The 550,808-nt window shown below is 37.5% G+C and overlaps 31 protein-coding genes and 6 pseudogenes across 58 annotated transcripts; 16 read left to right on the top strand and 21 right to left on the bottom strand.

The window, feature by feature from the left end:
• The first annotated feature begins 3,937 nt into the window (after positions 1-3,937).
• On the top strand, positions 3,938-17,189 carry gnb4b (guanine nucleotide binding protein (G protein), beta polypeptide 4b). The gene is made up of 10 exons (XM_079857832.1): positions 3,938-4,124; positions 9,478-9,576; positions 9,727-9,765; positions 10,823-10,929; positions 11,205-11,268; positions 12,438-12,600; positions 13,999-14,065; positions 14,396-14,597; positions 16,707-16,923; positions 17,065-17,189. Exons 2-10 carry the CDS (start codon positions 9,520-9,522, stop codon positions 17,169-17,171), a joined length of 1,023 nt encoding a protein of 340 aa, XP_079713958.1. The 5' UTR covers positions 3,938-4,124; positions 9,478-9,519; the 3' UTR covers positions 17,172-17,189.
• Positions 17,190-20,835: 3,646 nt separating this feature from the next.
• On the bottom strand, positions 20,836-40,860 carry mfn1b (mitofusin 1b). Of its 2 annotated transcripts, none has more exons than XM_079857808.1 (19): positions 40,784-40,860; positions 40,086-40,122; positions 39,873-40,009; positions 39,542-39,677; positions 39,295-39,457; positions 36,998-37,122; positions 36,799-36,907; positions 35,043-35,150; positions 34,790-34,943; positions 30,769-30,836; positions 28,308-28,429; positions 27,108-27,234; positions 26,714-26,818; positions 26,497-26,599; positions 24,846-25,072; positions 24,031-24,213; positions 22,685-22,881; positions 22,194-22,328; positions 20,836-21,318 (listed from the first exon to the last, which is right to left on the bottom strand). In XM_079857808.1, exons 3-19 carry the CDS (start codon positions 39,985-39,987, stop codon positions 21,249-21,251), a joined length of 2,247 nt encoding a protein of 748 aa, XP_079713934.1. In that variant the 5' UTR covers positions 39,988-40,009; positions 40,086-40,122; positions 40,784-40,860; the 3' UTR covers positions 20,836-21,248. The 2 variants fall into 2 exon arrangements, with proteins under 2 accessions (XP_079713934.1, XP_079713935.1); XM_079857809.1 differs by having other exon boundaries at positions 34,805-34,943.
• Positions 40,861-41,166: 306 nt separating this feature from the next.
• Positions 41,167-64,426, bottom strand: LOC307150596 (uncharacterized protein; the record flags this gene model as incomplete). The annotated part of the gene is made up of 13 exons (XM_079857944.1): positions 64,279-64,426; positions 63,094-63,762; positions 59,031-59,825; positions 58,801-58,908; positions 58,520-58,658; positions 53,935-53,939; positions 46,409-47,077; positions 42,658-43,452; positions 42,419-42,535; positions 42,195-42,302; positions 41,940-42,078; positions 41,701-41,807; positions 41,167-41,180 (listed from the first exon to the last, which is right to left on the bottom strand). The coding sequence occupies exons 1-13, from the start codon at positions 64,286-64,288 to the stop codon at positions 41,167-41,169; spliced, it is 3,675 nt and encodes a 1,224-aa protein (XP_079714070.1). The 5' UTR covers positions 64,289-64,426.
• Positions 64,427-92,233: 27,807 nt separating this feature from the next.
• LOC307150517 (GTPase IMAP family member 8-like) lies at positions 92,234-98,963 on the bottom strand. Of its 3 annotated transcripts, none has more exons than XM_079857817.1 (6): positions 98,629-98,963; positions 97,513-98,181; positions 93,733-94,521; positions 93,482-93,610; positions 93,252-93,359; positions 92,524-93,133 (listed from the first exon to the last, which is right to left on the bottom strand). In XM_079857817.1, exons 1-6 carry the CDS (start codon positions 98,636-98,638, stop codon positions 93,054-93,056), a joined length of 1,785 nt encoding a protein of 594 aa, XP_079713943.1. In that variant the 5' UTR covers positions 98,639-98,963; the 3' UTR covers positions 92,524-93,053. The 3 variants fall into 3 exon arrangements, with proteins under 3 accessions (XP_079713944.1, XP_079713943.1, XP_079713942.1); XM_079857816.1 differs by having other exon boundaries at positions 93,733-94,524; positions 98,629-98,952; XM_079857818.1 differs by lacking the exon at positions 93,482-93,610 and having other exon boundaries at positions 92,234-93,133; positions 98,629-98,804.
• A 10,460-nt stretch (positions 98,964-109,423) lies between these two features.
• On the top strand, positions 109,424-114,905 carry LOC307150563 (serine/threonine-protein kinase pim-2-like). Of its 4 annotated transcripts, none has more exons than XM_079857913.1 (9): positions 109,424-109,674; positions 110,958-111,113; positions 111,619-111,726; positions 112,752-112,817; positions 113,321-113,415; positions 113,563-113,613; positions 113,856-114,237; positions 114,336-114,515; positions 114,653-114,905. In XM_079857913.1, the coding sequence occupies exons 1-9, from the start codon at positions 109,620-109,622 to the stop codon at positions 114,790-114,792; spliced, it is 1,233 nt and encodes a 410-aa protein (XP_079714039.1). In that variant the 5' UTR covers positions 109,424-109,619; the 3' UTR covers positions 114,793-114,905. The 4 variants fall into 4 exon arrangements, with proteins under 4 accessions (XP_079714039.1, XP_079714038.1, XP_079714037.1 ...); XM_079857912.1 differs by having other exon boundaries at positions 111,535-111,726; positions 112,755-112,817; XM_079857911.1 differs by having other exon boundaries at positions 111,535-111,726.
• A 16,531-nt stretch (positions 114,906-131,436) lies between these two features.
• On the bottom strand, positions 131,437-132,591 carry LOC307150783 (cystatin-2; the record flags this gene model as incomplete). Of its 2 annotated transcripts, none has more annotated exons than XM_079858311.1 (3): positions 131,437-131,835; positions 132,214-132,327; positions 132,406-132,591. In XM_079858311.1, the coding sequence occupies 3 exons, from the start codon at positions 132,589-132,591 to the stop codon at positions 131,752-131,754; spliced, it is 384 nt and encodes a 127-aa protein (XP_079714437.1). In that variant the 3' UTR covers positions 131,437-131,751. The 2 variants fall into 2 exon arrangements, with proteins under 2 accessions (XP_079714437.1, XP_079714438.1); XM_079858312.1 differs by having other exon boundaries at positions 131,585-131,804.
• LOC307150782 (glycine N-acyltransferase-like protein 3) lies at positions 132,564-135,621 on the top strand (the record flags this gene model as incomplete). Its single annotated transcript, XM_079858310.1, has 6 exons — positions 132,564-132,640; positions 133,244-133,358; positions 133,472-133,579; positions 133,967-134,090; positions 134,176-134,302; positions 135,110-135,621. The coding sequence occupies 6 exons, from the start codon at positions 132,564-132,566 to the stop codon at positions 135,534-135,536; spliced, it is 978 nt and encodes a 325-aa protein (XP_079714436.1). The 3' UTR covers positions 135,537-135,621.
• Positions 135,622-136,398: 777 nt separating this feature from the next.
• On the bottom strand, positions 136,399-179,770 carry il17rd (interleukin 17 receptor D). Its single transcript, XM_079857812.1, has 13 exons — positions 179,569-179,770; positions 154,030-154,093; positions 152,061-152,186; positions 147,240-147,358; positions 146,991-147,111; positions 146,705-146,749; positions 146,396-146,547; positions 142,934-142,999; positions 142,471-142,525; positions 142,283-142,393; positions 140,828-141,012; positions 138,264-139,182; positions 136,399-137,264 (listed from the first exon to the last, which is right to left on the bottom strand). Exons 1-13 carry the CDS (start codon positions 179,680-179,682, stop codon positions 137,143-137,145), a joined length of 2,199 nt encoding a protein of 732 aa, XP_079713938.1. The 5' UTR covers positions 179,683-179,770; the 3' UTR covers positions 136,399-137,142.
• Positions 179,771-183,917: 4,147 nt separating this feature from the next.
• Positions 183,918-186,254, bottom strand: hesx1 (HESX homeobox 1). Its single transcript, XM_079857875.1, has 4 exons — positions 185,837-186,254; positions 184,938-185,110; positions 184,248-184,349; positions 183,918-184,037 (listed from the first exon to the last, which is right to left on the bottom strand). Exons 1-4 carry the CDS (start codon positions 185,970-185,972, stop codon positions 183,927-183,929), a joined length of 522 nt encoding a protein of 173 aa, XP_079714001.1. The 5' UTR covers positions 185,973-186,254; the 3' UTR covers positions 183,918-183,926.
• Positions 186,255-187,590: 1,336 nt separating this feature from the next.
• On the bottom strand, positions 187,591-205,171 carry appl1 (adaptor protein, phosphotyrosine interaction, PH domain and leucine zipper containing 1). Of its 2 annotated transcripts, none has more exons than XM_079857813.1 (22): positions 204,970-205,171; positions 204,321-204,419; positions 203,363-203,422; positions 203,170-203,241; positions 202,999-203,086; positions 202,679-202,720; positions 202,524-202,582; positions 200,503-200,649; positions 200,313-200,395; positions 199,234-199,392; positions 198,972-199,160; positions 196,909-196,951; positions 196,071-196,127; positions 195,862-195,953; positions 194,822-195,001; positions 194,640-194,692; positions 193,444-193,618; positions 190,803-190,839; positions 190,566-190,712; positions 190,422-190,472; positions 190,213-190,302; positions 187,591-188,869 (listed from the first exon to the last, which is right to left on the bottom strand). In XM_079857813.1, the coding sequence occupies exons 1-22, from the start codon at positions 205,021-205,023 to the stop codon at positions 188,720-188,722; spliced, it is 2,127 nt and encodes a 708-aa protein (XP_079713939.1). In that variant the 5' UTR covers positions 205,024-205,171; the 3' UTR covers positions 187,591-188,719. The 2 variants fall into 2 exon arrangements, with proteins under 2 accessions (XP_079713939.1, XP_079713940.1); XM_079857814.1 differs by having other exon boundaries at positions 194,640-194,689.
• Positions 205,172-205,525: 354 nt separating this feature from the next.
• On the bottom strand, positions 205,526-214,507 carry asb14a (ankyrin repeat and SOCS box containing 14a). Of its 3 annotated transcripts, none has more exons than XM_079856863.1 (10): positions 214,286-214,507; positions 213,882-214,090; positions 213,733-213,785; positions 211,259-211,390; positions 211,007-211,165; positions 209,512-209,757; positions 208,306-208,477; positions 207,178-207,721; positions 206,948-207,101; positions 205,526-206,045 (listed from the first exon to the last, which is right to left on the bottom strand). In XM_079856863.1, exons 1-10 carry the CDS (start codon positions 214,346-214,348, stop codon positions 205,867-205,869), a joined length of 1,911 nt encoding a protein of 636 aa, XP_079712989.1. In that variant the 5' UTR covers positions 214,349-214,507; the 3' UTR covers positions 205,526-205,866. The 3 variants fall into 3 exon arrangements, with proteins under 3 accessions (XP_079712989.1, XP_079712990.1, XP_079712991.1); XM_079856864.1 differs by having other exon boundaries at positions 213,900-214,090; XM_079856865.1 differs by having other exon boundaries at positions 213,882-214,076; positions 214,286-214,505.
• Positions 214,508-219,483: 4,976 nt separating this feature from the next.
• Positions 219,484-220,898, bottom strand: LOC307150595 (uncharacterized protein; the record flags this gene model as incomplete). Its single annotated transcript, XM_079857943.1, has 4 exons — positions 220,451-220,898; positions 219,946-220,099; positions 219,792-219,856; positions 219,484-219,588 (listed from the first exon to the last, which is right to left on the bottom strand). The coding sequence occupies exons 1-4, from the start codon at positions 220,481-220,483 to the stop codon at positions 219,484-219,486; spliced, it is 357 nt and encodes a 118-aa protein (XP_079714069.1). The 5' UTR covers positions 220,484-220,898.
• Positions 220,899-223,253: 2,355 nt separating this feature from the next.
• Positions 223,254-236,075, bottom strand: LOC307150594 (serine/threonine-protein kinase pim-2-like; the record flags this gene model as incomplete). Its single annotated transcript, XM_079857942.1, has 12 exons — positions 235,900-236,075; positions 230,493-230,600; positions 229,070-229,177; positions 228,065-228,220; positions 225,953-226,144; positions 225,096-225,290; positions 224,810-224,904; positions 224,612-224,662; positions 223,991-224,369; positions 223,718-223,897; positions 223,364-223,510; positions 223,254-223,267 (listed from the first exon to the last, which is right to left on the bottom strand). The coding sequence occupies exons 1-12, from the start codon at positions 235,952-235,954 to the stop codon at positions 223,254-223,256; spliced, it is 1,680 nt and encodes a 559-aa protein (XP_079714068.1). The 5' UTR covers positions 235,955-236,075.
• Positions 236,076-248,883: 12,808 nt separating this feature from the next.
• rps23 (ribosomal protein S23) lies at positions 248,884-251,586 on the bottom strand. The gene is made up of 5 exons (XM_079856862.1): positions 251,569-251,586; positions 250,767-250,866; positions 249,945-250,104; positions 249,737-249,857; positions 248,884-249,080 (listed from the first exon to the last, which is right to left on the bottom strand). The coding sequence occupies exons 1-5, from the start codon at positions 251,569-251,571 to the stop codon at positions 248,934-248,936; spliced, it is 531 nt and encodes a 176-aa protein (XP_079712988.1). The 5' UTR covers positions 251,572-251,586; the 3' UTR covers positions 248,884-248,933.
• Positions 251,587-251,675: 89 nt separating this feature from the next.
• atp6ap1la (ATPase H+ transporting accessory protein 1 like a) lies at positions 251,676-265,319 on the top strand. Its single transcript, XM_079856861.1, has 7 exons — positions 251,676-251,934; positions 256,451-256,491; positions 257,301-257,353; positions 259,015-259,250; positions 259,790-259,840; positions 262,138-262,381; positions 263,634-265,319. Exons 1-7 carry the CDS (start codon positions 251,834-251,836, stop codon positions 263,868-263,870), a joined length of 963 nt encoding a protein of 320 aa, XP_079712987.1. The 5' UTR covers positions 251,676-251,833; the 3' UTR covers positions 263,871-265,319.
• A 983-nt stretch (positions 265,320-266,302) lies between these two features.
• On the top strand, positions 266,303-271,428 carry pde12 (phosphodiesterase 12). Its single transcript, XM_079857819.1, has 3 exons — positions 266,303-267,656; positions 269,761-269,839; positions 270,067-271,428. Exons 1-3 carry the CDS (start codon positions 266,418-266,420, stop codon positions 270,516-270,518), a joined length of 1,770 nt encoding a protein of 589 aa, XP_079713945.1. The 5' UTR covers positions 266,303-266,417; the 3' UTR covers positions 270,519-271,428.
• On the bottom strand, positions 270,820-276,741 carry arf4a (ADP-ribosylation factor 4a). Its single transcript, XM_079857844.1, has 6 exons — positions 276,330-276,741; positions 275,979-276,059; positions 275,498-275,607; positions 272,687-272,758; positions 272,131-272,256; positions 270,820-271,929 (listed from the first exon to the last, which is right to left on the bottom strand). The coding sequence occupies exons 1-6, from the start codon at positions 276,394-276,396 to the stop codon at positions 271,843-271,845; spliced, it is 543 nt and encodes a 180-aa protein (XP_079713970.1). The 5' UTR covers positions 276,397-276,741; the 3' UTR covers positions 270,820-271,842.
• A 1,177-nt stretch (positions 276,742-277,918) lies between these two features.
• LOC307149980 (ADP-ribosylation factor 4-like) lies at positions 277,919-280,994 on the bottom strand. Its single transcript, XM_079856674.1, has 6 exons — positions 280,706-280,994; positions 280,435-280,515; positions 280,228-280,337; positions 280,075-280,146; positions 279,853-279,978; positions 277,919-278,431 (listed from the first exon to the last, which is right to left on the bottom strand). The coding sequence occupies exons 1-6, from the start codon at positions 280,770-280,772 to the stop codon at positions 278,345-278,347; spliced, it is 543 nt and encodes a 180-aa protein (XP_079712800.1). The 5' UTR covers positions 280,773-280,994; the 3' UTR covers positions 277,919-278,344.
• A 4,412-nt stretch (positions 280,995-285,406) lies between these two features.
• LOC307149979 (ADP-ribosylation factor 4-like) lies at positions 285,407-290,480 on the bottom strand. The gene is made up of 5 exons (XM_079856673.1): positions 290,231-290,480; positions 289,969-290,049; positions 289,756-289,865; positions 289,441-289,638; positions 285,407-286,119 (listed from the first exon to the last, which is right to left on the bottom strand). The coding sequence occupies exons 1-5, from the start codon at positions 290,295-290,297 to the stop codon at positions 286,030-286,032; spliced, it is 546 nt and encodes a 181-aa protein (XP_079712799.1). The 5' UTR covers positions 290,298-290,480; the 3' UTR covers positions 285,407-286,029.
• A 684-nt stretch (positions 290,481-291,164) lies between these two features.
• On the top strand, positions 291,165-294,601 carry LOC307150778 (ADP-ribosylation factor 4-like). Its single transcript, XM_079858304.1, has 6 exons — positions 291,165-291,313; positions 291,518-291,598; positions 291,690-291,799; positions 292,670-292,741; positions 292,837-292,962; positions 294,449-294,601. The coding sequence occupies exons 1-6, from the start codon at positions 291,247-291,249 to the stop codon at positions 294,533-294,535; spliced, it is 543 nt and encodes a 180-aa protein (XP_079714430.1). The 5' UTR covers positions 291,165-291,246; the 3' UTR covers positions 294,536-294,601.
• A 274-nt stretch (positions 294,602-294,875) lies between these two features.
• On the bottom strand, positions 294,876-331,867 carry dennd6a (DENN/MADD domain containing 6A). Its single transcript, XM_079858303.1, has 19 exons — positions 331,549-331,867; positions 330,327-330,365; positions 330,191-330,233; positions 312,530-312,642; positions 309,221-309,301; positions 306,076-306,181; positions 305,162-305,241; positions 305,022-305,081; positions 304,872-304,927; positions 303,628-303,750; positions 302,181-302,276; positions 300,914-301,008; positions 300,296-300,361; positions 300,065-300,129; positions 299,892-299,981; positions 299,485-299,538; positions 299,277-299,386; positions 298,112-298,289; positions 294,876-297,180 (listed from the first exon to the last, which is right to left on the bottom strand). The coding sequence occupies exons 1-19, from the start codon at positions 331,756-331,758 to the stop codon at positions 297,049-297,051; spliced, it is 1,797 nt and encodes a 598-aa protein (XP_079714429.1). The 5' UTR covers positions 331,759-331,867; the 3' UTR covers positions 294,876-297,048.
• Positions 331,868-334,119: 2,252 nt separating this feature from the next.
• On the top strand, positions 334,120-396,732 carry slmapa (sarcolemma associated protein a). 5 transcript variants are annotated; one of them, XM_079857797.1, is made up of 24 exons: positions 334,120-335,498; positions 355,416-355,563; positions 356,835-356,907; positions 366,923-366,959; positions 370,694-370,756; positions 371,883-371,978; positions 372,110-372,181; positions 372,256-372,396; positions 373,436-373,573; positions 373,655-373,823; positions 373,992-374,042; positions 375,585-375,647; positions 377,276-377,335; positions 377,538-377,612; positions 379,225-379,305; positions 379,675-379,734; positions 385,783-385,902; positions 386,011-386,085; positions 387,041-387,346; positions 389,852-389,969; positions 390,353-390,524; positions 392,185-392,319; positions 393,270-393,357; positions 394,773-396,732. In XM_079857797.1, exons 1-23 carry the CDS (start codon positions 335,301-335,303, stop codon positions 393,351-393,353), a joined length of 2,535 nt encoding a protein of 844 aa, XP_079713923.1. In that variant the 5' UTR covers positions 334,120-335,300; the 3' UTR covers positions 393,354-393,357; positions 394,773-396,732. The 5 variants fall into 5 exon arrangements, with proteins under 5 accessions (XP_079713923.1, XP_079713925.1, XP_079713922.1 ...); XM_079857799.1 differs by lacking the exon at positions 375,585-375,647; XM_079857796.1 differs by lacking the exon at positions 393,270-393,357.
• Positions 396,733-401,204: 4,472 nt separating this feature from the next.
• On the top strand, positions 401,205-484,964 carry flnba (filamin B a). Of its 2 annotated transcripts, XM_079857053.1 has the most exons (45): positions 401,205-401,625; positions 434,131-434,379; positions 435,208-435,305; positions 438,032-438,179; positions 439,641-439,834; positions 440,595-440,757; positions 440,832-441,032; positions 443,490-443,627; positions 444,663-444,789; positions 447,774-447,910; positions 448,019-448,212; positions 448,740-448,853; positions 448,942-449,085; positions 450,526-450,649; positions 450,824-450,984; positions 451,070-451,160; positions 451,240-451,409; positions 451,533-451,650; positions 452,097-452,353; positions 452,736-453,333; positions 453,789-453,962; positions 454,615-454,777; positions 455,567-455,727; positions 456,321-456,488; positions 457,075-457,198; positions 457,279-457,432; positions 458,497-458,686; positions 459,499-459,746; positions 460,961-461,041; positions 463,129-463,231; positions 464,143-464,283; positions 465,600-465,728; positions 467,699-467,872; positions 469,031-469,189; positions 469,275-469,478; positions 471,175-471,327; positions 471,788-471,910; positions 476,267-476,533; positions 477,480-477,617; positions 477,736-477,851; positions 479,993-480,125; positions 480,846-481,022; positions 481,964-482,182; positions 482,292-482,495; positions 484,152-484,964. In XM_079857053.1, exons 1-45 carry the CDS (start codon positions 401,334-401,336, stop codon positions 484,337-484,339), a joined length of 7,809 nt encoding a protein of 2,602 aa, XP_079713179.1. In that variant the 5' UTR covers positions 401,205-401,333; the 3' UTR covers positions 484,340-484,964. The 2 variants fall into 2 exon arrangements, with proteins under 2 accessions (XP_079713179.1, XP_079713180.1); XM_079857054.1 differs by lacking the exon at positions 460,961-461,041.
• Positions 484,965-485,311: 347 nt separating this feature from the next.
• LOC307150184 (protein SPMIP1) lies at positions 485,312-488,386 on the top strand (the record flags this gene model as incomplete). 3 transcript variants are annotated; one of them, XM_079857062.1, is made up of 3 exons in its annotated part: positions 485,312-485,499; positions 487,146-487,559; positions 488,268-488,386. In XM_079857062.1, the coding sequence occupies exons 2-3, from the start codon at positions 487,154-487,156 to the stop codon at positions 488,384-488,386; spliced, it is 525 nt and encodes a 174-aa protein (XP_079713188.1). In that variant the 5' UTR covers positions 485,312-485,499; positions 487,146-487,153. The 3 variants fall into 3 exon arrangements, with proteins under 3 accessions (XP_079713188.1, XP_079713186.1, XP_079713187.1); XM_079857060.1 differs by having other exon boundaries at positions 487,100-487,559; XM_079857061.1 differs by having other exon boundaries at positions 485,416-485,499; positions 487,052-487,559.
• LOC307150182 (deoxyribonuclease gamma-like) lies at positions 487,737-494,006 on the bottom strand. Of its 2 annotated transcripts, none has more exons than XM_079857055.1 (8): positions 493,773-494,006; positions 492,599-492,687; positions 492,396-492,488; positions 491,923-492,035; positions 491,730-491,842; positions 491,183-491,340; positions 489,824-489,920; positions 487,737-488,934 (listed from the first exon to the last, which is right to left on the bottom strand). In XM_079857055.1, the coding sequence occupies exons 1-8, from the start codon at positions 493,896-493,898 to the stop codon at positions 488,869-488,871; spliced, it is 855 nt and encodes a 284-aa protein (XP_079713181.1). In that variant the 5' UTR covers positions 493,899-494,006; the 3' UTR covers positions 487,737-488,868. The 2 variants fall into 2 exon arrangements, with proteins under 2 accessions (XP_079713181.1, XP_079713182.1); XM_079857056.1 differs by having other exon boundaries at positions 487,782-488,934; positions 491,923-492,031; positions 492,392-492,488; positions 493,773-493,908.
• A 1,226-nt stretch (positions 494,007-495,232) lies between these two features.
• Positions 495,233-506,517, top strand: abhd6a (abhydrolase domain containing 6, acylglycerol lipase a). Its single transcript, XM_079858168.1, has 9 exons — positions 495,233-495,751; positions 496,500-496,619; positions 499,627-499,783; positions 500,047-500,160; positions 502,955-503,087; positions 503,748-503,905; positions 503,986-504,040; positions 504,115-504,215; positions 504,978-506,517. Exons 2-9 carry the CDS (start codon positions 496,501-496,503, stop codon positions 505,158-505,160), a joined length of 1,020 nt encoding a protein of 339 aa, XP_079714294.1. The 5' UTR covers positions 495,233-495,751; position 496,500; the 3' UTR covers positions 505,161-506,517.
• A 121-nt stretch (positions 506,518-506,638) lies between these two features.
• Positions 506,639-507,439, bottom strand: LOC307150713 (annotated as a pseudogene). The gene is made up of 2 exons: positions 507,209-507,439; positions 506,639-507,095 (listed from the first exon to the last, which is right to left on the bottom strand). The product of its transcript is annotated as an uncharacterized misc_RNA (transcript).
• A 685-nt stretch (positions 507,440-508,124) lies between these two features.
• LOC307150804 (uncharacterized protein) lies at positions 508,125-509,752 on the top strand. Its single transcript, XM_079858335.1, has 2 exons — positions 508,125-508,979; positions 509,079-509,752. The coding sequence occupies exons 1-2, from the start codon at positions 508,858-508,860 to the stop codon at positions 509,317-509,319; spliced, it is 363 nt and encodes a 120-aa protein (XP_079714461.1). The 5' UTR covers positions 508,125-508,857; the 3' UTR covers positions 509,320-509,752.
• Positions 509,753-512,372: 2,620 nt separating this feature from the next.
• Positions 512,373-513,217, bottom strand: LOC307150593 (annotated as a pseudogene). Its single transcript has 2 exons — positions 512,880-513,217; positions 512,373-512,766 (listed from the first exon to the last, which is right to left on the bottom strand). The product of its transcript is annotated as an uncharacterized misc_RNA (transcript).
• A 2,435-nt stretch (positions 513,218-515,652) lies between these two features.
• On the top strand, positions 515,653-516,299 carry LOC307150129 (uncharacterized protein). The gene is made up of 2 exons (XM_079856975.1): positions 515,653-515,935; positions 516,035-516,299. Exons 1-2 carry the CDS (start codon positions 515,814-515,816, stop codon positions 516,273-516,275), a joined length of 363 nt encoding a protein of 120 aa, XP_079713101.1. The 5' UTR covers positions 515,653-515,813; the 3' UTR covers positions 516,276-516,299.
• A 5,524-nt stretch (positions 516,300-521,823) lies between these two features.
• Positions 521,824-522,717, top strand: LOC307150126 (annotated as a pseudogene). The gene is made up of 2 exons: positions 521,824-522,054; positions 522,168-522,717. The product of its transcript is annotated as an uncharacterized misc_RNA (transcript).
• A 3,347-nt stretch (positions 522,718-526,064) lies between these two features.
• On the top strand, positions 526,065-526,908 carry LOC307150592 (annotated as a pseudogene). Its single transcript has 2 exons — positions 526,065-526,402; positions 526,516-526,908. The product of its transcript is annotated as an uncharacterized misc_RNA (transcript).
• Positions 526,909-530,592: 3,684 nt separating this feature from the next.
• LOC307150125 lies at positions 530,593-531,509 on the bottom strand (annotated as a pseudogene). Its single transcript has 2 exons — positions 531,208-531,509; positions 530,593-531,094 (listed from the first exon to the last, which is right to left on the bottom strand). The product of its transcript is annotated as an uncharacterized misc_RNA (transcript).
• A 5,075-nt stretch (positions 531,510-536,584) lies between these two features.
• LOC307150130 (uncharacterized protein) lies at positions 536,585-537,498 on the bottom strand. The gene is made up of 2 exons (XM_079856976.1): positions 537,395-537,498; positions 536,585-537,293 (listed from the first exon to the last, which is right to left on the bottom strand). Exons 1-2 carry the CDS (start codon positions 537,442-537,444, stop codon positions 537,062-537,064), a joined length of 282 nt encoding a protein of 93 aa, XP_079713102.1. The 5' UTR covers positions 537,445-537,498; the 3' UTR covers positions 536,585-537,061.
• A 1,429-nt stretch (positions 537,499-538,927) lies between these two features.
• LOC307150591 lies at positions 538,928-539,665 on the top strand (annotated as a pseudogene). The gene is made up of 2 exons: positions 538,928-539,158; positions 539,272-539,665. The product of its transcript is annotated as an uncharacterized misc_RNA (transcript).
• Positions 539,666-540,676: 1,011 nt separating this feature from the next.
• On the top strand, positions 540,677-543,277 carry LOC307150127 (transcription factor HES-5-like). Of its 4 annotated transcripts, none has more exons than XM_079856973.1 (3): positions 540,677-540,945; positions 542,228-542,308; positions 542,415-543,277. In XM_079856973.1, exons 2-3 carry the CDS (start codon positions 542,252-542,254, stop codon positions 542,817-542,819), a joined length of 462 nt encoding a protein of 153 aa, XP_079713099.1. In that variant the 5' UTR covers positions 540,677-540,945; positions 542,228-542,251; the 3' UTR covers positions 542,820-543,277. The 4 variants fall into 4 exon arrangements, with proteins under 4 accessions (XP_079713099.1, XP_079713096.1, XP_079713097.1 ...); XM_079856970.1 differs by having other exon boundaries at positions 542,093-542,308; positions 542,415-543,275; XM_079856971.1 differs by lacking the exon at positions 540,677-540,945 and adding an exon at positions 541,242-541,260 and having other exon boundaries at positions 542,093-542,308; positions 542,415-543,275.
• A 2,805-nt stretch (positions 543,278-546,082) lies between these two features.
• Positions 546,083-547,232, bottom strand: LOC307150128 (transcription factor HES-5-like). Its single transcript, XM_079856974.1, has 2 exons — positions 547,017-547,232; positions 546,083-546,911 (listed from the first exon to the last, which is right to left on the bottom strand). The coding sequence occupies exons 1-2, from the start codon at positions 547,071-547,073 to the stop codon at positions 546,507-546,509; spliced, it is 462 nt and encodes a 153-aa protein (XP_079713100.1). The 5' UTR covers positions 547,074-547,232; the 3' UTR covers positions 546,083-546,506.
• Positions 547,233-550,808: the final 3,576 nt, after the last annotated feature.

The raw sequence follows: 550,808 nt of genomic DNA, 5'->3' as shown, positions 1-550,808 counted from the left end.
ACTGAAGGTCAAAGGTCACACTGACCGGTAAGACCAGCTCCTTCATCTGGTGGAAGAGCGAGAGGCGTTTGGGATCTACATCATTCCAGCGATGCGCTAAACAGAAGGAAAAAAACAACAATCCCTTAAAAGACTTGAAGGAAAAGAGAATGAATGACATGAATAAATAGTTAATCCATTTTTATCTAATAGAATGTGTTAAAAAGGCTTGCATTAAATCTTCAGAGTGTCACTGTGAATGCAAAGGACTCAACACTGGCTGTGACCTTTGACCTGGAGGAGAAAGGAAAGTCAGTTCATCAGGAGGAAGTTCAATACTCTCAAGTCCATGTCTAAGATTCTTCTTTTTTATTATTATTCTTATATTGTTGAACATTATCAGAAAGGCATTAATAACTGAAAGTTTTACAAACAAGACTGAGCTTACATTCAATCATCACATCACAATATACATACCATTCCCAACAGTAAGTTAAAGACAAGGTTAAAGAGAGAGAGAGAGAGAGAGAGAGAGAGGGAGGGAGAGAGAGAAAGGAAAGTAGTGGAGTGGGATGTTTTACAAATGCAATGCTTTGAGACTTTTCATCCCTCTCAATGTCTCCAAATATACTAGAAATTCATCCTTAAAAACCAATAATCGTGGAGGATTTTTTTTATTTTATTTTTTTACATTAGTATTTGTAAAATTTCAGCAAAAGCAACACATTATTTATTACATAATATACCTTTTTAACTTCACAGTTTCCCTGATGTTCAGTTCTGTGAGAGCGCAGTGCTGCCCCCTACTGAGCGACTGCAGGATAGACCAGCTTCAGTTTTTGTTGAGCATCATAATTGATTGGGCCATTTTTAATTATTGTAAGTAGGTAAGAGTTGTATATGATATGCATGTTTATATATCATGTTTATTTTTTTTTTTTTTTTTTTTTTTTTTTTTTGAGGTAGTGTAGTATGTAAATTTTACGGGTAAATTTCACAGGTAAATTGTATTGTGTATAGAGGCCCAACCAGGGAAAGGAGTTGTTTATATATCATGTTTATATTGTTTTAAATTGAAATAGTGAAGTATGTAAATTCTATTTGTGTCTAAAAGCCCAACCAGGGACAGGAGTTGAAAATTAGCATTTGCTATAAACTTTTTATGCAGCACTTCAGGGACAAGCTTGCTTTGACACTATGTTTGTTTGCATTGTCCCTGTCAAATAAAATAAACAAATAAATAAATACATCAGGCTTTTATGGCTCATATAATCTGATATAGTGAGAATATGGAGGAAAGAAATCACCTTAATTTCATTCAGAGGCTCAAACTGAGCAGAAATATTCTATTTTGGTGCAGATGCTGATATTTAGGGCCAAAAAGCTCGTAATGTAAATCAGTGATTTTTATAACAGTATAGCAGATACTGACATAAAATGCATATTATAATATCAGTATATATATATATTGGGGTTGCAAATTAGTCATGGCTATAAACCTGTATGCATGGCATCTACTTTGTATTTTTTATAAAGCAATGTTCTATGCATTTGTCCCTGTCAAATAAACATTAAATATATATATATATATATATATATATATATATGCATCTCATTCTATCTGCCAATAATTTGCTTTAGTAAGATGATTTAAAAGTTTATTTTTATGTGTTTTTAAAATATATAATGCAATGCAGTTCAATGATGGTTGAGATATGCACAAATAAACCTTCCTCAAAGCCTGGTAATGATATTTGAGACTCACATTTGAACATTATTTTTCTAAAAAAAAAAAAATATGCGCGGATAATCAAGCAAACCTGAGTTGATTCAGTCCAGATTTTTTACAATTACACTAAAATGCCTTTTATTTGCTAAAAAACAACAACTATCAATCTGACATAGAAGGGATGAAGCAGATTGTGTGCAAGCAAAGTTTTGATCATTCAGAGGCCTTAGAAATGTGTGGAATAACATATAATACATCTAGGCTTTGGGTTTGACTGATGCTATATTAAAACTGATTGGTTTGATTATACCGCTCATGATGCGTCATATCTTGTTTTGCATGCATTACTTTTTCACTCTCATGTCTAGCACTCGTATTTATCCTTAATATGAATGTACAGTTAGGCGTAATGTATTGCTCCTCTCTGTGGAGTCCCTCCTCGCCTGACGTCAGTCGCCATTTGTGACGGTTGCCATGGCAACCACTAGCCTCCCCTAGAGATATATGTAGTGATGAATTCAGCTTTTTTGCATTTGCACTGTACATCACATATATCCCTGCAGCTCTAACAATGCACCGCTGTCCAAAATGTATTTTGTAGATATTCTCTGGTATTAGTTTGTGTATACAGCTACGATTTTCCACTCAAATGTTTTTTTTTTTGTTTTTTTTTTGGTATTTCATGGTATAACCACAGTGATATAATTAAAAAAAATTATTCATTTACTTAGAATGTTCTTGACTATTTTAGAAGAAAGATTTTCAGTTCCACATTTGGATACGTGCCTGTGTTTGAGACAACAAAAGCAGGGTATCCTCTCCATATTAACACTTCTATTTATAGCCATGCTGCATCTTTTTTTAGAAGGCATGTTACTGATGCTCCTCTGCAGATCCTCAGCCGTCACGAGGGACTGCTTTCCCAACGGCTGCCCGAGACACTTATTTCACTTACTATATGTAGTATACATGCCATATATATGTCACTAATATGATTCTGATTTTAATGAGAACAATAACTGAGGAGCTGTGACCCCATCTGGAAGCCTTTTAAAGAGGTTAAAGCCCTGAAAGACCCCATACCATCTCTGACAGAGAACAGATCGCTTTCAACTCACGCCATTGATTCTTCTCCCACTGTTCGCTTTCATTGATGCCATTAAATATTCAACATTTCCAAATGCGAGTGCATTTATCATAAATTTTGAAATAGTGTAATTGAATTGCTCTTAGCATTTAACACAATATATACAATAGCCGACACCCCAAAATTATACAGTATATGTACAATAAGCTGATAATGTATACAAAATACATTTCTATCTGTGCTATACATCTTTGTTTTTGTTTATGAGTGCATGTGCAAAAATTGTGTATATAGTACTTTATTATGGTACATGCTATCTATCTATCTATCTATTTATCTATCTATCTATCTATCTGTCATTCTATATGTCTATCTTTTTTGTGTGCATGTGCAAAAATTGTGTTTATTGGACTTTATTATGGTACATGCTATCTATCTTTTTATCTATCCATCCGTCGTTCTATCTATCTATTCATCTATCTATCTATCTATCTATCTATCTATCTATCTATCTATCTATCTATCTATCTATCTATCTATCTGTCTGTCATTCTATACATCTATCTTTTTTTGTGTGCATGTGCAAAAATAGTTTATTGCACTTAATTATGGTACATGCTATCTATCCATTCATTCATCTATCCATCTATCTATCTATCTATCTATCTATCTATCTATCTATCTATCTTTCTATCTATCACAACATACTGTTACAGTGCATTGCACAAAAGTCGCAGAATAATAACAATGAAACTTTAAATCAGACCAACGTGTAAATGTTTCCGAACATTCATACATCAAAGTTTAAATTTAACTTTTACTACGACAGAAACAATGTTTCAAGTTTCCCTGCGAGACTCAAACACGTAGCGGATACGTTTCCTGTTTCTCCTACAGGCGCTTTGTTGAGGCAGCGGACGGACTGTACCATTCATCCGTGGGTGAACACAACGGCACCAACAACTACAATTCCGAGTGTGTTCACACGATAAACACAGAGTTTGGAGGTATATTGTAGTTGTATGTCTATCTAGGTCATATAAATCATATTTATGCTTTTAAACAGCGATTTTAGGCTTTTGTAGATAAGCGGTGTCTGTCGGGCCACCCCTCCGCCGAGTCTGTTGCCATGTTCCCGGTTCCCTTATGGGTGTGGTGACGAGATTGCTGGTGAAAATTGACTCTCAGCTCGCGTGAGGGCTGCGTGGCCCTTTAAATGTGTTTAAAATTGAGTTCCAGTTAATTGAGCTGCTTTGAAATTTATCTGTGCGCTTATCAACATGCCAGGGATCTGAAAGGAGCTGAATTTGCCCAAACCAGCCTGATCAGGTGAGGGGGAAAAAACAATCGTACGCTGTGTTTCTCTTCTCTCGTCTATTTCCTGCTTGTAAAATGCTCGTAAAAGGACCTGCTGGGTGATTTAAACGCATTGCTGAACTTGTTTCGACTCTTTTAGGGGTGAATGATGGGTTGAATCTTGACTTCGTATAGCTAATTAGTTAAATTATAATCTGCTGGTTGTTCTGTTTAAAGAAGAAGCAACAGGAGGCCTGATACACACACAAGAGTTGAGTCTGAACTCCAACCGTTATAATCTGTTAAGTGTTTCCTGGCAGGAGTTAATCATCTTAATGGACAGTGTGGTGTAGTGGTTAAATATCTGTGGTGATGAGTGAAAGATTGCAGGTTCAACCCTCAGCTGGGATGACAGTATTATTGTGTCCTTGATAAAGACACTTCAGGTTACTACAGTAAACATGAGCTGCCCGTTGTTTTGAATAAAAGTCTTCGTTATATGAACGAACTCCATAAGTCATTTTACTTAGTGGTTATATCTTCCAGCTTGGTTAAATTGAATAAAATGTCAATAAAATCCCCTTATTTAAAATTAAATTTAAAGTATTTTGTGAGGACGGCAATCACTGAGATTCTTCGAGCTGGTAGTTTTGCTTTCACTTTACCTTTGGTGAAATCCGTTTTGATCCACCTTTAATTTTTTTTTTTTTTTTTTTAATAGATCAGATCCAGATACTTTAAACTCTGCCAGCATGAATACTTTTGATATTTACTGGCTTGTGTGGTCTTTAATATTGTAGGTTATTGTGTAATTTTATTATTTTAAGGATTTAGAAATGGCCTAGCAGACATTATTTTCAAACTAAATCGTTTCAGATTTCAGTATTTATTAGGTACATGAAGATGTTCACCTGTAAAAAAAATTATAATATATATATTATATGAAGAGTTCAGATGCAAAAGCCTCTAAGTGCCATCTGAAATTTTCTTCTAGAATGATCATATTTATCAAGCTTGTATATTTAAGTTCAGTAATTTCACTTAAATGACAATTAATAGGTAATTTGCATTGCCATTTAAGTGAAATTACTGAACTTAAATATACAAGCTTGATAAAAAATGATCATTCTAGAAGAAAATTGCAGATGGCACTTAGAGGCTTTTGCATCTGAACTCTTCATATATATATATATATATATATATATATATATATATATATATATATATAAATGTTGTGAATTTGTGGAATATAGTTATTTTTCCCCCTTTTGCTTCCTGGAATTGATTTTCAGTTGCAGTTTTTCTCTTTATGGGGTTATTAAATAAAAGCAAACAGCTTGTCATATTTGTATTACTGTAAAAGGAGGGTGAAGATACTCATGTCCTCTGTCATAGTGTCAGGTATGGGGCTCAGCAGTGTATTTTGTCATCATTAATGGAGCAAAAAACCAGCATGTCATATCTGTGCCCACTGAGAGCGTGCCAAGCTGATCTGACACACATCCTGAAACCTTCCCGAATCCCGACGGGCATCACCTGGAGTCAGTGTTTTAGTGTTATGGTGCACACTTGAATTAAATTTCCATTTGAATTGAATCCATAACAGACAGCACCGTATAGTTTGGTTGGCTGAAATAGGGCTGCACGATTTAGGGCTGGGAAAAATTTATTGCAATTTTTCTGATAAAAATTCTGCTTTTTTTTGCACAATTTGACATTTTTCTTTGATTTTTATAAATTGTATCGATATTATTTGTTTAATTATTAACATTTAATTATATATGTTTAATTATTAAGATATTAAACAAAATAAGACATTTTACTGTTGTAATGTTTTATCGTATAATAAAAAGTGTGTATTTAGTAAAAAATATTAGGGCTGTCAAACGATTAATCGCGATTAATCGCATCCAAAATAAAAGTTTGTGTTTACATAATTTATGTCTGTGTACGGAGTATAATTATTTTCTATATATAAATACACACACATGAAAAGCCTATTTATTTAAAGGATAACTTCGCCGATTTTCAACCAGCTTTGTATTGATTACTTACAGTGTCGGTTGTATATCTAAATGAACAATATTTACTCTGTTTTCTGTGTTGCCTGGACCGAGAAATTCACGTTTATTTGTCAGCAAAAGTCTTTTGACGGCTCCAGGGCTTTGGTGAAAACTACAGATTATACTTCAGCATTTCTGTATCACATAGACCGTCGGATCGGTTAGAGGGTTATTAACAACATTGTAAGGGTTGGTTTATCACTGAAAACTTTAAACAGCATTAAGGTACAAATGTAAGACTATGGCAGCAGCTTTCTTACTTGTATGCGTCACGTCTTGCACGTTTTTCTTTCCGTTTTATCCCCTACGTTCGGCCTAAAAGACTGTACGTTGAAATGTTGACGACAAACTGAGGTTTGGCGCCATTCTTTCCATATTACAATTTTTTTGCAGCCTTTTAGCCGCTGGATCCTTCACTGGAAACTCTAAACTCTAAACATTTACTCTTTGAATTCTTGCACCCGGGAACAATACAAGTCGATAGATACCATTATGGCTAGAAGATTGCTAAGAAGTATTTCCTACTAAAGTAAGGTGGTATTTGACTCTGGTCAAGTGTTTTCATAGCAGACTGGCGGGAGTGGCTTTGGACATGTACAGTGCATTATGGGTGTTAAAGTTTTCCTACCTATTTGGCAAAAGGGAAGACAACAGCCTTTTTTCTCTGTGTTTTCTCTAGTCAGGTAGCACAGATTTATTTTTTAAAACCTTGTTTCTAATAGCCTACATACGCCAAGTTTAAGTGAAAGCCCATTTTCCCAGGGATGAAGTACCCCTTTAATCATATCATTAGGTGCGTTTCCATTAACCGATGTTATGCGACTAAAACGTAATTTCTTCCTCTCGCGATAAGTCATTCCAAAAATCATGGCGACGGATGTTGGTAGGTTTACGTATATCCCAGCCACCGCATTGACCATTATTATTAATCGAAGGAGACGCATGTGTGTTATCCAAGCATTAATGTTTGGTATAATAACGTATAAAGTATAATAACGACCCTTATTATACTTGAGAGCAGCACATATGAGGTGTTTCTCCCTCATTTCTGCTTCGAGGTCTTGATTGTGGCATTTCTTTGAGGTTTAGAATCCAGTATTCCTGTAATTCTGTTGTCTTTTATGAATTTAATAAAGAACTCCGTCTCATATTCTGTCCCGAACACACCGCGTCATCTACATCAGCTGACCTGTAAATGCGCAAAAACTATTTCCATTGCAGTTTTGCGAAATATTTCTTTTTTGAATTGCGTGTAAAACCCCCTCATGCGAGCGTAAAAACTTTTTTGCAATAAATGCGAGTTTTTGCGAAATTGACGTGTTTTCATTGGGCGTATTTTCAATTTACGCAATTTGAGGGGTAATGGAAACACGGCTACAGACTTTTCAACTTGATAATCTCACTAAGCCATATCGAGATTTAGTATTATTTCGATTAATTGCACTGCCCTAGTCTGAAGGAGAGCGACGTGGATTATGTGAAGGTTGAGGCTGTAGTTGCCGCATGACGTCATCTTTGCACTGATGCGAGTTTGAATCCATAGGGTCTTAAACCACTCCAACCAAAGGCCTACAGACGGTCCAAAGATAAACTAATGCCAGACTCAGGAAACATTATCTGTGTCTGATCACTTTTAAAATCATGCATGCAGCATTACATAAAGGTCAAAACCCAAATTATAAACATTGTTTGAAGACAGAACTATTTCATAAATGTCTCTATCGTTGTAGTCCTTGGTATTGTGAATAAGTTGGGTGTTGCTGTCTTGTAGTTGGGCAGTATGACCTAATGGTATGAGTAATATCAGTATATATATCATACTTTTTTTATTGGAAATTCAATGGAATACATTTTTTTTCCTAGTTTTTAATAACCATGTGGTAAATGCCTATCTTTGTATAATCGAATTAACTGGTAACACTTTATAATAAGGTTTCATTTGTTAACTATATGGTAACAATGAAATTACTTTTACAACATTTATTAATCGTAAAGTGGTGCAAATCAAGCTTTTAATGTTCTTTATGTGTCTAGTATGTGGTGTTATACTCCATTGCTGAGTATTTTCTCAAAAAAGTGAAAAATGATTAGGTTAAAATTAGGTGCTTTATCTCATTTGATTTTGTTTTGAACTTGATGGACGCAAAGTCACATTATTTGTTTATAATCATAAAAAAACGAACTAGCCTCCAGTTTAGGTTGTGCCAGATGACAGTTTGAGAGATGCTGGACTAGTAACCAAACCATGTGCTGTTAACGCACAGATGTGTTTGAGTTTGTAGTAGATCTTCTAACTCTTAACATGTTCGTATGCAATCAAAGGTGAGGGAGACATTGAGACGCGGTCGCTTGATTTGACGGAAAGGTCAGTGAACATATGGGTGGCATTTGGCAGCAGTTGGCGGGGTTTTGAAGACCCTCTGAGCTCACCGTCATTTCCCACTGCTCTCAGATCAGTTTGTGCGTTTAATTAAAGTTGCTGAAATGGATTTGCTCAAAGGAAGCTGGTCCTTTGACCATTTGTAATTGCATTTTAAAGGGGTGGTTGATTATGATTTCACTTTTCTAACTTTAGTTAGTGTGTAATGTTGCTGTTTGAGCATAAACAACATCTGCAAAGTTACAACGCTCAAAGTTCAAAGCAAAGGGAGATATTTGCTTTTACAGAAATCGCTTTTTAAGGACTACAACAAACGGCTGGTAGAGACTACACCACATTCCACCCGGGTTAGTGACATCACCAACCCTAGAATTTACATAAACCCCGCCCCCTGAACACGATTTACAGATTATCAAGACAGAATATGCTAATCAATGACTAGAAGATAACTACACATCAGCTTCATAAACTCATCAACTAACCGTTCAGAAATGCCCTGTTGCTTCTACATGTTGTCACTTCTTCTCCATCATTGTCTGACGGTTTGAACATTAAAAGTCTAAAAGTTTTTGAAATTTTCAGTGTGTGTCTGTGTGAGGTAAAAGCACACAAGCTGTTGAAGCTCCGCCCCCTGTGCCGGGAGCAGCAGCTCATTTGCATTTAAAGGGACAGACACAAAAACAGTGCGTTTTTGCTCACCCTCAAAAAGTGACAGTATTAACATGCTATATAAAATATCTGTGGGGTATTTTGTGCTAAAACTTCACACACACACTCTGGGGACATCAGAGGCTTATTTTACATCTTGTGAAAAGGGCATTATACCACTCCTTTAAGGGATTTCATAACCGCATGCATCACTAGTGCAATGTTTGATTGACAGATGAGCGCATGCAATGCAAGAATGATGTCATAATACTGTAAAATTGCACATTTCTTGCAGGTCCAGCACGTTGTCGTCTCGGGCGTAGGTCAAACAGGAACAATGAGTGAGTTGGAACAGTTGCGTCAGGAAGCGGAACAGCTTCGCAACCAGATCCGGGTAAGAGGAATTGTTCATCAGCGCTTGTGTTTGGACTGAGGCAACAAAAGGAAACGTTCATATGAGAGGACTCGCATGCAAACAATATATTTCCTTTGTTGAGTGTTTTGATTGGGAATTTTTGTGTCATGAATTATTGTTGTTTTTCAGGATGCTAGAAAAGCCTGCAGTGACTCCACACTTTCGCAGGTACGAAACAAATCATTGATTCGTTGATATCAACCAGGTCATCTACAGACTGCTGTGGCGATGTACACTATCTGTCAAAAGTTTAGAATAAATAATAATGCAATTGATTTTTTACACTATCTGTCAAAAGTAGATAAAAAAAAGAACTTCTTTAATGCTTTTGATAGAAGCCTCTTACACTCACCATTATTTTGATCAAATACAGTAAAAACTGTGAAATATTATTAGTTTAAATTTTGTGTTCTACGTGAATGTATTGAAGTGTAATTTATTCCTGTGATAAAAGCTGAATTTTCAGCATCATTTCGAGTCTTCAGTGTCACATGACCCTTCAGAAATCATTCTAATATGATGATTTGCATCAGTTATTATTGGTTTTCTATTATTAATAATGGTTCTGATTATTATCACTTATTATCATATTTTACTGCTTAATATTTTTGTGGAAACAATATTTTTTAGCATTCTTTGATGAATAGAGAGTTCAAAAGAACAGCATTTAATATAATTCTTTTGTAACATCATAAATGTCTTTACTGTCACTTTTGATCAATTTAATGCGTCCTTCCTTACTGAATAAAAGTATTAATTTCTTTTTCTTTTTCTTGCCCCAAACATTTGAATGGTAGTGTATCATAGTTTACAAAAATATGACGTAACACAACTGTTATCAACATTTATAATAATGAGAAATATTTCTTGATTAGCACATTAGAATGATTTCTGAAGGATCATGTGACACTGAAGACTGTGATGATAAATTCAGCTTTGATCACAGGAATAAATTATATTTTACAATATTATCAACAGTTATTTTAAATGTAATAATATTTCACAATATAATTTTTTTACTGTATTTTGATCAAATAAATGCATCATTGGTGAGCAGAATAAACTTCAAAAAAATGTTTTGCATTTTTAGTGTTAATACTCTGTAAATGAGCATAGAAATGCTATAGAAGATGATGCTGTAAGATCTCTGATGTGCCATTGCTTCATGGGAGCTGATGATGTTGTGTGATCTTTAATCTCTTGCTGTTTTGGGCTCATATGGCAGATGACAGCAAGCCTGGACTCAGTGGGGCGGATCCAGATGAGAACGAGACGCACACTCAGAGGTCATCTCGCCAAAATCTACGCCATGCACTGGGGCAGCGACTCCAGGTGTGTGTTTGATTGACAGACACGCTCTCAGAGGGTCACGATTGGTTTTATACACACAGAAAATGCTGCTTTAAACACTCTGGGCCTCCTTTCAACTGTGTGATTAATATTACATGAAGAAACGCTTGGGACCCTGGTGTTCGTTTTCCATGGAGCTGTAATAAGGCCTTTCCCACCATGTTACTCAAATCCCATCTGTGCCCCATATTAATTACATTTCATTATGGATATGCTGCAGTGTGGATGAATATAATTTCTTTGGCTTTTTTTTTTAGGTTACTTGTCAGTGCCTCCCAAGATGGCAAACTGATCATATGGGATGGTTATACGACAAACAAGGTAACGAGATACTAAAGCCATGTACACTGAAAAAAAAAATATATATATATATTATTCAAATCAAAAGATGTTATTAAGCATCACCAAATCAACCTAAATACATTGATTTATAGCAACAAAACAACTTTTTATAGGTTAAATCTGCTTTTTAAGTTAACAATAGCTATGTTAGTTAACATCCACCTATTTTTCTTTCACATTTTGGGATATCGCATAAAAACTGCTGGAGGAAACGCCAAGATGCACATAAATTTAAAAAATGTGCATAACTTTATCCAATAAGACTTTTTAACTTTTTTTATCCAATAAGAAAACATGTGCATAAACTACAATGGAAACACGTTTACCGAATATGCCTGAGCAAAGTCATGTTTCAGTATAATTGTCTTACACGACTAACACATGCATTTATAAAAACTTTATGCAATAAGACTTAACTTTTTTTTTTTTTTATCGGCTATTTTAAAAATGTTTGAATCTATTAGTAGCTCTAATATTTACTGAGATTTTAAGTTAATATTTCAATATTTTAACAACATATTTGCAGTTCTGTAATGATTGATGTTAACATGACATGACACAAATGAAATATTTCAAGTGTTTTATTTTGATTTGTTTTTATTTTAATATTTACATATTTTATATAATTAAGTTGTTTTTGTTTGTTTGTTTTGAAATAAGTCTCTTTTGCTCACCAAGACTGCATTTATTCGATCCGCTGAAAATTCAGCTTTTCCATCACAGGAATGAATTACATTTTAAAATATATTAAAATAGGAAACCTGTAGTGTATTATATGCAAATTTGACTTTTTTTTTTTTTTTAATAGTTTAATTTATTGTGTTTCATCTGCGCGCTCTGAGATGCAAGTAATTCATTATATAAGAAAATTTTTATATACAGTGGTTATATACTTTAAAAAAAAAAAAAAATTTGCACCAGTTTATCAGGAAGATTTTGTTCTCTTTGACTTTGACTTAACGCTGCTTTATTCCCAAAAGTTTTATGTAAAATTTTTATTTTGCGCACAAATTCGCAACTTTTGATGAAAGCATTGCTAATTGCACCACTATTTACAGTGTAGCCCAGTCCTGCTGTGGATTGTTTTCTGTTTATCTTCAGTTTTTGCTTATTGTATTACTGAAGGCTGTTGTATGTTTTTAACTCAGATGCACGCTATTCCCCTGCGCTCTTCCTGGGTCATGACCTGTGCGTACGCCCCGTCCGGGAACTACGTGGCCTGTGGAGGCCTGGACAACATCTGCTCCACCTACAGCCTTAAGACCCGCGAGGGCAACGTCAGGGTGAACCGAGAACTGGCCGGACACACAGGTACAGTCACCTTTATTCATCTCCTCTCTTCTAAAACGGGGATTAACAAGCTTTTTTTGTCAGCCGAACCCCTTTGACCTAAAATATGTACTAGGGCTGTCAACATTTACACATTAACGAGTGCGATTAAGTCAAAATTCTTAAATCTGCGAACTGCGTTTCTCGGCTGGATAAAGCAAACAGCGTCTCGCTAGTAAAGTTTTGATGGATGCGGATTGTAATCAAGGTAAAGACGATTGTGGTGACGTACAGGAGTCGTACAGTAAGAGTCTGTTATTATTGGTGCGCAACCAAACCGTGTTATATTTATGCAGACACACTTCAGCGTTGTTTCCACACACAATCAGGATCATGTTTTTATCTGTCCTGTGTATAGATTCGTGTACTGTATTTTTTATATATACACATATATACATTCATATACACACACACACACACACACACACACACACAGACACAGAGAGTCAGGTCAAAGCAATGGTCCTGCTCAGTATCGCAACTTGGCATGTCTAAAATGTAAATAAGCTCTGAAACACACTGTGGATTCTGAAAAGTTTGTTCTGTAATTATTATTTTTTCGTGTGTGCTTTGGTGTGCATAAGTTTATGAATTACATGGGCTCTTTATATCATTTGGTTATTTGGTGTCCTTTTTGAGTCTCCAAGTGTTTTTTGGAAAGATCTAAATTTACCTTGAAAAAAGCCAGCAGAAAATCATCCTTCAATCTGATGGTTTCCTTGGCTGGATATAGCAATTGATGACAAAATAAATGTGTTAAACAAGATAAATCATTTATGATTCATTTCAAGATAAATATGCAATTAATCACGATTAATCGCACAAAAAGGGTGCGATTTTAAAAATGTTTTAATCTATTAGTAGCTCTAATATTTACAGAGATTTTTTAAGTTAATATTTCAATATTTTAACAACATATTTGCATGTTTACGGTTCTGTGATGACCGTTAATGTTAACATGACATGCAGGTACACAAATAATTCAAGTGTTTTATTTTGATTTGTTTTTATTTTAATATTTGCATATTATTTTATATAATTAAGTTATGTTTGTTTGGTTGTTTTGAAATAAGTCTCTTTTGCTCACCAAGACTGCATTTATTCGATCCGCTGAAAATTCAGCTTTTCCATCACTGGAATGAATACATTTTAAAATATATTAAAATAGGAAACCTGTAGTGTATTATATGCAAATTTTACTTCTTTTTTTTTTTCATAGTTTAATTAATACATTAATAATTATTATCTTAGCTAACTCACAAACCTGTTTGGGAAACTCTGCTCTTCTTCAACTCTTTCTGTATGCCATTTTATACAATGCATAATTAATGAATGCAATACATAATTAATTTTTTTTTTTTTTTATGAACAACCCTGTAGGTTATCTGTCTTGCTGTCGTTTTCTTGATGACAATCAGATCATCACCAGCTCTGGCGACACCACATGGTGAGTTCATGTGCCATACAATAACTCAGTAAGTGCCATAATGGCAATTATTTTTCCTATTTCATTTTGGAATTTGGCAGACTTTTTTTTTTATTTTTTTTTAAAGCAACTTGCATTGCATTATAGGTGTACATTTTATTAGCTCATGCATTCCCTGAAAATCAAACCTATGACTTAGTCATTGCTAGCGCCATGCTGTTTTAGCTACATTGCGTATTGCAATGCTAAATGCAACAAAAAAGGGTTTTGTTCCATGTTGCTTTGAATTAAAGGTGTTTGGTTTTAATGAAAATGAAATTTTCAACTTTGCTTCTGTGTCTTTTGTTGCAGTGCATTGTGGGACATTGAGACGGGCCAACAAACCACCAGTTTCACAGGACACACAGGTGATGTCATGAGTCTGTCGGTCAGTCCCGACTCAAAGACGTTCGTGTCAGGGGCCTGCGACGCCTCTGCCAAACTATGGGACATCAGAGACGGGATGTGCAGGCAGTCTTTCACTGGCCACGTCTCGGATATAAACGCCGTCTGCGTGAGTGTTTAGACCTACCTTTGAAATCATGCTTGCTGTTTGGTTGAATTATTAAAATATAAACTACTAGTCAAAAGTTTGGAATAATTAAAGGGGTGATGAACTGAGAAATCAAATATTTTCCTTGAGCTTTTGACGTGTAAGACGTCATCATACTATAAGAATATCCTGTAAGTTTCAGAACTGAAAACATCCTTGTTAGTCCAATAAAAGCTTTTATTGACACCAGTCACAGCGGACGACAGGTTTTTCAAAGTGGGGATCTCTGACGTCAAAGGGTATCAAACCCCGCCTCCGCAGAAGAAGATCAACGCCTACTTCAACACTGCCTGTTTAGCCCCGCCCACCGATTCACGCATTACATGAAGCTCATTATAATATGCAAAACTGTTATCCAATCATAGCAGTGGGCGTTTACTTCCAAGTCTTCAATGAGACACGCCCATATAAACCGAGCGTTTCAGTCATCTCAGTAGTCAGCATTTGAAGTGGATAATAACCTTTCATCAAAGATATACATGAATTTTGAACAATACCCGTTCTTGTCTTAGGACAACTTTGATTAACTTTTTTGATCCACTTCAAATGTTGACTACTGTATATACAATGTAATTTATTCCTGTGATCAAAGCTGAATGTTCAGCATCATTACTCCAGTCTTCAGTGTCACATGATCTTTCAGAAATCACTCTAATATGATGATTTGCTTTTTCAACATTGATAATAATCAGAAATGTTTCTTGAGCAGCAAATCAGCATATTAGAGTGATTTCTGAAGGATCATTCAGGATCAGTAATATTTCACGATATTACTGTCTGTATTTTTTATCTAATATTTGCAGTCTTAGTGAGCATTAGAGACAAAAGCATTCATAAATCTTAATTATACCAAACTTTTATACTACTAACCAATACTACTGGTTATACTACAGGGCTGTTGAATGCTTGAATCTGATTGGTTGAAGAACGTTCTAAGGTGTGCATTATTTTCAGGGAAACGCACAGCTAAAGTAGTTCCAGGCAGGTCTTGACCGCATTACAGTTCCATATCACTCCGCGTAGTTAACTGCAATAACGGAAAATAGGATACAATTCATAACAAGAAAAAACATTTAGCCCCATGCGCTTGATCTGCAGTTTTCAATGTCTAGCTTCACAATCAATGGAAACATGCAGTTTAATTTAAATAAATAAAGTATATAGTCCTAGGCTATCTATAATCAATAGAAAATTAAACTGAATATAGGCTAAATAAATGGATAGTCCTGCAGCACGGATTTTTATTGCAGATAATATATAACAAATAAATAATTATTGATAGGCCCACTTGTTAAAATGGCTTTGTGTTTCATTTATTTGGCTAGTCTACTGTCATCTGTCAATAATATAAAAAAGAATGAACAAATTAATTATAACGAATTGAATTAATAAATAAATAATAATATTGACGCACATGCTTTTCTGTCTCATTATTGCAACATCTCTCTCTAATAACTGCATTAATAACTGCATAAAGCCGGGGACACACTTTAAGGCCGGTTATGAATGTAATTTGATACTTATGACTGATAATGCCCAAACGCGTGTTCAGCGCGTTCAGTCTGTGTTCAAAGTCGGTGTTTAAAATCTGCTGCTGCGATGAAAACAGTCAGAGAGTGTGTCAGCTAGTCGTGTGTCCCAGCATTAGTCTGCTATCAGTGGCTCAAACCTCCGTTACTAACTCTAAAATGACGTTTTGGAATTAGCAACGGAGGCATTGGATTAGATGCGTAAGAAATTAGTCCTACATACAAGAGCGTTTTAATGACAACAACTTTACAAACGTCTTGAAATACATAATCTGAACAATGTTTCGAGGTGTGGTAACTGTAGTATAAGCGGAATAATTGACTTCAGGCCGTTGAATTATTAGAAAAATAATGCACACCGAGGTGTAACTCCGCTTCGCGTCGTGACCGCATTACCACCTCGGGTGTGCATTATTTTTCTAATAATTCAACGGCCTGTCGTCAATTATTCCTTACGTGGTTTATATTATGTTCTGGAAGCTTCTCTTGTGTAACACGGCATGAGTTGATGAATTTGACGTTTTTTCGTTTACTCCTGCAGTTCTTTCCGAACGGAAATGCCTTCACAACAGGTTCAGACGACGCCACCTGCAGGCTGTTCGACCTGCGCGCGGATCAGGAGCTGATGATGTATTCTCACGACAACATCATCTGCGGCATCACCTCCGTGGCCTTTTCCAAGAGCGGACGCCTCCTGCTGGCCGGTTACGACGACTTCAACTGCAACGTCTGGGACACTTTAAAAGGCGAACGTGCAGGTGAGAGCAAATGCCCTTCAGAGTTTTTATATATATATGTATATGCATATTTATATATGTATACCGAACCGTGAGCAACTTGAACCGTTAACACCCCTAATGGATTTGCATTGTAATAATCTGCATCGCTCCCTCTGTCAGGTGTCCTGGCCGGTCACGACAACCGGGTGAGCTGTTTAGGAGTAAATGATGATGGAATGGCTGTGGCCACGGGATCATGGGACAGTTTCCTTCGGATCTGGAACTGAGAGCGGTATTAAACAAAATCTCCAGGTCCAGTTTCCTTCCGTCCCATTTCTACGTCTTTCCACAGCAAGTCCTCTGCATTCCAGTTATTACACATGATTTTCAGTATGTAGTTCAATCCCGTGGGAAAAGCCAATCGTCACCGCCGGCCACAGGAATCATAATAAGAGATTATTAAAGTGTCATTGTGTAATATGTAAATATACATGTATATGAATATAGATATGGTATATATGTACAGCATTATGTGTATGTATATACCATATAGTATATACATACATAGTGTTCATGTATATATTTTTCTAGTTGATCATTGGCCCATGACATTTTTATTAATCTTTCTCTCTTTTTGTTTTGTATTTTACTTTGTTTTGTGTACATAGAAAACAACGCTAAACTAGTCGGAACGTTGCGTACTGCAGTCTGTATTACAAAAAGTTCGTGAATTTATGGAGGTTTTCATGCATTGGACAACAAAAGCGTAAAACATGCAGATGACCTCTGAACTTATTTTTTTCTTTACACGCCACTAAATCAATCATTTATTGGTGTTTGGAACGAAGGCACTGAATTTTCTCAGCCTTGAGATTGAATGTTTAATTCGAAGCATTATGACACCTTGTTTTTAGGAGTCTTGCTTTTGATTGATAATGAAATTTATAATGTCTCTGCCCTTGAACTTTAGCCTTAAAATACTAGTGATCACAACAGAACTAATCCTAGTATATCAATTCTTATTTTTTTTGGTGCTTACAAAGGAAATCTGTGCTTTGAATTAATTCATAACACTTGCTTTTTTTTTTTTTTTTTTTTTGGATTAGAAATGGCCACAAACCCTTCTCTTAAATTTTTTTAACATTGCAGTGTTACAAAAATGGAGCATATTGAAAGAAGTATATATAATATTTTTGTGTGCGTCATAGTTGATTAGGAGTCATTTGAATGCTGAGACTGTTTTTCCTTCAAAGTTTTTTGCAATCTCTCAGTTTTTGCATGTAAATGTGTGCAAACAGGTGGAAATGAAGAACACTACCTGGTCAGGATGATTTAACTGCTCACTCAGTCACTATATTTGGCTTTTTTTTTTCTGTGGATAAAAAAAAAATTGTAGATCAGAGCAATGAAGCTGTTTACTCACTTTCGCCATATTTATAAGTGCCATCGGTTCTGACAGTACGTCTCTGTGTTTGTTGTGGTTGCCGGATCGAGGCTGTTTGAGATGTGTGTCAGTAACCAGCTTGATATTCTTTCACCTTAACAAGCCTGATTAAAAATGATATCTGTGCCATTGTTAATGCTCTTAACACCTCATATAACTGTGAATAGAATTTAAAATCTTTCTCTTCACCTTTTTTGTATAAAAGGGAATTGGAAAGTGGCTTGAAATTATGTTGAGGTATTAAAGTGTATTTACAGAATGAAAATGCTTTTTAGCATAAATAAAACCATTTCACCGTTCAACACGCCGTAAAATAATTCATTTAGGGTTTAAATGTTTGTTTTTTTTGCTGAGTTTTAAGATGATTAACTGTGAAAAGGGATGTCTTTAGTAGCAATGTCTCATTTAGAAGTCACTTTGAATTCTACAATTTAAACAGGAAATTTGTCTGCTGGTATTATTTGTATTGGTTAGAATTTAAGTCAGATTTCTATTGTTGATAATGTAGAGGTTGCAAGATTGCCAATCAGTGATTCTTTTTGTGGTTGTTTTATTATGATCATGTTGAAGATTTGAGTGGTTGGTTCCGGATCAGCTGAAATGAACAGTTTTAACATCTAACTGTCTTTATCCTTGGCTTATATAGTCATGTAGTCTTTTGGGCTTTAATGAAAAACATGGATGACTTTTTCAAACGAGTTTAGTTTTTATTTCGCATTATTTCCAAACATGCCAAACCACTCAAACTCTGCAACAAATGAGTATTTTACATGTTAGAACCCCAATGCTATAAGTATTCATAATATACTTTTGGCTCATTTGTATCCTACATTACCTTCTTCTTTGAGCCAATAAAGCCAGGACTGTGGTGCCTGGTATAGACTTTCACAGTGCCATATTTTCAAATAATCAATTTTAATAACATTTTGTTCCTCAATTTTTTTTTTTTTTTTTTTTTTTTTTTGGTATTTGTAAAGTAACATGGTGATAAAGCTGCCATACACTGATATTGTAACCAATAAAAAGACTTTTAACCATATGTTAAGATGTTTCTTTTTGTTTGTCTCAATTTGCAAATTTAAATGTGGATATTTGGGCTATAATATAGCCTATTTCTTGGTTAAGTCAAGATATGACCTCTTTCAACTGAAAACAAACAAAAAAAATGATCAAAACATTTTCAAAGTTTTCTCCTAAACGTAATTAAAGATATTGTGAGCGACGGAGAAAATTAGGGACAGATTCATTGCCTGATTCATATGATCCAACGATTTCCTTTGTCTTACTTGCAAGTATCCAACAAATTAAAATTGTGTTGACATTATTAAATGTTAATGTCATAAACCACGAATATTTGTCGTGAAAACTCACCTCAGAAATTCGCGCCACTTCCTCTCAGAATTCCGGCGCACGCGCTGATCTGAAAAAGCGCGCGATTTTCCAAGCGAAAGTCGACAAAAAGACTTTTGACTTGACACAAGGTTTATAATAAACGATACAATATTGCCATTTCACCTTTAATATAAACCGTAGTAAAACCATAGAGTAAAACACGCTTACAGCAAACCTACCATGTCTCCGCCACGAATAATGTCGAAAAAGCGTATCATGTCCAGTGTCAACATCATCGAAATTTATTCACAATAGGCCCAAGTATTATATCGTTGGGGATTACTATACTCGAACTATAAAATTTGAACAATAGGTGCAGAAAGAATCTCTCGCGTCAAGTCACTATAATGCCCTGACACAATCCTCCCACCCCATACAAAATAACACACACAAAAAGATATCTGCTTAACAAAACGACTTACCTGTTAGTTACAGAATGAGCCGAAGTTGCTGATGGACGGGAGTTATGAGTTTTTTTTTTAAAAAAAGTATTTTTTAATAGAATTTTGAATATCCATGGTGTTTTTCTAACATTTTCTGCAAATTAACTGAATGGGCGAACACACACGAACACACAGGTGCAAAATGGCTGATAACACGCTAATTGCCTAAAACAGATGTCAATCAAACATTCATCATTCATCAAGCATTATCCGAAAACACTTTTTTTATTTAAGGATTATAATGTTGTAATAATTTTTGTGATTATATTAAAATCAATGAAACAACAGTACTTTAATATATAAAATGTTGTATAATAAATGGGTGGTTCTATTCAACACAGTGGGCGGAGCTGACAGGCTTGGACCCGCCCATTATGCTTATGCATTGATTATACAGATATTTCATCTATTAATTAAACCTTACATCTCAATATGTAGATTTTTTTTTCTTTGGGATTGATAAACATCAAAATGTCCGAGTTTGGTTTCCCACAGTAATGAAATGCATAGAACAATTTAGTAATATTCTATTATATTTATTACATATGAGGAGCTTTTACATTGGATTACATTATTGTACATATTTAGAAACAACAGGAAATTCATGAAGAGAATTTTAATACCGACTTAGATTCATTGAAACTACTACCAAGGAACGTATAGAAAATAGGCTTTGTGATCAAAAGGCAAATCTACAAAATCGGATTTCCTTGTCTGATGGCATGAACTCTGTTTCGGAAGAAAAAGGCTCGGTGAAAAAGGCTTGGTATAAGTAAGTTTGTTCTAGGAAAAAAGTTTTACAGAACCTCTATTGCAAAATTCCATCACGTCCTCATGTTTTGCTTCACAGTTTACAAAATAGTGTTTTTTAGTTTCAAGTAAGACGATCTCTGTACAGAAAAACTTCAACCAAAATACCGCACTGAGCCAGCTTTAATCTTACAGTTAAACTAAAAGTAACATTTTTCCCCTCCACATTCCTTGCAACATCTGTTGAGCTGAGAATTCCCAAAACAGCAGGGCGTACAGTCTTCACGAGCTACGTCACTCTCTGAGAGGAGCTGAGCGTCCGTGTGAACTCGGATTCAGGGCTGAGGACGCAGATACTGGGAGCTGAAATCCTCCAACTGCTTTTCCAGAGCTGTGGCTTTATGTCTGTCAGAAAGTAAACATATCTATAATTACAAACAGCCCAAAATAACCAATATTACAGATGTGGAAAACTTTTCTAAGATGAAACTTAAAGCACAACAGAATACAGAAGTCTCAAGATGCATTTTTAAAGAGGGCCTATTTTGTTACATGTTTATCTTTCTTTAGTGTAATGTTGGTGTTTAAGCATGAAAAAGCTATTAGTTCTTCTCTATATCAGTGTCAGTGTTTCTGAACTCGCTGAAACGCCTCCATTGTAGTCTTGAGTTTCTTCCGGGAACGAACACGTCATAATATTCCTCATTTAAATAATCCATATGCAGAATAAAGGGGCGGGGCCTGGTTGAGTTAGTTAGTAGTGTGTTAAACTGGCGGTTATGGAAAGGGGCGGGACATTTCCCCAAACGCACTCGAAGCACTTGACCAATCACAACACACTGCTCCAGCCGACCAATCAGAGCACAGTGTGCTTTTCAGAAGGAGGGGCTTCATAGAGACAGGAACTAAACAGAGCGTTACTGACAGACTGGGAAGAGAGGAGCCGCAACAATGGAGAATATGAGGAGAATAATGTGTTTTTGAACATTTAAGCATGAAAAACAATTTTATTAGAGCCTGAAAACAAAATCAAGACTGATAATAGGTCCTCTTCAACATCACATCTCACATAAAACAAATGGACATCACTACCGAGGCCTGATTTTTTTAATTAAGTCTTGTAAACGCGCTTTACTTGCATTGTCAAGTTATTGTATTACATGTAAACTGGGACAACGGGTTAATTCAATAAGCATATTTTGGGAGTTATCAGTGTTCTGGCGTGTATGTAAACATGCTCAGTGATATCTCAAATACTGTTTCAAGATCTGTGGGCTGACCTGAGCACTTTAGATCGGTTCTGTACTGTTTCCAGCTTCTGGATCTTGTCAGTGAGGCGTTGGATTTCATTCTCCAGGTCCTTCTGGGTGATGTCAACTTGCTGGCAGAGTCGGGCGAATGTGCTGGCAATTTCCCTGTATCCGACAAACAAGAACACTTTAACATGCAGGAACTAAATTATTTTCTATTTGCATGCACAAAAAAGCACTTAAAGCACAATTAAAAAAACTTGCAATGAACTCAATTTCTGAGCAGCAATGAAAAATTGATTATACTGCTATACTATTACCAGCAAATGATATGTCATCAATAGTAGTTCACTTATGCACATGAAGCCATATTAATCTCAAACAACTTGTTAACTGCATTGTCTACATGAACACCATAACCCAGACATTAATTTCACCCGAAGTGAAATCAAACAGCTTCCTCACGGACTAAACTCTAATTTCAAATGGACTCGGGTGTGAATATCCAGATGAACTCCTACTGTTGCACTTGGTGGCTGCAGTTTGAGCTGGTGAAACTGATGATCATTTGAAGTTTCTCGGTGGCGTATTCCACAAACTGTCTCTTCAGGGCTCTTTCCTTGGCTTTGGTTGTCCAGGTGAGTTTCTCAAACAGGTACAGCAAGCCATAGAGACTCATGGAGAGAGCGATCAGACGCCAGCCGACTGTTCGCCACACCTAAACAAAAGGTATCGAGATGAACTTCAATGCATTCATTTCCACCCAGGAAAGTCAAGTTCACATTTAATTTTGCGGCCAAAATCCAGTCATTTCAATAGGAATTCACACAATTGGGAATTTCACGAGGCCAAAAAAATTCCCTACGCAGGTTTCGGGAACATATCAAATGCTTGATTTGTAAGATCTGCACACAATTTACCTTTTTTACCTGCAAAATTTTGCCGAAGTTTCACTAAGGTGACTAAACTTTTACACTACAGCTACTAATAATGACAAGTATCTCAATTTATGATTCAAACACATTACAATTCAGATATTGGGTGTCTTAAGGTGCGTCACATTTGCATTTTCATGGGTAAAATTCAGTCATTTCAATAGGAATCGAAGTGATTGGGAATTTCTCATGAGGATGAAATATTTATATATAACAAAAAAAATTATATTTAAATATGACAAAAGAAAGCTGCTTGGTTCGAAAGTGATATCTTTGAGAACTGTGCTTCATAGATCGCTTTTTTTTGTGATGAAATTTCACTAATATGATCACATCTTTTGACTTTTGAAAGCTGGGCCACGTTTCAGCTTAAAAACCAAAAAACTCTTTTGGCCAAAAAACTCTTCTGACAGTCACACAAACTGACCAACCACATATGTGACCCTGGGCTACAAAACCAGTCACATGGGTCAATTTGTTTAAACTGAGATTTATACATCATCTGAAAGCTGAATAAATAAACGTTCCATTGGTGTGTGGTGTGTTAGGATAGGACAATATTTGGTCGAGATACAACTATTGTAAATCTGGAATCTGAGGGTGCAAAAAAATCGAAACATTGAGAAAATCTCCTTTAAAGTTGTGCATTTATGTTCACGATTGTGCTCCATTCACTCACAGAAATACATGTTTTATATATTTACGGTAGGAAATTTACTAAATATCTTCATGGAACATGATCTTTACTTAATATCCTCATGATTTTTGCCATAAAAGAAAAATCGATAATTTTGACCCATACAATGTATTGTTGGCTATTGCCACAGATATAGCCGTGCGACTCATGACTGGTGACGTGATCCAGGGTCGCATATATAAAATATAGGGAATTCTGTAAAGCATTAACAAGGAAGCACTGGGATAATTCTCACCACTCCTCCGACGATGACCACGCTCATAGATGTGCGCGAGGTGAGAGAGGCCAGGTTGTTCACCATTGACATCATGAGTTCCTCCTGCGCCATTGAAGCCTGAATCTGACCTTGACCTCCAGGAGCTCTGGGGATCTGAGACTGAACCACCGCTGGTGCTGAAGGGGTGAGTGGTGCCGTCAGCTTAAAAAACAATATAATAGACCATTAAAAATTTAAATAGAGTCTGTTTCACTTGCATTTTAGACTAAAAACAAATCAAAAAGCATCTCATTGTACACCAATGGTAACGCAGATTTCACTTTAGCTGATGCATGTACAGTCAAACCAAAATTTATTTCAACATTTCTCACATTATCAGTTTATTCGCTACAGTTTAGAAAATGGTAATAAAATATGACATTTCACTGGTTTTGTCCGTCCTTCTGTTAGACTGTCTCACACATGAATTATGTTGAATATCTGTCAGCTGTTAAATTTAACTACACAATTAGATAATACCAATTTAGCTCAACCAACTACAAAGCAATGCTTAATTTTGATCAGTCTGTGTGTAAAAAGAGCATTAGCATTAAAGAAAAAACACTTCAGAAAAACATGATCAGCTCAAAGTGTCTGAATAATTTTTGGCCCCAAATTTTAATTTTTTTTACTGGTAGTCACTATATGAAGAATATTTTGGTATATGTTGCAGTTTACTTTATTTTGCTATCCTTACTTGCATAAAATAACTATAGTGTCCTGCACGCACTAGTAAAAAAAAAAAAAATCAAAACTGATATCTGGTGTCTGAATAATGTTTGGTTTAACTGTACCTGCAATTTCTGATCCACCAGCATCAAGGCACGTCTGCCGTTGACAGGACCGAGGAAACGGTGGACCAGGGCGGTCCAGCCCAAAGAGAACTGGAACTCAATGTTTTCCTGGAAGTCTGAGCAGAGAGTGGCGCAGTTCAGGTCGTAGCTGAGCTCAAACTTCCTGCAGGGAATGAGCATGTGGAGCTGGTTCTGCACAGCGGAGGGCAGCAGAGGCTTCAGACACTCTGGAGAGAGAATAGGCAGGTAGATTACTGAACTCGCTCATTTATCATACTCATACCATGAGCATCTTCAGGGAACCGCTACATACATGAGGGATAACGCAGGGCTCGACAGTGTGTGAGCATTTAATTTGCGACAAAATAGATGTAAACGAACTGTAAGATGCATTAAGAAGCATGTGTGCAAATAAAAAAGGCTATAATTTCATTAAAGGACAGGTTCGGTATTTTACACTTAAAGCCCTGTTTACAGATAATTTCTGATGAAATAGAACGGTTAAGATTAAAATTTGGACACATGCTGCTGTCCCGAGAATTTTAGGTTTCTTTCGCTTCTCACTACGATAAAACCTGTTGGAAAGCATCTTTTGCAGCGATTTTTGTGTGAGCATACCAGTGAACACCCCTGACCACTCGGTGAGTTTCACGTCTTTGTAAACGAAAGTTTAATGCGTTTTTAGGAAGGATTGTTCCAGTGCCCATAGGCAACCATTCTGTAGGTGGGGGGGAGAAGCGAAAGAAACCTAAAATTCTCGGGACAGCAGCATGTGTCCAAATTTTAATCTTAACCGTTCTATTTCATCAGAAATGATCTGTAAACAGGGCTTTAAGTGTAAAATACCGAACTTGTCCTTTAAATAAATATGGCCGGTGCACACTTCAAGGTAAAGTCGAGCAGTCGAGACAAGCTACAAGAGTTTACTTTGAATAAGATGCCAGATACAGTAACCAAAATACCAAAAATAACCAGGGGAAAAAAGTATGCATAATGCAGGACTTTTAATTGTGAACATGCCAAAATACACTGCTGCACGATCTACAGGCTCGCACTTTCAGAGTAGTTTGCAATCAATGAATACTATTCATTTATTCTAATAGATTGCTTATGATCAATTGTTGATGAATTATGACAATGTTTACTTTACGGGATTTATATTATATGCTGAGTGCATATTTTATCTAATCTTTTTTGAATGAGCAGCTGGGAATAGTAATGGATATAAATTTCAAAATAAGAGTCCTGGTGTATTTTGGCATATTCATAATTAAAAGTCCTGCATTATGCATGCTTTTTTTTCCTGGTTATTATTGGTATTTTGGTTACTGTATCTGGCATCTCATTCAAAGTAAACTCTTGTAGCTTGTCTCGACTGCCCCATCACAGGAAGAAAAGACTATTATTTAAAATGATTCAATATAGATTTTACTCACTACTGTTTAGCGTGGTTACAGTAGATTGGCACCACTGAGCAACCATAATGAAGTATTCCAGAGAGCCAGATAACACACTAATGTTTGTAAAGAACTAAATAAGCAACACTTCACCGGTTATCAGGCATTATCTATTAATAGGACTGTCACCTACTGCCGTTTAAATATCAAACACAGGTCACTGTGTCTGTCCGGGACCTGGTGTTCTCACATACCGATCATGTCTTTCTGAGAGGACTGCACAGAGTCGTTTACAGCATCGGAACAGCGGAAGGCCAGATTCTTGCCCATGCCCTGCTCAATATGGCTGAGAAGATCCTGAAAATACAGGTGAAAATCACAGGTCAACTCTGCTCATCCATTTACAAAACATGTAACCGTTGATAAATGTCTATTCTGATTTTGACTTTGAAGGGGCGAGGGCGAACTCACAGATTTGTAGATTTTAAGCACATTTTGTGATGGGTGAAAATCCGAATGAAACTCGTCTATGAGCACAGAAAGACGGCAGATCTCCTCTGCCATGGCATTCGACACCTGAGACACACAAACACAGGAAGACGTTCACACAACATTAAATCTGCTGTGGATTCTAAGTCGAAAGACTGGTCAGATTACACATAAACAGCAGTGGGTCACATGACAGCAAGACTTACTAACAACAACTTGAAATTTAAGATTGTTGATAGTTATTATGACACAATTGGAATTAATCAAATGAAAATCTGATGTTTAAAATCAGAATTCCTGCTTAGGAATGTAAATGCATGTTGTTAAAGGTAGTTATATCATCAAGGTGAACAGTTATTGGATTCCTCTGGTTTACCTTGTTTTCTACCTCCTTTGTGATGGCCTCGATTTTTTTCTTGATGTCCTGGATGAGCAGGTTTAGTTGATTGCGGACAAAATCCAGTCGGTCAATTAGATACTCTCTGTCCTCCAGAGAGACGACCCTGCGATCAGACACAACACGTGTGACTACATGAGCGATGACAATGAAGCTTTGAGATTAGACATGTGAGGGATAACCCACGGCTAGCTGTGCATTAAACAATTTTAATGCACAACTTGGAGGCAAAGAAATGCCAGATGCAATGCGAAGGGTGTTTGCCTCCACGAAGTGGTACGGCTTGTTAGATCCAGCATTCTGCCTGCTTTGAATCACACATGAGATAAAGTAGTGTGTTAGATTACATTTATTTAAATTTAATTTAATATATTAAACAGACTTGGAACTACCTGTGCATTAAACAGTTTATTCCAGCCAATCAGAATTGAGTATTCAGACGGACCATGGTATAATGGTACTTATACCATGGTGATTGCTAATTAGGTTAAATTTATTTTTTAGTTTTAGTTATTTATTTATTTCCAGTTAATAATCTTAGTGCCTTAACCTAAACTTATTTCAGTTTATTTAAACGTAAGCGTTGTCCTCGTAACAGGCCTAATAACTTTTTGTTCTTTGAACCAGGGTTATCATCGTTAAATAAAACTATTAAAACATTTTTGTTTGAAATAAAGCTGAAATAAAATAAAATATAAATATTAGTTGAAAAAATTAAACTAAATGAAATTCAGAAATTTTGCCTCAAATCTCAAACTCAATTCAAAATTTCTGAATTTCATTTAAAGTTTTTCAAATAATATTTATACTTTATTTTTTTTCAGCTTTATTTCAAACAAAAATGTTTTAATAGTTTTATTTAACGATGATAACCCTGGTTCAAAGTTTTTTTTTGTTATAAGAACAAAAAGTTATTAGGCCTGTTAGGAGGACAATGCTTAAGTTTTGCAACTTAATTCAATACCGTGATAAAAGCTTAATCAGTTATCGTGATATGAAAATTTTATACCAACACTTGAGATATTTTATCAACACTGGACTTTATCAATTTTTTTTAACTCATTTCAGAGACGAATCGCTCCAAAATAATCTGATCTCTTGCTGTAGATTACCGGGCCTTCTGGTACATTATTCCTGTGACAAAATAAAAAGAAAAGAAGACAGAAGAACAGGACGCACCTCTTGTCCGCGGCGGCGATGTTGATTTGATCCATGATGTCTTTGACCGTTTCAGTGATCTGCTTTGCTCTGATTGTGTGGTGCTCAAACTTTGTTTTCACTGCTGAATGCGAGATACACTCCTGCGAGGTCATGCACACACACACACACGCTACTGTGACAGGAGCCGACTTTATGACTTTAAAGGGTTAAAGGTTCAAACCTGCTGCAGCCTTAAACTAAATCGTCAGAAATTAAAATCAAAAACTGCAGCAAATCTAAACCCTATACGTCAACGACTCTCCAATTCATCTCACAGCAGCATGAACATAAAAGTAAACCATCAATAAAACAATGCAATGAACGCAAAAGACATGAAAACAACCGTTGTCCCAAAGGAATTACAGTAAGGTCAAAAAGTCTCAGAGCACCACATTTTTTATTTACCATTTGACTAGTCCCCTAAAAGGGGTGGTATAATGCCCTTTTCACAAGATGTAAAATAAGTCTCTGATGTCCACAGAGTGTGTATGTGAAGGTTTAGCTCAAAATACCCCACGGATATTTTTATATAGCATGTTAAAATTGTCAATTTTTGAGGGTGAGCAAAAAACGCACTGTTTTGTGTCTGTTCCTTTAAATGCAAATGAGCTGCTGCTCCCGGCACAGGGGGCGGAGCTTCAAGAGCTTGCACTCACACAGACATGCACTGAAAATTTTTTGTTGTTCAAACCGGATTCAGATAATAATGTAATTAAATAAAGTAAAGTCCTAGATTTAAATGTGGTGTCAGATTCTTTTTTTGATCACTGTATTTCTGGGATTCTTCAAAAAAATAATATCAACAAAAGTATATTTGTTTCAACACAAAAAAACTGAAATATACTGTAAAATAACTCCATCCACACCGAACGAACAGAAAGAAGAGGGTGAAACAGAAATTCAAACTGAACTAAAGAAACAAATGTCCTCGCCTCAGTAAATCTAGACTTCAGCAATGACGACACAGATTGAAGATTACATGTGCACAGAGACGCTCACAGTGGAGAGACAGACTAAACTTCACCAGGATAAACACTGACTGCACGCAATCATATCAAAAGAAGAAGTGAGCTTCTCTAGAAGTCGTCTTAAAATGTAATATCAATATGAAGAATTAATATGTAAATGTAGATTGTGACTATCAAGAACATCATCCCAAAATTGATGTAAAAAATAAGATTTTTTTTTTTTTTAATAGAAAATAAAGCACATTTTAGGACTGTTATGATGTTTTACATCTCAATGTTCCTAATAATAGGCTTCATTTCCATTATTAACAATATAACTTTAATTTTGAAGTGTGTTTGTGATATTCATTATCCTGTAGTCTCTGTGTGAAGAGCTGGACTCTCTTAAATAACTAGTGCTGGTTAACAAATCTCTAGTGATGCAATGGTTCTAGCTAAAATAAGGCATATAGGGATTGCACATTTAGCACTTACATTTTTTCTATCGCACATTTGATTGATGATGGTTCTTTATCTGACACACACCGAAGTCTTCAAACAGGTATCATCTGACCTGGACTGAGATTATCTGTAAACTGTTTCACCCACTGCTTACTGTAAACATGAGTTAATCATCCAAATCTGTTCACATGTTCTAATGCAACTAACGCTAAAGCAACTAAATAATCAGTAGAGATAGAATTTCCATCGTAGATTGCATTGCTAAGCTATCAAATACAAATTTAATTTCAACTACGAGACATGACAAAGTCAATAAAAAAAAAAAAAATCACAGCCAATCAGAAGAGTGTGTGGGCGGAGTCTCTCTGCAAACGCAGTGCACTCGCAACCAAATCAATCAAGAATCACAGCCAATCAGAAGAGTGTGTGGGCGGAGTCTTTCTGCAAACACACTGCTCTCACAACAGAATGGATAAATACATAAACAGGTAACACAAAATGATATTCAAACGCACATTTAATTATTTTAACATTAAATAATGCGCATAATCAGTACCTGAGATTATCGTTATTCTTTGCATTAGGGCTTGCGGGTAGTCGACTACTTCAACCACTAGTCGGCACTGTCGGAAGCCATCGAGTACTTGAACGCTCGTTAAACATCACAACACGCTTGTTTTTTCTTAACACAAACCAGCGACAGTGACAGGAGGATGATGACAGCGAATAGACAACATAAAAATTGTGTCTTATTCTACAATAAACTATTTTGAACAAGTTTTATGAGGATCTAAGCGATCTATGTATGCATATATTGTTTGCAGACGCAGATGTTACGTTTAAAATGTTGTGTGTCGAAAATATAATCTCATGTTGCTCGTCGTGAATCGCTAGTTAGAACAAAAACTCTATATCGCAGCATTGCGTCACATCTGGCTATAACAGGTGTTAGTCTTGTTTTTGTGTTATCATGTAACCTAAAACAGCCAGAGCTCTCCTATCTAGCAAACGCAATATCTGCTCCTACTTGCCTCGAACAATCTCTCAAACTTCTGGAACTCCTTCAGTCGTTCCTGAAACCCCTCAGCGAGAGCGCCACCTGTGAACACACACAAGCATCTTTATCAAGCTCTAAACACACTTCCAGGTTTAACAGAGTAACTCATAGGGAACACACTTGGACCTTGTAGCACTACAGTGCAACCCACCAATAGCGTCAGGGGAACCCACAGTAGGAACGGACACTATGACCAACAGTTCAACCACGTGTCACAGTCACAGTCAGTCTGAATGGCCAGTTTGCAAATGTGGCTTTTGTGATCTTCAGTGATTAGTAAATCACAAATATTTCAGAGCCAGTCATGTACTGTTTGAAAATGCTTGCAGTGCGAGTATGTTTTTCTTTTTATCTCATACAACAGAAAAATATATTTGCGGATATATTAAAGGTACCATGTAATAATTTATTTTTAAAATTATGGTTGACATGAAGCCGCTAAATCTCCAACCTCCGGAGAATCACCCGTTCAAAACAAACGCTGAACAGAGGAGAGTCTGCTGGAGAAAAGAGAGCGAGACAGAGCTCGTCATAAAACAAGAATCAACATCAGATCGAGTGTGTGTGTGTGTGTGTGTGTGTGTGTGTGAGAGAGAGAGAACAGGGGAAAGTCTGCTGGAGAAAAGAGAGCGAGACAGAGCTCGTCATAAAACAAGAATCAACATCAGATCGAGTGTGTGTGTGTGTGTGTGTGTGTGTGTGTGTGTGTGTGTGTGTGTGTGTGTGTGTGTGTGTGTGTGTGTGTGTGTGTGTGTGTGTGTGTGAACAGAGGAGAGTCTGCTGGAGAAAAGAGAGCGAGACAGAGCTCGTCATAAAACAAGAATCAACATCAGATCGAGTGTGTGTGTGTGTGTGTGTGTGTGTGTGTGTGTGTGTGTGAGAGAGAGAACAGGGGAAAGTCTGCTGGAGAAAAGAGAGCGAGACAGAGCTCGTCATAAAACAAGAATCAACATCGGCTTGGCTTTAGGAGATGGAGAAGTGAGGGATCTGAAATGTTGTAAAAGCGACGTGGAAATGATGGTGTTTTATTACTCAACAGGAGAGTAAGAGTTTTATTGAACAGAAAAGTTGCCATATGTATTGTGTTCATTGTAAAGCATCATCTATTTTGAAGGCTCATTCATCCACACAGACATTCAGAGCCAAAGCACAATCAAAACAATGTTCTTCCGCAAAATGCATGCAGTTTAGTTTTTTAGCCACTAGAGCAGTGGTTTTCAAACCCTGGGTCGCGACCCTCGGGTGGGTCGCGAGACTTAAAAAATGGGTCGCCAGGATGATTTAAGGAAAATATAATTAAATTAAAAAACAAAATTTGTTTTCATAAAACCATAGTCTATAGGCCTATATAAAAGAAACACACGCAATATGGCTATTTAAACAATTAATAGATTAATAAAACGAAAGAAAAAACTGACAGCATGCTGCTGAGTTTGGTTCGTTTGGCGCGGCGCCTCACAAACAAGTTGACGGAAAGGAAACCGAGACCGCAGTTTGTTTGTTTTCTTTATTTTACAAAAGCACAATGTTGTGTTTTATTGCGAGTGTACACAAATATAAATAAATACTTTGCAGTTTCGAATGATGTCCTGAACAAAATAACGGAGTATATTTAAATGATTCCATCGTGCCGGTGGCGCCTCACACGCATTCCAGCATTGCAATCTTGACATCGCAGCCGGTTCATTTATAAAAATAAAATAGTCAACCTCACATAAAAATTACACTGCTCTGTTTAAATAGTCGATAGCCTACAGTTCGTGCCATTCAGCGTAAGCACCGCTCCACTGTGATGTTTCCAAGCACATTTTTGCGCATGTGAAGAGGGTGATTTTCTGAAGAGGGATCGATATTGGAACGCGAGTGAAGTACAAAGAAGCCCACGAGCGTAATTTCCTATGGGGACAGGGGGGACATGTCCTCCCCACTTTTCAAAATCCAAAATCCCGTTTGCTATAATTTGTTTATATAGTGTGCACGCGATGTTCCCGGACGCGGACGCATCGACATAGGCTCGGTCCTGCTCCTCCGTGGTATCGCGTTTGCGGCACAGGCGATGAAACGCCAGAAACAACAACAGTAACTATCGTTATATGATCCCGCTCTTATTCATGCAAATGCTTTTTCATGCGCGACAAGACAAAAGAGAACGCGCTGTCAGTGAATGTCCTCCTGACACACACACACACACGACCCACAGATAGACGCGCGCCAGTATCAAGTTCTCTTTCGCGCTAGAACGAACAACACACATGTATGCCATGTCCGTTTTGTCGAGTATCCTCACAATAACAGTCTTAAATGAGTTAAATAAAATCTTACATTAAAGTAAAGAGTAGTGAGAGAATGGGATGCGTGAGATCGTCAGCTGTGGCTGGTCCTAAAGTGGCAGCAGCTAATTCTCGGAGAAAATTACTAACTGCTCTTGACTAAAGAATGCTTGTAGCTTTAATAAGGATTTATCTATATTTAGTTTATAATTTATGCAGTGCAGAATGTTTTGATAATCTTATTCATTTTTTTGTATATTTCACACCTGTTAGACAGGAAAGGCACAGGTAAATATGACATTTATAATGGGTTTATGTAAGGTTTGTTTTAAGTTCACTTAAATTAAAAGTTTTTATATTTTTTGAAGCCTAATAAATATTTAAAATTTGGGGGGATAATCATTTTCATTTTTTCTTATAAGCCTATAATAAATAATAGTTTAGCATCCAAATAAATCGCGAATATGGAAAAAAATGTATTCGAATGAGAGAGTTACGTGAGCCCAACGCCGCTTACTTTCACTTTCGCTTTAAATTATTTCGCTTTGGCTTGTTTATAGATATATATATTTTTTCATTCTTGTTCTGTTCTGAATATCATTAAATTTAAAGGATTTGTTGTGGAATATTTTTAGTGAATTTTTTAAGCATACAGCAAACGATAGTAGGCTATTAATTGGTTAAAATTCTTACAATGGTTAATGGTTTACCGGTTCATTAGCATCCCTGTAGCTTTAGCTAGATCAAAAGAGTGCAGAATCAACTTTGCGTTACGATCGCGTCACGGATAAGCCACTGCACGTGCATCATCAAAAGCGGTTGTTAACAAAAGGCTTAAGAATAGGCCTATATAGGCCTATGGGTCGCGTCAATTTAAAAAAAAAAAAAAAGGGTCGCTCTTGAAAAAGTTTGAAAACCACTGCACTAGAGGGACAAAAGTTACATAGAGTAGAAGACTGACCAAAAATATATACCTGGTATCAATCTTAAAATATATATGTTTTTTTTTTAACATGTTTTAGTCACTTGTATTTCCTCATACAATTTCTAAAAAATATTTTCTATATAAATATATTTATTGACCAAAAATAAATAAATAAATAAATATATATATAAATATTTAAATATAAATATATATATAAAAAACGTTTTAGGTAAAAAATAAATAAATAAATAAAAATAAAAATTATATATGTATATATATATATATATATATATATATATATATATATATATACATTTTTTTTACTTAAAACGTTTTTTTTAAGACTGGATATCTATTTTCTTGTCCCCTTATTTTACATTGTGTAACATATATTTGAGGTTTCAAATAAATACATTTTCAAATTGATCAACAATTTCCATATATTTGAAATAATTTTTGGTCAGAAAAAAAAACAAAACAAACAAAAAAATAGCTTCAGTTGATCAAAATCACGTATGTAATTCACTACAGATTGCAGCAGGTGAAAGTGTGAAGACTGAAATTTCCAGCACTGTGACTGTCATGAAAGGCTCTAAAGCTGGCGTTTTGGCACATAGACTATCATGTCAAAAGTGATGTGTGTCTCCCATGTCTGTTAATAATACAATACAATACAAAAAAATGCCATGACAGATCATTTTTTTAAATACCCAAATCTATGATTCCCATCCACTAGATGTCATGCGGGCAGTGAGTATCTGGCTCTGCCACGTGATCCCCCTTTAAGATCCCACTCTTACCAGTCTCTGGCATACCCTGCGCCCGCTGCATCCGCGAGTTCAGCACCTCCTTCGCCGACACGAAGAAAATACGGTTAGGCGCCTGTGCTCGATCCACGACCTTCAGCTCCTCCACCAGGAAGTTCACACACCTGTCCGTGTGCTGCTTACGCACCTGAGACCGTTAACACAACCCCACATCAGTGACATATCCGAGACAGAGACACATTTCATTTTGCTTCGGGAACATCCGTAGTGATCCACATAAACTCACGTCCTCCATGTACTCCGGTTCGTTAGCAGAAGCATCCCAGCGATTGTTCAGGATGAAGATGTTGGGCTTTGAGAGGCGTTCGTTGACCTTGTGGAAGAAATGCTTCTCCTTTAAAAAGAAATAACAAAGAGGTTGATGAGGTTGAGTTCACTAGTGGTCATTTGATGGAAACACTGTAAAGGACAAACACACACACACACACACACACACACACACCCACACCCACTGGCAGTGTAAAGACAACACATGTGTTCACTCTTATCAAATCAGCTGTTGAGCAGCAATAAAATACTGCATTAAATCAGTCGGAAACATGAAGAATGTGCACTTGAACACAGAACTACAGGAACACCTGAAAATAATGAGAAAAAATATATATCCAAAACATTGGCTATCTCAGATGGGAATAATTATATATATATATATATATATATATATATATATATATATATATATATATATATATATATATATATATATAGGGATGTAACAGACTAAATTATGAAAGAAGAAAAAAGGCGTTAAATACATTTTGTTAATGTAAAATGAAAAGGGATGTAAAATACAAAATTAAATGCTATTTTATTCATGTTATCCTCAACATTTTATTTCAAAGTGTATTTCATTTCATGTTTCACATTCTTTGATGTGAATTTTACTTATCTATGCTTACATTTCATTATACTTTTGATCTTATATAATTTAGTTAAACGCCTCCATATGTTTACAGTATGCCACCATAAATGTTTCAGGTCATACACGGTTACATTGTTTACATTTTAATCTTTAATTAAAAAGGCCTTTTTGCCATTTTTATAGTTTTTGTTTTTTAACAGGTTTACATAGTTTTTATTTCAGTTTGAAGTTTTTATTTCAGTTTGAATTATTTAGTACATCAAGATAAATTAAAAGAAATCTGAGAAATGCTGCCTAATTTAAATAAATAATATTAAATAATAACTAGGGCTGTCAAACGGTTAATCGCGATTAATCGCATCCAAAATAAAAGTTTGTTTACATAATACATGTGTGTGTATGGAGTATAATTATTTTCTATATATAAATACACACACATGCATGTATATATTTAAGAAATATTTGCATGTATATACTGTGTATATATATTTATATTATATATAATTTATATTATATATAAATATTTTACATATAAATAACACATTTTTCTTAAATATATATGCATGTGTGTGTATTTATATAGAGAAAATAATTATACTCCATACACACACATATATTATGTAAACAAACTTTTATTTTGGATGCGATTAATCGCGATTAATCGTTTGACAGCCCTAATAATAACTTTAGTTGTTTTTTATAGTTCATTTCAGTTCATGTTTATTTTATTTGAAGCATCTAAAATGTTTTAATGGTTTTAGTTTTATAAAAACCCTGGTACAAATAATATAAATTTAGTTTTCTTCATGTTTTTCCATGAGTAATGCCGCCTGAACATTAGGGGAGATGTCATTTATAATGTTTATCTGCCCTTTATGAAAATCCCCCGAGAGAGGCCCTGAAATCAACTGAAGCATCCTGGGATAGCAGGCATGCCTCCGTCTGTGCGTGATCTAAAGCCAGCACTGCATTCCTCTGAACCGAACGCAACCAAACACTGAGCAACGCCTCCTCCTCCTCTGCATACTTTCCCATATTAGCACACACTTCACACCATGTGACACCACATGCCAGTCAGATTAATGTTTGACAGTTTAATAATCCAGCGTTTTTAACCCACCGTGTTCATGAGTGTAGATTCAGAGTTGGCCACCAACACAAACACATCCGCATCCAGACAGAACTTGTCGATCCAGCTGTCCAGCTGTGTGGTGACGTCAGTTCCAGGGCTGAAAGAACAGTCAAACATACACACTTTACTCTTCATACGACGCTACAACGGGACATAACAACAGCATCTTGGGCTCATGGAAGCGTACCTGTCCACCAGAACCAGGTCGTCTCGGAGCAGGGCACACTTCGTCTTGGGCCAGAACACTTTCACGAGACAGCCAGCATCCAAACTCTCATCCATGTGTAGCGCGTGAGCCAACTGATTTACTGTCTGCAGAGAAAGAGTGTATCTGGCCTTCATCATATGCACTTTAAGAGGCTGTTTTATGACTATAAACACTATTATATGTGCAATTCTGTGGTTTTTTTTTTGGGGGGGGGGGGGGGGGGTTAAGTATTTGACGTAGTGTAAAGTCTAGTGTGAAGGCACACGATTCGCGGTCGCTTTGCTGAGAGCACTGTTTCTCACACACACACAGAGAGAGAGAGAGAAAGAAAGAGAGAGAGAGAGAGAGAGAGAGAGAGAGAGAGAGAGAGAGAGAGAGAGAGAGAGAGAGAGAGAGAGAGAGAGAGTCATGCTACGCAGAATCGATGCGTTAGATGTAAATGATATTCTTTATTGTATTTCCTGTCAAAATAACAGTTCATTTGGAATTATTCAGCTTTTAAGAACAAGCAGTGGATATGCCGGTTTCTCCAGTAGTGGGCGGGACTAATACACAAACAGCAATCTCATTGGCTGACGCTCATCGTTGTTTTGATTTCAGGAAATCAGTTCGAGCGAACGCTGACAGCATGATTAATATTCATAAACCCAGCAGCTCATCAATCCTTAGTGCATTGTATATTGTTAATAGTAGTAGATTTAGTAGTAGTATTATTATCTTTTAATAATAACTATTATTTTTTTACAGAAACACTGAATGACCAACAATATCTTAAGCACCAGTCCTAAGTTCAGTTAAAATGACACATATGCATTCATGCATGGTTACCAAGTTTTAGTTATAATTACTAAAGTTCTATCATTAAATAGTGCTTGATTATCATAATATCATAATATCATAATATAATGCTTGATTGACTGATGTAAGAGTGTACGTTCAGATATTTAAAAAGCTGTGCCATTTTTCAAAGATAAGCTGATTTGGTGGAATCATATATTATATATACACACACATTTACATTTATTCATTTAGCAGACGCTTTACAAATTAGAACAATAGAAGCATTATATAGGACAATAGGACAACAATAGTGCTATGACCCTTCCCAGTTTAATCTAACGCAGTACATGTACTTTTTTTATTTTTATTAATAGATATAGAATAGAAGAGAAAGTGTTAGTATTACTGGATCAAGTGTTGCAGAAAAAGATGCGTCTTCAGCCGGACTCTGGGAAGACCAGCAGGGAACAGTCCAGGTGAAGGTCCGAGAAAGAGATTTTGTGCCTCTTTGAGATTGAACCACAAGACGACGTTCACTTGCAGAGCACAAGTTTCTGGATAGGCACTTATCTAACACTAAAAGATGTTTCGTGCCTCTAATAATAATAAATAATAATAATAATAATAATAATTCGTTACATTTATATAGCGCTTTTTCTGAGACCTCAAAGCGCTTTACATAGATGGGGGAATCTCCTCAACCACCACCAATGTGCAGCATCCACTTGGATGATGCGACGGCAGCCATATTGCGCCAGAACGCCCACCACACACCAGCTTACTGGTGGAGAGGAGACAGTGATGAAGCCAATCAGTATATGGGGATGATAAGTGCTGTCGATCTTCTTTCTGATCTGAATGGTGTGTGTTAAACACTTGAGTTTTGCCACAGACTCGTCCCAGCGTCTAGAACACTACTGAATGCTTTTTCAAGCGTCTCCACACTTGAAAAAACTGCGCAAAACTACTTTTAAACATGAAATGACGAAATATTTACGTACATATTTACAGCGGGTCTATTCGCACGGGATTATTATCACCTGAGGTCATTTTTCCAGACCTTTTTACTGAAGGTAAAAGTCGGCGTAATCTTTACTGACATTGTCCGTGATGATCACTGAGATGCACATTCGGACGGGACTAAAATCACAGAGGAGCTCTGGTAATCATTACTTTACCCCACCTCTCCATGTTACACTAGTCCAGTCTGAATAGAGCTGATGGCACACATATATACACGCATATACAGTAGCTAGTCAACATTTGAAGTGGATCAAACCCTTTAATCAAAGTAATACATGAATTTTGAACAATACCCGTTCTTGTCTTAGGACAACTTTGATGAACTTCAAATGTTGACTACTGCATATAAAATAGTATATCAGTCTGGCGAGTAAACAAAAAATATGTACTAGCCAATGGCGATTCTATTTTGCATATATCTATATATCTATTATGTGTTTATTGAATAGGAGAAAACCTGCACTTGTCTTTACCTTGATGCTCTTCTCCTCCTCGGACCCCTCGGTCTTCAGAAAGGCCTTGTCCTCGTCCGTTCCCTCCACGCTGAGGAAGCAGTTGGTGGTGTGACCGATGCCGCTGGGAAGCACGCGGTCATGCAGCATGGCGTTCACGACCGTGCTCTTACCATTGCTCGTTCTGATGAAACAACGAACAGAAGATGTTTGTAACATTTACTGAAGCGAAACACATGTGGAACTTCTGCTCAAACACGAAACTCACCTGCCGAAAAAGGCCACCTTCATATGATTGCGAGATAACACCCCTTTAATGTCGGACAGTTTGCTTGTGTACGTCTCTATGTCATTCAACTGGCTCTTGTTTGCAATATTCTCCAGCGACTCATTATTAGAGGTTTCTGTTGACGAATACAAGAGAATAAACAAAACACATGCAAATACTACAATAGTTAACCCTTCGCAACGAACACACCAATCCTACTTTGGCAACTGTTGCTGTCTGCCCTATTAGACCAACATTTGCACATTTCTGATCTAATCAAGTCAGTGGAGAATCTGTGTGATTGGATATTTTCAGTCAAATCAAAGATTACCTTTCACAAACTCTGAGCCCTCCTGAACGTAATCTAAGAGCTGCTCGAAAACCTCGCCGATCTTCTTTTTGGCCAGCACAAAACGCTTCAGCGGAGAACGATCTGACTGCTCCATTTCCACACCTGTACTGGGAATACTTCAGAAACATCAGCAAATTCAGGAGAAGCTACTTTGGATTATCGCTTTATCATTTATAAATGATTTTTACTCACTCTTATCTTCAAGACTTTCACATCAGAGCTGTCGAAACTGGGAAATAAAACATATAAATTTGATTTTGAGGTTAATTAATATGGAAACTCTTCTCATCAACTAATATGTAATATAGCATTACCATGTTTTGTGTGCTATGATAATACCATGGTTTTCTTTTAAGTAACATGGAGCATGTAAAAAAACAATCATGGTACAGTTTACAATTACGTTATGTCAGGAATACAAAAGTGAAAGTAACTCATGATGTAATATTAGACACAGACAAAATTATTAACAGCCTGATGGCTAATAGAGTAAAATGCAAATATATGATTAAATGTTTATATTCAAACAATGAGCATAATAAAACGCAAGAGTAATGTATTTTAAAAGATAGTCATAAAAGTTACATTTTATAAACTCTATGCTGTTAACTTGAATATTTACTAATCTGAATCCTGTAAGACGATTAATTTGCTCTCTGGCTGTATAAATACTAAATAGCCTATTTAATCGCCTGTCAGTAACTTAACGTTAGTTGAATTGTTAAATGTTTGTAGAGGTGACATGAGCTTTTAGCGTTAGCGCACGAGACACATGATTTGCTAATCAGGAAATAATGCCTGATTAAAATACTTTACTTTCCTTCTTTATGTATCGATATCCTCGCATAATCAGTATAAATGTTATAAAACACACGAATCACACATCTCACCCAATCTCAGGAATGTTAAATCTGCTCCTGTCATGACAAACACACCGCCTGACAGACAGACACTGAACCTCTAAGACTTCAAAATAAAAGTCCCAGAAGAGAATACTACTTTCAAAATAAAAGTCCCAGAAGAGAATGCTACTTTCAAAATAAAAGTCCCAGAAGAGAATACTACTTTCAAAATAAAAGTCCCAGAAGAGAATCCGACTTTCAAAATAAATGTCACAGGAGAACAGATAACTCACTGTTTATTTACATTCAGTATCAGTCCTTTCAAAAGGAATCCTGTGCCTTTGGCCATTCAATAGCTTTGTTTGTCAAAAAATAGAAAAAAAAAAAAAAAAAAAAAAACTTATGTTTTAGGATGTCACTGACAACCAACCTTATGTGATGTACACTAAACATAGACAACAGTCATGGTGAAATCTCAACTATTTCTTTATTTTTAACTTGATAAAATGCAATTATGTAAAAAGTTAAATAAGCATGATACATTATACAGACATCAAAACCATACTTTGCTGATACATTACATAAGCAGTAATTACTTTATATTATGATTAAATTTATAACATAAAGTAATATATATATATATATATTTATAGCCAATATATTTTGATATTATACAACAATATCAGATATTAATTAAAAAAATAACCTAGGCAAGGCAAGACAAGTTTATTCATATAGCACATTTCATACACTATGGTATTTCAAAATGCTTTACACAGAAAGGAATTAAAATAATCCCAAAATAAAAGCAAGGAAAATTAAAACAGTTATAAAGGAGTTAAAAGAGATACAAAGATGATACTGTTATAAAAGGAATTAAAAGAGTAAAAAGATGACACCTAGATAAACTTCTTATCTGGCAAAACACCGTATCATATTTTTCACAGCTGCTTGTTTTACTGTACTGTTTTTCCCATGTGGATAGTACTGTGTGTGTGCTCTATTGGCGCGCCTAAGAAATATTTGACGTCTCCAATAGATCCGATTTTTCGGTAAAATCGGACAGGAAGAGCTCTAGGAACTCAAACATATTAATAACTAGAAAAACATATTTAACAAATAATTGCAAATTAAATTGGTTTTAAAACCAATGCAAACTGGTTTTTAGGCATGCATTGTTTGAAGTTTGGATGCATTATCTGACATCTCTGGATTCTGTGGATCTTCTACTAGATCACTGAGTTCTGAGTTTGTTTCATATCCTGATGTTTTAGATGTGCTGTATTCCTCACATTTCTGAAGCCATCTTGTCACCATTGCATTTCTACTTGGACTCATTTCACCTGTATGTCATGAATATGAAAAAATAAATGGCAGAGAATGAATTTTGGCATGTTGTTAAACTAAAAAGAAATGTTTTAAGCAATGTGATTCATCATGTAAATCTACAATAACTCACCATATGATGCTTCAGGATTCAGATTGTTCAACATCACATCCAATATAATTGCATCCCATCTTCTTACTTCTCTCCTTATCTTCTCCTTGAGTTTGTCATTATCCGACACTAGAAGATGACACAGAAAAATGATCAAATGCAACATTAAGACAACATTTATAGAAGTCCTTTGCTGTTTGCAGCCTTAATATATCTATGGAAATTAGACAGAATTGCCAATTTACAATTTGGAGGCTGTCCTATGCTCCCGTCGTCTGACATACATCCACTGACATCCATCCCTGATTCTTCTAGCTTAATTTCTCTCCTTCTCTCCTCATTGGGTTTATCATTTTCCGACACTAGAAGAGGAAGATGACACAGAAAATTGCTCAAATGCAACATTAAGACAACATTTATAGAAGTCCTTTGCTGTTTGCAGCTATAATATGTCTATGGAAATTAGACAGAATTGCCAATTTACCATTTGGAGGCTGTCCTATGCTCCCGTCATCTGCTTTACATCCACTGAAATCCATCCCTGATTCTTCTAGCTTCATTTTGATCTCTTTACGCCTGTTTTGCACCTCCAGGTATATCAGTTTCATTAACTGGTCACTGTCCAGACTTATTTCCTCGTCATCTGCTGTGTCAGACACATGAACGCTTTCTTCTTCAACGCTTTTGAGACTGAACAGACTGTTTTCTGCCACCATCTCATCGATCTTCTGGAGCAGCTCTGTGACTTGAGCTCGATTCTTGTCTGTGTTGTCAAATACATGATATCTGTTCCTGCATTTCTGAATCAGCCACTGAAGCGCTTCACCTTCACTCTCGATGTGCTGCTCGATCGATATGTCTGGAAACCTGTCGCGCCACGTGAACAGAACTATAGTGTGTCTCCAGACATCTTCTCCAAGAATGGCCATGCGCTCTGCAATGATTCTTCTCTGTTCATTCTTGAATGAAGTATCAATAGGAATCGCCAAGATCAAGGCGTGAGGGAATTGCATGTGTTGTGATTGGCCCATGCTCTCCAGGGTTGTAGCCTGAGAAAACTTCGGGTTGGATTTAGAGGGGAAATACTTCCACCAGCTTGGGGTGTCCAACACAGTTATTTTTCTGCCATTTACATCACCTGTATAAGTTGTGCCCGTTTGTGATTTTTCTATCTGAGATATTTCGTTATTGAAGATGGTTTTTGCGGTTGCACTCTTCCCAGACAGAATCCAACCCAGCAGAACGATTCTCAGTTTAGAGAGCGGAGCCACAGCTTCTTCTCCAAAAAACAAACAAACAAAAAATAGAATTAGAATTTTATTAGATGTTTAAAGGCCCTTTTCACAAGATGTAAAACAATTATTTGATGTCCTGAGAGTGTGTATGTGAAGTTTTAGCTCAAAATACCCCACAGATATTTTTATATAGCATGTTAAAGTTGTAAATTTTTGAGGGTGAGCAAAAATGCACAGTTTTGTGTCTGTCCCTTTAAATGCAAATGAGCTGCTGCTTCCGTCACAGAGGGCGGAGCTTCAACAGTGAGGTGTCCTTTTACCTCACACACACATGCACTGAAAATTTCAAAAACTTTTATCCTTTTATGTTGGAGTCAGACAAAGATGGAGAGACTTGAGAAGAAGTGACAACATGTAGAAGCAACAGAACATTTCTGAATGGTTAGTTGATGATTTTAGATAGTTTATGTGTAGTTATCTTCTAGTAACTGATTAGCATATTCTGTCATGATAATCTATAAATCATGTTTCCGGGGGCGGGGTTTATGTAAATTGTAGGGTTGGTGATGTCACTAACCCGGGAGGAATGTGGTGTAGTCTCGACCAGCCGTTTGTTGTAGTCCTTAAAAAGCGACTTCTTTAAAAGCAAATATCTCCCTTTGCTTTGAACTTTGAGCGTTGTAACTTTGCAGATGTTGTTTATGCTCAAACAGCAACATTACACACTAACTAAAGTTAGAAAAGTCAAATCATAATCAACCACCCCTTTAAACATATTTAGGGCTTTTCACGCTTGAAATAATTAACCCAGGGTCATTCGAAGACTCCAGTAAACGGAATCCTGGATTATCTTTCTTCATGTTTGCTCATAATTTACCCAGGGTTAACAATTAATTCTGTTTCACACTACATTCCTAAACCCTGGGTAAACATCTTTATTTGCATATTTACCGTGTCAATGTCATTGATTGGATGACGGCGCATGCAATTTGTTAACATAAGTCAGCTCTCAGATTTCATCAAAAATCTCTTAATTTGTGTTCCGAAGATGAACAAAAGTCTTACGGGGTTGGAACAACATGAGGGAGAATAATTGCTGACAGAATTTTCATTTTTGGGTGAACTAACCCTTTAACAGCACAGAAGCGGTGCTGAATTAGAAGTGTGTTTACCCAGGGTTAAAAGCGGGGTTTAGAATGACGATAACATGAAACTTGAAACTTAATGAAATGTTTAGTGAAATTAGAAAATATGTAAGAGATCGTTGATTTAGTTATGTTGTATACACATTCTCATATCCATATATTTTGTTTTATTGTCACGAGTAATAATCTCAGGGTTTACTGGGTTTTACATGATTCTTTTTGTAGTGTGGTATTGGTGGTGGTGTACTAAAATAAACATTGTCACGTGTGTATAGCTTTCTTCTTCTCACAGCTGATTCCTGATGGTTTAGAGCAGGGGCCCCGAACCCACCGGTCCGCGGGACATTTGGTACCGGGCCACACAGAAAGAATAAATAACTTACCGTATTTTCCGGACTATAAGTAGTTCTGGAGTATAAGTCGCATCAGTCAAAAAATGCGTCATGAAGAAGAAAAAACATATATAGCCTAAGTCGCACTGGACTAAGTCGCATTTATTTAGAAATTTATTTCACAAAAAAAAAAAAAAAAAAAAATGTTACAGACGGGACAGTTCTCAGTTACGGACGTGAGCGCTCTGAAAACGGCACTAAAATACTGCTTTAAAACTTTCACAGAGACCTCAAACAGAAAGCACAAAGCCTGCCTTTAAATTTAATTTCGTTTTGTATTAATTGATCTTAATTTTAATCCATGTTTCATCAACCAATTGCCTGGATTTAATAAATAAAGAAGTAAATATATTAGAAAATAGATAATCATGACACGGAGGCGCCGGCGCGTAAACTGGAGCTTGTCTCATAAATTAACCGAAACTCAGCGTATAAGGTAGCCTATTCGCCTCACAGACCTGAGACATAGAAAGCTTGAAATGTCTACTTTTAAATAGAACAATTCAAAACGAAAGAAAACTGACTGTTCTCTGCTTATGTAATTCGTATGAAATGTGCATTTCTCTCTAGCGCGTTCACTACTGCGAAGATCGCGAGTCAGCATCATCAACTTCATCTTTGCAGCCGACACTGACACAGAAAAGCAGCCGACACTGACACAGAAAACACTTGTTTATTAGTAAACAATTAAAATGTCTCCTGCTATATTTCACATAATCATAATCATTAATTTCACAGACCTGTTAGTTTTTCTTTAAGAAGCCCTCCTGTTCTCCACTCATTACCTGTATTAACTGCACCTGTTTGAACTTGTTACCTGTATAAAAGACACCTGTCCACACACTCAATCAAACAAACAGACTCCAACCTCTCCACAATGGCCAAGACCATTGTGTTCTTTGTGACAGCTTTTAGGTGCTTTATTGGCAGCGCCACCCTTACATGTTACATGAACGCATCAGCACCGAAAACATGGAGATTTTTTTCTTTTGGGGGGCATTTTGTTTGTGTTCAGGCTTTCTCAGTTGTCTTTAGGCGCGATGTTACGAGGACGCTGCAAATAAAGTTGCGAGTAGGCCTACACATTGGATTCACATTTATTATTATATTTAAAAAATACCCCGGTTTTTATGTCGGTCGTATCATTTTATTTTGTTGTATTTATCCACCACACCTTAAAGGCCGGTCCGATAAAACATTGTCTGATATTAAACCGGTCTGTGGCGCAAAAAAGGTTGGGGACTGCTGGTTTAGAGGACAATTACTCAAGTCGCCCCCTATCGTTTCAAAGAATAGTACAATGGCGAGCGCGTCAAGTCCATAAACGCCTCGTCCGTTTGGGGAGGTGCGCGCGCAGTCTGCGGAGACATGCGCTGCGGAGCCAGGCGAAAGTATAAACAAGGCTTCAAGCATTGCTTAAGATAGCCAAACTTTTGACTTGTATATATGTGGTTTATACTTACCCATTTCTTTCAGCCGATCTCTTTTATCCTGCAACATTTTTTGTCTGGCTTCTGCTCTTTCTTCATTTTCATTTCTCTTTCTCTTCATCTCTAGAAGCATGTCATCATGCGTTTCAAAATGCTTGCCATTGTTTTCTGCCACAAGATCATTAATCTTGAAAAGCAGTTCATGAACTCCAGCACTTCTGTTTTTGAAATCAAAGATTAGATATTTGTCTCCACATCTCTGTATGATCTTCTGCAGATCTGGATTCTTCATGCGCTGATCACTGTGTTTGTCCTTCAGTGAATCGGCTCGTGTGAAGAGCACTATAGTGTGTTTCCAGATTCTCTCACCAAACAGACTGAAGTGCTTCTCAATGCTCAGTCTGTTTTCTGCAGTGAAAGGCAAACTGAGATTAATGACCAGCAGAAACACATGAGGTCCCGGTGGACACTTGAAAACACTGCAAACCAGTTCCTGTTTGACGACATCTGGGGAATCTTGCAAACCAAAGTTCTCCCACCAGCATGGAGTGTTAATCAGAGTTATCTTCCTTCCATTCGCTTCTCCGTCTTTCCTCACAGACTTCACAAAGTGTTTGTCAGACGCAACTTCACCACCTAAAACGCTGTTTATCACTGAGGCTTTGTCAGATTTCTTCATCCCCAGAACAACGGCTCTTACTTCTGTCAGAAAAAAAACATGACATAATTTTTTTTCAATTTTATTGTGATTATTTTAATAAAGCAAAGTCTTAAAAAATAGTATCAAAATGATGATTCACAAATCGGATTTTTGGAAATGCATCTAAACAGTAAAATCAAATTTCCAGTTGTTTTTCTTTCTTATTTTTACTGCCAGTCGTGTCTAAACATGTCTGATTTCAGTTTAAGCTCATGTAGTTTTTATTAAAACATGCCAAGCAAAGTTTTCATGAAATAAAAACCTGTTAAACTAGAAAATAAATGTAGTTAATTCTATATGTGACACATTTAGGTAAGTTTACAGATAAAGAACTAAACAGTTTTGTTTAGAGTACAGAATGTATTTATATGGGTTAAAAATCAAAAGAAAATGACAATTTGACATCTTAAACTTCTTACCTTCTTCCATCTGCTCTGCCTCCTTTTTTTATTCAAACTAAAATCTGCATAAAACTAGCATAAACTATGGGTGGAAATCATTCAAGTAAAAAACTAGAGCAAAAATTCAAACTACGAACTAGAAAAATCAAATAAAATGTACAAGAGCATATACGCGCGTGACATTCAGGTGCTCAGAGGCAAACGAGTAAGTGCGTATTAAACCTGTATCTTTCAAACCAGAATATCAGGTCTGATCAGTCATGTGGTGGTAAAAGAGGGATGGTTATTTGAGTGGAAGAAAACAGAAACTCCCAGAACTATGTGTTCATATTCCCCAAAGAAATCTCAGAAATGAACGTCAAAGAAGATGCTGTATCTATATGACAGGCAGAATAATAATCATAATAGGGTGAAGTCAGGTAAAGTTGGACACTTTTTGGTAAATTGCATTTAAATCATGGTAAATAATACATGAATGTATTAAAATTGTATGTGTTTTGTTTAAATAGATTGTAATGAAGGCCACTATGGTGAAATTTTCCCAATTTATGTATTTATTAACAAACTGATCATCTTTAAACACCATCTGACACCCTCTTCAGCAAACTGGAAGCAATCAGTTTGAGTGGGACACGAAAGTGGGACACTATTTTATGGTTAAAATGAACATGAGATATACAACCCCAATTCCAATGCAGTCGGGACGTTGTGTAAAACGTAAATAAAACCAGAATACATGCATTGAAAATGTGTGTCGCATTATGAAGCGCAAAATACAACAACGGAGACCTTCAATTAATTAATACTTGGAAGGATTTTTTAAAAATGCATTTCTGGAACTAATGCAAAAATTGTAACATTGTAAACTTCACTCTAATTCACCCTACATTCATACATTCATCCTAGCAGCACTCTGAGAAAAAAAAGGTACAAAAGCTGTCACTGTGGCGGTACCTTTTCAAAAGGAACACCTTTGTACCTAAAGAGTGCATATTAGTCCCTCAAAGGTACATACTGGTACCAAAAGTGTACATATTAGTACCTAAATGGTACATATTAGAACCCTTTTGAAGGGTACTGTCCCAGTGACAGCTTTTGTACCTTTTTTTCTGAGAGTGAATAAATGAGAGCAGGTTCACAGAACATGTACAATACTGATAAAGACCTTATTTTCCTCATCAACAAGTTCTGACGGAAACTTTTCTTCGATTTAACTGACAGCTAAATCATTTTTAGTTCAATCTGTTGACATTAAAGCTTCCCTTTTATTTAAAGTTTAAAGTGAGTTAACCCTTTGATGTTTTACATGCTAACATGATACTGTGGGTCATTTACAGTCATGCAGCAGCCAATCACAACACAGAATCACATGACAGGTTATGAATGCTAATCTGCATTTCGGCGCTCGACACCATCAGTTCTGACATTCTTTTCTAATGTCTTCATAATTGTATTATCTTCTTCCTCTTCTTCCTCTTCTTTTTAAATCTTCTAAAAAGATCTTCAGCACATGTTCAGTATTTCTCTACAACCAAATACAAAACAAATAATGACAAGAAAAATAAATATAGAATAGAATTAAAATAAAGTGGCATGTAATTAATAAAATAAGATAATAATAGCCTAATAAATTCATTCAATATATAATCTTTATCCAGACATGAACAGAACTCTCTCTCTGTCTCCCCCTTCTGGTGGTGCTGTCAAATATAATTATTTCTGACTCATTTACAATAACAGCATTTCTTTTTTCATCCATCATCATCAAACTTTAGTTTATTTCTAGTTTCATGTATTACAGTTTTTCTCAATTGCTAAAACACAATTTCTGAAACCTTGCTCCATTTTCTGAACACATTAAACAAAACCTCATCTTCAAGCACTATTCACAAAACCTCAGACTCCTCTTGCAAAATGAAACTTTCGCCTCAAAACAGTTTTACCTGTGTTCAAAATCAAACACTGCTCTCAAAACAAAGTGATCAAAATGATATACACTATCAAGCAGTCAGTAAACAATACACCAAAAAACAGAAAACACATTGTTCAAAACATATTTCTTGAAAGATATCTATTGCTATTCTAAACTTACCCGTGACACCTTACTGTACCATCAAAAAGTTCAGGGAGAAGTACATTTAATCTCAAAACAAATTTCATATGTTTCCGTCATTGTCTTTTGATGAACGAAAACATGTTATATCATAGTAGCTTACAGTTTTTCTCGATTGTTTACACACATTTTCTGGTACTTGAGACACAATGACCACAACATGTAACTCATTCACCAACCCCCTGAGACAATTCTGCTAAACTACAAGCACAATTCCTGCTTTACACTCAAATTGCAGTTCTAAAACACACTTTTTTTCAAAACACTACACACAGTTCTCTGCTTTTGGCACAATTTTCGTGCAGAAAATCTCTTGTTTTCACAAGGAACACACTGCCATTCAAATATGCACACTGTCTCTTCACATGGGCAAACACCCGTCACACAGTTTTACAATTAGCAATCAGAGCTTTAGCATAAAAGGGCAAAAGGTGAGCTCTTCAATGGAGCAATGGATGCCAACATTGGATTTTTTTTTTATTACTGTAACTGTATACAGTAAATTCTTCTGTTGTTTTGTATGAAGACCACTGTATGTACAACTTTGTGTTGGTTGGGATGTACACTGTGTACATTGTTTTTGTGGGAAAAATAAAATATATTCGTTACCGTGTATTTGTGTGTTCTGAGTATAAAATCATTATGATGAATGGAGAAGAAGTGTTTTCCATTCATCATAGTGTTTTACATCGAGAACATCAGTGTTCAACTGGTTCTTATAAATGTCTATTCATATAATGGTTTGTGTGTGTCATTTGAAAACAAAATACCATTTTGAGAAGAAATAACATTGTTTTGAATGTAAAGTTTCATTTTGCAGGAGAATTGAGGGGTTTTGCCAATTGTGTGTGTGTTTTTGGATTTGTGTGTAGAGTTCTGAGAATATGAGGTGTTGAAAACTTTTTCTTCGTCGAAGCAAGAGACCAGGAGACGTTGGGGATCACGTTCAAACAAAGTTATTCTTTATTGAGGACTTCGCGTTGACGCGGCTGCAGTTCTTCCCAAATCCGTCTGGCTAACATACTTTACATGGTTTCTTTATAGGTCTTTCAGTGGGCTGTCCTTAAAGGTGCTAAACATACACACAGCCTTAGAGGTAACCACTAAATCTAATCATCTAAAGACAATAGAGGCAATTGCCCCCAACTGACTTCCCCAAAAGTTATAAACACAAATGGTCCCGAGAACTAAGACTATGTAACAGTCACACACAGTTCAGCTCTTAGTTGGAAGATCAAAGATGGTATAAACAACAAATGGTCACGAGACCTTAGACTAGGTAACATTCACACACAGTCCAACTCTTAGTTGGAAGATCAAAGACTAACAAAACCCCTGACTATTACAATGTTTAGACAGCTGACTTAAAGCTGACTTCTGATCAGTAAATTGATGCCATCATGTTCACCTTGAATGCCCAATACAGTGTAATTCACCTTAGTTTTTCATGTGATGTTATGTAAGGAAGTAAGATCAGCAGATCTTAAACATATTCTTAAATTTGGATCCTTCAGTCCCCCGTTTGAGAGTTCTTAAAAACTCTCACAAAATACAAATTTAAACACAAAGTTAATTCTTGTAACTGGTGTAAGTTACAGGCACATCGCATATGTTCATTCTTGTAACTTGTGTAAGTTACAGGCACATATAACTTGCTCTGTGTTGTTCATCTGTAATTGCATGTTGACACAGAAACAAACATGCACTTAGGGTCCGTGAAATCTTACGGGTGTGCTGGACGTGAGTCATTTGTTGGTTGACACACTTGATACTAACAGGTTTCTGAACCATGAAAAGTTATCTTCAGTCATATTAACCAGGTGCAGCACTCAGATAATGGTGCAGGCTTGTAGTCTTGATCATATCGATGGATGACTGAAGGTTTTGTATTTCTGCGTTGTGTATTTTTTCTTCTTTTTCTTTTGTGATTGGCTCGTTCAGCAGTGGGTGTAGTTGTCTTCTTGAGGTTGTGGCTTCATATGCAGGTGAGACATCGTTGCATATGGATTTTTGGAACAGCCATCAAGTGTTTATCTGCACAGAGGAAGAAAGAAAACAAAAGACGACAGAGCAGTATTTGTCCAAACACTAGGGTTGTAGCAGTATTTGTTTAAACTATAGGGTTGTAGCGTCTGCTGCGGTTGTTTCATTCTTTCCCTATTTCTTAATTGATTTGACACCTATGGACCAGTGAGGTGGGGATAAGAGGGGGGATGAGGAAATCTTCACCACATGGCTGACCCCCGAGGCCTGTTGCACATCGGTTCTTCCATTGGCTCCGCCCTGGTCTGTGTGTCCTATTCTGTCCCTGTTGTGTGCACACTGTACAGTGTGTGAGAAAAATTGGCACATTTCCATTCTCCAGTGAAACATCAGTCCTAATAAACATCATTAACAGAGGATGGTTGTCTAACTGCAATATTCTGTGGTATAACATTTTAAGGCTGTGAGTATACTGAATGTCCCCCAAACAAAAGCTGTGACAGTCAATAAGTCTTTCATCTTTGTTGTAAGTTACTGGGGAGATTAAGCAATCACAGCCCAAATGGTTAACACCGCATCAAGTTGCCCAACGAGTTTAACGAGGAGGGGAGGGGCTGCTTCAGAATATCAAGCAGGCTAAGCAGAAGCTGAGTAACCTTATTTACATCTTTAAAATTCTTTTTGCTTTTCCTACACTCATTTCCAAAATGTCCGTGCTTGCCACAGTAAGAACAACTGGCTTCTCTAGGGCTTTTGCGTTTCTTTTGCTTCTCTGAGTTAACCTTAAAGCAGGGGTGGGGAACGTTGATCCTGGAGGGCCATTGTCCTGCAGAGTTTAGCTCCAACCCTAATCAAACACACCTGAAGCTAATCAATGTCTTCAGGATTACTGAAGTTGCAGGCAGCCAAATGTTTTATTCAGGGTTGGAGCTAAACTCTGCAGGACAATGGCCCTCCAGGATCAACGTTCCCCACCCCTGCCTTAAAGGATGCTGCTGCAATTTTTACTCTTGCCTTGACATCAGAGTCTCTTTCCCACATAGCTAAACTGTCCAAGTTGTCTTGCAGGGTTCTATTTGACCATGTAAGATCTAAGAGAGGCAATGCATTTCTATGTTCTGACCGAAGACCATCAGACCATGCACGAACTAGAGGACCATTATGACCTAACACTTTCTCTGGAGTGTCGGCAATTCCGCTGTAAACGGCAGCGGTCTGACAGAATCGTTATGTGTACTCACAAACAGTTTCTTTTTTCTCTTGTACACAATTGGTAATTTTTGACCAGTCCACGTTCGGTCCAACAATGTTCTTTAAAATTTTCAAAACACCTTCTCTCAAATCGCCTTTACTGATATGTTGCAGTTCGGAAGTAACAGCAGACTCAAAATTATTGAATTCAGATTCAGTTAGAATTTGTGACATCAGCTGTGTAACTTCCGGCAACGACATGTCGTAAAGATGCATTTTACTGAACAATGCTCTCCTAAACTCAGAAAAATTTCTTTGCACTGATGGCAAACTTTCAGCAAGTCTCTCAATATCTTTAGGACCTAAAGGTGTTTTGACTGCTTGTGGCTGCAATATGGGGGTTGCAAATGGAACTGTATCAACACCTTTTCCCTGAAGCTTTTGTCTAGCTACGCACACTTCAACTGCATTTACATCTGCATTGACATTGTCCTCTATACTATCAAAAGACTGTAAATCAGGATAGCTTTCATCTGACTGTTGGTCTTCTAAATCACATTTGGTTGAGGCTTTGTTATGGCCCACCTTTGTCTTGAGACAGGACATGTGAGTCTGCAATTGTTTGTTCTGATCGTTTAAAGTAGCAATTCAACGAGCTTGTTCTTGTGCAATGGATAAGCTAAATTCTCGGTGACAACAGATGATGCCTTTCAGATTTTTCTTCCTGATACATGCACTCAACACTTTCTTGCAATCTTCAATTGACCACACTTTCTCTGGATCAATGCCAAATTTCTTTGTTAAATTCAATCTGACTGGCTCAGTCACAATGGAGTCCATGTGCTCTGATAACAAAGACTTGAATTCACTATCTGTCCAAAAAGGTGAAATCTGTCTAGTACTTTTCCTAAACATTTTGTGAATTTCTGTTACCACAAACAAACACTAAAAACTTCTCTCTAGTGTCTACACAGAGGGTACACTTGTTAACACATCAGCTATTGTTAACCTTCCTTGCCCAGAGCAAAGGATTTCACAAATTATCTTCCCTGCCTACACTAGCACTTTACGCTAAAAAGAACAGAGGATCAACAGAAATAACTAGCACGTAAAGCTAATTCTTCTCTGCCTGAAGCAAAGGATAAACCAAAATATTAGCACATATGCTAACCGTCCCTGATAAAGCAGAGGATAAATCTTCACTAACTTTACAGAGGATAAACCTTCTCTAGCAATGTAGAGGATAATGCAATTTCATCTCTTAAAAAAAAAAAAAACCTTTTTTTTTTTTTAAGAGGATAAACTTAACCAAACCCTGCAGCTGTCTGTTAACTACTTCTCTGAACGGCGCAGAGGATATCAAACTTGTACTGGTCTTTAAAGGTTCTTTGAATGGATTGAAACTCACCAAGTCTTTCGTTTGTAGAGAAAGATTCCTTCTGGAAAAATTCAGTCTTTGAGATCTTTTTGGAGCTTGAAGTTTTTCAATCTGGAGGAAGCTGGAAAGATTCAGTCTGGCAATCTTTGTCAGATCTTTTGTTGAGCTTGAAGTTTCAAGGTTCCGTCTGGAAAGTTCATTCTTTGTTGAGTTTCAGTTTCTCCATCCGGGTCGCAGGCACCAAATTGTTGAAAACTTTTTCTTCGTCGAAGCAAGAGACCAGGAGACGTTGGGGATCACGTTCAAACAAAGTTATTCTTTATTGAGGACTTCGCGTTGACGCGGCTGCAGTTCTTCCCAAATCCGTCTGGCTAACATACTTTACATGGTTTCTTTATAGGTCTTTCAGTGGGCTGTCCTTAAAGGTGCTAAACATACACACAGCCTTAGAGGTAACCACTAAATCTAATCATCTAAAGACAATAGAGGCAATTGCCCCCAACTGACTTCCCCAAATGTTATAAACACAAATGGTCCCGAGAACTAAGACTATGTAACAGTCACACACAGTTCAGCTCTTAGTTGGAAGATCAAAGATGGTATAAACAACAAATGGTCACGAGACCTTAGACTAGGTAACATTCACACACAGTCCAACTCTTAGTTGGAAGATCAAAGACTAACAAAACCCCTGACTATTACAATGTTTAGACAGCTGACTTAAAGCTGACTTCTGATCAGTAAATTGATGCCATCATGTTCACCTTGAATGCCCAATACAGTGTAATTCACCTTAGTTTTTCATGTGATGTTATGTAAGGAAGTAAGATCAGCAGATCTTAAACATATTCTTAAATTTGGATCTTTTAGAGGCATGCTTTCAGAAAATGTGTGTAAACAATCGAGAAAAACTGTAAAGTGAACTCGCACAATGGGTTCAAGGAAAGTAATTTACAAATGTGTTCGATGCAGCTCGGTATACACAACAACTGAGGATATTAGAAGACATGTTTGTCGTAAGTTTAATTGTAAAAATATAGGATATCAACATAATGATGTCGTTTATATTTTTAGCTTCACTGCAAGTGTATGACATTTGGTATAGAAATAAACAATGGTAATTAAGTGCTTTTCCTAAAAATGAGAAAGAAAATACAGGGTATTAAAACAGTATGAACTACAAATAAAGTCAGTATGTGAGGCTAAATAGATGTGTTTTAGTCTGAATTAGGTAAGATGTGTGCTTCCATTTCAGTTTCAGCAATCCCTTCACTCGATTGGGATGTTCTCTTGTGTTCTGGACGGCAAGTGCAGTAACTGTAACATCGGGCATATTTTGTAGTATTAAACACATAATTATACCGACTTCATCAGGCTTCGAAAATTCTTCACAAAGAACACAAAGAATGGCCTTCTCAGCTGCCATAGTTGCAACTCTTGCGTCATCAGAACAGTGTGTTCAACCAGAGCCCGTCTACGGAGAGCCTGCCCACTCCCTATTAAGTCCTATTGTACCGAATTTTGGTTGTAGTACCACCAGAGTTCCACTGGGGGCGATCGCCATGAGTGCAGAATGAATGGGAGTCAATGGAGCTAGACGGCTAAATTTGTCTCTTTCACCCGATTGCCGCTGAGAAATCTCAGATCTGATTGTAGATTTTGCAAGTTCAACATGGATTTTAGGTCGAAAGTTGAATGAACGAGTACTTATGTCCTTTCGATTTCTTACAGGTTGAGTTGTTGTTGCCCATAACACGCTAGCATTCTGCTAATGATGTCAGCATTCTGACGTCATTGACATTTTGAAAGACTTTTTAAAGCAAATAAGTGACTCTAAAAAATCTAACACCCAACAATGTGTAATTTCTTTGCATCTCCTTTCGAATACAACATCCAAATTACTAGACAAAAAATTATATCCTGAGAAAAGTGGATTTTGAGGGGTATAGCGCCATAGACCTCCATTCATTCTGCACTCGTCCTGTGAGCGCCCTCATATGGAATCAGAGTGGAACTGCAACCAGTTCAGAAGCCGGAAGTGTAGTGAGAGTGAAACTTCTCGCCATATTAGACATTCTCTGGTTCAACGCATCACCGTTTCTGTTTAAAAAACATTGTGCAACGTTTTGTCGGGGCTGAACGCAGCCCAGGTCACACACACACTCCTCTCATGTGCAAATACTAATTGCTTAACTAATCACTAACCAATCACTGTTTTACTGTAGTATAGGCCTAAATAGGTCAAAGGTCAGATGATCTGTTTTGAACAATGGATTCCTGGGAGTTTCATACAGGGGCTATAACGGAGAAAGACCTGTCTCGATCAGATCCGCTGCTCTCTCCGAATATAGACTCCAACTGAAAGTGAAAGTGTGATGAGTTTTGCCCTGGATCTCTTTGAACTCACTATAAGGAGTTATCTGTTATCTCCGTTTGTTGGAGTGTCCAAAAGTACAAGTCTAGTTTGACCATCCCTAAAAGAGATAGTTCACCCAAACATGAAAATGAAAAGCTTTCTGACCCCCCAAACAGACTGCAACATTATTACCACTTTCAAGGCCCAGAAAGGTAGTGGGCTAAAGACATCATTAAAATAGTGCATATACAGTGGTTCAAACTTAATGTTATTAAAGATTTTATTTTTAAGTTAATAAATCTACAATGCATAAAGGGATAAAAAAAAAAACCCCACCTATTTCACCAGTTAGTTGTTCTCACTGTATTTTGAAAGATACAGAAAAGTGGACTTTATACTGCAGAGTGCAGGGAGCAAGAGAGAAGACACAACAGCAGTGTCACGAATCTGGTCCATGCACTTCCGGTTGGTCACCACCAGAGGTCACACACTTACAGCACGGACTCTTGCACTACACTACAATCCCCATCATTATTTGCATTGACCAATAGATTAAATACATATAGAATAGATTGAATTTTCATAGATTCGTACACATTTAATGATGCATGTGATAAAGGAAAGAGGCGAATTTAACAGTCATACTAATAGTCTAGACTAATAGTCTCTTCTTGGTCTGACTGATGTTAAATCTGCTCCTGTCATGACAAACACACCGCCTGACAGACCAACACTGAACCAGAGCCCGTCTACGGAGAGCCTTGGCACTTCCTATTAGCCCCATAGTATCGATCTTGGTTGCAGTTCCATTTTAATTCCACTGGAGATGATCGCGGGTGACTGCAGACTGAATGGGAGTCTATGGAGCTAGAAGGCTAAATGTATCTCTTTCTCCTGCTTGTCGTTGACGTTGAATCAACGTAGATTTTATTGTTGATTCCGCAAGTTCAATTTAGATTATAGTCCAAAAGTTGAATGAACGAGTACTTATGTCCTTTCGATTTCTTACAGGTTGAGTTGTTGTTACATTCTCTGACTGAACCTCTAAGACTTCAAAATAAAAGTCCCAGAAGAGAATACTACTTCCAAAATAAAAGTCCCAAAAGAAAATACTACTTTCAAAATAAAAATCCCAGAAGAGAAACCAACTTTTAAAATAAATGTCACAGGAGAACAGATAACTTACTGTTTATTTACATTCAGTATCAGTCATTTCAAAAGGAATCCTGTACATTTGGCCATTCAATAGCTTTGTTTGACAAAAAAACAAAAAAAAAAACAAAGTTTTAGGATGTCACTGACAACCTTATGTGATGTACATTAAACATAGACAACAGTCATTGTGAAATCTCAACAATTTCTTTATTTTTAACTTCATAAAATGCAATTATGTAAAAAAGTTCAACAAGCATGATACATTATACAGACATCAAAACCATACTTTGCTGATACGTCACATAAGCAGTCATTACTTTATATTATGATGAAATTTATAACGTAAAGTAATATATATACATAGCCTATATATTTTGATATTTTACAACAATATCAGATATTAATAAAAAAAATAGCCTGCATGGCAAGGCAAGTTTATTCATATAGCACAATTCATACACTATGGTAATTCAAAGTGCTTTACACATAATAAAATGAATTAAAAGAGATGTAAAGATTATACAGTTATAAAAGGAATTAAAAGAGTAAAAAGATGAAACATAAACTTCTCATCTGGCAAAACACTGGTGTATCATATTTTTCACAGCTGCTTGTTTTACTGTGAGATTTTCCCATGTTGATTGTACTGTGTCTGTGCTCTTTTGGCGCGCCTAAGAAATCTATTTGACGTCTCCAATAGATCCGATTTTTCCCTAAAATCGGACAGGAAGAGCTCTAGGAACTCAAACATATTAATAACTAGAAAAACACATTTAAAAAATAATTTTGCTAAATAAATTGGTTTTAAAACCAATGCAAACTGTTTTTTAGGCATGCATTGTTTGAAGATTGGATGCATTATCTGACATCTCTGGATTATGTGGGTCTTCTTCTAGATCTCTGGGTTCTGAGTTTGTTTCATATCCTGATGTTTTAGATGTGCTGTATTCCTCACATTTCTGAAGCCAGCTCATTACCATTGCATTTGTACTTTGAATCATTTCATCTGTATGTGTCATGAATATGAAAAAAAAAATAAGTGGCAGAGAATGAATTTTGGCATGTTGTTAAACTAAAAAAAAAAAAAAATGAAGAAAATATTTTTCTTTAAGCAATGTGATTCATCATGTAAATCTATAATAACTCACAATATGATTCTTCAGGATTCAGAACGTTCAACATCCCATCCAATATAATTGCTTCCCATCTTATTACTTCTCTCCTTATCTTCTCCTTGAGTTTATCATTATCCGACACTAGAAGAGGAAGATGACACAGAAAAGTGCTTAAATGCAACATTAAGACAGCATCTATAGAAGTCCTTTGCTGTTTGCAGCTATAAAAAGTCTATGGAAATTAGACAGAATTGCCAATTTACCATTTGGAGGATGTTCTATGCTCCAGTCGTCTGCTAAACATCCACTGAAATCCATCCCTAATTCTTCTAGCTTCATTTTGATCTCTTTACGCCTGTTTTTCATCTCCAGGTACATCAGTTTCATTAACTGGTCACTGTTCAGACTTATTTCCTCGCCATGTTGTGTGTCAGACACATGAACGCTTTCTTCTGCAGCACATTGAGTTTTGAGACTGAACAGACTGTTTTCTGTCGCCATCTCATCGATCTTCTGGAGCAGCTCTGTGATTTGAGCTCGATTATTCTTGTCTGTGTTGTCAAACACATGATATCTGTTCCTGCATTTCTCAATCAGCCACTGAAGTGCTTCACCTTCACTCTCGATGTGCTGCTCGACTGATATGTCTGGAAACCTGTCGCCCCACGTGAACAGAACTATAGTGTGTCTCCAGACGTCTGCTCCGAGAATTGCCATATAGTTTACAATGATTCTTTTCTGTTCATTCTTGAATGAAGTATCAATAGGAATCGCCAAGATCATGGCATGAGGGAATTGCATGTGTTGTGATTGGCCCATGCTCTCCAGGGTTGTAGCCTGAGAAAACTTCGGGTTGAATTTAGAGGAGAAATACTTCCACCAGCTTGGGGTGTCCAACACAGTTATTTCTCTGCCATTTACATCACCTGTATAACTTGTGCCCGTTTGCACTGTTTCTATCTGAGATATTTTGTTATTGAAGATGGTGTTTGCGGTTGCACTCTTCCCAGACAGAACCCAACCCATCAGCACGATTCTCAGTTTAGAGAGCGGAGTCACTTTTTCCAAAAAAGCAAACAAACAAAAAAATAGAATTAGAATTTTAGAATTTTATTAGATGTTTAAAGGCCCTTTTCACAAGATGTAAAAAAGTCTCTGATGTCCTGAGAGTGTGTATGTGAAGTTTTAGCTCAAAATACCCCACAGATATTTTTATATAGCATGTTAAATTGTCACTTTTTGAGGGTGAAGAAAACGCACTGTTTTCTTGTCTGTCCCTTTAAATGCAAATGAGCTGCTGCTCCCGACACAGGGGGCGGAGCTTCAACAGCTTGTGTCCTTTTGCCTCACACAGACATGAACTGAAAATGTCAAAAACTTTTAGGCTTTTATGTTCAAACCGGAGTCAGACAAAGATGGAGAGACTCAAGAAGAAGTGACAACATGTAGAAGCAACAGAACATTTCTGAATGGTTAGTTGATGAATTAAAGGGATAGTTCGGACAAAAATGGTATTTAACCCATGATTTACTCACCCTCAAGCCGTTCGAGATGCATATGTCAATCTTTTTTCAGACGAACACATTTTCAGTTATTTTAGAAAATGTCTTAGATCTTTCAGTGGTTATAATGTGAAGTTATGGGGTCCACCTCCTTCAAGTCCCAAAAATGTGCATGCATCCTTCACAAAAGTAATCCATCCGGCTCCAGGGGGATAAACGAAGGCCTTCTGAGGGTAATCCGTGCGGTTTTGTCATAAAAATATACATATTTAAAACTTTATAAACGAAAATATCTTGCTTCCGGCAACGGTCGACGCACGTTCACGGCAGATGGATGTCAGCATATGACGTAGGACGTAGCGTAGGAAGCGTCGTGACGTAGAGCGAAGTATAGCTAAATCAAACGCTACGTCCTACGTCATATGCCGACATCCATCTGCCGTGAATGCGTGTCGAACGTTGCCGGAAGCCAGATATTTTCGTTTATGAAGTTTTAAATATGTATATAATATCATCCTGGCTCAGGAGAGCCAAAACCTTTTTACTTTTGCCCTGGGTTTTTGAGACTTGCCCTCATCAGCACCATCGATGACGTGAGTCTAAGCACCTTGTTCCGGATCGGGGCCACTTTCAACCATCTACTCGACTCCCAGACACTACTGGACTGAGCTGGAGGGAGACCATCATCAGGTGTCTGGAGAGTGTTGAGTCCCGATCTGGAACACAGGCCGCCCCGAGGCTTTCTCACGTCATGCCTGCCGATCCAGAGTCTTGTCCTGCCGAGACCATCTGCCCAGAGCTTCCTCACGACTGGCCTGACCAGCCTGATCTTCACGTCTTATCTACTGAGCCTGAGGAGTTTAACTTAATTGACTTTGATACTGAGCCTGAGCTTCCTATCATTATGTCTACCGAGCCTGAGAATCTTCACATTTGCCTGACCAGCCTGATCTTCACTTTCAGTCTGACAAACCTGTTTTTCACATCGCTTCGTCCCCCCGGCTCCATTGGACTCCTCACTCCCTTCAGTTCCTCCTTGGTCCTCATTCCTCTGTCTCTACCGCGCCCATCTGTATCCCTGCTGCACCTCAGTCGCCAGAGCCGGTGGCTCCGCCATGTCCCGCCGGATCCTCGGCGTCGCCTGGACGCCTGAAAGTCCTCGGAAAGTCCTCGGCTCTCCGGCTCCACCCTGGTCTCCTCTCCCAACTGCTCTGCCCCCGTCAGTCGGCCCCCTGGAGTTGTCAGCCCTGCCTCCTCCATGGCTCCTCCGTCTGTCAGCTCCGCCCTAGCCACCTGCATCGGCTGCTCCACCCTTATCCCTCCTGCCTTCTGTCTGCCCTCACCTGCTTTTCGTCCTCCTCCTGAATCCCCTCCCTCCAGTTAGTCCTTCTACGGCACGAGGACGTGCCTACCGGGAGGGGGGAGTTCTGTCACAGTTATGTTCTCTTTAGTTTGTTTTCATTGGACTTGTCTGCCTGTCTTGTCACGCTTCTTCATTATCAGTTAAGTTGTATCACCTGTCTAGTAATCATCATCATCCACCATCATCCACATCACCTGTGTTCAGTTAATCAGTGTTCATCTGTGTTTGTATTTAAGTTCCTTCAGTTCAGTCAGTCTTTGTCTGTTATAAGTCGTATTTAGTGTGTGTTTGTATCCTGCCTGTCTGTACCTGTTGTATTGGAGCCTTTTGCCTTTTCGCTTTCTGCCTGAACCACACCCTGACAATATTATTGCTGTCTGTAGGCCTACTATAAATTTATACTGAACAGACTTTGGACTATAAAGGAATGACACTGTCTTTGGCTTTGACCATTGTTTATATGCTACACACTCATATTACTATGGCTGCATCTGAAATCACATACTTCCCTACTACATAGTAAGCAAAATACAGTATGTGACAAAATTATGTTTGAATTCACAGTACTCATAAAAGAGTTGGTAAAAAGTCGTCGGATAACCCTCTGAAGTGAGCATATGGACACTTTACTATCCCATGAGGCCACGGGAGAGGATTTGTTGTGGAATTGCAATGAAGCGACGCAACTGGCACTGGTAGATCACAAGATAACGACAACATTGCGGATGCAGTACGTCCGAATTTCATTCATACTACACACACTCATACTAGATAGAACATACTTTTTTTTAGTGGTCGTGAAGTAATCACTTAAGTTAATTCATAATTATTACAATAGTAGGCTAATTTCTCATTAGAAATGACAGAAGTGAAACACATTGGTGAAAAACGTACATTTGCACACAAACTGATTACCAACCGCATCTTTCAGATGGCATTTTTATTAGCTCAACTGTCCCAGAATGGAAAGCACAGGATTCTGGGACATGAAAGGCAGCGATGGGAAATGTCTATTCTGCCTTCAAAAACTGTTCAGATGAAGGAATCTCAGGAGACGTGAAGTGAAGCTGGCACTGGATTGGGACGTGATGCTTTCCCACCTTGGATTGCATCCTCCGAAAGCAGCATTTTTAAGTTTTTTAGATGCAGCTTATGAATGGGAGAAAAAGTGTATTCACGCCATGTTTTTTATTATAAGACCGGCGAGCAGGACAAAATTCTCCGAATGTGGTCCAAAAAAGAAAGAAGGGAATACGGCATTAGAACAACACCAGGGTGAGTAAATGAGACGTATTTCACACTGTACACGTTTGGCACCACAATGCAGGATTAACAGCACAAAAGCGGTGCTAAATTAGAAGTGTTTACAGTGTTAAAAGCGGGGTTTAGAACGACGATAACATGGGGTTAAACAGTGTTAAAAGACTTTGACTTGTGTGCATATCTGTGCTTTATATTTACCCATTTCTTTCAGCAGATTTCTTTTATCCTGCAACTTTTTTTGTCTGGCTTCTGCTCTTTCTTCATTTTCATTTCTCTTTCTCTTCATCTCTAGAAGCATGTCATCATGTGTTTCAAAATGCTTGCCATTGTTTTCTGCCACGAGATCGTTAATCTTGATAAGCAGGTCATGAACTGAAGCCCTTTTGTTTTGGAAATCATAGATGTGATATTTGTCTCCACATCTCTGTATGATCTTCTGCAGATCTGGATTCTTCATGCGCTGATCAATGTATTTGTCCTTCAGTGAATCGGCTCGTGTGAAGAGCACTATAGTGTGTCTCCAGATTCTCTCACCAAACAGACTGAAGTGCTTCTCAATGCTCAGTCTGTTTTCTGCAGTGAAAGGCAAACTGAGATTAATGACCAGCAGAAACACATGAGGTCCCGGTGGACACTTGAAGACACTGCAAACCAGTTCCTGTTTGACGACATCTGGGGAATCTTGCAAACCAAAGTTCTCCCACCAGCATGGAGTGTTAATCAGAGTTATCTTCCTTCCATTCGCTTCTCCGTCATTCCTCACAGACTTCACAAAGTGTTTGTCAGACACAACTTCACCACCTAAAACGCTGTTTATCACCGAGGCTTTGTCAGATTTCTTCATCCCCAGAACGACGGCTCTTACTTCTGTCAGAAAAAAAACATGATATCATTTTTGATATCAAAATGATGATTCACACTCAAAATTCAAAAAGTAAATTTTAGTAGTAAAATAAACAACTTAACTTTTTGATTTTTAGTTTTGATTCTTGTTTTAAATTAATAGAACACACACAAAAATAAGTTACAAAACATCCAACTATCCAAATTAAATTGGATTTTTGGAAATTTTCAAATTATAAATTTGAGGTGTAAATTTCCAGTTGTTTTTCTTTCTTTTTTTTAAACTGGCAGTCGAGTCTAAACATGTTTGATTTCAGTTTAAGCTCATGTGGTTTTATTAAAACGTGCAAAAGCAAAGTTTTCATGAAATAAAAACCTGTTAAAGTAGAAAATAAATGCTCCGGAGCGAGGCATGTAGTTAAAACTATACGTGACATATTTAAGTAAGTTCACAGATAAAGAACTAAACAGAGTACAGAATGTATTCATATGGGTTAAAAATTGAAAGCAAATGACAATTTGACATCTTAAACTTCTTACCTTCTTCCATCTGCTCTGCCTACTTTTTTCATCCAAACAAAAATCTGCATAAAACTAGCATAAGCTATCGGTGGAAATCATACAAGTAAAAAACTAGAGCAACAATTCAAACTACCTTAGAACATATGCGCGTGACATTCAGGCGCTCAGAATAGAGGCAAATGAGTAAGTGCATCATAAACCTGTCTTTCAAACCAGAATATCAGGTCTAATCATGTGGTGATAAAAGAGGGATGGTTATGGTTGTAAGGACTGATTTTCCTGAACTCCCTTGCAATAAAGCCATAAAATGCACCCTGGACAGAAGATAGCAAAGACAGAGCACAGCAGGACAGACCTGTCCCTTATTTCTGCATCCCCCTCTCCCTCCTCCCTTCCTCTTCTCGTGACTAAAGTCACTAAAAGGTCACTAAGAATGTCTTTATATGTATCTTGTGAATCTATTGTTTTTCCTTTGTTTGGTATCATTTTAAGTGTCTCAGTGCGATTGGTAAAATGGTCTTAATTTCATTGCAGTCATTGGTTTAATGAGAAAGATTGAGAATCCTGTTTTCCTCTCTGGGTGATGTCTCTTCAAGATATCTCCCGAAACCAGGTGCTCTCCCCTGGGGTGCATGAATTGACCCAAAAATATTGATACAACCCTTTTGTTCTGGTCTGGGTATTGAATGCTAGGTGACATAGCAGTCTGTAGGACCCTTTAACCAGGATCATCCCCCATACAGTGCTGTTTCAGTGTCCGCCTGTTGGAAAACACTCACACGCCACTGTGTGTCTCCGTCAGGAATGCATTGCTTACTTTTAGAGTCACCTTTGAGTAATTGATGTCATGTATTTATTATTTAGGAATTGGCTTTTAATCACTTGTGTAACTGGCATGATACATTTTACCTGACAAATAAATGTTACATCTTGATTTATTCTGCAATTTTCAGAAGTCATCATTTACTAGATTAAAGTGCAGTCTGGTGTTTCGTCAGCGACAAAACTCCGCTCAGTGCCGCTGGCAACGCTGTAACGTCTCCGCTTTGGGGTGTGTCTGTTGCGAGTGTGTTTAATCGAATTTTTTTTCAACACATGGACAGTATAATCATCAGCGATGCACGCGATTACATTTAGAAATAGACAAGCTTTGTTTCCAAATGCCCCAAGCAAAGATATCCTTTCAGTTTTATAAACTTTTAGAAACCCAGCCAATATAATCACAATGAACACATCCAAAATAGAATTTAACATATATAACAACTGCAAAGCGTCTAATTTGTAAACAAAATGATTTGCGCACTAAATCCAGCATAAACTCCGGGACAATTTGCATATTTTTAAACTCTCAAAACAGACGTCACATCCCGAACCTCACAGCAATTGGCTGCCGACCGCGTTTTTCGCTTTATATTTGCATAAAGTCGAGAACTTCCCAACCCTTTGACGCTCTCGGTCGCTCTCAACGCTTTCTCCGGTCCGCTGTCAGTCCCAAAATGCAATGCGCGAGCGTGAAGCTCAACTTCCATAGGAATGAATTGAAAATGCTCGCTCCGCTCCGCTCGCACCGCGCCAGTGGACACGCACCGTAGTTCTAGCTGTGTGTAGCGCACATACCCTACGGCGTACCCTGACGTGCACCTCTCCAAAAATGTATATCAATTCTACGCGGACGCAATGTGATTGGTCTGCCAGAACCCCTCCCTCTGGGTTCCACATGCTCCCTAGCTAGGCATAGTTCATTCGGTAACTATTATGTCCATAATCTTAACTTTGTTTGAGTAAAAGTTAACGTAACTGCTAAAGTTAGCCACTAGCTCATTTGGGTGCAGGTAGGAATAACATCACATTGAACTTACCAGAGCAGGGCGCTTAACACAAACAGCAGCAACACACTCAAAAACAGAAGGACTATCGCTTGCTGAAAAGAGTTATTGACTAATGTTAAGATTATTGCCCTGCCACGACATTAAAGGGTAAGTTCGGTATTTTACACTTAAAGCCCTGTTTACAGATCCTTTCTGATTAAATAGAACGGTTAAGATTAAAATTTGGACACATGCTGCTGGCCCGAGAATTTCAGGTTTATTTCGCTCCCCCCCCCCCACCTCCACAATGGGTGTATAGGTGCACTCGAACATATCCTTCCTAAAACGCATGAAACTTTCGTTTACAAAGAGATGAAACTCACCGAGTGGTCAGGGGTGTTCACTGATATGGCTCAAACAAAAATCGCTGCAAAATATGCTTTCCATTATGTTTTATCGTAGTTTTTGTCCAACTCCATTGACTTGTATTGAAAGAGCTGTGTGAGGTACGGTATTACTCCGCCGCTTCTTCTTCTGCTTCTTCTGTGTATTCAATGAAATGCCAGCGGTTTGCTTGCAATTCGGCAAAGGTGCATTATCGCCACCAACTGGGCTGGAGTGTCTATTATTCAAGCTCTCAACGGAAGAATCTACGGGTGTGAGACGTTTGGAAAAATAGATCCACAGTTTTACAACGAATGGTAAAACACCTGTTGGAAAGCATCTTTTGCAGCGATTTTTGTGTGAGCATATCAGTGAACACCCCTGACCACTCGGTGAGTTTCACGTCTTTGTAAACGAAAGTTTAATGCGTTTTAGGAAGGATATGTTCGAGTGCACCTGTACACCCATTCTGGAGGTGGGGGGGGAAAGCGAAATAAACCTAAAATTCTCGGGACAGCAGCATGTGTCCAAATTTTAATCTTAAAGGTCCCATGACATGCTACTTTTTGTAGGCTTTAATATAGGCCTTAGTGGTCCCTAGAACTGTATCTGAAATCTCTTTCCAAAAATTCAGCCTCGGTGCAGAATTATAGCCACTAGAAGCCAGTCCCAGAATGAGCTTCCTTCAGACGGGCCGTTTCGGTGTCTGTAGCTTTAAATACTAATAAGGAGGAGAAAGGCGGCGCAAGGTGGAGGGTGGGTTTGGCCTTGACCATCTTGCGCTACGGTACCGTGGCGTGCATGTTTACGTTGGATATAGCAATGGCACGAAGACACGCAGTCTTTCAAGCTTTTCAGTTTGACCCAGAATCTGATCCGGATGGAGAAGCAACGGATGAAGAAGTTGCAACTCAGCGGCTCCAGCAGGACGTTTCAGAATGGTTAGTTTAAAATATTATGTCTGGATACGGTACTTTATTCGGATGGTTTACAGTTATTATCATGTAGCTAACGCTAACCTACGATTGCCTTTTCATGAGAGATCTGTATGTCTGTATTTATCTTATTACAATTACATCAAGCTCTGCGATCTTGAAATGCGGATATCGCGCGCGCCATATAACCAACAGGAAAACGGTTATCCAAATAACAAAGAAGTGTACAACACTCGCGTTACAGTGTGTGTATTCACACACAAACTGCATAGCTAATGTTACAGCCACATTCTACGTGTAACAATCTAGGTAACCATAAACAGTAAAGCAACACACTTGTATATCATTAGTTGACTTACTTGTCCGAGGTGTGTAGCTGAGCCAAAGAGAGTGATCCAGACTTTAGTTTCAGACTTTCAGCAAGCCCAGCTCTGTATTGACCCTTCGGTGTTCATTTGTACATCCAATTATTGAGCAATTGTTATGCTTTGCTCGCTCAAAACAAGCCATGTTATCTCTAGTAGACAAACTAAAATTGCGCGCGCGCGTTCCTACTTCCTAGCTTATTTTCTCATGGGCGGAAAATATTCTCTGGGCGCCTGGGCGGGCAAAGCAGAGAAAGGGGAGGTAACATTCCTCCTTATAACGTCACAAGGAGGAGATTCAAGATCAGCGCGATTGAGCTTCCATTTTCTCAAAGGCAGAGAAAAATAGCAAAAGCTCGATTTACACCGATTGAAATTTCTAGAAAATTGGGGACCATATACAGGCTAGGGGAACTCATATTAATATTAAAAAACCTCAGAAAGTGAAAATTTCATGTCACGGGACCTTTAACCGTTCTATTTCATCAGAAACGATCTGTAAACAGGGCTTTAAGTGTAAAATACCGAACTTACCCTTTAACAGTACACAGGATATTCTGTCACTAGCAGGCGGACTGAAGGCAATCGCGCCCGCGGCACCGCGCTTGCAACTTAAAAATAGCCTTGTCTAACAGTCAAATTTTACGTGTAATATGATATTCTTACAATATTACAACAAGCAAAGTAGTTTTGAAGTGTTTTAGTTTACTTACAAGTTGTTTCATGCTTGATACCACGTCGCTCGAGAGGGTAGCCATCTTGTATAGATTTTTCAGGTAACGTCAGTTAGGACTGCACGTCATGACGTCATATCACGTGATCGACAGTACACTTAAAAATAGTGAGTGAACCAGCGGTGTTCACTCAGAAATGCAGAGGCACACAAACATAAAAATACATATTTATTCATAGACATTAATAGTTTAAAGGTGTATTAACTCAGCAAGAGATTTTAACTGTAGTGACCTCAGTCTTTATAAGCTAGTAGCCTAGTGCTGTTCGGGCCCAGTGTGACGAGACGAGTGAGCCTGCTTGCGCACCTCAATTCAGTGGAGTAGAAAAGCTCAGGTTCCTTCTACCTTTTTAATAAATATCAAGTCCCCTTTATTTATACAGCGTTTCAAAACAGCTTTACAGAGATAACAGGAAGATAATGCAACAAAGTTGTTTCCAGAAGAAAATAGCGTCACAAGTCCAGCTTAAGTAGGCTCAGTGGTGATTAATGTTTTTAAATAAAAAATAAAAATATAATAAATATAATATAATATATATATATATATATATATATATATATATATATATATATATATATATATATATTAGCGCCACTTTAGAGAAAACCGTGATGTCTTTGTCCATCTCAGTTCAGATCTCATATAATGGTGTCAATGCATTTTGCAATGCGATTTGTAAAACTTGACTTCACAATAAAATTTGATATTCTGAAATGTTTGGCTCATTTTCCTTTATTTGTTCTATTCATTTCCTTTGTTTATTTAATTAAATTTATTTAATTAAATATTCAGATGTTTTTGTGACTGTATGTTCAGACAGGGTGTTTATTTTAGTCTTTAGTCTGTTTTAATATATATATATATATATATATATATATATATATATATATATATATATATATATATATATATTTAAAGGTATAGTGGCGGATCTTTCCAAATTTTAGATAAGTCCTGCCCTCTCCACTTTTTGAAAAGTTTGATTGATTCACCAGAATGATTGATAATTATGAGGACCAATAGTATAGGCTATCCACCCGGAAGTAAAACATCCTCCGCTATAGACCTTATGTAGCTCCGCCCCTTTTCAGCGCTGCGCTCATTGTCTTTTGACTTCCGGTCTGTATTTTCACAGCGTTTTGCGTGTTTATTAATGAACGGCTCGTTTTAAAATCTTCCCGGTCGATTTACATTTGTTTAGTCATCTGCTTTAAACATTACAGTCCTCATGATAACTTTCGTTAACTTTACATTAAGTAAATCCACTTAAAAAGCTAATTACTCCTGGACAGAAATGCCATATAAATATACAGAGCGACCGCAAAACGGAAGTTAAAAGACAATTTTCCAAAGATGGCGGCGCCCTTGTTTCTCTGGCGCATAAGGTCTATACCTTTAAGATATACTTTCTTCATGCAGTTGTTTTGAAGGGACACTAAGTGGGAATTCCTCCCATCTAGTGGTGAAACTGTATTTTGCATTCAAACGAATAATGCTCTCCAGCGCCTCACTTTTCCAAATGCGCGTTGCATCTACGGTAGCCGTTATGTACCAAAAAGCTATGACAGGATGTCTTCTAATAGCACTTCGAGTTTTCCTTCAGGTGAACAGGTTTGTTATTTAAAACAAACTGAAACTTGATTTTACAGTATAAATTACTGACTGTGAAAAACATTAACTATGGTAGTTAGTAGTAATGCCGCCTTTATTCGTTATATTTTTGAAGTACGTGCATTGTTAGATATCATCATCATCCGTGCCTTCTCTAACGTTCCTTTACTCAATAGCTGCTATTCATCAAAGAGCCTGTTTAACTTACTATGTATGAATAGAATAGATAAATAGATATAACTATAAATGTTCTACTGTCTATATAATAAAGTTCACAACAAAGCAATGAAAAATAACCTTGTAATTAAGACCGTAACATTGACTTACCTGTCGAGAAGAAAGCAGGCAACTTCAGCATCACTTTTGAAAGCTTTCTCCTGCATTAGCTATCCCGACATTAACCCTTGTTTTTGTAATCTCCGGTCACGTTTCCTTTTACGGTCTATTTGGACTTTTTCGACGACGAGGACTCCTTATCCTGTGACTCAGCATATGTATGAATGAACGGTGTATAAATAACCGTGCAGTGCAGCCTTTTAAACTTGCCGCGGCAGTGACGAGCGCCTTTCTCTGCTCTGCTCCTCCGCTTCTGTTGACTTCAGTCACGTGACGCTGGTTCTGAACGAAAGCGCGTTGTGGAAACGCATTGGTCTAGTACTTTTTGTCCCTCTCTGCTATTATAGTTTTTCAAGATGGCGGAACTACATGGAAGCCACTGTGGACCTACCCGTCCCATGTATATAAAGATAATAAATTCTTCGTTTACGAGGATTAGTCTGATCATTGGCATAGGTATTTGTACACCATTGAGGGCATATTTATGAATAAAAATATTGATTTTAGATAATAAAATACCTAAAAAGCTACATATTGTCCCTTTAAAAGATTGAAAACGCAATGAATGGATTCTAAAACTAAACATTTATTATTATACAAAACATTTTTTCAGGAACAGATATTTTAATTTCTAAGTAAGTTGATATAAATCTTTGACGTAAACTCTTGCCATGGTTTTAAGGGTGACTATATGGAAATATAGTTCACCCAAAAATGAAAATGAAACTTCTGTCATTAATTACTCGCCCTCATGTTGTTCCTTCGTTCATCTTCGGAACACAAATTAAAATATTTTTGATGAAATCCTAGAGCTTTCTGACCCCCCATAGAATGCATATATTTTAACAATGTCAATATAAAGTCAATCAGGATCTTAGTTATCAAAAGAGCTGTTATTTTCTAATAGGATATTAATTACTTTTTTATTATATTTCTATGTATTATAACCTATGTGATATGGAGGGATTATTATGGAGGAATTATTGGGTCAGATTGAAAACTAAAAGTCTAAAACTAAAAGTCTTAAACGAAAACTAATAATGTGAAATCATGAAGACAAAAACAGAAATCTGAAATGAAAACTTAACAACATAGTAACATGTTTTTTTTTTAAATTATAATAGGCTACAACAACAGCTGAGACTTTTTGTTTTCATTTCAAAATAAATATATTTGTATATAAACATATATAAACTTATGCAGGTACGTGTTTTTCTCTTCTCTTATTGTCATTCAGTGTATATGGTTGTTGAGTGTAAAAGTTCATTTCAAACCCTGAATATGTGTGTGTATTTGTGTAATACTGTGATCTTAAAAACCATGTATAATATATTTATTTATTTGTTTGTTTGTTTTATGAACATTTATTGCATTGGAGATTTATTAACTTAAAATAAAATCGAGGTTGAACCACTGTCGCATGGACTATTTTAACAATGTCTTTACTACCTTTCTGGGCCTTGAAAGTGGGAATAATGTTGCAGTCATGCAGTTGCAGAATAAAGGAGCACGTCATGTTCTGAGAAAAACAAGAAATATATATAGTGTATTTATATATTCACATTTCAATCAAAATGCATGCAAAAATGATTATACATTTGTTCATATATATAGGCTATATATATATATATATACATCAGACAATAGAGAGTTGAAACAAATATCATACAAGTAACAAATAATCTGTATGAAAATGATAAACAACAAAAGTACACAGCCAGAGTATCAGACAGTAAATATCAGTTAAATTATTACAAGTTAACTTAGATAAGTATTGCATACATTTTGATTCTGATTTACCATCTAATCCAGAGATACAGTCTATATAATTTTTAAGTCAAGTTTAATAACATTGTACAGAAGAGTTTGAGTCAGAAAAGTAAAAGAAGACGTCAAAATTAGATAATTGTATGTTTGAGCCAAAGTATCCATTAATGAAACATTGTATTGTCACGGACTGGGTTGGTGAAAGGAGTAAGGACTCAAGTGCTGAAAACAAATGGGTATTTATTAACAAAAGAAATAAAACACTACAAACAAAAACTCTTTGGCAACAAACTGGGAACATAGACAACGAACCAGCACAGGACTGCAACCACAGGGAGACTAAATAGTGAAGCAACAAAAGAGGGTAAGGAGGAAAGCAGGTGGGGCAAATTAATCAATAATCAGGTAACAAGATGGGAGGGGCTAGACAATTGTCAGAAGAGCACATGGCACAAGGAAATACATGACAAGCCATGAGCTCACAACAAACCAGACTATACACAAACGCATGACAAACCGAGAATGCTAGAGCTCTGTCACCAACCCAAGATGTAACCCAAACAGAAGTGACAGAACTCTGACATGTATATCATTCCACAGAGAAGAGCTAAGTGAACCACTATAGAATAAATGGTCTAACGTTTCTGTTTCCAGAGAGCAGAAGCCGTTTTTTTTTTTTTTTTTAGTCTATGGTCGAAATAATCTTGTTACAACAGATTTGGATCAAATTAATATCTTTCTCCAGTAGTGTTTCAATAAATGGTCTATCTTTTCTAGACAGAAAAGTCAACAAACCTTTTATGTGCAAAATCTATCCCTGCCTCCAGGTACAAATGGTCCCCCATATATTAATTGGAATAGAGCATGGAGTAACCCACATACATGTTTAATTACAAACAAAGTAAAAGAAATTTCATTTAAAATTATTCACCATTACCCAGCAAACACAGAACGTTGGCACAACGTACCCGACCTTCTAACAACGTTTTAACAACATGGCCAAAAGGTTGCTATAACTACGTTGTGTGGTGAAGATTGTTACAGCGTTGTCACAATGTTGACATTAAACCATCGTTCCGGGCCATTGCTTAAGGTTATACCAACGCTGTCGTGACAACCACTGGACTACATAGCCTAATGTCCTCGTCACTGCGCTGAAGCGGGAAAATCAGCCTTTAAATCCCAACCACCTGTTGTTGGGCTCATTGTGTTCTCACTCATCATCGAGCAAGGATACGTGAGTATTGTGTTTAGCCTACCTCAGCTATCAAACACAACCTACAACTTTAATTTCTAATGTGATTAATTTAGCATCGCTCGCACTGTTTAGTTTTTCGTTTGATTTTCCGCTATTTAGTCTCATTCGTTTCTTTGCTCTTCTGGATCGTGGATGTTTCCCCGGTGACACCTGCTTTCGGCTAATCTGCCATACAGCCCCGGTTTTGTTCATTAAATGTTCTGCCTTTGCTTTTTATGTTTTATTATTATACTTAAAATAAATTTGTATTCGTTTATTTCGTTTTTTTTTTTTTTTTTTTTCATTTTTCACAAATGTATGAATTTTGGAAGTGCAATTTGATTATGCAGTTTTAATAAAGTTCAATTAACGAAACCTTCTGTCATTTTTACTCTTCAAAGTGTAGGCTACACTTGCAGGTGTTGATAAACCCATTAAATAATAATATAGATAGCCTAAACAATAAACGCTAAATAGTAGCCTATATAATTATCTAACAAAATACACCATATAAAAATATTGCCAGAACGTCGTCTCTCAGTTGCTGAATGTCGCGCAGCAACGTTGCTACAGCCCTGTCACGTCTTACAATTCTACGTTGTTACAATGTTGCGTGCACGTAGACAGCGACGTTGCCATAGCAGTAATGCAACGTGCCAGAGACGTTGCCACAACGTAAATGTGTTTGCTGGGTATTACCCCTGTAATAAGATGGTCAAACTAGACTAGACATGTATTTTTGGACACTGCAACAAACGGAATATGATATCATGCTCTAGGAATTAATTTCATGCTTTAATAAATAACAGGACATAGCCCAGCCGCGGCGCTACCATTGGGCCCGGGGCCCACCCATTTTAGGTCCGGGCCCACCCATTTTCTACTATGGTTTTGTACGTTTCTTCATTCGGATCTATTTGCGATCCATTCCATTCTAAACAAACAACGCAGTTTACATGCTTCGTCCTTGTTACATTATTCATTAAGATAATAATTAATAAATGCACGCATAATTATCAGTGAACTTGATAAATGTTGCAGATATGTTTTACATTCATGCACAAACAAATACCTTTCAACTTATGTGTGCAAAATTCTGAATAAAATGAATGTGCAGCAATTTGTACAAATAGAGAGTCTAGGTCTACTATACGTGTTGTAGCCATTAAATAAGCTTATTTAGTTTATATTTGTTAAAATATTATAATGTTATTTTTAATTTATGTTGATTATGAAAAGTGAACCGCACACACGAGTACGCAATATCGAGAGGAGCGGGTCAGACATGATTTTGACCTTAATTAAGTTTTGTTTTGCAGAAAACGATTTAAGTGAATTTCGTTTTGTATAAATTGTTTCTTAATTTTTATTTTTATTTTTTATTTTATTTTTTAATCAACCAATTGCCAAATACCAAATATAGCAGAAAGCAGACAACACAATCATAGCTTGCACTGCTCGACTCGTAAACAGGAGCGCATCTCATCCTAACTTAACGAAACTCATATGCCTCACAGACATGAAATATATCTTAAGAAAGCTTGAAATGTCTTTTTAACAATTTAAAACGAAAAGAAATAGGCTACTCTCTGGTTATGTAATGATGTAGGCTACAGCCCAGCAAGCAATAGCCGTCTTTTCAACGTCTGGGTTAAATATAGACCCGATATAGTCCGGCTATGTGTAACCCACTTTTAGCCGAAATAACATTTAATCTGGATAAATGTATTTTTTTCCAAAATAACTTGTGAGATGTATGATATTCCATCATGTAAGCATAGTCTACCGTGATTACAAGTTGTTTGGTTTACTTTATTTTACATGTTATATGTGTAGGCTGTGCGTAGCCACGATTTAGCTCGTATTCAGACCCGGCTATGCATAACCCAATTTTAGCCCAAATAACATTTAATCTGGATAAATGTATTTTTTTCCAAAATAACTTGTGAGATGTATGATATTCCATCATGTAAGCAAAGTCTACCATGATTACAAGTTGTTTGGTTTACTTTATTTTACATGTTATATGTGTAGGCTGTGCGTAGCCACGATTTAGCTCGTATTCAGACCCGGCTATGCGTAACCCACTTTTAGCCCAAATAACATTTAATCTGGATAAATGTCTTTTTTTCCAAAATAACTTGTGAGATGTATGATATTCCATCATGTAAGCAAAGTCTACCATGATTACAAGTTGTTTGGTTTACTTTATTTTAGGCTACATGTTATAGGCTGTGCGTAGCCACGATTTAGCTCGTATTCAGACCCGGCTATTGTAGCCCATTTTTAGTCAAAACTGATTGTAGTTTTTTGCCAGGCAGTGCATGAAATGGTTGATATTCCATCATGTTCGCATTGGTATGATATCTACAAGGTTCAATATGTCATTTCATGACATGGTCGATCTGTAGTCACGATTTAGCTCCGAATTGGACGGCTATATGCGGTCTGCTTTAGCCCACCTGGCGAAATCAAAGCAATCTGGTCTACGTACGGCTTGGCTATAGCCCAGATTCAGACCAGCGATCTAGTATAAGAATATACTATTTTAAATGTTTTCGCTCACACAGCTTAATATGTTTTATGTCAAACATTCATACACAATCTACAATAAAAAATCAAATCAAATGCAGTTGCATTTCCCAACCGCTAGATGGCACAATCGAAACACTACTGAGACATGTCTACTGGGACTACTGGCATTTGGATCACTTTAGCCAAATTTCGCGAAAACATTTCCGCCATTTTATTTTACACGAGGCAGCTGTCGGAGAGCAACGGTCTGAGTGAAAATCTGAACATTTATACTTCGATCTTGTAAGTATGCGTGTTATTTTTGATATGTTCATTGTTTAAATTAGTTAGTTGTTATAATGTGTAGGAACCGTGACATTTCAACATTAACATTGCAGAGTACTATTTCCCTCCAAAAAGTTAACGTTACCTGCACGTGTTATTGCAAATGTAGCCTATCTAAATTCAATGAATGTGGTAAGCATGAAACTATGAAACTTATCATTAATATTTTTATTATTATTAATAAGATACCAGTATATTTTGGTTTTTAAATTACAGTTGATTTAAAGCAAATTTTTTAAGTACTTTATAAAATTTAATCAGCATAGTGCAACATGAAAAGAAAAAAAACATAAAGTCTTGTTTGTAAATAATTAAAATATGCAGCATACATTCAGTTTTCAGTGATTTTGTTTCAGATATAAATCTGAATGCTGCTTCTCCATGTTTTGTTTTGACTTTGGAGATATAAAAGTAGCTGGCTACTGTCCCAGATGTCCTGAGAGGTCTGCTCTGGATGGTTCAGTGCATCAGAAGATTAGAAATTTACTTTGGCCTTAAAATGTTACTTTAATAACCAACTGTAGTTTTTTTTTATATATAAATTTTTTGACAGACAGATAGCCAGTGTAAAAACCTCAGAACTGGAGTGATGTAATCCACTTTATTTGATTTAGACACTGTTTATTGCAAATTATCCTGCAATCAGTCAACAAAGTACTTGTCAATGACTACCATTAAATGTCTTGTTACCAACATTAATCAAAATATATATTTTTTGTGTGTGTTCAACAGAAGAAATATACATAGACATATACAGGTTTGGAACCAAGTGAAAGTGAGTAAATGCTTACATGATTTTTTTTTAAGTGAACTACGCCTATAAGTATCTTTTTATGTTTATTAGAGTTATATGAGTAAGTGATAAAGAATGATTTATAGTGATAGTTCACTTTGAAATTAAATTTTGATATGTTTTAGCTCACCTTATGGGCATCCAAGATGATATATTTATAATATTGATATAAATTATTGTCTATATAAATTATATAGTCTCAATCTATATTCTGTTAACTCTATATTGGCCAGCTCTAGTGTGCATCCTAGCAAAAGTGATTGACTGTAATTAGTTAAATGACTGTCAACAATGCTTTTCTTGAGCAATAATTCTTTCCTTTTTCTCATTTGGCAGACGCAGTGATGACCAGCTGTCCATCTGCTACGGAATGTGAAATAAAAAACATTATTTCAAATCATTTCAAACAAGCTCCAGGGAGGGCAGGGGGTGGGGGTTATGGATCTAAATAAACAGTTGTTAATTAAAAATTTTAATATCTTAATTTATTTTACATATTTTTCAAATGTTTTATTTGTTCATTTTTATGTTTGAATGTTGTCTATATAATTGTTCAAAATAAATCCCTTTATATTCAATTAGCTTGGATGGATTTTTATTTATGAGAACCTGTTATATTTGAGTGAAAAGAATCCTTATGCCTCATTTTGTTGTCTATTACATGTAAATGTAGTGTAATTGATGACCAGTCTATTCTTGGGCTATGGTTAGACGTCTATTAGATTTTCACTGACAGCCCAAAATAAGCCTTGTTTTAGCCTAGACCCATATTGCCTGTCTATTAGACGTATATATGTAGTCGTTTAATAGTGGTCTAATTGATGACTAGTCTATTCTTGGGCTATGGTTAGACGTCTATTGGACGTATAAATATAGTCGTTCAATAGCTGTCTGATTGTCTATTCTTGGGCTATGGTTAGACGTCTATTAGACGTATATATGTAGTCATTTAATAGCTGTCTATTCTTGGGCTATGTTTAGACGTCTATTAGATTTTCACTGACAGCCCAAAATTAGCCTCGATTTAGCCTAGACGTCTGGGCTGTGTTTAGACGGCTATTAGACGTCTATTAGACGCGAAATTGCTTGCTGGGAGGCGCGTTCACTACGGAGATGACGATCGTCAACTTCATCTTTACAGCTGTTGTTGCTGTTAATAAACTAAAAATAATAGGCTTATAATGAAATTATAAAGGCTTATAATGGCTTTAAATGAAATTAATTGTATTAAAAAAAAATTAAAAAATAATCCTGTTTATCAATGTCGAAAGAATTTGTCCGCAGCTGCTCAAAAAAAAACAGTCAAAAACCCCACTGTCAGTGTTTTGTAAGGAACAGGCAAATATGTTCAATATAGCATGTTCAATAACTAATAAAACAGTTATTTTTTATGTCAGTGTCGGCTAGACAGATGAAGTTGATGACTCGCGGTCTTCGCAGCGCCATCAGAGAGAAATGCACATTTCATTTCATTTCATACGAATTACATAAGCAGCGCAGTCTGTTTTCTTTCGTTTTGAATTGTTCTGCTTAAAAGTAGACATTTCAAGCTATCTACATGTCTCAGGTCTGTGAGGCAATAGGCTACCTTAAAGGCCTACGCTGAGTTTCGGTTCATTTATGAGACGAGCTCCGGGTTCGCCAGCGCCTCCGTGTCCTGATTATCTATTTTCTAATAGCCTATATTTAGCTACTTCTTATTAAATCCAGACAATTTGTTGATGAAACATCCATTAAAATTAGCATACAATTAATACAAAACGAAATTAAATTTGTGCTTTCAGTTTGAGGTCTCTGTGAAAGTTTTAAAACATTATTTTAGTGCCGCTTTAGAGCGCTCACGTCCGTAGCAGAGAGCTGTCTGTAACTTTTTTTTTTTTTTTTTTTTTGTGAAATACATTTCTAAAAAAAATGCAACTTAGTCAGGAGCGACTTAGGCATAGCCTATGTTTTTTTTCTTCCTCGTGACGCATTTTTTGACTGAAATGCGACTCCGGAGCGACTTATAAAATAGGCTACGGTAAGTTATTTATTCTTTTTGTGCAAATGTCCCATAAAGTCCCATCCTTTAAGGATTCATATATGTCCCGTTGACCGGTCCATTGCATTACGAATAAAGGCAGAATCAATAAAGTCACAAATGTGATGTGCAGTCAGGTGGTTTGAGTGTCTGCGCGTTTTTTGACGGGTTTTATAGTCTTGATATTGTTTCTTATTCAAAAGTGGTGACGTTTTTTTTTTTTTTGGCTTATTTTAACTGGCCCATCCAGTTTTCTGGGGGCCTACCTACAATCAAAATCCTGGCGCCGCTAGTGACATAGCCTAACAATTATTGATGTAGTTTGTTTATTGTACTGCTTCCGTCTATTCATTTTTTTTTTCATTTTTTAACTCCATAGTGATTTCAAAGATATCCAGGGAAAAACCCATCGCACTTTCACTTTCAGTTGGAGCCTATATTAGGACGGAGCAGCAGATCTGATCGAGACATGGCCGAAAACCGAAGTTTAACCTACCGTGGAGAAGAAGATGATGATGATGATGATGATGATGATGATGATGATGATGAAGATGATGATGATGATGATGAAGATGATGATGACGATGAAGATGATGATGAAGATGATGATGATGAAGATGAGGATGATGATGAAGAAGATGAGGATGATGATGAAGAAGATGATGATGATGATGAAGATGATGATGATGAAGAAGATGATGATGAAGAAGATGATGATGATGATGATGAAGAAGATGATGATGAAGAAGATGATGGTAAGTGCTTTTTAATAGTTGGTGTTAAGTGTTATTTGTTAATGTATGTATTTTATATTTGGGTGAGCGGGCACTAACACGGGGCAAGTTGTAACACACGTAGTGTAAAACTTTCCACACATGTCAGCATGACAAAACTAACTTCAGTGTATTTACTAGTTGTCATATCAACACTAGGCTATATATAGAAAAAATTGTGCCAAAATGAAAAAATCTTTGGAAGATATCACTGAACATTTATTTTTTAACCATATAGCAAAAGTAAATTTCTTACTTAAGATCATTTTTCTTAAAATTGCACAAATCTGCTATATTATTTTAATCTTATATCTGTAATTTAACAGCTGAGATAGTTCTTTAATGCTGATATTGTTGTGCAGGTGGGGCATGTTGTCAAACTGCGTTACAATGAGCCCCTATTAGAACTATGCTATTCTATTCTATACTTTTATGAATTCTATTGAGAAACCATGAGAAAAAGGTGAATAAAGACTGAGAGTTAATGTTCATGTTTTGAACTATGTATAGCTGTTTTGCGGTGTGTTTTGTCAAACTAAAAAATGACTTTATCTTTAATTATTAAAAAATGCCATTATTTTATATGAAAAGTTTAATAATTGTATTTAATTTACCAAATATTTGAGTTTATCTTGTATTTTTTTTATCATAAGATAACATTATAATCTGTCATATGATCCTGTTACAGTGTGCACCACCTATGGGGCATGTTGTCACACGTCACTTTCATTCTTTCGGGGAAATCAAGAAAGAATTAATGAAACAAAACAAACATAATTGTACTAGACATGTGTGAAATTAAAGTGGAAATTAATGTTAACCCCAAGTGAATTTACCCAAACTGAGAAAGTCAAAAAGTGTTAGGTTGTGCCCCACTCTCCCACTACTTCTAAAATGTTTCATTTTCTAACGATGGCATATGTGTACATATTATGTTTCTAAATATTCCCAAATATTATGACAATTATAGAAGTTCATTGTTGTCACATTTAAAATAAATAAATAAATCTAAAATAGATTATGTAAAATATAATATTACTAACATATTATGAAGATGCAGAAGATTAGGCTACTTCCTTTCTTTTGAACAATTAGTGCTGTTGTGTGAAGGTGTAACGCAGTTCAGATGTTACGGGAAGAAGGAGGCGGGAACCGGCGAACATTTAAACGTATTCAATAAATAAATAAATAAATAAATATACAAATTAGAGGTGGGCATAGATTATTTTTTAAATCTAGATTAATCTAGATTAATTTTGAAATTAAGATAGATTAATCTAGATTAAAATGGCTCATTTGAATTCTCCCGAAGGCATCCAGAATATGTGTGCTACCCAAATAATGACTATAAAAGTAAGTCTTTGAGAACGGGTTTCTCAAGCCAGGTGGCGCATTAGACCAGGGGCTCATCTCCTGTTTCCAAAATGCATCACAAACTGCTTGAGAAAGCTGTTCTACTCACTGTAAAAGGTTACTAAAGTACTATTACCGTCCTTAGGCAACATTAGGTAGACATTAGGCCTATGTTATTATCAACTACTATAGGCTATCAATTAGGGATGGGCGATATGGTCTAAAATCTATATTGTGATCAACATGACATCATGACTTTGCGTAAACAAACACGCCACTTTCAAGTCAAGTGGCGTGTTATTTATACGCATTTTTAAATGCTTTCCGCGTGTAGCCTATGTCCACGCGCGTGTATCGTATGTGTACGCCGTTAAACGTCAGAGTGATTCCGCGTGTACGCCGTTAAATGTCCGAGCGAAACGGAGGAAAATGTATATCTACATCTGGGGAGCAATATTTTTTTCCTAGGATGGTAGGGGAACACTCATAAATGGTATTAACCCGAGTGATGGGTAGGTTTAGGGACGCGGTTGGGGTAGGTCATATATAGCCTAAGCCTACAGTAATGTCGTAAATCAACGGCGTTGATAAACACGCTGAAAAGCGATTATGCGTGTTGATAACACGCCAAAAATGGAAATACGAATTGGCGTGTCATACATACGCCATTTCATGAGATCAGTCTGATTGTGATATACATTGCAGCCTCTTGTGATAACGATATACAGTATATTATAATAAAATTAAAACCATTTCAGAACAGATTACACAGACCCTGCTAAACAACTGGTAAATGTATTTTTTTTAAAGGGTGTAGCCTATGTAGTTTTGAGAACATACAGTATATTGTGCAAAACTGTAAGTATACAACATCATTTTGCAGATAAATACATTTTAAGTAGCCTACACTAACGTTAGCTGTGGAGACTTAAGTAAGTTAGGTCTAATGTTTATTATGGCTTGGAGCTTATGAAACCCCAAATTTAAAAATAGAATATTGTCTAACTGATGACTTTGCAGTTAAAAAGAAACACAACAATGATTCTTAAAATCGGGCGCAGACAGAGATTATGTGCTACACCACTAAATATATATTGGAACGGGAATAATAAGCGCGCTGGTATTCAGTGATATCATGTTTCGTTTTGAATTTGAGGTGGTAGAACGGATTAGTCGTGTACCGAACTGTTAGGCCTAGGCTACCCCACACACTCTGTCTATAGTTTCCTGCTGCTCGTCGGACGGCTTAAATCCGAACAAAGTCCAAATAATGGATGTTGCACTTTTACTTTCAGCTGTTACTTAAAATGACGACGAAATATGTGTTGCACCCGCGGTTTTACCTCGCGGCCGCGGGTAGATTGCGTCATCATAGCTTGTGTAGTAATATGAGATGGTCATGATTGCATGATCTTCATAAATTATGATAGCCTAAAAAAAACTGCTTTACAACATTGGGTCTTAAGTGGCTTGGAAATGCCACAAAAAAACCTAAAACTGTTTTTTAAACCTAAAAGCACCAGGTAAACTCCGAATGACATGACAGACAGCACTTTCCATCAAGTTCTCCGCATCTCCAATAGTGTAAAGGAAAGAGTCATTCACAAATAATCTTAGGGCAATGCAAACAGTTTGTGCTGTACTTAAAGCCCGACTCCAACAAGTCGAAAATAAATGTCCATTTCCAACAAATTAATAATGTAAACGACAATCTCACGAGTCACGAGAAAGAATATATATTTCAGAAAGTGCACTATCGCGCTGCGCTGGACTTCCCGTATCAGCTCCGCTTATAAAGCCGCAGTCTAATCCTGTTAACATGAAATAAACTGCTCACGAGCAGGTTTAAGCTTACGGACCTGTTGCTATAACAGCAAGTCCAGGATGAGCTTCGAAGAACCAAACAATCCAAGATCATGCCACATCACCAACAATCAAATCCAGCTAACTGAGTTAGCGACGTACGAAGAACGGGCCCCAGTTCCTCTCTCGCTCTTCACTGTCGTCGCTCCTCCTTTATGCTTCCGCTCCTCCGTGAGAGATACGAGACCGGTGCGTCTCGCAGGTGTCGCTCACCAGAGTAATCACGCCACTGGCCTCGTGCCGCTCTCTCACGGCCCTCGGCCTCCTCCTGCTCGCCACAGATGGATTGTAGGCAAACCGAATCTCAGACTAAATCACACCAAATACAGAACTTACAGCTTGCAGGTGTAAAACCAACTTGTCACATTTAAAATGTTCTAATATTCAGTATGAAATGGCATAAATTCATATAAACATGTTGTTGTTTTTCTAAATTTCTGTATCTATTTGCACTGCACTAACGCTCATGTTTTATTTGCAGATGAAGAATATGGTATTCTTTATAGAAATTTTTTTTTGACTATTTCAAGTGACATAAACAAGAAATTATTAAAAAAGGAAACCTGGGAAGTCGAAAAGGTTACTACAAAAAAGCCAAAGGTTAGAGCTGATTCCAACGGCTTCTGTGCAGCAGCAAGAGCTGGACAAGCTCGAGTTAGACGCAGTGGATACGAGGCCGAAGTCAGAGATCTCAGCGCCTCGGTTAGAGCTGATTCCAACGCCTTCTGTGCAGCAGCAAGAGTTGAACGAGCTCGAGTTAGACGCAGTGGATTCGAGGCCGAAGTCAGAGATCTCAGCGCCTCGGTTAGAGCTGATTCCAACGCCTTCTGTGCAGCAGCAAGAGTTGAACGAGCTCGAGTTAGACGCAGTGGATTCGAGGCCGAAGTCAGAGATCTCAGCGCCTCGGTTAGAGCTGATTCCAACGGCTTCTGTGCAGCAGCAAGAGTTAAACAAGCTCGAGTTAGACGCAGTGGATACGAGGCCGAAGTCAGAGATCTCAGCGCCTCGGTTAGAGCTGATTCCAACGCCTTCTGTGCAGCAGCAAGAGTTGAACGAGCTCGAGTTAGACGCAGTGGATTCGAGGCCGAAGTCAGAGATCTCAGCGCCTCGGTTAGAGCTGATTCCAACGCCTTCTGTGCAGCAGCAAGAGTTGAACGAGCTCGAGTTAGACGCAGTGGATTCGAGGCCGAAGTCAGAGATCTCAGCGCCTCGGTTAGAGCTGATTCCAACGCCTTCTGTGCAGCAGCAAGAGTTGAACGAGCTCGAGTTAGACGCAGTGGATACGAGGCCGAAGTCAGAGATCTCAGCGCCTCGGTTAGAGCTGATTCCAACGCCTTCTGTGCAGCAGCAAGAGTTGAACGAGCTCGAGTTAGACGCAGTGGATTCGAGGCCGAAGTCAGAGATCTCAGCGCCTCGGTTAGAGCTGATTCCAACGCCTTCTGTGCAGCAGCAAGAGTTGAACGAGCTCGAGTTAGACGCAGTGGATTCGAGGCCGAAGTCAGAGATCTCAGCGCCTTGGTTAGAGCTGATTCCAACGCCTTCTGTGCAGCAGCAAGAGTTGAACGAGCTCGAGTTAGACGCAGTGGATTCGAGGCCGAAGTCAGAGATCTCAGCGCCTTGGTTAGAGCTGATTCCAACGCCTTCTGTGCTGCAGCAGGAGTTGAACGAGCTCGAGTTAGACGCAATGGATACGAGGCCGAAGTCAGAGATCTCAGCGCCTCGGTTAGAGCTGATTCCAATGCCTTCTGTGCAGCAGCAAGAGTTGAACGAGCTCGAGTTAGACGCAGTGGATTCGAGGCCGAAGTCAGAGATCTCAGCGCCTCGGTTAGAGCTGATTCCAACGCCTTCTGTGCAGCAGCAAGAGTTGAACGAGCTCGAGTTAGACGCAGTGGATACGAGGCCGAAGTCAGAGATCTCAGCGCCTCGGTTAGAGCTGATTCCAACGGCTTCTGTGCAGCAGCAAGAGTTGAAGGAGCTCGAGTTAGACGCAGTGGATTCGAGGCCGAAGTCAGAGATCTCAGCGCCTCGGTTAGAGCTGATTCCAACGCCTTCTGTGCAGCAGCAAGAGTTGAACGAGCTCGAGTTAGACGCAATGGATACGAGGCCGAAGTCAGAGATCTCAGCGCCTCGGTTAGAGCTGATTCCAACGGCTTCTGTGCAGCAGCAAGAGCTGGACAAGCTCGAGTTAGACGCAGTGGATACGAGGCCGAAGTCAGAGATCTCAGCGCCTCGGTTAGAGCTGATTCCAACGCCTTCTGTGCAGCAGCAAGAGTTAAACAAGCTCGAGTTAGACGCAGTGGATTCGAGGCCGAAGTCAGAGATCTCAGCGCCTCGGTTAGAGCTGATTCCAACGCCTTCTGTGCAGCAGCAAGAGTTGAACGAGCTCGAGTTAGACGCAATGGATACGAGGCCGAAGTCAGAGATCTCAGCGCCTCGGTTAGAGCTGATTCCAACGGCTTCTGTGCAGCAGCAAGAGCTGGACAAGCTCGAGTTAGACGCAATGGATACGAGGCCGAAGTCAGAGATCTCAGCGCCTCGGTTAGAGCTGATTCCAACGGCTTCTGTGCAGCAGCAAGAGCTGGACAAGCTCGAGTTAGACGCAGTGGATACGAGGCCGAAGTCAGAGATCTCAGCGCCTCGGTTAGAGCTGATTCCAACGCCTTCTGTGCAGCAGCAAGAGTTAAACAAGCTCGAGTTAGACGCAGTGGATTCGAGGCCGAAGTCAGAGATCTCAGCGCCTCGGTTAGAGCTGATTCCAACGGCTTCTGTGCAGCAGCAAGAGTTAAACGAGCTCGAGTTAGACGCAGTGGATTCGAGGCCGAAGTCCGAGATCTCAGCGCCTCGGTTAGAGCTGATTCCAACGCCTTCTGTGCAGCAGCAAGAGTTAAACGAGCTCGAGTTAGACGCAGTGGATACGAGGCCGAAGTCAGAGGTCTCAGCGCCTCGGTTAGAGCTGATTCCAACGCCTTCTGTGCAGCAGCAAGAGTTGAACGAGCTCGAGTTAGACGCAGTGGATTCGAGGCCGAAGTCAGAGATCTCAGCGCCTCGGTTAGAGCTGATTCCAACGGCTTCTGTGCAGCAGCAAGAGTTAAACAAGCTTGAGTTAGACGCAGTGGATTCGAGGCCGAAGTCAGAGATCTCAGCGCCTTGGTTAGAGCTGATTCCAACGCCTTCTGTGCAGCAGCAAGAGTTGAACGAGCTCGAGTTAGACGCAGTGAATTCGAGGCCGAAGTCAGAGGTCCCAGCGCCTCGGTTAGAGCTGATTCCAACGGCTTCTGTGCAGCAGCAAGAGCTGGACAAGCTCGAGTTAGACGCAGTGAATTCGAGGCCGAAGTCAGAGGTCCCAGCGCCTCGGTTAGAGCTGATTCCAACGCCTTCTGTGCAGCAGCAAGAGTTAAACAAGCTCGAGTTAGATGCAGTGGATTCGAGGCCGAAGTCAGAGATCTCAGCGCCTCGGTTAGAGCTGATTCCAACGGCTTCTGTGCAGCAGCAAGAGTTAAACGAGCTCGAGTTAGACGCAGTGGATACGAGGCCGAAGTCAGAGGTCTCAGCGCCTCGGTTAGAGCTGATTCCAACGCCTTCTGTGCAGCAGCAAGAGTTGAACGAGCTCGAGTTAGACGCAGTGGATTCGAGGCCGAAGTCAGAGATCTCAGCGCCTTGGTTAGAGCTGATTCCAACGCCTTCTGTGCAGCAGCAAGAGTTGAACGAGCTCGAGTTAGACGCAGTGAATTCGAGGCCGAAGTCAGAGGTCCCAGCGCCTCGGTTAGAGCTGATTCCAACGGCTTCTGTGCAGCAGCAAGAGCTGGACAAGCTCGAGTTAGACGCAGTGAATTCGAGGCCGAAGTCAGAGGTCCCAGCGCCTCGGTTAGAGCTGATTCCAACGCCTTCTGTGCAGCAGCAAGAGCTGGACAAGCTCGAGTTGAATGCAGTGAATTCGAGGCCGAAGTCAGAGGTCCCAGCGCCTCGGTTAGAGCTGATTCCAACGCCTTCTGTGCAGCAGCAAGAGCTGGACAAGCTCGAGTTGAATGCAGTGAATTCGAGGCCGAAGTCAGAGGTCCCAGCGCCTCAGTTAGAGCTGATTCCAACGCCTTCTGTGCAGAAGCAGGATATGGACAAGCTCGAGCTCGATGCAGTGGATTGGAGGTCGAAGCCAGAGGTCCCAACGCCTTGGCTGGAGCTGAAATCAGTGAGGATGGAGTTAGAGTAATGGCTCGGGCAGAATTAGGCAGCGTATCGGCTAAAGCCGGTCCAGTTGTTGCGAAACTGGGATTTGGAGTCGATACGGGAGCATCTGTTGGTGAGAATGGGGTCGAGGTCAAATTCCTGGGAACCGGAATCTCAGTTGGTCGAAAAACCAGTGTATCTGTTGCGGGTTCAGAAGTGTCTTGTGCAGTCATGTAGATCTAAATTAACTTTTAATATTTTGAACATTTGCATGCACAATTTTATACAGAACCACAAAAACAGAAACCTGAAAAAATAATAAAGCATGCAGAATTAGTGTTGATGAGCTATAAATCCACAGTATTAAACTTTAACAATATGGAAACATAATTTTTTTTTTTTGCTTTTGTTTTCATTTGAGAATAAATGTGTGTATGTGGTTATGCAGGTATGATATTGCTTTTCTCTGTACTGTCATTTCCATGTGTAGAACTGTTATAATGTCCACAGAACTTTCTAGAGACATCAATGTTTCCATTTATGCAAAACTGAAAAATAAAAACTTTTGAAGCGTTCTTTTGAGTAAATATTCTAGCAAATGTTTTTGTCTTTCATGATATTGCATAAGATGGTGAACTGATTTTGTTTCAATCAATTCATTATTTCATCATTATGGCAAAAGATATAAAGAGGTAAAAAAGTTCAATTACTCTTGATAAGTGATTCTTCTGTGGTAAAATCCATGAAACATGAACTAATAGCTAAGGCTGGGTATTGACACAAATTTCACAATTCGATTCGATTTCGATTCACAAGCTTGCAATTCGATTCGATTTCGATTACGATTCGATTCGATTCAATATCGATTATTTTGGATATCAGGTACAATACATTTAAAATTTTCTCAAGGAAAACAAATCTCTTAACTATTATTGTAAACTATGGGAGTCAGTTGTAGCCTAGGCTTCATTAGCCTACTATAATATTGAAGGTAAAAATTAACTGATTTGTATACAAACACTTAAAATACACTTTTATTTATTTTTATACTAATAAAGTTATATGAAATTATATAAAAATTTAAATGGTGGCTGTCATAAAAAACTTTCCAGATTTATTCAAACATGCATTAAATATCGAAGAACATTTAATATGTAATATGGTGCATATATTTAACAAAATATTAATCTATTCCTATATCCTATATAAATATTCCATATATTCCTCTCTAGAGTTAATTTTTCTAGCTGACTAACGAGTTTATGGTCACATATGGTTTTTCTGAGGTAAATGTGATGTTACATTGTTTACTAACGTCTTTCCACGGTTAAAACACTGATTGAGCGGTTCCATGTGACATGATACGGACTTCGACAAGTTGTACTCTATCTTTTAACACACTTTCAGATGCTCATTCATGTTCATTTCGCGCTGTAAGTAACTGGTATTATTAGCGCGGAAGAGAAGGTTATGTGCGCTCCGTGCTGCTGCTTCTCTTGATTTGCGCCAGAGCGATCTCACGCCACAGCGCCAAAACGGTAATTATGTTTTTGAATTTCGTAAGAAAATGGACGTAATTTGAAATCTTAGACTTTGTTTCATATCAATAATAACAAAGCACAAAGATTTTTGCGATTTATTGGATGGGATGTGCGCAACAATGTTCCATTCATTCATCAACTGAAAACAGGATGACTAATCGATTCTTGGGATTTAAGCATCGATATCGTTTCGTAAAAATGAGAATCGATTAAAATTGAGAAATCGATATTTTTTACCCAGCCCTACTAATAGCCTAAATGTGTCACAGTGTCTGATTTATGTTCCTTGGGTCACCACTAGATGTCCTCCTTCCTCACGGTGTCCAGCACACTCTTGAACTACATTCCCCATGATCCTTGTCCTTTCATTGCACTCAGCTGTCCCCTATCACTGATCATTGCACTCAGCCTGTTTCCCATTATCATTGTCATTTCCCTGTGTATAAATACCCTGCCTGTTTAGTGTTTGTTACGGAGTCCTTGTTGTATGTCACTGCACTTTTGAAGTCTGTTTGCCTTGCATGTTCTTGTATTATTTCTTGTGTTTGGATTGGTATTTATGGATTTTGACCCCCTGCTTGGATGACTACGAGATTGGATTACATTTAATAAACTACTGCAATTGGATCCTCCTGTTCCCCGTATGTGTGTTCGTGACAGAAGGACTCTGTCACATCTAGATCCAGCAGTATGTTTACCAGTGCCTCTTTCCCAGCCACCGAGCGGGAGAGGGGGCAAGGTTTTGAGGGGACCCGATTGGTCATTTTTCGAGGGACCCGTTGAGGCCGCAGTAGAGGAGGTGGACGTGAGAGAGACCAACACCACTCTACACTCTGGCCCCTCTTCGACCCTGGGTTGGTGGTTTCCAGCCCAGTTCCGGTGGTCCCGAAATGGAGGAGGAAAAGAGGGACTCCCTCCGTGACTGTGCCGGTGGTCCCAGGGCCGGTGGTCCCAGGGCCGGTGGTCCCAGGGCCGGTGGTCCCAGTTCTGGTGGTCCCAGTTCCGGTGGTTGTCCCCGAACAGCCCGCTGTCGTCCCGGAGGCCGTGCCCAAACAGCCCGAGGCTGTTCACGTCACGACTACCGAACCTGTGTCCCCTGACAAGATGGTCGCAGTCGAGCCTGTGTCTGTTCCTGAGCCGGTGGTGTCTGTTCCTGAGCCGGAGCCAGTGGTGTCTGTTCCTGAGCCGGAGCCAGTGGTGTCTGTTCCTGAGCCGGTGTCTGTTCCTGAGCCGGAGCCAGTGTCTGTTCCTGAGCCGGAGCCAGTGTCTGTTCCTGAGCCGGAGCCAGTGTCTGTTCCTGAGCCGGAGCCAGTGTCTGTGTCTGTTCCTGAGCCGGAGCCGTCTGTGTCTGTTCCTGAGCCGGAGCCGTCTGTGTCTGTTCCTGAGCCGGAGCCGTCTGTGTCTGTTCCTGAGCCGGAGCCGTCTGTGTCTGTTCCTGAGCCGGAGCCGTCTGTGTCTGTTCCTGAGCCGGAGCCGTCTGTGTCTGTTCCTGAGCCGGAGCCGTCTGTGTCTGTTCCTGAGCCGGAGCCGTCTGTGTCTGTTCCTGAGCCGGAGCCGTCTGTGTCTGTTCCTGAGCCGGAGCCGTCTGTGTCTGTTCCTGAGCCGGAGCCGTCTGTGTCTGTGTCTGTGTCTGTGTCGGAGCCAGTGTCTGTTCCTCAACCTGAGCCGGTGGTGTCTGTGTCTGTGTCGGAGCCAGTGTCTGTTCCTCAACCTGAGCCGGTGGTGTCTGTGTCTGTGTCGGAGCCAGTGTCTGTTCCTCAACCTGAGCCGGTGGTGTCTGTGTCTGTGTCGGAGCCAGTGTCTGTTCCTCAACCTGAGCCGGTGGTGTCTGTGTCTGTGTCGGAGCCAGTGTCTGTTCCTCAACCTGAGCCGGTGGTGTCTGTGTCTGTGTCGGAGCCAGTGTCTGTTCCTCAACCTGAGCCGGTGGTGTCTGTGTCTGTGTCGGAGCCAGTGTCTGTTCCTCAACCTGAGCCGGTGGTGTCTGTGTCTGTGTCGGAGCCAGTGTCTGTTCCTCAACCTGAGCCGGTGGTGTCTGTGTCTGTGTCGGAGCCAGTGTCTGTTCCTCAACCTGAGCCGGTGGTGTCTGTGTCTGTGTCGGAGCCAGTGTCTGTTCCTCAACCTGAGCCGGTGGTGTCTGTGTCTGTGTCGGAGCCAGTGTCTGTTCCTCAACCTGAGCCGGTGGTGTCTGTGTCTGTGTCGGAGCCAGTGTCTGTTCCTCAACCTGAGCCGGTGGTGTCTGTGTCTGTGTCGGAGCCAGTGTCTGTTCCTGAACCTGAGCCGGTGGTGTCTGTGTCTGTGTCTGTGTCTGTTCCTGAACCTGAGCCGGTGGTGTCTGTGTCTGTTCTTGAACCTGAGTCGGTGGTGCCAGTTCCAGTGCCTGAGCCGTTGGTGTCTGGCCGCCCGAGGGAAAGTCTCCGCCCTGGCCGCCCGAGGGAAAGTCTCCGCCCTGGCCGCCCGAAGGATCGTCTTCTCCATGGCTGCCCGATGGGCCATCTGCTTTGCCCTGGCCCCCGGCTAAGTCATCACCCCCTGTTTCTGTTCCCCTCCATGGTCCTGGCCCTCCATCCCTCCCCCTGATCCTCCACCGTTGCACCTTCCTCCTGGACTTTTGTTGGGTTTTGTTTTTTATTATGTCTTGGAGCGTCTGGTAGCCGCTCCGTAGAGGGGGGGTTATGTCACAGTGTCTGGTTTATGTTCCTTGGGTCACCACTAGATGTCCTCCTTCCTCACGGTGTCCAGCACACTCTTGAACTACATTCCCCATGATCCTTGTCCTTTCATTGCACTCAGCTGTCCCCTATCACTGATCATTGCACTCAGCCTGTTTCCCATTATCATTGTCATTTCCCTGTGTATAAATACCCTGCCTGTTTAGTGTTTGTTACGGAGTCCTTGTTGTATGTCACTGCACTTTTGAAGTCTGTTTGCCTTGCCTGTTCTTGTATTATTTCTTGTGTTTGGATTGGTATTTATGGATTTTGACCCCCTGCTTGGATGACTACGAGATTGGATTACATTTAATAAACTACTGCAATTGGATCCTCCTGTTCCCCGTGTGTGTTCGTGACAAAATGGGGCAGACTAGCCTGGATGCCAGTCGAACTTAGCCCCACCCACAAAATGTTTAGGTCGGGAAGTTCGGTCTGGACTCGATCCGTTGAGGAGCTATTATGCCCGAATAAAAATTGTTCGGACCAATCAAATTGTCAGGGCGGGCTTTATACGATGATGGACAGATGAGCAACGTAATCATCTGTCACCAACGAGCGCTTGGGTTGAATTCGTTATGACTGCCGCTGGAGAATTGAGATTTCACGAGTTCACACTTACAAATAAGTCAGATAGAATAATTGGGCCAAAATCCCTGCTGTAGTGTGTGCAAACCTGGTCAAGAACTACAGGAAACGTATGATCTCTGTAATTGCAAACAAAGGTTTCTGTACCAAGTATTAAGTTCTGCTTTTCTGATGTATCAAATACTTATGTCATGCAATAAAATGCAAATTAATTACTTAAAAATCATACAATGTGATTTTCTGGATTTTTGTTTTAGATTCCGTCACTCACAGTTGAAGAGTACCTATGACAAACATTACAGACCTCTACATACTTTGTAAGTGGGAAAACCTGCAAAATCGGCAGTGTATCAAATACTTGTTCTCCTCACTGTATATATATAGCCTATATATTTTGATATTAACAACACTATCAGATATTAATAATTAAAAATAGCATAGGCAAGGCAAGTTTATTCATATAGCACATTTCATACACTATGGTAATTCAAAATGCTTTACACAGAAAGGAATTAAATTAATCACAAAACAAAAGCAAGGAAAATTAAAACCGTTATAAAAGGAGTTAAAAGAGATATAAAGATGATATACAGTAGTTATAAAAGGAATTAAAAGAGTAAAAAGATGAAACATAAACTTCTCATCTGGCAAAACACTATCATATTTTTCACAGCTGATTGGTTTACTGTGAGATTTTCCCATGTGGATTGTACTGTGTCTGTGCTCTTTTGGCGCGCATAAGAAATCTATTTGACGTCTCCAATAGATCCAATTTTTCCCTAAAATCGGACAGGAAGAGCTCTAGGAACTCAAACATTTAAAAACTAGAAAAATACATATTTAAAAAATAATTGCTAATTAAATTGGTTTTAAAACCAATGCAAACTGGTTTTTAGGCATGCATTGTTTGAAGTTTGGATGCATCATCTGACATCTCTGGATTCTGTGGATCTTCTACTCTGTTTCAAATCCTGATGTTTTAGATATGCTGTATTCCTCACATTTCTGAAGCCAGCTTGTCACCATCATTTCATCTGTATGTCATGAATATGAAAAAATAAGTGGCAGAGAATGAATTTTGGCATGTTGTTAAACTAAAAAAACAAACATTTTAAGCAATGTGATTCATCATGTAAATCTATAATAACTCACCATATGATGCTTCAGGATTCAGATCATTCAACATCACATCCAATATAATTACATCCCACCTTCTTATTTCTCTCCTTATCTTCTCCTTGAGTTTATAATTATCCGACACTAGAAGAGGAAGATGACACAGAAAAGTGCTCAATTGCAACATTAAGACAGCATTTATAGAAGTCCTTTGCTGTTTGCAGCCATAAAAAGTCTATGGAAATTAGACAGAATTGCCAATTTACCATTTGGAGGATGTTCTATGCTCAACCGTCTTTTCCTGTTGTCTGCTATACATCCACTGACATCCATCCCTAATTCTTCTAGCTTTGTTTCTCTCCTTCTCTCCTCTTTGGGTTTATCATTATCCAGCACTAGAAGAGGAAGATGACACAGAAAAGTTCTCAATGGCAAAATTAAGACAACATTTATAGAAGTCCTTTGCTGTTTGCTGCCTTAATATGTCTATGGAAATTAGACAGAATTGCCAATTCACCGTCTGGAGGATGTTCAATGCTCCCGTCGTCTGACATACATCCACTGAAATCCATCCCTAATTCTTCTAGCTTCATTTTCATCTCTTCACGCCAGTTTTTCATCTCCAGGTATATCAGTTTCAGTAACTGGTCAGCGTTCAGACTTATTTCCTCGTCGTCTGGTGTGTCACACACTTCTTCTGCAGTACATTGAGTTTTGAGACTGAACAGACTGTTTTCTGCCACCATCTCATCGATCTTCTGGAGCAGCTCTGTGACTTGAGCTCGATTCTTGTCTGTGTTGTCAAACACATGATATCTGTTCCTGCATTTCTGAATCAGCCACTGAAGCGCTTCACCTTCACTCTCGATGTGCTGCTCGATCGATATATCTGGAAACCTGTCGCCCCACGTGAACAGAACTATAGTGTGTCTCCAGACGTCTTCTCCGAGAATGGCCATGCGCTCTGCGATGATTCTTCTCTGTTCATTCTTGAATGAAGTATCAATAGGAATCACCAAGATCATGGCGTGAGGGAATTGCATGTGTTGTGATTGGCTCATGCTCTCCAGGGTTGTAGCCTGAGAAAACTTCGGGTTGAATTTAGAGGCGAAAAACTTCCACCAGCTTGGGGTGTCCAACACAGTTATTTTTCTGCCATTTACATCACCTGTATAAGTTGTGCCCTTTTGTGCTGTTTCTATCTGAGATATTTCGTTATTAAAGATGGTGTTTGCGGTTGCACTCTTCCCAGACATAATCCAACCCAGCAGAACGATTCTCAGTTTAGAGTGCGGAGTCACAGCTTCTTCTCCAAAAAAATAAACAAACAAAAAATAGAATTAGAATTTTAGAATTTTATTAGATGTTTAAAGGCCATTTTCACAAGATGTGTATGTGAAGTTTTAGCTCAAAATACCCCACAGATATTTTTATGTAGCATGTTAATATTGTAACTTTTTGAGGGTGAGCAGAAACAGTTTTTGTGTCTGTTCCTTTAAATGCAAATGAGCTGCTGCTCCCGGCACAGGGGGCGGAGCTTCAACAACTTGTGTCCTTTTACCTCACACACACATGCACTGAACATTTCAAAAACTTTTAGCCTTTTATGTTCAAACCGGAGTCAGAATGATGGAGAGACTCTAGAAGAAGTGACAACATGTAGAAGCAACAGGACATTTCTGAACGGTTAGTTGATGAATTTATGAAGCTGATGTGTAGTTATCTTCTAGTCATTGATTAGCATATTCTGTCTTGATAATCTATAATCTATTGAAGTATCAATAGGAATCACCAAGATCAAGGCGTGAGGGAACTGCATGTGTTGTGATTGGCCCATGCTCTCCAGGGTTGTAGCCTGAGAAAACTTCGGGTTGAATTTAGAGGCGGGGTTTATGTAAATTCTAGGGTTGGTGATGTCACTAACCCGGGAGGAATGTGGTGTAGTCTCTACCAGCCGTTTGTTGTAGTCCTTAAAAAGCGATTTCTTTAAAAGCAAGTATATCCCTTTGCTTTGAACTTTGAGCGTTGTAACTTTGCAGATGTTGTTTATGCTCAAACAGCAACATTACACACTAACTAAAGTTAGAAAAGTGAAATCATAATCAACCAGCCCTCTAAGTTTTATTTTAGAACTTTAAAGAAAGTTTTAATTTTATTAGATGTTTAAAGGAGTCATAATGTAGAAATTTCACTTTTCCACGAGAATCAATGTATGTTATGATTGCATAATGATTGTACACTGGCCGGTAAGCCGATATTTAAAAGTGAAGCGTTTGTTTACCTCAGGGTTTGTAAAATAGGCCACGTGCACGCGCACGAAAAAACGAGATTTTGATTTCTTCCCCCTCTTGACGTCAAGACGGGGGAGGATATACCAAATATGGACACCGCAAACCTATGCCGCGGGAAGCCCGCCCCTCTCCCCCTCTCCCCCTCAGATTCAGTTTAGTCGACTCGAGAAAGATAGAGAAACCGAGTGTAGCCTACACCTGAGATGCTCTGTGGGTGACTGCCACAAACAACATGCAAATGTGTTTTATCTACCAAAAACGGACGAAACTATCAGGGAACAGTGGAGGAAATTCATTTTTAATGACGCTGTCCCAACAACTCTTTCAAGTGGCGTATCGTTAGGTGTGTGTGCTAAACATTTTACACCGGAATCATTTACAAATTTTGGGCAAAATCAGGCGAACTTGGCCTCGAAGCTATACGTTTGGGAAAAGGTGCCATCCCAACCATCAGGGACTTGCCAGAAATTGAAAAGGTAAGACTGTGTTTTTATTGCTCTACTGTGGTTAACAAATAGCAGCTAACTGCTAATGCGGCTATTGTATGTAACGTTACCTTCGAGGTAAACACGGGGAATGGACTCTACGAATGCTAGCCACATCTTTCCCCTTTGTTTTACACTAGCCGCTACAGTAGTGACGGTACAGGAGTCCATGCTCAGTGGCTAAAACTGTTTAAATGCAAGTATGAAAACAATATACCACTAAACATTATTAGCCAAACTCATGCAAAACATGCAGTTTGAAAATAGCTTTCAGTTAGTGGGGCTTCTGTAAGAATGTATCTGGCAATGGTGTATTTTTTCTTTTTTCTTTGGTTGTGATTACAATTTCACTAACAATAAGTACCGTCACATTTATTGAGCTATTGCAGTATTTTGTCTATGTTTTTGTACCGCTTGGAAGTAGTAAAATACATTTTTTTTGCATATGAGTCATATATATATATTTTTTTTTTATTGTAATTGTTTTTTTTTTCACATGATAGTAAACGTCTATCTCAAAACCACTGTAAGCTGATAAAAAAAAAAAAACTACATCTCCGTTAATGTAATCTACATTAAATAAAAGGTAAATTTATGTGGGAGAAAATAGCAACACACGTTTTTGCTCGTTACTGATGTTAATGTATGTCTCAGTCAAAATGATTGTCTTTACCATTCAGAGACATCTTGATGTAGACGTCCTTCCATCGACTCTACATCTTCACTTTCCAGCTCTGGTTCAGAGTCCGGCTCAAACATGTACGGTTGAATCCCATAGGTCGCAGCCGGGTCGGGTTCATTGACAACTTGCGCCATGATGTCAGTTTGTAATGATGCTGAAGTTACCTGCGGTGTCAACCCCCCTCCTTCCTGCAACCAATCAACGCGCCCCTCATTTGCATTATTATAATGACCGTCCACGACAGCCAAAACATCGCATCAGATCTCGCGAGACAATAATGCCTTTAGAAATAAGGGTCTGAGGGGCTCTGTGTTGATTTTTTTTCCACTTTTCTTTTTTAGAAGTGCCTGAAAGACTATAATAGAGCATTGGGTATCCAAGGTAACACAACATTATGTCTCCTTTAAGAAAAATGCAAGTATTCATTTTGAATATATGATGAGCACTTTGTGATGCTTCAACTCATCCATTAAATATTTTTATTTATTAATTAAAAGTAAACGGTTTAAGATAAAAGTAATGCAAAGAAATATATTTAGTAAAAAATATATATATTCACAGTATATTTGTATACAAAACTAATTTGAATTTGTCGATTTGTTAACATGAGCCAGCTCTCAGATTTAATAAAAAAAAATTGTGTTCCGAAGATGAACAAAAGTCTTACGGGGTTGGAACAACATGAGGGAGATAAATTTGTTTAACAGCACAAAAGCGATGCTAAATTAGAAGTGTGTTTAAGCGAGGTTTAGAACGAAGATAACGGGGTTAAGCTGTGTTAAAAGCCCTTAATATAGCCAAACTTTTGACTTGTGTGCATATATGTGGTTTATACTTACCCATTTCTTTCAGCCGATCTCTTTTATCCTGCAACATTTTTTGTCTGGCTTCTGCTCTTTCTTCATTTTCATTTCTCTTTCTCTTCATCTCTAGAAGCATGTCATCATGTGTTTCAAAATGCTTGCCATTGTTTTCTGCCACGACATCGTTAATCTTTATAAGCAGTTCATGAACGGCAGCACTTTTGTTTTTGAAATCAAAGATGTGAAATTTGTCTCCACATCTCTGTATGATCTTCTGCAGATCTGGATTCTTCATGCGCTGATCACTGTGTTTGTCCTTCAGTGAATCGGCTCGTGTGAAGAGGACTATAGTGTGTCTCCAGATTCTCTCACCAAACAGACTGAAGTGCTTCTCAATGCTGAGTCTGTTTTCTTCAGTGAAAGGCAAACTGAGATTAATGACTAGCAGAAACACATGAGGTCCCGGTGGACACTTGAAAACACTGCAAACCAGTTCCTGTTTGACGACTTCTGGGGAATCTTGCAAACCAAAGTTCTCCCACCAGCATGGAGTGTTAATCAGAGTTATCTTCCTTCCATCCGCTTCTCCGTCTTTCCTCACAGACTTCACAAAGTGTTTGTCAGACGCGACTTCACCACATAAAAAGCTGTTTATCACCGAGGCTTTGTCAGATTTCTGCCACCCCAGAACAACGGCTCTTACTTCTGTCAGAAAAAAAACATGACATCATTTTTTTGACATTTTATTGTGATTATTTTAATAAAGCAAAGTCTCGAAAAATAGTATCAAAATGATGATTCACACTCAAAATTCAAAATTTTTAAAATAAACAAATCGTACACACAAAAATATGTTACAAAACATCAAACAATCCGAATTAAATCTGATTTTTGGAAATGCATCTAAACAGTAAAATCAAATTTCCAGTTGTTTTTCTTTCTTTTTTTAACTGCCAGTCGTGTCTAAACATGTCTGATTTCAGTTTAAGCTCATGTGTTTTTATTAAAACATGCCAAGCAAAGTTTTCATGAAATAAAAACCTGTTAAACTAGAAAATAAATGTAGTTAATTCTATACATGACACATTTAGGTAAGTTCACAGATAAAGAACTAGAAAAGCAAATGACAATTTGACATCTTAAACTTCTTACCTTCTTCCATCTGCTCTGCCTCCTTTTTTTATTCAAACAAAAATCTGCATAAAATTAGCATAAGCTATGGGTGGAAATCATACAAGTAAAAAACTAGAGCAAAAATTCAAACTACGAACTAGAAAAATCTAATAAAATGTACAAGAACATACGCGTGACATTCAGGTGCTCAGAATATAGGCAAATGAGTAAGTGCGTATTAAACCTGTATCTTTCAAACCAGAATATAAGGTCTGATCAGTCATGTGGTGATAAAGTTCTCAGGGTCTCGGGTGGAGCGGCTCCGTCCGAAAACAGGCACAGAGTAGGACACCAACTGAAAGTGAAAGTGCACTGGGATTTGCTTATGGAGGATAAATATGTGTGCATCTTTTCTGTCTATCTAATCATTTCTTGTACACCATGTTTAGTCACACACTCGTAAAGCATGTGCTAGTTATTGATAAGGAGCATCGTTACATGTGGTGTATATCCAGGGGCGTAGCCAGAATTAAATTTTTGGTGGGTCCCATCTTAAAATGAGGGGGCAACTAATATATATATATATATATATATATATATATATATATACAGTACCAGTCAAAAGTTTGGAAACATTACTATTTTTAATGTTTTCGAAAGAAGTCTCTTATGCTCATCAAGCCTGCATTTAAAAAAACAAAAAAACAAAACAGTAATATTATGAAATATTATTACAATTTAAAATAATGGTTCTCTTTTTTAATATACTTTAAAATGTAATTTATTTTTGTGATGCAAAGCTGAATTTTCATCAGCAAGTACTCCAGTCTTTGGTGTCTTATGATCCTTCAGAAATCATTCTAATATGCTGATTTATGATCAATGTTGGAAACAGTTGTGCTGCTTAATATTTTTTTTATAACCTGTGATACTTTTTTCAGGATTATTTGATGAATAAAAAGTTAAAAAGAACTGTATTTTGTAAATCTTTTGTAACAATATACACTACCGTTCAAAAGTTTGGGAACAATAACTATTTTTTTTTAAGAAATTAGTACTTTAATTCAACAAGGATGCGTTAAATTGATAAAAGGTGATGGTAACGATTTATATTGTTAGAAATGTTTTTATTTTGAATAAATGCTGTTTTTATGAATAAATGCTGTTAATGTTTTACTCATCAATGAATCCTGAAAAAAGTTTTCCAAAAAAATATATTAAACAGCACAACTGTTTCCATCATTGACAATAACTGAGTATCAAATCATCATATTAGAATGATTTCTGAAGACATTTCATACACAATGGCAATTCAAAGTGCTTTACATAAAAAATTTAAATAATAACAAGAAATAAGAATAATTAAAACAGTTAAGAAGAATAAAAAATAAAATACAGTACAGTACAAACAGACGAACATTGGTACAGTGCTCATTCAGTAAATGCACAGCTAAACAGAAGTGTTTTGAGTCTGGATTTGAAAGTGACTACTGTAGGAGCACATCTGATCTCCTCTGGAAGCTGGTTCCAGCTGCGGCTGGCATAATAGCTAAAAGCAGACTTGCCATGCTTAGAGTGAACCCTTGGTATTTCTAGCTGATATGATCCTAGTGATCTGAGTGATCTGTTGGGTTTATATTCAGTGAGCATATCTGCAATGTATTGAGGTCCTAGGCCATTGAATGATTTATATACCAGTAATAATACTTTAAAATCAATCCTAAATTTAACTGGGAGCCAGTGTAAAGACCTGAGGACTGGTGTGATATGTTAATATTTTCTGGTTCTGCTCAGAATCCTGGCGGCAGCGTTCTGTATGAGCTGCAACTGTCTTATGGTCTTTTTGGGAAGGCCAGTGAGGAGTCCATTACAATAATCCACCCTGCTGGTGATGAAAGCATGCACAAGTTTCTCTAAGTCTTGTCTGGAAACAAAGCATCTAATTCTTGCAATATTTTTCAGATGATAGTATGCTGATTTAGTTATTGCTTTGACATGACTACTGAAAGTAAGGTCTGCCTCTAGTGTCACACCAAGATTCCTGACTTGATGTTTCGTTGAAGGTATGCGTTCACCTTGAGAACTTCATCTTTGTTTCCAACAAGGATCTGAAGGATCATAAGACATCAAAGACTGGAGTACTGATGAAAATTCAGCTTTGCATCACAAAAATAAATTACATTTTAAAATATATTTAAAAAGAGAACCATTATTTTAAATTGTAATAATATTTCATAATATTACTGTTTTTTTTTTTTTTTTTTAACTGCAGGCTTGATGAGCATAAGAGACTTCTTTCAAAAACATTAAAAATAGTAACGTTTCCAAACTTTTGACTGGTACTGTATATATATATATATATATATATATATATAACACCTGGACACATTTAAAACAGTATATTTACTTCACCGTTTCAGCAGAACAAACATAACATAACCTACGACATAGCTTGGCGATTATTATCTTTTACATGAGTCTACAAGGGCGATTATAAAAAGTGTCAATGATGTCATCTTACTCAGCAAATATATGAAGAGTTTGGTTCCAAAACGCCATAAACATTTAAAAAAAAAAAAAAGTTCCCGCAAGCTTGTTCTCACACGACAGCATCAAACTTCTGTCACGCTGAAACATTGACCCCAGGGGATCTTTTGAAAAACTTTCAATTGTTTTACTCAAAGTCAACGAAAACCGAGCAGAACCAAGCCATTTTACAAAAAAGTATTTCTTAGCATCATAATTGTATTATCTTCTTCCTCCTCTTCTTCTTCTTTTTAAAACTTCTAAAAAGATCTTCAGCACATGTTCAGTATTTCTCTACAACCAAATACAAAACAAATAAGGACAAGAAAATTAAATATAGAATAGAATTAAAATAAAGTTCCATGTAATTAATAAAATAAGATAATAATAGCCTAATACATTCATACAAGACATGAACAGAACTCTCTCTGTCTCCCTCTTCTGGTGGTGTTGTCGAATATCATTTTTTCTTACTCATTTACAATAACAGCATTTCTTTTTTCATCCATCATCATCAAACTTTAGTTTATTTCTAGGTTTCAATTCAACTTTGAACTGCAACAATCTACTATTTGTTTTCATTAAAATGTGTTAAAGAGGATATATGAAAGAATTTTCAGCTTTTTTTATTGCCAATATGTGAACAGCTTTTAACAAAACTAAAAAATTAGACCTTCCCTGACTCCCCAGGTTGTCTAAAATCAGGTTGTTGAAAATGACAGCTTATGAAATGCTTCAAACATAATTTAAAATACAGATAGTGATGCGTATTATTTACATACCACAAAGTATATGAGGCACACATTACAGTTTTTCTCGATTGTTTACACACATTTTCTGAAAGCATGCCTCATATTCTCAGAACTCGACACAGACACACACAATGGGCAAAACCCCTCAATTCTCCTGCAAAATGAAACTTTACATTCAAAACAATGTTATTTCTTCTCAAAATGGTATTTTGTTTTCAAATGACACACACAAACCATCATATGAATAGACATTTATAAGAACAGTTGAACACTGATGATGAATGAAAACACTTCTTCTCCATTCATCATAATGACTTAGGCCTTTTTTTTGTTCAGTGTTACACTTTCTACAGACAGTACATATATAAGTGTGTTGTAAAACATTTGAGAATATTGTTTTTATACTCAGAACACACAAATACACGGTAACAAATATATTTAATTTTTCCCTCAAAAACAATGTACATCCCAACCAACACAAAGCTGTTCATACAGTGGTCTACGTACAAAACAACAGAAGAATTGACTGTACAGTTACAGTAAAAAAAAAAAAAAAATCAAGTGTTGGCATCCATTGCTCCATTGAAGAGCTCACCCGTGGCCCTTTCATGCTAAAGCTCTGATTGCTAATTGTAAAACTGTGAGACGGGTGTTTGCCCATGTGAAGAGTCAGTGTGCATATGTGAATGGCAGTGTGTTCCTTGTGAAAACAAGAGATTTTCTGCATGAAAATTGTGCCAAAAGCAGAGAATTGTGTGTAGTGTTTTGAAAAAAGTGTGTTTTAGAACTGCAATTTGAGTGTAAAGCAGGAATTGTGCTTGTAGTTTAGCAGAATTGGTTCAGGGGGTTGGTGAATGAGTTACATGTTGTGGTCATTGTGTCTCAAGTATCAGTATTTGAAACAATTGAGAAAAACTGTAATAAAGCATGCACTGACAACATTCCACCATAGGGAACATCTCCGTCATAATTCTCAGGCACAGTGATCTGACAGCATTCGTTTGGGGATGTAGTCTTTTCCTGGCACTGCAAGGACAGTGAAGGAGCACGTCATGTTCTGACAAAAACAAGAAATATATATATATATGTAGTATATTTATATATTCACATTTCAGTCAAAATGCATGCAAAAATGATTATATATTTGTTCACATTGTTCACAATTTCAATTACACATTCAATTAGCCTACATGAATTGGAATGAATTATTGCTTTGCATTACATTACATTATTGCATTGCCCAAAATGCAAATAGTACACATTACATTTACACTGGGGTTCAAACTGCATATGCCTCAAATATAAGTATTAAACTGAGGCTTCGTCAGATTTCTGCCACCCCAGAACAACGGCTCTTACTTCTGTCAGAAAAAAAAACATGACGTCATTATTATTTTTTATTGTTCTCGATTACTTAAACACATTCCTTGAAACTATGCCTCATATTCTCAAAACAGTAAACACGTTACGAATCCATAACGTCGCACCCAATTCCCCAAACATCCTATTTTCAGGTCAAAATGAAGCTCTACTCTCAAAACAATTCACCATTCAAACCATTCAAAATCACACACACTATAACATAGTCTAACACACTGGTGCAATAATTTTACTGGTGAAATTTTACTGTTTTATACCGTAAAAATAAGTCGCAGTAAGGGCATGATACTGTCAAATGAAATTGCGGTATGGGCATCATACTGTAAAATGAAATTGCAGTAAAGGCATCATACTGTAAAATTAACTTGCAGTAAGGGCATCATACTGTAAAATGAAATTGCGGTATGGGCATCATACTGTAAAATGAAATTGCAGTAAGGGCATCATACTGTAAAATTAAATTGCGGTATGGGCATCATACTGTAAAATTAAATTGCAGTAAAGGCATCATACTGTAAAATTAAACTGCGGTAAGGGCATCTTACTGTCAAATTTAATTTCAGTAAGGCCGTCATACTGTAAAATTAAATTGTGGTAAGGGCATCATACAGTAAAACACATTTTACAGGTAAGCTACTGTAAAGGTGAACTTACAGTAACTTACTGGCAATAGTGCTGCCAGTAAGTAACCTAAAAAATGCGAAAAAATGTGTAACAGTGCATTTATAGATCTCCTCTGCTGTCACAGTTAACATTACAAGAAATGGAGTTGGAGAAAGTGGTTTTGTTTTAAAGTAAATAAAAACCCACAGCTTCCTTTTACTGTTTCTAAAAATTAAGATGCTGTGTTAGTTTGGGCCACGAGCCTACGAGGGGGAGGGGGGCCTCCAAGATTTTGTGCACAGGGGCCACTGATTTCTAAATCTGTGCCTGAACTCTTCCCCTGGCTCTTACAACAACTACACTGCATTAATTTGAGTCTAAATTCAAATTCCATATTTTTCTTCGACATTTTCAAAAACTCTGTATTACAGTCATAAATAATGTATCCTTACGTACCATCTTTTGCATTTGCCTTTTCTTCAACTGCACACCTTCTATGCTGTCTGTAAATAGTGTTGTTGTTTTAATAAGTTGACAAAACTCTAAAATTTAATGCAATCAGTTGCCTCAAAATTGTTCAGTTAAGAAATTCAAAGTTTAAGTAAGCAGAGCTGGAAGCTTTTTATTTTGTACTCGTACATTTTAATTGTTATTCATGTGAAATATTTGAGTACACTAAATTATTCATTTAACTTAAAATTTTCATGTAACTTTAATGTGAACATTTTTATCAGTATTAGCTTAGCTAGCTATAACAAGATAAATCAATAAATGCTAACTTGCTAATTGTTTAACATGTTAACATTAGCATGGTATAGCATTTGCTGTATAATACAATATAGAGCTTTTAACAAATATAGAGCTTTTGCTCTCAAACCAAACCGCATGTAGCTACCACTTGTCACCATGATGGTGGTAACTTGATTAAAAAAATGCATAAATTAGCATAACAAAACATGAATCACTACTAAATCTCTCACTTAACATTAATCTTGCACAAAATAAATTATATTTTGAGTGTTAGGGTTTACAGTGTTCGATTGGAAAGCGATATGCAACTGCAGTCGCTCATGTCTTGGACTGGGCAAATGTCTACTGTCCTTTTTTGATGTATTTACTGACTGTTTGTTCTTTTCTGTTACTGTGAAGCGTCCTTTAGCTGGGCAAAGTTGCTGTATAAATGCCACTATTATTATTAAGATTAATATTATTAATATTATTTACAAGGTTTTGGATGTTTTTGAGGCACTTGTCAGCCATTAGTGGAACATTTAAATGTAAATATAAATCTAAACATTGTAAATGTAACATTTAAAACTATCTATTGTAAATATCTGGTGTGATATAAATTCTAAATATAAAATATATCTTCAAATAATAAACCTAAAAAAAGAAGTAAGCAATTGTGACCCTTACTTCGTCATAAGCAATACTCTTTTGAGCAACTAGACTAGAGTTACAGTCTCCGCATCATCAATTTTCTATATTCATCTATTTCTATTACATTTTTCTCTATAAGAACCCCAAAACATTTCCTTGAGTCAGACTTATTCTTATATAATTGATGTGTTAGTTTATTTGTGCATTTTTTTTACTACTAATGTCTGCCCCATTTAGGCTATTAGTTCATGGTTCATGGATTTTACCACAGAAGAATCACTTATCAAGGGTTATTGAACTTTTTTACCTCTTTATATCTTTTGCCATAATGATGAAATAATGAATTGATTGAAACAAAATCAGTTCACCATTGTATGCAAAATCATGGAGAGACAAAATCTTTTGCTAGAATATTTACACAAAAGAACGCTTTAAAAGTTTTTATTTTTCAGTTTTGCATAAATGGAAACATTGATGTCTCTAGAAAGTTCTGTGGACATTATAACAGTTCTACACATGGCAATGACAGTACAGAGAAAAGCAATATCATACCTGCATAATCACATACATTTATTCTGAAATGAAAACAAAAGTCTCATCAGTTGTAGGATTATAAAATGTAAAATTTTATTTTTTTATTTTCTGTTTTTGTGGTTCCGTATAAAATTGTTCATGAAAATGCTCACATTTAATTAAGATCTGTATGACTACAGGCCTTAAAAAGACACTTCTGAACCCAGAATAGATACACTGTTTTTTGAACCAATTGAGAATCCAGTTCCCAGGACTTTGACCTCCACCCCACCCAGACCAACAGATGCTCCCGTATCGAGTCCAAGTCCCAGTTTCGCACCAACTGGACCGGCGTTAGCCGATACGCTGCCTAATTCTACCCGAGCCATTGCTCCGACCTTAGCCAGACTGGCTTCAGCTCCAACCGAGGCGTTGGGACCTTTGGCTTGGGCCTTTAATATACTGCATTGAGCTCCAACTCGTCCATATCCTACTTTTGCATAGACTCCAGCCTTAGGAATCCTCTTTCCTCCATATGTTCCAGCTCCAGCGTAGGGACCTTCTGCATAGGCTTTTGCTGGTCTGTCAAATGTGTCGATCATGTCTATGGCGCTGCCTAATAGATACAGATATTTAGAAAAAAGAAACAGGTTTATATGAATTTTTGCTATTTCACACTGAGTATTAGAACATTTTGAATGTGACAAGTTGGTTTTACTCCTGCAAGCTGTAAGTTCTGTATTTGGTGTGATTTAGTCTGAGATTTGGTTTGCCTAATCCTTCACACAACAGCACTAATTGTTCAAAAGAACTCTTAAATGAAAGGAAGTGATCTTCTGCATCTTCATAATATGTTAATAATACTATATTTTACATAATATATTTTATTTTAACTCAATATATTTTTTGTTTAATTAAAAATAATAAATGACAACAATGAACTATTCCATACAGAGATTGCATTTTCAGAGTGTTTGGGAATTTCTCAGACACAGAAAGTATTTACACATACCACAGATATAAGTAAATATATACACAAATAAAATAAAATTAATTAACAAATAACACATAAATGTTTTTTTATCTTTTTATTTTAGTAGATATAGACCAACTATTAAAAAGCACTTACCCTCTTCTTCATCTAAATCTCCTTCGTAGATTAAACTTTTGTTTCCGGACATTTCTGAGTGTCAGAAGTTCTCAGGGTTTTGATGGTCGCCGGTGGAGAGGTGTCTCGATCAGATCCGCTGCTCCTTCCTTATATAGGCTCCAGCTGAAAGTGAAAGTGCGATGGGTTTTGCCCTGGATGTCTTTGAACCAGGCACAGATTTAGAAATCAGTGGCCCCTGGGCACAAAATCTTGGAGGCCCCCCTCCCCCTCGTAGGCTCGTGGCCCAAACTAACACAGCATCTTAATTTTTAGAAACAGTAAAAGGAAGCTGTGGGTTTTTATTTACTTTAAAACAAAACCACTTTCTCCAACTCCATTTCTTGTAATGTTAACTGTGACAGCAGAGGAGATCTATAAATGCACTGTTACACATTTTATCGCATTTTTGCGGTAACTAACTGGCAGCACTATTGCCAGTAAGTTACTGTAAGTTCCCCTTTACAGTAGCTTACCTGTAAAATGTGTTTTACGGTATGATGCCCTTACCGCAATTTAATTTTACAGTATGACGGCCTTACTGAAATTAAATTTTAAAGTAAGATGCCCTTGCCGCAGTTTAATTTTAAAGTATGATGCCCTTACTGCAAGTTAATTTTACAGTATTGACCCTGTTCATATTTCTGGGTTTCTCAGAAGATGGAAGGCATCATAGTTGGGTTAACTTCTATAGCAGTGAATGAAAGACTACATTAAATATTTTTTTTTTGTGTTCCAATTTGCTCAAATAGCAAAAGAAAAACGCCACAACAGCATTTTCACAACTTTCAAAAAGAGTAAAAAAATAGATGGCAGTCAGAAGAGAGAAAGTTGTCAACTTTGTCACAGCCGCGCTATTAGAAACACCCTCACAGCAGCGTTAACTAGTTTTTGTGTAATATAATACAAATATAATGTTATATGCGTAATTATCTTTTATTATGATGGTATGTGGCAACATGTACGTTAAAATCGCATCTTATGCACTAAACAATGATATTGCAGTATTCTAGACTCTTACATGTATCTAACGCCACACTTACACTACAGAAGACTGTAAAAAAATATATTTTTGTATTTTAAAATTACAAATTACTTGTATTTTAATTAAATACCTTTTTCACAGCAGTATTTTGTATTTTATTTAAATACATTTGATGAGTAAGTATTTGTTATTTGTAATTAAATACTTTTTGATGTATTTGTGCCCATCTCTGGTTAAAGGTTGTCAGAAGAACTGCTCCTGTGCAAAGAGGGCAATTCCATGCTACATAGGATGCCGTTGCTAGGGGTTGGCAACCAAATGTATAGGACACAGCATGCTGAACCACTAGAGCGCAGCGACAGTAGCAGTGACTCAGAAAACAGCTAAGCAAATTGTATAAACATTATTACAGAAATTAGTTATCACCTGAATTGTAATCTGTTTGTCTGTTTCATTAATCTTTTTTTTTTTTTTTTTTTGGTACAAATTGATACTTAATGTAACAGTTTTAATCAGTAAATACTTTTAAACCTACTCCACACATGACTCCTGTGTGTTTTAGTCTTTCAACATTTAGTTGTCAGTACCTTTGTCTCACACTCCAAACACCTGGAATGAACACTAACCAGCCTAACCCAAAATCCTCAAATCCTGTTTTTAATTTCGATAGAATAAATAAAGCTATCCCACTTCTGAAAGAATATTAGAAATGCTAGACATTGCAATACAAATAATAGATATTGCATTAATATGCAAACGATATACTGTACATACAGAAACAGAGCAGTATACAATTAACATCAGTTAATGGCAAACTTCTTTCTTGGATCTTGTTTGAATTGACAGGCTATTATAGGCTTGAAATTGAATTCCCTCTAAATGTGTTATGGGCCATGAGGACTGTCTGGTTAGTAAAAAAAAAAATCAAAATATGATTTCATCCAGTAAAAGTTAACTTTACATGGTAATTTGTTTATTGTAACAACAACAAAGGGAAAAGAATGCTACCGATTACAAATGGAATGTTCAATTTTAATTTTTTTTTTTTTTTGCCTACCTATGAATTAAGAGGCATTGTTAACTCTTACATTCTAATTACATGTACAATCAAGGCATCGGATGAAAGCTTATCTTCCACTCTTTTGAAAGGTGTGCTCAGTTTGTTTCTAGCATAAAGTATCAGGGAGATATGCCTCAGATCCATGAATATAATTAAACCTTTTTAGCATGTTTGGGTGATTCCGGGGAGTTAAAGCAGAATTTGAGGTAGCATTGTTTTGACTGTAATTACAAGTTTCCAGCAGCTTGTTGACCGGGTTGTCCACCCAGGTTGTGATCCTCAGACATCATATTTCATTTTTATATGACAACCTTTTACAGCAGCCCATGTCTGCTAAACCCCCTTTGCCCCCTGGGTAATATGAGGGCGAGTAAATTATTACATTTATTATTTTCCAAAAAAGCAGCAGCTGTGGCGTCACAGGCAGCGCGAGTTCCATATGACGTCACTGAGTTGTTCAGGTCAGCCGCGATAATCAGAATCAGGTCAATAGAGTCTACACACACAGCTCGTTGAGATTCAGAATACGGTGTCATTTAATATATATACAATATAAATTGAGTTACTTTGACGGAATCTTCAGTTCAGGTGATCAGAACAGTAACGTTAGTTCAGTAGAGTCACTAGCGGACGAAGAGTACAAACGCAGTCTACAACTGTAAACAACTGGGCAGATCTGACATCATGTCAGCAAACTGCCCACTGGACCGGAGAGTCCCTTTGGAGGACCACCCAACAGGTACTGAGTTAATACACATCATTCAGAACTGACACATACTTAAGTAAGGCCGGGGTAATGTATATCGAGGCGGTTGTTATAGCGAATAACAACCCCGACAGGCTGAACGGGACTCTGACGCCAAGCGGCCTGAAGGGGTTGTTATTCGCCTGAATCGACCTGAAGGGGTTGTTATTCGCCTGAAGGGGTTGTTATTTGCCTGAAGGGGTTGTTATTTGCCTGAAGGGGTTGTTATTCGCCTGAAGGGGTTGTTATTTGCCTGAAGGAGTTGTTATTCGCCTGAATCGGCCTGAAGGGGTTTTTATTCGCCTGAAGGGGTTGTTATTTGCCTGAAGGGGTTGTTATTCGCCTGAAGGGGTTGTTATTCGCCTGAAGGGGTTGTTATTTGCCTGAAGGAGTTGTTATTCGCCTGAATCGGCCTGAAGGGGTTTTTATTCGCCTGAAGGGGTTGTTATTTGCCTGAAGGGGTTGTTATTCGCCTGAATCGGCCTGAAGGGGTTGTTATTCGTTTCCATGTGAAAGAGGTTCTGTCTATATAATGGAATGTAGCAAAGGGTTCGGGGCCTTTCTGTACTTCAGATTAGCCTGAAGAGTAAAGCTTCATGTATAACGTTGGGTTCGCATCTCTTCTCTTTATTCCAGAGCATTTGATGTTTTGTATTGATTATCTTTGAATTGATTATGAAATTGGCATGATACATTTACCTGACATAATAAATTGTTACATTTGATTATTCTGACTGACTTTGACATTATTTTCATTAGAGAGTTAAAAGGAATAGTCAAACATTCGCTCACATTTAATAATGCACAGATATCATTGAAACCTTTTCATTTATGGAGTCAGATGAAATAACGATAAAATACAAATGAGAAATTTGCCTTGAGAAAAGACAGTAACACGAAGAGTCCTTCCGCGCTGGTCGGATGCCGGACTTTGGGCCGACCGAGCGCGAGCGTAAAGTTACAATCGCAAAATATCCTTTAATCTGCCAGGAAAAACTGTGACTCAAACTGTGACACAACAAAGAAATAGCTCTAAGATAATACAAGTCAGGACTTTAAAGTCATGTTCAGTTAATTAGACAAAATTATGCTGTCTTTCAAATTTTTTTAAAGATTTTTTGCATCTGCACAAACTCGCTAGATCGGAAATCCCAACATGGTGGCCATATGCAACTAGCTAATTTCTCTAGTGTTCTTGGAACATGAACTAGTGAATCATTGAGCTGTAATCTGTGCTAATAAAACAGACGTTTCTAATCAATATTTGTTGTTTGCAGATAAACAGGCAAAAGAGAAGAACATCTTCAAGAGAGTATGGAAGGCTATGAGAAAGTCCACCCAAGCCAAAACCGAAGTGCGTCCTTTTGTGGCTGAGCAGGAATCACAGGTTCATCCAGACACATCCAGCGTAGAGCCGCCAGCCAGCACAGATTGTGAGTCTCCAGTTTTAACCACCCTGATTCATGGCCATTTCAGCCTGATGTTTCTGGTGTTAGTCTTCATTTTTCCTTCTCTACTCCTGTTGGCTGCTCAAATATGCAGTAAAAAAAAAAGTAAACACACAAAAAAAACATATTTATGTAGTGAAGTCTGATATTTGAGAAACATCACTAACTTAGTTAATTTTTTTTAAAACATTTTTACTAAACTGTACTGTAAATGTGTCTTATGGTGTGACATAACCAAAAACTAAGAACACTTTCAATAAATACGAGACAAGCTTTGTTGTCATCCTTTCAAAACTGCTGAAAATCACACCATTTTAAGATGAGTGAAGATTATATGTCCCTTATTGCAATACTCAACTGTTCTTTAAGATATTTTGAGAAAAAAACACATCATCTTTTATGCCAGGTCCCTCCAAGATGGAGCAAACGCCGTACACAAATCCTGTGGATCATGAGACGATGATGTGCCTGCCAGGACAGGTCTGTGAAGATCTGTGTGTGCCTGGTCCATCCAAGATTAAGAAAACACAGCATGCAGATCCTGTCGATCCTGAAATGCCGCCTGTGCCAGAGCCCTCCAGTTGTGATCTGGGTGACAGTGAGTCATTATTACCTTTGTTTCATGATTTTTCTGCCGTCTGTTATTTTCTACTTTTCTACTAGGCTATAATTCTGATCCTCTGACATCACGTAAAGTAACTTCTTGTAGCTGATTTGCAGCAGATCAGAAATCAAAAGATTGAAGTCTTATAAGATTCTTTAAATGGATATTTTTATTTCTATTTTATACATTTCTGTGCTATATTTTATTTTTTTAAATTTGGTTATATTTACATATTTGTATATTTACAGTAGGTCCAGGAATCAGACATTGTGTATGTTCAATGAACCATGAGTCCGTGCTAATTTTCTCTTCATGTTCAGTAAAGTGTGTTTTAGTATTATTCTAAGCGATGTATCATTTTCTTTATACAACTATTAAAGATCATTCTCTGGTTTCATCAAATAATGATTTACCAGAAAATAATTCAATTTCACCATTTATTTCTCTTGAATTGTTAAAAACGTGCAAAATTGTCAAAATGGCTGTCGTGCCAAGTATTACAGAGTCAGTTATGTCATAAATAAGACATTGCTATGCATTTAATAAATGTCAGTGTTTAATAATATATATATATATTTAGATATGGCCCATATGATCTTTATGATTTTTATGATCACATGTGCCAGAGTTGGCCAAATGAAGCATGGAAATGTATGTTTTCTTTTTAATAAAAGATCAGATAAAATAAGAAAAATAACTTAATCGTTACCAGGCTCCACCCTCGTAATCGTGATAATAGTGAAATAAAATGACTATTAATATTGTGAAATAATATGTTGGGACATTTATGCAGGCATTAAGCAGAAGTCAGGTGGATAGCATGAACAATTCCCATTACTTTAGATTTGTAACATTACAGATAAGATTTGAATAGTAAAATGTAAGTTATGTCATTATATCATTGCTTAATTTGACGTCAGAAATGGGTCTAATAGTTGTTTTCAATTGTTTTTTCTTCATTTCAGAAAAATCTCCAGAACATGGGAAGAGACCTGTTGTGGAGCCTTTTGTTCCTCCAGCAGATCCTGTTCCTGAACCATCATCGTCATCTGCTCCATCTCACCCTGGCTTCACGCCAAATAAAGGTGAATCATTATTTCTCCAACATTATTTTAAACAGTATTATCTTGTTTTCCACTCAAAATAAGGCTTGTTTTTACAGAATATTAAAATTGTTTCCCCCATTATAATATTAATTTCTCGACCAGTGCTGACATTTTTTAAATAAAACAATGGAGCTAGCAACAGACTCTCTACTGACTATAAGTAAATTTTACTTATAAAAGTGTAAATGTTGCAATGTTATTTATAGACTTATGTCTTAAAGGGACCAAAATAAAGTGAAACCAAAGTAACAATTTGATGTGACCACTGACATTGATAATTAATATTATAAAAAATAAATAAAACAAAAATAGTTTTTGATTTCTGAAATATTCCATCCTCAGGCCGTTATATATTGAACGTTATAAGTTTTTAACATGTCTGGTCACATTTACTGCTGCTCGACCAGCACTGATACTTTTTGAATAAAACAATGAATCTAGCAAGCTAATAATTGTCTCATATTTTTCTGTTTGTTTTTCAGAGTTCTTTGAGTGTCTCTACAACGTGAAAAAGTTGATTGGATCCGGAGGATTTGGCAGAGTGTTCCTGGGAAGACGCAAATTTGATCGCAAAAAGGTAAATCTTACTGATTTGTACAAACATTTAGCTCTTGCATGCATCAAAACACATTTATAACAATATACAGATGGTTTAATACTTAGTACAAGGCCAGGTGCATGAATACTGTTACTGTTATTGAAACTGGGTCTTTTTTTTGTGCAGGTTGCCATCAAGCGGATAAGCAAGGTTGACAACAAACACTACCTTAAAATTGTAAGTTGGCCAAAACCTGAATGTGTATTGAGTTGTTTAAGTGCAGATTACTGTAGTTAATACACCCGTAGGAAGCATTAGGTATAAATGTGATCAAAAAATAAGCCGAGAGGCACCAAATAACTTTGAGCTGAAAAGGCTCTTTTGAACTCATCTAAAAAGATCAAAGAAAAGTACATTTCAAAATGATGTTTCCTTCAGATTTTTACCCAGCTAAACTTCTGTCTGCTTCTTCTCTCTAGCCTGGGCATCCCGAACCTCTCGTTACAGAAGTGGCTCTGCTGCTGCTGATGATGTGCCGAGAACCCATGAGCCCCTTCGTCATTCAACTGTACGAGTGGTTTGAACATCCTAGTGAATTCACTCTCATTATGGAGTATCCGGGATACTGCGAGACCTTGAGTGACACAATGGATCGTCGAGATTGGTGTGACTCGTTTTCACGGAACATCATGACGCAGGCTGTGTGTGCAGTGAAAGCCTGCATCGATCATGGTGTTTTCTACAGTGACATTCATATGAAGAATTTCCTGTATAACGAAGACAACGGAGAGCTCAAGCTGATAGACTTTGGCTGCGGACAGCTATTTAGTAGTGAAGGCTACGCCAGCAACACATTCATGGGTGAGCATTTTGGGAGTGTGGAAACCTGAAGACTTACTAATTATTTGATGATGCTTTAAAACAAAAAACTCAACAATGTGCAAATGTCTTTCTTACAGGAGTTCCGGCATACTGCCCTCCTGAAGTCTTGACAGAATCTCGATTCCACGCCGTCCCAGCAAACGTCTGGTCTCTAGGAGTGTTGCTGTACGAGTTGTCGAACAAATGGATTCCTTTTCTTAGTAGAGAGGACACGGAACAAGCCAAAGTTACATTTAAGAACCCAGACTTATCCGAAAGTGAGTGAATAATGATGATTAACATTGATAAACACACAAATAAAGCAAACGATTTGTACAGAGCCATCGCTGTTTTCACAAATGCTAGGTCACATGGTCATGACTAACCAGCTCTCTCCTTATTAAAATGTGTACAGACTGCAAGGATCTGATTAGACGGTGTCTAGCCCGGGATCCAACTGAACGCCCCAGCTTAGAGCAGATGTTAGAACATGAATGGTTTGATCGTCTACCAGACCTGAGCTTGTCTACGGAGAGCCTTGACACTTCCTATTAGCTCCATTGTATCGATCTTGGTTGTAGTTCCACCAGAGCTCCACTGGAGGTGATCGCGGGCGAGTGCAGAATGAATGGAAGTCTATGGGTCTAGACGGCTAAATTTGTCTCTTTCACCCGATTGCCGTTGAGAAATCTCAGATTTGATTGTAGGTTTTGCAAGTTCAACATGGGTTATAGGTCGAAAGTTGAATACTTATGTCCTTTTGATTTCTTACAGGCTGAGTTTTTGTTGCCTATAACACGCTAGCATTCTGCTAATGAACGCTGATTGGTCACTGGAATGGCTTTATGCAACCATGTGGTAGCACTTCTGTTTCAAACGGCTCATTACTGCACCATGGGACTGAAAACTGTGCCAACCCCACTGTCGTGCACCGGTGTGCTTCAATCATGGCACCGACCAAGGACACAGGTAAGTTTGTCAGATGCAAGTTGTGTGTTTAAAGTTTGTAAGTGCACACTGTTGGAACACTGATTCTTCACTATTCTGCACAGTGCATCCATCCCCCTCTACACCTCATCCATATTAATTGTTCACATGGTAATATAACATGTGTGTATGGAAGTAAAATAAATGTCAAATGTTTTTTAAACAAAAAAGCTTGTTGAATTGAACTACTTGAAAAAAATATGCATCGCATTAACCCTGCTTGCATTTTCATGGGCAGAAATTCAACATGGTTGTATATTTAAGCTGTGAATATTTCAATTTAAAACATTTCACAGACGTTTTCATTAATAAAAATTCAACAATCCATATTCACCTTTCAGATTTCACTTCCAAAATATTCATTCTGTTTAAAAATACAACCTATAATATTCGACATGCAATTTTCGGTCCATTTTATTTTGCTTTACAAAGGCATGACGCACACCTTTTATATTTTTGATATTTAATCAAATAAACTGTCAAATCATTAGTGATGGGAAGTTCGGATCATTTTACTGACTCTCTTGTTCGATCTCGTTCATCAAAATGAACGAATCTTTTTTCAAGTCATTTTGTTCATTTAAGGGGCTTTAAATGTTATACTTTTAACAGGCAAATTCCCCGAACACATCCACCTACGCTATCTTGATCATATTCTGAATTAAGAAATCATTATAATGCAGTCAAAAATAATTTACAGGGAACATAAATAATTACTTTACCTTCCGAGTCTTTCGTTCATTTTTCACGTGACAGACGCAATGAACGGATCGTTCATGAACGACTCATCACTACAAATCATGTGTAAATATTGCTATTTTTCAGTAGGTCTACCATATGTTCTCATATTTATTTTAATATCAACTAGGCCTATCTAAAAAGTTTGCATCATGCCTGACACCTACATGAACTATTTACAGTTGGTTTTATGACTGCAAGTCATTCTCTTCAAGCTAGAAGTTAGAAATGTGTTGAAGCAGGGTGTCAGGTTTAGAGATGAATCAGACAGGTGATTAGAATAAACAGTAGTTTATTTGGAACAGAAGCATGGAACCATCAGATGTATAACAGTTGATATTGGCAATGTGGAATTGAATAATGGACTTACTGTAGCTGGAGAAATAACAGAATGTCTTTTGCAGATGGAGGTAGCAGGCTTGGAGAACGGAAGATGAAGGAGATCAGCAGTGATGGCAGATGGTAAACAGGAACACAGACTGAAGATGAGTATCGCAGGTAAGCAGAACAGAGATGGTACCGTGTTGGTCGATGATATATCCCAGGAACTGAACAGAGGTGGTGTGGAACTCGCACTTCTCCAGTTTGAGGTAAAGTGAGCTCGAAGTTTCTCAAGGACCTGCGTGATGTGGTGTTGATGTTCAGGAGTAAATGAGGATGTCATCTATGTATACCGCCACAAATCCCGAAATACCTCATTCATGTAGCCCTGGAATACTGCTGGAGTGTTGGACAGGCCAAAGGGCATTACCTGGTGTTCGTAGTGCCCAGAGGGTGTGATGAAATAATATAGAAAGTTTTTGGGGCAGACCTGACCTGTTGAAAAGAGATGGTATTCATCCCTCCTGGGATGGTGCTGCTCTTCTCTCTAGTAATATGGCACATAGTCTTAGAGCTCAAACATGACAATCTGGGCCTCAGGTCAGGAAGCAACAGACTGGCTTAACCGACCGTCTGCTAGCTGTCTCACATCACCAATGTCAGATAAATCCCATCACACAGAGCCTCTTTCACCTAGATATCATCATATAGAGACTGTATCTGTTCCCCGAATTAGGACATACAAAAAACTCCTAAACCCATTCAAGGGTAAAAATTTAATTGATGTTCAACAAATAAAAAACAGATATAATACGGATGAACAAATGATAAAGCTCGGGTTGCTGAATATTCGATCCCTTACTTCACAAGCACTTATTGTTAATGATATGATTACAGACTATAATCTAGATGTGCTGTGTTTGACAGAAACCTGGTTAAAACCAAACGATTACATTACTTTAAATGAGTCCACCGTGCAAGATTACTGTTATAAACATGAACCTCGTCTGAAAGGCAAAGGGGGAGGAGTTGCTGTAATTTATAGTAATATCTTCAGAATTACTGAGAAGTCTTGTTTTAAATATTAATATTTTGTAGTGTTGTTGCTAAATGTAACACTATGTAGTGAAAATGATAAATCACGTTTAACATTTGTGCTGGCTACTGTATACAGGCCACCAGGGCACCATACAGACTTTATCAAAGAATTTGCTGATTTTCTGTCAGAGTTAGTATTGGCTGCAGATAAAATACTAATTGTTGGTGATTTTAATATACATGTAGATAACGAAAAAGATGCATTGGGATTGGCATTTAAAGACATTCTGAACTCAATTGGAGATGTTTCCAGAGGTCATAGATCCTCTTCTTAATATCATTAATTCATCTTTGTCACTAGGATATGTACCCAAAACATTTAAGCTGGCTATGATTAAACCGCTTGTTAAAAAAACGCAACTTGATCCTACAGAATTAGTCAATTACAGGCCGATCTCTAATCTACCTTTTCTGTCAAAGATACTAGAAAAGGCAGTGTCTTCACAACTGTGTTTCTTTTTAGAAAGAAATTATATCTGCGAGGATTTCAAGTCAGGATTTAAACCGTACCATAGTACCGAGACTGCTCTCATTAGAGTCACAAATTTGCTCCTGTCATCCGATCGTGGTTGTATCTCGCTATTAGTGTTACTCGATCTTAGTGCTGCATTTGATACTATTGACCACAACATTCTTTTAAATAGACTCGAAAATTATGTTGGCATTAGTGGAATTGCATTAGCATGGTTTAAATCATACTTAACTTATCTGACCGTTATCAGTTTGTAGCAGTAAATGAAGAGATGTCTTATCGATCACAAGTTCAGTATGGCGTACCACAAGGCTCAGTACTAGGACCGTTGCTGTTCACTCTGTACATGCTACCCTTGGGAGATATCATTAGGAAACATGGAATTAGTTTTCACTGTTATGCTGATGATACTCAGCTCTATATTTCTTCACGCCCAGATGAAACTTACCAACTCACAAAATTAACGGAATGCATAGCTGATAGAAAAAAATCGGATGACTAGTAATTTCCTACTACTTAACTCTGAAAAAACAGAGATTCTAATTATTGGACAAAAAAAATTCCTCACGTAACAACAACTCTTTGATACCAATCTTTCATTTGAAAGTCAGGTGTCTAGTATCTGTAAAACCGCATTTTTCCATCTTAAAAATATATCTAAATTATGCCATATGCTCTCATTGACAAATGCGGAACAATTAGTTCATGCGTTCATGACCTCAAGGCTAGATTATTGTAATGCTCTACTGGGTGGTTGCCCTGCACGCTTAATAAACAAACTACAGCTGGTTCAAAACGCAGCAGCTCGAGTTCTTACCAGAACCAGGAAATATGACCATATTAGCCCGGTTCTGTCAACACTGCACTGGCTGCCTATGTCAGGTTTGGCATAGACGAAGCAGACAGAATGGTAAGTTAAATGCTATAATTTGCAGAATGGATCGGTACAGCAAAACAGGCGAGTAAACAGTAAGTTGAATTTCAGATGATAGCTTAACTGAAGTGTAACCAAGTGTCTCTCTCTCTTTCTCTTGCAGATGATGATGGAGTTCCTTAGAGGACGGAATGATGACTGGCTGAGAAGATCAGGATCGAAGGTAGGAATACAGGTAAGTATGGCAGAGAGTCTGTGTCATGTGTAGACGAGATCAGACAATGACTGAATGTTTGTAGCAGGTATACATGGGTGAACTGATGATGAGGTCCAGGTGACGGTGATTAGTAATCAGGTGACAATGAGCGTGTGAATGACTGAGTGGGCGGAGTGAGGGAATGAGTGGAAGGAGATGGTGATGGAATCCTGACAGTACCCCCCCCCTCCCGAGGCGGCTCTTGACGGCTGGGATGAAGAGAGATGTTGCCGGCGGCGAGGTCGACCACGACCCCTGGGAGCTGGGCGGTCAGGATGGTCAGAATGGAACTGGGAGAGTAAGGCTGGATCTAGGATATCATCACGGAGCACCCAGGAACGCTCCTCTGGACCGTAGTCCTCCCAGTCCACTAGATACTCCAGACCTGGACCTCGCCGCCGGGAGTCCATGATGGATCGAACTCTGTAGATGGCCTCTTCTTCCACAGGAACGGGAGGAGGAGGCACGTCATCCGAGGTGGAATCTGAGGGAACAGAAGAGACTGGGTCAGTGAAGGGTTTGAGGAGAGACACATGGAAGGAAGGAGAGATCTTGTACTGAGGTGGAAGGTTGAGTCTGTAGGTTACTTCGTTCAACTGCCTCTGGATGGTGAAAGGTCCAATGAATCGAGGACTCAGCTTACGGCAAGGCAGGCGGAGGCGAATGTCCCTCGTCAATAACCACACCTTCTGACCAGGTTGGTATTGGGGTGTATCGGCTCGTAGACGATCCGCTTGATCCTTGTGCCTCCGCACTGCCTGTTGTAGATGCACATGAGCTGAGTCCCATACCCCCTCGCTCTGATGGAACCAAAAGTCAACAGCTGGAACCTCCGAGGGCTCACCCGACCAAGGGAAGAGAGGTGGCTGATATCCGAGGAAGCACTGAAAGGGGGTGAGCCCGGTGGTACGCTGAGTGAGGGAATTCTGGGCGTATTCCACCCAGGGGAGGTACCAGTTCCAGCTGTCTTGGTACTGGTGGCAATAAGTTCGCAGATAACGTCCTATATCCTGAATCTTCTGCTCAGTCTGGCCGTTGGTCTGCGGATGATATCCTGAAGAGAGGCTGACAGTGACCCCGAGGAGCTTGAAGAAGGCGTGCCACACCTGGGAGATGAATTGGGGTCCCCTGTCCGAAATGATGTCTTCTGGAATGCCGAAATTTCTGAATACATGATGAAACAATGCTTCAGCTGTTTCTAAAGCCGTGGGTATACCAGGTAAAGGTATCAGCTTGCAGCCTTTGGAAAATCTATCCACAACGACGAGCACACAGGTAAATCCACCGGATCTAGGAAGGTCAGTCATGAAGTCCACTCCGATGTGTGACCAAGGGCGTCTGGGTATAGGTAGTGGCACAAGTTTACCCTCAGGTAGTTTCCTGGGAGTGTTGGTGATGGCGCAGACTGAGCAGCCGCGGACGAACCTGGAGACATCTTTGGAGATGGACGGCCACCAGTACCGCTGACTGAGGAGCGAGAGGGTACGCTTGCTACCTGGATGTCCAGAGCCTGGAACCGTGTGAGCAGAGTCCAGAAGGGGAGTACGAAGATGTTGAGGTACGAAAGTACGCCCTTCTGGACCTCCCGGCGGAGCAGGATGGCAAGAATTTTCCTGAGAGATTTGCTGGTCGATGTCCCAGAGAATGGGACTGAGGATTAAGGCTGGAGGGAGGATGGTTTCAGTACTGAGGTCCTCTGAAGATGAATGATGGAGTCTGGAAAGAGCGTCTGCCTTGCAATTCTTACTTCCTGGACAGTAAGTCACAACGAAGTTGAATCGAGTGAAGAAGAGTGCCCAGCGGGCCTGGCGAGGATTCAATCTTCTTGCCTCACGAAGATATTCCAAGTTGCGATGATCTGTAATTACTTCAAACTGGTGATTTGCTCCCTCCAGCCAATGTCTCCATTCTTCTAAAGCCAGTTTTATGGCTAGCAGTTCCCGGTTGCCGATGTCGTAGTTTTGCTCCGCCGGGGACAGCTTTTTGGAAAAGGCGGCACATGGATGGAGTCTGGGAGGCTCACCCTGCCGCTGTGACAGCACCGCTCCAACCCCAGTGGAAGATGCATCGACCTCAACGATGAAAGGAAGTTCAGGATTGGGATGGATGAGGATTGGTGCTGTCGTGAAGACTTCTTTGAGGCGATGGAAAGCTTGGATAGCTGTGGGATTCAAGGACAGAGACTTGGGTCGATTCTTTAATGAAGATGTGAGAGGAGCACTGATGAGACTGTAGTTCTTGATGAATCTTCTGTAGAAATTTGCAAAACCGAGGAATCTTTGAAGTTCTTTGACAGATGTGGGTAATGGCCAGTCTTGGATTGTTTCCACCTTCCTCTGGTCCATATGGATACCATGCTGATCTATGATGTAACCCAGGAACTGAACAGAGGTGATATGGAACTCACACTTCTCCAATTTCAGGTAAAGCTTGTGTTCTCTCAGTTTCTCTAGTACTTGAATGACATGACGATGGTGTTCAGCAATTGAAGATGAAAAGATGAGGATATCGTCAATGTAGACCAGCCTTTCTCAAAGTGGGTGCCGCGGCACACTGGGGTGCCCCCGACTGTGTCAGGGGTGCCGCCAAAAAATTACGTAGGCTAAATTTTTTTTTAAAAATATGACATTTCATATATAAACATTTGAATTTACATAAATACATTCTTCTTTTTAACCCTTTCGCACGTACGAGTCTAGGCTGGTCCCTGGAGCGTACGATCACACCGATGTGATTAGAATGGTCAGTGCATGACGTGATCAACTGCTAAATTCAAATGTGCTTTCGCGCATTGGCTGGCGCTGAGCCAGAGACAGGCGCGCTCAGAGCTGTCATATATCACAACCTTTCAGTGTTTTCAACCACATAATGTTTATTTTAGGTTTCAGACATATAGCCTAAGTACTAAAAAAACAATACATTTAGAGTTTGTAAAATACACACTGATGTCAAAGGAAGAAGCAATAATAACCCTTTCCATTATAATTAGACACGTTTTATTCATATCAGATACACATTGTGTAAGTAACTTTAAAGTGTACTCTATTCTTCTCCCAGTTCACCAGCCACTTACTTTTATGTATTTCGGGAGGAGTGGATGAATTCACAGAGTTGTAAATCCAACAGAAACACTTCCACTTGCATATATTTGACAATCGGAATATCAGATATTTCATGCCATATCTCTCTATAAATTACAGAAACGTCTGTCTGTCTGTGTGTGTGTGTGTGTGTGTGTCTGTTTGTCTGTCTGTCTGTGTGTCTGTTAACCACATATCTCTCGAACCGTTAGTCCGATGGATTTCAAACTTGACAGGTGTCTCGCTACGGTCACGAGTAAGTGCAGTGCCAAGTTTGACGTTGTTTGGATGAGAAATGCTAAAGATATCGTTAAATATATCATTTTTATAAGGTTGTGGTTTAAAAATAAACATTCTGACATTAGAGAGTTGTATCGGTCAAAGAAGCCCCAAGAAGGTTGTGGTTTAAAAATAAACACTCAGTCAGCTACACTGTTTACTTCTGAATATTATAGTTTGGTTCCAAAACGTGATAAATCCATTTTGATTAATTGGAGTAAAAATGTGTTTTCTTTACCAAGAAACCAACAATTACTAAAAACACACACAAAAACTGATTTTGCACGGGCACTTTGCACTGCTCCCTGAATCAACACGTTTATTCATTTGAGGATGTTGGATGTTAACTGAATCTATATGTCAGCTATGCTGTTTCTGAATATTATATTTCATTCTGGTGCGCTTAACGTTATTGCTACTGTGTAATAGTAGCCTATGCTATTCACCAACTAAACATATCCTATTCAATGCGTTCACAGTCTCTTTCACGGGCATCATTTGTTGATTTCAAACTTGACAGGTGTCTCGCTACGGTCACGAGTAAGTGCAGTGCCAAGTTTGACGTTGTTTGGATGAGAAATGCTAAAGATATCGTTAAATATATCATTTTTAAAAGGTTGTGGTTTAAAAATAAACATTCTGACATTAGAGGGTTGTATCGGTCAAAGAAGCCCCAAGAAGGTTGTGGTTTAAAAATAAACACTCAGTCAGCTACACTGTTTACTTCTGAATATTATAGTTTGGTTCCAGAACGTGATAAATCCATCTATCAAATTACAGAAACGTCTGTCTGTGTGTTATTCGCATATCTCTCGAATGTGAGATAACCACTAAATGTGTGAAAACCACTATTTTCTGTTTCAAACTTTCACATAGCATCTTTAGGTTATAATAACATAAAAAATTCAAATCCAGATTTTGATTTTCAAAGATTTATTATAAAAACGGATTATTTTTCCCCAAAAATGCAATAAATTCATGACTTTTTTTTTTCAAAATGCAATTAATCCATTGAAACAATATAAAGTTATTTTTGATCATATTGCCATCGCAAGAAATATCTCCTGAACTTTTTTGATGGCGATCAGCTCACAAAAACTGATTTTGCACGGGCACTTTGCACTGCTCCCTGAATTGAGGCGCTTATTCATTTGTGGATGTAAACTGAATCTGTAAGTCAGCTATGCTGTTTACTTCTGAATATTATATTTCATTCTGGTGCGCTTAATGCTATCGCTACTGTGTAATAGTAGCCTATGCTATTCACCAACTAAACATCCTATTCAATGCGTTCACAGTCTCTTTCACGGGCATCATTTGTAGTAGCCTATTCACAAACTGTTTGCTCAAGCATAGCGTTTTCTCGGAGTTCACTGTGTGCTTTCTACCATGCACAAATAAAAATGTCACTGAACTTTTGCTGTGTAATTGTAACAATGAGCACTCAAACACACCAAACCAACAATTACTAAAAACACACACAAAAACTGATTTTGCACGGGCATTTTTTGCACTAGTCTAACAAATTTGTGAATATTTTGAATAAGAAAGGAAAAATTACATAAAAGCAGATCATCATTCATTCACCTCTGTTGTTGCTGCGGTGTGTCACGTGACAAGCAATGACGCGTCACCATGGAAACCATAAAGTGACACATTCTAAATAACGGTCGCCTTGAAAAACTCACGCTGGGGGGTCAGCCAGAATATTTTAAACTTACGTGTGAAAGGGTTAAACATATGAACGGATTAATAAAATTGTAAATTCATTTTAGATAAATATACACTGCTCAAAAAAATAAAGGGAACACTTTTTAATCAGAGAATAGCATCAAGTCAGTTAAACTCCTGGGATATTGATCTGGTAAGTTAAGTAACAGAGGGGGTTGGTAATCAGTTTCAGCTGCTTTAGTGTTAATGACATTAACAGCAGGTGCACTAGATGGGCAACAGTGAGACAACCCCCAAAACAGGAATGGTTTTACAGGTGGAGGCCACTGACATTTTTTCCCTACTCATCTTTTTGGACTGTTTTTCACTAGTTTTGCATTTGGCTAGGGTCAGTGTCACTACTGGTAGCATGAGGCGATACCTGGACCCTACAGAGGTTGCGCAGGCAGTCCAGCTCCTTCAGGATGGCTCATCAATACGTGCCATTGCCAGAAGGTTTGCTGTGTCTCCCAGCACAGTCTCAAGAGCATGGAGGAGATTCCAGGAAGACAGACAGCTACTCTAGGAGAGCTGGACAGGGCCGTAGAAGGTCCTTAACCCATCAGCAGGACCGGTATCTGCTCCTTTGTGCGAGGAGGAACATGATGAACACTGCCAGAGCCCTACAAAATGACCTCCAGCAGGCCACTGGTGTGAATGTCTCTGACCAAACAATCAGAAACAGACTTCATGAGGGTGGCCTGAGGGCCCGACGTCCTCTAGTGGGCCCTATGCTCACTGCCCAGCACCAGGGAGCTCGATTGGCATTTCCCGTTGAACACCAGAATTGGCAGGTCCGCCACTGGTGCCCTGTGGTTTTCACAAATGAGAGCAGGTTCACCCTGAGCACGTGACAGACAGGAAAGGGTCTGGAGAAGCCGTGGAGAATGTTATGCTGCCTGTAATATCGTTCAGCATGACCGGTTTGGTGGTGGGTCAGTGATGGTCTGGGGAGGCATATCCATGGAGGGACGCACAGACCTCTGCAGGCTAGACAATGGCACCCTGACTGCCATTAGGTATCGGGATGAAATCCTTGGATCCATTGTCAGACCCTATGCTGGTGCAGTGGGTCCTGGGTTCCTCCTGGTGCACAACAATGCCCGGCCTCATGTGGCGAGAGCATGCAGGCAGTTCCTGAAGGATGAAGGAATGATACCATTGAAGGGCCACCACGCTCACCTGACCTACATCCAACAGAACACCTCTGGGACATTGTGTTTCGGTCCATCTGACATCACCTGGTTGCACCTCAGACTGTCCAGGAGCTCAGTGATGCGCTGGTCCAGATCTGGGAGGAAATACCCCAGGACACCATCCGTCGTCTCATTAGGAGCATGCCCCGACGTTGTCAGGCATGCATACAAGCACGTGGGGGCCATACAAACTACTGAGTACCATTTTGAGTTGCTGCAATGAAATTTCAGCAAAATTGACAAGCCTCCTGCATAATTTTTTCCCTTAGATTTCCGGGGTGTCTTTGAATTCAATCCTCTGTAGGTTGATCATTTTCATTTCCATCAAACGATGTGGCATCCTTTCGTTTATAACACATTACCCAGTCCATATTAGTATAGATATCCAGCATGATATTTTTCCCCATTGAGATCTGATGTGTTTTCAAAGTGTTCCTTTAATTTTTTTGAGCAGTGTATATATAAAATTAACCATAAAAATCCGTCTCACATCAGTAACTGTCATGACGTCCCCACCGGGGTCGCGTGACTGTGCAGTTGGCTACATTGTTTTATAATTTAACCGCGAAAATACATTTGATTTCACAAAAAGCAAGAAACAAGCAACAGCATCATGGATCGTTTTTTAAAAAGAAAAGCCCCACAAGAACCGGACAGTTTTTACTGTGAAATGGAGCCTCAGCCTACTACTTCCTCCACCAGCTCTGAGTCGGCACCAAAGGTCGCAAAGGTAGACAAGACTAAAAAGAGAACATACAACGACAATTACCTAAAATTTGGCTTCATCAGTACTGGGGATGCAACATGCCCTCTTCCTTTGTGTCTAATATGTGGGATGAAACTGTCAAACCAAGGGATGGTTCCGAGCAAACTTAAAAGACACCTGACCACCAATCATCCATCACTTGCTGACAAGGATCCTGAATATTTTGTTAGAATGAAAAGTCAACAAAGCCGTCAAGAACAAATGATGATTAAATCCGCTAAAGTCTCGGAGAAGGCACTGGAAGCTAGCTACCTTGTAGCTGAAATAGTAGCTAAAACAAAGACGCCTCACACTATTGCAGATACTGTAATTATGCCAGCATGTACAGCAATAGTGAACAAAATGCTAGGGCCTCAAGCTAGAGGTCTTCACGGGTCCGTAATGTGCTAAACCAAACCGACCTGGACCCGTCTATTATTTCAAAAGCTGGACCCGGACCCGGACCCGTGCAGATCCGAGAAATGCCTAACCGGACCCGACCTGGACCCGTCTATTATTTGAAAGCTGGACCCGAAACCGCCGGGAAGACACAGACCTGACTGGACCCGATTGTCACATATTCCACCTTAAACTGCTATTACAAGTCAATAAACCTGTTGCGAAAAATACAACTTTTTGTCTTACCTAATTTAAGGAGCCGTGGTAGCGTAGTAGTCTCCTCTCCCTTCATTGTAAGTTAACGTTAACGTTACCTGACTGGCTGTGATCATGCATTACACAATCCTCCGACAAGAAAGTTATTCATGTTATTCTTCTCATTATTCCAAGTCCAAGCTTAATCCACTCATTATTTCAGCTTCAAAAGTCCACTTGATGTCACGGTGACGGATGACAAATGCAACTTTGCACAATGTAACTTACATTCTGACTCAAGTTAACTCGCATAATAACTTTGACTGTTTGCCCTTTTGAACTATAATAACGAATGCTCGTTCAGTGCCATGGCCGCTGACGTTATTTATTTGCTATCATCTCCGTGCTCTCTGCTCTGCATCGAGTCTGAATCTGACCACTAAAACTTTAAGATTAAACAAGACGGTTAATTTATATTGTAAAATCTAAAGCGCGGTTTGGCGGTCCCTCACTGAAGCGGTAACTGGTTGCCATAGAAACATGACACGCGCTTGAGACTGCACATGCACGCTAGCTGGATCAACCTAAAATATGCTTTTTAACGCAATTTATTTTGAGTGTCCTAATTTTACAAGTTGCAAGTTACAAAAAAACACAAGCAGTGTCTAATCACGGCCGGGTTTTCTCAGAGTCTGATCTAATGACTCAGATCGCACGGGTATTACACACAATGTTAAACAGACCCGGGACCCGAAGTAATAAATTCGGACCCGACCCGGACCCGGCTGATCATTTAAAATATCGACCCGAACCCGTACGGGTCCCGGGTCGACGGGTCTCGGGTTCACTGTGAAGACCTCTACCTCAAGCTGCAAAAGAAATTTCAAAGGTCCCGCTGTCGGATTGTACAATAGGAAGGCGAATCAGTGACATGTCTGTGGACATTGAAGATGTCGTTTTGGGGAAAATCAAGACAAGTGGACATTTTTCTTTACAACTTGATGAGTCAACGGACGTGAGTGGGCACGCTCAGCTCTTGGCAAATGTTCGGTTTGTGGATGGGGACCGTATTAGAGAGAATTTTTTATTTTGCAAACCGCTGCCAAACAAAACAACAGGAGAAGAAATTTATCGTGTGACAACTGAGTATCTTGAAAAGGGAGGATTGAGTTGGAAGAACTGTATTAGTATCTGTACTGATGGTGCAGCTGCAATGACGGGCTGTGCCAAAGGTTTCATTAGCAGGGCCAAACAGCAAAACCCTGACATCCGAACAACCCACTGCTTCCTTCACAGAGAGGCACTTGCTGCAAAGACGCTCCCAAAAGAACTTTCGGACGTGCTTGACAGAGCAGTGGACATTGTTAATTTCATAAAGGCGCGCCCGTTAAAGAGCCGTCTGTTTTCGATTCTGTGCGAGGAAATGGGGGCAGAGCATCAGAGCTTGTTGCTACACACGGCAGTCCGCTGGCTGTCACGGGGGAAGGTTTTGGGCCGATTGTGCGAGTTAAGAGTTCGAGTCTTCTTGACAGAAGAAAAATCTGCATATGCAGAGCTGCTCGCAGATGAGCAATGGTGCCTAAAACTTGCGTATTTGGCTGACATCTTTAAGCACCTCAATGAGCTGAACATTAAAATTCCAGTCAGGATTTAGACCGTACCATAGTACCGAGACAGCTCTCGTTAGAGTCACAAATGATTTGCTCTTATCATCCGATCGTGGTTGTATCTCGCTATTAGTGTTACTCGATCTTAGTGCTGCATTTGACACCATTGACCACAACGTTCTTTTAAATAGATTAGAACATTATGTTGGCATTACGGGAAATGCACTAGCATGGTTTAAATCATACTTATCTGACCGTTATCAGTTTGTAGCAGTAAATGATGAGATGTCTCATCAATCACAAGTTCAGTATGGCGTACCACAAGGCTCAGTACTAGGACCGTTGCTGTTCACTCTGTACATGCTACCCTTAGGAGATATCATTAGGAAACATGGAATTAGCTTTCACTGTTATGCCGATGATACTCAGCTGTATATTTCTTCAAAACCTAACGAAACTTATCAATTCACAAAATTAACGGAATGCATAGTGGATATAAAAAATTGGATGACTTGTAATTTCCTACTTCTAAATTCTGAAAAAACAGAGTTTCTAATTATTGGACAAAAAACATCCTCACGTAATAATCTAGAATACTGTCTAACACTCGATGGCTGCTCTGTTAAGTCTTCGTCGTCGGTTAGGAACCGGGGTGTGCTCTTTGATACCAATCTTTCATTTGAAAGTCACGTGTCTAGTATCTGTAAAACCGCATTTTTCCATCTTAAAAATATATCTAAATTACGCCATATGCTCTCATTGACAAATGCGGAACAATTAGTTCATGCGTTCATGACCTCAAGGCTAGATTATTGTAATGCTCTACTGGGTGGTTGCCCTGCACGCTTAATAAACAAACTACAGCTGGTTCAAAACGCAGCAGCTCGAGTTCTTACCAGAACCAGGAAGTATGACCATATTAGCCCGGTTCTGTCAACACTGCACTGGCTCCCTATTAAACATCGCATCAATTTTAAAATATTGCTGATCACTTACAAAGCACTAAATGGTTTAGCTCCGCAGTACTTGAGCGAGCTCTTAACGCATTATAGTCCGTCACGTCTATTGCGATCTCAAAATTCCGGCCAGTTGATAATACCTAGAATATCAAAATCGACTGCTGGCGGTAGATCCTTTTCCTATTGAGCACCAAAACTCTGGAACAGTCTTCCTACCATTGTCCGGGAAGCAGACACACTCTGTCAGTTCAAAGCCAGATTAAAGACACATCTCTTTGACCTAGCTTTCACATAATACATTATAGACTTCTATAATTTAATGTTAGGCTGCATATATTAGGTCAGCCGGAACCGGGAACACTTCCCAAAAATCCTGATGTACTCGTTACATCATGAGAAGAATGGCATCTACGCTAATTTTAATGTCTGTGTTTATCCCGAGGTTTTCCTGCAGCCTGCCGGATCCAGGCCGTATCCAGATCTGACGAAGGACCTTCGCCTGGACCGATGACAACGCAGTGCTGAAGTGCCTGCCAACTAGTCTCTCCCTATGGAGGATCCCACTACCACTCTACAGATAAGGTGTTGTCGGGAAAATTCGTTTCGCGTTCCTACCCCAAAGCAACAAAATAAAATAAAATTCTTTATCAAAATTTATAAGGAAAGACAAGTACTTTGTTTAGGCTTGGCTTGTAGGGAATTCCAAACCTGCGTATATTCAAACGCACATAACTATAGAACCCATTCTAAATGCGCATGTGAACGCCATCAGTGTTTCTCACAGGTTCGCGTTTAAAGTCTGTGTAGAGGGAATGGTGTCGTCTTAGCGGCCCCTGATTTGATGACAAGTGATCGTTGCGACGGAGGCAAATCAATCAAAACTAACTTTGGATGGAAATAACTTAAATCTGCTGTAAAGCCGAAACAATCTCTGTTACCTTAAATTATACGCTTATCTCTGTAAAGCTGCTTTGAAACAATCTACATTGTTAAAAGCGCTATATAAATGAAGATGACTTGACTTGACTTGAAAATGCAAGGCAAAGAAGAAAACCTCCTCTCCTCGTCTGACAAACTGCGTGGCTTCAGATCTAAGCTCACACTCTGGCGTTCCTTTGTGGGACAGGGCAGGCTGGATATGTTTCCCCTGTGCAATGTGCATGTAAACAGCAGTACAGTTTCTGATCTCATAACCCAGCATCTGAAATCTCTCGATGAGCGATTTAATCATTATTTTCCATCGGAGTCTTATGCACAGTTTGACTGGGTCCGTGATCCTTGGAGTTCAAGCGCTCTGGAGAGCGCAAAGGACTGGCCACTGCCAACACAGGAGCAACTGATGGAGATCAGGGATGACCGCACATTGAAAATGAGATTTGGTGACATGGAATTGGACAGGTTTAGGATTTCAGTGAAAAAAAAGAGTATCCAGTGGCTTCAAGTAGCGCTGTTGCTATTTTGCTACCCTTCTCCACAACTTATCTGTGCGAACTGAGCTTTTCAAGCCTGACGTACATCAAGAACAAGTACAGGGAGCGACTGAGGACTGTGGACCAGGAGCTCCGTGTCTGCCTCTCATCCATCCCTGCCAGGATAGGGCGGCTGTGTGCGTCGCACCAGGCTCACGTCTCTCATTGATTGTGGTCACCCCCACGCCCGGCTTGTGTGAGCACGTATGCGCGCATGTAGATCTTTCTCCCTCTCTCGTTGCGGATTATTGTTTGTGTGTGTGGGTGCAGGTGTATGTGTATGTGGGTGTGTGTGCATGCGCATATGGCACGGATGGAAACAAGCACTATATGGAAAAACATTCCTGCTTATCTCTGGTGCATTTTTTAAAATGCATCTTTTTATTATCGTATTGTATCTTATTTTATTGTGATTTATTTTTATTGTGTCTGCCCCTTTTTATTTTAACTGCATCCTGCACTTCATTTTAGTTCTCCTGGTCTGGATTTGTTGTTGGGTTCTTGTATTGGGCGGTCCACCTCTTACGGTTTTATAGCATTTGTGTCTCCGATTAATTATTTTGTGAATTACTTTGCAAACCTGTGTTTTTAAAGGTGCTATAAAGTTGCTATAAAGTTGTTATTATTATTGTTATTTACAGTTCGTATTATGCTCTGTTCATTACTGTCCTGACTCCTGTCTAAATAAAAAGGACATTTGCATTTACATTTGGGTTATGCAGTGTTTTTAAATTATATTTTACACTGGGGTGCCTTGAGATTTTATGCACTTTTGAAAGGTGCCCTGACTGAAAAAAGTTTGAGAAAGGCTGTGTTAAATCACTAAAGTACAGACAAAAAGATATATATATATATATATATATAGATACATAGATTCAAGGCTATGAGATAATTTATTTGCATTTTATTTAATTTTTTTGACAAGACTGAATCGCTGTTACTCGAAGAGAAATACAGGCTTTTAAGTAAAGTTGAAAATGACAGCTTATGAAATGCTTCAAACATATTTTAAAATACTGATAGTGATGCGTATTATTATTAACATACCACAAAGTATATGAGGCACAGATTAATAAAGCATGCTCTGCTGACAACATTCCAGCATTAGGAAATATCTCCGTCATAATCCTCAGGCACAGTGATCTGACAGCATTCGTTTAGGGATGTAGTCGTTTCCTGGCACTGCAAGGACAGTGAAGGAGCACGTCATGTTCTGGGAAAAACAAGAAATATATATATTATATTTATATATTCACATTTCAATCAAAATGCATGCAAAAATGATTATACATTTGTTCACATAATTTCAATTACACATTCAATTACATGCAAAATGATTGCATTGCATTGAATTATTGCTTTGCATTACCTTACATTATTGCATTGCCCAAAATGCAAATAGTACATTTTAACATTTACACTGGGGTTCAAACTGCATATGCCTCAAATATATGTACATAACCAGAAAATGTTAAATTTCTGTAGTAGTGCTCTTCACTTGTCTCAAAAAAAGATTCTATATTTATTAAAATGCATCACAAAACACCAGAAAAATACAAACTGTGAACTCTGATTAGATGTAATGTCTCACCTCAGCGTTAGCCTGTAAAGCACAGTGTGTCAGATTCACACTCGCCTGATTCTCACACACAGTCTGTTCAGCCTGGACCTGTAACATGTGTTTAACCCGTGCAGGAGGAAACAGCTGCAACAAACACACACACTATTAGCAAATCCACCAGAGTAAAGCAGATGTGCGTCACGTGATGAACATGACAGTTACCTGAGTCGTGTCTGATATGATGTCCACCACTTTAAACGCGTACGGGTAGCTACTCCTGCGATTGTGGAAGTTCATGGCAAAGTTTGCCACGCCGATGACATTACTGTTGTACTTTTCTAACATGCCTTCCCCTGAAACAATAAGAGCTGAGGAAATGGATGCAAAGAGGATCAGAATGCAAACCATCCTGGCAGGATCCGAATCTGTGGGAACAAAAGCAGTCGAAATCATCTAGGTGTGTGTCAGTATGCTGGTGCAACATTAACAGTCATAAAACACAGACGGTTTAACACACCTCTGTTTATTCGTCAGTGAAGAGCTTCTCGTGTTTCTGCATTCTGCTGATGAGAGACGCCCATGCTTGAGTTCATCTCACTGACTCAAACACTAGAAGAGATGCAAAGCTTTTCCATCGCAGAAATCCATTTCATATTCACTGCAGCTGATGGTGCGGGGGAGCGTTACGTCATCAGCAGGTCACATGACCAGCCCAGGACCCGATCAGAGCAGCAGGCTAGCAGATCTCCTGCTGAAAAACCCTCAAGGAACTTTTCTTGCTGGGGAAAAAACAGCTTTATGCTGGTTTTCATCGTGTAAAATGGTTTCAGAGTGCCCAAAACTATCAAACCAAACCAGCCTGACCAGTATAATCCGGCCAGCTGCTCACAAATAAACACATGCAAACCACTTTAGTTTAGACAGCATGAAAGTTAATATTTGATAGAAATGCAAATGATAACTTCTACAGTATAATCCACCATTTAACTGCTGTAATGTGTGAGTCTGAAACGCGCAGCTGCTGAGACTTTTAAAACACTTCCTTATTGTCATTTGGCAGATTCATCTTTGGATCTTGTGATTTCCGTGATCGTGACAGGATGATCGTTCTCGGGACAGAGGAACTCACACAGGCTGAGAGCGTTTTAAAGCAGCTTTTCCCCGAGTCCATCAAGGTGTGAAAGTTTTAATAAAGTATTTTGCTTTATACTGAAATCAGATTTCCCCACAATGCTTTTAGTTTCACTTCTTCAAGAGCAGTGGCGGTTAATAATGCCTTGTTTTCCAGGTTTATGGCTGTATATTCAACATAAACAGAGGGAAACCTCACAATCTGCAGGTTATTGCAGACCAGTGGCCAGATTTCACTGTCATTATTTGCAAACCGAAAGTTCAGGTAATGTCATTTTACAAATCCAGACATTTATATGATTTTCAACTTTAATGAAACCAAAGCAAATGTAAAAACATTCCTGTTCAAGTTCAAGTTCAAGTTACTTTATTTGTACCCGAAGGTAGAGTCCTCATACACACATATGGAAAACAAAGGAGCACATATCACACATCATTCAAAAAATAAAAAAAAGTAAAAAAAAAAAGTAAAGTTCTTACTGGTCAACACAACACACACATCATGGACGCGTTCACACACACACAGCTCAGTTAAACACTGAACACAACACACCCAGAGTAAATGAATACATAATAAAAGCAAAGTAAACACCTGTGCAAAATATAGCTATGACTTATTCCTCAATGTAATGGCTGCTGAAATCTGTTGCAGGGCACAAATGACCGGGAAGGAGATTTCAACATATACAGCATCTACTCAAAGAGCAAAGCCAGCCTGAGGAGCTTTCTGGACACACCTGGTGTGATCAGTAAGGACTCATTCACATTACTGGCAGGTACACACACACACTATTCACTGAGTACACTCCTGTTGTTGACTGTGGTCAAATGAAACATGCACTAACCTGTTGTTTGATAAAGGGCTAGACATCCGGCATTCAGAAGCGGCTCAGGAGTTTGCGGATCAACATGGACTTCCTTGGAAAGTTCAAGTAGTGACGAATGTGTTAATGTTGCAGGACGCAGAGCAGCTGCAGTTTAAAGACAGGTACATCACCATCAAATCATCCTCTTTATCAACACAGGCTGATGCTTAATCATACAAAACATGTTCATACACGCACTGAAGAAATCAGCTGTTATAATTTCCATTTATTTTATATTTTGTATGGAGGCTTGTTTCCTACGGAAGCCCATTTCTGCCACATAAGAAATGTGAACAGTTGAAATACTGAATCATAATTATGACATACAAAGTAAACATTATGAGAGAAAAGTGAGATTATGACTGTCATGATTACGATTTATTGTCATATTTTCACTTTTTATGTCAATTTCAACTTTTCGTCTCATAATTTCATGAGATGAAAATGTTAATTATTAAAATATTAATTAATATGACTTGATATGTTAATTTCGATTTTCTTCTCATAAACACAACTGAATGTCATAGTTTCTATGTCATAATTTCAACTTTTCATATAATCATGACTGTCATCATTAATGTCATTTTGACTTTTTATGTCATAATTATGACTTTTTAAATAATAAATGACTTTTTGTCTCACATATATCACTTAATTTCATAATTTTGCGATTTTTGCAGGGTTTCTCTAAATGAAGTTAGCACATTTTGTTGTTTCCAATAAAATGGGAACAATAAATGGAAATGGGAACATTTGGAAATTGGAAGTGGGAATGTTGGAAATGGGAAAGGGGGACGTTAGACATGGGAACTTTGGAAATTGGAGATGACAACATGGGAAATGGGAACATTTTCAAAACCTTGTTCTTGCACAGAGTTGTCTTAAATTTCCCTTGATTTAATATTTGGCATTTTGTCATTTCTCTTCAGTGATGTGAGTTCGGCTGGAGTCAGGTTTCCTCCGCTCAGCGCAGCTCACGCTCATCTGGTGAACAGCACATGGAAGTATGGCGGAGACTGTAACAGCTATAACTCAGTGCTGAACTACATCTCCCATAATCCTTCACTGTGTGTGATGGAGGAGGGCGGCACTGAGCCCGTGTCTTGGCTCCTCGTGTACCAACACGCTGCTCTTGGTTTACTTTATACGTTACCACAACACAGAGGTAAAGGCTACGGCAAGTTACTGGTGTGTAAGATGGCCAGAACGCTCCTGGAGCGAGGACACCCTGTGTATTGCTTCGTGGAAGAGGAGAACGACACTTCCTTCAAGCTTTTCACATCACTGGGGTTCCAGCGTTCACCGCATTACAGGGCTGTGTGGTTTGAGCTCAATAAACGACAGGTCAAGAAGTAGAAATCTAAATCACTTCAAATGTCATTCTGAAGTTTTTAATATCCACTTCATTATTTATTATATTTTATATATTTCTAGCATACACAAAAAAAAAATCTGTATGCAAATTTAAATCACTTAAAATGTCACTGGAGTTTTTAATCACTTCTCCATTTTATATATATATATATATATATATATATATATATATATATATATATATATATATATATATATATATACACAGACACACACACACACACACACATACACACACATTTAAAAAAGATAATACATTAAATGCATATTTATAGCATTCAACAAATCTGCCAATACAAATTCACTCGAAATGTCACTCGGAAGTTTTTAATCACTTCAATATTTGTAATATTTTATCATTTATATGCATATTTCTAGCATACAAAAAAAAAATATATATATGTAAATATAAATCACTTAATGTCACTTAGGATTTTTAATCACCTCTTCATTATTTGTATTATATTTAATTTTGAATGCATATTTGTAGCATAGAAAATAAATCTGCATTTAAGCAAATATATATACATTCTTTTTTTTAATATGCATATTTCTAGTATATAAAAATATGCACATATGCAAATGAGAATGCAAACTTCAAAATGTCACTATGGAGGTTTTAATTCTCTATTATTTATTTTTAACTTTTTTATATGCCTATTTTTAGCTTAAAATAAAATCAGCATATATGCAAATATAAATCACTTAAAATGTTACTGGAGGTTTCAAACGCCTCTTCATTATGTGTAATTTAATTTTTGATGCATATTTCTAGCATTCAAACATCTGCAAACTGTTTAAATTCAAGCATTTTTCCTAAAACACTTCAGTAATAACTCACAGTCACAATGCGTATAAATCTTAGTTTTATTAAGTCGTATCTCCTACATTAGAGTACTATAAAACAGTACAAAGTTTATATAATGTAGAAATCACTTCTAATATTCTAATAAAAACTGTACAAAACCTGGATAAAACAGAGTACACAAATAGAAATGGCACATCTCAATTTTTTTTAGCTTGTACTTCCCTTTGCCATAACCTACGCTAATCTGTTTATGCATTTCTGAAACTTTTTTAAAAGGTCCATTTTTTTAAAAAAAAGGCCTAAAATCATTAAAAAGCTCTTGATATGCTCGTTACCTCAAAACAGCTTCAGTGAAACGATACCAGGGCTAATGTGACGAACACAAAGTGCTGATCTACACACGTCTGCAGTGAACACCACAACTGGAGCCTGTTAATGCAATAAATTAAAGTGAAATGACATGTTAAACGACTCGCGCATTCAGAATAACGGGTCACAGGTTCACGGAAACCCAGTTAAGGCAAGAAGGTCTGAATGGCATGGGTTCTTTTGTAGTAACACACACGGCTGTAATGCAAACACAAACTCAGTTGCATACCTAGTACACAACCACTTTGGTTAAAAAGCGCCTCGACAAACAACCTGCAGATTTCAGACACTGCAATGTCCAATCCCTTAAGATCTAGTCCGTCAAGGGTATTCCCTGATGAAGGGGGTTTAATGTTGGCAGCTTGGCATGTTTAGAAATTAAAGTGGCGATGCAAGTTCAGTGAACGGCCACTAGGTGGAGGCTGTGGTCACGAGTCCTTCACTGTGATGATGGATGTTGTGATGGAGCTCTGCCTTACAGATGGTGTGTCCTGAGCAGTGCAGAGAGCTGACAGCAGGGGGCTCCTCGTCGCCTGTCACACACACACACACACACACACACACGATCGTCAACAGGCTGAAACTGCTGCAAACCTCGATCTGAAAGTGCATCTTTATCTACTTATCAAGATAAAAATATGCAGAATGGATTTAGAAGTGCTGTAAAATGTCACATAAAATGTCCCCATTCTCTCGATGCTGAAGCAAAACTGTCTGAATCTTATATATGTGGTAATATGTAGTAAACAGTGCATACTAGCCAGTTGCTGAAACTGCTACCAAATATTAATATTAAATATCCAGAATGCATACGTTTGAATTCAGGACGAATCTGTGAACAGGCATATTATCAGATTCACTACATACTATTTAATAATATCAATAAAAATACTCAAAATTATTAAATTATTATTATTATTTTATTATTAAAATTAAAAAAATGTAACTAATCAAATCATTGCAATAATACTACTGTAATATAAAAATAAAAATGATTAAATCATTATAATAAATATTATTATTAAAAATAGTATTTTAATTTGATCATTATTTATATGATTAAATTATTATTAAATAAAAATAATATTCAAAATAATATTTTATTTTAGCATTTCAATTACAACAAAAGAAATTATACTATGGCAATAATACTACTGTAAAGTAAAATAAAAAATGGATTAAATCATAATAATAAATATTAGTATTATTATTAAAAACTTTTTATTTGATCATTATTTAAATTAGAAAACTTTAAGTAATTAATAAAGAAATATATTACTATTGCAATGTAAAAATAATAGTCATTTTATTTTACAAAACAGCAGTAAAATGATGATAATAATATTTCTGGCTGAAATAATTTCTTTCTTTTTTTTGGTGGAAATCTCAGAGAAACCGTAAAGCTCCGCTTTTATAAACAAACTGGGAAGAAGTTTGGAATGATGTTGCATTTGAAAATACAGAAGTTAAATGTGTCATTTAAAAAAAAGGGGAATATTATTCTACAAATAAATGATAAGCTAAATTCCTACCAAGTCCCGAGGAGGAGGACACGCTGTCGGCCAGAGACGAGGTGTCGGCGTGATCCGGGGAGAGTCCCTCCATCAGCGGGATGGAGAGTTCGGACGAGGGCACAGATGAATCATAGATCCCAGAGTCTCTGGGCATCTCCGGTGGACTGGCGGATCCATCCATGTGAAGAACCGGAACCGGCCCGGACAAGCCCACGTCCTGACCCGATGATCCTTCCCCGAGATCATCCCGAGACAGACTCAGCGAGAGGATCCTCACCGGGACGTCGCTCTCCGAGGGATGTTTCAGTCTCACCTCGTTCAGGACCAGCCCGGATTCGGGAAGTGGAACGGCGCGTTTATTGGGCGCGGGCGCCGGCATGAGCTGCTTCTCGAACCAGTCGGGCTCCTGATCGATGTGCTGGTGCATGTTACAGATGGCCACGTACAGCGAGCGGCCCGACTTGCTCCGGAAGTAGTTGCGTTTGCTGATGTTCGGTGGCTGTGGCTCGCGGTCGGTCAGGCTAAGCTGGCGGGAGTGAAGTCGGGCGAAGAGTTGAGGAAGCTGATCCATTAGTTTTAACTTGGGCGCCAGGCTGAGGGAAGTCGGCACGTCGCTCTCGTGAGAGTAGTCGAAGTAAACCGCCATGAAGCGCGAGAGGTCGGAGGACTTCTGATGCACATCTTTGATCTTCTCTGAGATGATGGCTGTGGCTACGATGAACAGATCCCTGCTGTTCCCGGCGTCTCCGCTAGCGCTCGGCTCTCGGTTGTTCTCCTTCGATGTGGCCTTGCCCTTACGGTGTCTTTTCTCCACGAAATACTTCAGACCTTTGGAGCAGACGGTGATGATGAAGTGAGCCTCGTCGATACGCCGGCTCAGCCAGGCCATCTGACCCTCCTTACAGATCTCCAGATGCTCCCACAGATCCAGAGACACCTGCACATCACACACAACAACACACCTGAAGTACATCATGCACTCTTACACACTTTTATACCATGACTTGAGGGTAAGTGTCAAGTTTTAATTTCACTTAAAGGGATACTTCACTGATTAGGATTAAGCTTTGTATCAGTCAAAACCCGGTAGTATTTTCGAGTGACCGTCCTTCCCTCCCTCATGTCCCCCTGAGACGAGAGATTTCTGTATTGTGTGTCTGGAAAAAACCTCTGATGATGCAAAAATCATCATTTAGCTTCATCATCGGAGGCTTTTTTGTCCAGAGGCGAGAGACTCCAGCCAGTAGGAGGAGCTCGTTCTGCATGTCTTCAACCCGCCCATAGGGGGATCTCACGATAAAACGCCGTCTTTTCAGTTTCGAGTCACTATAGCCTAGTTGTATCATTTCTCCCGACACTGCCCTCTGTAACCGGTGGGCGTGGCTTGGGCGTGTCCTCGTAGGGCAGCGAAGCAAGTGCATTCTGGGAGTTGTTGTCTTTCATCCACATGAGCCAAAAATACATTTTCTGGCTTTTCTCAGTCTAGAAGGCACCAACTTCTAAAATAATTTCACATTTCTACTACATAAATGACCCAATTTAAATACACACTCATCTTTCCAGCGGTGAAGTATCCCTTTAAAAGCATTAAAGTTTCCCACAAATGCACACAGAGAGGCATGTGATCAGCTGGACAAAAAAAGAAAAGTTTTCCCCATTCAATATGACTATAAAATAATAACAGTAATAACATCAATACTACTACTGCTACTGTTACTGGTAAAATATATATTTTTTTATTATTATTTAAATGATTATTAATTTATAAAAATTAAAATCAATAAAAAAAAAATTACTATTTCACTGTAAAATAAAATAAATACTACTACTAGTTATTATCCAAAATAATATTTTAGCATCATTTTTGATTACTTGATTATAAGAACTATTCAATAAAGTAACATTGTAACAAGCATTTAATAATAATAATAATAAACTAATCAAAGAAATGTATAACTATTTTACTGTCAAATAAAAAGATTTACTATAATATTAATAATATATATATATATATTAAACTATTAAACTAATCAATAAAGAACTATTGTAATAACTTTTGAGCATTTAATGATAATAGTAATTATTATAATAAATAATAAACAGTAAAATTACAACACAGTTATGTCTGTCTTAATTTCTTTGCTGTCAAACATTAAACTATAGAGCTTTTATTTTGGCAGAAAATAACCTTAAAGCTCCTCTTTCGTTAATCGATAACAGATTTATAAATGATTCTCATTACAAATATGGGAAGATGCTTGTCAGTTTTATTTCACCTTCTGTAGAAGTATTTATCATTGTTCATGTTAAGTAAATGTAGACCTAACTGTAAAGTGTCACCAGCTAATATTGTAAAAAACAAACACTAATGAATCATGCACATAACCAGGAACATGCATTAATAAAGTTAAATAGGATACATTTATTATTATTTGTGGAATAATCAAACTAACTGCCACTAGGTGGCGTCATCCGCACACATACACATTACAAACCTGTTCTCCAACTCTATATGACGTGGTTTTACTGACCCCAATATTCCCTGTACATACATTTGAACACACATCAAGGCAGAGCCTCACCTCACAGCCGCAGAAGTCCTGCAGGAAGAAGGCAAAGCTCTGGATGACAGCGAGATGTTTGGGACAGTCTTTGCTGGAGTAGCAGATGAAGATCTTGGGTCTCGGCCAGGGCCTGTCGGCGCTCAGCGCTGTGGTCAGAGACGAAGACTCCGAACTCTCCTCGTCCAGGTGGGAGTAGATGTTTTCTGCAGAGGAATTCCAGATCAGAGACGTGAATCTAACCAGGATCAAATGAGATTTGAAGCGAGTGGGGGAAAAAAGTGCATTCATTGTTTCCATATGAGAACTCCTTTTAGAGCACTGAAAGTAAAGCCTAATTTGTCCATGTCAGAGAAACATGTGTTTTTGTCTTACATCCGTCCTCATCCACCTTTGCAGTAATGCACCATTGCAACTCAATTTTCAGCTTACCCTCATCCTACCCTCACGCTTTGTAACACATCTTTCCCTCGCGGGTCAAAATGACCCGAAGCCCTGAAATTATAATGCTTTTTTTTTTTCCAGAAAGCTTATTTTATTTCATTTTGATAATATTTTTTTAATGCAATTTTTTTGAAAGATTTTTTGTTACTTTTTATTTTATTTACCTTTAAATGACTAGATTTGATCAATAAATAATAAATAAATAGTAATTTAAGCACATTCTTTCAACTTGAATTCAAAATAACTCACAATTTTATGCATAACCCTTTTAATTCAGCTCAAAATATCTTACATTGGGAGTCTTTGTCGACTCGCTCTTGTGGAAAACAAATAATATAACATGATATTTCAGACTCTTGCCACTAGATGGAGCAAATGAACTGTTTCCGCTGGGTCCTAAAGTCATTTCTATTCAGTATGCATTCAGATAAAGTAGACATTACAAAATATTTTTTTTATACAAAGAAGTTTTAGCATTTTTAGTTTGAATTTTGAGCATTTGTAGGTTTTTCTATGTGTACTGAAGCATTCCTCGTATTGCATTCATTCCTATGGGGGTCAAATTGACCCGCGATTGAAGGATTTGTTACTTTTATTAAATTTCAACCACAAAACTCCCTTGAAACCATTACATTTTGTGTGTGTGTGTGTGTGTATTCGTGGTTCAAGTGCAACAAAAGCCCTAGGGTCTTAGATCGCTCTGATGAACACTCAATTTAAAAATAAATAAATAGGGAAGGATGAGGGTTAAAATGCCACAGTTATTAGAAAACATCCTATAACTAAAAGCATAAGAATCAGAAGAGTTATGTCAGCGATTCTGAAGGACACACACGTGTAATTACAAACAAACATGCATTACTAACAGGAGTTTCTTTTGTCTGGATCAACCTGAGCTGCGACAGAAAGCACTTAGATTCCATCATCCATTAATCCTCGCGAATGCCGTGAGATTACAGAGATCGCTTTACAGATACTGGACAAAAGCAAGTCTGCGAGGAACTGGAGAACTGGCTAATGACGGACACACACCTTGCTGTTTCTTGCGACACATGACGGTGAAGAGGGTGGCGAAGGCAGACATGATGACCAGCGGGACGGTGATGGCCATGGCTCGGATCGGGCCGGCCCACGGGGAATGCACTGCAACAAACACACACAACGTCAGATCGAGTCCAACAAGCCCAGGACCTTCCTTTCTCTTCACAAGAGTGCTTTACCTTGGCTCACATGGTACTGCGTCTGTCTTCTGGTCGTGTTGTTGTCATCTCGAAGCTGCAGGAATCAGGAAGTGGGGAATTAATTAAATATGCAATAAGGTTCATTAGTTAATGTATTAACTAATATGAACTAACCATGAGGAATACATTTGTTACTGTATTTGTTAATATTTGTTAACGTTAGTTAATACAAATTCAGATGTTTGTTGTTTGTTCATGTTAGTTCACAGTGCATTAACTAATGTTAACAAGATTTTAATAAAGCATTAGTAAATGTTGAAATTAACATTAACAAAGATTAATAAATGCTGTATAAGTGCAGTTCATTATTAGTTCATGCTAACTAATGTTAACTAATGAACCTTATTGTAAAGTGTTACCAGAAAGTGAATTTGTTCTACCGAGTTTTTTTTTAAAAGCGTTTAATTGAAACAATTTTTATATGATATATTAACGCTCTCACCTCTATTGCATACGTTCCTGGAGTGACGTCTTGTAAAACACATGTTGTTTTGAAGCCATTTTGCTCCTGCAAAAACACATTTTTAACATCAATATCTAATGCATTTTATGTAAAACTACATGCAATGTTCAGTGCAATGAAAATATGATGTACTGAATCACATTTATACAGTATCTGAGACTTTCGTGCACTTCATTAACAAATGTGTAAGTGAATAACTGGCACCAACTTTTTTAAATATATCTTAAATGCATTTCTAAACTCTTTTTTTTTCTATCACTTGATATTCAGCTTTGCAAAAAGATGCAATCTTTAAAAAAAAAAAAAAAAAATTCTATTATCATGATTTTATATACAGTATTTTTGAAAAACGAACACATCGGCACTGAATTCTCTTTCTAATAAACATGCATTACTTTGAGAACAGAGCCAGAAAACGCTAGATAAACTGTTGACCCGATCAGTTTTCACTTTTCTTAACATTAAACTTCATGATTACTTGCAAAAGCAAGAATGCAAACTTTTGCACGTTTACTGATGCTATACGTTAACGTAAGGTTTCTAATGCACTCAAATGCATATAACCTTACACCTCAATATACCTCTCTTAACCTCAGATGCATTCACACAGAGGAATTGTTCCTCAGACAGCAACGGTGGGAAGCGTGATCTGAGAGACCCTGGAATCCCCCGTCGGTGACGTCGCACACCTCAGATTTCACCTCCATCTATTATCGAACTAACAATGCCGGCCGGCCCGGCCACAGATACGAGCCCAGGACAATGCTTTTACACCCTTTAATATGTGAGAAATATGTTTCAAAAGAACCAGGTCATGTTCCAAAATGACACGGACATGAAACACCTCGTGCTAGAGCTGAAATAATAAAACCCCAGCACTGTGATTTCAGTCAATGGTGTACAGAGAGGCACAGCGTGTCCTCAGACTCGATCGCATCAGTTCTCTTTCGTTAATTAACTTGCATTTCTTGTTATTGTAATATTTGGTGTATAAGTGAACTTCATTGTGTATAATAATAATAATAATAATAATAATAATATAATAAATACCACTACTACCACTACAACTACTAATAATAAATATAATAATGAATAATAACAATTATTGTTATTATTAATAATAAAATACTAAATAATGAATAATAATAATAAATACTACTACTACTACTACTACTACTACTACTACTAATGAAACATATAATAATACTAATAATTGATAGTAATAACAATTGTTATTATTAATAATAATTTTAGTAGTCATATTTATTACTTATTATTTATTATTAAAAATAATAATAATCATTATTTTTAAATAATAAGTAATACATTTACTTTAAGTAATAATAAACACTACTACTACCACTATTACGACTACTACTAATAATAATATATATATAATAATTAATAATAACATTTATTGCTATTGTTATTATTATTAATAAAATACTAAATAATTAATACATAATAATAAATACTTATAACAATTCTAAAACTTCTAATAACAATCTAAAAACAATTATTATTAGTATTATTAATCATAATTTTAGTAGTAGTTATATTTATTACTTATTATTATTATTATTATTATTAAATAATCAGTAATAAATACTACTACTACCACAACCCCTATTACTACTAATAATAATATATATATATATATAATGATTAATAATAATAACAATTATTGTTGTTGTTGTTGTTGTTGTTATTAATAATAAAATACTAAATAATTAATAAATATTACTACTACCACTAATAATAATAGATATAATAATTATCATTATTATCATTAATTTTAGTAGTGACATTTATTGCTTATTATTTATATTTACATTATTATATTCTATTAGTAGTAGTAGTACTTATTACATATTTATTTATCATTTTATAATAATAATAATAATTATTATTATTATTATTATTATCACTGTTTTAAATTCCTGTCATAGATAAACAGATATTCTTAACGGTTTTGTTTTTTGGAGTCTAAAAGCATCATTCCCCATTCGATTAAATTCCTCCGTATGTAAAAGAGCAGCATGAACACACTCCTCCTGTTGTGTCTCACAGAGGAAAGTCAAATGCGTTTGAAATTACATGAGGGTGAGCCATTTCTGGCTGAACTCTCCCTTTAAGAGAGTTACTCCTGAACCCAAAAAAACACGCGTCTTCAGCCAGAAAGAAAGACAGATAGTGTCCTCTAACTCCCAGCACAGTTCCTATGTGACGAAGTGCGGCTGTGAAAGCATTTCCGTTTCAATCACAACCAAAGCGTGGAAAGCAGCAGAACACGTCCGTCTCCCGTGTGGCGTGAGCATTCAGAGCGGCTCTGTGAGGTTCAGGTCTGCAGGACCATTCAACAGACACGACTATATATTACTCCAGCAGTCTGGGAAGAACATTACACGCTGCTGGAGCGTTAACCCTGAACATCTCACTTCCAGCCAGAGGAACCCCATGTGTGTGTGTGTGCAAAGCTTCAGCGCTAACAGAGTATGCAGACAATTACAGTTATCCATTCTTAGCCACAATTACAGACATTTTCCATTCTTTCTGATCCGAATAAACAGGCTTTTTTTGTGCTACTGTACCTTTAAGACTCTCAGTTCACTGGTGCAATTTAAGTTTATATCACGTTTTGAAAAGCATTAAAAGGAACAAATTGCTGAATATTGTTTTATCTTGGATTTTATCTATAATGTTCGTCAAGGTTTACTGCCACAATAATGTAAAAAGTAGCTTTTTATGGTCATTTTTATGGTCATACTCTTTCAGATCTGAATAAACTGGCTGTTTTTGCTATACTGTACCTTTAAGATTGTCAGTTCACTGGTGCAATTCAAGTTAACAAAATAGATCACATCCTAAAAGGCATTAAAAGGGACAAATCTAGGATTTTATTTATAATTTTAGTCAATGTTTATTGCCCTAAAAATGTAAATGTAGTTTTATTGGCCATTTTCCACCTTTTCTGATCTGAATAAACAGGCTTTTTTTTTTTTTTTTTTTTGCTACTGTACCTTTAAGACACTCAGTTAACTGGTGCAATTCATGTTGTTCCTCATCAGGGTGAAGCGTTGAATATGTAAATGTGGGCGGTCATTTAATAATGACCTCATGGTTGTGAAAATAAAATTATGGCTATTTCAAAACATACTCCTTTGCATAATATTTTTAATAAGATTGATTACATTTTCCAATGAAAATGTGAGTTTTAAAAGTGCGATACAGCATCGTGAAACACCACAGACAGCGGTAAAGTCCCGTTTTAAAGCAAGCCTAACAGATGTAACTGCTTAACTAAGAGCGAGCATTTCAGGGTGAACTATTCCTTCAACAACATTTGCATCTCAAAAATCACCCGAAGGCAAATGCTTATGAATTTGTGCCAGAATTCTCCAATGCAACTATTAGACAAAAATGCAAAGTGAAAACGCTCACCGGTTTGCAGCGCTTCAGTCTGAAGGGCCCCTCCTGTCGCAGCTTGTAATACAGGTAGTAGATGGAGAAGCCGAATGTGGAAGGGGCGTGGTCAAACACAACATGCAAATTAGATCCCAGTTGAGAAACATTCAGCATCTTGGGCTTCCAAACTGTCAGGGAAAGAGAGAGAAGAGTTTCGGCTTTATTTAAGATCCCTGTTCAGGCCGTTTCACAGCTTGGGTTAACAAAAACAGATGAACTGGATTTGATATCTTTTTTCCTCTCTCTCTCTCTCTCTCTCTTTCTCTCTCTGTCTAAAGAACTCACATGGTTTGCAGACGAGGTTATCCGGGCCAAGAAGCACTTCACAAGCTGTGAGAACGCAAGGAACCAGGAAGAGAAATTACTTCATGTTTTGAACTTTTCCATACCAGTTACAGTAAGTCATATTAAACAACCATTAAGTAAGAATATGACACTAAAACTCATAGTAAAAATAAGTAAATGTCATTTTGTGTACCAGAATATTTTAAATTGATCAAATTAAATATCGTTTCAAGAGTAGGACAGAATAAGGTGAGTATGCATGGTGTGTTTCAGGGCTAACACTCACTGTTAGTGCGCAGAAACGACGGTGGAAAGAAGCTGTCGTTCAGGAACGTGGGAAACGGCACGATTCTGACCATGTAGTCGGCCTCGAAAGCCAGGCCGGCGAAGGGCTGTGAGCTCATCCTCTGTTGGGAAAAATGCAAAATGGTGCCAAACAGATGAATATGAGCATAAAATTTCATTTTCCAGTGAATAATTCATCTGATATAAACCATATTACTATGTATTCGGTTTCATTGAACACAACACTTACAATGGTTTTGTAGGAGAAGTTAAGCTGCCGTGGATCCTTTAGGATCATGTGCTGGCACTGTTTTCCCTCAGGATTCTTGTCCTCCAGATACACTCTGAATCCTTTCACATGTTCAATACCTAGCAGATCAAACAGGTTGTGTGAAATACAGGGGTTTAAACAATAGGAAAGCACAGTATAAATCCATTCATGTGCAACTGACAGGTAAAAACTAGTTTTGAAAATGCATAAATTATTAAGGAATTCATAGTTGCATTGTGCCAAGAAAGTTTATAATACAGATCACATCCTAAAAAGCATTAAACAGGACTTTTCTGTTGATTTATAATGTTAGTCAATGTTTATTGCCCAAAATGTAGCTTTTTATAGCCATTTTTCTACTGTATCTTTAAAATACTCAGGTAAATGGTGCAATTCAAGTTTATAAAAAGCTTTAAAAGGAACATATTTTTGCATTTAATTTTTTTTCTTAGAACTGATTTCTAATAGTCAAGGTTTATTGCCGAAAAAATGTAAATTTAACTTTTTTGGCCATTTTCCGTTTTTTTCTGATAGACATAAACTGACTGTTTTTTGCTATACCTTTAAGATTCTCAGTTAACTGGTGCAATTCATGTTGTTCATCATAAGGGTGAAACTTTGAATATGTAAATGTGGGTGGTCATATGATAATGAGCTCATGGTTGTGACATCACAAATTACTATTTCAAAACATATCCCTTTGCATCTTAGTTTTAACAAATTTTTTACAATTTCTAATGAAAATGTGAGGTGCAAATTCGAACTAGTCCCGCCATAAACTTCCAGGACTGGAAAAGGCATGCATCATTTTTCGTCCTTTTCTTCCCTGTTTTTATTTGTATTTTTATAAGCACCCCTGAAGAAAGAGAGGAGGCATTTAGCACAGCGAGAGGACGGGAGCATGCGTGCCAGCGGAGCGTTCCCGTGCCCTTCAAAGTGTGCCAGCCTGCCTCGCTTTTAATTAGATTTCTGTCTTATCAGTTGCAGAGGGAAGAGGGCAGAAGAAAAGGCTCCCGCACACATTCCGTGTGGTTTCGATTACCAGCCTGAGAGAAATCCGTCTTTGTGCCGGGGTGTAACTCCACACCTCCGCCAGCCTACAGATAGCATCAAGAGAGAGCCGTCCCATCACACAACCTTCAAAAACACGACTGAAGGTGAAAAAAAAGCTGCGGAACTGGTTGTGCGCTCTCATTTTCCTCGCTTTTTATCATTCCCTCAATGGGTTCCTTTAATATTAATAGTCGTAAGGTAACGGTTCAATTCGTTAACATTAGTTAATGCATTAGGCATTATGAACTAATAATGAAAAATACTTTTTTTCCAGCATTTATTAATCTAGGTTGATGTTAATTTCTACATATGCATTTTTAACATTTCATGAGCAAACATATTTAAACAATGACAAATATTATATTTATGAAAACACATTTGCATGTTCACGGTTCTCCAATGTTGATTAATGGTCGTGTGACATACCTGCATGATAAAATATGGAATAGGTCACCCAAAAATAATAATTCTGTCATCATTTATTCACCCTAAATGTCGTACTAAAACCCATATGGCTTAAAAAAAAATGAAAAGGAGAAATTCTGAAAAATGATCATGCTCAATGACAGTGAATGGGAACTCCAAAAATAACATAAAAACATCATAAATGTACTGTAAATGTGAAGCATTTGACTTGTGTGCTATATTCCCAATCTTCTGAAGCCAAATGACAATGACTGAAAATTAAGTCATTATTCCCCTCAGCTACAGCTCTCAAATCTCATTTCCATCATTCTAAGTCTGTCGTCAGTGAAAAAGCAAACGCCATTGTTTCTCGTAACTCGTGCATGTTTGAGATTTGAGGACTATGGCGAAGAGAAAGATTTGTATGATAACTCTGAATATGCTGTAGTGCAAATGAGATTTGAGAGGTGCAGCAAAGCAGAAGATAGGCAGTGAAAATGACTCGAATTTTGGCACTTTGTGTTTTTTGTGTACTGGACAAAATATGCTTTCATTGCACGAAAAAAAAAAACATCTTTGAGATTTTCTTTGGGAGAACACGAGGGCGAGTGAATATCCACTATCGGGCCAGTGTGAGCCAGTGTGAGCCAGTGTGAGCCAGGGCTAACAGCGTGTCGGGCGGGGCCAATAGCCTCGGACCTGGAGCCGCAAGGCCAAAATCAAGCTACGTTTCCACTGTCAGGTCATTAGCCCCGGAGCGCTATCCTAAAACATGCCTCTCTGGAATAAACGTCACACAACCTCACCATTTCACTAGCATTGGGAAGCTAGGTGACTGAAAACTAGCAAGATCGCAAAATGAACATGACAGACTTTAGGGCTGCACGATATTGAAAAAAAAAAAGGCGATATTCAATATGCGAAACGATAAGTGCGTAAATAAACTTAAATTATCTTTAAAATATATTTTTAATTATTTAACCTACATACGTGTTTCACATTCTTTTTGCGACGAGAAAACATCCCTACAACTTGTGAAAGTGAACAGCAGTGTTTTACTGTAGCGTAAGAAGTGTTATTTTAACATCAGTGGGGTTTAGGGGTTTAGGGGTTCAGGTTATCCTACATTAGGGTTATTTAACAACAGAAACTGAATAATCAAATGTAAAAAAAAAAAAAAAACTGCTTAGTTTTCACTGCATGATTTAGATATACACTGATTCTTATTAAAGCTACAAAAAGTTATTCAGCCAAGAGCTGTGAGTGATTTTCTCTATGTCTTTTGTTCATGACCCCAGTTATTGCAAGCCGTTGCGATATGCATACTGCAATATATACATTTGCGATATTTCGATAATTTCGATATATTGTGCAGCCCTACTCAACACCAATATTAGATGCTGGATTGCCCCGAAAGAACCCCCGAAAAGACCCGATCAAGCCCCGGAAGTGACAGTAGAAACGCATCTGGCACACACCCGCTTTTGCCCTGACAGTGGAAACGCATCTAATGATGAATTTTCATTTTTGGGGGGTTGAACTATCCCTTTAAGCTTAGTGCATTAGGAGAAGGCCCCACACCCAAGGCTTTCTTCTTTGAGTTTCTTTAATATACACCTGAGCTGTGTCAAGTCCTGCCCCAGTCAAAAGGATTAACCTGGAGCAAACAACAGGCCACATTGTCCCGCTTGTCAGGCGAAAGCTCGCATTACCAAGTTCAATAGCGCCCTGGCAGACGGAAGCAAGGGACATCCCCGTCTTTCTCTCAACCACACACACACACACACACACACACATTCCTCCGAGGACAAAAATCACAGCACTGCTGCTATGTGCCGATCTATTCCCGTCTCTTCGACGGATCCGTGGGACTGTCAGGGCCGAAGAATAATACGGCCCGGGAGGAGGGAACCTGCAGCTTTGATCAGGACGAGCAGGAACTCTCTTTGAAGAGCTTTCTTTCTTCCTTTCTTTCTTTCTCCTCTTCCATTCTCTCCAGGCTGGAGATATACTGAGATAAATCACCCTCATGTGCAACCACCCATGCAAAACACATGCACTTTAAAATGCACTTTGTTATGGGTTTGTGCACGCTAATGGAAAGTGCAGACGCGCAGTCTGAAGTCTCTGTTGTAGGACTGTCCAGGGACACATTTTTCCAAATACTGGTTATTGATTTTAGAGGAGGGAGTAAAAGCAGCAACATAACTAACTTTATTTTTCAGCACGTTGACAGTTTCTCATAATAGCATTTCTATTAACAAGCTATTTTTCGTGCTTGTTTTTTATATTGCAAACATAAATATAGAGGAGTATATAAAAATATATGTGTGATAATAAAGGCATATATATATATATCATTTTTGCAGTCAAATTGATTAATCTGGATTAATCACATCAAACAAAAGTTTGTTTATATATGTGCGTATATACATATATATATATATATATATATATATATATATATATATAGTAGTAGTAGTTTAATATGTCGATTAATCGATATGACAGCAACAATATATATATATATATACAGTATATATATTTAATCTGTATATATACTGTATACATCGCAATTTCTTTACATGTTTTGTTCTCTTCTCTGTATTAATAATTTACACACTTAAGATGTATGTTGTGTATATATATATATACTGTGTACACACAAACAAACATGTATCCATATTTATATATAAATATGTGTTTATGTATGTCAGCACTTATACTAAATGGTTAAACTAGACGGTTGCTTTGGTGGGGTAGGCCTCTATAATATTAGACTTCATAGCCTATAATAAAAGATAATGAATTTCAAACCTGAACCAAACATATTTTTATTCAGAGATCAACAGTCTGTCATTAGTCTTTAGTCTGCCACAAAAAAACAACATTAAAATCATGAACTCAAATGTCATTGTGAAAAAAACTAAAACAATGATTGTTGTAACAGTGCGTAAATCAGACCTTTCAGGCTATAGCCTAACGCTAATAAGCCTTATGCCAAAATTATTATTATTATAACTAAATTGTCAGTCATTAAATAAGAAAACTAAATAATTGTGTAGATGATTTGCTGTGTGTAACCCGACATCAGACATTAGGCCGAAGTATTTTTTTGCACACATTGAGTGCATGACGACTCGACCTCCACGGACAGTTTTTAATGTTTTATCAGATAATAGCTACTCAAGATTTTGCTTTAGTATAATTTTCGGGACAATTAGGGCCGGATTCGGGACAACAGCTTAGACTTCAGGACGTCTGGTCACCCTAATTGGGACAGAAGTTGACATGTCGGGCATTTCAAAGTAGTTTCTCCAACCCTACTGAGAAGAAACCTACCGAGAGGACTGGCCATCCAGTGGACCACCACAGCCGCCTGGCTGTCACATGACAAGTGACTGTAGGTGATGTTGTTCACTTCATGGATGGCGTGTTTCCCCAGCAGATTCCAGTTGAGAGAGCAATCTAATTGGGATAAAAAGAGCAGGAACACAAAGAGAGAGAGAGAGAGAGAGAGAGAGAGAGAGAGAGAGAGAGAGAGAGAGAGAGAGAGAGAGAGAGAGAGAGAGAGAGAGAGAGAGAGAGAGAGAGTTAAATAGAAAGACAGACAGTGTTTCCCAGTGAGAACATCGGTGAGATTCTTTGGCAAGCTCTGAGAGAAAATATGCAGCCATGCGAGGAGACACTATTTCCCCACCCCCTTCCTTCCTTCCTTCCTTCTTTCTTTCTTTCACTACTTTCTTTCTCCTCAGCGACTACAGATCAGCAGGTAAAGGAAGAGGAGCAGTCGCTTGTGTCCCTCACACCCCGTCGCTCTTCTTTACGCAAGCCTTGTTTGTGATGCTAATGAGAATGGCTTTGAGCCGAGGCCCGTTCCCGTTCGTAGTCACGCATAATGGGGATTGAATGCGGAGGAAAAATCAGGATTAGCTATGAGAAACTTGACTTTTCATCGCTTAAGGGGCGGACAAGAGCTCAGGACGCTTGACTGAAACAACGTTAGGCATTAACAAGAGAATAAATACTATATTAAGCCAAGCAAAGAGAATCAATTAAAGTTAATCTCACACGGACCATGTCATATTTCCCCACAGAAATCACATTATATTTTATATAATGTTATTATATTTTGCTTGAAAGACATTTTTATGGCACTAGCATCAAAAATGACTGTTTTCAAACAGGTTGCCTTCTTCTATTGGTTGGCAAACAGATCATCCCGTCCCAAACTCACGCCAGTCAATGAGTTTTGAGAGGAAGTATTGTAACATCGCAAAATATTACACAAGCTTATGCTTATATTTAGTGCTTAAGAAAAAAACTGTGGCATTATTTTAATGACAATTAAGCACATTTCCAACCCAATTATCATAATGCATCCTTTTTTGGTTTATTATATTTATTTTAATTTGCACTGATTTAAATAAAAATAATTGTAATATTCTTAAACTATTCTTATTATCATAATGCAAAATAAATCATGTTATATTATTTAAATGCATTCATATGTTTTTGTTTATTTAAGTGTACACTGATTTAAATAAAATTTTAATCAAAATAAAAAGAATTTGCATAATTTTTCCAAACAACTGTCATTCTCATAATGCAAAATAATAAATTATATAGTTTTTTAATTGCAAAATATTGATGCGATAATGTAGTATGCGCACTGCCTTTTTGGGTATTTATGCCGATTTAAATAAAAATCATTTTATGTTTCTTTTTATAATATATGCAAGAGTTTGATATGTAATTCAACATGTCCAGGTGCATTACAGTAATGAGAATTTAATATTAATGTCACAGTGTTTAAAGGAACACGCTGACTTTTTGGGACTTTATCTTATTCCCCGTATCCCCCAGAGTTAGATACGTCCACACATACCCTTCTCATCTCCGTGCGTGCCGTAACTCTGTCTGACGCACCCACCGCTAGCCTAGCTTAGCACAAAGACTGGAGGTAAATGGCTCCAGCTAGCATACTGCTCCCAATAAGTGACACAATAACACCAACATTTTCCTATTTACATGTTGTGATTTGTATAGTCACAGTGTGTACAAATAACAAGGTCACATGAGACACAGCCATCTTCTAACCGTACACACACTGGGAACTATGAGATGGAACCGGAGATGAGAAGGGTATGTGTGGACTTATCTAACTCTGGGGGATACGGTGAACAAGCTAAAGTCCCAAAAAGTCTGCGTGTTCCTTTAAAGTTTCTTAAATCTGTTGATTTTGGGTTAAAATGTGACATGTTTTCATTAGATCCACACATTTAACAGTACGGTTAAAGAGAGGTCTTACTGTCGTTTCGAAACGTGACTGCGAGTTTGCGACCGCTCTCATCGGCGCTGGACGACTGCGTTCCCTGCAGAGAAAGAGAGAACAGGAAAAAGAAGCAGAAAATGTTTATTACACAACCATCTGAAGTTCACAGTAATGGCAGCATTAGAGATGTCTGAGAGACAAACAGTAACTTGTGTAACAGGAATGTGCGCTCAAGCCTTCAAAACCAGCAGCACTTCATGTGGTGACAGCCGCAACACACAATCCCACAATTATCAGAGTCCTGGCATTCAACAACACAGCGCTCGCTGCCAGAAGACAAATATAACCTTTTAAACACAATACAGCACTGGCTGACCCAGAATCAGCCGTTTAAACTTACACACTGAACTCAGGTGAGATAATGAGGGGTTACGGCTGACTCCAGAGCAGCGATTTAAGGTGTGTAAAAAAAAAAAGGAGTCAAAACAAATACGCTTGCGTGACAGAACCAGACAGACTCGAGAGCTCTGTAATCAGCGCGCCAGATCAGGGCGGATGTGGAAAAACAGAAAGGAAGATACATAAAATATGGATTATCAAATAAAGACACGGGGTGAAGGGTGTTCGCAGCCGTGGAGCGACACTAAAGAGGCCTTGTTCTCGAGGCCACGGCTCTTCTGTGTATCTTCTCAGATCTTATCATATTCCTGCCGTTATCTGGGATTGAGGAAGTTGTTTGACATGGCGGGACGAGGGACAATTCACTCCCACCCAAGAGATGAGTGTTAACATACATACTTTAAAATACTTTAAAAGGTCTGTTGTTCTTTACTGTTTAACAAAGCACATCGATCATCACATGATAATTATTGCCTATAGGAGTTATAGGCAATAATTATCTATAATTATTAGTGCTTTCCAAATGTTTCTCATCCACACTGAAATGTGGGAAAACGCTTTTACGTTTTACGTTTTTTAAACGAAAATGCTGTTTTCAAATGTATCCGGATTAATGTAGACGTATATATACATCAATGTTGTAAAAAAAAGTTGGGTTATTTGTTTATAAATGTAAAAAAACGTTGGGTTATTTGTTTAACCCAAACCGTTGGGTTATTTGTTTAACCCAACCGTTGGGTTACACATATTGGGTCAATATGTTGGGTCATTTCCCCCAAAATATTGGGTCATTTTTAAAATCGTCGTGTAATTTCTAGAAATAACCCGACTGTTGGGTTAAATAGCCCACGGTTTCCCAATACATAATTTGTAATTTTAAAAATATATTTGTTGAAACATATGTATTGTTTTATACAAATAAACAATCTGTATTTGAAAACAATGTGTATTTTATTTATTAAAATAAGGTCATAAATAAAAATAAATATTTAACTCAACTGTTGGGTTAGTTTGGGTTATTACTGGACTTTAACCCAATCACTCTAAAAAATGCTGGGTTGTTTCAACCCAACGTTGGGTCAATTATGGACAAACCCAGCCATTGGGTTACATTTTTAACCCAACGTTTGGGTTTGTCCATATTTGACCCAAAGTTGGGTTAAAACAACCCAGCATTTTTTAGAGTGTAATGTTAAAATTGTAACATTAAGATCTTCAACAAGAATCTCCATATTTCATTTTGACTATAAAGATTAAATGGGGCACAAAATTTGTACTTTACATAGTTTATATTTGGATGCAATACAGGATCCCAAAATAAGACTTTTTCCATTTTACTATTGCAATTTTATGGGGCATTTTCCATGAACCGAAGTTATAAATAAAACAAAGATTGTTATACTATTTCAGTCCTTTTTACTTCAAAATTTCTTGTTTAATTCAATGTGTAACTTGCCGTTCCTTTATAATTAATTATGAAATTTACAAGCAAATTCTGAGTGCAACATTTTTTAGAGTACCTTTATGGAAAAATAATAATGCCGTCCAGTGATTTTAGTTATTTTTACCCTGTAAAAAGAAAGCACTGTCAAAACAACCTCAAAAGTTGGATCATAAATTGGACTGACACACCATGCACCTGTTTAGTTCACTCTGGAAATGTAATTTTCGATGCGGATCTGTTTTTATCCCGAGTTGGAGCATCTCTACTCCCCGTACAATTAATTTCTTCCTCCAAACACATAAATCATCCATAGATTTCCGAAACGCTCAACTGGAAACCTCAACAATCACATTACCAAAGATAAACATGACAGAAGACTTGCGTATGCATGTAAAAACTATTTCAAAACTACTTCTCTGCTGCCAATCCAGTAAATGTCAATGATGTTTTGCTTACATTAGAATAAACTATGCAGATATGCAGCATGTAGACTGTAGACTGGCTGCTTTCATTGAATTATACTGTATGTGGGAAACTGCTTCCAAATTGCAGTTTGAAATGTTAAGTGAGCAGATTTATGGACTAAAAATAATGCAGCAAACAACCTAATTCACAATTAATGCAAACTGTGATCAGCAACTAAACGGTGTGAGTAAACTACTCCACATGCTCAAGACTTTGACTAATCTGTCTTAATGACATCCTCTGCCCCATTTCCACAGGATGTACACTGATGAGGGCGTGACCTCTTGACCCCGGAGTCTCGCTCACACCATACCTGGACCAGATGTACAACTCCAGACAAACAGAACAAGGTTATTAGAGTAACAACTGAAACTACATGTTTGTTACTTGAAATAAAGATGAAACAAATAAAAATAAAAAAACTACTGAAGAAAATTAGAAGTTGAAGGACTAAAATTACAAACTGGACTGAATTAAAAAAAGAAAAGAAAAGCTCAAATAAAAATAAATGGACCCTAAAGAGTAATATTACACATAATTAATCAAAATGGCTAACACGTCAAAAAATACTTAAAATTAAACAAAAAAATACAAATAAAAGGAAAACTTATAAATATAAAAAATTATAATAATACTATTTATTAGTATTATATAAATCAAATCGAATATAAATATTATAAATCTTAAACTTACTTAGTTTAGTTGCTAAAGACACGTCTAATTTTGTTTAGTTTAAGTTGAAGCACTAAAATTACTAACTGGAAATCAATATAAAACTAAAACTGAAGAACCCCCCCCCCCCCCCCCCCCCCAAAAAATAGACCTAAATAGTAATAGTAATAAAAATAATAAAAATGACAAAAGCACATACCAAAATTACTAAAATTAAACAAAAATTATAGAAAATATAATACAAAATAAATAATAGTGGATAAATAATCGTAAAATGACCCTGAAACAGACAGACCACATGGAGGACACCACGAATATATAGAGCATAAACAATCAAAAACTTTTTCTAGATTTCTATGGATTATATTTAGTGTTAGTGATTTAAACAAACCCCTAACACTGAGTATTAGCGTTTTCCTTCACGCTATAAAAAACCCTAGTTCCTGATCATGAAGTCCAGGAGCATTTGTGGAAAAAAACAACACTGGGAAAACTTTCCTGAAGGTTTAATGCTGCAGTTAATGAACTGAGGGGAATGAAAGCACAAACTAATTTGGCTCATAGCCCTCGGCCTCGCTTTAAAGCCAGAGATTTTAGGTAGCGAGAAGCATTTACTGCGTGCAGAAGAAGGGGGAGACCGGCTGATTCCTCATTTAGCACCAGAATAAAGTGAGAGAGCCAGCAGCTTTCGAGCCGCACTAATGGCTCCTGCCATGCTGTCCTGGGGTTGTTTTAACACCGAGGGCCCAGCGGGGTCCCGAGGGTCACGGCAGACACACACACATCTGCTGCGGGACTGTTACACACCTGCAGATGATCAGAGGAGCCGTTCTGACCACAGACTCGCAGCTCTCAGAGCCACGCCATTAATGTGCAAGATTTAAGAATCATTATTAGCATACCTAAAAAAAAGTCAATGCATGCATAACTAATGTTCATATTAGGGTGATGGTGGTTTGAACAAACCATTTCAACTTTAGCATGTGACCCAAGACATGCATGAAATCATCAACTGTTATGCATTTGGCAGATGCTTTTACCAAAGCATATTATATTGCATTTAAGGTATACATTTTATTAGTTCATGCATACCATGATCCACTGTTTGAACTACAGAAAAATGGTCCGACTTACAAATTTTGCCCGTCAGATAGTGAAATGAGGGGGGAAAATCCCAAAAACTTACTTTAAAGGACCAACCTAAAGCCCAAAGTATACTTTGGTCAGCGCACTGTCAACATGACATTATTTTCATCATCGGGAGGGTCCGTGGACGTCCCGATTTTTGTGTCAACAGCTAGGGATGCATGACATATCAGCCACCATATCTGTACCGGCCGATATATTTTCATTTATAATGTTATTGATATATTACAGCTGATAAATAATGTATTATTTCCTTCATCTGAGATGCTTCAGATGTGCACTGTTCAACATGATGGTTTTGAATTGCTTGAAATATGATTGGAATCCCTTCAAAAAGGAAAATACCGTTCAGTGCAACATGTGCAACACAAGTCTGTCATATCGGCTACATAACATTATAATGAGAACATCATTTTAAATGTGTGTTTGGGACATGTTTTTTTATGGTGAGACTTTTGTTTTTGTAAACAGGCTTTCAAAAATTATATAAAAATTCTGATTTAGATTTATCGGCCAATTTATCGGTTATCGGCTTTCAAATATAACGAACTATCGGTTATCGGTCAAAATGTCACATTGTCACAATTGTCACAAATGTCACAAAATGTCACATCACTAACAACAGCGCGTGTGCAAGTGATTTGAGCGTTTGAAAACAAAAGTCCACTAGAAGGTGGACAAGATATTTGCAAAAGTTCAACTGAACATCTTCCAGGTCTAGTTCTCTCTCTACGTGCGAATGAGTGTTTGTGATGAAGGAAGGGGGTCTAAGATGTGACACATTCCTCCTAACAAGTCTGTCACACTCTCCCCGACACCCTTTTACGACCTTCCTCAACAAGCACCTCCTCCTCCTCTCGTTCCCCGTGTCCCCGTGGGCCGCCGGTCCCGCTGAGAGGAGCCGGGGCTTGAAGACCTTCAGCGCTCGCTCTGACGTCTCGGCCCTCGTCCTGCTAATAGCCCTAGCAGTCATTTGGCATCCTAAAACTTCAAATGGACAGTTTGGGCCGGGGGTGCTGCGATGGGGCTCGTAAACTTGCTGCATCCCATGTGGCAAATGAGCAGAAATGTTGCCCGTGAGGTAAAACAAGGAGGTCAGACCCCGGTCAAACACGGGTCCCCACGCTTTATTAGGCCTTATTAAGTGATTGTAAAAGAGGGAAGACTGTGTGCCTTTTGTTTAATGACCGGGGTCATTAAACGCACCGTGGAAATTAAGAGAACACACAAGACCAATCTACAATTACAAAAAAATACCATGGTAAAACTTAAAGCATGATTTTGCATGTGTTACTGTGGTTTTCTGGACATGTACCATAATGCAATGTTCTTCTAATCATGTACTATAATTACTGTTCACCATAGCTATTATTTAAAAGGTGATTTTGTAGCCCAACACTAACAAAATAAAGTACCAAAACCATCACACATCACGTCAGTAACATGTTTTTAGTCAGTATTATCATGATATACCTTGATGTACTATGCAAATACCATGGTATATGAATATATAATACTGTTCAAAAGTAAAAAGCAATTAATTTGATTAAAAATACAGTAAAAAGTTAAATAATAACTGTTTTCTATGTGAATATACGTCAAAATGTAATTCACTGAATGTTCAGCATCATTATACTCCAGTCTTCAGTGTCACATGATCCTTCAGAAATCACTCTAATATGATGATTTGAAGCTCAAGAAACATTTATGATTATTATCAATGTTGAAAACAGTTGTGCTGCTTCATATTTTTGTGGAAACTGTGATACATTTTTATTTTCCAGTATTCTTTGTTGAATAAAAAGTTCTAAAGAAATAAAATCTTTTGTAATGTCATAAATGTCTTATTACACTTTTGATGTCTTTATTACATTTTTTATACTAAAACCCAAATGTTTGAACAGTATTAATACATCATGATGCATATCAAAAGTGCCATACTAAGAGTTTAATGAACAAGAAGAATGAAGATCAGTCCTCTGGTCAAACACACACACACACACACACCTGGCGGGGGCAATAGAAGAATCCATTATGGAGATGAGCTTTAGCTGCTATTGTGCGGGATCAGGGATACGAGCGTGTCTGAACAGTGACGGCAGGTGAAGGGGACGTGTTTCCTGTTGAACACCAAAGGCTGATCCAACCAGGTGTTCCACCTTCCCTATGAATAATAACAGTAATTATATCATCCGAAACGAGGAAAAGACTTCACAGCATGGGAGCTGGGCTTCGCTCTTATGCATTCATTACCTTTTATGTTTTCACAAAAGACTGAGTTCTCGTCACGACAGCAGAGCAAGTTAGTTAAATCCTACTGTACACTGTAAAACAAATTATGATTTACTTAAAGCCTTTATATATAATGCATTATACAAGTATTTTAACGCATTAATTATGCAGCTTATAATGCACTGTATGGTCTCGTGAATAATCACAGTTTTAATTCTCACTTAACTATTCATGTTACACCTTTAGGAAGTATAATGCCTTAAAACGTATGACAAACAACCAATTTCAGATGTGACAAGGAATCTGCAATATTATAATGCCTTTTAACTTTTTAAAATGCATTGTACATAAAGTAAAAAGGCACAAAAAATATTTTTTGAAGTAAATTAAAAATAAATATTATTGGAGTATGTTTTACTATTTCATTACATACAGTTACATAATGAACAATACTTCTACAGCATCTAATCTTGTTTTTTACTAATGCATTTTTAATATAAAAAGCTGTATCTCAAAGTTTCAAAGTTTATTTTGTTTTTTACATTGTATCTGTTAACATTAGTTAATGCACTCTGAACTAACATGAGCAAATTTGTTTTTATTGACTAACACTAAGGATAATAAATGCTAAGATATGTGTTAGTCACTGCATTATGTTAAAAATGAGACCATATTATAAAGTGTTGCTGTGAAAATCGTTTCTACACCAATGTTTTATTTTTTTTAGTGTATTAATTCCGTGATAAATCGCCAGCTAGTTAGCACACTGTCCCATTCTGAAATGTTAACTTTCCACAATCTAATGCAATCCCCACACACACATAATCAAAGCAGAGTGTTCCTTGCCTAAAAAGTACCTGGTTTGACTTGTGTTGGCATCTAACCTCACACATGAAGCTGATTTAATGAGAACACTGTGTAGTGTAGATGGTTCTTTTTAAGAACCCAATTAGCTGTAACCCATATGGAGACAACAGCAAACAAGCCAGCAGACCACACTTTTTTCAAAGGCCAGCTATTCGTTTGATCCTTCACTGCTTGAATCTTCTCCCACCCGACTCGAGGAAACGCATCCCTCTGGGATTTTGCCCCTTAAATGGAAAATGAACATGCATGCTATCAGTTCCTATTTGCTGAAGGGTAGATAGTGCATGATGGGATATCTGACCAGCGATGATCAATCAGAGGGACACTGCTGCTATTCTTTGCTCTGGGACCAGGAGGGGGGGGGGGGGGGGTGGGGGGGGGGTAACTAATCTCCCTAGCCTGAGAACTTACTGAATTACCCAGTGGCATTTGTTAGGATTACGCGTGACCTGCATCTCTGTGCTTGCTTTACAAATTCCCCCCCGTTTATCAGAATAGACTGGTACCATTTACAAGACACGATCTGCCTCGTATGGATCCCAGGTGAATAAACTTCATGAATAAATATCACAAGTAAATGGCGCTTCAGTGTAACCTGAGAGTAAAACTTGCTGCATGATTTGGGACGACAACGTTGACAAAGCAATCCCCCGTTCACACATATCTGTGAAAACGACTAAAAATGCTGTATTATTCAAGCCAGGTCTAGTGGCTTGTTTCCGCCACTGAATAATAAATAAATAATAATAATTGCGACTTTTTATCTCACAATTCTGACTTTTTTTTTCTCACAATTGCGATATATCAAGTCAGAATTGTGACTTTTTTTCTCAGAATTGTGAGAAATAAAGTCCTAATTCTGAGAAATAAAGTCGCAATTACGAGATATAAAGTTGCAATTGGGAGATATAAAGTCAGAATTGCATGATATAAAGTCAGAATTGCATGATATAAAGTCGCAATTGTGAGATATAAACTATTCTGAGGTATTAAAAAAAAAAAGTGTCTTTTTTTTCCTTAGAATTGGACTTTATATCTCACAATTGTGAGTTTATATCTCACAATTCTGAGAAAAGATGTCAGAATTGCAAGATATAAACTCGCAATTATGTGTTATAAAGTCAGAATTGCGTGATATAAAGTCGCAATTGCGAGAAAAAAAGTCTGAATTCTGACTTTATAACATGCAATTGCGACTTCGCTTCAACCAACCAGAGCGTTTTCCCAACAGCGGAGCTTACGTTAGTTGATAGATTCAACTTTTGCCATATCTGGCCGGCAAAACTACGAACACATCTTCCTTTTTTAAGAATGACTTAAGTGCCGTTCTTTGCTCTTTTCTCAAAGAAAAACTTAACTCCAAGCCCTCCAGAGTTGCGGCCAAAGCCGATTGGAAAGACCGCTGTTCGTCATCAGCCATTCTTTGTTTTCAAGTAGCAGGGAACCGTCACAACTCTGTCGTCATTGTGTTAAGCCCGCCCCGCCTACTCTATACACGATGTGATTGGCCTGACCCAATTTAGGTTTTTGCAGCTCGAAAGTCAATGGAGAGTTGCTAGACTACCCTGGCTGTAAAATACATTTTGCTGCCGCTAGGGTGCATCTAGATTTCTAGGCTAGTTTATTATCATTTTCAGAAACATTTTCAGGCCCCCAAAACAACGCTGTCATGTAAATGAACAGCCAAAACGCATTTAGTTTGACGTTTTTAGATGAAAATTAGTGGAAAACTGAAGGGTTAAAGCTTATACTTCGTTGGCAACAGGTTTGCAAACTTTTCCTCATTGAAAATGTGGTAAAATGCATGTGTACGAGTGGTTATCAAATGCTCATTACAAGCGACGTATCCTCACAGCGTTTGCAAAGTTGAGCGTGTATATGAAATTGCGCAATTTTGATTTTGTACTGATTAATCGTTCAGTCCTACTAAAACTCCAGACATATTTATTTTGCATGCATAAACTATACATTGCATGGTCGAGACCTCGTGGGCTAAAGGAAGACGTCTCCTCCGGTGTGATAAATCCAGCGCAGGAGAGCGGCTGTCGAACGCTGTAAAGTTAAAAGGGGTCAGAGTCTGCAGCAGCCGCTCTCCATCACTGTGTTTGTCTTACATGCTCTTATGATATTGAGCTTCAGATCTCGCTGATCTGAGAACGCAGAGCTGCTCTCGGGGGGCTTGTTCCTCAGCGCTGTGAAAACAAACAGACCACTTCTCACTGTTTGTCCAACAAATTACTTGGAATATAAAAGAAAGAACAAAGCAAGATTCGCGCTGGCTTGATTTGCAATGTTGTGACGGGGAACAGAAAGTCAAAATTGACTTTATTTTACAAAATACGCCTTATTTGCTTTAATACTACTGGTCTTACTGTGAAAGAGTTATGCAATATTAAGCAAAAACCAAATAGCTCTATAGTCGAGCTGCATGGTTCTGGATAAACTGAGAATCACATAGAGATCACGATTTTGACCAGACAACTTTAACAAAATGCCATGTAATTTACTAGGTTCTGACAAAATGTTAATTGCTGCGATCTATTTAAAAATGTTAAATTATTTTTTTAATCGGTTTGAATGAATGATTCATTGACTCGTAAATTCTTCACTTGTTTCATTACTGAATGAATCAGCGTTTTAGAACAAATTTCTTAAGTGAATGATTCAACGACAAATACATTTGTTTAACAGTCACTTGTCGCCACCTACTGGTGTAACGATGTAATCGATACAATCGTTTTTGTTTTTTTGAAGCGGCAAGTTACTTTCAAAAGGTGATTTGCTCTATTTTGATCTCTACCGTAGACATCAGTGTTTATATCCAAACTCTAAACCTTATCCCAGTACTTTTAATGTAGATAACAGAATTAACAATACCGTGTGGTTAAAAAGACAGTTTGAGAAGCTGTGACAACGGCTCTCTCTGGATCATCAGCAGCGCAAACGCAGATCTGAATATCCAGAGTGATTTTATCAAAGGTTTAATAGACACAGGCGAATCGTTGTCATTTAGGAATTAGATTGCGTGGGTGTTTGAATCGAGATCGCAATCTTTTAACGATTAATCGTGCAGCTCTACTCTTTAGTAAGTGCTTATAGCAAACTGACATTTAAGTTTGCCATCTACGAACAATGCAACTAATCCAACTCAAGTCTTGTCCTGCAAAAGAGACAAAAGTTCTAAATTCTACAAATTTTAATTATATATGAACTAATAATATATTTTATACATGAAATTATTGTACATTTATATATATTTCTTTAAAATGTCATCAATAATAAAACTCAGTTTACAACAAATTCACATCTCTTCCTTGACAAAACCACTTGAATCAGCGACATCCGATTCTTGGGGAATAAAAACTCAGGTCGTGCTGTCAAAATAAAAGTCCTGCACAACATAATAAAAATAAAAATAATTATAATAATAATAGTAAATATTAATTAAATACATATATCTCCTAACTAAAAATACACAATCATAGAGTATAAAATGGAATACATTCTAAGGTGATTTTCTTTTCAGCGGACATAAAGATGCTTGTGAACATTGGGGAAAACTCTTCTCCAATGTCCAAACAAATAAAACAAGCACCTTTTTACATTGGAGTTGACAAATCTGACCACAGCCTGGATCAGCAGAGCTCGAACACACGTTTCTCATTTCCTCAACATGTGTCTCCAGTTTCATATTCCAAAAAGAGTCATTTTCTTGGACAATCAACGTTGTGTTTGCTATCAAGGTCCTGTTGTTATTAATTACCTTTATGTGCAACTTTCTAATGGGTTTGTGTCTCACGAAACCTGGGGATTTGTGACTCAGCAAGTCAGCAAAGACTTTTGTTTGTCTTGAGAGGTCTGTGTTTACTGTGCCGGTACCATGGTAAAGTGATAGTGTAACACGACGTATAATCTTGCATTGCTAACTTGCATACAAACTATATGTTTTTGTCTTCTTGACATCAAAAACAAACACAGATCCAGATTGAGTTTCATGCATCTGTGTGGCGCGTTTCCTAAAGCTGCAGGTGATCATGTGGCATTAATGAGCAGGTATCAGCTTTCTTCATCTGTGTAATTATGGTCATCTCAGAGCACGTCTGCAACTCAACGACGGCTACAAACATCCTGCAGAAGAAAATGAGGCCTTGTCCACACTAATACGTTTTCGGATGAAAACGCATCTTTTTCTCTCCGTTTTGGCCTTCCATTCATTGAGACGGCGTTTTTATTAAGGAAAAGCTTTTTGAAAACGCTCTCCAAAGTGGATAAATGTGAATGCGGCGTTTTCGGCAAGTTTAGTCATGTGGCGCATATTGAACCCATAGATAGTCAAATTTAAAACGCTAGTGGACAGAAACGGTTTTTAAACGAAAATGCTGTTTTCAAATGTATCCGGATTAATGTAGACGTATACACAGTAAAAAAACGTTGGGTTATTTGTTTAACCCAACCGTTGGGTTACACATATTGGGTCAATATGTTGGGTTATTTTCCCGAAAATATTGGGTCATTTTTTAAATCGTTGGGTAATTTCTAGAAATAACCCGACTTTTGGGTTAAGTAGCCCACGGTTTCCCAATATATAGTTTGTAATTTAAAAATATATTTGTGTTGTTTTATACAAATAAACAATCTGTATTTGTAAACAATGTGTATTTTATTTATTAAAATAAGGTCATAAATAAAAATAAATATTTAACTCAACTGTTGGGTTATTACTGGACTTTAACCCAAAGCATTGGGTAAAAATAACCGGTAGGGAAGTAGGGAAGATGTTATCCCACCCCATAGTTGGGTTATTTTTTACCCAACATTTGTAAGTGAGTAGTGACACTGGTGACTGGTCATGTAACTCTTTGCACAGACTGCTTTCAGTTTCAGTGCTGCAGTCAAAACAAAAGACATAGCAAATACATTCAACACAACTACATGAAACACTGAATTGGTACTGATCAAGTACCTAAAACTTTCCACTCTCAGGCTAAAGAGGAACCGGATGGGCAGGTCAGAGAGGGAACATCTGATGAAGGGTCAAAAGCTGGAGGGCAATATTCAGTCTGCTCCCCTTAATGTCTTTCCTGTCTTCCCAGCCCATTCGGTCCCGAAAACGCTCCCATATGCGATTACATTCACTCTGAGGAACTTAAGCAGCTCATTTTCGTAAACAGAGCACAGTTGAGGTGCACTTCCCTTCACATACACACAATGTAAACACCTACTGGACTGAAGCAACTTAGGTTTTTGCATTAGGTTTACTTCATTATATCATTTTAGGAAATATCATGATCAAATGCAAGTCTCTGATTTTTAGGATTCTGAGGATCATTTATTTATTCATCTCTCATTTAATATTGCATTGCATTATATGTTTTAAAACTACATAAAACTAAGCATTTAAATATCATCTTACTAAGGCATATGATTGGGACATATAGAATGACGACTGATATATATATATACACTCACCTAAAGGATTATTAGGAACACCATACTAATACTGTGTTTGACCCCCTTTCGCCTTCAGAACTGCCTTAATTCTACGTGGCATTGATTCAACAAGTTGCTGAAAGCATTCTTTAGAAATGTTGGCCCATATTGATAGGATAGCATCTTGCAGTTGATGGAGATTTGTGGGATGCACATCCAGGGCACGAAGCTCCCGTTCCACCACATCCCAAAGATGCTCTATTGGGTTGAGATCTGGTGACTGTGGGGGCCATTTTAGTACAGTGAACTCATTGTCATGTTCAAGAAACCAGTTTGAAATGATTCGAGCTTTGTGACATGGTGCATTATCCTGCTGGAAGTAGCCATCAGAGGATGGGTACATGGTGGTCATAAAGGGATGGACATGGTCAGACACAATGCTCAGGTAGGCCGTGGCATTTAAACGATGCCCAATTGGCACTAAGGGGCCTAAAGTGTGCCAAGAAAACATCCCCCACACCATTACACCACCACCACCAGCCTGCACAGTGGTAACAAGGCATGATGGATCCATGTTCTCATTCTGTTTACGCCAAATTCTGACTCTACCATCTGAATGTCTCAACAGAAATCGAGACTCATCAGACCAGGCAACATTTTCCCAGTCTTCAACTGTCCAATTTTGGTGAGCTCATGCAAATTGTAGCCTCTTTTTCCTATTTGTAGTGGAGATGAGTGGTACCCGGTGGGGTCTTCTGCTGTTGTAGCCCATCCGCCTCAAGGTTGTGCGTGTTGTGGCTTCACAAATGCTTTGCTGCATACCTCGGTTGTAACGAGTGGTTATTTCAGTCAAAGTTGCTCTTCTATCAGCTTGAATCAGTCGGCCCATTCTCCTCTGACCTCTAGCATCAACAAGGCATTTTCGCCCACAGGACTGCCGCATACTGGATGTTTTTCCCTTTTCACACCATTCTTTGTAAACCCTAGAAATGGTTGTGCGTGAAAATCCCAGTAACTGAGCAGATTGTGAAATACTCAGACCGGCCCGTCTGGCACCAACAACCATGCCACGCTCAAAATTGCTTAAATCACCTTTCTTTCCCATTCTGACATTCAGTTTGGAGTTCAGGAGATTGTCTTGACCAGGACCACACCCCTAAATGCATTGAAGCAACTCCCATTTGATTGGTTGATTAGATAATTGCATTAATGAGAAATTGAACAGGTGTTCCTAATAATCCTTTAGGTGAGTGTGTGTATATATATATATATATATATATATATATATATATATATATATATATATATATATATATATATATATATATATATATATGCATTTTATGTTAGTAGTCTGTTATACTTTTATAAAGATCATTGATTTACATTACAAGCATCAGAATTTCATCTCACTTGCTGGCCATATAAATATCAGCATCTCGACCAAAATGTATATTTTTGCTCAGTTTTGGGCCTCTGAATGATATTGAGTTGTTTTCCCCTCCATATTCTCACTATATCATACTATATGAGCCATAAAAGCCTGATGTATCAATTATGATACTCAACAAACACACATATGCAAAGGTTCAATGAGTTGCTCTGTTTGTGACTTATTTCATGCGTCAGGCTCTTGTGTGTAAAGTGTGATGAGCACATGTAGATCACGCTCATGTGTTTAACAGACAGTGCACTTCCATACTGCTAATGGATTTTCCAGTCCCAAAACAGGTAGCGCTTAACTCAACCCACTGATCCAGGACCAGCCTTTTCTATCAAAAAACACCCAAAATCTGAAGAAAGTTATGATAAATGTCTAAGATCAGAGGTCAAAACCACACAATTCCCTGGAAAGATCTGGCCTCTGAACCATCATAAACTGATTTGTGAACTTGTGCACAGTTGACCTGAACTGCCGTGCAACACGTGGCAGAGGTCCCGAACATCTGCAGGATTCATATCCGCTGGGATACAGCAAACTTAAAAATGAAACATGGATTTCACAACCATAATGAACAAAACGTGCTTCGTGATAATGAGAAACAACATACTGTGATTAAGTTTCAGAGAGAATCATGTCTTCAGTTTTATAATATGACAAATATCAGTCAGTTTCTTGCACAGAAATATTATATGGCTTGGGATATAGCAAGACTTTTATTATGCTTTTTTTTTTTTTTTTGGAGCTCATCGTATGCTTTTATGTTAAAAAAGCAGCGTGAACATCCTGCTAAACATCTTCTACAAGTGAATTATGTATGACAGAATATTCATTTATGAATGAACTATTCCTTTACATTTTATGCGGTAAAAAAAAATCATGTTCTTAAGTTAGTTTAAAGTATCCAAATAAAATAAAAGTCAATTTTGAGTTTTTTTTTTTTTTTTGCTGTATAGATCAGGGTTTCCCAAACTGGGTTCATGATGAAAAGCTAATAGTTCATTAAATCATAAAAAAAATTTAAGTAAAATAAAAAAATAATTATAAAACACTATAAAATCAATGTAAAATAAAGATAAATAATAAAAAATTAAAAATAATTCAAATAAAAAACACTCACTAAATATTTATAAAATCATAAATGTAAAAATAAAAATTTTAAAATAAAAATCATTAAAAAAATAAAGAAAAATAAAATAAAACACTCACTAAATATTTACAAAACCATAATGTAAAATTAAAATAATTTTAAAACAATAATAAAATAAAAAAATCAGACAAATATTAGGTTAAAACAAATAATTTAAAATAATCAACATAAAACACATACTAAAAAAATATTCAATATTATATATGTTTACATGCATATCATGTGACCATTAACCAACATTAGAGAACCATGAACGTTGTTAAACTATTGAAATAACAGGTTTTGCCTGACAAATACGTTTGGGAATCCCTATTATAGATATGAATAAACACGTATTTTCATGTCAGCAAGACATCCACTTTAGTTTCGAGATCTTTGTTGTTTGGATTCTTGCTCCTTTGTCATCACTGTTTTTATAATCGTTTGAAATTCACATTACTTAAAAAGGATGTAAACAGAGCAGGCAGAAACGTCCCGAAACAAGCCCAGACGTGCCGAACAACATGAGAGAAACCCATCCTCAAAAAAGTGCTTTCATTTACACTTCTATAGGCCTGGATTAATCGTTTGCGCTGATAAAACAGACATTGTGTGTCTGCCCTGCGAGAACAAGCAGCGATACAACGCACACCGAGAAAAGACACGGCCATGAATGACCTGCCGGATGACATTAACAAACAATGAATGTCTTCACAGGGAGGACAGAGGGCTTGTGGGATTTGAAGTTTTGGGTTTCATGCTTTAAGAATGCACCGCTGCCCAGAGGCTTCCAGAACTGCATGACCATGAAGAAGAGGAAGAGAAGGGAAGATCATCTCGCGGCTCTAATGGAAAACACAGAGACTGTGCCAAGAACGAGGGATGAGACACAAGAGAGGAGATCACATGCTGAATAACCTCTCAGCCCGAGGCACAGAGCCCCTCATAATCAACCAGAGCCCCAAACGCAGTGAACGCAGGAGCTTTTAGCCGCACAAGCTCAATTACACAGGCGTAGTTTTACTTCTTTCGCGTTTTGGAAAACACCTATGTGTTTAATCTGACTTATTGTACTTAAGTAGCCTACAGTGACTCTTGAATTCAACATGAAACAGAGTTCACAAGCCTTTTTATGTCCGCTGAAAAGAAAGTCACCTTAATGTATTCCATTTTATACTCTATGATTGTGTATTTTTAGTTAGGAGATATATTTATTAGGGCTGTGAAACGATTAATCGCATCAAAAATAAAAGTTTGTGTTTACATAATGTGTGTACTTTGCATACACACATGCATATATTTATATATTTAAGAATTAGTTGCTTATATATATATATATATATATAAATATATATATATATATATATATATATAAAAAATGTTTGTATTATAAATAAATATTTTATATATAAATAACAAATTTTTCTTAAATATATACATGCATGTGTGTGTATTTATATATACAAAATAATTATGCACAGTACACACACATATATTATGTAAACACAAACTTTTATTTTGGACGTGATTAATCGTTTCACAGCCCTAATCAATTAATATTTACTATTATTATAATAATTATAATTATTTTAATTTATAATTGTATTTATTTATTTTTTTTTTGTGCAGGACTTTTATTTTGACAGCGCGGCTGAGTTTTATTTTGACAGCGCTGAGACCGTGCTCACAATCGTCATCTTCATTAGTTTACATTCTGTTTAAAAGTCCGATCTAATAGGTTATTACATAGAACTGTTAAACAAACAAAGTAAACTGTATACGAAAAACTATTAGAAAATAGAAATACATAATCTATAAGAAACTATGCAGAAATACATAATCATGTTTCGCTAGGTCCCTTTAAAGTCATTTTGGATTTCCTACTTAGCGTAACGACTGAGAAGTGACTTCGGCATTGGTCCATGTACCGTTTTCTTGCGTCAGGTAGAAGTTTGTCTCTGTATAGCACATTTCGTTCTTTTAATCGACTTTTCAACATTGTTTTCGTGTAGTAAGTGGTTGTTTGAAGTCTCACCCGATGTGGCCTCACAAAATGGCGGCGCCCTATTGTTTACGTCCCAGAATGCACTGCACAGTGACGTCGGTTGCCAAGCCCTATAACGTTTTCCGTGTTCATGGAGTAAATATAAAATGTGTTTTGGATGGCTTTTTAAAAATGGCAGGTGCCGGTATTTCGCATACGTTCGGCCAATCAGCGTACACTTACGTCACTGGTAACTCCTATAGAGAGCCTAAGTCCCTCCCCTTCTGGTTGACCACCATGGGACCTTATTTCGGAAAAAATATGTATTTTAGTCAATGGCAACAGACAACTTTTTATTCCGTCTGAACTGTGCCCTGAATTACACATGAGCCGGAAGCGGAGGGGAGGGACTTAGGCTCTCTATTGTGCTGGGTTAGATCCTACTCTGAAGAAGCAGCTCATAACTAAAATCGTTCACAGTTCCTGTGGTGTGAAAACGCCAAAAAGCGGATACTTTCGCTAATATATTAGGAACTATGAAAATGTTCCTCCGGTGTGAAAGCCTTTCCATTGAACAAAAAGTTATTTTTAGTGGTAAAAGGTTCTTTAGATTATTCAAATGTTCTAGAAAACTGTTCACTGAAAGTTCCTCTCATCACCTCGAAAACAGCGCCTATATTTTTTTAAAGTGCATAGAATGTGCATTAAGTACGTAAATAGGGTCATTTTTGACTTTGAATCTAATAGTTACGTCAATCTAATGTGATTTACTGTAACTTGAAAACTTCAGGACACTCTGGACTTCATTATAGCTTAAAAAGATCAGCGATAACACATATAAACTGTGGTTTTGAAACAGGGGACTTAAAGATGCATCCACCCCAGAGCTCAGAGTTCGCCACATGCTTCACCCTGTGAAGGACAGACACTGTATAATCTCAAATCATGGCCTGAAACCTACAGGCAGGAAGTTTCTCTGGACCAGATCCTTGATTAGGCCGGAGCAAAGAGCAGTTAATTGATTGTAATGACTTCAGTCTGTGGGGCGGCAGGGAGACGGAGGAGGAGGAACTGGCTGTGACCGCAGATGGAGTCTCTCTGCAATGCGAACGGACTCGAGTTACTGCCCTCGGGGTCGCCTGAGCGTCCACAACCGTACCAGCTTAGACTGCAAGCTCCAATAGCAGACATAAATGGTCAAATTTGTTCTGTATTAAGTTTAGGAGACATTTATAGCCATATTACAAATAATTATATTTTGCATGGTTTATTTCAGCATTTTATTTGTTTCATGGTTAGTTATGAGAAGTGGGCGGGAAGACCACATACTCAATGGCAGAAATGGTAGTGTTTACCACAGTACATTCACAGTATAATATTAAATAAATAAGTAAACAATAAAAAAAAATATATATATATATATATATATATATATATATATATATATATATATATATATAAAACTTGCATTTTTAAAGTATTTAAGTGGATTTAAAAAAAATCATGATTATATATGTATAAATAAAATAATGGTAACACTTCAGTTTAGGGTCTAATTCTCACTATTAACTAGTTGCTTATTAGTACTTATAAAGCACATATTAATGCCTTTTTCTGCATGACAATATTTTACATCCCTTAATCCTAAATTTTTAAACTTAACAACTTACCAACTATTAATAAGCAGTAATTAAGAGTTTATTGAGGCAAAAGTAGTAGTTAGTGAGAATTGGACCCTAATCTAAAGTTTGACCAAAATAATTGTATAATTATTAAACTAGGCTATATATCAGTATATCATTAAATAATTAAACAATTAAATAATAAATACAATTATACATACATATATATATCATTATATAATATTAAATAATCAATTATATATTATTAAATTATTATTATTAAATAACATTTTATAATTTAAATAATTAAAAAAGCCATATATATATATTATTTTATTTAATATTATTTATTAATAATATATATATTATTAAATTATTATTATTAATATATATATATAAAATGTTATTTAATAATAATAATTTATATATATATATATATATATATATATATATATATATATAATTATTATTATTAAATAACATTTTATAATTTAAATAATTAAAAAAGCCATATATATATATATATATTGTTTTATTTAATATCATTTATTAATATATATATATATATATATATTTTATTTTTATTTTTTTTTTATTTTTTTTTATTTTTTTTTTTAAAGTAACTATATAATGATATTTACCATAAAATTATTCAGATATAAGAAGTTAGTCAAACCCTTCACTACTAATTCTGAAAACACATGCAGGCCTGACCAACTTCTTTAGACTGAGAGCAGAAAAATCACTGACCAATCACAGGCCCCCAACCGAGCTGAACAGAGTGTCCCGACTCTTAATTCACTTTTAACATACCTAAGTTTACCAGCGACATCCTGCCATTCAGACCGAGCGGCAGGAGCACTCGTCCGGTCAAAAGAAGTGTCGCTACTCAAAGACCTCCATCCCAGAATTCAAAGCGGTTCAGCGAACCGGGCCGATTCAGAGCTAGCCAACCAGGGATTTTCCCAGCGCACCACAAGACACAGCCTCCAAGGTGACGAGCTGCTTGGATGGTTTTCAATGCACCCTTAAGATGGCACAGAAATAACTCAGATCTCACCCCCACTTTTCATTCTCTCTCAAACACACCCCCTTCCTCGTCATTCATCCTCAAACAGATGTTATGAGAACAAGGACCCAAAGTGTGAGGGCTCTTTTGAAAAACACACACTGAAATGGAAAAAGCCGGCCCATATATGCACTCATGGACTTATTAGATCCCCGGACCACGGTAATAAAGCAAGGTCTTGGCCGGGATTCTGCTTGTGTAAAGTAAAACAAAGACATTAAGCTTTTGTTTTGTTTTTATCGTGTATATTAGACTGTAGCTGGGTGATTTCAGGCCAATCCTCGAGCCGTAACTAAACGCCAGATATAGATCAGTTGTCAAGACCACCAATGAGAGTCGATCTGGTTTATAAACATTTCTCATCCGACTGCTTCCGTTTGAGGGTAAAAATAACATGTACATGAAGCACCTGCAAGACTGAGAACGAACGAAGCCAGCTATAGCTGATACTGTTAAGAAGATTTGTTTTTATTGAAAACACTGGAACGTAAAAAGAAACGTATTATTTCCATATAAGCACGTTTTAAATCACATGTCTTGTTGATTGTATTGCTGAAGGTCAATGCTGGGTTGTTTCAACCCAACTTTGGGTCAAATATGGACAAACCCAATGGCTGGGTTACATTTTTAAATACAATTTTTAACCCAACGTTTGGGTTTGTCCATATTTGACCCAAAATTGTGTTAAAACAACCCAGCATTTTTTTAGAGAGTAGTTTGACTTTCTTTCGATTAAAGAAAAAGTTCACAAATTACTCCCAACCCTGTGTGTATTATTATTAAAATGATGTTTGGCAGAATGTTCACAGTGTTCTTTTCCACACTTCTGAAATCCAAATAAAATAAGCAACATATGTATATTTCATGTTTTCTGAAGTGATATAACAGCTTTGTGTGAGATTATAGACAGATAATCTTCTCATCAGCCAGAGATCTCAAATCTCACTCAAGCTTGTGATAAAATGTTGGCATTGGTTTTCATGATCAAATCGTGATGCAGCAACTTTGAATAATGAGATTTTGGAGTTACAGGATGGAAACATATCGACTTTTTTGGGGTCCGTTGCTCATACAAAGCATCATATGAATCAAAACACTTGAAATAGCGCACAAGTCGTATGGACTATATTTACTGACTTTACAGACATTCATTTGCTTGGATTTCGGCTAAAAGCTCATTTTGTTTTTCACAGCAGAAAGTCATTTACATTTATGTATTTATTCAAAGAGACTTACAAGAAAATGCAATTTGTCAAAAAATCAACAATATTCATAATATTATTCAAACTGGTTTAGAAACACATTATGGCGAGTAAATAAAGACTAGTGATTTTAGTGAACTACTGCTTTAAAGTTAAATGGGGAACAAATAAATGCGCTCTCTGCAAAACATTTACTTGGACAGTGAGCTATACGTATTTCCAAGTTGAATATTAATCATGGCGATTCCCTTGAACGCACATCTGTTACTTTAATTTCCCATTATCACTGTAAAGCTGCTTTGAAACAATATTGTTAAAAGCGCTAGGCTATATAAATGAAGGTGACTTGACTTATCAATCAAAACTAACTTTATCTGGACAATAACTTTATTAAGCCAAAACAATCTCTGTTACTTTAATTTCCCATTATCACTGTAAAGCTGCTTTGAAACAATCTACATTGTTAAAGGCGCTGTATAAATGAAGGTGACTTGACATTTGAGGTTAGTACATGAAAAGCACAGACTCCCCCGATGCTAATCGCCGGCCGCGTCGCACCCCCAGAAACCTCGTGGAAACAGCTTCAAGATGCTTGCTGAAGTCTGTGAGGTTTGGCTGACATCGCTCTCAGCACATTCAGAGATGCAGAACTTCGCCAGATGGACTTTTGCAGTAATATCTGTCCTGTAATGAATCCCGTTATTTCTTTAACAGAGATACAGGGCTTGAGGTCAGCCACCGAGAAGGAGAGGAAAGTTAGGCTCATTTCTCTCGACTTTCTCGATTCTCTGGCAGTGGGATTTCTCACAGAGCTCATTGGAAAGCTGAAGGCATGGATGCTATTGAGCCGAGAGGCCTGGGACTTCCGGAGAGAACAACCACTTTAATCCGAGTCCAACAGGCCCCCGTCGGAGATCCGATTGAGCCTCCTGCCCCCTCGGCTGGAGCCTGGCGAAGCTCAGAGGCCAATTGAAATATCTTCCTTTGTTTTTCCTGAGTCTTAACCTGATCTGGGTGGCGGCCAGGCAGTCAAAAAACAGGAATCAATGCACAGACAGAAAGCGTAAAACTCTCTACAGAGACAACATGCGACACAAACTATCACATTTTTTGCATCTTAAAGGGATACTTCACTGATTAGCATTAAGCTTTGTATCATCAGTAGAAACCCGGTAGTATTTTCGAGTAACCGTGCTTCCCTCCCTCATGTCCCCCTGAGACAAGAGATTTCTGTATTGTGTGTCTGGGAATAAACCTCTGATGACGTAAAAATCTTTTTTTTTGTCCAGAGGCGAGAGACTCCAGCCAGTAGGAGGAGCTCGTCCCGCATGTCTTCAACCCGTCCATAGGGGGATCTCACGATAAAACGCCGTCTTTTCAGTTTCGAGTCACTAGTAGCCTAGCTGTATCATTTCTCCCGACACTGCCCTCTGTAACCGGTGGGCGTGGCTTGGGAGTGTCCTCGTAGGGCAGCGAAGCAAGTGCATTCTGGGAGTTGTTGTCTTTCATCCACATGAGCCAAAAATACATTTTCTACTCCATAAATGACCCAATTTAAATACACATTCATCTTTCCAGCGGTGAAATATCCCTTTAAAAAAACACTTATGATTTATGAAAATGTGAGTGGTGCTAACATGCAAAACATACATTTCTAGATTATTGTTTAATGACCCATGTCAAGTTTTTTTGTCAACTTTATGTCTGATTGCATTGAAAAATAATAGCTGGCCTCTCCTCTACAGGGCATATTAAAAGTTGGATATATACATCCCACTTAACCTGCATATATACAGTATACTCATATAAAGGAATATATAGGCTACTATATAGCAAACCTCAGCTGTGTGATTGTTAATATCGTGGCAAAACGTAAACTGCATTATCGCCCAGCTCTACTCTACTAAAATGTGACTTTAATTGCCCATTCACACTAAGGACTATAACGTTAAAGATATAGTAAAAAAAATCATTCTAAATATAAAAGAATAGCAGAGTTCACACCACAACTATAATGATAAAGGCACAGACGAACATTATAGTTGGAATCACTTTCAAAAAATTTTGTTCCAGCGGATGAATGATAAAAACATTGACAGCCAATCAGAATCCAGCTTGACCATTTAAAAATACAAAATAAAAAAAGACAAAATACTGTATACATATCCTGGTTCTTGGCTCATTTTGATCAGATCACTGAATCAGTGTGTTCTTGACTTGAGAACAGCTGCAATCAGATCAATTTGATTCACAAAGGAATCGTTCAGTATGATTTGTTCACCAATTCATCAGGATCATTGGAAGGAATCGGCTCGTTCGTGAATCATATAGAAACAAATACGATATTATGCTTTGGAATGTAGTGAAGTAAAAGTTTCCCAAAGTAAAAATCCTCTGATAAAGTATAGATTCTTGAAAAATGCACGTAAAAAAGTAAAAACATTTTGTTACTGTCCAGTCCACCACTGATAAATCATGATAAACTTTTCATTTTTGGGTGAACTAACCCTTTCAGATATTATAAACATTGCTGTAAAGCTGTTTATATAGGCATAATTCACATCTATAGCACAAACACAGCAGGGACAGATTACACACCAAAGTTTACAACTCAGCAAACTACTAAACCATAAGAGTATAGAGCATCGAAAATCGTGTTAAAGAGCCAAAAGGAGCATTAAAACACAGAAAGCAAGCAAAACCACAACTTCTTTACACTTTTGCATATAAAAATGGACAATTTCACAATTGTTCATTTACTGTGAGCTTGTATTAATGAAGTCTGGCGCATATAAAAAGTAAGAAGTTCAACCATGTATCAGCCCAGGCGTCACAAGAACACACAAGTCATTTACACCTGAAGTGTTTCTCTCAACAGGACGGCTTTGATGTCGCGGTGGAGGGAGGTGATCCGCGCTTCCTAAAAGGAAATGCCAAAGAATTTTAATAGAGCACACACTTCCTATGGGAAATGAGTTCAAAGCAGCTCTGCCCATAAGACAATGAGATTGAGGGCAATCAGTCCGTCAATAGCCCGTCTGTCATTAGCAAACTACCCAGACACGGCTCAACAACAGGACGAAAAGCCAAAGACAAACACTACCAACACAACATGGACGTGTGGAGAGTCTCGCATTACAGCCATTTTCATTTTTTGAATCATCTTTTGTCACCTTCATACTTGATACTCATTTAAACATGGAAATTGTTTTACACAGCACACATTAACGACTTGTCTAAAATAAAAACATAATTAGTACACATCTCCCTTAACACAATCAGCAACATAACATTTCAAATTCTGAAAATAGTGCTTTAAAACATTGGAAACTTATTCATAAAAGTCATCTATAGGCAAATAACTAAACAACTGCTCATGCAAAACAGTATTTATTGTATGTATGCAGTTGCAAATGTTGCATTTTACTGTATTTTCATTAATGAAGCTGTTGTGTTAAAGTCTATAAAATCCAAAGGATTAAACCATTAAAGTGCACATTATGGCTTCCTGTGTTACATAAGGCAGTTTTATGTTGTTCCGAACATGTTTTGGACTTGTACAATGCCTATAAAAGGAAGTAAATTCAACGGAATGCTTAAATGAAAATCTGTAAAGCCTTTTCATTTCTACTTCCCATAGTGATCTCCAGTCTACAGCCTCCATTCAACTCCATTCACAAAAGCATCAACAGGTCAACTCCAGCAACAATAGGCCTTCCCGAGAGACTCATTCACACATCTGACCTCCTAAAAGGCCATTTCCCAAAAGCTCAATGCTCCTGACCGGATGAACACGGTTTGCTCAGGTCTTCCACAGAGTGAACTTTAAAACACAGCACGAGTCATACAGGTGCACTCTTAAAAATAAAGATTATTATTTAGCTTTTATTGGCTGTATGGCTTAAAAGTTACAAAAGTTGCATAACAGTTTCTTCAGGTTCTCTGTTTAATGGTTTTCTGGAGAACTAGAGAATAAACAGACATCAAAGTTGAAGAAAAAAAAATCAGTTTTAGTTTTTAGTTTGTAGACCATCTCAGACCAGCAACAAACCAGTTTACTTCGTGTGAGACTGGTTTACAGTAACTTGTCAAACAGATAATGGACCTGCTAAATTCCAGTTTCAAAACAAAGATTGGAGAAAGTAAAAAAGTCTTCCTATGATATCAGACCTTTATTTTAAAGAGTACACCTCAACAAACACACAACATCTGCTCTACAAATAAAGGTTTTCGATGTTACATTTGTATCGGATACGTGGTTTCACTTCAACAAACACTATTGATCAATAATTCATCATAGTAGTTGTTGAATGCTCTTGTTTAAAGCTCAAACTCCATTATAAACGCTTTAAATGTTCTTCTGAGGTGACATGACATGACTCTACTTGTTCGTGTTTTCAGCTCGTGTCTCTGACAGAAGTATCGCTCGCACGCGAAGTGTTTTACAGGTTTCAGTGAAACGCGACTCTTTACCTTGTAGTTGCATTTCTCCGAGTTCCCTCTCTTTCCTCCGCTCACCGAAGCGCTGCCGCACAGAAACACGCATAAAGCCGTGAACAAATGAACAAGTCTCCGTGATCCAGCCATTCCTGCCCGTCCATGAAGCTCCACTGATGAGAATGAACGCGAACGACTTCAGCCGAGGATTGAGGAGGAGGTTCACGAGCCACACAAGGTGGAGCTCTCGCTCTCTCTCTCTCTCTCTCTCTCTCTCTCTCTCTCTCTCTCTCTCTCTCTCTCTCTCTCTCTCTCTTTCTAGAGAGAGAGAGAGAGTGTGTGTGTGTGTGTGTGTGTGTGTGTGTGTGTGAGAGAGAGAGAGAGAGAGTGTGTGTGTGTGTGTGTGTGTGTGTGTGTGTGTGTGTGTGTGTGTGTGTGTGTGTGAGAGAGAGAGAGAGAGAGAGAGAGACAGTGTGTGTGTGTGTGTGTGTGTGTGTGTGTGTGTGTGTGTGTGTGTGTGTGTGTGTGTGTGAGAGAGAAAGAGAGAGAGAGAGAGAGGCAGTGTGTGTGTGTGTGTGTGTGTGTGAGAGAGAGAGAGAGAGAGAGAGAGAGAGAGAGAGAGAGAGAGAGAGAGAGAGAGAGAGAGAGTGTGTGTGTGTGTGTGTGTGTGTGTGTGTGTGTGTGTGTGTGTGTGTGTGTGTGTGTGTGTGTGTGTTTATTTATTTACTCATATGTTGCATGCATTATTCAGAGACTGGTTTTCTGGTATCACACATTAACATGCAACTCTTTCTCCAGTATATATTGAATTTGATTGAATTTATTTTATTTGATCAGGGACAATGCACAAACAACATTAGTCTAAAAAAGAAGAGATGTCATGTGCCAGGTTATAGCAAAAAATGCTAATTTCCACCCGCATGTCCCTGGACAGGTTGATATTATACTTACAAAAATTCATAAAATATATACAGAATAATACATGGAAGCATTACTTCACTCACATCATAAAAACACTCTCCACTTCAGGAATCTATCACTCATTCACTCACAGTTTACATCATTCATATCACAGTCATTCAGTGCGTACAGGTTTGTTTTGATAATAACCACTGTTTGGTCAGGCGTGTAAAAGTACTATAGTTTGTGCATGAAATAATTTCGTTTGGAAGAGTGTTCCAAAGGCTCACTGCTTTATAAGAGAACGATTGTTGACCATATGTGGTTCTGCGTCTTGGAACGCTGCACTCTCCTCTGGCTGTATGCAAATGTTCTGTATTTGAATAACATGATTACCTGATTTATGTGCTGTGCTTCATAATAATCCAAAATGATTTTTATTTAAATATAATTTTATACAAGCATAAATGTGTTCCAAACGCCAGAATGCTACATGTTGCCATATGACCTTATCATGTTGCATCCAAAATTGTATATATAAATGTAATAGATCATCCAGATTATAGTATATTAGCATAATGTGTGCAGAATGCTGCAGCAATAGTACAAGTTGTGTGATCGTCTGATTACAACCGATGTGTACCTGTACCCTTAGACAGATTATTTCATATTTCATAATGAAACCATATATGTTTTTACAGTGATAAACACACTGCCATATTTCACTGTATTATAATTTCAGGTTAGGGTTAGAGATTCATTCACACCCTGTTATGGCACGCTTGAAACACGTGAGACATCTGAAGTATGTTAGATGAGTGTGTAAACATAGTGGATGATTGACACATTAGTGAAATATGAATAATCTGTTACAGTGTGTTAGGAGGTCACCGGATAGGTTATTATTGCACCGGTGGTTGTTTGTTGAATGCATTACTCTCGATTTTCCACACATTTTGTGGAAGAATAAACCATTTTCTTGAATCTAGAATTAATCTCAAAATGACACCAGATTGTATTTAAAGGGGTGGTTGATTATGATTTGACTTTTCTAACTTTAGTTAGTGTGTAATGTTGCTGTTTGAGCATAAACAACATCTGCAAAGTTACAACGCTCAAAGTTCAAAGCAAAGGGAGATATTTGCTTTTAAAGAAATCGCTTTTTAAGGACTACAACAAACGGCTGGTAGAGACTACACCACATTCCTCCCGGGTTAGTGACATCACCAACCCTACAATTTACATAAACCCCGCCCCCTGAACACGATTTATAGATTATCAAGACAGAATATGCTAATCAATGACTAGAAGATAACTACACATCAGCTTCATAAACTCATCAACTAACCATTCAGAAATGTCCTGTTGCTTCTACATGTTGTCACTTCTTCTTGAGTCTCTCCATCATTCTGACTTCTTTTTGAACATAAAAGGCTAAAAGTTTTTGAAATTTTCAGTGCATGTGTGTGTGAAGTAAAAGAACACAAGCTGTTGTAGCTCCGCCCCCTGGGCCAGGAGCAGCAGCTCATTTGCATTTAAAGGGACAGACACAAAAACGGTGCATTTTTGCCCACCCTCAAAAATTTACAATTTTAACAATCTACATAAAAATATCTGTGGGGTATTTTGAGCTAAAACTTCACACACACACTCAGACATCAGAGACTTATTTTACATCTTGTGAAAAGGGCACATTATACCACCCCTTTAACTTCTGTGTGTGTGTGTTTGTACTTCACAAACTTCTGTGACAAAACCAAACACACAAAAGAATATTCTCTTTCCTCAAATCAAACCCTGGTTTCAGATGATACACAAAACCCAGCGAATACACATGAATGAGCAGGTGTCAGACAACAGTTTCCAGAGACTTCAAATTAAAACAAAAGTTGAATGGCGTTGTGAGAGTTGAAGTAAGGTTTTAGGGTTTTGAACCCTAGCAGTCAAGAAACACTGTTTTTCATTCTTTTCAAAATATGCATCACCTGGAAAATATTGGTTTCTATGCAGACCTGATGATATTGCTGGCAATATCTCAAATGCTGGGAGAAAGACAGAGCGTTTGGCTCATCGGCTCCTGTAGCCAACAGCCATGATGTGCATCCAACTCTCCTGTTTCAGATCAAAGACAGAAACCTGGAGGCCAAAGAATCCGGTGCATCTGAGCCGCCGTCTGCACAGATACACCCAGATCCTCTTTCAGCTCCGCTTCTGTTATTCTGACACGCATCAAAAGAAGCTGCTTTTTAAAGATCAAACCAGCAATGCCCCAAACAGCTTTTATGATGCATTCATAATGCAGGGCCAGCATAATAGTCAACATTTGAAGTGGATCAAAAAAGTTCATCAAAGTTGTCCTAAGACAAGAACGGGTATTGTTCAAAATTCATGTATAACTTTGATGAAAGGTTTTGATCCACTTCAAATGTTGACTAGGCAATGCCACATATGTTTACAGTTTTTAATACATATCCAACAATTGCCCTTTGAATATGCTGGCCCTGCATTATGAATGCATCATAAAAGCTGTTTGGGGCATTACTGGTTTGATATATATATATATATATATATATATATATATATATATATATATATATATATATAACTGTATAAAAAACTGTTTTATATATAAAACTGTAAACTTATGTGGCATTGACAATTTGAAAATATGCATTAATATTCTGGACAAATTATACATTTTTGTCTCTCTTCCTGGGAGAAATGTTTTAACATTATTTATAGGTTACTGTAATATTATACATTATATAATGACAGAGATAATAATAGAATAAATTAGTTTGTTTTTATGTTTCAAAAACTATTTATAACAAATTAAAGAAAATAGACTATTTTGTAACAAATTTTAAAAAGCTCTATTTCAGTTCTATTTTAAAAAAATCGAATACAACAGCGCCACCAAGTGTTTCCAAATGTTCACAACACATGCATGCAAATTAACATACAAATATATTATATTCAATTCAATTATATTATAATATATTATTATAATTAAAAAAAAAAAATCCTTTCAAACATGCAAAACTGTGCAAGTGCTGTAAATGTTGAAAGTGACTCAAATGCAAATATAAAGCCCCCCTCAGTGAAACCCCCCTTTGTGACCCAATCAATACTTAATAGGTTTACTGAGCCCTATAGTTATAAAGCACTAATTAGTTTGGCGGGGTGTGTGTGTGTGTGTTTGCTTAACAGTTGGCAGGAGATAATGTTCACTTAACTCCACTTGGAACTAGAGAAAGAGTTTAAGTTTTAATCGGACTTTAGGTTTGAATGAAAGTGTTGGATTAAAATTGTATTTATAATGACTTTATTCTTTTATATTTTCAGTAAACACACAATAAGAAATAACAATAAGAATCTTTAGCATTTAAATCATAGCGAGAGATAACTTGTAATTACATAAGTGGTAAAGACATATATAATAAAATTACAATATCACAACAGAAATAATATGAGCAAATGTGTTTCTGCGACCATCAGTGTTCTTCCCTGCTGGTCTGTAAATCATTAAGAACATTTTTCACCATGAGAAACTGAGACTCTCTGTGTGAGCGCTTCAGCTTTGCTCTTCGGTTCTGGAACCAAATCTAAGAGACAGACATAAGAACATCAGTCAAACATCCACTTCAAACTTCTTCTTAAAGATCTCTGACACACTTGATTGAACATGTGTAGTCCTAGACCTAATCCAAATATCTTAAAACAAACAATATTATACTAAATGAATAATCTTGGTTATTTACAATATCTATAAATATCAAAGCAAATGATGCACTGATTATCAGATCAGTCTTTACCTGAATTCTGTCCTCATCCAGGTGAAGTTTCTTAGCAAGTTCTTCCCGTATATCGATGCCCGGGTATGAGTTCACTTGAAACACACTCTCCAATATCTTGATCTGGATGTATATATATATATTAAAAAAACATCATTAATATATTTATTTAGTGTATTAAACCTTTAGAATTTATATCCATAGGCTGAAACATTTTTTAACTAATTTTGTGATTTCAATGTTAGAAATAACTGTATTTTTTTTGTGCATTTGACAAAATGACAATTGGAACCAATTGACTAAGTTTTGACAGGAAAAGCACCACAGAAAAAGTTCTCAGAACATTGAACGTTCTAAAAAAGGGTTATTTCTAAGTTATGAAATAAAGTTATTCCAGTGACGTTAATAGAATGTTCGTTCAAAGTCATCCGATCTATAATGCATTCATGGAACGTTCAGAGTACATTCAAAAGTAACGTTTCAAACCCATTATGTTTGCAAAATGATCAAATGGAACGTTTCCTTAACCAAGAAAAAGTTTTTTAAAACATTTAAAGGTTTTGAACGACATTCAGAAATAACGTTTTCATAACTTCATGGGTTAAAATGTTCTATTTTGTTAGCAGGGCACACATTTAAAAACACGTGTAGGCAATGAATGTTATGATTATGTGTGCGACTACAGCGCATGCGCAGGTCAGCAGCGTTTACCTGAACGCTCGAGAACGCCGTCCGCGGCCTGCGCCCGATGTACCAGTTCAGTGTTCTCCTGTACGTGTCTGCTGGTGATTTACTGTAGGATTTACCATCTTCATTCACTCTCACATCCACTGAAGCGTCGCTGTCTGTGAGCACGAGGAGATTCTGGAATGCTGGTTTCACGTCTGAAGTAAATAAAAGACATGATGACAGTTAATGCGCGATTCGTTTAAGTGAATCAGTTCATTCGGACGGAGAACCGGTTCAGTAAACAGAGGCATCGGTCAAAATCTTTGTAGTAAAATTCCGGAACGCGCCTTGATTATTGTTATTCCTAATGTTAATTAATACGTTTATTTATTTTTTAAGTAAAATTAACATTAATTATTCCCACTATTGTTAATAAAATTGTATCTTACAGTTTTACTCCAAAAAATGAAATTTATTTTTACAACAATGGAAAATGTTTTTTTTAATTTATTATAAAATATATACAAAAAATAGTCACCAGGACAATAGATTAGGTCAACATAAAATGATTCACAGTTATGTTTGAAAATAAATATTAATTGTAGCTATATTGTAAAGCAGCTTGATGTAGATTTATCATTTGTCACTTTGGATAAAATTAGTGCTGTCGATTAATCGCATCTAACAGAAGTTTGCATTTATATAATATATGTATGTATATATCTATCTATCTATATATATATATCATATCATGTCAAACACATATTATATAAACACAAACCTTTTGTTAGATGTGATTAATTGCGATTAATCTATTTGACAGCACTGTAAATGTAAATGCAATGTAAATTTTCCTGATGTATTTTTGCACAAACATTTTAAAAATGTATTCAAAACAAATACCAGAAACACATTAGTGCATGTAAGGTGTGTTCTCTCACCTGTCCAGGGGCGGTAAGGCGCCGACAGTGCAGTTCTCTGGTCCGGCCGGTTCAGTCCCAGGATGCTGTCGATGGAGAACGAGGACGGTCTGTTCATCTGGATGTCCTGATGAGCACTGACTGTGAGAGACGCCATCCGGAGATCTGAGTCCGACTGGACCTCCACTGCTGCGATCCCAAAGCTTGAGGTTCACCTTTACACCTCCTCTCTTATAGTCCCCAAAACGTCACCAATTAAAGCCTGAGACGGGGTGTTTTACATGTGAATCGCCGGCCCTCACCGCGGGACCCCTGGACGACTGCAGGTAATTCAGGGTCTCAACCCGTTATCTTCTGGAGACACTGAATCCCTTAAAGCTGCTATTGAGCGGGACAAAACACGGCTGATGTGCCTTTCTTTTTACTCACCAGGTAGAAAATTAGGCCCCGTTCCCAGGATTTATCCTCTCCTCATTTCCTTCCACTGCATCTCCAGCATTATGAGAAAGCAGTCAACTACCTAATCTTATTTACCTTATTTTCTACCACACGAGTTTAAAATAATAATAAAGCCTAATGCTGTTTAAACTAATCCTGCTGAATATTCCCATTCTCTCTTGACATGCATGGAGAAAGATGCTCCGGAGCACAAAAGCACAATGGCTGAATGGCAATTTGCTGGAAGCAGCATGTCATGATTGTCTCATTCAACGCTGAATTGATCTCTTTTGGTTGCTTGGCTGCTTTTAATAAATGACTGGCTTGTTTATTTGTCTTGGCCTCTTGGAGAGCTCCGGGGACACAAGCGCGGTCCCTGCGGCTCCATTGTTTTGCAAAGAAATGACCAATTAGACTTGTTTAAATGCAAACCAAATGAAGACCAATTAGAAATGAAAATAAGATCACCTAACCGACAATGCAAGCAATTAACTCTTTATTTTACGGAGATAATCCAGTGGCTTGCACAACTTTTAGTTTTAGGAAACTCATATTGAGGTTGTTTTCAGATCCTTAGGGTTAGATTATAACAATTTGAGCATTAGATATTTATTCTGTAACACTTTACAATAAGGTTTAACTGTAGTACATGAACTATGAGCAATATTTTTTATTATCCTTTGTTAATAAAAATGTTCATGTTAGTTTGCAGTACATTAACTAATGATGCATTTGATCTTTGAAATGCATTAGCAACTTTTGAGATTAACTAATGTACTAACTAAATGTCATCTTATCTATTGAAACCTTATTGTAAAGTGTTGCCATTTCAGATATATGTGAATTTGCACTTAACAGATAAAAAAAAAAGAAATATCTTCAGTAGCCCTGCTAAATTTAAAAAAAATTATTTGTTTAATATTGTTTTAAATTATTTTATCAGTTACAGAAAATTCAACAAAAATGTTTCCTAAACCATGCCAATAACATCATTTAAATATTACGTTTGGAATAGCCTATTAAGATTATTAATTATGAATATTTTATTAATATGCTGATCATGGTTAAGTTATATTTACACAAATGTAGATTTGTTACGTTTTGTGGCATTTAAGAATGATTTGAAAATGTTATTTAAATATTTAAAGCAACTGAGTCCTTTAAAACTCTCTAAATTACTTGAAATATATTTGGATTAAGTTTATGTTTTTAATTTTATTGTGTTCAATTATTTGAAGAAGTTTAATAGTTAAAAGTTAAAGTAAAAACAAAAAAAAAAAGTCTAAACCAGAGTATAAAAAAAATAAAAAATAAAGATTCTGGAGTCTAAGAGGATTAGCTTATTTAAACAGATTTTAATACCAATCTTCATTGTACCCCGTGATTTTGTAGAAAGACATTCAGACAAACAGTTTTTTAAAGGTTAGAAACATATCATTGACAAATTAAATGGAGTAAAATCGCTTTACACTCAGTAAACAAACTCAGATGGAACAGAAAGTGCATTTTTCTGACGTCTCAACCGTTTATGAACCATAACCACTGTTTTCATTAAAGCAAATTGTCAAATAAACCAAATCGATGAATGAGACGATATTTAACTCAGAAGCGTTCTGTGCAACTTCCACCTCAAAAATAATGAATATTTCAGTTTTCAATTCCATCACCATTTTTAACCCTTTTGCTAGAGCTGCAGATTTCAATATACTGGACCAATAAAACATTTATGATGCAATGCAGTCTTCAATATATCTGTTATACAAAAAGAATACAGTACACCCCAAGTCTAGAGCATTTGATCATGTGATTTTGAGTTCACATACACACTTAGTCTGTAGACTGAACAGATGTGTGTTTGTAGATGCAGAACATTGTGAATCATGGTTGCAACAGCTAACAGACACAAATCAGAACCGTATTAGCGTATTAATAATTAAATATAACCTTATCAAATCATTTTAAACCCATTATATAGTGAACCTATCAAAACATTGCATGAAGAAAATTAAGCCTATTTTAGGATGATTAAGATTTTTAGAATTGAGATTGACAATTACAATAATACATCATTGACACCTTGTGTGAAACTCTGAACGGAAACACATGCAGCCTTAAAACCTTCTCAGTGAGAACAGAAAATGAAGCCCAACATACAGTATTAATGTCTCTGTTATTCACACGAGCACTACGTCTCATTAGGTTGTAGTTTGTCCTGGTAGTGGATTCATTTACACACATACACATATATATAAAACCCTCTAAAAGCAAAAGCAATTCGATAACGGATATGGTAAAAAATACAGGATTCATACAAATATCAACTTCTGAGGAGTTTTCCCCAAAGTGTCCACTTTTGTGTGTGTGTGTGTGTGTGTATATTTCGCAGTTTGATATTAAATCATTGCTCCTGAGGCCACTCTGGAGAACCCTTGAAGAACAGGAAGTGATATAATAGAACGGTTCTTATCAGGCCTCTGATTCGCCCTTTTTCTGCCCCTCCTCTCCTACATCGCTGTCCTCTGATTGGCTGTTGCTAAGGACCAAGACCTGTCCGTCAGCGGCTGTTTGGCTGGGTCGGCTCGAGGCGGCTATCAAACGGCTTTGTTCCTCAAGATCCTGAAGGTTTGGAGAAAACAGTTTACTTATGAAATGTGTTCAAATATACACTTCTGTTTTTTCTGTGTTAAAGTGATGGTTCAGCCTAGGGTCCTCTGCACCATGACCTCGAGCCAAACGCCCCCCAGAAGCCTTTTTCCCTTGGTCAAACATTATTAAAGTTAGAGCTTATTTAGAGATATTAGCCGGATGGCTTAGTGCAGGCGCTAATGGATCCAAGGCTGTATCTGGTAAATTACCGCACTAATAATGCCCAGAATGGGACCAAACTTCTACAGTAGTACAAATAGGTTCTGTACTCATAAAACGAGGCATTGGAAAGTTTGTAAGTACATCAGGAGTTTATTTAAATAACACTTGCCTGATGGCTAATGCTACCGCTAACCCGGACGTCGAGGTCACTTCAGTGATTTGGGAAAAGCCCGTAAAAGTCCTGGCAGAAAGCGATGCATAAGGATGTAGTGTAACAAAGTTTTTTAAAAGTTTTTTGGTATATCCAAAAATGTTATTTTATTTTTCAAAGTGTTGACAACTTAGTGTTTACTAATTGTTGCAAACTGATACTACCAACAAAATATTAGTGCATTCCTGGAGCGACGTCCGGGTTAGCGGTAGCATTAGCCATCAGGCAAGTGTTATTTAAATAAACTCCTGATGAACTTACAAACTTTCCAATGCCTCGTTTTATGAGTACAGAACCTATTTGTACTACTGTAGAAGTTTGGTGCCATTCTGGGCATTATTAGTGCGGTAATTTACCAGATACAGCCTTGGATCCATTAGCGCCTGCACTAAGCCATCCGGCTGATATCTCTAAATAAGCTCTAACTTTAATAATGTTCGACCAAGGGAAAAAAGCTTCTGGGGGGTGTTTGGCTCGAGGTCATGGTGCAGAGGACCCTAGGTTGATTTTACTCCGAACCATCCCTTTAATACTTTTATTCAGCAAAGATGCATTGAATTGATCAAAAGTGACAGTAAATGCTACAAAAGATTTCTATTTCAAATAAATGCTGAACTTTCTATTCATCAAAGAATCTAGAAAAAAAAAATCACGATTTCCACAAAAAGAAGCAGCACAACTGTTTTCAACACTGATAATAGTCATAAATGTTTCTTGAGCATCAAATCATTATATTAAGCATCAAATCATCATATTAGAGTGATTTCTGAAGGATCATGTGACACTGAAGACTGGAGTAATGATGCTGAAAATCCAGCTTTGATCACAGGAATAAATTACATTTTAAAACATATTGAAATAGAAAACAGCTATTGTAAATTGTAATAATATATCACATTTTTACTGTATTTTTGATCAAATAAATTTGAATGTCTGTTACCTTCTCGATCTGTTTTTGTTTATGGAGTTCTTCCTGTTGTTTCTCCTTGGCTTTATTCAGCTCTCTCTGTTTCTGTGAGGCTTTTCGGTCCTGGCAGGAAAAAAACCCAGCATCTTCTCAAGAATCATCAGCATTATCAATTTCATTTTACCCAACATGCATTTCTGCACAAAGTCATTTGAAATCAAATAAATGTCGATTTTCCTCACCATCTCAGAGTGGAGGGCGATCTGCTTTGCCAGTCCTACACTGTCACAGATCTGATTCATTCAAGAAAAAAGTGATATTTTTTAAATCAAGTATAAAAAGGGAAAGATTATATGCATATATATGAGAGCTCAAGGTTTTTGTACCTTCTCTCCATCATTGTTTGACTCAAAGACGTAGCAGACGGTCACAGGCCGTCCATCCACTCGTCCTCCTGCCGTCTGCAACACGAACCCAAACAAGCGCTTGTTCTCCTGATGTGACGCACACAGCACAACGCTGGAGAGAGAGAACTGAGGAACCACAGAACAAACACTTCAGAACAGCACAGGATCCGATATGAGCAGTGAACAAAACTGTTAAATGATTGGTTAAGGACGTACCCGTAGTCTTGTGACTTGTGTCTGTGGGTCAATAAGCCTGAAATAAACAGACAGAACTTTTTAAAAGACACAGAAGTATGGCGTAAAGTAAGCCTGATGAGCCTGACATGATTAACCCTCTGGTGCTGCTCACGTGTCCGTCAAAAATGATCGAATTTTTGTTTTTACTATATTTTAGGTCGATAATGTTTTTTATGTAATATTTTTTTATTATTAGGGGATTTTATGGTACTAAATTTAATTATATTTATGCACTATTTATAATCCATTTATTCACTTTGAGCATAGACCTGGAAATGAAATTTCCAACTTAAATGGTCATAAATCATGAATGCTTTGGATCACCGGTCTCTTTTTAAAGACGACTCTTGGCGGTTTATTGGTGAAGTGAAAAACGTTTAAAAAAAGTGAACTTGAAAAAAGTTATAAAATGTTACATTTATTGTTATGAAAAAAAAAATTCACAAAATTACCATTTTACATTTTTTTTTATGAAACATATATTTTCCAAAACACATTTTACTCTAAAACTGTGAGGAAATCAAAGCTATAAATCTAAACAAGCTGTGTTCTAAATTTGAGGTTGATATCTCAAAAATTAGCTTTCAGTGAGATTCATACCTGTCAAGTTTTGGATTTGAAAATAAGGGAAATTTTCCGGCGCCCACCGCGAGCAGTCCCACCACCCCAACCAAGCTCCAGTATCCCTTACATTTTAAGACAGGTGTACAAGAAAGCTAAAATCATGACATGCTGTGAACATTCATTATAGCCTAAATGAAAACACAAAAGGGTATATATGAAGAGCATTTATTTAAAGGCTTATTTGCATATTTTCTGTCCATTTAACATTGCTTGTCTTTACATTTACATTTTATTTTCATTCCACACATTCTTTTCATTTCATATTGCTTTTCTTTTACAGGTTTTCTTTTCATTTCACATAACTTTTCTTTACCCTTTTAGTGAGTTATTGTACAAATTTGTTGCAGACTTTGCATTCGCGGTATTTACATGAGGGTTTTGGTTTTTTGGCAGGAGTGCCTTCCGTCTCTGTCGTAGCGTCCATCATCCGTCTCTGTTTTTTTTTTTTTTCTTCTTTTTTTTCCCGCGTTGTCACTCATCATCTGACCTCACACACTAACCTCACGACAACTGTCATCTACAGTACCTGTAGTAGGCTACTACAGGTGGCAGTTATCGCGAGACTAGTGACAGAGCTCAGATTGTTTTTTTTGTTTTTTTACTCCGCCCGGGCCCTGGGTATTATTATTTTTTAATAACGCAGGTTAAAATACGGGACATTTACGGGAAAATACTAATACGGGAGGACGGCGGGAAAGAAGGGTAAAATACGGGACTTTCCCGGCCAAAACGGGATACTTGACAGGTATGGTGAGATTGTGTTTGGCTGCAGTACCAAACGCTTCCACTAGAGGAAATTCACTTCCCATTTATCTCCAACGCGCTCATTTTTGACCATGAACAATCCAAGTGACTATTTTTTTTCAGAACCATTTAACCTTTTCGAATCATGTCCATGATTTTCATGTCCACAACCGTTACAAAGTTTCGTACCATTCCAATGAAGTAAAAAAAAGAAAAAAAAAATTTATTTGGTCAAAAACGACCCAACAGCACCAGAGGGTCCTTGCATACTCCGAATTTTCCTATGCATTTTTTCGTATTCGTCATTCAAAACACCTCTCAAAATGCTTGCTACGGATGCGAAAAACACAGAAAATCAAACCCGATCCAAATTTTTTTATGATGGCCGAAAGTTTCGGAGGCAGTGTGTAAACGTGATTGACACATTGTGAGGCCGTATTTATTTTTTAACGTGTGAAAATTTCAGACGCAAATTTCGGACTCAGTGTGCAAGAACCTTAAGGGTGTGTTCAAACTTGTAGTTCGGTTCTCTTGGTTCTTTTGGTTTGGACCGAAAAAGAAAATTCTATAAATGTACTCCTGGTTCACTTAGTGTTCACGCTGTCATTTTTAAGACCAAACCTAAAGATACAAAACTAAAAAAACCCGGCTTTTAAGGTGTAAATTTTGCAACGTAACTTACCGAACATCCAGAACAATGCTGTGTGCCGGGCTAAAAGCACTTGTCGTAAGCGTGTACGTATGATATGATGGCATTTCTGCCAGCTGAGAACTCACAAAGAGTTTATAAAATAAGTAAAGGAGTCAAAACAGCGGCAGGAATTCACAAAGACCAGCTGCAAAAAGACGGCGATTCTGACGCTTGTACCAACTCCAATCATGATAAAAAACAGGTGTGCTTAAGCATTCTGTCCTTTTTAGGACATCACGTCCTGTTTTTGGTTTGTTTAGATGTCTTTGGTCCGTGTTGTGTTCATATTTCAGTCGAGCAACGCCAGAGTTCGTTTGGAAGTGGACCAGGGTTCAGATGGCAGTGTTCACACTTATAACACTAGAGTTCGTTTTAATCCACCCAAATATGCCAAGAATAAACACACCCTAAAACTAAATGTCCACATTTTTTGAGTGGTGTTTGCCCATGCGAATTTAAAATGCTTGACATATTCACAGGCTCTTTTTAATGACGAGCAGCAGAGCCCTGATCCAGGGTCAGTTCAACACAGCGGTGAGAATAACAAACGTCGTCACTCACTTCAGGCATTCGCATGTGACGAGCAGATGAGACTCGGTCATCCTGAAGATGTTGTGTATGGCTCGCGCTGCCAGGATCTGTCTCATGGTCTCATAGATGACGTCAGAGTTCTCTGTGGCCTTCACCTCCATGCAGCCCAAGAACCGAACGATGAAAAGCTGGTGCAGGATCGAGTCTGAAACAACACCAGAGATTCAGTCGGACTTCACAGCAACATCAAAAAAACATTAAAATCCATTTTCTTAATACAAGTCTCTCGTCTTGTGCATGATTTTATAATCTTGCATCAAAATGCATTAACTTTCCCTGCTTTTCTGCTGATGCAACCAGAGACAAATGGGTGGAGAAAATTATATTAATTAATACTATCATAGCCTGCTTTGCACAATCTAATCAAATCAGATGGATATAATCAAGGCTCAGCCTACATTATATCCCTAAATATTCTGTTTCAATAGAAAATATACAACATTATGGACGTTAAATGCATTGCGAATGCCATTTCATGTGCAATTTAAGCTATTAAAGGAATAGTACACACAAAATAAAATAAAAGATTAAATTAAAATAAAAGATAGCAATTTATAACTTTATATAAACTATTATTTTAAAACTCATGTTCTAGTTTATTTATATATGAAGAGTTCAGATGCAAAAGCCTCTAAGTGCCATCTGAAATTTTCTTCTAGAATGATCATTTTTATCAAGCTCGTATATTTAAGTTCAGTAAATTCACTTAAATGGCAATGCAAATTACCTATTAATTGTTATATAATTAATATATATATAATTTTGAGTTTGGTGACATTTGTCAGCAAATAGCATTTATCTGATCAAAAATACAGTAAAAACTGTTAAATTCTAAAATGTTTCAAGTGTGTTTTAAAATGTAATTTATTCCTGTGATCAAAGCTGAATTTTCAGCATCATTACTCCAGTCTTCAGTGTCACATGATCCTTCAGAAATCATTCAAATATGCTGATTTGTTGCTCAAGAAACAGCATTTATTTGAAATAGAAATCTTTTGTAACATTATACATGTCTTTACTGTCACTTTTGATCAATTTAATGCATTCTTGATGAATAAAAGCATGAATTTCTTTAAAAAAAAAAATAAAAAAAAATAATATATATATATATATATATATCTTACCGACCCCAATGGTGGTGTATACATATTATTTTATAAACGTACCTTCACTTTCCTCAGATTGCGGTCCTCCAGATTCCCCAAATGGATTGGTCCTTCTTTCCGAAAAGGGAAAAACACAAACCAGTGCTTTACGTTTAGATGCTTAATAATTCCCAAATAAGAATCAAGAGTAAATGTCCTCTTTATCAATCAACTTTGAGGCGTTCATAAACATAATCAGAGACCTGCCCTGGCCGGCGCTCTTGGCCTGACTCGCGTGCTCCTCGCTGACGGGGGAGATGATGTCGAACTGGATCGGCGTGTCCGAAGCCACGAGCGAATCCAGAGAGAGAGACGACAGTGCCGGAGACTCGGAGCCCACGGAGCACTGGCTGCCGGACCGGCCCGTTTTGGGTCGACCTTGCCTTCAGGGCCAAAAAGACAAATGTTTGAGAAAGAAAACAGTGAATCTTTTACAAGAGCAAAAAAAGTTTCTCTCTGATATGGGAACTCATAAAATGCATTTAGTACAAAACCGGTCAAATGTTTTTAATAAAAAAAAAAAAAAAAATTCTGAAAGAAGTCTCTTCTGCTCACCAAGGCTGCATTTATTTGATTAAAAAAACAATAATGTGAAATATTATAAAAATGTAAAATAACTGTTTTCTATTTGAATTAGATACACTGTGAATCACTGCAATTCAAAATTTGGGGTCAGTAAGATTTAAAATAGATAAATAAATGAATGCTTTTATTCAACAAAGACATTAAATTAATCAAAAGTGACAGTAATAAAGTTACAAAATATTTCTATTTCAAATAAAATGCTGTTCTGAACTTTCCATTCATGAATGAATCCTGAAAAATGATGGTTTCTTATAATTGTATAATCTATATTGTATAATTAAGTTACAATAAATATGTATAATAACTGAGCATCAAATCATCATATTAGAGTGATTTCTGAAGGATCATGTGACACTGAAGACTGGAGTAATCATGCTGAAAATTCAGCTTTTGATCACAGGAATAAAATACAGTTTACTATATATTCACATAGAAAACAGCTATTTTAGATTGTAATAATATTTCACAATTTACTGTATTTTTTTTATATTTTAAAATCTTAATTACTCCAAACGTTTGACTGGTAGTGTATTTCCAGTAATGGAGTATCCACACTTATAAGATGATTAACTATTATAGGCTAAATTAATTATGATTGCAATATTATAATAATAATGCTATATTAAGTGCCGATATTAATAATGATGTTGTCGCTCACGTGCTCGGTCTGAAACTCTCGTGTCTCTGTTGAAAGGATGGAGAAGGAGTCACGGCCTCCAGCGCAGACTGATTCACTCTTGCTGCGATCTCCTGCCAAAGAGAAACATTAGCTATAACTGACTTTAAAATGCATTAAAGCTGTGTTATATATGCAGAGGTTTAGGTTTTCACCTCCACAGTAAGACTAAATCTGAACTCAACACTCACCTCTGGGTTTTCACTGAGGTATATCCTCTTAGATATGTTGTTGATCGTTGCAATCCACTAAAAAAAAGGAAAAAACATTTGAATTACATTTTAATTGGTGAATCTAATAAAGCCGTCATGTTTAGGGTCATTTTTCACACCAAAATCGAAACATATTTAATATAAAGCCTATATATTGTGACACTACATGCATGACATTTATGCACATTTTCCCCAGAATTCTCATTACTGTAAATAATTAATATTTTTTAAAAGCATTTACACATCATGATAATTTTCCTTCTATCTTTATGCATGCTGATTTTAAAGAAATGATTGCTCTCAAACAGGTTACAATTACAGTAATGAGAATATAAAGAGAATTAAAAATGAACTCGTTAGAATTATAAGGTCATTAGAATTATACTCACCAAGGCTGCATTTATTTGGTTAAAAATACAGTAAAAACAGTAATTTTGTGAACCATCATTACAGTTTAAAATAACTTTTCTGTTGTAATATATTTCTACTATTTATAAATGTTGAAAAGAGTTGTGTTGCTTAATTTTTTTGTGAAAATCGTGATTTTTTTCCCCCAGGATTCTTTGATGAACAGAAAGTTGAAAAAAAACCCCAGCATTTATTTTAAATGGTAAAGACATTAAAAATGATTTCCGATCAATTTAATGCATCCTTGCTGAATAGTATTACAGAATTAATTTCTTTCCAAAAATGTGCACTGGCCCCAAACTTATAATTTCTTTGAATATGTGTTGAAATGTTCTTGGTGAACTTGACCCTAATGTCTGTATGTGCCTTTCAGAGAAGGTTGAGATTAATTGAGCAGTTTTCTCCTCACCTCCTCACAGTCTTTCCTGCTCTCCGCCTGTAAAATGGCCGCCCTGCGATACACACAGAAACAGTGACTCAGAATGACTCAATATCTTGGCACATGCACTGAGAAAGGATAAGGCAGCCGTTTACTCGCCTGATAAATATTCATTGGAGTTTAAAGGAACACTTTGACTTTTTGGGACTTTAGCTTATTCACCGTATCCCCCAGAGTTAGATAAGTCCACACACACCCTTCTCATCTCCGTGCGTCTGACGCACCCACCGCTAGCCTAGCTTAGCACAAAGACTGGAGGTAAATGGCTCCAGCTAGCATACTGCTCCCAATAAGTGACAAAATAACACCAACATTTTCCTATTTACATGTTGTGATTTGTATAGTCACAGCGTGTACAAATAACAAGGTCACATGAGACACAGCCATCTTCTAACCGTACACACACTGGGAACTATGAGATGGAACCGGAGATGAGAAGGGTGTGTGTGGGCGTATCTAACTCTGGGGGATACGGTGAATAAGATAAAGTCCCAAAAAGTCGGCGTGTTCCTTTAAACCGGATCAACTCTTGGGAATTCTCTGGCAACACTTTAGCACTTCAGTGTTTACATCTCTCATTACTAGACTAATACCATAAGACCAGCAAAACTCACCAAAACATTTAGGGAATTTTAGATTCCTAAGAACAAATAAGGGCTGACAAAGAGCAACACTGTGAAAACTGACTACGACTAGGCTCAATTTTAAGACAAAGGCATTTTAGTAACCAGAGATGAAGTTACTGTAAAAATAAGTCAAAGTTAGACACATTTGACCATATAGCAAAAGGTCTGAACTACATTGCAGCTTATTCTGGCCTAGATTGACATGTAAAACAAGGAAGTGTTATTTTAGTATCACTGAAAGACTATTATAGTTTTTTTTTTAAATATATTCGTTTTTATTTTTATATTTTCAGTTTTTCATTTCAAGTCTAAGTAATTTCCTTGTGTTTTTTTGTCATTTTTTTTTAATACGTTTGTCTATGTCTATGTAGTTTTTATTCATTTTTATTTCAGATTTAATTATTTCAGTACATCGTTAAACTAAATGAAAATGAGAAAGATGCCTTGGCAAGTAGCTGAAAAAAAAAAAAAAAAAAATTTTATTATATTTTATCTGTTAGTGTTTATTTCAAAATGTTAGTGTTTATTTTTTTTATATTTCATCTGTTAGTGTTTATTTTATTTCAAAATGTTAGAATTTAATTTTTTTAAATATTTGATCTGTTAGTGTTTATTTTATTTCAAGCCACAAAAAAATAGTTTTTTATGGTTTTGTTTTAATTTCAGTTAACTATAATAACTCTGCAACCAAGCACACTTCCTTTAGTTTTTAGTAGAGCTGCACGATTAATCATTAAAAGATCGCAAACTCCATTCAAACACCCACGTGATTGTATTCCTAAATGACAGCAATTCGTCTGTCTAATAAACCTTTGACATGTACGATCACAGCCAACACTGAGATCTGCGTTCTGATCCAGAGAGAGCAGTCGTCATGTTTAGGGATGAAACAGCTTCTCAAACACACAGTATCATTATTTCTGTTACAAATACTCAAATTATCACGGAAGTACTGGGATAAAGTTTCAGATATAAACAAACACTGATGTCTACAGTAGAGATCAAAATAGAGCAAATCATGTTTTGAAAGTAACTTGACACTTCAAATAAAGATTGTATCAATTACGTCATTACACCAGTAGGTGGTGACAAGTGACCGTTAAACAAATGTATTTGTCATTGAATCATTAATTCAAGAGTTTCGTTCAAAAACTCTAATTCATCCAGTAATGAAAAGTCTTTGAGTGAGTCATTGAATCATTCATTCAAATCGATTTTTCTTAAAAATAATTCAATTTAATTAAGCTTTTTTCAAATAAACTGCAGCAATTTTGTCAGAACCTCTAGTAAATCACGTTATTTTGTTTAGCTGTCTATTCAGAATCGTGATCTCTATTTGGAGCAATATTGTATTGTATTGGTATATTGTAATAACTACAAGACAGATTTGTGCATTGAAAATCGTACTTCTTTCCATCAAACGATGTGATCTGAAAGCAGAACCGGCGGTCCTCACAGTCCACAGCCATGACGGAGCAGTTGTCAATGTCCATAACCAGACCTCCGGCCACGTCTCCACGCGATTGGCCCATGAGGTTTCCTCCCTGGGTGAAGAAGTACTGCCGGTCCCAGCTGGACGACACCAGGCCCGTTTTACTGGCGGGTAGAAGCACGAGATCAGCATGAATGCAGGCGACTGAAGCGCACTGAAACGGTGATGTTCTCTTACTTGCGAGTGTTGAGGTATCCGGCCTTGCGGGTCAGGTTGCGGTTCACAGGGACGATGTTCGGGTCGGGGTCGGGCATGTAGAGCGGGTCGCTGGCCTCTTTCAGCTCTTGAATCGTCTGATCCATCACTTCAGCGTCACTGTCCATTTCCCTCCGAACACTGTGACCACCAAGAGAAGAAAGTCAGACTCACAGATACAGTACGTCACCATTCATTTCAGAGTAATTCATGGACTTTTGTTCTCATTTGGAGAATAGCACAGACACACATGCAAACAAACCACAGTGATTTCTTGTAGTTTCTTGTTACTATTATCATGCAAAGAACACTTTATCAACAACGCAAAAGCACAAGGGTGAGTTAAACATTACTGAAACAGGAATGATAGTGTACAATAATTTGCATATTGTATAAAATATAAGATACACTCCTGTCCAAAAGTTAATAAAAAGGCTGATAAAAAGTCCAAAAGGCTGATAAAAAAAATACAGTAAAACAGTAATATTGTCAAATATTATTACAGAACTGTTTTCTATGTGAATATATTGTAAAATGTAATTTATTCCTGTGATCAAAGCTGAATTTTCAGCATCATTACTCCAGTCTTCAGTGTCACATGATCCATGAAAAAGATCAACAGCATTTATTTAAATAGAAATCCTGTAACACTTTAAACCTCACTTAATCAACACTTATCACATACAATTATACATTTCTTTAAATGTATTGTCAGATTAATTAGTCCATTATATGGTGAAAAACAGTGTTATTTTAGTATTACTTAAATACTATTATAGTCATATTTTGAATTAACTTTTATTTTTATATTTTCAATTTTTATTTTATTTTAGTCATTTTTATTAGTTTGAGTTTTTTATATATATATATTTCTATTCAGCTTCATATCTTTCATTTATTATTCATCTATTTCAGTTTTAGTTTTTAGTAATTTTAGTAGTTCAGTATATTTAGTTATTTCAAAGGCAACATTATAATTTTTTCATTAAATTTATTATAATTTTTTTCCCATTTTATTTCAGTTTTTACAAGTTTTAATGGAAGTTTCCCCCAAAACTCACTTCTGCACGCTGGTTCCGATGTTGGTGAGAAAATCCTCCCATTGCTGCGTCAGATTCTCTGATCCCAGTTTAAAAAAGCTGATCTGATAATAAAAGCAAATAATAATGAGCTATAACAGACTACATCATTATCTGGTGTTCTGGATGAGATATGATGCCGATAGCTGATGTTAAAGTGCTGCATGAGCACCTGCGCCTGCATGTATCCCAGCAGCGGCTCCAACAGCGCGATCTTCTTCTTGTACTGCAGCATGTTGAGGGAGGCGAAGTAGTGCATTGTGGTCTCGTGATGTTTCTTCCTGGAAGTGTACACGTCCTCCATCACTTCATTCTTCACCTGCAGTGAACACATGGACCATAGGAGTTAGACATGCTTTTAACAACTGGGAATTGATTGGATGGTGAAAAGTCTCTATAGGACATGTGGATGAAAGATAAAGCGAGTCAAAAACTCATTTCAGAGTTGGTGCAAGTTTGATGCAAGACGATAAAGAATAGCATTTGGAATAACATGCCCTGATGAATCGGAAACATGCATTAAGAAAGTTTGAATTTCATCTTGACTTTTATCTTCTGTGTTAAAGTGCCCCTCTTATGCTTTTTCGAATATCATCTTTCATGTAGTGTGTAATATAGCTGATTGTGAATGTAAAAGGTCTGCAATGTCTTAAAGATCAAAGTGCACGATAAATAAAGTTATTAAAAGAAAGAATCGAAGCTGAACTGCTGAAATGAGTCGTTAGTAATTACAGTCTCACTTCTTGTTACATAACTACGTAACAATGTAACAAAATTTGCATAACGCCACCCCTATGGTTTTCATTGGTTGCCTGTGAACAACACTGTGCTGTAGTTGAAGATGAGACTGGAAGAGTTTGGTTCGTGTTGTCGAAATGTTGAGAAGACGCTGTTTTCAGCGCTGCGAACCCACTTTTATTCACTACCAAAGAACGAAGACTCACGCTGGAATTGAAACGGTATCTGTTCGTATCTGTAGCCGTGTTTCCATTACCCCTCAAATTGCGCAAATTGAAAATTCGCCAAATGGAAACACGGCAATTTCGCAAAAACTCCCATTTATCGCAAAGAAGTTTTTCCGCTCGCATGAGGGGGTTTTACACGCAATTCGAAAAAGAAATATTTCGCAAAACTGCAATGGAAACAGTTTTTGCGCATTAACAGGTCACCTGATGTAGATGACACGGTGTGTTCGGACATAATACGAGACAGAGCTCTTTATTAAATTCATAAAAGACAGAAGAATTAAAGGGATTCTGGATTCTAAACCTCAAAGAAATGCCACAATCAAGACCTCGGAGCAGAAATGAGGGAGAAACACCCAGAAACTCTTCATATGTGCCGCTCACAAGTATAAGGGTCTTTCCTTACCATTAATGATTGGATAACACACATACGTCACCTTCCATTAATAATAATGGTTAATGCGGTGGCTGGGATATACGTAAACCTACCAACATCTGTCACCATGATTTTTGGAATGACTTATCGCGAGAGGAAAAAAATGACGTTTTAGTCACATAACATCGGTTAATGGAAACAGCGTCATTTCGCAATAGTTTTTTGTCGACATTTAGAAGAAAAAAATGCAAAAGTTTTGTGCAAATCTGTAATGGAAACACGCCTATTGTATCAAGTGCTGAGGAAGATCCAGAGCTGAAATTAAAATATGCTAATGAGCGTTTGGGATCCGACACATGCTGTCAGCGGTCGACCAATCACAACAGACTGAGCCATCTGACCAATCAGAGCAGAGCAGGCTCTTGGAAAGGCGGGGTTTAGAGAGACTGAATCTTCAAACAAACCGTTTTCAGACTCTGAGAAATTAGATGATGTGCCATGTGTATTATGAGAAAATTAAATGTTTTTTGACCTTGGATGCATATAAACCTATTGTAGGAGACTCCAAAACAAAACTAGAAGCCTTTAAAATAGCATCATAAGGGCACTTTAAACTGAATATAGTGAGTTATTTGTCTTGGACAAGGACGCAGGTCTCAGAGTCACAGATGCTCATCTATCTGTGGTCAGGACAGCTCTCAGTGTGTGTTTTATTAAATGAGGACAGCCAGAGCATTCAGCAATAAAGACACACACACACACACACGTTACACTCTTATCAGCACTGCGGAGCCGCATGCAAACTAACCAGCTGTCAGTCATACAACACCGTAAAATCTCAAATTGCAACACCTTCTCGTTTTCCTTTCGCTTAGACAGACGGCTGTATCGGTTTATGGCCGCATCGTGATCTGAAATGAAATATATTAAACATAATGAGGCAGAAATAATGGCTTCATTATCAAATGTTGCAGCAATTATGTAGAAAAATACAACAAAGTGCTTACCATCACTTGCAATCTGAAACACTTCCTTCAGGATGACAATTTCTAGAGCGCGAGATGGAGGAAAATTAATGAGTTATATAAGAACAGCTTATTAAACAGCGACTTAAATGACTAAATGGACATGAAATATTGATTTGAGGTGAATTACTTTTTATGCGAGTAGAATGAGAGACACGAAATGAACACAGATATCTGGAAATAGTGGCAATTATATAGTTTATAGAGTCATTATGAGAAAAGATTTGACAACAGAGTTAGTAGACCAATCAGAATCAAGTATTCCAGAATGCTCGCCCCCATAATGCATTGCTGTCTCATACCTCTCAAGTCTCTCTCTTTAAACTGTGTGATGGGGAACATCATGGCGTCCGCGAGCTGAGTGGAGAGAACGGCGTGACAGGAGCTGAGCTGAAATAAAAGCACAGAGAATTATGAGCGGAAATCTCAGTTATCAAACTAATATGCTAATGAGTGAGTGATGTCACTCTGACCTCATCGATGACTTTGGCAAACTGCTGGAGAGTGGAGCTCATGACCTCGTCGTCGCCGCCCAGAGGGAAACGCTGCACATCAGAGAACGTTAAGCATCGACAGCACGAGGTTACAGTACCGTTCAACTCCAACACAAGTCCATATATGGACACAGAACAGAGGAAAGATGAGATATAATAATGCAGAAATCACCTGTTTCTCATAGTCTTTCAGCAATTTAGACGTCAGATGTGTGGCAGCACTCAGTTCATTCTGAAAGAGAACCATGCGAATCTCATTAAAACATATATGGACCATTTTCACATTTCAAAAGTATTATATTTTGCATGAAAAAAATAAGATCATTTTCATGACAATAATTTTTTTTGTTCTCATTCTGTCTCAATTGTGGTTCTTATTTTAAAGATTTTTTTCATTGCATTAATTTGTTTTGTTCATTTGCTTTTTTTCAAGTTAGCAGTAAAAAAAATAGAATACAATCATGTGCAAACAATTTACAGTAATCACTATTATTATTATTAATAATAATAATAATATCATAATGGTATTGTTATTATTATAGTAATTACTATAATCACTTATTATTATTAATTACTATTATTAATAATAATAGTATTAATTATTATATTATCTAGTATAAATATGAATATGTATTATATTATTATTAATAATATTAATACTATTACAGCTGTTGTTAATAATAATAATAATAATAATAATAATTTAAAAATAGTATAAATAAAATCAAATACTGTCATTATTATATTATTATTAATAATATTAATACTATTACTGCTGCAATCATAATTTTAAAATAGTAGAAATTACATAAAATACTATCATTATTATATTATTAATAATAATAATGCTGCTGTTGTTAATCATATTAATTTAACAATAGTAGAAATAAAATATAATACTATCATTATTAAATCTAGTATAATGTTAGGGATAATTATTAATTAATAAAGGTCCTAATTTTCTTCATCCAAAGTATGACTTCATCTTTCTTTCTTTTGTTTTTGGGGTGAAATATGACTTCTAAACTTGTGTGTGATTTATCCATTACGACTAAAGTTATCAAACACTATTATACTGTGAATATATTCTTGAGCATATCTCATGTAATATTTCATGAGTCAGTTCTCACCTGGGCATCATAGATTCTCTGCATGGCTTTGAAGAGCTGACTGAAGTAACTGGATATTGAAGCTGTATCTTCTTCAAACACCCCGAGCAGAGAGCGTGTCTACAAAAACAACAGGAATATGAGAAACAATAATGTTTAGACATGACATCAATGTGGTGTTACTATCATAACGTGTATTGTTTATTGAAGAGACCTCAGACTGTGTTTCTGAAGTTCTGTTGTGACATTAGACTAATAATGAGCCACTGTTTTCACTGCAAAGTGATGCAAAATATTGCAATATACATGTCAACATGACCATTCACTCTTATTGTTGATGAGTTTCCCTCTGATATCGATTTACAGCACTGCTCATGCAATGTTTAGACTCTCATTACAATTTTCTGATATATTTAAGATATGTTTTTTGATTAATCTGTGTCTTATAATAACCCATCATGACATATCCAATCCACCAACACCCATCAAAAAGCTAAACAGCTCAAAATCCGACATGACTCAGTCAGATCAAACCATCAGGATGAACAGACTCGTGATCTGCTCTGCTTTACATGATGAGAAGCACGAGCAGCAGATGTTTATGATTATTAATGCTTATTTGTTTATTTATTTCTGTTAGCTTGCTAGCTAAATGATGATTATTTATTACCTGCGGACTGTCTTCCAGAGTTTCCTCTATCGGTAATGTATCGAATCCAGGCATGACTTGCAGATTTAACGCGAGCGCAACGATCTATACGTTTTATTCAGAATCAAAAGTCACAATGTTATAATGTTGATCTTCGCTTTATTCCTGACAAATCAACACCCACCCGGATCCGCCCACAAACGCGGAAGTCCCGCCTCCTCCTGCCCGCTGATTGGCCGAGGCGCTATTGATAATATGATGACGTCCGCGTTTGTTTATAAGAAATAAAAGCCATTCGTGACTCTTTGATGGTTAGTGATATTAATATATAAGACACATATTTCATTCATAAATGTGTTTTTTCCTCTTTACCAAGATATTACAACATTATTATTTTTTATTTTTCGTTTTACTGAATATTTATTGTGTATGTTTATATTTATACACACACACTCACACATGTATACACATATACTATATATATATATATATATATATATATATATATATATATATATATATATATATGATGTTTGTCAAATTTTGAATTTCAATAAAGGGAAAAATTTCAATAAATACATTTAAAAAGAACAATTTAATGAGAATTTATTTTCATATCTTAAAATATATCTTGCATACACACTTTAGCCACCTAAATTAATTTAAAATCTCACTAGATTAAAAAATAATTTTACACAGGTGTGCTTAAAAAAAAAGCAAATTATCTTTTAAAGACTTTCCTTCATAAAAGATGCAACCTATTATTTATTTATTATTCATTTAAACAATTTATTGAGTTCTATACATATTCATTAACATTAAGACTTTGTTTATTTTCCAAGAACTGTATTTAAAGAATGTATATTCTGTAACAGTGTCCATTATAGTTCATAATTCAGTGATTGTGTGTGTTGTGGGTCATTTGCTTTGCGTTGGGCATTTCTGAGTGTAGAGATCATATTCTCTGTATAGGACGTATCGCTTCAGTCGGTCTGGCAATGGAAGGAAACTCATGAAAACTGGAGCTCTCAAGCGCAGTCGACCCAAACACGCTCTGATCTTCAGCCGGGAGAGATGCTGCAGACTGCGCACGCTCTCTGTCAACACACACACTCACATATGAAGATATCAAAACATGACATGAGCAGAGAAAAATCTGCTGTACAAGTCAAAAGAAAAGGGTTCATATATTTTGTATTTGGAAAATGAAGCTTATTTTAAAACCCATTCGTTTTTTGCATAGACATTTTCATGACAATTAAGCCGTTTTTTGTCATTTTCAGTTGTGATTCTCATTTTAAAGTAATTTCTTACTTTATTACAGTATTATTTCATTTAAATCAGCAATGAAAATGAAATGAAAATATGCAACAATGAAAATATACAATATACAAACAAGTATTCACTGTAACAATTTACAGTAGTATTATTAAATACAGTATAATATAGCGAATATCTAGTACAAACCTTGAATTTAGCTGTAATTTTTCATTTTAAAATATATTATATAAAATAAACAGTAAAAAACATTCAATAAACATATACAATATATATACAAATACAATAATAATGTGTGAACAATTTACAGTAATTACTATTATTAATAGTAATATCAATAATATATAATACTATTATTATACAAGGTATAATATAATGAATATCTATTATTATTAGTAGTAAATAAATTGCTATTGTACAAACCTTGTAAATTTTAATTTAAGCAATTTTTCACTGCATTACATTTCTTATATAAATCAGCAGTAAAAAACGTACAATAAAAATTTGATATGTATATAAATAATTAAATAAATATATATATGTGTGTGTGTGATATAATTAGAAAATTTGTATTGTATGTTTTTACTACTGATTTACATAAAAAATGTGTGTATGTATATATATATATATATATTATAATATATATATATATATATATAGAGAGAGAGAGAGAGAGAGAGAGAATATATTATTATTATCAACATTATTATTATGTACAAACCTTGAATTCTGCATATTTCAGCCCACTGTTTTTGCTCCATGAGCAAAGCCTTCAGTTTGGAGCAGATGGTCACATGATCTACGTAATCCAGCATGATGCGGACCACGTTTCCTGTGAGATGCTTCAGCCACGAGACCGACATGAACTCACAGAACTGCAGAGAGAGGAAGAGAGCATTCAAAACACACACAACACATTTAATCAGACAGCAAACTCTATGAATCAATCACCAGGGTGTCTTTAATGACAGTATCACTCCAGCCCTCAAAACCACTCGGCACATGAGATCCCTCCCCGTACGAGCAGTCGAAGCATCTCTCCACATCGTAACCATAGTTACACAGCATCCGCAGCACCAGCTCGTCCCTGAGGGCGTACTGTAGGGCCGAGGGGAAGTGAGTGGTGTTCACCCGGCAGAAGTAATTCACATTGGCTCCATGTCGAAGTAAAGTGTCGATGAGCTCGTAGTTGCCCAGGCGCAGCGCCACCTGGAGGCATTTGACGGGGTCCTGGTTGGGCATCGCTCCGGCCTCCAGTAAAACTCTGGCGGATGCGACGTCGTCATTGGACACGGCGAAGTAAAGCGCAGACTGGCGTTTGTCATCATAGTTATGCCGAACCCATGGATGAAGCATGAAGTTGGGGTCGTACCCGGCGCTGAGCAGCATCTCCAGACAGTGTGTGTGTCCGCCAGCCGCTGCTGAGTGAAGAGGACTCATCCCACTGTCATATACCGCATCCAGCGTCGTGATGGGCATCAGGAGAGCCAGAGCCCTGCGCACACGTCACGGTCAGTTATACAGCGCTTTAGACAAGACAGATCTTTACAGTGATGGTGTATTCAATTCAAATTCAAAAAAAAGTTTTTTGAATTATTTTTTTTTCATGTCATCACATTGTTTAGAGCATAAGAAACAAATGGTTAAAAAAACATTTTTGAAAAATAATATTTTATTCATACGTTATGCTATGTCCTCTGCAGTGGACGCCACAGGGGCCGGTTTCACAAAGACAGACTTTGACTATGGTTTAGATATAGTAGATAGTCAGACCGTTGCACAAAGCACTGAAGACTCTGACTATCTTAAGTGGGACTACACTGCAATGCATTCTGGGTAAAATAAGACACTTTTCAAAACAAAAATCATGGCGGATCGAGAAAGCGCATTCAACCGCTCAGTGCAGTTTACCCCAGCGGAGAATATGTGTTTGTTGGAGGAGTATAACAGTTACAAGGACATTTTATTTGGGAAATTTAGCGGAGAATGTAGTAACAAGAAGAAATGTTTAAATTATGGTTGCCACTTGACTATCACTGTCATAGAAGAAACCATGTGTGTGATATGATTGACACTAACTTCACATGTCCACGATGGGCCACTCTGTGTATGGGAAGGTGTCCGGTGTGTGTGGGGATGTTGGCATCAGCCCCGTACTCCAGCAGAAATGATATGACATCCGGGTTTCCGGAAGCACACGCCTCAAACAGGATCGTTACACTATCCTGAGCCTGAGACTCGACGTCAGCGCCTGATCACCAACAGAAGCTTTTATTACACACATGTTTGGTATTTAAAAATAAAATGAAGAATCAATTTATCAATTTAATAATTCAAACATAAAAATGTATACAAATAAATCACTTTTAAATGGACAAATTAATAGACATTTTTAAAGTTGTTTATTTGATTCGTGTTTTTAAATGTATTTTAATAAAACCATAAAACAATAAATAAATAAAAACATTTTAAATGTATGAATAAATAGATTATGTCGGGTCAAAATAAATTGTGCATTGTTAAAAGTTACACTTTTGCTTTAAAATACCGATTTCATTGAGTTTGGAAGTGCAACAATACAACATTTTAACACAAATACAATTTTTTATTTTTATTTATTTAGCATATCGTGGAAATAAAACACATTTTAATATATTTTAAGGAAAGACACTACAACCAAAAAACATAGTTTTTTCATGCACTGGTCAATTTTGAGATTTTGCTTCCATCACATGTCTTTTTTTTTCAGACTAGTGGAAAGAAAACATCCAAAATACACTAAACACATTCACATCATGTGTGAAATAAAATACATGTATTTTCTAAATGTGAAAAAAATAAAAAAATTCATCAAGTTAAACTAAATAAAAATGAGGAATGTTGCAACTAGGTGAAATAAAAAAAGTTTACGTTTGTATATTTAGTCAGTTAACGTTTATTTTATTTTCGCATTATGCCACAATATGCTTGATAAAGTAAATATAAAGTAAATGCCACACATCGCAGATAAAGAGAGCTAGTTATTTTAGTATGATTAAGACACTATTATAGTTTTTATTAATATTCTGAATTACTTTTATTTTTAGATTTTCCAGCTTCATTTTAATTGTAGTTAAAGTTTTAGTAATGCTGTCGTGTTTTTGTCATAATTTTTTATGTCTATGTCTATACAGTTTTTATTACTTTCAGTGTTAATTATTTTAGTTAACTTTTTTTTTGTGAACTCTAATAACCCTGGGCTGCATCCCAGCTCCCCCCGACCTCTGACCTCTAATAACCCCTGACCTCTCCGGAGAAGCGTGCGCGTGATCTCCAGGTGTCCCGCCTGCGCAGCTAATGCTAACGGGGTCAGGCCGTAGGAGCTTCTGGGGTCAGGATGAGCTCCGCTCTCCAACAGCAGATCCACGAACTCGTCCAGGCCCAGGCGAGCAGCTTCGTGCAGGGCAGTCCTGCGGTGCGCCCCCTCCTGGTCAACTCTCGCACTGAAGCTGAGCAGAAGCTTTGTCATGTCGTAGTGCTTATTTCTGATAGCTGCGGGAATAAAAAGACTTGGTCAGGAAGATTAAAAACGGAACATAACTAAATTTAAAGACCCAATTGCAAAATACATTCACATCATGTGTGAAATAAAATACATGTATTTTCTAAATGTGAAAAAAAAAAAAATCATCAAGTTAAACAATAAAAACGAGGAATGTTAAAAAAAAGTTTGTTTTTTATATTTTGTCAGTTAACGTTTATTTTATTCCAAGTAAATGCCACACATTGCTTTTCAAACCGCAGATAAAGAGTGCTAGTTATTTTAGTATGATTAAGACACTATTATAGTTTTTATTAACATTCTGCATTACTTTTATTTTTCTGTAAATTTCTGTAAATAGTTACAGAAATAATTACTGTAAATAATTTCTGTACATATCTATTTCTGTAAATAAATAACAATTTCTTTACTCTATTTACATTTCTGTAAATAGAGTAAAGTTGCTCGGCTGCTTTGCTGTGTGTCTGCTGTGTGTTAATGAGTAAATCTACAGTAACATCTTCAGTTAGACAACTTGACATCCTTTCATCTAAACTGGTTATATCTCTGAAGCCTAGCAGTGAATGTTTTATGAGCAGTGTGATAATCTATATATCTTTTTTAGTTATGAGAAAGAATCATACACATTTACCAAAATAACGTTCTTCCGAAAAAGGCATGCAGTTTTGTTTCTTTGATCCCATACTAGAGGGCCAAAAGTTAAAATAATAGTTAACTTTATTAGAGTCCACACGACATACATATATATATATATATGTGACCCTGGATCACGTCACCAGTCTCGAGTCGCACGGGTATATTTGTGGCAATAAACAATACATTGTATGGGTCAAAATTATCCATTTTTCTTTTATGCCAAAAATCATGAGGATATTAAGTAAAGATCATGTTCCATGAAGATATTTAGTACATTTCCTACAGTAAATATATAAAACATGTATTTCTGTGAGTGAATGCAGCACAATCGTGAACATAAATGAACAACTTTAAAGGAGATTTTCTCAATGTTTTGATTTTTTGCATCCTCAGATTCCAGATTTTCAATAGTTGTATCTCAGCCAAATATTGTCCTATCCTAACAAACCACACATCAATGGAAAGCTTATTTATTCAGCTTTTATATGATGTATAAATCTCAATTTAGAAAAATTGACCCATGTTTTGTGGTCCAGGGTCACATATATATCCCAAACTCCGCCTCTCATTTGTAACTCCAGTTGAAGAGTGCTGTTCTCTGACCTACGACGAGCGGAGAGTCCTCCTCCTGGTCCAGGCTGTCTGCACTGCTGCCGTTCTCCAGCAAGAAACAAGCGTTGTCCAAAAGACCCTTTTCCACAGACAAGAAGAGAGCAGTCTTTCCCCGCCGAGTCTTCCTGTGCTTCGCATCCTCAGGAGAGGCTGAGGAAGAGTTGAAATCACAGTCACTCCTGTCCTGAGATGAGGAGTAAAACACAACACTGATTCGAAACAATGTTCCTCCTCACGACAAACCCGTAAACGTGATCTGAAGGATGCTCTGGTTGTTCTGTACGGCGGCCTCGTGTAAAGGCACGAAGCCTGTGTCGTCCTCTTCAGAGAACGCCTGCTGATGGACACACAGCTTACGGAGAGTGTTTTCATCTCCTGAGAAAGACATTAGCAAACAGAAGCAGATCAGGTTTATTAGTGAACATCATGGCTAATGCAAACCAACACAAACTACCATAAACCTGCACACATTACACTTACTGTTTAAATGTGATGATAATAATGGTAATATTCAGGGGAAATGAAGATGAAGATGTCAAGGTCATATATCACTCATAAATAGACTAAAAATTATTATTTATGAAAATATTATTTATAAAGCCTGGGACCATTTTGGAATATTAAGGTTATTATGATTGACAATGAAGTACATCTCTCCAAAAACAACAACAACAACTCATTAATGTAATGATAGTATTTGTTGAACTGCTTTGATTTCATTGATTTAAATTAAAGAAGAATTCCAGTACTTTTATATAATGCATGAATAAATGTCTAATTATAATCTCCATTGAGTATATAAGAATTTAAAAACCAAAAACTGCACCAACAAAAACAATAGCAATGATAATTTATTTAAAATTATTATTTTTATTTATTCATTTTAGTCAAATATATTCATTTATTAGTTATTTAAATAATTGTACTTATTTATTTTAATTAAATGTTTACTTATTATTTAAATAAAATGTTATGTGAATCTATTTATTTATTTATTTTTAACTAAAATAAAATAAATTAAATTGTTTTTGTCATGAAAACATTAATAATCTCCAAAAAATGCAATTGTCCTTAGTTATATACAGTACCATACAATTTATTTTATTTTCTTCTTTTTTATTTTTATTTTAGTGTGAATATAACCTGGATATGTTATTGTTAACATCATGGCTACTGCTAGACTAGCACCACACCACACACATTACACTTACTGCTTAAATGAGATGATAATAATGGTAATATTCAGGGGAAATGAAGATGTCATATATCACTCATAAATAGACTAAAAATTATTATTTATGAAAATATTATTTATAAAGCCTGGGACCATTTTGGAATATTAAGGTAAATATATTTTGCTTAATTGATATTATGATTGACAATTAAAGGGATAGTTCAGGATTTTAGACATGAATCTCTATAGCTTCCCCATAAGCAGTGTGGTGCATTGACCATGACTTACCCCCGACAGCGTCCTGTGAGCCGAGCTCCGGTCCAGTTTTGGTCAAGATGAAATTAGTCCGGCAAGTTTGCTGGGGTCACGGCAATAAAGCTTTTTTCTTCTCAAATCAATATGTGTTCAAAAGAGTGATATATTTGCAGCCCAAAACCGTTGTCTATGGAGAGGTCAGACCTCGTAATGGCTTGGCACTATTTTCTTCCCCGTCATATCACTGCGCGCTGCCGCTACCTACAGCCAGCTGGGAGCCGCGCACGTGTCACTTTGTTTACAGCTCGTAAAGAGAACGATAACATGTCTGACTACAGCAGCGACGATGACAACATTGACTTCGACACACAGCCAAAAGGATATCTTTACGAACCTGAATACACAGATGACGAGTTACGCCAGATGGAGTTAGAAAGGACAGAAAGAGAGAGGATGGACAGAGAAGTTGAACAAGTTGAAGCTGGAGCTTGTACAAACTGATCGCTCTTGGTGAGTAGCTATGTTAGCTCGTTCGTGTAGCTGTTCTGAGCACGTAAACACTGCTGTAAACACTGCCGAACAACTGAAGAAGTGGTGTGCGCCTGCGCGGCTCCCAGCTGGCTGTAGGTAGCGGCAGCGCGCAGTGATATGACAGGGGAGAAAATAGTGCCAAGCCATTACGAGGTCTGACCTCTCCATAGACAACGTTTTAGTGACGCAAATATATCACTCTTTTGAACACATATTGATTTGAGAAGAAAAAAGCTTTATTGCCGTGACCCCAGCAAACTTGCCGGACTAATTTCATCTTGACCAAAACTGGACCGGAGCTCGGCTCACAGGACGCTGTCGGGGGTAAGCCATGGTCAATGCACCACACTGCTTATGGGGAAGCTATAGAGATTCATGTCTAAAATCCTGAACTATCCCTTTAAGTACATCTCTCCCAAAAAAAAACAAAAAACGGTAATGATCATATTTGTTGAACTGAGTTGATTTCATCTTATTTAAATTAAAGAAGTATTCCAGTATTTTTATATAATGCAGAACAAATGTCTAATTTGTCTAATTTGTTCTGCATTATATAAAAATACAACAACAACAACAACAATAGCAATAATAATAACAATGTACAGTAAGTATAAAATATATATTTTTTTTTTTATTAACTAAAATAAAATAAATTAAATGGTATTTGGCATGAAAACATTGTTACAATTTTTTTTTAATTTAGATTCTGATGTAAAAATTACCAGGATATGTTTTTGTGTGATTCACCCATTCATACCATGCTTTATTGCACTGAATATCTTCTCTCTCTCAGGGCTGATCTGAATAATCCTGCAGACACAAATACAGCACATCTCATTCCAGTATCAGCAACATCAGTGACTCTGAAGTGACGGACAGCAGAGTGTGTGTGACCATGTGTGTGACCTGCAGACGTCAGCAGACACAGACTTCTTCAGCTCGGTTCGCTTGTGTCGCTGCCGGAGACTCTGTTCGATCATGAGCTGAGTCGCAGAATCATCGTCAGAAATCCCTCCGGATGTTTCCAGATCCATGACACTGTGTGTGTGGATGTTGATGAGGCAGATCTCCTGTGAATCCGGTCCAGAAAAGACCTGCGATCTGCAACACACACACTGAAAACTGTGAATTACACCACGTGCAAGTCTAAAACTGAACATGAGCAAATCAATGTGATGTTTAAATGCTTTAATGCATGTCAAAGTCTGTCAATATCATGACATACAGGCCTATCACAATAATCATAAGCAGTGTGTGTAGCTTCAAAAGTTAACACATTCAGACAGCTTCAAATGTCATTTTTATGTTACCTTTTTCTGACCGCTAGAGTTGTTGTGTGTCGTCTGTGGTTTGGGGGGTCGCATTGACTGCATACTAGGTTATTTAGGTCAGAGTTCTTCTATAAATACCGGATCATGCGACACAGAAGGACACTTTAGTGCCGGGCTTTCAATATTTCCAATCCCCCAAATATGATCATCCTCATGCGAGGGATCCCAATCCTCAAATTTAAAAGGCGGAGATATGTTTTCTTGTATAAAGACCCGATTAATACTGTGAAAAATTAATATTATTAATGTGTAAAATATTTATTTCTATTATTTTACATCATTGCATTTATACTCACTGTAGTACTGTACTGTATGTCTTTTTTTTTATCATTTATTTGAATCAAATGTATTAATTTATTATTTAAATCAAATTGCATTTATGTTAATATTTTTTTATTTTAATCAATTTATTTACTTAGTTTAATCTTAATTTTACACTGCTTATTTAAATTAAGTTTTTATTTATTTATTTAGTTTTATCAAATTTATTTTATTTAAATAAAATTTTATTTTATTTGAAACGTTTAATTAAAATATGTTTTAATTATTTAATTATTCAAATGTATTAATTTAAATCAATTTTTATTTTAATAAAAAAATATTTTAATCTAAATAATTTAGTTAGTTTAATCTTATTTTATTTATTTTAATGTTTTATGTAGTTTTTTTTAATCAAATGTTTTAATTTAAATCACATTTATTTTAATTATTTTTATTCAGTTAGTTATTTTAATCTTGCTTTTATTTATTTTTAATAATGAATAATAATTTTAATAATCCAGTTTGAAAACCCCTGCTTTGGTGGATGGTCCGCACACACACACACACACACACTTCCAGCCGGTCATTCTGCAACATAAAATGTACCAATTGGTACCATTGTTTTCTGACATAACATAATTATTGCTGCTTTATGCCTATTGTGGACTCTTGTGAGGGAGTAATAATTCCATCATGCGTCTGAACACTAGATGGCGACGTTTAAAGGAACACGCCGACTTTTTGGGACTTTAGCTTATTCACCGTATCCCCCAGAGTTAGATAAGTCCATACATTACAGACCTTTATGTAATCTGCCGTGAGTATGTGACTGGCAGATGCAACCACTAGTAATTTTAGTGGAATCCTTGGCTTTAATGTAAGCTTTCATTTCAGTTTGGACTCGCATATTTTTTCACAAGTCTGTTAAGAGTATTACTATTACACTTCTGAACAGTGATGACAATTCTTCTATAACACTGATTTGACTAAGTTTGATAGAGCAGTATTTCAACATAATATGCTGAACTGGTGCTAATCTTGTCTTGTACTTTAAATGACACAAAATGAAATGTCTATCAATAAAAACTTTCAAAATTGTACTTGCAAATAGTTTATTTCATAAATGCCATCGTAACAATTCAGTTAAAGAAATTTGTATTTTGTCATAACCTTTGCTACTTGTTACTTTTATTACCAAACAATTTTTTTGCCTCCAGGTGGCAGACATTAAAAAAGGTATTATATCTTTATATTAATAGTAAATTAAACTAATGAGCTCATTAAATGTTAAATGCTGTCATAACAATCTTAAAACCTGTTACAGCTTTTACTACTAAATTATCAACAACAACCCTTTAATATAAAAAGGTAATGAAATGGACTGCGAAGATCTCTCCACAAGTCCTGCAGTAACAAAGAAGTGGTAGATCCCATCCCCCCCCCCCCCCCGGAAGAAAATTTTACACATTTTAAAGATAAATTAATTTATTCAAATACAATGAGGCCTTCACAGGGCGGATGAGGCTGGCACTTCAGGATGTGTCATGGTTAGGTCCAGGTGTAGATCCACCATCTGATCTGGATACGGCCGGGCTCCACCTCACTTCAGGAAACGGAGAGACTGGTTGACACTTCAGCACTGCGTTGTCGTCGCGTCCAGGCGCTGGTCCTTCATCGGGTCTGGATACGGCCTGGATCCGGTGGACTGCGGTAAACCTCGGGTATAAACAGAGAGACTAATATTACCGTAGCGTAGACGCCATTCTTCTAATGATGTAACGAGTACAAATGTTCCCGGTTCTGGCTGACCTAATCTATGCAGCCTAACATTGAATTATAGAAGGCTATAATGTATTATGTGTATGCTAGGTCAAAGAGATGTGTCTTTAATCTAGCTTTGAACTGACAGAGTGTGTCTGCTTCCCGGACTATGTTAGGAAGACTGTTCCAAAGTTTTGGTGCTAAATAGGAAAAGGATCTACCGCCAGCAGTCGATTTTGAACCAGCTGTAGTTTGTTTATTAAGCGTGCAGGGCAACCACCCAGTAGAGCATTACAGTAATCTAGCCTTGAGGTCATGAACGCATGAACTAACTGTTCCGCATTTTTCATTAAGAGCATATGGCGTAATTTAGATATATTTTTAAGATGGAAAAATGCGGTTTTACAGATACTAGACACGTGACTTTCAAATGAAAGATTGGTATCAAAGAGCACACCCAGGTTCCTATCCAATGACGAAGACTTAACAGAGCAGCCATCAAGTGTTAGACAGTATTCTAGGTTATTACGTGAGGAAGTTTTTTGTCCAATAATTAGAATTTCTGTTTTTTCAGAATTTAGTAGTAGGAAATTACTAGTCATCCAAATTTTTATATCAGCTATGCATTCCGTTAACTTTGTGAATTGGTGTTACGTTATGTGTATTTGTCTTTGTGTCTTTATATGTTTTTCTTTGAGTTTCAGATTATCGCTGATTTGATAACAACCTGCCAGCGGTGTCCTTTGGTTATGTGTTCTATTTAGAATGTGGTGATGTAGTAGAGACCTGCTCTTTTGTTTTGGAACCTATTAATCCAATGTTTTTGATGAGCGCAGTTAGGTAAGCTTATTGTAGTTTATTTTATTTTATTTGTGGTAGGTTAATTATGTTGCTGTTTAATTTCGTTAGGTTGGGTTTTGTTTGTTATTTTGGGCCTTGGGTCTCTCTGACGAAAATACCACTTTATTCATTTATTTCTGTTGATTCATTTTTGTTGTTAACGAATTATACTTTGTTTATACTTTGTTTACTTTTATTTTTTTTGATCTGACGGCCTGTGGGAAGCTGGTCGTATTTGTTTATTGCGTCTCACCCCTAGCGGATGTAATAATTGGTAAGTTTCGTCTGGGCGTGAATACGCCATACTGAACTTGTGAATGATAAGACATCTCTTCATTTACTGCTACAAACTGATAACGGTCAGATAAGTTAAGTATGATTTAAACCATGCTAATGCAATTCCACTAATGCCAACATAATTTTCGAGTCTATTTAAAAGAATGTTGTGGTCAATAGTATCAAATGCAGCATTAAGATCGAGTAACACTAATAGCGAGATACAACCACGATCGGATGATAGGAGCAAATCATTTGTAACTAATGAGAGCTGTCTCAGTACTATGGTACGGTCTAAATCCGGCTACCGAGCCCACAGCCCTCTCCTCGGACAGCACGTCATATACGCATTTATTCTATCTGACTTATTTGTAAGTGTGAACTCGTGAAATCTCAATTCTCCAGCGGCAGTCATCTTTGTTGTAAACTAATTCAAATCAAGCGCTCTTTGATGACGTGGGTGATTACGTAACCGCAGATCATCTGTCCATCATCGATTAAAGCCCGCCCTGGCAATTTGATTGGCTCGGCCTTCTGGCAGCCGAGCATAATTACTCCTCAACGGATCGAGTCCAGACCGAACTTCCTGACCAAAAAATGTTGTGGGCGGGGTTCGGCTGGCACCCAGGCTAATAACTTACAGCAACTCCTCCCCCTTTGCCTTTCAGACGAGGTTCATGTTTATAACACTAATCTTGCGGGGTGGACTCATTTAAAGTAATGTAATCGTTTGGTTTTAGCCAGGTTTCTGTCAAACACAGCACATCTAGATTATAGTCTGTAATCATATCATTAACAATAGCCGCGTTTCCACTGTCGGGCCAGGGCCGGGCCGTGCTAGTGCGTGCCAGGGCCAGTCGCGTTTCCACTGTCACTTCCGGGGCTGGATCGGGGCTTACTCGAGGCCAACGGCCAGGATTTCTGGCCCGTCGAATACCTTGGGCCAAAGCGGGCCAGCTCGGGCTAGAGGAGTGGTTACCAACAGAGGAGGAGTTTACCAGCGCCGGATGATTCTGTCAGCATTAAAGACTTAAAAATAAAATAATTTAACTCACGTTCATGTTTGAATGCCTTCTGTTTGTGATGCAAAAGACTATGCGCGCTAACCGTTACCATAGTAAACATAGTAAACGCTTGAAGATACGCATATAAAAAAAAACATAGCGAACGCTTGAAGAAATCAGACCAACATTAAAGGCTATGACAGTCATGTTTTTATTTTATCTGTCATAGCCTACGTCTCGTCTCTTTAAACCGGACTATCATAAAATAAAGTAACTTTTTTTTCGGGAGCTTCCTCTGTTTCTCTGACTGAAATATCTGTATGGGAGTCGAGAGATTGCTAAAGCTCCTCAGGTCGTGGCATAAAGTTGTAGAAATTATCATTTTTTTCTAAATGTGATGTAAATATGATAAAGAAACAGACGCGACTGAAAAAGTAAGTGTGTCCTCTTTCTTTTGTGAAATAGACCTAATGGTAATTTATTTCTGAGTGACTAATGTGCAATTTTGACATAAATTAATTCATTATTATCAATGTATCACTTTTTATTGTAAATCTGTGGTAAAACATCGATGCATGGGTTTTTAATATTCAAGTAAACAAACAAAAAAAATGCTAGCAAACGGCCGCTTTTATCGTGTTTGTTTTCAACGCTGTTTCCAGTGATTTCTGATTAGTTTTCTGATAAAACTTCCATTTGTTGGTGAAAGGATAGGTTAGTGTGACGTTGTTCCAGAGAGGCGTGTTACGGGCGTGTTTTAGTGAAGCGCTGTGGAGCTTCTGGCCCGACAGTGGAAACGCAGGCCCGGTGCTATTGGCCCGAGGCTATTAGCCCGGCACGGCCCGTTTAAAGCCCTGGCCCGGCCCTGGCCCGACAGTGGAAACGCGGCTAATGAGTGCTTTTGAAGTAAGGGATGAATTTTGTGTGCATTTCTGAATTTTGTATGCATTTTGTATCCTAGGCGTGCATATGTGAATGAGTGTGTGCATTTATCTTTGAGACTCTTCAGCTCCATACAGCTCCCACGTAACGCAGCTAGTCCAGGTTGCTGTAGTTAGAGTCCCTTCGCACCAGGGGCATCAAGTGCTCTAGACGCTGGATGGTGGCCAGATCATCATGTCTCTCCATCTCAAACTTTGCCTGTTCATTACATAAACATATGGTTGGACATTTGAGATTGGTTCTTAAGTTTTTTCTCAATAGCAAAACTAGAAATACAATCTAGAAGTTAAGGCAATAAGCTTTTTATATGCTTTTTTTTTTAAACTGTAGATCATAGATCCTATACATGTACTATTTCAAAACACAATATTTAGTCCTGTACATTTAGAATATATATATACCTGTTCTTGTGTGGCCACAGGTGCAGTGATGGGCTCTTCTTTAGGATGGACCATATGAGGGCCACCTGTTACATGAGATACCAAGACAATTCAACCAGATCAAGACGATATAGAACCTAAAGCTGTACTGAAAGAAAACTAGTTTCAACATTACCAGTTGTGCGTGTTTGACTAGCTCTGGATCTCTCCAGAGAACAGAGTCTGATCTTGTATGTTCTCAAGGCAGCAAAGTCCTCCTGGAGTTTGACTGTGGACTCTTTTATGGCATCAAAGTTGGCCTGCACCCTCGTTAGTGTCTTCTCATATTCCTAAATTTAAATTTAAATTTAAATTTAGCATACATTTATGCTAGCACCATGCTATGCTATACACAAGAAAAAAATTGCAAATAATGGATGCTTAAGTATTTCTATTGACAATGAAAAAAAAAACAATCAACACAATTCTTCAAGATCTTCCGAGATGAAGATGAAGGCCTCATCCTAGTGCAGAAACAACAACTTTAAAACTCTTCCATTGACACCATGTACACACCTTTTTTATACTGTCGCTCTCTGTGTTGCTTTGGGGTCGCGACAGAACAGAGCCTGAATTCTGACACAGTCTCTATATGATGATATCTAGGTGAAAGAGGCTCTATGTGATGGGATTTATCTGACCTTGGTGACGTGGTCCAGGTGTAGATCCACCATCTGATCTGGATACGGCCGGAGTCCACCTCACTTCAGTAAACGGGGAGATTGGTTGACACTTCAGGACTGCGTTGTCACATCCAGGAGCTGGTCCTTCGTCAGATGATCTGGATACGGCCTGGATCCGGCGGACTGCGGTAAACCTCTGTATAAACAGAGAGACTAATATTAGCGTAGATGCCATTCTTCTTATGATGTAACAGGTACATCAGGATTTATGGGAAGTGTTCCCGGTTCCGGCTGACCTAATCTATATATAGATAGATATTTTCAAAACCACTAAGAAATACATTTTAAATATAATTCTTTTGAAGTTTTGGTGCTTAATTTAAAAATATATAGTATAAACGATAAATCACGTTTGAGATTTGTGCTGGCTACTGTATACAGGCCACCAGGGCACCATAAAGATTTTATCAAATAATTTGCGGACTTTCTATCAGAATTAATATTGACTGCAGATAAAGTACTAATTGTTGGTGATTTTAATATACACATCGATAATGAAAAAGATGCATTGGGATTGGCATTTAAAGACATTGTAAACTCTATTGAGTTAGACAACACGTGTCAGGACCTACTCATTGTCGTAATCATACTCTAGATCTAATATTATCACATGGAATAGATGTGGATGCCGTTGAAATTCTGCAGCAGAGCGATGACATCTCGGATCATTATCTAGTCTCGTGTAAACTTCATTTAGCCAAGGCTGCAAAGCCGTCTCCGTGTTTCAAATATGTTAGACCTATCACTTCTGCCACTAAAGATTGCTTTATCAATAATCTTCCTAATCAGTTTCATCATCTCAGCATCCCAGATAGCTTAGAAGAACTCGATATTGCAACAGAAACTTTTAACTCTCTCTTTTCCAGCACTTTGGACACAGTTGCTCCGTTGCGCTTAAAGAAGATTAAAGAAAATAGTCCAACGCCGTGGTACAGCGAGCACACTCGGGCCCTTAAGAGAGCAGCCAGAGAGATGGAGCGCAACTGGAAGAAAACAAAACTAGAGGTATTTCGGATTTCATGGAAAGAGAGCTCGATTGCATATAGAGAGGCTTTAAAAGCTGCTAGATCTGCTTATTTTTCAACCCTATTAGAAGAAAATAAACATAACCCTAGGTATTTATTTGAAACGGTGGCTAAACTAACGAAAAAGAAAGCTTCAAGCCCAGAAATTTCCAAGCAACACAGCAGTAATGACTTTATGAACTTCTTCACTTATAAGATTGATAATATCAGGGAGAAAATTATAACTATGCAACCGTCTACTACAGTATTGCATCAGGCAGTGCATTTTAGTCTCTCTGAGGAAAAATTTGATTCATTCGTTGCTATAGGAGAGGAAGAATTTACTAAACTTGTTAAATCATCTAAATCTACAACATGCATGTTAGACCCTGTACCGACTAAGCTACTGAACTGCTACAAACTGATACCGGTCAGATAAGTATGATTTAAACCATGCTAATGCAATTCCACTAATGCCAACATAATTTTCGAGTCTATTTAAAAGAATGTTGTGGTCAATAGTATCAAATGCAGCACTAAGATCGCGTAACACTAATAGAGAGACACAACCACGATCGGATGATAGGAGCAAATCATTTGTGACTCTAATGAGAGCTGTCTCAGTACTACGGTACGGTCTAAATCCTGACTGGAAATCCTCACAGATATAATTTCTTTCTAAAAAGGAACACAGTTGTGAAAACACTGCTTTTTCTAGTATCTTTGACAGAAAAGGTAGATTAGAGATCGGCCTGTAATTGACTAATTCTGTAGGATAATGTTGCGTTTTTTTAACAAGCGGTTTAATCATAGCCAGCTTAAATGTTTTTGGTACGTATCCTAGAGACAAAGATGAATTAATGATATTAAGAAGAGGATCTATGACCTCTGGAAGCATCTCCAATTGAGCTTTATGGTGCCCTGGTGGCCTGTATACAGTAGCCAGCACAAATGTTAAATGTGATTTATCATTTACACTAGATAAATAATTACATTTGTACCCTTGAATGGGTTTAGGAGTTTTTTGTATGTCCTAATTCGGGGAACAGATACAGTCTCTATATGATGATATCTAGGTGAAAGAGGCTCTATGTGATGGGATTTATCTGACCTTGGTGACGTGAGACAGCTAGCAGACGGTCGGTTTAGCCAGTCTGTCTGCTACGAATAGAATCGCCAATAGTTTTGGCGATTGGCACCTAAATGGAAAGGGCGCATAGCGTTGGAGGCCACACAGTCTTGTGTGTGTATTAATGAATTTTGTGTGCATTTCTGAATTTTGTATGCATTTGTTAATCTTCAGTGCTTTTTAAATTTTGTGTGTGCATTTGTGAATTTTGTGCGTATTTGTGTATTGCAACAACCGGTGAACGCAATAACCGGAAGACGCAGAACACTGCTTCGCGGCTACTTCCGGCGTTCTATTGTTTTGAGATAAAGGCCTATTCAAGAGATACAAATGCAATAAAATATAAACACGTTAAACAAAATAAACTTTCTTGCTCAGACGTGGACAGGCTGTGAGTTTCTGTCAGGTTGGTGTTGGACTTCTGGCTTCGGGTCAAGTCTCGAGCTCAGAGCTCTCAGCAAGTGTTTTTTCCTATCCAAAACAATGAGTATATAAGTCAACTCATGAATGTTTTTAAGAGCTATAACAGAATTGAATTCTGTTTGGTTTACTAATTCGTTTACTACAGGAATGCTGCTTTAAAACAATCTGTATAGTATCAAGCGCTATTTAAATGAAGGTGATTTGACTATAACAAGAACACTACAATGAACACAAATTAGAAAATCTCACTACAAATAATCCAAAATTTAAGACAAAAAATAATAATCCAACTCAGCCTGTTACACTTCCTCACACCTGAATCTGATGAAGTGTAACTCCACGCCTTCATTCTCAACTCTAGGTTTAGATAAAAATCAAACCATTCATGGTCTAACATCTGCTCTAAGCTGGGGCGTTTAGTTGGATCCCGGTCTAGACACTGTCTAATCAGATCCTTGCAGTCTGTACACATTTTAATAAGGAGAGAGTTGGTTAGTCATGACCATGTGACCTGGCATTTTTGAAAACAGCGATGGCTCTCACTATATGTTGAGCTATATATAAAATTCTGACACACTACAACCTTTAACTTTCTGTACAAATCGTTTGCTTTAAGCGTGTGTTTATCAATGTTATTATTCATTCACAATGTTATCATTATTCACTCACATTCGGTTAAGTTGGGGTTCTTAAATGTAACTTTGGCTTGTTTGATTTCCGTTACACTATTGAAAGGAAGACATTTGTTTGACAACTCGTACAGCAACACTCCTAGAGACCAGACGTTTGCTGGGACGGCGTGGAATCGAGTTTCTGTCCAGACTTCAGGTGCGCAGTATTCCAGAACTCCTGTAAGAAAGACATTTGCACATTGTTGAGTTTTTTTTTTAAAGCATCATCAAATAATTAGTAAGTCACTACCTTCACTCCCAAATTGCTCACCCCCGTATGTGTTGCTGTCGTAGCCTTCACTACTAAATAGCTGTCCGCAGCCAAAGTCTATCAGCTTGAGATCGTTGTTGTTTTCGTTAACCAGGAAATTCCCAGAATGAATGTCACTGTAGAAAACACCATGATCGATGCAGGCTTTCACTGCACACACAGCCTGCGTCATGATGTTCCATGAAAACGAGTCACACCAATGGCGTTGAGAAATTGTGTCCTTCAAGGTCTTGCAGGGTCTCGGATACTCCATAATGAGAGTGAATTCACTAGGATGTTCAAACCACTCGTACAGTTGGATGACGAAGGGGCTCATGGGTACTCGGCACATCATCAGCATCAGCGCCACTTCTGTAACGAGAGGTTCGGGATGCCCAGGCTAGAGAGAAGAAGCAGACAGAAGGTTAGCTGGGTAAAAATCTGAAGGAAACATCATTTTGAAATGTACTATTCTTTGATCTTTTTAGATGAGTTCAAAAGAGCCTTTTCAGCTCAAAGTTATTTGGTGCCTCTCGGCTTATTTGTTGATCACATTTATACCTAATGCTTCCTACGGGTGTATTAACTACAGTAATCTGCACTTAAACAACTCAATACACATTCAGGTTTTGGCCAACTTACAATTTTAAGGTAGTGTTTGTTCTTAACCTTGCTTATCCGCTTGATGGCAACCTGCACAAAAAAAAGACCCAGTTTCAATAACAGTAACAGTATTCATGCACCTGGCCTTGTACTAAGTATTAAACCATCTGTAAATTGTTATAAATGTGTTTTGATGCATGCAAGAGCTAAATGTTTGTACAATTCAGTAAGATGTACCTTTTTGCGATCAAATTTGCGTCTTCCCAGGAACACTCTGCCAAATCCTCCGGATCCAATCAACTTTTTCACGTTATAGAGAGACTCAAAGAACTCTGAAAAACAAACAGAAAAATATGAGACAATTATTAGCTTGCTAGATTCATTGTTTTATTTAAAAAATATCAGTGCTGGTCGAGCAGCAGTAAATGTGACCAGACATGTTAAAAACTTGACTCAGTTATGTATGAAATAGCAAAATCTCTATCTGTAGACTTTGCACTGCCCAGCCTTATTTCAGTCTCACCTATTGAGCGCTTGTTCCCTGAAGAAGCCTCCACGGCACCCTGAGCAGTTCGGCCAGTTGATGTCTCTGTTGGCTCAACAGGAACTTGACGCGGCAGCGGAGGACACAGAAACCCGTCGAGGCTGCCCAAACTAGACCAAGATGAAGATGAAATGATGCACGGAGAAGAATCTGTGGAAGCAGATCTGGAGCGGCCTGAGGATGGAATATTTCAGACATCAAAAACTGTTTTTGTTTTATTTATTTTTTATAATATTAATTATCAATGTCAGTGGTAACATCAAATTGTCACTTTGGTTTCACTTTATTTTGGTCCCTTTAAGACATTCTATGTCTATAAGTAACATTGCACCGACATGTCTACTAACTCTCATAAGAGTATTAGTAGAGTATTAGTAGACTGTTAGGGTTAGAATAAGTTTACATGTATTTGAAAAATTACTTATAGTCAGTAGAGTGTCTGTTGCTAGATCCATTGTTTTATTTAAAAAATGTCAGCGCTGGAAAAACACACTTTACAGTATACTAAAACACACTTTACTGAACATGAAGAGAAAATTGGCGCAGAGTCATGGTTCATTGAACATACACAATGTCTGATTCCCGGACCAATTATGCCTACTATAAATATACAAATATGTAAATATAACCACATTTAAAAAATAAAATATAGCACAGAAATGTATAAAATAGAAATAAAAATTAAAAGACTTCAATCTTTTGATTTCTGACCTGCTGCAAATCAGCTACAAGAAGTTACTTTACGTGATGTCAGAGGATCAGAATTATAGCCTAGTAGAAAAGTAGAAAATAACAGACGGCAGAAAAATCATGAAACAAAGGTAATAATGACTCACTGTCACCCAGATCACAACTGGAGGGCTCTGGCACAGGCGGCATTTCAGGATCGACAGGATCTGCATGCTGTGTTTTCTTAATCTTGGATGGACCAGGCACACACAGATCTTCACAGACCTGTCCTGGCAGGCACATCATCGTCTCATGATCCACAGGATTTGTGTACGGCGTTTGCTCCATCTTGGAGAGACCTGGCATAAAAGAACATGTGTTTTTATCTCAAAATATAAAAACTTATAAAATTATAATAAATTATATTAAAATTTTATAAATTATAAAAACCCAGAAGGGGACTTTCAACATCATATGGCCAACCCAATACTGCTTCATTCCAAAGAGGTTCAGTAGCACCTCAATGCAGTACACAAGATCCGGGGGGAGGAGTCGGATCTTGTATAAGGGGTGGAGATTGGTAGGTTTAGGGGTGGAGATGGGTAGGTTTAGGGGTGGGTTTAGGGATCAGGGGGTGGAGATTGGTTAAAGTGGGAGGAGTTGGATCTGGATCCGACTCCTCCCCGTGGATTTCATGTTCTGCATTGAGGACCATCTCAAGAGGTTTGGAAAATCGTTCACAAAAAATGTGTACGATTTCTCACATGTGTCAACATTACTCATCAATATGGAATAACCCTTATGTTAAGGTAGGGAAAAAGCCCTTGTTTTGGGAACAATGGTTTAGAAGTGGAATACGTACCCTAAATGATTTATTTAGTAATGATAAGCTTTTATCTTATAACAGTTTAAAAGAAAATTTTAATTTGGCAGGCCGGGATCATTTCTGGAAATATTTGCAGATTAGAAATTGTTTGGTGGCAAAGGTTTCCATGGGACAAGAAAAGAATGTTTTAGAAAAATTTTGTGAATTACCAAGACCCCTTCAAAAATCATCTCAATTTTATCAACTCAGTTTAAGGATTGGTGATAAGAACTGTGAAAACTTGAGATTGATTTGGCAAAGAGACATTAATATAGACAAGGACATCTGGGACAGAGTTTTGTCCTACAGTGGAAGGTACATAAGGGAAGCAAGAGGTAAATTTATATTATAAGGTATTACATAGGTATTATTATACGCCAGTTCGACTTTTTAGAATGGGTTGTTTGAATGATAATAAATGCTGGAAATGTAAACAAGAAACTGGCACATATATTCATGTTCTTTAGCAATGTTCTAAGATTCAACCTTTTTGGGAAATTGTGTTGAAATATCTTGGAGAATGTTTGGGATTTGACCTTCCATTTTCATCAAGGATTTGCCTTTTAGGAGATAAATCTGAGATTCCTCAGATTAAAAATAATGAGTTTTCCCTTGTTACTGTAGGTGTAATTACGGCAATACGATTGATACTTCGATTTTGGAAAGATATTCAATGTCCTTCATTAAAAATGTGGATTGAATTTATGATTGAGAATGTATCATATGAAAGAATGTTAGCTAAGGTGAACGGAAATCAAATAGATGTTGAGATGTGGGAGAACTTTATTCAGATGGTTGCCTCGAAGGATGACTGATACTGGACACATGATTGAGTTGAGACTTGTCTACACTGTTGTGCATTGAAATGTAAATTCTATAATTAGTATTATTATTTATTATTATTTTGTCTGTTTGTTTTGTATGAAGGTTTTTTTTTTTTTTGTCTTGTCTTGTTTTGGTATGTTTTATGTATTAAGAAAACCAATAAAAACTTCATTTATAAAAAAGAATGAACTTAGAATTGAACTGACATTTACCAACTTGCCTCTCCTCCTCTCCTCCTGTTGTGTGCAGGAGACAGACGTAATGAGACTTCGCTACATAAAAAGCTGCTCCCGACGAGCTGGATGGCGCCTTGCATGGCTGACACCGCCGTCAGTGTATGAATGAGTGAGTGAATGGGTGAACGTGAGGCTATAAGTAAAGCGCTTTGGTGGCCATAGGTCTGTGAAAGCGCTATATAATTGCAGTCTATTTACCAATTACCATAAATATATTTTTTTGTGTGTTTAATTTTTTTTTCTGCATATTTGAGCAGCCAACAGGAGTAGAGAAGGAAAAATGAAGACTAACACCAGAAACATCAGGCTGAAATGGCCATAAATCAGGGTGGTTATAATGACTGGAGACTCACAATCTGTGCTGGCTGGCGGCTCTACGCTGGATGTGTCTGGATGAACCTGTGATTCCTGTTCAGCCACAAAAGGATGCACTTTGTTTTCGGCTTGGGTGGACTTTGTCATAGCCTCCCATCCTCTCTTGAAGATGTTCTTCTCTTTTGCCTGTTTTTCTGCAAACAACAAATATTGATTAGAAACGTCTGTTTTATTAGCACAGATTACAGCTCAATGATTCACTAGTTCATGTTCCAAGAACACTAGAGAAATGAGCTAGTTGCATATGGCCACCATGTTGGATTTCCGATCTAGTGAGTTTGAGCAGGCACCAGTGCAGAGAGCCGGAGAAACCAGAGAATGATCTTTAATAGTTGTATAAAGAAAATGATACATCACTTAAAATAATACTAAAAAACACTTTACTGAACATGAAGAGAAAATTAGCGCAGAGTCATGGTGGATGAACATACATAATGTCTGATTCCTGGACCAATTATGCCTACTGTAAATATACAAATATGTAAATATAACCAAATTTAAAAAATAAAATACAGCACAGAAATGTATAAAATAGAAATAAAAATATCCATTTAAAGATTCTTAAAAGACTTCAATCTTTTGAAATATGCAAAATAAAAATATCCATTTAAAGATTCTTAAAAGACTTCAATCTTTTGGTTTCAATCTTCACTCATCTTAAAATGGTGTGATTTTCAGCAGTTTTGAAAGGATGACAACAAAGCTTGTCTCGTATTTATTGAAAATGTTCTTAGTTGTTTTGTTATGTCACACCATAAGACACATTTACAGTACAGATGTTTTTAAAAAAATTGACCAAGTTAGTGATGTTTCTCAAATATCAGACTTCACTATATAAATATGTTTTTTTGTGTGTTTAATTTTTTCTTTACTGCATATTTGAGCAGCCAACAGGAGTAGAGAAGGAAAAATGAAGACTAACACCAGAAACATCCGGCTGAAATGGCCATGAATCAGGGTGGTTATAATAACTGGAGACTCACCATCTGTGCCGGCTGGCGGCTCTACGCTGGATGTGGTTTTGGCTTGGGTGGACTTTCTCATACCCTTCCATCCTCTCTTGAAGATGTTCTTCTCTTTTGCCTGTTTTTCTGCAAACAACAAATAATGATTAGAAACGTCTGTTTTATTAGCACAGATTACAGCTCAATGATTCACTAGTTCATGTTCCAAGAACACTAGAGAAATGAGCTAGTTGCATATGGCCACCATGTTGGATTTCCGATCTAGCGAGTTTGAGCAGGCGCCAGTGCAGAGAGCCGGAGAAACCAGAGAATGATCTTTAATAATTGTATAAAGAAAATGATACATCGCTTAAAATAATACTAAAACACACTTTACTGAACATGAAGAGAAAATTGGCGCGGAGTCATGGTTCATTAAACATACATAATGTCTGATTCCTGGACCAATTATGCCTACTATAAATATCCAAATAAGTAAATATAACCAAATTTAAAAAATAAAATACAGCACAGAAATGTATAAAATAGAAATAAAAATATCCATTTAAAGATTCTTAAAAGACTTCAATCTTCACTCATCTTAAAATGGTGTGATTTTCAGCAGTTTTGAAAGGATGACAACAAAGCTTGTCTCGTATTTATTGAAAATGTTCTTAGTTGTTTTGTTATGTCACACCATAAGACACATTTACAGTACAGTTTAGTAAAAAGGTTTTTTTTTTTTAATTGACCAAGTTAGTGATGTTTCTCAAATATCAGACTTCACTATATAAATATGTTTTTTTGTGTGTTTAATTTTTCTTTACTGCATATTTGAGCAGCCAACAGGAGTAGAGAAGGAAAAATGAAGACTTATGGTGCGTTCAAGTCATCTCGTATAGATCGTATTTACGAGTTGAACGCACTTGAACGCCACCACAATGTCGTAAATACCAGTGGGGAGCTCGGGATTTTCTCTAAGCTCCGATCTTTACGAGTTGGGGGCGTGTCAGTGATTAACATGGCGGAATACACACTATGTAAAGGTATTTAGCTGGGATATTGTCAGGATTTTCTATTAACAGCTCAGTTAGCTAATCGCCAACACAGAATATGACAGTATTATAATATAACAATGCAACATGTAACGATGTGTTGGCAGTGGCTTCATAAATTAATTAAAAACATAAAAATACAAAGTACACCTGATGCACATTTCTTTGTTCTTCATTTTCTAGAACAAGAATTTAAGAACCTTACTGTATTTTTGTGTAATTAATTAAGAGAAAGTACTCCGCCATTTTGCTCCGACGAAAGTGACTTGAACGCACATGCCGTTATAAGCACGACTTCCCACCTCGTACGTACGAACTTCCAAGGAGGACTTGAACGCACCATAACACCAGAAACATCAGGCTGAAATGGCCATGAATCAGGGTGGTTATAATAACTGGAGACTCACCATCTGTGCCGGCTGGCGGCTCTACGCTGGATGTGGTTTTGGCTTGGATGGACTTTCTCAAAGCCTTCCATCCTCTCTCGAAGATGTTCTTCTCTTTTGCCTGTTTTTCTGCAAACAACAAATATTGATTAGAAACGTCTGTTTTATTAGCACAGATTACAGCTCAATGATTCACTAGTTCATGTTCCAAGAACACTAGAGAAATGAGCTAGTTGCATATGGCCACCATGTTGGGATTTCCGCTCTAACAAATTTGTGCAGATGCAAAAAATCTTTAAAAAATGTTGAAAGACAGCATAATTTTGTCTATTTAACTGAACATGACTTTAAAGTCCTGACTTGTATTATCTTAGAGCTATTTCTTTGTTGTGTCACAGTTTGAGTCACAGTTTTTCCTGGCAGATTAAAGGATATTTTGCGATTGTAACTTTAGGCTCGCGCTCGGTCCCAAAGTCCGGCATCCGACCAGCGCGGAAGGTCTCTTCGTGTTACTGTCTTTTCTCAAGGCAAATTTCTCATTTGTAATTTCTCGTTATTTCATCTGACTCCATAAATGAAAAGGTTTCAATGATGTCTGTGCATCATTAAATGTGAGTGAATGTTTGACTATTCCTTTTAACTCTTTAATGAAAATAATGTCAAAGTCAGTCAGAATAATCAAATGTAACAATTTATTATGTCAGATAAATGTATCATGCCAACTTCATAATCAATTCAAAGATAATCAATACAAAACATCAAATGCTCTGGAATAAAGAGAAGAGATGCGAACCCAACGTTATACATGAAGCTTTACTCTTCAGGCTAATCTGAAGTACAGAAAGGCCCCGAACCCTTTGCTACATTCCATATAAAGACAGAACCTCTTTCACATGGAAACATGTGCTAACAATGGAAATTTGCATTCAGAGGTTACACTTTTTGGGGGTAGGAGACCATTTGCCAGGAGACCACATTTCTTTGTGTGCCAGTAATCCCTAAACTCTTAAAAACCTTATTACCTTTTGTTTTACTTATTTGGAAATGAGGCATTTGTACCAGTCACACTTATGACATTTCAAATGATACTAAATATGTAGGCCTATAATACTCGATGATAATCATTCACATTTAACTATATATTTTCTTGGGTGAATTCAGGTGATTGAGTATGAGAGAGAGGGGGTGACGGATGAGGGAATGAAATGTAGATTAGGATGCCTCGGAGGTGAGACTTTAAATGGTGAGTTCAAATGGTAATTTCCAGCAAAATCCTATCAAAACAATTGTTTCTAAATCAATAAACTCGTTTTTAAATCAATATTTTGTGTCAAATTATTTATTTATTTTGCAGGTAGCTATGTAACGTTAATAAGCGGGATAATGTATAGCGAGGCGGTTGTTATGGCGAATAACAACCCCTTCAGGCCGATTCAGGCGAATAACAACCCCTTCAGGCGAATAACAACACCTTCAGGCGAATAACAACCCCTTCAGGCTGATTTAGGCGAATAACAACCCCTTCAGGCCGATTCAGGCGAATAACAACCCCTTCAGGCCGATTCAGGCGAATAACAACCCCTTCAGGCCGATTCAGGCGAATAACAACCCCTTCAGGCGAATAACAACCCCTTCAGGCTGATTCAGGCGAATAACAACCCCTTCAGGCTGATTTAGGCGAATAACAACCCCTTCAGGCTGATTTAGGCGAATAACAACCCCTTCAGGCGAATAACAACCCCTTGAGGCTGGCAAATAACAACCCCTTCAGGCTGATTCAGGCGAAAAACAACCCCTTCAGGCTGATTTAGGCGAATAACAACCCCTTCAGGCAAATAACAACCCCTTCAGGCGAATAACAACCCCTTCAGGCGAATAACAACCCCTTCAGGTTGATTTAGGCGAATAACAACCCCTTCAGGCTGATTTAGGTGAATAACAACCCCTTCAGGCTGATTTAGGCGAATAACAACCCCTTGAGGCTGATTCAGGCGAATAACAACCCCTTGAGGCTGATTCAGGCGAATAACAACCCCTTCAGGCTGATTCAGGCGAATAACAACCCCTTCAGGCTGATTTAGGCGAATAACAACCCCTTCAGGCTGATTTAGGCGAATAACAACCCCTTCAGGCTGATTCAGGCGAATAACAACCCCTTGAGGCTGATTCAGGCGAATAACAACCCCTTCAGGCTGATTCAGGCGAATAACAACCCCTTCAGGCTGATTTAGGCGAATAACAACCCCTTCAGGCCGATTCAGGCGAATAACAACCCCTTCAGGCGAATAACAACCCCTTCAGGCTGATTCAGGCGAATAACAACCCCTTCAGGCTGATTTAGGCGAATAACAACCCCTTCAGGCTGATTCAGGCGAAAAACAACCCCTTCAGGCTGATTTAGGCGAATAACAACCCCTTCAGGCAAATAACAACCCCTTCAGGCGAATAACAACCCCTTCAGGCGAATAACAACCCCTTCAGGTTGATTTAGGCGAATAACAACCCCTTCAGGCTGATTTAGGTGAATAACAACCCCTTCAGGCTGATTTAGGCGAATAACAACCCCTTGAGGCTGATTCAGGCGAATAACAACCCCTTGAGGCTGATTCAGGCGAATAACAACCCCTTCAGGCTGATTCAGGCGAATAACAACCCCTTCAGGCTGATTTAGGCGAATAACAACCCCTTCAGGCTGATTTAGGCGAATAACAACCCCTTCAGGCTGATTCAGGCGAATAACAACCCCTTGAGGCTGATTCAGGCGAATAACAACCCCTTCAGGCTGATTCAGGCGAATAACAACCCCTTCAGGCTGATTTAGGCGAATAACAACCCCTTCAGGCCGATTCAGGCGAATAACAACCCCTTCAGGCTGATTCAGGCGAATAACAACCCCTTCAGGCTGATTCAGGCGAATAACAACCCCTTCAGGCAAATAACAACCCCTTCAGGCGAATAACAACCCCTTCAGGCGAATAACAACCCCTTCAGGTTGATTTAGGCGAATAACAACCCCTTCAGGCCGATTCAGGCGAATAACAACCCCTTCAGGCCGATTCAGGCGAATAACAACCCCTTCAGGCCGATTCAGGCGAATAACAACCCCTTCAGGCGAATAACAACACCTTCAGGCGAATAACAACCCCTTCAGGCTGATTTAGGCGAATAACAACCCCTTCAGGCTGATTTAGGCGAATAACAACCCCTTCAGGCGAATAACAACCCCTTGAGGCTGATTCAGGCAAATAACAACCCCTTCAGGCTGATTCAGGCGAATAACAACCCCTTCAGGCTGATTTAGGCGAATAACAACCCCTTCAGGCTGATTCAGGCGAATAACAACCCCTTCAGGCTGATTCAGGCGAATAACAACCCCTTCAGGCTGATTCAGGCGAATAACAACCCCTTCAGGCTGATTCAGGCGAATAACAACCCCTTCAGGCCGATTCAGGCGAATAACAACCCCTTCAGGCCGATTCAGGCGAATAACAACCCCTTGAGGCTGATTCAGGCGAATAACAACCCCTTCAGGCTGATTTAGGCGAATAACAACCCCTTCAGGCTGATTCAGGCGAATAACAACCCCTTCAGGCTGATTCAGGCGAATAACAACCCCTTCAGGCTGATTCAGGCGAATAACAACCCCTTCAGGCTGATTCAGGCGAATAACAACCCCTTCAGGCTGATTCAGGCGAATAACAACCCCTTCAGGCTGATTCAGGCGAATAACAACCCCTTCAGGCTGATTCAGGCGAATAACAACCCCTTCAGGCTGATTCAGGCGAATAACAACCCCTTCAGGCCGATTCAGGCGAATAACAACCCCTTCAGGCCGATTCAGGCGAATAACAACCCCTTGAGGCTGATTCAGGCGAATAACAACCCCTTCAGGCCGATTTAGGCGAATAACAACCCCTTCAGGCTGATTTAGGCGAATAACAACCCCTTCAGGCTGATTCAGGCGAATAACAACCCCTTCAGGCTGATTTAGGCGAATAACAACCCCTTCAGGCTGATTTAGGCGAATAACAACCCCTTCAGGCTGATTCAGGCGAATAACAACCCCTTCAGGCTGATTCAGGCGAATAACAACCCCTTCAGGCTGATTTAGGCGAATAACAACCCCTTCAGGCGAATAACAACCCCTTCAGGCTGATTTAGGCGAATAACAACCCCTTCAGGCTGATTCAGGCAAATAACAACCCCTTCAGGCTGATTTAGGCGAATAACAACCCCTTCAGGCTGATTCAGGCGAATAACAACCCCTTCAGGCTGATTCAGGCGAATAACAACCCCTTCAGGCTGATTTAGGCGAATAACAACCCCTTCAGGCGAATAACAACCCCTTCAGGCTGATTTAGGCGAATAACAACCCCTTCAGGCTGATTCAGGCAAATAACAACCCCTTCAGGCTGATTTAGGCGAATAACAACCCCTTGAGGCTGATTCAGGCGAATAACAACCCCTTCAGGTTGATTTAGGCGAATAACAACCCCTTCAGGCTGATTCAGGCGAATAACAACCCCTTCAGGTTGATTCAGGCGAATAACAACCCCTTCAGGTTGATTTAGGCGAATAACAACCCCTTCAGGCTGATTTAGGCGAATAACAACCCCTTCAGGCTGATTCAGGCGAATAACAACCCCTTGAGGCTGATTCAGGCGAATAACAACCCCTTCAGGTTGATTTAGGCGAATAACAACCCCTTCAGGCTGATTCAGGCGAATAACAACCCCTTCAGGTTGATTCAGGCGAATAACAACCCCTTCAGGTTGATTCAGGCGAATAACAACCCCTTCAGGCTGATTTAGGCGAATAACAACCCCTTCAGGCTGATTCAGGCGAATAACAACCCCTTCAGGCTGATTCAGGCGAATAACAACCCCTTCAGGTTGATTTAGGCGAATAACAACCCCTTCAGGTTGATTTAGGCGAATAACAACCCCTTTAGGCTGATTCAGGCGAATAACAACCCCTTCAGGCTGATTCAGGCGAATAACAACCCCTTCAGGCTGATTCAGGCGAATAACAACCCCTTCAGGCTGATTCAGGCGAATAACAACCCCTTCAGGTTGATTTAAGTTAGGCGAATAACAACCCCTTTAGGCTGATTCAGGCAAATAACAACCCCTTCAGGCGAATAACAACCCCTTCACGCTGATTTAGGCGAATAACAACCCCTTCAGGTTGATTTAGGCGAATAACAACCCCTTTAGGCTGATTCAGGCAAATAATAACAACCCCTTCAGGCGAATAACAACCCCTTCACGCTGATTCAGACGAATAACAACCCCTTCAGGCCGCTTGGCGTCAGAGTCCCGTTCAGCCTGTCGGGGTTGTTATTCGCTATAACAACCGCCTCGCTATACATTACCCCGGCCTTACTTAAGTATGTGTCAGTTCTGAATGATGTGTATTAGCTCAGTACCTGTTGGGTGGTCCTTCAAAGGGACTCTCCGGTCCAGTGGGCAGTTTGCTGACATGATGTCAGATCTGCCCAGTTGTTTACAGTTGTAGACTGCGTTTATACTCTTCGTCCGCTAGTGACTCTACTGAACTAACGTTACTGTTCTGATCACCTGAACTGAAGATTCCGTCAAAGTAACTCAATTTATATTGTATATATATTAAATGAAACCGTATTCTGTCAGATTCTGAATCTCAGCGAGCTGTGTAGACTCCATTTGACTGATTCTGATAATCGCTGCTGACCTGAACAACTCAGTGACGTCATAAGGAACTCGCGCTGCCTGTGACGCCACAGCTGCTGCTTTTCTGGAAAAAATAAATAAATGTAATAATTTACTCGCCCTCATATAGTTCCAAACCAAACCTGTAAGACTTTCAATCATCTTCGGAAAAGAAATTAAGATATTTTAAACTAAATCTGAAGAGCTCCGGACGCCACGTGACCTATTCTGTTTACACCGCCATTTTGGCAGTAAAGAGGCCGTACAAGACGAGCGTGAACGGATGACGGCAGCATGAGTTTTAAGGCAACAGAGTTCACTGCGCACTTTAATTAAAAAGATATAGACCTGTACATAGCAAAACTTAATAGGTTAAACATAACAGATCCCTATAATGCCCCCGGGGTGCTTTGCATGTGTATTAATAAAGGAACTTATAGCTTTCCTGAACTGCAGTATCCTGATATAACGTTATATAACTAACGTTACTTCATTAACTTTCCCTCGTCCTATTCCGGAGACTCTTTAAAGGCCTACAAAAGCCTGGAGGGTACAAATGGACGCAATCAAACGTTGTTATCAATATTAAATTTTGGAGTATACCAGCTTAAACCAGTCGTCATTGGAAAGGCAAGTAAACTGTGTTGTTATCGACGCTAACTTAACGTTAGCTGTCCTTGTTCCAATCATAAACCGGTGGGACAATGTATCTGATATATATATATAAACTGATATAGTTTACACATTATCCCACCGGTCACAACTGACTGAACATAAAACACATTTTTTCACACACTTTCCATAAGCATTTAAAATGCTTTTAAATGCTTTCCTCCACCTGTTCTGGAATCCAGGCGCACAGCAGCTGTCCACCATGTTTTGAATTATTATTCGACCCGACCGCTATCGATAACGCAAAAGCCGCTCTGGCGCTCTCCTGGTTGACTGCCAAAATGGCGGAGTTTAGATTGCATGACGTCAGCCTCCGGAGCTCTTGAGAGATTCACCCGAATTCTGAAGTCGAAATATTTCGACTTTAATCTCAAAATATTTCGACTTTAATCTTCTCGAAATATTTCGACTTTATTTATATAACATCTTTAGTTCCTCTAAAGCTCTCAAATCAGTTTATTATAACAGTAAACACTCTTTTCATGTAGTTGTCATGTTATATTGTGTCATGTTTATCAAATTAAAACTGCTTAAAAAACGTAGACTCCACTTCATTGATAGTAGCTTATGTTGAACTTTATTCTTGTTCAAACAGATGCTGTATGAAGCAGTACATAAAATATTGAATGTAAATGTCTCTGAAACATCTGCGTATTATTTTGGCAAATATTGCATTTATTTCACTTCAGCTGTGGTTAAGTATGCAAACACCACGTGAGCGGTCACTATAGGAACCAGAAAGTGTCCGACTTCACGTCTCCGTTTGCAGCTCCTCCCCGCCTGCACGCGACTACTCTCGCCGATCGGGTGCATCCAGCCGCAGCCGATGTCGAACACACCTTTTGTGTGAGAGCACTTCTCTGGACTACAACTCTTTTCTTTTTTTTGCTGAACTTACACATAATTACAAGCTCAGGGAAGTGAAGCAAGGTTGTATCACTTACAGTGAACAAACAATGATACGAAGAGAAAAAAAATAAAAATAATAATAATACATAAATATCCTGGATTTGCATACAGCACAATATGTAATTATACATAAAAAAGAAAAAAAGAAAAGCATAACAACAAGGTTAAGTCATATCTTTGAATAAATCATCATAATGCATCAACAATTTTGCACTTTTTTTGTTATTTATAAGTCTAAGGGCTCTGGACTACAACTCTTCGCTGCTTTCGACGCGTTTGAAACGTCACCACCACTAGCACACGGACACTAGCTCACGGATCCCGCTAAACATGGCTGTGTCTTTGGTGCACTTCACCGCCTTCTTTCAGGGAGAGGACAAAATCGTTGAGGTTGGCGAAAACCACGGATAAGTCAACTTTATGGGGTGACGTCACATAGGCGACATGTAGTCTTTCTCGTTATGTCTTTTCCACAACTGCTAGCCGAAGAATCATACCATATACTGTCAAACTCGTAACATGAAAAATTATATAAAAAATTCAGACAACATATGTTCACATTCATGGCACAATTCAAATGGGACCAGAAAATAATTATTTTCTCCCATTCACTTGCATTGACGATTTTTCAACCTAGAGGTCCACTTGGGGTTTTACGGATGGGCGGGACTTGTTATAGAGTAACAAAATATTGACATATTTTTTAACATTACATTAAACATTGAATATTTATAAAATGGTTGTGTTAAGAACACATTCCTGTAACCTTCCTATAACGCTTCTTTAAGTTAACCAAAATAAATAAAATGTCAGTGAAAGTAAAAATTGCACATTTAAATGACACTACCTTGCGTTTGTGGCAAAACTTGCTCTCATCGATGTGAACAAGGACATTAACTCCACCAACTTTCTGTCTCTTTTTTTCCCGGTGCTTCTCCAGGCTTTGTACACAAATCCTTCTGAGTTTCTTTGACATCATGGAAAGTGTTGCTGTGCTCTTTGCAATGCCTTCTTGAAGCATGTCTACTTGCCGTAGATGTAAACCCTGAGCAAATCTACAAAGATTAACAAAAATTATTATCATTTAATAAGAACACTGCATTTTCACACAAAGAGAATGTGTGCTTTATCAACCTGCAGGCCACAAAGCATAATTTGTACCTAGTATCCTGTATTTTGAACACTATTTTTTTTTTTTTTTTTTTTACTAAGCATAACAAAACATAAACATATTAATACATTGTGTCATACATAGTTGACTAAACAGTACAACATACTGTAGTGCTGTACAAAGTGCAAACATCTATAATCACCACCATAATCTTCTGTTAGATGTTTTATAAGACATCCTAAAATACTAATTCAAAGTATGGTCTAAATATAGTCAACTTGATATAATTTTTAAAAGAGTTTGTTTTTAAGTTTTTGGGTTACTGTAAGATATCTGGCAAAGTATGGTGGGGTATATTACAGGAAATGCTTTTGCAATAGGATATGCTATAGATTGACCATCATATTTTTTTATGTCACCATAAACTATGATAACGTGCTGTAATGCAGTTGCGCCCTATGGACTCAAAATACACCATACAAATAGTGTAATATGTCAAATACTGTAGTTATGTAATATATTTGCACTGATTATGTATATACTTCATCCATGTGAACAGATTCCACTCCCTGGAAGTTTCAGGACATAAGATTGTATGATAAGTTGAAATTTTTTACATACGTCTTGGAACACACACACACGATAGGTTGGATATATAATTAATATAACAAAAGCTTATGTAAAAAGCATGTTGTTTAGTACTAATATGTCAATACAGATGTTGAGCAATATAAATATATATATATATATATATATATATATTTAATAAAATAATGTTTAAATAAAAGACAACAGACTGATTATTGTGCTGATACTAGTAAAATCTATTTACTTGAAATATGTTTTTACTACTTCCAGCTGCTTATTCAAACTGATTAGATAAAATAGAAATACAATCATGATAAATTGGCACTCTTACAATGATCTACAGTACATTAACCCCTTAAGTGTCACTGTCCCACAGGTTATTGCTGCTTTATTATGCCTATTATGTGAGGGAATAATAATTCTATCATGTGTCTGAACACTAGATGGCGACGTTTAATATGTTTGCACTGATTCAGATTCCATCTGTGCGGAATAGAACAACATTTCACATTTCAGTGACTGAAGATCAGTTAAAATCTTAGTAAAATGCTTTAAATCTAAATGAGTGTCATATTTTTATTATTGACTCCCAATCAAACAAGTAGACTCATGTTAGAGATTTAAAAATCATAGTTTAGCTATATTGCGTACAGTTTTCCATACAGAAAATCTGAATACAGTCACAGTTTAGATATTATTTAATGCAGAAACAGAATAATATTGTGGTAATTCAATTCCAAGTGTTCAATGGATATTTTATTAGCATACCATGTTCTGTGCAGTATACATTTTATGTTGCTTACCATTTATATATATATGAAACAGTGCTCAATATGCATTATTATATAGAACAACTTTTGAAAGTCCAATCAAATAAAATAAGAAAGATTACATTGGTAAAACATAAAATAAAAGCAGCTGTAAACTATTGAGGAAAGAGAGACTAAACTGCAGAAGAACTGCATCAGCAAACAACGCTAACAAACAAATTAATTTCAGTTTTCATCAAATAATATCTCTCATGAGGTAATTTAGTTTGAGAGCAGCAATGACATCAAGTCAGACACAAACACACACAGGTGCTGCTTTAACACACACATACTCGCTGGGTCCAGAAGAATCAGATTCAGTCAGCTCATGCACTAATGTTCTAGGTTGATTCTAGGCCAGGACAGGCTTGACACCAATCTGACAAAACATATTTCATCACTTCATATCTCACCTTATGTATTCCTGTCCTAATCTGCCCAGAATCCTCTTATATTGCACTATTTCATTCGCCTTTTTGGAGGGTGGTTTGTCTCGGCCTATAATCGCCTTTGAAAACGTCTAGGCTGGATCTTGTATCATCTCTGCAAAGAACAAAAAGCATCAGAATCGTGTTATATTTTAAGCCATTTTTGTTATATATTTTTGACATTCATGCATTTGCGTTATAATGCATTGCTAATTACATGCATATAATGTTTTGAAAGCTCCTCCATTAGTACATCTCACCCGATTTATCTATATAAAAACGTGTGAATGTTCAGAAGACTTTAATGGATGGAATGGATTGGTGTGAATCACATCTGAATGCCAGGCTGTATAAAAGCAGCCGCTCGGAGATCGATGAACCAGCGCTCGTTCAGTTCATTAATGACAACGAGACACTGCTCAACATCAGATGCAAATGTTCATTAGGAAATAAGCCTGGGTCAGTTCTTTTTATGCACGTTTGGCCTAATTAAATGAAATAATTTAGCATTTTAATCTAATTTTATGTAGAATTATATTACAAAATAAATAGGGAGACTAAATAAACAATAATAATAATAAAATAGTATTTTGGGAGACTGATTTCCAAACAGTTTGCTTATCACTTTACATTGCATGTTTAATTTAGTGAGATATTATCTAAAAAAATAAATGATTATTTTGTATTTTTAATGCAATTTTATGTAAAAATATTTTGATAAAATAAAATAAGACTAAACAGTTTTTTTAATAAAAAATTAAATTAAAAAGAAAAGAAAAAATTAAATAAAGCAGCTGTAAACTGTATGTATGAAAGACAGATTAAACAAAAATAAAATAAAATGTTGGAGTGTTTTCCTTTCTCTTTACGTTGCATGTTCAGTGAGTTATCTCAGAAGTCAATAGGATTATTTTGCATTTTTAATCCAATTTTATATTAAAAAAAGTTTTGATAAAATAAAATAAGATTAAATAGTTAAAAATTAAAACAGCTATGGAGACAGCTAAACTAAACAAACAAAGAATAAAATAAATATTTTCCTTTCACTGAAAGAGCTTGCTAATCTCTTTATGTGGCATGCTTAATTTAGCAAGATACCACCTCAAAAATAAATTAATTTGCATTTTTAATCCAATTGTATATAAAAAATGTTTTAATAAAATAAAATACAGGAGAGATTAAACAAAAATAAAATAGTCTTTTCCTTTCACTGTTTCTCAGCCGAACACAGAGCTGTAAACACAGTGATCATCATTTCCAACAGCAGATCTCGGAGTCTGTGTGTGATCAGTCGCAGCCGCTCTGCCAAAGCCTTCGGTTACATTAAAACCACCTGCAGAGAGAGAGATTGAGAAAACACACACACACACACACACACACACACACACTGCAGCAGAAACACAGCAGACTGCTTTACACAGGTTATCTCAGGTCGAGCATCACTAGCTCCACTGCTCACAGGCCTAGTGATCTGAAGAAATCCTTAAAGGGTTAGTTCACCCAAAAATGAAAATTCTGTCAGTAATTACTCTCCCTCATGTTGTTCCAACCCCGTAAGACTTTTATTCATCTTCAGAACACAAATTAATTTATTTTTGATGAAATCTGAGAGCTGACTCACTGCTCCATAGGCTTAATCGATATCTGCCATCCCAGAAGAGTTAGTAAAGACATCATTAAAATAGTCCAAGTGACTACAGTGGCTCAACCTTAAGTTCATCAAGTGACGAGAATACTTTTTGTGCAAAAAAAAACAAAAAAAAACGACTTTATTCAACTCTTCATGTTCATGTCACTCTCTTGAGTGAGTTCACGTAGTGTAACAGCGCAGCGCTTCTGGGTTGTACGTCAGAACGGAGGCTTACTATTGGCCGACGCTGGTCATGTGTGTGATGTGTGTGATGCTGGTTAATAGTCAATGCTGGCCAATAGTCATGTAGCCTGGAAATCCAGACCTAAATCTGAAAGATTAATGGTCTGGCATCGACTAATAAAATCGGCCAGCTCGAGGGGCGGCACCAAGCATGCATTTGAAAATCTCACTGCACGCAATTGGATAAAACTACGACCAATCACAACATCGCTTAGCTTCCGGCGGAGCTAACTGGTAAATTAGACTCTTGCCGTATCCGGTCGGCAAAACAACAAAAACGCACTTCTTGCAAAGGAACGATTCGAGCGCCGTCTTCTGTTCCTCATTTAAATAAAAAGCCAAGTCTAACTCGTTCATTGTAGCGGCCAAAGCCGTTTCAAACAACTGGTGTTCATCCATAGCCATCTTGCAATGTTTACTAATGACTTTGACGTCACAGCGCTGTCGTCATCTCGCCTCTGGCCCGCCTATATCAGATAACCCGCTGTGATTGGTGCAGCTCGGATACAAGGGCATATTTAATGAGCATCATTACTCGACACCAGAGTAACTCGCTGAGCAAATTCATCTTGTGCTCTCGCGAGAACTCTGGATTACCAGGGTAATAGTCATGCGTGATTCTCGAAATTGTCTCGCTTCCCATTACCCGATGGAGGAACATACACCACCATGACAATGACATGGGAGAACTCCCTGGGTAGAAAGTAAGGTCGACAACTCACTGCAATGACGCTCTCTTTTACCGTAACATGTTGTGTATGACACCACTGGTCATTCACGTACAAGCAGACACCTCCACCTTCTTACCCGTGCTTGCTTGATCTCTGTCCACCCTAAGCAGCGCCAGAACGTAGGCTCACTATTGGCCAGCATCACACACATGACCAGCGTCGGCCAATAGACCTTATTCACAGCAGCGCCATCTTTGATTTTTAATGGGAAAGCGAGGCTGTGAGGGACAGACATGCATCTCTTCAATGGGCTGTACTGTTATTTAATGTGTTTTTGGATTGTTCTGCTCATGAAACACTGGACAAAATCTCTCCAGGAAATTTCAGTTGACAAAAAACTCCCGACAATAAAGCTGTGAAAAATTTTAATATAGGAGCTTTATCCAGCTTTTTTACAGCGGATGCCATCGGAAACACGGCAAGTCTATCCCTCACAGCCTCGCTTTCATACCCGTCATGGCGCCACTCTGAATAAGGTCCATGAGTCTCCGTTCTGATGTACGACCCAGAAGCACTGCGCCGTTACACTACGTCAGTGGTTCCCAATCCTGGTCCTGGGGACCCACAGCTCTGCACAGTTTGTGTGTCTCCCTCATTTAACACACCTGATTCAGATCATCAGCTCGTTAGGAAAGAGCTCTAACGTTAATGAACTGAACTGGGTGTGTCTGATAAAGGAGACATATAAAATGTGCAGAGCTGTGGGTCCCCAGGACCAGGATTGGGAACCACTGCACTACGTGAACTCACTCAGAGAAACACAGAAGAACATGAAGAGTTGAATAAAGTCATTATTTTTGCACAAAGTATTCTCGTCGCTTGATGAACTTAAGGTTGAGCCACTGTAGTCACTTGGACTATTTTAACGACGTCTTTACTAACTTTTCTGGTCAGATATCAATTACATAGACGCTATGGAGGAGTGAGACAGCTCTCAGATTTAATCAAAAATATCTTAATTTGTGTTTCTGAAGATGAACGAAAGTCTTACGGGGTTGAACAACATGAGGGAGGGTAATTACTGACAGAACTTTCATTTTTGGGTGAACAAACCCTTTAAGAGTCACGCCATTTGCGATACAGTCACTTTAAATATGCAGCTATTATTTATCCAAGCCTGGCAATTGATAAATGAGTGTAAAAGGCGTAAGCTCACACTGAAGTAGGGGCTGATCTGTGTGCAGAGATCAGAATATACGGGGCTTGAGGCTGGAATGAAATCTCTTATTATCTTAAAATCAAATGTGCTCTGAAACACAGTTGGGTTGCATATGCAGTCAGTCAGAAAATCAATGTTATTGGTGTAGTGCAGATGAGCAGACCGTTCCAGTTTTACACACATGTGCACTTGGATGGGTAATGTTCCAGAAACAATAACAGCTGCTGCGGAAATCATTGAGCTTAAAAGATGAAACGCTGCTCAGATGGGTGAAGCCGGACCGTAATGTCTCCTAAACACCAGCCGGATCCGTCTCACACCAATGCAGGAACATTACAAGGTGTTTAATGGATTGTCAACCAATTAATTCCACTAATTTGCAACGTGAAACTTTTAACTCTAAATCTGAATTCTTTAGAAATGTACAAGTTATTCTATTTTTCCAGACCTAGTGTTTATGACCCTGGATCACAAAACCAGTCACGAGTGGCAATAGCCAAAAATACATTGTATGGGTCAAAATTATTCTTTTATGCCAAAAATCATGAGGATATTAAGTAAAGATCATGTTCCATGAAGATATTTTGTAAATTTCCCACCGTAAATATATAAAACACTTATTTTTGTGAGTGAATGCAGCACAATCGTGAACATAAATGAACAACTTTAAAGAAGATTTTCTCAATGTTTAGATTTTTTTACACCCTCAGATTCCAGATTTTCAGAATATTGTCCAATATTGTCCTATCCTAACAAACCATACATCAATGGAAAGCTTATTTATTCAGCTTTTATATGATGTATAAATCTCAATTTCAAGAAATTGACCCATGTGACTGGTTTTGTGGTCCAGGGTCACATATATGGATTAACCTGATGATCAAATAGACTTTTAAAAAGTCCACAAAACAATTTAAAAGTTTTTTAGTTTTTTTTTTATCCTGCATTTTATACTGGTGACCTGTCAATCATCTGACTTCTCTTGTGTGCTGGAGAATGAAAGTGCAATAATAGCCTCTAAAATCACTAAAGTACACCTAGAGTCTCTTAGGAAAAGCCTTCTTGTCCCCATTTATTCAGCTTTCATATGATGTATAACTATCAATTTAAGAAAATTGACCACTGGTTTTGTGGTCCAGGGTCACATATTGCAACCTCAGGAGAAGCACATTTGGTTTTTCTCTTCCACATCACTTCCCCACAAACTTTTAAAACAGTTAATGCACGATCCAGTCCACACCTGCCTCCTTTTAGAAATCCGACCAAATACATTATATGAGCCAGTGAACATTTCACTGGACACCAACTGATGCTCTGTTAGTTCACAAAGAATTTTTTTTTATTTTGAGTCTCAAATGTGTTTTGGTCCCACGTGATTTACCTGTTATGAAACTAGTGATGGTCTGAATGTGATTTTGAGGCCAGGAGCCGTCTGGATTCTGGGAACAATCACAGCGTTCACTGCCACGGTCGGTCAGCTTCACATTATATCGAGAGAGAGAGAGAGAGAGAAACAGGCTGATTCTGCACATGCATTTCCTAAGAGACTCTAGGTGCACTTTAGTGCTTTTAGAGGCTATTATTGCACTTTCTTTCTCCGGCACACAAGAGAAGTCAGATGATTAACAGGTCACTAGTATAAGATCCAGGATTCCCAGACTTACCAAAAAAAACTTTTTATATGGTTAATCCATATATGTGACCCTGCCTGGACCACAAAACCAGTCACAAGGGTCAATTTTTTTTAAAATTGAGATGTATACATAATCCGAAAGCTGAATAAATAAGCTTTCCATTGATGTGTGGTTTGTTAGGATAGGACAATATTTGGTCGAGATACAACTATTGAAAATCTGGAATCTGAGGGTGCAAAAAAATCTAAATACTGAGAAAATCTCCTTTAAAGTTGTGCATTTATGTTCACGATTGTGCTGCATTCACTCACAAAAATAAGTGTTTTATATATTTACGGTAGGAAATTTACAAAATATCTTCATGGAACATGATCTTTACTGAATATCCTCATGATTTTTGGCATAAAAGAAAAATCGATCATTTTGACCCATACAATGTATTGTTGGCTATTGCCACAGATAAAGCCGTGCGACTCGTGATCCACGGTCACATATATCCGGTTTTTAAATTACATTGATCTCTGTTATGAGCTTTGAAAGCATCTGCTTGAGAAAGACTTTTTGTTTTGCCGCATTAACAGAATGAGCATAATTACACCAATATTTTTAATCCTGCCTTTCCAGATCTGGATATTAGATGCAATATGACCTTGATAATCCTTTAACCAACTAATTCACATTGAACTGCAAGACATATTTAAAATATAATCTATAAATATTACTCAAGACCATCACTACTATTTCCTTTCAGAATTGGCAATAAAACATTAATGCTTAATGTTGTGAATCCAGAAATACTATACTGTAGCTTTTGCACTACACTGAAAACTTAAACGTATGAGATTTTAATATTAGCAGAGCAGGAACTTTAAAACAACATGCTTCTGTGCCATCCGTTTCTGCAGGGATGACTTTTATAGGCCACAAGCAGGAAACAACATTTGGTAACACTTTATTTTACAGTGTCCTTGTTACATATGTACTTACCGTAGTAATAATAGTGAATTATGCATAATTACATGCAAATAGCCCTCAGCCAAATCCTAATCCTACCCTAACCCTATAGTAAGTACATGTAGTTCATTAATATCACTCAGTACTTAAATATATAATTATTACACTGTAACAATGACACACTAAAATAAAGTGTAACCAAACATTTTAGCACTTCTGGCTCCATTGTCCTCAAGCCAATGGGTTTTTGTTTAAATGACTGAAATAAATGGTTAACAAGCTCAAAATCTTTTCATATTGTACTGTAAAACATCAGTAATATCCCTTATGATATATATATATATTAAGTTTTTACTTGTCTTAAAAAAGGGGAATTGCTAAAAAGAGCCTAAAAGGTCAGGGACATTTAGCATCATCAGCCGAAAAGGAAAACTCTTCTACTCACTAACACACCTTTACAGCCTCGTTGCGTTCATCACACTTGTGCAAACTATTCTCACTCAGAGTTTCTTTTTAAATTGACTGAAACGGTCGTCAGACATTTACTGATGGTGACATTGAGGTCACGTGACCGTGACACTCAGCTTTTTACTCCCGCCGATTATATTTAGGCTTCAAAATTCATAAAAGTTGTTAATTTGTGAAGATCATGATGGGCGAAACGTGTAAGAATCAAACTTCTGCTGGTCTCAGTCAGAGCATATTTTCTGCAATAATCTAAAAGCCTATGGACAAATCTTACTGGATATTTGTGACGCTGGATCACCAGTCTCGAGTCACACGGGTTTATCTGTGGCAATAGCCAACAATACATTGTATGGCTAAAAATCATGAGGATATTAAGTAAAGATCATGTTCCATGAAGATATTTAGTAAATTTCCTACTGTAAATGTATAAAACATGTATTTCTGTGTTCACAATCGTGAACATAAATGCACAACTTTAAAGGAGATTTTCTCAATGTTTAGATTTTTTTACACCCTCAGATTCCAGATGTTCAGAATCCTAACAAACCACACATCAATAGGAAAGCTTATTTATTCAGCTTTCGGATTATGTATAAATCTCAATTTCAAAAAATTGACCCATGTGACTGGTTTTGTGGTCCAGGGTCACATATATGGATTAACCTGATGATCAAATAGACTTTTAAAAAGTCCACGAAACAATTGATTATCCTGCATTTTATACTGGTGACCTGTCAATCATCTGACTTCTCGTGTGCCGGAGAGAGAAAGTGCAATAATAGCCTCTAAAATCACTAAAGTACACCTAGAGTCTCTTAGGAAAAGCCTTCTTGTCCCCATTTATTCAGCTTTCATATGATGTATAAATCTCAATTTAAATCTTACTGGATATTTGTGACGCTGGATCACATCACGAGTCACACGGGTTTATCTGTGGCAATAGCCAACAATACATTGTATGGGTCAAAATCGATTTTTATGCTAAAAATCATGAGGATATTAAGTAAAGATCATGTTCCATGGAGATATTTAGTAAATTTCCTACTGTAAATGTATAAAACATGTATTTTTGTGAGTGAGTGCTGCACAATCGTGAACATAAATGCACAACTTTAAAGGAGATTTTCTCAATGTTTCGATTTTTTTGCACCCTCAGATGTTCAATAGTTTTATCTCAACCAAATATTGTCCTATCCTAACAAACCACACATCAATGGAAAGCTTATTTATTCAGCTTTCAAATCTCAATTTCAGAAAATTGACCCATGTGACTGGTTTTGTGCTCCAGGGTCACATCACGGTGGTGTTAACTTGCGTCATCACTGCAGCGCACACTTCTAAACCATCTAAACCTCAAAGCACTCTATAAAAGACACAAATGGACAGTTTATGGAACAGAAAAAAATTCCTTTTATTGTGATTTCACCAAGAACAGTTTATGATCTGGGTCTCTCCTTCTTGCCTTTGTACAGAGCCAGAAGAGAAACGTTGGCCACCTTCACCACCTTGAAACGAACACCAGGGATATCACCCACGGCGTGTCCCTTACGACCGAACCCTGCCACCAGAACCTCATCGTTTTCCTGGAACAGACAAATTACACGGTTCATTCATGCACTGCTTTATTCTCTTAAACTCAAATATAGCAGATAATGTCTAGTTACTAGCGGTGTAACAATATATATCACCACAATATATCGCAATACAAAAATGCAACATGTATCGTGGATAGTGACAATATGTATTGTGTTTAGTTCACCCAAAATAAAAATTACTGTGTGAGGAAAAAATTCAAGTTTACGGAGTTTGTGTCAGTACTACATTAAACTACTATATATAATGTTGAATATAACGTAAAATAATGCAATTATTTTGAATATTTGTGGGTCCTGATAATGCCAAATGTCTAATGTTGCCAGTAAAACTTGGCCTACCATTATTTTAAATATAACTAGTCAGAGTGAAAGCATGTTCATCTAAAATAACTCTGTATTTTCAGCTTCAGAATCATCAATATTTTTTATTCTGGTGTCTCTATTGTCCTGTGCATTGGGTTACCAGCACCAAGTCCAAACCTATTCATCACCCACAAAGTAATATCAAATTTAGCATTTTAATCTTTAACATTTTATCAGATGTCTTGGAGTATTGCAATAATATCGAATCGTGAGTTCATGGTCGTGATATGTATCGAATCGTGACATGAGGGTATCGTTACACATGCATGAATCTTATTTACCTCAATGAAATTCAAGCAGCCGTCGTTGGGCACGAAAGCTGTGATCTTCTTGCCGTTCTTGATCAGCTGGACCCTGACGCACTTCCTGATGGCAGAGTTGGGCTGCTTGGCTTCAACACCACTGTCATGACGACAAACAAAGTTAACATCATTTATTCCTTTGTAAACCTACACACATTAATCATTGTCTTGATGAACATCGCCTTACACTTTCTCAAGCACGATGCCTTTGGCGTGAGAAGCTCCACCGAAGGGGTTGGCCTTCAGAGCGGTCCCCAAATGAGCCTTCTTGTACTGTTTATCATGCCATTTCTGCTCGCGGCGGTGGTTCCGCAGTTTTCTAGCAGTACGCAGTCCACGACACTTGCCTAAAGGAGGAAAAAGGGAAAAAGGCGTAAGTTATTCAAGTTATTCATATACCCAGAATCCTACTGTTAACATCCATGACATTTTTAATCATTTGCACTTACAAGGAAATCTTTTATACCTATAAAATGGATTAGAACTAAATAAAACTCAGTAAAAACAAATAAATCGCCCACATTTAAACTCCAGATGTTGTTCACTTGGTGACTGTCAAGATGCTCATCAAAATACAAACCACAACTACAGGTATGGCTGGTTCGGATTCATCGTTAAAGAGTCAAAAAGCATGTAAGAAACCTTCTAGCAAGATTCAAACTAACGTTACTGTTATATAACCCTATAGAAACCAACGTTGCCATAATTTTAATGCAGATTTTTTGTATATACATATAAATGCAAATCAAAAGGCTGTTTAATACTGTGAATTAACGAGTAAATGAAGATCATCTCGAGTGTTTGGTGCATCACTGTATGAGCAGCTCATGGCCGCTCCACGATGCCGCCGTTAGAAAACACAAATTAGCTACAAAAACGGCTTCATAGCGATCATCACTACCTATAAAGCGATACATGAAGCTTTTACCGTCATGTAAACCCAGATAATTATGAGATAACATCAAGTATTACAGCGTTTTGTGAAGTTTTATTGTCGCCTCACACGTACCCATGATCGCGTGCTCTGAGTCCGGACAGGAAAGAACGATCACGTGATGCTCTGCGCAAATGACTGCTAGAAGGACCCCACGGGAAGCCAAAGCGAGCGCCTGCACAAAAGGACGTGAATTTCAGCCTGTTCTTTTTCATACTTATATCATTTGAATGACTGAACTGATACTGTAATATATTTATATTTATCTGGTTTATTTTACTGCTATTCAAGTCGAACTGTTTTATTAAACACCTATCTACTTGATTGTGATTGGAAAAAATGCATAGAATACCATATTTGTGTAGCATTACGGTACTCCATAATGCAATGATATAACCTATAAACCTTACTATAAATAGTAAGTGTCCAAAAATTATGGTATTACCATTGTACTCTCTTTTTTTTATTTTATTTTTTACTTTTTATTTTTGAGTGCTAGTCATAGTACTGGTTTCTTTTCAAGTGCATGTTGACTGTATCTATCAAGTTTTTACTCTCTAATCTACCTATCTATCTACCTATCTATCTATCTATCTATCTATCTATCTATCTATCTATCTATCTATCTATCTATCTATCTATCTGTCTATCTATCTATCTATCTATCTATCTATCTATAGGCTATGCTTCTTTGTTTGCGATGTAGTTTCTTGTCTAGTTAGAGAATAGGCCATTTTTATCATGCAACTCTTACACATGCTGTCCATTAAAGTGCACTACAGAAGCAGTGCTGTCACTGTGTAATGTAGGTCACACACACTGAAATAATGCAGGAACAGACTATCTTCGACCTTCTACCACAGTTCACAATCAATACCATTGTCTAATGTTCGTTAATTATTCGGCTAATTAGTTAGGTTTATGGATCAGTCGTTAATAGCTCCTGCTGGTTGTGTATTACTGTGTCAGCAGCACACGTTCTTTGAAAGGGCGTGGTCGTGTCGCTGGATTGACCCGCCCACTGAACGCTGATTGGCCGCCGCGCCTGTCAATCATCGGCTGAGGTTGCGCCCGTTATCCAGCAGATTATGAAGCAGCAGTGAGTGTTCAGCATCATCTCTGGCACTCATCTGGATGTATACATGGCATCAACGTGGCGTCCAATGTCTCTTGCGTTATTTTCCTTTGTTTTCCTGCAGATATCCTCGTCTTATGAGCAGCTGTCTGCCTTTGTGGAAGGAAGGTGAGTGAATTATTTTGAAATAACCAATAAGCCAGAGCCGTGGTATTTTATGCATCCCATTTATTCCGATGGTGAAACCAGGAGAAACAAAGACTGTATATTGAGAATCTTTTATATGCATTTATCAATGTGTCAGAGACAAACTAGTGCTTGCCTCCTTTGTCCACCCTTCATGCACATTGTGTCTGCATTGAGACTCCACTGAAGGGCTCTTGCAGTGAAACACAAGAGAAAATCCATCGGCATCAGTTTACAGGGCAAATCCATATTTGCTACTAAAATTGGAGGCAGAGATGTGTGTGTTAGATAAGATGAGAGCAGGCTGGGGTGCAGGAATGATCAGGATTACTGAAGGAATGTGGAGCATCCTCCTGATGTCATGCTTCTATTGATTGAATGAAATATGAAATAGATTTTTTTTAAATGTCTGGGGCTAAACATCACATAAAAGATTTGTAGAATCAAGCTGTAGAATCACATTATGTATAATTTATATACTAAATAAATGAGCCCGATCCGTGTTTATTATTAATAATTGATCTTTTGATGCATTAATGAATAACATTTTGTATTGAGCTTTTTTATTTTGACCTGGTGATAGATAGATAGATAGATAGATAGATAGATAGATAGATAGATAGATAGATAGATAGATTATATTATATTTTCTTTGCAAGACAGCTGCAGATCAACATAATTTACGACAGACAATATGCAAAACACAATATGCCATAAAAATACACTACAGTGGGCACAATATACTCAAAGTAAACACAGTGAAAGTAGTCAAGTATGCAAAAAATGTATATTTGAAATTTTATGACAATTACATAAAATGTATCCTTAAAAAAAACATATTTTTTTAATTGCGTTTAAATTTACTTTCTGAGCATGCAATGTAAAATTCAAGATGGTAGAATTGCATTTTATCTATATCCACTAGGTGGTGCCTAAGGTTATCATATTATTACTATTTAGTTTTCCCCAGAAAATCTGAGTATCTATTCAAGTTCTTGACTCACTTCAGCATTGTAAAAAAACGCTGAAAGAATATGTAAACAAACATAAATAAATCAGCAAAAAAATTAAGGCAAAATTGTTACCCTTTCTGAATCTCTTTTACTACATGAAGCAACTAAGTGATTACACCGTATTGTTTTTTAAGCTGTAGGCACCAAGGCATTTTAATGGCCACATATGTTCAGTTTCTCTGCAATCAACTTCATATTGCAGTTCGCATTAAAAACACATCTAATTGGCAGCATATTGCGTTGTAGGAGCTGAATGTGTAGCGTTTCTCCACTAGCACTCGCACAGATGGAGTTTTATTACATGTAGGCCAGTCCAGGCTTTAGCTGTGTATTAACAGATTTGATTTGGTGAAGCATCTAGATACAGGCAGAACTTTAAAGACACGCACTAATCTGAGCATCCCAGCGGAAATATGCTACACGCGTTCTGAAGCGGTCAGCAGATTCCATTGATTATATAAATGTGCAGACTGTGGCCCATCACTAGCCCACATGTTCAGATACAGCGACGGCAGATCAGCGCTGAGAAGATAAGCCACTGCCGAAGCTGATAGAAGGAGGGATTTGTGTTTTCTTTCTGCCTTTCCTTCTCTATCTGTCAACACTTTATTTACGCGATCTGGTTGTTTATTTGAGAGGTGCTGTGCAGGTCAAGTTCAGTTGATGCAGACTCACTGATGGATGGATGGATTAGATAGATAGATATAGATGTTGTTTGCAGTGCAGTAATTAAACAGCTCCTCCTCTACATGGACAAGGGCATCAGCACAGGGTCACCATCTTCTGCTGCACTGTGGGAGTCCTGAGGTGATAAATGAGTTTATATTGGTGTGACGATGCACAACAACAACAAATACATGCATTTATTGTTGAAATTATATTAAAGGATAATTATTTTGGTTGTGCTTCGGCTCTGCATGACTGTGCAAATGTGTATGATTCTTTCTCATAACTAAAAAAGAGATATAGATTATCATACTACTCATAAAACATTCACTGCTAGGCTTCAGAGATATAACCAGTTTAGATTAAAGGATCTCAAGCTGACTAGCTTAACACTAGCTTACTAGCATTAATAGACATGATACTACAACAACCGTAATGAAATAATCTTCACAGTAGATAATGCTTTACAGTGAACTCTGTTAGAGAGACACATATGACAGATTATCTGTTCAATAACACACTTACTCTCCTGTTGAGTAATAAAACACCATCATCTCCGTGTCGCTCCACAAAATTTCAGATCCCTCAGTTCTTCATCTCCTAAAGCCAAGCCGATGTTGATTCTTGTTTTATTACGAGCTCTGTCTCGTTCTCTTTTCTCCAGCAGACTCTCCTCTGTTCTCACACACACACACACACACACACACACACTCGGTCTGATGTTGATTCTTGTTTTATTACGAGCTCTGTCTCGTTCTCTTTTCTCCAGCAGACTCTCCTCTGTTCGGATAACTTTGACATGTTTGTTTGCAAAAACAATCAGAAAAATGTGTGCATAAACGCACTTGCGATATAACAAGAAATACACAATATTTGTGGTTTAATATTGTTTTTCCATATATAAACATTGTATGATATATAGAAACAATAATGAATGAACATTCACTGTTGTTTGTTGATACAGCTCAACTTGTGTTTAACCTTCTTTTAATTTCATGTCTTGAAAACAAAATATATTAAACACTTTTTTATATAAGTTTAGAATTATTTATATATATTATATGAGTTACACACTGAACTTTGATCACATCACTATGAGCATTAGTGCTAGTGATTGATGCTTGACGTAGAAAACACAACTAATTCTTCTCGCACCAGATTATTTATGTGCACAGTTAATCAATCCGAGTAGAGCTGCGCCTCACATTAAAGAAAACATTCATTTATTTGTGTTGTATATTTATATGTGAGCCAGAATCTATTCTGCTTCATCTTTCATCCTTGCTAAACGAATACATTCTCACGTCTTACTTTGATCCCTGACTGACATTATGATCCCTGACTGACATTATGATCCAGAGACTGACCTGTAATCAGCTCTAAGAAGCAGGTTAAGCCCATTGCAGGAGCATTACTCAGTGATTAAACGGTTCATCTTTGAGTAGCCTAATCTGTCTTGCTGTTGAAGAAATAAGAAGAACATACATCTCTTATATCTCAATTGTTTCTCCTAGACAGCAAAACAATTGAAAGGAGAGCATTTTCTGCTGATCTTAGACGTTTCTCCTGAGAACCCTACAAAATATATTTTTTGCATTGATTGTTCCACAAAGAACCTTTAACATCCACGGAATCTTTCCATTCCATTCTTTAACAGAAAAAGGTTATTTTTTAGATTGTTAAAATGTTCTTCACACTAAGAAAAAATGGATCTTTTAAGAACTGATCACTGAAAGGTTCCTAACACCGTGTCCTAACTGTGTTAATCAGAGTTGTTGTCCTAACCAGCCGCGACGGCGACACGCGACGACTCCATTTTAGAAACGGTTTCTATTTTTCTGCGACGTCGCGCTGGAACAACAAACACAAACTGTGGCAATAATAATCTCAGGTGCTGTTTATGTGCTTTATTTAATGTTAAAAGAGTGTAATGTGACTTTGAATATCATTTAGTGCTCCAGCTTTGAAGCTGGAAGCAACAATGTATAATTCACCTCAGATCTTGAAATTAAACAAATGGAAACAAGAACGTTCAAAATGTGAACAAACAGGTGTATTATTTGACAAAGATTGTTTTAGTAACTCAGTAGCCTATGTATTTTTAATAATGTTTAAATGCAGTAATATTTGTGAATTTGATTATGTAGCCTTATCCATTTTCTTTGCGAGTGTCGTCAAGATTACTATCTGGTGCCGCGAGACTCCGCCCACACGCTGTTCTGATTGGCTGACTCCGCCCACATACTGTTCTGATTGGCTGTGGGTTTTGATTGATTTTGATCTCGCAGTCGCGTCGCGTCTAGTGTTTATCGCAACGCATAGGGAACCCAAATGGTTCTTCTATGGCATCGCTGCACAAACCACCCGTTTTTTAAGAGTATAGAGTTTCAGAAGAGATCTTAAAAAATGTAACTGAGATGCTCTCCAAATGTATTTTATATCTCTTGCTGTATGTTAATTTACACATTTATGTCTATATTTATTTCTGTTGAGGCATTTGCAGGAGAAACATCTGAAGCAAAGTTGATACTTTAAAGGAAACATAACTGAGATCTCCTGAGCAATATATAATTTTCCTGCGGCAACAGAGCAAAGCGTAAAAAGTGACTTGAAAGAGAGTTGGTCTCACTTCACGGATGGTGACGTTTCAGCAGTGACTCACAGCATCAAAGCCTCATATTTCTCATTCATATTCATAACATGCGAAGATTCTATCTGCAGTTGAGACTGAATGACTGAATCCAACTAGATAAAATGATTTCAACTAAATGTTTATGATGGTAGATTAATAATGCACACTTAAATTCTCATACTTACAGCTCAGATGATGTACCATCCCAAGACATCAGCATTCAAGAGAGTAAGTTGTTCTGATAAATATCAAAACTAAATTTCTTCCCTCAATGTTTTTGTTGTTGTTGCAATATTTAACCCTTTCAAGCCTACATGATCAAAACCTGTTGCACAAAATCTTCGACATGCCTTCTGTCGTCTGATTGATAGACTGTTTAAGCAAGTAAAAGATCTTTTAGTGTAATTGTAAATACAATATTGTTAGTAATATTTCATGATGAACACTTACTGGACTGAAGTAACTCAGGTTTGCTTGATTATCAATACGTAATTTTTTTAGAAAATCATGTTAAAATGTGAGTATCAAATATGATGATCATCAGGCTTCCGAGGATAATTTATTTGTTCATCTCTCAATTATTATTGTATTGCATTGCATTATATGTTTTAAAACTACATAAAACCAAGCATTTAAACATCATCTTAATAAAACAGATTCTTGGGAGATATATGCATTTTATGTCTGTTACACTGTTATAAAGATCATTGATTTACATTACAAGCATCAGAATGTTATCTTACTCTTTGGCCATATAAATATCAGCATTTGCACCAAAATGCTTATTTTTTGCTCAGTTTGGGTCTCTGAATAAAAGCGAGGTGTGTTTCCCACCATATTCTCACTATATCAAGAGCCATATGTCAAATACAATAAAGAAACATGTAATTTACAAAAATTACTATGTCACATGTCAGGTTTTACCGGGTTAAAACATTCCTCTATACATTGTTTTAGTAAATGAACAGCTGTAGTTCTTTATAAACTTGTTTATTAGGATGAATGTGATACGCCTGTGGTGTGTTGTTTGTGTGCAGACGCTGATGGCTCGGTGTTTGTGTCTGAAGCGCGTCTCAGACGAACGCTGCAGGTGAGATGTGTTCGTCCGCCAGCGAAGCCAATGTGACCTTGTGCCGCCGCTGGGGTGCAGATTCCCAAACTAGATGAATTTAATCCTTGACAGACTGCACTGTCTTTGGAAAAACAGATTACAGACATGCTACATTTTTAATCAGGAATTTCATTCTGATGTAGGATACATTACAGTGTTACACTTTATTTTACAGTGTCCATGTTACATATGTCACATGCACTTACCATAGTAATAACAGTAAATTATGCATAATTACATGCAACTAACCCTCAACCAAACCCTAATCCTACCCTAACCCTATAGTAAGTACATGTAGTACTTAAATGTATAATTACATTGTAACATTGTAACGCCTTAAAATAAAGTGTAACCCTGTTTTTCATAAGTGTATTTAACAGCAGGCATAGGGGATAATGGGGCTAGTTGTCACACAGTATGTTTCATACGTTTTTATTCGGGCTTTAATAGTCTAGCTTCATTTTTAACCCTTTGCTGCCCCCGACCGGAACCCGAAACATCAAAAAATTATATAGAAAGTGGCATAACATTTGAAGTAAACAACATACAGAGACAAATGAACACATTTTCCCATACAGTTCTGACCCCAGGAATTTAATGGAATGGTTATTTTTGACATTTGACAACATATTGACCCTATTTCTGGACAAAAATAGGAAAAAAATGGCCAGAGATGTGTAGAGGATCAACAATATTTTCATTTTCTCAAGTGCATAGGGTGACTTTTTTTTTTCACAACCTGTTATTTCTTTATCATTCAAGTGTCTATTTTAAGATTAAATTGGGTACCAAGCTGACATAATGTCTAAAATGCTTTATTTTTAACCCTTTGCATCAAACCCGAAAAATCTAAATATGATATAAAGTGGCACAACTTTTGATGTAAACAACTCACAGAGACAAATATAATGGCAGTTGAATAATCACAATGTATGTTGGCCAAAATGTCTGGTTTATATATAGGTTTAATATAGGTTACCTTTTACATTTGTGTTGCTTAATCAGCTGTTTTGTGGTTCATAACTGTTTTACTGTTTAGATTTTGCTGAAAAGCTCTTTAGTGACATTTTATATTGTGACAACTTACCCCACTTTGTGTGACAATATGTCTTGTTACTAAAAGGTGTGACATAGCCTTGTTGAAAGAAGTTAATATTTTTATTCAGCAAGGATGCATTAAATTGATCAAATGTGACAGTCAAGAGATTTATAATATTACAAGAGATTTCCATTTCAAATAAACTTTATATTCATCGAAAAATTCTAAAATAATTATGTATCACGGTTTCCACAAAAATATGAAGCAGCACAACTCTTTTCAACATTGATAATAATCATGAATGTTTCTTGAGCAGCAAATCATCATATTAGAATGATTTCTGAAGGATCATGTGACACTGAAGACTGGATGCTGAAAATTACAGATTTGATCACAGGAATAAATTACATTTCACTATACATTCACATAGAAAACTGCTATTTTAAATTGTAATATTTCAGTTTTTACTGTATTTTTGATCAAATAAATGCAGCCTTGGTGAGCAGAAGAGACTTATTTAAAAAAACATTATAACATCTTCCCAGCCCCAGTCTTTTGAATGACAGTGTGTGTATGTGACCCTGATGTGCTCTTGTTTCAGCCGTACGGATGGCAGCTTCACGCTCCTCCTCGCAGAAAGCTGCTTCAGTCTCCAGGATTGTTGCCGTATTCTCCTCTGAGTGTGACGTACAACGGCAAGACCTGTATCCTCTTCAGGGCCCGCAAACTGGCCATCAGGTACAGGAATCACAGTTTAGTGGACCTCACAGAGAGAACCTTCAGCCCAGACGCACCGGTGGACACCAAAGGCTCATTCTGCAGCAAAGACAAAGCCATGTAAGTTCAGTTGCACAGGTTTTCCTGCTTAAATGTTGATTATTTTTCTCATGTTCTCCATTGTTGCAGCTCCTCTCTTCCCAGTCTGTCAGTAACGCTCTGTTTAGTTCCTGTCTCTGTGAAGCCCCTCCTTCTGAAAAGCACACTGCGCTCTGATTGGTCGGCTGGAGCAGTGTGTTGTGATTGGTCGAGCGCTTCGAGTGTGTTTGGGGAAATGTCCCGCCCCTTTCCATAACCACCAGTTTAACACACTACTAACTAACTCAAACAGGCCCCGCCCCTTTATTCTGCATATTAATTATTTAAATGAGGAATATTGTGACGTGTTCGTTCCCGGAAGAAACTCGAGACTACAATGGAGGCGTTTCAGAAAGTTCAGAAACACTGACACTGATATAGAGAAGAACTGTATAAGACCTGTAAACCACCTCAGTCTGCTTTAAGATGCTTTATTGAAGAGAAATTTGACAGCTAAAGTGTGTACATGTTAAACTTGATTGATATTTAATAATATCTTGACATATTTTGTTATTCTCCAGACTCAATCTACGGTTCGGCGATGTGGAAGATCTCAGAGGCCTCTCCATCAGGTTATTTATTTATTTTTTTGTGTATGATATAATGATGAATTACAGTGATTTTTACCTTAGTTAAGTGGTGATTTTTAGGCTAAAGCTCCATTAACTGTAAAGTATGGCCTGTGAGATACCAATCTTCAATAAATAATAATTTTTATTAACATTCTGATATTTTAATATTCTTATAATAACATTGACATGATCCCATAGGGCTTGGGCGTCGTGACGTCATACTTGGCGTGGCGGCCATGTTGATGGCCTCGCGAATGTAAACATACAGCAAGTCGAACGAGGAGAAGCTGAGTTGGGAGAAAGAAAAAATATGTTAAAATCCCGAAAAGGATGTGGAATTTACGGGGATACGTTAAATAGGGAAACCAGGGTCCAGTAAGTTATGTGGACAAATTTTCCTGTAAAATATCCCGTATTTTAATAACTTACTATCATAACATTAATGTTAGCCCTTCCATCGGACCTGTCAGTCTCTGTACTTTTGTCCCGTTGCTACCCCCTTGCCCTTCCAGAAAAACAGATGTTTTCAAAGCATCGTTTTGCTTACTTGAAGGCAACCTTAGCGTGATATTGGCCTTTTTTAGATAACAGCGTGGTTGTTGTGAGAGCACGATTTCACGCCAATCTGTAAGCAAAGTCACGTTAGACCTAGCTTCACAACTCGCTTAGTTAATGCTGCAGTTTTGCAGAGGGATAGCAACAGAAAGATGAATGTTGAAATGGTAATTTTTCGGGATATAGGTAAATACTAAAACGGGAAGACAGCGGGAAAAGAGCTCAAATAACGTTACATGAGAAACCCGGAAAAAACGGGAGGGTTCGGGTTGACAGCTACTAACTACACTTTTTTTGCCGATTTTGTCCACATACTGGTCCCTGGCTTCCCTATTTAACGTATCCCCGTAAATTCCACATCCTTTTCGGGATTTTAACATCTTTTTTCTTTCTCCCAACTCAGCTTCTCCTCGTTGACTTGCTGTATGTTTACATTCGCGAGGCCATCAACATGGCCGCCACGCCAAGTATGACGTCACGACGCCCAAGCCCTATATAGAGGCAGTCAGTCCCAGACAGCTCTGGTATTAATATTAAAGAAAACCTATTTATAATGTTTATAGGATGTTATTGTTAATATTAGAATATTCAAATATACAATGTTTTAAAAAATGTTAATGGGCACGTTAATATAAAATTCAACCGGTGCCATCACAGATGTGTCAATATTGGTTAATTTACAGTGCAATATTTTTTGTGTGCTGGTAAAACCACCGATTTGCACTTTTCATCGAAAAGCAGAAATGATTTTTGAATGGCTTGAATGTTGTATATATAAAAATATAAATTCTGTCCCATACCTTTAACCCTTCCTTGTCTGGCTTATGCTACTGAACTTTGTATTTTGAGCCCTTCTTGCGTTGTTTTTGCCTCTGACTCGCTTGCTTTACTCATTTGTTTGTCGCTTTGGACAAAGGCGTCTGCTGCTAAATGGCCCTATCTTGCACCCAGCGCAATTGACTTTGAACACCGACGCATGTATCATTCCTATTTTGCACCCGACGCACAGCGGACTTTTCCCTCCACAGACGCAGGAAACTTTTCCCTCCCAGGAAAAACCTAGTCTAAAGTCAGTGGCGTGTTGCGCATGTTATTCAGATGCTATTTTAAGGGCGCATGTTTGGCCATAATGTAGCGTGTGCACAACGCACATGCACTTTGATTCTCTCATCTACACACAGACGCAGCAGTTTTCATTTTTGCAAATCATACATTATTACAAGGAAAAATATTACCACACGAGGGAAATCATTGTGGTGTCCATGAAGATGTGAAAAAATAGGCATAAATCTAGCTTACACATTTACCCAAATTTTTATACGCCTGTTTAACCGAAGCTAATTTGGGTGTGTTTCTCCATCCCCAATGTCACTTCTCTGTGTTTTACGGCCCTGACGAGAACGTCGGTCTCCTCGGCTGTGAACCGCTCCTGGCAAATCCGCCGTTATAATAGCAATCCGCCATGGAACAAGCGCGCCTGCTCTTAAAGGGAATGTGAGATGTCGCTCTGACTGGTTTATATCACGTTACGCCCAAACCACACCTATGAGTAATGAAGCGACTTCAGACCAACACATTTTAGATTTGCGTCGGGCGCAAGAGTAATTTATCCCGCCGGTATAATAGCAACAGCGCCTGAGATCCGCCCACAAAGTTACTTGCGTTTCGCGCTTGATACTTGCGTTTCAGATCGTTAAAATAGGGCCCTAAATGTAAATGTAAATGTGTGTGTATTTCCACAGGCTACAGATGTCAAACACATTCTACGAGTCTGCGGGACAGAACTGGTTCACTCTGGATAACGTTCACATCCATTACAACTGGACGAACGAGGCCACGTTCAACGCCACAGATGTGTACGCGCCCTCCACTAACTCCTACCACTGCCAGCACGTCAGCAGCCTCCAGAAGTACGACACGCTGCTGGTTCCCAGTGCCAGCACCGACCACGCCGCAAACTGGCACATCACCTTCACTGACTTCCAGGTTGGCAGCAACACTTTCGCTCTGATAAACGCCTCGTGTGTTGGATTGTAGCATCTTGTGCAGTATTTTTAGGCTCTGGTGGGTGTGTGATGTGGGTTACACAAGCTTGTGGTTTGGCATGAGAGCAGCGTCTTTAAAAAAGCTCATAATGCAGAGTTTGTGGTTGAACATGCTGAGTTTGAGTGAAATTAAATTCTGTGTTATATGGAATATCGAAAACTATGAATTATTCTGCTTTGCCTGGATAGACAGATGGATGGATAGATGGATGGATAGATAAGATGATAGATAGATAGATGGGTAGATAAATGGATGGATGGATGGATGGATGGATATAGATAGATAGATAGATAGATAGATAGATAGATAGATAGATAGATAGATAGATAGATAGATAGATAGATAGATAGATAGATAGATAGATAGATGGATGGATGGATATAGATAGATATATAGATAGATGGATAGATAGATAGATAGATGGATGGATAGATAGATAGATAGATAGATAGATAGATAGATAGATAGATAGATGGATGGATGGATGGATGGATGGATATAGATAGATAGATAGATAGATAGATAGATAGATAGATAGATAGATGGATGGATGGATGGATGGATGGATGGATGGATGGATGGATGGATATAGATAGATATATAGATAGATAGATGGATAGATAGATAGATAGATAGATAGATAGATAGATAGATAGATAGATAGATAAATAGATAGATAGATAGATAGATAGTTAGATGATGGATGGATAGATAATGGATGGATGGATATATAGATAGATAGATGGATGGATGGATGATGGATGATAGATAATGGATGGATGGATGATGGATAGATAGATATATGGATGGATGGATGATGGATAGATAGATATATGGATGGATGGATGATGGATAGATAGATATATGGATAGATAGATAGATAGATAGATAGATAGATAGATAGATAGATGGATGGATAGATGGATATATATATATATATAGACAGATAGATGATAGATGGATGGATAGATGATGGATGGATTGATGGATGGATGGATGGATAGATAGATAGATGGATGGATGGATGGATGGATAGATGATGGATGGATAGATAGATAGATAGATAGATAGATAGATAGATAGATAGATAGATAGATAGATAAGATGATGGATGGATGGATAGATAGATGGATGAATGGATGGATAGATGATGGATGGATACTCATCATCTGATCATCTGCTGTTTCCTCAGATCCAGGCGTTTAATGTTCTGTCCAGTAAGTTTGCGTCCGCCAGCGACTGCGAGACCTTCTTCACTCCTGCGATCCTGATGGGTCTGATCACGTCCCTGATCCTCCTGCTGGTGCTGGCGTACGCACTGCACATGGTGGTTCACCTCAAGCACATCGACCGCTACGAAGAGCACAAGACCACCGTCTACTTCCCTCGCAGCACAGAAGCGGAGAGCACAGAGAAGAACAACCTCTAGGGTCCCGGAGAGACACACACACACACACACTTCTGTGACTCTGAGCCAGAAAGAGAGGAAATCATCGGACGGGACTCTAGCTGGAAGAAAATCCCATCCGAACGGGAACCTGGGATCTTCGGGACTGACTGCACCACGGCAGTGACATCATTGTGGTGGGACAGTGGAAGTCCGAATCAGGTTCAGGAGCTTCAGGAGGATTGGGAGATATCAACCAGTTCTCACCAAAAACCTAGGAATTAAACATTCAGCGTCAGGTTTCATGAGCCGTCATTTCTGAGAGAGATCTTCAGATGTTTGAATGCAATTCGAAATAGCACAATAATCAATATATCTTACATTTGCATCGTCTGTCTTAGCTTCTGTTCGACTGCTGAGGACCAGTTTAACTTCTGATGCGCCTTTAAAGTCAACATGAAATGTGTTTGCAACCAATTTACCTTTGTAATATGAGATATTTGCACATATGCATGTAGAAAAAGGCGGAGTTGATGGTGCAATGAAATCAAGAATTTTTTATTTCATGTTGACTTTGAAGTTTTGAACTATGAATAAACCGTTATGATCGTGTAATATAGTTTTAATTTGACTATCAGTGAAAACAGGAATGCTTTTCCCCCTCTTGATTAGAAAAGTACTGATCGACAAAAACCTAAAACTCTAACAATTCATAAAACGTACAGCGAAACGGTTTCAATACGGTGTTTAACCAGCAAATATTTTAACACATTTTTTTCTTGAGGAGTTGCAAAAAAAAATACAAAAATAATTTATTAATTACTGATGTTACTTTGAGAATATGTATTTTTTTAAATTGTGTTATGGTATTTTTGTGTAGATTGTATGTTAACTCTGGTTTTTGTAATTTCTTATTTCATTTTTGTTTCTGGTCTTTTGTGTATGATTTGATGCTGAGCCTTTGGCTGCGGTGAAGAGCGGCTTCTTATGAGTTAACTTGGATTTTTAATCAACTATTGAAGCAAAACAACAGTGGAAGCAACATGACGTCTGTTGTGTAGTGAACATGCTGCATGCCAGTGGCTAGAGACATTTCACAACCAGAATAATCAGATGGTTTGCGTTGTACCATGTACTGTATATTGCTAATAATCATAATGTGCTAAATAAGGGAAAATGTTTTGTTTTTTTCATGTACACTTGTATTTGGGAACATAATAATAGCTTAACTTTGTTCAGCAGACATTTATGCAGATAAAATGGAGATGTGAAATGGGCTATGATGTATTAATATTTGATTATTATTGTCCTCTCAATTGAGTTCAATAAAACCAGCAGCACAGTTGCGTTTCAAAATGATTTTGTTTTGAGCAGTAATAGAGAATGTTTGAATGGTACCATAAGATAAAGGTGGTTGTAAATGATTTGACTCGGATTATATCAAATCCTGTGTGTAGCAGTGATTTATTAACAATAAAATGTAATTTCTACAAACAATATGAGCTCTAAAATAATGAAGCGTTTTCTAATAGCGCCACCTAGTGCCAGTATAAAATACTCGTGTATGAGCTTAAAGGGACATTTATTAGTACACCGAAAAATGAACATTTTGTCATCATTTACTCACCCTCAGGTTGTTATAAACCTGTATGAGGCTCTTTCTTCTGCTGAACACAAAATAAGATTTTTTTGTAAAGAGTTTCTGGTCCCCATTGACTTCCATAGTATTTTTTTTCTGTACTATAGAAGTCAATGGGGACCAGAAACTGTTTGGTTACCAACATTCTTCAAAATATCTTCCTTTATGTTCAACACAAGGAAGAACTTCATGCATGTTTAGAAAAGCTTGAGGGTGAGTAGGCTAAATGACAGAAATTTCATTTTTGGGTGAACTATCCCTTTAAAGTTCACGGTTTCGTATCAAATCTAGTTTATAAAAGGGCATTTCAATTTTATTAGATCCTAAAATTTAAAGGACATCTGTAGTTTATTGTATAATAGCCAATTTATATACGCTAATTATATGATTATATTAATGTTTTATATGCGTTTTTCTACGTATTATAGTAGTATACTTTACTGTTGGATGTTGTTGTTGTTGTTTTACTCTCATTTGTATTTCTTTATTTTAATCTTTTTATATTTATTCATTCGTTTGTTTGTTTTTATACCGTTTTTTCCTCTAAAATTCCACGCACTTCCCCTGAAACGGCTCGTAAACCCCTGGTTTAGAGGATACCACGCAAATGGTGTAGTAATCTTCTAATATAATAAAGTATTAATTCAAAGGAAAATAAAACAACATCTACAAAAAACGAATTTAAAACAGAAATAAATATATCGAATCTAGTTCTCCGGACACTATTATAATATTGAGATCAGGGTTTTCGTTACTAATCTATTTCGAGGACACAGTACGTTAATAGTGTTATAGTTTACTAATATATTAAATGATTTAATTAAGGTGGAATTAAAGAGAACATTTCATGTCACACCCAATTCACCTTAAAACGTGTCGAATCTAGTGTTCTGAATCATCAGAAAGCTTTTCGATCACGGAAGCCACCGGTAGTTTCTCGCAAGGTCCTCATGTTGAGTCGCGTGTCATTTGCAAGTAAATTATTACTTTTCCGTTATATTCCCCCCTTTTCAATCCCAACCCATAGAAATCTCTTTACCGCCCGGTTTAATATGAATATGGAGAGATGCGTAGTGAGATGTTTGCCTTGTGAGTCCAAACTGACCATCTCCTTCAACCTCGACGGCTGTAATAAACAGATGCTGCGCGAGCAAACAGAACCGTTAGGGAAAGTTCTGGCTCGGATAGCGTCCGGCATCATCAAAACACGAAGCAAAGCGAGAAGATTAAAGCAAAACAAGGGGAAAAGTGAGACTCCGGAAGTGGATAAACCCCAAATCACTCTGTGTGTAAACGGAGATCACGTGTCTGTGGAGACTGTGAACTCTGATGCGTGGCTGGATGGGGCTGTGCTTCATGTGGGGGATTTGAAGTACAAAGTGGAACGAAATCCTCCAACATTCACTTTATCCGAGCTGCCATCGTCTCTAATGTCCGGGTTTCCAGTTTGTCCCAAGCTGGAGATAGAGTTTGGAGATCTCAAGGACTGTAAGTTCATGTGGCTCAAGGAAAGCTCACCTAATGCCCATATGAGAGGAGATCCAGACTGCTGGAGGGAGGCAGGACTTGAACGTGTGTTTACGCCATCTAATCTGGACATTGGTTTAAGGGTGATGTTGAAATGCACACCAGGGAATGGATCCAGGTTTGGGGAACCCAAGGAACTGGTGTCTTCAGGTGCAGTAGAAGCCGGTCCAGGAACATGTACCTTTGATAACAGGCACATTTACACTCAGAAGGTCACAGATGATTCTTCACTGAGGGTTGTGTCTTATAACATCCTTGCTGACATCTACGCTCAAACTGATCTTTCCAAAACAGTGTTGTACCCTTACTGTGCACCATACGCCCTAGAGATGGACTACAGGCAGAATCTGATCAAGAAGGAGCTGTCTGGGTACAACGCGGACATAATCTGCCTCCAGGAGGTGGATAAGTTTGCTTTTTTAGATAGTTTATCTCCTACGTTGGATGCTTTCGGGTTAGAAGGGGTTTTCAAAGTCAAGGAAAGACAGCATGAAGGTCTGGCGACGTATTTTAGAAGGTCAAAGTTGAAGTTGCTCGAGCAGTGTGACGTCGTGCTGAGTGAGGCCTTGGTGGCGGATCCTCTTCATCGGGAACTGTTGGAGAAAGTGTCCACCAATCCCAGCTTGAAAGAGAAGATCGAAACCAGGTCAACGGTGTTGCAGGTATTTCACTGCAACAGATTAAAGACCTTAAATCAATGATTTGACTCCCACTGTCCAAAAGGGCTCCAAGACTTTTCCAGTTGTCTGGGATTTACTGGATCAGGCTTAAGGAATTTTATAATAATAATAATAAAAAAATTATTTAGCTTAAGCTTGGTTTAATGAAGAAGAAAAAAAGTTATTTTATATATATATATATATATATATATTAGGGCTGTCAATCGATTAATTTTTTTAATCGCGATTAATCGCACATTTTTTTAATTGTTCTAAATGTACCTTAAATTAATACTTTTCAAGTTTGTAATACTCTAATCAACGTGGGCATGGATAAATATAGATGCTTTATGCAAATGTATGTTTATTATTGAAACCATAGTCAATATAGAGCATAAGGATGAGATGTTTCAAAGGTCACAGATGTTTTTCAAAGAACTTGTTCATGTCTATTAGACACGTAGAAAGAACAAAAAAATACCAGGTTACCATTACTTCTCTTTCTTTGCACTGAGCAATTTACTAACACAAACATGTTTAGATTTTTGCATGACAGGGCAGCTCTTCTGAAAATGCTAAATGTACATTTATTATTTATTAGCCTATTACATTGTAGTTTGTCTCTCTCTGTGCCCATTTTGATGAAGCTAAATTCTCAATAAAACTGTTTTCATTGGTATATTTTACTGTTTCTGTTGTCAAACAACGGAATGAATTTCGAAATGGTGACTGAAACGCGACCCATTAAGACATAACCAGCTCTCCCTTCCAAGATGTTAAGTTAATCTGCACAAAAATTCTGATAATCGAGCCGTCGTCTGGTGAAATCAAATTCACATAAGATAAAGACAATATCTGTGCTCTGATTTCGGCTATACTTGTAAAAATAGAGAAGCAACATAATATCTGTGCTTAACTGAGTTAAAGCGCTGCTCCTCCGCGCGAGACGCAGAGAGAGAGAGAGAGAGAGAGAGAGAGAGAGAGAGAGAGGTGCGCGCGCGCGCGTGCTGAGAGAACAGTACCGGCGGTACCGGTAGATTCTCAGAAACTAAATAAGGTTTGGGCGCTTTGTTGAAGGGAAAAAATCGCTAAAGGGGTCTGCAAAGTCGCTAAGTTAGCAACACTGTGTATCTCCATTTCTCCAACTAGGGGTTGGGCCACGGGTCAAACAGAAAATACGCGCTGCGTTAATCGCACGTTAAAAAAATTAGTGCCGTTAATATGATTTTGCGTTAACGCGTTATTAACGCGCTAACTTTGACAGCCCTAATATATATATATATATATATATATATATATATATATATATATATATATATATATATATATACTTTTTTTTTGGTATTTTCTTTTTATATACACTTATAGTCATACATTTAATAATAGTTTTTACTAGGGCTGTCAAATGATTAATCGCGATTAATCGCATCCAAAATAAAAGTTTGTGTTTACATAATATATGTGTGTGTACAGTGTATAATTATTTTCTATATATAAATACACACACATGCATATATATTTAAGAAAAATGTGTTATTTATATATAATATAAATTATATATAATATAAATATATATACACAGTATATACATGCAAATATTTCTTAAATATATACATGCATGTGTGTGTATTTATATATAGAAAATAATTATACACCGTACACACACATGTATTATGTAAAAACAAACTTTTATTTTGGATGCGATTAATCGTGATTAATCGTTTGACAGCCCTAGTTTTTACCCTTAAGATTGTATTTATTTTATCAAAAATTCAGTAAAACCTTAATTTTGTGAAATATTATTAGTGTCAATGAATTTAAATTTTAATACATTTTCAAATGTCATTTATGTGATGGCATTTTTATTTTATTTATTTTTTTCTTTCATTTATTTATGAATGAAAGAAAATTTGTTTGTGTTCATTTTATTTATTTGTACATTTTTCTCTCAAATTATTTCTCTAAAAAACTAAGTCCTGAATTAAAATAAGAAATTTCTGTGTTATTTCTATTTTTTGTGTGGCTTATTTTAATCCTTGTTTTGTCGTGCTTCAAATTGTATCTATGCAAAAACCAACAAAAATGCATCGCTTGCCCAATTTCTCAGGTGACCATTCTGCAGTCGTTATGCGACCCATCGAGGATATTATGTGTCGGAAACACACACCTGTACTGGCACCCTAAAGGTAAGCATCAATGTGAATGGAATGACTTTGATTTTAATTCAATTCAATTCAATTCAACCATATTGTTTTATTTAAACAGGGAATGATCCATGTTAACATCAGTAAATTACGGAGTGACTCAAGGGTCTGTTTTAGGCCCTCTGCTATTTTAAATAAACATGCTGCCACTTAGCAATATTAAAGGTGAACATCAATGTGAATGAAATGACATTCTATTGTGTTTTCAGGAGGAAACATTCGACTGGTCCAGATTGCTGTGGCCCTGAAACACATGAAGCAGGTGGTGATGGAGAAGCATCCCGGAGCCAGGGTTATATTCGCGGGTGATTTCAACAGCACGCCCTCCTCCGGCCTCTTCCAGCTCGTCTGTCAGGGATCCGTCTCGGAGGATCATGACGACTGGACCTCCAATGGCCCGGAAGAGCAGATCCAGGCGGGACTCGCTAACCCGTTCCAGCTGGCCAGTGCCTGTGGGGTCCCGGCCTACACCAACTACGTCGGGGGCTTCCAGGGGTGTCTGGACTATATATTTGTCGAGCCACATGTGCTGCAGGTGGAGCAGGTCATTCCTCTGCCCAGTCACGAGGAAGTCACCACCTATCTGGCCCTGCCGAGCGTCTCGCACCCGTCTGATCACATCGCGCAGGTGTGTGACCTCAAGTGGAGAACAAGTGACTAACATTTGCTTCAAACGTGTCCATGCACAGCAATCATCAAATGCAAAATGCATTTGTTTACTTGGACCTTATAACTAACTAAACAATTTTAGCCTTTAAATGATCAGATTTTCATTTCAGCATTGTATTTGTATTTATCATATAGGTTCATTATCACTTGTACAATTTAATATTTATGATGAGGATGAATTATTGTGACATTTATCAAATGACTCCTACTTGGAGATATTAAAAGCTGTATTTAAAATATGATTGTTTTTAAATTCTTCGCTAACTTTTCAAACTGGAAGAATGAAAATGGTTCATAAAAACAACCAATTTCTCTTTAATAGACACACTGAGTACTATTGTTTTCAGCGATGCGCAATGTTAACATCAAGAAAATTGTTTGGTTTCATGACTCTTTAAAGCATTAAATGATGACAATTCATCGTTCAAAAGCGACAGGTTATCACAGATTGAGCCTTTGTTAATACACAACCATACAAGTGATGCATTTCACACTTTTATTCATTACGTTTTTATGCATTTTAAAGTAGGGGAACAGCTAGATGATTCCTAGCATTGAATATTATCAAAAGCTGGGAATAAAAACAGGTGATTATGTCTTAAATATTCTGAACAGGTTTATTCTCAATTGAAATGGTAAATCAAAAGCAGGTCAGGCAAGTGCGTTCACATAGTAAAGCACAGCGCGGTTAAGGCAATTGTGATTACATACATAATAAAAAGGGTGCTTATTTACAACAACATCAGACCAGTTCCTAATATAATCTTATGCATGTTAAAACTAATGCTTAAATCAATGCATTGCCAATCTCTTACGTGTGCTATTATATGAAAAAACTTTTCTTTATGAAATGCATGCTTCTCTGAGAATTTTTCCTTGGATGTATGGCATGCAAACGTTCAGGAACGATGCATTCAGAATGAAAAAAAAAAAAAAAAGTTCTCATTATTAATGCTTGATGTATAAGTGCAGATCTTAAGTCTAGTGCGTACTGCAGCACTTACTGTAACAAAAGATCCAGGGCTACTGCAAGAGCTCCTTAACAAATGTAGTAGTTTTCATACTTTGGTTAAATCTTTAGATTATATGGCTACATACATCAAGAGGAATGAATCTGGGAGAAATGTCAGTCAAGGTCAAAGGTGCAACGAATCAAAAAATATAATGTTAAAATGCACTGCCAAAGATTGACATCAGCAGGTGAATTTTTGGTAACAATCCATTGAAAATGGTACATGAAGAGCTTCTGTGACAGATCAATCCACTAATCATGTCCTTTGGAACAGCACACATCCTGTTTGAACAGGAAGTGCAGTTTAATGTTTGGAGAGCTGCTCGGAAAGCCAGTCTAATCCCTCGTATAAACCAGTCCCTTGAGTCGCACAGGTCGCCTGGACATACCACTGATAAAGAGAGTGAAAATGACAATATTAACATATTCTTACCAGTAAACAGAAACATTAGGCATTTAAATGAATCATTAAACTTCATATTACACGTATCTGATTCATGTATACATTTGCTCCAAGGTAATAACCAATATTAAATGGAGCTTATAATTATGCATAACTATTATAATAATATTGCACATTAAGCTTTCTCACAGTTCTGCTTCGAAGTGCTTGCAATCCAAGTTTGTCCGTCATCTCACTGATGGGCATCGCATTTGGTAAGTCTTGTTTATTTGCAAAAACCAGCAGGACGGCATCTCTCAGTTCATCTTCCTGAAGCTGTTGAATTTTGAAACAGAACTACTCATAAACACGTCACATTTACTGATGATTTGTGCACAATAAAGCGAACGTTTTGACAAAATGCCCCAATTATGCTATTTTAAAGCTTCCTAGTTTAGTTTTGGAGGTGTGCTATAATAGGTTCATATGCATCCGAGTTCAAAAAACATTTTAAATTTCTCATAATATATGCAGATTACAAATTATCTCAAAGAGGGAGTGAGTCTGGAATTGCTGAAGACTCGTTTCTGCAGTTCAGAATCGAGACAAGAACTTTATTTATCGTGCACTTTGATCTTTAAAACTTTTGCAGTTTGCAGACCGTTTACATTCACAAACAACAATATTACTCACTGCATGAAAGGTAATATTCATAAAAGCATAATAGGGGCACTTTAATAGTTCCTCATGTGTTCCTTTTCCTCACCATCTTCAGAAGCTCTTCTGCTGCTTCTTGTGCTCGCTCGCGATCGTTACTGTCCACAACGAAGATCAGACCCTGAACAAACAACAAAACGCGTCACATTCAGAGTAAAAACATCAGTCAGAAAATATAAAGCACAGGTTCTTCTCTTAAAGACTCATATCATACACATTGCACACAAAGCTGCATCACATAGTGTCAGACTCGAATCAGTCGGTGCTGCCCAAACTCTTCAGATCATCAGACTGAGTTGATCAGGGGCCGGTTGTGCGTAAGTTAGTTAGTTTTTTGACGTATATGGGCACTAAGATACAACTTATGCACTACTAAATATTTTTGCGTTGCACCGTTAAACTTAGTTGAAGCGCAACTCTACTATGTATAAACTAGGACTGCACGATATAAAAGAAAAATGAGGTATGCGATAACTCATTAAATAATGCGATATGCGATACGATAATGCTTAAAGTGTGTAAAATAAACTTTAAATTATCTTTCAAATATATTTAAAATTATATAACGTACATATGTGTTTCATATTCTTCAATATACAACTTCTGAAAGTGAACAGCAGTGTTTTACTGTAGCGTAAGAAGTGTTATTTTAACATCAGTGGGGTTCAGGGTTTCAGGTTATCCTACATTAGGTTTATTTAACAACAGAAACTTAATCAAATGTAAAACACTTAGTTTTCACTGTATGAATTAAATATCTACTGATTCTTATTAAAGCTACAAAAGTTATTCAGCCAAGAGCAGCGAGTGATTTTCTCTTTCTTTTTTGTTCATGACCCAAATTATTGCAAGCTGCATATCACGATATACACTCACCTAAAGGAGTATTAGGAACATCATACTAATACTGTGTTTGACCCCCTTTCGCCTTCAGAACTGCCTTAATTCTACGTGGCATTGATTCAACAAGGTGCTGAAAGCATTCTTTAGAAACGTTGACCCATATTGATAGGATAGCATCTTGCAGTTGATGGAGATTTGTGGGATGCACATCCAGGGCACGAAGCTCCCGTTCCACCACATCCCAAAGATGCTCTATTGGGTTGAGATCTGGTGACTGTGGGGGCCATTTTAGTACAGTGAACTCATTGTCATGTTCAAGAAACCAATTTGAAATGATTTGAGCTTTGTGACATGGTGCATTATCCTGCTGGAAGTAGCCATCAGAGGATGGGTACATGGTGGTCATAAAGGGATGGACATGGTCAGAAACAATGCTCAGGTAGGCCGTGGCATTTAAACGATGCCCAATTGGCACTAAGGGGCCTAAAGTGTGCCAAGAAAACATCCCCCACACCATTACACCACCACCACCAGCCTGCACAGTGGCAACAAGGCATGATGGATCCATGTTCTCATTCTGTTTACGCCAAATTCTGACTCTACCATCTGAATGGCTCAACAGAAATCGAGACTCATCAGACCAGGCAACATTTTTCCAGTCTTCAACTGTCCAATTTTGGTGAGCTCGTGCAAATTGTAGCCTCTTTATCCTATTTGTAGTGGAGATGAGTGGTACCCGGTGGGGTCTTCTGCTGTTGTAGCCCATCCGCCTCAAGGTTGTGCGTGTTGTGGCTTCACAAATGCTTTGCTGCATACCTCGGTTGTAACGAGTGGTTATTTCAGTCAAAGTTGCTCTTCTATCAGCTTGAATCAGTCGGCCCATTCTCCTCTGACCTCTAGCATCAACAAGGCATTTTCGCCCACAGGACTGCCGCATACTGGATGTTTTTTCCCTTTTCACACCATTCTTTGTAAACCCTAGAAATGGTTGTGCGTGAAAATCCCAGTAACTGAGCACATTGTGAAATACTCAGACCGGCCCGTCTGGCACCAACAACCATGCCACGCTCAAAATTGCTTAAATCACCTTTCTTTCCCATTCTGACATTCAGTTTGGAGTTCAGGAGATTGTCTTGACCAGGACCACACCCCTAAATGCATTGAAGCAACTGCCATGTGATTGGTTGATTAGATAATTGCATTAATGAGAAATTGAACAGGTGTTCCTAATAATCCTTTAGGTGAGTGTATACATTTTCAATATTTCGATAATTTCGATTTATTGTGCAGTCCTAGTATAAACGAAATATTTACAGCAGTCTCCGATCAGGAGTAACGGTTGAACTAAAATATCAGACAGACTGAACTGCATCAATAAGCTAAAACTTCACACACACACACACACACACACACACTCTGGGGACATCAGAGACTTATTTTACATCTTGTGAAAAGGGCATTATACCAGCCCTTTAATCGTCAGCACAAAATTCATGATCGAGTGAAATGACTTGCCTTAAAGGGACTTTGGTATGAGTAAATGTAGAAATTGACATTAAAGATTACGAAATGCTTTATAAGTATTCTTCATTGTTATTTCAATGTAAACAAATTAAACCTGTCAATCTATTTTCCATTATGAGTTAATTGATGATCCATAATATGAATAATCTCAAACATCCAGCAAAGAAAAAGAGAATTACATGAACAGAAGAGAAACTGTTCTGTTCTCCAAATCAAACTCTAGAAAAGGCCGTGCCAGTTCAACTTAATCCTAATAGAAATACCAACATCCTCTACAAAGAACATCAACGGCATCCAGCCAAACTATAACTACACACCCGTAGTTGTTGTTCTAGCAGCTCACAAGGCTGGACGATCAAACTCAATCAGAACGGCCATGGCAGAATGAGCAATTCATCGGCTGGAATGCTGCGACTCCACCGTGGTTTGACTATCTTAACGTGTGCGAGGGGACGTCCTGCTGTGATGTGAGGCCATCTATGCATATGTTTACCTGGGTATTCTGGAAGTAGTGTCTCCACAGAGGCCTGATCTTATCCTGACCACCCACATCCCACACGGTGAAGCAGATGTTCTTGTATTCGACCGTCTCGACGTTAAAACCTAAAGGAATCACACAAGGTTGGGTGCGTTAGCATTTAGGAGATAAAGATTTTTGCAGTTGTTTGCATCAAGATGAGAGTTTCAGGGTAATAAATCAATGGCAATTATCACAAGACCTGTCAAGTGCATGTGCGAGTCATGTAACAATGGAAAAATCTTCAATGCTTCATTTCCTTGAGGCAAAAAATCCTATATTTGACTTTAAAATGGATGTTTTTGTGAGAATATCTCTTAATTTAAGGTATATTTATTATAATGTGAAAGTCTATGGGATATCAACACAGCATCCCTTGACTAAAGTCCCACATATAAATCTTTCATACATAAATTAATTTGCCCAGACTGGTGTATTTGTTTATCCGTTATCTTACCTATAGTTGGAATTGTTGTGACTATTTCTCCCAGTTTGAGTTTGTACAGGATTGTGGTTTTCCCTGCAGCATCCAGGCCAACTGAAGGAGGAGAACAGGAAACAAATCACGTCAAACACTTTGGAAAACTTTGCATAAAATACTTCCTCCTATTCTCTTGTAAACAAAGTAAACACCCTAAAACGATACGTGACTTATTCACTGATTTATTTTACTATCATTTGAATTCATTTAGGATATTAGAAACAGCTTGAAAAACATAATTTAGTGGAAAATACCAACAGCAAAATATACTTTCACACAAAATAGCCAGTTATCCAAGCTAACTCCCAAAAACAGTTTCCAACTCACCCATGAGGATTCTCATCTGCTTTTTCCCAAACAAGCGAGAAAAGACGCTTGAAATGGTCAAACCCATGTTAAACCAGCTCGAAAACAACTAACTTACGAAAGAAGTGTAAAAGTCGACCAGTTATTAGAGGAGTGAAACTACAGGAGCCCCGCTAGCGCTTTAGCACAGCAGCTTCAGCACTCAGAGGATATCACCCTGCTCACACTCCACATCAGCGGGCACAATAACGCGTTCTTCTCGTTTTCTTGCACTTTCCTCGCTCTTTTCTTCTCTCTGTCCGGTTGGAAGTGTGTTTTGTGCAGCGGGTTTGAGCGAGACTGGTTCTTCTCCACGTCAGACTTCTTTTCGCTGTGGCTCCAACGCGGTCGAAATGACGTCACCGGTGCCACGTCACGAAATGAAGAGTCCGAAGACTTTAGACCCCCCCAAAAAAAGAAAAAGACTTCAGACGTCCATCAAGTTTCTGATTGATCGTTCACCCACATGTGTGATCATTTTAGTTTTTTTGTACTTTGTTCTGTTTTTTAAGTTTTGTTTTATTTTTTCTTCTTTGAACCTTGTTAAACTAATAAAGAAAAAAATGACTATCTATCTATCTATCTATCTATCTATCTATCTATCTATCTATCTATCTATCTATCTGTCTGTCTATCCTCCCATATATCTATATATCTATCTATCTATCTATCTATCTATCTATCTATCTATCTATCTATCTATCTATCTATCTGTCTGTCTGTCTGTCTGTCTATCTGTCTGTCTATCCTCCCATATATCTATCTATCTATCTATCTATCTATCTATCTATCTATCTATCTATCTATCTATCTATCTGTCTGTCTGTCTGTCTGTCTATCCTCCCATATATCTATCTATCTATCTATCTATCTATCTATCTATCTATCTATCTATCTATCTATCTATCTATCTATCTATCTGTCTGTCTGTCTATCTGTCTGTCTAGCCTCCCATATATCTATCTATCTATCTATCTATCTATCTATCTATCTATCTATCTATCTATCTATCTGTCTGTCTGTCTGTCTATCCTCCCATATATCTATCTATCTATCTATCTATCTATCTGTCTGTCTATCCTCCCATATATCTATCTATCTATCTATCTATCTATCTATCTGTCTGTCTGTCTATCTATCTATCTATCTGTCTGTCTATCTATCTATCTATCTATCTATCTATCTGTCTGTCTGTCTATCTGTCTGTCTATCCTCCCATATATCTATCTATCTATCTATCTATCTATCTATCTATCTATCTATCTATCTATCTATCTATCTATCTGTCTGTCTGTCTATCTGTCTGTCTATCCTCCCATATATCTATCTATCTATCTATCTATCTGTCTGTCTGTCTATCTGTCTGTCTATCCTCCCATATATCTATCTATCTATCTATCTATCTATCTATCTATCTATCTATCTATCTATCTATCCATCCATCCATCCATCCATCCATCCATCCATCCATCCATCTATCATAATTGAAAAAAATATTTATCATGCATTTTTCTATTCTGTTTAATAAATATTTTTATTTAATTTTTAAAATGAGAGTGAAACTAATGTTTGTAAATAAATACAGCATTTATTCCATATATTTTAAAGGCACAGATCAATATTACAGGCAGACATCAGCTCGTCCAGAACACACACACACTAACACAAGTCAAATATGACTTATAACTGTGGTACATTAACAGTACATTAAATACAGTAGTAGAACAAAATAGTAGTGCATACGTAGTACAGAAGTAATGCATAATTCATAAATTCAGTCATATACAGTACATTCTGTATTTGAAAGGCACATATTGAAGGTAGGCAAGGCCATGAACATTAGAAGCAAAAATAGGCCAAATGATTTTATGTGGTAAATTAACTATACAGAATTTACTGAACTAGAATTATATATAAAGATATTCCATGACTTTCTCAAAATAAAAAAATCAGACACATAATATACACATATTTAGTGTATTTTCTTCTGTAGCGTTTTATCGTTTGGACAGTTGATCCGAGAGCCAATCCAGTCCTTCATATAAACCTGAGCCTTGAACCGCACATGTGGCCTGAACGAACCACTGAGAGAGAGAGAGAAACACATGACCTCACACATCATCATCTGCATTGAGTGTGTGTGTCGCTCACTCACCTGTCTTCCTCTCAGTGTGTGTAAACCCAGTGTGTGTGTCGCTCACTCACCTGTCTTCCTCTCAGTGTGTGTAAACCCAGTGTGTGTGTCGCTCGCTCACCTGTCTTCCTCTCAGTGTGTGTAAACCCAGTGTGTGTGTCGCTCGCTCACCTGTCTTCCTCTCAGTGTGTGTAAACCCAGTGTGTGTGTCGCTCGCTCACCTGTCTTCCTCTCAGTGTGTGTAAACCCAGTGTGTGTGTCGCTCACTCACCTGTCTTCCTCTCAGTGTGTGTAAACCCAGTGTGTGTGTCGCTCACTCACCTGTCTTCCTCTCAGTGTGTGTAAACCCAGTGTGTGTGTCGCTCGCTCACCTGTCTTCCTCTCAGTGTGTGTAAACCCCATGTGTGTGTCACTCACTCACCTGTCTTCCTCTCAGTGTGTGTAAACCCAGTGTGTGTGTCGCTCACTCACCTGTCTTCCTCTCAGTGTGTGTAAACCCAGTGTGTGTGTCGCTCACTCACCTGTCTTCCTCTCAGTGTGTGTAAACCCAGTGTGTGTGTCGCTCACTCACCTGTCTTCCTCTCAGTGTGTGTAAACCCAGTGTGTGTGTCGCTCACTCACCTGTCTTCCTCTCAGTGTGTGTAAACCCAGTGTGTGTGTCGCTCGCTCACCTGTCTTCCTCTCAGTGTGTGTAAACCCAGTGTGTGTGTCGCTCACTCACCTGTCTTCCTCTCAGTGTGTGTAAACCCAGTGTGTGTGTCGCTCACTCACCTGTCTTCCTCTCAGTGTGTGTAAACCCCATGTGTGTGTCACTCACTCACCTGTCTTCCTCTCAGTGTGTGTAAACCCAGTGTGTGTGTCGCTCACTCACCTGTCTTCCTCTCAGTGTGTGTAAACCCAGTGTGTGTGTCGCTCGCTCACCTGTCTTCCTCTCAGTGTGTGTAAACCCAGTGTGTGTGTCGCTCACTCACCTGTCTTCCTCTCAGTGTGTGTAAACCCAGTGTGTGTGTCGCTCGCTCACCTGTCTTCCTCTCAGTGTGTGTAAACCCAGTGTGTGTGTCGCTCACTCACCTGTCTTCCTCTCAGTGTGTGTAAACCCAGTGTGTGTGTCGCTCACTCACCTGTCTTCCTCTCAGTGTGTGTAAACCCAGTGTGTGTGTCGCTCGCTCACCTGTCTTCCTCTCAGTGTGTGTAAACCCAGTGTGTGTGTCGCTCACTCACCTGTCTTCCTCTCAGTGTGTGTAAACCCAGTGTGTGTGTCGCTCACTCACCTGTCTTCCTCTCAGTGTGTGTAAACCCAGTGTGTGTGTCGCTCACTCATCTGTCTTCCTCTCAGTGTGTGTAAACCCAGTGTGTGTGTCGCTCGCTCACCTGTCTTCCTCTCAGTGTGTGTAAACCCAGTCTGTCTGTCAGCTCAGAGACGGTCATGGCTTTGGGTAAATCCTGCTTGTTAGCGAGAACTAACAGAACAGCGTCTCTCATCTCGTCCTCCTCCAGCTGAAAAGGTTCAAATGGATTTGATGCACGTACACAATATTACATGCAGACTGTGATTATACTCGTGTGATATATCTGATGATATAGATGACGTACCATCAGTTTTAGTTCCTCTGCTGCCGTTTCAATCCTGTCATGATCACTGCTGTCCACCACAAAGATCAGACCCTGATCATACACACACACACTGAATGTTCTGAACTTTCAAAGCTATAACTGCATAATGACACGTTCATGTTAAACTCTTACCTCAGTGTATTGATAATAATATTTCCAAAGACCTCTGATTTTGGTCTGACCACCGACATCCCACACAGTGAAAGAGATGTTATTATAATCTACTGTTTCAACATTAAAACCTAGAGAGGAAAGAATTGGATATTTAATAAAAAAGATCAGACAGTCCACATAAGGCAAGACAAATGTATTTATTTAAATATATAATATTTCTCTTACCTATAGTTGGAATGGTTGTGACAACTTCACCAAGTTTGAGTTTGTAGAGGACTGTGGTTTTCCCTGCTGCATCCAGACCAACTTGAAGAAGAAATATTTACATTTATTCCACAATGGATTCATAAGTAAAATAATCATAGACGTATTTCAGCTTATTAATATGCTCATTTTTTTCCCCGTGGCCAAAAATGATTTAAGAACATGTCATGATAACAACAATAAGGGCTAAACTGTAAGACTTTAAACTCAAAGTGTGGAGACATGTACTCACCCATAAGCAATCTAATCTGCTTTTTCACAAAGAGGCGAGAGAAAACACGGGAGAAATAGTTACCCATGTTTAGCTACAAAAGACAGAACAGCTGGTCTCTAGAGTTTGGTGAAATAAATACGTGTCACTGCCTATAGTTAAAGGCTCGTGTAGGTAATTGTGTGTGTTCAGTGTGTGTGAGAGTGTTTATATAGGCTGTTTGCTTTCGGTTTGACTGACAGCTCAACACCGCCACTCTCACACAAGACGCGCGCAGTTTCTCTCGCGGCAAATCCAACGCGTTCGATATGACGTCACGTCATCATCACGTGACAAAACAAACTTTTTTTAAGCCAACACAACAAAACGTACTTTTTTTTTTTTTTTTTTTTTTTGGTCAAATTTGAAGTTAGCTCACTTGAATGAAGTAAATAAATGTGTGGCAAATATGAGCAGAGCGTCTGGTCAGGCATACATAGTTGCTGTGATTGCTAGACCTTCACCATAACACTGTGTGATATATTACAGGGCTGGAAATGGGGGGGGGGGGGGACGCGGGGGGACGGAGTGGGGGGAGTGAATTTCGAGGGGGGACGGCGTTCCAGTTGAAAAAAAAAATGGTTATATTATTATTATTATAATTTTTTTTTTTTTTGTGGACATTGTAACGATTACTATATTTTATCTACAATATAATAGCTACATAAACGTAGCACATGATAATAAAAACTTAGAGGGATATTGATATTTATCAATGACATTCTGTAAAATTGGCTGCGCTATGTCGTCTTTTGTTATTGGCCAATGCCTGCAGACTGCAGCCAATGGAAATGCTTCTCTATCAGTGCGCGTCTTTCTTACTACTCACAGAACTTCACAACAGACCGCTTGAGGTAAATAAATAATATTGGATGATGAACTGTAATATTGTTCGAAAATCTGAATAGAAACCGTTACTTTAACAGATGTCATAACAGAAACTTTCGTATGGGTAAGCTGTATTAGCTGAAATGATCCGGTCTAAAATAAAAATAAAAATGGCCATCTTAAAATTAACCGGTTGTTTTGTTCGAAAAGAGCTTTTCGGATTTCGAAATCGAATTTCCGTTACACGTATCTAGTAAAAAAAAAAAAAAAAGTGACAGATCCAGAAACGCACACTGTAGGCTAATCCAGAAATACATGCGTGAGATGCACAAAACAGCCACGGCGCCAGGATTCCAGTTTTGAATGGGCCAGACCAATTGTGGTAGGCCTTAAATTAAAAACGTTAAATTAAAAACGTTATCCAATCACTGTTTAACCTAAGAAAAATTACTGACTAATATACTGTTATATTATCTGTAAGTACATAATATAGATTTTAATAGCTTGATGCTCTTTGAATATTTTGTTGCATTGTAAAAAGTTTCGGTGCATAGGACGGAACTATCCACGATCGCTCTCCATGGTTCTGACCAAAGAAGAGCGCTTTGGAATCTCCTTTACGCATCGCATCATACCTGGCGTTGTCTCTTAGTGCGCTACGAAGACTCTTGAGGTATAACTTAACTAAAGGTATGCTACCACTAAAGGTAGGCTATACCATTGCTAGGCGTCTTCAGGGCTATCATCCACTCGCGAGGCAGAGGCGCTGGCGCCCTCCTAGCAACGGCGCTGGTCGCGAGAAAGATTACATGGATAAGAGTTTTTTTTTTTTTTTTTTTTTTGTAGAAAGACTCTTTTTAAAAGATTTTCGTTTTGTATAAATTGTATCTTAATTTTGATCAATGTTTTATCAAACAATTAGGCTACCTGTATTTAATAAATAAGAAACAAATAGCCTATATAGCAGACAATGTAATAAGATGCCGGCACGATCACTTGTATTTCACGTGAATGGAGGGCGCCGAAACTCAGCTTGTGCCTCACAGATTTTAGAAATATAGGCTATATATTATAGAAAGCTTGAAATGTCTACTTTTAAACGAAAATATTCAAAACCAAAAGAAATAGGCTACTCTCTGATTATGAAATCCATATGAAGTGTGCATTTCTCTCTGGCGTTCATGGCGAGTCCGCATCGTCAACTTCATCTTTGCAGCGACACAGAAAACACCAGTTTATTAATAAACAATTAAATATCTCCATGCTAATTTAGACACATTCATAATCATTACTTTTACCGGTTCTTTGTGACGCTCATTATCCTGTGTAGGCTATATAGCCTATTTAAGTAATTAAAATAATATACGATTTGTCCACGAATGGCTTTATGAAAAACTACTAGTCGACTAGAAAACATTTTTTAGTCGGAGGCAGCCCATATTCCGCATATTTTCGAGCCAGGCTCAGGCCATTCTGGGTTGAGCGAGCGACCCTGAGCGGAATGAGCGAGCGGAGCGAATATTCAGAAATGCGCTCTCCGCTCACGAGCTCTGATCGGAACAAACCCGAACCACTGCTGAACTTGCGCAGAAACATCACAATAGACATAACCAGCTTTTTAAATTTGTTTTTAAAACTAAACAAGACTATTTTAGCACAATGATGAGCTTATTGCCGAATTTTTATAATTCTTGACAAAATTAGAATATATTAAAAGTTTTTTCTTTTTGAAGAAAGAATGGTGAAGCTGCTCTCTCTTACATAATTTGTTAAAAAAAAGATAAATCAGCTACATCAAAAACAAAATTGTATTGATATAATAATGATTTTAGAAATGTCTAAACTTAAATCTAAAAGAGATAAAACACATTGAGTAATCCTCTGGAGCCATAGTGGTTGTAGGTAAAACTAGTCTTTGATCATAAAAGTTTTTGTTTTGGCAAATAAATAATAAAAATACCATAAATCCCCATAAAAGACTGAGTGGCAGCATTTGTTTGAAAAACACATAAAAAGGGAAAGAGCTTTAAGATTGACTGCACAATTAGATTTGACAACAAATCTGAAGTAGCCTATATTCTTTACAGAATGGCGAAAGCTACGCAAATGGATCACTGCAATTCTGAATTCCAGGCAGTGAAAGGTGGATTTGCAGTTATCATTTTGAAAAAATATGGGTATTTAGGGGTAAATTTATGAAAAACACAACGTTTTGTTTTTATTATTTGCAATAGCCGACCCCAGGGGGTAAAATGAAACATAAAATAAATAATTTAGATAATTTAGTTAGTATTGATTATAAAGGTTTTTAAACATCTGAAAGGTCATCTAAAGCCAGATGACCTCTATTTATTTTTTTATTTTTTTCAAAATAGAGTCCGCCCAGTGAATTTTGCCCATTTCCACCACTATATATATATATATATATATATATATATATATATATATATTATTGCTTTAATCAACAAAACAATACTACATACAATTTTAGAGCCAGGGGAGCAAACAAAACACACACATAAAAAAATAAATTAAAAAAAATCATAATAATAATAAATCACAAAAATACAAGACCTTTGTATCAATCAACGATTTTGAAGGCAGTACACAAATTAACAGTCTTAATAACTTTTCCATTAGTACTAGATTGAATAGTAGAAAAGTAATTTTAGAATTCATTAAGGAATACTGAAAAGGGGCTTTATGTTAGAAAACTTTCACTTATGGATGTGAAATTTGACTAATAAAATTAACAGATTAATTACAAAAGCCTCCTTAATCTCACTGTTATTACTTTGAATATCCAAAAATTACATTTTCAAAATGCAAAACAAAATTAAATAGTACCTTTTCCTTAATAAACATAGACACCTCATACCATAACTTTTCACAGAAAATGTTTCCAAGGGCAAAGAGCAAAAAGAGCAACTTACATCAATGTCTTTCTTAAACTACTAAGGAAATGTTTGACAGGGCAGAATTTGAAAGGAAAGAAACTCAAACAGGTTTGGAACAACTTGATGGTGAGTAAATGATGACAGATATTTCATGTTTCATTGGGTGAACTATCCCTTTAACATTCCAAGATATTTGAGCAATTAAATCTGTTACTGTACAATAACAAAACAATAAAATAATACAAAACACATTATCCAAATAACAAAAGGTGGCATAAAACAGTCCAGTGCACATAACCGATAAAGAAAAAGATACCATTTTTGTTTTACGATATTTTGCCTTAAAAGTAGACCCATACGACAGTTTGACATTGGTATATATATATATATATATATATATATATACAGTGAGGAAAATAAGTATTTGAGCACCCTGCTATTTTGCAAGTTCTCCCACTTAGAAATCATGGAGGGGTCTGAAATTGTCATCGTAGGTGCATGTCCACTGTGAGAGACATAATCTAAAAAAAAAAATCCAGAAATCACAATGTATTATTTTTTAACTATTTATTTGTATGATACAGCTGCAAATAAGTATTTGAACACCTGAGAAAATCAATGTTAATATTTGGTACAGTAGCCTTTGTTTGCAATTACAGAGGTTAAACGTTTCCTGTAGTTTTTCACCAGGTTTGCACACACTGCAGGAGGGATTTTGGCACTCCTCCACACAGATCTTCTCAGATCAGTCAGGTTTCCGCACAGATAAGAGAGGAGAGAAGTTTGGGCAAGGCGGTGTCCTGTGATCTTTCTTTGAGATCTTCTCTCCAGATTAGTGAGATTTCTTGTTTTAAAGTGTGCTTGTTCTGTTTGCAAGCACAGATTGATTGTTTCTGCACTAAAACATGCATTAATTTTGCAATGTATTTATTAAATGAGAATGAAATATAGGAATATTGATGTTTGTTAATAAATACATCATTTATTGGAGATATCTGAAAGGCACAGATGTATATTACAGGCAGACATCAGGTCGTTCTTTCAAAGTGCAAATACAACAGAACACACACAAAAACATGACAAACTTTCTTTCAAAGTCCATAGAAGAATGATATAGTATAACAAATCACTTTTTCAAGACTAACAATCTAAAATATACAGTTTTGATTTAACATTAATAAATCAAAATGCTTTTGAGATAATAAACAGTTGGAGGATGTTATAATATATACAGTACATTCTATTACAATGTATTTTCAAGTATCCGTCCACAAAACCCCCCAATAAAGTGTTAAAGCAACCATGAAATCATGGACAATTCTTGTTGTTTATGGAATAGGCCTATTACAGTTTTTATTATAAGTGATGTGTCCGTGCACATCAAATATTTTTTTTTTAAAGTTAATCTTTAATCAAATTAACTTCCCCTCCCCGTTGCAGAGACATCTCTTCTCTTCTCTGGTGACGTGTTCAAGCCTGGCCCAGTTTGTTCTTGTTCCAGAAGGCGTTTCACTCGGATATACGTCACAATAAGGAAGATTTGTTTCGCAACTTCCATTTCATGTCGACTTAAATCATGAATTATTGTTGTTTGGACAGTTGATCCGAGAGCCAATCCAGTCCTTCATATAAACCTGAGCCTTGAACCGCACATGTGGCCTGAACGAACCACTGAGAGAGAGAGAGAAACACATGACCTCACACATCATCATCTGCACTGAGTGTGTGTGACGCTCACTCACCTGTCTTCCTCTCAGTGTGTGTAAACCCAGTGTGTGTGTCGCTCACTCACCTGTCTTCCTCTCAGTGTGTGTAAACCCAGTGTGTGTGTCGCTCGCTCACCTGTCTTCCTCTCAGTGTGTGTAAACCCAGTGTGTGTGTCGCTCACTCGCCTGTCTTCCTCTCAGTGTGTGTAAACCCAGTGTGTGTGTCGCTCGCTCACCTGTCTTCCTCTCAGTGTGTGTAAACCCCATGTGTGTGTCACTCACTCACCTGTCTTCCTCTCAGTGTGTGTAAACCCAGTGTGTGTGTCACTCACTCACCTGTCTTCCTCTCAGTGTGTGTAAACCCAGTGTGTGTGTCGCTCACTCGCCTGTCTTCCTCTCAGTGTGTGTAAACCCAGTGTGTGTGTCGCTCGCTCACCTGTCTTCCTCTCAGTGTGTGTAAACCCAGTGTGTGTGTCGCTCACTCACCTGTCTTCCTCTCAGTGTGTGTAAACCCCATGTGTGTGTCACTCACTCACCTGTCTTCCTCTCAGTGTGTGTAAACCCAGTGTGTGTGTCGCTCACTCACCTGTCTTCCTCTCAGTGTGTGTAAACCCCATGTGTGTGTCACTCACTCACCTGTCTTCCTCTCAGTGTGTGTAAACCCAGTGTGTGTGTCACTCACTCACCTGTCTTCCTCTCAGTGTGTGTAAACCCAGTGTGTGTGTCGCTCACTCACCTGTCTTCCTCTCAGTGTGTGTAAACCCAGTGTGTGTGTCGCTCACTCACCTGTCTTCCTCTCAGTGTGTGTAAACCCCATGTGTGTGTCACTCACTCACCTGTCTTCCTCTCAGTGTGTGTAAACCCAGTGTGTGTGTCGCTCGCTCACCTGTCTTCCTCTCAGTGTGTGTAAACCCCATGTGTGTGTCACTCACTCACCTGTCTTCCTCTCAGTGTGTGTAAACCCAGTGTGTGTGTCGCTCACTCACCTGTCTTCCTCTCAGTGTGTGTAAACCCAGTGTGTGTGTCGCTCACTCACCTGTCTTCCTCTCAGTGTGTGTAAACCCCATGTGTGTGTCACTCACTCACCTGTCTTCCTCTCAGTGTGTGTAAACCCAGTGTGTGTGTCGCTCACTCACCTGTCTTCCTCTCAGTGTGTGTAAACCCAGTGTGTGTGTCGCTCGCTCACCTGTCTTCCTCTCAGTGTGTGTAAACCCCATGTGTGTGTCGCTCACTCACCTGTCTTCCTCTCAGTGTGTGTAAACCCAGTGTGTGTGTCGCTCACTCACCTGTCTTCCTCTCAGTGTGTGTAAACCCAGTGTGTGTGTCGCTCGCTCACCTGTCTTCCTCTCAGTGTGTGTAAACCCCATGTGTGTGTCACTCACTCACCTGTCTTCCTCTCAGTGTGTGTAAACCCAGTGTGTGTGTCGCTCACTCACCTGTCTTCCTCTCAGTGTGTGTAAACCCAGTGTGTGTGTCGCTCACTCACCTGTCTTCCTCTCAGTGTGTGTAAACCCCATGTGTGTGTCACTCACTCACCTGTCTTCCTCTCAGTGTGTGTAAACCCAGTGTGTGTGTCGCTCACTCACCTGTCTTCCTCTCAGTGTGTGTAAACCCAGTGTGTGTGTCGCTCACTCACCTGTCTTCCTCTCAGTGTGTGTAAACCCCATGTGTGTGTCGCTCACTCACCTGTCTTCCTCTCAGTGTGTGTAAACCCAGTGTGTGTGTCGCTCACTCACCTGTCTTCCTCTCAGTGTGTGTAAACCCAGTGTGTGTGTCGCTCGCTCACCTGTCTTCCTCTCAGTGTGTGTAAACCCAGTGTGTGTGTCGCTCACTCACCTGTCTTCCTCTCAGTGTGTGTAAACCCCATGTGTGTGTCACTCACTCACCTGTCTTCCTCTCAGTGTGTGTAAACCCAGTGTGTGTGTCGCTCACTCACCTGTCTTCCTCTCAGTGTGTGTAAACCCCATGTGTGTGTCACTCACTCACCTGTCTTCCTCTCAGTGTGTGTAAACCCGGTGTGTGTGTCACTCACTCACCTGTCTTCCTCTCAGTGTGTGTAAACCCAGTGTGTGTGTCGCTCACTCACCTGTCTTCCTCTCAGTGTGTGTAAACCCAGTGTGTGTGTCGCTCACTCACCTGTCTTCCTCTCAGTGTGTGTAAACCCAGTGTGTGTGTCGCTCACTCACCTGTCTTCCTCTCAGTGTGTGTAAACCCCATGTGTGTGTCACTCACTCACCTGTCTTCCTCTCAGTGTGTGTAAACCCAGTGTGTGTGTCGCTCACTCACCTGTCTTCCTCTCAGTGTGTGTAAACCCAGTGTGTGTGTCGCTCACTCACCTGTCTTCCTCTCAGTGTGTGTAAACCCAGTGTGTGTGTCGCTCACTCACCTGTCTTCCTCTCAGTGTGTGTAAACCCAGTGTGTGTGTCACTCGCTCACCTGTCTTCCTCTCAGTGTGTGTAAACCCAGTGTGTGTGTCGCTCACTCACCTGTCTTCCTCTCAGTGTGTGTAAACCCAGTGTGTGTGTCGCTCACTCACCTGTCTTCCTCTCAGTGTGTGTAAACCCCATGTGTGTGTCACTCACTCACCTGTCTTCCTCTCAGTGTGTGTAAACCCAGTGTGTGTGTCGCTCACTCACCTGTCTTCCTCTCAGTGTGTGTAAACCCCATGTGTGTGTCACTCACTCACCTGTCTTCCTCTCAGTGTGTGTAAACCCAGTGTGTGTGTCGCTCACTCACCTGTCTTCCTCTCAGTGTGTGTAAACCCAGTGTGTGTGTCGCTCACTCACCTGTCTTCCTCTCAGTGTGTGTAAACCCAGTGTGTGTGTCGCTCACTCACCTGTCTTCCTCTCAGTGTGTGTAAACCCCATGTGTGTGTCACTCACTCACCTGTCTTCCTCTCAGTGTGTGTAAACCCAGTGTGTGTGTCGCTCACTCACCTGTCTTCCTCTCAGTGTGTGTAAACCCAGTGTGTGTGTCGCTCACTCACCTGTCTTCCTCTCAGTGTGTGTAAACCCAGTGTGTGTGTCGCTCACTCACCTGTCTTCCTCTCAGTGTGTGTAAACCCAGTGTGTGTGTCACTCGCTCACCTGTCTTCCTCTCAGTGTGTGTAAACCCAGTGTGTGTGTCGCTCACTCACCTGTCTTCCTCTCAGTGTGTGTAAACCCAGTGTGTGTGTCGCTCACTCACCTGTCTTCCTCTCAGTGTGTGTAAACCCAGTGTGTGTGTCGCTCACTCACCTGTCTTCCTCTCAGTGTGTGTAAACCCAGTGTGTGTGTCGCTCGCTCACCTGTCTTCCTCTCAGTGTGTGTAAACCCAGTCTGTCTGTCAGCTCAGAGACGGTCATGGCTTTGGGTAAATCCTGCTTGTTAGCGAGAACTAACAGAACGGCGTCTCTCATCTCTTCCTCCTCCATCATCAGTTTTAGTTCCTCTGCTGCCATCTCAATCCTCTCATGATCACTGCAGTCCACCACAAAGATCAGACCCTGAATCATACACACACACACATGCATAGTCGACATTTTGCAAATAAAACGACATTTGGGCAAATATAGTAAACTGCAAAATCAGATTGCACTTAAATAGAGATAAAACTCTGTTACCTTTGTGTTCACATAGTAATGTCTCCAGAGACCTCTGATGACACTCTGACCGCCGACATCCCACACCGTGAAGGAGATGTTTTTATACTCAACTGTCTCAACATTAAAACCTAGAGAGGAGAATCATGAGCAGTTAGACATGACATATAGAACAAAAATGAATGCAGAAATTGATAAATGATGGTTTAATATGTTTTGCTTTGAGTTTCTTACCAATTGTTGGAATAGTTGAGACAACTTCACCAAGTTTGAGTTTGTAGAGGACTGTGGTTTTCCCTGCTGCATCCAGACCAACTTGAAGAAGAAATATTTACATTTATTCCACAATGGAAATGCACAAGATTCTTAATCTGAATGTTTTCTAAAAAAATCACATATTAATTAGGGCAAATGAAACCATAGAGAAATAATAGTTTGTTTATGAATCAAATAATAAGAGTAAAGTACATTTTGAGGGGGAAAAACATGTACTCACCCATAAGCAATCTCATCTCTTTTTTCTTCAAGAGACGTGCGAAAAGGTTAGAGAAGAAGACGCCCATTTTTAAAGTGCTGATGAAAAAGCTGTTTGTTGTATTCAGTGAAAATAAATGTCCAGAGGAAGAGGCTCAGATTTCTAGTGTGATGTTGGTGTGAGTGTGTGTGAGTGTTTATATAGGGTGTTTGCTTTCGGTTTGACTGACAGCTCAACACAAGACACGCGCACTTTCTCTCGCGGCAAATCCAACGCGTTCGATATGACGTCACCTACGGTATCACGTGTCTAAAAGCAAATCTTGTTATGATGTAAAGTTTAAAATCTCTTAGCCGAATAAAGATTTCAGAAGTTCTGTAAATCTGACGAGGATCATGTGCGATTTTTTTTTTCTCCTTCAGGCATTGTAAACATAATTTCTGAAGCCTAGCCCGCAAGTTGAGTTTAAATTCACATTACATAGCATACATCCCTACTATTGCTTCTATTTTATGTTTTGATGCATAAAAATGGTTGTTAAATTAAAAAATCATAGCTGTTTAGCAACATTTTTGCTCAGAGTTTGAGACATTCTGTGGTGGAAATGTCACCCTTAATTTAATATGATTTTATATAACAAGTACAAGTACAAAGTACAAAGTACAACACACATAATATATATTTTTATGTAAAATAAAATAGCGCTTCACTGATACTGTCTGTTTGATCAACAAAATAATAACTCTTGTCTCGTTCCTATTTATTTATATTTTCTTTTACTGTCTATGATTATTTTGCACTTTGTTTTGTCACGTGAGGTGACGTCATTTCGAACGCGTTGGATTTGCCGCGAGAGAAGCTGCGCGCGTCTTGTGTGAGAGTGGCGGTGTTGAGCTGTCAGTCAAACCGAAAGCAAACAGCCTATATAAACACTCTCACACACTCTCACATCTTCACACTCGCAATCTGAGCCTCTTCCTCTGGACATTTATTTTCACTAAATACAGCAAAAAGCTTTTTCATCAGCACTTTAAAAAATGGGCGTCTTCTTCTCTAACCTTTTCGCTCGTCTCCTGAAGAAAAAAGAGATGAGGTTGCTTATGGGTGAGTACATTTATTATTTATAGAAAATGTAAAACTTTACTCTTTGATTCTTATTCAGTTTTTAAAACAAGTATCTAGTGCACTGCAAACAGATGCATATTAATTGATACGTGAATTTACTAAAACTTCAGAAAATATTCCAGTTATGAATCTTGTGCATTTTCATTGTGGAATAAAATACATAATACATATTTCTGTTTCAAGTTGGTCTGGATGCAGCAGGGAAAACAACAGTCCTCTACAAACTCAAACTTGGGGAAGTTGTCACAACCATTCCAACTCTAGGTCAGACATTTCAGGTCAAAAAAATGTTTATTGTTTATTATATTTCATAGGTACTGAATCACTGATAGTGACCGACTCTGATTCTCTCTAGGTTTTAATGTTGAGACAGTTGAATATAAAAACATCTCCTTCACGGTGTGGGATGTCGGCGGTCAGGACGTTATCAGACGCCTCTGGAGACATTACTATCGGAACACTAAGGTAATTATGTGTTCAGTTCAATATCTACAGTACTGTGCAGAAGTCTTAGGCATGTTAATATGGTTTTAAGTCAGTTATTTATATCTTTTGCTGTAGTGTGTCAGTAGGAAATATCAGTTTACATTTCCAAACATTGTTTTTGCCATTAATTGTAATAATCCAGTGAGATGTGTGTATGCACAAGGAGTCTGACAACAGCCGGTATGATCTGATCTCACCATCATCGAGTCCGTCTGTGATTACATGAAGAAACAGAAGAAACTGAGACAGACTAAATCCAGAAGAACTGCGGGAACGTCTCCGAGACGCTTGAAGAAACCTTCCTGCAAAGCTTCCTGAAAAACTATGCGCAAGTGTACCTGGACAAAAGCCGTTTTAAACGCAAAGGAATAAATAAATTCAATAAATAAATTCAATTTGTGATTTTATTTTTGAAAGCATTCTCACTTTACAGCATTTAAGTGCCAGTGCTTTTCACTGTAGCTTTGCAGGAAGGTTTCTTCAAGCGTCTCGGAGACGTTCCCGCAGTTCTTCTGGATTTAGTCTGTCTCAGTTTCTTCTGTTTCTTCATGTAATCACAGACGGACTCGATGATGGAGAGATCAGATCAGACCGGCTGTTGTCAGACTCCTTGTGCATACACAAATCTCACTGGATTATTACAATTAATGGCCAAAACAATGTTTGGAAATGTAAACTGATATTTCCTACTGACACACTACAGCAAAAGATATAAATAACTGACTTAAAACCATATTAACATGCCTAAGACTTTTGCACAGTACTGTAGATATTATTTTAGCACTTCAAATCTAACCAACTGCTTTTTATGAAATGCCCTGAACAAAGTGTGTGTGTGTGTATGAACAGGGTCTGATCTTTGTGGTGGACAGCAGTGATCCTGAGAGGATTGAAACGGCAGCAGAGGAACTAAAACTGATGGTACGTCATCTATATCATCAGATATATCACACTAGTCGAGTATAATCACAGTCTGCATGTAATATTGTGCATCAAATCCATTTGAACCTTTTCAGCTGGAGGAGGACGAGATGAGAGACGCCGTTCTGTTAGTTCTCGCTAACAAGCAGGATTTACCCAAAGCCATGACCGTCTCTGAGCTGACAGACACACTGGGTTTACACACACTGAGAGGAAGACAGGCGAGTGAGCGACACACACACTGGGTTTACACACACTGAGAGGAAGACAGGCGAGTGAGCGACACACACACTGGGTTTACACACACTGAGAGGAAGACAGGTGAGTGAGCGACACACACACTGGGTTTACACACACTGAGAGGAAGACAGGTGAGTGAGCGACACACACACTGGGTTTACACACACTGAGAGGAAGACAGGTGAGTGAGCGACACACACACTGGGTTTACACACACTGAGAGGAAGACAGGTGAGTGAGCGACACACACACTGGGTTTACACACACTGAGAGGAAGACAGGTGAGCGAGCGACACACACACTGGGTTTACACACACTGAGAGGAAGACAGGTGAGCGAGCGACACACACACTGGGTTTACACACACTGAGAGGAAGACAGGTGAGAGAGCGACACACACACTGGGTTTACACACACTGAGAGGAAGACAGGCGAGTGAGCGACACACACACTGGGTTTACACACACTGAGAGGAAGACAGGTGAGTGAGCGACACACACACTGGGTTTACACACACTGAGAGGAAGACAGGTGAGTGAGCGACACACACACTGGGTTTACACACACTGAGAGGAAGACAGGTGAGCGAGCGACACACACACTGGGTTTACACACACTGAGAGGAAGACAGGTGAGCGAGCGACACACACACTGGGTTTACACACACTGAGAGGAAGACAGGTGAGTGAGCGACACACACACTGGGTTTACACACACTGAGAGGAAGACAGGTGAGTGAGCGACACACACACTGGGTTTACACACACTGAGAGGAAGACAGGTGAGTGAGCGACACCAGAGAATGTCTAATAAGGGGAGAAGTTTCACTCTCAGTAAACGTCCGGCTTCTGAACTGGTTGCAGTTCCACTCTGGCTCCATATGAGGGCGCTCACAGGACGAGTGCAGAATGAATGGAGGTCTATGGCGCTATACCCCTCAAAATCCACTTTTCTCAGGATATAATTTTTTGTCTAGTAATTTGAATGTTGTATTCGAAAGGAGATGCAAAGAAATTACACATTGTTGGGTGTTAGAGTCACTTATTTGCTTTAAAAAGTCTTTTAAAATGTCAATGACGTCATACACATCGTATGACCAGAGATACTGCTTTACGGCAATCCTTCAGTCGCTTTGGTGCTTTCGCGCTCTGCACTTTCTTTTCTCTCGAGGCTTTCATTCAACTTTCGACCTATAACCCATGTTGAACTTGCAAAACCTACAATCAAATCTGAGATTTCTCAACGGGAATCGGGTGAAAGAGACAAATTTAGCCGTCTAGCCCCATTGACTCCCATTCATTCTGCACTCATGGGCGATCGCCCCCAGTGGAACTCTGGTGGAACTACAACCACAATTCGGTACAATAGAACTCAATAGGACTCAATAGGGACTATCAGACTAAATGCAGATGAGTGGAATAGAGTTGATGATGTGTGAGGTCACATGTGTTTCTCTCTCTCTCTCAGTGGTTCGTTCAGGCCACATGTGCGGTTCAAGGCTCAGGTTTATATGAAGGACTGGATTGGCTCTCGGATCAACTGTCCAAACGATAAAACACTACAGAAGAAAATACACTAAATCATAACTGAACGTATATGTCTCCAGATTTGTTTTATTTTGGGATATTCATGGAATATTGTTAAACATTCTAATGTATAATTCTAATTCACTGTATATTTAACTTAGCACTGGTGTAAATACATTATTAAATCATTTTTGTACATATCTGCCTTCAATATGTGCCTTTCAAATATCTTCAATAAATTTTGTATTTATTTACAAAATATTGTAATTATGAATTGTATTTCATTTAAAATAGACCAATCTACAATAGTTTTACTGTTCTTAAACCAAAACATTCATTACAGAAATAGATTTATGCTCAACACAGATTCATAATTGACATTTATTTACATCTGGAAAAAATATATACTTGTTCTTCATGAGGGAAACAGAACAATGAAATTCCTTCTAGGGAAAAGCTACCGAATGGTTACAGAAAAAAGAAAAAAAAAATAGTGGTTTGATAGAAAAATATTGTTTATGCTGAAACGTTGGACTGTGGTTTGGTTTACATGGTTTACAAAAAAACGCATATTCCATTTATATCATTCTATAATAATCACCACGGCAACGAATAAAACATCCTGTACAATAACTACCAATATAAATGAGCAGATCAAAAATACAGATGTTAGAAAATATCCATCAGTATAACAAACAGGCATCGTGTCAAAAGCAGTTTGTTATTAGCGTATCAGAATATACCTCTTTAAAATTCAAGCATGTTAAAATAGGTTTGTTCTTCAAATATAAAACATGAATGGTTGCCCGACAACCAGTTTTCACAAGCCTCCTGTCACACAGGCCCGGATTCATTCAACAACACGAGTCCCACAATCCCACACCACAAACCAGATAAACCGAGTGTCTTTGTCTCTCTAGCTCAAGGCACACGACAGGAAAGATGCATTTCTGGTGGTTCACTTCATGGGAATATGAGCATGTGTTTTTAGAAGTCATGATTATGCACATTTTCGAGAAGAAAAACCTTCCGTTGCTCGACACATTCCACCGATAAAGTGCAAATAACAGAAGCTCTTTCTAAAAGGTCAAACAATCATGTTTCATGATATTAATGCACTCTCAAACTACACACTTGGTCCTAAAAGAGATCGATCAAATCAAACTGAACAGAAAATCAAAGGCACAAAGAAATCGGTCAAGCAAGTGTGAAGAAAAGCTGTGTTTGGAGACTATATTGTGTTTAAGTGTTAATTTTCTGAATGAGAAGGTATACATGATATTGAAGTAGAAGGAAGACCACAATCTGGAAAGTTATAGCTAGACTAGTTCTGTGTGTTTAAGCAGCGACGGGTCATTCAGTTCAGAGAAGCTGGAGAGGAAAGGAAAACACAATGGCTTTTTTCCCTTCTGTCGTTAGTCAGTTTATGAATTAAAACTAAAAATAAATAAATGCATGTAAAACTGCACTGGTCTTTGTTGGGTCAGCCTTCATTATGAGAGTTATTGCTGTGGGGTTAAAGCCGGACACCGGTGATGATGTGCTAAGATGAAATATACTCTTCAACATGTACAGGTTAGTAGTGTTTGTCTCGGTTAAAGGAGAAATGAATTTGCCTGTTATTGCAATATTAAAGTTGACTGGCTGAATAACATTTCACCCCGAAATATAATATGTTTAGACCCATTTAGATTTTTCGCATATGACATTTTCTTGATCATTAAAGACATTTCTGCATAAATTCTGTAATGCATCATGTTTGAGTTTTTCTCAATATTCATGGTGATTCTCATTTTTAAATAATTAAGTAGTGCATAATAATGGAAAAAATATTTTAATGATATTTAACAATTTAATACTTATAGTATTAAATTCTCTTATAGTAGGAGCACTAGCTTATAGTAATGAAAATGTGTTTAATTATCATGAAAATAATCCATGCAAAATATAGTTTCTTAATTCCTCCTCAGATTGGGGTGAAATATGACCTGATTATCACAAATATAATATATATGTATTAATGGTATTTTAATGGTCTTAAAATAGGCTTTATTTTCTTGATTTTTAAAATATAATTTCTTATTCCCTCTTCCTCATTTTGGGGTGAAATATGACCTGAATATGTTTTTCGACAGGTGTCATGAGAAGAGGAAGTGATGTTCTGGTGTCACAACACAACCCGTAAAATATTTTCATTATGGAGGTGAATATGAATCCGGCCCACTCCGATCCAGTACTTTTTCCTGATTCCATCTTATAAGCGTCTTCATGTTTAAAATCAACGGGAATATTAATCTCACACAGTGAGACTCAGAATGTGTCCGTCACATGATTTCTGCCATCATTCGCCCCTCAGGCGCTCAGTCTGTGCGGTCAGACGTCTGTGCTGTTTTTATTTGGCAATGCCAGCATTGTCCGTTCAAGGGCACTGAGATCTGCAGCAGCGAGTGCACTCGGAGGAGGATCCGGCAGAAACCCGGCGGGGTCGTGTCTGTTAACCCCGCGTGAGCCCCGGTCTGGTCTGTCAGCGTTGGCTGATGGTCAAGGGCTCGGTGGTTTGTGCAAGATGCCCTGCAGGTCCTCTGGAAGAGAGAGGATGATGGTCTCGATATGGGACTGTAGTTTGGGCAGAGTTCCTGGTTTGACAGGAAGTTGATCTTTCTCGGCCTGAGTCTGAGACACAACAGGACACAAAAAATGTACAATCAATGTAGAAAATATAAAAAATGACTTTTCGAAGTTGTGAAAAGCGATGAGTTTGTGTAAGAAAAATATTCATATTTAACACGTTACAAAGTAAAGTTCTAGTTTCCGGCAAAACTAACATACGGATTCCACTAAAGTTTAAAGCGCAACTTTAGTAATGCGACGTATTGCTGATATGTGACCCTGGACCACAAAACCAGTCACATGGATCAATTTTATGAAATTGAGATTTATACATCATCTGAAAGCTGAATAAATAAGCTTTCCATTGATGTGTGGTTTGTTAGGATAGGACAATATTTGGTATTATTGGTATTATAATATTATTATTATATATTTTGGTATTACAACTATTGTAAATCTGCAAAAAACTCAAAACATTGAGAAAATCTCCTTTAAAGTTGTGCATTTATGTTGGCGATTGTGCTGCATTCACTCACAAAAATAAATGTTTTATATATTTACGGTAAGAAATCTACTAAATATCTTCATGGAACATGATCTTTACTTAATATCCCAATGATTTTTGGCAAAAAAGAAAAATTGATAATTTTGACCCATACAATGTATTGTCTATTGCCACAAATATATTTATAAATAATCTATAAAATATAAAAAATATATAAATAAACTTTTATGATGGATGGATGCACTTTTTTGAGCTTCAATCTGATGGTTGCAATCCACTGCTATTATAAAGCTCGGAAGCATCAGGGTGTTTATTAATATAACTCTGATTGTATCCGTCTGAAAGAAGAATGTCATATACACTTAGGATGGCTTGAGTAAATCATGGGCTGATTTTCATTTTAAAGTGAACTACTCCTTTAAGCTACACAAAGAAAACCCCACTCTAGAACTGTTGTCGTGATCCACACAGAATGACTGAAGCACTGACCAGTTTCTCCTTGAGTTTGAGCACCAGGTCGACCGTCTCCACCTCGGTGTGCGTCTGTATCCGCAGCTGCAGGTCTTCCTCACACAGAGCCTCCAGGTGAAGAGCTTCCAGCTTCTGCATCATCTCCTTCCTGCGGTTTCTGAACCAGCCATCGAAGTTCGGAGACCTGAGGAACTGTCTGCGCGAGGACAGACGAGAAGAGCAAAGATGCATTTAAAGGGAAACCTTTTCTATTTTACATTGAAGAAAAGATTTGTTTGGGAAGACCAATGTATTTTGAACATCCTAACTTTTCCATGATAACTGGTTACGCATTTTAAAATCACATTCTGATTGAAACTGATTTGCTAACAAATATTTCAGAGCAATTTGTGAGTGATACTGATAAGAAGCATCTCAACAGAACAAAAAGCTCACAAATCAGGATTCATTATAGAGCCGAGAATTATGTATTCATAAATTTTATATATATATATATATATATATATACATACAATATTTCAATTATATATGATATATATAAATTATTTACATTATATATAATTTATTTACATTATATATAATTAAATTAAATTATATATATTTATAAAATGATATATTTATAATATATAAATGAAAAAAAAAAAAAAATATGATACAATATAAACATTATATTATATAAAATTATATGCATTATATATAACTTATTTAATTGATGTAAATTATATATATTTTAATTGAATTTGATATAAATAAATGTATAAATTAGATTTATATATAAACTAATAAAATACATATGACACAATAAATATAAATTATATATAAATATATTTATTTATTTATTATACAATATATAAATTATATATGATATATATAAATTATTTACATTATATATATATAATTTATTTAATTAAATTATATATATTTATTTATAAAATTATATATTTATAATATATAAATTAAATAAAATATATATATGATACAATATAAACATTATATAATATATATAAAATGATATGCATTATATATAACTTATTTAATTTATGTAAATTTATATATTGTAATTGAATTTGATATAAATAAATTAATAAATTAGATTGATATATAAACTCATATAAAAAACATATGACACAATATATAAACTATATAAATATTTATTTATTAATTTCTCTGAGCGCAGCTGTACCTGTAGAGGCCGATCCAGTCTCCTTTGAGTCGTGAGGTGAGCTGAGGTCCGGCCTTCTCCAGGGTCTTCATAAACTCCTCCTGGTTGAACGGCCGCAGCTGTGGAGGACTCTGGGAAATAAGAGAAGGAACATAATAATAGAGGAATATAATAGACGTAATAAAGTTGCTAAATTAATTCTAAAAGAAAAAGAGAGAAAAAAACGTACTTTCCAGGGTGAGATGCTCTTCTGTAGAGGCATGAGACTGGCCACATAACGCTCCTGCAAATCAAACAAAGAATATTAATTATAAAATTATATCCTAAAAATGAACGGTCTGGAATTTAAAGACTTCATCACACATGCATTGACCATGTTTTTAAGGTAGTTATTTTAGCATTATTTATATACCATTTCTTAAAATATTTTAAATTAGCTTTTATTCATGCATTTAAGTAAGTTATTTTATTTAGTTTAGTTTCAGTTAGTTTACAGCACATTAATATTTTACTTTATTTCAACTTTATTTTTAAACGACAAAAGCAACTTCAATAGTTTTAGTTAATAATAACTCTGTCCAGGTGCGTGTAAATGCCGTCGCATCATTGATTTTGTATGCAAAGAAATGCTCCTACCAGTGGTATGATGAAACTCTGTGTAAGTTCCAGGAAATATCGACGCAGAATTGCATTCTGGGCCGCTGAAGGGCGCTTCTGTTGAACTCCCTGATGTTAACCACAAAAAAACTGAATTAATAAATCTGTGTGAATGTTTTAGCAGTGATATAATACACCAGAGAGACACTCACCTTCTGGAGCTGCTTGATAATGTCCTCGTCTTTGTTCAGGAAAGGTTTATATGCCGTGTAGACACCTGAGACGAACAAACACAGAGTTTTACTGATTCTTTTGTTTTTGGAAATTGTACAGTTCTGTAATTCAAACATTAACAGAAAGAAATACAAAGACCAGAACAAAAACCTACATGAATACAGAACACAATAAAATGAACTCATGATAGTTTCTCATTCAAGTCTCACCAGGTTTCGAGTCCAAAGTCTTCAGATTTTTTAGTTTCTTCACTTTCATCTGTTTAGCCATCTCTCCTTTAAAAACAATTCAGATATTTATGATAAAGAACAGAGCCAACAACCTTGGTCAAATCGTTTTGTTTTATTTTATTTAATTTTTTTCATTTGTATAAATGCTTTATTGCTCATTCCTAGCAAGCAATTTTGCATTTAAGGCGAGACACTACAGGTGAATAGGGTAACATTTTTAATTAGCAGATATCACCATGAAACTTTCCCAGTTGATTACCTACATTAAGATGAGGAAAAAATGTATCACAAGTTTTCTGTAATTTAATGTTTAAATATGCAAATTAGGCATTATCTAATTAAATATGCACCAATTTGCATTTAACGCAATCTGAGTATTGGATAAAGCCAAGTTAAAAATTATTTTTTTCATTGTGTTCACATATTAGATGGGGAAAAAATTAGATGGATATCTACTTTTGTTATCCTGTAAATCAGAATATACTGTCAATAGCCTTAAAAAATGATTTTCGCCATGTTTTTTGGAATAAAATGTTATATAAATGTATAAATACATATTCATGTACATGCATTTGATCACTACTTAAAGGTCAGAACCTGCTTGCTTCATGTCTCCGATGCGGATGATGTGAGGCCAGTGCTGGAGAGTTTTGGCGAAAAATGGGTTCGTAACTCCCAGAATGACCGAAGGCCTACAGCACAACACAACACAACACAACACAACACAACACACAAACACAAGATACGGTTACCAGAGAGCCAGTAAGAGTGTCAGATGTCCGAGCTCCAGAAATACCCTCATCCCTCGCTCGTATTGATTATACGCTCATCCTGACACTGATTGAGTTACATGCTGTGTTTGTAGGTCAAAAGCAGAAAAAACTCAAAATATCACAAACCTGTCTATACACACACACACACTATAAAACATGTTAAAATACATACTATACTAGTGTATTTATAGTAGTATTTTATACTGTATTTATAGTAGTATTATACACCAAATAAAATAATACTATAAATTATATAACAATAATAGAATGAAACAATAATTGATGCAGCGAACTGAATATATTAAAAACTAAATTAATTATTATAAACATATTTAATGAAAACAATTAAATTATACAAATAATAATATATTAACAACAAAATAAACATTACCAGAAGGAAAATATAATAAAATATAATATAAATATATATATATATATACATACACACACACACACACACACACACACACACATACATATATATATATACACACATACATATATATATATACACACACACACATATATATATATATATATATATATATATATATATATATATATATATATATATATGATAGATAGATAGATATAATTTAATTGCTTTCACTAAATGTTATGATATTTTGTTTTTGTATTATATTGTGTGTGTACAGTGAAGTGTATATACACTGCTGTTCAAAAGTCTGGGATCGGTAAGATTTATAATGTTTCTAAAATTATTCTTTTCTGCTCACTAAGGCTGCATTTATTTAATAAAAAAAAAAAGAAAACCTGAGTAATATTGTGAAATATTATTACAATTTAAAATAACTGTTTTCTGTTTGAATATATTTAAAACATTTTCAGCATCATTACTCCAGTCTTCAGTGTCACATGATGTTTCATAAATCATTATAATATGCTGATTTGCTGCTCAAGAAACATTATAACATCAGTATTTTATAACTTTATTTTATAATTTTATATTATATTAAATCTAAAACATTATGTTTTGGTTGTATTATATTTCGAGAGTGTGTGCATATATATATATATAAATAAAAGAATAAAAGACTGAGCATCACTCATCCAACACACTGTTTACTTACGGAGCTTGTGTTCGAGTGGTGTATTCCTTAAACTCACTGTCATGAATGGTGAAGTACGGCCGAAAGTCACTGCAGTAACGCAGAGGAGAGATACAACTGCACACACACACACACACACACACACACACACACACACACACACACACACACACACACACACACACACACACACACACACACACACACACACACACACACACACACACACACACACACACACACACACACACACACACACACACACACAGAGAGAGATTGCTTTGCTTTAAATTCACATCATTAACCAGCATTAAACAAGTGATCTAGAAGTCAGCATTGGCTCTGGAACCGCATTCTGCTCATATTCAACACTGTCTGAGTCTGTGGTGGGTAATGCGGTCTCTGGTGTCTCTGTACATCACACACACACACACACACACACTGCATGAATTATCTAGCCGCCCTCTTTCAAGGTCGACCGCAGCGTGGTCATCATTCAACTCAGCATCACAGAGCCATTAAACTTGAGTACTGCAACACATCCCATGCACTTGATGCACTGAATTGGGAATTAAAATTTTCTGAAGGGAAAAAAAATATGCAGAATTCTTCAGAATGTATTTAAATATAATAAAATTGTGTTTAAATGAGTATTACGCGTTAATTAGTTGCTGACAGCATTATCAAATTAGTCCTGAGAACATTTCATGTGCAATCATGGTGCCGATTTAAAATAACATAATTTTAAATAAAATAAACAGGTTTCATCCTGCATTTTTAATGCAGAGTGAAGTCATCAAAAAGTATAGCTAAACATTTATTGTCATATTAAATGCTAGACGACTGCAGGCATCTAAAGGAATCTCATAAAATTGAGTTTCAGCTCTAAAATCTGATTGGATGGATTGATTGTAAAACAGCACATTAGTGTGTGTCCGAGATGGCGAACGGGAACATGGCTTATGTAACATTAGCCACACATTATTAGCCGTTTGATAACGTAATCGAGCCAACGGCTAATCATATCAATTATCGTTGTGTCTGACTTTGTATAAAACGCATCATGATTCTGATTCATGGACTTGTAGACGAGCCTGTATAATTCACTCTTCCTCTTCCTCTTCTGAATCAGTTTCTGGATCAAACATATATGGCTGAATTAAACTAACATTTACACTTGCCATTGTGTGGTGTTTACTACAGTCGAGCGAGTGGATCAGGTGATCCGAGCTGCTGTGAGTGAGTGGAGGCGGGGCTAATTTGCATATTCATGAGTCCACGTATACTAAATTATAAGCAAGGGTGTCGAGTTACACAAGCTATTTTAAGGCATGAAGGCTTAAATATGTCATTTTGATTATCAAAGATGAGTTTTAAGGGATAAAGTTATTGACTGCAGGAGGACTTTAAGAGGTTGTAAAATCACTATAACACAATCTCACGTGGCTTATTACTTTATTCGCCGTACCTGACCAATGCCAACACCGTGTCTGAAGACTCTGCCGGTGACGGCGCCATGACCACCAGCGCTTCCCCCAGCAACACAAGCTCCCACAACATCTGGATATGAAAAAACACTGGATAGAAACACCTGCAACATGAGAAACAGTGAAAACAGCAAACAGTTACAGAACAGATCAACATCAAACTAATGGATGATGAAATTAAATGGTTTGTTATAACTTGACACCATATAAATGATTTTTACAGATTAAGTGTATAAACATACCGGTGAAACTCGAAAAATTTGAATATCGTGCAAAAGTTAATTTATTTCAGTAATTCAACTTAAAAGGTGTAATTAATGTATTATATAGACTCATTACATGCAAAGTGAGATATTTCAAGCCTTTATTTGTTATAATTTTGATGATTATGGCTTACAGCTTACGAAAATTTTGAATTTAGGGTTTTCATAAGCTGTAAGCCATAATCATCAAAATTATAAAAAATAAAGGCTTGACATATCTCACTTTGCATGTAATGAGTCTATATAATATATTAGTTTCACCTTACAAGTTGAATTATTGAAATAAATTAACTTTTGCACGATATTCTAATTTTTCGAGTTTCGTTTCACCTCTCTCTCTCTCTATATATATATATAAATATAAATATAAAATGTAAGCCATTCAAAAGTTTAGGGTAAGAACGATTTTTAATTTTAGAATGAAATTAATACTTTTATTCACCAAGGATGCATTAAATTGATCAAAAGTGACAGTAAATGCATTTATAATGTTACAAAAGACTTCTATTTGAAATAAATGCTGTTCTTTCTATTTACCAAATAATCCTGAAAACGTATCATGGTTTCTCCAAAAATATGAAGCAGCAACAACTGTTTTTAACATTGATAACAAGAATAAGAAATGTTTCTTGAATGTTTATCAGAGTGATTTCTGAAGGATCATGTGACACTGATGACTGGAGTAATGATGCTGAAAATTCAGCTTTGATTACAGGATTACATTTGACTATATATTCAAATAGAAAACAGTTGTTTAAATTGATAATAATATTTCACTGTTTGTACTGATCAAATAAATGCAGCATTGATGAGCACGACCCCAAACTTTTGAATGTCCGTGCACTTCTCCCAGCTACCAACAGGAGGCTCCAGAGGACAAGCAATACACAAATCCAGCCCAACCATGAAATACAGTACACTATGTACCAGTCACAGTAGCACACACAGTAAATGTGCTTTACCTGAAGAGATCTACTTCATGGACGGTCGGCAAGACAATGGACACCAGACTGTCGCTCTGCGAATAAAAGATCAGACTCCATTACGTAAGAGCAAACTCTGCAGAAATGACACATCGCCTACAGGCCTGGCAGAGGCAAAGCTTTTCATACCGGTGTGGACTGGACGAGCTGAGATGTTCCAGGCTTGTCATAACATGTGGGGATGCGTAGCTGAGGAGAGCAGATGGCAGCGTTCGTTAATAAAGTGCACTGGAGTTTCACACACTTGGCTAGTATCTCACAAAGATTACCTTCATGACCACACCCATGATGGGGAGCGTAAGAATCTTCCCTGGGCACGGCGTGGGCCACCGGTCGATGTCATTGCAAGCTTCAATGTAAAAACAAAAACAATAATTAACAAATAGATGTCAACAATACTCATATTTTGCTGTGCAGTTCCTGTGTTTTTGAGTTGCTGCTGCTTGATATTCTGGTGCACTGTGAAAAATGCTTTTCTCACTTATTAGTATTTATGTCTTGTTTCCAGTCAAAATATCAACATTTCTTAAATCAAGATGCATTTACTAAAGTAGTAAAATGACATTAGATATTAAGTCCTGTTTTCTGGGTAAATAAAAAAAAAATTAAGTGAGTTTTTGCTTAAAACAAGCTAAATTATCTGCAAATGGGGTCCAAAAAAAAAAAAAAAAAAAAATCTTGTTTCTGTTTGAATTAAGATTATTTTTCTTAACCCATTGGAAGATAATTTAGCATGTTTTAAGCAAAAACTCACTTCATTTTTTATTTATTTCCCCAGAAAACAGGACATAAAATCTTATGTCATTTTACTCATCTAGTAAATGCATCTTGATTTAAGATTTTTTTGATATTTGGACTGGAAACAAGACAAAAATACTACAAAAAGCAAGAAAAGCATTTTTTGCAGCGTGGCAAGATTTGACTGGGAAGTGTTGCATTGTGGTTGTGGTTGATTACAACCATTACAAGTGAAAAGCACCAGCTCCTTTTTTGTTGTTGCTTGTTTTCTTTCCACCACACAAATGTCCAATCAAGTTGCAGGATGAGTTTCGTATACATGATGATTTTGAAATGTTCCTAGCAATGGTTCTAATAATGATGCTTGATTTTGCAAAGAGCACTAATGACGCAGAGTTTGATTTGTTATCAGAATTGGTTTGTCGTCCATGTTTTCAGGACTCACCGGCCTCTAAACACGGCTCCTGTTTCTCAAAGTACTCCGGGGCGATGAGCTTCAGCAAAGAGTGGAAGAAGGTCACGTACGGCAGCTTGCTGATGAGGACCAGCGACTGGAGGAGAGACACACATGCATACATGATGAGAGAAAGGTCACGAAGTTCACAAATCCTCTCAGGATACAGGACAGAACACCACAGGCGAGATCTTAAAGGAATAGTTCAGCTAAAAAAATAAAACTTCATGCTGCTTCAAAACTCTAGGACTTGTTTCTTTCATGATATAGAATCAAAAGTACATTCACACTGTGACTGGCATACATTCTAATATTCTGCATAAAGAACTTTTAAGACACATTAATGTGTGATTTTAGTCATTTCTGGAGCTTGATTTCATTGTGTGGAAAAGGAGCCGTACATCATTAATGATCCATCAGACTTCTATGGCTCATATGGTATGATATGGCGAGAATTATGGAGCTTATACTCGAGGAGGGGGAAAAAAAAAACCCATAAATGTTATTAAGAGACCCAAACTGAGCAAAAATATGCAATTTTGTGCAAATTCTAATATTTATATGGACAAAAAGTAAGATGAAATTCTAATAGCTTGTAATGTAAATCAATTAGATCTTTTTAACACTAAAATTAAATGCATATAAATATCAGTCGTCACTACATATCTGCCAATAATATATTTAAATGCTTAGTTTTATGATCAAAGCTCTGTAGTTAAAACATATAAACCAATGCAATGCAATGAAGATTGAGAGATGAAATCAAAAACCTGATGGATCATATTTGATTTAATAACTATGTATGGATAATGTTCATCTTAAAATCATTACTAATAATATAAAAGTTATTCTTATGTTAACTTCATAAAAATCAGTAAATATTTTCACAGCAAAAGGGCACGTGAACCACAAGCTGAAGGTGTACATTTGTACAATTACACTAAAAGGACATTTACTTGCTTAAAAAGTATTAACTATCAAATTAGACGACATGTGGTAGATTGTGCGCAACAGATTTTCAGCAACGTTTTGATCATTCAGAGGCTTTATAGAGTTAAGGACCAAATGTCGATCCATCAGAAATCAGTTGGAAGTGGAAAAACAACAACTGTAGAGTAGCTAACATCGTGCCGTTAGCAAAGAAAACAAACTGGGTTGTGTCGGCTCATGTCAAAAACCACAGCGTTTTATAGAAGCTCAGTGAATCACATCAAGAATTGCATAAGAAGCCGCAGGGCAGAAAAAGGGTCCCAGAAAGCACCTGTGTCTTCAGAAATAACGAGAATTAAAGGCTCTTGAAAAATTCCAGAACTACCAGCGAATCTCCGCCTCTATTTTTAGGGTGTGAACAACGCTCGCGCCGCTGGTGAGAGATCAGAATCACACTTCAGAAAAGCAGACGCAGGATGCTCGTGTGGTGTTGGGACTTGTTCAGTGCTGTGCTTGAGCGTAGCTAGCAGCAAAGGTAAAGATACTAAAACATGGCAAGCAAACTTGGGACAAAATGAAGCAAAAAAACATTTGAGGCTTCTCACAGAGACTAAAGACACCACTTCATTGTGCTCAAATCACACACCACTCGAACAACGGACCCTTTTCAGACTGTGATGAAACGCGCAAATAATAATATCAGAAATCTAGCAACGCTTTTTTTTTTTTTATGTACATTATAAGGCTATACTTTGTGTTATCCTACCTTGGCATCAAATAATAATAAAAAACTAGTTAAAGGAACACGCCGACTTTTGGGACTTTATCTTATTCACCGTATCCCCCAGAGTTAGATAAGTCCACACATACCCTTCTCATCTCCGTGCGTGCCGTAACTCTGTCTGACGCACCCACCGCTAGCCTAGCTTAGCACAAAGACTGGAGGTAAACGGCTCCAGCTAGCATACTGCTCCCAATAAGTGACAAAATAACGCCAACATTTTCCTATTTACATGTTGTGATTTGTATAGTCACAGCGTGTACAAATAACAAGGTCACATGAGACACAGCCATCTTCTAACCGTACACATACTGGGAACTATATTCTCAGAAGGCGAAGCACTGCTACTTCTGCGGAGTGATTTACTCCAACTCTGAGCGAACTCTCTGCTCCTCTCCACGGGGCTTCTCAGGCGCTGCGAGTAAATCACTCCGCAGAAGTAGCAGTGCTTCGCCTTCTGAGAATATAGTTCCCAGAGTGTATACGGTTAGGAGATGGCTGTGTGTCATGTGACCTTGTTATTTGTACACGCTGTGACTATACAGATCACAACATGTAAAGAGGAAAATGTTGGCGATATTTTGGCACTTATTGGGAGCAGTATGCTAGCTGGAGCCATTTACCTCCAGTCTTTGTGCTAAGCTAGGCTAGCGGTGGGTGCGTCAGACAGAGTTACGGCTCGCACGGAGATGAGAAGGGTATGTGTGGACTTATCTAACTCTGGGGGATACGGTGAATAAGATAAAGTCCCACAAAGTCGGCGTGTTCCTTGAACACAGACAATGGCTGAGGGAGTGACGGTAAATTTGACATCTTTCTTCTGACGAACATAATTAAACTCTGTATTTTTTCTTTATGAAAGTTGTGGGAACACTATCGTGGATTTTTTCTTTTGCTAATTGAGAAATGGAAACCGGAAAAAATATGGCTCTAGTCTCTCAGTCATGCTTATAGAGCGCAGAACTCGGGATACAGAAGTAAAACAACTCTGGATTAATTTTCTTCCAAGAGAAATTGATTTTTAACGATACACGCACATATAATGCTTTTTTAACAAGCATTATATGTGCTTGTTAAAGCATTTTCCGTTCATTTCTTTATGCGAGAAATGTATGGAAAAAACACTGTTGCACACGACTTGTGCTTCTGAGAGCCCTGGAAATGTGAAAAGGGTCCATTTGAGTAGATGACAGGAACATAATGTGTATAAATTATGACATAATGTGCACCAAAGTGCCAGGAATTAGCTCTAGGGTGGATGAAACACAAATTGCTTCTTTGGAGTTGTTTGTTGCACTGCCAGAAGCAAACTGCATGTCACAACAACTACCGAACATCACTTTAAATCAATCACCTCCCTGATCAACTCAATGTCTGTCATGAGGCATCAGGTTCATGGTGAGGTTCAAATCACTGTGGTCTTACCTTCTGAAAGTAGCCCCTCTTGAGCGACTTGTCCCGCACCTGTCTGAAGTACACGTACCCGTAGTAGTAACCCTGATCTCTCTGTGGGAAAGAAGAAAAACATGCACATTTCCTTTTAGTAGTGATGACATGCAGGGTTTGAATGTTAACTTTTTCACTCACTTTTGCTACTAAATCTTTAAGTTACTGGCCATTCAGAACTTCTACTAGGCAAAAAAAGAAGAAGAAATTCACCAGATTAACTAGGTCACAACATATATGAAGAGTTCAGATGCAAAAGCCTCTAAGTGCCATCTGAAATTTTCTTCTAGAATGATAATTTTTATCAAGCTCATATAATTAAGTTCAATAATTTCACTTAAATGACAATTAATAGGTCATTTTCATTGCTATTTAAGTGAAATTACTGAAATTAAATATACGAGCTTGTTAAAAATGATCATTCTAGAAGAAAATTTCAGATGGCACTTTGAGGCTTTTGCATCTGAACTCTTCATATATTGATTTCATACATTCATTTCTTATTCAAACAAAATCCTGTCATCCAGCCATCTCCTCCCATCCTCTTTCATCCTCATCATTTTCAGCAAAAACCTGGTTGGACAGTACCCTGGTAATCCAGAGTTCTCGCGAGAGCACAAGTTGAATTTGCTCAGTGAGTTTACTCTGGCGTTGAGTAATGAAGCTCATTAAATATGCTCCTCGATCTGAGCTGCACCAATCACATCGGGTTATCTGATATAGGCGGGCCAGAGGCGAGATGACGACAGCGCTGTGACGTCGAAGTCATTAGTAAACATTGTAAGATGGCTATGGATGAATATCAGTTGTTTGAAACGGCTTTGGCCGCTACAATGAACGAGTTAGACTTGGCTTTTTATCAAAAAGAGGAACAGAAGATGGCGCTCGAATCCTTCCTTTGCAAGAAGGGCGTTTTTGCTGTTTTAAGAGTCTAATCTACCAGTTAGCTTCGCTGGTAGCTAAGCGTATGGGGTTTATTGTTGTGATTGGTCGTAATGTTATCCAATTGCGTGCAGTGAGATTTTCAAATGCATGCTTGGTGCCGCCCCTCGAGCCGCCCGATTTTCATTAGTCGACGCCAGACCATTAATCTTTCAGATTTAGGTCTGGATTTCCAGGCTAGTTGGACAGATCAATAGAGGACAAAGAACATCAAAAAAATGTGGGATGCTGGAAAATACCAATGTATCAAGTAAGCCAGATATGAGCAGATTCTGCGCAATACACTGCGTTTAATATATCATGATGACTCACGAGTTTGAGTATTTGGAATAAATCTGCGCAGTTTTGGCTTACATGGACTTTCCCAGCAAAGTGAGTAAACATAATAAGTAACCTGCCAAATTGGCAAGTGATTTAACAGCATTACCCACCACAGTTTTAACCGCATTCGACAGGTGTTAATTTCAAACCACTGATGACATGTAACAAATTACTTGCAGAAGTATTTTAGTGACATTATGATTAATTTAGGGCAGTGGTTCTCAAACCTGTCCCCTCGCCACTGCACATTTGGCATGTCTCCCTCATCAGACACACCCAATTCAAGTCTTGCAGTCTGTACTAATGAGCTGATAAGTTGAATCAGGTGTAGAGACATGCAATATGTGCAGTGGCGAAGGGTCCCCAGGACAGGTTTGAGTTGAACCACTGATTTAGGCTACGTTTACATCATAGACTGTAAAAAAATATGGTTTTTGAAGCCTAAAGTGGGCATGGCCGACCGTCGCCATCTTGGCACCCGAATTTATTTATTTTTACAGTCAGACAATGAGCTGAGGTAACGTGACGGCTAACAGACAGCAGACAAACGGCTAATGATGACTAATGACCACAGCAGCGGGAATCCACCTGTCACTCAAAAGTGGACACCCTTAATTATGCAGAACTTTAAGGCTTAATATAATTTAAACGGATGAGTTATAAAAAAATTCACCCCCTCACAGTCGTCATGAAGGGAAAAATTAGCTGTATAGACCAAAGCCAGTTTTTGCTCCAGGCTGTAAACATGTTTTTTTCTGCTGTAAAGGTGGGCATTTTAACATGGGGGAGATGCAGATTTGACTCACTTCTGCAGCCAGCCTCAAGCGGCCATTCGATGAATTTCCGTTTAATTCACTTCCGTGTTGGTTTCAAGAGAGAGACAGGGAGGTTGCCGCTTGGTTTACATATGGCCGGCTATTTTCATAAACGGACATTTCACCCTCTCCGCTTTCACACCTGTCAGTTTTCAGAAAAGTGTTCGTTTACACGAACCCATGTATATATGCCGTCAAGAGCATGCCAAACCTGTAGGTGGCAGTGTAATGAGAAGCTCAAGCCCACGTTAGCCAATCAGAATCCAGAAAATAGCAACAATAATAGAGCAGCTGTATTTACAAATGCAAACAGACGAAAAGGGTTTGCACCAACATAAATGTGACTGCTACTGTTAATGCATCCATGATCACCCTAGCCAAATGAAAATGTAAACACAGCTCGCACTTTTGACGCAGGTGCAAGTTCTGTCGCATACGGTGACGTCGGCTGCCTAAAACTCAGTTTTTCTCAGTTTACATGCAAACGAAGTTTTCCAAAATCTCCACTCTGGCCGGAGTTTTTAGAAAGAATCGTTTTCAGAGGCGAATTCTCCGTTAGCGTGTAAACCAAGGGCACAAATGAAGGGAAATGTCTCAGTTTTTCAAAATAACCATGTACGTGTAAACCAAGCGGCAACCTCCCTGTTTCTCTCTTGAAACCAACACGGAAGTGAATTAAACGGCAATTCATCAAATGGCTGCAAAAGTGAGTCAAATCTGTATCTCCCCCATGTTGAAATGCCCAACTTTACAGCAGAAAAAAACACGTTTACAGCCTGGAGCAAAAGGCTTTGGCCTATATAGCTAATGTTGCCCTTCATGACGACTGTGAGGGGGGTGAATTTTTTTATAACTCATCTGTTTAAATTATATTAAGCCTTAAAGTTCTGCATAATTAAGGGTGTGTCCACTTTTGAGTGACAGGTGGATTCCCGCTGCTGTGGTCATTAGTCATCATTAGCCGTTTGTCTGCTGTCTGTTAGCCGTCACGTTACCTCAGCTCATTGTCTGACTGTAAAAATAAATAAATTCGGGAGTGACGCGCTGCCAAGATGGCGACGGTCGGCCACGCCCACTTTAGGCTTCAAAAACGGTCTTCAGAAACCTACGGGTGACGTCACGGACACTACGTCCATATTTTTTTACAGTCTATGGTGTAAACAGGGTCTTAGGGCAATCTGAATGAACAAGGAGCACAGTTAGCACTGACCTTGAGACAGACCGGTGCATCTCGCTCGAAGTGGTCGAGGAAACATCCGAGTGAAGACTTTCTGCCAGTGGCCTGCCGGAAACGGAAGCAGAACTGCGTGTCCCCCAGACAACCTGTGACCAGACACACACACACTCACGTTTATCTGCACAACTACACAGCGCAAATGTGCACAGGCTGAATCAAGGACGATTTATAGAAACCATGCTTGTTTTTTTTCTCCAAAACATATCTGACTTATTAACTTCAGCCACAGTATTATTTAGTCTGCCAAAACATTGTGTTCTGCATCATCTCTCAGAAATAAAGGCCAAGGATGCAAAAATATTCTGCTTTTGTATATTAAAATCGCTAAAAGGCTTCAGTTTGTATGATAGTACAGCAAAAACTGCACTTGGCATGCTGTATAATAGACAAAAGCTATGAAGAAACTTCAAATTGTTGTGAGAGAATGAATATTTAGAATTTCCATTTCCATCAATATTTCCAGAATTCAAAAAGAGACTTTAAATTTTAAACGTGCATGTTAACTAAACTTTTATACTGTCAAATTTTAAGATGAACTAGAAAATATGGCCTGAAAACACAGACTTAAAAGAAACACAACAACAACAGATAGGCCGGGAGCCAGGTCCACTCCTCAGGATGTTTTTGCTACCTTTTTTTCACTGTTATTTCCTATTATCTTATACCTTGGGCCATCACAAGTTGATAATGACCACCCCCAACTCGGCCCCGTTTGGTCTCAGGGGCCAAAAAACACCCTTTTTGGGAAAAGCTTTTGGCGGAATGATGTAATTGTGAATATAAAGGTACTGCAGCTACATAAATGGCCATATAACCCTAAAATTTTGCATAGTGTATCCTGACACATAGGGGAAACTAGCAGAAAAAGATTCTGGGCATTGCTGCCTTTTTTCTGTCAAATATCACCCTCAACATACCCCAAAAGACTAAAAAATGGCTGTCCGCCTGACAAATTGTCATCAAAAGTGATCATTTTCAAGCATTTTGTTATATATATCGCTGCCTCAAATGTACATGAAAAACTTCCCAAGTTTATAAGCTTCAATTTAAGTCCAAGATGACCTTTCTATCTAGAGGAGTATAGCTGGTATAACCAAAGTTCTCCACTGTACCTCAAATCGGAGAAAACAGTACTTTCAAGCATTACCATTCCTTTTGGGTTCCATAAGTCCACAAAGTCCTCGCAACACAATGAATAAAGATGACTCTAGCGTGTAGTCTGTTATCAAAAAAAACAACCTTCAATAGAGTAAACGTTAGTAACCTTCTGTACAGGTTAACATTCTTTTCAGCCAAATGGTGAAACTAAAATACAGCTCAAACATAAAATAGAAAACATTTATTTGGTTCTTAGATCTTTTTGCTGCTTATCCATGCTGTACTTCGACGACTTGTCATGTTAGTGTGTTGTATTAGTGTAGAATATAAACTCTCAATCATCATTTTCCTCATCTTCATCTATATTTGTATGGATTTCATCAGTTTTTGGAGCCAAGCACTTCGATGTGTTCTACATACCTTCAAGGAGATTGTGAAACTGAGCGAGCTTCTTCTTCTTCGGACCTCTCCACACTGGTGCGGGTGACAGCACAGCAGCGCGAGCTGTCTTTTTTCTCTCTCTTTCTTTTCTTTTTGCTTTTGTTTTGACTTGAGCAAACAAAAGCTGTTCTCACAGCTGGTAAGGTGCGCTTGAGAGCACTCAAAGGCGACGTGGTAGAGAACTTTGCCCAGCAGAAACTGGCTGAAAAGCAGACTGAGACCATCAAGCACATCCTGCCGCGGCGGTCAGCTGCTGCCTCCACCCCATTCCCCGCAGCCCCTCAGTCTGCTCGTCGCCGGGGCGGCCTTCTGTGTCTGCCCTCGCTCCCGCGCCGCAGCAGCAGCCTCCACCTAAGCGGAGCCAAGGAGCCAGTCGCAGGCAGGCTCCCCACACCCGTCCAGGCCCCTGCCAAGCAGGGCGGTAAAGCCAAGAGCAAGCAGCCCTAGGACGGGCGACCCGGAGATGGATCGGGCCATCCACTCCACTACAGTGAGAGCAGCCGATGCCCATGTCTTGCGAGCAGAGATCGCAGTCTTACTAGGACGTGATAGAGCCAGTCCCTCCAGCCGATATGAGGTCAGGGCACTACAGTCCCTACTTTATTGTACCCAAGAAATGTGGTGGGTTCAAAATGCTAATGCAGAAACGCATTTTCGAATGCATCCGTCCCCAAGATTGGTTTGCAGCGATCGACCTGAAGGACGCGTACTTTCATGTCTTGATTCTTCCTCGACACAGGCCATTTCTGCACTTAGCGTTCGAGGGTCGAGCATATCAATACAAGGTCCTGCCCTTCGGGCTGTCCCTGTCTCCCCGTGTCTTCACAAAAGTCACGGAGGGGACCCTTGTTCCCATGAGAGAACAGGGCGTGCACATCCTGAAATATTTTGACGACTGACTCATATTAGCACACTCTCGAGATCAGTTATGCGAACACAGGGACCTCATGCTCAGGCACCTCAGCCAGTTGCGTCTTCCGGCCAACTGGGAGAAGAGCAAACTCGCCCCCAGGCAGAGGATCTCTTTTCTCGGTATGGAGTTGGATTCGGTCGCACAGACAGCACGCCTCACAGAGCAAACGCGCTCAGTAGGTGCTGAACTGCTTGAACACCTTCAAAGGTAGGACCCTGTGCAAAGTCAGGGAGGACGAGGAGCAGGTCCTTCTGGTGGCCCCCTATTGGCCCACCCGGACCTGGTTCCCAGAAATCATGCTCCTTGTGACAGTCCCTCCCATTCCTCTGAGGAAGGATCTTCTGACTCAGAGACAGGGCACCCTATGGCACCCGCGTCCGGACCTCTGGAAACTCCATCTCTGGTTCTAGGTGACTTACCCCCAGAGGTACTTAACACCATCACTTCTGCACGGGCGCCGTCCACGAGACGTGTGCCTTGAAGTGGAACCTGTTCGTCGAGTGGTTTTCTTCTCGCCGAGAGGACCCCCGAAGATGTTCAATAGGGTCCGTGCTTTCCTTCACTGGCCTCTATCAAGAGGGTAGGGGGCCTGCAAGCATTTTCGGTCGACGAATCGTGCCTAGAGTTCGGGCCGGGTGACAACCATGTTGTACTGAGACCCCGGCCTGGCTATGTGCCCAAGGTTCCTACCACTCCCTTCAGAGATCAGATGTTAGGCTGGGTTCCATATGTGTATACTTCCACGGCTGCTCCTAATCGAAGCCCCGTGTCTTTCCCTTGGGCTAAGTTACCCAATATTCATATGCAGTACAACCTTCGGGCTAGTCCATATGTATTTTTCCACATAACTCCCTTGAAGAAAGTGGCTTCCGCAGCGTTCCCCTTCCATAGAATGGGCACGCTTTCCCAGTGTTATCCAATAATCTCACTGTATGGGTTATCATGGAACAACAGTGATGGATACGCTCTGTGTAAGCCCTTTCCAATCGTCCGTCCAGGCAAGAAGGGGTACAGGCTTACACCGGGCACTGGATGGGGTGCAGCAGCTGTGGCGCTTTGGTAGGGATTCCTATCAGTCGGTCAAGACATACGTCGAGAGTGACTGACCGATAAGGGAACGTCTTGGTTACATATGGTAACCCTCGTTCCCTGAGGGAGGGAACGGAGACGTACATCCCATCATCACATCTGCTGCTGCCCACGGGGGCGGCCAGCTTACCAGGCTTGGCTCCTCAGCAAAAAAGGAGCTCACCTCGCACCTGCTGCTCATTATACCTGCGCTGCGAGGCTTAACAGTTGATGCAAATGACTGCATGCCAATGTAGTTTCTCGTTTTAGTTTTACTCGAAGTAGATTGGCCTCTCTATCGAGATTCCTATCAGTCGGTCACGACGTACGTCTCCGTTCCCTCCCTCAGGGAATGAGAGTTACCATATGTAACGCCATATGGCTGTAAACAATGTTTACCTGTACAGAAGGTTACTAACGTTTACTCTATTGAAGGTTGGCTTTTTGATAACAGACAGCACACTAGGGTCATCTTTATTCCTTGTGTTGTGAGGACTTTATGGACTTTAATAAATCTCACATTTGGCTAATTGATTTTGTGTGAATGTACCCTATGTTGCACCCTGACCCCAGTCCACCTAGGGCAGGGCTATTCAATTGGCAGCCTGTGGGCCACATACGGCCCGCCAATCATCTCTATTTGTCCCAAAGGCACTCCAACCTCCCTCTGCCTCTTTTCCTGGCGGTGTGGCTACATTTGGTTAGATATGCGAGTGGCCGTAGTGGCGCGTGCAGCTGTACGTCTATACGCACTGTGCATACCATGAACGCTCCGACTAACCTGAGATACGTTGTCAGTCCGAATATTTCAGCAGTTATTATGTGTGTCCCGTATTTCTGTCGACTGAACCAGCGATACCAATCATTTGTGAATGGTGCGAATCTTTTGTTCGATCTTTGGTTCAATTATTTCCTTTCCATGAATTGGCTAAATGCGCTTGCATTATGGTCTGAAACGATTCAGATTCGTTCGGACAACTCTGTCACTGAATCATGTGAAGCTGTTTCTCGGGCAGTAACAACAAATATAGAACAAATAGCGCTGTTTTCAGTTTAGTTTCAGTTCCACTTGCAGTTTAGTTTACTTTGAACTACGCAGCACCGCCCAGTGGATAACGGAATGCAAGCTTAAAGGAGTTGCGTTTACTCCCGGTTCTGGGGCCTCATTTATAAACGTTGCGTACGCACAAAAGAAGGCGTACGCCGCTCTCTACGCAATAATTGGTATTTATAAAAAGCAAACTTGACGGGAAAATGTGCGGTCCTTCACACAAACTCTGACCCAGGCATACGCACAAAAACGGGTGAAATGAGAAATGGCGACACCATCGGCAGATGGAAGAAACACGTGAAAGTGTGTGAAAGTGTAGACCGTTGTGTAAAAGAAATGGCAATACTGCCTCTCATAAATAACATGAAGACTTCACAAAGCAAGTCTTACAATTAACAGCCTACACGAACACCCGTTTGATCGATCTGCAGTGTAAAACAAACAAAATCAAACGAAGATTACAACAGAAATGCAAATTAACACATATTTGCAAAAATATATAAATATGTTCTGCAATAATATTAGCATGTTATGCAATTAATCCTCATAACACATCTGTAGCTTGTCAAATGCAATCAAATGGATGGTAATAAAATGATGCCATCACAATGCGTAATGACGCACAATGGCTGATCATGTGCTTCACGCTTGCGCGTGAGTGAAGTTACATTTCTTGGTTTTCCTCTGTGTTTGCCATGATTTCGCAATCGATGAATATTAACTTGTGGGCGTTTCACGGACTATGTATGGGCAACTATGGGCGTGACATGAAGCCGCAAAAAGCTGCGCTACATTTAGAATTGATTGTGATTTATTAAGGGAAAACTGCGTAGGATGTGCGTGCGCACGGTTTTATAAATCTGAATATTTCTGTGCGTACACACGTCCTATGTTTCATCCGTACGCCACTTCAATGAGGCCCCTGGACACTATTATTAAACAGCATTGCGACATCCAGTGAGAAGTGGTTCAATTCGACACACCTCTGTTACAAACCACAAATCACTCGATGATTTAACTAGTTTTAAATCATATGAAACAGCCTCAACATTCCCAACACGACTTAATTAATTAATTAGGTTGGTAGAGGAATATACAATTCATTTTGTGCATAGTTTTTACCTGTGTTTAGGCATTTTGTTATACAGTGGTAGTGAGTGAGTAACCATGTATGGTTCCCTTTCAAGGGAACTCCCGTTGCGTCGAGAATGACGCTATGGGGAACGCTTTGCGTGATGACGTCTTGAAGCACATGTAAAATCAGTCCAATGGTGTGGCGGAACGTCAGAGGCGGGTGACGTCACGTACCAGGAAGCTATAAAAGCCGGCCTGAAACAGAAAACGAAAGCTTTCTGAGTCTTCAGTCGCGCTCTGTGTTGAAATCTGTCCTTGTTATTTGGTGTTGTCTGTCTATATATATATATATTCAGTATGGCGAGCAAGCAGCAGTTTAGAGTGTGTGTTCATCCTTGCCCGCGTTATATAACGGGAAGTGATACTCACACTCTTTGTGTTGTTTGTTTGGGAGAGGAGCATGCCCAGTCAGCACTCGAGGGTGGTGACTGTGTGCATTGCTGTGCGCTTCCATTGCGTACACTCCGATCCCGCTTGGCTCGGTTCAATCCCGACCACGTTCCCCAGGGCTCGGGTCCCGCCGCGGCTGAGGCTCGGCGGCGATCTCAGACCTGGGGTTCGCAAATGGATCTGTCAGTGGATGTTGAGACGGGCTCTGCCTTATCTCAGCCTCTTACTGACAGATCCAGTGCCTCTCATCAGGGTGTGGAAGCACGCGCTGCGGTTTCTTCCCCCCCGATGGAGGCACCAGTACTGCAACTATACAGCTCTGAGGAGTTGGATGTTGTGAGTATTGAAGCTGAGTCTGAGGATTCGCCACCTCAGTCTCACGTGTTTGAGGAACTGCTCGATGTGATTACTAGAGCGGTTGACAGATTGTCTATTGAGTGGCCAGAGGATAGGCAGGACGTTCGTTCGAAAAGCAAACTCGACGAACGCTTCCTGCCATCTCGTGCGCAGCCCCAGCGCAGGAGTCTTCCGTTTTTCCCCGATCTCCACACCGAGGTGTCGAGATCGTGGGGAAAACCAGTTTCATATAGAGTTTTTACACCAAGCACATCCCACTACTCTTCTATTCATAAATATAAAGAGCATGGTTATGGGGAGATGCCGAAGGTGGAAGAGACGCTCGCGAGCTATCTCTTTCCAGCAACGGCATCTTCCCTGAAGACTCCTTCACTTCCTTCTAAACCAGTTAAAATGACTTCATCTTTGGTTCATAAATCGTATGCAGCCGCTGGTCAAGCAGCAGCGTGTCTGCATACGATGTCCATTATGCAAGCCTATCAGGCTGAATTGCTGGGTGATTTAGAGGAGGGCGGGGGAATTGGTCCTGATACTGTGGCCGAACTTCGCAGAGCCACAGATTTGTCTCTCAGGGCCACCAAGGAGACCGCTAAATCTATCGGGCGGTCTATGGCAGCCCTGGTGGCCACTGAGAGGCATCTGTGGCTCAATCTAAGTGATATCAAGGATAAAGAAAAGCATGTTCTCTTAGATGCTCCGGTCTCCACTGTTGGTCTGTTTGGTGATGCAGTTAGTGTTGCGGTAGCAAAATCACAGGAAGCCGCTAAGCAAGCTGCTGCTCTCCAGAAACTTCTCCCCCGCCGTTCTTTCTATGAAGCTGCTGAGCGGGAGCAGCCTCACTCCTCTAAAAAGAGCGCTGAGCACCGTGCCACTCAGAAACAGAGCGTGTCCTCCCGTGCTCCCCCACAAAAATCTCGGGGACACGGAGGGCGCGCTCAAACCCAGCAGTCTTCAAGGGGTAAAGCGGATCTGCGGACCGTTATTACCGCCAAGAAGGCTGCTGGGAAGAAATCCTGATGTCCGAGGGCTCAGGACTAATGAGGGTAGTCCCCCCCGAAGCAGAGCGGTTAACACCTCCTTTTACGGTGCCCGTCTCTCTTCGGTACCCTCAGGGGACCGTTCTGCTAACCCTGCCGCCTCCGGTGTTACAGGGCGCAGCGGTCTCCGGCGAGCACATATCTCAAGGACCACCCGGAAACGTAGTGGCCTCGGGATGCCCGCCCCCTCCGAGGAGGGTGTTAGAGCAGTCTGTTCGATCGTTCCCTGCCGGTGCGCCGTTACAGGGCGACGAATTGACTGCTCAACAACAACAAAATCCAGAAACCAGTCTCGAGAGGCTGGTACCTCTAGTAGAATCTTTGACAGCGTGGAAGCTACTGTCAAATGTTTCTCGTTGGGTCCTGCAGACCGTGGAAAAAGGGTATCAGATACAATTCAAAAAACGCCCACCTCGGTTTATGGGGGTCCTGCCCACAGTGGTGGGCCCCGAGCAGGTTCTGGTCATGGAACAGGAAGTGAACACTCTGTTAGAGAAAGGGGCCATAGAACATGTACCTCCCTCCGACAGGGAAACCGGGTTTTACAGCCGGTACTTCATTGTTCTGAAAAAGGACGGGGGATTGCGTCCCATTTTAGATCTTTGAGTTCTGAACGATTCAGTCATGCAGCTCAAGTTCAAAATGTTAACATTGAGACAGATCGTGCCACAGATCAGGTCCGAGGACTGGTTTGTCACGATAGATCTCAAGGACGCATATTTCCATATTTCCATCCGTCCGTGTCACTGGAAGTTCCTGAGGTTTGCTTTCGGGGGCAAAGCATACCAATATCGTGTTCTTCCATTCGGCCTAGCTTTATCACCCCGCACTTTCACCAAATGCATGGATGCAGCTCTGGCGCCGCTGCGCCTCCAGGGTATTCGCATCATGAACTACATCGACGATTGGTTGATTTTAGCTCAGTCGCATCAGTTGGCGGTTCAACATCGAGATGTTGTTCTCGCCCACATGAAAGAGCTGGGGTTACAGCTGAACGCCAAGAAGAGTGTGCTTTCTCCACTCCAGAGGACCACTTTTTTAGGCGTGGTTTGGGACTCAGTGTCGATGCAGGCGCGCCTGTCACCGCCACGTATAGAGTCCATCCTTGCAGCTGTGAAAAGTGTAAAGCTAGGCCAGCTACTCACTGTCAAACAGTTCCAGAGACTGTTGGGTCTCATGGCAGCAGCTTCCAACGTGATACCTTTTGGACTGCTGCACATGAGGCCCCTGCAGTGGTGGCTCAGGACCAGGGGGTTTTCCCCGAGGGGCAACCCATTTCGCACAATCAGGGTCACGCGGCGATGCTTACGTGCCCTGGTTATGTGGAAGAAACCTTGGTTCCTGTCCCAGGGCCCAGTGTTGGGAGCTCCTTGTCGTCGCAAACTGCTAACGACGGATGCTTCCCTCACGGGTTGGGGAGCGATCCTGGAGGGTCGCTCAGCTCAAGGTCTGTGGGAAGACCATCATCGTTCCTGGCATATCAATCGCCTAGAGATGTTAGCTGTCTTCCGGGCTCTGAGGAGCTTTATCACAGATCTCAGGGGACACCATGTGCTAGTACATACGGACAACACGTCGGTAGTCGCCTATATCAACCACCAAGGGGGTTTGCGCTCGCGCCCGTTATCCAACTTGACACGCCATATCCTCTTGTGGTCCCAGGGGAAGTTACTGTCACTCAGGGCAGCTTACATCCCCGGGGTCCAGAATATAGGAGCAGACACTCTGTCGAGGCAGGGGCCGAGGCCCGGGGAATGGAGGCTCCACCCCGAGGTGGTGGAGCTGATATGGAGGGAGTTCGGCCAAGCACAAGTGGATCTGTTTGCGTCTCGAGAGACGTCTCACTGTCCACTTTGGTTCTCCCTCACGCATCCAGCTCCTCTTGGACTGGATGCTATGGTTCAGACGTGGCCGAGGCTACGTCTGTACGCCTTTCCCCCAGTTGCTCTGCTCCCGGGAGTTCTGGAGAGAGTTCGCAGGGACCGGGTTTGCCTGCTTCTTATAGCCCCGCGTTGGCCGGGCAGAGTATGGTTTCCCGATCTGGTCTCCCTCCTCGACGGGCATCCTCTGGAGTTACCCGTCAGGACAGACCTTCTGTCCCAGGCAGGGGGCTCAATATTTCACCCCCGCCCAGAACTGTGGAACCTGTGGGCTTGGCCTCTGAGGGGGCCCAGCTCATAGAGTCAGGTCTCTCAACTGAGGTTGTTGAGACCATTCTACAGTCCAGAGCTCCCTCCACGAGGAAACTTTATGCCCTGAAGTGGAGAGTCTTCACTTCTTGGTGTAGTGACCGTCGGTTGGACCCAGTTAACTGCCCAATTGGTACAGTGCTGGAGTTCCTGCAGGACCGGTTCACTGCAGGTCTGACCCCGTCCACTTTAAAGGTTTATGTGGCGGCCATAGGTGCTTACCACATTCCTTTGGGTGGAATGTCTGTGGGGAAAGACCCTTTGATATCTCGTTTCCTTCGTGGCACTTGGAGGCTGAGGCCTGCAGTTCGCTCTAGGGTGCCACCTTGGGACTTGTCCATTGCGTTACAAGGCTTGTCCCTGGCCCCCTTTGAGCCTATTGAGGAGGTTCCTGAGAAGTTTTTAACGCTGAAAGCTCTTTTCCTTCTTGCTATTTCCTCTCTCAAGAGAATTGGGGATCTCCAAGCGTTGTCGGTTGCTCCGTCATGCTTGGAGTTTGCTCCGGGTATGATCAAAGCATTTCTTCATCCGAGACCGGGCTATATCCCCAAGGTCCCCACTAATGTGGTCAGACCTATTGTTCTGCAGGCCTTCTGTCCTCCTCCCTTTCAAAATGCGGACCAGGAGGCTAATAATTTGCTTTGCCCTGTGCGGGCGTTAGACGCATATGTCCACAGAGCTGCCCTGTGGCGAAAAAGTGATCAATTATTTGTGTGCTTTGGGTCCCCTAACAAAGGAGGTCCAGTGTCTAAGCAAAGGATGAGCAAGTGGGTGGTCGAGGCTATCTCACTTGCTTATGAGGCGGCTGGGCAGCCTTCTCCTTTGGCTGTCCGGTCGCACTCGACGAGGAGTATGGCGGCCTCTAAAGCCCTCATTTCAGGAGTTTCCTTACAGGACGTCTGTGATGCGGCAGGCTGGTCCTCACCGCACACTTTCGTCAGGTTTTACTCTCTGGATCTAGACTCTGCTCCAGGGTCTCATGTTTTGTCTTCCTAGTGCTGCTCTCCAGATTACACACAGGACAGACATTCGTAGCTATGGAGGCGTTGGTATAGACGTTCCCCATAGCGTCATTCTCGACGCAACGGGAGTTCCCTTGAAAGGGAACGCCTCGGTTACGACTGTAACCTCGGTTCCCTGAAGAGGGAACGAGCGTTGCGTCGCCCTGCCATATCTCCTTCATGCCTGTCAGCTCGACTTCAGACTGTACGAAGCTTTCGTTTTCTGTTTCAGGCCGGCTTTTATAGCTTCCTGGTAGGTGACGTCACCCGCCTCTGACGTTCCGCCACACCATTGGACTGATTTTACATGTGCTTCAAGACGTCATCACGCAAAGCGTTCCCCATAGCGTCATTCTCGACGCAACGCTCGTTCCCTCTTCAGGGAACCGAGGTTACAGTCGTAACCGAGGCGTTTTACCTGTGGTTATCAAGTCTCACTGTTAGAATATTTTCATTTAAGCCTATAATAATTATAAATAAAATAATTCTTACCAATAGCTATGATCTTGTATAATTCATATTTTTGTACATAGCTGTAAATAAGTTATTTATTAAATACTCATAAATCTGCATACTGTTGGGTACCACATTTCCAAGTAAATACAATACTTTTTTAGGTTTACTTTAGCTTATTTATTGATACTGTTATGTTTCAATAAGTAATAAATAATGTTTCAATAAATAAGCTAAACCCACCGGCCCTCCTCAACATTTCGATTTAATAATCCGGACCTCGAATGAAGCTAATTGAATAGCCCTGACCTAGGGGCATAACATTGCTCACTTTTCATGCAATTCATTTCATATAGTATAGCTCATAAGTCAAGTCTCAACTCTTGTTTAAGACATTGTTCATATGTAAAAAATATGCTTAATCCAATATGGAATGGTAATGCATGAAAGTTCTGTTTTCTCCGATTTGAGGTACAGTAGAGAACTTTGGTTATACCAGCTATAATCCTCTAGATAGAAAGGTCATCTTGGACTTAAATTGAAGCTTATAAACTTGGGAAGTTTTTCATGTACATTTGAGGCAGTGATATATATAATAAAATGCTTGAAAATGATCACTTTTGATGACAATTTGTCAGGCGGACAGCCATTTTTTAGTCTTTTGGGGTATGTTGAGGGTGATATTTGACAGAAAAAAGGCAGCAATGCCTAGAATCTTTTTATGCTAGTTTCCCCTATGTGTCAGGATACACCATGCAAAATTTTAGGGTTATACGGCCATTTATGTAGCTGCAGTACCTTTATATTCACAATTACATCATTCCGCCAAAAGCTTTTCCCAAAAAGGGTGTTTTTTGGCCCCTGAGACCAAACGGGGCCGAGTTGGGGGTGGTCATTATCAACTTGTGATGGCCCAAGGTATAAGATAATAGGAAATAATAGTGAAAAAAAGGTAGCAAAAAACATCCTGAGGAGTGGACCTGGCTCCCGGCCTAAGAAAGAGTACATTTTGATTTCATGGGGTCTTTAAAGGTGCACTGTGTAATTTCTAGCGGCATCTAGTGGTGAAGATGCGAACTGCAACCAGCAGAAGTTACGGTGGCCGACAGATGTCGTCGACTGAGACAGCAGAGAGTAGCCAGTTCAGCAATGAGCTTTCTTTACAAAGATAAGTTAAGACATTAGGTTTACCTAATTATTCAGTAAAACGATATGTTATTATGAATATTACTGTTACTTGTTCATCATTGTGTCAGTGTTTTATTCGCTGACTTTAGCTGTAGCTTCTTTGCACAAAGAACAACATAGTGAAGAAACGCGTTTGTCCGTTCAGGGCCACTGTAGAAACATTTAATGCAAGGAGACCCGCGGTGTGTGTACTGTGTAGATAGAATTTGCTCATAAAAACATAACGGTTCATTAAGTAAGGTCTTTATACACCACTGAAAACATAGTTATGTATATGATATTGCATTTCTGTCAACAGATCCTCCTAAATATTACACAATGCACCGTTAAGAAAATTTAACAGTCAATTAATCACTATGAATAACACTAAACTTCAGATCTAAAAAGAAAAAAATTACACACACACACACATTGTATACAGACATATTAAAAAATGTATAAGTAAAATATATGTACGTGTGTGATAACAAATATTATGTTATTAATTGTAAATAACAAAAAAATAAAATACTATCTTTACTTAATCTGGAGCTCTTTCTATAATCTGCATGTTGTGTAACAATTCACTCTCAGAAAAAAAGGTACAAAAGCTGTCACTGGGACAGTACCCTTCAAAACGTTTCTAATATGTACCATTTAGGTACTAATATGTACACTTTTGGTACCAATATGTACCTTTAAGGGACTAATATGCACTCTTTAGGTACAAAGGTGTACCTTTTGAAAAGTTACCGCCACAGTGACCGCTTTTGTACCTTTTTTTCTGAGAGTGAAGGGAATGACATTTTCAGGTCTTCCAAATATTCTCAAATAATCAAACACAAGATGCAACATCCATAAGTTAAGGAACCATCTGTACATTATTCTAGAAGAACCAACAGGATCATCACTTCAGGCTGTTCTGATGTCCCGGGCCCGACTGCTCCGGTTTAGATTAGGACAGGCATGTCCGTGTGTGTTTGTCTCTATTTCTGGCTTCTCTGCATACAGTGATGTGTGTGTGGGCCACCAGGAACAGGGAAGGTGGTTTGAGCGAGTGTGAAACCGGATTACTGGATCTATCTGTGGGCCGTGACTGATGGATTACCTCATCCTCCCCTTTAACCCTTTCCTCAACGCCACGGGAGTCTATAAAAAGCAGCGTTTACACAATATTTAGAGTTAATCCCACTGAACGCAGTTCAGCACACAACAGCGTCCAACTACACGCTCGTTACACGCCAGATCTAGAACACTCATTTAAATAATCCAGCACAAGACGATCAGGACAATCATTAATAATTATGCTTTAATCCATAACAAGGGCTACATCTGTTATGATATTTAAAGTGGCATGAACATGGAAAAAACTAAAGGCAAAAAATATATATAATTTTTACAGATACACACAGGCATGGTTGTGTGACATCAGCATTTACATTTCAATATTTATTCAATACATTGCGATTGATCATTTTTATAATTAGACCACAAATGTAGTATTAAAGCTCCAGTATAACGTACTTAAAAAGTTGAGAGCAAAATAAAGATTACTGGAATGTGTTTTACAAGAAAATACTTTTTCAGTCTTTCCTCTTCAAACTTTCACCGTTCCTTTGCAATTATTTTGTAAAATTTACTAGAAATTTCAGTGAAAATGAAAATGTGCACTTCATACATGGAGTCTCATCCATCGTTATAAGACATTGACAGATTTACCGAACACGAGTGTAATAAATGCAGTTGGACAAACGTGTAATATCACAACAGATGCACTTCGTCACATCTGATAGGCTGGCAGGACCTCTGTTGCCACAGCAACCGCATGCTTTTCTCGTGCCTCACCCACAGCATGCGAGAGGACATGCTAACACACACCAGAGATGTCCATATGCACAGCCTGACCCACAAACACTGCCGTCTGACTCTTGGCTCTCCACGGGGAAACTGACGTCTGAGATGAGACAATGGAATCAGTGCAACAGTGAATCACGGGCTTTGAGAACTGGATGCGAGACTCACGAGTCAGATCAGGTTTGATCAGGTGTCAACGAACAGACCGTTTACAACAGGATATCCTGTAAGTGTAGAATGTCTCATTCACATGCATTAAAGCACAATAAAATCACTGCATTCTAATGAGTTTACCACGGTTAAAGGATGTCATTGGGTAGTTCGATAAGATTTTTGGCTCAATAAAATACAATAACAGTAATTTCAAATATTACAGTTCATAATAAAGGTTTTCTATGTGAATATATTGTAAAATGGAATTTATTCCTGTGATTTCAGCATCATTACTCCAGTCTTCAGTGTCACATGATCCTTCAGAAATAATTCTAATATGATGATTTGATGCTTAAGATTATCAATGTTGAAAACAGCTCCTCTTTTCTTTTTTTTTTCTTTTTTTTAACTGTGAAACATTTTTCCAGGATGAATAGAAAGTTCAAAAGAACAGCATTTATTTGAAATAGAATCTTTTTTAAAATTCTAAATGTCTTTACTGTCACTTTTGATCAATTTAATGCATTACTGAATAAAAGTATTGATTTCTTCAACAACAAAAAAATTACTGACAGATTTTTTTGAATGGTGTACTTTAGATCAATTTTGATGTCATGTTCACTTCTACAATGGTAAACAAATTTGTATGTGCAATAAATATGATAAATGACACCAATATTAATATATTTAAATACATGTATATTAAACGATAAAAATAATCACAATGCCTTTCAGAGCCTTGCTGCAATAATACTACAATCAATGTGGCACCACTATCTTTAAATGTTGCTCATCCGGTCAGATTTTCAGAGCTGGAACTATTGATATGATAAAATTGCCTTTTAACAAGCTTGCAAAATATGATCCACATTTGTGCTTCCAACAAGACATGCTCCATCCTGTAAGATCGTGTATAGTACGAGAGCTGAAGTGAGTAGAACGATGGGATAGGGTATCGGCTCATACATCGGGTTCTCCAGTTTCAGAAAGACGAGAACAGGATCAATGTCACACTAGGAGACTCACTAGAGAGTGAACTCCACAAACACACACACACCCAGAGTATTTACAAAGTCATTAACTGGACTGTCCTGTAATCTTCAAATCCTGTTACTCCTCGTTTGTGCCTGATTGCTATTAATAACCCAAGTTTATTACAAACTAAATTAACACGAGCTGAATCTGTGTGAAGAAGATCAGATATGTCATTTTTAAAACAACACCGACCGGCCGCTCTGTTTGCAATATTGACCAATGATGCTGAGGACTTTTGCTAGAGATGAGCAAAGTTGTCAACACAAAAAGCAAATCATTAAAACATATTTTTATTTACAAAAAAAATTAAAAATTACTGTGGCCAATGAGTTTTAAATTATAAATTCATCTAGAAATTAACATTCTGTCTTCATTTATTCACTCGTGTAAATGTGTGAGGAACAGAGCGAGACTTAAGTCCTTATTTGTTGATTATCTACTACCACAGCTCTCAAATCACACATATATATATTCAAATATACAGCGTGAAGATGCATCATGCCACGTTTGACATCAATGATAATGCTGCATCATGTCTCAGAACTGATTATGCATGGAAAAAAAAGCGTTTAATATTCTGCTAGACTTCTTTTGATTTCCACAGAAGAATGTTTGGAATGATATGAGGATGAAAATTTAATTGTAAAAAAATTGCAAGATGTCAAAATGACAATTCTTTCACGGTTCCACAAGAACAGTGATAAAAATTATTTTAGAATAAAATAAAAACATTACTTTTAAAAGAACAACATAACTGTAAGCTATGGAAGCTTGTTTCCGCCACTGAATAATAAATAAATAATAATAATTGTGACTTTTTATCTCACAATTCTGACTTTTTTTCTCACAATTGTGAGATATGAAGTCAGAATTGTGACAAATAAAGTCGCAATTCTGAGAAATAAAGTCACAATTGCAAGATATAAAGTTGCAATTCTGAGAAATAAAGTCGCAATTGGGAGACATAAAGTCAGAATTGCATGATATAAAGTCAGAATTGCATGATATAAAGTCGCAATTGCATGTTATAAAGTCAGAATTGTGAGATATAAACTATTCTGAGGTAAAAAAAAAAATCCCCTTCGAATTGGACTTTATATCTCACAATTGTGAGTTTACTTTATATCTCACAATTCCTTTATATCTCGCAATTCTGACTTTATAACACGCAATTGCGACTTTATTTCACGCAATTCTGACTTTATATCTCGCAATTCTGAGATATAAATTCAGATTTGCGAGATGCAAACTCGCAATTGTGGGATAAAAAGTCGCAATTATCTTTTTAAAATGTTTTATTTTGTGGCGGAAACAAGCTTCCATAGTAAGCTTTTAGTATAAGATGTGAGGAGCATCAGGAGAATCTCAACAGGGTGATTCCTTAATAATGACCTTTCTCATTAACAATAGTAAACGTAGCAAAAAATATACTGTTACAGAGTATCTGTTACAAATGCACATATTGACCTACCAAGTGACGGTCCATTAATATCTCGAACACAGAACAGTCAGATAGCATTTCACAACCCACGCTGCGAGTTCATTTCTGAATATGAATGTGCTTTCTGGAGAGAGAGGATGTCGAGGTCTCATCCCACACACATTAGCGTAAGACACACGGGTCACAGTACTCACTCAGATGAATTACAATCCTCTAGATCAAACCTTAATGTAGGAAAACACACTACACACACTACAACTGCACTGCTTAATCACATCACAGACACTTTGAGCACAAGACAGACTCAAATACAGGATGGAAAGTGATTGACGTTTATGCCAGTTTTAAAAATGCATTAATAATAATAATAATCAATGAGAGAAGAATAATCTGAACTGCATTAAAAACTACAAAGACACTGAAAAATGCATATTAGAAAGTACAAAGTTCTGACATAATGACTGAATAAACTTCCTTTCCATTAGCTTTCAGCTTTAACATTGTGATCTACTGAATGTTACAGTGTCAAAACATGAAGGCCTGTCTTGTTTCACAGACAGGGTTTAGATTGAGCCAGGATTAGGCCCTAGTTTAATTAGGACATTTAAGTAGATTTTATAAATGTGCCTTAGAAAAAAAAACATCACTGGTGTGCATCTTGAGACAAAAAAAATTACACTGACATATTTTTAGATATGATTTCAGTTTAACCTACTCAAACATCCATTGCAGTCTAGGACTAGGCTATCTTTAAGATGTTCAAATCTACAGGTGACAACATCTGTGCATCACCTGTTCATGATTTACAGCAGACACATGAAGAAAAGCCATAGTGAAGAAATGCAATTTTACCTGAATTGGAGTCTGGGAATGACAGATAGCATATACTTGTTTTCTAAAATGAGAGAAACAAAAGAACACTCAATATTGACTGTCAAAATGAATGGTTTAATCCAGCTGGATGATATCAAACAGAAGGCTTTTGTACCTCTTTTTCAGTGAGTTTGGAGTGGTGTGGGTAGATCACCTGCAGGAGAAAGAATAACAAGGAAAATGTGAGAACGTTGTATTTTTAAAACTGACATATGCAGAAATGACACATAGTAGTAGTTGTTAGTCATTCGAGTCGATGAGACTGAGCGCTAACATCACCTTTTACAGCTGGCTTTACTTTAGTTGTATAAGATGTTTTGTTGTTGTGAAACCAAGCTTTAAGTATGGACAATAATGATCTTATTCAGTTTGGAGTTCAGTAGTTGTTGTTGTTTTTTATTCTGAGTATCTAAGTGCCTAAGTTCAGACAACTGATGATAAGATCAACACACTGAATAGCAGACAGATAACAGTCCTGATAAACCCTTAGCTGTCAGACAAACTACACACATAATGTGCACACACATCAGATTATTACATCAGGAAATGGCACAAATAAACGAGAGTATGTTTAGTGCACAAATGTGTCAAAGCTACTGAAAGCTTTCAGACATGTTTATCAAAACATAAAGGTCAGACATAGTACCAGTTAACATACACTGGTTCAGCATCCATATATACAGTCAAAACTAAAAATATTCAGACACCAGATATAATTAGAATTTTTTTTTTTTTTACTAGTGGGTGCAGGTCACTATAGTTCATTTATGTAAGTGACTGTGACATATTATAACCAAAAACTCTTCATACAGTGACTACCAGTAACATTTATTAAAAAACTGGGACCAAAAATTATTCAGACACTTTGAGCTGACCATGTTTTGCTGAAGTGTTTTTGCTTTAATTGCTAATGCGACCTTTTTACACCACAGACTGATCAAAATTAAGCATTGCTTGGTAATTTGTTGACCTAAATTGGTATTATCTTATTGTGTACTTAAATTTAACAGCTGACAGATGCTCAACTTTAATCATTTGTGAGACAGTCTAACAGAAGGATGGACAAAACCAGTGAAATATCAACTGATTTGATAACTCTTGTTCTTGTCCTATTTTATTACCATTTTCTATAGCGAATAAACTGTGATAATGTGAGACATGTTGAAGGTGTCTGAATAAATTGTGCTTTGACTGTATATATACTTTTTGATGACTCAACTATTCTAGTTAGCATTAGCCACAGATGCTAGCAGGTTTTTCCATTGACTTCCACACAGTTAGCCGGCTAGCAGGCCAATGATCACAGATGACAGCACTAATATGACAGTCGTCTGTACCTCCACAGCTTGCCCGAGCTCCAGGTCGAAGCCGACCACACAGATGCAGTGAAGCCAGGAGGAGAAGCGATCCCACGGCAGCAGTAACGGCTCCGGCTCCTCTAGTGCTGGAGGCCCATCGACGGGCATTTCCTCGGCCGGAGAAACTCTGAGCGTGTCTTCTGGCTCCTCGAGCTGATCTTCCAGTTCCCCAGACCCCTGAAAGGCCATGGTGATACCCTCAGGTCAGTCCAGGTGGGTTCTGACTCGGTTTATTGATGAAAACTACAGGAACTTGAGCTGTAAATACAAACACGTCCAGGATGAAAGGGGCGGAGCTTGCGTGGAGAGCGTGCTGGCGTCATGAGTGAGCTCAAGATCAGTACAGGAGCGCGCACGCAGCCAGAGTATCCTTTTTTTATTTTTATTTTTATTTTTATTTTTATTTTTATTTTTATTTTTATTTTTATTTTTTATTTATTTATTTATTTATTTATTTATTTATTTATTGCAAAAACAAACGATACATACATTAACAGTGAGAATAGAAGGATAAAATAATAAAAAACCAAAAAACCAAAAAACAAGAGGGTGGGGGGGGGGGGGGGGTACGGACATCACAAGAGATTGAAATAGGCTACACAAATCGATACAATATTACAGTTTGTCAATAAAACAACAGAGTATCCTGAATGTGTATGATATTTGTGTATTTGATGTCCTTTTTTATTTTATTTAATTTTTATTTAATGACATTTTAGAATATAAAGAACAATACATTGCGCATATTATTTATTTGATTAGAAAAACATCATAAAAAGAAGTCGTCTCTTTGCAAACCAAATTTCTTACACTTTATAAATGACTTTCAATTCTACATAAATCTTTTGCAATTCTGAAAATAAAAGCACTGAAATGTATGTATCCCCCCCCCCTTAATTATTCTTGTGGTATTGAATAAAAAATTAGTTATAACTCTTAATTATTTAAACAGGTTTATTTATGATTTCTCGTATTGAGTTATATCTTGTTCTTCGGTGTATATTATATGCTTTGTCTACTGTTGTTATACTGATGTTTTTAGGAAGATTTGTAAGGTAACCTTGAGTGAAAGGCGCCTATAAACAAAATGTATTATTCTACATCTTATTATTTATTCAGACAGAAAGCATATAGACAGTCCACGCACTGTGAAAAATATTTTTTTAAATAATATAAAAAATATAATAATTCTCTCATAATTAAATATTATGTTTAATGTAGGCTAATTTATTTAATCAAATAATATAATTTTTATTTCAAAATGGTTTAATTTTTGGCTTAAATATGATTTTATAAGACTTAAATGTGGTTGTATATATATATTTTGCACACTTGAGAGTGATATTTTTTTTAGTTATGTAGTTAATATTGTGGCCTATATGTGGCACTTTAACATCTTATAATGTCCCATGTGCATCACTGAACCACACCATTGTTTGCATAGATGTTCCAGTGATCACTTAATTACTCCTTATGGGTCACATAAGAACCAAGACAAAGCAATTGGATTAGCCTTAGCAAGACATTAAATCAGCATGCTCTATTTGGAATGACAGATGTTCAGTGTAATTTAGTCCACAGATTCCAGATCCAAACAGAGGGACTGGGGGCGGGCTCAGCTTTGAAACCCTCTCCTCCTTTCTGAAACAAAAATACTTTCCAACTCCAAAAATAACTTTACTTTTACTGGGAGCCTGGAGCAAGAAGCGCCTTCCAATTGCTTTGATTTTGCCAGTGTATGTGTTTGTTTTGTACTGTCTGTTTTGAGCTTGGTTAATAAATATTAAGTAAACACTCTTCAGTTTGCCATATGTACTTTTTTTTTTTTTTTAATATGTTGGACCAGAGAGTGAGGGAAAAGTGGCCAGCATTGATGGGAACTCCTTCAGTGCTGTTTTTAATGCACCTAGAATTGACCTAATATTCATAAAGGTTGTGATCATTTTAATACGAACATCTAATATAATACAAAAATAAATAAATAATGTTTAAATAAATAAATAAATAAATAAATTTATAAATAAATCCATGTGGAAATAAATATAATAATATAATACAAATAAATACAGAATAATAATAATAAAATAGATAATAATAATAAAATATAATAAATATATAAATATAATAATATAATAAATAAATATATAAATAATATAATAAATAAATATATAAATATAATAAATATAATAATATAATAAATATAACAATAAAGAAACGCTTTGAAATAAATATACAAAATAAATACATAATAAATGAAACAATAACAAACTGAAATAATAAAATAAATGTAAAAATAAATACAGAAAATAATAAATGAAGTGGAAAAAAGTAATACAGATATTAATACAGGAATAAATTTCATTAAAAAAAATGTATCAAGACAATTATTCGTATTTTTACATTTATTTATTTATTTATTTATTGTTAATTTCCATACCATCTATTTTCATTCCATATGAAAAACGTCATCCTTTTCTCTGGAAACGCAATTGAAAAGCCCCGCCCCCACATCGCGTCATCCCAGAATCCCCGCCCCTTTATCGGTGGTGCGCGAGCCCCGCGGCGGTTTGTGGCCGGTGTATGTGTGTGTGTATCTCTTCGGGAGGACGACTTACTTCCAATTATCCCCTCTCACACAGCGATTTTTCATCCCGTTTTCAGTGTCCCCGGGACCGGAGACTTCCATGGCTTAACGCGGAATCGTGTCACGGACTTTATTCGTTTATGAGTTTCTTTTCTGGGGAATTTTTCGCGTCTCTCAGCGAGCTAAGCTAGTTATCGAGCTCGCGAGCTAGTACGGGATTTACGTAAATTCTCCGCGTTTGAAAGTTCCACGGACCAAACAATACTGGATAAATCCACTCGGAATTATTTATGAAGTCACTTTCAGTCCGGGCGGCTTCATAATGAGAAGATAAAGGGCCACCGTTACCTCAGCGAAGCTAACGAGCTAATATGAAGTTAGCCAGCTAACGCTCTCGTGTGCAAGAAAACACCCTCCGCGCGAGCGTTTTCTAATAACTAATATTGAATTTTGTCATTTTAATGTTGGGTTAATTAGGTCTTTGTGCTTTTGTTTTCATATTGAATGCCTGCTCTGTTTAGGGGAGTGGTGGGTTGATGGTCTGCCTTGCATACTTCAGTCAAACCCACTCACATTAATAATCTTCATTAGGGTTTAACAGTCACATTAGTGCGTTTTGTGAATCTAGAAATCACTGCCATCTTAATCTAGAAACGCAAATGGACTGTTATTTTTTTATTTATTTTTTTGGGAGGGGGGGAGTAACGATACAGGTTAACTGATCCAACAGGTTATTAGGATATTAGTGTTACTCGCTTGTTTATTCGCCAGGCCTATGTTTGTTAAGGGGGGTGAGGATGAATTGTGCAGGGTACGAGGTGTAACAGCTCGAGTAGTGGACTGTCATCAGAAAATACAGATTTGTATGGTATTGAGCAGCTGTATTGGGTTTGGTTCGGCATCATGGGGGTCTCGCAAGGGGGCAAGAAATCAACTACATAGTGTCTAAGTACAGGCTTGTGGACGTAATGTAGTCGGTTTAGCAGAAGAGCCTCGTCTTTTCTTGATTGTTGATATTTTTTGTCGTGTTACTATGTGCATTGGTCTCCTGATAATTCATTAAAGTGAATTGGAGCAACAGGTCAGTCTGGATCAAGAAACACTGTCTTTCGTCTCTGGTTGGAGTAACACTCCCAAGCCATCCTCAATGCCTTCAGCGCTGGCCGTGTTCACCTGCCGCCCGAATTCACACCCGTTTCAGGAACGCCATGTTTACCTGGATGAGCCGGTCAAGATCGGGCGCTCCGTGGCCCGGTGTCGCCCTGCCCAGAACAACGCCACCTTCGACTGCAAGGTGTTGTCCAGGAATCACGCTCTGGTGTGGTTCGACCACAAGACAGGAAAGGTAAGTCAGGTGTTGTTGTACTTGAACCTTTAGCGGCAGGCAGAACAGGTCAGATCGGCTCGTAACTGCTTGTTTGACACACACAGATGATAAATGAACCTCGAGCTGTCTTGATTTACCAAGACTTTCTCACTATCTGTCAGGTTGTCATAACTGTCTGCATTAGGATTAAATGCATACAGTGGTCCCCACCCAAAAAATATCATGACATTCTATGCCACTATTAATATCTGAATGTCATTGCGTTAAATGTAATACGAGAACAAGCTTTTTACTTTTCCCACTTGAAATCAGCATTTTTTTTTAAATAGGGGGGGGACATGACATAAAATATATAAAATCAAGCACTTAATAAAGGTTGATTATTTCAGTTTATTAATAATAATAATAATAATAATATTAAAATTAATTGTATGAATAATAATACATTAATTTGAGTAATTGTAAGTCACACTGTGGCCCTTGGAAGTTTGCTGAGGACCCCGAGTAGGTCCAGGCCCCATGATTGAAGACAATTAAAGCAGGCTTTTACTAGCTTAAATAAGTAAGTAAATTATTAGGGCTGTCAAACGATTAATCGCATCCAAAATAAAAGTTTGTTTTTACATAATATATGTGTGTGTACGGTGTATAATTATTTTCTATATATAAATACATACACATGCATGTATATATTTAAGAAATATTTGCATGTATATACTGTGTATATATATTTATATTATATATAATTTATATTATATATAAATATTTTATATCTAAATAACACATTTTTCTTAAATATATATGCATGTGTGTGTATTTATATATAGAAAATAATTATACTCCATACACACACATATATTATGTAAACACAAACTTTTATTTTGGATGCGATTAATTGCGATTAATCGTTTGACAGCCCTATAAATTACACAAGTTGACCTCTGCCTCTCTAGGGACGTCCTTTTCAACATTGTACATTTTAAAGTTAAATACTCCCAACCCATTGTCAGTGTCCAAATTGAACAGAGTAAAATAGTCTTTGCATTGACTTGTTCCTCCTGGACTTCGGATGCCCATTTCCCATAAGTTGGTATGATTCTTTACGGTCTTCATGTGAAGTTTGTAACATACTTTGGTTAAAATTCCTCAATGGTTGTGTAAAACAGCACCCTTTTACCTCCTTAAAAACAAAATGGCTGAGGGTGGAAATATGCTAATATGGGAAATCTGCTTATACGGGACAGTCCGTCAGCGGTCATGGGCGGAGCACGATCAATATGACGACATATGACTTGGAGTGTTTAGACTTTTTGAGGATTAAAAAAAAGGAGTGAATGGATTTTTTTTTTCATTGTATGGGGGTTGTCCACACACTGCAAAGACACATTTATATGCAAACACCATATAAAAGTGAATTTTGCATCCGATGACCCCTTTAAAGTGGACTCAAGCCTCGTTTTACCTCTACATTACATTCACACTGGTCCTTCAGGAATCCAAACAATCAGAATATAATAAAAATACTTATTTATTAATATCGTCCCGAGACTGCTGCCAAATTATAGGCAATTGAATGGGAAACACTGTAACATCTCTCGTGACAGATGAACAGCATCAGATGAACTGTTTGAGACTATCACGCGTGACATTGCTGGTCTGTCTAGTAAACAGGAGTAAAACATTGCGGTGGCATTTCTAACCTCTATGTTGTTGTTGAACATCTAAAATTATGGCTCTTCTGGTTTGGCTCGTGAAATTGGATGCCCAGGGTTTTTAGCTGCCTGGTACGCACTTTAGTGTGGCTCTCACAGCGCCATGTGTGAATGAAAGTGTAAAATAATCCTGTTGAAAGCAGCAGAACATATTCCACTATGGCTGTAATATCAAGGAACATGCTCTTAGTGTGTGTTTTGGTTTAATGCTGGTAATTCACTGGGTTCTACTTTCAGATGACACATTTTGACATCGCAAGTGCATATAACTTAGCCTGGGAAAACCCAGTCCAGGCAAATTTAGATTTGCTCTGCAAGTAGTCTGGCAAAGAGCTCATTCAAGCCCATTTCCATGCCGTCGAAATCGCGGCACCAATCAGAAACGTTGAGGCGGGCTTTACACGATGACGATCGCTCTGATTGGTTTTGGGTCTATCCAATTGCGCCCAGAGGCATTTGAGCGACGTCCGTTCAACTTTTAAATGCATTATTATATTCAAATTGCAAACACATGAGGACAGTCTCCATGAAAGACCCACTGGCAGATGAATGTGCTACTACATTTCTCTCCGAAACGGTAGGAAATTAAATTAGATTTAATAGAGGATTTTAACTGTGACAAGATGATTGACAGGGCAGTTTACGTGACAGGATGCACGCGACAGATCCGTCCGATAAAGATGACGAAGTAGTATGTCCCAAAGCTTGCCTACTTTTTTGCTACACATTCAAAAGTAAATACATTTTCTTCACAAAAAGAGTACATACTTTTATGGTGTAGTGTAACTTAGGCGAATTGGGACGCAGCATATGGCTTTAGTTTACACAATGACGATCGCTCTGATTGGTTTTAGGTCTATCCAATTGCGCCCAGAGGCATTTGAGCGACGTCTGTTGGTGACGCCCCTTTGGAAATGAGTTATTAAAGAAGCTTTGCCAGACCATAACTCAGTTACTACTGAGAATGGTCTGGTTTTAACCAGGCTACATATAACTTGTTTTCCCCCTTACACCGTGTCCTAACCAGACGCGATGCGATAAGATTCCAGCGACAAATAATTAGTCTGTCCACACTAGATGCGACGTGACTGCGAGATGCGTCAAAATCAATCAAAACCCACAGCCAATCAGAACAGCGTGTGGGCGGAGTCTCGCGACACCAGAGAGTAATCTTGACGACACTCGCAAGAAAATGGACAAGTAGCTTCATAATCAAATTCACAAATATTACACCATTTAAACATTATTAAAAATACATAGGCTACTGAGTTACTAAAACAATCTTTGTCAAAGAATACACTTGTTTGTTCACAGTTTGAACGTTCTTGTTTCCATTTGTTTAATTTCAAGATCTGAGGTGAATTATATCCATTGTTGCTTTTACAGCTTCAAAGCTGGAGCACTAAACGATATTCAAAGTCACATTACACGCTTTTAACATTAAATAGAGCACATAAACAGCACCTGAGATTATCATTGACACACTTTGTGTTTGTTGTTCCAGCGCGATGTCACAGAAAAATAGAAACCTTTTTTAAAATAGAATTGTCGCCGTCGCGGCTGGATAGGACAAACACTCTGATTAACATGGAAAAGATGCTTTTATCGCGTGTTGTTAGGCAAGCTTATCGTCGCTTTCAGAATATCTCCAACACACTGCATTGTTCTCTTTGGGTGGTTGAAGAAAGATTTTGGGTGACTCTGTGTGATGCAAGTAGGGCTGGGTGATAAATCGATAATTATCGCAATACAATTTTCCTCAATATATTAGTAAGTTCAATTAATGTTTATGCACCAAAAGCGGAATGAAACCGCGCTGCTCGTTTGATCCGCGCCACACGGACCATTTATCCGCTTACTAGAGCAGACGCGTTTACTCGCTGACCGGGAAAACTCCTGGTGCTCCAGATGGCCAGTCCACCCCTGAACTGCACCATGGTATTATAATGGCAGAAATGTATATTCATATCGAATATTTTTATATTAATGTAGACATGTATAAAGGAGTAATGGAATATAATTACAGCATTTTTTGTAAAGCTGTAGCATTTGTGCATCTGGATTTATACTAAAATATAGTACAAAAAATATAGCACAAATATACAGATTTGTGCATATGTATTGTATTTATAGTAAAAAATGTATTCCGGCTAGTTACATTTGGCCATGGTAGTGAGGTGCTATATGCGTGCGTGGTTTTACCAATGGTTATCATGATCTATTGCCTTGATACTATGGATGACAAATGGTGAACTGAAATAACTCAAACAGTCAGAATATTAAAATTTTACCCTATGAGGTTGTTTAATTTTTTTTTTACATTTTTACTGTTTTTGTTAATGAACATAAATTTACATCTGTATCCCAACTCAAGCTACTGTCAAATGTGCATTTCTAAGAGGCATAACACATAATATTATTAATATTGCAGCACGTCATCTAAGTCAGGACACACAAACTATCAACCTGCAGAAACTAAGAAATATTTTTGATTTCTTTTAAGGAAAAAAGACTGAAAACTATTTTACTTAAGTTAACTTGTGCCTATTTTGATGTAGAAACAAATATTTTATCATCATTATAAATAATTTGAATATTCAACCTCAGATTTGTGAAATGTTAACCTGTTTGGCAAGTCTTCTGACAATAAAGAGTATTATAAAAACACATTTAACTGTCTGGTTTCTACAACTTTCATTCAGGAGCGAAAATCTACCTTTGAAAGAAATAAAGATTTGACATTTATTGTAATGATTATCATCAACATCGACTGATAAAACATTTTATTGTGATAATTCTTTGGCCATATCGCCCAGCCCTAAATGTAAGGACATCTTTATTTGTTGTTAGTACAGTTTTTGTACATGTGTAAAGAGGTTTTCTGTGCGTCTGGCAGTGTGTAGTTGTTTTGCATGTGAAGAGGAAGTATTTGAGTGAAGCTTTATCGCCATCATTCTCGGCTATAATTTCTCAGCTTTCAACAGCAATCTCTGTTGTGAAATAATTGCAGTTATGGTTGCTAACTTCAGTCGGGTAGATTAAGGTGTGGTGTTTGAATTAAGGGAGTGCTGCGCATTACAAAACCAGGTGAGACAATTAACCCTTCACAAACAGCATTTGCTTTTACTGAAAAAGTTTAATCTGCTAAATATTACCAAACAATGTTTATTTGAAAAGAACCGCAGGCTTTGATGTCGTAAATACAGCTCAAAATTAATTTTATTTTGTAATCGCGAACCTTACTTGAACCCTAACGGTGAAATTCCTATAACTGTAACAGCATATATTCCAATATAAGCCTTATATATTCACCCCATGTTTTATATATTAACCTTTAAAGTTAGTGTGTTTGATAATCTTGACTGAATCTCATTTGATTTAATACATAAATGCATAACTACATTTTTAGCTCACATAAAAATCATGAACTGAATCCATGTTTCTTGGTTACAGCGGTGAGATGCATTGTTGTTATGGTTTATATCCATCTAAATGTCTATTTCTGCTCATAGAGAACTGGATGCACTCCTACATTTAAATTTGTTTGTCAATTCCCAACACTTTGCATTATGTCTGTGGCATTAGAAGTGGATGCCATTTCATCATTATAATTGTCATTTAGTTTATTTAAAAAAAATATAAAAAATAACTAAAAATCCAATATGTTTGTAATTTTCTCGTTTTATAGCCACAGAACAAGTACACATGCTTACATCCTTTCACCTATACATAATCAATTTACACTTTTTAAAGGCAGCAAAGCATAAAAAATAAAATAAAAAAAAAGAGATAGATGAAAATAATAATAAATAAGTAAATAATAATAAATGAATTTGTTACAGACAGTGTTTACAAAGTCTTTTTCTGTAAGGTCTACATTAGTTTATTATTAACTTATAATTGCTGTTACTTGTCAGTTGTTGAGATATTTTCTAACTGCATTTGCTGGGCTTTTTTCCTCCCTTAATCCATTTACATCTGGGTCTGAGTTGCTCTCATTTTATCAGCTGCTTCTTGTTATTGACAGTGTAAAGAATGAGAGTCCTAGTAGCGTCCCCGTGTCCTCTCTGGGATGAGGTGTCCACATATAGGACAGTGCAGGAATGACCTGAAGAAACTTTGCTCTTATTGGCAAGGTCTCTGTCGGAAAGAGGTGCCAAGATGAAGCTTTCTAAACTGGGCCAATCAATTGTTGGTCTAATGTGAAATAGTGCCAATCTCACCACCTGTTCACTGGCTTTGTAAAACGGTGTAATACACATGTGGGCATTGCTGAAAAGCTGGCAATTGCAACTGTGTGCCTGAGAATGTGGTTTGTATTTATAGACATCAATCAAAGTTGCACAGCCGCTAATAGAGTGTCCGGATGACTGCTCTTACGTCTGACTGTGCTGTTTCTTCTAATGGATATGGCAAAATGACACCCATGAGATGAAGCCAGTGTGTTTCCCAGATACACTGTCCTGCCAGACTCTGGACTGTCATCCTTTCCAAATGTCCATGCTCTGGTTAGACCAGTTTTTAATTAATGTAATTCACTTTTCATTATGTTTTCCTTTAGTGTTTGGAGTTTGTGAATGCCCAGGTTTGCTTTGATCTTGCTTGCATTGTGTTCAACGGATCACAAAACTCGCGGTTCGGATTGTATTGCGGTTTTCAAGTCACGGATCGGATCATTTTTCAGATCAGCAAGAAAATATATATTTTGGGGGATGGTGGGATGGGTAACTTTGCTTTCCATTTATTACTTAAAGCACACTTTTAGTACTCCGATACTACAGAAAAAACCGACTTGCCTAACTAATAAAGTTCGAACATTGTTAAAAGCAAGTGAACAACAAATGCAATAATTAAATGTAAATAACACTATAATTGTCAAAATACCCGTCTCTGCAAATATTCTCGTGATCGGTCATTATTGGTAAATAAACAGCTTTAACAATGATTAATCTATATTAAATATAGAAAGTGAACACAGTGAATAAACAAAACTTAGAAATAAAACAAACTTTATTTATACCATATATGTTCATTTGGTCGCTTTTGGGTCATTTTACTGATTGTAATTATTGTATTTTCAGTTTACTGCTGGACACATGAATGGGTCTCTACAGAATGGATATAAACCTGATCTACTATTCCTGTGCTATATATAAATATATACTATCCCACTATCCTTTCTGTAACTATTCTAATGACAGAAGTTTTGCTTCGGTTACATGTGCGGATCCCACACTTCTGTATGCCAACTAGGACTACGTTTTCAATATTTGGCTTGAACAACCAGTAGCATTTACTTGAAGTGACCACGTCTAAATGCTCTTACTGCTTTGAGCTGTGTGCTAGATCCATTTGAACATGTAAAAGAAAAAATTTGACCATGTAAACGAAAACGAGGATAGCACTATACATGCATCGTCATCATGACAGTGCAAGAGTTGAGCCTAGATCGGTATATAGATAGTCATGTGAGATCATGGCGGTCTGTTTTCCGGTTATTGGTATCACTAGGTTTGTTATTTTTATGTGATCCATAGTATCAGTATGTAAATATCATATCCAAATGTGAATATTACCATCTGCTCAGTCTAAATTAAAACGAGCCTTTTGAAATGACTGAGTTTTACCTGGGAACTAAATATCAGCAAGTCTTATTGTGAATTTTATTCATGCATCATAATTAGGTTTGTTTACATGTGTTAGGTTTTTGCCTGATGCCTTGGAAACACCAGAGGAGAGTTAATTCATGTGATGTTGGTCTAACATCACTGATCAATTATTCATTGCTTGGAAAAGTAATTTTCATTCATGCTATTAACTAGAAATTATTAATTTTATTGATCCTATATTGGTCGCACATATGAATGATCTCATGTAATAGTAAATTCTGCTTTTTGCTGCTGTTTTTGTGCGTGTACCTGATATATTGATCGAGAGTTTTCCTTTTGCACTTAAGTCTCTTACGGTTTCATTAAATTGTGTTTCTCTCCATTAGTCTTTGTTGCTGATCATCTCCTCCATATTAGCATTTTTAGCTGAAGGCTGTTGCATATTTTCTGTCAAAGTGTGAGTTCTGTTGTCGAGTCTTAAAATAGTCTGATTCCATTTGCACCCCGTTTTTACAGTCTGTTGTTATTATAGGCAGCACCAAGTCCAGGACAACTGTCTAGCAGCTGACTTTAGCTATCAGCGCCTCCTTCTTAATATGAACTCACCCAGCGCCCCGCGGAGCGACCCACACCCTGGATCTTAGCAGCTGTACAGGACGCCGTCTCTCTTCTCAAGTCACCTTTAATGATATAAAGTGCTTTATATAAGGGCCCTTTCATACCTACCTCAAAGTAGAATCAAAATTACAAGTGTGAAACCTCCCCCGGACCAAACAAACGAAATTTGGTCAGACGAAAAGAGGTAGTCTCGGTCCGGATCAAACTAAGCAAAGGTTTGGTTCGTTTCTAGTGTGAAAGCATTTTCTGTTTGGTTTGGACTTTCAGAACATTTACAGGAAGTTCCTGTGGTTCCCGCAGGATTGTTTGCAGTCTTCTCCTCCTCTCCTGCCGGCGACAATAAAATGTTCGCACAACGAGGACGTTCATTTGGCGAATTTGAACTAGCCTCGAGTATAGTTGGTGCTGCAGGGAGTAATGCCGTAATAATAAGAGTATAGTGGCAACTAGGGCTGGGTATTGACACAAATTTCACAATTCGATTCGATTTCGATTCACAAGCTTGCAATTCGATTCGATTTCGATTACGATTCGATTCGATTCAATATCGATTATTTTGGATATCAGGTAAAATACATTGCAAATTTTCTCAAGGAAAACAAATCTCTTAACTATTATTGTAACGGAGTCAGTTGTAGCCTATAGGCTTCATTAGCCTACTATAATATTGAAGGTAAAAATGAATTGATTTGTATACAAACACTTAAAATACACTTTTATTTATTTTTATAATAATAAAGTTATATGAAATTATATAAAAATTTAAATGGTGGCTGTCATAAAAAACTTTCCAGATTTATTCAAACATGCATTAAATATTGAAGAACATTAAACATTATAATGAATATGTAATATGGTGCATATATTTAACAAAATGCTCCTCTCTAGAGTAAATTTTTCTAGCTGACTAACGAGTTTATGGTCACTATATGGTTTTTCTGAGGTAAATGTGAGTTACATGACATTGTTTACTAACGTCTTTCCACGGTTGAAACAGTGATTGAGCGATTCCATGTGACATGATACGGACTTCGATAAGTTGTACTCTATCTTTTAACACACTTTCAGATGCTCATTCATGTTTATTTCGCGCTGTAACTGGTGTTATTAAGGTGGAAGAGAAGATCATGTGCGCTCGCGCTGCTGCTTCTCTTGAGCTGAGCTGCGCCAGAGCAATCTCACGCCACAGCGCCAAAACGGTAATTATGTTTTTGAATTTCGTAAGAAAATTGACGTAATTTGAAATCTGAGACTTTGTTTCATATCAATAATAACAAAGCACAAAGATGATTGCGATTTATTGGATTGGATGCGCGCAACAATGTTCCATTCATTCATCAACTGAAAACAGGATGACTAATCGATTCTTGGGATTTAAGAATCGATATCGTTTCGTAAAAATGAGAATCGATTAAAATCGAGAAATCGATATTTTTTGCCCAGCCCTAGTGGCAACGATATGCGTCTGTTCATTCATTCTTGTCAAAGTTACCCGCCGAATTGACAACACAGACTCGCATCCGTTTACAAACCAGTCAATGTCAAGATGCAGCCCACATAGATGATGACGACAGGACGCAAGTACGTCATGTAAAGTGCTTTAGTGCGCTCACATAATTGCTATGTGAAACCAAACCAAAACTTACCAAATGTATCAAAACATGAACTTTGGTTCGGACCTTGGTGCGGACTTTCAGGTGGGAAAACACCCTTAGAGTCTGTATGGTAAACTAGCTTATTCACAGTAGTGAATTTTGGTTGCATATGTTAATTTGCTGTGGTGACAAGCATACGTGATATAATGTCCTGTTTCAGCAAGTTTTCTAATAATTCAGAATAAACAGCAAATCTCTGCAGTAAATGTTATATTTGCAGACACTTACGATGCCGACCACCAACAAATCATAGGCCTCTATCTGGGAAAAAACTCTTGTGTGAGCGCTGTGATCTAATGAGATCTTGTCAACACAATTAATAATAGCATTAATTGTGAGACATCTTAATTGGATCATGTTATCTATGTAAATCCATCCTGTCATAATCTCTTAAATGTAAAGCTTTCGACACCACACAAAGCTCTCGCATACTTGTTACCACCCTGTTAATTTGCTGATATGCAGATTGGAAGCTCATACTGCAATTTATATTTCAAACATGTATCATGCACTGTTTTATGATATACACTTAATTTACTTTGCAAATCCTCATGTTTTCGTCCAAACCCATTGCTAGCGATCTCTAAGATCACTGCATTCTTCTTTTGGTTTCCAAGTTACTGTAAACACACTTTCATTGGTCTCCTTATTTGTAGCTTTTAAATCAATCCCATTTTCAACTTTTATTATTTGCAGGGCATAAATCTGCCAACAGGGTCTATAACATCCCTGAAAAAAATTAATATTGACAGCTAGCTGTTGAAATAAATAGCCTACTGCAGTCGAAATTTTTTCCCTCACCACCTCCGCTTCAGATGACGCTCACAAGGGTTGCCAGATTGAGGACACACAACTGTGATCTCTTGCCTAGTTTGTTTGCTGGCTTCCATGGCTGCAATACTCTGTGTTTTTCACCAATTGACCCTATGCAGGGAGTTTGATTGACAGACGATCTGACCAATCATAATCCGCCATCTGCCGAATCCATTTTTGTCCGACATGGCAGTCAGGAGAGTTAGTAGATTAACTTCGGTGGATATGAACTTGAAAAACGGTGTGTACTGACGTCTTCCCGTGGTTAAAACAACACTCCTTATGCTCATTTGTTTATTTGATGCTATAAATTAACTAGAAGGAAGAGATGATTAGTTCACCAGGAGCTTTAACTGAGCGATCTGTCAGACACATTCAAGAGCCACAAAACGGTATTTATTGTTTAAATTTCGTTAAAATTACCAAATTTGAAAGTTGAGACTTTGTTTCATATCAAAAGTAACCTGGTCTGTCAGCGCGTTGTCAGTGTCCTCTTTGCTCCGATGTATGTTTCACTGTGTGAGAACATGATGGGGCGTGAGAGCGGCATGGCTTGTCGGACATAGCAACACTAACTAAAGGGGGTAGGTCTTTGCGAACGGTCAATTGGCAACCCGGGATGTTGAAATACAATTGGGTAGACTGTAGGACTGTGTATCACCAACAATGTCACGATACGATACGCATCACGATACTAAAGCCACGATACGATACTAAAGCCACGATACGTATCACGATATGGATCAATTTGGAATTTCAGAGTAACAGTTTATATGTTTATTGTATAACCAGTGTTATAACAGTTGTGATCACTGAAAAACTATTTAGTTTTTGTCATTAAAAAAACAATGAGTTAAATGAAATAAAAAAATTAAAACTATCTTTTGTTGTTTTGACAACAATATTAATTACAGACATATGGCTTCTGTCCCTTTAAGAGCTAGTGCACGGATCCTGATTTCATTATACTGTCCCATCATGCGTTTTATGCTTAAGACATAACCGACTGTGTTTAGAGGATACTCAAGACCGAAATGTTTGACATCATTTTGCATGTTTTTGTTTGTTAAAGTGATATAATCTGCGAAAAATAACTTTTGTTACTTGTGAGCTGTTTGTGAGCGCGTCGAGTATAAACGCCTGGTCCGTTTGGGGAGGTGCGCGCACAGGCAGCGGAGACTCCAGGCGAAAGTATAAACAAGCCTTCACGCTCTTTGTGAAATTGCGTCTCGCAGAAAGTTTTAAAATGACTGATCTGATTTTATAGTCTGTGTGGATTAATTTACTCATACAATCTACATGCTAAAGTGCAGGACTGATTAAAATTATGCGCAATACCCGCAATCCCGCGCTGAAATTCGAGCCCTGAATTGGCTACATAAGCACAACAGTATCGATACGCGCATCGTCAGTAGTTCATGACGATGTATCGTTGTATCGATATTCTGAGCACAGCCCTAGTAGACTGGCAGTGGGCGGGATCACACTGACCAAAACACAAACACACATTCCGACACAGAACGTGCATTTCCAAGTAGAATAACTGGCTGCGTCGTTTTTCAGAGAAACAAATATTTGAACTCTGCATGCTTACTAAATCATTGCAAACATATTATGGTATTTTTATGTCATGACATGTCCTTATTATTCTGAATTGCCAATATGTTGTCATTTTTGGTCGAAAATCAAAAACTGTCACTTAAATACAGTGTAATACTGATGTATTTGACTATTTGGCCAACGTTGAAATACAGTGAACCTGTGCATGAAACCACTCTACGAGAGATGCTGTCGTGACAAGCCAGGGAAAGGGGGTTCGTCATTTGAGATGACTCCAGGTTTTCCAGGGAAAGCACTCACAACACAGCCTTTTGAAATCTTAAACCGCACTTAGGGTTGAGTCGTTCTGCTCCGGTAGTGAATTTTAAATCTCCACTGGGTCTGATCAAATGTTCAGAGAATACACTGAATAGTTTGCCTTTATCTGTTTATGGTAATGATGTTTTTGCGGCAGTAGTTTTCATTCATTCAGGTCATTAAATAATGTCTGCAAAATTTTTTCTTGCAAGAAATTTTCCATTTATTTTCTGTGTTAAAATAGTGTTTACATACGATACATCTCCTTCCCAGGCTCTTATTGATTTGCCTGGTTCTGCTAAAGAACTCTTGAGGATTAAGGTTAAGGTTGCTTTATTGCCTGACCTGCTGATTAGCAAGCAACGAAGCTTAGCGGGTTAGTGTCTTCGCCAGAGCTGACCTGCTTTACACAGGCTGTACCGATCAATGTTAATTTCCTCAGCCAGGCTGTTTGTTTTCCATCCCTGGATGGAGCTCTTTTCAGGTAGGAATGATTTAGGTGTAGACTTGCTTTTGAAGCTTAAACTCTGCATTCCTTCAGAATCTCAGTGTTGGATCTGAGAGCTTTTCTCAAGGAATAAATCTTGTGGACTTTGGCTGATATGGCAAAGGAAGACTAACACAGACAATATGATGTGAGCTTTTGTTCTGGGGCGCTGAGCGATATGGCCAAAAATATTAACACGATTATCATACATTATTGATATCATGATATTCATTTACTATTAATGGGAAAGGAAATATTTCCACATATTTGTTCGATCTTGAGAATGAATGTAAACTTGTTTGTTCACAATTAAACTCCACAGAGTAGCTAACTTTTAATTTAGGGCCCTATGAAATCTGTTTTATTTTCCCCTAAAATTTTCCACTTAATTTTTTTTAATGATTTATAACAAATGAAGCTTTTAAAATGTAATCAAATAAAAAAAATAACGATTAATTTACAACAAAACATTGCATTTTTCTTTGTTGTCAAATAAGATGCTGCACAACATAACTTTATAAATTTAAAACATGGCTAAAAATATTTTGGTTGTATGATATTCCTTGGAAATATCATTATTATTATTACTTTAAGTAGTACATTGTAGTATACAGTAGTGATATATTTCTGTCTTAATTTCTTGAAGCTAAACTGAACTTTTATCTGGATGGTGTAAAGATGAAACGGTGAAAAGCTTGTGAAGTGACTCTCAGAGCAGCTCTGGAGATGAAGTTCATGTGTTAATGTCCTCATATATTGAGACGGCATGATGCTGAAAACGCAATGAGCGTCACGTGTGTGTGTGTGAGAGTCTGTGTATCAGACTAAACCGCACCGTTCATTCACACAGAGACACACAGAAATCATGTTTTAGCAACATGCACTGACTGGCTGTTGTCTCGTTTATTTCTGCTGTGTGATTGTTAGATTAATCCATATCGAGTAAAAAATGTCCAGAGCTTATCGTTATCAATGTTAATTTTACCGCAATCTTGATATATCGCTTATCGCCAAGCCCTATTTGAACTATTTTCAGTAGAACAGTGAAGTAATGGATTTCACTGAATCTCCTTGTAATAAAAACGAGCTTGCACAGACAACGTGTGTCAGACATAAACATTAACATGCTGTTTCAATATTTCAGAGTTTGTGTATATGTTTGTGCTGTTTATACAATATGACACTATGTTTGGAGATTGAAGACTAGATCAGTGTGCAGTCTGTTATATTTACATATGTTCTTTGCAGACACTGAATGTCAACACCTGACACACGTTGACTTGAATAATTACGTGTAAAAAAATCTTTAAGCAATTGTTTACTTTTTTGAGAATGTTGTTTTATCACATTTTGTTTTTGCAAATATTAACCCATTTTCATTTTTAACATTTCATATTACATATTTAAAGCAACACCAAAGCTTTTTTCCTCTGTGGTCCCCCTACAGGTTGGAAGTGGAATTGTCCATTACCGCTGTCGTAAATAATTTAGCTTACCGTCGCACGCACGCTATTTGTTTATCCAGCGCCGGATTTGGAAAAAACGATGTCCACAGACAAGGTAGAGTATGATGCATGATTTTATGAAAGTATGATGTATTGCAACATCAGAAACGAAGAAAAACGAAATAATATTATAACGCTTGCCGTAAAGCAAGTCAAATTTCGACTTCATCATTCGAACTACAGATCCGCTACCCGATCTGGCAAACTTGCACAGTGCGGTTATTGCAGATAAAGGGCCGCAAAGCGAATGCAGAAGTGCCATTCACCCTGTTACGAGTTGATGAACCACTGAAACCATTTTGGAAACATTATTTTAAGGTAGTACAAAATAATCTTTGGTGTTGCTTTAATTTTAATAAAGGAGTGTATATTAGTTGCCTTTATGTTGTCAACCATCCAACTAGAGTAAAAAATGCCTTTGTTAAACCATTCTACCAGCAGAACTGAAGCTGATGATCCACCTCCTTCTTCCCATGATCCCCTTTCCTTTTAATTATCAGTCTTGGAAGTGTTAATTGCACAAATCTTCTCTGCACTTGTTTGCACAGGGTAATAGTGCCTTTCCGTAGAGCTTATATAAAAACCTGCACTCAAAATAGTTCCAGGACTCACATTTGACCATGTTAATAATGAGGTGGAGTATAAGGAGATTTCTTGTAGGATAAATGACGACCTTCACACTGTTCTCAGGAATACTGACGCCTGTTTGAGATGTGCTGAATAAGTTCACATCAGATTTGTGTTGGAGCTGCTGTGCTGAGGCCGTCAGAGACTGTGTCTCTGTGCTGGAATGCTAATGTGATCTTTGACGATGGGATGTGGGGGCGAATCCCTGACATAAAAATGAGCCCTCTCTCTCTCTCGCTCTTTTCCCTCACACTATATCTCTCTCTTTATTTCACTCACCCCCTGGGTAGTCGCCACTTCACAGTCACTGTGACAGATGCAGGTGCTTTAGTGATGGTGTCCTAGTATAATAAATGAATATTTAACACGCCAGCTGTTGATTAATGAAGGGAAGCTGAAGTTCCTCCTCAAACTGCTACCGCTTGACTATAATTATATGACACATCAAGTATTTTACACTACTTAGTAAGGCAGGGTGAAAAATGAAAAGCATGAATTGAAAACAGGTTTGAATGATTTTTGGAAAAAAACAGACTGTTTTTCTGCAATATATATATATATATTAGGGCTGTCAAACGATTAATCACGAAATCCAAAATAAAAGTTTGTGTTTACATAATTTATGTCTGTGTACGGAGTATTATTATTTTCTATATATAAATACACACACATGCATATATATATTTAAGAAAATGTGTTATTTATATATAAAATATTTATATATAATATAAATTATATATAATATAAATATATATACACAGTATATACATGCAAATATTTCTTAAATATATACATGCATGTGTGTGTATTTATATATAGAAAATAATTATACACCGTACACACACATGTATTATGTAAAAACAAACTTTTATTTTGGATGCGATTAATCGCGATTAATCGTTTGACAGCCCTAATATATATATATATATATATATATATATATATTGCGATATGAAAACCGTTTCACCAGATGACTTGGTTATATTTGGAAAGAATTAAATCTCAGGGTGTATGTCAATAAAATGTTTTATGTCAAAGAGGTTTGGCTTACATATATTTTTGGCAATCCCTGCATAGTGCATGAATGTTTTTATATTTCCTGTATTTAAATAATCCTTAATTTATCAATAGATATTGTTCAATCTAATTGAAGTATAATTTTTTATTGTTCAGGGCTGCCTGTCAGGTTTACCGAAAAATATTAACCTGATATGAACCATGGGGAAGGTGTTTGTCATGTTTCATTTGTCTAATTTACTTAGTTTTTCAGTTGTTGCATTGTTAACATTATGGTCTTTTAGAAAACTGAACAAATGTAAGCGTAGTGACCACAATAACCTCAGAATACAGCCAGAACAACCGTTAGCAAGAGGAAATAGGAGGGAATATGCTGTGTCATTTGTGCTTCTCCATTCTTTCTCATTTGCTTTTACACTTACTAATTCTGGGTGTTTAAAGTCGCTAAGCAAAGTTGAAGGACCGTACATGGCATCCCGCTATATTTGGATCCAGCTGATGCTTTCACACATTCTGCTTCTGGATGCATTACGTTGCTGTTGCCTGGCTTAAAGTTTTTGCATTAGGGTTGCACGATATTGAAGAAAAATGCGATAACTTGTTAAATAATGCGATATTCGATACGATTATGCTTTAAGCGTGTGATATAAATTAATTATATTTAAAAACTGAATATTATGTAACCAACATGCATGTTTCTCATTCTTTTTGTGAGAAGAAAGCATCCCAATGACTTCTGAAAGTGAACAGCAGTGTTTTACTGTGGCATTGCATAAAAAGTAAGTGTCTTTTTAATTTCAGTGTACACCAGGAGGGTTTAGGGTTTCAGGTAGGCCTACATTAGGTTTATTTAACAACAGAAAATGTATCAAATGTAAAAATAAAACACTGCTTAGTTATCACTGTATGAATTAAATATCAACTGATTCTTAGTAAAGCTACAAAAGTTATTCAGTCAAGAGCAGTGAGTGATTTTCTCTTTCTTTTGTTGTAGTGATTAACATTAAGCACACAGACAGAAGCAGGTTTATTAGTTTGCTGTCACTTTAAGAGCTGCACAGATCCAATATATTACACACACGCTTTCCTTCTCAACCGTTTACTCCACTGAAGATATAACTGTTTTTACGTGAATTCTCAAGACGTGCATTTTGACATAATTTTGTGTGTATTTGGCCATATAGCTGAATTCAGGATCACATGCTGTTTGAGAGGCGACTTACTGTGTGTGTGTGTGTGTGTGTGTGTGTGTGTAAAAGTACTTTGCTTATTTCATTTAGTAACATTAAGAATGTCACACGTATGTAACAGCCATGTGTCCAGTCAACTCTCTGCTGTCCGCGTCTACCTAAAACTTGGACTTTTTGTAATATTTTGGAGTATTGAAATCACAAGCCGTTGCGATATGCATATCACAGGGGTCCTTGAAATCCTTGAAAATTTGGGAATCTGAAAAAAAAAAAATTCAAGGCCCTGGAAAGGTTTTGCAAATAAACACACACAGATACAGGCCCTTGAAAGTGCTTGAATTTATTTTGTGCAAGAAGTTTTCTTGAAAAAATTCCATATTATTTCCTCCGGTCCGCTAATGTGTTATTTCATCAACACTTCGTGGCCTATCCGTACTAGCTTGCTTGATTTACGTTAGTTACGCGCATTTATGCGTTAAGTTGTGTTTCCCGCGTGAGGTACTTTGTGTTGTACGTTGCCATGACGAACGAAAAAAAAAAGCTTTTTTGCATAGTTGTGTTTGACGCATGAAAACTGTAACAATGTATCTTACAAGGTAGCACGATGTAACCTTGCTCTCACTTGAAATGTGTCCCCACATTAAGTCCTTGAATTTGAGGGTATTGGACCTGGAAAGTCCTTGAATTTGAAGCTAACCAAGGTGTGGGAACCCTGATATCATATGTACATTTGCAGCATTTCGATATATCGTGCAGCTCTAATTTGTGTTTATAAAGTATAATGCATTTCTGAATCAAAACCGTCCTATACGCACATGAGAGCTAATCTGTGTTTTCTCTAAATTAACACTGGTTGCTTATTAACAGTCGCATCACCAATATCATGCGGTTTCCATGCCAATCCACATGTAAGACACAGACACAGATATCACATTTCGCTCCCGTTAAGATGGAGGATGAGATACCGCTCGACTCCGGCTCAATCATACAGCCAGTCAGTACCGTGATTTGAAGTGAAATGCTTGTTAAATGTTAGACACTCTATTAAAGGCTAAAAATGTTCTGCGTCCTCATAAAGACAGGGTTTGTAGTTCTTAATCTCGCGCAACCTTGATCTCATTGTATTGAAGCAGACAGCGTTCATCCTGTGGCTTAACCTGATGAACCTGTTAACAGTGATGCCCACATAGTGACACGTGATGTGGGATGTTGGCGGTGGGTGGAAATGAATGTCACTCTTAATGTAGTCGTGCTTGACAGTGAATCTATTCATCCAGCTGAGCGAAGAAGTTCAGAGTTGAACCGAGTACATGAAACAATTACTCTGGTGAAAATTATGGGCACAAAGCCAGGTCTCCAGTGCCCTCGCTGGTTATTTTCTAGTATGTGTGTCGCCGATCAGGGATGTTGTACGTAGCAGAGTAAACGAGTTGCAATTCAGCAATTAAGGACGTTATTGGTTATTTTAAGCGATGCAAAAGGATGTAGTGTAACGACGCCCAGTTCCAGGAATGCACTAATATTTTGTTGGTAGGACCAGTTTGTAACAATTATCAGTTAACAACACTAAGTTAAGGAAAAAATATGAAAAAAATGCACCGCTTTCTGCCAGGACTTTTACGTGCTTTTCCCAAATCACGGAAGTGAACTCGACGTCCGGGTTAGCGGTAGCATTAGCCATCAGGCAAGTGTTATTTAAATAAACTCCTGACGTACTTACAAACTTTCCAATGCCTTGTTTTATGAGTACAGAACCTATTTGTACTACTGTAGAAGTTTGGTCCATTCTGGGCATTATTAGTGCGGTAATTTACCAGATACAGCCTTGGATCCATTAGCGCCTGCACTAAGCCATCCGGCTGATATCTCTAAATAAGCTCTAACTTTAATAATGTTCGACCAAGGGGAAAAAGGCTTCTGGGGGGTGTTTGGTTCGAGGTCATGGTGCAGAGGACCCTAGGTTGAAATTAATCCGAACCATCCCTTTAAAGACGTTATTGGTTATTTTAAGCAGCCAAAGCAAATCTGTAACTAATGTGAAGAGGATACTTTTCATTGCCTTTGGGTCAACTTTGATCACAGTAATAAGCAATTACATTTGTCAGATGGGTGATACAGTGGTATTTTAATATAATTTCTATGTTATTTTAGTATTTATTAATATTTTGAATTAGCTTTTAATTTGTATTTCATTTTGTTTTAATTTTGTGCTTTTGCCATTATTATTGTGTTTCTTACAAATATTAAAGCTTAAATTTATATTTCAATTTTAGTTTTAGTACTGAATCTTATTTCAGTTATTTTATAGCATTTAATATCTTGAACTACCTCTTATTTTTATATGTACAGTTTTCATTTTAAATGTAAGTTTTAATAATTGCAAATTATGTGCTTTTGACATTTTATTATTGAATATTTAAGGGCTCTTTTTTTAAATATTTTAATATTGTATAGCTTTAATTCAACTTTTCAACTAATTTCAGTGTTTTTCCATTTAATATTTATATTTTATTTCAGCTTTATTTCATTTACTTAAAACAATTTTTTTATTAACTGGGGTGATAAGTATATTATTACCCATCTAGTTAAATGATAGTTTTTAAGTTTTGCTACTGCCTTAAAAATGTGTTTATAATCTGCATTGTAACAATGAACCTGTCGAACTCCATAAACTATGTGCATTGCATTAAATGGTTTCACCTCTTGATCAATGCAAGCTTAGCTCGAGCACTTCCTCTTATTTAACCATTGCTCTCTTTCGTCTTGCACATTTGTTTTGCACACTTTCAGTCTAGTGCTATATCTGATAGCATCTGTAATCTTTCCGTCTCTCCTCTGTTTACAGTTCTATCTCCAGGACACCAAAAGCAGCAATGGCACCTTCATCAACAGCCAGCGTCTGAGCCGGGGGTCGGAGGAGAGCCCTCCCTGCGAGGTGCTCTCCGGTGACATCATCCAGTTTGGGGTGGATGTGACCGAGAATACCCGGAAAGGTGAGGAAAGCCTGTTTGTGTGAGTGGTGATAGTGAAATGTGGCCCAGCTGTGTGTAATGCAGGTACATACAAATATTCCTTTATTTATTCCTTTATTAAAACGTGTTTGCTGCTTGACTAGTGTTAATTTTGGGCCCTGTTGTTTTGGTAGTGTAATAGAGGACACCTTTTATTGAAAGTCTTTGACACAAGTGCTCAGTTGTTGGGCAAAAAAAAGTTTAATTTCATATAAAAGATCAATTAAATATTTTATGTCTTCATTTGATTACTAGAAAATTCACAACACAGAATTTGTGGAAAACAAAACATTTCATAGAAATTATTTTTTTTTATTACTAAAATGGTTGTTTTTATTAATATTCAAGCAATCACAGACAATGGCAGACAGCGACCAAGGCAGCTCTGGCATAATGTCAATAACACTTGACTACAAATGACTTAGATTCTTTACAGTTATTGAGGTAAACATGCCTAAATTATCGGGGGGAAAAAAGGTAACGGCACTGAATTTCAGGTACCGGTTAAAATGTGAACGGTACCCAACCCTAGTGTGGATGTGTGCATGCAAATATTCCTTTATTAAAACGTATTTGCTGCTTGATGAGTGTTAATTTGGGGCCTGTAATAGAGGACACCTTCGATTGAAAGTTGAAGTCTTCGACACAAATGCAGCTGTTACAAACTACACTTTTTGAAGATTCTGCAATGGCAGAGATGCCATTTTGAAACCCAAGACGAGTGCTGGTTGATTGCTTTTCTGGATGTGTTGCAACTTAAGTACATGCAATGGGACGCTTTCACAATCAGATACAAATGCAAAGTAACTTACCCTTTTAAAACTAATGTAAGCATAGATTTGAGAGATCTATGAACCTGTTTGGAGCACTGTGTTTTAAATGGCAAGGTATTCAAATTAGCTTCCAGTTTAGTTTGGAAACTAGTTTTAAGTCACATTTGGGTGTTTTGTGTTTAATTCTTAGCATTGTTGCAGCACAAGTAGGCTTTGTCTCATCAGAACGCCAGGAAATCTTCTCTGGATGTTTTTGATGATCACAAACACACTCACTTTTAAAGCTGATAGACTTTAGTACATGTAAGCTTATTAGTCATATTAGTGCTTGTTATAAACATTTTTATGGCCCGTTTATATTTGAGATAACCTTTCTTTAAATTCTTGTTATGAAAATAATCATTTGCATGTCTTTTTTTTACAACCACTGTTGTCATAAAACACTAATTTATGTGTCCGGCTTTCTCTTGTTCTTTTTAGTCACTCATGGCTGTATAGTGTCGACCATCAAGCTCTTCTTACCAGATGGCATGGAAGGTCGGCGGCGATCAGAGTGAGTCCTGTTTGAATATTTAAAAAAATTTACCGCTCAACCTGGTGTTTTATTCTTATCATTAAGGTAGCTCGTGCTTCCCAGATTCATCACTTATAAAAACATGCACAGAATGTGATAAAATCTCTGAGAACTGAGGCTTACAGCTGCTGATTATACTGATTCAGTTGACCAAAACAAGATTTGCCCGTGCTTGTTCAGAGGAAATGACATGTGGGCTGTTAGTTTGACTGCTAGTTGCCAAATGGTGAATGACGGGAATTAGCGGTGAATCAGATCTGGGATTTTATGCTGGTTTTGGTTCTGTGGTTGTTGTCATTCCCTTTGTTTATATTCTTGGTTATTTAGCAAACGCAAGTATTTACATATATAATCTAACCACATGCCACAGTGATGCTCTGTGCCTTTCCATTTAGTCTTTTGGTTTAGGAGAATATTCCAAGTGAAATTCAGCGTAAGGTCCATTTACAGCATCTATGGCATCGAAATAATTTGGACTAACAGTCACTTAGTTTTTAGTTCATTAAATGTCTGTGTGATGTCTTGTAAGAACTATAGGCTTACTTTTGCTTTGTTGTTCTTTTTTATAAACTTCAAGTACATAACTGATAAGAAAAAAAAAAAAAGTTATTTCACTGAAAAGCCATCAAATAAGAGCCGTCACAGAGTATACTGGGATTGTCAGTCAAAAGAGTTGTAAAAAGGACTTGTTCTTTTTCACTTCCAAAAACTGTACATTTAACAGTATTTGACTGTAAAATTGCATAAAATGTCCCATCAAATCTGTTCCAGTTTTTCACCGTAAAGTAAGGGGACTTGCTGTTTGCCAATTAAAGGGGTGGTTGATTGATTTCACTTTTCTAACTTTAGTTAGTGTGTAATGTTGCTGTTTGAGCATAAACAACATCTGCAAAGTTAAAATGCTCAAAGTTCAAAGCAAAGGGAGAGATTTGCTTTTAAAGAAATCGCTTTTTAAGGACTACAACAAACGGCTGGTAGAGACTACACCACATTCACCAAGTGACATCACCAACCCTACAATTTACATAAACCCCGCCCCCTGAACATGATTTATAGATAATCATGACAGAATATGCTAATCAGTGACTAGAAGATAACTACACATAAGCTACATAAATTCATCAACTAACCATTCAGAAGTATTCGACATGTTGTCACTTCTTCTTGAGTCTCTCCATCATTGTCTGACTCCGGTTTGAACACAAAAGGCTAAACGTTTTTGAAACTTAAAAGGACAGAAGTTGTTGAAGCTCCGCCCTCTGTGCCGGGAGCAGCAGCTCATTTGCATTTAAAGAGACAAGACACAAAAACGGTGCGTTTTTGCTCACCCTCAAAATGTGACAATTTTAACATGCTATATAAAAATATCTGTGGGGTATTTTGAGCTAAAACTTCACATACACACTCTGGGGACATCAGAGACATATTTGACATTTTGTGAATAGGGCATTATACCACCCCTTTAACAGGTTTTTACCCTAGCATTTTTTCAGCCTTTTACTGTTAAAATTATCTTAAAAAAAAAAAAATAATTCAGTGGATGGCATTGATTTAATAGCTTATTGTTCATCAAATTGTAATGAAAGCTTACAAAAAAGTGTTTTTTTTTGTTTTGTTTTATTTTTCAGGCCCAAAGGCCTCAATTTCATTTTGTGCATGACTCACTGTGACCCGGCCAGTTATTGATTTTTGATTGGATTTGTGTGAAGCTGCACGATCTGCAGACTGTCTGAGACGAGAGATGAGCACCGGCTCCATAGGGGTCTCGCGGGTCTCATCCGCCTCCATCTGCTCCCCGTTCCATTTCGACGGCATTAAGTCTGAGCGTCGCCAAATCCACACAGGTTTTATTACATTGAAATCTAGGTGTACACCAGCCATGTGCACCAACTTTACATTTCACCTGCATTTTCTTCATTTAGTTAAAAGCCTGCATAGCGTATCGCTATTGAACTGCCGTCCAGGGTACAGAGCCAAACAGTCGTCTAGTTAGTAATCTGATGCTCGGCATGGCTGGTGTTTATTATATTCATGAAGAGGGATATTGATGGTCTTGTTGACGGAAGGGATTTCCTACCACTGTATGAATGCTATGTTTGACTGTGCATGTATCATCGGCTATAAAAATCGTTTAACGGAAGGCATCCGTGAAGCAGATGGCTCTCGCATTGAATGCTTCCCTGTGGCCTCCAGTGCTGGCAGGACCTGTTAAACCAACTCACGTGGAAACAAAGTGTGTACTGTGGTGTGGGCATTTCTGGAGCTTTAAAAGATTTCATGCATCTCCTCGTTTAGCGTGGAAGTGCTTGCTGAATAAAGCTGACAGGGAAATCTCAGAGATCTTTCCATTTCTAAAATCCATAAACACTGGCAGGGATGTGGGACCACACACACCTTTAAATCTCAGTGTCTCTAAATCCTCCCATTAATGCCTGAACCTCTTTTCTTTAACTCCCGGTCTGTTAGGGATGGGTCAGTGATTGTTGACTGGTCATTTAATAATTGACTAGTTTGTTAGTGGGGTCAGCTTCCGAGTTCATCTAGAAGTTTAAAAGTGTGTCTAAACGGGATGTCCTTTTCAAAGTCAAAATGTGAGGAAAATGTTTCTTTTTTATATATATATTTTAAATATGAGGGAAGAACAAACCACTAAATTTAGTTAAGGTAATGCTGATCATAATATTTTGATAATAATAGTAATAATAATTTCAAAAGAAACAAGTACAAAGAAGCGTCAGGAGGCCAAAAAACAAACAAAAATGAAACTACCTGGGAGTAAAAAAAAAGTCTGGGAGTAAGCAAATATAAATTTTCTCTTTTCTTTTCAGACATGACTGTCCACACTATTAACTGCAAGTGATCAAATCAGATTTGTGTTTAGATATAACTAACCTATCAGCATGGGTTGCTTTAGTAATGATGTAGGCATTACCCACGTATGTCACGAGACTTACAAAACGAATGTAGGAAAAATGGAAAATAAGCTCCCTATTGAGTTGCTCCCAATGGAGGAGACTGGTATATATGTATGAATACTTGCGGTTATTCAGTCACCCATTTTGACATTGTCGTTGTGTCACCTTAAGAGTGACGCAAAGACTATTTGAAATCAGATTTGATCAGCAAACAAAAATATGTTATAAGAAAATTTTACATTTAGATTATGAAAGTTCTCTGAACGTTCAAAACGTTTTTTAAAGGGTCTATATGTAGAATTGAGAAACCCGTGTTATAGAGACACCGGTGGCCATTCAGTGAAACTGAATTTTTTTTATTTTTTTTTATTTATAACATGCATGATAAAATATAAAATGTTCTATGTAGAAGATGAAATACTTTCTCTTATCCCATATTATTTATTCAGACACAACTTTAGGTAAGCCATTGGAAAAGTTTTTTTACCAATACATTAATTTATTTTTTACTTGGTTGCACTGGTGCAACTTTGAGCACCACAACTACTATGCAAAAAAAAAAAAAAAAAATTTTTTATATATATATATATATATATATATTAATTAACAGATTTAACATATATATTAACGGATGGTGTAGGTGGTGTTAAATTTCACAGTCAACTCTGCCAATTGAGCGGAACAACCGGGATCATCCTGACGATTGAAAGCTTCAACAATCGAATCTGATCCTGAATTCTTTGCCACACACTTGTCCTGGCATTTCTTGGCTCTCTCCCTGTGTTTAATCAAGCTCTCGTGCCTAAAATGTGTGGATTCAATGGCAAACGCAGTGTTACCTGCAATCTCTGTACCCACAGGCTTTACAGTGAACGCAGTGCATTGAGCCATTTTCATAGCAAATGCAACTCGAAGTCTTTCAGCCACTCTCTCCGAAAACTGTAAGCCTTTTTTTCTGCTGGTGGATCCACATTCACCACATGATCGCCAACTACAGGAGTTACACTATCTGTGACTTTAGACGGCTTACAGAAGAAATCTCTCAATGTCCTTTTCATCATCTCTCTTCATCTCTTTAGTTTTGTAGAGAAATATATATATTTTGAGGTTGCGCAGTTTAAATTTCGGGAGCATATGCAACCAAAATGCTTGCAATTTCAAGCCTAAATGTATTTTGAATTATGCATTATTATTTTTGACAAAGTTTATGATGCTAGTGCTTCAGAAATTATATGCTTGTGTTATATACGAATTGCACAACTGTCCCATCTTGGTTCACTCTACTCCCTATTTTCTTCTCCTCTTGGCCTGTTAATCAAACATCAGTTGTGTCTCACGTCTGCAGTGGAGCTCCTTGGCCGAGCTCTCGACCCAGTCGCATGTTCACTTCCAGTTTGAGGTATTTATAGACACCACACACGTCTAGCCTAGTTGTTGAGCTCTTGCCTGAGGAGCCCAGCACGACCAGAGATGCATGTTCGGGGTTAGCGGCATGTGTCTGTGCGCTCTTCTGTTCATTAGAAGATGCAGTCAGGGGATTTCTGGGATATGTGTTTGTGGCCAGGGCTTTTACTTGATGTTTGTGTTGTGAGTGAGGTCAAAAAGGCAGCCTAAGTGAGAAATCATGTCTCACCACTAGCCTGCTGAAATTCTTTCCAGCAAGTCGACAAAAGACATCTGCTTAAGATATGTTCCCTTCACTCTTTCCACTTAATGTTCATTTAGCCTCTTTCAGATAGATTTATATTGTTGCTCTGTGAGTAGGGATAGATAGATTTATTGAAGGAGGGGAAACGACAGAGATGTGAATGATAGTCATCGAGGGCTGATCGTTTTTATTTTCCATCTGGAGGGCGAGAGAGTGCATTACTGGACAGGGATGTCCCGTTTCCTCCACTGGGTGAACTCTCACCATTTTCTTTCCCTCTATAATTGATCACAGATTTCAGCATAGGACCACAACCAGATCTGGGACATTGTTTCCAGTTTACTCATAGTGAATTTGTAATGGATTTCCAATCTGCCAATCACACTTTATTGGTTCTCTTGTGAGTCGTTTAATTTTTGCAAAAGCTATTCTGTCCAGTCCTATTTCACTGTCATCCTAATGTAAAAGCTATATTATTATGCTAAATCATTATTAATGAGCCAGTGGTGAATCCTCCCTCCGTTTGTCCCAACCAGCCACATTATTTTGTTGATCGCTCGGTTTCTATTTCTGTATTAATCTCATCGCCCCCCAAACTCCTGCTTTTCAAAGCTGGAAAATACACATCAAATATATTCCAATTGGTGGTTGTTGACATTCATAAAAGTGCAGTTCACTTGACACCGTGTGTGTATGACTGATTTGGTTGATCAATAGCTGATGGACACTAAATGTGTAATATTTATTTATTTCAATTACATTTCAATTTCATCATGAGCTAGATATGTGGTGCTACGCATCTGGATTACTAGTTTCGGTTACACTTTACGGTGTCATTGTTACAGTGTAATTATATTTAAGTACTGAGTAATATTAATTAAGTGCATGTACTTACTATAGAGTTAGGGTAGAATTAGGGTTTGATTGAGGGTTAGTTGCATGTAATTATTAGACATGTGCCGGTATTCGGTAATGCGATAAATCGCGGTAATGAATATGCACGATATTGTTATCGCGGGCACTTCAAAATACCGTGAAAAATAATAGATCCGAATTTAGATTTTTAGAACGCGCATTATAGCTTATTTTCCATCAACCGCTTAAACAAACACTGCGTATGCTGCGCGAAACACGTGCGCACTCTGATGTAAACAGTCGCCACTTGTATAAGCATGCGGCCGGTGCGCACTTCTAGTCTAATGTAAACAGTCCTCACATGGAGAAGCAGCATGGGAGGAACGCCGCCGCCTACAGTCTATGGCCGCCTCCGATCTATCCGGATCCATCCCGCTTCTAAAAGCAGAGCTGCCAACTTGACGCATTCAGCGCGAGACTCTTCACACGCTCACGCCACACATCCGTTTTCTCACGCAGAGAAAAATCGCGGAGCAAAGAGGACACGAAGACCGTAAAACAAGACAGAGCAGGTTACTTTTGATATGAAACAGGAGAACAATTGTGTCATAGAATGTTACATTTAAACCATTTAATGACCAGCAGCATGTTAGATGACTAAAACAAATAGATAAAGAGGAGTATTTTGCTGAATATGTGCACTGCACTTTTTTACATATTTATTATATTTTTACTTGTGTCATTACATAATTGTTATTATAATGAAAACCACATTATATTTGATTTAATTCGTTTTTTGTATCCTTTAATAATACCAGCTGATAGGGCTCTATATGGTTACATAGCATTATGAGATTTTTTTTTTCATGAGAAAAAAATAACATGTGGGCTATCTACTGTAGCCTTCCTAATATTTATCCAAAATTAGTCAATATTGAATCAAGATTTAAATCAAATCCCAAGTATTGAATTTGTGTTAAGCAATACAAACAGTAGCCTACCAGTCATTGTACCATGTAATCATTGTAACATGTTGTCACTAAACTTAATAAAATTCAGTTTAGTTACCAAATGTTTTGATGATCACAATTACACCTTGTGATGCAATTTTTTTTTTTTTTTTTTACATCCCCGCCCAATTATCTGTTTCTCATGTGCAATTAAAAATACCGTGATAATACCGTATACCGTGATAAAAGCTCACTCAATTAATCGCAGCATGAAAATGTGATACCGGCACATGCCTAGTAATTATGCATAATTAACTGTTACATGTAACATATGTAACAAGGATACTGTAAAATAGTGTTACCCTAGTTTCTAATATCTTTTTCTAAATGGAATGTAAAGAGCAAATTGTAGTTGGAAATTTTGCATGTCAGTCTGCCCTTGCCAATGCCAATAATTGAAAAATGACACTTGTTTTAATCCCTAGTCCTGGAGGATAAAAACAAAATACTTCTCAATCAAATTCAGAGTGTTTTCCGTGGCTCTGTTGATATCGGCAAGTCTTCATGAATTATCAGTGAGCCTATGACTGCCATATTGAGAAACAAATCTCAAACAATGGCGTGTGTGTGGCTACAGGCTTGGAACAGGAGCGTTACTGTGACTCATCTCTGGATTACATAAACACACACTCACAAGACACTGTGCCTGAAGCTGCACACTGCTTTAGTGGGAGATGTTGCTATTATGAATGTTATAAACTTCAGTTCAAGAATCAGAAATAGCTCATTTTGCCTTGGCATTTTGAATTATTTTTATAGCAAGTGTCTAGCTTCGGTTCTGGATATCTGGAAGTGTGTATGTGTATATATATACACGCACAAAATATGTGTATATAATGTGTATATATAAATGAAATACACATGCTACATTGTCACCACTTGAGTATTATGCAAGTGCATCAATTTTATGCAAGTTAAATGTAGCACATGGCTTCTAGATATAATATAAATTATGGTTATTTTTGCATTTTCACTAAATTTTATACTAAAGACAAAAAGTAGAATACAGAAAATGTTCTGAAAGCATGATATCGGCCACCATATTGGTATAGATTACACATTCTGACCACAGCACGTAATTTAGTTCAAGTTAATTTGTGTTATTTATTATGTTTATGATGTATACATATCTGATTAATCTCATATAGGATGTGTTTTGTTGAGTTAATTAACCCGCTAACTTCAGTTTCCCGGTGTTCATTCAGCTCTTCAGCTTCGGCAGTGCTGTTATTTGAAACCGTAATATTAATTTTTGATGTTTCTCTTTCAAAAACAGTGATGCATTATTGATTATAACTTGCACTTTTATTTTTCTCATATCATTTTCATCAACATTATGGTTTAATTAAAATAATTTCATTTTTGTCCTTGATAATTCCAATTTATTTATCCATGGCACATGCATTTTGATTCTTTAAATAATTTTAAAACTTGATAAAACTAGGCTACACTACTGTATATGTTTGATTTATGTTGAAGTGCTCAGGCTTTTAATGGTGAGACTTTTGTTTTTTGTAATCAGGCTCTCAAAAATAATATAAAAATTTGGATTCAGACTTATCAGTCATCATGCAAAATTTTCTCATTGGTGAATCCCTAGAAATTTTGCATATTGTTCACAGTATACACTATATGGTGTTGTATGCTGTTCCAAACATAACCTTTGCTTGTGTAACGTGATGCTCCACTGCTATAAGGATGTTTGTGGATCACCGTTGCATAACTCTATTTAGTTATGAACATCCCACAAGTGCGATCTTCCCCCATGTCTCCTGGAATGCTCTCCAACCCGTCGGCTTTGTTTCTTTACATGAGTTGCTGAGCAGATGCCATAGGGGCAGACGGCCAGCGGATCAGGTTCTGCTACTATTGTCCCGCCTGAGTTTCACTGCGCATGAAAATTGAAGGCTCTTCAGATCGGTGTGGAGCTCTGAGGGACTTTGGAGTGTTTTATTTCAGAAGAGTCTGGAATTATCACATGACAGGCTCTTGAACTTTGAACCGCTGCCTGTGGGAGAGGCGTGGATGGTGTTGAACTGTGTGGAGCGGACACAAATGCGCTGTTTTGATTTTACACAAGCGACGAGGATCCAGCCATGTTATCAAGCTGCTAAAGAGAGCATGACAGCATGTTCTTCTGCAAAGCGTCTGGAAGATAAATATTAACACCACAGACATTTGGACTGCCAGACATCTGCTCAGCTGATGGACATCTCACTATAAAGTCTGCTTTTCTTACACTTCAACACTTCAGGTAACAAGACTTTTCCAAAAAAGAGGGATCGGCAGGCTTTTGAAGGAATGACGCAGTTCATATGGGAAAAAAATGCTTGAAATGTGAATCACATCTAGCAGGACATTTTTATTTGGGTGTGTTGAGGCCTGAACTGTCTCTGCTCTTCTCTCTCTACATGTTTTATAGTTCACCCACCTGGATTACAGGTTTAAAGCTGGTCATTTAATAATTAATGTACTAAAAAACAATAATGTGTGTTTGAACAAGGCCTTGGAACATATGCTGAATGTTTTTAAATGACTTGTACTGTATTCATGAGTGCAATCTGCTTTCCTCTGTTGACGTATTTCCTGTTCCAGCAGGAAGTTGTTGAAGGGCTTGTTCCTCCAAAAGGACTCATCTTTTCCCACTTTATTCCCATAATCATGCCAAACCTGGCAATATTAGGAGAAATTACATGCTTGGAAAACTTTAATTTTTAAAGAGCATTTTATTGGACAAAAATGTGTACACACAATATTATATCCAATTACATATGCATGTTAAACGTTTATTTTGTCATCTTTAAGATTTGCATCATATAAATAGCCTGGATTGATGTTTTGGGAAATCTTTGTCATTGTTTTGTCATACTTTCCTGTAGTTCCTCAGGGTTTATAGATCGGATCAGGGTTCATGGATTGTCATGTGGTTCTCTAGACTCCATTTCTCCTGACTTCATTCAGTTAGACTCATTTTGCAAAGTCTCAGTGACTGAGATAATTTCATATTCTGATTCTGCCCGTTTGCTCTTTAGAGCAGAAAGTCCACAGGTATCACTGCTGACCTTTTGAACCCACAGCCTATTTATGTCATGCAAGCACGGGAAACTGGGTGTAAGTTCAGCTTTGCCAACTGGATGGCTGATGTGGCGTGACATAGCTGGAATCATTTAGATGATATCTGATGTTTTAACATTAAAAAAGTCTGTGATTTAGTAGTCTTAATGAGTTGTCGACTTGTTCCTTTTATTGGCGATATCACAGTTCTGGATATTACCTTATATAATGTTACAAAGGCTGGGAGCCAGGGTGAGTTATAGTTAAAAGCTTAAAACCAAGTCAAAAACAAAAAAAAGGTAAATGAAACACAACTTGTATCTCTCATGTGGTGTGCTAATATTTTCAAGTTGTAAAAGGGCTGTACTGTAAAAGATTAACAGTGCAAAGCAAAGTTAAATCGGTTGAGTGAGTCTGCTAGCAAATATTTGCACCTAACTTTCCTCATGCAAAGTGTCAGTAGATCCGCCCCGATCTCTCCATAAACCAGTAACAATCTCTTTCTCTTCCAGTGTTGTTCCAGCTCCACTGCCACTGGCTATTGATAAGGTAAGCGCTCGTGACTCGCCTTCTTTCGTTATATGTGCAGGATGTAAGGCTGTTTTTCTCCAGATTAAACTTGATCATGAATGAATGATTTCCAGTTCATTATGTTCGTATAATTGTGTCTTTTGGATATCAAACAGCATGCAGCTTTTGCTGTGTTGTCCTCAAAGCAGCTTGTTATGAATGCCATTGATTTCCATGTCCTTGCTGTTGCTAAAGCCTTGAATTAACATCAGCAAGCATTATGTGCCGCTATCTGAGGTTTCCATGTGGTGTATTTGTGAACAATCCTGGAGGTGGTCCAGATGAAGTTAGATAATGCAGTTATCCTCCGTGTGGGATGCCTCTGTGGAGCTTTAACAGGGAACATTTTAGTTGTGTGGCGGATCGTTCCCAGTCGCGCACAGAGGTGTCTTTCTTTGCAAGTTTTAAATATATACTCATGCTTAATCGCATTAGTCTTTAAACAGAAATCTAATAAAGTCATTCTCTTCTCTCTTTGTTGCATCTAGAATCAAATGCTATTACTGACAGCATGTTGATGAGATCCTAGACTCAAACTACATCCCAGTTCACAACTGTAATTTAGTGAAGTAGTAACTATACCTTTCAAAAGTTTGGGGTCGGTGAGATTTTTAAAAATGTTTATGAAAGAATTCTCATCTGCTCAACAAATAGGGGTGTGAACCTACACTGGTCTCACGGTTCGGCTCGATTACGATTATCATGTCATCGATTCAGTTTTATTCGATATCACGATGTTCTCAATTTTCAATTTTACTTCAAATTTTACTTCAATTTATCTTCAATTTTACTTCATTGACAAAAATACAATTTTGTCAATGAATGCAAGCAGTCAGATATATGAACTGAACCTTTAATTTTACCTGCTCAAAGAAAACACGCTTCTTGATTGTATCAAACAAAACTCAAGTCTGGGCACAGAAGACAACAGGAGCATTGAGAACACACAAAAGTAAATACTAAAAGTGATCGCTGCCATTCATCCACGACATGAGACCGCAGCTCTGCCAGGCGTTAACAGCTCGGGGTGACAGCGGCTGACGTGGCTTCTCAAGTTAGTGATATTACCCCCTGCATATTTTATGTGTGCGTGACATGATTTACACACAGCGTGTGTCTTCGCCAGGTCGTGCTTACCAGGTTGTTCATAAAAGCCAAGATGTGCCCAGATGTAGGCTTTTAAAGGGAAGGTTCGGAGTAATTTCAACCTAGGGTCCTCTGCACCATGACCTCGAGTCAAACACCCCCCAGAAGCTTTTTTTCCCTTTAGTCGAACATTATTAAAGTTAGAGCTTATTTAGAGATATCAGCCGGATGGCTTAGTGCAGGCGCTAATGGATCCAAGGCTGTATCTGGTAAATTACCCCACTAATAATGCCCAGAATGGGACCAAACTTCTACAGTAGTACACAAGTTCTGTACTCATAAAACGAGGCATTGGAAAGTTTGTAAGTACATCAGGAGTTTATTTAAATAACACTTGCCTGACGGCTAATGCTACCGCTAACCCGGACGTCGAGGTCACTTCCGTGATTTGGGAAAAGTCCGTAAAAGTCCTGGCAGAAAGCGATGCATAAGGATGTAGTGTAACGACGCCCAGTTCCAGGAATGCACTAATATATTGTTGGTAGTACCAGTTTGCAACAATTATTAGTTAACACTAAGTTGTCAACACAACAAAAAATTTGGATGTACCAAAAAAACTTTTAAAAAAACCGTTGTTACACTACATCCTTATGCATCGCTTTTTGCCAGGACTTTTACAGGCTTTTAAGCGATGCATAAGGATGTAGTGTAACAACGTTTTTTATTTTTTATTTTGGTACATCCAATTTTTTTGTTGTGTTGACAACTACCAACAAAATATTAGTGCATTCCTGGAACTGGGCGTCGTTACACTACATCCTTATGCATCGCTTTCTGCCAGGACTTTTACGGGGTTTTCCCAAACCCCTGAAGTGACCTCAACGTCCGGGTTAGCGGTAGCATTAGCCATCAGGCAAGTGTTATTTAAATAAACTCCTGATGTACTTACAAACTTTCCAATGCCTTGTTTTATGAGTACAGAACTTATTTGTACTACTGTAGAAGTTTGGTACCATTCTGGGCATTATTAGTGGGGTAATTTACCAGATACATCATAGGATCCATTAGCGCCTGCACTGAGCCATCTGGCTGATATCTCTAAATAAGCTCTAACTTTAATAATGTTCAACCAAGGGGAAAAAGGCTTCTGGGGGGTGTTTGGCTCGAGGTCATGGTGCAAAGGACCCTAGGTTGAAATTACTCTGAACCATCCCTTTAAAGTAGTTGGAGCATTTTTAATTACTCGCACTCGCGTCTCGCCTCCCTCTGCCATTGTATGCTACCACGACAAATGACGTCAGAATAGCATCAGTACGTTATAATCGGTTATGGTCTATTACTGAACCGATACCGAATCGTCCTCGTCTGCATCGCGATGCATCGTAGAAACGATTAATTTCGACACCCCATCACCAAGGCTGCATTTATTTAATCAAAAATAAAAATAGAGTAATCATTGTGAAATACTATTATTTTAAAATAACTTTTTCTATTTGAATGTATTGTAAAATGTAGGCTAATTTATTCCTGTGAATTTTCAGCATTATTACTCCAGTCTTCAGTGTCACATGATGCTTCAGAAAACACTCTAATATGATGATTTGAACAAGAAACATTTATTATTATCAATGTTAAAAATAGTTGTGCTGCTTAATATTTTTGTGTTTCAGGATCCTTTGACGAATGGCACATTCAAAAGAACAGCATTTAATCTTTTGTAACATTCTGAATGTTTTGTCACTTTTGATCAATTTGATGTGTCCTTGCTGAATAAAATAATTAATTTCAGTCAAACAACAAAAAATCTGATCCCAAACTTTTGAACAATTGTGTATGCATACTTTTTTGAGCAAATTTCCCTCACAACCTCTTACTCAAGGAGTCCGATGGTTCTCTTCTGAGTTCTGACTCCGCTATAGCAGTTTTTAAATGTCGAAACCTTAAAGTGAACTAATAATGAATGTTTTAGGGAGTGTTTCGGATTCAGTCAGGAGTTGTAACTCGGCCAGATGGATTAGAAAAAACAATTAGCTAATGATATCAGTGTACTGATGGGGCTTGCAGAATGATGGCATCATCTGCATCTGTGATGACAAAACCATGCATGTGTAAATCATTGCATCATCACTCTGAGCCTCCATCTGTTGTACTGAAGATGGTGTAGATGGACTGGCGTCCCCCTTAAACCCCATGAATGCAGACCTGTCAATGTCACATCCATTCCCAGATGCATATAGCGCTTCTATATCTGACGCTGTCAATATAAAAATACTCTTTCTGACTTGCTCTCTGCTCTGGGAGTGTCTCATCATGTGGATTCAATAAATGTAGCAAATCTTGAGTCACATTTTCACTATTTGGAACATTGTGGTTGCAATATAAGGAACAAGGCCCCTATTCAGCTAGACTGGGTTCATTCAAGGTTATTTCACCTTTTCAGAAGATGTTTCTTTTGGTGAGACTGAAAACTGCTTTTGATTGCATTGATTTAGATGCATCAAGGACAACATGTGAAAAGATGCTCAATAGATAAGTGTTTCATTGAAGTACACAGACCTAAGGTTGTGAGGAAAAAAAAAAATCTGCACACAGTTTATCAAATTTTTTCTTCTTCTTCTGTCATGCAGGTGTCCGCAAATACACCCAATATGTATTCTCAGGAACTGTTTCAGCTCTCCCAGTACCTGCAGGTATGGAGCAACACTGACCTCTACAGGCCATCTGCAGCCATTAACTATCAAAATGATGAGAAAAGATGAGATGTTTGTCCATTTCATGTACTGGCCTTGAAATGTGATATATTAATACAGTAAATTAAATATATATTTATTTAATAGTATATATTTATTATATTTATAATGCATGTTGCATTTGATTGAAAATTGTAAATATTTCACAATATTACTATTTATGATAGCTGTTTTCTATTTTAATATATTTAAAAATAGAATTTATTCCTGTGACGTAAAGCTGAATTTTCAGCATCATTACTCCCATCTTCTCCTCCTTCAGAAAACATTCTAATATGATGCTCAAGATACATTTCTGATTATCACTGATGTTCAAAACATTTTGTTGATTCATAGAAATGATCTTTGATTAATAGAAAGGTCAAAGGAATTTTTTGTAACAATGTAAAAGTGTGTTACTAAGGTAATTGAATGTGTCCGTGCTGAATGAAAGTCTTCATTTATTTTTAATAAATTGCCCACAAACTTTTGAACAGTAATATATGTATATATATATGTATGTATATATATATATATATATATATATATATATATATATATATATATATATATATATATATATATATATATATATATATATATATATATAAATAAGGGGTGTATATATCGTGTCACAGTATATCGCAATACAGAAATGCAACAATATGTATCGTGGATAGTGACAATATGTATTGTTTAGTTCACCCAAAATATTAAAAAATATATATTTTAAAATTTACGAATTTTCAAAAAAATCAAGTTTTCAGAGTTTTAGTGTCAGTACTACATTAAACTACTATATATAATGCTGAATATAATGTATAATAGTGCAATAGGGGAATATTTGTGGCTCCTGATAATGCCAAATGTCTTGTGTTACCAGTAAAAAGTGGCCTACATTATTTTAAATATATGTAGTCACAGTGACAGAGTGCATATTCGTCTATTTTCGTTCTGTATGTTCAGCTTCAGAATCATGCATATTTTTATTGTGGTGTCACCATTTTCCTGTGCATTGGGTTACCAGCTCCAAGTATATATATATTTAGTGATCAGATAATGTTGATGTTCTGCTTGTGTCCTTCAGGAGGCCTTACACAGAGAGCAGATGCTGGAGCAGAAGCTGGCCACTCTGCAGAGGCTGCTGGCCAGCACACAGGAGGCATCAGAGAGCAGCTGGCAGGTACAGCACACATCACAATTAAAGGATTATTAATTATTCAATACAGGTGGCTGTTTTAGGTATGTTTAGTTGCACTCAGAATATGTAACACTTATGATATGATAACAAGGTCTGTTTATTGGTCTTTACAGGCTTTAATCGATGAAGACCGGTTACTTTCTAGATTGGAGGTGATGGGGAATCAGTTGCAAGCATATTCAAAAGTAAGGCCCGTGTCTGCTTTGAGTATTTGAAATATGTGCTCACAGAAATACATCACTGCATGCTGTCTCCTCAGAATCAAACAGAAGACGGTATCCGAAAGGAGCTTGTAGCCTTAACAGAGGACAAAAACAATTACGAGACGACAGCCAAAGAGTCCCTGAGGCGGGTCCTTCAGGAGAAAATCGAGGTGGTCAGGAAACTGTCCGAGGTGGAGGTAAAAAAAAAACCCATTTTATATTGATTATGCAAAAATGAAAGAGCCATTTTGTCCTTAATACTGGATTGGATGTTTAAAAATTGTTAAATTGCCAATTAATGTAAAGTTCTTTAACTGTAATGTAGTTGCAAAGTAACTTTTAGTTAGTAGAATGTCTAAAGTGGACCATTGAAATAAAGTGATACTTAAAAATCACAAACAATTCTTCCATTTAAGTACTATAGTTACTATTAGCATAGGTTACATAAGCACTTTAGCACTTTATTTCTTGTCACACTTGTGTCGTGGACAAGAAACTTGTCAGACTACACACGTTCACTCGCACACATATTTCTCACTCACACACACACACACTCTCGCTCACTCACTCACACAAACGCACTCACTCACTCGCACACACTCACTCACTCACTCACTCACTCACTCACTCACTCACTCACTCACTCACTCACTCACTCACTCACTCACTCACTCACTCACTCACTCACACTCACTCACTCGCACTCACTCACTCACTCGCACACACACACTCTCGCTCACTCACTCACACAAACGCACACACTCACTGTCGCTCGCTCACTCACTCGCACACACACACACACACACTCACACACACACACACACACACACACTCACACACACACACACACACACACACACTCACTCACTCACTCGTTCACTCACTCTTGACGGAACCCGTCGTGGAGGACCGGAAAAAAAATTAAACATGCTAGTATTTTTATGGTGATGTCGTGAAGCATCGCAGACGTGGCGTCCGTTGTCGCCCACTATGACACACTATACGAGATGAAACGATCGAATCTTGCGTCCCAACGCCCGTTGTCGTTTACGAATCCCCACAACACCCTACGTCAAACGGATCGTGCCAAAATCGTGCTAAAATCGTGTAATCTGAACCAGGCATTACAGTCTACTAATACTCTAAAAAGAGTTGGTTGACATGTAGTTGCAAAGTGTGTCTAAAGTGGATTATCGAAATAAAGTTTATATCAGCTGTGTTTTTTTTGTATTGCAGAGGAGCTTGAGTAACACAGAAGACGAGTGCACGCACCTGAGAGAGATGAACGAACACACACAGGAAGAGCTCAGAGAACTCGCCAACAAATACAACGGAGCAGTCAATGAAATCAAGGATCTCTCAGAAAAGATCAAGGCATGTCCATCAACACCCACTGTCGCACATTAAACCTGTTAAATTGCTAAACCTGTTAAATTTCAAAACTTTTGTGTTTAGCTGGCAGAGGGCAAACATGAGGAGCTCACTCAGAAAGGCCTGAATGAGAAGAAAGAGCTACAGCTGAGGATTGAAGAGATGGAGGAGAAGGAACAGTCGCTTCAGGCTCGAATCGAAGCTCTGCAGGCGGACAACGACTTCACAAACGAGAGACTAACGGCCCTGCAAGGTAAAATACACACAATCATGCAGCATTTCAGTACTGGGCTCTTGGTTGAGAACATCTACATCTATAACACGGTAACTAAAGAGATGCAACCGGTTGAGGAGGAGCATCTGTCGGTATAGAGCTCTTGTTTTTCTTTTTGGTCAAAATCTTCTCGTTGTCGTTTTCCAGTCCGGTTAGAACAGCTGCAGGAGAAAAGCATAAAGGAAAACAACAGCTTAGGTGAGTTGGAGACGCATGCGTCTGCTAGTGTGCTGCTAACCTTGCATCGCCTCTGACTAATTCAGCATGGGAGCTCGCCTTTGGTTGCCTATTTTTTATTTTTGTTCTGTCCCTTTTTCTTTCTGTCTGTCCGGCTTTGCTTTCATTATGACCTTTTCTGTCTCGAAGGCCTTGATCTTTTCCACTGAGCATGTGTGTTCATGTCGACACCTGTGTGTACGGTCTTAGGAGTCTTACTTAACTTTTCCCCTCTCATTTGGCCGTTTGTCACTAAGTTCTTCCTGTGTACTTGTTTAATGAATCCGTATAGGAGGGAAGTACTCTTCTAGTTAGTGTGAGCTGGTTGGCCTGTTTAGTCATTTGTATTTTGTACTAGATTTCTTTGATTGATGATAAAGTTCTGAATGGTTAGGACCCATTTTAATTCTGCTAATTGATGATATTATTAATGTAATTTTAATTAGGGTCAGCACTAAAGTCTGCCGGAAGATTGGACACCATCTATGTAGTCAGTACACAGCAAGGCCACTAGGGTTTGAAACAGAGCCCAATAATCACAAATGTATATTCCCGAACACATTTCTAGTACTATGTTCTCTGGAAGAGGTATAAGAGGCAGCATCTCAGAAACGAAACTGCTATTCACCTTGATGTGGTGTACCACATAACACAAACCTCTTGGCAGAGACGTTCCTCTCATTGAACTTTCCTTTTATCATTCATTTCCATGAAGCGCACTGACTTCAGAAATGATTAGGATAGTGTAGCAAGTTTTTCCGTTCTTCAATAAGACTCTTGTTGGGAACATGAGCATGTTAAATCCCGAAATTGACTGGAAAACTTCAAAGATGGTGTCGTTTGGCATCAAAATGTGTGGTTGTTAAACCATGAGTGATGTGCATGTCAGGTCTTAGCTGTATCTTGCCTTAAGCTTTTATAGTGCAGCCAGAGGGGGAAAATCTAATTGCTATTTTTCTGATTAAAAAAAATTGTGATTGCAATTTAAAATGCAATTTTTATTATTATAATTATAAATAGTTACATGTTTTCTGTGCTTGTTTGCACAATTTGGCTGAAACAATGTGATGATATATCCATATATCGTTTGAATTATTATTATTTTTATAGTCATAAGATAAATTAATAACATTAGACAGATTACCAAACCGAGTTTTTATTTTGAATATTTTATTTAGGAGATTCCCAGCCAAATTCAGTGTTACTGATACTTATAAGAGGTGGAATCATCTCTAAAAACATCATCCTTGATTATCAGTGTCAGACCTCGTTGTCACACTGTTTGTCCTAGTGGTGACAGGTGAATGACAGGTGTCAGTCAGTCTCTTCAGGGCAGTGAGGCGCAGGTCCACGAATAGCTGCAGTCTCCCGTCTGTGTCCTTGTCCCGCCCTCTGCATCTCTGTTTGGTTCCGTCTCGTATTGTATCCTGTAGATCTGGCTTATGTTTTATGATCATCTGATGCCCCTCGATGTGTTACTCCATTTGCTGTTCATTTAATGGAGGGTTTTTCTTTCTTTGGTAGACCACTTTCTTTTAAAGAGTGGAGGAGACTGCACTTTAATCCAACAGTACATTGAGTGTCAATGTGAGTACACCGCATTCTTTCCAAAGTCTTCCAAAGCCATACTAATAAATAATCTTATTAATGAGCATCAAAGCAGGACGCAGTTATTGTTGTTTTACTCAGGGACATGAACTCTAAGAGGGTCTCAGACTGCAACTAATGTTATTTTTTCATTTGCGACCAATTTAAAGTCTCTTTTGGCGATAGTAGGGAACATTTGCCTGTGTCCATATGCGATTTATCTAATATTTTGCAAGGTAATGTTTGTAAATTACATTTATGATTCCTGAACACCCAACAAGAAAATGCGATGTGAACAAATGACTGTTGTAAAGTGATTTTTTATTAAGTAATTAAGATTATTTGAGTTTGAATCAGACTCACTCAGAAAAAATTATTCAGAATCGTTATTGAGCTCCCTCACTGAACCACAAGTCATTTTAAACCGAGAACCATTATAGTTATTTGTGCATTAGGATCAGCAGACTTATTTAGATGACTTTTTTTTTTTTTTAAAGATGCATATTCACAACATACTTTTATTTTAATAAAATAATGAATGCCATTTTAAATAACAAATCCAAGTATTTTACAAAAATATTATTGGTTATTTTCTAGCATAGTGGAGTCCAATTGTAAGGTTGAATTGACTTTAAAGTGGTTGACATGTTGAAAAATAATGGAACTTTTTTCCTGTTTTTATATATATATATATATATATATATATATATATATATATATATATATATATATATATATATATATATATATATATATATATATATATATATATATATATATATATTACTTCCCATATATATATATATATATATATATATATATATATATATATGGGAAGAAGTAAGCAATCTATATCAAGTGATTTTTTTTTAATTTGGAAGCTTAAAAAAGTGTTTTGGTGTTGACTGTAGTTTTCAAGCTCCTCGTTCCAAATCTTGTGAAATGCCTCCTTATTTTCTTGATTAATCCAAAACATTTTAATAGTTAAAAAATGGGTGTATGCTTTGATTTGTATTTCATCTCAAGTTAGTTCTATTTTCTTGATCTTCCTTGAGCTAAGTTGCTGTTTTATGTATATTAAGCAATACTGTTTGAGAGGCCATACTATATATGAAAAATTACACTATATTGCAGAACGGTGTGACCTCGAGTGCATTCAGAATTTAGTATTGGCACTGTCTGTTGTGCAATCTTGAATCTGTCTGTTTATAGCTAACTATAATCTGTCTATGAGATTCATATAGTCTCTCTGTGCACAAGTAAATACCTTCTCCAAACCCTACGAAACGAAAACACTCTGCATGCCGTCTGTTCTCCCTTCACCACCAGCTGACCTGGATTTTCTCTATTCCCGGGGATTTTCCCACTCACCAGCATGCGTTCTGAGGTCTATGAGCTTCCACTGACGCTTTTCATGTGTCATTTTCGCTTTGTTCTGTATGTATGGAGAATACTACAAATGAGTTTTTTTTTTTTTGCTGCTGATAATGTATTTAGTTGGGCTGCGTCAGTGTCCTTTAATAACTGAGATTTGATGTTTAATGCTAAATATTAAATAGTTGCATCAGGCTTGATTTATTGACCTTAAAGATATTTATACTAACATGACATTTCTCCTTTCTAACCAGCGGTGAGGCAGCTGAAGGAAGCTGTGGACTCGTCCATTAACAAGCTGTCCAACTTTGACGGTAAGCGTGCGGATTGTGTGTGTGTGTGTTCTTTAATTGATTGATTTGTAAAGGGCATTTTCGCACTACATATTTTGGGGTGTTCATTCATTTGAGGTGAACTTCTGGGATGTAATTCTTGCAGGTTGTGTGCTAGTAATCCTGTCAGATAATACAACTTGAGAAGTGACCTGTCCATTTGTTTTCTTGTTGTATTCCACAGAGGTTATTGATGCGCATCTTCAGAATAACCAGACGACAGTGGACAACAGCTTGGCCAGTCCAGACAGGCTTAAAGGTATCGTCACATTTCTGTGTCACTTCAAGTCTGTTTCTTTCTATATTAAGCTAGTTTTGAGAGAACTGTCACGTTACATTATAATGCAATCTGATTGCAATGAAAGCACAAAGTCACCCCCCCCCCCCCCCCATCCTCCATTTAAAACCAAATTAAACAACCACATGCTCTGGGTGGCAGGAATGAACATTACAGTTATTTTTAGCTTAGTCAAAGAGCATGACCAGGTCAGGGTCATTACTGCATCATCACCATCATCAGTTATGATTTAGCTATAGATATCAACTATTATTATTGTTATTGCTATTATTATTGTTGTAAATAATAATAATAGTTGAAAAAATATCTGTTGCAACTTTTTCATTTTAAAATGTTTAAATACACTCCGCATAATAATGTAATAATAATTATAATAGGTAAGAAAACAAAAACTATTTTTCATTTGCAATTTAAAATGTTTAAATCCTTTCTGCCTAATAATAATAATAATAATAGGTAAAAAAAGGCCTTTTCTTTTACAGTTTAAAATGTTAAAACCAGTTTGACCTAATATTATAAAAATAGTTTAAAAGTTTTTTGTTTAATGTTTACATTCATTCTGGCAAATAATAATAATAATGGGTAAAAAAAGTTTTTTTGTGAACTTTTTTGTATAACTTTTTTTGTTTTGTTTTGTTATTAAAAATGTTTAAATCCATTCCGCCTATTATCCCCTTAATCAATGCAGAAGAAAATGAGTAGTTTCGCTCTGGTCCAGGATATGACCTCATTAAAGCTGCCTCCTTGTGATGAGAGATGCAGATGATGAGGTGGCATTTAGACCTTGACCCAGAATCCAGCCATTCCCAGATGCCTTGACCCCTCACTCCCTTCGGATTAGAAACTAAGATTACGGCCACACGGATTAGACCATAATTCACTGGTCATCAATTACCCATGACGATATAATTTGGTTTTTCTCCCGTCAGTCCCATTGAGTCACCATTCGCTATATCGAGTTTAAAAGATCTATCATGTGATGTAACCGCAGGAATTTTTGAGGTTATATATTGATTAAATGTTTGTGTAATGTTTGACCTGATGTCTGAGACTGATGAAAGTCACCGGACAGCATTTACCTTCCAAGTTCTATTGAAAAAAGTACTGAAAATTTGAAGCGCAATTCAATTTATATCAGATGATGCATTATCAGATGTGGTATGAACATGTTGCCAGAAGCTTTTTTAAAGACTGCCGTCACCTCCCCCTGTTCAAACCCCATTTATAACTCATTTTAGTCCACATGGAGACTACTGCAGCACACCAACTAGTTTAGCATGTGACTGTATGTCCGTTTTGAAGCCCAGGTCACTCAAATGACCATGTGTGGGCATTAACTACCACCAGCCAGAGAGGATGAACTACAGGGGGCTCATTCACTGCCTGCTATTGTAGATCCAGAGAAATCGAGTCTTATATATTAACATCCTACAAACGCACTCCTGTTCAGACTAAGAACTTGAAGCCGAGAGCCTAGCAAGGTTGCGATCGCTGTCATTATTGTTGCTTTGATGTTGTTTTGAGTTGTGTCCCCCCTCTCCTCTAAGTGGTCTCTTCCGCTCTGCCTCCATAGAAAACCAAATAGACGCTAAAGAGTGCGACATGTCAGATACTCTGAGCCCCAGCAAAGAGAAAAGCAGTGACGACACGTCAGGTATGTAAAACATGGACGTATGTTTAATGTATGAATTGCTGTTTTGGTTTCTACAGCTTTTTATTTTTACATCGCACTTTTTTCATTTTTTTTTTTTTTTTAAATTGCCATTTAATTTTTTATATATATATATTTTAATTATACTTTTTTTTTTTCAAACAATCTTTTGTTCTTTTTTATACATGTTCTTACTTTTTTCCTTTAATTTATTCTCTTTTATCCTAATTTATTTATTTATTTATTCTGTTTCATTCTTTAATGTTTTTATTCATGCTTTCTCTCATTCTTTCTTTCTTTCTTTCTTTCTTTCTTTCTTTCTTTAATGTTTTTATTCATGTTTCCTCTCTTTTGCTCGTTCCCTCATTCCAGACGGACAGATGGATGAGCAAGAACTGAACGATCCCCAGAACAGGGTTTCTCTTTTGAAAGGTAATCCCTCCATTCTTTTTGAGTTGAGCTTCCCCGTCTGAAATGCCAGTGCTGATCTGGGTGTGTTTGTGTGGTTTGGCTGAACTGGAGTGTTAGTCACCCTCTTTATCTGCACTCATTAGAGGTCAGTGGACTGGCATGCGGCACAACTGTGCAGATTAACAGGGTGTGTTATTCCCCAATGTGACTATATATGGTCTCCATCTGCTGGAGGGGACAGCGGTGGGACCCACAAGGTGTTAGTAGTGGGCTTACCATACAGGTGTCTCTGCGTCATCCTGGTTTATCTCCCTCCCTTAGATCTTCCCCTCGTCCCACTTTATGTTCCAGTGGAGGACAGTGTGGAATGTAAACCAATTACAGCCCAATTAGACACTGAGTGCTTTCACAATGTCACGTACAGCTGCTGTTCAGACGTCTGTCAGTCAAAGAAAATGGCTGCTGATAGGATTAGGGTTGGTTTGGACTGATACAATGTGTCTCTTTTTAGACTTCACAGAGTTCTAAATGTGTTTAGTGTTACATTTTCAAACTTTGAAAGTAATTTAAAGGGATACTCCACCCAAAAATGTTAATTCTGTCATTTACTAACCTTCATGTTGTTCCAAGATGGTATGACTTACTTTCTTGTGTGGAACGTTTAAAGAAGTTTTTTTTTTTATGCAATGGAGGTAAAAAAAACTCTGTTATCAACTTTCTTTAAAATATCTTTTGTGTTACACAGAACAAAGAAAGTCATACAAGTTTGAAACCGAATGAGGATGAGTAAATGATGACAATTTTCATTTCGGGGTGGAGAATCCCTTTAAATTACTCTGAAAGTTTGAAACTTGCACATTTAGAAAAACAAGTAAATCGGATTTTAGCGGTTCTTACTGAGACTGTTGTATTTGAAGAAAGCATGGACTAAAAAAAGACTTGACAAGTCATATCTGAGGGTGAATGCAACATCCTAAAAAATGCTCAGAACATTCTAGCAACTGCATAGCAATATTAAGAATCCACCAGTATTTGCATACTTGCAGGTTTAATCTAGAGAATATTTAACAAGCAAATGAATGAATGGTGATGAAATGGACACGACAGTAGCTGAAGTGGCACTAGTAGTTGTCAGGGTGGCGAGGGGATGCAGTTCATCTCAGATGTCATCAGCTCAATTGTGACTCACCCACACAGGTTGAAGATGTCTGCTCTCGCCCTGCTGAGTCACACCAGACGGCAGGGCATGCAAACATTTTGACTCCCACACGCCCATTTCCATGAAGGTTTATCTGAAGATGTGCCGTATAGGCATACTGCATAACATTCATAATGCATAATTCCATTTGCATTCCAAAATGACCTTTTATCGAAACTAAATTCTACAAAAACAGGACGTTCAGAAATCATACTATATGAACTTATCAGAGGTTGTTTATGTATAGAAGTTTTAAAAGTACAGTAGTACAAACAGCTGGTTTAATTTTAATGGTCAGATTGCTTGGAAAATTATATTTAACTATGAGTGTTTTTGGTGCAAAACACACCCTGAATAACACTAAATGAACTTTAAGGTTGATAAAATGTTACCAAAGTAGAATATGACACCTGTAAAGGTGTTTAAAAGTTGTTAAGCTCCTGCTGGGGAACCTAAAAACCCTGTTTCCATTTCTGTTTGTAGACTTATTGTCTCTGTGTAGCTTTAGCTTGGCTCTAGTGTCACGTGACCTGGCTGGGTTTGCTGGTGAACAGGGTCTATCTACCCTACTGATACCTAAATAAGAGATATGACTCAGTAGATAATTTTTGGAACTGTTGGTTTGGTCTATTCAGAATGACACCATTATTTTAACATTTTCCCTTATTCTTTGTTCTAATTAATCTGTTCGTAACTCATATTCTCAAACCAATTTTATATACTGTGTACCAATTAGGCAAGTTGTCATTGAACAAAAATGTTGTTCAGACTTGCATTGCGTTTGGTTTAATTCAGTCTAACTGGGCTCTCGTGATCGCAGTGAGCTCATGTCCTTTAACGGGACGTCAGATAAGGAGCACAGGCTCTTGTTAAATGGATCAGGGAGGAAGTGCTTGTTTCAGCACTTCATTGTTTGTGGGCAGTCTTGATGAAGCGTAGTGCGTGCCAGGCAGACTCAGAGGCGGCCAAGACGAGAGTGACGTGTGCTGCCACCTCTGAGGATCATTAGAGTCAGCTGTTTCCCGCTGAAGATATTAAAGAAAAAATCTGGATAGATTGTTTTATTCCTAAACAGCAGTAGGACTAATGATGTAAGTGTTGTAGGAAAGTCATGCTAGCTGTTTGGTGCAAAGAACAAAACAAAACACTAGCTTCATAAGTGGACCTCAGACCTGTGACCTGTACTTTAGATCAAGTTGACGAATACTCGATATGCATTGATGTGTAAATGTAGGCCTGTCATATGTTAATGTACTAATATGCAAAAATTATTTAGCATGAAGTGTATTAATTTTGTAATAGAACCAAGGGAAGTTAACTATTTATCTCCCATTAAATCAGTAGTTCTCAACCTTTTTGACTCCATTGTCCAAAATCATATTCGATGTATAATAAGACATTTCTCGTGATACTGCTGTAATGACAAAACCGCTTGTTTTTTTTCAAAAAAAAAAAAATTTATCTAAAGAAACTAGGAGAGACAAAATATTAAAATAATGTGTAAAACTTTATTTTAAGGTGACATAGTTACACGTTAATACATGTACTTAATAATAACATTAATACATGTACTTGGTAATAGTAAATTATGCATGGTAAATAGATGTAGTTAAATAATATTAGTCCATACGTCTTTAAGTACAATGTAACTGTCACCTTAAAATAGTGTAAACAAATGATGAAATTTAAAGTAATAAGAAATTAAAAGTAATAATAAAGTATATTAAATTCAAAATAATGAAATCCTGTCATTTCATAACATTTAATAACTGAATGTTCATGGTTCAATAATGAATTTAAATGACTTATAGGATACGTTTTTTTAACTTTTTAAACTCACAAATAGCAATTTCTCAGCAATTTCTACTCAATAAAATATTTCAAGGCTTGACACAATAAAAAAAAAGTTATTCATTATAGAAATGTACATGAATTTTACAGATTTTATTAATTTCTCTGACTTTTCTAAAAAGGTCTAAAAATCGTTTTAATATTCTCAAATATAAGAAATATGTCGGTTATCATCTTGATTCTTAGCTGTGTTTGCTTATGTTTTGTCGTATATTAAATACTTTTAAGCCATTTTATGACCCACTAGTGAACCATGGCCTCCTGATTGAGAACCACTACACAGATGCCACGTGTCTGAGGCAAATATCTTTAATCGACATCTTAAGCCAACATAATAATTGTTCAGTTTATTATCAGTCAGAATTCTGCTCTGTTTTGGATTAGTCACTTGCATTTGATTTTGCTTTCTGATTTGATTTGTCCAACAATTTTTTGTTAAATAAGGCTCTAGGGGGCGCTGTTGAATAGCTATGAAATGCTCTCATTTGCTCCAAGGTTGCATGTACACTCTTGTGTCTGGCACGAGTTATTCAAATGCGTTAATGAAGAGTTATCTGAACATATGTAACCTTATATGGTTGTGATATTCAATCTCAGCCATAAAATTCTTTTGAGACGCTCTTGATGAAATCACCGGAGGAGGAGCAGAGTGAGATTACACACCACTTTAGGCCCCCTCTCATTAAATGAATGGCAAAACTTCAGAAACGACAAGTTCGTTACATCATTTTGCCTGAAAGCAACTCCCTCGCTCGCAGTAAACACCCTCCGTCTGACATCATGACGGATTACCAGCCCTTAAATTAGCACATGACTTCACCGACATCTGTAGAGTGTTCTGAGAGGGGGGACGTTCATCAGTTGATGGTCAGAGGAGGTTTCCCAAAAGCCTGTTGTTACAAGACCACATTAGAGACCAACTGGATGCTCCTCAGAGAGACAAATGTACGTTTGCTCAGCATGAAGTCTTATGAGAGAACTCCGGAGAGTGTCTAATGTCTCTTTTGCTTGGCCTGGTGCTGGTCATCTCAGTGGCTCATTTGTAGATCTTCCATTAGAGCGCTGTTTCATAATCAGGCTTTAAGTTGTTTATAGTCTGAGACCGATGCTTTTTAGATGCTCTGTTGTCCTGTTTGATGCAAGCCGAGCCGGGCATGTTGTGCATTTGCACTCGAGTCATTCACTGATGGACTGAGCACACAGAAATGCTTCGTGCTTCACGTAATGAACTGATTCTAAACAAGCATCTTGATTCTGGTTTGCAGTAAACAAGTTTTAGTGCTTGATGTTTTTGCTCATGGGGTCGAACAGAATAATTTGTGGCTCCTAATGTTTGGACAGAGTTTTGAACCGTCGTGATTGTTTCGTCTCACGCTCAAGGCTTTAAGCTTTTAGGAAAGCCGATGAGAGAAGTGTTTTTTAGCACGGAAATGTTATTTGATATGTTTGCAGTTTGAGACTGAAAAGATCAGTTTATTAGAAACAAATTTTTTGTTTTTTTGTTTCTGTGCAAAAGACCCCTAACTCTCAGAGACCCAGTGTAGCAGGAGCAACACAAGGTTTGTGTTAAGGAATTAAAAAATAGATAACTGTCGCTAGATGTGGGTAAAACTACAGATAATAGTAGCAATAATAATTCAATTTAAGTTTATATGTATAGCACTTTTCAGAATACACAGTTTCACAGCTGCTTCAGAAAATGCCGCCTGAATGAATGGTACAAAAACTATAAAAAAAAATGTTCAGGTGTTTTCCTAGATATTTCGTCATTGATTTGACAATGTATATTTATTAAATTAAGTGGTATTAAAATTGCTGCATTATATTTAAAATATGATTTGATATCATTTTTATTATAGTATTTAAATGATCAGTGAAATTCACGACTGTATCCTTACTGGTTAAAATATAGTATTATATAGTAAATATAGTATTTTTTTAATACATTTGTGTGCTGAATTTTTTGTTCACTTTCACAAGAGCTCAAAGTTTCATAGTTTCAAATTTTGCAACCCCAAATACCCAACTTTACAATTTTGCAACGCTTTATAAACTATACCCTAATGCAAGTTTTGCCTAAATTAAATGTTTTTTTACTGATGGGTTCCTAAAGACATGTTTGTTTGTGAAAAGGTTCATACATCATCAGGGTCTCTGAGGGCTAGAATCACTTAGAGAAGTATTTCGCAACAAGCTGCATGATTTGAGGTATCATTCATGCGATGTGGGATGAGTTATAAATGCAGAACTTAGGGTTCAAGGTTTCACTCATTAGGTCAGTTTATCTCTCTTAGTAGCCGTGTTTCAATTACCTTTCAAATTGCGCGAATTGAAAATACGGCCAATGGAAACACGTCAATTTCGCAAAAACTCCCATTTATTGCAAAAAAGTTTTTCCACTCGCATCAGGTGGTTTTTCAGGCAATTCGAAAAAGAAATATTTCGCAAAACTGCAATGGAAGCAGTGTTTGCGCATTTACAGGTCATCTGACGTAGATGACGCGGTGTGTTTGGACAGAATATGAGACAGGGTTCTTTACTAAATTCATAAAAGACAACAGAATTACAGGAATACTGGATTCTAAACCTCAAAGAAACGCAACAATCAAGACCTCGAAGCAGAAATGAGGGAGAAACACCCAGAAACTCCTCATATGTGCCGCTCCAAGTATAATAAGGGTCTTTCCTTACCATTAATGCTTGGATAACACACATATGTCTCCTTCCATTAATAATAATGGTTAATGCGGTGGCTGGGATATACGTAAACCTACCAACATCCCTCGCCATGATTTTTTAAATGACTTATCGCGAGAGGAAAAATTAAGTTTTAGTCGCATTACATCGTTTAATGGAAACGCCGTCGTTTCGCAATAGTTTTTTGTCGACATTTAGAAAAAATCGCTAAAGTTTTGCGCAAATCTGTAATGGAAACGCGCCTATTGTCTTTTTACCTCATGTCAGCCATGTTATTTCTTCATGCTCCCTCACTCTTCCATCTGCTCTGTGTGTGTTTGTAGAAATGGACAGGAACCTGGAAGCTGGAGACACGGAGCAGGTTATTCCACACCTCCACCGAGAGCTGCAGGAGGCCCAGGAGCTCGCCAACACCGGCAAACAGAAATGCCTTGAGCTTCAGGGTACGTCAGGGTGCCGAGTGCTCCTTTAATAGTGATTCAGCACCAATAATCGAGAGTCATGATTGCTCTGGGTTTAGTGTGAATCACTGAACGTCTTTTTCCCATCAGCCCTGCTGGAGGAGGAGAGGACAACCAACAGACAGCAGACTGAAGAATCTGCTAAACAGATCCGCTTCTTACAGAGTGAGTCCTTCAAACACGTACACACATTTCTGCAGTGTTTTGACTCTATCTCTTCATAAAATGGATCTAATCTGAATCTAATCATCAGTTTGGGTTGACGTTGGGTTTTAAGCGATGCACCGAAATTATTTTTTTTACTGAAATTACAGAAACAGAAAAATAAATTACATTTATTTAACAATCAACCCTCGAATAAAAACTGAGCTGTATATAAACATTTAGATTCCACACAAGGCATTACGTTTTTATTTTAACTTTTTAATAATAATTGTTTCTACTCCGAATCATTGTTGAAATATAAACTTTTAAATGTGACCGTAATAACTTGTTTTGATGACATTTTTATTATTCAGACATTTAAATAATTAAGACAGCATGTTAAGTAAAAATATAAAGGGTGTTTTTGCATATATTTTATTGAATCGCTTTTCTGAGGTAAATATAACTTTACGTGACATGTTTACAAGTTCTATTGACGTCTTTCCACGGTTAAAAAAAACACTGATTAAACGAGACATGATACGTTTCAGTAAGTTGTACTGTATCTTTTTAAACACACCTTCTGTTGTTCAATCATGTTTATTTCGTGCTATAACTAGTAGTAAAGAGGAGATGATTGGTTCACGTTCTGCGCGATCCGACATGCCACATTAAAAAGCGCCAAAATAACGTTAATTGAATTTTGTAATAAAAATTGACAGAATTTGAAAACTGTTGCATATCAAAAAGTAACAAAGCACAATGCTTATTGCGATTATTGGTTGGGAGATGCACTATAAATTAAAGTTTTAAGTGAACTGAACAGATCTAAGTCATTCAAAATGATCTCCGCCCTCCAAAACGGTTTTGGACAGAACCAAAAATAATTTTTTCATTGCTTAAATTCTGACGTATCACTACTAGTTTGACCGAACACCAGCCGTCAATCATGAGCGTAACTCATCTTTCTCTTCAGCTCAACTAGCGAAGCTCCAGTCGGACATGGAGGCTTTGCGTGAGCAGAGGGAAAACACTATTTCCACCACCCGAGACGAGCTCTACAGCGCCCAGGAGGAGATCCTGGTGCTCCGGCATGCCATGGAGGCCGCCACTGCCGAGCGGGAGCGGGAGATCGCCGCCCTGCAGGGAGACCTGAGCATCGTCACCGCAGAACTGGACAAATGGAGACAGACGGCAGCAAAGTATGAAGTGGAGATCAGCAATCTGCAGGCCAGCTTCCAGCTCCAGAGCCAGCACCAGGAGAGAGCCAGCCAGCTCCAAGGTACTCACACACCAACACCATTCATTTGTGTTCAGCAGTCAGGCCAGCATGTCGTCATTACAGCTCCTGTGGTGAACCTGATGTGCTGCTTGGCTTTTAATGTTTCTGTGTGTCTCTGGATGCCGTAAATCAAGCTGACTTCAGAGGAACAATGGCTGAGATCATCAGCGGTCTGGGTGTCTTTGATCTCTCTCTCTTCTTTAGCGCCTTTGATTCATGTTTGGAAACATTTGTTTCCTCTCATTTGTATAGTTTGAGTTTTCTTTTTTCTTTTTTACATTGGATTCCTATTTTCCTGCTGTTACACACATATCTACTGCCAGTTTTAGGACATCAACATTTTTTATCACGGTTTCCACACAATATTAAGCACCGAATCAGCCTATTAAAATGATTTCTGAAGGATCATTTGACCCTAAAGACTGGAGTAATGATGCTGACATTTAGGTTTGTCATCAAAGGAATAAATTACATTTTAAAATATATTCAAATAGAGATTGTAATATTTCACAATATTGCCTTTTCAGAAATCTTATCGACGCCTAACTTTTGAATGCTAGGGAAAGTGTAATGTGTATGTTTTTTGGTTACACTATACCATAATTTTAAATGTTTATTTGCTGTGCTGCCACCTTTTATTTTATTCTATTCATTAAGTTCCGGAATATTAATTTCATTATACAAGATTTCTTCACAGATTGAGAATGCACACATGTGGTTTTAATTTAGCCGCCTTACCGGGGTCTTTCTCTCCAGGCCCTCTTTAATGTGTCGTCCAGAGTCATGGAAACAGTTTTATTATCGTCCATCCTGCTGGGTTTATTTATTATTGATGGGTTCCTTGTTCTGTTTTTCACGGAAAAATGTATATGAAAGTGTTTTGACAGTGCTTCTGAGATCTTTTGAATCCATGTTAGGCTGCACAAATTCTCATCCAATAAAATAAAACATGACAGGATAAATTTTATAGTAGTGATTTACCAAAATAAAAATTCAATGCTGAAACTAAAAAGTATGGAAACGGACACACTGGGCTGAAAGCCAGAATATGCAAGGATTACATTAGCCTGTGTTTTAAATATATTTTAAGTTTGTCTTCACTTAAAATGGATTATGGTTTTAACTGATGTACAGAATACCTAATGCATACAATATAAAGTGGCTGAAATTTTGGTTCTCCCTAATTAGTAAAATTTAATTTGAAAGATTTTCTTTTTAAAAATCATATATACAGTAAAACCAAATTTCTGTTTTTTTGATGCACACTATATATATATATATATATATATATATATATATATATATATATATATATATATAATAATTATTATTATTATTATTATTATTATTATTATTATTAAAGCTGCCGTCGGCAACATTTTTTTGATCAAATTCAGTGAAATTGACACTATAATCCGACAGAACAACATAAATAAGGTGGTTTTAGAAAAAAACCCGAGCTTCTAACTCCACCTGGAGCGTGTTATTTGTTTTGCAAAAATCCACCGCTCCCGTCTCATCGGGTCCAATCAGCGCAGGGGGGTGTGAGATCTGACTGTCAATCACAGTTTGTGCACACGCCACAGATCCCCCCTCCCTCGCGCAGACGCGCACATTACAATATCACATGCACACGACATGCCTGAAGTTCGCCTGAAGATTGTACGAAGCGTGATGGCGAAGAGAAAATCTACTAACAAGCTTCCAATTCCTCGGTTATTGCTATCTATGGGTAGATTAGCCAGGGCAGCCTACCTCCGAGTCCATGGTGTTGATCGATGCTGAAGAGACGGACGCGTTCACAGAAAATCAGGTACACACGCACTGACGATGGGCGGGTGCTCGTTGGTAGTGGGGGAGGGGCATGAGAGTTGTAAACATTCAAAATTTTGGCTGTCCACTCAATCTGCCAGACTTGCCGACTGCAGCTTTAATTTTTTTTTTTTTTTTTTTTTTTTTTTTTATATATATTTTTTTTTATTAAATGTAATGATTTATATTTAGATTGTATTGTGTGAAATGTGGCTAATCTCTCTCTCTCAATTATTATTATAATAATAATAATAATAAAATACAAAATGTATTTGCATGTATATACTGTATATAAAATATAAATAAATATTAATATTTTATATATAAAACATTTTTCTTATATAAATGCGTGTGTGATTTTCATATATATATATATATATATATATATATATATACATACACACACACACACACACACACACACACACACACACACACACACACAAAATAATTATACACTGTACATACACATATATTATGTAAACACAAACTTTTATTTTGGATGCAATAAATTGCCCAGCACTAATATATATATATATATATATATATATATATATATATATATATATATATATATATATATATATATAAATAAAAATAAATAAAATGTATTACTAGTAAATGCTTAACAGGAGGTTTGGGGTGTGAATGGAGGTGTTAAATAATTTGTTTCCCTCTGTTTCTGTCTGTCAGGTGAACTAGAGAAGCTTCAGGCCGAGTGCTCTGGTCTACAGAATGAATGTGACAGTCTTCGGGCTGAGAAGACAACGCTAATGCAGAAACTCCTCAGACTAGAGGAAGAGCTCGACAGGTGGGTCACATGCACACAAACAGCCCATTCACAACAGGGCCACTATGACAGTCCTTTAGATCAGCTCACTCAACAAAAGTGAGTCACCAGGATTTAAAATGTTTTAGTACACAGTCCACACCTGCTCACATAAGTGGAGAATGTTTGAATCACTCGCCATGTTACACAACAACTGCATCATGACAGGTTACCATTGTAATGTTGAAGCACCTTTATCCTGTACTTAAGCGCCCCTATTCAGTGTGCTTACGCTATCATCTTATCATCACCGCTATGAGCTCATCTGCCCTAAAGCATTCATTTTATTCCATTGATTAGTTCATTTTCTGAAAGCTCTACGGAATGTAAACAAGAGTATTTATTTTCCTTTCTTTGCATCGCAGTTCACGAGAGCGGAGTGAGACGTTGTACAGCAGCCTAAACGACCTGGAGAAATCCCAGGGTGTCCTGGCGAATAAACTGGGCTCAATACAAGACCAGCACCAACAGGACGCCAGCAAACTGAAGGTCCAACTGTCCCAAGCGGAGAGCCGCACCAGAGACCTGCAGAAGGAGGTACGATCAACTTCCCAAAGTTTGGCACAGTATAATGGTGCGTTCAAGTCATCTCGTAAAGATCGCATTTACGAGTATTGAACGCACATGAACGCCACCACAATGTTGTAAATACAAGTGGGAAGCTCTGGATTTTCTTCAAGCCCTGATCTTTACGAGTTGGCGGCGTGTCAGTGACAAACATGGCGGAATATCACAATACTTAAAGGGATATTTCACCGCTGGAAAGATGAATGTGTATTTAAATTGGGTCATTTATGTAGTAGAAATGTGAAATTATTTTAGAAGTTGAAGCCTTCAAGACTGAGAAAAGCCAGAAAATGTATTTTTGGCTCATGTGGATGAAAGACAACAACTCCCAGAATGCACTTGCTTCGCTGCCCTACGAGGACACTCCCAAGCCACGCCCACCGGTTACAGAGGGCAGTGTCGGGAGAAATGATACAGCTAGGCTATAGTGACTCGAAACTGAAAAGACGGCGTTTTATCGTGAGGTTGAAGACATGCGGAACGAGCTCCTCCTACTGGCTGGAGTCTCTCGCCTCTGGACAAAAAAGCCTCTGACGCAAAATTAAGATTTTTTTGTGTAATTAAGAGAAAGTAAACCGCCATCTTAATCCGACGAAATTGACTTGAACGCACTGCCGTCGTAAACACGACTTCCCACAAGGACTTGAACGCACTGCCGCACCAATAGCTGGTATGACATTACTTTGTAGGCCAAAAGCCTTACTTTTCTCCAGTGTTATGACATATTGCAATGGGATATTGAATAGAGGGCAGGGTTTTACTTTAGCGCACCTCCTCTCCATCCCTCGCTTATGGAAAACTGACCGTTGGAGGTTAAGGATATTCTACCCAAGCCATCAAACTGACGCCATCAGAGAAGGAACGGCATTCTTGAGCGGAAGTAAATGTTAAAATTTTGATTAAAGATTACCACGACAAACCAAATTTTTTTTTTTGTGTATTGACTTTAATTGTTAATTGATTGTTCACCACAAGACTAGTAATGTGCGCTAACAAATTAAATAGGGTACATTTTGATTTCATGACGACTTTAAATGGCAAAAATAAAGTCTGCGGTGAACACAAGAACAAGACACTTTCACGTTTTATTCTACGACATAATAAATCACTATTACCCCACTCGTGATTTTTTTGTGAGGCTGTTATGTGTCTTGAAAAAGGCGGTTGCTAACAAGTGGCTAAATGAGACTACAGAGGCTGTTGATCACGCCGAACAGATAAGCTCCACATCTACAGCCTCGTTTCCTCAAACTTTCTGGGAAAAAGTTTTTTTTTTTTTAGATAAAAACTGAAAGAGATATCGGAAGCTTGGTGATGGTGATGTTGAATTCGTCCGACCGTGGTGTAGTCGTTTATAGCTTACCTTTAGCTTTTTACTTCTGGTGACTGTATTTAGACTTCAAAAATTGTGTTAATCTGTGAAAATCATCTTTATGGACAAAAAGTGTCAGTATCATAAACTGTTGTTGATCACAGAGCTTGTTTTTTTTTGTGATAATCCAAAAACCTATGGTAAAATCCCATTAGGTATTTGTCGAGGGAAGCAGGGTGATGAGAACTGCCGGTTGGACTACAACACTGTTTATTTTTATTTTAATGATTGCATGTTGTTCTCTCTCTTTCTCTCTAGTACGACGACACTCAGATTCTGCTGTCAGATCTCCGGCAGCGGTATGAACAGACGGAGCAGGAGAAATGCTCCATCAACGATGAGCTGGAACAGTGCAAGGTCAACCTCAAACTCCTGCAAGAGAAGGGCAGCACTGTGAGTCTCGCAACCAGCACGTTTCATTCGCAATGCAACAGAGTAAACCTTCCAGCACGCTGCATTTCAGCCTATACTATACTCCGTTTAATTAGCTGTCGTTTACATTAAGCCATTTAATGCGGTTGTCAGCAACCAGTGATAGATCTTACTTCGCTGTTTTGCATGGCTCTGGAAAACGCAGAAGAACACGCATACGGCATGATTTTGTGAGTTGTTAGCAAATATTCTTTGCTAACACCAACATTTTCAGGTGCAACACGTTAGAAAGAGCATCACAGGTGCATTCACATGGTTTGTTATTCAAACAAAAAATGCCCAATAGTTTTCATTAGGGTTTCTAGGTCCGTCTTGGAATTGCTCCATTTTTGGAAATTGATGTTTGTCTCCATTTTGTTTGTTATATATATAAAATATTAACTCCTCAAAGACTTTTTCACTTTCAGGTTCTCCTTTTTTCATCATAAGTTTTTTGACACTTTTAGTTGCTGATTTTTGGCCATTTGTTAATTTTTGGGGGTTACAATTTGCTACACAACACTGTAATTATCACCTTAGTGTATCCCACAATTCCCTCCGTACAATCCCTTGCACACTGCTGATTGAAGTCACGATCACTTCACGTGTGTTTGATTTGCAAATTTAACAGATTGTAGATATATTTAGTTGAGTGCAAATAACCAAGTTTTTCCCTTTCCTGTGTGTTATTAATGCCTTGAACACTGTCCTCGTTCCTGATGTCATGCTTCTAGATGTGTTTGTGGTTATGGGGCGTCTGATGTTTTTGTTTTTATGTTGATTTATCAATGGTTCCTCCCACTGCACCCTTTTATGACCCTTTTTTGTGTTTGTGTGTTTGTTGTAGTTGTCCGACTCCCCAGCCTGATTTCCGTTGAATAGTTTGACGATTGATTTTTTGTTTTATTTGTAATATCCCTTCCCTCCTCTAGCCATCCATATTGCAGCCTGTCCAAGCCATTTTCATCGGTCTATTCCTGGCTTTGCTGTATTGGTGCTTCAGCCAGTTGTGGTAGAAAGGTACACACGCTCCTGTTGAGTCTGTGTTTGTGTGTCTCCTGTATATCCACTTCTGTATATATCATCACATATATACGACCTGTGCATGGCACACTCTCATTCGTCATCTCTGCACCCGCTTCGCCCCAAAATCCCTTTTTGGTGCTTGGCAACATGTGGGGAACTCTTAACCGGTTCCTCGTCCACCCAGAATCACCTACTACTAACCAATCACATTAACTCTCTGTCTTGCTTGGATCGCCATAATGGTCATATAAATCTTTGCATTTGGGGATTTTGGATTCTTTCTCTATTTTTGTTGTTTTGGGGCATTTTGGTCATCATATCATCATCATTGTTTGCTTTTCTTCTTTACTTTCATGAAATTAAAGGCATATTTCACCCAAAATTACCATTGTCATGTATTCACCCTCATGCCGTTTCAATCCTGTGTGACTTGCTATCATTCAAAGAACCAAAAGAAGAGGTTTTGAAGAAAGTTCATGCTGCTTATTTTCATACAATTAAAGCATAAAGTGATCAGCGGCTGTCAAACTGAAAATAATAATTTAAGTCGGTAGGATTAGGGTTAGTCAACGTACTTGCATCACTGGTAGTTCCTATTGTGCTGGGTAAGACCCAACTCTGAAGTAGGAGCTCATTTAGTCCCCTATAACTAAAATCGTTCACATTTCGAACGGCGAGAACATGCCAAAAAGCGTATTTCCGCCAATATTATTTCCGAAAATGTTCCTCTGTTGAGAGAGCCCCTATTAGCATTTTTTTATACCATATTTATATGGATTTCCATATTTTCTGCCCTAAAGAATGACCCATTTGAATAGCATTAATCTGAGAGAAAAAATAGCTGCATTTTCAAAAGCTTCAAAATTCATGTATTAAGCGGTTTTAAAAGCTCTATAGTTTAACATTTGAAGAAAGCAAAGGAATTTAGACACCATTATTATTAATGTATAGTCATAGGTTTTTAGAGATTGACACAGAAAAGAGCAGCATGAAAATTCTGCTAAAATACACATTTTGTGTTCCACAGAAGAAAGTCACACAGGTTTGAAACAACATTGAGTAAATGATGATCTAAAATTGTAATTTTCGAGTGAACTGTTCCTTTAAAACGCATCTTTTCTTTCTTTAAGTTTAAGGAAAGACTGTTGTGTTTGCTTTTATTTGCTTTATAACTCCTGTGAAGGTAACTGGTTCTCCCAGTTTCACTCAAATATTTGCTCTTCCTTTCTTCTCCCTCTTTCTCTCCGTTTATTGGTGTGTTTCTTGAACTCTCTTGTCTCTGACTATCACCCAGGTCTCTCTTCTCTGTCTCTTTAGCTCCAGTCTCCAGTGCTTCTGTCCTGGTTGCTCTGGTGCGTCTAATGACCTTTATTAATCGCTCTGCTGTGTTTTCCTCCTCCTGGTTTCAGAGCGGATGGATGCCCTGGATGCCGGTGGTTGCCGCAGTGGTCGCAGTGACAGCAGTGGTGCTTTATCCCAACTTTTCCAAGAGCTCCTCCTGAGAACATCAACCAATCACAACGCTCATCTCTACCACTTCTCGTCCCCGGCGCGGCCCTCTGTCCAATCCCAATGTCAGTTTCAGTCCGGGCACATGGCATAAATCTGAACGTAATACCTCTCGTTTTGACAATTACAGCCCCAATGTCTGTGTAAAATGCAAATGTATATAGTATAGAAAGAAAGAGGGAATAAAGTTCTAATGCATATTATAGAATAAATAATCTATCTGCATTTTTGATTATTAAAATGGCCTAAACTAGGTCTAATGTTCTTTTTTTTTCTCGTTTGTTTTCTTGGATGGGGTACCACGTTTTCTGTCCGCCACTTTTCGTTTCTTGTGGTTTTCCATCTTAGATGTGGTAAACCAAAATAGATGTACAGCCAAAATGAGAATCTGAACTCTAGGGCACAGAGGGGCGAAGTGCCTATTTTAAATACTACTAGGACTAGTTCACATTGAAGTGCCACTCTTGTTCCACTCATGCAGCGTATCAATTCGATCTTGAATGGACAAAAAAAAAAAAGTCTAAATTTCACGTCATCCGTGCTGTTATTTGTGTGTTCAATCCGACATGCTTCTAGCACAGTGATGTCGTTGTTTCTCTATGGCTGTTTTCTCGTGTATCATGTATAATAAGCAAATGTTCACGTCAGAGACACACTACAAGTATTTAGATGGTTTTGAAATTCAACGTTCTTGACAATGTAGGATTGTGGTCAATGGCAAATGGAATGGAGCATTGACCTAAAAAACAAACAAAAAAAACATTACAAAAAAACAAATGTTGTAGCTTTTTACCAACACACTGTCCTGCTGTTCGGACTTAGTTGAGTTCACGGCTCCTGCCCGTCTTTTCTGTACTGAAACTCCTACAGTACCTCCTGAAAAAGGCTCTGGGATTTTGCTGCCTTACCTGTAAAATAGGTCTATTCTTACAGAATGAAATTGGATGCAAAGGCTTTAAAATGAATGTGGGGAAATGATTTAAATGGGTGGAAGCGTCACAAGTCCACTCCTATGAAGCACAGAAATGGGTGAGGGTGAATTATTTTGGGGGTGAACAGAATGAGTTGTTTAATTTTGGATGTGCGAGCTGCTTTGAGACTGGAGGAAGATGAATTAACCAATGATGTGTTTGGTGTGTGTGTGTGGTTCACATTTGTCTGCTGTGCTGTAAATAAACAGTCTTGGAGCAAAAAAAAAGCCTAACTCATCTGGTTCAGCGTGTCAAGGACTTTTGTTTTGGCATCTTTTGTTGTTTTACTGGAAAGACATACTCCATTGAAACAAAAAAATCCATTGAACGCTTCAACATGGATTTGACCACGAATGCAAAAAAAAAAGCAAAGCTTGTAGCACAGAAAAGGATAGCTTTATAAAACTGATCTCTTGCATTGAAAACAGCGTTTGGTTCATAATGCATTCTTTAAGCAAGCATGATGGACTTTATTTTTAGTATCCGTTTGGAACATCGTCCTTCACGTTAGATAGAAGAATGCTCATAGGCCGTTTGTAAATATGTATGTATGAATGTTTGTGTGTAAATATATGTTATAGTCACAAAATAAAAAAAATTGGATATAAATGATATTGGTCATATCTAATTTGCTGCTGGAGCCAGTTTTCAGGATATGATGCATTGGCCTTTTCCTCATTTTACATCGAGATACGAGTTCTCCGTTCCAGTTCATTTTAATGTACTTTTATAGATGCATTTTTTACCATGCAATTATTTTTTTTGGGCTTGATTTTTGGTTCCACGTTCAGAATGCATGTTTGATACTTCTTGAAATGTGCTGAACAAGAGGGTTTTCTCGCAAATGCAAATTTGAGACGTGGAACTTGTTCATTAGGTCGTAACTGAACCTGTAGGCTAAACGCTGGTTTTTTGTAAGCTTAAAAGTTTGTATTGTTCTTCTGTCGATGCAAAGATAGCGTTGAGTCGTCAGTTTAGAATCAAAGCTAAACCTGGTGTTTTTCAGGGCTTTTGAGAAGAGAGATCTTTAAACTGGTCACCAACCAAGTCAGTACAGCACACTGCCTGTATATAGTTCTGTTCGTAAATATTGTTTTTTAATTTCTTTCTTGAACTGAGAGCTCAGAATGACACTTTTGTTTTGAACATCAAAGATAGTTCATTGTCAGAATTCTATTTTGTAAAAACATAGAATAATACAGATAAAAGGGTATTTGCACTAACAAGTGTGATGTGCATGACTTCAATAAAACAATTTCACTTTCCTTGACTAGTTTGATTCTTTTTTGGGGCAACTTGTTAACTGATGCAGAACTCCTACATCATGTTTTTGATGCAAGCATATAACAATTTACTTATAATATATATATATATATATATATAGACCCCTAATTTCTTGAAACTTTGTTAAACAAAACCTAGTATTGTAATTATGATGTTTTCACCCAAAAGTCTTGAAATGTTGTTTGTAGCACTGGACACAAGATGGCAGACCTTGCAAAAGCTTTTTTAGAAGCTTGTGTTATGTTTGTGTTTTCTATGCATTATGATGCATCTTTGGAATTTATGAGGCACCATAAAATATATTTGTTCTCATGACAAGATTTATTTCTCAAGCACATCTCCTTGATCTTTCCCCCCCACAATAAGGTGTGTAATGTCTTGAATACCTTTGTTGAATTCTTCTTTTGTCTGGAAGTCAGGACAGATCTGTAAACTTGAGATTGCAGTGAAACATGGATCCACATTGTGAAGGAAGGCCTGTGGCAGCTGTCTGCAACCTCATCGACTCTTCTCACACACACTCAGTCGCTTTGACATGACTGTGGCATGTGGGCGTACAGTATAACCCTCCCTCACTCTGACTCAACACATCATCGATGACAGGGAGTCTGATAACACTCGACACACCCGACCTGAGATTTATACAGCGTCATTCACTGTGAAAGACCGGCGTATCGAGTTAAAATCGCACTGTTCTTGAGCTCAAGGCATCACTATTACTGTCTGTTACTCATACTTGAGAGAGAGTCTGGGATACACACTCTCTCTCTCTCTCTCTCTCTCTCTCTCTCTCTCTAGCCTATATAGATTAAACGCGCGGCGTAACAAAGCATCTCTGTGTTTGGAACTACTTTCAGTGGCGAAATATAATGCAAAATAGACAAAAAATGACTAAGACTTAAATTAGACTAAAAATTAGACTTAATGACTAAGACTAAAAATGAACGTCACCTAACATTTTGACTACTTGTGTATTGGACTTGTATGAAATCAGCTATCACATTTGCAATCGTGTTGATATTCGGGAAAACGGCACTCTATGGCCTGTTATAAATATTAAAAACAAGAGCTCATACAATTACATTTTTGACCCAAAGGCCTATATCTTGAATTTTGGAGGCATTTTTATTAATTTAGGTGGCATTTCTATTCATTTTGGTAGCATTTTTGCTCCTAACTGTTCATTTTAGTGATGCCGGAAAATATTTTTATTTTTATTTAAAATAACAAACAGAAACAAAATGCTATTTTCCAAACCATGGCGTTCCTCCCTTTCAGAGCTGTCGGGACGGATTTCGCGGGAAATCGCTTTTTTATGCCTATAGAGGCAAAAGTTACATAGTATAGCTTTAAAATGCCTTTTAGATAGTTGACGGTGATGCAAATGGAATCAACAATAATTAAACAGTTATATTAGTTGATAAAGGAATGACAGTTTTAATCACGATGATTTAGCAATGGCAAGGATTTGCCTAACACTTTTAGAGACCCGTTTGGCCATGCTTCAGTTCTCCAGAAACAAACACATCAGTGAATAATACTTAAAGATCAAAAGGACATTGGCAGAAAACCAGATAGTGATCCAATCTGAAATCATACATTGAGAAAAACATAAAGCAATAAACAATTTAAATCAAACATGATACAAATGGAAAGGAACGAATCAGTATAGCCTACTTAATGATATAAAAAGGGAAACTTATTAGCTAACATGATGAGACAAACCTTAAATGATTGTGCTCTGAAACTGACTATAATTCCATGTAATATAATAATCAATTTATGATTCTTAAAAATAATAATAATCTTATCCACTAATAATGAATGACTGGAAAAGCCATCAAAAGGTCTGGGAATACAGTAGCCTACAGGAAAATGAAAAGATGAATTTATAATATGTGTCCTCTAGACAGATAATGTGCCTCTGCATGGATGATTCAATGAATAATGCTCAATACTGTCTAGCAACATCTTGATGATTCATATTCACCTGGAAATATGATGCCAGCACTATCAATCAAAGATCACATTCAACCTGCCGTACCTACAGTGTGTTATCATGCAGGCGACTGGGTTCAGCCCAGGCTGACAGACAGGGAAGCAGACCACACACACACACACACACAAGCTGTAATCTGTGCTTCAGGCGCGTTACTCAGCTCAGAAAGATGGGAGGTTGTGATGAAAATCTGGTTGCTTCAGTCATTATCATCAGCGTCACTGAGGTTAAGATGATGATCACAGGCCAGACTCTTGGTAACACTTAAAAAATCTTGGTAACACTTTACAATAAGGTTCATTATTTAACATTAGTTAATGTATTAACTAACATGAACTAACAATGAGCAAAACACTTGTTACAGTATTTATTCATCTTTGTTAATATTATTTAATAAAAATACAGCTGTTCATGTTAGTTCACAGTGCATTAACTAACGTTAACAAATACAATCTTTGATTTTAATAATGTATTATTAAATGTTGAAATTATTATCAACTAAGATTAATAAATACTGAAGAAGTATTGCTAGTTCATGTTAACTAAAGTAGTTAACTAATGTAATGTAGTTAACTATATGGTATGAGTTAACTAATGTTAACTAATGAACCTTACTGTAAAGTGTTACCAAAATCTCTTTGTTTTAGTCTTTATTTAGACATGTGAAGTTTGGCTTTGTTTCGAACTCTATTGCTCAAACTGAATAGCACGGATGCTGTCATATCACAGATGTGTGTCTTTCTTTTTATTTGCAAAAGTGTGATGCAATGTTGATCCACCCATGGTGACTAATGCTGATCCAGGACTGTATGCATGGGAAAGATCCAGGATGGCAGATCTGCAGGGAAGAATCCCGGAGTGATTATTAAGACTCCCGTCAGCAAAGGTGGAGAGGAATCCGTGCAGGATATGTGGGCGAGAGGAAAGACACGGATAGGAAAACGTCTGGATACTCTGTTATTATCCCAAAGCGTTGCTGACACCTTCTCCGAGACGAAACAAAGCAGTCAGTGTGGCTCTCAGGAGTTTGCCAAATGTGTGGGAAGCATTTTGTCTGGCAAATCATAAAAGTGTCCATTACTGAGATGCATCTGAAATCTGTTAGACGAGCCGGAGCTGTTTTTATCACAGAAAATAAGATGTGGAGAATATTTACAACCAGTAAAGATCATCTAGATCGCAATACAAAACACATGAGAACAAAAACACAGGAAAAAACACAAAAATAATTTGTGTATAGAATGTAGATCTAATTTGTTTTACCATTTCTCTTAATCTTTTATCATGGATTTTTTTCCCTCGCATTTTATTTAAACATTTTAGTTAATGCAATGAAAGAGATTGGTTTAATCAACAGAAACTCAAAATATCATGTTATCTGAACCACATACATTATCAACGTTGATTTGACAAAAGAAAAAATGTTGTGATAAATCATTCAAATATATTTTATTCACCTCTGGTAGTGTTATTTAAATATAATTTATAAAGTATTGTAGTTTTTTTTATAGCTTTTAATTGTATATTTTCATTTTAATTTTAATACTTTTGTTATGTGATTGTCATTTTTATTAGTATTCTATATGCTTAATTGATTATTATTTCAGATTTACTTTTTTATTTATTTCCAGTTAGCTATTATGCTTCAACTGAAACTTACTTCAGCAATTTGCCAAGGACTAAACCTTTCGTTTAATTTAATTTTTTTTATCTAATTTTTGATTCAATTTTATTTCAGCTTTTTACGAAAAGGGGTTTTAAGTTAATAACCCTGGTCTATTTCACCTATTTGTTTCATTATTATTTATTATTTGTCTGGATAACATTATTATTTACATGTCATTTTCCAAGATACATTACAAAAACAGGGTGCGCAAACACTATCAGAAATAGTAATCCTATTAGTCGTTTTAATGATTTATCTAGTTTATTCTTATTATTCTCTTCCCATATCTTTACCTTTGATCTCTCAGAGCTGATTGGATAGAGAAGGGCTGTAGAAGCGCATGCTGGGGATGATGGTGCGCAGGTGTCGTCATCCGCGTGCCGTATATAAGAGCGCGCGCAGGCGCGGCCACGAGAGGGAAAGAGTTCAGGAATACAGGAGCGCACGAACGCACACACACTCCTCGCACGCGCCGCACAGATACACACGAGACATATCCCGAGTTATCAAACAGAAAACATACGAGTATTAATAAGGCATCATGCCGGCCACAGAGAAGGACCTAGCGGACGACGCGCCGTGGAAGAAGATCCAGCAGAACACGTTCACGCGCTGGTGTAACGAGCACCTGAAGGGCGTCAATAAACGCGTCGCGGACCTGCAGCTGGACCTCAGCGACGGCCTGCGACTCATCGCGCTGCTCGAGGTGCTCAGCCAGAAGAAGATGTACAGAAAATACCACGCCAGACCCACTTTCAGACAGATGAAGCTGGAGAACGTGTCTGTGGCGCTCGAGTTTCTGGACCGAGAGAATATCAAGCTCGTGTCCATCGGTGAGTGTTGCGGTGTCTTCTGCTCTCTAGTGTGGAGAAAGTTTATTTAAAGCGTCTGAAATGCAAGTTCAACATTTATTAAAGTGACCTGACGGTGCCATGCTACAGTGAAACATTCGTATTAATGTATCATGGCATTTAGGTACTATATGGTATGAGCCAGATTAAACACCATGACATTTTTGCTTAAAATAAACCAAACCATTGCACTCTGACTGAAGCTGGTATCATGTGCTAATACGTTGATATAGCCTACTATATATTAAAGTACTAAAATTCAATTATTCCTATTAATTTATGTGTGTACAGTGACATATAAGCTGTCTCTATCTTAGAAAGTTACAGTCAGATGGTGATGATCATTGTGCTGAAGAATTATTATATTTATGTACCATAGTATTTATATGGCTCTAAATGGTTCTATAAGGAATGCATTGGTTTTACTCTGGCATATGTAAATAAAAAAAAAAAAAGGCCTGATCATGGTACTAAATCCGCCCCAAAAAACATGATAATACATAGTATTTTTTTGTAGGCAACTCCAAAATAATCATGGTAATACTATAGTTTTTTTTTTGGCAAAATATTGACATTGTTTTAGACAACTATTGTATCTCTCTCTCTCTCTCTCTCTCTCTCTCTCTCTCTCTTTCATTCATATATACAAATACAAATATATATATATATATATATATATATATATATATATATATATATATTCAGTAAGTATACTTTTATTTATTCTCCTCCCCTCCTTCTCTTTCTCAACATCTTTAAAGTGTGTTTGCAAAGTTGCGACATCAACCAAAAGTATTTTGCGCATGTGTCAGCGAGCTGAGATTCATTCTCCGCAGATAACAGATAACGCCCGTCCGTTGTCTATTGATTCCCTCTCGATTATCCGTCTTATCTCTGCCGTATGTCCATATTTGGACTGGCATGAGAAAGTTGCACCATTAATTGCATTCTTGTGTTCATTAAGACTTTAAAAATCCAGAGAATTTCAGGATTCCAGAGGCTTAAATATTAAGATTTTTCATTTCACAACCATGTGTTTGGTGCCAAACAGCCTTCACTGACCTGTGACATTCCTGACGCCGTTCCAAAGGCATCGACCTGCATTTCCTGAGGCTTTTTCAGGATTTCTCATGCTGTCTCTGTTGCGTTACATGCTGGTGTAATACAATACTGGGAATAGATTATGCACATACTTTAATATGCACTTGCGTCTCAGAACAGGTGCTTATCATCACCTGTACAGTCGGGACACTGGAAGCTTCCTCTGTGTTTGCCAATCAAATGTTCATTGCAAAATGCATGCAAACATTATGGCAACGCCCAGCTTTATTTCCTTGCATTTCTTGCCTGGTTGCATATGTTTACTAAAAAATAAATAAACTTGCCTTGCCTTGCCTTACTAGCAAATAAATTACATCATCAGTCTCATTTCTGATGAAATATTAGGCGTGATAGACTTCCTGTTGTGTTTCTGTGTCATCTCAGAAACCAATTTTCACAATCATTCACCTTTGTACTTAATAAACTTCCTAAGAAAAGTCTTCGTCAGATTCATGACATTGTTCTCACCTGTGTTCTTAGGATTGATGAATCCCACGTCTTCGTAATTGAAAGCTTGTGCCAGTTGTTCCTAATTAGCATAAGAAAACGTCCCGCAAATTCCCATATAAGGACATGACGCTTCAGGGCCGTGTGCACGAGAAGCTGGAGAATGTCCAAAAGACGCACAGACGGCGGTGTGTCTTTGCATACTATGATTTATTTTTATTTTTTTCAACAAATGATCATAAATGCGTTACAGTAAAATACTATCATTGTAAACGACTGTAGAATTAAATAAAATGCAGTAACCTAACCAGTTATTTGGAGCAAACTGTCATCACTCAAATGTGTGTAATAGTGCTCTTCGCTAAGAACAAATCCAAGATAAGAAAACATTAGTGAATGTCAGAATCTTCGTAAAAAGTGCGTAAGTGGGGTTTAAGAACACATTTCTTCATAAGAACACACTCACACACTCACACACACACTCTCTATAGAGTCTGTAGAGGGTAATAATGGAACAACCGTTTTAAAAAGTGATTTTTCACTATTATTTACAACAGGATCTGCATTTTCAAGGTTTAAATAAAATATGTTTTGTTATAAGAGATGATGAAAACAACTTTGTGCATCAAAACTACTCCTTTACTGGTAAAAAAATGAATCAAAAGTCAACGAATTTGTGACATGTCAGTCTCTGAGTAACGTAATTTTTTTTTAAATCATAAAATAAGCATAATGAATTTTCCAGCACATTTTATAATTACCAAAAATATCAAACACCGTCTAACGCAATGCATGTTATCCCGTCCGTCAAAAACTTACAATAAAATGCTGCGTTATAAAATAATAGAACTAATAAATTATTTAAAAATATTATCTCATTGTGTAAAATATATGGTATATTTTAATTGCTAATTTCTGTCATTGTGATGCTTTAGAAAGCATGTTGTGTTGATGCATTCATCTGTGTGATTTAACAGTTTATACAGATTTAACACAGTTCATATAGAGTCATTTTTGAAGTTTAAGTTTCAATAAATGATCTTTTTGGACCGTTGAGGAAGTTCTGAGTTCTGAAACCTACAGGTTGTTTTTTATAGTGTGTTTGTCGCACTGATTTTGGCTCATTTGATTCCTCATGAGTCATTTGAAGAGACTGTTTTTACACTGTACAGCATTGCTCTTGTTCACAGGACGTGTGTGTAGAACCTCTCTGGTTTGGGATTTGCACAGACACTTCCTGACTGACGGTATCTTCCTGTCCAGGAGCGGCCGATGGGCGTTTTCACCGGGCCTGAAAGACACATAAATAGATGCGCTTGGAAAGTGTTATCGTGAGGGCAGTGCCCAGACTTTCCAGCGCTTCAAAGGCCAGACGTGTTCAGAGATAGGTGACAACTCGCAGATAAATAAACACCAAAAGGTCACACCGTCTGTCTGGTGTTTTGACTGTAAATCTCACAGGAGTTCATTTGTGTGGGTTTTTGTTTCTCTCTCTCTCTCTGATGTGAAAGACTAAGGCTAATTGGAAAGGTTTATGGCCTCGTCAACTGGGTGAACGATTGGCCCGGACAGTTTCTTCTAGTCTTCGAGTTTGATTCTGAGTGAAGTGGTGTAATGGCTTGTTTTGCATGGATTGCACAGTTCATAAGTCCAAGTATTAGCATGTTTCTAACCAGTTTCCACATCATTTCGGTCCTTTTTTTCTGTTTCCCTCAGGCCCTCACAAGTGTGGTTTGACATGATCGCTCCATACTGTATCAATTCATTCCAAAACTCGTCTTTGATCATCATGTGGTCTCCAGAACTAGACCCGGTGGCTGTATTGATGTTCTGATGGTGGTTCTTGAGTCAGTCGAGTAACTATGACTCTGCTCTGACGTTTGTCCTGACTTTCTCACGGTTTGAGGGAAGGAACGGCCGAAGACGTGTTTGAAGTCATGCCGATGGTGAAGAAAGTGTCTTTAGGGTCGTTCGCTATGAGTTTTCCATTAGAGAGGTGTGGGATGAGGACATGCTTGGACCCTTAGTGTGCTGATGAATGAGTTGACCTCATCGCATGACCTCATTAGTCAGTGCTAATGATTAAGCGTGGTCTTCCTGTCTGTGCTTAGGGAGATGATGTTTTAGCATGCAACTTAAACTCTGTGTAATCCGCAACCTATTTAACTTGCATGAATCATTCCCAGTAAGACTATGAATGTTTGTTAAAGTAAATTAAATGCATTCATTTTCAAATGATCGACCACAAGCTTTAATTTTGGCTTGAAACCTCATTGAGCCGATTAGCCGGTTTTATTACAAATGTGGGGAGATGAATGCTCAAGTTTCATTCCCAAATGCATGTGATAAGCGACTCAAACTCAGAGCAGATGCAGAGTGTGTGTGGAGCAGCATTTACTGTGAACCGAGAGCCCGAAAACACTGAATCATGAGCTGCTTGTGTGTAAATGAACACTGTGATGTGCTTCACTCTGAAACACGCAGCGCATGCATGCATTTAAACTCCACCTTCGTGATTTGATAATGCACATGCACAGCCGTATCATGATTCTCTTTTATTTCCATTTATCATGCATCCCTTTCAAACGGTGGCCATCTAGAAATCCCGCTAACAGTCTGAGGTCCTACAAAAGTTCATCTCGCTGCTCGAATCGAAACTGTCGTCCTCCTGCCAAACCTAGCGGCTCAGCGACGGCTTGACCCTGACGGATGTGGAGAGCTTGTTCCCGCTCGCATCTTCTGCTCTCATCCTCAACAAACAGGATTCTCCAGCAGATCGCTCATGCTCGTGGAATTCACTGCTGTTTAATGTCCTTTAATCACAAGGCGGACCACAAGCCGCCACGGCCTCCCTCTGAGATCAACACACACTTTAATCTGCAAAGAAAAGTTCTGCATAAACAAAGACGACTGGAGCTTTTTCAGTTTGGTCACGTTTTGGTTCTCAGTGAGAGGTTTTGCTGCATGTGTTTATATGCTTTGGACATGAAGAATGCCTTAAATTGTGGCTGCAAAAAAAAAAATGCCCGTGCAAAATCAGTTTTTGTGTGTGTTTTTAGTAATTGTTGGTTTGGTGTGTTTGAGTGCTCATTGTTACAATTACACAGCAAAAGTTCAGTGACATTTTTTTTTGTGCATGGTAGAAAGCACACAGTGAACTCCGAGAAAACGCTGCGCTTGAGTAAACAGTTTGTGTATAGGCCACTACAAATGATGCCCGTGAAAGAGACTGTGAACGCATTGAATAGGATATGTTTAGTTGGTGAATAGCATAGGCTACTTACAGTAGCGATAACGTTAAGCGCACCAGAATGAAATATAATATTCAGAAGTAAACAGCATAGCTGACTTACAGATTCACTTTACATCCACAAATGAATAAGCGTGTCGATTCAGGGAGCAGTGCAAAGTGCCCGTGCAAAATCAGTTTTTGTGTGTGTTTTTAGTAATTGTTGGTTTCTTGGTAAAGAAAACACATTTTTTGGTAAAGAAAACACATCCAATTAATCAAAATGGATTTATCACGTTTTGGAACCAAACTATAATATTCAGAAGTAAACAGTGTAGCTGACAGATTGTCAGAATGTTTATTTTTAAACCACAACCTTCTTGGGGCTTCTTTGACCGATACAACTCTCTAATGACAGAATGTTTATTTTTAAACCACAACCTTATAAAAATGATATATTTAACGATATCTTTAGCATTTCTCATCCAAACAACTTTAAACTTGGCACTGCACTTACTCGTGACCGAAGCGAGACACCTGTCAAGTTTGAAATCCATCGGACTAACGGTTCGAGAGATATGTGGTTAACAGACACACAGACAGACAGACAAACAGACACACACACACACACACACACAGACAGACAGACGTTTCTGTAATTTATAGAGAGATTAGTATTATTAGTATTATTATTAGTATTATTAGTATTAGTTGTATTGGCAAGGTCTTCTCATTATTTTCATTATTATTGTTACATAGACATATTGATATATAAATCATAGTTTTTGGCCAAATATATAATCATCATGATGTAAAATAAAAAATTGAGCATTTAAGAAAATAATAATAATAATAATAATAATAATAATAATAATAATAATAATAATAATAATAATAATAATAATAATAATAATTTATTAATAATTGTATTTTACAGTGAAATATAAGATTGTATTATTTATAATAATAATAATAATAATAATAATAATAATAATAATATAATAATAATAATAATAATAATAAAAATAAAAAATCTTATTTCACTTTCAATACAACTGTAAAATTATAATGGTAATATTAATCTTAATTAATTTTCAAACGTTAAACAAGCTTTCATTTTGGTGGAAAACCCCAGGGATTTTCTCTCTTGTTGGCAACAGGCAGAAGAAGGTTAAAACCCAGTTTTGTTTCATTGTAATGTTTGCTTGCTTGTGCGCTTGTTGCCGGTAAGACTAGGTCAGGGATTTTTGGAGTGCATTTGTGAAGGACTTAGTCACACTTGAGCTGACATCCAAAAGCCGAAGTGGTCCGAGTCGCTCAAGATTTAAAACTTTAAAACGACCCCTCTGAGAAATTAAGACATCTGAAAGTGTTCCCGGGGCAAAGCCTGATGGAAAAGCGTATTATTAAAAACCAGTTTCGACTGTGGTCTTTCTGAGCGCCAGCTTCCCCACCAGAGAGTTGAAAGAAATTAGTTTGGGCTGTTTTTGAGTAGCATTAAATTATGGTTTAATTTCACAAATATATTTCATTCTTTTTTTTCAGTATCATGTTTAATCCATTGTAGATCTATAAGAATGAATCGGAACAAAACAAACACTTTAAGTCAGTCCTTGTGGGTTGGATTGTCTCTTCTCATTACGTTTCGCTCCAGTCCGTTTGTCTCTAAATGATCTTTGGCTTGTCGAACAGCCAATGGAAAAGCGTCAGATGTTTCTCTACGAGTCTGAGGTGGTTACCAGGTTCCATTTTATTTCCATTGCCCAGAACAGAGCGTGTGTGTGTGTGTGTGTGTGTGTGATTCTCGGCGGTCGGCTGTCAGATGCCGAATCTTCACGCTATGCAAACAGTAGCGGGAACGGGTGAGCCAAAGGTTTGCTCGTCTTAAATTGCTGATCCCTCTGAGTTTCTCCTCATTGGTTTAAAACGTTCCCTCTTGGCTTTATTTGGATCTCGGCAGCCTATAGGATAACCTGGGAGCTTGTGGGATGAATTACCGTGGAAGGGTTTCGGTTACGGTGAGAAGGCAGTGAATCACAGCCGTATCAACATGCATTTGTTTCTTTCACTCTGTTAAATGAAAGTTTTCAGGAGTTGTTCTGACAGGCAGCTGTACGAGCAGATCAAATGTTCAGGGTGTGGACGTGCTCTTCAGACAAAAGACTCAGCGTTTCCAGCTTGGGTTTGAGTTTGGAGAGGCAAGAAGGCCTGGAAATATCAGTATGCCATTTAGGCTCTTTCCAGCTGATTTTAAAGCAACACCAAAGATTCTTTTGTACCTTAAAATAATATTTCCAAAATCATATCAGTGGTTCATCAACTCGTAACAGGGTGAATGGCACTTCTGCATTCGCTTTGCGACCCTTTATCTGCAATAACCGCACTGTGCAAGTTTGCCAGATCGGGTAGCGGATCTGTAGTTCGAATGATGAAGTCGAAATTTGACTTGCTTTACGGCAAGCGTTATATCATTATTTCGTTTTTCTTCGTTTCTGATGTTGCAATACATCATACTTTCATAAAATCATGCAACATACTCTACCTTGTCTGTGGACATCGTTATTTCCAAATCCGGAGCTGGATAAACAAATAGCGTGCGTGCGACGGTAAGCTAAATTATTTACGACAGCGGTAATGGACAATTCCGCTTCCAACCTGTAGGGGGACCACAGAGGAAAAGTGCTTTGGTGTTGCTGTCATTTTATTTACACTTTTTAATGGTTATGAATGGAAAAATATTTTTTCTTTGCAACCAGTGTTTGTAGTTACTAGGGCGATTTGATGCATTGTTTGTGCATTTTTGTAGTTTGTTACGATGGGTTTATGGATTGACTTGTCCTTCAATCTAGACTGTTAATGAGGTCGAATAGTGATAGAGTTGACCTTTATAAGCTTTAATATGTTTTTAGATATATTAAAAATAAAGATATGCATACAATTCAACTTTTAAGCAGTGAGTTTACCCACATTGTTAAAAATTAAATCCAAGTAAACTCACTAGTCTGCCTCATCAGTCAAATCATTTGTTGATTGGTTGAAATCACGTTATGGCTTGTTGTGATTTATTTAGTAATAAATAATAATAATTTTTTATTATAAACAAGTCATTGATAAAATCACAGTTTAATTGTCCTGCACTTAAAACAAGTACAGCAAACCTGGAGCTCTTTTTTTTTCCAATTCAAAATCACAATTTTTATCAGAAATAAAAAAAAAAATTTTTTTAATTGGCTTTATTCATTTTGTTTGTTTGTTACACTATAATGTTGGCTCGTGTGCGGCAGGTAAATGCAGCCGAGAAACGCCTCCTTGTGAGTGACCGCACTAGATCTCCCAAAGTTATCTGACCCGGCTCTGATTTGTACACAAAGCCAAACTCTCTGAACTTGTTGTACTGGATCTGTGTAGAGCTGCCGCTGGCCTGAGATTATCCTTTAACACACAGAGGAAGACGCTGTTAAACTGACTGTATAGAAGAAATTATCATTCCCATCAGAATTTGGGATTGTTCAGAAAATAAATTGCATGTTTCATTTTTATTATTCACACAATCACAAAGTCTTCTCCTCTGCATTTCTCATCTACTCTAGCTTGCTTTCCAATAGTTGTCCAATAAATCCGGAATTGTAAATTATTAATATTGTGAGCTTTTTGACGAATTGCTTAAGTCGCTTTGGGTAAAAACATCTGCTAAATGCATAATTGTAAATTCTACAGTTAATTACATTTCTGAGGGATTTTCAGTGCCGTTGGTTCTGGAAGTATTCCCCCCCCATAAGTCATTATAAGCCATGAACCAAACCAACCAGCAACAAGGTGAATCACAACATTACAAACTTTTATTGGAAGCTAAAAAGTATTTGAAAATCAGACAAAAAGACGAAGTACAAAACCGTGCAATTAACGGCTTTAGTGAGGAAATAACTACAATCCAGTGAAGCATTGCGAATGATATAATTGAATCAAAAGCAATGGAGAAATATAAAACTATTCATTTAAAGTTGTTGATTCGATCTAAACAAAATATTTTAAATGCATTGCAAAATGTGCATATCGTATATGTAGTTTTTCACCAAGAATTCACTTGTTAAACTGGTTTAAATGTTGTGAAAGGCTGGCTTCAACAAAAGCATATTTAACAACCTCTGAAATCAAAGTAGGTCTGTCTTTTATGTAAGCTTGTTTCTGCCACACGATAAAAAATAAAAAGGTAATTGCAACTTTTTTTCTTCTCAGAATTGCATGATATAAAGTCGCTATTGTGTTATAAAGTCAGAATTGTGAGATATAAACATGCAATTCTGAGAAAAAGCCAGAATTGCGAGTTTATATCTCACATTTCTGAATTTATAACACGCAATTGGGAGATATGATCAGAATAGTCAGAATTGATTAAATAAATTTGCAATTGTGTTATAAAGTGAGTAACTCAATTCTGAGGGAAAAAAAGTCAGGTCTCGTTTTTCCTTAGAAATTGGACTTAACTCGCAATTGAGAAAAGATGTCAGATTTGCGAGATGTAAACTTGCAATTGAGAGCTAAAAAGTCGCATTTTATCTTTTTAAAATGTTTTATTCTGTGGTGGAAACGAGCTTCCATACGCTTTAAATGTTATCATGAAAATCAATTTCCTTATGGAGAATGAGTTTTTACTTCCGATGGGCGAAGCTGCCGGAAGGAAGCCTTCAACATGAAAACCTGGAGAATCCACACATGGATTTGTGTGGTACATTCCTAACGAATCCGCTATTGTTTTGGAGTCTAAAAGAAGCAACATCGCTAACCAATACCAGTAGTTAGTCAAGACTTCAGTTCCTCACATAAAGCCAGAAGCTGCTGATGCAGAACTCACACATTCGTGCTTCAGAATCGATTGCATCACAGTTTCAGTAATGCATCCCAGATACCGTCGTTCTGCCCTCAGTCCAAACAATGAAACCAGAACATGGAAAATGAACATGTACAGAAGTGTTTCGAGAGGAGAGACCTTGAACAAATGTTTCAGGGTTGCTATAGAACTCTCTTCTTCAATAATATTCTCAGTCACGCTGAGCCGGAGAGCCAGAGAAGAGGAGAGTTTGCCTAAAACAACCCCGTTCCTCACTGCACAGGTTTCTCCGTGGGCTACATTTTAGCCGTTGTCATCATTCATGTCTTCCATTACGTTAAGTCTGACCACATGATTCGGGTTTTTCAACGACAGAGGAGTGTTTTTAGGTCAGCGCAGGAAATGCTTCTCCCATCTGCATGGTGGCAAAGGTCAGATTGCATTGTTTGTGATGAAGCTGTGACCTTCAGGGGCCAATGTAACCGGCAAAAGAAACAAACAATGTAATTGACGTCAACGCACGCCTAAGCGATTTCTCTTTCTTAAAGTGTCCGGCCTTCTCTCCTCCAGGCAGAAGTCGTGGCCGTGTCTGGTTTCCTACATGTTCTGGATTACATTAACACTTCTGTGTCGTTCTGTAAGCACTCGCTCTTTCACCGTCCTGCTGTTCTTTAGACCCATGCAGTGGGTCAGTATGTGATTAAAGTTAATAATTTACTCTCCCAACGTATGCCATCTGTGTTGAGACTGTGCGATGATCTCATCGAGACGCACCGCTTGCACAATCACGCTCCTCTGAAGCGCATTTTAACCTCTTCCTAGACATTTTTCAAATGCTTTGACTCTGATGTCATTCTTAATTCAAAACATCTCTTCCATGTTCTCATTGTACATTGCATTACGTTTTTTTTTTATGTTTGTAAAAAATGGCTTTTATGCTCACCAAGGCTGCATTTTTATTTGATTAAACTCTGTAATATTGTGAAATATTATTACAAATTAAAATAACGGTTTTCCATTTTAAAATATTTTAAAGTGTGGTTTATTTCTGTGATGCAAAGCTGAATTTTCAGCATCATTACTCCAGTCTTCAGTGTCACATGATCCTTCAGAAATCACTCTAATATGATGATTTGCTGCTCTAGAAACGTGCCTATATATCATTTTATATATATGCATGTATACGTCTATGCATTATATATCTATATATGAAGATTTCAGATGCAAAAGCCTCTAAGTGCCATCTGAAATTTTCTTCTAGAATGATCATTTTTATCAAGCTCGTATATTTAAGTTCAGTAATTTCACTTAAATGGCAATGAAAACTACCTATTAATTGTCATTTAAGTGAAATTACTGAACTTAAATATACAAGCTTGATAAAAATGATCATTCTAGAAGAAAATTTCAGATGGCTCTTAGAGGCTTTTGCATCTGAAATCTTCATATATATCTATATCATTTTGAAGTGATTAGGCAATGGATTTCAGTTTAGTTGGCTGCGAGTTTAAAGGTCAAAAAGATTGCAGTGTATTTCTAAGGCCGAAAGCAACTTTAAAGTGCATTAACGTGGATATAAAAGTGCATCCTAAGAAAAATATCAAGTAGAAGCTTGAAGTCTGAAGCCTTGGTCAGGAGCCAGTGTTTCTGTGCTTGTGTACTCTGTCGTATTGCACGGTGGAAGGTACAGAGCTGGAGTTTGATTTACAGTTCAGGCATGTCTGGCGGATCAGGGAGTGCTGGGGATTTTTATGAGTGCAAATAAAACGGGAAAACAAAGAATCCTATAGAAATGCGATCTGCTTGTTTGGGAGCGACCCAAAAGGCCAGTCGTTTTTTTTTTTTTTCTGTTGCGACGTGTGTTTTCACTGCTGTTTGTCACCGAGCAGTAAGTCAAAAGATTTGCGAACGGTTACACAGATTTCCTGCCTACTGTGTTATTTACTTTGGCTGAGCCTGGATGACTTCAGATGTGTAAAAAAGCTTCAAAGCCTTTTTTTTTTTTTGTGCACCGGGGCAAGTTTAGACATTTGGACTTTACAAAAGATTTGCTTGTTTGAACTCTTTCATTACCTTTTAACCTTTTTCTTCAATGCAAATTTAAATTTAGCACGCTATTTTATTGCAATATGCTGTTTTACTTTGAAAGTACCTTTTAGTAGGAAACCATAGCAGACTCGCTCATGTCCGGGTTTTGAGTAACTTTTCTGGTCCACAAGGCCATTTACGGCCATGAGAAATGTCATTCGGGCGTTCAGGACGCCCTTTCTCAGTGTCACGGAGAGTTCTGCCGGTTTCTACGTCCTCTTGTCTTTTATTCTTCGCCTCCAGCTCCTACAAAAGACACTTTCTGAGATTACACTGGCTTTCACACAGGAGCTCTTGTGTCCGACTGGAAGTGGGTAACCTGAGACGGCCACTGCTAGGTTCTGCTTTTTGCAGGCTCTCTTGTGCTACTGTTTGCAATAGCCGGCCAAGGATCTGCTCTGATATTCAATGCTCAGTAGGGTTTTCTGTGCGTTTTATTGGGTTTTTGTCATGCAGTTGTTAAAGGGTAACTCTCGCCAAAATTGAACCTAGGCTCTTTTTGTTAATCTACCCAAGTCAAACTTTCGTGTAAAAGCATAATTAGACTGGAAACGCTACTTTTAAGATTGACTGTATTTTCGTTTTAGGTCAAAATGCCTTTTGAATGGGAGTGCATGGGGCATTTCTATGATAGCATCAAAATCGCTATTTTTAAAACACTAATGCGGCTCGACACAACATGAAACTGTGCTGAAGTATCACCAGGGGCTCTACACATGAACTCCAGCATTGAGAACATTGTTTGTGTACACAAAGTTTACTAAAAACAAAGATTTTGTACGACTCACTTTATCAGTTAGTGTTTCCGGTGGCTGGAGTTTTGTCAGTCAAAAGTAGTCGATCTCCGAATGCAACGTAATGAACTGACTCCATATGAGGAAATGTCATGAACTTGTAATTTCAATGAGAAGCATGATAACTTAGAGAAAAAATTATCGGTGAATTTATATGGAAACAAGCTTTAGGAGCTTTCCATGTTTAGTCTCCTCATGTTACGTTGCATTCGGAGATCGACTACTTTTGACTGACAAAATTCCAGCCACCGGAAACACTAACTGATAAAGTGAGTCGTACAAAACCTTTCTTTTTAGTAAACTTTGTGTACACAAAGTGGCGTTTTCATTCTAATTATGCTTTTACACTAAGGTTTTACTCGGGTAGATTAACAAAAAGAGCCTATAGGTTCAATTTTGGCGAGAGTTACCCTTTAAGAAGTAATTTTAGTCTCTGACAGGAGAGGATCAAGCCAGCCTGAAGAATAATTTCACGTGAGGTATCAATTTCTATTCACTCCATGAAAGTGAAGCAACCTTAAACAAGATTGTGAGATGTAATTTTCACTGACAAAGCAATAAAAAGTGAAGAATTTCCAATGAGAGTTGATGAATGCCGATTGTTGATGATGCAACACTGTTGACCATCGTTTAACTTCATGCAACTGCAAATAGAGTCCAGATAGTGGAGGTCACATGATCCTCCTCTAGATGCAGTGATTGGCTATTGTGGTTGAGTAGAAAAACATTCTAGCAATGAACAACTTGGCAATCTTCAGTGTTTCAATATATCGGCACTTTTACCTAGACAAACTGTTTGATGAACCCAAACTAGATCCCACCCAGATGTTCTTGAGTCTAGACAGGATTGAACATGACTGTATATGGGAACTCAAAACAATAACTTAAAGCTGTGGCAAGTTTATATTCTCTTCTTCAGTTTCAATGATTTAATAAGGAGGTTCTCAAACCGCCTTTGGTGTTTATTGAATCCCTCTAATTATACTCCACCCTCATCAAAACAGTACTTATTGTGTGCAATAGTAGTTTGTCTTGTTGCTTTGTAAACTTCACGCATGGATGCTGTATAGTTCGGTTTTAGGAACTCAGTCCGTCATCAAATGACCTGAAAGAGAATCGATGGTGTCATGTGACTAGTTTTGGCCTGATTTTGGACAATATTAATGTCAATGCCACAGCTACACTATCTCGGTTCTTTAACATGTTTTAATGCTTGTAAAACGCTTGAGCTACAAAATTACGAGATCATCGGGTCACTTTCAGGTAATTTCTGTAAAGTCTTAAGCAGAATCATATTCTAAACCGTATTTGTCCTCAAATACATCCACAATATCGATATTAAACTTTGATATTTAGCCTACATCTATGCAGTCAGGTTCATGTCGCTACAAATTCGGTTTAACTTGAAGAAATTGACACAAATGTATTACTTTAGTATAAAATTCTACTATAAAGTTACCATAAATGCATTTTTTTTTGTTTGTAAAATTAATCCGTTTACATCTTTAAAATATTAATTTAAAGTTTAATTAATTTGTTCATTAGACACCATTTTTAATGGTAAATTTATGTAAACATAACATGTTCATTCGCAATGTCTAAAAAAAAAAAAAACGTGTTTCCTTCGCCATTTATGGTATGACATTGTTGTAATAAATATTGATATTGCATAAACAACTGAACTAGGTTATTTCACAGCAGATTCAAGTGGGAAAACATGACCCACAAGAGAATTATGAGGTGCAAAAGCTGTATTATGCAAAGGTGATCGTGTTCCAGGGCTGTTTTTGCAACGGAAGTCATTTATTTTAAAGCAACCCCTCATGTCCGCTGGTATTTCTCTTGCATCCTGGACGAAATCCTCCGCTAACTCCACAAACAAGCCTTCAAACGGCGTCTTCCTCTCTCCAGAGCGAGCGAGAATCAAACAATGCGTCGTATAAACCATATGGTCGCCTCCCAGTTAAGTGAGAACATCATCTGCATTTCCTGTAGAAGGGTGAGGTCATCGCTCTGGAATAACCTCAGAAACACATGCCATGGAAACTCGAGCGTTTCGTGAATATGTGGAAGCATGAGGTGAAACTCTGAGAGAACTGTGAACTTGTGTAGTGTGAGCTTGAGGAACCGGGCTGGCAGCGTGTGCGTTGTTTCAGGCTCCGCGTACATGTGCGACGCCAAGGCTTCTCAGAAACCCAGTGTTTGTGCTGAAGTAAATATCAATGAAAAATAAGTTGCTGTCAGCGTGTCTGTGTTTGTTGGGCAGAACTGTTTTACAGCCTCAACCAAAAGCAGAAAATAGTTACTTTGTCAACTTCTTTTGAAATTATTTAATCGCTTTTCTTTCTCCATTTTCTCTGATAAAATCTGTCATGGATTAGATACATTTTTAGGCAAAATTATCTATGCACACTTAAAATTAGTCATGTTATAGTTTTAGTGTTTGCATCTATTTGATTTTATTTAAAGCATATTTTCAATATGCATTTATTCAAATCCTTTCGAATCAGCATACTATTAAAAATGTTAATTTTGCGATTACATTTAATCTGAACGGTTCAAATATGACTAGTTGTGGAGCAAGCAAGATATATTTTTAGTTAAAATGTATGAGATTTTATTCTCATAATGCTTATCGATAAATATATAAACCTGGTTATTGTGTAAAACTACTTAAATATCATTCTTGTTTTATTTGTTTAACTGACGAATATATATCTTAAGTTTGTTAGTTTGATAAAACCGTGTAATGAAAATGGATTGAAACATTATTTGTAACTAAAATGCATAAATCTTTAATAAGGTCCTAAATATTTTTGAGTAAAACACATTGGTATGTTTTAAATGACCTCTTATGATTGGCTAAACTTGCATACTATCACAGTATTATGTAAATGTGGGCGGGTATATGTTAATGTGCTGTTAATGTACATTTTAAATGCTTTTACTTCAAAATGCCAAGAAGAAAAATCCTGTTTTATATTAAATGACCTTTTAAATAGTTTCAAATTGGTTATTTTTTCTTTCTTTCTCTGTTTTCTATTTGTAGGTTCGTAATCTGATCTCGAAACTCGCACACTACAAGTATGCAGTAATTTGAGATAAATGCATTAACGTAATGACTTAAAATTGCAGGTTATTGCGTGCTGTAATGAGTGCGGTGCTCCACACCACAGCTGAGCCGTTTCCTCCCTCTGTCCAGATCTCAGAGCTACACAGTCCAGAGCCAGATCATGGTGTAATCCGAGAAAACGCCCGCTAGAGACCGGAGTGTTGCCCACTTTCAGAGAGAACTCTGTGTGTGTGTGTGTGTGTGTGTGTGTGTGTGTGAGAACGGGGCTGTGTGGTGTGAAGGCCACCTTGAAATGTAATTCAAAATGTAATAACTTTATCCACTATAATTTTATGGCAGCGGCGGGTTTAAATTGCGATACATTCTATTTACACTATCCCTACCCGATAAACACACGTTAAACACTTTATATCCACTTTTCAAATATTTTCTATATATATATTTTTTTTTTAAATAAATATGTTTCCGATCTGATATGTGATGGGAAAAAGGGAGTATAGAGCGAGTTCGGCAAAGGCTGGATTCGAACTCAAATCGATTTGCGTCGAATCTTTGTCATGTGACTTTGTCAGTAGCATTCCCGTAATTTTGTCTAACCCAACCAGACGTCAGTGGGCGGAGTTAGTGTAAATAGTCTCTTAACATCAAGACGGGCTATTTGCACTTAGTGTAAATGGACATTCCGTAATTATGTGTGTGTAAATTGTAATTATTTCACTTACTTTTTTTTTTTTTTTTTTTCTTATTTAGCAATATTTCTTTATTACTACATGCATTTTGGCATGGAATTTGACCCTGACATGTTTTCGTGAGACATTTCTGCTGGTGTAACCGAGGCCTCCTGGGCAGGAAGATTTATATTAACCAATAATTTAGCAACCCACTTTTCCGATCATTTCCTGATGTGTGAAGTCGAGTCCAGTCCAACATGTGATTACCCCGCTGAATATAGTATGCATTGCAAATTTTCGTGTTTTTTTTTTGTGTGTGAAATCTTTAGAATTAGATCAGTGAATGATTCAGATGCTTTAGCTAACTGAATTAAGCTCCAGCCGATCCATTTGTTTTCATTGAAGCAGCCGTTCAGGTGTTTTAAACTTAGTTTCTTCATCTAATGTGGGATTTTTATAAGAGTCGAGTGATGGCAAACAACTCAAATCTCGAGAGTTTAACAAGTACTTCGGTCACATTAGTTTCCTTTTGTATATATACAGGGTGAAACTCGAAAAATTCGAATATTGTGCAAAAGTTCATGAAAGTAATGAAAACCCCAAATTCAGAATCTCAGAAATTTAGAAAATGTTCATAAGCTGTAAGCCATAATCATCAAAATTATAACAAATAAAGGCTTGAAATCTCACTTTGCATGTAATGAGTCTATATAATATATTAGTTTCACCTTACAAGTTGAATTACTGAAATAAATGAACTTTTGCACGATATTCTAATTTTTCGAGTTTCACCTCTCTCTATATCTATATCTATCTATAAGTTTATTTTACACCACCGTCGTCCGTTTGGCAGAGCAGAAACTGTTAATGATTGAATGCGCGGACTATAAGTGGCCCCATTATGAAACCCCGTGACCCAGCAGTTGGTGAGGGGTTCAGTGGTTTGCACTGGAGTGTTTTGTGTGACCTGATCAGACTGTTAATGGAGGCTCTGGGTGAGTGTCTTTGTGTCCCGCTGTCTCTGATTGGCTGCTCCTGGAGAGGGTGGTCATGATCTCATGGGAAAGGAATGTAGGTAGTGCTTCCCGTGTTCCCGTCACGGGCGTCTGCGTATGATGTCATTTTTGAGGGATATGGCGACAGAACTGAGACTGTGGATTGTAATGCAGGCCGTTGCCAAATCCAGATCCATTAAACAGCCTTTAATTATTGACCGCCACACACATCTTGGCTTGTTAATTTAAGCATTGATTGCAGTTTTCCCAATTGGGAACATGGCTATTTATAAAACAACAAACATGCTACAGTAAATCAAGAAGTTTGACCCATGCTTTTTTGCTTAAAGGTGAAGACCCAACTCTATGCATGTTTTGTAAGATTCCACTCTCTGTTAAACATATTTTATTAGATTGTCCTGGACTTAATACAAGAACACTCTTTTATGAAGTTAGCTCACTTAAGGATTTATTTAGTAAAGATTTTTGGATTTTTTTGATCATGTGAATTTAAAAAATCTTGTATAATATGACTTGTTTTTTATTATATTTAGATGATATCTGTATTTTTGTAATTTAATTTTTGCCTTGAAAATTGCTTTGAAGGCTGACATGGCACTAAACAAAACGATCTGAATCTGATCAGTAAATCAAGCATCACTGCTATTATTTGGTGTTATTGATGCTTAGTGTTGCAAGCATGTGCAAGCATTCTGAAAATGTAAGAATGTAGTTTTAATCTAAATCCCTGACGCTTTCATCCCAAACCGTGAGCATGTGGCTGCAAACTTAATATTGCAATCTGTGGAAATGCAGCGGGACTTTGCTCTGCCCGGTACAGCAATGCTTTCATTGCGGTGTAAGATCCTGTTTCATGCTGATCTTGTACGTCAGCACTCTTAGATTACAGACCTGACTGGCTTAACCTGGTTTGTGAAGAGAAAGACCGTGATTTTTAGCAAGCTTTACTACTTTTCTAGCCTGTTCCGTCAATGTATGATGAAACGCATATGATGTCATGCGGTTATTATGCCTGGGCATGTCAGTTTCAGACCGTGAATCTCAATGACTTACTCTTCTTAACTCATCCAACATTTATAATAATAATTAAAGACAATGAAGTCTAGGACCATAAAGATCCTTTGCATTGACCTTTTTGCAGAAATTTGCACAAATTGACAGTTATGCACAAACTCTTATTAAACATTGAGAGTTTAAAGGAGGAATATGCTTAGTTATCATGAAAATTATGCAAAAAATCATTTATTCTCATTTGTTTTGCATAAAAATAAATGGCTCTGGCTTTTTTTTTTTTTTTTTTTTTTTTTTTTTTTCCATTTAAATATTTAGCATTTTTTACTGCTTTTTCTAGCATGCCCCTGTCAATGTACTTCTGTGCAAAATTATATGTTAAAAAGTGCAAGATAAAATGCACCTGTCATGCAGTTGTTTTGCTTCCGGTCAATTTTACATGCAGTTTCAGCCAGTGAATCACGATGATTATCAGCGCATCACGATGCATTAACTCGTCCAACATCGTCACCCAAGTTGGCCCATCACGGCATCTTTAGAGATGGATTTGTAATTATTTCCAGAACGAAATAATCACTGTTTGCATGTTGGACTCTGCGGTCATCATGACATCACCCATGAGGTAATGAGCCAAACCACAGGAAATGAGCAATCTCAGTTTTTAATATGGATTGATAATATTTTTGCTTCAAATCCAAATTAAGAGCCGAAGTCATGCCAGGTTCTGGTGGAGGGATCGCAGGTGTCTCTGAAAAATGGAGTGTGTGCTATAAGCCACAGACACTGTCCTGCACATAATGAGGCTTTTTTTTCTTCACCCCACTGGAATCCGGCGTCGAACAAAGGAGGCTGTCTGCTTTATTTATGGATCTGCTTTAAAAGGGCGCTCTGTTTCCAAGTGTTCCCGTGGCGGCTCTGTGATTTAATGCATTCAACAACATTTAATCACCCTAAAACGGCTCATCACAGTGTTTTCACAGTTTCCCAAACTCCCCGATTCCCAGTGTGACCGCGGATGTGTTTATCTGGGAGAGTCGTCTATAACTCTTGGCTTCTGTGGATGAATGTCTAGCGCTCGGATCACACGTCACATGACTGAGTGACACGGGAATTACTCCATTAGGCTGCAGTTTTATTTTGTGATGAAATTGTCGTTGGATAAATGTAGCAATTAAAACATGCAACCTCAAGTATACATTTAAGTCTCATTAGAGTATTAGTAGACACTTAGGGTTCGGGTTAGCAGAATAAGTTGTTAAAACGGGTGATTCACCGGAGGTTGGAGATTCACTGGTTTCATTTCAATCTTTCTTGCTCGTTGTTCAACTAACCTCTGACCCCTCACACCAGACACACACTCACACACCAGACACATCAAAGCAGCCAGAGCAACTTTACTCTGTTTACAGATATGATGAGACACACACACACACACACACACACACACACACACACACACTTCCCTCATGAATCCCCAGTTTGGGAAACCTTACCCTGAAGATAAATCAGTGCTGTTAGAGAACGGGTCAGATTCATTCATTGGTGTTGTAACAGATATAGGCCTCGTTTACACTGCAGGTCTTGATGCCCAATTCTGGTTTGTTACCTTTTATCTGAATTATTTTTTTTTTTTACCGTCTGTTTACACGTTCTTTCAACTGTGACCCATATCCGATTCATGGGTTTACACTTGCCATACTATCTGAAACATCGCGCATGCTTAAAGGGTTAAACTCTCTTGCACAGATGGGCGGACACGAATTATTCTTGATGCTAGCTCTGCGATATACGCGAAGTTCGCCAAACATCACCATGATTATGAGGCGGAGGAGGATGAAAAGTGCCATCGTTGCACATATGCTTCAGTTATTGTGTGTGAGAGAGATCTCAGGACTGGTGGGAGCATATTGTTTAAATATTGGCTTTAACGAGGAGCAGTGGGTCCGACATTTTGTTGTGTACAACAGTGTTGTCGACGTGTGTCCACATTCCTCTCCTACGACGAGACAATGTTTCGTCGGCCATCCGTCCCTTTGCAGACGCACGTCGGGGTTTCTCTCGTCATTAAACCGCGGAGACGTCGCCTAATGCCTCAGAAAATCCGATCCGCCTGTTTACATGAGTCGCATTGGCACATATCTGATTTATTTCCACATATGAATAGCCCCGTTTACATGCACACTTTTTTGCTATTCTGATTGAGATCGTTCTGATTGACGAATTCCGGTTGACTGTTTACATGGGATGTTATCTAAACCGATCAGGTGTTTACATGTGCTGACGCTTTCAATCGAAGTCATTTTCTGACATGCGCACACAGCTTGTCTGCCGGATCTGGAAGCTCATTATTTCCACGTTTTCAATCCTGTCAAGATGGTGCATCACTTAAGTCGCGTTTAGTTGTAGGCATGAGACGCGTTTCCACTGTCGGGCCAGTGCGAGCCATAAACGTGGCATTTTATTGTATTGTGTAGTAGGCTATTGTTCTTTGTTAATTATTGTCTTGTTTTGTATTTGCATCAGTTTTTCATTCTCATACTCATATCACACTCATTATAGCATATAATTAAATATAGGCCATCATTATTGTAAAAAAAAAAAAAGAAGAAAAAAAGGAAGTTTTATCAGAAAACTGATCAGAAAGAAATCACTGGAAACAGCCTGATCGATCGCAAAACAAGTGCGACTTGCTGGCATTTTTGTTGTTTAATTGAATATTTAAAACCCAAGAATAGATGTTTTACCACAGGTTTAATATAAAAATCGATACATTTATCATAATGAATTAATTTGTGTCAAAATTGCACATTAGTCACAGAAATAAAGTGGTTTACCGTTTATGACGTTTGTGAACGTTTACAAAAGAAAGAGGACACAAAACTTATTCGCGTCTGTTTCTGTTTATTTGGTAGCCTAGTAACAGGACGTATTTACATCACATTTAGAAAGAATGTTCATTTCTACAAATATGCCACCAAAAATATGACCTGAGGAGCTTTAGCACTCTCTCCCAGAAGGATACAGTTATATTTTCAGTCAGAGAAAAAGAGGATAGTCCGAGACATAGGCTACTGAAAGATAAAATAAAAACAGGATTATGATTTGTCTGATTTCTTCAAGCGTAGGCTACATGTTTACCATGTTTACTATGGTAATGGTTAGCGTGCATAGTTTATTACATTGGGTATAAATATTCCTACCTTATACGGTGATCAGAATCCACATCGGATCACAAACAGAAGGCGTAATGTTAGCTGACATAATTATCTGGCGCAAAACCAGGCATGCGCAGAAAGACGTACGCTCAAAGTAATCGGATCAGCTCGTTTACATGGTGTAATCTTTCGTTTGATCGGTTCATGAAAAGGTTTATTCCACCCCCTTCAATCCGACTGAAATTTCAATCGGTTTGAGCATTTTTATTCCGATTGAGGTGTTGACATGGAGCATTTTCATTCTGATTGGACTTGCACCTGGTTATAATCGGAATACAATGCTACATGTAAACGGGGCTAATGAGGCCTGAAACCGATCTCGAAATATCCGAATGCGTGCGTTTTTTTCACTGTCATAGAGCACATCTGAACTGTGTCACATATGAGAAAAAATTGGGTCACATTTCACTGACAGTGTAAACGAGGCCATAGAGGTCAGTCGTGATGTTTGTCACTCCTTTTGTTTGAAACTTGGCCGAGAGTCGTGAGCTGTTTCCTGTTGACGGCGTCCAGGTGCGTGACGTTCACTCATTGTGCTTCACTAGTTTTGATTCAAGGCATTAAAACGCAGCAAATCATTTATTTATTTTTTTGCCTGCTATAGAAGACTTTTGGTTTTTAGTGAGTTTTTATTGCTAAAGTTTAAAGTCTTAATGTATGTCAGAGCACATTCAGGCCTTTACTGCAATACCATTGTGTTTATTATATGTTGTGTTGGCTACTACCATTCAAGAGTTTGGGATTGGTAAGATTTTTGAAAGAAGTCTGCATTTATTTGATCAGAAATAGAGTAAATCAGCAAAATATTATTAAAATTTAAAATGTTTTCTATGTGAATTATATTGTAAAATGTAATTTATTCCAGTGATCAAAGCTGAATTTTCAGCATCATTTCTCCAGTCTTCAGTGTCACATGATCCTCCAGAAATCACTCTAATATGATGATTTGATGCTCAAGAAACATTTCTGATTATTATTTTGTGGAAACCATGATGCATAGATGAATTTTTTTGTAAATAGAAGTCAACCATGCAATGTTGTATGCTTAGTATTATTGAGTAACTTACAATTCTTACAATTTACAATTCAGTTACTTACAATTCAGTCAGCTTGACTTTTCTATCAAGGGAAATGCAATTAGAATAACATTTTAATAAATGTAAAGTTATCCACAATAGCCAATATTTTCATGTAAAGTCTCTAGAGTGAAAGTCTGTGGCATGTGGACTATTTAGTTTCAGTTTAAGGTATAAACAGTGTCTTTCTCTTTCATCGGTACTTTCCTGGTTTCATCTACAAGAAAACTCTGGTATTTCTAAAGGTTTGTTCATCAGGTTTTCATCTTGGCTGTGACACACATGAAGAAAGCGAACACTATGAGTGTGTTTTGAAAGGGTCTTCTGTGGTTTTGTCCATGTCATTGTAAACTCACTGAAAGCATGGTATTGTCGGAGTATTACTCAAAGGGTTTGAATCTTTCTGGCCAAATGAAGCATTGAAGTTGAAGTTCTGTGTTCTCTGGATTATGAGGAAAGCTGTTCATGGTCAGGACGCTTTTCCGGAGATCCCGCTGTAAATCAGAGGGGTTTAATAAGCGTTTTAGTGGAAACACTTGACAGAACTTTTGGCGGATCTTTATGAGCACTGTGTTATTTCTTTAAAGCTGCAGTCCGTTACTTTTTTTGGGTTAAAAATTATCCAAAATAAATTTGAGCAAGTACATAACCAGCCAGTGTTCAACACTCTCTGCTTGCCGTAGCTCGATTCAAACCGGTAAGCTTTTAATGATGTTTTTAACTCATGTGGTCCTGGTGGAAATTCGAGCATGTCTTTGCATCATTACGTCACATCTGTCCACATAAAGAAGAGTCTCGGCTAGTCGGCTGTGAGTGTGAGGATGCTGGAGGTGGAGATTTATAGCCTTTTCTCACAGCACTTGATATAATTAAACTTATCAATGATGGCGGATCCAGAAAGGTTCAAATGACAATCACCAGGAGATTCACCCGTTATAAAATGCAAAAGACTTCGGAGCGGCTACAGAAAAAATGACTGCAACCGGCCCATGCGAAAACAAGGATAAATATCGGAAGTGCATTAAATGTAGTCACGCAATGCTGATGTTGCTAACCCTTTAGAACCTGAAGCTAAAATAGGTGTTTTTCACATATTTTGATTTGTTTTAGAATTTTACTGTAAAAAAATAATGTGCCATCTTCATGTGCAAGTGTCATCTTTTTCAGGAAAAAAAAAGCTTTTAACAAATTAGTTATTGACCATTACTGTGTGTGGTTAGTTTGTAAATAGAATTTAAATAGACAATAAAAAAAAAAAAGAATACATTTACTGATTTTTATTTAGAAAAAAAAACTGAAAAATCACGAACAAAAGAAACGAACACATTAAAGTTGTTAAATAAAACTATAATACATGTATACAAGTCTTTTTTGTGACACTGGGTTGCACAGTTTTCATTTAGGACACTTTTTTTTCATGCGTGCACACACACACACACACACACACGCATACACACATACACATGCACACACCACATGCTAAGATACGTGAAAGAGAAACGCCATCCGCCTCCCAAGTTTCATTAAAAATCATCCCAATCCCCTCTTCTGCGGTCTACCACTTCTTTCTCCATGTATTTGTTCGTTTCTTTTATTATTTTATGCAGTCCACAACACTCTAACCTGCCGCGCTCGTATCTCTGTTCAAACCCTTCCTTCCCGCTCTGCCAGAAAGCTGCTCTCATTTGCTGACGGAAAGCATGAAATCACAGTAATAAGCCGTATATTGCTGAAAAGCGCATGTCGTCTACTGTCAGGGGTAATTTGAAGGGTTTTGATAGTGCAAACGGTTGAAAACAGCCGGTTTAAAAGGGTTAACATTTAACAATTTGAGAACAAAGTATAATTTGCACGGTTTGACGTGATATGATGAGCGATCGTTAGATTTAATCAGCGCGATTTACTGCAATGCTTTTTTCCCCTTAGTTGGTCAGAATAAAAGTGGATGTTACTTGTTCAGATGAAATTTTGGTCATACTTCCAAAAGTATAATCTGTGATTGCGAATGCCAGGATCCACACCGGCGCAGTGATTGACAGCCGCACGTTCTCCTCAAAACATGGGATTCATCCGCGATTCATAACTGCAATTGCAGATTTCAAACAGAGATGGCGACAAAGAGGAAAAATTACGGACTGCAGCTTTAAGTTTTCTTTAACCGAATACAGGCATATATGCAGAAGATTGATCATAGACGTGATGTGAAGTTGACCCTTGACCTCTTCATCCTGTGTTTGGTTTGACTGAATCAGTTACGGTCTGGTTTTGCACGGTAATCTGAAAAATACTGCGTTCTGCTCAGTGTGTCATGAGGCCATTGAGTGTCTGTGTGATGGTTAAAGTGTGTGTCATTACTCAGAACAGGTGTGTGTTCCTCTTGGTCTAATGAAACATCTCTTTCCTCGGGCGTGTGTTGTTCACAGTTGCTCTTCACCTGGAGAATGTTTCAGTCGTGGCCTGAGGCGCAGGTGTGTTTCACTGGTTTCTGAATGGAGCAGGAACCCCTATTGAATTACCAGCAGGCACAACTTTACAACTTAAACAAACACACACTGATGTTCTCCAAAAACATCCCATGTCTCTTAAGTAACGGCCATCATTTGCCAATGAAACGACCTTGTTTTTACAGATTTTCATTTGCAGGGCAGCTTTTTGTTGAATGGCATAAGATTATGATTCTTAATAATAATAATAATAATAATAATAATAATAATAATAATAACGCATCTCTTTTAACGTTGGTAGAGATTAAGAAATAAGATTGATTTATTTGTCAAACTGTCCGTTTCAATGTATCAATTAAAAACTCAGATGCAAAGACATTTATGAAATGTCTTGTGTGTGTATATATTATTTATTTTATTTATTTATTTATTTAATGGAAACCTTTTAATTATTTGAATATATGATTTAATTTATTTAGCAATACTTATTTGGTTGAAATCAGAGGAGATGCACATGTATGAATTTATAATATTAATATTATTGTTATTATATAGTTTTTAAATAATTTGTAAATTTATATACTTTAAAAAAATTGTATTTACTTTTTTGTTAAAAAAAATTATTGAAAATTTTATGGAATATTATATTATAGGTGGTTTATTATTTTATATATATATATATATATATATATATATATATATATATATATATATATATATATATATATTATTATTATTATTATTATTATTATTATTATTATTATTATTATTATTATTATTATTATTATTATTATTATTATTATTATTATTATTATTATTATTATTATTATTATTTTCTTAAGCTTTCTCGCCCACACCTAGCTTGCAAGACATGCACTGGCTCATAAATTCATAAATGTGTCTCTTTGGCGATAAGAGATGGATTGTCTGAAACCGGTCCTGCCTCCCCCCTCTTCCTCTAGTGTTGTTGTGTTTCTGTTTGCTTCATCACCATGGTTACCCAGCACAAGCATTGAACTTGTTTCCTTAATCATTTATCTCTAAATATACAGGCGGATGTTGGTGAAAGAACTCCATTGACGGTCACCTGGATTCTTGGTTGATCACCTGGTGCTTCTTTAAAAAGAAATTACTGTTTTTAGTTTCAGTGATACTGATGGACTCTTGTCAGCCTGACAGACACTCAAATAATTCGATACCCAGTTGAATTTCATGAGAACATTCATTTCTGGAGCATTTCATTCCTAAACAAGGGGAGGGGAAATCAGTTTTGAAATAATAATTATAATAATCGTAATAATAATACTTTGTCCTTTGATAAGCACCACTAATAAAAGTATCTTAATACTAATATTATTTATATGATTGATAGTTTATGCATTTTTTTGTGTGTGCATTTTGGCCATTATTTTTCATGATACTTAAAGCATATTTCCCCCTAAAATTCAAATGATCCTTGCATCCAGATGTTCAATGTTTTATTAGATGCATAAATTGTAGTAAATACAATACTACCATGACATAATTAATGTGTGTACGTACGTATGAATGTGTGCATATATGTATGTGCATATATATGTATGCATGTATGTGTATACACTGTGTGTGTTTTGAAGATTATAAAAAATAAATAATTACAAAATAATTACAAAAAATATAGATTACAAATATTATTTCAAGGTTTTTTTCCCCTTTTTTGGGGTGTTGGACAGGATCCTGACAGGTTTGGTGAGATTCAGCTCAACTTAACTGGATTTCTTTCTGTTTCTGGGCAGTTTTCTCTTTCCCAAGCCTCTTGTAATCTTGCGTTTCATCAGGCTGTGGCCGTTGAGGGAACAGAGATCCTGTATGACGGCTGTATGGGTGGAGTCTTCTGTGTGTTCGCAGGCCTCGGCGTTACTCAAACGCATTTCCAGATGTACCTCTCTCGCATGTGCCCGTTGTCAGACGGCCAGGCTTAACTTTGACAGGTTCAACTCATCTCGTTTCTTTTGAAAAATCTCAATGAACTATAAATTTCCCCTTTTTTTGACCAGTGGTCTTTGATGAATCTGATCATCATGGCTTATTTTCATATATGCTGGTGGAAAATTCAGGGCTTGTCTCCTTTATCATTCTGACCTTTTCCATGTGCCCGCAGGACGATCTCAATACTTGTGTGTCCATGTCTTGTTTTAACTCTTGATAAGTGAATGGAAAACCTCAGATTACCCCGAACCTTCTTCTAGAGAGATCTGAGGAAGCGGAGCCCACATGCTCTCGGGGTTTGTGGGTGAATCGTGTGTCTCAGGCTCGAGAGAGCGGCTGGTGTAATGGTTCGTTGGGTTTAGGAGACCCGCCCTGAGGAAATCTGCTGCCTGTGCCTCTTTTTCTCACCTAATCTCATGGAAGCAGAGCCACGGGAGACACGCCAGCGAGGGGAAAGAATGAAATAATGGAGCAATGATTTACAGGAGGTTGCAGCTCTGAGAATACATTGAGGTTTTGCATTGCGTGAGCCGTGTGGCGTGCAGCAGGGTTACGTCCTCGGCCTCTTACATTTGGCAGTCAGAACGAGAAAGACTATATCATTTCTTGCTTAATTGACTTTGCATGGTCACATTTCACCCCACAATTCTACTGGACATTGTGTGCATAATTGTCATGAAACTTAAGTATGTTATGGTGTCTTTTGCAATTCCCATTGTTCTTTATGATTCTCAAAAGATTCAGATTTTAATAGTATGTTTAACTGTAAATAACTGTACAACAAGTGTTTAAATTGGCGTAAATCATACATTAAAAGTGGTAATACAAAAAATACATATTTGATTTATTTACATTACACTGCTTTAATAATAAATATTACATTTTTGTTATTATAATTACATGAAGTCATGAAATTATTAATTTCCTTTACATTCAAAGCACATTTTCTTCTCTTTTGTGTAATTTTTGGAGTGAAATGCGTCCCAAACTTGTTTTAGAGTAGTTTAGTGAGTTGCTGCCATTGATTTTTACATAAGTGCAATTAAAATTCACAATTTTGACATTTTAAAGAGGTCAAGGTCATCCACCGTATAAAGCTGCAATGACTCAATATTTACATGCATATCAATCTCAAAATGAGACGTATAAATCGCAACAGTGACGCTGTAGTCATTTATGGCCGTTTTAAAAGCAGTAGCTTTGATTAAACGCAGTTCATTTGGATTTCAGTCAACAAAACTGATTTGACCTTTGACCTTTGACCAGCCCTTCAGGATAACGTTCAGGGAGGAACTGGTTTCATAAGCATTTGTTGATCTATCCAGGCCAGTTCCCAAGGAGACATCAATAATAAAGCTTCAGGCTCCAGAAGCTCATGGCTTTTATATCCTTTGATAAGTCTTACTTGACCCATGCTAATTCTCGAAACTTTGTAAATGCATTCATGAAGAAAAGCAAGATATTTATGCTTTTTTTTTCTTCTGATTGCTGCTTGTTGCTCCCTGTTCTAGAAGTTGCCTTTTTTTTTTTTTTTTTTTTTTTTTTACCGGTCATGCATATTTCATGTGATTTGATTTGTACTGATGTGTGATCTTAAAGAGGACCACTATGCACTTTTACATGTTCAACTTTCAAATGTTGCTGTTTAAGCATGAAAAGTCCCTCCAGCGGGAGTTCTTCTCTATATCAGTGTCAGTGTTTCTGAACTCCCTGAAACGCCTCCATTGTAGTCTTGAGTTTCTTCCGGGAATGAACACGTCACAATATTCCTCATTTAAATAATTAATATGCAGAATAAAGGGGCGGGGCCTGGTTGAGTTGGTCAGTAGTGTGTTAAACTGGCGGTTATGGAAAGGGGTGGGACATTTCCTAAACACACTTTGACGAGCTTGCCCAATCACAACACACCGCTCCATCCGACCAATCAGAGCAGTGTGCTTTTCAGAAGGAGGGGCTTCATAGAGACAGGAAGTAAACAGTGTTACTGACAGACTGGGAAGAGAGGAGCTGCAACAATGGAGAATATGAGGAGAATAATCAACATTCAAGCAGGAAAACCTGCTCTAGTAGAGCCTGAAAACTTCTAATCTGGCCTCTTTAACTCCAAGCTTTGCTTGTTTTTCTTGGTAAATTCACTTCTCTTGTGTGTGATGCTCTATATCTTCAGTTTGTACTAATACTGTAAGCGCACGTTTAATGTGTGTTTGTTTTGTGCTCTCGTATCGTACTGACTCATTTCTGGGTGTAACATGCGATGATCGGTTGTGTGTTCTCGTAATTGGATTATGTCAGTGTTTGGATACAATTTTGGACAACTTTGTAATCACGGTTTTAGCCATCTGTTTGGATTTGTCCTCGTTGGATGTCATCCGGTTGGAATGAGTGTTTCTGATAGTGAGACTAATGGAATAGCAGGATAAACTAACAGATACGCAGATGTGCTGGTGTATTTCCAAGCACTCGCCTCAGCCTGTTATCTTAAGCAGCTTTAAAGTGACCATCTCAGATTCCCCGTCATGTAGGAAATGCTTGTAGTATTCTTCTGTAGGTGTGTTTCCAAGCAGGATTTTCCTTGGAATTTCCTGGTCTTTCCTCAACTGACCTCCTAGAAACAATGACATGCCCAGATGGCGTTCTGTTTATGTTGCGTTGCGAGGAAAACCTCATTACTGTATCATCACTCTACATTTCAATTAAAGCCCAGCATGAACGGCATCTAAACACCATGTTTACGCTCGCGCTGTGTGTGTTTGTTCAGCAACTTTCCAAAACTTTCTGCTGTTCATCTATTATTCATGGAGTTTGCTGTCATGGCAACCTTCATTCTGCTGTGGCCTGAATGCAGAGAACCATCAGTCGTGTGGTTCTATTGTTGAGGCGTCCCTGTGGCGAGGTCCTTATGGAGATCCCATTAAGCAGGAGCCTCGGGAGGCCGGGAAGGTTTTGTTCAGTGCTAATGAATGATGCTGGGCAGTCCAGAGATGCACTGAACCCCTGTCTGGCACTGAGCTTGTTTCCAGGCTCCTCAAACCCTGCCAGAACATTCCAGCCGTCTGGCTCGTCCCACCAGTGGCGGCATCAACTGATCCAGATAGAGCTTAGAGCGGTCACTGGGTCAGTCCTGCGTTTCATGCGTTTGTGCTACAAACTATTAAAACAGTAGTTAACAAAAGCAAAATCTTTTTAACTGGATAGAAAATCCTTTTTTTGTGTGTGTATATGCTATAATATATATGCTATTTATATATGCACACATGCACGCACACACACGCTTATTATATACATGCATACATTTATAAATATATAATTGTAATATATTTATGTAATTTTATATGTAATTTATATATAAAAAATTATAAAATACTTTATCTAATGTGATCATATTTGTTTTTTATATATTTTAAAATATAAATTTTGCGTAATTAGATTAAATGCATATTTAATCATTTTAAATAAAACTATGCATTTAATTTAATCAAATATTATATTTGTAATTGTTTATTTTTATGAATTTTACAAATATTTATATTACTTTTTTATTTAATTTATTTATATATCACACATTTATATTTTCATTGAAATAAATGTAATATAAATATCACCATTTTTAAAAATGTATATAAAAATATACAATTAAAAATATAATGTATAAAATGATATGCATTATTTAATTTAAGCAAAATGTTAATATTGAAAAAATATATAATATAATATAAGGGAGAGAGAGTAGAAATGTGTGTACATTAAGTTTTTGTTTTTTGTTGTATATTATATTTTTAAACAAATAAATAAAACCATACAGGACACAAACCTGAATGCCAAACTGTAAGTTCAGGATAGATTAGTTTTAGTTTCTTGTCAGATTTCCCCTGATCTTTGGCTTTGCTCCACTGTGTGCTAAAGTTCAGCTCCATTCCTGATGTTTGCAGAAGACGACTGATACTGGAGGCAGAGGGAGCGGTCGATACACACGCGCGCACACACACACACACACACACACACACACACACACACACACACACACACACACACACACACACACACACACACACACACACACACACACACACACACACACACACACACACACACACACACACACACACACACACACACACACACACACACACACACACACACAGCCTTCAGCAGGAGAGCATGCATGAGAACAGCACAGCAGACATAAGAGCAGTGTTTGGAGCAGCGGTGTCTGCTCTTCTGAATAGACTTGTCGCGAGCGTGATGATGTGTGGAGTGTTAACAGTCACTAACAGCTGTGATTCCTCCTGGAAACATTAGCTTGGTCTGTACTGGAATAATCTCAAGTGTACTAAAGCCGTCTTTCTGCCTCAGTGCTGGTGACCATACTGTAACTAAACACACATCTCAATCTTGTTTATTTTCTTCAGGTGTGCGCAAGATATTTTAATTGTATAATAAATTCCTTTTAAACAACGATTTATTACCTGTTGTATGAAATGATTAGCCAGAGATCATGGATTGGTGGTTTCCAGCGAGTCAGATTGACCTCTCTCTCTGACTTGTGTAATATTGATGTAATGATGTGTTCTCCGTGCTGCCCGGCACCGCTCGCACAACCCACAATCTCATTCTCTCTGCTATTGATAAAATGTTGAGTCATTTACAAACATACCCCCCCCCCCCCCCCCCCATTTATCTATTTATTATTAGTCTAGTCACTGTTTGCTTTGGCAAATCATTACTATTGCCCATAACACACACACTGCAGACTGTACTGTGTTCCTGTCACACTTATACTTCTACATTGTGTCATTAGTGATGTTTGCTAAAGCCAGCATTTATTTGTCTGATTGCCTCGTTTATTCTTTTATTTTATTTATTTTATTTTATTTATTTGATTGAGTGTTTGATTGCTTTTATTTTATTTTATTTTATTTTATTTTATTTAAAATATATATATATATATATATATATTTATTTATTTATCTATTTATCTATTTATTTATTTATCTGTTTATCTATTTATTTATTTATCTGTTTATCTATTTATTTATTTTTATCTATTTATCTATTTATTTATTTTTATCTATTTATTTATTCATCTGTTTATTTGAATTTATTTTTGATTTTATTTGATTATAATGATCGTTTGTTTTGATTATTTAAATTATTCATTTTAATATTTGTTTATTTATTTTGTTTGCTTGTTTTGATTTAAATTGTTCATTTTAATGTTTATTTTTTTATTTTGTTTGCTTGTTTAATTTAATTAATTAATTAATTAATTAATTAATTAATTTTATTTATTTATTTATTTATTTATTTTATTGTTTGCTTGTTTTATTTTATTTATTTATTTATTTGAATGTTTGTTTATTTGATTTATTTGTTTTTGGTTTATTTTATTATTTTATTTGTTTCTTTGAGTCACTTATGTATTTAAGTTGTTTAGTTGTTTGTTCTTTATTTATTTGCTTTTTTTTAATCACTTTGATTTCAGCACTTATTTCTTATTCTTTTAACCACCTTTCTGCATCCCAACAGACAGCAAAGCGATTGTGGACGGGAACCTGAAGTTGATCCTCGGTCTAATATGGACCCTGATCCTCCACTACTCCATCTCCATGCCCGTCTGGGAGGACGAAGACGACGACGAGGCCAAGAAACAGACGCCCAAGCAGAGACTGCTCGGCTGGATCCAGAACAAAGTGGCGGACCTTCCCATCACTAACTTCAGTCAGGACTGGAGGAACGGGAGGGCGCTGGGTGCTCTGGTGGACAGCTGCGCTCCAGGTGAGGATTCAGAGCTCGTAATCCTCTAGATGAGGGGAAAGGTGTTAGTATGCTTTCATTCGTGCAGCTATTGTTGTTTATTGGACAGCTGGGCTCGTTTGATCAGTGTTTATCTAGATAGTGATTTGACTGCAAAACATCTGTGAATAAGTCCAGAACTGTTTGTGCGAAACATTTCTGTTGTTTAAAACATTAAAGTCAATTATTTTATCCATTAAAACTCATCTTTGATCATCAAAACGACACTTTGAAATGTTTTTTTCCTTAAAGAAAAATGTATTCATGCTTTAAAATAGCTTTAATGTAACTCTAGATGCCTCATTTATTATGTGGTTCTATGAATATGCAAATGAGCTCCGCCTCCACTCAAAGATCCACTCATTGACGACCACACGTTGATCTGATTGGTTACAAGGTAGTTTGTGACGCCAGAAACACCAGCGATTTCAAAGCGTGTTTTTGAGACTGTCTTTGGTTCACTGCAGTTTTAAGGAGGAAATACTCAGCAATGCTGTCGACTTATGAATTTACACATGGTTTGTCTTAAAGCATATTAAAAACACCACACAGACATATAAAAAACATTTAAAAGCTTGATTTTCACCACAGGGGGACTTAAATACATTCTTATTTGTTATTCAGGACCTTTTAGTGCATGTTTTCTTGTTTTATGATAATCATTAGATAATTCTATAAAAACTCTTCAAGCTTTGCAATATCCCTGTCACATTTAGTACTTATATTGCATCATTAGTGGTATTTTCCAAGACTGACTGTTGTTAAATATTGCTTATGCTTGGTTCAGGAGTTTTAAATTTGTTTTTTAAGGCCTGTGTCCTGACTGGGAGATCTGGGACTCGAATAAGCCAGTGGAAAACGCCACGGAGGCCATGCAGCTCGCTGATGATTGGCTGGGAATTCCACAGGTGAGCCTGAGACCTTTAACCCCTCTTGCATCAGGATGAGATATTTAATCAGCATTAAGGCGCCACAAATTTGTTGCTATGCCAGTTCTGCAAAGTATACCATGTTCTCTTTTCCTCCACTCATGCTAACCGCTCAATATCATCCTCAGATAAGAATAGGGGGCTTGGGTTCGGTGTGCATACACAAATTCATCAGTAATAGCCACTGTGTTTGCTCCCAAGTTAATATGATACTCACCACACCTCAATCTCTCCTCAGCAAACACACGTGTGTTTCGCTGATCAACTTCAATTACATGTGCATGATTTTCATTATACTCGTAAAGCAGAAGATTTTTCATTAATTCAATTTAATTCAGTTCACATTTATTTGTAAAGCGCTTTCACAATACACGTCGTTTCAAAGCAGCTTGCAGGAAGTGCATGAGTCCACATTACAATTCAGAGTGATCTGTTATCAGAGGTAAGTTATGCATTTCAGAAATGTACATATGTACTCGTTAAGGCGAGACATGGAAAGCAAAAACATTGTTTTTTTTTTTCACTGGTCAATTTTGGGATATTTGTCTTCAATAACATGTCGTCTTTCAGACTTGTGGTGAAAAAAAAGTCTGAAATACACATTTAAGTCTTTATTTTACTACACTTTGTCTGTTTGCGTCTGTAGATTTCTCATAAATTCAACAAAAGTTGGCGTTGTAAATCATCCCGCTGCTCCCTGTCATCACACACACCGTTAGAAAGCTCTCTCTCTTCTGCACAATGCTGTTGGATACAAATATGGTCATTTCCTTTTCATCAGCAACCAATCATGAAAGTAAAAGGGGGGGATTTAACTCTAAATGCGCAATCTCATTGGCTGATATAAATCTTTAAAGCCCGTTTTCTCAAAATGACTTTTCTCTCATACTCCAAGTCTGAAATCTCCACTTCAGTAGCACATATACACACCAAACCTTCCAGTCTTGTACCTAATTATATTATGAAGACATTTACAGAGGGATTTGTAAATATATTATTCCTAGCCTGATTTATATAACATTTTATTCCAAAAAAAACAAGGCGAAAATATTTTTTAATGCTATTGACAGTATATTCTGATTTACAGGATAACAAAAGTAGATATCCATAAATCCCTCTAATTTTTTTCCCATCTAATATGTGAACACAATGAAAGAAGAATTTTGAACCTGGCTTTATCCAATACTCAGATTTAGTTTTTTTAAATATATGCAAATTGGTGCATATTTAATTAGATAATGCATAATTTGCATATTTAAACATTCAATTACAGAAACCTTGTAATAAAATTTCTCTTCTTGATGTAGGTAATCAACTGGGAAAGTTTCATGGTGATATCTGCTAGTTAAAAATGTTACCCTATTCACCTGTAGTGTCTCGCCTTAAGCTGTAAACAATCAGTGAAAGACTAGCTCTATGGACGCTATAATAAACTGTGTACAATGACATTACATTATTCTACTCACCCTTCAAGCATTGGACATTAAAATGACATTTAAAAGTGTAAAAGCATCAACGAGGTACTTTCAACAGACCATGAATAACCCCAAAAGCGTGAATCTTTCCACAGCAAAATCGGACGGTTAAATATCACGGTGGTAATCTGTGTTATGTAACATACGTTGCCTTAATAAAAAAAAAAAAATTTACTTCAGCATTGCGGGATACTATTTCAAAGTGGTTTCAGTCATTTTGAGAGATAATAAATCATATTTACCTGTGAAAACAAACCTGGAAAGAGACGTGAGGATTTGAGGAGAATAACGAGAGATTCTTTGTGCATTCCAGTGAATTATTAATGGAATATATCGCAAATTAAATCTGGAGAAAAGAATGTGCATTATATGTTGACCTTTTTCATACTATTACAGCGAAATGCAAAAGGAAAAAATAAAATAATCTCGAGGAAAAGAAAGCAGTGACTGAAAAGAGCTCTTGCCATAGATATTCTTGTTATAACATGTCACGTTAAAATACCAAGTGTTACATTATTCTGAAATAAAACATGAAAAAACTGATAGCTAATCGAGTCAAACTGACGGATCAGCTTTATTTGTAGGGCAATCTTATGATTTGAAAAGATTCGTTTCAGTCTTTTTGAATGGAAGTTTCCCAAACCAGAAGTGCCGCCCATAATTCAAAACGCAGGAAGCTCGTCAGGAATAAGGTGGATACAAAATCACAATTAACTAAAAACATCTTTAATTTAAACACTGTAATAATTTAAGGCAGAAACAATGATCTCATTGAAGTAATGAATATATGAAGAGTTCAGATGCAAAATCCTCTAAGTGCCATCTGAAATGATCTTATAGAATTATCATTTTTATCAAGCTTGTATATTTAAGTTCAGTAATTTCACTTAAATGACAATTTAATAGGTAGTTTTCATTGCTATTTAAGTGAAATTAAAAGTTTGATTTAAAGATCGTTCTAAAAGAAAATTTCAGATGGCATTTGCATTTGCATCTTGCATCTTCAGAGGCTTTTGCATCTGAACTCTTCATATGTTTGTTAAATGATTGACAGTTAGAAAAATGTAGCATTGGTGCATGTCGATTGCAGAGTTTGCATCAACACATTACACCAAACTTCAAGCCTACCGTTGTGTTATAAACTGTTTTCACTCTTCAGGAATCAACATACTAGTCTCGCTTACGGTTTGCCACACATCACTTCCCCTTCAACACTGTCTGTCGTTCCAGGTCATCGCTCCAGAGGAGATCATTGACCCCAGTGTGGATGAGCAGTCAGTTATGACATATTTGTCACAGTTCCCGAAAGGCAAACTGAAGCCCGGCGCCCCTCTCAAACCCAAACTCAACCCAAAGAAGGCGCGCGCGTACGGCCCAGGTGAGACGCTTCAGCTGACCAATATTCCTGTTCTCTCATGTTTATGCATTGCCTAGTAACATCCAGCGTTATCTACAAAACGGCTCTCGTGTTTTTATTTGTATGTATGCATAGTAACACCTAGCGTTATCTGCGAAATGCCTAGATATGTTTAAGATTATAGATTCACACGGATTCAGATCCATGTCATTCCAGAGTTTCAGGTTATTGTAAGTCTCATCAACCTCTTTTAAATGGAGCGTTACTTTCTCAGATCACAGAAGCGTGACGAGATGGTTTTTAAGATCAACATTTTCCCTCGTGGTGATCTGTGATGTCTCTTGCGTTCTGTTAATATTGAGTTTGGTTGTATACATTAGTAGCGTGTGAATCCAGCTCAGCCCTGTCAGGTTTTGTGATGGATGGAGTGGAAGTGTGCCTCTTACCTGTTGTAAATGTGGCTTAAGCTGTAAAAACGGTGGCTAATGAGTTTAAGAGTTATGATTCTCACACCAGAGGTGACCTCTACAAATTTTCTGTGACCTAAATTAGTAAAATGAGCCACAAGGTTTTGGTTGTGACGTCTGCGGTCTTGGGAAATCTTCACCTCTGTTTTTGAACAGCCATATGATTTACAGCAGAGAATGAAAATGTCAGATTTATGTTATTTTTCCATTAAGTGATTATGTCCTCTCTGAAAGCACTACAAACTAAACGCAACACAGTTGCCCTTGTTTCTTAAATCACACATGTTCCCTGTAGAGAAATTGAATCACTGTTTGGAAATAAAGTATTTTATGAGCTCAGAGGGCCTGTGTGTTTGTGGGGTTTATGCGGTTTGCCTCAAACTAAAACCTAAAAGGAGTATTTTTAGACCATTACGAAGTACATTTTCTGATGACAATGCAGGTTTGTGTTGACCACTGTGGTTCTGCCCAACATCTGATGATATCTAATATTTATGCTTCTTTTTGTGCATGAATTATGCAACATTTGGTTTGCACAAGTAGAGGATTAAAGGGACTTTTTAAAGTCTTGATTTTGTCTTTTGGGCTACATTGAATGATGTTTTGAATGGCTTTATGCCATTGTTTGAAGCCACTGCATGCCATATGTTGTTATATCAAAATAAACAAGCTGAAAACACTCTTCCTGAAAAACTTTCTTTTAAGCCTCAAATGTCATATAAAAATATATCAAGAAACCAAAGTAAATATATGCATGGTATTATAATGTTACATTAAAATTAAAACAATGGGGGGAACAACCGTTAAGATAAGCTGTAAAAAGAAAAACACATCTTAAGCACACAGAATAATGTAAGTGAACTTTTTTTTGTAATTGCGCCTTTAAATGATTACATAATTGTGGCATCTGTAATTGTAATCGTGATTACAAATTTGATTAATTGTGCAGCCCTAGTCTCATATCTGCATAGACCTGAATGATTTTTAATTTTGCACGCTCTGTGTGTGTTTGCAGGCATTGAGCCGACCGGGAACCGGGTGATGCGTCCGGCTGTGTTCACGGTGGACACCTTCAGCGCGGGGCAAGGGCAGGTCATGGTCTATGTTGAAGACCCCGAGGGCCGAAGAGAAGAAGTCAAACCTGTGCTCAACGAAGGCAAAAAGACCTTCAGCGTGACGTACATCCCTCAGGTCATGGGACCGCACAAGGTCAGGGTGAACCCGTCACTCTAAAGCAGTGCTTCTCAACCTGTCCGACTGTTGTCTACAATTATCATCAATTTGCTACTTAATATTCCTGTGGAAAACGTGATTCACTACCATTCAAAGGTTTAGGGTTAGTCAGATATAAAAAGAAAGGAATTAGTACTTTTATTCTAAAAGGAAGCATTAAATTGATCAAAAGGGACAGTAAAGACATTTTATAATGTATCAAAAAAATGTGATTAACAAAATATTTGTTTCAAATAAATGCTTTAAATTCATCAAAGAATCCTGATTTCAACAAAGATATGAAACAGAACAACTCATTCCAACATTGATAATCATAAATGTTTCTTGAGCATCAAATCCTCACATTAGAGTGATTTCTGAAGGATCATGTGACACTGAAGACTGGAGTAATGATGCTGAAAATTCAGATTTGATCACAGGAATAAATTATAATTGACTATATAATTCATATAGAAAACGGCTATTTTAAATTGTAATATTTCACATCGTTACTGTTTTTACTGTATTTTTGATCAAATTTGGTGAGCAGAAGAGGCATTTTAAGTCAGCGTTTGGGAATCTATTGTTCTTGTCCAAACGGTTTTGTTTTTTCCATGCTGTCGTCCCGTTCAGCACATTTGCATGTTTCATAATAGTCATATTAGGGTTATATGTGTAAAAACATGTAAATAGACGGCAAATCTGTTTCCTTTCACTTCTCTGTGAAATAGACTCACATTATTTGTGCAATCCTCAGGTCACTGTGCTTTTTGCTGGACAGCAAATCCCAAAGAGCCCGTTTGAGGTGGACGTGGACAAAGCCCAGGGAGACCCCACTAAAGTCACGGCTAAAGGACCCGGACTGGAGCCGTTGGGCAACGTCGCCAACAAACCCACATACTTCGACATCTACACTGCAGGTCTGACATGTCTGACTTGATTATGGAATCATTTTCTTACAGAAAACAAGTGTTGAAGTCTCTGTGTTAATCAGGTGCCGGAGTGGGTGACGTGACCGCCGTCATTAAAGACCCTCTGGGTAATAAAAACACTGTGGAGGCCATCATGGAGGACAAGGGTGAAAGCGTCTTCCGTTGCACATACAAACCAGTGCAGGCTGGTCCTCACATCATCAACATTACATTTGGAGGCATCGCCATCCCTAAAAGCCCCTTCACCGTCACCATCGGCCCAGGTACTTTACCCAGCGCCCTCTTTCTGAGCGTGCAATTAGTTTAAACGTACTGTTGGAACAAGAAATGGAATAGTTTATTAGTGTTTTTCATTAAACAGTGTTATAATTGTAAAATTAAGCGAATCAGCGCTGTGTTTTAGGCTCTCGGACGTGTGGATTGCCTCATACGGTTGTGTTGTTGCTGAAGGAAAGACTCTAGTAATTGCATGTAGTTATGGGATTCTGCAACACGCTATAAAATGTGTGTAAAATAGCCGCAGTTCACCAGAGCACTCGTTTGTGGTGTGTGTGTGTGTGATGCCGCCAGCTTCTTTAAAACTGACCCGTCGTGCCATTTAAGGTCAGCCTTCATTTCCATTTAGTTAAAATGGTGTTTGTTTTCCGTGCTTAGAACTGGAGATACAAGTTGACACTCAAATATCAATATTTTCATGCACTTTTTGTTGTTTTAGATGTTATTTCTGAAGGTACAAAAAGAAATTCTGTACAGTCAGTCCCTGCTACACTTTATCTATTTTCTGCATGCTTGCACATGAATGCAACGTGGACTAGTGAATCTGTGCGTCACTAAATGCTTTAAACCTTGTAAAACACCAAATTCCTTTTCCCTGAAAACGCTTTTCCAAAGCAGGTAATGTGCAGCGGGTCTGTTTTAACTTTAACTGATTTTCCTGTATAGTTAGTTAAACGCTATCATGCTCCTGATTTTACAGGCTTGTTTTTGCAATTTGTTTAATTTGTTTGCAACATTGTTGAATCCTGTGATGCGGATTGGATGATTTCTTCTTTTTTAAACCTAATGCAACGAGTCATGTCTTGTGTGCATCTCAAATTAAGTAATATTATTTTATATACATTTTTATACATGATCGCCAAATTGTTCAAGCACAGTGGAAATCTGGAGTCTTTGTTTTAAGTTGCATTTATCCGTATATTTCCCCGGATCATGTTGCCCTATAAGAGTCACTTTTCTTTTTTCATTTCATGCATCAGCTCTGTTTTTCTTCCCGCTGTAATTCATGGTTGTGTGGTTTTGAAGGACAGTAGCTTTAGTGTTCCCATAGGATCCTATCGATCATTTTTTGATTTTTAGATTTTTTTTTTAAAGCAATTGTAGTGGGCAGGTTTTGATGAGCATGAGTTCAGGAACCAGAACACGTGAACTACTGAACGAGGAAATCAGCCACATGTGCCGTAAACCGAAACGAGACCCACAGGAAAATGGCTCATGCATTTGAACAGATATTTTTACTTTTACAGAGCAAGATGTTATTTCAGGACGTTTCACAAGCAAATTAAAGAGCTTCATAAATCCATTAAGTGCACACAATGTTCGAAAAAACAATTTCCTAATCCTAAAAACTCTACTATGAAAAAAGATAACTGGAAATAGAATTAAATTAATAACATGCATTAAGTTTTTTTTGCAGTAATTTTTATGAAACATCAATGTTCAAACGACTCTTTAGGTTTGTGCTCCTGACAGGGTGTATTTTTAGAGTTTAACATCATAAAGTGAGTCTATATTGGTGTTTCTGTCCCGACGGCCAGTGTTTTAAGCTCTGGATGAATGAAGCTTTGTGTCTCAATGGCACTCGGCTGTCCAGCTCCACCCTGACGCACATCTGAAGCTAATGAGAGAGCAGAGCGGGGATCCACCTCAGTCTCCGTCAAAGATGCTATTACACTGAATGTGGGTTTTGGCTCGCTCTCTGTGGACACTATTCTGGTGTTCTGGAAACATTACAGGACTTCATAATGTATAATGGTAGGGTAATAATGGAGTGTTTAATTGTATGTCTGGTATTACGCAGAAGGATTTTTCATTTCACGGAGCTTGAGATGAAAACAGCAGCTCTGCAGGCTTCTAGAAGAGAGGGTTTCTGGAGGGGCTTGGTTGATTTAAGCTTATTATACCACGTCATGTTTTAGATTCTTGATCCTGATTGGCTGACAGACAGACATGCAAAGATGTTGCTTTTCTTTAATCGCGTTCTTAAATTAGAGAAATTATATTGTAGGGAATATATTTATATACTGTATTTTTTTAGTATTTGTACTATCATTTTTACCACTTTATTTCATATATAAAATAAAGCACATGCATTATATAACTTTGCATGTATGTGTGTATATATACGCGCACACATAATTTTTAAATGTAATATAAAATATAACATACGTTTTTATACACACGTGCACATATATGAACTTTTTTGATCCACTTCAAATGTTGACTATAAATTATATAAAAATGTAATGTTATATACATATATATTTTTTATTTATATATATAAAAAATTATACTATAAAAAGTATATACATGCAGGTATATATAGATACATAAAGTATGTTATATAGATTTATATTTATTTATAATTCTATTAGTTTTTGCGCATTAATAATTGACTTTAATGTTGAATAAATCAGTGGCTCGTCATGTGTTGTGTGTTTCAGCGTCTGTTCCCGGTGCGTGTCGTGCCACTGGACGAGGTCTGCAGCCCCGAGGTGTGCGGACACGACAGGTGGCCGATTTTAAGGTGGACACTCGTAACGCTGGAAGTGGAGATCTGAAGGTCACAGTTAAAGGACCCAGTGAGTAACCATATAGCAAAATAAAGAAGTTTCTGGTTGATTCAACACAGAGCCATTGACCACACAATTTTCCTTTCTTTAAAGGGATACTTTAAAGTAGAAACCCGGTAGTATTTTTGAGTGACCGTGCTTCCCTCCCTCATGTCCCCCTGAGACGAGAGATTTCTGTATTGTGTGTCTGGAAAAAAAACTCAGATGACGTAAAAATCTTCATTTAGCTTCATCATCAGAGGCTTTTTTGTCCAGAGGCGAGAGACTCCAGCCAGTAGGAGGAGCTCGTCCCGCATGTCTTCAACCCGCCCATAGGGGGATCTCACGATAAAACGCCGTCTTTTCAGTTTCGAGTCACTAGTAGCCTAGCTGTATCATTTCTCCCGACACTGCACTCTGTAACCGGTAGGCGTGGCTTGGGAGTGTCCTCGTAGGGCAGCGAAGCAAGTGCATTCTGGGAGTTGTTGTCTTTCATCAGCATGAGCCAAAAATACATTTTCTGGCTTTTCTCAGTCTAGAAGGCACCAACTTCTAAAATAATTTCTGCTACATAAATTACCCAATTTAAATACACATTCATCTTTCCAGTGGTGAAATATCCCTCCCGATGTCTCCTGCCCTATTAATCTTTGGTAATAAATGAACATGTTATTAGCATGGCACTTTTTCATGTTGATTGTGTATTTAGAGTGAGCAGGGAGGGTTTCCCAGACTCTTTAGCCCAGATGGCACCAGCTACCCATATCGATTTACATCAGCGGGTCAAACGTCAGCTTCACTGACTGAGATTAACGACCCGACCGGGTCACAGATGCTTCACTGACCCCGACTATAACTATGACTCAAGTTTATCTCTTTGGAATTTGCACTGGACTCGAAGGGGCTTTGAGCAAAAATGATCCCGATTTATCATTATAATCTTCAGTGTGTGATTTATAGTAAAGTATCTATGGAGAAAATGCAGGGGATATTAACGTCCTGATCTCTCTTATTCTTCTCTAATAGTTTGTGATTGAATTGTACATGTTTTTTGTTCTCTTGCAGAAGGTCTAGAGGAGCCTGTGAAACAGAAGGACGTCTCAGATGGTGTTTACGCATATGAATACTATCCACACACACCTGGCAAATACACCGTCACCATCACCTGGGCCGGACAGCACATTCCCAAGAGGTGAGCATCTCCTGAACCAATCACAAACTCGTGCCGCTTTTACATTTAAGGCCAGAGCGACTTCACATACGAGACCATTGAGGTCAGAGAAATCTGATCAAATGCAGTCGTAGTGTGTAGTGCTACCAATCGTGTTGAACCGGATCAGCTCCAGATGTTCTCAGTGTTATTTAGAGCTGCCAACCGGATAAATCTGATCAGGATTGTTTAGGTATAAAGGCAAAGCCGTATATAAACAGATGAGGTTTGGGGTAAATGTGTGTGTTTGGTCTAAGTCAGAACAGACCGTGTTATAGATAGTTGGTGCATGTTCTGTGATTTGAATAAAGATTGGATTTATTGTATTTAAATTTTTCCATTTAAGGATCATCAGGGAATTTTTCTGATTGCAAAAGGCTTGTTTGTACATCTGAAAGGGTTTAATGTTGAGTATCATGTAAGACTATGACGGAGTATGACTTCATTTGTATAGTGTTTAATTCAGTGGGTTATGAAAAGTAGATATAATGTAAGGACAAAAAGTTATATTATTGTTACCTAAACCTTCAAATGTTTTCCTTTATTGGAAAAAAGCTGAAATAAGATATCATATAAATATTAGATGAAAACCTAAAAATAAATTAATTATAAATGTTGCCTTTAACTTGTTTTATTTCAAAGTACTACAATTATGGAAGCTTGTTTTCATCGTGTAATAAGAGGTAATTGTGACTTTTTATCTCTCAATTCTTTTTATTCACAATTTTTTCTCAGAATTGTGAGATATAACTAGGAATTGTGCAATTCTGAGAAGTCAAGTCGCCATTCCAAAACATTTTTTTTCTCAGAATTGTGAGATATAACTCGCTATTGTGCAATTCCGAGAAGTCGAGTGGCAATTACATTTTTATTTTTTATTCCCTGCAGAAACGAGCTTCCATTTTATAAAATCACTCAAACTAAAAAAATAATGAATTAAAGCTAAATCGAAATAAATACAATTATAAAAATGACAAAAGCACATAAAAATATCTAAAACAAACTAAAAAGAAACTGATAACATAAAAATGAAAGCTCATTTAAAATATTACTAAATACCATTATTGTATATCAATAATAACACTGGTGCAAAATATTTGAAATATACCGGGGTTGAATTTCCAGTAAAAATAACATCACAGCTTGAATAATTTTATTTTTGTAATCGTATGAGGTTTTGGTCATGCCGCGCACCGCTAGTATGATATGTAGCTGGTGTCCACTGCCAGGAAGACTCATTAGTGTGTAACCCTTGGCTCTGGAAGCCAGCATGACGACATGCTCTCCTGTGTGAGTGTTTGTTAGAGCTCTGGAAACGCTGCGTCACACGAGAGACGAGACCACCAGGAGACGGGCGTCGCGTGCACTAATCCGTGTAGATGTTTAATCACATTCATGAGCCGGCTGATGAATGTGGACCATATAGAGTAAACATCTTATTTAACACACTGTGGAACGGAAGTGACAGCTGCGTTTTCAGTTGGATTTGTTTTCGCTCAGCGTGAGAACATGCTTGTTTTTTATAAAGCGGCTGGAGCACTAAAAATGCACCTTTTTTAGATGTTTTTCGCATTTTTTTGAGGTTTTATAAGACTGCACTGTGTGTGGCCTGTGGTGTTAACGTGCAGATGGACGCTTTCTGGTGATCACATGCATGCCGGGGTGTCGGCCAATCAGATCACTGGAGACTAAATGGCTGAGTGAAAGAGACTCGCGTTAACACAATCACCCTCCTGTTCACCTGGACCTCAGTCTTACACTCAGACACGGCGGGGAAACTGAGACGTGACCCCTGTTAAAGTTAAATATTCGCCCCGCTGAGGTTGCTTCTATTAACACAAACTCTTTTTGATGGGAGGTTTCCGGTAACGTAGAGTCAGAGCGCAGATTTATGACGTGTGGTCGGATCTGAAATGGAACATTCCCTCAAACTGCATGTGCCGCTAAAGCTGTCAGGTTCACACACATTTGTTTAAATAAGGTGTTTAGATATATGCTCATTTGACACATAATGGGCATTTGGGGATTTAAACTGTCAAGTCATCTTTATTTCTATAGTGCTTTATACAGTACAGAGTGTTTCAAAGCAGCTTCATCGTGATAACAGTAGTGTCATCGTTTAGTGTAGATTCAGTTCAGTTTTAAAGATCATCAATTATTAAATTAGTTCAGTTCTGCATCGTCCAGTTCTCTTCCAATAGTGTCAGTGCAGCCAAATCAATAATATTGTTGAATATTAATAATTGTGTTCAGCCCTTTTTAACAATGATAATAATATTGTCGAATATTGAACATTTTGCTGGTGTTTATAGTATTCTTTCAGACCATTTCACCTCAAATTAGGAAGATAACATTATATTTTGCATAGACACTAGTGGGGTTTTTTTTAGGACCAATGAGATTTTCTGCAATTTTGCTTCATTTTCATGACATTTCCTCAAAATTCTCATTGTTATTGTATTCTGTTTTTTCTGATCTTTTTTTTTCTGATATTTTTCTCAAACAGTTTTTCTCATCGTTTACATTTAAATCTCTTTTTTTGTTTGCATATATTTACACATTGCTACAATTTAAATGTTCTAAAGAATTGCATAACATTTATGTAATTCTTATAATTCTCAGGTTTTCATTCTATTTTTTTATTTAAATTCTTAATGTTTATTTAAATGTTTTTTTATTTATTTTTAATTTATTTAATTGTTTAAATCTGCAGTGCATGGATTGCAAAAAATTTGCATTACATAAAATATTTATCAATTTGCTTATTTTCCCAGAAATAATGTCATGTTTTTCACAAATTAAATGCATGACATCTTAAAGGTCCTACAATATGCTTATGCAAAATATAAAAAAAAAAAATTTTCTTTTGATTTTTGTATTGAAGTCTTGTCTGAACATGAACTCACTGTGTATATATGTGTGTGTGTGTGTATATATGTACATATGTGACGTTTTCTTGTGTCCAGCCCTTTCGAGGTTCAGGTGGGCAATGAAGCCGGGCCCCAGAAGATCCGTGCGTGGGGACCGGGTCTGGAGGGAGGCAGTGTGGGAAAGTCTGCGGACTTCGTGGCCGAATCTATCGGGACTGACATCGGAGTCCTCGGTGAGATTACAGGAGCTTTTTTCCACATCAGATCAGCTTAGACATTTACTGTAGACTCATTTAGCTCAGGAGTCCCCAGCCTATGATCTAAACACTTTATTTCTGTAGGCTTCGCCATCGAGGGTCCGTCTCAGGCCCGGATTGAGTGTGAAGATCAGAATGACGGCTCGTGTAATGTGAAGTACTGGCCCACTGAATCGGGCGAGTACGCCGTCCATGTCATGTGTGATGATGAAGACATCGAAGACAGTCCCTTCATGGCCTACATCGTCCCTGATAACAAAGCCAACAACCCCAACCAGGTAAAAAAACTCATTTACTTCACATATATGCACCATATAAAAAAGGACATTATTTTCATGACAATTAAGCACATTTCCACCACAATTTCTCAATATTATAGTATATCCTGATTTTTTTATTTTTTTTTGACTTTTTGTAATTATTATTAGTGATCCTCTTTAGTAATTTTTTTTTTATTATTAGAGTTGGTACTACACTGCCACAATTTCAATAATATTTTTTAAAAATTGCAATAATTGTGGTTATATTATTCTCAAAGGATTCTCAATCCTCAATGTAATCTATATAAATGTTTGTTTTTTTAATTGTTAATTTTAATATTTATTTAAAACGCAAAAAATCTCCTCCCAAAAATGCTATATATATATATATATATATATATATATATATACATTTTTTATTTTTTTATTTAGTACAAATAGTGCAAACAAAACCCAGCAAACACAAAATGCAGTACTTTGACATGCATTTAAGTTGTCAGGTATGCATGTATTGTTTTTCTCAAATGTTCTTGCCGTGTTTGTAGGTCAGGGCTTACGGACCGGGATTGGAGAAGTCCGGCTGTATCATAAACAAGCCCGTTGAGTTCACCGTCGAGGCCCGAGATGCGGGAAACGGACCCCTGAAAATCATAGCACAGGTTTGATGGAGCATCAGCTAATGAGTGTGTGCACTGAATGAGTCGAACCTTTACCCATGGTGCATTTTAATGTGGTTTGTTTTCCCAGGATGCAAATGGCGTCCCCATCGATGTGAAGGTGAAGAGTAAAGGAGATAACGTCTACTCCTGCTCATACACACCGACCTCCGCCATCAAGCACACGCTGGCTGTGACCTGGGGAGGGGTCAGTGTTCCCAACAGCCCCTTCAGGGTAAGACCAACAGAGTCAGAGGTCATAACCGCTGACACACACACAAAGGAGACTTCAGCTGTCGGTACTAACACCGTAGAGGAGCTTATCATACTAACTAAAGCTGATGCTCTTAACACTCCGACTGCCACATATAAACCTGTCATCGTCATAACCACCTTCGTTATGGAGCGCCGCTGCTTTTCTGTCAAATAATTTCAGCTGTTCATTTTGTTTTTTTAAGCTTAATGTGGTTCATCACATTGGTGATCTGGCTTTAGGATATAAAACGCAAGGATAAATGATTACAAAACATGTTTACTAGTGCTAATTTGTTATTACATTGCATGTTTCTTAAGATAAGCATGATGAGCAAAAGCGCTGTATTTTGTTTTTTTTAATACTGGCAAACATATATTTTTTGCTACATAATTACATTTTTAATCAGAAATCAGACAAAATTTAATGACTTATTTTAAAACTTTTCTTTTCATCTGTTTTATCTCTCAATAAGAGAATCGTCCATTATTGCTTGTTACTACAAAAGCACAAAAATCAGTATATTTGTGATTTGAAAGTTATTTTCAGACATAATAATTTTGCACAGTAGGAAATTGTATTAGATTATAACAACACTGACTACTTCGATGATTGTAAAATGTTGTATTGTGGTGTTTGCAAGCAGAGTTGCTTTTTTCCAGAAGTCAAGAATGAAACTGAAAAAAACTATCAAACTTGATTTAATATAGAAATTATTTATTTATAATAAATAACAAAGAACATTATGACTGAACTAATAATGATAAATGTGCATGCATGGATGTATGAAGGAGTGCTCCTTTATAAGTATAGTGTTACAGAGTTCAACGTGAACATTTGTTCATGTCACTCTATAATCAGGCTTTTGTGGTCCTCACAGTCCATTTCACAAAGCAAACTCACTGCGTAGTTTAAAGAATAGAAGTTGCTTTTGCTTGACTGCTCATGCAAACACTAAATGTCAAAGACTCTGGAAAAATGCAGCGTTCAAGCGAAGTACTAACATGTTAATGTGTGCGGAGGGGAAAAGGGACTTTCATAAAGCATTTAAGTGTTTGATTCATGACTGAATGCATGTTTTTAAAATGTCACTTTCAATAAATTCTAATACTTCATATGTTTTAATGTCGTCGTGTGATTTATGTGAGTTTTGAGTTTCATTTGTATTTTTCCAGTTGTCTTGAATGAAGTGGAAAAAATTACTAATTGTCCCAAATACTAACTTTAATAATACTAATTGTTTGTCAGAGCAACTTTATGCCCTGAAAATGCATCAAATGACTTGATTTGCATTATTTTCTTTCTTTCTCGGAATGTGCAATGAAGACTTTTAGCTGTGTGTGTGTTTTTGTTTTTTGTTTTTTTCATTCCCTAGTAACATTACTTGCTGAAATTAACATTCAGGAGACTTTATTCCTGTAGGTGAATGTCGGAAAGGGAAGCCACCCACACAAAGTGAAAGTGTTTGGCCCAGGAATCGAGAGAACCGGCCTGAAAGCTCACGAGCCGACACACTTTACCGTGGACTGCACCGAAGCTGGAGAAGGTAATGCATGTTTACTGTGTACACCAAAAATCACTGCCATTTCATGTGTGAATTATTATACACGGTTTTTCTTTCAGGTGAATATGCATTTTTGTAATTGACTTTTTTGCCATGAAAATAGCCTTAGATGCTGACATAGCATTAAATAAAACAATATATCAATCTATCTTTCAGGTGATGTAAGTGTTGGAATCAAGTGTGATGCTAATGTCATCAGTGAGAAGGAAGAGGATGTTGATTTTGACATCATTCCCAATGCCAATGACACAATCACTGTCAAATATGTTCCTCCTGGAGCGGGACGGCTCACAGTCAAAGTCCTTTTTACTGATCAAGTGAGTGACCACCAAAGAGATTAGTAGAAGAAAAACAGTTTTTGAATCCCTTTACAAACGTTTGGTGTGTTCATTTAAAATTCAGGAAATTCCGGTCAGTCCGTTCCGTGTTAAAGTGGATCCTTCACATGACGCCTCCAAAGTGAAAGCAGAGGGACCAGGACTCGCCCGAGCAGGTTTGTTGTTAAAAGGTTTGATCTTATCAAGAATCTGGGTTTAATTGGATGACTCATGTCTCTCGTTGGATTTTCTCAGGTGTGGAGAGTGGAAAGCCAACACACTTCACCGTTTACACCAAAGGAGCTGGCAAAGCTCCTCTGAACGTTCAGTTTTCCGGACCTAATAAAGGACAGCCCGTCCAAGACTTTGAGATCATTGACAACTATGACTATTCCCAGACTGTCAAGTACACCCCAGTTCAGCAGGTAGGGATCTGCAGTGGCAAGCCACAGATTTAAAAGCAGTTTAAAGAGGATACATGTGAAAATTAGACATCTTTCAAGATTTATCTTCTGGCATCATAATTCTGGTTTGCTGTACCAATTTAGGGGGAGATGGTGATAACCGTGACCTTTGGTGGTGACCCTATTTCTAAAAGCCCCTTCGCTGTTGGTGTTGCGGCTCCGCTTGACCTTGACAAGATCAAAGTCGATGGCCTGGAAAATCGTATGTCATATATAATATAATAAATATGTAATATGATTATTTATTCATTTATTTTAGTTTTAATCCAAGATAAAAGTGGAGTTAATGGAATATTGAATGTATGTTTACTTATTTATTGTCTTATTTACTTCTTTACTTGTTTACTTAAATTGTTTATTTTAATTCATTAATTATTGCGTTTTAATAAGATCCAAGTCGATGGCCTGGAAAATTGTATGTCATATATAATATAATACTTTATTTATGCATTTATTTATTTAAAATTTAATCCAAGATACAACTGGATGGAATGGAAAATCAAAAGTTTATTTATTGTTTATTTGTTTTTATTGTTTATTTATTGTTTTATTTATTTATTTATTTATTTAATTAATTATTTATTCATTTATTTTTAATTCATTTATTTATTTATTTTTATTAACAAAAATCTGTTTATTTTATTTCAGGAGTGCAAGTGGGTGAGGATCAAGAGTTTGCCATTGGTACAAGTGGAGCGGGTGGACAGGGCAAACTGGAAGTCAAGATCACCAGCCCATCGGGGAAATCTGTGCCCTGCGTGGTGGAACCTGGGAAAGCAGCCAGTCTGGTGAAGTACATCCCCAAAGAGGAGGGCGTTTACATGGTGGAGGTCGTCTATGATGGCAATCCAGTGCCTGGAAGTCCTTTCCCAGTTGAAGCCATGCTGCCTCCTGATCCCAGCAAAGTATGTAGAAACCAAAGCATGATTCAATTTCTTTAAGAAGGCAAGACAAGTTTATTCATATAGCACATTTCATATACTATGGCAATTCAGAGTGCTTTACACAAAAAGGAATTAAAATAAGCACAAAATAAAAGCAAGTAAAGTTAAAACGGTTATAAAAGGAATTACAAGAGATATATGATACAGCTATAAAATGAATTAAGAGTAAAAAGATGACAAACTTTTCATCTGGCAAAACACCGGTGTATCATATTTTTCACAACTCCCAGTTTTACTATGAGGTTTTCTCAAGTGGATTTGTACTCTACCTATGGTGTTCTTTCGACGCGCCTAGAAGACAAAAAAAAAAAATCATTGTTATAATGTACTTCTGTCTGTACAGGTCAAGGCGTTTGGTCCAGGATTGAAGGGTGGTCTTGTAGCAAACCCTGCTGAATTTACCATCGACACCAAGGGCGCCGGCACCGGTGGACTCGGCCTCACCGTCGAGGGTCCAACCGAAGCTAAAATCGAGTGCTCTGACAATGGCGACGGCACATGCTCTGTGTCGTACCTCCCCACCGAACCCGGAGAATACCTAGTTAACATTCTCTTCGAGAACGTCCATATTCCCGGCTCGCCTTTCCACGCCGACATCCAGTACCCCTTTGATCCCACCAAAGTGGTGGCGTCCGGCTCCGGGCTGAAACGAGGCAAGGTTGGCGAGATCAGCGTGCTGAACGTCGACTGTACCAAAGCTGGACCTGGACAGTTGACGCTGGAGGCCGAGTCTGATTCTGGAGCGAAAGCAAAGACTGAAGTTCTGGACAATAAGGACGGGACTTACACGGTCACCTACATCCCGCTGACCGCGGGCATGTACACGCTACAGCTGAAGTACGGAGGGAAGACCGTTCCCAACTTCCCTGCTAAAGTGAACGTGGATCCAGCTGTTGATACCAGCAAAGTGAAGGTGTTTGGACCAGGAGTTGCTGGAGAAGGTATTGACGTCTAAAATCAAAGGTTTTCTCATTGAATATCAAAATAAAATGGGTTACAAAAGCCAATTAATGTTCACTTTTAAGGACTAATAATGCGTCATTCCTTGTAGCCAATGGAAACGTTTCTGAAAATGTTTTTTTTAACGATTTTTTTTCTTGGTGATGTTTGGCCTCCATGAATCAATGAACCTTCTTTCCTTTGGCTTTCGTTTCGGGACTACTTTGCTTTCATATCTTGTCTTTCAGACTAGTTGAAAGAATATATCCAAAATACACATTTAAGTGTTTATTTTATCACACTGTATCTATTCAGTGCAAGACGACCCTTTGCCTGAAGAACGAATTTTCTGAAAGATGCCCATTTTACTTCAAAAGCGATGCCATTTTTACAAAGAAAACTGTTTTTAGTGAAGTCAATGCTCTCATCTTTGTGTGTTTTCTTCTCTGGTCTGCAGGAGTTTTCAGAGAAGCCACGACTAACTTCACGGTGGATGCACGAGCTTTGACCAAAACTGGCGGGAAACACATTAAAGCTCATGTGAAGAATCCATCAGGTGCTTCTACAGACTGCGCCATCAGTGACAATGGCGATGGCACTTACAACGTGGAATACACACCATTTGAGAACGGTATAATGCACAACATGCTACTTAAAAATGTTTCTTCCTAACAAACACGGGTTTACATTTATGTTTCTACACTTGGCTGATGCTTTTATCCAAAGCAACAAGATGAATGCAATGCAAGCTATTTGTTTTATCAGTTCTTTTGTTCTTTGAGAATCGAAACCGCTATTATAAGCTTCAGGAATGCTACAGGTTTCATCTTGTACAGTTTGTGTATTTTGAAAAACCGCAATAAAGCTTTCCAGAATTTTCAGCTAATTAGGTCACATTTATAAGGCTCATGATTCTCAACGACGGCACTGCAATGATTTATTAAGACACTCTGAAGACGCTACAGGAAAAGCCATTGTTCTTTCATGCACTGGGCAGTTTGGGGGTTTTGGAACGGTTTTCTTCTTTCAGACTAGTGGAAAGAAAACATCCAAAATACACATTTAAGTGTTTGTTTTATTACACTATCTATTTGCAACTGTGGATTTCAATTACAATACACATCTTTAAGGCATGCATGATAAAATATATGATATTAATACATTTTGAACCATTGAGACAGTTTTTCCCCATCACTTGGATGTCACAGTACGAGGATTTGAAAGCTTCATAAGCTTGTTTCTTAGAAGCGGAGTGTGAATTTTCTTTTGTCTGCTCAATGCAGGAGTCCACAGTGTGGAGATTCTGTACGACGAGACTCCGGTTCCCAAGAGCCCGTTCCAGGTCGGGGTGGGAGAGGGATGTGACCCCTCACGTGTGCAGGCCAAGGGCCCGGGTCTAGAAGAAGCACTGACCGACAAACACAACAAGTTCTCAATCATCACCAGGTGTCCGAGCTTTAAAAAAAATCTTACATTTGCTATTTTTATTCTAAAATTTCCCTACACTATGGTTTAAAAGTGTGGGGTCAGTAAGATGTTTTTTTTTTTTTTGACGTTACGAAATGTATACTTTTATTTAGCAAGGATGCATTCAAAAGTGATACTAAAGATATTTTATAATGTTACAAAAGATTTCAAATAAATGCTGTTCTTTTAAACTTTATATTCATCAAATGATTCTACAAAACAATTAAGCAGCAAAACTGTTTTCAACTTTGATCAAAAATGAGCAGAAAATCAGAAATGAGCAGATTAGACTGATTTCTGAAGGATCATGTGACACTGAGGACTGGAGTAATGATGCTGAAAATTACTGCTTTGATCACAGGAATAATATTCACAGTTATTTAAGAAAGCTGTTTTATTTTTGATGCAGCCTTATTGAGCAAATCTTACCAACCTAAAAATTGGAACATATATAATTAAAGCACGAGTTTTAAATCAATAGTTTACATAAAATGAAATATTAAAAAATTATAATCTTTTCTTTTAATGACATAATTGAAATCTTTGTGTACTATTCCTTTAATAGCTTAACTTGCACATTAAATGCCATTTGCAATGCATTTAATTTCCATTACAAATTTCTTCAAAGTTTTAACTATTTTTTTTTAAATCAAATAAATGCAAACTTTGGTGAGCATTAGAGACTTCTTGTGAACGCTAGTGGAGATATTGTTCTGTATACTACCAAGAACATAAAATAACCATTAAACCTTCTTCTGATCCGTACAGAGGAGCTGGTATTGGTGGTTTGGGAATAACCGTAGAAGGCCCATCAGAGTCTAAAATGTCCTGCAAAGATAACAAAGATGGCAGCTGTAATGTGGAATACACCCCGTACGTTCCTGGTCTGTACGATGTCAACATCACATATGGAGGACAACACATTCCAGGTACATTAACCCTTACGAAGCACTTAAAGTCCAGAAGAAAGCATTACTGGAGCATGTTTTAAACTGGAGTCCCGGTTTCCCCCTTCTTGAACTATCCTGCCAATTTGTTTTCATTAGTTTTACACCCGGGAAGCAAGATCTCCCGTATCCCGGATCTACCACATTCTCACTGGTGGACATTATGTCCTCGCGTTTCATTGAAAACATTCAGTGTGCCAAAACCACAGAGTGTGATTCTCCCACATGGATATGCAGATTGTTTAAATCAAGTGTATAGATCTTGCTAGAGCAATATTTCAGAGGACGACAGAGTTGTTGGAAAGTTGAGATTAATCAGACTATGAACTCTTTCAGAACGCTTAAGCAACCATATAGCAATAAATAAAACATTCTAGCATCTAAAATCTTGTTTAAATTAATGTTGTTATTATTATTACTCATTAGAGTTGGCTGAGGCTTTGATTTTATCTTGTGTCTTTTCCCCTGCTTCACACCGTATCTTATAATCGCTCGATGTGAGTTGCATTAGCTTGCATGGACACACTAATCAATGTCTGAATCTGAAAGTGTTGATCTTTTTGTTTGCATTATAGGAAGCCCGTTCAAAGTGCCCGTAAAGGATGTTGTTGACTCCAGTAAGGTGAAGATTTCTGGACCTGGTGTTGGTTCTGGAGTGCGAGCTAAAATCCCACAGTCCTTCACTGTGGACTGCAGTAAAGCTGGCGTCGCTCCTCTGTCTGTAGCCGTAACCGGACCTAAAGGTAAAAATGCATTCGGATTTATGCATTTATTTTATTTAGCTCTGAATTAAATACTAGCATAATGCACAGTATATACTTGAACATTTCTTTGTTTGTTTATTTATTATTTGTATTTTTTCTTTTCTTTTTGGGGGCCTTTGTTCATAAATACTAGCATAACACACAGACAAACATTAAATAATTAATTCATTTAAACATAAAATATTTATTCATTTTTTAAAAAATTTTTTTTAAATATATTTATATAAAATGTTATGCAACAATAAATGTTTCTTGCAGTATTATGTTGCTCTGTCATTTCTCACTGTTGCATGTTTAGGTTAGTGATATAATATGGTTATTTTGTATATATAATAATGTCAAATAATGACAAGTTATGTTAAAAATCGTAGTTAATATTACTTCTGGTTCATTCGTCACTCTAGCCACAGAAAGTCAAAAACATCTGAAACAAAAGTGACTGTAGAATAGTGAATGTTTTGTGTGACTGTATATAGTAATAATAGTATGATTACACGTACTGTAGTACAGTACTGGTCATACTCCTGAATGTTTTGTATGACTGTAACCAAGTTGTTGTTTGCAGGTTTGGCTGAACCAGTAAACGTTTCAGACAATGGTGACGGCACACACACGGTGGCATACACTCCGTCTGTGGAGGGCTCGTACTCTGTCGCGGTCAAATACGCAGACGAGGAAGTTCCACGCAGGTACTGTACTTCTGTTAGATTCACTACTGCTATCAAACCATAATCACAGATGTCATCAATCCTTCAAATATCTCTTTCAGTCCGTTCAAACTGCGCGTTCAGCCCACTCATGATGCCAGTAAAGTGCGTGCCAGCGGCCCCGGCCTGACCACGGGTCTCTCCGCCAGCTTTCCGGTCGAGTTCACCATCGATGCCAAGGATGCCGGTGAAGGCCAGCTGTCCGTGCAGATTACCGTGAGTACTGACGGGCTCAGGCTCGTCCTCTTGTGGTTTTGGACAAACGGATTAGAGTTTGAATATCACTGATTGATATAAATGAGTTTTTTTTAGGTTGGTTTTAAAGTAGAATGTTTTCAATCAGCCAACAGACTGTAAAATTACATTTGGATTCAGTTTCTGACGTTCACTGGAAAAGATCCACAAGGATCACATGGTTGCATATTGCAAAAATCATACATCATACTTTCATACATACATCTATCTATTAGATTAGATTGCACACACAGATATTAGAAAAAAAACGAAAAAAAAACTATAGATTTTCTTTTTTTCTTCTATATATTATATTCTTCTATACTGTGTATATGCATATATACACAATTAAGCTTTAAATTATAATATTCATAAAAACATGTATATTCTATATACACATACATATATACTGTATACACATACGCATGCATACATGCATACATACATACATGCATGCATATTGTACTTGTAATATAAAAAAATTACAATTTTGTATTGCAATATAAAAAAAAAAAAATTATATAATACTTTTATCTTAAATTTATGTAGATTTTAAGTAGAATGTTTTCAATCAGCCAACAGACTGTAAAATCACATGTGGATTCAGTTTCTGACTTTCAATGGAAAAGATGAATAGGGATCCACAAATACCACATAGTTGCATATTGCAAAATTAATCTTTCATACATCTTTCTCTTGGATGCTGCATGTTATTTTATATTTTGAGAAGTTACTGCTCCAGTTATCCAGGACTAGCTTTGATTCCTCCATTTGGACTCCAGATACATGCACTGCGACCGATGCGGCAGGCCAGCAGTGAGATAAATGAACGTGTTATGAAAGCCAAACTGCAGCAGGAAATCCAGGGGGAAACTGAACCTCTTCCTCCTCCATCCCTTTTCTTGTTGATGAAGCTCCTCTCTGTGTCTTCTAGTGGTTTTAAACTGCTTCTCAGTTCATCTGAGGACCTCCACATCTGCTGTCTCTGTTCCAGGAGGTTTGAGGTGGTCCTGCAGGACATTTATATGGTTTTTCATGCGTTTCAGGATCAGGATGGTAAATCCAAGAAAGCCAACATTCTGGACAACCGGGATGGAACCTACAAAGTGTCTTATTTGCCAGACAAGGTGGGCCGTTACACTATTGTAATCAAGTATGGCGGAGACGAGATCCCAACTTCTCCATATAGAGTGAGAGCGACCACTACAGGAGATGCCAGCAAGTGTACGGTCACGGGTAAGTCTACACTCGTTTTGTAGGGGTTTCTAGACTTTGTTAGGACACACACAGCTAATGGATATTTTTGTGTGTGTGTATATATGACCCAATTATTCAATAACTCATTCATAAAGAGAACCATTTACTTCATTCCTGAATGAATCAGCCATTTGAACAAAATGAATCTTGAATGAATGAATGAATGACTCAATCACTTACTAATTTGATTAAATTAGTAAATTTGGACATTTACCACCACCTACTAAGAGTTTAAGTTTATTTAAAGTATCGTTACATTAATTTTTTTAATTTATTTTTTATTTACCGTATTAATTTAAAATTAATTAAAGTTATAGTTCACCCAAAAATTAAAATTCTGTCATAATTTAATCACCCTCATGGCCGTTAAAGCTTAAAAGTTTGTCTAATAAATTCTGTTAAATCAAAAAAAAAAAAAAAAAAAAAAAATTCTAAAGCTACTTTTTGTAATATATATTTGATGCTTTTCTCATTTAACACAATGATGACTTTAAATGATTTTTTTTTTTGGGGGCGTAATTTCTCTTACCCAATTTTGATGTGCGATTAATTTGCGATTTTATTTAATCCCCACATCGTGTAATTAATTAGATTTAAAAAAATGAATCGTTTGACAGCCCTAATATTAATATTTATGAATCTTGACCAAGCTGTCTGATCAAAAGGATCCAGTTACATAAAGTAACAGTGCTGATTTTTTTTTTTTAAAACACAAACTTGTGATTAGAAAACATGGTCCCCATCAAGAAAAATTCTATTGAAAATCTATACAAATTTTCCATGTTCTCCAGGACCTGGCATTGGGCCAACCATTGGCATTGGAGAGGAAGTTGGATTTGTGGTGAATGCTAAAGGAGCCGGGAAAGGGAAGGTCTCCTGCATTGTGGTCACTCCTGACGGCACTGAGGTGGAAGCTGATGTAATCGAGAACGAGGACGGGACCTTTGACATCTTCTACACGGCGCCGAAGCCCGGGAACTACGTTATTTACGTGCGGTTTGGAGGGGAGAACATCCCCAGGAGCCCCTTCAAAGTCATGGTGAGAAGCAAACGGTGATAACATCAGCTCTTGCTCTCTTAAAGAGAACCATATTGAACAGACTTTAGGTTTTTAAGAAGCTGCAATAGATACGGGCCCGTTTTTAAGGTTCAGTGATTTGTCATCATATCCTCATCTGGACTTCATTCTTTCGAGCTCGGAGGGGGGCTTCCTGAATTAAGATGTCGTTTTTTTGCATTATCAAGACAAATGATCACACTTGTTTCATTAATGTTTTCATATCTTGTGATGTTAAGGGTAAGGTTTTGATTTAGGCCTGAAACATATACATATGAGAACACATGCAAACGCTTCTAGCAACACAAGCTTGATTTCATGCATCTTTGTGTTCCAGATTGCGTCAGAGCTTAATTCATAACACAATGCAAAACACAATGCATTCTCAGAGCGCTGCACGATAAATCAGAATACAAATTATATGGCTTTTTTAATTCAATTTAATATACATTTAATTTTTGTTGCCAAAATTAAAGCTAGGTTGTTTGACATTCGAGAATGAAAAAATATTTAAATATTATTTCAATATAAGTTGTACTGTAAAATTATTACATTATTTTTCTTTTTTTTTTCGTTTTACAGTAAAATATATTAGTAGTATTTCTAATTGTTTAATAGTTTTGCATTATAATAAATACATATTTAAATACATAATAATAATAATAATAATAATAATAATAATAATGATATAATGTTGTGTTATGACAAGTAATGTTGATGATGATAGTAATAATAATAATAATAATAATAATAATTACTTTTATTTTTGTATTATTATTATTATTATTATTATTATTATTATTATTAATTTTTTTTTTTTTTTTTTTTTTTTTTTTTAGTCACATTGATATAAAATCACGAAATATTTTGGACAAATTGTGCCACAAACATGGATTTAAATTTTTTTTTTAAATTGCAATCACAATTTTTCTCTGAAGAAATGCAAGTAGAAAATGCGAATCTTGTAGCCCTACATTCTCAGCGTTGACTCACAACTGTGTGAAGAATCTGTTGAACTGTAAACATGTTTATATCTACACTATCTTTCAGTTATAACAACACATGGAGTTCTGTTACCACAACAGCAGCAAGAACGAATGTACAGCGGGATTGGCACAATTTGGCGTCTGTGTTTGAGTGCTTGTGTTGAGTGTTCTTTTATCTGAAGTTTCATGTCCATACATATCATTTCCCAGGCAACAGATGAAGTTCCCATGATGCAGCAGCAGTCAGTCCAACAGCAAAAGACTGCACCGGGCGTCGGCTTCCAGCCCTGGGTACAAAGACACACACGTCTCACCCCAGCCACACACTCCCGTCACCGTTCGCTCTTTCAGCCTTTGCACTGACCTCCAGCTTCCTGAACACACGCACACACACACACCCTGTCACCTCTTTGTGCTTCTTGTTTGTGTTGGTCAAGGGGTTTCTGTTCAGTTCTTCCTCGTTTTTGACCAACCAAGAATCGCTTTTTTTGCAGGAAATGGTTGGAATGGTTCTTCATGGCTCATCGGCCTCTATTTCCTCCTCCTCTCGTTGATTAGTCTTGAACACACTCTGGTTTTCCCACTAGTGCGTTTCATTGATGACAGAAGCAGAGGGAAACTCGACGCCTGAGTGTTTAGACTGACATAGTTTTGTTTGGATTGAACACCGGTTTTAAATTGCTCATTATTCTGACATTAACCTCAGAACCATTATGCGGTTCGTGTGCCGCTGCTTTCTGCCGGCATAAAGTTTGAGGAAACCACAAAGCAGAAATACACTACACCGTTCAAAGGGTTTGGGGGCCATATTAAGCAGCACGACTGTATTTAATATCGATAATAGTAAGAAATATTTCTTGAGCAGCAAATCATCATATTAGACTGATTTCTGAAGGATCATGTGACACTGAGGACTGGAGTAATGAATTAAATAATTCAGCTTTGATCACAGGAATACATTATACCTCAAATTTATTAAAACAGAAAACCGTTATTTTCAATTGTAATTTCACTATTTTTAATGTGTTTTTGATCAAATTAATTCAGAATAGACTTCAACATAACTTCTTTAAATAGTTTTTAACGATTGTTGTCACTCTGGCATTGCCTTCTATACTGAGGACGCTTTGAAATTGACTGAAATGAACATATTTTAGCTCCTATAGTCTGTTTGGGAGCTTTTGTGGTGTTTGGTACAGATCTATTAATGTGTACTTAAACTTAAAGGATTAGTTCACTTTCAAAAAAACATTTGCTGATAATTTACTCACCCCGATGTCATCCAAGACGTCCATGTCTTTCTTTCTTCAGTCGAAAAGAAATGAAGGTTTTTGAGGAAAACATTCCTGAATTTTTCTCCATATAATGGACTTCAATGACAAAATACGGTTTGAAGGTTCAAATGTCCGTCTCAATGCAGCTTCAAAGTCTCGACACGATCCCAGTCGAGAAATAAAGGTCTTATCTAGCAAGTGATCGGCCATTTTCTAAAAAAAAAAAAAAAAACTTTTTAACCACAAATGCCTGTCTTGTACCTTCTTTGAGATGCGCCACGTATTACGTCATCACGTTGGAAAGGTCACGAAAAATAATTAAAAATAATAGCAATAATAATAAATTAAAACAAAGATGTCGGATGATTTTTATATATATAAAAATATATAGGTAAGACCCTTATTCCTCGACTGGAATCGTGTGGAGACTTTGAAGCTGCATTGAGACGGACATTTGAACCTTCAAACCGTTGGTTGCCATTGAAGTCCATTATATGGAGAAAATCCTGGAATGTTTTCCTCAAAACCTTAATTTCTTTTCGACTGAAGAAAGAAAGACATGGATATCTTGGATGACATCGGGGTGAGTAAATTATCAGCAAAATTTTTTGAAAGTGAACCAATCCTTTAACACACAGTTGTAATTCTTCTCATAGCGATTACCTCATTCCCTCCAGGTGAAATCGGGAGTCATTTATCAGTAACTCTCCTTCCTTGTGTCATCTATCTGTACAGGGCTCATTTTAGATGATGTCTCAACATGTTTCGTTCTATGCACACAATCATTTTCTTTATTTCTGAGATGTTTACCTCGGTTTGGGGGTTTTTCTTCTTCATCATTCCCTCTTTTCCAGGCCGCTTTGCTTTGTCAGGTGTGCTGGGGGGCCGGTCTCGTCTTCCTCTGTTTCGTGTCTAACACACGTTTGTCTTCTGCTGTGGCTGAATCACTGGGCTGTTAATGTCTTTTCTCGTCCACAGCGCTCTTGCTTTCAGAATGGATCGCACAGGCTTGACTAAACATGGAAATGTTTGACAGGCAGATCTAACGGATGCGTTTGTGCCGTCCGCTCTCATTAACTCAGATTTCTCCTCGCTGCCTCACAGGTCACAGATGGCGCGTATATCCCTGCCAACAGTGTGAACGGGACGGGATACAGACCTTTCGATATGGTGATTCCCTTTACGTTTAGGAAGGGGGCAATCACAGGTGAGAGATTTCAAAAGACACCCCTTTAAGAAAAACCTTTAAGTTAAATTCAAAACACATTTTCACTAAGGGTTTTCTTAACTTAAAGGGTTTAGTGCTGCTCAATGCAGATCTTTAAACACAATTCATGTCAGGGTCATATTTCACCCCCCCCAAAAAATTAAGCATATTTTTGGTTTAAGATATTTTTCATTATGAAACTGTTGTAAACGAAGCAGAATTTTCCCCTAAATTCTTATTACTGTAATGCAGAAAAATAAAAATAAATTACTTGAATCATCATCATTTCAAAGGCAGTACAAAATTTATTTATTCACGTTATTCTTAAATTATGCCAACATAATGACAAATATCTTAATGGTCCTAAAAATCTTTTTTTTTTTTTTTTCTCTAGAAAATATGCATGTATGTATCTGTGCATATATGCATGTCTAAATATATACAGGTGAAACTCGAGAATTAGAATATCGTGCAAAAGTTAATTTATTTCAGTAATTCAACTTAAAAGGTGAAATTAATGTATTATTTTGCATGCAAAGTGAGATATTTTAAGCCTTTATTTGTTATAATTTTGATGATTATGGCTTACAGCTTATGAAAACCCCAAATTCAAAATCTCGTAAGCTGTAAGCCATAATCATCAAAATTATAACAAAAAAAGGCTTGAAATATCTCACTTTACATGTAATGAGTCTATATAATACATTAATTTCACCTTTTAAGTTGAATTACTGAAATTAACTTTTGCACGATATTCAAATTTGAGTTTCACCTGTACATTTTTCAACTTTTGAAATGTCATCATGAAAATAATGTCACTCATAAAGCGTTTCATGCTAGTGATTTGCTGTAAATCTGCAGTGATATTTGTTCAAAAAGCATAAACCGAACTCTTAATGTTTGTCCTCCAGGTGAGGTTCACATGCCGTCGGGGAAAACCGCCCAGCCTGAGATCATCGACAACAAAGACGGGACGGTCACAGTGAAGTTCTCGCCCACAGAGGCTGGACTTCATGAAATGCACATTAAATACAACGGCTCACACATCCCAGGTCAGAGTCCAGGACCACAGCGCACACACACCTCTTCATGTCATTATGATCCATTAATGTTGTTAGTTTCTTTTGAAGTGTTCTTGCTGGAATTTTCCATATAATTAAAGCATATGGTGACCTTTTGTTTTATGAAAAAGAGCTTGAACGTTCTGCTAAACATCTCGTTTTGTGCTGATTGATGAAAGTTAGTAATATGGGTTCAAAAAAAGAAAATTTTCTGTGGACTATCTCTTTAATACTGCCTGCTGGAACCTAAGCTTGCAAGAGTGTGATTCATCTCATCTGTGTGATGAATGTGCTGACAGGATTTGTTATAAGGCCTTCCGTTGTCCCAGAGATCCATGGGAGTGTGTGTGTGTGTGAAGGTTGAGAAGGCTTCACCTTTTGAATAGATTTAAGTTGACTGAGGGCGGACTGGTGAAAGGTCTGATGGGTGACGTCAGGCGTGAGGAATCTGTGTTTGGAGCTGGTGTGTGTTGGGTACAGATCCTCATGTAGGTGCTTGTTTTATGGCTGGAGTTTCATGTTTTCCAGTCGCTGGTCCAGTGCCATCAGTAACCTCAGCAAACATCACATGAATGTGATAGTCGAGCCTCATCCGATGGATTTGTTTCTCCATATAAGGCAGGGAGAATGTGTTAGAGTTGAATTATTCTGTTAGGAGTGTCTAAATCTTCATGAGGATATCCTGTTAGCATTGACAATGAGCTTGTATAAATATAATGTTTTGAATTGATTTTTCACTACTGCTAGGTTTTTTAATGTATTATTAAAATAACATACATAGTATATACAACAATTCTAGCAGTAGTGAAAAATCAATGTTTAAACAAGCTCATTGTTAATGCATTTATTTATATATAGCTTTTTTTAAATATTTGTATTAAAATGATATGCATACAACAATACTGCCCATCATATTCATAACCAGGTTTTGTTTTGATTCATTTTTATTGCTCTGAATTTATTTTATTTATTTTATTGGGTTTTATGTACGTAAAGGCAAATTAGTTATATATATTTTTAATGCATATGATTTAATATATACATATTAAAAAAAATTGTGTGAATTGCATGAAAACGGTCCAGGTCATTTTTCACCCCAAAATCAAAAGAAAATAACACATACAGTATAATGTTTTAAAAGTAAAAGTTGCATTTCAGAACAAAAGCACCTCTCAGATATATTCATAATTTATAATTCTCCGAACGCTCGTGTGCAGCAGCTGCTCTGCCTCATTGTAATGTTTCCATTCTGTTGTGTGTGTGTGTTTCTGCCGTTGTATTGAATGCGCTGCATGTTTTCTCCTCAGAGAGCCCTCTGCAGTTCTACGTCAACAACACAAACAGCCCCAACGTGACCGCATACGGACCGGGTCTGGTCTACGGGACCACCAATAAAACCGCCATGTTCACCATCTACACTGAAGATGCTTCCGAAGGTGTGTACAAACACTGGACATTCATGGGTACCACTTCACAATAAGGTTCATTAGTATTAACTAACATGAACTAACCATGAGCAATACATTTGTTACTGTATATGTTAATCTTTGTTAACGTTAGTTCGTTCGTTGTTTGTTCATGTAAGTTCACAGTGCATTAACAAACGTTATAGGGTAACTCTCGCCAAAATTGAACCTAGGCTCTTTTTGTTAATCTACCCGAGTCAAACTTTCGGTAACACTTTATAATAACTGCACGCTATTAATCATTAGTTAAGCATTAGTAAACAGTTAATTTGTCATTTATAAAGCATTAATAGACATTAATAAGCAGTTTATAAATACAGTTATAAATGTTTTGTTCTTGATTTATGAGCATATCTATAATGTGTTTAATAATTGTATTTTCATACTTTATTAATGATCAATTTATCATTTCTAAATGAAGTATTGCATTATTTACAAACCGGTTATTTAGGAGTTGTCAGTGGTTCAGAAGATAACTTAGAAAGTGTAAGTAAAAGATTAATAAACGGTTTAAATACATATTATTATTCAGACATATAGTAATAGTTACTTAGTGTGTTAGTAAATGCTTTATTAACATGTATTTCTACTGTAATTCAGGGTTAATCAGGTAGTTATAAAGCATTTAGTAGTGGTTTGTTAACTATTTTTGTGAGCTCATCTAAAGTGAGGACTAGTTATGCTTTGTAAAGCGTTTATAAAGGAGATTTAAAGGCTGTTAAATATTTCTATGTTCTGTATCACTGTGTGTGTTTGTTTCCTTTTTCAGTTTAGAAGATAACTGAGTCTTTACATCTCCTTTATAAACGCTTTACAAAGCATAACTAGTCCTCACTTTAGATGAGCTCACAAAAATAGTGAACTGACCACTACTAAATGCTTTATAACTCCCTGAATCTACTACATTTACTTACACTTTCTAAGTGATCTTATTAATCAATGACAACACCTAGTTTGTAAATAATGGTAAATAATATAACTGGTTTGTAAATAATGCAATACTTCATTTAGAAATGATAAATTGATCATTAATAAAGTATCAAAATACAATTATTAAACACATTATAGATATGCTTATAAATCAAGAATAAAGCATTTATAGCTGTATTTATAAACTGCTTAATGTCTATTAATGCTTTATAAATGATGAATTAACTGTTTAGTAATGCTTAACTAATGATTAATAGCGTGCAGTTATTATAAAGTGTTACCAAACTTTCGTATAAAAGCATAATTAGAATGGAAACGCCACTTTTAAGATTGACCATATTTTCATTTTTGGTCAAAAAGCCTTTTGAATGGGAGTGCATGGGGCACTTCTATGATAGCATCAAAATCACTATTTTTAAAACACTAAGAAGGCTCGACACAACATGAAACTGTGCTGAAGTATCACCAGGGGCTCTACACATGAACTCCAGCATTGAGAGCATTGTTTGTGTACACAAAGTTTACTAAAAAGAAAGATTTTGTACGACTCACTTTATCAGTTAGTGTTTCCGGTGGCTGGAATTTAGTCAGTCAAAAGTAGTCGATCTCCGAATGCAACGTAGCATGAGGAGAGTAAAGATGGAAAGCTCCTAAAGCTTGTTTCCATATAAATTCACCGATAATTTTTTCTCTAAGTTATCATGCTTTTCCTTGAAAGTACAAGTTCATGACATTTCCTCATATGGAGTCAGTTCATTACGTTGCATTCGGAGATCGACTACTTTTAACAAAAAGAGCCTAGGTTAAATTTTGGTGAGTTTCCCTTTAACAAGATTTTAATAAAGTATTAGTACATGTTGAAATTAACATTAACAAAGATTAATAAATGCTGTGTAAGTGCAGTTCATTATTAGTTCATGTTAACTAATGAACCTTATTGTAAAGTGTTACCCATTGATGTTGGCCAGAAAACTCTGCCTAGAAAACATGATGATTGTGTTTTGCACCAGGCGGACTGGATTTGGCCATTGAAGGTCCGTCGAAGGCTGAGATCAGCTGTGTGGACAACAAAGACGGCACTTGCAGCGTCTCGTACCTGCCCACACTACCTGGAGACTACAACATACTCGTCCGCTATAACGACAAGCACATCGCTGGAAGCCCCTTCACCGCCAGGGTCACAGGTACACATCTCTGCTTCACGTCTCTCCTCAGAACTTCACATTTGTTGACCTGATTTTGCTTAAAAAAAAAAAAAGCATAATTTGAATGTCTCATATTTGATGAATTTTGTCTCTGTTGTGCTGATTATTTTGGTAACGCTTTACAATAAGGTTCATTATTTAACAGTAGTTAATGTATTAACTAACATGAACTAACCATGAGCAATACATTTGGGTAATACTTTATTTTACAGTGTCCTTGTTACATGTACTTACCATAGTATTAACAGTAAATTATACATAATTACATGCAAATAACCCTCAACCAAACCCTAATCCTACCCTAACCCTATAGTAAGTACATGTAGTCCATTAATATTACTCGGTAGTTAAGTATATAATTACACTGTAACAATGACACCTTAAAATAGTGTAACCTACATTTGTTACTGTATTTGTTAATCTTTCTTAACGTTAGTTAATAAAAATAGTTGTTTATAGTTTGTTCATGTTAGTTCGCAGTGCATTAACTAATGTTAACATACAACTCTTTATTTTAATAATGTATTAATAAATGTTGAAATTAACATTTAACAAAGATTAATAAATGCTGTAGAACCATAGTTCATTATTAATTCATGTTAACTAGTATGTGACCCTGGACCACAAAACCATTCATCACATGAAAGCTGAATAAATAAGCTTTCCATTGATGTGTGGTTTGTTAGGATAGGACAATATTTGGCCGAGATAGAACTATTGAACATCTGGAATCTGAGGGTGCAAAAAAATCGAAACATTGAGAAAATTTCCTTTAAAGTTGTTCATTTATGTTGGCGATTGTCCTGCATTCACTCACAGAAATACATGTTTTATATATTTACGGTAGGAAATTTACAAAATATCTTCATAGAACATGATCTTTAATTTCCTCATGATTTTTGGCATAAAATAAAAATCTATAATTTTGACCCATACAATGTATTGTTTATTGCCACAAATATACCCGTGCGACTCGAGACTGGTGACGTGATCCAGGGTCACATATAGTTAAATAATAACTATGAACCTTATTGTAAAGTGTTGCCCTTATGTTCTCTGTGTGTTACTGTGAAGCTGCTTTGTGACGGTCTGCGTTGTATAAAGTGCTGTATAAATGAAGGTGACTTGACTTTGCAGAAGACAATAAGAGGAAGTCCCAGGTGAAGCTGGGCTCCGCTGCAGATTTCTCTCTGGATATCACGGAGACGGATCTGAGTCTTCTCAGCGCAAGCATCAAAGCCCCTTCTGGTCGCGACGAGCCGTGTTTGCTCAAGAGACAACCCAACAACCACATCGGTACGTCTGGGATCTGTTCACTTGTTCTTTTTGCAAACTATGAGTTTGGTTTTGGATAACACATGGTTGGTCATTTCTTCTTCAGGCATTTCCTTCATCCCGAGAGAAGTCGGGGAGCACCTGGTGAGCATCAAGAAGAACGGACAGCATGTCCCGAACAGCCCCATCACCATCATGGTGGTCCAGTCTGAGATCGGAGACGCCAGCAGAGTCAAGGTCTTCGGACAGGGGCTGGTGGAGGGAAACACCTTCGAGATGTCCGACTTTGTGGTGGACACAAGGGAAGCTGGTGAGAGATTGATTGATTTTATCTTTTATATTTATTTATCTTTTATATTTATTTGTTTATTAATTTATTTATTTTTATTTCATCTTATTTATTAACTAAAATAGATTTTCAATTATTAATAATTATTTTATATATATAAAATAGCTATTGTTAATTTATTACATTTATTATTTTTTCTTTAATAACTACAATAATAATAATAATAATAATAATAATTACATTTATTATAATAATAATAATAATAATAATAATAAATACATTAATAATAATAATAATAATAATAATAATAATTATTATTATTATTATTATTATTATTATTATTATTTATTTTTTTTTATTTAAGTTTTTTTGGTCTTATGTATTAATACAGCTATAATATAATACTAAATCATTTGCTATAATAATAATAATAATAATAATAATAATAATAATAGTAATACAATTCTATATTATATGTTAATTATTTATTTTATTATAATTATATTTAATAACAGCTTATTTATTATTATTATTATTAGTAGTAGTAGTAGTAGTATTTTTTAATATTGTAATCGTAAATAATTATGATAATATAATATATAATGTTTTATATTATATAATTTTATAATATAAACTCACATTATAATATAATATCTATTTAATACAAATAATGTTATCTTTATCTGTATATTATTATTATTATTATTATTATTATTATTATTATTATCTGTATTTAATTTATTTGATAATGTGTTAATAATAATAGTAATTGACTTATTATATATAAATAAATAGCTTTCATTCATTACATTGAAGTCCTTAACCCCACCTTGAGCCATATGTAGAGAAGGAAAATCATAGATTGGAGAGTGGGCTATTTTCACTAAGCAACCTGAACTTGCAACCGCATAGCAACTTTTTTCCCAAAAGCAGGTGATATAAACATTTCCCACGAATAAGAGGCTTCAAATGTGAGCTGACAGAATTCCTCCTCATTCCTCAGCAGTGAGGCACTCTTGTCTTGAAGGATTTGAGGTTATAAACATCAGGTTCCTCTCTGTGGCATTTCTCCTTCATAACAAAGATATTACCATTAAACATAGAGCTTGACTTCTGTTCAGCGCAGCTAACCTTCTAACCCGCCTAACCGAACGACATAAGCGCTAAATAAACCTCGCCTGCTAAACGTCTGGCCCTTAATGATGTTTTTTCAAGCTCTCCAATTCACTTAATTGCTAAGAATATAATCCAAACAGGTTGTGTAAAGCGGCTCAAGGGTGGAAATAAAGGAAAATTGGGGTTTTAATTGGTACCACAGCGGCAAATTATTCCCACTTACCCAAAGAACTTCAAATATTTATACAATTAGTCCTTCACATAAAGTATATCACACACTCTTTAACTTGTCATAACAAGTCTTGTGCAGTCAAATGCTTATATTTCTCATGCATCCAGTCAGCGTTTGTTTATTAATGTTAATGCATGTAATCCAGTGTTTCCCAGCGCTGTTCCTGGACACACACCAACACTACACATTCTCAAACTCTTCCTAATCAAACACACCTGATTCAACTCATCCACACGTTAGTGGAGACTCCAGGACCAGACATATTTGGGTCAGATGAGGGAGACGTGCAGAATGTGTAGTGTTGGTGTGTGTCCAGGAACAATGATCTGATCTATGGTGTTCCTGAATGGCATATCTGTGTGTTCACAGGTTATGGAGGTTTGGCGTTGTCCATTGAGGGTCCCAGTAAGGTGGACATACAGACTGAAGACATGGAGGACGGCACTTGTGGCGTCTCATATTGTCCGAGTGAGCCGGGCACCTACATCGTGTCCATCAGGTTCGCAGAAGAGCACGTCCCTGGTAAGAGGCTCACATGCTCAAAGCATCATTCAAACCTTATATAGGTGTTATAATGTGGTCCAAATATGGCGTACATCTTGTTTACACATTATTTGGCAAAATATAATATTCAAAATGGAGTAGCGTATAGTATATACTGTACATTTCCTATTACATTCCTATTACAACTGTGTATAATGTCACAAAAGATTTCTATTTCAAATAAACGCTGTTCTTTTTACCAATTTCTATTAATTGAATCCTGAAAAAAAAAAAAAAAAAATCATGTTTCTTGAAAAATGCAAGCTTTGATCGCTGGAATAAATTACATTTTACACAATATATTTACATAGAAAACAGCCATTTTAAACTCTAATATTGCACATTTTTACTGTATTTTTGATCGAATAAAAGCCGTCTTGGTGAGCTGAAGAGACTTCTAGCATGTGACTTACTTTTTGTTGCATGTCTGTGTTTGCAGGAAGTCCGTTCAGCGTTCGGGTGACCGGAGAAGGTCGTATCCGCGAGAGCATCACTCGCCGTCAGAAAGCAGTGTCTGTCTCTAGTGTTGGAAGTGTGTGTGATCTCAACCTGAAGATCCCAGGTATGAAGGTTCCCGGATATACAGCTGTAACCTTAAAAGGGGTGGTTGATTATGATTTGACTTTTCTAACTTTAGTTAGTGTGTAATGTTGCTGTTTGAGCATAAACAACATCTGTAAAGTTACAACGCTCAAAGTTCAAAGCAAAGGGAGATATTTGCTTTTAAAGAAATCGCTTTTTAAGAACTACAACAAACGGCTGGTAGAGACTACACCACATTCCTCCCGGGTTAGTGACATCACCAACCCTACAATTTACATAAACCCCGCCCCCTGAACACGATTTATAGATTATCAAGACAGAATATGCTAATCAATGACTAGAAGATAACTACACATCAGCTTCATAAACTCATCAACTAACCGTTCAGAAATGTCCTGTTGCTTCTACATGTTGTCACTTCTTCTTGAGTCTCTCCATCATTGTCTGACTCCGGTTTGAACATAAAAGGCTAAAAGTTTTTGAAATTTTCAGTGCATGTCTGTGTGAGTGCAAGCTGTTGAAACTCCGCCCCCTGTGCCGGGAGCAGCAGCTCATTTGCATTTAAAGGAACAGACACAAAAACTGTGCGTTTTTGCTCACCCTCAAAAAGTGACAATTTTAACATGATATATAAAAATATCTGTGGGGTATTTTGATCTAAAACATCACACACACACTCTGGGGACATCAACGACTTATTTTATGTCTTATGAAAAGGGCATTATACCACTCCTTTAATATCAAGTCAAGCGGACATCTATCCACATAAAGATTCATCTTAGAATCCGAGGTTGGAGTTTTAATGTGCATTAGGCGTGAATTATTCATCATTTCAGCCACTTTGTCAAGGCTTGGTTTATAGGCTTGTTTAACACGCTGTAGCTCAATCTCCGACAGGAACGCCAGCCAAAAAAAGCACGAAACAAATGGATGTGCAGTTGTTTGCAGGCTCACGTCATGCATTAATGCATTGAGTCTCCATACGTGAGTAGAAACACATGGCTCTCTGAAACAAGACATCATATGCAGGTGGAGCTGAACGTATTGAACTTGGACGTGGCTTTAGGTCTGATTTCCCCTCAGACCGGCACAGATGTTGTTGTTCGAGTCCGTGTCGTGTGTCTGTGCTACGTGCTGCGTTAATGCTAGCTAGTCTTGAGGGAGTGGCGGTATAAAGTTAGCTAATACTGCACTTCCAGTAGGGGTCTTGGTGTAGTCTGAAATGTCTTTTTGTGTGCAGTTTGATGAGATGCAAAGAAGACAATAAGATGTTAGTCGTCATTTTCTAGTGCAAGTGACAATATTCTTCAAAATAGACCAAAGGGCGGTTCAAAAATTACTTTAAAATGCAAAAATGTTTCACACTAGATGTGGTTTTTTTTTTTTTTTTTTAATAATTAGTAGTTTAAAATTAGTAATTATTTTTTTTAACATTAAAACAATCTTATTTTATTTTTTATACATTTTCTTAATACATTTCTTTTCATCCAATCCGATAAATGATAGATGTGAGGTTTGGTTTTTATTTTTTTATTTTTTTTTATTATTTATTTATTTTTTACTTCTCCACAAATTATTTTAATAAATTAAACAATTTAAACAATCTTATTTTATTTTTTATACATTTTCTTAATACATTTCTTTTCATCCAATCCGATAAATGATAGATGTGAGGTTTGGTTTTTATTTTTTTATTTTTTTTTATTATTTATTTATTTTTTACTTCTCCACAAATTATTTTAATAAATTAAACAATTTAATAAGATACTTTGAGGTTTAGATTGAGGTTTAATAGATTTACCATTATGCTTTTTTTTTTTTTTCACACAAGTAAATTTATTTATTTTGATAAAATAAAAAACAAACAATAAGATACTGCTACTTCTATTTTAGAAAATGACAACATTGGCGTTAATGTTTAGCGATGGTTTGTATTTCACATTAAAGAATGCATCAGTTTCGGTGTGAATAGGCCTTTAGTTGAGTAATTAATATCCAAACCTGGATCATGCAGACGACTTCCATATGTGAACCATGTCCTGGTTAATGATGTCACGGTGTAGCGCTGATCTAACCCAGGACACACTGATCGTCACACACTGTTGGGCCTCTGACCTCACACACACTCTTGAAATGTTCTCGTGAGATTCAAAGACATAAAGAGCGGAATAACGTTTAAAAATGACTGAAAATCAGACATGGGTCCTCATTTATATAGACGTGCGTATAATGATCCTAAACTGTTCCTATGAAGGATTTGTGCACAAAAATGTTCATAAATGTTCATTATGGTCTGAGAACCCTATTGGAATTGCTCTGTTTATTTTAGTTATGTAATTATTACAGAGCAGTTATAAATATATCAAATATATCAAACACTGCTAACACTTTACATTAAGGTCCCATTAGTTAACATTAGTTAATCATTAACAAAGATTAATAAACACTGTAACAAATGTACTGCTCAGTGTTAATATTAGATAATAAAAATACAACTCTTCATCATTAGTTCATGTCAGCTCAGGGGAATTAAGTAATATTAACAGAGACAACTTTTGATTTTAATAACGTATTAGTACATTTTTAACTTTATATTAAGTATTTTTCAGTGTTTAACTAATGCTAACGAATGGAACCTTATTGTAAAGTACCAATATATAAATGCCTATTGTGATTAATCTACATTTTCATAACCAGTGTTAAATGAATTGAATCACTGGTATATGAGCACCAAAAAGTGTGTTTGAACATTTTTACGTCAGTTTCTGCTTTTAATAAATCCCAGTTTGTTCCTCACTTCTGATGTAGGATCAAATCTGTGGTATTTAGGATCAAATTGGATCGTACGTGCGTCTTATAAATGCTTTTCCTGTTCTTCCTCCTTTTTCCCCACTTTACTGTTTTTCTGACCTGATCTGTCCTTTATCTTTCCTCTTTTTCTTCTGCGTCTACCGCTTTCAGTGACCTGGTTTCTTCTGGCTTTGGCTCGTGAGTTGCTCTCACGCGGCGTCTATCGCTCCCACTGCTCTCTCCGGCTCGGGGTCAAAGGTCAGGCCGGCTCAGGGTCTCCTCGCCCTCTGAGGTCGACGCGCTTCACCATGGGCAGAGTGTGGGTCACCCGGATTGGCTCGGCACCCCTGAGAAGGCCCTCTGGAGGGCTGGAGGGTGCGTTGTAAGCGCTGGGCATGTGGACGACGAGGTTGGCAGAACGCGCTGCTCTTGACGTGTTTGCATGAACGAGAGCTGCTTATTTTGCTCATCACAACTCCAGAAAATGTTCATGTTATTTACACATCATGTCGTTGCAAACCTGAATGACTTTATTTCTTTTGTCGAACACGAGGCGAATGTTCATGCTGCTGTTTTTGTGCTGCATGGTATAAAGAAAGTCATACAGATTACAGTTAGTAAGCATTTACAATAAGGTCCCATAAGTTAAAATTAGTTAATGCATTAAGTAATTCATTAACATTTTGCATTTTAGTTAATAAAAATACAACTTTGTTAGTTCATTTTAGTTCAAGTGTTCCTGGGAAGTCTGTATTTTTGAGTTGTAATTATGACATTAAGTGCGTTCAAATCACTTTGGTCAAGATGATGTACCTTTTCCACATAAAATTCAACAAGATTTTTTAACTCTAAATCTATAAAATTATGTTAGTTTTTTCCTACATTACTTGAACACCCCATTACATTGAACTAATTCTCTTGTTTTCTTTTTCTTTTTTTCTTTTTTTTTTTTTGCGTTACTAGTCAAAGGTTTGGAACAATTAAGATTTAAAAAAAAAAAATAATAATAATTTTTAAAAGTCTTTTCTGCTCACCAAAGCTGCATTTATTTAACCAAAAATAGTCAAACTGAAATTTTTTTACAATTGAAAATTTTTTTTCTATTTGAATTAAGCATCAGATCATCATATTAGAGTGATTTCTGGAGGATCATGTGACACTGAAGACTGGAGTAATGATGCTGAAAATTCAGCTTTGATCACAGGAATAAATTACACTTTATTATTGTAATTCTGTTTAGTTTTATTATCATTTTAAATTGTAATTTTGTACAAAAAAAAAATCTCTCAAAACATTAAAAACATTTTTAATTGTTCCAAACATTTTACCGTTTGTGTATTTTTTTTTTTTTTTTTTTTTTTTATTGTTAGTTCATGTTAACTCATGTAGTTAACTAATGTTAGCCAATGAATCCTTATTGTAAATTGTTAGCATTTCCTTTTCAGCTAAACCTGAGTGCTGTAAGTATCATCTCTATTGAATGTTGCTTGCAAAACCTTGAGAAAACACAGACGTCAGAAGAGCTGAGCGACCGTTCCTCCATATATCTCTCTCTCTGAATCCTCCTCCTCTCTGTTCTCCCCAGAAATCGACATTCAGGACGTCTCTGCGCAGGTCACCAGCCCGTCGGGAGCCACGGAAGCGGCTGAGATCGTGTCTGTGGGAAACCACACGTACTGCGTGCGCTTCGTGCCTCACGAGATGGGCGTCCACACGGTCAGCGTGAAGTACCGCGGGCAGCACGTGCCAGGAAGCCCCTTCCAGTTCACCGTGGGTCCGCTGGGAGAAGGCGGAGCCCATAAGGTGCGAGCGGGCGGGCCGGGTCTGGAGAAGGCCGAGGCGAGCGTGCCAGGTATCGACACCGACAAAATGTTTATTCAAATTTGGTCACACTTTAGATTAGGGTCCAATTCTCACTATTAACTATGACTTCTGCCTCAAACTCCTAATTACTGCTATTTAATAGTTAGTAAGGTAGTTAAGTTTATGTATTAGGTAGGATTAAGGGATGTAGAATATGGTCATACAGAATAAGGCATTAATATGTGCTTTATAAGTATTAATAAACAGCAAATATCCTAGTAATATGCATGCTAATAAGCAACTAGTTAATATTGAGAATTGGACCCTAAACTAAAGTGTTGCCTAAAATGTATACATTATTAACTAATCTAATTTAAAATTAGTTTGAATACTTTTTAATTTTCATTTTAGTTCAAAAAGGTGAAAAAGGATGAAAAATATCTTGAAATGCAATCTTGAAATATAATTTATTATAAATATAATAAATAAATGAATTATAATTTAATTTAATTTTACATTTATTGTAATATTTTAATTTTACTTTCAAAAATGTAGAAAATATCTTCTTTTGAAGAAAAAAAAAAACTTTCACTCTTTACACCATGAACTCCATTAAGAAATATTTAATTACTTACTCACCAGATGTTTATGGATAGTGATAAAATGTTAAATACAATTTTATAATTTAAAAAATACATTTTATTAAAAAAAAATTATACTGCTTGTAATTTAATTTCACCATTTATTTTTAATATTTAATTTTATTCAAATTAATTTAAAAAAGGTGGAAAAGGGATGGAGAATATATTTAAATGTCATCTTGAAAATAATTGTAATGGTCTATTTAAGGCTTAATTTTTCATTCTGCAAATATAATGCATTTATTCAGTTTATTTTCTGTTGAATTACGACCGTCTTCATGAACTGTGAATAACAGCTGGTGACCCACAGTGTGTTTTTATAGATCTAATAATGTTGTCCCTGATCTCGTGTAGCGGAGTTTAATGTGTGGACGCGAGAGGCGGGCGCCGGCGGTCTGTCCATCGCTGTCGAGGGTCCCAGTCGTGCAGAAATCTCGTTTGAGGAAAGGAAGGATGGATCATGTGGCGTCTCCTATGTAGCTCAAGAACCTGGTATATTTATATACATACACACACATGACCAATGCCTTTCCGTCCTGTGCTCCTGTTCTTCATTTAATGCAGATACTGTGTAAAATGCCTCCGTAACTCATCTCTAAACTCTTTGCAGGCGACTACGAAGTGTCTATAAAGTTCAACGACGAGCACATTCCCGACAGCCCGTTCCTGGTTCCCGTGTGCGCTCCCGAAGACGATGCCCGTCGACTCACTGTTACCAGTCTTCAGGTGAGACATGAGGGAACATCGACACACAGATTCATGTCCGCAGCTATCAAAGATCAGCTACTCAACTCTCAAACTACCCAACGTCACTTTTACAGTGGAAAACTAACTTATATGGAAGTTTTGCTATGTAACGACACATTCTTCCCTTAAATATGTTATATAAAGTTAACATGCACACTAGTGAGCTACATCGCTGTCTACATAGGCAGCTCACTTCTAATGAAACTCGTATTTGTGTGGAATTAGATGTTCTTCATAGGTAGCAACGCAAATAGAGCTTTTCATATGAAGTGCACCACCGTTCAAGAGTTCGGGGTCTGTAAAAGTTTATTTTTTTTATTTAAGAAGTCTCTTCTGCTCACCAAGACTACATTTATTTAATCAAAACAGTAATATTTTGAAATATTACCAATTAAAATGACTGTTTTCTATTGTAATATAATTTAAAATGTAATTTATTCCTGTGATCAAAGCTGAATTTTCAGCATCATCTTCAGAGTCACATGATCTATTAGAATGATTTCTGAAGGATCATGTGACTCTGAAGATGATGCTGAAAATTCAGCTTTGATCACAGGAATAAATTACATTTTAATTTATTCCTGTGATCAAATATTTTTGTGATCAAAAATATATTATATTTAAATAAATATATTTAAATATAAAATATAAAAATATTTTCCTGTGATCAAATATTTTTTTTATATTAATATTTTTGTGGAAACTGATACATTTTTTTTTTCAGGATTCTTTGAATAAAAGTTTAAAAAAAACCCAGCATTTATTTGAACTAGAAATCTTTTGTAACAACGTCTTTACTATCATTTTTGATCAATGTAATGCATTCTTGCTGAATAAAAGTATTAATTTATCCTTCTGACCCCATACTTTTGAACTTATGTAAGGAAAAATACTAAAATACTTAATCTATCGTTAAAAATACATCCTAGTTTACCACCTATATCTAAATCAGTCCTTATTATACGCTTGATGCATTCTGAGCGTTGTGATAACAATCCACTTCACTATATCAAAGTGCAAAACTAATTTCCTAAGGGATAAATAAAGTAAACTTGAACTAAACTATATCAAGTCTCAACTGAGTGATAAAGAAAGAAACATGAGATTCTGCCTTTGAATCTGGCTCAAACAAGGGATCTTAGAAGGCAGCGTAATGTTGCGGTCTACCTTTAGACCAGGCTTCACATCAGAAGCGCACATATGATGGCTTAATGTTGTCTAGATAGGCAGCTCACTACGTTTTGTATCGGATTTATCCAGTGAACTCCTCTTTGAATAGCTGTCGGACATCACTCGTCTTTCTGTGGCTGTTCTGGTGTTTCTCTTGTGTTTCATTTAAAGGCTTTTAACAGACTCAGCCGTAGTAAAGCTCACTGTGGGATCAGTTGAAGCAGAGAGAGGAAGACGACACCGACTGCTAGAAACCTCCATCCAACCGTATCCCATTATTCCCTGTAGTTTAGCTAACCCTTTAGTTCTCATTTTCTCTCTTGTCGAATTGTCAAATCTCTCTCTCTCAGCTTTAGCTGATCTTAGGTGAGGCCAGGTGAGGTTATCAATATCTGAACATGTCATGTTTTTAAAGCATTTTATTGCTTTTTTTGTTGTTGTATTTATTTATATTTATTTTTTGGATTATGCACATTTAAAATGTTTAAAACGTATAACAATATACCTTTTATACTGTACCATAAGTTTGGGGTCAGTAAAAAAAAACGTGAAAGAATTTAATACTTATATTCAGCGAGAATGCATTAAATTGATCAAAAGTGACAGTAAAGACATTTATATTACAAAAGAATGCTGTTTTTAACTTTTTCATTGTAGAATCGTAAATATTAAGCAGTTTTCAACATTGATAATAATCAGAAATGTTTCGTGAGCAGCAAATCATCATATAAGAATGATTTCTGAAGGATCATGTGTTTTAAATTGTAATATTTCTCCTTTTTTTAAACTGTATTTTTGTCAAATAAATGAACAGAAGAGATTTCTTTCAAAAGCATGAAAAAAAACGCACCGACCCCAAACTTTTGAACGGCAGTGTATGTGCATCAACAGTCTTTCCCAGAATGCACTGGCTCCATATGCAGGTGTAAACTGTTGGTTCACTAATGTAGGAGTCGGGTCTGAAGGTGAACCAGCCCACATCGTTTGCAGTGCGTCTGAACGGGGCGAAGGGCAACATCGATGCCAAAGTTCACAGTCCGTCCGGAGCGCTGGAGGAGTGTGTGGTGTCTGAACTAGAGCAAGGTGACATGATCATGAGCTTATGAACTCTTCAACAGTGATGCATTTCATGCTTTAAAGAAAATCATTTTCTGGTATAACTAAAAGTGAAAGGACTTTATTAATATTTGAACATGAAACTGCATTTACAACCCATTTTGCATGACATTCCACTCGGAAATGTTTGATGAATGTAAAATGGTTTGTGGAGGGGTTTTCATTCTGACTTTAATTCACAACTGTGTTTGATAACACTACAATAAGATCCCATTATTAATGCATTAAATTACAATGAGCAATTCGTTTGTTAGTTTTTATTTAACATTAGTTTAACTGCTCATTGTTAGGTCATGTCAGCTCAGGTCCATTACATATGAACAGATACAGCTTTTCATTTTAATGATGTATTAGATTGTCGAAATTAACATTAATAAATGCTTTAGAACTTTTTCCATTGTTCATGTTAACTCATGTAGTTAATAAAGTTAAGTTTTTCATATAACAAGCATCTTGAATTATAGTTATAACAAAAACTCAAATGTAAATGATGAATTGCATGTTAGCGTTGGACATTGTGCTAGTAGAGCGACTTGTCTTAACTTATACTTGAGGAAATATAGAAAAGGGTATATAATACACAGGCCTTTTTCCGCTGTTAATGGAGAGCCTGACTGCCATTATTTTTGTCATTAGTCATTAATTCTTCTTTTTGGTTCTCTGGTTAATATACTCTTCGTTTTCCAGACAAGTACGCCATCCGTTTCATCCCGCGGGAGAACGGCATCCACATCATCGACGTGAAGTTCAACGGGACACACATCCCTGGCAGTCCGTTCCAGGTCCGCGTGGGAGAACCAGGACAGATCGGTGATGCCGGACTCGTCACTGCGTACGGCGCCGGTCTGGAGAGAGGAACCACAGGTAATGCTTTCCACGTTAAACGGACACACATTACTTGCTGGCACAGGGCTAAAAACAATTATGCAGAAATAAAAGCCTGTGCAAGTTTTCCTCTATGCCGTCAGTGTGTTTTCAACACTATGAATATTGATTGCTTGATGTTTCTTTTCACTTGGCATGTCGAGAGGAAGTTACGCTCTCTCGCTCGTGTTGAACGCGCCTCATTGTTTTAGCAAAATGATTTAAACAGAAGGATCTTGGATTAGCTAACCTATTTCTCATGGATCACATCCAGAACAAATGCATGTCTTCATTGTAACTCGTCTAACAACTCGGGCTGTTGCAGAGAAAGTCTAAAGCTCACGGGGACATTTAGCTCGGCTCCAAAACCAATGCGAAAGGTCGGCAGCATCATTATGCCTCCTCTTAAAGAGCTGGAAATCTATTGCTTTAGTCTGCATTAAAATGCATTGCAGCTGCATGAGTCTAAAGACAAAAAAGCCACATGGTTGGCTCACAGGAAAGAATAAATTTGGTTTTACAATAGCTAAAAGTGTCAGAATAGCTTCCATCCCTCCAGCTGGTCACGTCTGATAATGTCAGTGTTAACAGCGCTGGATTGATGTTAGCAGAACAGACCAAAGCTCGCGGTTTATCGGCTCTCAGCAGGTTTGCAGATGCACAGACTGTACAGAATAAAACACACACACTTGCATATGCATTACCAGTTTACTATGCAATGGTGCAATGTTTCCATGCATAAAGTCCACTGTGCACAAAGAAAAAGAAAGACTGTAGAAAGAAAAGAGAGAAATGTTGTTATTCTGAACAGTCATTGTGCCGACTTTGATGGCTAACAGGAAGCAGGAAATGAGAATATTGTAGTTGTCATGAAACGGTTCATCATACGGTCTTAAGTTGTCATGCTCACATCATATTGACTGTCACGTCTCCTCTGACAGGTAACCAGGCCGAGTTTATCATCAATAACACCAAAGCTGGACCAGGATCTCTGTCCGTCACGATCGAGGGCCCGTCCAAGGTGAAGATGGAGTGTCAGGAGTGTCCCGAAGGGTTTAAAGTGCACTACACGCCAATGGCCCCTGGAAACTACATCATCACTATCAAATACGGCGGCCCCAACCACATCACTGGAAGCCCGTTTAAGGCCAAAGTCACAGGTGTGTGTGAAACTGATCTGAACCAGGAGGATCCAGTGCTGGTGTTTGACGAGAACGGGTTGAGATTCAGTTGTTGGTCGAGGTGTTGAACTCTTCTTGTGGTCTTCAGGTCCACGGCTGGTGAACGTGACCAACGCCAGCGAGATGTCCACTCTGATGGTGGAGTCGGTGAGCAGGTCAAGCAGTGTGAGCTCTTACAGCTCGTCTCCCAGAGCCGCCTCTGACGCCAGTAAAGTGCTCAGTCGAGGTCCAGGTCTCAGCAAGGCCTTCGTGGGCCAGAGAGCGGCTTTCACTGTCGACTGCAGTAAAGCAGGTGAGATCTCAGCTTATTACTAGCAAAAATATGAGTTTATTTTTATATATATATATATACAGTGCAATGCATAAGTGAATACACCCATGCTAAAGTTGACTAAAAAGAGGAATAAAAAATCATATTTTGGAAATTGAACTTAATGCCTTAATTTAAAAAATTAGGAAAAATCCAACCTTTAAGGACACCAATTTTCTTTGTGAATGAATAATGTATCGTAAATAAATAAATGTTCTTCCTTAAAATACAGGGTGCATAAGTTTGGACACCCCTATGTTAAATTCCCATAGAGGCAGGCAGATTTTTATTTTTAATTATTTTTTTTATTTTATTTTTTAGGATACTATGCATCCTAATAAAGTTCCCTTGGCCTTTGGAATTAAAATAGCCCCACATCATCACATAGCCTTCACCATACCTAGAGATTGGCATGGGGTACTTTCCATAAGATCATCTCTCAATGCAAATCAAACCAGCTATTAGGCTAACTGAAATAAAACCATGCCAATCTCTAGGTATGGTGAAGGCTATGTGATGATGTGGGGCTATTTTAATTCCAAAGGCCAAGGGAACTTTATTAGGATGCATAGTATCCTAAAAAATAAAATAAATACTTAAAAATAAAAATCTGCCTGCCTCATATGGGAATTTAACATAGGGGTGTACTCACTTATGCACCATGTATTTTAAGGAAGAACATTTATTTATTTACGATACATTATTCATTCACAAAGAAAATTGGTGTCCTTAAAGGTTGGATTTTTCCTAATTTTTTAAATTAAGGCATTAAGTTCAATTTCCAAAATATGATTTTTTATTCCTCTTTTTAGTCAGCTTTAGCATGGGTGTATTAACTTATGCATTGCACTATATATATATATATATCTATATTCATAATCACTGTATATATATATATAGAGCTTAAACCCATTTTTTGAGGGTGAAAATACCGACGTGCCTTAGACTTTTGCACAGTACTGTGTGTATGTCTTGTTATGCATGTGTGTATGTATGTGTCTTGTTGTGTCTTATGTGTGTATGTATATATATTTTATGTAATCAATTAATAAGAAAAATAACATTAAATAAATTAACATTAAATTACACGTAATTTATTGTTTTTTAATTTAATACATTATATATGTAAGTATTATTATTATTATTATTATTATTATTATTAATTACATTTTATTTATTTATATATATATATATATATATATATATATATATATATATATATATATATATATATATATATATATATATATATATATTAGTTGAAGAGTTCAGATGCAAAAGCCTCTAAGTGCCATCTGAAATTTTCTTCTTGAATGATCATTTCTATCAAGCTTGTATATTTAAGTTCAGTAATTTCACTTAAATGGCAATGAAAATGACCTATTAATTGTCATTTAAGTGAAATTACTGAACTTAAATATACGAGCTTGATAAAAATGATCATTCTAGAAGAAAATTTCAGATGGCACTTAGAGGCTTTTGCATCTGAACTCTTCATATATAAAACATTTTTTTTAATATTTTTTTTTTTTATTGCTGTTACTGTTAATAATAATTTTGTATATATAACTTATTTTATCATCATTATATTATTTTGAAACCACTCGTTGCATGTATTTTTGTGTGTCTGTTCTCCAGGGAAGAACATGCTCCTGGTCGGAGTTCACGGTCCTCTGACGCCCTGCGAGGAGATCTTGGTGAAACACACGGGAAACATGCAGTACAACATCAGCTACATCTTAAAGGAGCGGGGCAACTACATTCTGGCTGTCAAGTGGGGAGACGAACACATCCCAGGCTCCCCCTTCCAAGTCACTGTCCCATAATTCCCTGCGGTTAAACCCAAAACACTCCTGAGAGAGAGAAAGAAAGACACTGTAAAAAAAAAAAAAATAGAAGGCATCAGTGAACGAATCATTCAGACCTTCTTCACTTTGTTGAACTTTGCACTTGATCAGGTTTTTGACTGGAATGTGACGCATTATGACGGTAACGAGCATGTTGTTATGATGCATGAATTGTACATTTCTTCTGTTTGTCGATTTTGCTCAGCATAGCAAGTTTGAGGTTGAGTGTTAAAGTTGAAATGACCGTGTATGAACAAACTGATCAGGGTTTCACACCCAAACGTCTCTTTACTACTGATATTGACTCTAATTGTTCGTCTGTTTCTGACTTACTGTCACTTTTAATTTACATATTATAACATTTCCATGTCTGTGTTCGATTCTCACTGCATAAACTGAGCTGTGATGTTTATTAACTCATAAATCAAAGCATCGTCCATCTCTTCAAATCAAGCACATCTGCATACATCTTAACGGTTTCACTGCTACATAGAATAGTTTAGAGAAGGGGCAATAAATAAAGATGTAACATAAAACAATTTCTGTATATCAAGATCTTAGACTTGCAGAGCCCTCAAGACCAAAAGACCCAGTATTTTCACATTTTATCAGAATTTCTTGCTTTTTGAAGACATTAATATGCAAATGTAACTAATAGATTTATGCAGAACTTTTTCATTCTTCAAACCTTCATGTTTGTCTTAATTCTACTAGTTTTGATACTCCAGTGGGGAAGCATTTTGTAAGTGGAAAGGGGCGTATTTTGTATTTAGCCATTGGTGCCTTATTGTGAAACACGCAAGTAGATTTGATGTACATTTGCTTATTAAAATTGACTGGAATAAAGAATTCAGAATCTACAATGTCTCGTTATTTACGCGAGGAAATGATCAAATGTCTTTATTTCTTTTCTTTGTTTTGGTGAACTGTTCCTTTAACTGTGTCGTGTTTAGACTCCCACTAACAGGAAGTGAATGGCCACCTTGATCTGTCTGTTACCACAGAAACGACTCTGAATACAGTACAACAAATGTATTGCTAAATGAACAAGCATATTTATAGTTCCAAAGGTCGTGCACATTATTCATTATTGTGCTTTGTTTAGTCAGGATTAGCTCAGGAAGAAGTCATTGTGATCAGTAAGTCCATTCAGCTCTGTTTTGAAGAATTTTCTTGTTCATATTGTCTTGGAAATTATGTAACAGCCTTTATTTGAAAGTAAATTAGTCTAACGTTAACTTACTTGGCAGAGAGGAACGCGCTTTGTGTCTGTTTGCAGTGGGTTTGAGTTTGTAGTGTTGTAGATGAGGCTTGTAATGTCCAGAAACGTTCTGCTGCCTCCTTCAGGACAGATTTAAGTATTACAACTCCTGATTAAAGGGTTAGTTCAGGCGAAACCAGCCTAAAATACGACTGAAACCAGCTTACGCTAGTTTAGCTGCTCTGTTTACTGGTTTTAGGACTGTTTTGGGGCACTTTTCATCTGTTTGTGTTGGAAGACCATCATAAACCACCTAGCAAACCAGTTTAGGGTAAATTTACATGACAACGATGCACTAAAAATGGAAAAGTTTTTTCTTTTTTTCTTTTCTTTTTGCGTATTGATGACAACGTTGTCAAGTCATCTTCATTTATATAGCGCTTTTAACAATGTAGATTGTCTCAAAGCAGCTTTACAGAGATAAGCGTATAATTTAAGGTAACATAGATTGTTTCGGCTTTACAGCAGAGTTAAGTTATTTCCATCTAAAGTTAGTTTTAATTGATTTGCTTCCGTCGCAATGATCATTTATTAAATTAGGGGCTAATTTAATAACAAATTCAGTTGTCAAAACGATCCATGAAACAAACAACTAATAACGCTGTATTCATGCCAGGCCAATAGTTGATGTCATTTTGTAAAGAAAATCGTTTTGATAAATCAGATAGCTATCAGATCTGAGAAATCGCATTAAGTGACCACGTGTAAACAGCCCCATAGACTAAACACGTCATACGCATGCGCATTACGTCACCTTTTCCACAAATTCGCGTTTTTGTAGTTTTTACACAGAGACAATGCACGCTGAGTCCGAAATTTTCGTATGAGTTTTTTCGTATTCGTGATTCGGTGGCTCTGAATTGTCAAAACACCATTCAAAATGCTTGCTACGGATGCGAAAAACGCAGAAAAGCGAACCCGATCCGAACGAAATAAATATATCTCGATAAAAATATATCTCAAGTCATTTTTATGACGGACGAAAGTTTCGGAGGCAGTGTGTGTGCAAGCGTGATTGACATAACGTGAGGTCGTAGGCCTATTTATTTTTTAACGTGCGAAAATTTCGGATGTTAATTTCGGACTCAGTGTGCAAGGGCCTTTACGGTATCGTTTTCAAAAACTTGCACTTTGAAACCTGTTTTCAAAAGTTTGCGTTTTCAGGCCCTCAAAATGCATTGTCATGTAACTGAATGGCCAAAACGTATAGAAAAATGTTCCATTTTTAGTTGAAAACAAAAACGTGTCGTGTAAACGGTCCCTTAGTTTCAGCATTTCTACTCTTGAGACCCTATCGATTTTCATGCCTTCTGTGTGTGACTCTTTCTCAGCTGAAACTGATTCCCTTTGCTCTGGTGCTCAGCAGAGTCTCTTTTGTTCTCCTGTCAGCACATTCAGTGTGTGTGTGTGTGTGTGTGTGTGTTTATAAGGCCTCTCCTCTCTCCTGCTGTTGACTGATCTTTCCTCTGATTGGTCAGCTCTGCACCTCTTATGTTTCTGTGGCCTCACTGTCCCGTTAATCAGTAAGAGGCATGAGGAACCTGCAGACCACCCAGGACCAGAACTTCTACCGTGAGCTGATCCTGAAGGAGGCTTACACGCGGCTGGCGTGGAAGATGAAGTACAGTGAGGAATACCCGTCCTTCACGGCTCGCAGGTCCAAGTCCACTGGTGTTTTTAACCCTCCACCTGCCAGTAAAGTCTCACTACCCCCTGTGGTCCAGAAGCAGGAGAAGAAGCCTGTGATCGTGCGCCGGTCCCTCAGTGAAGCCCCTCTGATGAGGCCCGTGACCCCGCAGACCAAAGCTGATCTTTATCAGGGACTCTCCAACGAAGGCAAAGGACGACACCTGTACCTGAGGAAACGAGCCCAAAAAAGCCCTGAGGAAAAGTTTGATTATCCGATTCTCTCGTCCTGGGATTATGGATGGAGATTAGGTGAGGAAAGTGGGAAATTTAACGTTTTTTCAACCAAAGTTTAATATTTACTGTAGCAAACCTTTCAGCAATTGTAAAAGTGATGCTTTTTGTAAACCCCTCTAATGATGATTAATATTTTAGTAATTATCTGTTAGGATAAATTCCTGTTTGTATTGTGACACTTTTCAAAAGTTTAGGGATGGTAATGTTTTTTAATGTTTTTAAAAAGAAGTCTCTTCTGCTCACCAAGGCTGCATTTATTTGATCAAAAATACAGTAAATCAGAAATATTATTACAATGTAAAATAACTATTTTCTATGTGAAAATATTTTAAAATGTAATTTATTCCTGTGATCAAAGCTGAATTTTCAGCATCATTACTCCAGTCTTCAGTGTCACATGATCCTTCAGAAATCACTCTAATATGATGATTTGATGCTCAGGAATTTCTGATACTATCAATATTGAAAACGTGTTATACTGTATACAGTATATATATTTTTTAGGATTCTTTGATTAATAGAATGTATTAATGTATTTAATGCATCCTTGCTGAATAAAAGCAATATTTTTTTTTTATCTTTTAAAAACTTAAAAAGTAGTGTATTAGTAAAATGGTTGCTGAATATGGAATATTAAAGAGTAAAATATTAGCTTAACACTAATGGCTACATGTCCTTCTGAAAATCTTCCTCCATCGAGCACTAAACACGTTGTTTCCTCAGGAGACTATGACATTGACTTGAAGACTCCAGCCAGCGGGAGATCGGGGATTGTACGCAACACTTTCTACGGCAGGAACGGCATTTTTAATGTTCCCACAGTGACGGATCAGCTCGGATGAAACACACCTCACTGAACTTTAACAGACACCTTCAATCCAATCATTTTCTGAAAGAAATCATATATTTTCTGTCTAAGCGTGTATGCATTATTAATAATACATGCTGTAATTCCCTAGGATTTGAAATCATCTGATAGAACATTTATTGTATTAGAACATGAGAGTCAATAAAGCCCTTTTACAGTTAATCAGTGGAGAAATGTAGATGGGTTAAATGTGTAACAGCCGTGCAAACGAACTCTACGGTCTCATAGCAACTGGTAAACCAACACTGCGGTCGCTGGTTCATAATTAACAAGCACTGGAAGCTCTTCTTCATCTTTCAGTGAAGCATTTCTGTTCTTCTTCTTAAGTACTGAACTCTCACTTTCTGCGTCTCTGATTATGTTTGAACCGCTTCATTTTATAATAAGCTGTTCTTCATTCTCATCTGTAGGAGTAATAAAGCAGACGAGCGGTAGAAGTGTAAAGAGAGAGTGTTGTCATCCTCTCCTCTGCGCTTGAGTTACAGTGAAGCAGAGCGGGAAGTGATCACTCACTGCCAGAGCCTAAAACAGACACACAGACAGACAGACAGACAGACACACACACAGACAGAGAGACAGACAGACAGACAGACACACACACACACAGACAGAGAGACAGACAGACAGACAGACAGAGAGACAGACAGACACACACACAGACAGAGAGACAGACAGACAGACACACACACACACACACACACACACACACAGACAGACAGACACAGACAGACACAGACAGACAGAGAGACAGACAGACACAGACAGACAGAGAGACAGACAGACACAGACAGACAAACAGACACAGACAGACAGACAGACACAGACAGACAGACAAACAGACAGAGAGATAGAGAGACAGACAGACAGACAGACAGACACAAACAGACAGACAGAGAGACAGACAGACAGACACAGACAGACAGACAGACAGACAGAGAGACAGACAGACACAGACAGACAGAGAGACAGACAGACAGACACAGACAGACAGACAGATAGAGAGACAGAGAGATAGAGAGACAGAGAGATAGAGAGACAGACAGATAGAGAGACAGACAGATAGAGAGACAGAGAGATAGAGAGATAGAGAGACAGACAGATAGAGAGACAGACAGACAGACAGACAGACAGACAGAGATAGAGAGACAGACAGATAGACAGACACACAGACAGACAGAGAGACACAGACAGATAGAGAGAGAGACAGACACACAGACAGACAGATAGAGAGACAGCTGTTAGTGTTTCTTTTGTTTTCCTGTAAGGGAGACTGGGGCTAGTTGTCACACATTTTACTCTAGTGAATATTTCTCAGGGTTTTTCTTCTAGAAAACATAATACTTCAGTGACATTGTTTTTTTTAATAATTACATGCATCTACCATTTACATGGTTTTGTAGATCATATTTACCTCCTGCTCGGTGAGGCCAAACTCATCTTTAAAGTTGAAGACCTCCACTGATTCAGGATTCACAGCCGCGATCATCTTCTCTCCGCGGAGGACAACCCTGGGGATCAGTGGGACAGATTCATCAAACACAGGCTTTTAAAGTTGTATTTTCAACCATTTATACCTTTATTATGATAGAAATGAAGAGAGGTGGCAGGAAGCGATAGAAGAGGAGAGAGAGAGGGAAAGGACCACGACCCGGGACTCAAACTTGCTTAGGATCAAAATTACTTAAGAAGATTTTTTTGTTTGTTTATTCTAAAAACATGGAAAAATATCTGTCCACAGGGCAAGAAAAATCATCTTTTGTTTTCACTTTGAAATAAGTTTATTTTTCTAAACCCATGGACATTAATTTCTTGTTTTAGGCATGAACTCACTTAATATTTGATATATCTCAAGTCATTTTGCTTCTCAATAATCTTGATTTAAAAATGTTTAGATATTTGTAAGACAAACAAAATGCAAAACTAGAAAATACATTTTGCAGTGCGTCCACATTGCTCCAACCAAACTTATACACTTTCATATATTAGACTCTAGGCAGTAATGCCAAATACATCAAATCATAATACACTCTTTCTTAACTTGTCATTTACCTGATGCTTTTATTCTAAACAAGTATGTGACAAGATCAGATCCTTAACCATTAAACTACCCAAATTTTGTCTGTCCTTAAAGTTCTTGTCAAACAAACATAAGAATACATAAGTCTAAATACATATGCTCTTAAAAATAAAGGTTCTTTATTGGCATCGGTGGTTCCATGAAAAACATGTAACACCCATATAACCTTTACATTACACAAGAACAGAAAAACAGAAAAAGTTTCTTTAGATTTTTAAAAGAACAAAAGAACTGTTCACTGAAAGGTTCTGTGGGGAACCAAATATCTATGTTCTAATCTATGCCATCACTGCAAAAAACAAAACAAAAAAAAGGTTACACTTTATTTTAAGGTGTCATTGTTACAGTGTAATTATATATTTAAGTGCTGAGTAATATTAGGCAACTACATGTACTTACTATAGGGTTAGGGTAGGATTAGGGTTTGGTTGAGGGTTAGTTGCATGTAATTATGCAACATTTACTGTAATTACTATAGTAAGTACATGTAACATATGTAACAAGGACACTGTAAAATAAAGTGTTACCAAAAATCACTTTTTGGAACCTTTATTTTGTAGTGCGCATGAACAACCCATGAAATGAAAGGGAAAAGTCAGGTTGACCCCAAGCTTGTTGATTCTTGGCATAAACAGTCATGTATGTCAGATTTAGAGGAAAACACAGTTTTATCAAATAAATAAATCTGCAGACCTGTCATAAGCACATTTGGTGGAGGTCTTCACTGACGTGTCCAGATTGTCATCCGTCAGCCACACAAACTCACTCTCCGAGCGCAGACGAATGTTCATCCACTGCTTCTTAGGAACGTAACCACAGGCGGCGTTGAAATCTCCCATGATGATGAAGTTCTGACACAAGACCAGATGAAACTGAGTGAGGAACAGGAACTCAAGAAAACCAGGTGTGTGGATCACTGACACTGTTATACACCATATACACCTGTCGGCGTTAAAAGCAATATATAAAGAAACTTTTGTACCAAATGCAATAAGTCTTTTGATTAATGGGTAGGAAATGTGAATATTTTAAGCTTTGATATTGTGTGTTTTTGTGTATTGTGTATTGTTAGATGTATTGGGTGGATGTTGTGTATTGTTAATTGTTTTGTGATTGTATGGCGAGACCAAAGGCCAATATTCAGCTCTGGCTGAACAATAAAGTAGGCTACTACAACAACTACAACAAAAGAATTGCTCTGTTAGTCAGGGAACATAACATAACAATGAGAAACTCTTACGTCAGATTGCCACATCTGTGAAATATTCTGATAAACGTCATACAGTTCATCGATTTCTTTCACAGCGGCTTCTGGGACCGTATGAATAGGAATGATGATGAACTCCTTGATTTCTGTTGTAAGACAGACAGAAACCTGCTGGTCATAATGTCTTCATCATCTTTATGGAGGTCAGAGGTTCATCATGTCTCACCAGTGTCTGGAGCTGAGAACCACACGACAAACGGTTCTCGAGCAAAGGCATCTTCATCTCCGCTTTGTGTGTCTGGATACTGGTAGACGGCTTTCACAGACAGCGTCTTCTTCCTGATATGATCACAGCTAAATTATTATTGCACTCTGATTTCATTAGAAATGCATTTGGCAGATGTTTGATATAAAGCAACATAGAGTTTGTGTTTTCACTTGGCGTTGCAAGCAACTTTCTCTAACATGTTTCATTACTTTGACCATTAATTACATTGTTTGTAATTGCAACTTAACCTTTATTTCGCTTTTGCAGTTCAGCACTGGAAAAAATGGCATTGTATGTTTAAATTTTAGTTGGTATTCTATAGAAATGCATCAAACCACATATGCATAATTCAGCTAAATTAATATTATCTGTTTTTTGCATGCAAAACAACATTAATAATTATGAAATATTTCTTCATAAATCCCACATGCCTGTAAATGAAGGCATACTGCTCCTTGTATGTTTTCCTCCCGAGTCTTTCACTAATGACAGAGCTAAATGTCTCTGCTCGCGTCCTGGACCGGCTGTGAGGCACAACACACACACACACATTTAGGTTTGTTTGTCATTTTCCTGTATTCATCAAGACTTTATGATCTCATCTAGTGTTCTATGTGAGCAGAAGTGTGTTTACCTGTTCAGGAGAGTCATGAGTTGATCAAACGCTTTTCCTTTCGCATCTTTGATCTCCAGGATGAGCATGAGGTCACAGCGACTGATGCTCTGCACGGAGAGTTTGAAATTCAGCACTGTTTCTTCATATGTGACCACAAAACCATGGGTCAATTTTTCTAAATTGAGATTTATACATCACATGAAAGCTGAATAAATAAGCTTTCCATTGATGTGTGGTTTGTTAGGATAGGACAATATTTGGCCGAGATACAACTATTAGAAAATCTGGAATCTGAGGGTGCAAAAAAATCGAAACATTGAGAAAATCTTCTTTAAAGTTGTGCATTTATGTTCGTGATTGTGATGCATTCACTCACAGAAATACATGTTTTATATATTTACGGTAGGAAATTTACAAAATATCTTCATGGAACATGATCTTTACTTAATATCCTAATGATTTTTGGCATAAAAGAAAAATCGATAATTTTGACCCATACAATGTATTGTTTATTGCCACAAATACACCCGTGCGACTCGAGACTGGTGACGTGATCCAGGGTCACATATGCAAAGTAAAGGTTCCAAAAGGGGCTTTTCACAGTGATGACATTTTGTGTTCCTCAAAGAACTCGTTCTTAAAAGAACCATTTTTCTTAGTGTGAAGAAATTCTAAAGATTTTTTTTCCACTATAAAGAACCTTTTGTGCAATTATTGGAAAGATTCCATGAATTAACATCCAGGTTCTTCATGGAAGCATCGATGCAGATAAAGAACCTGTATTTTTAAGAGCGTTCACCCTCGTCCAGTCGCCAGAATCTGAACTTGTGACCTTGGAATACCTGAGCAATCATGTGTGCCTAAAAACATTGAGAATGACAACATGTCTTGTTCCTCTGTGTTCTCCTGCCTCGACACACAGTAAAACAATGTCCCTACAGTTTATAATAACATCCAACGACGTTTAGTAACACAATGTTATCTGATCTGGAATGCATTGACATTTGCGTAGAGTGGGACTGCGGCCAAGTCTTTTACTGAGTGTTTTTCCATAAAACCATTACGTTCATTATGCATTCGAACATGAAAAACACACAATGCAATTTAAAGCAGTGCATTATGCACATTTAAAATAGCATCAAAGCATTTGCATTAATTATAATAGCATGCAGAAATAAAAAAAAAGGCTCACCTCCACTATGATGTCCAGCACATGAGGTTTGGAGACTTTACTCTCTCCGAACGACTGTATGTTGAAGGAGCAGATGTTGAGGCTGACGGCTCCTCCGAGGTTCAGCAGGATCAGAGCACTCAGCATCTCCGGGATGAAGTCAGCTCAAATAAGAGGGACTTCTGGGAACTTCCTTCATTTATACTGCGACCAAACACTTCCTGATCTTATCTGATGGCCACTACTTCTGCATCTGGACAGGATCAGGAATAGGAACAGATTCCTGTTTTCAGAAGTGTTATTTCTCTTGTATTTCAATCAATCATTTAAATAATATAATTTTCATATAAAAAGGGTTTGAAATTAACATTAACTGTGGCGGGTAGCCCATATCAGCTCACTAGCTAATTATTCATAAATCCTCCAACCAGGAGGGTGTCTTGTTTTATTTTATTTTATTTTATTTTGATGGTCGTAAATCCAAAGGCCATTCAATGATTCCTTGTTTAATAATAATTTAATATTAAATATAATAATCTATTTTATGATATACAATCAATCAATATTTAAATACATTTAAATTTAAGCAGTGATTTTGATCATCTGGTTTATTTCTGATATTGGTGTTTTGGGTAGTAGAAATTCAGAATGGCCGGTAAATAAAAAATTTAGTGGCCAAATTGTCTGCTTTGAAATGTTTCAATGCCTGCATTTAAAGTAAAACTTTATGTATGATGATTTTTTTTTTTTTTTAATTGGCTGTTTTATTTAATATCTATATATAGATGTGATTGTATCTCCAAGTATTTTAATAGGAACAACAGTTAATGAAAAATGATTAATTTGCCAGATGTGTGGTGGTTGTTGAGGTCATGCTTGAAATGTCATGTCATGTCATCTACCCAAATAAACAGCCTATAGTTAGATCCCTTCCTTCTTCCCGAATTCAGCACCAACCTTCACTTGAAGTCGTTTAGCATTTTTTTTATAGATGCAGTTTAGATTAAAGATATTACCCGTCGCTGCGAGCAGGGTTCGAACCTGCGCGGGGAGACCCCATTGGATTTCAAGTCCAACGCCTTAACCACTCGGCCATCGCAGCTGTGCGAACATGCGCGCCAGGTAATTTCATAATTGTGCTTTCGGTTTCTTAAAAAACGTCGAGTTATACGTGTCATTTCCGTAGGTTTGTGCAGCTGACATTAGTTAACTACATTTTATTTTCCCGCGGTATTCCCCTTTAAATCAGCGCGTTTTCCAGTGAAACACGATGAGCGGATAGATTAAAAAAATACTGGTTTAAAAAATATTCGGCTATTTTAACTTTTCTCAATGTGTATTATTCAAATCAAGGATGATTCAATAATTTAATTAGTATAATAATTATTCAGAAGACCGCTTTTGACAGTTGACCAGACGGCGCGATGTCAGCACTGATCTATATAGAATGACATGTCATTATATAGATCAGTGGATGTCAGTTGATCTCTGTTACATTTCTCAACGCTGGTCATGATGAACCAATCACAGCCGTTTGTGGTTACTGGAAAATGGATTTTAATTAATAATTTCGTAGATATGACTGCCGGCCGATTTTCTTTTGTATTAGAGCCATATTCATTTATTTAATTAATTATACTTTTAATTGGACAAGTGTATCCAGTAGACCAGACGTCATCCTTGAAATCTGAATGCGCTTCAATGTGGGATTTGGTTGTGTGAGCCGCCGCGCGCCACCTGACGGACGTTTCTCCCAGGAAACTGTCATTCATCCAGCAACATTGACCGCCCACTGGATTCTTCTTATGTCAGATGTGCACCTGACAGATGTTCGCTGATAATTCCTATCGACGGATCATTATTTCCCGCATCTATTCCCCTTTAAACCGAGCGAACTTCCCTGTTCAGTGAGCGCGCGCGGGTCTGCAGATCAAAGGCTGAAATGACTACGCTTTGATCGGCCTTTACTGGACATTCTCGCATTACACGGACATTTAAAGGTATGCTTACTATATATAAAAAGCATTTGCATGTAATAGTGCGATCAAATACGTTTCACTGTCATGGAAGCGTATTCAAGCTCAGATATTTGATCACATGATAGATCTGATGTGTTACAATGTAGCAATATTTAATTGCGACAATGTGTCAATGTAAAGTGCATCAGAGATCTGAGTGTTATTAATTCATGCTTCTTTTTAGTAAAAATGAAAGTGTGGCGTACTCGAATTCACGTGATCTAGGCTAAATAATGAATATTGTTTTTTGTTTTACTTCCCTTCTTAGTTTTAACGGTCGATATTTATACTTATTGCTTAATCCATTGATAAACATAATTCAGGACTATGAAAGTAAATAAGGGCTTAGCTTATATATAGGCTATATATACATGTATGTGTGTGTATATATATATAATGTATGAACGTAATGTATATAATTATATAAAATTGCATTATTTGCCCATGGCTTTGTACATTTATAGGCTATAAGGACCAGAGGTCTTTAACCCTGATGTTAGTATAATTTTGCTTCATTCACCTCAATTATTCCCTTTGCATCGGATTCTGTTGGTCTCATCTGTGCACATCTGTCAACCCATTTCAGTTTTTTTCTCTGTCCTTGCTTAAAAATGTCTTGCTGTTATGGTTAGATAATCTAATCTGTTATGCTCATTAGAAGCTATATCTGACATGAGGTGAGGTCCAAAAGCTGTGTTTTGTGAGTTGTCAGTGCTGTGTTATTTCACAGGATGGATTTGGACGTGTTGAACATGTTCATCATTGCCGGAGGGACGCTGGCGATCCCCATACTGGCTTTCGTTGCCTCGTTCCTGCTCTGGCCCGCAGCTCTCATTAAAGTTTATCACTGGTAAGTGCTGGAGAGATCTGAGCTTAAATTTAATTTCACTTCACGAAGTCCTTCGAGTTCACGAGAGCTCATGTGCAAATGACCTGGATTTCTCAGTACTGACATTCTGAGTAATTTCAGCATTTTAACACTTGTTATCTCTTTAAGTGCTGTCGTTAAACGAGACAAAAATACACAAAGCCTTATCAATACAATCAGTTACAGTTACACAAACCACAAACCACAGGGTCCAATCCACAAGATGAAGTTGCAACATGTTATTTCTGTCATTAGCAGCACCAAACACAAAAAAATATTGTACAATTCCCAAGAAAATTATGTTTAACAGTGAAAAAAATTGCCAATAAAATACGTTTCCAGGGCATGAAAATGATTTTCTTACTTAATATTTTTTTGTCTTATTTTGTTTTTTGTCTTGTCCTGTACACATACCTAAACATTCTTAAATCAAGATACACTTACTTGAGAAGCAAAAATGACTTTAAGTCATTATTATAACAAATATTAAGTCATGTTTTCACTAAAAATGATCAATTTTTTATAAAATTATGCTTAAAACAAGAAAAATATCTGTCATTGAGGTAAGGAAAAATAACCTTGTTTTCCCTTTGAATTAAGTTTATTTTTTCTTACCCCATGATCTTCTTGATTTAAGGATAAACTCACTTAATTTTGATTATCAATATCTTAAGTCAATTTGCTTATCAAGTAAATGTATCCTGATATAAGGTGATAATGTTTGTATATTTCTATACTGGAAAAAACAAAATAAGACAAAAATACTTGGATTTTTTTGCAGTGTGGGTGTTTTCTGGCACAATATAAATAATAATAATAATAATTTATTGTCATTGCAATGATACAATGAGATTACATTAGAGCATCAATCGTCAGTGCAGGTGAAAGGCTAATCTTTCATGATTCACGACTGATTTTCAGGTTTACATTGTTTAGCATGTCTCTTATCTGGTGACAGTGATAAAGCTGGTTCGTTTAACAGCCCTCTTCTTTTTATCGTGTCTCTAAACTGGGTGAAGGGACACATATCTACAAGGTGCCAATGATTCAGATAGCTTTAGCTTTGAATAATGCATGATGTTTCTATGCATCCAGGAAGCTGTGTGTGTTTGTGTGTGTGTGTGTGTGTGTGTGTGTGTGTGTGTGTGTGTGTGTGTGTGTGCATTAGCCGTGAACATGCAGCGCTGCATTTGTTGCTGATGTCAGTCGAATCTTACGCAAGCTGCCCGGTAGACTTTGGTTCTCGTAATATCTGGAAGGCAAACTTTGCTCTAAATGACACAGTCATCAAAACTGCTGTTTGCCTCTGGACTGCTTCCTTCAGTTTCACTTCTGGATTGCTCATGAACACTGTTCTCTGACTCTGAAAGCATCACTATTACTATTGCTAAAATATAGGCGCAGTGCATTTTGAACATGAATGATTCCCCATGCAAGTCTTGTTACTTTATGTGATCGGACTAAATCGGTTCGTTGGGTGGGATATTGTGACTTGGACCAATAAGCAACAGCCTTCCAACTATTTTTCATCATGGTTGTGAGTTTTGCACTGGCAAACTTGACTTGCATTTGCTTCAGAAAATGTATAAATAACATGGATGATATGTAAGCATTTTAAACCTTCAGTACCATTGTGTACATCAAATTACCACGAAATCACCATCTATTTTACATGCAGAACATTAGATCTGCATAATTTCCCACAGGTCCTTGAATTGAAAGTTTGTGAATCTGAAAAAAAAAAACCTCAAGGCCCTGGAAAGTTTTTGCAAATAAACACACACAGATACAGGTCCTTGAAACTGCTTGAATTTATTCTGTGCAATAAGTTTTCTGGGAAAAAAATCCATATTATTCCCTCCGGTCCGTTAATGTGTCACCAACACTTCGTGGCCTATGCGCACTAGCTTGCTTGATTTAGCCTACGTTATAGTTACGCGCATTCACGTGTTTCCCACGTGAGGTACTTTGTGTTGTACGTTGCCATGACGTTCACGCACGCACGAAACTTCTACGATGATACCTCAACGTTTCACAGACACACAAAAATAGTCTGAAACCGCTGAAATGATGTAACCTTGCTCTCTCTTGAAATGTGTCCCCACATTAAAGGTATAGTGGAGGATTTTCTTTTTCCGGGTGGATCATCAAGACTATTGGTCCTCCTAAGTGTCAATCATTCTGGTGATATGTTTACGTAAGGCCGTCGTACGTGCTCGTGCACACGATTCACACGATGTCGTGCGCTCAAAAGGCTTCCCACTGATGCCTCAGTCGTGAAGTTTCTTGACAGGTAAAGTTTGGCATGCTATTTGGAGAAATCCATTTAAAATCACTGCTAGTAAAAGTTAATGTAAGCTATGATTAGCTCGTGCATGCTCTCTCGTGCACACGTTTAATAGGCGTTCCCTCTCGGGAGCAGGTAGAGTGTTGCGCATGTGCATTTTTTCAAAAAGTGGAGAGGGCGGTTCTTTTCTAAAATTCGGGAAAATCCTCCGCAATACCTTTAAGTCCTTGAGTTTGAGGGTATAGACCTTATTCAGAGCAGCGCCATGACATGTTTGAAAGTGAGGCTGTGAGGGATAGACTTGAAGTGTTTCCAATGGCATCCGCTGTTAAAAGCTGGATAAAGCCCCTAGATTACTTACAATTTTTCACAGCGTTATTGTCGGGAGTTTTCTGTCAACTGAAATTTCTTAGAAATATATTTTTCCAGTGTTTCCTGAGCAGAACAATCCAAAAACATATTAAACAACAGTACAGCACATTGAAGAGATGCATGTCTGTCCCTCACAGCCTCGCTTTCATTCCCATTAAAAATCAAAGATGGCGCTGCTGTGAATAAGGTCTATGGGACCTGGAAAGTCCTTGAAAGGTCCTTGAATTTGAAGTTAACCAAGGTGTGGGAACCCTGATTATAGCTTTCAGCAGCATTTTTATTTTCATGCAATTTTTATTTTAATTCAATTTCTGGTGATTTGCTCAACAGGTATTGGCGCAGAAGGCTGGGAATGCAGGTGGATTATGCCGAATATGAAGGATATCGCTTCTGTTTCTCTCACAGAGGGAATCCAGGCGCTCGTCCGTCTGTCCTCATGTTACACGGGTTCTCTGCACACAAGGACATGTGGCTCGGTGTGGTCAAGGCAAGAAACCGCAGCGGCTTACCAGTTCACAACTCAAACATGCAATTTTTGGGGGTTTTAAGGGGCAAAAATGAATATAAAATTCTCAAAATTTTTCCATATAATAACCAACAAATCAATGCAAAGAACAGTTATGTGATATGATTTAGAAATCTGTCAAAGCGTACTATATTCTGTTGACACAATCATTACTTTGTTTTTATATGGATCAGATGATAAAGTAAAAAGAGAAATGTTTGACTGATGTTCTTTGCTTTTTGTAGTTTCTCCCTAGAAATATGCACTTGGTGTGTGTTGACATGCCGGGACATGAAGGGACGACGCGCACCGGTGCTGAGGATTATTCCATTGAGGGCCAAGTCAACCGGATACGTCAGGTGAAAAACAACAACAAAAACACTTATAAAATTTGGTCAAATATGGATATATTACATATTTTAAAAATATACAAAAAAATGATACTTGTATATATATTATATATATTAGTGCTGGGAATCGATTAAAAAAAATTAACTAATTAATTGCACAATTTGCTGTAATTAATTGCAATTATTTGCATTTCCCCCAAGCTTGTAATCATCAATATTTAAACTTAGAATCACCTAATTAAATTAAACAACACAGGAAAAAAAGGAACAGAAAATAGCCCTATATTAAAATAATATTAAACATCAATATATCAATGTATTATTATTTTTCAATAATCAATCAACATAATCAATTTAACAGATTTTTTTAATTTTTTTTTTTTTTTTACTAATTATCAAAATAAAATATAGTCATACAAAGCTATTATTACCAGAGCATGTGATCAGAGCAGGTCATTTTACCATTGTTACCCAGCATGACTATACCAGCTCAGTAGGGCTATTGCAAACAGAAGTCTCCTACTGAGAAATTTCACATTATTTGAGCGGACTTTGCTTTTCCAGTGCGTGATCGGTAAATGATTGGAGCGTTTGGGCCGTTAACGACAGAGCAGAACATTTAGCAGAGAGCGCAGACACACACACACACACACACACAGGGAACGGAGAGTGCGGCGGCGCACACACGGAGCGGAAAAAACCTGATCGCCGAACACGGAGGGGCGGGACGGCATATTTTCGGCAATCGTAAGAGGCAAAAAAAAAAAGTGCTGCGTTAATTGCGTTTTTTTTTTTTAAGGTGTTAAACATCTCAAATTAATCGCATTATTAACGCGTTAATTCCCCCAGCCCTAATATATATATATATATATATATATATATATATATATATAGATATAGCAATAATAATAATCATTTTTAATTAAATTGATTTTTTATTATGATTTTATATATATTTATATATATATCCAAGAAGTATTAAGAAGTATCAACAGTTATAATAATAATAATATTTTTTATTTTAATTGATTTCTTTTAAATTCATACAAAGACGATAAAGAAAAAGTCCCTGTTCTTAAAATCTGTCACTTAAGTTGATGTAATTGAACTTGATGAATCCCAGCCTCTGACCCAGCTTTTCTTTTTGGCTAAACATCACACAGTGTGTAGACTAATACATCTCTCATGATGACGCAGTGGATTTATTAGGCTTGCGTGTTGAGATTTCTCTGAAGTATCTTGAGATCAGTGAAAAGCCCTTGTGTCTTCATTTCCTCTATTCTTCTCCCAGAGTTAATCAGCTTTCCTTCAACAACACGGGCTTGTGCCTAAAATAGATGCCCTTCTTCAGACCTGGGGCACTAGACTGTGTTTCCCAGCCTGAAGTACACAAGCCCGTACATGATTGATTTCAGCTCGTTAGAGGTTGTCTGTATTTAAAGCAACTTGTGGTAGTTCCTGATTTGCACGGATGGGCAGACTTGAGCAGCTTGCGCTGAAAGGCCTTTTCTGGATGCTGAGAGAGTGTTTTGTTTCTAGATGAAGGGTGAAGCTCCTTGTTTTGATGGATGCAGATTAAAAATAACTCACTTTTATCTCTGGAGCACATTTGATGAGGTCTCTGAATAATGCTGCATCGCCCTTATGCAACTATATCCCAGCTGACGACAAGGTTCTCTCAATTATGAAACATTCTTCCAGTAATGTTATTAGAACGTTCAAAGTTATCTAACATTTTTTTTTAAATGTTACTACTTGTTTTAGAATGTTCAGAGAACATTCAAATGTAACGTTTCCATAATGTTGGCATAATAGTGATTAAATGGAATGTTTCGTATAACCAAGAATTTTTTTTTAAAACTGGACGTTTCATTAAAGTAACAACATGTAGCTTTTCAACCTTCATAATATATTTCCAAGACCCTTGTGATAGTACATCGACTTACAATAGACCCCTGACGGGGTCTGTATCGCTTTTACTGGCACTATGTAACTTCGGGGTGCGGGTAGTAACCAGCGCTCAAAAAGAACTACAAAATTCGACTGCTTTACGGCATACGTCACTTCGCCCACCACTTCCTCAAATGTGGCCAACCAGCGCGTTTGTTTTCGTGCGTCTGTTTTCGTCATGGCTAAAGCAGCAGCGAAACGTAAGAAGTCCAAGGTTTTGTCGGAGTAGAGTCGGAAGAGGAAAAGGGAGAGTGATAAACTGAAAGGCAGGACGAGGATCAATATTGGTCGAGCGTTTGCTCGCTGGCGTGAGCTAATGGAGGAGGAGAGTTACCAGACCGATGCTGACTTGGCCGTCATGCTGTTGAACTAGTAAGTAACTGTAAATTGCTTGCATACTATCTTTAGTTTTTCTAATCTGTCGTCTGCCTGGCTACGTTACGGAAACTATCTGGTCCTCCATTTATTTATCTTCATGAATCAGCTAGTAGATGAGCGAATTATCAATCTGGTAGCTAGTAAACACTAACATGCGTTAGTTTTAGATGGTTAGGATGCTATCGCTATCATTCTCGTTCAGATTTGAGCATTGTAATCGACATGCAAATCGCAAATGTTTGAGTTAAAATGTTTAGTCTACTAAATATGTATAAATTATAAAAGGAGGAAGATTAATAATATTATCATTGCCCATATGAAAAAAAACCTACATGCTTCATATACAGTAACCGTAAATCATTTTACGACAGCGGTAATGGACAATTCCGCTTCCAACCTGTAGGGCGACCGCAGAGGAAAAGTTCCATGTTGTTGCTTTAATAACAGCTGTTTGTATGTTTTCGTGTTAATGTAGTTTGTGAAGTGCACCGGCTTGAAGAGAAAGCCTTTCCATTTGATCGGCACGTCTATGGGTGGAAACGTAGCAGGAGTTTACGCTGCCCGTCACCCGACGGATCTCTGCGGCGTCACTCTCATCTGTCCAGCAGGTCTGTGTGTGTGCGTGTGTGTCTGTGTGTGTGTATTTGTGTGCGTGTGTGTACTGGTTTGACCAACCCCCTACATTATGAGGACATGCCTAAATAAACATATGCTTTGTTACTAACAAGTGAAAATGTAAAAATGCAGAAAGTTTTCTGTGATGGGTAGGTTTACGGTTTGTGTGTGTGTGTGTGTGTGTGTGTGTGTGTGTGTGTGTGTGTGTGTGTGTGTGTCTGTCTCTGTCTCTGTGTCTGTGTGTGTGTGTGTCTGTGTGTGTGTGTTGATTTTGTTTCTGACCCAGTACCTCTTCAACATTGCAATGATCCTGCTGGTCAGAGTCAGTAATAGTTCATCAAGGGACATTTCAACATTTGGAGCAAAGGGCCCATTCTTAGGGAATGTCAGGAACTGGAATGTTTTTTTTTTTATCCTTTAATTGCAAAAGGTTGAACTTTCAAGAAATCTTATTTTGCAATGTTAGGCCCAAAGTATCATATTAATATCTTATGACATGTACTTTGTGCCAAATATTTTTTTGATGAGGCCATTATACTGTGTGTAAACAATAACACACTGATAAAAAGAGATTACTTCAGTGTGACATTTTTTTTATGATGCTTCTCCCTGAAATATGATGGCCGGTACTCAGACATTTCTTGGATCCACAGGTCTTCAGTATCCCACTGAAAGTAAGTTTGTTCAGCGTTTGAGGGAACTGGAGAAGAGTCAGGACAGTGACGGGATCCCGCTGATTCCCTCCACACCAGAGGAGATGGAGGAGATGCTCAGACTGTGTTCCTTCGTGCGCTTTAAGATTCCTAAACAGGTGTGTTTATCTGCGTTCTGCGTATGAGAGTTTGAACACTGAATCAGTTGCTGATGATTTTTCTTCCTCTGGTGTCCTAGATTCTTCAAGGTCTGGTTGACGTTCGCATTCCAAACAATGACTTCTACCGAGAGTGTGAGTATCGCTGGTGTTGTTTTACGGTACCTTACTCTCTGTATCTTGTCAGCAACTCTTAATATTCTCTGCAGGTTTTATGGAGCTTGTTGGAGAAAAATCCAGACACTCTTTACATGAGAACATGCATCTCATCTCAACTCCTCTGCAAGTCATTTGGGGGAAAAACGACCAGGTATGGACATACTTTAACTGAATAGAGCACAACCGTACTTTTCTGGAAGCAAAAACGCCATTCATTTTCCCCATAGGGATACTGATTTTTAACATAACTTATAAACCTTTAAAGACAGCCCTACTGTGAGCTATGAGGTTGTTAATCAATGGTATAAGCTTTTGTTAAAACCATCAGTCCACATAATTTCAACTTATTTTTTTAATTAATCGTGTTTAACAGCAGAATTCCTGGTGGAAAACTACATTACCCATGATTCTTCAGAGAAATCTCCACCGATCAGAGAATCAAAACAAACAAATCATGCCAATATAACACCCTACACTCTTAAACTACTTGTACAAGAACAAAATGTACAAGAATATCTTAATAATAGGGTGTGATGCAATGAAATGTGCTACAATTGCTCTGATCTTCAACTCCATGACATGTTGAGCAATGTGGCCACAAAACATGTTGTGAAAAAGAAATGTCATGGGTTGTAATGTGTGTTATTATGTGTGATGCATTACCAAGCACACAGAAACTGATCTGATTCTGCTAGATTTACTCAGTTGTCTATTTAAATGATAAAGTTCAGATAATGTGGTGCTTTTAGGGTTAGCAATGATAAATCACTGCTATTGCTACTTTTCCTTCTTTGCAAGGTTTGAAATCACATATGTAGTTGTTAGTACCATTGAAAAAATGCATTTCATTACCATTAATGATCATTATAATTGTGACCTCAGTAAAGACTGAACTGTGTACCGTATCCTACAGGTGTTGGACGTGTCCGGGGCGTCAGTTCTGTCCGAAGCCGTTTCAGGATCCCAGGTTCATTTGCTAGACAACTGTGGTCACTCTGTAGTGATGGAGCGACCGAGGAAATCTGCCCAGCTCATCCTGGACTTTATCATCGCACAACAGAACGCAGGAATCAACAGCAACAAGAAACGTTCCTAAAACGGGACTCTCCTTAATACGTGGCGTACTGGTTGGTTAAAGGTTAAGGATCTCAGCTACAAACATAAAGGTGTTGAAGCAGAAACTGGACAGATACAGACATCACAGTTCAGCTTTGGATGAAAGGCTCTTTTAAAAGTAACTTTGATTTTTCAGTGTGTAAATAAGCAGTAAAAGTTATTTTTGTAGTGAACGCTCAGGGACGCTCAGCGTTGAAAAGCACTTCAGAATCTATGCAGATACAGATCCTGCAGACAGTATCGATTTCTATTACACTTAGATTAGGCCCAAAACGGTTGAATATCCCTATTTATATCATTATAATTTTCCTCTGATCTACTAGACAGCTTTTCTGGGCATCATAGGCACTTCCCTGAACTAATCGAAGGCCCAGAAATGCTGTATTTATATCCTTTTAAATCGAGACACAGCCTACACGTCTATCCCTTTAGTCATTTACCATGTTTTTCGCCATTTTGTCATGATTTAATGTTGACGTTGAGTCATCACATGACAATTACATCACTTTCTTTCTACTATATAGAGTTCTTACAGATCAGTTCTTGCCGTTTTAACCTTGTACATGAGACTATCTCTTGAAAATGTTGTTTGGGAATTATGCAAACAACTATTTCATTTACTTTGCTATGGTAGTGTTAAACTCTGGTTCATATTTCATTTTCATATTTTACGAATGCTTATAGTATTATTCTAGTATTAATCTATTATTATTGGTGTTTTTGTCAGTGTAGGTTCAGTTTACATGGAAACATAAGGAAAACATAGTGACTTTTTTTGTTTTATTTTCAATGACTTATATCTGCATTCATTCAGTGATAACGTATCACAACATTTCATTGGAAGAATTCTCCAAATCACACAACAGAACATGGTTCAGGAATGACTACACTTCTTTATAAAAGACTTTTGAGTACATTTGCATCACATTACGGCTTGTGGCTTCACAGAAGACAAAGTCAGAAAAGTACTTAACAGTATAAATATTTTTCCAAGCTGAAAGCCTTTTAATCAAAAGAGAAAAACTTTAACTTCGAAAGTTTGATTAATAAAAAGGGTTTATATTTCCTTTACAGAAATTGTTTCATCTGTATCATTGCTTTTACCAAAGCAGATTCAGATTAAATCGTTGATTCTGTATCATAAGTCCATGATGACCTTGATAAAGTCTTCACTGAAGACGGAAGAGAACAAGCAATCCCAAAAATGGAAAATAATTATTTGTTTCTAATTCATTTTTGTGGTCAAATCTATGTTGTTGCTTGTGATCTTAGGTAAATTATCTTTGTAGCCCTGATAAGGACAATAATAAAGTCTTAAAAAAATTACATGAAGATGCATTTAATGTATAAGTCAATGTTGTCTAATATAGACGTCAGTATATGTTCCCGTCAGGAACTCTTGAGTCTTCATAGAAGATCGAATCATCAGAGCACTTTGCAGTGCAAATATCTCTTCCAAACTGGAACTCATGAAACAGTTTTTCTCCAGAAGAGAAGCTGAAACGACACAGTCCACTGAGTCTAGTGTAGACGTTCAGTCTGAGCTGCTGGTCGCTGTAAGATCTCCCAAGGCCTCCAGGTGGCGCTCTTGTTGACCTTCATCTCTTTGCTGAAGGTGTTCTGGTCTGAGCGGCTCAGCCGAGGCTCCACACTTTCCCTCCTGTTCTGATCACATGATGTCTGCAGCTTCTGGAAGAGCTTCAGTCTTCTCTGGCTCTGTGTCTTCATCTCATCTCCGGATCTCACGGACACACCTGGAGAAGCCTTGATTGACAGCATGTGAACTGGAATTGTGAGTGTCATCTCCAGGATTTCTGCTTTCTCCAGCTGGGAATCAGGAACTCTGGAGCCAGAAGACACTTGAGCTGCTGATGAGACCATCTCTGCGCATCTTCTCCACTATTGGCTTTCTCAGCTGCAGATGGAGACAGAAAAGCATCAGGAACGTGTCTTGGAATAAGCAGTGATTGAGAAGAGTCGTGAAAGCTGCTGATGTAATGTTGCTGTGAGGAGGATCATGTGATGTACCTTGTTGTTGAGAGGGAGATGCTCCTTTGAGATGATTGTAGGTGTCATGTCTGGATCTCTGAGCTGTAGATCTCTGTGCAGAGCGAGTCTGATTCACACCGGCTGCAGATCCTCTATTTATACTCACAAATCTCCATATGAATGTGTGAGGCTTGAGCTTGTTGGAGTTTCTCACAGTTTGGAGCCAATGGAAGAGCTCAGACAGACAATGAGGGATGTGGGCCGCCACATGCTCAAAGCTCAATGAACACGCAGCTGCTTTCTAACAGATCTTTATTCTGGCTGCTGTCACTGCTGGAGTCTCAGAGACACACAGATTCACACACTTCTGTTTTCATCACATTAAATCACTCACACAATAGAAGTGTGTCTGTTCTCACAGGAGTAACTCGGTTCCCAAAGGCTGAATCATCTGTGCCGTGTGTCGCACTGGACCATTAATAAACTTTATAATAGCTGGACTGTTGTGATAAAAAAAATATATATACAGTATATATATAATAAAATAATAAAAATAAATCCTTTAAAATGTGAAAAATGTAACTTATATATATCAGTATATTTTTCTCTAAATTGACCCGGATTAAAAATTTGGATAAACATAAAAAAAGCTTTTGCACAGAAGTGATTTTGAAGTGAACATGACGTGGGAAACGCTTGCAGATCAAAACTACTTCGAGTTTAAATCCCTGGGGTTTTATTAGTATTTGTCCGTCTCATTATCATGTGAATAGACACACTTCTATTGTTGTGTTTGTGTCTCAGTGTGAGAAACTCTGGAGAACAGAGTCACAGTTCTAGTGTAAATAAATAATGTGCAACTTTTATGCATTAGTACAGAGCACCTTAAGTGACACGGTGATGGAATAATCTATATCAATCTATATAATCAATCCTTCCTCCAAAAAATGTTTTTGTCTTAATCTGATTCACAATGTTAAGCCTATTATAAGTGTTTATATTTTAGACGTGTCATAATGGTTTCTGGAGAACAGAGTCACAGTTCTAGTGTCATCAGCATCCAAACACAACCTCAATATCTGACACACACAAGAGAGTCGACACACTTATGAATATTTACACACATGCACAAGCTTTATCCTGCAGTTTCACATGGGAATAGACTTTCTTAAAGCATGTTAGACTTTCAAGAGTCCACAAGTGTTCGTTTAGCACTGACAAGATCAAAAATCATCTGTATCAATTTTTAACTCTTGTATTTTCAAATCTAGTGTTAATGATGCACTATATAGAAATTAAGTCTAAACCTAAATAAAATTAGTAGTTTAACTTATTTTTTCCTTTGCATTTTGATTGAAATTCTATAATATACACTTACAGACAATAAAGCTTAAACCTGTGCTGAAATGTATAATTCTTTGCATTTTTTTATTGATTTAAAACAGATTTTTAGAGCATATTGACTGTGTCCTCTGCATTATTTACAAGCTGAAACAACAGAACTCTTGAGTTGAACATCTTGTGGGAACCTGAAATGTCCTGCATCCCCACATTCATAAAGATGAATATAAGTGACCTTACTGGCAGATGGCAGTGAGGAGAACATCCCACCGAGTCACTCATCAACACAGCATTGTTCAAAATTCGGAGGCTTCTGATTGGCTGAGAGGAGTGAGGTGTGAGTATAAATGCAAGATCATTTCACAGCGAAGATACTTCGGTCCAAACTGAGCTTGAACTTCAACATGGCGACTTACATGGACGTGTCTTTCCAGAGCAGCTTCAAGACTCAACATGTTCAACACGCAAGGTGAGAACTTCAGACACTCATGGATGCATAAAGCATTATCTTCTAAGTTTTAATCTTTTAAATGCACATGAACTAAAGTGATTGTGTTGTTGTTTTCAGATGCGTTCTTACATGTTTGGAAAGAAAGTGTGGCAACAGTTTGGAGAAGCTGAAATCTGCTCTTGGAGAGTATCTTCAGAACGGCATCCACACCTCAGATCTTCTGGAGAGGGCCGTGTCCTTCATCACCCTCAAACGAGTTTTACTTTCCCATGACGGCTACTCCAAATATTCCCGTGACATCCTGCGTCTTTTCCCGGATCACTCAGAGGATGTAGCAGCGTTGTGCTCGGAAGAATGAACATCACCTGGAAAACTCTTCACACAAACCACTCTTAGAAGAAAGACTGAACATAAAGAAGACTTAAAAATTGTTTCAAAAATCTCTCACCATAATGCCTATAACTTTGTATATAACTGCATGTCTTAATGATTTTTACATTTGGATTTATATTTCTTGCTCAAAAGAATATTTGTATATTTTTGTTTTTACAAATGCTCTGTTTTATGCATTATATGCATTATTTCTGGCAGTTACACTGCAATATACTTTAATCTTTGTGTTTGTAAATGAATGCTGTTTTCGTTTAAACTGCACAAAGAGTTTTTAACCCAAAGCTCCTTTAATGGAGCAAATGTTATATAAGTATTGTGATTCAACAATGATCTCAAGCCATACAAATGGACAACTGCGTCCAAAAAATAGAAAATAAAAGAAGTTATCTTTTTTTACCATTCACATTTCAGTCTCTTATTTCATGTGTATTATGAAGATTTCCTGCTCCATAACAGGTCAGGCTCTTACATATAAAATATGCCACATGTTTCTGCTCTCAGTTAGAACAGAGAAATGCATTTGATCATTTTGCTCATGCATTAAATGCATTGAATATCCTTAATGCATTTTAAGTCAGTGATTCCTCGATCTGGAGTTCATGTATCCCAGGATTACTCAAACCAGTTCTAAAAGGTACTTGGATTTTTTTTAATGTTATAAAACTGAAATTACGACTTAAAATATTAGGGCTGCCAATAGATTCAAGTGCCCTATAAAACTATTAATACATGATTAATGTCCAGATTTTTTCAATTCTTTTTTAAGAAAATAAAAATAAATAATGTGCAACTTTTATGCATTAGTACTTAAGTGACATGATGATGGAAAAATAGACTATATTTGAATGCTTTTTCATTCCCCAAGAAACTTTACGTTTGGTTCCCCCGAGAAAATTTGTGTTTGCTTGCATAACTTTTGTGTTCTTTGAGAGCGAATGCAACATTTCTCAGTGGAACGCTAAATATTTGCGAGTAATACAAAAGCACTGACATAATTTTTTCATCCCATCTAATTTTTTTTTTCTTCACCATGTCCCGTTAGGCTCGCCGTACATTTGTGTGCATGGCATGTCTAACTACAGAGCCCCTAAATTATATTTCATCATCAATCCTTCATCCAAAAAGTGTTTTGTCTTTCCCTGATTCACTACGGTAAGCCTAGCCTACTATAAGTGTTTATATTTTAGACATGTCGGGATGGTTTTGGCGGGAAATTGCGTACATATGTCACTCGCCCGTGCTTGTCTCGAGGAATCACTGACTTAAAATGCACTTAAGATAGTTAATGCATGAGTATGATCAAATGCATTTCACTGTTTTAACTGGGAGTGGAAACATGTAAGCCTAGCATATTTTATATGTAGGAGCCTGACCTGTTATGGAACAGGAACTCTTCACAAATGCTCTGGTTGCTTTGCCGCGTGTCTGGTGTGACAGGTCAGGGGTTAGTTGTCAAAACGAGCGAGAACAACACGTGGACATGGAGCCGATAAATCTCCAACCTCCGGAGAATCACCGGTTTTAAACAAACGCCGATCAGAGGAGAGTCTGCAGGCTTATTGGCTTTTCAGAGATGGAGAACTGAGGGATTGGAAAAGTTGTAAATGTGACGCGGAGATGATGGTGTTTTATTGCTCAACATTTGAGTAAGGTGTTTTATTGAACAGATAAATTTAAGATGGCTGATTTATGTTTCTGAGAGCCTTTAAAACCCTGAGTTTGCAGAGTTTTCATGATAGAGAAATTGAGTCTGAGAATGAAATGCTTGTGAGTGTTGAAGGAATGACTGTGATTGTTGAATGAGTTTGTCTATTGAGAGAGAATTTTGGAATGGGATTTTGTGGGTTAAATTGTTTTAGAAAACATCGGGACTATTTGTGAATTTGTATTTTTGGCTTATTTTCATTCAAGACAAAGAGGGAGAAGAGTCCTCCTTTTAACATAGGCTACAATGATATTAATAATCACAGAAGATGTCAGGTGTTCAATTGATTGTTTTATTTCGCAGCAGAAATACATTCACTGAACTGCTTTAGTGTTTTAAAACTTCAGTTGTCTTCACAGAAAGACAAATGATCACGTGATCAATTAAAATGACAAATGCCAAATATGACAAAGTTGGCTATAAACCTTCACAGAAGGAACAGTGACCGCTGTATACAGTACAGGAGACGATTTAGAGAACGTTGAGAACCAAAAAACACTTACAAACCCTTAAAACAGGATGAATTTGAATATGATCTATGATAGACCAAAGAGGAAAAGATTAAATATGAATCATAAAGTCTCTGTAAAATGGTAATCTCAGAGGAAGACAAATGTGAGCCACTATATATAAACAGCACAGAATTTATAACGCATCACATTAATATCAAGAAATTATAACATTTCATATATCATTTTCTGTGTAAATTGATCAGCTTTTAGGACAAAGCTTGAGTATGTTAAATCAAACTGATTATAAACCGTCTTTACAATAATAAAGAAATGGGTTTCTTCACATCTCTTGAAGATTATGAAATGTAAGTCAATGTTGTCTAATATAGACGTCAGTATATATTCCCATCAGAGAAAGAGATAAAATATAAATCCTAAAGTCTCTCTATGAATATCATCTAAGAGGAAATCAAATTTGAGCCACAAACAGCACATAATTAATAATGAAGCAAGATTCTTGTCATCACATTCATTTCAAGAAATTATAACATTTCATATAACGTGCTGTGTCAATCGACTCTTCATCAGCTTGTAGAACAAAGCTTGAGATGCTATCAGATTATGAATGGCCTTTAAAATAATAAAGGAAGTGTTTCCTTCACATCTTATCAAGATGCATTTAATGTAAAAGTCAATGTTGTCTAATATAGACGTGAGTATATGTTCCCGTCAGGAACTCTTGAGTCTTCATAGAAGATCGAATCATCAGAGCACTTTGCAGTGCAAATATCTCTTCCAAACTGGAACTCATGAAACAGTTTTTCTCCAGAAGAGAAGCTGAAACGACACAGTCCACTGAGTCTAGTGTAGACGTTCAGTATGAGCTGCTGGTCGCTGTAAGATCTCCCAAGGCCTCCAGGTGGCGCTCTTGTTGACCTTCATCTCTTTGCTGAAGGTGTTCTGGTCTGAGCGGCTCAGCCGAGGCTCCACACTTTCCCTCCTGTTCTGATCACATGATGTCTGCAGCTTCTGGAAGAGCTTCAGTCTTCTCTGGCTCTGTGTCTTCATCTCATCTCTGGATCTCACGGACACACCTGGAGAAGCCTTGATTGACAGCATGTGAACTGGAATTGTGAGCGCCATCTCCAGGATTTCTGCTTTCTCCAGCTGGGAATCAGGAACTCTGGAGCCAGAAGACACTTGAGCTGCTGATGAGACCATCTCTGCGCATCTTCTCCACTATTGGCTTTCTCAGCTGCAGATGGAGACAGAAAAGCATCAGGAACGTGTCTTGGAATAAGCAGTGATTGAGAAGAGTCGTGAAAGCTGCTGATGTAATGTTGCTGTGAGGAGGATCATGTGATGTACCTTGTTGTTGAGAGGGAGATGCTCCTTTGAGATGATTGTAGGTGTCATGTCTGGATCTCTGAGCTGTAGATCTCTGTGCAGAGCGAGTCTGATTCACACCGGCTGCAGATCCTCTATTTATACTCACAAATCTCCATATGAATGTGTGAGGCTTGAGCTTGTTGGAGTTTCTCACAGTTTGGAGCCAATGGAAGAGCTCAGACAGACAATGAGGGATGTGGGCCGCCACATGCTCAATGATCCTCTGTCTCTGTGTCTCAGGGGAGAATCTGGGAAAGTGCTGACCTGTAGAGATCTGATGTTCACATCAATGTCACTGAAGAAACACACGCTCATCATTAGAAACGCGTGGCGTCAGTGACTCTCATTCCTGAGATCATTCCTGCACATGGAGTCTGAATTACTGTGTAAAGCAGTGTTTAATTCACATTCCTAAGTTTAATATCAAACTGGAATATATAAAAAAGAAATCCGTATATAAAACTGTATAACCAATCAGATCAATTCAAATCATACTTTATATATGGAGTGCATTTAAAAACAACAGAAGATGAACCGAACTGCTGTACAATTTAAGAATAAAGTTTAAACTTGAGAAAAACAGAAAGAGAGGAACAAGAATTATACATTAATAAGAAAAATACTGAATAATGAAATACAATATTACGTCAATACAAACTAAACTGTTCAAATGCTTTCTAGTTTCAAATTGTTGAAGCTTTGTTAGACACATATGGATTATGTGCATAAAGTTCAACATTTCAAGTCTTTCCACAGGAGTAAGAGCAGATATTTCATGTCCTAATTTATGATCTTCAGCATTATGACAGCAGTGACGTCACAGCCTGATGATGAAGCAGATGTGTGTGTGTGTGTGTGTGTGTGTGTGTGTGTGTGTGTGTGTGTGTGTGTGTGCTGGTCAGTGTGAGTAGATCTCATGTGAGGTTCCCACACTGACTCTCTGTCTTCACATCAATGGAGCACAAAAGCATCCAGAGTCCTGAATGAAGCATTAGTGCCGCTGAAGACTCTGTTCTTCCTGACGTCACCAACCATCTGGAGGGACACCAGTCAGTCACTTATCACACACTTCTGATCACAATTATTCTCTTGCAAACATGCAATTTTCCTGCATATTTAAATGTATTATGGAATATGCAAAATATTAAATTTTTAAATATTCTTTTAAATACACTTTTAATTTCCTTTTTTTGTTGTTGCATCAAATAAGATTTCAGTTGCGTTTGTGAGAGATGTTTGCATTAGATGACAAAAGTTTCTTAAGTACCTGATGCAAAAGCTTGGTCATTGTAAAAGTTCATGATGCATAAAGGAAAATAAATAGTGATGTTGCTGATTCTGGTCACACTGTTGATGACATCATGAATGACATCATGTAAATGCATCATGCATGTGTGTAAATATCCATAAGTGTGTCGACTCTCTTGTGTGTGTCAGATATTGAGGTTGTGTTTGGGTTTAGGATGCTGATGACACTAGAACTGTGACTCTGTTCTCCAGAGTTTCTCACACTGAGACACAAACACAACAATAGAAGTGTGTCTATTCACATGATAATGAGTGTTAATGCAGGACAGATTCCCTACAAGCTTTCTCACGCCTCTGCTGCGTGTTATAATAATACTATAATAAGCATACTTATTATATAAATCTGAAGACTAATTTCTTAAAATAAAGCAATTCATTCATTCATTTTATTTTGAAACTATATCAGTATATGAATTTGAAGTGATAGTCCAATCTATTCCTCTGACCCCTGGTCTCTTACTTGAGGTCTAATGTCTTTGAGTGAGTTCTGTCTCTCACGCTCTCTTCATTCACTCAATTTAATCTCAGAATATTCATTTTGGCAAGGTTTTCTCAAAGTTTAGACGAATGTTCTTCTAGTAACGTTTTGTACAAGTTATCTGGTCTTTAAGAATGTTCTCGAAACATTAGCACAAAAGCATTATTTATACATTGCATATACAACTGTTTTTCTGGGATTTTTAAAAAAAAAAAGTTACTTGTTCCATAATGTTTGCAAAATGATCAAATGGAATGTTCCTTTAACGTTTGCATAATCAAGAAAAAGCGTTTTTTAAACATGCACAAAAAAACAAAAAAAACAAAAAAACTGGATGCTTTTAACGTTCAAAGAACTTTTAAGAAATAATGTTTTCATAACTCTACGAGAACGTTAGCAAAGCGCTAGAATATTTGTGTTAGCTAGGTATAGTTAGATGGCTTTGTTATTCTTTGTATACTGTACAATCTTCCTCCAGTAACCGTAACATCAGTGCTAAACAATGCAATGAGGGATGTGGGCCGCCACATGCTCAAAGCTCAATGAACACGCAGCTGCTTTCTAACAGATCTTTATTCTGGCTGCTGTCACTGCTGGAGTCTCAGAGACACACAGATTCACACACTTCTGTTTTCATCACATTAAATCACTCGCACAATAGAAGTGTGTCTGTTCTCACAGGAGTAACTGGACTTGACAGGTTTCATGAGTTCAGAGACCATCAGAATGTAATACTGTGATTGTGTCAGGTTTATATTTTAGACAACCTTTTCAATGCAACCACAATTATTTATATCAGTATATATAATTACTGTAGTGTTATGGTTGCCATAGGTTTTATTCATATATTCATATATTCATATATATATATATATATATATATAGTTGGAATTTAAGAACTCTTGTGATTCAGTAATCATACAGTTGTCTCTGACTTTCATATTTTGAGTTGAACATCTTGTGGGAACCTGAAATGTCCTGCATCCCCACATTCATAAAGATGAATATAAGTGACCTTACTGGCAGATGGCAGTGAGGAGAACATCCCACCGAGTCACTCATCAACACAGCATTGTTCAAAATTCGGAGGCTTCTGATTGGCTGAGAGGAGTGAGGTGTGAGTATAAATGCAAGATCATTTCACAGCGAAGATACTTCGGTCCAAACTGAGCTTGAACTTCAACATGGCGACTTACATGGACGTGTCTTTCCAGAGCAGCTTCAAGACTCAACATGTTCAACACGCAAGGTGAGAACTTCAGACACTCATGGATGCATAAAGCATTATCTTCTAAGTTTTAATCTTTTAAATGCACATGAACTAAAGTGATTGTGTTGTTGTTTTCAGATGCGTTCTTACATGTTTGGAAAGAAAGTGTGGCAACAGTTTGGAGAAGCTGAAATCTGCTCTTGGAGAGTATCTTCAGAACGGCATCCACACCTCAGATCTTCTGGAGAGGGCCGTGTCCTTCATCACCCTCAAACGAGTTTTACTTTCCCATGAAGGCTACTCCAAATATTCCCGTGACATCCTGCGTCTTTTCCCGGATCACTCAGAGGATGTAGCAGCGTTGTGCTCGGAAGAATGAACATCACCTGAAAAACTCTTCACACAAACCACTCTTAGAAGAAAGACTGAACATAAAACCTAAAAAATCTTACTTGAAAATCTCAAACTATAGTGCCTTAATGCAACTTTTATATCTTTATTTTTTTATATTTCTTGCTCAAAAGAATATTTTTATATTTTTGTTTTTGCAAATGTTTATTTTATGCATTATATGCATTATTATTGGCAGTTACACTGCCATTTATTTTAATGTTTATCTTTGTAAATGAATGTACTTAATGCTGCTTTTCATTTAAACTGCATGAAGAGATTTTAAACCAAAACTCCTTTAACTGGAGTAAATGTTAAAAGTACTGTGATTGAAAAATTGTAACACAGTAAAATGATGATGATATCAAGCCATGCAAATGAACAATTCTGTCCAAAATAAAACGAGAGATTTACTACACTTTACGTTTCAGTCTCTTATTTGATTTAATCATTCTCTTTTTTTGTATTAAGAGAGTTTCTCGCTCCATGAAGTGTCAGATTCCTACAAAATAAAATCAAAATTAAAATAAAATCAAAATAGGCCATCGCCTACATGTTCATTTTGCTTGGCATCGTTAAAGGTGGAAACACATTTTCCTAAAACTGGACAAATGTAATGATCCGAATCATGATCAATTGTAGTTTGAAACTGAAACGGCAGAATACATGCAGAACAGAACAGAATTGTTAGTTGCATAAATATTGGGAGAGAAAATAACATATAGGCCTAAATTACATACAGACTTACAAGTAGCTAACTTAGTTCTGTTACTTAAAATAAACATTACCTTAAAAAAAAAAGAAAAAAAAAAAAGTATTTTTATTTCGCCTAGCTGCCAAAGAACATATTGGCCAATTACACACTTTAACACAATAACACACTTCAATACAGTATGTGTCTATGGAGTTCACAATAGTGGTCAAGATAATCAGATTCGACTCTCCTCTTCAAATACACACTTGCTGTCTTTGCACTTGACCACTTACATGACACATTTACTGTATTTGGCCCAAGTGTTCAAGTAGGCATGAAGACTACAAGTGTGTGTAGAACTTTTGATTACTTGATTGGACACACTTATAGTGTTGCAAAAATGCAAGTGTTTACAGAGCTTTATTTTGATTTTCAATACGTTGCATTTTAAAATAAACTTCTAAATGTCTGGTCAGTATTTCATATATAACAGAAGACACAATTTAAGATTGTGGTTACAATATAAAGCAGTTGCAGATGTTGTACAAAATATGTATAGCCTGCTCATCTTTGCACCAATAAAAAGACAGCTTAACAATTTGTTTTACTACCAAATTACACGTAATATCTAATTAATTTAACTTACAGTGGACTGGTTTCCTCACTATATCTCGCAATTTCGGGGCATGTGGTTTCCCGAGCCTAATGCATGATGGGATATTCTAACCTTAGCCTTGAATGCTGCTCTGATGTGGTATAGTGTGTGTTTAGTGTGCGTTCAAGGCACTGCGCTTTGGCATTTTTTAGACATGCGACAGTCTTGCGCATACTTCCTGTCGTGTGTATGCGCTCTCAAGTGGCCAAGACCACAGACAAGTGTGGGTGTTTGGAAATGCCCTCTTTTGTCATTCATTTTTGAAACAGAACGTATGACTATTCTGAATAATTTATGGCTGTCAATAGATTAAACAAGGTTTTCCGGTCACCATGATTTTGCCAAGTAAAACATGTTCCTGGATCAACATATTTTGTTGATCCTGGAATAACATTCCCGTCCCAAAATGTAGTCCTTACCCTATCCCTACCCCTAAACCCATAACCTTTAAAATCATAACTTTCCCTAAAATCAGAGGGAAATGATAGGTGAATAACACTGATGTTGAAGCACCTCACCCTGGTTCTAAGCCTAAACTTCACAGAAACTGTAAACTTGTCCCTCAGATCTGATTGGTTGATTGGAAAGTTGTGGTACTTGGTGAAATCACATTCACCAGGATTTCCACTCACTCCCTGTCTCCCTCTTATGGTGTTGTTGGGAATGTTCAACCCTATACTGGTTGATTGGTGTTGGTTGGGCGTGAGGACAGCTGATACTGAGAGCCTTTAGTGTTGAAGGGGTGACAGGCTGCGTCTGAAATCGCATAGGCATACTCTCTTAAATAGGTACTTATTTTGAATATCGTGACAGATAAAAAAATTAAGTTCTATAGGCATATAGTTTAAATGTAATCTGGATATATTACATTCGCCATGTTGCCCTTATCATGTGACCTACCAACATCCAGTTACGTCGCTTTACTGCAATTCATAAATCCTCTACCGTGGCCTAATGGGATAGTAGTGTCAAATATGCACACTTCATTTATGAGTACTGTGAATTCAGACATGCTTATTTAGTCACATACTGGTTTTCGCCCACTATATAGTAGGGAAGTATGTGATTTTTGGATGCAGCCTGTGATTACTGAATGTGTGTGTTTATCGAGAGAGTGAATGAGAATTGTTGTTTAAGAAAAACGTTGAAAACAAAGAATGGAACATTGTAAGGGTATTTAAGCAATAGCTGAGATCTTGATTCAAGATTGAGCTTATGAACCACACTAAATCTGCTTACCCCTTACTGAACTCATGAAATGTCTCAGAAGTTGTCAGATATTCTCTTGATGTTTTGCTTTAGAGATTGAGTTCAAATTTTACAGACGAACCATGCAAATAAAGATAAATAGATTTATTTAGAAAGACTCACAGTGGGTATATTCTAATGTCTTCGCAATACAAGTTTTGATGTTTAATGATAGATTTAAGAATCAGTAACTTTAAATAGAGTTTTTGCATGTTTTGTGAGTACAGTGATTTCAAAACCAATTGTTCTGCCAAATGATTTATTTTTCCGAAACGCTCGAAACACGACTCCTACAGTGTAAATGCAATGAAAATCAACCCAAACATGCATAAAAACTCCTTTTACAAACCAATTGCAAATGTTTTCTTGAAACTATCATCAAATACCATTAAACATGATGTGTCTGTATAATATGTGTTCTTTTATTAATTTGTAGGGCTTGTTTTGTGTTATGGATGAGCTTAGATGACCAGGCAAATAACTAGGCCTAATTCTCTTCATTTCTTATTATTCAAATGTGGCATTAAAAATGTCTGTATTCTAAAACTGATTGGAGGACAGGTACCATAAAGAAATACGGATTCAATGAGATCGGCCTTTAGTGAACCATTGAAATATCTAAATGTTTCAGAATCGTTTTTGTTTATGGAAATGACTTGGGCAGTTTGATACGTTCTTCGAACCGAATTTACAATTCATAAAGTCTTCGAATTTTTCTTAAATATAAAACTGTGTTTTTTGTGTGTTGATGAATGCACTGGTATCTAAAGCTTTAGAGTTGTGTAGTGGAATTCAGACGTCATTGTCTCCATTGTCTCGGACTCCAGGCCTCCAGATGTGTGTGTGTGTGTGTGTGTGTGTGTGTGTGTGTGTGTGTGTGTGTGTGTGTGTGTGTGTGTGTGTGTGCTGGTCAGTGTGAGTAGATCTCATGTGAGGTTCCCACACTGACTCTCTGTCTTCACATCAATGGAGCACAAAAGCATCCAGAGTCCTGAATGAAGCATTAGTGCCGCTGAAGACTCTGTTCTTCCTGACGTCACCAACCATCTGGAGGGACACCAGTCTTATCACTTATCACACACTTCTGATCACAATTATTCTCTTGCAAACATGCAGTTTTCCTGCATATTAAATTTATTATGCCATATGCAAAATAGCACTTTTAATTTCCTTTTTTAAGCATCAAATAAGATTTCAGTTGCGTTTGTGAGAGATGTTTGCATCTAGATGACAAAAGTTTCTTAAGTACCTGATGCAAAAGCTTGGTCATTGTAAAAGTTCATGATGCATAAAGGAAAATAAATAGTGATATTGCTGATTCTGGTCACACTGCTGATGATGACATCATGAATGACATCATGTAAATGCATCATGCATGTGTGTAAATATCCATAAGTGTGTCGACTCTCTTGTGTGTGTCAGATATTGAGGTTGTGTTTGGGTTTAGGATGCTGATGACACTAGAACTGTGACTCTGTTCTCCAGAGTTTCTCACACTGAGACACAAACACAACAATAGAAGTGTGTCTATTCACATGATAATGAGACGGACAAATACTAATAAAACCCCAGGGATTTAAACTCGAAGTAGTTTTGATCTGCAAGCGTTTCCCACGTCATTCACGTTCACTTCAAAATCACTTCTGTGCAAAATGTTTTTTTATGTTTATCAATTTTTAATCCGGGTCAATTTAGAGAAAAATATACTGATATATATTAGTTACATTTTTCACATTTTTAAAATATTTATTTTTTATTATTTTATTATATATATATATACCCTTTTTGGTAACACTTTATTTTACGGTGCCCTTGATACAGAGTAATTACTTAATTAGGTACTTAGTAATAGACGTTGTAATAACATGTAACAAAATGTACTTAACATGTAACTAAGTTATGGAACAGCCTGTACTTACAGATTGTAATTACACACATGTAATAGGCAGCTACTGTTACACATGTGTAACAAGCCGAGTTGGATAAGGTTTATAGATACACATGAAGTACACTTAAGTACATTCTTGATACACTTTATTTTACGTAGCTTATACCTGTGTAATGTTATGTAATTAGGAAACTACTGCATGCATTTAAGCTGTGAACTAGTGAGTTAAATCAAACTAAGGCAGAGATGGATAAGGTATGTATACACAAAGTACACTTAAGTACATTCTTGATACACTTTATTTTACGTAGCTTATACCTGTGTAATATTTTGTAATTGCAATGTAATTAGGAAGCTAATGCATGTATTTAAGCTGTGAACTAGTGGGTTAATTCAGATGGATAACATATGTAGATACACAGGAAGTGCACTTAAGTACAATCTTGATACACTTTATTTTATGTTACATACAAGTAATGCTACAGAACATACACATTTACCATGTGTAACTGCAGACCTTATAGCCTAACATATTTAAGTACTTGTTGTTACATTGTGTTATACTAAGTACTTTCTTACATAATTACAGTGTACCAAGTCCGTAACACGTATGTAACAGACTCGGCTTGTTACACATGTAGCTGCCTATTACATGTGCGTAATTACAATCTGTAAGTACAGGCTGTTCCATAACTTAGTTACATGTTAAGTATATTTTGTTACATGTTATTACAAAGTCTATTACTAAGTCATTAATTAATTAATTACTCTGTATCAAGGGCACCATAAAATAAAGTGTTGCCATTTTTTTTATCACAACAGTCCAGCTATTATAAAGTTTATTAATGGTCCAGTGCGACACACGGCACAGATGATTCAGCCTTTGGGAACCGAGTTACTCCTGTGAGAACAGACACACTTCTATTGTGCGAGTGATTTAATGTGATGAAAACAGAAGTGTGTGAATCTGTGTGTCTCTGAGACTCCAGCAGTGACAGCAGCCAGAATAAAGATCTGTTAGAAAGCAGCTGCGTGTTCATTGAGCTTTGAGCATGTGGCGGCCCACATCCCTCATTGTCTGTCTGAGCTCTTCCATTGGCTCCAAACTGTGAGAAACTCCAACAAGCTCAAGCCTCACACATTCATATGGAGATTTGTGAGTATAAATAGAGGATCTGCAGCCGGTGTGAATCAGACTCGCTCTGCACAGAGATCTACAGCTCAGAGATCCAGACATGACACCTACAATCATCTCAAAGGAGCATCTCCCTCTCAACAACAAGGTACATCACATGATCCTCCTCACAGCAACATTACATCAGCAGCTTTCACGACTCTTCTCAATCACTGCTTATTCCAAGACACGTTCCTGATGCTTTTCTGTCTCCATCTGCAGCTGAGAAAGCCAATAGTGGAGAAGATGCGCAGAGATGGTCTCATCAGCAGCTCAAGTGTCTTCTGGCTCCAGAGTTCCTGATTCCCAGCTGGAGAAAGCAGAAATCCTGGAGATGACGCTCACAGTTCCAGTTCACATGCTGTCAATCAAGGCTTCTCCAGGTGTGTCCGTGAGATCCAGAGATGAGATGAAGACACAGAGCCAGAGAAGACTGAAGTTCTTCCAGAAGCTGCAGACATCATGTGATCAGAACAGGAGGGAAAGTGTGGAGCCTCGGCTGAGCCGCTCAGACCAGAACACCTTCAGCAAAGAGATGAAGGTCAACAAGAGCGCCACCTGGAGGCCTTGGGAGATCTTACAGCGACCAGCAGCTCATACTGAACGTCTACACTAGACTCAGTGGACTGTGTCGTTTCAGCTTCTCTTTTGGAGAAAAACTGTTTCATGAGTTCCAGTTTGGAAGAGATATTTGCACTGCAAAGTGCTCTGATGATTCGATCTTCTATGAAGACTCAAGAGTTCCTGACGGGAACATATACTCACGTCTATATTAGACAACATTGACTTTTACATTAAATGCATCTTGATAAGATGTGAAGGAAACACTTCCTTTATTATTTTAAAGGCCATTCATAATCTGATAGCATCTCAAGCTTTGTTCTACAAGCTGATGAAGAGTCGATTGACAGCACGTTATATGAAATGTTATAATTTCTTGAAATGAATGTGATGACAAGAATCTTGCTTCATTATTAATTATGTGCTGTTTGTGGCTCAAATTTGATTTCCTCTTAGATGATATTCATAGAGAGACTTTAGGATTTATATTTTATCTCTTTCTCTGATGGGAATATATACTGACATCTATATTAGACAACATTGACTTACATTTCATAATCTTCAAGAAAAACTGTTTCATGAGTTCCAGTTTGGAAGAGATATTTGCACTGCAAAGTGCTCTGATGATTCGATCTTCTATGAAGACTCAAGAGTTCCTGATGGGAACATATACTCACGTCTATATTAGACAACATTGACTTTTACATTAATGATGATTCTATGATTCTATCTTCCATAAAGATTTCTCTTTTCTCGGTTTGAGAAAATGTTCTTTAACTAATTTTAGTTTGAAAAATAACTTGTATTGCAAAATACCATGATGCCACTAATAATTAGTATAAAAGTGCATTAATCTGTATTTTTCATATCCTTTGGGTATAATATTCACCTTTGAGGTGATGCATTGTGTGACTTGATCAAATATCTCTAATGCTGGATTTTAATACATTATCTTTGAGATATTTGACATTGTGTTTTTCCTGTTTTGGGGAAATTCTTTAATGTATTGTTAAATATACATATTTGTCTTCAGTGAAGATGTTCTATGAATGGACCTGTGATTTATTTATGAAATCTCTGTTTGTTTTGATTAATATTTTTAATCTTAAATGCTTTTATAAAAGCACATTTTACTGTTTATTTAACCTCACAAATCTTTTTAATTCTTTGAAAGATTGTGATTGTTAAAGTTCTGTCATGTTTGATATTGTACTTTTGAGATTTTACAGTCACCGTGTGACTATTCTGATCTCTGAATGATCATTCTTCTCAAACTGAGAAATGTTTGTTTAATCATAAACGTTGAATATGTTGATGTGTCTTTTGAAAAGACTGTTTTATGATGTATAAACTTTGCTCTATTAAGGGCATAAATGTATCTTGGAGATTCTCCGAGCTCATGTTGTGATATATTATCACTCAGTGTCTGAATGATGTCATTTCCTCAATGACAAAACTAATATTCATGACAATAAAATCAGCTGATCTTATTTCTGTCTCTGCATTTAGTTTTTTTTAAAGTATATATCCAGACAATACAGACATAAAAATAACTTAAAATATGAAACAAACAAAAATTATTTATTATTATAAAAAGTAAATTCTTATAACACCTTAAGTCTTGTTTTTAATTCTTACAATAATTACAGGAATACTTGATTTGGAGTATTAATACTCAGTAATATATTTTTTTCATGTGTATAATACATCTATGTCTATTTCTATGAAATATTTATTATCATAAATATTATTTCATTTACTTTTCAATATTTGGACCTCATAAATTGAGTGATTTAACATCTGGTGTGATGTTTAATATGAAAACTAATGTGATTTGGTTAGTTTGGATTTGTCTTCTTTTTATATGTAACCCATAATCATGATATTTTCATTATAACTGTCTGATAGTGAAAATGACCTCAGAGCTTCACTAATATATTTGGAATATTGTTTTGAATCAATATTTCCTGTCCATGTATTTATAGATCTGAACACTATGTTCATTCTGTGATGGGGTTTATTTTGCCCATAAATGAAATAAATATATGTTCATACATCTGATTTAAAAATATATCTCATGAAGATTATTCCATTGTTCTCATTAAATTTACTGGTAGGCCTAAAGTTAAAGCACCAGTGAGAGACGTGTGTATTGTAGTGTAATGAAATGAATGAACAAAGTGTTATTGATTTTAATGCTTGATTAAAAAAAAAAAAAAAAAAAGGTCTTCTAATTCATTAAAAAAAATCATGTTTTTTTTCAACAAGTATTGAGCAGCAGAGGCGTGAGAAAGCTTTAGGGAATCTGTCCTGCATTAACACTCATTATCATGTGAATAGACACACTTCTATTGTTGTGTTTGTGTCTCAGTGTGAGAAACTCTGGAGAACGGAGTCACAGTTCTAGTGTCATCAGCATCCTAAACCCAAACACAACCTCAATATCTGACACACACAAGAGAGTCGACACACTTATGGATATTTACACACATGCATGATGCATTTACATGATGTCATTCATGATGTCAGTGTGACCAGAATCAGCAATATCACTATTTATTTTCCTTTATGCATCATGAACTTTTACAATGACCAAGCTTTTGCATCAGGTACTTTTGTCATCTAATGCAAACATCTCTCACAAACGCAACTGAAATCTTATTTGATGCAACAACAAAAAAAGGAAATTAAAAGTGTATTTAAAAGAATATTTAAAAATTTAATATTTTGCATATTCCATAATACATTTAAATATGCAGGAAAATTGCATGTTTGCAAGAGAATAATTGTGATCAGAAGTGTGTGATAAGTGACTGACTGGTGTTCCTCCAGATGGTTGGTGACGTCAGGAAGAACAGAGTCTTCAGCGGCACTAATGCTTCATTCAGGACTCTGGATGCCTTTGTGCTCCATTGATGTGAAGACAGAGAGTCAGTGTGGGAACCTCACATGAGATCTACTCACACTGACCAGCACACACACACACACACACACACACACACACACACACACACACACACACACACACACACATCTGCTTCATCATCAGGCTGTGACGTCACTGCTGTCATAATGCTGAAGATCATAAATTAGGACATGAAATATCTGCTCTTACTCCTGTGGAAAGACTTGAAATGTTGAACTTTATGCACATAAATCCATATGTGTCTAACAAAGCTTCAAGAATTTGAAACTAGAAAGCATTTGAACAGTTTAGTTTGTATTGACGTAATATTGTATTTCATTATTCAGTATTTTTCTTATTAATGTATAATTCTTGTTCCTCTCTTTCTGTTTTTCTCAAGTTTAAACTTTATTCTTAAATTGTACAGCAGTTCGGTTCATCTTCTGTTGTTTTTAAATGCACTCCATATATAAAGTATGATTTGAATTGATCTAATTGGTTTTACAGTTTTATATACAGGATATATTTTATTAATATTCCAGTTTGATATTAAACTTAGGAATGTGAATTAAACACTGCTTTACACAGTAATTCAGACTCCATGTGCAGGAATGATCTCAGGAATGAGAGTCACTGACGCCACGCGTTTCTAATGATGAGCGTGTGTTTCTTCAGTGACATTGATGTGAACATCAGATCTCTACAGGTCAGCACTTTCCCAGATTCTCCCCTGAGACACAGAGACAGAGGATCATTGAGCATGTGGCGGCCCACATCCCTCATTGTCTGTCTGAGCTCTTCCATTGGCTCCAAACTGTGAGAAACTCCAACAAGCTCAAGCCTCACACATTCATATGGAGATTTGTGAGTATAAATAGAGGATCTGCAGCCGGTGTGAATCAGACTCGCTCTGCACAGAGATCTACAGCTCAGAGATCCAGACATGACACCTACAATCATCTCAAAGGAGCATCTCCCTCTCAACAACAAGGTACATCACATGATCCTCCTCACAGCAACATTACATCAGCAGCTTTCACGACTCTTCTCAATCACTGCTTATTCCAAGACACGTTCCTGATGCTTTTCTGTCTCCATCTGCAGCTGAGAAAGCCAATAGTGGAGAAGATGCGCAGAGATGGTCTCATCAGCAGCTCAAGTGTCTTCTGGCTCCAGAGTTCCTGATTCCCAGCTGGAGAAAGCAGAAATCCTGGAGATGACGCTCACAATTCCAGTTCACATGCTGTCAATCAAGGCTTCTCCAGGTGTGTCCGTGAGATCCAGAGATGAGATGAAGACACAGAGCCAGAGAAGACTGAAGCTCTTCCAGAAGCTGCAGACATCATGTGATCAGAACAGGAGGAAAGTGTGGAGCCTCGGCTGAGCCGCTCAGACCAGAACACCTTCAGCAAAGAGATGAAGGTCAACAAGAGCGCCACCTGGAGGCCTTGGGAGATCTTACAGCGACCAGCAGCTCAGACTGAACGTCTACACTAGACTCAGTGGACTGTGTCGTTTCAGCTTCTCTTCTGGAGAAAAACTGTTTCATGAGTTCCAGTTTGGAAGAGATTTTTGCACTGCAAAGTGCTCTGATGATTCGATCTTCTATGAAGACTCAAGAGTTCCTGATAGGAACATATACTCACGTCTATATTAGACAACATTGACTTTTACATTAAATAATGATGATTCTATCTTCCATAAAGACTTCTCTTTTCTCTTTCTGAGAAAATGTCCTTTAACTAATTTTAGTTTGATAAAATAACTTGTATTGCAAAATACCATGATGCCACTAATAATTAGTATAAAAGTGCATTAAACTGTGTTTTCCATATCCTTTGGGTATAATTTTCACCTTTGAGGTGATGCATTGTGTGACTATAAAGTCAATTTTGGTTTCATGTTGAAACAGTATTAATTTTTGCAACTGGCAAAAAGTATTTCCTGATGATTTTTGATGTTGTTTAGAAAACTTATACCTGTATCAGTATGTTGCTGTCCTCAATGAGGAGTTTTAATAAATGAAATTTCATTTTTGTAATTCTGAAAAGAATGTGAAATCCCTCCATGAGGGTTAATGAATATTGTTTTATATAGATCTTCATCTATACGTGTACACTCTATATACTGCTGTATATGTTAACTGTATTTACATTATTGTAAATCTGATATAATGTGTTATGTTCACAATATTACTGACGTTTGTGTTGTCCTCCAGAGAGCATCTCTCTGCTCAGAGCTTGTTTGAAACAAATGCTTTCAATAGTGAAAGTCGTGTGTATGAGAAATATTTTCCATACGTAAAGAAAAATAAACTGAGCTCAACTCAACTATGTGGTTTCCTTTATTTTCTAAGATGTCTCGTGTTAGTGTTTAAACACTGAAGTCAAACTAAATGCCTGAATGATTGCATTAGATAGCAAATGTAAGTATCTGTATCTAACACTTACTTTTACGAATGCTTGATAAATACTGAAAGAAGAAGCAGCCCTTATTTAAAAGCTTTACTTAAAGTGCATATTAATGTGATGTGCGGTAGACAAACATCTATTGTTGTTTGATTTAATTGAGAGAATAAAAACAAACCCTCAGAGAGACAATAGATCTCAACTAAGAGACCAAGGGGTCAGAGGTCAAGGGAGTGACCTCATATGAAACTTTTATCATGCCATCATGCTGCATTCCTCCAACTTTTACCCACATGCACAGAATACTGACATTATTAAAAAGTCTGGGAAAAGAGCTTTGTTATTTAATATTTAATTCTGATTAAAAAACGAAAATACTAGAGAAACATATATGAGCCTTTAGGAAAGATGTACATGGTTGGTTTGCAGTCTTCTATACTAATTTATTATTTGATTAACTTTTTGTAAAAGCAAGTTAGTGCCATTTATGCCCAATAATGTAAAGCCAACCAAAAAAAAGGTTTAATTCAAATATGAAAGATATTTTAGTCTATAAATACATACACTTTTCCCTTTTTAACTTTTTTCAAAAATGTTTTAGCTTGATGTTCGACTAACATTTTTAAATGTCACTTCTTGTTTCAGAATGTTCAGAGAGGATTCAAAAGTAACAAAGTTGCTGGAATGAAATGTTCCCTATATGTTCACATAACTAAAAATAAATAAATAAATAAATGAAATGGACGTTTTTAACATTCAGAGAACATCCAGGAATAATGTTTTACCTTGTTCAGAATGTGAGTAAAACGTTCGGTTCCACTTTATTTCGATAGTCCACTTTAGATATTCTACTAAATATAAGTAACTTTGCAAATGTCAACTAACTCTCATTAGAGTATTAGTAGACTGTCAGGTTATGGTTAGGTGTTAGGGTTCAGGTTAGTAAAATAAGTTGACTTGTAGTTGCCAAGTTACTTATAGTCAGATGAATATCTGTTGGGGGACCATCAAAATAAAGTGTTAGAAGATATTAAGCAGACAGTCTACTAATACTCTAATGACAGTGAGTTTGCATGTAGTTGCAACGTTACTTAATTAGTTAGTAGAATGTCTAAAGTGGACTATCGAAATAAAGTGTTACCAAACGTTCTTAGAACATATTTTTGTTAGCTGGGAGTTTGTTAATTATATCAGTGGTAAATCCTGTAAACACAGCATTTAACTTCCCTTTAAGTGTTTAAGTTGCATTAATGTCACCTGAAGATCCACAACAGTGATTCAGTGCACATATATACGTCACATACATACGTCAACCTGTGGTCAATGGGGGTTTATCCTGTCATTAGATGACAAGCATTCAACAGTCTCCCGAGGGAATTTTTATTATAGGATCAAGCGGTCATTAGCATCTGAATAGGCACATGTCTATTGTTCAGTGTGGGAAAGCTCTGGTACCCAGAATCACAGCTCATGTCATTAGCATCCCAAAAACCCTCAATAAATCTCAATATTTTGGGACTCTGAAAGGAGAAATAACAGACTTGTTTTCGACCATCTCAAATGTTTAAAAACCCAGTATAGTCATGAAAAATTAGGTTAAATAAAAATCAAAATTGACCAGTTAGTCTGCAGCTTTAAACACACATAAAGTCCCCATTTGCATGAATAGAACAACAGAAATGTACATTTAAAATGTCAGTCAGTTTAAAAATCATTTAATTTTCTGTGACAGCAAGTCATCTTTTTGTCCATATATATCAATATATATATATGAAAATGCGTTTGCAATTATTATTACTCTGAAACCTGCAGGAATGTTTTAAAAGGCCTTTGGATATTCAGGTTTGGGAGGGAATGTGACATAAATGGCATTGAGTGATTTGATTCTGGAGTGTAAAAGTCTTATGTTTATATATATATATAAACATATAAACATATAAACATTTGATTCTGGAGTGTAAAAGTCTTATATATATATATATACAAATAAGACTTTTACACTCCAGAATCAAATCACTCAATGCCATTTATGTCACATTCCCTCCCAAACCTGAGTATCCAAAAGGCTTTTAAAACATTCCTGTGGGTCTCAGAGTAATAATAATTGCAAAGGCATTTTCATTAGTTAATGATGCTGAGTTAATGATGTCCTCTATATGACCCACAGCACATCACTTTCCAACATGGCAACAGGCAAACACAAATGCAGTGAAAGCATGTTTTTAACTCTTCATCTGATTAAAAACAACTCAAGAATGCCATCATGAGCAGCAAGCCTGATAAATAAACCCACGCAGGAATAATAATGCGTGTGATCACTGAATCATTCATATATAGTGAAAAGAGTTTGATATGAATAGACAAAAGCAGAGTTTTTTTTTTTTGATTGTTTTATTCCGCCACAGACTGATTGAAATACATTCAATGGCCTTTTCAGTTCATAATTCCTTCACAGAAGGAAACTTGATTTCACCTACACAGTGAAAAGGTTTTCACATTTACTTACACACCCTTATAAAAGGCAGTTATGAAAGCACAGTAAATGGTACAGATAGACATATAAAGTATGACCTCTTGAGTCACAATCTTTATCATCTCTACAATATCAGATCTGATACAATCTGCATATTATTTCCTTAGAAACACAAATACAAGCCCAGTTGGCTTTCAAATAAATCTCAATAGGATTGAAAACAATCATTAAAATTACGTCCAAATATTGGACGCTGGCCAAATCTTGGCCACACTTAGAAAAACAAAACATGTTGTTCAGATTAGAGAAGAATCTTTCACATTTGAAAGAAATTAAAAAACTTATTATAAGCCCAGATAAAGGTACATACAATATGTTGTAAGAAAAATTAAAAACAAGCACAAGAGCTTTACAGGTATGCATATTTATGACCAATGTGGTCCGTGTTGAGCTCAAGATCTACCAAGGTGGCGCTCTTGTTGACCTTCATCTCTTTGCTGAAGGTGTTCTGGTCTGAGCGGCTCAGCCGAGGCTCCACACTTTCCTCCTGTTCTGATCACATGATGTCTGCAGCTTCTGGAAGAGCTTCAGTCTTCTCTGGCTCTGTGTCTTCATCTCATCTCTGGATCTCACGGACACACCTGGAGAAGCCTTGATTGACAGCATGTGAACTGGAATTGTGAGCGTCATCTCCAGGATTTCAGCTTTCTCCAGCTGGGAATCAGGAACTCTGGAGCCAGAAGACACTTGAGCTGCTGATGAGACCATCTCTGCGCATCTTCTCCACTATTGGCTTTCTCAGCTGCAGATGGAGACAGAAAAGCATCAGGAACGTGTCTTGGAATAAGCAGTGATTGAGAAGAGTCGTGAAAGCTGCTGATGTAATGTTGCTGTGAGGAGGATCATGTGATGTACCTTGTTGTTGAGAGGGAGATGCTCCTTTGAGATGATTGTAGGTGTCATGTCTGGATCTCTGAGCTGTAGATCTCTGTGCAGAGCGAGTCTGATTCACACCGGCTGCAGATCCTCTATTTATACTCACAAATCTCCATATGAATGTGTGAGGCTTGAGCTTGTTGGAGTTTCTCACAGTTTGGAGCCAATGGAAGAGCTCAGACAGACAATGAGGGATGTGGGCCGCCACATGCTCAATGATCCTCTGTCTCTGTGTCTCAGGGGAGAATCTGGGAAAGTGCTGACCTGTAGAGATCTGATGTTCACATCAATGTCACTGAAGAAACACACGCTCGTCAACACTGTACACACGTGTGGAGCTATATATATATATATATATAAAATGTGTTTATTCATTTATTTATGGTGACCTTGTTTTAGTTGCCCATATATGTGTTGCACTTACACTGACAATAAACAGTGCTCTCAATTTTTATATGCAAACTGCAGTTTAAAGAAATGTGTTTTTAGTATAGATGAATGCGTTTGTATCTAAAGCTTTAGAGTTGTGTAGTGGAATTCAGACGTCATTGTCTCCATTGTCTCGGACTCCAGGCCTCCAGATGTGTGTGTGTGTGTGTGTGTGTGTTGGTCAGTGTGAGTAGATCTCATGTGAGGTTCCCACACTGACTCTCTGTCTTCACATCAATGGAGCACAAAAGCATCCAGAGTCCTGAATGAAGCATTAGTGCCGCTGAAGACTCTGTTCTTCCTGACGTCACCAACCATCTGGAGGGACACCAGTCAGTCACTTATCACACACTTTCTGGTCACAATTATTCTCTTGCAAACATGCAATTTTCACTCTTATAAATTTAGAATGGAATATGCAAAAAAAAAAAAAAAAAAAAAATCTCTATATATTTTTTTAATCAAATAAGATTTTAGATGCGTTTGTGAGAGATGTTTGCATTAGATGACAAAAGTACCTGATGCAAAAGCTTGGTCATTGTAAAAGTTCATGATGCATAAAGGAAAATAAATAGTGATGTTGCTGATTCTGGTCACACTGCTGATGACATCATGAATGACATCATGTAAATGCATCATGCATGTGTGTAAATATCCATAAGTGTGTCGACTCTCTTGTGTGTGTCAGATATTGAGGTTGTGTTTGGGTTTAGGATGCTGATGACACTAGAACTGTGACTCTGTTCTCCAGAGTTTCTCACACTGAGACACAAACACAACAATAGAAGTGTGTCTATTCACATGATAATGAGTGTTAATGCAGGACAGATTCCCTAAAGCTTTCTCACGCCTCTGCTGCTCAATACTTCTTATAATAAGCATACATTTTTACACAAATCTGATGACTAATGTCTTAAAATAAAGCATTTGATTTAGTCCTTTTCATTTTAAAAATGTATAATATTAGATTATATATATATATAGATTATATAGTGTAAAGTTAAAGTCCAATCTATTCATGCTGACCTCTGACCCCTGGTCTCTTAGTTGAGTTCTATTGTCCCTGAGGGTCTTTGAGTGAGTTCTCTCTCTCACGCTCTCTTCATTCACTCAATTCAATTACACAACAATAGACGTGTGTCCTACGGAAACCCACAGCACACACGCCTCCAAACGTTCACGGTCTTAACCTGATCAAACTGGCCGTTAGTTGGTCCCTAACGCAGGGAATATGAATCAATTACAGGTTGGAATCTGATACACGTGCAATAGTTGACATACCTTTCTGTCCTTTTATATTTTAAAGATAAAATAATAGATATTTACCTGGAATAAATATGTGAAATTAAAACATCAGGTTGTTTACAATTTCCTTTCAAAAAGCGATTTATTATTATTAAAATTTGAGCAAGCTAAATATATCTGTCACTTTAAGTAGTTTGCTATATTAAATGTTCAAATGTTCAGGACTTAATTTGCATAATTTCCCAGAGGGATCTAATTCAAAATTTAAATAATTACAGCATCTATCCTGACCTTTTGTACATTTTAGAAGCTTGATGAGAATATTTACAAAAAAATCTGTGCAAGAGAGCATAATCCGAAAATGTAATTAAAACTAAAGCTTCAAGATTTTCAATTCATGCTGTACATGTACAATTATTCCATGAAGAGGTAATTTTTTTGTGCCAAACATGCTTTTAGATGACGTTTATCATTTAGCATGTGTAAGAATTATTGATTAAGATATATCAACATTGTAAGAGACATCAATCTAATAAAATCTGAGGCTATATTTTTTTCTTCTTCATTATAATTCCACTCTAAAGAAGACAACTGAATTCCATGACAAACCAGAATGCCACAGCAGAAAATACATTTGACTTTTAATTTATTTATTTTGTGATGTCACAATGCCATCATTAATGCAAATAAATAGGTGATAACATATCACAGCATTTGCATGAAGAGATCTCCAAAACACATTAAACGCATACATATTAATAAACTTTACAAAAGTCATGTGACAAATGATTTACCACAAATCATTATTAACATTCCTCCACATGAGGGGGTCATACTAACGCATAACAGAAACTGTTAGTGATTAAATGTCAAGATACTCAACAATTAAGATATTCCCGTACAGGAAAATACATCAGGACATGTACATCCACGGGTGTCACTCAACACAAGTGAGTTAATAGCATTTTAATAGCAGAAAAAACACTGAACCATCTTTATGTGTGATTCTATTATATGATCAAATGTCCTATGAGGACAACAGAGCATTTATCATACTGATAAAATATTCAAAACCACTATTTGTACTTCACATAAAGCAAAGATTTACCATAGCATAGTGAAAATGTGATTTGCCTTCATAGAAGGTGTATATTAATGTATTCAACAATGCACAATATGTTTCCAGTGACGGAAATAATATTGTTAATGGCATCTAACACAGATGAGAATGATAAAATCTGACTCAGAATAGCAATCTTTGCACATCAGAAAGGACCAAAATGTGGTCCACATCCTTGGTGTCTAATGTAGACTTGGCTTCCACGTGTGCTTTCCTTCAGAGGGCGCTACAGGATCAGTCAAAGCCTTCGCTGAGGCTGATGGATGGAGGAAGTGTTTCTGTAGATGCTGCCCCTGGTTTCTCGGGAAAACACCATCATCTCCAGGATTTCAGCTTTCTCCAGCTGGGAATCAGGAACTCTGGAGCCAGAAAACACTTGAGCTGCTGATGAGACCATCTCTGCGCATCTTCTCCACTATTGGTTTTCTCAGCTGCAGATGGAGACAGAAAAGCATCAGGAACGTGTCTTGGAATAAGCAGTGATTGAGAAGAGTCGTGAAAGCTGCTGATGTAATGTTGCTGTGAGGAGGATCATGTGATGTACCTTGTTATTGAGAGGGAGATGCTCCTTTGAGATGATTGTAGGTGTCATGTCTGGATCTCTGAGCTGTAGATCTCTGTGCAGAGCGAGTCTGATTCACACCGGCTGCAGATCCTCTATTTATACTCACAAATCTCCATATGAATGTGTGAGGCTTGAGCTTGTTGGAGTTTCTCACAGTTTGGAGCCAATGGAAGAGCTCAGACAGACAATGAGGGATGTGGGCCGCCACATGCTCAATGATCCTCTATCAGGGGCTCGAAGCTCGTGTCTCAGGGGAGCAGGTGGAGGGGAAAGTATATTTTAATTATTTAAGCAGTTTTCTTGTTTTAATTGAGCAATCTACTACAGCATTATGTTGCAAATTACTACGACTGGACTTTATGGACACATTAAGTTCTTTAAAGAAAACAGCATGTCTTCTCACATCTCAGATGCTTAACATTTTCTTGTAATGTATATGATCTTCAGCATTATGATTGCTGCAGTGATGTCACAGCCTGATGATGAAGCAGATGTGTGTGTGTGTGTGAAGCAGATGTGTGTGTGTGTGTGTGTGTGTGTGTGTGTATGTGTGTGTGTGTGTGCTGGTCAGTGTGAGTAGATCTCATGTGAGGTTCCCACACTGACTCTCTGTCTTCACATCAATGGAGCACAAAAGCATCCAGAGTCCTGAATGAAGCATTAGTGCCGCTGAAGACTCTGTTCTTCCTGACGTCACCAACCATCTGGAGGGAAACGGTCCGACTGGATGATGATGATGATGATGATGATGCAAAAAACATCAGTTAAATAAACTGGTAAAATATTGGAGAACTAAATAAAAAAGTATTGATGCAATATTACAAAAATTCTGATCATTGCATTGGCTTTCATGTTTTCTTGTCTGCATTGCATTTCTATAGCTTGACTGCCTTGACCAGATGTGTCCAACCTTATATTTGAGAAGCTATATTTTCTGCTGTGCAGATTAAACCTTATAGGCTTCTGCATGTGTACATGAAATCATCCGGCAGCTCATTGTGTTTATACAACGCACTGAGAGCAGCAGCCATGGGGTTTTCCCACACTCAGCTCTGAATGATCCTTACAGAACAATAGAAGTGTGTCCTCTTTATCGGCGTTCACCTGTCCGTCATGTCCTCAGGGAGTTTCACTCGGCTAATCATCAGTTAGCCGTCCTTTTCAACCATAAAATGGTTTGGCTTGCCACAAATTCACCTTAAAAACTAAAAAAATCAAAGTTTATGTCAGCTATATGTGAGTCCTTTTGAGTAGTATGTATGTTGGATGGAAGAATAATATGAAACATTACATTTTATAATAATTTCTAGGTATAAAACTAGACGCCAGATTAACAATGAAAATAATTAGCAACACTTTACAATAAGGTTTCATTAGTTAACATTAGTGAACTACTTTAGTTAACATGAACTAATGAACAATACAGCATTTATTAATTGTATGTTAATTTCAACATTGACTATTAAAAGCAAATGTTGTATTTGTTAACATTAGTTAATGTACTGTGAATTAACATGAACAAACAATGACTGTTTTTTATTAACTAACATTAACAAAGATTAATTAATAAGGTAACAAATGAATTGCTCATTGTTAGTTAATTGAATATGCATTTATATAAATAAACTGTATGGCTTAGTATTTGCATCTTTTGAATTCTGTGACCTTTTCCACCTTTTCCCACACGCCTTAAATACTTTTAAATGCTAATTTGTCTCAGTGCAGGACATAGGCATGTTATCTGTCTCCTACATGCAATCAATAGGTAAATCAGTGGTTTGGTAAACCTTTGACATTTATAATTACAGGTAACACAGACACACTAATACCCTAACATTTGCCGACACTTGTACATTTGGATTCAGCAAAAAAAAAAAAAAAAAAGGTTTATGTTTTTACAGTATGTTTTTTAGTGGGTATGTGTTTTTTTTTTTACCTGCCCCACTTCAAATAAACATCTGTCAGGTTCAGCATAAAAACCACAGGATGACATTAATGCAATCAAAATCATTTATTTTATCGAAACATTTGAGAGCAATACACAACTGATTTAAAAACAATCATCACAAATGTAATCAAATGATACACTGTATCTTTAAAAATGAAATAAAGTTCTTTTTTTTTGTGCATGTCCTCCAAAAGAGAGCATGACAAACGGTTCTATAAACACATTCAGTACATTTCTCTTCAAGAGAAAAATACAGTTATATCAACATGCACACAACGCATCCTCCGCCTGGTGCTTCCCACGAGCTAATGTGCATCACAACCAATGCAATGCACAGCTTCAGATGATATTCTTGCCTTCACAAAGTCTGCAAAGTACTTTACGGGGGGAAAAGTCCAGAGAGAACAAGCAAACAAGTGCTATTTTCCTCCGAGGTAGATGTGCTAACACGTAAGATCAGATCACATCAAGTGCTTGGCTTGTTGACCCTTTACATTAGCAGGTCAGTCTGTGATGGACGTTCACTTCAGAACAATGGCGTCAGATCTTGATCTGGAGCGGGAGACAGACGCAGGATCTCTCGAGAACACCTGGAGTAGCCGCCCGGGAAGATTAAGGCCTTTTTCGAGCTGAAGAAGGACACGGTCTTCTCCAAAATGTCGGATGCAGGAATGCCGTGATGGAGGTGGTCTTCGAAAGAAGATTTCAGCTTCTCCACTTTGCTGAAGCATTTTCTCTCCAAGCTGTACAGTTTGCACCTGAAAATCAAAAGAGCACATCTTTAGTGTCATTGTTTGTGTGCATATGAGATCAAATGAATCGAGCAGTACAAATTACACTATTGTAAGTATTTCTGTACCTGGCATAGTGAGCGTTGTCTTGAGGGGTGATGTCCATGTAGGCCGGCATGTTTGAGTTTGAGAGATTAAATATCTGAAGCTCTTTTTCAGTCGCAAAACCAAATGCCACACAAGACCCTCGATCTAGCCCACTTTTATACCAAAGCATATCTGCATCCAGCCAATCAGAGAGCAGGGAAAACTGGAACAATAGGCTTGCCATAATTTGCATTGGTCCAAGGTCTTTTAATTGAGCTCTTTAGTGGACAGGTGTTTTTTTTCTTTCTCTAGTGCCATCTGGAGGGTCAGCCGGGGGGAGAATCATTGAGGGCATGAGGACTCGGGATTTTAATGTTCTCACACTCAGATTAGCAATGGAGATTTGTGGAAAATATTTACTGTACGTGTTCAGTCACAAAGTGAATTTATAGTTGGGTGTGAAATGTTTTGACAAAAACAAGAATTTTAATTTTTAATCCATGCTGATGTAATAATATAGAAATAGTTTTATTTTTACATAGATATTAAAAAAATAAAAATAAAAGTACAGCTTCTGAAGGCATTTCACATGGAAAAATATACATCACTAAAACACATTCATAAACAATTATGTAGCAATTTGGATTTGTAGAAAATATTTACTGTATGTTGTATCAGAAACATGCAATGGATTTAATGAGATTATCGTATCAAATATTTTGTCAATAAATCAATATTCACTTGCACTTAAGAAAAATACATATTTAAAATAAAATACATATTTAATACAAATAAAAATGCTATTTAAAAAATAGTGCATTTGAATGTAGCTTCTCCAGACACTTTACACCAAAAAAATATTAAAATGTATGAAATGCATTACTGAAATGCTCACAAAACATTTAGTGAGTAAATACTGTATATAATCAAAACAAAAATGTAATAGCGTCCATTAAGCTTCCCCCCAGAAGCCTAGTTAGTCGAGCCCTGTGGGAACAGACACACTTCTATTGTGTGAGGGGTTTAATGTGATGAATACAGAAGTGTGGGAAGCCGTGTGTCTCTGCGGCTCCCACCAGCTCCGGGAGCGTTGGGGCGTGTGATCGGGGTCCACATTATGCCATGAGCCAGCTGTGTGTGTGTGTGTGTGTGAAACACAAGCCTGAGAACAGGTACAACCACAGAATTCATAGAACACCTGCTACACTAGAATATCTTGTTACACTGACCTAAAATACTGCATATCATTACAGCATTTCAGCTGATTCTGAACTACAGCAGCATGCACTGATTTTATTCACTAATTTGATTATGAATAATCAAACTGAAGTATATTGTAAGTATATTATAAATATATACAAATTAATTATTTAAAAATAAATATATATGTGCAGTGTTGATAACACTGATGTGTTTTTGTTGCTGCTTTTGTTGTTCTAACATTAGAGAAAATGAAATCTCTGCACGTGTTTGGTTATGAAGGGTGTGTGTTCATAAAGTGACATTAATGTGAACACCGGGTCAGGACTTTCCCAGATTCACGGCTTCGAGCCCCTGATAGAGGATCATTGAGCATGTGGCGGCCCACATCCCTCATTGTCTGTCTGAGCTCTTCCATTGGCTCCAAACTGTGAGAAACTCCAACAAGCTCAAGCCTCACACATTCATATGGAGATTTGTGAGTATAAATAGAGGATCTGCAGCCGGTGTGAATCAGACTCGCTCTGCACAGAGATCTACAGCTCAGAGATCCAGACATGACACCTACAATCATCTCAAAGGAGCATCTCCCTCTCAACAACAAGGTACATCACATGATCCTCCTCACAGCAACATTACATCAGCAGCTTTCACGACTCTTCTCAATCACTGCTTATTCCAAGACACGTTCCTGATGCTTTTCTGTCTCCATCTGCAGCTGAGAAAGCCAATAGTGGAGAAGATGCGCAGAGATGGTCTCATCAGCAGCTCAAGTGTCTTCTGGCTCCAGAGTTCCTGATTCCCAGCTGGAGAAAGCAGAAATCCTGGAGATGGCGCTCACAATTCCAGTTCACATGCTGTCAATCAAGGCTTCTCCAGGTGTGTCCGTGAGATCCGAAGATGAGATGAAGACACAGAGCCAGAGAAGACTGAAGCTCTTCCAGAAGCTGCAGACATCATGTGATCAGAACAGGAGGGAAAGTGTGGAGCCTCGGCTGAGCCGCTCAGACCAGAACACCTTCAGCAAAGAGATGAAGGTCAACAAGAGCGCCACCTGGAGGCCTTGGGAGATCTTACAGCGACCAGCAGCTCAGACTGAACGTCTACACTAGACTCTTCTATCTTCTCTTTTTGAGAAAGTGTTTATGCAATTTCTTTTTGGGAAAATTGTATTATAAAGTATGTTATGATACAGTGAAGACTTTGCTTTACTTTACTTTGCATTAGATGTAATGCCTTTGCATGCATAATGTACAAGCTATTTATTCAGCTGTTTGAATGCTTACAACTTTGTTTGATTTTAACATGAATCAGTTTAAAAACATTTCTGTTTATAGAAAGAATGATATTTCCCATCTATTTTGATGGGTTTTATTACTTATTTTAAGTAATCTCAATTTGTGCTTCACATTGAAGCTAGATTTAATTATTTTAAAACCTCATAATGAGTCATTTGAGTATAGTTTTTGAGCATGTTTGGACAAATCTTGTCAATTTATGTTGTAAACAGTTCCTTTTTGGAACAAGTTTGTTTAATGAACCCATTCCTTTCATAAAGGCTTGTTTTGTGATGAAAACTTTATTTAGTTTTCAACGACTCACTTGTATTGTATCAATATACCTGTGTATTTGACATTGCATATATGCCTACAATATGCAAAACATCTGCTTTCTCATTTGAGATGTAATAAATTAAATTGCTCTTCAATCATTTTTTGCTTTTCACTGGGTTTGAAACTTATGAGCACAACATTTTAAATGCAAGAAATGTTTAATGAGTGATATCGGTTACAACATGATCAAATAAGTTGATTAAATAACAAAAACAGCCTTTACAAAAGGCATCGATTGATAGGATTTTCTATGCTTGTCGAAAATTGTAGACAACTCTCAAACTAGATTAAATCCAAAATAGCATGCAAATGTTGCATTAAAAAGCAGCAAATCTTAAAATGAAGTAAATATGCCTATAAACAAATGTTCTGTCAAAGCAGTCAACATCTGATAAAACTCTAAATTGATTGTTTTTCCATGGTCATTTTGGTGATTAGTGCAGCAATCCACTCTGCGTGGAGGCAATTAATTGCATCTGATTGGTCCTTTGTATCACGTACAATATCGTTTGATCGCTTCTCTGTCATCGGGCTTCAGGTGTGCGTGGAGTGACACGTGACGAGAATCCGGAAACAGTTGGAATTGGCGCGTTGTTTTTAAAAAGTCAACGGTCATCTCCAGAAAATCGGCTTTGTCGAGTCTAACGAACTGCCCCTCGGGCATCTGTGTATTTTCGTGAAATAACTTTCTCAGATGTACGATACTGCGGTTGATTCTGTCTCTCCGCATCTTCTCAACAAGGATCTTTCGAAACTGCGTTGAGGTAAGAGGAAAAACGGTAAGTTTGACAGTAAATTTCAAGCGAGAGGTAGAGATTTGACGTGATTATTTTGTGGTTCTCATGACATAATATGCTCACACGACCTTGATTTTGACTGAGTGATGTCATAATACAAAGATTTAAAAAGCAAATTGTGTAAAATCATATTCTCGTCATATATATAGCCTATAGCCTACCCACGAAGTGCAGCGGTTTGCTGTATTCATACAATTATTTATACTTGATGTATAACGGTTATTTCACGGGCTTCGCGTGCTTTCCCACACTGCCAGCCAATCAGAGAGGAGCAGCCGCGAGCTTTAAAATCCAATGGTGAGACGGTGGTTTTATAGCACGCGAGTTTCCTTCCTCTCCCGCTGTGGGAAAACACTGTCACGGGCCACTAAAAGTGTGCCTGATACTTGCTCAGAAGTCCAGTAGTGTTGACAAGACCAACAACTCGGTGTGATTCAGACAGACACGCTTCAGACAGAGTCTTTGATCAGTGCTGAGGTGTTATTGCTCCAATTAAAACGGACTTTCCCAGCCTCAGGTCCCTCAGGTTTATTACAGAGCGTCTCCAAAGAAATGCTGATTCGGATGTGATTTTAACAAATGTAATCTGCACGTGCGGGGGTTAAATTAAATGTTTCCCTTTCATTTTATCGGAGGTGAAAAAGTTTTGTGAAAAATGCCATGCTTTAATTTGACTTAAAGAGAATGTGATAGAAATCAGTGAAATATTCGGATTAAATACCACATCAGTACATATATTATTAACAGACACTATTATTAGTATTATTATTAACGAATAATGTACAGTGACTTGGAGGATAATGTAAGAATAATTCTTGAGATAATATCAGAATATTACTTAATTTTTTTTAGCAACATCTTAGTTTCAGTTAAGAAATTTTACATTAAGTATTACAATTTTAAAGTAAAATGATATAATCCCAGCACTGGATTTTGTTAGTTAAAATAATGTTTGCATCAAGTTTAGATTAAAAAAAATAAAGATGCAGTTTAATCACATATTTACAGCATGAAACTCTCAATTTAATTATTGAAAGAGTGATTGACCTATTGATTAATTGAAACCAGATAAGGTAAATTATAAGTCCTGTGAGATTTGTACAGCCAATGTTTGATTTGATTTGTTGAGGACGCCTCACCCACTGGCCTCAGAGTGTGGGAAAGCTAATCCTGACTGGGACTCATGGCTTTGTAATGCTAATGAGCTCCTATAAATAGAGGAGCACAACCCTCATTCCCAACACAACCAACTTGCTCTCCTCAGAGAAACATCTCTCCATCTGAAAGAATGGCTCCGACTTACACGACTGACTACTCCAAACTTTCCAACAAGGAGAAACATAAAGTAAGTATTTTTGACCACTTAAAAAATCAATTGTTTTTCTTTTATTCTGCCATGAATTTTAATCAAATGACGCAAAGAACTAAGCAAATGTCTCTTTCCTCAACAGTTGAGAAAACCTGCAGTGGAAAAGATGCGCAGAGATCGCATCAACAGCTGCATCGAGCAGCTCAAATCCATGCTGGAGAAGGAGTTCCAGCAGCAGGACCCCAACACCAAACTGGAGAAAGCCGATATCCTGGAGATGACGGTGGTCTTCCTGAAACAGCAGCTGCAGAGCAAGACTTCAGCTCCACAGAAAGCCCACTTTGACGGCTATTCCCAGTGTTGGAGGGAGACCATGAGCTTCCTATCGGTCAGCTCCAAGGCGGACGCTGTACGTCAACATCTGAACCACTGCCAAGAAGCCCAGAGATCAGCTAAAGACCTCATTCACTCGTCTCCAGCTTCCCATCAGCCCACCAAGGTGAAGCAGGAGCCATGTGCCCACAGACCGCTCTGGAGACCCTGGTAGAGACTCCAAGATCAAAGACTTTCACGTGAAAACTAGATGGTGGTTTTACCATCTCTTATGTTGTAGGAGATAACTCCTTTTCTATGTTCATTTTCTTTTGAAAGAATGTCTTTTTATGGCACTTCACTTTGAAGTTCGTGGAAAGAAATGGGTTTCACAATGTGAAAGTCTGATCTTCTACAGATGATTGTATTATGATCGGAGGTTTATTATAACATGCCTCTATAGTTTTCCTCATGGATGGACAGTAATATAAGTATAAATAATCTTCACGATGAAGAGTCGAGGTTTAACTCCTGTGGAGTCGATGACAAAGTAATTATTTGCAATGTTTGATATGTTTTATCACTGCTTGTAAATGCAAATGTTATTGTTTCTTCTTATGAAGGATGTGATTTTTCACTTATTTCTAATATATGGTGACATATGTTAATTGTGCAAACATACGGTCACATAAAATAAACGCTATTTGAATATAAACAATCCTGATTTCCTCTAATTGATTAATCAAAACAAATGCTTTATTCTGCATTGTCTGATTAACAGACTTTTGAAATTTAAACAATGTTTTTTTAACTAACCACTCGCGTTGGTTGTCAAGTGGTCTCGTTTTCAGCTAATGGGAGTCCATTTACACTTGACAAACTCTTTCAGAGTTGGAGTGTGGATAAATCTATCTGGGTATATTTTCCAAAAATGACCCTTACAATAACAATCCCTTATTTTGACTATTAAATGAGTGTAAAACCATGCGTCAGGAATGGCTCACCAGGATTTTGCCAAGTCATATAAATAAAGTCCTACCCCTAAACTTAACCCTACCCATAAGTTACCCCTAAAATCAGAGGGAAATGGATCAATAACTCTGATGTAGAAGCACCTAATCCTGTTTGTAAGCCTAAACTTGACAAAAACTGTAAACTTGTCTCTCAAATCTGATTGGGTGATTGAAATGCTCATGTTGCACTTGTTGAAATCACGTTCACCAATATAACTTTAGAAATGATGATCAGGATGATATCAAATACCCATGCCTTAATGATGTCAACTTTAAAATGTGTCCTTTTTATAAACATTTTTTTATTATTATATATAAATAATGTAATCAGTGCTGTGTATTAGTTGAGTGTGTACCAGGAGCATGATTATAGAGTTCAGTGTGTGAGAAAGAACACAGGGGCTTAATGTTGGTGTTTGTACTCTGAAACCCTTGATAATAGGCACTGTGTGCTGTCAGGTCTGGTTTCATCAGACAGCTGGTGTGTGTGTGTGTGTGTGTGTGTGTGTGTGTGTGGGGTGTGGGGTGTGGGGTGTGTGATCATGTGTGGGGCCGGCTTCTCCCAGGATTTCCCACACCCGCGGACTCTGGCTCCCGTTTCAGATCCGACATTAAGGAAGTGTGCCGTACTAAATCATCCATTAGGTATGGTGGTGTGAATCCTGACCCTTCCCTTCTATTGCCCCTAATTCAACGCTGAGCCCCCTGGGAAACAGCCATTCACTTGTTGTTTGAATCTACTTGTTGCAAACTTGAAGTGATGTATTGTTACAGGTCATGCAAGTTTTAAAGTTCTTTATACTTCAGAAACTTTATTTTCTACAAGGTGGAAATATGGCTTTGGAACAATTAACATACTAAAAAGAAGACAAACGTGAAAAAGAATATATAAATAAAAAACATTAAAAAAAAAGATTTAAATTTAATATTCCAGCTAAAGTATTTAATTTAAATAAAATCTTTTAGGTGTAAATTAAATGCAAGTATAGTTCTTTTTTTTTTTTTTTTAAATGTTATACAAATAAATTGCATCAAATACTATTGTTATGAACTGTTGATGTGATTTACTTGTACGTCATTTGATACTTTTTACACTTACATGCAATTATTCTTTAGTATGCATGCAAATACTTGCATTTTTATACTTTAGTTAAATAAAGCAAAGTTCAGAACAGAATTATTTGCTGAGATTTGAGGATTTGGCTAGAAGTGTTTAAAGTGCTGACACACTTTTCTCACCGCATACACTGAAGGTGAGACGCATTTTATGCGACTGTAGGGCGAATACAGTAGACGTCAGGATGGCCATGTGCCTCCGTTGAGTTTACAGGAGCGGGAATTCTTTGGTTTCTGAAGGTGTCAGGCAGTGTAATCAGGAGACGGCACACCTCTAGTGAACACACACACACACACACACACACACACACACACACACACACACACACACAGTGTCTGATAGATCCCCTTTCAGGATCGCCCTCCTCCTCCTCTTGTCCTCTTCAGGTCCAAGCTGCTGATGTTATCAAGTGTTTCAGACAGCCTTGTGATTGGCCCATGAGTGTGGGAAAGCATCAGACGCTTCAGACCCATGAGGACAAAGGATTGTAAATGGAGCACGTCTGTGTGTCATCAGTCCGAACTCCAGCATATAGAGTTTATAGGTGATAAAATCATGTTAGGAGAAAATAAACCTGTGGGTGGGTGGGCTGCCCTACAATATTTTAATGACACAAAAATGTTACATTAAAACAATGTTGAATAAAGAAATGCATCAGTCTTGCATAATTAAAAAAGTTTCACTCTTTTAAACTCCACATGTGTTTCTGAGGTTGGAGGTCAGCAACTCAAAATATTGTTACCCGAATATGAAACCAATTTGTACTCAATTATGCAAATGCATTTTTTATATATATTTAGAATTTTCAGTTTTCATTTTAATTGTAGTTAAAGTTTAAGTATTATTTGTTTTTGTCAATGTTTTTTTTTTAATGTTTTTTTTTTAGTTTGACTTATTTTAGTATATCAAGTTAAACTTAAATGAAAATGAGAGATGGGTTAGCTAAAATAAAATATTAATAAGTTTATATTTATATAAAAAGTTAATATTTTATTTTAGTTAACATTATTCCTTATTTCAAGAAACAAATATGTTTTTATAGTTTTAGTGAACTAACCCTGAATAATGATATGCAATGATTTGCATATTAAACATGTTCAGGTATTTGCAAACTTACCTACAGTTATTGAAGTGATAAAAACCATTCAGATGTGAGACTATAATTATCATTCTACATGATTATTTAGCTGTGTGCAATACTATAAATATATCTAATGCATTCAAATATTTCTATTACAATTTGCTCTGAACAGAGAACTGTACACTGTTTTTAGCATAACATGGTGAATGTTTATGTGGGAACTTCATTGCCATTTATTTAGGACAATATATACACACATGAATGAATTCAAAGGATTTTTAGTAATTAACTGCTTTTATTAAATGCAATGTTAGACACACAGTGTCTACAATGTTTCAATGCACCGGAGTGCCATCACAAGAACAAATATTGTTTTCTGTAGCCTTCACTAAAGGCTGTATCAAATGAACGTCCATCAGGACCTTACAAAGAGCTCAGATTCTGAGCAACATCACTGTTTGCAAGACAAACAACATTAGAAACGGGGAAAGAAAGCCTTTAGACAGACTCAAGGTAAATGCCATGCTAATAATAGCAATAATTTGCAAAGAAAATCTTATTAAGAATATAACAATTGAAACTTTCAATATGAAGCAATTGAACGTATGTTTGCAATGAACATAGAAATATGGAAATGTTTATCTCCTACAACATAAGAGATGGTAAAACCACCATCTAGTTTTCACGTGAAAGTCTTTGATCTTGGAGTCTCTACCAGGGTCTCCAGAGCGGTCTGTGGGCACATGGCTCCTGCTTCACCTTGGTGGGCTGATGGGAAGCTGGAGACGAGTGAATGAGGTCTTTAGCTGATCTCTGGGCTTCTTGGCAGTGGTTCAGATGTTGACGTACAGTGTCCGCCTTGGAGTTGACCGATAGGAAGCTCATGGTCTCCCTCCAACACTGGGAATAGCCGTCAAAGTGGGCTTTCTGTGGAGCTGAAGTCTTGCTCTGCAGCTGCTGTTTCAGGAAGACCACCGTCATCTCCAGGATATCGGCTTTCTCCAGTTTGGTGTTGGGGTCCTGCTGCTGGAACTCCTTCTCCAGCATGGATTTGAGCTGCTCGATGCAGCTGTTGATGCGATCTCTGCGCATCTTTTCCACTGCAGGTTTTCTCAACTGTTGAGGAAAGAGACATTTGCTTAGTTCTTTGCGTCATTTGATTAAAATTCATGGCAGAATAAAAGAAAAACAATTGATTTTTAAGTGGTCAAAAATACTTACTTTATGTTTCTCCTTGTTGGAAAGTTTGGAGTAGTCAGTCGTGTAAGTCGGAGCCATTCTTTCAGATGGAGAGATGTTTCTCTGAGGAGAGCAAGTTGGTTGTGTTGGGAATGAGGGTCGTGCTCCTCTATTTATAGGAGCTCATTAGCATTACAAAGCCATGAGTCCCAGTCAGGATTAGCTTTCCCACACTCCGAGGCCAGTGGGTGAGGCGTCCTCAACAATAGAAGAGGCATCAATTATTTCATGGTTAACTGGCCTCAGGGCTCCCACAGAGGGAATAGTCTTCCACACACCGAACACAACACAGGCAGGTTGCTGTACTTTTATTACCTGGGAACATCACTGCTCACTGATAAGGCTTTGCAGATGGGGACTGTAGACACATGATAATTTCCCAAGGGATGCTAAGGACATATAGATAAGACGTCGCACACCTTATCGGGCAAAGCCAGATCCTGGCTGAATGAAAAATGATCTTTATGCACAAATGAGGTGCGATAACAAAATTACACTTATAATACCATTTCAGTTTTTCTACTTCAAAAGTATAAATACATGCACATTTATATACATATGCACAAATATTATTTGTGATGGCTCCAACAAACTTCTTCAGTCTTCACACACTGACCGGAATGCATTCACTGTGAATGTCAATGAAGCGCAATTATCCCGTGCTCTCAAGGATGGCACACTTCTGTTGTTCCAGGCCCCCCCTCCCTCCCTGAGAGAAATTTGGGTAATAAATGGACAGATAGTGTGGGAAACCCAGGCCGGCTCCTGCTCACACGTTCTGGAGTCAATAGCTGGAGCCCCTCCTCTGTCCCTCCACAAACACCCTTTGAACTGCTGTTCAGATCAGAGGCTGCGGGACGCGTGTGTGTTCTCACCGGCCTCGGCTCACATCACCTGCTCGTACTCGCCCTCGTCACGCCAGCCCTCCCGCACCCGTCCCGTCATCGCATGTGCAGAAACATCTGCAGCAGAGGTGCAACCCTGACACAGACCGTCTGAATGTGGAACCTCTTTAAAATAAAAATAAAAAATGGAACATTATCATAATAAAACACTAATGATTTTTATATTAATCTTTATTTTTTGCATTGTAAAACAATAATGATAATAAAAAACTATAAAATATAGTATAATATATATATATATATATATATATATATATATATATATATATATATATATATATAAAATATAAAATATAATAAATATATATATATATTAGAGCTGTCAAATCAATTAATCACATCTAACATAAAAGTTTGTTTATATATGTGTATGTGTATATATATATATATATACATACATACACATATATAAACAAACTTTTTTTTAATTATATGTGTGTGTGTGTGTGTGTATATATATATATAGACACACACACACATATATAGGCTATATACTTTTATGTTATGTGATTAATTGTGATTAAATCGATTTGACAGCACTAAATTTTATATATATATATATATATATATATGGATAAAGTAGTAAACTGCAATGATACACAAATTAATAAAAATATGAAATAAGGGAAGAGAGCTGTTTGGAAAAATATTTATTTATTTTTATAATTATTGTGAAGCAAAAGGAATAATAAATTACATTTTATAATAATTATTTTAATTTAATTAAATGAATAAAATACAATGATAAATGTAATAAAAATAAAAATAAAATGCAATTTAAAAAAATCCTAAATGTCTGCTCTACTTTTGTAAATAACAGTAAAATAAATCGCTCTTACACACCACAGAGCTGAATTTATATCTTCAATTTCATATTTTGAATTGAACTTTTTATTGGTTACACTTTATTTTAAGGTGTCTTTGTTACATTTAAGTACAGAGTTACATGTAGGGTTAGGATTAGGGTTTGGTTTAGGCTTAGTTGCATGTAGTTATGAATAATTAATAGTTATTACTAACTTCATGTAACATGACACTGTAAAATAAAGTGTTACCTTTTTATTTTATTTCACTCATTTTGGACCAATACAAAAATATTTTCTCTACACTCAAATCATCAACAATATCAATGGACACCATATGCCAGATGTTTTTTTTTGTTTTGTTTTTTTTGGAGGGAAACTTTCTGTTTTCTTCAGCTTCTTAGACTCACATTTCTCAACAGTGACTCATCCTGACAGATGACACTGATAGTTTAAAGAATGACTAGCCTTCATTCCACCATAGACCCTCTCATCATTCAGAGGAATAAAGGCCCTGGTGCCATAATAAGACTCCTCTCTCTGTCACACACAAACAGTCGTTGTGTCCAGCTGCAGGGCCGATGCAGGTCTCTCAGTGAGGAATGTGTGAGAGCTGTGGTGTGTGTCTGCTTCCCACACTTCAGTCCCATTGAGCGAGCCGCCCCACCCTGCTGCCACTGATCCAGCGTGCCTCATTATTCCCTCTCTCAATAGACCATCTGGTCCTCTGCTTGCACACACAAAGCCTCTCGCTCTCCCACACACACCTCAAAGCTGCAGGTATACGCGCTCCTGAGGAGAGATTGATCTGCGCACAATCCCACGACCACAAACAAACATGGAAGCGTGTGTGCACAACACGTTTCTGCATGTCGCAGCATATTTATACATGCAGATGGACATTCACTGTAAACCTCTCATACGCAACAGGTTGTAATTCATATGCAGAAAAACTACAGATGTTTTCGAGATGGATAGATAGATAGATAGATAGATAGATAGATAGATAGATTTTTTTTTTTGCATGCCACAGTATATTTATTTCTACATCCAAATGGACATTCACTGTAAACCTCTACGCAACAGGTTGCAATTCATATGCAGAAAAACTACAGATGTTTTTGAGATGGATAGATAGATGGATAGATGGATAGATAGATAGATAGATAATATTTTATTTCTACATCCAAATAGACATTCACTGTAAACCTCTCAAGCACAACAGGTTGCAATGCAAAAAAAACAACTATTTAGATTTAGATTCAATCATTCAGTTTATTCAAAGCTGTTCAAATGATTTATTTTTAATTAAAAAATATATTTTAATTTTACATATGCATTACATTTTTATTAACAATTTATATATATATATATATATATATATATATATATATATATATATATATATATATATATATATAAAATTAAATCATTCAGTTTATTCAAAGCTGTTCAAATTATTTTTAATACAAAAAAATTATATATTATTTTTACATATACATTACATTTTTATTATATTTACTTTTATAATAATAAAAAATATCAAAATCATTAAATCAATTAAAAATGTATTATATCTATATTTTTTGTTTTTTATGTTTCTATTTAAAATGAATCAATAATTTGAATAGTGTCTTACTATGCCAAAGGAGAATTCACAATTCAACAACTGTTTTCTGGTAAAAAAAAAATCTTTCCTTTTTTTCACCTCTTTTTTTGTTGTTGTTGTTTTGTTTTAATGGCCACAAACACCCTGGCAAGACTTCAGGGGTTTCAATGGGGCAGAAGGTATTGGACAATGTCACAGTTTCCCGCTCTAACTGCATCTTTTCATGCGTTTGTGCTGTGAATGCCAGAGCATGTGATGCTGGAATGTCTCTCACATCATGACCCGAATTCCTCTCCGGCGAGGGGAGGTCAGGGGCTTCCCAGGTCCCCGTTTTCATGAAGAGAGGGACACTTCACACTGGGCACACAGCGCTGAGCATCTGCTTCCCTCAGTGTGTGTGTGTGTGTGTGAGAATGAGAAGAGTGCTGGACAAGGGGGCGCCCACATTCAAAGACCC

This window comes from Squalius cephalus (assembly GCF_949319135.1).
Source record: "Squalius cephalus genome assembly, chromosome: 22".
NCBI lineage: Eukaryota > Metazoa > Chordata > Actinopteri > Cypriniformes > Leuciscidae > Squalius > Squalius cephalus.
Note: the sequence above shows the minus strand (reverse complement) of the source record. Positions and strands in the feature narration are given on the sequence as shown.

Coding starts and splice junctions, on each gene's coding strand:
- gnb4b (XM_079857832.1), top strand. CDS start 9,520: ATGAGTGAGTTGGAACAGTTGCGTCAGGAAGCGGAACAGCTTCGCAAC. Junction 10,930..11,204: donor CACTGGGGCAGCGACTCCAG/GTGTGTGTTTGA, acceptor TTTTTTTTTTAG/GTTACTTGTCAGTGCCTCCC. Junction 16,924..17,064: donor TTTAAAAGGCGAACGTGCAG/GTGAGAGCAAAT, acceptor TCCCTCTGTCAG/GTGTCCTGGCCGGTCACGAC.
- mfn1b (XM_079857808.1), bottom strand. CDS start 39,987: ATGGAGCAGTCAGATCGTTCTCCGCTGAAGCGTTTTGTGCTGGCCAAA. Junction 39,678..39,872: donor GGGCTCAGAGTTTGTGAAAG/GTAATCTTTGAT, acceptor ATTCGTCAACAG/AAACCTCTAATAATGAGTCG. Junction 28,430..30,768: donor AGTTTGAGAGATTGTTCGAG/GCAAGTAGGAGC, acceptor ATGACCTCGCAG/GAGTGTATCTCGCATTCAGC.
- LOC307150517 (XM_079857816.1), bottom strand. Junction 93,360..93,481: donor CATAGAACATCCTCCAAATG/GTAAATTGGCAA, acceptor TTCCTCTTCTAG/TGTCGGATAATTATAAACTC. Junction 93,134..93,251: donor GAATCCTGAAGCATCATATG/GTGAGTTATTAT, acceptor CATGACATACAG/ATGAAATGATGGTGACAAGC.
- LOC307150563 (XM_079857910.1), top strand. CDS start 109,620: ATGTCAGCAAACTGCCCACTGGACCGGAGAGTCCCTTTGGAGGACCAC. Junction 113,614..113,855: donor ACAAACACTACCTTAAAATT/GTAAGTTGGCCA, acceptor TCTTCTCTCTAG/CCTGGGCATCCCGAACCTCT. Junction 114,238..114,335: donor CGCCAGCAACACATTCATGG/GTGAGCATTTTG, acceptor TCTTTCTTACAG/GAGTTCCGGCATACTGCCCT.
- il17rd (XM_079857812.1), bottom strand. CDS start 179,682: ATGGCTGGATCACGGAGACTTGTTCATTTGTTCACGGCTTTATGCGTG. Junction 146,548..146,704: donor TAACCTCGTCTGCAAACCAT/GTGAGTTCTTTA, acceptor TTTCCCTGACAG/TTTGGAAGCCCAAGATGCTG. Junction 141,013..142,282: donor GTGTCGCAAGAAACAGCAAG/GTGTGTGTCCGT, acceptor ATTCCTCTGCAG/AAAACATCTACTCCCACCTG.
- hesx1 (XM_079857875.1), bottom strand. CDS start 185,972: ATGGCGTCTCTCACAGTCAGTGCTCATCAGGACATCCAGATGAACAGA. Junction 185,111..185,836: donor GCCTTACCGCCCCTGGACAG/GTGAGAGAACAC, acceptor TATTTACTTCAG/ACGTGAAACCAGCATTCCAG. Junction 184,350..184,937: donor CGGCGTTCTCGAGCGTTCAG/GTAAACGCTGCT, acceptor ATATACATCCAG/ATCAAGATATTGGAGAGTGT.
- appl1 (XM_079857813.1), bottom strand. CDS start 205,023: ATGCCTGGATTCGATACATTACCGATAGAGGAAACTCTGGAAGACAGT. Junction 202,583..202,678: donor GTTTCAGATTGCAAGTGATG/GTAAGCACTTTG, acceptor ATTTCATTTCAG/ATCACGATGCGGCCATAAAC. Junction 195,002..195,861: donor GAGAGTTTCAGACCGAGCAC/GTGAGCGACAAC, acceptor TTGGCCCTGAAG/GCAAGGTCGACCCAAAACGG.
- asb14a (XM_079856863.1), bottom strand. CDS start 214,348: ATGCAGTCAATGCGACCCCCCAAACCACAGACGACACACAACAACTCT. Junction 214,091..214,285: donor ACTCTAGCGGTCAGAAAAAG/GTAACATAAAAA, acceptor CACAGTTTTCAG/TGTGTGTGTTGCAGATCGCA. Junction 207,722..208,305: donor GCCCATCGTGGACATGTGAA/GTTAGTGTCAAT, acceptor ACGTGTGCGCAG/GGCTCTGGCTCTCCTGATGC.
- rps23 (XM_079856862.1), bottom strand. Junction 250,105..250,766: donor CTCAGAGCACGCGATCATGG/GTACGTGTGAGG, acceptor TTCCTCCTTTAG/GCAAGTGTCGTGGACTGCGT. Junction 249,081..249,736: donor GCTGCTTGAATTTCATTGAG/GTAAATAAGATT, acceptor TGTCTGTTCCAG/GAAAACGATGAGGTTCTGGT.
- atp6ap1la (XM_079856861.1), top strand. CDS start 251,834: ATGGCATCAACGTGGCGTCCAATGTCTCTTGCGTTATTTTCCTTTGTT. Junction 251,935..256,450: donor TCTGCCTTTGTGGAAGGAAG/GTGAGTGAATTA, acceptor TCATACTTACAG/CTCAGATGATGTACCATCCC. Junction 262,382..263,633: donor TCACCTTCACTGACTTCCAG/GTTGGCAGCAAC, acceptor CTGTTTCCTCAG/ATCCAGGCGTTTAATGTTCT.
- pde12 (XM_079857819.1), top strand. CDS start 266,418: ATGTTGAGTCGCGTGTCATTTGCAAGTAAATTATTACTTTTCCGTTAT. Junction 267,657..269,760: donor CCAGGTCAACGGTGTTGCAG/GTATTTCACTGC, acceptor CCAATTTCTCAG/GTGACCATTCTGCAGTCGTT. Junction 269,840..270,066: donor CCTGTACTGGCACCCTAAAG/GTAAGCATCAAT, acceptor TTGTGTTTTCAG/GAGGAAACATTCGACTGGTC.
- arf4a (XM_079857844.1), bottom strand. CDS start 276,396: ATGGGTTTGACCATTTCAAGCGTCTTTTCTCGCTTGTTTGGGAAAAAG. Junction 275,608..275,978: donor CACAACAATTCCAACTATAG/GTAAGATAACGG, acceptor TGATTCCTTTAG/GTTTTAACGTCGAGACGGTC. Junction 271,930..272,130: donor AAGCACTTCGAAGCAGAACT/GTGAGAAAGCTT, acceptor TCTCTTTATCAG/TGGTATGTCCAGGCGACCTG.
- LOC307149980 (XM_079856674.1), bottom strand. CDS start 280,772: ATGGGTAACTATTTCTCCCGTGTTTTCTCTCGCCTCTTTGTGAAAAAG. Junction 280,338..280,434: donor CACAACCATTCCAACTATAG/GTAAGAGAAATA, acceptor TTTCCTCTCTAG/GTTTTAATGTTGAAACAGTA. Junction 280,147..280,227: donor ATTATTATCAATACACTGAG/GTAAGAGTTTAA, acceptor GTGTATGATCAG/GGTCTGATCTTTGTGGTGGA.
- LOC307149979 (XM_079856673.1), bottom strand. CDS start 290,297: ATGGGCGTCTTCTTCTCTAACCTTTTCGCACGTCTCTTGAAGAAAAAA. Junction 290,050..290,230: donor AGAGATGAGATTGCTTATGG/GTGAGTACATGT, acceptor TTCTTCTTCAAG/TTGGTCTGGATGCAGCAGGG. Junction 289,866..289,968: donor CTCAACTATTCCAACAATTG/GTAAGAAACTCA, acceptor TCTCCTCTCTAG/GTTTTAATGTTGAGACAGTT.
- LOC307150778 (XM_079858304.1), top strand. CDS start 291,247: ATGGGCGTCTTCTTCTCTAACCTTTTCGCTCGTCTCCTGAAGAAAAAA. Junction 291,314..291,517: donor AGAGATGAGGTTGCTTATGG/GTGAGTACATTT, acceptor TTCTGTTTCAAG/TTGGTCTGGATGCAGCAGGG. Junction 292,742..292,836: donor CAGAGGAACTAAAACTGATG/GTACGTCATCTA, acceptor GAACCTTTTCAG/CTGGAGGAGGACGAGATGAG.
- dennd6a (XM_079858303.1), bottom strand. CDS start 331,758: ATGGCCTTTCAGGGGTCTGGGGAACTGGAAGATCAGCTCGAGGAGCCA. Junction 300,130..300,295: donor GACTTTGGACTCGAAACCTG/GTGAGACTTGAA, acceptor TGTTCGTCTCAG/GTGTCTACACGGCATATAAA. Junction 297,181..298,111: donor TCAAACTCAAGGAGAAACTG/GTCAGTGCTTCA, acceptor GTTGTGTCTCAG/ACTCAGGCCGAGAAAGATCA.
- slmapa (XM_079857796.1), top strand. CDS start 335,301: ATGCCTTCAGCGCTGGCCGTGTTCACCTGCCGCCCGAATTCACACCCG. Junction 335,499..355,415: donor TCGACCACAAGACAGGAAAG/GTAAGTCAGGTG, acceptor CTCTGTTTACAG/TTCTATCTCCAGGACACCAA. Junction 375,648..377,275: donor ACAGTACATTGAGTGTCAAT/GTGAGTACACCG, acceptor CTTTCTAACCAG/CGGTGAGGCAGCTGAAGGAA.
- flnba (XM_079857053.1), top strand. CDS start 401,334: ATGCCGGCCACAGAGAAGGACCTAGCGGACGACGCGCCGTGGAAGAAG. Junction 450,650..450,823: donor CTGCACCGAAGCTGGAGAAG/GTAATGCATGTT, acceptor TCTATCTTTCAG/GTGATGTAAGTGTTGGAATC. Junction 471,328..471,787: donor CGCAGAAGAGCACGTCCCTG/GTAAGAGGCTCA, acceptor CTGTGTTTGCAG/GAAGTCCGTTCAGCGTTCGG.
- LOC307150182 (XM_079857055.1), bottom strand. CDS start 493,898: ATGCTGAGTGCTCTGATCCTGCTGAACCTCGGAGGAGCCGTCAGCCTC. Junction 492,489..492,598: donor CTCATGACTCTCCTGAACAG/GTAAACACACTT, acceptor TGTGCCTCACAG/CCGGTCCAGGACGCGAGCAG. Junction 488,935..489,823: donor TTGGCCTCACCGAGCAGGAG/GTAAATATGATC, acceptor TGTCTGTTTTAG/GCTCTGGCAGTGAGTGATCA.
- abhd6a (XM_079858168.1), top strand. CDS start 496,501: ATGGATTTGGACGTGTTGAACATGTTCATCATTGCCGGAGGGACGCTG. Junction 496,620..499,626: donor CTCATTAAAGTTTATCACTG/GTAAGTGCTGGA, acceptor TTTGCTCAACAG/GTATTGGCGCAGAAGGCTGG. Junction 499,784..500,046: donor TGTGGCTCGGTGTGGTCAAG/GCAAGAAACCGC, acceptor TGCTTTTTGTAG/TTTCTCCCTAGAAATATGCA.
- LOC307150804 (XM_079858335.1), top strand. CDS start 508,858: ATGCAAGATCATTTCACAGCGAAGATACTTCGGTCCAAACTGAGCTTG. Junction 508,980..509,078: donor CAACATGTTCAACACGCAAG/GTGAGAACTTCA, acceptor TGTTGTTTTCAG/ATGCGTTCTTACATGTTTGG.
- LOC307150129 (XM_079856975.1), top strand. CDS start 515,814: ATGCAAGATCATTTCACAGCGAAGATACTTCGGTCCAAACTGAGCTTG. Junction 515,936..516,034: donor CAACATGTTCAACACGCAAG/GTGAGAACTTCA, acceptor TGTTGTTTTCAG/ATGCGTTCTTACATGTTTGG.
- LOC307150130 (XM_079856976.1), bottom strand. CDS start 537,444: ATGCCGGCCTACATGGACATCACCCCTCAAGACAACGCTCACTATGCC. Junction 537,294..537,394: donor GACAACGCTCACTATGCCAG/GTACAGAAATAC, acceptor TTTGATTTTCAG/GTGCAAACTGTACAGCTTGG.
- LOC307150127 (XM_079856973.1), top strand. CDS start 542,252: ATGGCTCCGACTTACACGACTGACTACTCCAAACTTTCCAACAAGGAG. Junction 542,309..542,414: donor CCAACAAGGAGAAACATAAA/GTAAGTATTTTT, acceptor TTTCCTCAACAG/TTGAGAAAACCTGCAGTGGA.
- LOC307150128 (XM_079856974.1), bottom strand. CDS start 547,073: ATGGCTCCGACTTACACGACTGACTACTCCAAACTTTCCAACAAGGAG. Junction 546,912..547,016: donor CCAACAAGGAGAAACATAAA/GTAAGTATTTTT, acceptor TTTCCTCAACAG/TTGAGAAAACCTGCAGTGGA.